The 533,050-nt window shown below is 43.2% G+C and overlaps 9 protein-coding genes, 5 long non-coding RNA genes and 1 other non-coding gene across 39 annotated transcripts; 8 read left to right on the top strand and 7 right to left on the bottom strand.

Moving 5' to 3' along the window:
• The first annotated feature begins 10,387 nt into the window (after positions 1-10,387).
• On the top strand, positions 10,388-17,897 carry ATP5PO (ATP synthase peripheral stalk subunit OSCP). Its single transcript, XM_043892831.1, has 7 exons — positions 10,388-10,501; positions 11,853-11,903; positions 12,765-12,875; positions 15,184-15,313; positions 15,995-16,107; positions 17,334-17,420; positions 17,718-17,897. The coding sequence occupies exons 1-7, from the start codon at positions 10,466-10,468 to the stop codon at positions 17,829-17,831; spliced, it is 642 nt and encodes a 213-aa protein (XP_043748766.1). The 5' UTR covers positions 10,388-10,465; the 3' UTR covers positions 17,832-17,897.
• A 3,190-nt stretch (positions 17,898-21,087) lies between these two features.
• ITSN1 (intersectin 1) lies at positions 21,088-272,219 on the bottom strand. Of its 9 annotated transcripts, none has more exons than XM_043892808.1 (39): positions 271,954-272,219; positions 196,598-196,657; positions 194,378-194,470; positions 193,156-193,219; positions 181,616-181,776; positions 170,884-171,063; positions 169,042-169,138; positions 165,605-165,705; positions 159,205-159,268; positions 156,374-156,511; positions 154,690-154,805; positions 150,427-150,689; positions 147,419-147,568; positions 147,193-147,333; positions 139,426-139,513; positions 139,161-139,300; positions 123,558-123,685; positions 119,662-119,891; positions 118,531-118,652; positions 108,053-108,300; positions 105,310-105,469; positions 101,481-101,686; positions 100,164-100,246; positions 95,836-96,002; positions 92,014-92,059; positions 89,521-89,642; positions 86,322-86,439; positions 84,246-84,437; positions 61,296-61,417; positions 59,423-59,529; positions 52,788-52,971; positions 50,732-50,830; positions 44,981-45,148; positions 40,687-40,899; positions 38,557-38,678; positions 37,474-37,556; positions 37,036-37,119; positions 35,190-35,363; positions 21,088-31,419 (listed from the first exon to the last, which is right to left on the bottom strand). In XM_043892808.1, exons 2-39 carry the CDS (start codon positions 196,623-196,625, stop codon positions 31,271-31,273), a joined length of 5,151 nt encoding a protein of 1,716 aa, XP_043748743.1. In that variant the 5' UTR covers positions 196,626-196,657; positions 271,954-272,219; the 3' UTR covers positions 21,088-31,270. The 9 variants fall into 9 exon arrangements, with proteins under 9 accessions (XP_043748743.1, XP_043748741.1, XP_043748742.1 ...); XM_043892806.1 differs by having other exon boundaries at positions 194,369-194,470; positions 271,954-272,212; XM_043892807.1 differs by lacking the exon at positions 271,954-272,219 and adding an exon at positions 200,475-200,497 and having other exon boundaries at positions 194,369-194,470.
• Positions 272,220-272,959: 740 nt separating this feature from the next.
• CRYZL1 (crystallin zeta like 1) lies at positions 272,960-306,718 on the top strand. 5 transcript variants are annotated; one of them, XM_043892828.1, is made up of 13 exons: positions 272,960-273,087; positions 282,841-282,912; positions 284,497-284,574; positions 285,111-285,183; positions 287,230-287,274; positions 289,204-289,272; positions 296,382-296,515; positions 297,623-297,734; positions 299,986-300,084; positions 302,187-302,308; positions 303,276-303,381; positions 305,576-305,621; positions 306,159-306,718. In XM_043892828.1, exons 2-13 carry the CDS (start codon positions 282,847-282,849, stop codon positions 306,256-306,258), a joined length of 1,050 nt encoding a protein of 349 aa, XP_043748763.1. In that variant the 5' UTR covers positions 272,960-273,087; positions 282,841-282,846; the 3' UTR covers positions 306,259-306,718. The 5 variants fall into 5 exon arrangements, with proteins under 5 accessions (XP_043748763.1, XP_043748765.1, XP_043748764.1 ...); XM_043892829.1 differs by lacking the exon at positions 272,960-273,087 and adding an exon at positions 273,375-273,395 and having other exon boundaries at positions 305,572-305,621; positions 306,159-306,243; XM_043892826.1 differs by lacking the exon at positions 272,960-273,087 and adding an exon at positions 273,376-273,395.
• On the bottom strand, positions 288,868-291,171 carry LOC122687367. Its single transcript, XR_006339129.1, has 3 exons — positions 290,685-291,171; positions 290,322-290,404; positions 288,868-288,969 (listed from the first exon to the last, which is right to left on the bottom strand). It is a non-coding gene; the product is annotated as an uncharacterized LOC122687367 (long non-coding RNA).
• On the bottom strand, positions 300,615-306,785 carry LOC122687366. Its single transcript, XR_006339128.1, has 3 exons — positions 306,655-306,785; positions 303,242-303,350; positions 300,615-302,302 (listed from the first exon to the last, which is right to left on the bottom strand). It is a non-coding gene; the product is annotated as an uncharacterized LOC122687366 (long non-coding RNA).
• A 124-nt stretch (positions 306,786-306,909) lies between these two features.
• Positions 306,910-317,575, top strand: DONSON (DNA replication fork stabilization factor DONSON). Its single transcript, XM_043892825.1, has 10 exons — positions 306,910-307,594; positions 308,337-308,417; positions 309,562-309,765; positions 310,696-310,874; positions 312,094-312,272; positions 312,927-313,008; positions 313,117-313,221; positions 314,049-314,247; positions 315,420-315,632; positions 316,558-317,575. Exons 1-10 carry the CDS (start codon positions 307,286-307,288, stop codon positions 316,693-316,695), a joined length of 1,689 nt encoding a protein of 562 aa, XP_043748760.1. The 5' UTR covers positions 306,910-307,285; the 3' UTR covers positions 316,696-317,575.
• SON (SON DNA and RNA binding protein) lies at positions 317,439-347,759 on the bottom strand. Of its 5 annotated transcripts, none has more exons than XM_043892800.1 (12): positions 347,602-347,759; positions 344,431-344,597; positions 336,996-342,878; positions 335,540-335,700; positions 333,458-333,604; positions 333,099-333,287; positions 325,889-325,999; positions 324,732-324,848; positions 320,482-320,629; positions 319,265-319,336; positions 319,047-319,162; positions 317,439-318,512 (listed from the first exon to the last, which is right to left on the bottom strand). In XM_043892800.1, exons 1-12 carry the CDS (start codon positions 347,676-347,678, stop codon positions 318,354-318,356), a joined length of 7,347 nt encoding a protein of 2,448 aa, XP_043748735.1. In that variant the 5' UTR covers positions 347,679-347,759; the 3' UTR covers positions 317,439-318,353. The 5 variants fall into 5 exon arrangements, with proteins under 5 accessions (XP_043748735.1, XP_043748736.1, XP_043748737.1 ...); XM_043892801.1 differs by having other exon boundaries at positions 317,439-318,565; XM_043892802.1 differs by lacking the exons at positions 317,439-318,512; positions 319,047-319,162; positions 319,265-319,336 and adding an exon at positions 321,258-321,337 and having other exon boundaries at positions 320,542-320,629.
• An 82-nt stretch (positions 347,760-347,841) lies between these two features.
• On the top strand, positions 347,842-376,344 carry GART (phosphoribosylglycinamide formyltransferase, phosphoribosylglycinamide synthetase, phosphoribosylaminoimidazole synthetase). 7 transcript variants are annotated; one of them, XM_043892822.1, is made up of 25 exons: positions 347,842-347,966; positions 348,261-348,358; positions 349,241-349,378; positions 349,499-349,575; positions 352,280-352,465; positions 354,510-354,605; positions 355,074-355,248; positions 358,196-358,307; positions 359,297-359,365; positions 359,870-359,995; positions 360,942-361,029; positions 361,230-361,315; positions 361,476-361,644; positions 364,356-364,587; positions 366,426-366,520; positions 366,815-366,924; positions 367,267-367,465; positions 368,501-368,752; positions 369,009-369,161; positions 370,773-370,979; positions 372,040-372,177; positions 373,164-373,294; positions 373,536-373,677; positions 374,335-374,450; positions 374,533-376,344. In XM_043892822.1, exons 5-25 carry the CDS (start codon positions 352,321-352,323, stop codon positions 374,722-374,724), a joined length of 3,033 nt encoding a protein of 1,010 aa, XP_043748757.1. In that variant the 5' UTR covers positions 347,842-347,966; positions 348,261-348,358; positions 349,241-349,378; positions 349,499-349,575; positions 352,280-352,320; the 3' UTR covers positions 374,725-376,344. The 7 variants fall into 7 exon arrangements, with proteins under 7 accessions (XP_043748757.1, XP_043748752.1, XP_043748756.1 ...); XM_043892823.1 differs by having other exon boundaries at positions 347,958-347,974; XM_043892817.1 differs by lacking the exon at positions 349,241-349,378.
• Positions 376,345-377,935: 1,591 nt separating this feature from the next.
• LOC122687504 lies at positions 377,936-387,047 on the bottom strand. Its single transcript, XR_006339160.1, has 3 exons — positions 386,807-387,047; positions 381,564-381,618; positions 377,936-378,423 (listed from the first exon to the last, which is right to left on the bottom strand). It is a non-coding gene; the product is annotated as an uncharacterized LOC122687504 (long non-coding RNA).
• LOC122687505 lies at positions 383,920-393,338 on the top strand. The gene is made up of 3 exons (XR_006339161.1): positions 383,920-383,931; positions 391,487-391,497; positions 393,218-393,338. It is a non-coding gene; the product is annotated as an uncharacterized LOC122687505 (long non-coding RNA).
• Positions 387,176-390,814, top strand: DNAJC28 (DnaJ heat shock protein family (Hsp40) member C28). Its single transcript, XM_043893036.1, has 2 exons — positions 387,176-387,481; positions 388,385-390,814. Exon 2 carries the CDS (start codon positions 388,435-388,437, stop codon positions 389,575-389,577), a length of 1,143 nt encoding a protein of 380 aa, XP_043748971.1. The 5' UTR covers positions 387,176-387,481; positions 388,385-388,434; the 3' UTR covers positions 389,578-390,814.
• An 8,463-nt stretch (positions 393,339-401,801) lies between the features above and the next one.
• Positions 401,802-441,215, top strand: TMEM50B (transmembrane protein 50B). Of its 2 annotated transcripts, XM_043892909.1 has the most exons (7): positions 401,802-401,957; positions 423,015-423,154; positions 425,151-425,263; positions 426,556-426,623; positions 433,452-433,544; positions 436,272-436,329; positions 439,753-441,215. In XM_043892909.1, exons 2-7 carry the CDS (start codon positions 423,056-423,058, stop codon positions 439,796-439,798), a joined length of 477 nt encoding a protein of 158 aa, XP_043748844.1. In that variant the 5' UTR covers positions 401,802-401,957; positions 423,015-423,055; the 3' UTR covers positions 439,799-441,215. The 2 variants fall into 2 exon arrangements, with proteins under 2 accessions (XP_043748844.1, XP_043748845.1); XM_043892910.1 differs by lacking the exon at positions 401,802-401,957 and having other exon boundaries at positions 423,024-423,154; positions 425,068-425,263.
• TRNAE-CUC lies at positions 413,409-413,482 on the bottom strand. The gene has a single exon. It is a non-coding gene; the product is annotated as a tRNA-Glu (tRNA).
• A 12,536-nt stretch (positions 441,216-453,751) lies between the features above and the next one.
• IFNGR2 (interferon gamma receptor 2) lies at positions 453,752-489,867 on the bottom strand. Of its 2 annotated transcripts, none has more exons than XM_043893211.1 (7): positions 489,403-489,867; positions 478,900-479,032; positions 469,012-469,220; positions 464,742-464,893; positions 460,296-460,455; positions 459,421-459,578; positions 453,752-454,747 (listed from the first exon to the last, which is right to left on the bottom strand). In XM_043893211.1, the coding sequence occupies exons 1-7, from the start codon at positions 489,479-489,481 to the stop codon at positions 454,580-454,582; spliced, it is 1,059 nt and encodes a 352-aa protein (XP_043749146.1). In that variant the 5' UTR covers positions 489,482-489,867; the 3' UTR covers positions 453,752-454,579. The 2 variants fall into 2 exon arrangements, with proteins under 2 accessions (XP_043749146.1, XP_043749145.1); XM_043893210.1 differs by having other exon boundaries at positions 464,748-464,893; positions 489,403-489,707.
• A 641-nt stretch (positions 489,868-490,508) lies between these two features.
• LOC122687610 lies at positions 490,509-495,464 on the top strand. Its single transcript, XR_006339186.1, has 3 exons — positions 490,509-490,723; positions 493,431-493,663; positions 495,405-495,464. It is a non-coding gene; the product is annotated as an uncharacterized LOC122687610 (long non-coding RNA).
• Positions 495,465-533,050: the final 37,586 nt, after the last annotated feature.

The following is a 533,050-nucleotide window of genomic DNA, read 5'->3' on the forward strand; positions in this document are numbered from 1 at the left end:
AGCTCAATAATTAATGTAAAATAAAATGTACATGAATATTCTAATTCACATCTTCAGTAGACATCTGTACTTTTCTAAATTCCACAACTGATTTCAATCAGCAGCCAGGACTGATGGCTACCGCCATGAAAGGCTATTTCTAGGATGTTCTGTCAGGAAACCTCTGGAGTTGAAACACAAATAAGGAAAATTTCCATGCCTCAAGAATGTCAGCAAACCTGGATTACAAGAACTCGTTAATTCCAGGAGGCATAGCTCTGTCACAGATCACAAGAAGAAAGAACCTTTGTCTTCTTGTCATCATCAAAAGTGGACCAGTTTGACCCAGTGCCACCAAGAGGGTATCAGATTTATTTCTGGTAAACAACCACTTTGAGAACTATACAGAGATGCTCTGCCAACTGGAATGATTTATTTTTATCATTTCTTTCCCTTTCGTTGCTTCAATTAGTTGCCAAGATATGATAGGAGGAGCTTACTGCCTAAGAGGCTCCTAAGAGGAGCTCAGATATAGAAGGGATTCCTACAGATGTAAAGATCTAAAGATTAAAGAAAGCCCAGAGTTTATAAAAATCATGTTGCAATTTAGTTAATTTGATTGTTAGCCCAATACCCATACCAATGTCTTCTCCAATATGTATAACAAAAGTGAAAGTGAAGTCGCTCAGTCGTGTCCAACTCTTTGCGACCCCATGGACTGTAGCCTACCAGGCTCCTCTGTCCATGAGATTTTTCCAGGCAAGAGTACTGGAGTGGGTTGCCATTTCCTTCTCCAGGGGATCTTCCTGACCCAGGGATCAAACCCCGGTCTCCCTCATTGCAGGCAGATAGATGCTTTGTCTTCTGAGCCACCAGGGAAGCCCCGTATAACAAAGGGAAGGTCATTTTTAAAAAGTTAAAACCTGGGAGTTCCTGGGTGGTCTAGTGGTTAGGATTCAGCGTTTTCATTGCTGTGGGCAGGGTTCAGTTCCTGGTTGGGAAACTGAGATCCAGCAAGCCGCACAACATGGCCAAAACTCTTTTTAGAAATAAAAACAAAAAGTGAAAAACTGATTCGAAGGGAACTGGCAAGCTCCTTGAAGGCAGAGTCTGTCTTGGTTGCTTCATTCCCTGCAGCATCTATTCATATCTTGATCTCTAATATGCGGCTAATGTCTGTTAAATGAGTTAATGCCCAAAAGAATGAATGAGGGAATGGTCTTCTTCAAGCCATACAATATAAATGATCAGAACTATTCAGTGTTCCCGAAGATTGGCCTTAATCTTCAAAGACCATCCAGCAATAACTCCCCCATGGCTGAAAACTCAAAAAATGCAGTGTTTTTATTTGCCTCACAATTCAAAGGACAGAATCAAAAACTCACACAAATATGTAACCAGTCTCCCCCCAGGAGGTACTGTCAATTGATATAATAATAATGCAAGATGCTGCAAATAAGAGTTTATTTTCAGCCTTATGAATTGCAATTCAGGGGGTTACCCCAGCAGCTTAGTAGGAAAGAATCTACCTGCCAATACAGGAGACATGGGTTCGATCCCTGGTCCAGGAAGATCCCACGTGCCTCAGAGCAACTAACCCCATGTACCATAACTGCTAGAGCCTGTGCTCTAGGGCCCGGGAGCCACAACTACTGAGCCCACGCGCTACAATCACTAAAGCCTGCTTGCCCTAGAACCTGTGTTGCCCAATGAGAGAAACCACTGCAATAAGAAGCCCGTGCACCTCAACTAGAGACTGGCCCCCACCCTCTGCAACAGAGACAGCCCATGCAGCAACAGGGAGGACCCAGGACAGCCAAAAACAAAGAAATAAATACTTTTCTTTAAAAAAAAATAGCTGCAATTCAGGAGTCATGGCTTCAGGTTACTAAGAAAGTGTTCTGGGGAACAGAAAAAACTTGCCTGGAGAGAATTATGATTGATTCTGATGCAAATCAGAAAACATCTGTCCTTAAGGAATCACAGTCTGTTTTACGGTAGGGGTCTGATAGGGCTCCCTTGGTGTCTCAGATGGTAAAGAATTGCCTGCGATGCAGGAGACCTGGGTTCAATCCCTGGGTGGGGAAGATCCCCTGGAGGAGGGCATGGAAACCCACTCTAGCTCTTACCTGGAGAATCCCCATGGGCAGAGGAGCCTGGCGGGCTACAGTCCACGGGGTCACAGAGAGTCGGACACGACTGAGCGACTATGCACAGGATAGGGGTCTGATAAGTTGACAGGCTGCCGTGAGCTTAGGGCAGATGTTCCTGATGACCTGCTTAAGACAAAGGTCAGATTCCATCCAGGATGAGACATCCATAGGTCACCCTCTGCGGTGGCCTCCCATTCCATTTCAAAGAGCTCTCTTAGCAATACCAACTCCATTTTGATCTTCCTTTCCCAGTACTCAATTAGCCAAATGAAAAGTCTCGGTATTCCTTATCACTTTCAGGGCACAAGGGCCATCTGCAAGGTCACACTAATTCATTTGCTACAGAGACAGTGGCAGGTGGGGAAAAAGCCTCCTTTATTCTCAAGTCACGTCATCCATGCCGTTCTCAGGCGCTCAGCTCCACAAGATTGCCTGCAACCACTGGGCTGACCACTGTTCTCCATCTTCCTTCACAAAAGTGCATCGCCCCAAACAGAGCTCCAGCCCGACTTACCAGGAACCTCAAGGCAAGCATTCCTCCCTGTGTGCTTCTTTATTAATAAAAACAACAGAGTGGTTGGTTTGCCACCAGGTCTCATCACCACTTTCTTGGGCGGTGCATCCCACTGTGGGATCCAGGATAATCCCACCTCTCTACTGGGCATCCTGAAATCTGACTACATCACACACTGACCCATGTTCTGGGAGGGCTTCTCCTCCTATCTGCATACATTTCATTCCCTGATTTTATTTTTCCTTTTACTATGTTTATTTTTCCTTTTATGATCACTGTGTTAATCGCCCAGTCATGTCTGACTCTGCGACCCCATGGACTGTAGCTCGCCAGGAACCTCTATCCGTGGAATTCTGTAGGCAAGAATATTGGAGTGGGTTGTCATTTCCTTCTCCAGGGGATCTTCCCGACCCAGGAATCGAACCTGGGTCTCCTGCATTGCAGGCAGATTCTTTACCATCTGAGCTACAAGTAATTGTGGGGAAAAAATATGTATATATATATATATTATATTACCATATAATTTCTTTCTCACACTGAACTCCTACAAAGCCTTCACTGTTCTCACATTTTTACTCATACCAAATATACATATTCCTTTTTTCTAAAAGGAAGCAGTGTTCAGTGCTTTCTTGTTTACCAGTGTATCCTGAGAGTTGACTGTTCTGAAACCACAAATCTGGCTTCTCTGTGACCTCCCAGATGAGGAGACAGGTTGAGACACACCAGCTGTGGCCCCTCCCTCTGCAGGCCAGCTCCTTTGAAAAGGGCCTGGTTTTGACAAGAACCACTTCCCAGCTTTCAGAAGCCATGATGAAGCTCTGCTCCACTCTTCTGGGCCACCATTCAAGAAGGAGATGAAAATAAGAGTTCAAATTCCATAATGAAGAATGACCCGGCTTGGGACTTCCTGGAGGTCCAGTGGTTGAGAATCTGCCTTCCAACGCAGGGGCCGCAGGTTCAATCCCTAGTCAGGGAACTAAGATTCCACATCCTTCGGGGACAACCAAGCCTGAATCCCACACTGGAGAAGCCACAGCGAAGACTCAGTACAGCCAGGAAACAAACAAACAAACAACAAAGAATGACTCGGGTGTGTGCTCCTCCTGCCTCTGTAGAAAGACTGTATTTATAGAAACGATCTTGAGAAAGAGGAACCGCTCAGTTCATGGCACACTGCCTGCACGCCAGCACTTGGTCAAACCCTCCCCAGGCATTCAGTGCCATGACCTGTATGGTTCCTGCCCCATTCTCCAGGTGAGGAAACTGAGGCGCAGAGCTGGTGAGTGGCAGGGCTGGGACGCCAGCCCCAGGCAGTGGGGCCGCAGAGCACGACACTACCATCGCAGCCCCAGCAGATAACGACCAAACCACGGAGACCCAGGGGACCCCCCCCACCCCGGGGACCCCCCCCACCCCACCCCCAGCCCCCATCCTCGCCCACCACCACCCTAGTCCCCAAAGCCCCCCGCAGGGTCCCCAAACAGAAGCAAGCAGAGAGCTGCAGATCGCTTCCTTACATCCGAAAGGCCCCCAAACATACATTGTTTACTGTGGCCACTGCTCTCCTCAATTTACAGGCGGCATTTTAATCTAATCAACAAACAGAAGAATGCTTTGCATTGATAATTTGCTCATTCGCTCATTCCTGCCGTCATTACCATCTCCCAGAACAGGGCACCCATTGAATGGTATAACCTGTCTCTGAACCGACCCAGATCCAGGAAGAAAAAGGGACTTTGATCAGAAAGACTTAGGTGGGACTGCCCTTGGTGGTCCCATGTTAGCACTCCACCCTTCCCAGCGCAGGGGAAATGAGTTTGAGCACTGGTCAGGGAACTAAGATCTCACATGCCACCCAGCACGGCCTAAAATACTAAATAAATAAATAATCTATTTATTTATTTAAAAAAAAAAGACAAAGATCCGCTCTAGCCCAGAGGTGAAGTTCTCCTGGATCTGTGGTGGCAAATGCCAAACCTGCCTGGGGAAGCATCGGGGCTGAGGAGGAACCAGGGCCAGCTGCAAAGAGCTTTGGGGGGTGGGGGTCCCTGGGGGATCCTGAGACTGGCTCCCGCCCCAGGTTCTGTGACAAGAACAAGAAACTGTACCTGTCTAAGCCCCGAAACACAAGGAGCCCAGATTAGAGCATTTCTCAGAAGTCAGTTCGTGAGTCAATCTCATAATACTCTGATTCGTGCTTGCTTGTGTGAGCAGTGACACGGAGGTTTGAATGGCGAAAGCTCTAGAAAGAAAGCAACGCCAAGGCCAGAGGCGGAATTGACAACATGAGGAGATGGCGCCTCCCAGTGTCAAGATGATGCCTCGGAAACCTAGATCAGGCCAAGCATCACCTGTGACCTTGAGCAAGAGTAGGCGATGCTTCAAGATAGATGCAACCAACCGGGGGGGCCGGAGAGGCCCAGGGGAAGATGCCTGTGGCCCGGGAGGGGGACCACTGCTCACAGTACCTGGTTCTCCCTCAGTCACCGTTCAGACCCCTGTTGTGTGCTGCAGACCCACCCAAAGCAACCTTCTCCAAAGACTCAAAAATACCACCAAGCCATATTTATGTTTGTTTGTTTTTATGGTTTTTGCCATACATCCACATGAGTCAGCCATGGGTGTGCATGTGTTCCCCATCCTGAGCCTCCCTCCCACCTCATTTCTTCTGCAGTAGATGCATCAGGTCCCTAGGATAAAAAGTTTAAAATCATATGGTCGCAGCACCTGGGGTCCCATTGTCCATTTTCTGCAACACTTTTTCTTGCCCAAAGCCAAGTCAGTTCTAGCCCAGGGGCCTCTGCGAATTGGCAGGACTCCTCTCAGACCCCCTTTAATGCCATAGACATGCGTAGAGAGCTGCCAGAGGCACGTTCCCATTCCCAAGGTTTAAGTGAAAAAACAAGCTACATATGGAGTTCTAAATTAGGGCTGCCAACCTGGGTCCCCAAGACAGCAAGTGGCTCTGGTCTGCTGTAAAGGATCCATGTACAGTTCTCAAAATAAACTCGGACGGGAAAAGAACTAAAAGAAAGAGAGAACTGATGCGAAGTTCAGTCCAAGATAAACATCTGAACAATGCAAACATTTCCTAGGTTCTTTCAGTGTAACAAAATGCATGGGGACAATCTTAACACACTTTGCTCTGAGATACCATCCTTAGATACATTGTGCAAAGCTGAAGAACATGTTCCCTGGGCTGGGGGAGTCTAGTTGAAGTTCACCTGGGGATGAAAACTTAGAAATCCTTTGGTCTAACTTTGAAGCCTGGTCCTTTGTGGAACTCATCAACTTGAATGTCACCCTACAGGTCAGAAGCTGAGCGTTGTCAGAAACTAGAGTAGATGGGTCTCTCCTTCATGGGGCAAATCGTTAAGGGATAGGATCGTGGCATTCCCCCCTCTTTTTTCATTCTGATTATGATAGCAACACATGTTCATTATAGAAAAAACAGAGAACGTAGTTTGGAATTTTTCCCTCGATGTCATTAAATATGTTTCTATGCCACTAAATACTTTTTGAAAATCTCATGGTAATGGCTGTACAAGTGTTCCATTTTAAAAACCATTCTCTTATGCTCAGACATTTGTTTCCAATTTTTTGTCATTTTAAACTGAGCGCAGTGAACGTGTTGCCCGTTAACCTTCATCCAGATTTCTGAGATTTAGAAGGTTCTTTCTTGGGTCAAGGGGGAAAAAAATCCCTTCATTTTTTTTACACATGTGCAATTGAGGGTCTCGTGACACCATGCTGCTGTCTTTCATGCCAGCATATGGTGCCTTCACAGAGAAAATAAAGTGGTCAGAAATATTTGTTTTGAATTGAAAGTCAGCATGAAACAAAAAAGCTGAGATTTGATGTCTGGGTTTCACTACCGCTAGAGCCCTGGACTGTGACCTTGGGCAAGTCCCTTTAACTCCATCAGCCTCAGTTGTTAAAATAATTATCTTAAATTTAAGTTTGTACAGGAGGAAAGCAGCCGAAAAGTAAAGTGCTAAGTTGTTTCCCTTCTTCTACAGGACAAAATTCTTTTCTTCTTTCAGATTCTCTCCTCTTGCCTAGAAGAAGGTCTGACAGTGCCACAGTTGGGAAATTGCTGTCAGGTGGTACCTGGTGGGGGCTTCCCAGGTGGTGCTAGTGGTAAGGAATCTGCCTGCCAATGCAGGAGATGTAAGAGAGTTTGATCTCTGGGTAGGGAAGATCCCATGGAGGAGGGCATGGCAACCCCCTCCAATATTCTTGCCTGGAGAATTCCATGGACAGAGGAGCCTGGTGGGCTACAGTCCATGGGGTCACTAAGCATCGGACACGACTGAAGTGATTTAGCAGGCATGGAATTTGCTTCTAGGCCCTGGGCTTTGCTGGGTTTTGCCTGCTGTGAGTATTCAGCAGATGCCAAGGAATCTAAGAGCAGCGTGGGGCAGTTTGACTGCAAAGGCATCAGGTTCAGAGTTCTTTCTATGTTTCTCCACTTGTCCACATCACCAAGATGGAAGCAGCAAACACTGGCATCAAAATCCCATGCTGAGACTGGGACTTCCCTGGTGGTCCAGTGGTTGGGACTCTGAGCCTCCAATGCTGGGGGCATGGGTTCGATCCCTGGTTGGGGAACTAAGATCCCACATGCTTCACGTGGCCAAAAAAAAAAAAAAAATTCTGATGCCGAGAAGTACATCCTGAGAGCCAGAGCTGCCATTTCCTAGACGAGCTGCCTAAACAGGATCCAGAAAATTTCAGCACATATAAAGTAGGGGAGGGGTACCAGACTCCCTTTATCTTAGAGTTATCCTGAATCTCAAAATAAAAATGAAACCATACACGTGCAGCCACTTGATAAACCCTTAAATTCAAACGACCACAAACTACTATTTTAGCAACATGCAAAGGGCTGAAGTGAGATGGGGATAAATGCAAAGGAGACAGAGGGAATCTCCCTGTTGCTATGCAACCTTATAGCTTACTTATAATTAATTACCAATGCCATAATTTAGAGTTTTCCAAATATAGTTAGCCCCAGAACTTTTGACTTGAAGTACATCTAGTAAGACCCACACATTAGAAAACATGGGCTTGGGGTTTGGTTCCAGGTCGAACATAAGACCTGCGAAGGCAAACACTTGGTCCTTCACCCTGCTGTTCCTCCAGGCATAGAAGAGCTGCCTGCACTTAATGTAGCTACTGTTGTTGAGTCTCTCAGTCATATCCGACTCTTTGTGACCGCATGGACTGTAGCCCAATGGGCTCCTCTGTCCATGGGATTCTTCAGCAAGAATACTGGAGTGTATTGCCATTTCCTTCTGCAGGGGATTTTCCTGACTTGGGAATCAAACTCATGTCTCCTGCATGGGCAGGCAGATTCTTTACCACTGAGTCATAGGTGCTCAATAAAACATTCTGCATAATGAATACACCTTCCCTTAGACTTATTTGAAAACAGCCTCCCAGAAGAATTCGCAGAGGGAAGTAAAACAAGGGTTTTTATGCACTGCTAGTGAAAGTGCATTGGAGGAGGAAATGGCAACCCACTCCAGTGTTCTTGCCTGGAGAATTCCAGGGACGGGCGAGCCTGGTGGGCTGCCATCTATGGGGTTGCACAGAGTCAGACACGACTGAAGTGACTTAGCAGCAGCAGTGAAAGTGTAAAGTGGTTAAAAGTTTTGGAAAAGAGCATGCCCTCATTCATCAAAGACTTTTTAAATTATTTACTTACTTACTTATTTGGATGCATCAGGTCTTAGTTGCAGCATGCAGGATCTTTGGCCTGGAGGACTAGTTGAGGCATCCAAAATCTTAGCTGCTGCACATGGGATCTAGTACCTTGATCAAATCCAGGACCTTTGCATCAAGAGTGCAGAGTCCTAGCCATTGGGCCACCAGGAAATTCCCTCATCAAAGACTTTTAAAGTGTTCATACCCTCTCACCAAGTTGTACCATCTCTGGAAATCTACTTGGAAGTTATCCTAAGTATGAAGAAAAAAAAAATTTTGTGTCTAAAGATGCTCAGGAGATGAAGTACTGTTTAAAAAGGGGGGAGAAAAGGCAACCATCTGAATTATGTTCAAAAGTTATTGAATGATTACATCACAGAATATCCACTTGATGGGTGACTCTGCACATTGAAATTATGTTTATGAAAATCTTATAACTAAGAAATACAATTATATCATGCTGGAAGCATGTATTTATGAATTATATATAATTTAGTACACTTTTTTCTTGTATTAAGGAAAAAGGCAAGATACTAAATTATACAGATTGTGAGTCTGTATATGCGATAAAAACAAAAGCAAAATAAAGAGCATTTTTGAGTGCTAGTCAGTCAGAAAATTGTTCTATATCTTGTTCATTTTTCCTAACAGCCTGTAAGATAGCTGTTATTGTAATACTCATAGATAACAACACTGAAACACAGAGAAATTATATAATTGGGCCAAGGTCAATGAAAGGACTGGGATTCAAGCCTGGGCAGTTCAGGCCACTCTCTGAAAAAATAATGGGAGACAACAAACTAAAATATTGACAATGGCTGCCCTCAGGTGGTCCAAAAGGGGGCAATTACATTCCTTCCACTTTTCTGCGTTTTAACAAGTTTTTCATAATGATGAGAAAACTGCACTCATCATTAAAATTAATGACTTTTAATGTAAATTAATGACTTAATAGTTATATAATATAATATATATATAATATATATTATGTTGTATATAATATATTTATAATAGATATATAATTATAATAATTATAATAGAACTGAGCAGAAAAACACCTTAATTGACCATAGGCCCCATTACTGCAACCCGGAAACTCCAATCATGCTCCGACTGCAAACTCTCCTCCTAACAGAAGAGAAAAATGATCAGTCCAAGTTTGATGCATGAAACAGGGCACTCAAAGCCAGTGCACTGGGACAATCCAGAGGGACGGGATGGGGAGGGAGGTGGTGGGGGGGCTCGGGATGGGGGACATACGTACACCCATGGCTGATTCATGTCAATGTAGGGCAAAACCACCACAGTATTGTAATTAGCCTTCAAATAAAATAAATTAATTAATTTTAAAAATAAATTTTAAAAATTAGTGTTCTTTTTATGGGGAAAATTGATTGAAAATAGGTTATTTTTATGAATGCAGAGAAACTAGCTAAAGCTAGTGTTGGGTTCTCAGTTTCAATGTCACACTTTACTCAAACACCAGTTCTATTTTTAGGTCTGCTTCTCAGCTAATTATTCTGCCCTACCCAGAAGGAAGTATTTAATCACCAGAACCTCACGCGTCCGCACAAACCAAGGGAGTCAATGCTGTACTCAGAAAAGATGGGGTGGACAGGGGATCGCGGTCTGCAGGAGCAGTCACGGTCCAAGTACTAGGCGTGTAGGGTCCGCCGCTGGAGCTGCAAAGCTGCATATACAGCATGTGCCCAAAGAGTGCAAGGACCTGCGCTTGATACACACTTTGGCGTGTTAGGAAGAAAGAATAAATATGCTAGTGATGAATGTGAAATAGAACAAATGCCACCCTACTTATCTAAATGGAAACTTAAAACTAGGTGCAATAACTCTATTCTACACTAAGGGCCACTAAGTAACTCAACAATCTAATTTCCAGGTGCTATCCGAGCCTTCTAGCCCCCACCCCCACCAGCTCTGAGGCCCACTCGCTTCTGAGGACTACAACTCCCAGCCTGAGGGAACCCGCGCGTGCGGCCTGACGACGTACGCCTACATTTCCCAGCAGGCCGAGCGGCTACGCTGACGCACGCCTGCGCTCTCGGTCTCTCTCGCCGACTTGGGTTTGACCTACAGCCGCCAGGAGAAGATGGCTGCGCCAGCAGTGTCCGGGCTGTCCCAGCAGGTGAGAGGACGGAGGTCCTGAAAGCCAGCGGGAAGAGCCCTCCTGGAGTGACCAGCACTGGACCCCCAAGTCCCACAGTTCCAGGCCACACCTGGGGAGCGTAGCGGCCGTTGAAGGTCGTGCGGCCGGGAGAGGGGGCGACGCGGGGCGGCCCTCTTTTCCCCCCATCCCCCTTTCCCCGGGATGCGCGCGGGACACAGTGGACGCTGGGCGCTCGTTTCTGACCTTGGCGTCCTCCGAGCCCAGCCCCCGGAAGCAGCTGGTTGAGAGACCCAGGAGAAGCGGGGGGGTCTATCTTTGCGTTGTGATTAAGCTACTACTAGTATTTCTGGGTCAAGTGTAATACTAAAGAATGTTTGCAAAACATGTTTCACATTTTTATTAAGAAAATGAGACTGGAAAGTTTAAATGACTCGTTTTTGACTGAGCAAGGGGTAGAACTGAGATTCGAACCCACAGAGTCACAGGAAAACTTGTGCTCTTTATGTTATACGACGCTTTGTATGTATCATAATACCTTGCAGCTTCCGTAAGTTTTCCGTAAGTGTTATATAAAGTCTTTTAATCCTCTCAGCCATATAGTGCACTCTGGAATTATTTGAAGGTGACCTATACCCTTGCGGGTACTTTTTAAACTCTGGATTCCAACCCTTGATAGACTAGACACCATTTCAACAATATCAAGGTTAGTATCTTGGTAGGCAAGATACTGGGGCCTGTTCTCACATAAGACTGCTGGGGTAGCCAGAGAATTCATCTTTATCTTCAGATAGCTTTTGGAATCTTAAGGTACCTCTCTCGCAGATAATGCCTGGAATCATCCCACTTATTGGAATCATGCTCCACGGTGGTAACATAAATGCTGAAAATGTTGTCAATTTTCTTTTTTTTAAGACTTGCTTCCTGAAACTTGGGCTTGCCCTGTTGCTCAGTGGTAAAGAACCCACCTGCCAATGCAGGAGACATGGGTTGCATCTCTGGGTGGGGAAGATCCCCTGGAAAAGGGAATGGCTACCAGTATTCTCGAAGGCAGGGGGGATATCCCAGGGACAGAGCAATCTAGTGGGCTACAGTCCCTGGGGTCGCAGAAGAGTCACACACAACTGAGCAACTAAACATTTTCTCAGATTTAGTGTTTCCTCTCCCATGCTCGTGTGCTCGCCTCATGGTGGGAAGGCAGTTTTCCCACGCAGCCTGGAATGACTCCAGTGGGGAAATTTACTCCTAGGTGATGAAGAGCAGCTCAGCCTCATATAATCTATGTGATGATATAAGGAAACATAAGAAGTGAATCATTTACTATTTTTTGCTATCAGTAATCTCATTCAGTCTTTCTCATTTTGTGTTAAAGGTGCGATGCTTCAGTACATCTGTGGTCAGGCCGTTTGCCAAGCTTGTGAGGGTAAGTCAGCTTATTTTTCTGTAATTGTAAAGCAAATAAATGTATGTGGTTTCAGACAACAATACACTTAGGCATGGATTTTGTACAGTTAACACTTAAATCTTTCTGCATTATTTGTGGTTCCCCAGATATGCTGGGGAGTTGGGGGGCTAGGGAACAGAATAGTGTTGAATGCCTGCCATGGAACAGACCCACGAAAAAGCCTTTAAGTTGGGAGAGTTTCTTAAAACACCGTAACAGTGATAGGCGGTAGCCGGTCTTCCCATTTTACAAAAGAGGAGGGCTTATTCAGCTTAAGTCTTTGAATTGGACAAAAACTAAATCTTGCTCATTAAAAACCTAAGCTTTTCCAGTACAATCACACAGTACCACTAAGCATATGTAGTCATACATTGACGATAATGTGGTTTAAAAGTATCTACTGTAAATTTGCAGTATTGCTATGAAATATATAAAATTATGCTTGTATATGTTTCATAAACATCTGTTTTTCTGGCTTTAACATATTCAAAACTGCCTTCCATCAGTGTTTAACACCTCCTAAACTTGGAACTAAGGAGTTACTGAATTCAAAGAAATCGTAAGTTTATCTCAAAGTTAGCACAGTTGAATTATCTGTAGAATGGAAAGGGACTTTAGACACCGTGTTTTCTAAGCCCCTCGTTTTAAGAAGAGGAATGGAAAGCTCATAGATGGAGTGACATGGCCAAGGAAACATCCCTTATTTGTTTGAGAATTGTCATTCAGGGTAGCATTTTATAATAATTTTAAAATTATAAATATTTCTGCTCTTGATACCATGATATTGTCTTAACTGATTTTCCTTTTCTCTTCCCCTACTCCACCATTTTTTTCTTAAAGCCACCTGTTCAGATATATGGCATCGAAGGTCGCTATGCCACAGCTCTTTATTCTGCTGCATCTAAACAGAATAAACTGGAGCAAGTAGAAAAGGAATTGTTGAGAGTAGGAGTAAGTAGCTTTCCTGTTCATTACTTGTTAAGTTCTCATTGTGTATTTTTTCCTTATATCTTTGACTGTGCATCCTTAATGAAGTATATCCTAAGAGAAAAAGAATTGCAAAAAAAGGAAAAGAAGAAAACATATTTCCTATAATCATGTTGATAGTGATAGTACTGGGTAAAATTGTTCTCAACCTATTTATAATAGGTACATGTAAGAATATTAATGTTAGGAACCAAGATTTGGGGCTCAAGAGAAGAAATAGAAAATCTAAATTTAAGAAACAGCTGCCATTTCAAGGGAGGGTTAAAAATTACCTTGAGAATTTATGCTTGTATTTCTCAGTATTTCCAAAATAGGCTTCAGGATATATTATGATCATGTTTTACTGGGAATTTATTTTCCCTTTGAAGTCTTCCTCAGTGTCAGTTGTTATTTTATTCCCAAGATGTGAGGGAAGGTGAGCAGAGCCCCCGGGATAGCACATTAGTGAAGGTCCCGGAGCTGCAGGACGATAGTGGAGAGTGACAAGGACGACCGGGAGACTGCAGGGGAAGTGGATTTTTTTTTTTCTATTTTTTTTTTCATTTATTTTTATTAGTTGGAGGCTAATTACTTTATAATATTGTAGTGGCTTTTGTCATACATTGACATGAATCAGCCATGGATTTATGATTTTTTTTTTTTTTTAAACATGAAAAGTACATGAACTGAATTAACAAGCCTGCAGTGTGGCATAAAGAGGAGAATCGCCACTGCAGTTTCCACGTGGTCTGTCGTTAACCAGTTGCTCCAGGTTTTGTTGCTTCCCCTTCTTCTTTTACTTTCTAGTCACCACGTCAAGTTTGTTTTTGTTTGTTTGTGCGTTTTTAATCTTAGAAGGAGGAAAACCTTCACAGACTAGCTGTATAGAACCATACTTAAGCGTTTTGTGGATTTTTTCATTTTGAGCTTTTGTGGGAGCTTTCATCCTAATGGACAATAACTCTAGCTCTGTATCCCCCTCTCTGTCCAGTTATCCAGTGTGCTTGATCTTCGTTGGTTGCATCAGCTGTTAGGATCCTCACAGACCCAGCAGCCTTACTGGGAGACACTTGTGGGCTGGTGTGGCTGGAGCCATCAGGGTCGCGCAGGCTTTGGGGGGCGATGGTTCCCGCCCTCTCCTGTTGCACACACCCGTCGTAAACCCATGTTCACAGGCGAGACAGTGCCTGGCCTGTGGGCCTTAGAATGGGGTTTAATTAAAACTGAAGTCTGTTATGCTGTGGAGACATACAAAGGAGGCAACCTTAAGACTCTTTACGAAACCGGCCGTTTTTCGGCACCAAGAGGAAAACGTGATGCTGCCGCAGTGTCGCTGACAGTCGTGGATGATGCAGTAGAAGCAGTTAGAGACGTGAAACCGGGGTAGCTCCAACTCCAGAATGCTTGTCGTTTGTATAAGCCAGCAGTTTGTATGGGAAAACCTTGGTTTTGGGGGGGTCACTCGAGTTGAAGTTTTAACACTAGACAGCAATGTAGGCACGTAGCTAGGATCAGAGGCAGAGATTGTCCAGGAGCCCAGGAGAGGGGTTGATGGAAAGGTTAGTGGAGGTGTGTGACCAAGAGATGCCCACATGGAAACCGCAGTTGGTTTGCTGGAGCTCTGGCCTGACGCTGAGGGGAACAGAGTGCTAGAAGCAGCCCATTGTCACCGACCTGACGTTTGTGATGTAGTGTGACGGAGACAGAGTTGTCTCTCTTGTGGTTGTAGAGACAGAGTCGTCTCTCTTGTGGTCGTGGCACTCTGATTTTTTTGGCCGTTTTCCTCCCAGGCCCAACTGCCCTTAGAAGCACCAGAGTTCCCACCCAGCACTGGGTTGGTTTTCCCGAGCTCTGAACGGCTGGATCAGCCTTAGAGGGAGGGGCCCCTCCGAGGGAACGGCTGAGACCCGCGCTCAGTGCATCTAGTTAGGTCTGCGTTGTGTGTGAGCATCACTGGCATCCTCTTAGCAGGGGAAAAACCAGAGTAATACCCATAGTAGATACATCACAATATGCCACAGATTGAGTCTCATGGCTGCTTAGTTTTTTAAAAATAATCTCTCCTGAAAAGCAAAAATAAACTTCATTAGAATGGTCTTAAATATTTTCACAAAACACTGTATCCTGTGTAAAATCATCTGTGTGTGGTGCATTCCTAAAGGCAAAAATTTATTTGACATAACATTTCTAATTTTATTCGTGAAATACATGATTCATCAGAAAGTGTGTGTACAGCAGCTGGGATCATTTATGTTCTAAAGAGTCTAAGAAATTATCTTTTTGGTCCTTTTAGCAAATTTTGAAGGAACCCAAAATGGCTGCTTCTCTTATGAATCCCTATATAAAGCGTTCTGTTAAAGTGAAAAGCCTAAATGACATGACGGCAAAAGAGAAGTTCTCTCCTCTCACGTCCAACCTGATCAGTAAGTATTAGCTCTTTTATTGAAGTCTCTGAAAATTCTGCTCTTGAAACTGTGATCCCTGGACCAGGAACACCAGGAACACCAGCCTTTGGCAGTGTAGAATCTCAGCCTTACCCCAACCTGCTAAATTAGAATCTGCATCTTCACTCATGCTTGCACATACAGTTTGAGGAGCACTGTCTGAAGGATATTAAGATTCAGGAATGTCTCAATGCATAGTTTCATCCCTTGGAGGAGGCCAGTGGGATTCCTACCAAGAAAGTGGTTTATAGCCAGTGGCTGTGTCTCTGTCCTTAAAGATATTTGCATGCTTTTGTACATTTGAATTGTTTTTCAAATCCCTTGATCACTCAGAATCCAAAGAAAATGTGTAGTGAATATAAGATAGTGTGTTAATTTGGGGATTTGTGGTGGCATAAACCTGAAAATCAGATTTCAAGCTGTGATAAAGAAATCTATTGCAGATTCGTTTAACACACACACCTTTAAAAATTTAAGTCCTTGTTGGTGCCGTCTTTTTTTAAAAAACTGAACATTCTTTTTAGATAACAGGTTGCAGCTTCTCCATCCACATTCTTAAGTGACATTGAATATAGTATTTTAAGGCCACATGAGTTTGCATTTGAGGTGAATATACTGCTTCATGAATATGATTTAAGTGAAAAATGTTCACTTTCCCAGATTTGCTTGCTGAAAATGGTCGTTTGAATAATACCCCTGCGGTAATTTCCGCATTTTCTACCATGATGAGTGTCCACCGTGGAGAAGTACCATGCACAGTTACCACTGCATCTGTAAGTAATGAGTTGTTGCCACTGCATTTGTCTTGACTTTCCATTTTGTAGAACAAAAAGAAAAAAGCTAAAATCAAGAAATCGGGGGGAGCCTGGCATGCTGCAGTCCATGGGGTCGCAAAGCGTCGGACACAGCTGAGCAACTGAACTGAACTGACTTGTCAGTTGGGAGGTCTCTTCATTTATACCAGCTTCTGTGAACATGGCACCCCACCCCAGTACTCTTGCCTGGAAAATCCCATGGACAGAGGAGCCTGGTAGGCTACAGTCCCTGGGGTCACGAAGAGTCGGACACAACTGAGCAAGTTCACTTCACTTCTGTGAATCTCTGCTTTGCAGGGCCCAGCAAATGTCTCCCTGGTGCTTCCCTCATCAGCGGTTGTTCGTAAAGACTGTAGGTTAGGTTAAAATGTGTCAGGAAGTACTGGTTTATAGTCCAGTACAGGTTTGAATTATTTTTTAAACATCATGCTAAGTAGTTTACTGAAATGTAATCTGTTAATCTTTTGTGGTGATGAAGCAGAGAGTATAAGGCGAATGGGCCCTATTGGTCTTATGGACTTGCTGAAGTAGAGTATAATAATAGTCACCATTTATTGAAACACAATATAATTATTTTACTTAATATCAAAGGTCTGCGTGAAGCAGAAGTGTGGTTACCCTCATTTTACTAATGAGGAAAGCGAAGCCCAGGGAAAGTAAGTTGCTTGCTGGAGGTCGCAGGAGGTGGAGCTGGAATTTGAACCACAGTCCTGTCTCCCAGTAGTCCATATTCCTTACGTGGCGCTACCTCCCTGGAGTTATTTTCATTGTTGTCCAATGTACAGTGGAATACATTTATTTCCATTGTATTCTGTTTGCACTGTAGTGCATTGTAGGAGAACAGTCTATGGGGCTTAGTTATCTACCGAGCATGGTTGAGCTACTTGGGGTATGCAGCAGCTGACCTTACCTAGATGAGTGTTTCTAGTGCTTAAGAGATTCTAACTCTCCAAAAGAGCATAACCGATGGTGCTCTTGTGAGGCAGGCCTTCGCAGGCCCTGCGACCAGCATTGATGGGTGACTCCTGGGGTGCGAGTCCAGAATGGGTCCCAGATAACTGAACACAGGAGTTCACACGGCCTGTCTCGGTGAAATGTTCCCGGAGGGAGATTTTTCTCTCCTCCTACTGTAGTAACTTTTGTTTTACTTTATCTGAATTTAAGGATGTTTTGTCCCTTTTTAGCCTTTAGATGAAGCCACTCTTACTGAATTGAAGACGGTCCTGAAGAGCTTCCTAAGTAAAGGCCAGGTTTTGAAATTGGAAGTTAAGGTAGGTTTTTAATTGTGTACAGTACATTTCCTCAAGTTGTTTGGCACTTAAAATGGCTATAGAAAGTGGAAAGTGAGATCTGATTATGTAAAACTTTGCCTATAGTAGAACCTTTTTGTTTATTTTCAACATAGATGATTACTGAGTCCATTCACAATTTGACTTCTTTTTCCAGATGTAATTATTACATGTTACAATTCCATAGCACATAGACTTTTCAGAGCACTTTTTTTTATCTTGCTTTTTCATTAATGAAATGTCAGTATTTTCACATTTCCAAGCTATTTTCTTTCCTAGATTGATCCGTCAATCATGGGTGGAATGATTGTCCGTATTGGAGAAAAATACGTTGATATGTCTGCAAAAACAAAGATTCAGAAGCTGAGCAGAGCAATGCGGGAGATTCTGTAAAAGTGTTGATTTTCTAAGTGAGAATTCTTAAACTTGGAGCAACAATAAAATGCTTCCTGAGCAGGATATACTATGTTTATTGTCTTTTAAAGTGGAAATACAGGGAGCCTTATTTTTTATATCTTTCTCTCAGGATCCCCTTAAAGGTTAAAATGCCCTCTGAAATGTAGTTTTTGTCGATTATTCTTAGAAATTGGAAGCTTATATATCCCTTAGGAAAAAATGGCCTTCATAGCAGGCACTGTTAAGTACTTCACATATCTTACCTCATTCCTTTGTCTCTTGAGTCCAGAGCCTGGGCAGGGGCTGAGCCTGCAGGTGAAGTTAAGGTCGTCATGTCTTGAGTTTTTCAGCTGTTGGCTTCATCTCGAGTCAGAGCTGGAAGTGGCCTCAGCCCACGCTGGTCACACGCCGGCCCCTGCTCTGCTGCTTCACGCTTCTCGCAGCCTCTGCAGCACGTGGGCCGACCCCCTCGGCCGTGCCCCCAAGGCCCTGTGTCAGCCACGTTCCCGGCTGTCTAGCGCCCTCCACACAGAGCCAGTTTGTGCTCACCCGAGTATTCTGACAGGTCCGTGTGTCCAGCCTGTGCATTCTGACTTGAGCCGAAAGTGAACCATCCTGCTCTCCACTTTCCGTGTAATTCTAAGTTTAGAGGTAGTGATATCTATAAAAGCTTCCAGAGAGATTCTGGCCAAAAACATCGCTCTTCTGGAATCAAGAGAATCTAATTAAAAGCAGTGACTGCTCTCACTGGGGCAGAGGTCCAGCGGCGGCAGGTCTCAGCTCGCCAGGCGCCACAGCCCCTGGAGGGTCCTCTGAACCAAGGCTGGCCGGGAAAGCCAGCTCAGGATAGAGGCAGGAGTTTTCCCCTCTTGGGAGCGCCAGTTCCGGTGGGAGGTACAGTCGTGGTTAGAACGCACTGTTCTTTGGTTGAGCTTCTGCCTGTTGGTGTGTGTGTCGCTCAGTCATGTCCGACTCTTTGTGACCCTGTGGACTGTAGTCCACCAGGCTCCTTTGTCCATGCAGTTCTCCAGGCAAGAATCCCAGAGTGGGTCGCCATTTCCTCCTCCAGGGGATCTTCCCCACCCAGGGATTGAACCCAGGTCTCCGGTGTTGCGGGCGGATTCTTGACCATCTGATTGGTTCTGCCCATTAAGGCCTTTCCAGCCAGGCTGGGGAGCCAAGCACAAAGCAACCTTCGTGCTTCTCTGAGAGTGAACAGTCACCCTGAAATCACCAGCAGACACTGAATCAAGAGAACCTGGTGCACACTCAGCCACTGCACGTCAGGTCATTAGGGCATCCTGACAACACTAGAAGGCTTGTGGCCACAATAACGTGTTTCTTCGCTTGGATAGTAACCCTCTCCCAGACTGAAAGTGACCTCGCCAGGAGTAGCAGGCACCCTACAGAACCATTCAGCAGGAGGTTCCATAAGGGGGTATGACACGCCACCCGCAGTGCGTCCCCGGACTAGACTGCTGCTCCCTGAAGCAGCAGGAGTGAGGGTTAAGGACGCGTCTTGGAGCCTTTGGGGGGTGCACATGCAGGCCTCTGCTGTTGGAACCCCTGAAGCCTCTGCTCTCGAGGGTCAGCTTCCACCCCCGTACATGGAAGAGGCTATAACGTCCACTTGCTGAGTAGCCGCTCCAAGAGTGAAGCGAGGTTATGACGAGCTCAGTACTGGGTGTCCCGGATGTGAAGATGTCAGTGAATGATGTTGGGTTACTGCTCTGACAGCTTCTTGACTTCTCTGGGCCATCTTACCCGGGGATTGACTGACTGGCTTCACACAGCACCTGACAGGAAGTGGGCACTTGACCAAGTCCATCTAGAATCCCATCTTCAAGGACCTGTTCAGAAATCCCGGTTTCTAATGGACCATTAGGGTGACTGACTCGATCAGTCCTCCAGGAAAAGCTCGCCAGTGAAATGCCCTTAATTTTGATCTAACACCCCCGAACTGAAGGCTGCTCTGCAGTTTCCAAGACTGCTTCATGTTATATCTTATTTAAGCTTCAGGTGGCTCAGACAGGAAAGAATCTGCCTGCAGATGAAAAGAGAGGAAAAGTGTCCCTTCCCAACTAGCCTCACAAGGACTGGGCTTGCAGTTTCCTTTCCCTCTCGCTAGATGTGGACACAGTGGAAAGTGAAGCTTTTACCTCTTTACTTCAAGGTAAAGTCAAATGATTTCAAGGCCCTGCCAGGCCAGACCTCGGACCTCTCGGCTGTTAACAAGAGGGAGAAGAAACCTCCCACTGACTCCACGGGAGGGTGGTCTCTAAAGGCTCAGCAGCTGCGCCTGTAACACAACCAGCACTCCTGGCTCCCCAAGACCATCTGCCTTCCTTCCGGCTTGCCTCCTGATGGGCGTCGCACACCGCATACCCGAGGCAAACCACCAGCTTTGAAGACGTAACAGCTGATGAAATATCTTTGCCGGTAATACTGCCCAATCCAGAATCCAACTCAACAACCTCCTTGTTGATTAAGCAGATAGAAATGGGGGAGGGAAGTAATGAAACGCTTCAAACACTGCCTTGTGTGGTCATCAGAGATGAACCCAGAGATCTGTGTACAGTGATAGTCTTCATGGCACTATTTTTTATCTAGATAAAAATTTTAAAGCAGCCTCAACACATAACCATTCAGGATTATTTTAAAAATCAGGGTAAACTGGAATATATTCAAGCAATGGGATACTATGCAGTTCTTAAAAATCAAGATGTTCAAAAACAGATAGATGACAGATAGGGCTGTATAGTGGAGAAGGAAATGGCAACCCACTCCATTCTTGCCTGGAGAATCCCATGGACAAAGGAGCCTGGCGAGCCACAGTCCATGGGGTCACAAAGAATTGGACATGACTTAGCGACTAAACAGCAAAACAGTCTGCTCAGAAAGGAAGTGGGGCAGAAAGAACCCAAAGCAATCCATTGTAACAAGGTTGGTTTTTCTTCTTTTATTCATGAACTATGTGAATTTAAACCATACAGGTCAAAATGACCAAAGAATTGTTTGGAAGAGATTGTTCTTTTTAGATTCCAGATACACAGAAATAGCCATCTGTATTGATGTTGCTACTGGTTTAAAGAAAACAAAACTCAGTTACCATAATCTTGATCAGTCAAATTTAACATTTCTTACATAATAAGGTGCCAAAGGAATGCTCAGAGAGCAAACCTAATCTCAGCTTCTTTTAAACAGAAAAGAAACCTAATGTCTTGGCCCTGCTTCATCAAACCTTAGACAAATACAGAATTCTACAATTTATAATAGTGTCTAGTAATTTTTGGAACTCCATTGACATTACACACCAAACAATATAGTCTCCCTTTGATGGGAGATTAAACAGTACCGTTATTTGGCAACAGAAGTATATTACAGTCAACAGGGTGTCCATTGGGGAGGCGGGGTGGCTTATCCCACCCCCCGGGCAGGGCTGTGAGGGAGGCGACATGCCCCCAGCACTGTGACCCATCTGCCGCTGGAAACACAAGGGACTCATGTCAGGACCGATACATTCTTTTCTAAATAGGTGAAGGCTAACTGGAATGGCTTGCAAGTGGTCACTGCTGAGCAGGACCCCACGTTCTCTGGCTTTTCTTGACCCCAGACTTTTTTGGAACAAGCAGGACCCAAGGGGTGGTTGACTGGCTGACTCATCTCCACTTACAGCCCTCTTGCTACACCAGTCACGAGGACTTGGTGCCAAGGAAGGAGGTCAGGACTTACTCTGGGTGGGTCGATGGGAGCTTATCCACTTCTGCTGGCTAGCTTTAGATGGCCTTCCCAGGCCACCTTGGACAAAGAGGTCCCTAAACAGCTCCATGTTTGGAAATGAAGTCACTCACATCCACCCACACAGTTCCTCAAGGTGATTTTCAGATCACTCCTATGAGAACAGCTTCCAGGAAGCTCCCAGAAATCACAGCTCCCTGCGCCCCCTGAACCCTGAATTCCAGGAGGTCACTTGAACGCCAGCATTTGCCAATTTCAGGTGTATCAAAAAAGGACTTGGACTGTTGGTTGACAGCATTGGGAAGCATACAGCTCATTGAAAGAAATGTTGAAAACCTAAGGCACACATTCCCCATATGTCCTTTCGAGCCAGGGCCCTCAACATCCCACACACAGCGCTCTGTATGCAACACCCGCGACTCACCGGGAACTTGGCCGTTTTCAGCGCTCCGTTGTTCCCAGCCTGATGAGGGAGGCTGACCTCACAGGATTGCCTCCTCCTGAAAGGACCTCTAAATGCACCTCTTGGGGGTTTGCATCTTGACTTTCATAGGATTCTGCATTGTATCCATCCCTAGGTGGCCTGTGGGGACATTTCCGGTGGCAAAGGATAAGAAGTCTGTGCCCGAGAAGCAGCCTGGACCTCTGACCCTTTTCTTGGACTGGGAAAAGAGGAAGGCCTCTTGCCTTGAGGTCTCCATCATGGACACGAGCAGCTAGAAGGCTGCTCTGTGCTGGCTGTCCTGTGTGCCGGGAACAGCTTAACCCAGAAAGCCCCAAACTTCATCCTTCATCCCACAGTGGAAAGCTACGGTGGGGACAGTGAGGATGCCTCCAGGAAAGTACAATGCAAACACCAAAGGGATGCATTGAATCTATTCAGAAAGAGAACTGCAAAGGGTGACCCGGAAGTCAGGACGTTCGGAACTTTCTAGAAGGACGGTTGGCTCCACCCAAGATTCCTGGCCCATCCTCTAGAACCCATGGAAGCTTCCAGAGCACATAACTCTGATCTGATGGGAACCAGACTCTCAAGCCCCCTATCCCTCCTGACAAAAGCACCTTCCCGAACATGTTACCTGTTTAATGAAACACAGGGGTCTCAACCAAGGTCATGGCTAGAGGACACTAATCATCTTATCATAACACCACCTGTTGCATTCAACTTCACATTTTCTATGCCCCTCCAAAATGACTTCTTTGAATTTCTAACATATGCAACTCAGGTTTTCTTTTTAATATATGAAATTTAGTTGGGTTGAACCCAAGTAATCTGATTAAGCACTCTCTACTCTTGGAATAGGTTTTTTTTACTTTTTTCTATAGTTTTATGCACTTAAATTAGATTCCTAAAATACTCTCATATACATACAGAAAAATAATCTCTCAATGACAAATCACATTTTACAATAACAAGTTAATTATTTATAACTACAGAATCTGCGTTAGTTTATGCAACACTTAACAGCATAACCTCTTACACACCATATGTACATTGAGTCATAGACATTCCCATAAACTTACAGCAGAGATTTCTGGACAAACCATTGAAAGAGCATAACTTTTTCACTTTATGTAGTGGAATTCTGCATTCTTCTTAGCTGGAAACTATATAAAATGCAGAAAACCAGGAGCTGAGGACTGCTTATCATACATAGGACATTCTGTTGCAGACTCTCATCTGTATACATGTATTTACACATATGCTGACCACCTATAGATGTGAAGGTATACGCTGATGTAGCTAAGGCAACAGGACATGAATTATGAAATCGCCAACTTCTCTATCTAGGTAGGACTATGAAAGAGTAGAAGAAAGGGCCCAAAGGGTACAGATCTCAGCCTGCTTGGGCTTCAGCAAAGAAGATCTGAAGTTGGTTTTACAGTTTAAAGACACTTGGGCTATTGGCAATGTACGTTTTAAATGCATGTGTTAAAATAAATATCATTACCAAAGATCTTGCTAGAATATCTACTGTCCAATAGTGAATATTTACCAGACATTTTAAGGATGTTGATTTGTAAAATGTACAACAAAACGTTCACTCGTGAAAACTAACACTGACACAATATTAATTAAACGCCTCTAGAAAACACTTTCTGAACTTTCAGTAGTCTGGACGATTGCAATACAAGTAGAAACAAAGCTAGAATTTGTTATTTCATTCAAAATGACACAATCAAACCCATGCAAGATGAATTTGATATCTCTATTCAACTTTCTGTCAGTATTTTTACTTAGCAAACTTTATAATCCCAGACAGAATCGGGAAACATAGACAGGATTATTGCTCTGTGTAGGTAGACGTGAAACTGATCTGCAAAGGTCAAGCAAAGGTTTTGGAGTGTCCTGCTGAGCGCTAGAAAGTGCTAGTGAAAGAAAGTAAGAACAAGCATACAGCCAGAGGGGAGACTCCCGTGTCAGCTGCCTCCCTGGGATGTGGTCTCCTGGAACCCGAGGCTACGCACACAGTGGGGTCTCTGCTCCCAACAGCCCACTCATAGGTGGGGTCCTATGGCAGACAGCCCAACTGGGAAGTCGCTGCATCTCAGAAGCAGGTGCCTCCAGACACCTGTGTACCAAGCGCCCAGCCTGGGCAGGCTTCACTCTCTCCAGGAAGAGGAGATGGAAGAACAGCGTCCAGCCCCGTGGAAGGGACACTGGGCACCACCCACCCCACCAGCTGCCTGCTTCTCGTTGCCATCACTCAGATGGTCACTTGGAAGGCAGAGGCCAGAGCAGCCTGTCTGACCCACCAGCAAAGAGGAGAAAAGCCCCCAGTGGACAACTAACAACTAAAAGGAAGGGTTTTATTTCCAATCAGTGGGTTAAATGGTAAAGACTTGGAGGCCTCTCGGCAGCCCTGGCCTGCCCTGGATTGGGAGCCCAGAGACCAGGTGCATCTGTCAACTTGGGGCTTGAGTCCTACAGCCTCTGACTGATCCAGATCATTTGTGCTTTTATAAGCAGATATTTTGAAAAGTGTTACCAGCCCAGTTCTCCACAACCTGCCAGGGAGACTTTGCAGAGTAAGAAGCAGAAGATGAAGCCCCACCTGCTTCAGAAACCAACTGAAAAGACAGTGTGACCAGGGCCGGCTTCATGGGCGTCTGATCTGTGCAGTCACAGGGCACCCTGTGCTCAGAAGGGCCCGCTCCTGGTTTCATTCTCTGCTGTCATCACCTTGAAATTCTTCACAATTCTGAACAAGGGGCCTCACCGTTTCATTCTGCACTCAGCCCACGAATTATGTAGCAGGTCCTGACCTTGACTGCAGGAAGAGTCAGACCCACCTGTTCACATATCCACTCGCTCCCCCTGGTGCACGCACAAGCACACACACAGACACACGCACATGCACGCGCGTGCGCGCGCACGCACACACACACACCATGCAATGATCTGCATTGCCCCCCTCAGCTCCTTGACATCTGAAATCCCAGACGTCATAGTCTCCACCTAGAAACTCTGTGATCCAGTCTAAGCAGAGGGAGCCTGACTTCTCCAACCCCTTGTTGGGCACAGGGTGCCTCCTCCCTGGGCCGGCCCAGCAGCAGGGGAAACACCTCCAACTTAACCCCTGAGGCCCCTGCAGGGCTGATCTCAAAGGGGCCTTCACCAAAGCAGATGCAGAAAAAGAAAGAAGGCTGAGGACCCCCTATGACCCCAGACACAGCAGCAGAGAAAGGCAAGGTGTCACCAGGTACCGCAGGAGTGTTGGATTCGAATCCCAGGCTCGCCGCTAAGTTCCCTCCCCCACCATCCTCCTCAGACCCAACAAGTTCCTTGATTTGCACAAGAGCAATGCCCCCGTAGCTGCAGTAGGTGGAGCCAGCGCCCTGAGAGCCGCCAGTGGGACCGGCTACTTTCTAACACGGGGGAGCGCGCCCCCTAGCGGTGACAGTGGGTGGAACGGCAGGGGCTGGCTCCTCAACCAGACGCAGCAAAGCCGCCATCCCCCTGCCTCTGGTTCCTGCATCACCCTCTCTGCCCCAGGCCCCCATTCTGTTTAGATTGAGAAACAGGAGGAAATCAGGGCTTTGAGTATGAGAGGGAAAATGCAAAGGAACATAGCTTTAGAAACAACTGCACAGGAATATTATTCTTTTTCAATGAAAAAAGTACAAAACCAGAGTTCCTAGAAGAAAAATATGCATTCTTTCCACTGCATAAAAAGAAACCCTGGTTACTGGGTAAGTTCTCAGTAAATATCAGAGAGAGAAGTGCTTGATTTTTTTCAAGGCTGACCACATACGCCCACTTATGAACAGGTTTATTTGGTGGGCTTTGAATCCTAAAATATTCACACATTTCTGATGATTTTAACAATATAGGCTGGTATAGAAAGTAGAACAAAATCCTTTTAAAAAATGACTCACAAAACACCCTGACATATACTAGGGGCAAGTTTACCTTGAAATCTGACAACCACACATAGTGTTGAAAAAAATTATTATGTGGGTGTTATCTGGTTCCCCGAGGCCAGATTAAAGAAGGTTCCTTTCAGTGAAGGAACTAATTGAAACTGCATGTCACTGAAATAATTTTTGGAGGTGGAGGTGAGTTTTTACAAGCACTGGGTGTTATTCAAATGACTTAAAATTAGATCTACAATGAGGCTGTGAAAGCCACAAAGGCAGACCCCCTCCTCACCACCTCCCAGCCCTTTGGATGGTGGTCATACCCAGGAAAGGGGACTCCCTGAATGAACAGTGTACTATTAACATTACTGACGGTGTTACCAAGAGGTCACAGCCCAGGGGTAAGACTTGCCAGCCGTTGGCATCTGGGTTTTAATACTCCTAAGATAGAGTGCTGTTAGAGGTTTTCTCTCTTTCTTGCAGAATGAATTTTCCAGGCTTATAAGGAATAGATTTTGGCTCCCAAAGGTAGCAGATTATGTACCTTAGTTGAGCCTGGAGACCTACAAAGCTATTCCTGGATCTGACACAAGGCAGGGTAAGGAAGTGAAAGTTCTAGAATGTTCCTCTCCTCTGGCTCAAAGAAATGGCTGCTTTCCAAGTGCAATAAACATCCCAACCATACTGACACAATACTAAGCGGCCCCAAAAAAACGTGGCTCCGGGCACTGCCAGCTGAGTCTTGGCAGCTGACCTGAGCCCTTCCCTGCAGCCAAGAGAAGCCCCTGGGTGCAAAAAGAGGACAGTTTTGGTTTAACCAAATGCTCTTTAGGGTGACTCAGACCACAGCATCTGAGGCCTCACCGTGTGTCCCATTCACCAACCATGCTTCTGCTGGTTGAGAGCTGAAGCCCTAACTAACCCTGAAGCCGACCAGGAACATCCAGGCTTCTCTGTTGTCTCTGCCTCACTTTCCCGTGCAGGGGGCTCTGAACTTGGAAAGCAAGTGCACCTGCAGTGGGCAGACCCCTCGCTAAGCTCACACTGACCTCAAGTCTGAAGTGACCCTGCCACCTCGAAAGCATGCAGGCATCCGTTTCTCCATGCTAGTGTTCACTGTAAACTCGTCTCCAGCCCCAAGAGAAGGGAAAATACAATGAATTGACACACAATGAAAATCTACTTGCTGTTCCCAATGGAAATTCTTCAAACTGTTACATGCGCAAAACAAACATTCTTTCTGTGAACCAAAAGAGCCCAACCAGTTAAGGAAAAAAACCATCTGGAGTAAAGAGAGTCTTTTTCTGCTCATCAAAGTACAGGCAGGCGGTGCTAGTGGTAAAGAATGTGCCTGCAATGCAGGAGACCCAGGTTCGATCCCTGGGTCGGGAAGATCCCCTGGAGAAGAATATGGCTACCCACTCCAGTATTCTTGCCTGGAAAATTCCATGGACAGAGGAGCCTGGTGGGCTACAGTCCGTGGGGTCACAAAGAGTCGGACACGACTGAGCAATTTCACTTTCAAAGTATTGGCAAAACTCTAAAATAGACTCCCAAGTCTCCTTCCAGATAAAACCAGAAACACTGCACTCACTCCCTTTGCTTCGTTCTCCAGCCCCACTGGATTCTGGAACGCCCCCGCTCTGCTGTGGTCAGTGGCTTTATGCTTGCACCAGTCTACTCCTGGAGAGACAGGATGATGCAAGTCGTAATTTACTCATTTTCAGGTGGATTTTTTTCCTGTTAAATTCAATAGTACTAACCAGCTGAAATGAGTTACTTTCCTAGACTTAAGTCATGCTTCAAGTCTTCCAAACGCAAAGAGCAGAAATAATTCCCCTTTTAATATGAACATTCCTTGGAAGCATAGCTCTCTCCTCTGCCATCAGACGTCAGGGACATGTAGGATGCCTGGCCCCAGTCTCTCAAGCACATCTGGAGACCCCAGCCTAGAAAGATGTCTGTGTGTGTGTGTGTGTGTGTGTGTGTGTGTGAGGCCAGCCCTGGATCTGAATAAACCACATCCTCAGGCTCTGGGGGGGTCACAGGTGCCCTGATTCCAGGAGACATGCCTCCCACCTGCCTGCCAGAAAGACCCTGCCCCAGAGGGACTGGGAGAGCTGGTTGACAAAGGAGGCCCAGCCCAAGGGCTCCTGTCCTTGGGGTATGGCTCCATGAGCAGTTCCCTTGCTGGGCTTAGACGAGGTCAGGGTGGCTCAGAGAAGGAGGAAACTCGGGATGTCTGGAGGGCTGGAGTCAATGCCAGAAGGCAGTGGCCAGGGGAAACCCTGTGTGTGGAAAGCAAAGAGCTAGGACACAGAAGGTTATTGGAAAGGGACATTTCATCTCTATGAAATACAGCCCCGGCCACCCAAAAAGGTAGACGCGAAGGACTAGTCTCAAAGAATTGGAGACCATGCATCATCCACGTTCCTGAGTGACAGCTGGATCTGACAGCCAACCTATCTCGTCTGTAAGGAGGATCAGTCACCTTACAAATCACCCTGGTGAGTACAGGGCACTCATCCAGAACCGCTGCCCTGGAGGAGCATCGCAAGGGTGCTCAGTTCAGTCACCTGGCAGAAAAGACTCACATATTGCTTCTTCACGTGACACTAATTCCAATAATGGGACTCTGCATGGGTGGGTGAGCTGGTGGACCAAAAAAGGTGACAAGACGTTTGTCACTGAGCACATCACATCCACCCTACATGAATGGTGATGCCCAACATTCACACGCAAGGAAAGCCAATGAAGAAAAGGGAGAAAGAAAGGGATTGCATTGGTGACCCAATACGACTCCGTACACACAGGTAACCCTTCTTTTTCTATCATAATCACGTGTCCTTCATAAAGACACTGAACAAACTGTATTGGGTATAACATAGGAAAGCATGACTGGTAGGTCTATTCATAGATATCATTTAAAACAGTTTCCTAACAGCATCAAAACATACATATGAACTTAAAGTATCCGAACCATGCTTGCTGCTGGAAAGTGGTAAACGAATGCATGCTTGAAGTTGAACTTGGTCTCTAAGGTCTTCAGCTGAGAGTTACTAACTAAAGGGAGATCTGCTTGTTTCAAAAAATACTTATGTCTGTTGTTCTTGATACAAAAGTCTACACTATCTTTAATAAATAAATAATAAAGTGTTTCTTAGAAGTATGAAATGTAAACTTTGTTGCCCTTTCCGAGACACACATTTTAAAAATTGCTTGAAGGATGACATGACATATTCAGTTCCTAGCAAAGTGGGTAGTTAACTATCTTTTTTTTCCCCCTCTTTTTTGGTCACACCACATGGTATGCAGGATCTTAGTTTCCCAACCCGGGCTGGAACCTGCAGCCCCAGCAGTGGAAGCACAGTCCTAACCACTGGAACCACCAGGAAAGTGCCAATGCTGTCTTTAGAACGCATTCTACAATCCTAATTAAATTCTAAGGACCTGCAATTGAGGAGAACACCGTCTCACCCAGGAAAGCTAGATTCCAGGACTGAGAGAACATGCAATGAACATTTCATGGTAAAACGACAAACTGGGATTATGGGAGCATTAACATGCAAACAAAATATGATCCATGCTTGTCATGAGCAAATCAAGTTCTTATCTAGTCAACCAGCCTATCTCCTGGCATTTAAGGAGAAAAACTCAAAGAACTCAAACTGGTATTACTCAGCCACAAAAAGGAACGGAACTGTGGCCGTTTGCAGAGATGTGAATGAACCCAGAGACTGTCAGATGGAGTGAAGTAAGTCAGAGAGAGAAAAACAGGTATCATATATTAGCATATATATGCGGCATCTAGAAAAGTGGTATTGATGATCTGATGTGATAAAGACACAGAGGACAGACGGGTGGGCACCCAGGGAGAGGGAGGCGGGGTGCGGGGGGACTGGGAGACTGGGATTGACATGTATACACCACCATGGATACATGGGTACCTAATGAGAACCTACTGTACACCACAAGGAACGCCATTCAGAGCTCCGCGGTGACCTACGTGGGAAGGAAATCCAGAGAAGAGGGGACGTGTGAATATGCACGGACGATTGACTTTGCTATACAGCAGAAACTGACACCGCAGTAAACCAACTATACTCCACTAACAGTTTAAAAAATAAAAAAGAACTCAAACCGAACTTGGCGCGTGGTCATATGTTCCTGATTCTGGCAACACGCCGTGTGTCCTTCCGTTACTGAGAGGTTGGCTGTGTACGGCGGGCTTTGGGAAGGAGTCTTGGGTCTGCTTCCCTGGAACCGAGGGGCTTGCCTGCTCCTAATGTCTCTCCCCCACCACAGTAATAGATTTCCTCCACGGATTGTCAGTTTTCCTTTGCACACCTTGGGGACACCTTTGGGAGGAATGTACCAAAGACACGTGCAGAACTTGCCCATGACAAGCAGGCAGGAAGAGGCTCAGAGCTGGTCACCAGCAACCACTCTTGTTCTGAAACACAGGACCTCCAAGCAGAAAGGGAATGTCCAGCAGGGCTGGAGATGGGGACCCAATAACATCATCAAGTAGCCTTTCAGGGAAGCTACAGTGACCTAGTCCTGCAGAGTATAACTGGGTAGACAACCTCCCTTAACCGTCTTCCAGGGGTGCCGGAAACCAGAATCATGCCACCTGATAGTAGCCAGTGATAGTTTTCATTGACAGCTACCAGTAAAAAGACCTGGAGGAGACTGGAAAAACCCTAACAACATGCCTGCTGGAATCTTCCATGGATTAGACCAGCATCTGATCTCCCACGGATTAGACCAGCATCTGATCGGAAGACCATCTCCCCAAGTGATCAGACCCAGGGCAGCATTTCCAATGAGGTCCCAGTGGGGAAATGAGATTCTGAAGCAATGACATGATCAGCGTGATCATTTCTAAACACACCAAGGACTAGGCATCCTGGAAGGCCTGCTTGGAGGCTGGTGGAGGAAAGAAACAGGAGGGTCCCGTGAGTTCTCCAAAAATATAGACGTTGCATTTATGAACCTATTTTACAGTAACCAGACTCAAGCCTCAGGCCCAGGGATGGGACGGACACCCCACCAAAGGTAGCTGGGGGGCGATGGGACTTCAAAGACCCTAGAAGCCACGATGAGCCCCGCAGTGAGGACAAAGGAAAACACAGTCCTGTTTCCTAACATGGGAAATGATTTAGGGGAAGGATTGTCAAGAAGCAGTCCCAGAAGCTTGGAGTGGCCTATCTTCTCTGCCCTGTTGCCCTGTGGCTGAACACCAAACGTTGGTCCTCGAAAAGCCATGCTGTTTCCAGGCAGGCAGCATCCGCTGCCTCGGGCTGAGCTCTGCCAAGCGTGCCCTGGCGGGCTCCCTATGGTTCATCAAACAACTGCAGGTCCAAGCGGACCACGATCTCTCCCGTGGGGACTTCGTGCAGCAGGAGACACTTCGTAACTGGACCCTTGGAGCCCTGGTCCTTCTTGATGTCGGCCACGCGGATCTCCGTCCGACCCAAAAAATCTGAAAGGACAGACACACAAACCCTCCTCAGAGAGGATTCCTTCTCGTCAGGGCAGGTACCTGGCATACTGGGCGTGTCCCAGCGAGGTGTTACCCTCTCTCTTCTTCAGAAGGGAGCTAGTTTCTTGGAATCCAGGGACTACAGTGACAGCATCATTTTCAAATGGAGTGAAAACAAAAAGGTACTGGGCTGGGGATGAAGAAGAGTCTAGAAGAAACTCAAAATACAGATTTTTCCCTTGTACCCAGGGGGCCCCTAAAGGGCCGGGAGCTTCCTGGGAGACAATGCAAAACTGGATATCATATCTGCTGCGCAATTTGCAATGTATGTGAAATTTAAAGAAATCTCCCAGAAGGAAGTCACCTGTTTCTTTTCGCTCTCTCTTCACTTATTTCTTTGGTGGGAAAAAAAAATTTCCCACAGCACAGGCACTGCAGACTCCCAGCCACGCTCCCAGGACAACCTCAATACCACCTTTTTATTTTGGCTACATCATGCAGCTTGTGGGATCTCTGTTCCCCGACCAGGGATCAAATCCACACCCCCTGCATTTGAAGCCCAGAGTCTTAACCACTGGACCTCCAGGGAAGTCCTTCAACACCACTTTTCATCAAATATTGAGTGTCAGGGACTTCCCGGGTGGCCCCGTGGTTAGGGTGCAGAGCTTCCACTGTAGAAGGAACAGGTTGATCTTTTGTCTGGGAACTAAGATCCTGCATGCTGCATGGCAGGGCCAAAAAAAATTATATATATATATATATATATATATATATATATATATATAGAGAGAGAGAGAGAGAGAGAGAGAGAGAGAGAGTGTGTCAGTAATAGACATGAGAATGTTTGAAATTTTTTAATGCTATTCATTAAAATGATGGTACCAAATGGGCTTCCAGACCATTAATTCCTTCCTTTTTTTCATTCAGCAATTCAGCAATTGGCAATATACTATGATCCAGCCACTCTTCTACAGGAAATAGCTTTTCTTCCAAGGTTTAAAACCTGGGAATTTTTTCTGGTGGACGATACCAAGTGCATGTTGCCCCTTGTGCATTTCAGGAATAATCTCTGAAATAAGAGCTACACTAGGATTTGCAACTGAATCTCTAGTGGCGCTGCCATTGTGCCATGATATTTCACTATTCAATTAAAAAATCCAACCTCAAGTCTTTATTTATCAGAATAAAAATGGCCAGTGAAGCACAGTGGTTCAGACTCCAGGCTTGAGTCACACTGTTCTCAGTCAGCTCAGTTCAGTTGCTCAGTCGTGTCCAACACTTTGCGACCCTGTAGACTGCAGCACACCAGGCCTCCCTGTCCATCACCAACTCCCAGAGTTTACCCAAACCCATGTCCATTGAGTCGGTGATGTCATCCAGCCATCTCATCCTCTGTCTTCCCCTTCTCCTCCTGCCTTCAATCTTTCCCAGCATCAGGGTTTTTTCCAAGGAGTCAGTTCTTCGCATCAGGTGGCCAAAGTATTGGAGATTCAACTTCAACATCAGTCCTTCCAATGAATATTCAGGACTGATTTCCTTTAGGATGGACTGTTTGGATCTCCTTGCAGTCCAAGGGACTATCAAGAGTCTTCTCCAACACCACAGTCCAAAAGCATCAATTCTTCGGCACACAGCATTCTTTATAGTCCCACTCTCTCATCCATACATGACTACTGGAAAAACCATAACTTTGACTACACAGATATTTGTGGGCAAAGTAATGTCTCTGCTTTTTAATATGCTATCTAGATTGGTCATAACTTTCCTTCCAAGGAGTAAGCGTCTTTTAATTTCATGGCTGCAATCACCATCTACAGTGATTTTGGAGCCCAAAAATAAAGTCTGTCACTGTTTCCATTGTTTCTCCATCTATTTGCCATGAAGTGATGGGACCAGATGCCATGATCTTAGTTTTCTGAATGTTGAGTTTTAAGGCAACTTTTCACTCTCCTCTTTCACTTTCTTTCTTTTTTTTTTTTTTTTCCTCTTTCACTTTCATCAAGAGGCTCTTTAGTTCTTCTTCGCTTTCTGCCCTAAGGGTCATGTCATCTGCATATCTGAGGTTATTGACATTTCTCCTGGTAATCTTGATTCCAGCTTGTGCTTCATCCAGCCCAGGGTTTCTCATGATGTACTCTGCATATAAGTTAAATAAGCAGGGTGACAATATACAGCCTTGACATACCCCTTTTCCTATTTGGAACCAGTCTGTTGTTCCATGTCCAGTTCTAACTGTTGCTTCCTGACTTGCATACAGATTTCTCAGGAGGCAGGTCAGGTGGTCTGGTATTCCCATCTCTTGAAGAATTTCCTACAGTTTGTTGTGATCGACACAGTCAAAGGCTTTGGCGTAGTCAATAAAGCAGAAATAGATGTTTTTCTGGAATTCTCTTGCTTTTTTGATGATTCAATGGATGTTGACAATTTGATCTCTGGTTCCTCTGCTTTTTCTAAATCCAGTTTGAACACCTGGAAGTTCATGGTTCATGTATGTTGAAGCCTGGCTTGGAGAATTTTGAGCATTACTTTGCTAGTGTGTGAGATGAGTGCAATTGTGCAGTAGTTTGAACATTCTTTGGCATTGCCTTTCTTTGGGATTGGAGTGAAAACTGACCTTTTCCAGTCCTGTGGCCATTGCTGAATTTTCCAAATTTGCTGGCATATTGAATGCAGCACTTTCACAGCATCATCTTTGAGGATTTGAAATAGCTCAACTGGAATTCCATCTCCTCCACTAGCTTTGTTCGTAGTGATGCTTCCTAAGGCCCACTTGACTTCACATTCCAGGATGTCTGGCTCTAGGTGAGTGATCACACCATTGTGGTTATCTGGGTCATGAAGATCTTTTTTGTATAGTTCATCTGTATATTCTTGCCACCTCTTCTTAATATCTTCTGCTTCTGTTAGGTCCATGCCATTTCTGTCCTTTATTGTGCCCATCTTTGTATGAAATCTTCCCTTGGTAGAGTGTTCTGGTCATGCTCTAACATTTAGCCAGCTATGTGACCATCTCTGGGCCATAATTAATAGTAGCTAACTCACAATGAAATAATTCATATGAAAGTACTATAAAAGACAAAAGCCACGTGGAGCAATTTAAGCCTTGCACAGATCATGTCTGCACCGGACCCTCACTCCTAGCCTTCAGTTATCCTCCTTTGAATATAATCAAGTTGAGGCCATAATCTTTAAATTTAAATTTTAAAAAATTCTCTTATTTTTATTGGATTGAGGAAGATAGAGACAAGTGTCTTGGAATCATTGGCCAGACCCATTTTTTTTCCAGCTTCAAGCAGAAACAGGAAGTTGATTGAAGGAATGATGTGCCCAACATAATTTCATCCCTTTGATTAAGCTCAAATGTCACCTGATGGTCATTGATTGATTCTGCCACATTGTTTGTGAACTAATACTCTTCTTGCTAAACTGGCTAGTTTTATCCATTTTCACCAAAGCTTTTAGCCAAGGACTAAAGAATTAGGCTGAGGCTTTGGGGGTACAGCCCTCTCTGCAGTTACCTGCTTTAAGGAAGCATGGGACATGATCTTTGTCCTAGGGAAGCTGGGCCACTCTAGATCAAGCACACTTTGTCCACCTCCTCTGAGATGCTCCGGCATCATTGAAGGCCTCTTCCCAGGGGACGCCAACCTCATCTCTCTGGCGGGAAGCCCAGGAAATTCTGCACACCAAGTTCCCAGGTAGAAAACGCCTATCCATGAAAGCCAAGGGGCAGGGAAAGGGGCAGGTGCCCAGGGCCGCTGTCTACTCACCATCTGGCGAGAACTGGTCCCTCTCAAACACGGTAATACACAGCACCTCCTGCTCCAGGTCTCTGATGAAGAACTGGCAGTTGGAGTTCCACTTGGGGTTCAGGGTGTCCTGGATGGTCTTGGTGATGTGGCACTGGGAGCCCATGGTCACCTCGCAGTACGGGTTACTCTTCCCTGGAGGGGACAGAGCCCGGCTCTTCTGGGCGTCTCTGGCAGGGTCACAGCCCCGAGGCACCTCTTCCCTCTACTCCCCTCATTCCGACCCCACTCCAATCCCATGCTTAACATGCAGCGTAAGATAGAGAATCCAGAGGAAAATGCACATAATCCAGCATCCTACTTAAACTATAATATTAACACTTAAATATTTATCACACTTTATCACGAGTGGGCTTCAAAATTAAATCTTCCCTGTCTCCTCACTTTAACTTCGATTGTGTCAAATCTGCAATCACCACTCAGTATCTACAGGGATTGGGTCCCCAACCCCACAGATACACAAATCCTCAGAGGCTCAAGTCCCTTACATAAAATGTTCTAGTATAGACCTGCCCATATCCTTCATCTACTTCAAGTCATCTCCAGGTTATATATAATCCCTAATACAATGTAGGGCTGTGCTAGGTCGCTCAGTCTTGCCCGACTCTGTGGACTGTAGCCCACCAGGTTCCTCGGTCCATGGGGTTCTCCAGGGGAGAATACTGGAGTGGACTGCCAGGCTTAATCTCCAGGGATCTTCCTGACCCAGGGAGTGAACCCATGACTCTTCTGTCTCCTGCATGGGCAGGCAGGTTCTTTACCACTAGCACCACTTGGGAAGCCCATGGACAGAGGAGCCTGGAGGGCCACAGTCCATGGGGTTGCAGAGAGCCGGACGTGGCTGAGCGACTGAGCACCCGATCACGCTCACAATGCTGCTGGCCTCTCCTGCGCGGCAGAGTGGATCAGTCATGTGCACACATTTATCCCCTCTGTGCATTTCCTTCCCGCTTAGCTTACCACAGAGCGTTCAGTCCACCTGGCTTTAAAATAAACTGGCCTATAATCCTAAATTTCCTTCCACACTGGGTTATTCCCATCCACCGTTTTGCCTTCCAGAGAGATCTGAGTGGCTGCCCTCTGACAACACATCAGCCCTCTATCTATAGATTTCACACCTGCAGATTCAGTATGTGAATAGTTGCTGGTGCAAGGCAAATTCAAGTTTTGCTGTTTTGAAATTTCAAAAATGTTTCTGACTATTTTCGTTCTGCAGGTGTGGAATCTACAGATACAGAGGGACTGAGAGTGTTGTGAAAAGGCAGCCACTCACATCTCTCTGGAAGGCAAAATGGTGGATGGGAATAACCAAGTCTGGAAGGAAATTTAGGATTAGGGGCCAATTTGTTTTAAAGCCAGGTGGACTCAACGCTCTGTAGTAACCTAAACGGGAAGGAAATCCAAAGAAGGGGGATAAATGGATTCACAGAACTGGCTCACTCTGCTACACAGGAGAAACGAACATAGTGGCATTGTAAAGCAATCATGTCACTCAGTCACGTCCGGCTCTTTACAACCCCATGGACTGCGGCCCTCCAGGCTCCTCTGTCCATGCGCTTCCCAGGCAAAAATACTGGGTTACCATTTCCTTCTCCAGGGGATCTTCCCAACCCAGAGATCGAGCCCGAATTCCTGTGTCTCCTGCATTAGCTGGTGGATTCTTTACCGCTGAGCCACCTGGGAAGCCCCTAAAGCAACTATCCTCCAGTAAAAATTAATTTTAGAAAATAAAGTAAAGCCAAGTGGAAGGGATGCAGAAAGGCTTCCACCACTCATACACGCTAGAGGGGGTTTCTAGGGCCCTTACCATGTGACCGACAAGGTTTCAGCTCAATGCCTTCAACCACGTTCACCATCAACCTTCCGATGCCTGTGGCTCTTTGGGAGCGGACTGTGATGGGAGGAAAAACAAAATGCTCCTGTTTAGTGTTCGCTGTATTTCCAGTTTGCCTACTGATTTATTTTATGCCCCTCTTCAAGAACAAGTCTCCCCTTCCTGGCTTAAAACTCTTGCTTCCTCCATCCTGGAACCCGCCCTCCACCCCTCACCCATACCTTGCCCCCCCTCTTCCATCTGCCTCCACCCTCAGGCTCCCCGCTACCCCCAGGTCCACCTTCCAGCTCTAAGGGTTCTGGGCCCAACCAGGTCCACCTTCCAGCTCTAAGGGTTCTGGGCCCAACCGGATGGCCCTCTGCCCGCCACCTCTGCGGATTCCCAGGGCCCCGCTGCCCAGCGATGCCTTACCCAGGTACGCCTTCTCCCGCTTCTTCTTCTCCGTCTCTATGTAGAGTTCAGAAGCTGCTTTGATCTTCTGCACCCAGGCAGTCCTTGGAAAAAAACAGACAGAATGCTGCCAGACAAAACTCAGGCATCAGGTCGGTACCAATTCAGTTTCCAGGACTCTGCTTTGTTCGTTTGATTTTTACAACAAAGGCTCAGCATAGAGAATCTGGTTTTACATCACATGGCCCTAAGGATGATTTCTACCATTCAAAACAAAGGCACGGGTGACGTTTTTATTGATTTGCTACAAACCTGGGTTTGTGTCCCCACGGAAGGAAATCTACAATGATAAACGTTGTTGCTGTATTGCTCACAGCAGCTCCTCTTCTTTCCTTACTGAGAAACATCACAAATTTGCCTAATCCAAGAAGGCTAGAAGGATCTCTCTCACTAAACCATCTAAAGAAAGAAATGATTTCCCAGATAAGCAGCCACTTTCTGTGAAGGAGCAAACACACTGGGAAAGAAAGCATCCTGGTGTGATTTTTTTCTTTTCCATTTCTCTGAGAACCATATGCATGATAACTTTAGCCAATTTCTTGCTTGGCACAAATGCTCTTGGAATGTTGTTGGTCTTGTGTCAAGTTCACCCTTCAGAAAAATAATCTGTTTCAATCGGTTCCAGAGCAGAGCCCTGATTAAGGCAGACATGCCCACAGCTTCTAGGATCCAGGATGTCTGTCCAAGGGAGCCAGACAACGAGGGGGTCAGGATTGGGAGGTCCTCTAACCCCTGAATAGTTTTCCTATTAGTTTCTGCCACCTGAGAAAATTTGGGAAACGGAAGAGCCTCCATTATCTCAAAAAATACTGAAAATTGCTATTCAAAAAATTCTCAAGCCAGATTCATTTCATTGTATTTCCTTTTGAAAAGTGAACTTTTGAAAGACGCTGGAAAAATGAACTAAGACCACTTCACCTGATGCCCCACCCCCACCTCCAGCCAGAGGGGATGTTGGCACCCACTGATTAATTAACTGTCCCACATCCGCCCTACACCTGGTGGAACCCGGGTGCCTAGGGCCAGGGAGGAGGCAGGTCTTACCTTTCGTTTATGCTCTCTGCTCGGAGCGTGTAGACTCGGTCGATATGGGAAATGTGGAAGATGGGTTCATCCCCAGAAGGGTCAGTGGGCAACTTCACTAGAACCTCATTTAGGAAAATAGGCTGAAAAATAATGCATGGGCATTACAAGACCAGACTGGGGGTCTGTGAGGACGTGTGTGTGCTGAGTTGCACATGATCCAGTAAACTAAACCAAAGGCAAGGGGTGTGTCTGTTTGTGTCTTGGGGGTGGCGGTGGTTTCAGTAAACCATACTGAAATAATGATGTTTGGAATGATAAGGGACTCATTGGAAAAGACCCTGATGCTGGGAAAGATCGAGGGCTGGAGGAGAAGAGGATGACAGAGGGTGAGATGTTGGATGGCATCACCGACTCAATGGACATGAGTTTGGGTGAACTCTGGGAGTTGGTGATGGACAGGGAGGCCTGGCGTGCTGCAGTCCATTGGGTCACAAAGAGTTGGACATGACTGAGTGACTGAACTGAACTGAATAAGTGTTAATATCAATTTTCAGATAAATGAAAATTGTAAATATGGATTCCCCCCACCTCCATTTTGCAGGTACTTTTTTCCCCTCATCATCTGGCTAAGGTATTATTTCCCAGGTTTCTACTTGTGAATTTTTATTTTTACTTCCCCACTTTTCATACTGAAGTCTTTAGAAGGAAGTCACTATGGGCAGCGGCCCACACTTAAGGAGTGCTCTGCTACAAACATCGGCATACAGGGTTTTCTGCAAAGATAAGTTTTCAAATGAGTTGGAGAAGTACTAGAGTGATCAGTAGACCGGATGGTATTGCAGGTATTTCTAAAGTCCTCCAGAATAAGAACTGATGTATTTGCTTTTTCCATAGTATATCCTAGTCAGCAAACAGTCTCCATCAACTCTAGATGTATTATGTATTTAGAAAGTGTTAGTCGTTCAGTCCTGTCTGACTCTTTACGACCCCATGGACTGCAACACGCCAGGCTTCCCTGTCCATCACCAACTCCCAGAGCTTACTCAAACTCATGTCCATTGAGTCAGTGATGCCATCCAACCATCTCATCCTCTGTCAGCCCCATAGCCTGCCAGGCTCCTCTGTCCATCGAATTCTCCAGGCAAGAATATGGGAGTGGGTAGCCATTCCCTTCTCCAGGGGATCTTCCTGAACTAGGAATCGAATCCAGGTCTCCTGCATTGCAGGCAGATTCTTTACCATCTGAGCCACCAGGGAAGTCCCATCAACTCTACCTCCAAGCAACTCCCTCCAAGTTGTTCACACAAAGCTGCTAGTGACAATCTACATAAGTACATTGTTCTTTTTCCCGAAAGAAGGCTAACTGCTGCTTCAGAGAAAATCCTTCTGTGAAAACACCCCCACAGAGATAAATTTAGAAAAACAATACCCTATGACGTGAAAAGACACAGACACGGCCGCACACACAGAAGCAGACCAGACGCGCAGCTCACGAGCACTGTCTACACACGGGCGATTTATATCGGCGTTTGTTGGAGAAGATGAGGGCACACATGTTCCAAGCCATCCTGAGAAGTTTGGAGGGGGATCTGGGAATGTTTGGGAAGTGGACGCTGAAGTTCTAGTCTAGAGCTTTCCCACGCCTGCCTCATCGGTACACTGGACTGTGAACCCCATCAAGACAGGACATGCCTTAGTCACGTCCAAGGGGACCCACAGCAACCACTTGGCAGCTAATAAACGTTTGTCAATTGAACTCAGTATTGTTCTTTTTCTGATGGGTTTCCATGGTGGCTCAGTGGTAAAGAATCCACCTGCCAAGCAGGAGACACAGGTTCCATCCCTGGGTCCGGAAGATCCCCTGGAGAAGGAAATGGCAACCCACTCCAGTATTCTTTTCTGGGAAATCCCATGGACAGAGAAGCCTGGCGGGCTACAGTTCATTAGATCTCAGAGTCAAATACAACTGACCAACTCATCACGCACGCCACTTTGCTGATACTGCTGGACCCATGCTTGTGGTCCCTGTAAATCCTGGCTCTCCTCTGCGCCACAGACCTCAAACCCTGCTCAAACGCTGACTCCCTTTAGACACGTTCTCCTACCCCCACCGTCAACCCTGATGTTGCAGTCTAGAGTCGGACTTACTGTTTTGTACATTTTATACTGCAGGTTTGATTTGGGGCTGAAGACTTTGTCGGTGCCAGAGGAGCCCAGGGGCTTGATGATTTGGGTCAGCAGCAGGAAGTCGTTGAAGAGGAAGCCATACAGCTCCTTATTGCTCTTGGCCTTGTAGAGCTTCCCGCTGTGCAGAAACTTGCGTGGCCCCAAGCAGTTGGTCACGGAATTGAACACAAGTTGCTGAGGAAGGAAAAAAACCAAAGAAGACACAATGGAGTGAGGTCGTGTTTTTGTTGCGGTTGTTTTTCTGTTCGTTTGTGTTTCCGCATCTGAAAGCTGTGGTCTCCATCAGAATCTGAGGCCTGTTTCTTAGGCTCAGATAGAGGACAGCTTTGAAGACTTCAAGCTTTGGGAGCTAAGAAGTTAAAGGTGTGGTTCGGGAGACTGCATGTGTCAGGATGAACCCTGGGTGTGATTCCTAATGCCCTTCCTTGAGGTCTAGTGTCTCAGGATGACATTTCTCCCTTTTATTTATTGGGGAAACAGGGCAGCAGGAAGAAAACCCTCCGTCCTTGATGAGTGCGTGCTGTGTGCAGGCTGGTCCGCCGGAGGCGGCACGAACCGGCCCCAACGACAGCGCCGCCCAGGCTGAAACGGCGGCGTGCCTGCTGCTGGGAACAGCGGCGCCTCTCTGCGGTTCCACAGGACAAATGCCGCTTTCCAGGGCACAGCGAGAGTCCCGGCCCCTACCTCATGGGGGCTGCCAAACCCGGTGGTGCTGACGGATGCCTCAGAGCCAAGCAGAACAGAAACTGTGCTGGTACACAGTAGATCTCGCCCAGATCACTGCTCCTGAAGACGCGAAGGGGCGGCTCTCTTCCTGCCACTTCCCAAACCTGAGATGCAGCTCTATTGTTCACCCCTGGGCTCTGTCATCTCATGCTCTGTCACACCCTGGGCGCTATCATCTTATGCTCTACCATCCCTCTGGGCTCTATCATCTCATCTTCTTTCACACACACATGCACACACACACACACACTGGTTCTACCATCTCATGCTCTGTCATCCCCCCTGGGCTTTTCATCTCATGCTCTATAATCCCTCTGGGTTCTATCATCTTGTTCTTTCACACACACACACACACACACACACACACACACACGGTTCTATCATCTCATGTTCTATCATCCCCCCAGGTTCTATCATCCCCCCAGGTTCTATCATCCCCCCAGGTTCTATCATCCCCCCAGGTTCTATCATCTCAAGCTCTATATCATCTCAAGCTCTATCATCCCTCCAGGTTCTATCATTTCCTGTGAGCAGGTTCTAAAGGGGCAGAGGGAGACTGTAGGAGATATGACCTCACTAAGGCCCCCCTTTTGGCTAGCAGAGGAGAGACTGAGGGAGGGGAAGGCCACAGCTGTGCCTCAGAAGCAGAATGGTCGAGGCAGGAGTCAGACCTTCAGGGCTTCCACCTGCTCACACCTGGGCCCCAAGGCTGAGGCTCTCCACAGTTATGATCCCTATACATTACACATCTCCTGAAGAGAGTATTAAGGAAGAGTTCACAACACACGTGCCCCAAGAGATGTTGCTGGCTACCTGTCTGCCTCTAGTGTGGAAGAAATAATCAACAGCGCCTCTATGACTAGAGACCTGTAGGCCTCAAAGGAGAGTGGCCATTCCAGTCCACTTCCAGGTACCAGGAGGGCTGAGTGCCAACAGCCTCCCGCCGAGGCTCTGAGGGAGCCTGAACAACTGAAGATGACACCACAGAGGGAGCCTTCCAAGGGCGTTCCTCTGAACAAGAGCCTGGAGGTCAATCTAGTCCTTTTTATTTGCCAAGAGGGAGTTCAAGCCACTTGGGGCAATGAACCCAATGAGTCACTTGGATGACAAAGAGGTGGTGTGGTTTATTATTACTCAAGGGTCACAGCCTCCAGTTATTCAGGCTGACACTGAACATATGTGAATTGGAAACCGTCTTTATAGTTCTTGATCTTAAGACAAGAAAGCCAAAGACAGCATTTATGTGAAACCTAATCACTGGTGTATGCTTAGATCTGGGCCAGGAAATGGAAGCCAATATGCCTCGTTCCCACAACCACGAACCCTGACCATACAGGCAAAACAGACCCTACAGAAAGCTGGTATGCAATAGTCAGGAAGGACTGGTCACTTAGGAAGGACAACAGTCTATTTCAAAGAGGGTATATACACCACAGAGAGCAAGTAACAAGAGTTTACTTTATTCTTAAGGTTTTGTGGGGGGCGTTGGCTGTGCCTCAAGGCATGTAAGAATGTTAGTCCCCTAAACCAGTGCCCCCTGCAGTGGAATTATGGAGTCCTAACCACTGGCCTTCCAGGGAAGCTCCTATTCTTAATGTTTTATGATGAAGACTCAGGCCTCACTGAGTCCTGTGACTGCAGCCATGAGACTCGGGGAAGGGCCCCTTTAAAAGTACACAGTGAGGGGAATTCCCTAGCAGTCCAGGGTTAGGACTTTGCACTTTCATTGCTGGGGCGGAGTTGGCTCCGTGGTTGGGGAACTAAGATCCTACATTCTGCATGGTGCAGCCAAAAAAAAAAAAAAAAACAGAGAGAAAGAAAAAGATAAGAGAACATTTTTTAAAAAAGAAAAAGTGCACAGTGGCCCTTCAGCTCAGAAGATCCAGGAGCAATTCGAGTCCACCATCTCCAGGATCAACTTAGTGCTCCTGGGGATGACACACAGTCCTTCCCTGACCTGCCTTCAACTTGCCTTAAAGCCTGTCACCTGTGCCCTTATATTCCTCAGCCACGCCCCGCTCAGGCTGAGGCCTCCACTGAAATGCCCTCCCCTGGATTCTTTCCTGGGGAGATATCTTCATCCTTGAACATGCAGCCAAGTGTCACCTTTTCCAACCTGTCCCTGAATCCTCCATGACTGTTCCTTCCTCCTCGTCGAGTGTCCAACAGCACGTGGCACCTGGATCTGGCTCATCACTTCTCACATAGCCTTGTAAATATTGGACCTCTAAGTAATCCAGGACTGTAGGCTTCTTGAGATGGGGTAGGTCACGTCTCACTGATTTTCATGTCCTCAGTGGTTAGGACTGAGCAAAGCACATGGGCCAGGCACTCAGTAAATGCTTATTGAATAAATGAGTGAGTAACTGAGCCAGCCAACCAGTGACTACCCCTGGACTGCATATCAACACAGTTCCAAAGTGGGAACCCACACCCATCACCTTGGTTTCCACATGGCTGCTTCCATAACTTTGCTTATCCCACACGTACGCTGAAGAGGGACAGGAGGCAGGGCGGGGAGGCAACAGTGGGGTAACCTCCTCAGGTCGGGAATGTCTCTGATGCTCGTAAGAAGAAAAGAGTCACAGGGAGTGTGGGTGAGGGAGACGGTCTGCTGGGCATTTTGGTAAATCCTAGTGAATTGTGTAAGTACATGAACTTGTGTGTGGGGGCGGGGTGTGTGGGTATACAGAGACAAAGAGAGAGAACAGCAGAGTGGGTGAGACTAAGGGAAAGATTAGAGTCAAGAAGAGAATCAAATACCATAAGAGAGTACTTCTGGCAGTATCGTGGACTAAAGACTGACTCAACCAACAAAAGATGTTAAAATGGAATAAAAAAATATAGAACTGTACTTTTTAAACACAAGCAAGCTGGTAAAAATAAAAATAAAACCAAAAACAATTTGCAGAAGCAGAAAATGGCATGGAAATGTGAACCCTGGAAGATAAACAAGCACCTGTAGCTTCGAGAGTCTTTCCTAAATCTGGTGACCCTGAGCTTCCATTTTAAAGGCTATTGAGGGGAGAAGGAGAAAGGAGATATATCTAGTGTCTGCATGAGGTGAAGGACATAACAGGAGATCCCAGAGAGCTGGATCACATAGGAAGAATGACAAGTAAGCTCAGTACAGATGGGAATAGCAAGAAAATTTGCTTGTTTTTGAACTTGGTGTAACAAACCAACCACAAGGTTGGTGGTGATTACTGAGAATTTGTAACCACAATGCAGCTCTCACACAAGTTAAAAAATGGCCATTTGTGAAAGGAACAAGACAAGAAAAACCAGTAGGTTAGAGAAATAACTAGAACTGCTGGAAAGGTAAACGAAAATAATTGAGAATAAAAAATAAAGAAAGTAATTGAAATTAAAAACTCGGTAGATGGTTTAAACAACAGATTAGATGCAGCTGGAGACAGATTAGCAAACTGGAGGTCGCAGAAGAGGACGACTCATGATTTCTCTTGTCCTCCTTCTGGCTGGCTGCTGAGACTCAGAGAGGCAGCCCAGGTCCCACCTAAGGCGTTACCTCCGACAGGCCTTCACACTGCACATGGGCCTGGATCCACTCCAGTCGGTCCGAGTTCTCCTTCTCCCGCACCCCTTCATTCACCTGGGAGCACAGCTCCTCTGCCTTCTCCAGGGCGTGCTTCAGGTGGCTGTGGTCCGGGTGGTTTTCTGGAGTGTTTTCCAGGATCTACATAGGAGAACAGAAGACAGTAGCCTTAGGCAATGAGTGGGCCCGGGGTTCACTGTTCTGGAAGACTTGCCCCAGCAGAGACAGGGTTCCGCACAGACCTTTCCTAGACAGTGCCCAGGTGTTTGCAGCTGTGGCTCTGAGCAGCCTCCTTGGCAACGACATGGAGAGAGACGGCCACTCTTTGTTGGCATAGGACAGCTATGAGGGCAGGGACTGCCAGATTCTCTATACTTGGGGTGTGAGGAGGGCAGCGGCTGCAGCAGGGGCAGCATCACACCCCATATGGACTCCTCCAGGGAGAGTGGTCCTTCCCTGAGTCCATGCACAGCTGCAGGCATCTATGTACCCATGGAACTTCATGCTAATGGGTGCATCAGAGCAAAGGTGCATTTTTCTGAATGAATCATTCCAGACCAGCAATTAAGAGTTCAGTTCTAGAGCAAGACCTTCTGGATTAAAATCCCTGCTCTACCACTGACCAGCCATGACATGGGTCAGTCACATAAATGTTCTGAGCCTCATTTTCTTCTTGTGAGAAATAGGGATACAAATAGCACCTGCTCTGGGCTTCCCTGAGGCTCAGCTGGTAAAGAATCTGCCTGCAATGCAGGAGACCCTGGTTCGATTCCTAAGTCAGGAAGATCCACTGGAGAAGGGATAATCTACCCACTCCAGTATTCTTGGGTTTCCCTGGTGGCTCAGATGGTCAAGAATCTGCCTACAATGTGGGAGACCTGGGTTCGATCCCTGGGTTGGGAAGATCCCCTCGAGGAGGACATGGCCACCCACTCCAGTATTCTTGTCTGGAGAATCCCATGGACAGAGGAGCCTGGCGGGCTGCAGTCCACAGGGTCCCAAAGAGTCAGACACAACTGAGTAACTAAGCACAGCACACAGAACCTCCTTTATAAGGTTGTTGGGAGGACTGCATGGCTGGATACAAGTAAAGCACTTTGCAGAGTACTGGCCCTTTGAGGATGCTCCTGACGGATCCTCAAAGGAATCTGAGGACACTGAAAACAGTCCTCATGGGGAAAGACACTAAGAGCGAAGACACATCCTAAGCCACTTTGCAATGTACTAGGAGTATGTTGAGCGTGCACTTGCTCATGCCTTACCCACATACGGGCTTCCCTGATAGTTCAGATGATAAAGAATCTGCCTGCAAGGCAGGAGACATAAGAGATGCAGGTCCGATCCCTGGGTTGGGAAGATCACCTGAGGAGGAAATGGCCAACCCACTCCAGTATTCTTGCCTGGAGAATCCCCATGGACAGAGGAGCCTGGCAGGCTACAGTCCATGGGGTCACAGAGTCGGACAAGACTGAGTGGTTAACACTGTCCACATATAAATAATTCAAGTGGGTTTTACCCTGAATAAAATCTCATCCCCACGGTATACCTTGGTTTAAGGTCCTAAGTAGGCACTCGATTTGGGGAAAATGCCCAATCTAAGTATTGTGAGTCCCCCAACTTCCCTTGTGGCTCAGCTGGTAAAAAAGAACCCACCTATAATGTGGGAGACTTGGGTTCCATCCCTGGGTTGGGAAGATCCCCCAGAGAAGGGAATGGCTACCAGCTCCAGTATTCTGGCCTAGAGAATTCCATGGACTGTATAGACCATGGGGTTGCAAAGAGTCAGACACGACTGAGTGACTTTCACAATCATTACCAAACCACAGCTCTAGCTCTGGGTGGATCCTGGCTGTACATTCAAATCCCTTTGAAAAGTCCTGACCTCAACTCTGACCATATCAGAATCCCCAGGGGTGGGACTCAGGCACTGGAATTTTCTAGAGTTTCCCAGGTAATTCTAAAGTGCAACCGAGTCTGAGGACCACTGCTCTAGACGGGAATCCCACATAGCAGATTGTGTGAATTTATTTTTTTTCAAAAATGAAAATAGATATATTGCTTTTTCTCATTGTAAAATTACTGTTGTATAATGTATGAAATTTAGAAAATTTAGGAAGTTATAAAGAACCTAAAAAACACCTTTAATTGTGCCATCGGATAATAATCTCTGTCTTTCCTATTCACTGACTTCCCAGGTGGCGCTAGTGGTGATGAATCCTCCTGCCAATGCAGGAGACACAAAAAACACGTTCAGTCCCAGAGTCGGGAAGATCTCCTGGAGAAGGGAATGGTAACCCACTCCAGTATTCTTGCCTGGAGAATCCCACGGACAGAGGAGCCTAGCAGGCTATAGTCCATGAGGACACAGAAATCTGGACGTGACTGAGTGGCTAAGCACACATACACATCCTGTTTGTTAATACATTCTGCCTAGATAAAAATATATATAATTTTTCAAGAACAAAAATTGGATCACACTGCCATACTACACTACCATTTTGTACTTGCTTTTTCCCCACTTCTTGGCAATTATAGCATGTTATTTAATATATATGAATTATAGATCATCATATGATGATCACTTCACATGACCAATACAATGTTGTAAAGTAAAATTTTTAAAAATTTTTTATTGAAGTATATTTATCATTTTTAAGGATTCTACAATATGTCATTGTAAGGATGAGCCACAATGCATAAAACTTCATATTTTTCAGTATTTCTCTGATTAATTCTTTAGAATAAATTCCTAGAGATGGAAATGCTGAGCCATAAAGAACATGGAGTTTGATGTCTACATCACCCTCTGAAGGCTGAACCAGTCTACCTTCCATGAGCAAACCTGCCAACACTGTGGACTCACAATCCTTTCAATAAATGCCTACCTGGCAAGCCAAAAGCAATGTATTTTCTTGTTTAGTTATGCATTTCTTTCATTATTAGAGAATTTGAATTTTGTGTACACTTAGTGCATAAGTACATTAAATGATAAAGCTAACATCTATGTATAGCTTAGTATGAGCCAGACAGACATATATTCATTCACTCACTTAACTTCTCAGAACACCATGCAGTAGGTATTATCAATGTCTCTATTTTACAGATAAAGGAACCAAGGACCAGAGAGGTAAACGAAGTTGCCCAAGGACACACAGCAGTGGTATGGGAGATTCAAACCCAAGCAGCCTGGTTCCTAACAACACATTCTTTACTACTATTCCACAGTCCTCTCAGAAACATCTAGTTAAAGATTTTACCTACTTTTCTTTTTTATCTTTTTTTTAAACCTATTTTTCTATTAGGGTATTTGTCTTTTTCTTTTTGAGTTGTAAGAGTGCTTTAGATACAAACATATATACACAATCTATATATATTTCAGTGTCTACTTGTATACAGTTAAAATGTTTATTCAGTTTATATCTGTCATTGGTCTTTTACTGTTCATTATATTTTGTTACACGGAATTTTTTAAGAAAAATGTTTATGCAAATAATAATGTTCTTGATATGCAAGATTCAAATAATACAGAATGTTGAGAACAACTGTGCTGTCTCCCTTTTGCTTTCCTGCCTCAGAGGTAAACATGTGCAGGGCAAAGGGCATCCCTTTAGATCCCTTTAGATGCTCCACCTACATTTAATACCCACCCAGAGTTAGTCCAAAACAGACCCTACTGTAGGATGGCTTGCGAGGGGTTTTGTCTGTTTGTTTGTTTTACTTAATAGCATTTTCTAGATATCATTCCAACTAATATATAAAAGTCTCTTTCATAGTACAGATTCGCCACTTTAACTTCTCTCCTTAATGAATATCTAGTTGTTCCCAGAAGAAAGTATTTTTTTTTTCAAGTTGGTGCAACTCTAAATCCTTTAAAGCTCTGTCTTTGGTGCCACGCTAAGAATTTCTCCATCTTAGTATTAATATAAAGAATATTTTGTCTTGGTGCTTTTACACCTTTCCATCTGTATCTTATAACTGCCACCTTTTAAAATTCTGTTCTTAGTTTTGCTAGTTTTCCATTCATTCTTTTGGGTTCTCAAGGGGGTAGAAATCATGTTTCTGCAAAGAATGATAATTTGTTTTTTCCTTTTTAATATGTATGATTCTCAGTTCTCCTCTTGTTTTTGTTTTTCTTCCCATTGACTAGATCTAGAATGCTTATTTTAAAAACTTGTTTCCAACATCAATTTGCAACTAAATATTGTGGGAAGTAAACAAAGTTTTGAGTTAGTTTAACAGTAACCGTATGTTGGAGAAAAGGAAACGGTAGATTGAAAGCGTCTTTCAAAACTAATTATTTAACTCAGCCAATTGACCACAGTGTATTCTGTGGGGTGGAACTGGGGTTGGACTGAGGAGATGCTTACATGAGACAGAAATTTGTGACATATAAGGGGATTCAGCAAGTAAGTAAATATACCGAGGATAATGAGAGCAGGGCTTCTCATGGAGAAGGGAGTTATATACACAGAAAGGGGGAAGGCGAGAATACATTCTGTGATATCAGACTAGAACAGGGACTATTGGTGTGAACTCATGGCTTCTAACATATACATATATGATCTTAAATATATGTTTGTACACTTATGTGTATGTAACTGTGTCTATGGATGTATACACGCATATATGTTTCCCAACTCTGCCACTGAGAGACTCCAGAGGCAACAACACCCCGGAAGCAGTGAGCACACCAGCGTACAGATGTGGGTGTCTAAACTCTCCACTGAAAGGACCAGATCTAAAAGCCATCCTCCCTGCACTTACAGAATCACAGGCTCAGAGGACAAGTAGGTCTGTTCTCTCACTTTAAGGGTGGGCACACTGAAGCCCCAATTTCTTCTTTTCATTTGGCATTGGCTTTCTTGAAAGGACAGGAGAACAACAGTCATCTAATATCAACACAGAGTATCTCACAATGGCTCTCTGAGGACAGGTGGTGGAAACTGTATTCCTTTCTCTCTTTCTGAGAGCGTTCCTGCTGGCTCAGATGGTAAAGCATTTGCCTGTTATGCGGGAGACCTGGGTTCGATACCCAGGTTGGGAAGATCCTCTGGAGAAGGAAATGGCAACCCACTCCAGTATTATCGCCTGGAAAAGTCCATGGATGGAGGAGCCGGATAGGCTACAGTCCATGGGGTCCCAAAGAGTAGGACACGACAGAGCGACTTTACTTTCTTTTCACTTTTCTCTCTTTCTTATTAGGAAAACCAAAGCATCAAGACTCTGCCTCCATTAGGAAAAGAACTGAGCTCTCACGTACTGACTTACAAGGGGGTGACGCCACATGTTTGCACAGCAGAGGTGTGTATTATTGGCTCTGTTCACAGTAAACCTTCCTGGGGCTTCCCTGCTGGCTCAGACTGTAAACACTCTGCCTGCAACGCAGGAGACCCAGCTTCAATCCCTGGGTTGGGAAGATCCCCTGGAGAAGGGACTGGCTACCCGCTCCAGTATTCTTGCCTGGAGAATCCCATGGACAGAGGAGCCCGCTGGGCCACAGTCCACAGGGGTCGCAAAGAGTCAGACACAACTGAGAAACTAACACTTTCACAGTAATTCAGCTTTTCTTTCGGAGTTACCATGCAGACACCTCCTACAGCCTGTTGGTGTAGTTTCTACACAACAGATACCAGGTGTGTTGGCTGAGGAACCTGCCCGTGACCCCAGATCCCAGACCTGCTGAGATAGCATTCCTCTGCTTGAAAAGGCAAGGCAGTTACTTACATTTTTAATGATCAGTGGGTATCTCGTTACTCGTTGCATGGGCTTCAGTATAAAACTAGACAGGGGCATTCCCTTACAGCGTGGGTCCATGGCCAGTCTCTGAAAAATAAGAGATTTTTTAATGTACTTTAAATATCTGCAAAATCTGGTTAGTGACCTCACATCGATGTTATTCACGACTCCCCACCCATCACATTGTCTCATTTATCTGGACAACAACTGGGGAGCCTGGAGCTGGAAGGACCAGGCTGGTTGCCCCGGGCCAGGGGGAGGCATGTTCCAGATGGAGTGGGAGCTGACAGCGGGTGTGACTCAGCGGCAGGGCTAACCCCTGCTCCCAGGTCCCACAGACCTTCCAGGGGATACTCAGCTCCTAACTTCCAGAGATGAGATTCTAGCTTTACAGAGAATATCCCCTCTGGATACCTGCCAAAACTCTACAGCATTCCTAGGAACAAGGAGAATCGCAAAACTCTAGGGTCAGAAAAATAATGCCTTTGATTGCCAGAATTACTGCAAGTCCCAAAGCTCACTGGGCTGGTGGGAGCCCCAGGCAGGGTGCGGATGGCGAAGCTGAGACGCAACGCTCAGGCCCTCAGGACTCCGGCTGTCTCCACTCTGGACTCCCTCGCCTCTTTCTTTCCACTTTTGCCAAATGGACTGGAGGACAAGCGTCCTTCCGCACCAAAAAGGTGATTCCTTGTTCTACAAGTCACAGGGGTTATATGGTGACAGCTCTCTGGTCAGGCTTAATGCCTTAGGGACGGGTTTAACGCCATGACCTGGGCCCCAAGCCCTAGGGCCTGTCAGCGCCTGGACCCGCTCCAGCCGTGAACACCCTTATTCCAGAACTCTTTGCAGCTGCCAAAGGCAGGACAAAGTCCTGCAGGGATGAGGCCGGGAGAGGTGATGAGGAGGGCACGAGTAAGGGAGGGGGAATAAGGCCCCTCCCTGGGCTGAGGTCAGCGCTTCCCTGAAGTTCAAGTGCGTGCAGTGATGGACTCATTCTGCCTGAACCCAGGGGAGACCCTTGGCCCTCGGGTGGACCCCCAGGTGGCCCGTGGTACCCACCAGTCCAGCACTACCTCCAGTCTCCAGCCCACCCTAGGCCTACTTCTTGGCCGTGTTTCTCCTTTAGAATGACTTCAGACGTTCCATTCATTGGATAGCAAATCCAAGCATTTAATGTCAGAAACAAGGGGAGAAAGAAAGAACGAGAACATGTGATGCTGTAGCCCAGAAGAGGCGGCACGTTCACCTATCAGTGATGATGCCACAAACACGGTTATGGGGAAGGTGGGAAAGCCCTGTCCCCCACCCCAAATCCAGGAGGCACAAAGATAAGCTTGTCATTAGTATGATGACTCTGCTGCCCACTCATCAAAATGTGCCCACTTAGCACAAGTCATTTTAGTCTCTCCTTTCCCCCTGGGAGAGGTGGGCGCTGATGGGGTGGGCTGGCCTGGCCAGCAGGGACCATCCCCTCCAAGGCCGGGTCCCAGGGCAGCAGGTCCAAAGCCCGAGGCCTCCAGCAGCCCGGGGCCCCTCCCCACAATGTCCCTTGGTGGTACACGACTCTCCAGACCCTGGTTATCCTACAAAGCAGAGCAGAGGTCCTGTCATCTCACACTCACCCCTGCTGACTTCCTAGGGCTTGAGCTCACCAAAAAGAACCAACTAAGGCAGAGAATTAAAGGGTCCGTTGGGATCCCCTTTGTCAGCAAAGGGCACAGAGCAGCAGGAAAATGAGGGCACTCAGACTAATCAGAATAGGAGACCTGAGACCTGCCAGTCCTCCTAGGCCTGAAAAGGAGACAAAGGATTTTAAACCGGTATTGCAGGAACACCACATGCACCTGGACTGCAGATTGGAGTTTCCAGCGCAGCGCTGGTCCCTCCCCGCCAAGCCCAGTCCCACGGCCCCAGTCACACCCGCCGGTGAGGGCCAGGCCCCCTCCTGTGCAGCTGAGACCCTCCATGCACGTGCAACTGCACACCAGCTGCCCGCAGATGGCCCCTTGGGGGGCAGGGACTCGGCTGAGCCGGGGCTCCTCACTTTGACAAACTCCTTGAAGTCCGGGGCCTCATCGGTCTTCTGCTGGATCAAGGCAGCCCCGTTGAGCTGGCAGCTGCAGAAGCGGATGTAGGGCTGCATGTGTGGCAGCTGGGCCGTCAGGATGTCCCCGATCATCTTCACGGGCATCTTCTCTCCAGACATCTTCTTGCGGACCCTCAGCGCTCTGCACGGAAACGCAGCAAGTGAGCACCCCACCTCCGCGCTCTCTGATGGGAGCACAGCACACTTCTAGGCACAGAAATGGGATGTGTGTGAGGGCACAAACCCAGGGCCACTAAGCATCTATGTGGGAGATAGGAACAGAAAAAGAAATGAGTCTGGTGCTACAGAGAGGTGTCCCTGGGGCATTTTTCTTTTGGCATGATGGTTATTGGCTGGCTCTTAGAAAGACTACAAAAAAAAAAAAAAAAAAAATTTTTTTTTTTTGCCAAACAAGCCAGTATAAAAGACAATATTTTCATGTGGAAATATATAGAATCCTTCTTTAAAAAAAAAATAATTCCGACATGATCCCTGGGTGGATGTCTCGCTTAATGCATGGTCCATCCAGGCTGGCCTGGCCTCAACCCTGAATCCATTTCCAGGACCAGTGCTGCCACCCAAGGGAAGCTGTTGTGGCCAAGGGCCACGGAGGCTCAATTTCAGATCAAATGAAACACAATGAAGATGGCAAATCAACTGCCACAGGAAAATAATCCCATTATGTTCAGGAAAGTGAAAGTGAAGTCGCTCAGTCCGACTCTTTGTGACCCCGTGGACTGTATGTAGCCCACCAGGCTCCTCCGTCCATGGGATTCTCCAGGCAAGAATACTGGAGTGGGCTGCCATTTCCTTCTCCAGGGATCTTCCCGACCCAGGGATCAAACCCAGGTCTCCCGCATTGCAGGCAGACGCTTTAGCCTCTGAGCCACCAGAGAGGCCTATGTCCAGGAAAGCCAGGTTTAAATGATGGTCTGATCTATCTGTGCTTCACTGCTTCACTCCTGTGGCTAACTTGAAGTTGATTGGATTAAGAGAGTTCTGAAGAGAGAAGGCTATTTATATGATAATGGGTCAATGGACCCAAACAACATATGTCCTGGAAGTCGAGAAGGGACCAGAGGAACTGCAAAGTGTTCGGGAGTTCACTGCGGTCTTAGTGCTCAGGGCCGTGGGAGCCGGGACTGTGCATCTCACCCTCCTAACTTCTATGGCAACTCCTAACCAACAACGATAAGAAGAAGGTCACAGTACTGAGCTTCTACACAACAAGGGCAGCAATATACCAGGAGGCGAGGCCACAACGTAGGAGGCCATGGGCGTGTTCTGCTTACCCTAGTGATTATGGATGATCAACGGATGGATGGATAGAACAGAATGGTGTAATACATGATTCCAACATAAGTGTAGGATGATGTTACTATGAATTCCTCTGGTTGCCTTCATGGTTGTGGGTAGGGCTATACGGTTCCCAAAAGGTGCTGCAGTCTAAGTATTAAAAACTTCAGATTATTTTCTTTCTCCCACATCTTTGGTTAAAGAAAAAAATTTTTAAATCTTTGGACTGGGCAAGCAAGCTAAGGAAAGAAACTTTAGGGACAGTGCCTTATATGGTCTAAACAGTGAGCGATTCCCCCCTTAAGCAGATGCCGTTGTAGGAAGAGGTGCTGGTCATTGCTGGTTGGCTGGGGCATGAGGAATGGCCGCTTGGTGCCCCCAGGATGGCCAGGTGGCGACTGCCCACTGCAGGGCTGGTGTGGAGTATCTCCCCACATGTAAAAATCTGCTCGAGGGTGAAATTGCCACCAATTCTGGGGGATGAGCGTGGTGAGTAACCAGGTTATTAATACAAACTTGGGAAGATGGAAACAGGAAGAAATTCCATCATTCCATGATTTTCCAATGAGGAGTAACACAGTCTTTCTGCAAGGGAATAAAAGTGTTTTTACCTGCCTCCCTCTTTTGTCTTTTTTTTTTTTTTTAAATGATGAGGAGACAAGGAAAAGGGAAAAGATGACAAGAGGAAGTTAAGCCGGGTCCCAGGTTCTGGAGGCCCACTCTTGTAGACTTGAGTTGATGTTGTGGAGGGGGGCAGACCTGGAATCAGGCCCCTGCAAAGGACCAGGCGCCTGTTAGGTTTAGCCGGGCCTCCTTCTAGGATGTTCTGCTGCACAGGACTGGGCTTGAGGGGCTGGAAACAGGGGCTGGCACCAGGCTGAGGGATCGCATGAGTGCTGCAGCCACAGTGCCGCCCCCTGGGGACTGATCTGTAATCTCACAGAAAGCTCTATACACGCAAGGTCTTGAACTGCGACAGAAATCAACTCAGTCAGTGAATGCATCGGAGTGCCCACTGTTTGCTGAGCGAATGAGTAACCCTCTGAAATTTGCGGATCAAGGGAACGGGCAAGAGAGTCGGCTTTCATGAATGTGTCCTAGGCATCAAACACTTCTTTTTTTTTTTTTTAAGCATATATGACTTATTGGGTTGGCCAAAAATTTCATTCAGGTTTCTCCATATGATGGTATGTAAAATCCATCATGAGTCTTTCAGCCAACCCAACAGTATCCCTCTTGACTGTTGGGGAAACTGAGGCATGTGGAAACCGAGTGACTTGACCAGAGTCACACAGCTCACGGGTGACAGGAAACCCTGGAACTCGGGGTAGGGGGCGGGATCTGACTGCAGAGCCCATAGAGTTTAAGCACCAAGAGCAGGCCCACCTCCACTCCAGCTGCCCTGGGCTCCCGGCCTCCTCGCTGCAGATGCAGCTCCTGCCATCCCTCCAAGTGGGCCTTCCCAGCCCCCTGCTCCACTCTCCCTCCCGGCCTTCCTCTCCCCTCTTCCAAGGCACTCCCACTTCCCCTATCACCCTGTCCACGCCCAGCCAAAGTCCTTCCTTCCTTCCTTCTCCCCATCCTGTCTTTACCCACCAAGGTATCTTTTTCTGGCATATACCTTGGAGTATAGTATACCTCGGGCTTCCCCGGGGGCTCAGATGGTAAAGCGTCTGCCTGCAATGCGGGAGACCTGGGTTCTATCCCTGGGTCGGGAAGATCCCCTGGAGAAGGAAATGGCAACCCACTCCAGGATTCTTGCCTGGAAAACCCCATGGACGGATGAGCCTGGTGGGCTACAGTCCACAGGGTCGCAAAGCGTCAAACACGACTGAGCGACTTCTCTCTCTTTGGAGTATGGTCGCTTTACAACGTCGTGTTAATTTCTGCTGTACAGAGATGTGAGTCAGCTATAAGTGTGCACACACTCCTTCCCTCCGGAGCCTCCCCACCACCACCACCATCCCACCTCTTAGGTCATCACAGGGCACAGAGCTGAACCCCCTGAGCTATATAGCGGGTTCCCACCAGCTGTCTATTCAAGGTACGTTTTCTACTTCTTATTCATTTTTCTTTGTTTTTCTGCCTTAAAGAAAATTGTGTCTTCTTCTTAAATTATTCTTGTTATCTTCTTCTTATCATACTTAAGTTGAAAGTTGAATACTTAATATTTAAGAAAACCTTTTTTTAGAGAAGCTCTTTCATTTATTTTATTTCTTCAAGCAAGGAAACAGGAAAAGATCTCGATAAAAACCGTTGCCAGCACTTGGTCCCACATGCCCTATCTCACTCCTGCATCCCTTCTCCTATCTTTTCTAATAGCCACTCCTAAAGGTCTGCATCTAGCTCTTAATTGTAAAATGTTCTAGATTCTTCTGTCCTACTCTGCTTTTGAAGGCAAATTTCTCAGCTCTCTGCTCACAGGTAAAAGAGCCCAGAAGCAGCATTAGTAAGAAGTCTGAGAGCCCCAGGTAGCTCCCTTTTATGTTCATTATGTTTGTTTCTTATTTATCTGTTTGATAAACCCTATGTCCCCCTTTAAGTACAAGTTGTCGCTGGCCCTTAGATCAGGAGTGGCACATAAGTGGCTGTCCACTGCAGCCCTCCCGGGAATGAATATCAAAGTGTTGGTCGCTCAGTTGTGCCCAACTCTTTTCGACCCCTTGGACTGCAGCCCACCAGGCTCCTCTGTCCATGGAATTCTCCAGGCAAGAATACTGGAGTCGGTATCCATTCCCTCCTGGTGACTCAGAGGGTGAACAGTCTAACTGCAATGCAGGAGACCCAGGTTCGATCCCTGGATCGGGAAGATCCCCTGGAGAAGGAAACAGCAACCCACTCCAGTATTCTTGCCTGGAGAATCCCCATGGACAGCAGAACCTGGCAGGCTACGGTCCACAGGGTCACAAAGAGTCAGGACATGACTGAGCAGCTTCACTTTCTCCAGGAGATCTTCCCAACCCAGGGACTGAAACTGGGTCTACCACATAGAAGGTAGATTCTTTACTATCTGAGCCACTGCCTTAAATTCTCTTCATCCTCAAATGCCTCCCTCTTCCATCGTGCCAGAAGCCCTAAATCTTCCCATTGCTGGGATTAGTCCTTTGCACAAAGACGTTAAGTCTATGCAGTGAAATTGTATAATCTACAATATGGGCGCTCACCATACAATTCTTTCCATTTTTCCTGGTATGTCTGAAAACTTTTCATAATAAGATGCTGCAAAGGGGAAAAAGAAGAGAAGAAAGAAAGAAGGAAATCAGGTCCCCAGAAAGCTCTTGCTAAATACAGGTATTAATATTTTATCTGGAAGATAAAAAGCTTAGCCAAACTAACCAATCAGGTCATCAGAGATGGTAGAAGGTGGTGCCCGGTGGGGCCATAATTGGCAGAGTGCCAATTGTACACCTAATCTACTTGCTCCCTGGAATAACCCTGCATGCTAGACCGGGCAGATGCTCTGACTGCAATCCTACAGCTTCTGAAACAAAGGGTTGGGGAGTTACCTGCCTGAGATAACTGCCCAGAATGAGCTAGAAGGTGCTGAAGCCCAGATGAAAAATTGAGATGCCTGCCTCCTGGTGTCACCTGCTTTCCATCGAGGGTAGAGCCGGGTGGAACCCCTAGTAGGCCCTGAGTGTCATCCACAGAGCAGCCCGGAGCCCTGATCACCTTCTGTGTGACCTTGGACAAGTCACTCAGCCTCTCTGAGCCTTGTTTCCACAGCAGCCAGAGTGCTCTAGATTCCTACCTCTGGGGCTGTGGAGCGCGTCGGTGCTAGGAGGAGGGGGCAAGCGGGCCTGGCCTTGAAGAGCTCAAGAAAGGGGCCCGTGGCTCCCTGTCAGGAGCAGGAGGGAGGGTTAAAGTGCGAAGACAACAGAAAAGCAAGGGGGACCCTGCGGACCCCACCTCACACACTCACCCAAGAAAGTGGTGTTACCATGTAGGTGTGTTTCCCATAGAAGGTCTGTGCGTGTGTTTCAAAACAACTCGTCTCCTGCCCTTTAGGTTTAGTACTTGTAGGTTCAGGGATTAATGAGCCCACCTGCCCCCAAGTGACAAGGCAGCCTCTCTCCAAAGGCAAGAGTGGGTGCTCAGCGCACCCAGGGCCCGAGCCCAGCACTTGTATGGACCAGGCACTTGGAGTCTAAATGCTCCTTAATGAGAACCCTGCGTGGTGGTTGCTACCTCACTTTACAGATGAGCACTCTGAGGCTCGGGGGCACAGGTGACGGCAAGGGTGTGAGCCCAAGAATCCGACCCAGATCTATGCTAGGAGACCCTGCAGCGTCTTTCTCAAGGGAGATGAATGGAACTACTCCTCTAAACCATCCTCATTCCATCATCTTTGATTACTTGTCTTCTGGAACGTACAGAGAGAGGATGTTATGCTTTGGCTTCATGTCCACCTCGCCACACCTCTCTTCCTTCATCCACCCCCAAACACACTCACAGTGGAGACCTGAAATCACTCTAGCAAATCCCAGGGGCCACATCCAGGAAAGAGCTGCTTCCCGTTTACACGAACCTAAAGATCAGGAGGAACCACCAGTTCCCAGGGCCTGGGTGCTGCCCCTGGGATCACAGGATCACTGTGGACCTAATCTGTGTTCTAGCAAGTGATGCTATACTGAGGGCCTGGTGGACAGAAATTGGAGGGTTTTTTTTTTTAGGGATTGGATGGTACAATCCAATACCTTCCTTTTACAGGTGGGGAAACTGAGGCAGGGCAGTGAGAAGGGCTCCAAGCCCAGGTCTCTAGACTCCTGGCCCAGTGTTTCTCCCTGGGCCCGCAGCTGCAACTGGGAACTGAAATATGAATAAAATAGCCACTGCTTCAGGACAGCATCTCAGAGGGACATCCTGAGAACCACTGTGGACCATGGCCATGGATGGTCCCACTGATTCCCGTCTTCAGGAGGCAAGAAAGTCCCAAGAGACCAACGTGCCCCCCTGTGGATCCTGGGTCTGAGGGAAGGCATGGGGGCTGCCCCCCACCCCGGGTGGGGCCGGTCAGGGATCAGGACCCAGGATCAGCCCTTCTCTGTTCACTCTAGAACCACGGTAAAAGCAGGAACTGGGAGACCCAGGCAATCCAACCTCCCCAGGGAGAACTGGGACTGTGATTCTAGAAGGCATCAAGGCGAGAAAGAGAGATGGAGCATGTGAGCGGAAATGAGGAAGAGGGGTAGGGAGACACGCAGCGGGCATGCACAGACAGGACACACGCATGAAGCCACGCAGGGGTGCTAGTGTGTGAGCGCGAAGCCAGGTGGGGTTAGAAAGGAGAGGCTTACTTCAGTAGTTTGATATTACACATAATCAGCTCCTTCCAGTTAACAAAAATCATAGCACCCTCTTTTTCTGTCAGCAGCTCAGACTCCATCAGGGGTTTCTGAAAGATCTACAGATGCAGAAAACGAAGCAGTTCAGAAAGCAAACAGTTAGCTTGAAATTCAAACACACGCAATGCACCGGTCTGTTCGGAGCAACGGGAAGGCCCGAGGTGTCTGCAGCCCTGCTCGGGGGCTCAGAAGCTGCCGAGTTTCTGAAGCAAGTGGTCCCCCTTCTGCTGCGGGGGGCATGGGGCCGGGGTTCCCCATCGGGTCCATGCACAGGTTTACAAGGAGGCCCACTAAACTCTGGAGGACGGGCCTGAACTTGGCAGGGAATCAGCTGGGGGCTCTGGACAAAGGCACTCATGCTCTCCCAGCTGGCCACGGGCCAGACGTGGGGGTTGAGAGATGCCCTGGGGTTGGTGGGGGGTGGCTCACACATTCCTGGCCCAGCATCTACGGCCCAGACAAGACTCTGGAGCTCCCAGGGAGCAGAGCCTCCACCCAGCAGCCTTGGGGACGGGATGGACCCCACGGCTCTGCCCACAGCTGAGGCTGGACCTCGGGCAGAGCCAGGGGGTACAGGCCTAGCCCCGAGGGGGCACAGCTCCTCTCCTGGGCTCCAGGCCTAGCCTCGAAGGGGTGGGCCACTCGCAGTGTATCACGGATCTCAGCTGAGCCCCCCCATGGCAAGCCCCCTGCCTAGAGAGAGGTGGTTGTTACCGCTGGAGGCAGGCCACTCACTGGAAGGTTCCTTAGGGACCTAGTTTTTTAGGGACCTTAGTTTACTTCAGCCTGTCTTTGAAATAAACTTGGCTGGACTGAGGCTGATCCCCGGGAGCCCCTACCCTTCATGGGTCCTCAAGCTGATGTTGAACCGGGCCTCCACCAGGCCACGCACAATATGCCACATTTAAGGGCGTGACACTCACACCCTCGGCACCCGAGACTCTTAGTGACGGTCCCGTGTCTTGAGAAAGCGGTGCTTTTCATCCCAGTGCTTCCTAAGCACTCATGATGGCCTTGGGGGCCATCAACCCACCCTGCGTCCAGGACCACTCCACACTGGGTCAGCGAGCCTTGTCTTCCCAGGTTAGTAAGGAGGAGATGATCAGGGCAGACGGTTTCATGACTGTTGGGGGTGGGGGTGTGGTTCCCACACTCTCACAGTACTTCGCAGACTATAGGGGCACCTGGACACCCAGTTCGGCAAGCCCCCGACCCCTAACATGCCAACGTCCCACATGTCTGGACCAAAAGCTTCCCGAAACGCAGGGGGTTCCCAACTCTGCATCTTCTCATCCGCCTGGACCAGGCAGCCTAGGCCTGTCAAGAGTTCCCTGGGAGGAAAGCTAAAATGAGGCATTGTCCCAGACGGGGTCAGGGGTGTGTGCAGGAGGCCCTGGGGAGGAAGCATCTTCATTCCCTTTCACAGACCCTTCTTGGGAGTGATGGGCGGCATGAGGAATAACTCAAGCTAGCAGCCCCCCGGCCGCCGCGTTGAAATGCCACTGCCAAGGGCTGGGAGGTGGCGCTCCGTGGCCTCAGGTAGTTGGTGGCAAGTTGTCTGAGTGGGGCCCCGACGCCCACCTCACCGCCCGCGTGTCCCGCCCCAGGCCTCCTCACGGGCTTGAGGGACCCCTGCCCCCTCTGTGGACAGAACTCCCAGTTGGCCATGGATGAGAAGGAACCCTCTTCTCTCGGGAAAGCATCTCCTACGTGACATCCTGTCCAGAGGTTCCCAGACACCTGAGAGCTTCTCAGCCTGGGAAGGAGGACTCCGCCTCCTTGACAGGGACCCCAGCCCCCCGCCCGCACCCCCAGCCGCCCTCACCTCTGTGACCAGCTGCAGGTCATTCACGTAGTTCTCCTCTGTGACAATGAGCTCGTGGATGTACCCCTGTCTCTTTCTCTCAGTTGGGGTCAGCATATCCAAGAGGTGTAAGTCTGAACACCCTGCAAAACACAACCATGGGAGCATTCAGTCCAGGCCTGGGGAGCTTCCCAGGGAAGGTTCCCCAGGGCCCTGCAGCCTCGGGCCGGGGGGACCGTCGTTGTCCCCTGAACAGATCGGTCCAAGTCCTACACCAGCACTTGTGAAGGTGAGCTAATTTGGAAACAGGGCCTCCAGATGCAATCAAATTAAGATGGAGTCACACTCAAGACTCCACAGGGCAGGCCAGTGGTTACGACTCTGTACTTCCATTGCAGGGGGCCTGGGTTCAGTCCCTGGCTGGGGAACTAAGATCAGTGCATGCCATGTGATGTGACCAAAAAATAATTAACATTAAAAAAAAAAAAGATGAAGTCATATTCAGTTGGGGCAGGACCTAAGTCAATATGGCTGTTGTTCTTGTGGACACAGAGACAGACAGGAACGCCACGTGACAACAGAGGCAGAGACTAGAGTGACGCGTCTACAAGCCAAGGAACGCAGGCATTGCTGGCAGCATCAGAAGCTCAGGGAAGGGCATGAAGCTCACTCCCCTCTGAAGCCTTCAGAGGAACGTGGCCCTGCCCACGCCTGCTGAGAACTAGGACAAAATGAACCTCTGTTGTTTTAAGCCCACCCAGTTTGTGGGCATCTCTTTTTGCCTTTTCATACTGTTCATGAAGTTGGAAAAGACCCTGATGCTGGGAAAGATTGAGGGCAGGAGGGGAAGGGGGCGACAGGATGAGATGGTTGGATGGCATCACCGACTCAATGGACATGAGTCTGAGCAGACTCTGGGAGACAGTGAAGAGCAGGGAGGCCTGGTGTGCTGCAGTCCATGGGGTCGTAAGGAGTCAGACACGACTGAGCGAGTGAACAGTAAGTTTGTGGTCATCTGTTACAGAGCCGCAGGAAGCTAACACAGACGGTGCACGCCTGCTTCAGCAGAACCGCTGAGTGTGCAGAGTGAGAAGCCGTAGTGACAGCTGGCTGACGCTTCCCGAGGGCTCCCTCCATGCCAGGTGCTGTCCCAGGAGCTGGATCCTGACAGCTGTGTTTAACGCTCACTTAGACCCTACAGTTATTTCCATTTTACAGATGGGGAAACTGAGGCTTCGAGAGGTTGCCTCACCCAAACTCTGTCAGCAGGGTGATGATGGTGAAGCCAAGCCAGGACCCTGACACTGTGATCAGCGCCTGGGCTCCTACCTCAGATCACTGCTGTTGGGTCCCAGCTACAGTGGGGCAGATGGTTATCTCAGGTCTGGTTTATGGAGGATGAGGTGGCTATGCCGAGGTTCCCAAGGGGCCTGGGGACAGGGCCAATGTGGGCACATCCAGACACCGCTGGGCAAACTCTCCTGGACCAGGCTGCAGCCCTGCACCCACGGGACTGGGGCGGCTAGCATGCAGACAGACTGGGAACCCCGCTGGGTGCAGCCGGGTGCAACTGTGGCCACGGTGCCCAGGGAGTGGGTTCTGTGGCCCTGCGGGGGGGTGGGGGTGGGGCGGGCAGGCACAACAGGTGATGCCTGCCTTGGTTTCTACTCACTTAGCTGGTTATTGGGGTTTGTCTGCTTTGAACGTTCTCAGGTTATAGTTAGAGGCTGCCCCCTGACTTGGGCACACTGGAATGTGGGGTGGGGAAGCTCGATTCTCTGGGGTACCCCCCATGCAGGTCTGGACCCACCTCTTCCAGGTCAGGATTCCCCCACCCTCCTTCTTTTTATCAAGGGTTTCTTTTTTCAATCACAGAAACCAGATTTGTAAAGAAGACTGGGAGGGGTCTTAGGTGTAGTTGGGGGTGAGGGCGTGGAGCCCCATTCACTCGCTGTTCTCATCCCTCCCTCTCCCACAAGGGGGCAGCGTGGAGCACAGCGTGAAACCCCGCCACTGGACACCAGTGGTTCTCAAAGTGGGGTCCCCAGGCCAGCAGTAGTACCTAAGAGCTTATGAGAAATGCAGATTCTCAGGCTTCTGCTGAATTGACTGTGGAATCAGGGCCCAGGAGTCTGATTTAACAAGTTCTCTGGGTGACTTTTTAGGGACACTAAAGTTTGAGAGGGCTTCCCTGGCAGCTCAGACTGTAAAGACTCTGCCTGCGATGTGGGAGACCCAGGTTTGAACCCCAGGTTGGGAAGATCCCCTGGAGAAGGTAATGGCAAGCCACGTCAGTATTCTTGCCAAGAGAATCCCATGGTCAGAGGAGCCTAGTGGGCTACAGTCCATGAGGTTGCAAAGAGTCAGACACGACTGAATAACACACACATGGTTTGAGAAGCCTGCTCTGAACTCTAGTTCCTCAGCTTCCATCTTCCCCTGAAGGAGTTTCTAGGTTCATGACTGATCTAGTCCAGATGCTGGAAGCTACTTCAAAAAGAATGATCTTTCTGGGGCGAATGACATCATAGACTTCTTGGTAAACGCTTCATTGTGCCTGAGATTGACTCTGAGTTCAGAGTCAATCTCGGGCAACTCCAGGTTTCAGTTTTGTCCCCTCCCCTGGCCAACTTCCCTTTCTAGAATCCTAGAGCATCTCTTCCTAGGATAGGACAATCCCAAGATGGGCAGATTGATGCTGGGAAAGCCTCAGGGATCAGCCATCATCATGTTAACACCTGCCACACCCTTCCATCCGAGACCTCATACAAAGCCACCACAGTGCAGCCAAACTACAGTTCCACAGGGCCACGGGCTGAGTATGAACCTTTGCTTAGGTCTGCAGATGCTTCTGGACCTTGAGCCCTCTGCTCAGCCACCAACTCAGCCCAGCTGTCCTTCCTGCCTCAGCACGTCATGTTTTATTTAAACAATTGCATCGACAGTGAATTCTCAGGAAGGAAGCGAATCATGATTGCTCCCTTGCTGGGCTCAGCTGCCCTCTGCCGAGCTGCTGCATGAGCCCCAGCTTACAGGAAGCTGAGTGATATCACCAGTTTCTTTGTCTTTCATTAAGAAAGCCACCCAAAAAACACTCCTGAGTTTGGGAGGAAAATATCTCCCTCCTGTCTTCTTCTCACCAAACTTTCCTGTCGGGGAGTCCAAGTGCCCAGCTTCAAGGTCATTTCTTGTTAAAGGATAGAATACCGACCTTGCACTACAGAGATGTATGAACTTAGGGGAGCAGTCTCCCCTGCAATTCTCAGGACATTTCTTTCAGCAAGGGTATCAGGATCATGGTATGGACCAGTAGCTCTAAAGCTCAGCTCACACCCACTGTGCAAGGCCATTTGTAGGGATTCAAACATGAGCCTGGTAGTGGACACTGGTTAGACCAGTCACCCCAACATCCGTGTAGATCACAATTTCCCTTGGAGAATCTGGTGAATGCTAGAATCCTTACCCCCAGGAAAACATATGGATACAATGCACACAATATACAGACCCATTCTGCACACTGTTTTACAGGATTCACAGATCTTCTTGAAGCTTGTTCATGGATTTCATTCTCATTCATTTGACAAATATTTACGATATCCTAACACAAGTCAATGGCACCCCACTCCAGTACTCTTGGCTGGAAAATCCCATGGACGGAGGAGCCTGGTAGGCTGCAGTCCATGGGGTCGCTAAGAGTGGGACACGACTGAGCGACTTCACTTTCATTTTTCACTTTCATGCATTGGAGAAGGAAATGGCAACCCACTCCAGTGTTCTTGCCTGGAGAATCCCAAGGACGGGGGAGCCTGGTGGGCTGCTGTCTATGGGGTCACACAGAGTCGGACACGACTGAAGTGACTCAGCAGCAACACAAGTCTGGCACTGACTGTGCCGGGTGCTGGGAATTCAAGATGCAAGAGGAGAAATGCCTAACCCTCAGAACATATAGCTATGAACTCAGGGTCTTCAGCTAGGGGTAGTGCCCTCCCCAGGCTGAAGAGGGTACTCTCTCCGACAGGCTGAAGATGGTACTGCCCCCGACAGGCTGAAACTGGTACTGCCTCCCACAGGCTGAAGGTGGTACTGCTCCACAGGCTGAAACTGGTACTGTCCCCGACAGGCTGAAGATGGTACTGCCCCCTAAAGATGGTACTGCCCCCCACAGGCTGAAGGTGGTACTGCCCCCCACTAGGCTGAAGGTGGTACTGCCCCCTAAAGATGGTACTGCCCCCCCAGGCTGAAGGTGGTACTGCCCCCCCAGGCTGAAACTGGTACTGCCCCCGACAGGCTGAAGGTGGTACTGCCCCCTAAAGCTGGTACTGCCCCCCCACAGGCTGAAGATGGTACTGCCCCCCACAGGCTGAAGATGGTACTGCCCCCCACAGGCTGAAACTGGTACTGTCCCCCACAGGCTGAAGATGGTACTGCCCCCTAAAGATGGTACTGCCCCCCACAGGCTGAAGGTGGTACTGCCCCCTAAAGCTGGTACTGACCCCCTACAGGCTGAAGATGGTACTGCCCCCCACAGGCTGAAGATGGTACTGCCCCCCACAGGCTGAAGGCAGTATTCCTCCCCACCAGGTTGAGGGTTGCACTGCACCCACCCTCAAACTCCAGGCTGGAATGAATTCTTGGTTGTCGTAATGACTGGACTGAACCAGGGCAGATGACTGGTAATATACGGGACAGAGAAGGGCTCACCTCAGACGTCTATAGCGCTCCACTGAGAAATGATGGCGTTCCTAGAAACTGACAACTCTGCAGCAAGAATGGGGCAAGCGACCCGAGACACACAGAATGACTGAGGAGCCAGACGTAAGAACCAGTGGGGAAGATGACAGGGACTGGCTTGCTTTGGATTTCAGCAATTCATTCTTCTGAATCTTCAAGTTTTACACAGTGTGGTTTGGAAGAAGCTCAGAGCCAGGAAACAGTAGGAAGTCCAGGGTGGATTTGGGCCATTGGTCTAAGAGTCCCAGCTGCCCGGGCCAATTCAGGGTGAACTGACCATCTCCTACTCATGGGGTCAGAGGGCATGAAAAGACTGTATGGCCTCCTACTCCAGGCAGCTCCAGCCTTCAGTCAACCCACCCAACAGGCCGAGAAGTTTGGGAGGTCAGTGCTGTGTGAGTCTGGTCTATTGGCCCCAACAAATCCCACCCTTCACTGCCCCCCACTACTAGCCTGCCTGGAGAGAGAGGGATGGTCCAGATGACCTCTCTAGGACCCAGAACACAATGAATAGTAAAGATCTGGGTGTGGGGTGGAGATTCATCTCAGCATTATGTGCCAACAATGCTGGCTTGGAACAGTCATTTCAGCTACTGAACCAACCTATAGGATACTGTTTTAAAAATTCTTTCTGGTGAATGCCAGGCCAAGAAAACCATTTAAGACTTGAAACAGGCGCTTTGAACTCAAAAATATCCTTCCTTTGAAATTTTAATATTTAGAAAAACAAGAGAGCTTAAAAAGCAAGCCATTATTCAGAGTAGGGTAAGTGGAAAGGACATTTCAAATGAGAGGGTTTTCTTTAGGGGTGGAGGGACATGGTCTTTCTCTCTTTTGGGAACCAGAATAAACATTCTGCGCTGACTTCCTTTCCCAGTGAAAAATGAGAGGGTAAAACACAGCAAATAAATTCCATGGACATCTCAGTGTGATGGAGGGACTCTTATAACTAACTAGAATCCACTCACAGCTGAAATAATATTGCAAATGACTTCAGGCAGTTAGAAATGATCCCCAATTACAACCCACATAAAATTCCTAATCTATGTGCTGTCCCTTATAGCTTCATGCAGTTACACACATTTGCAGAACAGAGAGAACCATAATGCCCCCCCGCCCCCCGCCTCCCAGAAAGGATTTAAGTCTGGAATACTAGAGAAAAGTATCTTACCCCCAAAGATCATCTTGTCCCTTCAATGGGACATTGTTCACAGGGACAACATAATCTAAATAAATTGCTTTATTACAAAAGTAATGCATGAACATATGCTTATTGTAAACAGTTCAAAAGACACAGAAGGGTAAAAAGCGAGAGTTGCTCTCTCCAGAACCCCAATTATTCGACTTCCTTTTCCAACAGGGACCAGAATTTTTAAAACCAAACCAGGCCCCACAGCAAGCTGGCCACAGAGCAAAACAAACAAACAGGCCTCATTCCTGTTATGAGCAGGCCAAAATATACTATGAGACGGTCAATAAATATGCATTAAATTCCCCTTGAAGTCCAAGAGACACAGAAATAAGCAAGGCAATGTCCTTGTCCTCAAGGAAACTCACAGTTCTGGGGGAAACTTGATGTGAAAATTAAATATAAAATAGCAAGCAATAAAGAATGGTCTGTAGGCTGTGCCGATGGTGGAGGCTGCAGGAACTCAGAAAAGTAGATGCTCTCTATCCTGTTAGAGGAAGGTTCTACGAGGACCTGACCATAACTACGCCAGGTTTCTATATAGCCGGGGAGGAGGGGGCCATTATGCTGGGACATGGGGCCGGAGTGCCAGGTAGATGTAGAGATGCTGCAGAAGATAAGCGGGGGGCGAGGGGAGGGTAGGAAGTAGATGAAGTGGGAAGTGGATTAAAGCGGTCGTAATGCCAGAGGGATCGAGAAAAGAACAATATGGAAGCTTGGGCCCTGGTTTTTCATCTTTAAGGGAAAGGATCTATCGATATATCTGAAGACCTTCAGCCCAAATCCTCTGGCTAAATGGCCCCAGGGAATTTCCCTGGTGGTCCAGTGGTTAAGACTTTGTGGTTCCAATGCAGGGTGTGTGGGTTTGATGCCTGGTCAGGGGACTGAGATCCCACATGCCACATGACAAAGCCAAAAAACTTTTAAAAATAATAATAATAATAATAATAATAAATAAACTGCTATTTGTGACCCCACGGACTATAGCCTGCCAGGCTCCTCTGTCCACAGAATTCTCCAGGCAAGAATGCTGGAGTGGGTAGCTCTTCCCTTCTCCAGGGCTCAAACCCAGGTCTCCCACATTGCAGGTGGATTCTTTACCGTCTGAACTACTAGGGAAGCCCACCCTCCCCACTTAAAAAAAATTAATTAAAAACATAAATAAATGGCCCCAGGGTCAGGGGGATCCATGCTAACCAGGTTCCCACAGACTGCTTCTCCAGGGTTGGCCTGAGTATAGGAAGTGGAAACTCTGTGGCCTGGGTATCTCCTGCCAGGTGTGAGCTTACTCTCCTCAAGGCTACCCTGGATCCTCCTGGGAAAATGAATCTAATCTAATGTCCTCCACCTCCAGGGCACAGTGGTATGTGTGAGGCAGCCTGTCATGTAGGAAAGGCAGATGAAGCCCACAATGGATGGGTCAAAAGGAAGACTCTGTGGTCAAAGCCTTTTTTCCTCGCCCTGCAGCTGATGTCTGAACCCCCTCCTGTCTAACCTGTCCTCTTATGTGTATGCGTTCAGTCACTAAGTCACGTTCAACAATTTGTGACCCCATGGACTACAGTACACCAGGCTTCCTTGTCTTTCACTATCTCTCAGGGTTTGCTCAAATTCATGTCCATTGAGTGAGTGATGCTATCCAACCATCTCATCCTCTGTCGTTCCCTTCTCCTTTTGCCTTCAATCTTTCCTAGCATGAAGGTCTTTCCCAATGAGTCAGCTCTTGGAATCAGGTAGCCAAAGTATTGGAACTTCAGCGTCAGTCCTCCCAATGAACATTCAGGACTGATTTCCTTTAGGATGGACTGGTTGGATCTCCTTGCAGTTCAAGGGACTCTCAAGAGTCTTCTCCAGCATCAATTCTTTGGCGATCAGCCTTATTTATGGTCCAACTCTCACATTTCCGTACATGACTACTGGAAAAACCATAGCTTTGACTGCATTTATGCATTCGTGCTATGACCGTAACTGTGCTTGATGCTGGGATTCAGTGATGAAGGAAGTAAGACAGGTATTCGTCCTGTGGGAGCCTTGGTCCACTAGTAGCTGATCCATCTCATCCACACTCTGATCTTTGTCGATGTGCAGTCATCTCGTCGAGGGCACCATGCACCTGTCACCACGCCTGAGACCTCAGAGATGCAAATCCCTAAGACTGGATTCTTATGGGGGGGTCTAGAGATGGCAGGTGGGCACGGAGGCCTGTAGTGAGAGTTGGGGAGAATTCCACTCACTGGCACCAAAGCCCCCTGGGATATGTCTAGCTGCAATCAGGCACCCCTCTCCAGCCAGTCCTGGGTATCCGGCCTTCGACTCAGCTGCATTCAGTCACAATCCAGAATCTTAAAAGTCCCACCGTGGTGTCCAGATAAGCTTAATTTTCTCCCAAGAAGGAGAATCCATCTCCGTGGGCTGCTAGGCAGTTTCATGACTGTTGAGAAGCAGTGAACATCAAATTACTCTCAGGGATAAGTCATCTCTTTATTTTGCATCAAGAAGAACTTTACATTTTTTTTTTAATCAAAGGCATATCAGTCATAACTTTATAACTAAAGCTGGAATTCCTGGCACAGTGTCAAGCGCCCCACGGTCTGCACTTGTTAGCTCATTCCTGGACCCTTTAATGTCACCATCCTTGTTTTTCTTTCTTTCTGAGTTCCTGCTTGCAATGTGCGCCATCATGCAGTATTTTAGGGGTCCTTGGTGTTGTCGTTGTTTAGTTGTTAAGTCGAGTCTTACCCTTTTGTGACCCCATGGATGACAGCCAGCCAGGCTCCCCTGTCCCTGGGATTTTCCAGGCAAGAATACTGGAGTAGGTTGCAATTTCCTCCTCCAGGCATCTTCCTGACCCTGGGGTCGAACCCACGTCTCCTGCCTCTCCTGCATTGCCAGGTGGATTCTTTACTGCTGAGCCACCTGGGAAGCCTTTAGGGGTCCTTCCTAGCCACCGTAAGTAAACCCTTTGGGTACACAAGGCAGATTAAGGTGCTGGACAGACAAACACACTTTTATTGCAGTATGATGGAGGAGGCTGTGGTTTTGCTTAGAGGGATCTAGGAATATTTTTCAGAGGAGGAGGAATTCAAGTTGGGCTTCACTGGGCAAAAACATGGGTGGGTAGGAGTGAGGGAATGCAGAGAGGGAGCTGTCAGAGAAAACAAGGGTAAGCGTGGTGTGGTGGGGCCAGGAGGCAGGTGAGGAAGAGGGAAGCAGAGGCTGGGATGCGAAGGGGGAAAAAAAGTTAGCAGGGAGGCTACTCTGAGCCACATGGTTCGAAGCACAGTTCACGGACTCATGGAATCCTCCCCAATAATCCCATGTGGTAGCTCCAGCTGGTATTCACCATTGAACAGGCAGGGAAACAGAGGCACAGAGACGTTAAGGAACTTGGCAGAGCCTCCGATAATAAAAGGCAGAGGGAATCCGCCCCCGTGTTCTCAGTCCTGATCACTCTGCCTCTTGCCTTGGTGGAAGGGTGATGCGTCAGTCAGCCGGACTACTGGAACAAAGATGTGGCGGCTTAGACAACAGACGTGTGTTGTCCCACAAGTCTGGAGGCTGGAAGTCCAAGATCAAGACGTGAGCAAGTCTTGGCCAGCCATCGTCTCCCTGCGTCCTCACGTGGACTTCCCTCTGTGTGCCCTCATCCCTGGCGACTCTGTGCCCCAAAGTCCTTTTCTTATTAAGGACAGCAGTCAGATTGTATGAGGGCCCATGCTGATGGCCACATCTTAATGACCCTTTAAAGGCCCCATCTCCAAATACAGTCATATTCTGAGGCATGAAGAATAAGGGTACGAGCTTCAACACGTGCATTTTGGAGACACATTTCAGCCCCTAATAAGCGGGGAGGTATGGTCCAGGGGCTTTGAATGACAGAGGGAGGCAGCTGCATTTTGTTGGGGGGGGCGGTTGCTCTGTGGGCTCTCTCCAGCTGCGGGGAGCCTTCTCCTCATTGTGAGGCACACGCCTCTCGCAGTGGTGGCTCCTCTTGTTGCCAAGCACGGGCCCCAGGGTGCGGAGACTCAGCAGTTGTGGCAGGGCTCAGTTTCTCCATAGGGTGTGGAATCATCCTGGATAACCAAACCCATGTCTCCTGCATGGCAGGTCGATTCTTAACCCCTGGACCACCAGGGAAGCCCAGTGGCTGCATTTTCGTCTTTGGTTAGGGAGCTCAGGAAGGTCTGGCTGTATTTTGGGAGGGTCACTGCAGCAGCTGCATGGAGGACGGAGATGGGTCGTGGCTCTTGAGTTTGGCTGCACATCAGAATCACTGAAGAAGTGAAACTGAAAGTCGCTCAGTCGTGTCTGACTCTTTTCGACCCCATGGACTGTAGCCCGCCAGGCTCCTCTGTCCATGGACTTCTCCAGGACAGAATACTGGAGTAGGTAACTGTTCCCTTCTCCAGGGGATCTTCCCAACCAGGGATCGAACCCAGGTCTCCTGCATTGCAGGTGGATTCTTTACCAGCTGAGCTACCAGGGAAGCTCAGAACCACCTAAGGAGACTTTTTTTTTCTTCTTTTTTTTTCTAAGGAGACTTTAAAAAGCCCAGTGTCCCTGCTGTACCCCAGATCCATCAAATCCTACTGGATGGGGTGCAACCGGGTGTCCATAACTTGAGAAGCTTTCAAGTGGTTCTGACGTGCAGCCAAGAGTGAGGACCACGCCACGAGAGGGAAGCTTGCCTGGAAGCAAGGTGCCTGGTGTGGAAAGGGAGCGAGATTCAGAAACCAGGTCTGTCCAGGCACATGCAGGATGAGGGTGGCCACAACCACTGGACCGAATGCAGCCCCAGGCAGGTCACTTGGGGCACTTGACCAAGGAGACGTGATGGCCGTGCCCACAGAATGCCATCCTCTGAGGTCATCCACACGCCAGAGCCCAGAGAACCTCTGATGCTTCGTGCCCGGAGACCACACTGCCACCACCTGACTCCAGCACCAGGGCTAGAGCTTGAAAGGTCACTCTGCTTGATGCCCTCATGTTATGGATGGGACAACGGAGTCCAGAGACAGATGAAGATCAGGAATAAAACTTCTGCCATCAGGAATAAAACTTTTTGCTCTTGCTGTCTTGGGAAATGCAGACTCACCAGGAAATTGTGAGCTTGTAAAAGAGCGGGTCTGAGGGTGGTCCATAACCCGTGGCTCTCCTAGTCCATTCCCAGATAGCCCAGTTGAGAGGAGACTCCTGTCCTTGGAGCTGGAGACTGCTGGGGGCCGGTGGCAACCAGGCTGGGTCAAGGCAGCTGGTCTCCTCTGCAAATGACCTTGGTTGACCAGTCCCAGGGAAACCCCAGTCCAGGGGCAGCTCTGGACACCAGACCAGATCAGGGTGGTCCATGGACAGGTGGGGGACTTCTCACCGCAATGGAACTTTCTTCACAAGGGTCTAAGAACAGCCTGGTCCCCTGCGGTCTCTCCTAACTTGGCCAACTGACCCCGCCAGAACACAAGAGACCACCTGAGCCCGTGACATCTCTTGCTCATTTGTCAGCAACGGCAGAGAGGCACCCAGGTCCCTGCTTTCATGGAGCTTCCATTCTAGTGGAGGGGAGACAGAAAACCAAACACAGAATCAATACATAGTATTCAGGTTGGTATAAGACTGATGAGTAATAAGTCTCACGATTAAGAAGCTCACTGCCTGGCCTAGGGTCTTCTCCTGTGGATTTATCCTTTCAACCTTGGTGCCTCCCCAGACACAGCTGGTGCCCCGTTCTAAGCCACATGTAGTGGGGAGGCTGGACACTGGGGCGGGGTGGGGGTTCCTCTCCCTGCAGCCCAGCTAGGGAGGAAGGAGTGAGCCTGCGGAACAGCAGGGTGGAAACAGGACTGTTCAGCCTGGACACTTCCCAAGCAAGGCACTCTTGGTGACACCCAGGTGGAGAGGCAGGTCCCACCCTCCAGTCTCTAAGCTGACAGGGAGGACTTGGTGTCACACAATACTAAATACAAAGGCAGCTACCACTGCTATTTATTCTTGTTTGTAGGTCGTCATGGGACAGGACCTGGCTCCTGAGAAGCTCAGTCTAAGGAGGGGGTGTCTGTCTGTGTGTCAGCCTCCATCCACTCAGTTTATGTACAACAAGTGACTAGGATTCAGCAAAGTGCTCAGACCTGGCGGGTGAGCGGCGCTGGCCAAAGCAGCAGAGAAAGAAGGCGTGGAGGCGGGCAAACAGCTGGGGAAGATGTGGTGAGGGCATTCAAGCCAAGGCCCACCAGTGGCTTCAGCTTCATGCAAGAATCTTGGAGAGCGTGGTGATAGAAGGTCTGGCTATGTGAGACTCAATAGGCAAAAGGAAGGGCCGGATGATGGGAATCCATCGACTGAAGCCTGAGCACCACCTCCCACTGGACGTGCAGGTACCCGGAGCCCTGGGAGGAAGAAGCAGCTCAGGGAGGCTGACTTGTGCCATCTCCAAGGCAGAGAAAGCCTCCGCACCCACGCGATCTCCCAGCCAGGGTGCCACAGTGGGGCCCGGTGATGAAAGCAGACCTCTCCATCACGTAGTTTAGAAGTCAGATGAGATGGTTTTCCAGAGAGCCAGCTGGAAATCCACTGGGGCATCAGAAGCCTGGACTTCTGTTTAGGGTTATCATGGTGATCCCAAAGGTGGCGGAAAGAGCTAGAAAGAACATTACACCGCGAGGCGGCAGGTCAGGCTGGGACTTCACCTTTTAAGCACCAGCGTCTCCTCCCCCAGAAGGCAGAGTGGCCAGAGCCCCTGCCCCTGAAGCCCGTTTCGATGTCAGAAACCTGGAAGGTTTTCAGGTTAACAGCAGCCACCTAATGACAGTCCGGTCAACAGATCAGAGAGGACGGCCCTGGTCGGGGAAGGCTGAGCACAAATGGGCAAATAGGTGGGACTAGGAGGTCCAACCAGTCCGTCCTAAAGGAGATCAGTCCTGAGTGTTCATTGGAAGGACTGATGTTGAAGCTGAAACACCAATACTTTGGCCACCTGATGCGAAGAGCTGATTCACTGGAAAAGACCCTGATGCTGGGAAAGATTGAAGGCCGGAGGAGAAGGGGATGACAGAGGATGAGATGGTTGGATGGCATCACTGACTCAATGGACATGAATTTGGGTGAACTCCGAGAGTTGGTGATGAACAGGGAGGCCTGGCATGCTGCGGTCCATGGGGTCACAAAGAGTCGGACTCGACTGATCGACTGAACTGAACTGAACTGAAATGAGGCGGGAGCTAGGCCAGGTGAGGGCTTCGCATGGGTGAGAGAAGGAAGCAGGATCAAGCAGGGCCTCACTGACCGAATGCAAGATTTAGGATGTCATCCCAGGAACACTGGGACACCCCTGGACGATTTTAAGCAAAAATAGTTGCATACGTGTGTGTGTGTTCTGACATTTATTTATTTATTTGGCTGCCTCTGGTGTTCGTTGCGTCATGCAGGAGTTTTCACCGCTGGGTCTGGACTCTCTAGTTGCAGTGCCTGGGCTCTGGAGTGCACTAGCTCAGTAATTGCAACACGTGGGCTTAGTTGTTCCAAAGCATCTGAGTTCTCAGTTCCCCAAGAAGGGATCGAACCCATATCCCCTACATTTTGAGGTGGATTCTTAACCACTGGACCATCGGGGCAGTCCCAAGTTGTTGGGTTCTCAAAATAACTCTCTGCCTCTGGTATACAGAAGAGGCTGGGAGATGGGAAGCGGGGAGTAGGTTCCGGGTGGAAGATGCGCGTGTCTTGATGGAAGGAGCAGGAGAGATCCGTCAGCACTCAGGGCCTTTGCACCTGCTGTTCCTGGGGCCTAGATTGCTCTCACCCTTGAGGCTTGCACACCGACCCTCCAGGCCCTCTGATCTTCAGCCGCCTGTTGGTTCTCCAGAGAGAAGCCACGTGCTCCAACCCTGGCCTTCCGGCATGCCCAGCCCATTTCAGCCATCACCGGCTGCAATGATTCTGAAATGAGCCTGCTCCTCCTCCTGCTCCTGCAAACTTCAGGAGTGCGGGCGCCTTGTCTGCTGGGGTTCTGCTGAGCCCAGTCTCGTCATCCGGATCTGTATTCCTCAGCCAAAATTCCCTAGGAAGGAGCAGCAGAAGAGGAGCTGTCTGCTAGAAATCGCAGGCAGGCTGGTCTCCTGGGTGGTGTCCTGAGCCTCTGATACCGCGGCCGGGAGGGGGATGGCAGAGAGAGGACAGACAGATATCCTTCTGCCCCTTGAGGATGGGGTGTGGGTGGGAAGAAGGTTCCTGCCAGAGATCACATCGGCGGAGGATTCGGACTGTGGGGTCCTTCCCACGGGGCCTCAGGACTCCAAGGTAACGCCCCAGAGAGGAGGCGGAGGGGGTCTTCTGGCTGTGCCTCTGCTGCTGGGACTGGAGGGTCAGTGAGCAGGGCAGAGGTTCCCAGGCCCAAAGATCCGGATCCTGAGAAGCACAGGGAGGCAGGAGGGAATTAACCTCCCGTCTTCAAGCGTGCTGGGGGCGGCTGCTCGGGAGACGGTACCGCAGGGAAGCACCCCCCAGGGACACACATTCCTTAGCCAAGCTGCATGGTTGCTTTAAAAAAAACATGGAGCTTCTGGCATGTTTGGGGGCTGAACGTTCCAGTCTCTGCTGGCAAGAGAACACAAGGCCGCAGAACGCAGGGATGAGGAATAAAGGACCCAGTGACTCAATGCCTGTGTGACAGGTTTATTGTGGTGCGCCGCCTGGGCCTGCCAACCAAGTCCACAGATGCGACATTTGAAAGCCGCACGCATTCCACTGGCTCTGCTGGCCTCCCCGCTGCCAACCAGCCGTGTGAAATCCGGGGCAGCTTCTCCCCCTCTGCTAGGAGGGCTGCTGAGGCTGGGGCCTGGGGCCCGGGTGTCCCTGCACGTTTAGACAGCACGGGAAGGTGTTGGGAAAAAAAAAAAAAGTTGCTGGTTTCAACATGGGTGGGCCTCCCGCTGACACAGAGGGGGCCCCCGCTCTACACACACGGGAATGAGGCAGTCTGACAGTTTTCGGGGAAGCTGTCCAAGCTCTTCTCTCTGAAACCCCCATTTGCAAAAGCATGTTTTCTGAAAAGTCTTAAAATGCATACAATCTATGGGCTGCCTGAGTTGAATGCAAGAAAACAGGAAGTCAGTTAAATGCATTCCATGATTCTCACCAACCAGGCACAAATGCCTCTTCTCCCAGCAACGGTAACAACGAGGCTAGTATCTACCGGGAGCTTAATATCTGCTAGATGCTATTGTGATCTTTCCATCTGGACATGAGGAAACTGAAGCCCAAAGAGGGTTAAGTAACCTGCCCGTGACCACACAACCTGTAAGAGGCAGAGCTGGGATTTGAATACTGGCTCTGACCTGCCATCTTGTACTGCTTCCTAGCCTCTAAAAGGGCCCAGGATACAGTTATGTGGCTTCCCCATGCTCCCCTCTGCTATCTCCCCAGAGGAAAATAAAACGTTCCAGGGAATTCCCTGATGGTGCAGTAGTTAGGGTGGCTCAGTGGTAAAGAACCCACCTGCCAATGCAGGAGATGCGTGTTCGATCCCTGGGTCAGGAAGATTCCCTGGAGAAGGAAATGGCAGCCCACGCCAGTCTTCTAGGCTGGGAAATCCCATGGACAGAGGAGCCTGGCGGGCTACAGTCCATGGGGTCACAAGAGTCAGACATGACTTAGAGACTAAACAATTACAACTGGTGGGACTCAGCGCTTTCATTGCCGTGGACAGTTTCAATCCCTGTTTGGGGAACTGAGATCCCCTAAGCCGCACAGCGCAGCCAAGAGAAAAGAAAAGGAAAGAGAAGCAAGTTTTCCAAAATTTTAAAAGAAATGGAGTCAAATATTACACTAATCTTGTAGATAAGTTGTGTTATTACATACGGCAGCCAAGGAATGAAAATTGAGAAACTAGGTTGGTACAGAGCAAGGAGGGCAAGGCTTTCTTTGGAAAATCCGCCTGCAGTTGGGGTGAGAAGGACTAAAGGTTGAGGAGGCCAGTGGCGTCTCGAGCCTGTGTTGAAGGGGTTTGAATCCCTCCCTCCCACAGAGCCCCAGCCGTGGGAGGACCACAGGAGGAAAGGGGAACTGGTTCTCGATCTTTCCACAGATGCAGCCCCTGATGATGAGAAGGCGGGCGGCTCTGAGGCCCTGGCAGAGATGGGGCTGCCCTTTCTCAAAAGCACCATGTGCGAGAGGAGCAGACGGCGAATCCGGGAGCTGCCTCTGAGGATGTCACTGCAGCTCCCGGACCCTCAGCGCCCTCAGCTACAAACTGCAGGCTGGATGCCCAGTTCAGATTCCAACTTCATCGACTAATCTACCTCCCACCACCCTGGCCGTTTCCTGTGAGGGGAAACTGGACTGCAAGAGTGGGCTGGTGTGCATGAACGCACATGGCAGGGGCCGAGGGGGAAAGGACAGCTTGGGCCTCGTAAGGGGAGTCACGTTTCGCGACACGGAGTGGCGTAGTGTCCTTGGCGAACAGTGGCAGCTCCTCCTCCTGGGTCTGTTAGGAGAAGCTACATCTAGAAGATGCTCTGTCTGATTTTTAAAAACACTGAGAGGGTAACAGGCAGGAAGGCCAGAGGTTCCCAAGTGGCAGGAGGTAATAAACTGCACGTGGCAGATGTTTTCTTTTTTTTCCTTCTCTACACAAGATGAAAAGAGGCTTCTTTTAACTCTGTGTTAAGGACACAGAATTGAGCCTTGAGCTAACCCATGTATTTTTCTTATGGATATGTTTTTCTTAAGCTATGTTACTGAAACTATGTATTTGCTTTGCAATTTGCCTTTCTTCAAAATGGTTCCACCTAAGACTAACTTTTTTTTCTTTTCTCAAACCTTGGGCTGATAAGGGCTCAACAAACCAGTATTCCTGTCAATTATTTTATGGCGGGGGGCGGGAGGTGGGATGACACACCTCATGCCATCCTATCTCAAAATTGCATATTGTGGACCAGAGGCCTGGTGAAACTCCCTCAGCCTTGAGGTGTCTCTCTTATCTGATTTCTAACAGACATAAAACACCTTGCTAAAAACGAGCAAGGGGGCACTCTTTCTGTCCCCTTCTGACGTCTGTGTCAGAACCTTTCCCTATCTCTATATTTTAACAAAACGTTGCTACACAAAAAGCCCCAAGTAGTCAAGCCTCGTCTCTGACCCCGGATCAAAATCCTGTCCCCCAGAGTCATGGGGGACATGCAGCATATGGCCCGCAGCAGCGACCTTTCAGCATGATGGCTGGGTCAGAAGGAAGGGGCGCCTCGTCTTCTGAGGCTCTGACACTACGTGCAAGCAGACATGGGGACAGCAGCCAGCAGCCTCTGCCAGCATCTCTGGCAAAGTTATACTTGTCTGCTTGCTGGTGGTACTGTGACCAAGCTACTGATGTGGGTGTTTAACTTATCTGTAAATCACGGTCCCTCTGTGTCTGTCTGTCACACACATAGACATACACAGGCACATCCAGTCCGTTGACAATACAAAATAACATTGCTGCTGCTGCTGCTAAGTCACTTCAGTCGTGTCTGACTCTGTGCAACCCCATAGATGGCAGCCCACCAGGCTCCCCTGTCCCTGGGATTCTCCAGGCAAGAACACTGGAGTGGGGTGCCATTGCCTTCTCCAGTGCATGAAAGTGAAAAGTGAAAGTGAAGCCTCTCAGTCGAGTTCGACTCGTAGCGACCCCATGGACCGCAGACTACCAGGCTCCTCCGTCCATGGGATTTGCCAGGCAAGAGTACTGGAGTGGGGTGCCATTGCCTTCTCCAAAATAACATTGTAGCATGCTCAACAGGAAGTTGTATTGACACAACAATTTTATGGCTGATTCTCATCTTCTATAAATAACACAAATTTTTGTGATTGAAGTTACATTTTAAAAAATGCCTGAGTTTTCAATTTAAAGAACAGAACCTTCCTAAGAGGCAATGGAAACTTCTGAAATGGAATTGCCACACACCAGGAAAACATTCTGGAAGTCTGCCTTTTATATGTGGCGTTTTCTTAAAGAAAGGCCCAACAGAGGCCTGGCTGCAATGAAATATTCACATGGAGCTATCGTGATCCTTGACCTTATTGTGTTTCTCTATTCTACCAGATCCAAAATATCAGACATTTCTAAGAAAAGGCTATTTTTCTGGACAGTTTTGGAACCACTGGCAATCCATGCAGTTTCCATAAAAAATTCTCTTGGGTATTTTGGGAACGAAAAAGAATGAATAGGATTAACTTATCACTTAGCTAGAAGGGAAAATGAATATTCACTTTCTCTCAGGAGTGATTTTCACTCCGCCAGGAAGCAGGACTGACTGCGTGTCAGGCCCGTTCCCCAGCTGAGACCGGGGCTGGCACAGAGACGGGGCAATGCCTCGGTATCCCAGGCCCTCAGCCTCCGGCACCGACCACTGATGGAACGGCTCCAGGAGCAGCTCCTGCCAAGAAGACCTGCTCTGGGGAAGCTCACGCCTAAAAGGAGGGAAGGCAGACACAGCATGGTCTCCTCTCCAGCGGGGATGGATTGTGTGAGGAGACCCTGAAGTCAGCGCTTTCCTGTTCCACTAATCCCCGGACCCACCCTTTCAACAGGCATTCTTGAGCACCTACCCTACAGAATGCCTGGTTGTATGAGTGTGTTAGGTTGAATCACATGCAATTGCTGATTTATAGGTGAGAAGAACACTGGCAAATGTTTCATATGGGTAAACCACTTCGAGGGGCTTCCTAGACTAGGGTTAGCAGGTTTTTCTTCTGGAGGCACCCGAGAAGGTGGGGGTGGTTGTTCAGTCATTAAGTTGTGTCTGACTCTGCGACCCCATGGACCAAAGCACGCCAGGCTTCCCTGTCCTTCACGGTCTCCCGGAGTTTGCTCAGACTCATGTCCATTGAGTCGATGAGGCTGTCTAACCATCTCATCCTCTCAACCAGAGAAGAACTCACCAAGCATTTGTCTGTTCACCCACTAACAGGGAACGTGAGCTGGGTCTAGACCGCTGTGAGACAGGTTAGTTTTACCCTACCGATGATGCGCTGTTGCCATAGTAATCCTGCTCAGTTTGAGAGGAACTGCAGAGGACCAGTTACCACTTGCTAGGGGATCTGGGCCTGCCCATTTTTCTCCCAGAACAGGGTGGACATGCAATGACATAATACTCTGCAACTTTACAAGGGAATGAATCCTTCCTTTAGACTGGCTTCTTTTGAGAGGAACTGCAGAGGACCAGTTACCACTTGCTAGGGGATCTGGGCCTGCCCATTTTTCTCCCAGAACAGGGTGGACATGCAATGACATAATACTCTGTAACTTTACAAGGGAATGAATCCTTCCTTTAGACTGGCTTCTCCCAGACATCGTTTTAAGCAGAGGCAGCCTGGAGGGTGGGCCACGTGGCTGCCTTCAGCTCTTTGTGGGTCCAGATCTGCCCAGCAGAGGCAGCCAGACACAGAAAAGCAAGTCAGAACTGCAAAATGAAGGCCCTCTCATGTGTCCATGTGCCTCTGGGGCAAAACTGTACCCAAAGTTCAGTTGTAAAAATATTCATCCAGAGCAACCAGGGGGATATTGCCCACAGCAGCCAGAGGGATGACAGAGATAGGCTTTCTCCACCCTGGTACTGGTGACATGGGGCCATGTTCACTGTGGGGGTCATCCTGTGCACTGAAGGATCTTCAGTAGCAACCCCAGCCTCTGCACACCAGAGGCTGTAATCTTCCTTCCCTCTGGTTGAGAAGCCCAGGTTTAGAAGGACACTATGATCAAATGCAAACTGCATGATCTGTGAGGGGGAAAGAGCAAGATTCCTGGGGACAAACCTGTGTCAACACAGCCTAACAGGGTTGATCTACAGACAGGGGGATGGAGAGAAAGAGTTGTGGAGAAGATTGTCGTGGATTACCCACCTTGACAACTGCATCTCTGCTAGCCAGAACTCAAAGCTGGAAACATGACTTATACGGGTGAAGGGGGCGGGGTGGGGGGATGGGAGGAGGTGGTCCTGGACAAGAGACAGGGCTTTGCTGACCAAGGGGGTGGGCTGGGGGACAGTGACGGGGATCTCTCCCTGCACCTTGGGGCCCCTGTGTGACATTCCTGCCTCAAACAGCCCCTTCTCTTCCGAGCTTCATCTGGCTCCTTCTCATCCTCAGGTCTCCCTTCTTTCTGGGAGCGTTCTCTGAGCTGTCCCTGCAGCTGCCCTTCCCACCCATTGGCTTTGGATGTCCTCTTCAGGGTCACCTGGCATCCTGGCACAGAATGCATCAGCTTCTCTCCCTCTCTCTCTCTCACACACCCCCTCATATATTTACGTACATACATGTATGCAGCAGTTTGCTTTTCTCCTTGCTCCTCCCGTTAGAAAGTGAACTCCATGAGGGCAGGGACCCAGTCTTCACTGAGGGAGCAGCACGCTCTGCCCCAGAACCCAGAGCAGCGTCCACACCCGGTGAGTCTCTCCCCACAACTACCTGCTGAGCTGATGAAGGAACTCGCTTTCCCACTGAATGGCAGGGGAGGGCCGATGAGCGAGGCTCGTCAACAGAATCACGCCCATGGTCTGCCACAGCCGACAGCTTCATCAGGGTGTACACTGGTCTGTTTCTGCAAATTCAACTGGAGTTTGCAAGGCAGATACAGATGGCAAACAATAGCATGGAAGATGTGAAAGTTTCAGTATTTACTTACATCTGTCTGCTCAACAGACCCTTTTGTGATACACCTTTCGGGCAAATGTGTGGGGCTCTGAGTCACATTGCTCACCTGTCAATGTACATGCTGAAAGCCCGATGAGAGAGTTAAGCACAAAGTTGAATTGCAGTCTTTTTTTTTTTCCCCTATTTTTGGTTACACAATACAGCATGCAGGATCTTAGTTCCTTGACCAGGGATCGAACCCCTGCCCCTTGCAGTGGCAGTGTGATGTCTTAGCCACTGGACCACCAGGAAAGTCCTGGGAGTTCTATTCTTCAAAAGTGGTATTAGGAGGGGTATCTGTCTGCATGTTGATCGGGGAGGGGGAGCAGGTAGCAGGGTAAGAGCGAGGGTCCCCATGGCATCTGTGTCATAAATGGACACGTGGGCAGCAGGCCACCTGCTCAGGTCTAGTCTGGCTGGTCCCCATCACCACTGCCACCTTCCGACATCAAGAACACAGAGACATTTCCGTCTAACTTTTATATGAAGAATTTAATTATCTATACACATAACTAATTCAAAAGGTTGTATTACAGTTGTTAAAGCCGCAGGTTTATATATTTATATATTTTACATTCATATCCATGACAATACTGACTCGCCAGCGAACGAGGCGGTGTCCTCGTTCTTGGCACTATGTGAGTGGAGAAGGACCTCTACACAATGGCCAGCACAGAGTCCCCAAGGGGACAGACGTAAAAACAGAAGATCGCTACTGTTAAAAAGTCATTAGTGGAACCGCTAGGTTGTGCTTGAGGCTCCCTGCCCCCCACTCTGTTTTCTGTGCTGTCAGCAATGGCGTTTTTATTGTGAGCTTCCAACTAGTGTTTAAAAGACACACATGGCTTCAGCTACAAACGTCCAACACATCAACGGACCATGAGCTCCATTTCATATTAACCTGTAGAAATGCCACAGTCTAGTCAAAAATGTAAACATTGGAAATTAATTGCAGGGAGACTCCTATACATTCTTTCTTGTCAAGAAAATTCCTTGTTTGAAATAGGTCATTCCATGAAGTCACTGGAATAAAACTTGGTGTAACAGAGACTAAGGCGAGATTGTAGATACTGTTGACAGTGACAACCTCAAAGGTATAGTCTACGGATTTATGGTATGAAAATATGCAAAATTAAAAACCCCAAACAGAAAACACCAACTCAACCAGATAAATCTGAGACTGAACAAAAACACACATGCTTTCTCATGGGGCTACAAGGTCACTGTGCAAAATAAAATTAATGCAATATGATCAGAGCGTCATACAAGGTTATAGCTTTTGCCATGGAAAGAACCAGTTTCGTACGTACAGGATGTATTGTTACATGCTCAGCAAGGTACATCTGATACACAGACAAGCACAAAACACCTTCTGTTTAATCGGCCTCATTCTACACGTCTTTAAAACAGATACACTGAACTCCTCTGTACTTCTACAGTAGGGGCAACAACCCAAACTACACAGTTTAGTTGCTAACACTGGACAAAATGAAAAACAAAAAATACATCAAGTCTCAGATTTATGGACATTTGGAACATTTTTTTTAATAGCACATGCAGCATTCCTTGATAGTGGGTCTTTTTGCAAAACCAAAATAGCAAAGAAGTCATTCTTTTTTTTTTATTATTAAAAGGCTAAAAGATTTATTGAAAAATAATTTGAAACTGTTGAAAGCACCTGTGCAAAGGTGGGGAGTCAATTTGAGTCACTGGGAAAAAAAAGCCACAAAAGGACCCACTACCCTGTGTGTTTTTGTAATTTTTTGCTTCTATCTCTGCAAGTAATAACTCAACATCGCCATCACATGCAACTAAGGCAAAATGAGGTAAACTGCTCTGCAGTGAGTTCTTCTGCTCAGAAGGCAGTAGGTGATCATGCTGGAAGTCACATGATCAAGGCTGCATCTCCCATCATCCCTCGGGGCAGTGATATGGGATAGTGGGTCTCTTTGAGGACTTTCAAGCCTGAGGGGGGGGTGGACAACATATGATTCCTAGAAAAAGGAGGAAAACAACACATAAGCAAAACAAAACAATGAGCAAAATTCAAGCTAGGAAAATGAGTCAGGCATGTAAAACAGCATGGTGCCAAAATGATTAAAAAGGAAAAAAACAGAAAAGAAAAAGGGGGGGAGGGGTGGGAGGGGACATGCTACAGAAGGAATGAATTTAAAAAACCAAAAACAAAAAACCAAAACCAGAACAAAAAAACCAACAAAACGAAAACCCCACGAGATAAAAGTCTTGCATTACGAGGAAGGTCTTCAAAGAGACTGTTGCGAATGCAGCAATGGTCTAGCTAAGTTCTGCAAATAAAGCTCGGCAGAATCAGAGCAATGCTGCATGTTTCACCGTGAGACGCCAGAGAGGAGAGGCAACCGGGCGGCCGGGGCACTTACATTGCTGGCTGGGGTCCATGTCCGTGGTCAGCTTCACGTAGTTGGACGGGAAGAGCCCCACCTGCCCGTGGACTTCGCCCTTCCACCAGTCGGGGTCCTCCTTGTTGAGGACGTTGATGACCTGGCCCTTGCTGAAGGCCAGCTCGTCGTCGTTCTGCGCAGTATAGTCGTACACCCCGATCACCTGGCACACTGCGGGAGACAGGCCCAGTGAGTGGTGGGGACGCGGGCTGCCTGGGGGTCTCCGCGCCTCCTGTGTCCCACCCTTTCCTTGCCCGAAGAGGGCAGAGCTACCTGGAGGGCTCTGGGGGGCTCTGTGTACGTGTGGGCAGTGGAGGAAGCCAGAGGACTGGAAACCAAGACAACAGCAAAAACGGCAGACCTCCCTTTAGTTTCCATCCCACCTTCCTCTTGTAGGTGTTTTGCTGTCCGCCGAAAACGGTGGGGATGAGGGAGAGCTACCAGGGAATCATCTCTGTCTGATGGCGGTGATGTTCCTTCAGGATGCTGACTCGAAACGTTAGCCCATCTGCACACCCAGCTTTTCTGATATTTTGTTGGATTGTTTTTTGTTGTCTGTTTGTTTTTTTAAGGTGGAAGCTGATTATCAGCTGACCTCCGAAAAGTTCAACTCTTGTGTCTGACTCTTTGTGACCCCGTGGGCTGTGGCCTGCCAGATTCCTCTGTCTATGGGATTTTACAGGCCAGAACACTGGATGGAGTGGGTTGCCATTTCCTTCTCCAGGGAATCTTCCCAACCCAGGGATCGAACCCGCGTCTCCCATCTCTTGTGTCTCCCGCATTGGCAGGCAGATTCTTTACCACCAACGCCACCTGGGAAGCTCTTAGTGAAAAGGAAAATCAGTGCCTTATTCTGCTGTACTTTTGTGTCTCAAAATCTTGTCTCCAAGAAGCAATTTCCACATTCAAGGACAATTTTCCTTTTCTCATTTTCCCTCAAACCTACAGGAGGTTACACTGTTTTTATTCCCGGGCATTTTTACACTTCAGAGAAGTCTGCCTAGTTAGGTGTTACCCTTGTTCATCTTTCCTGACCAACCTGTATACAAGCTCAGGCGTTAACGATGTTCCAGCTAATCTCATCCCCTCGGCAAACAATTTCTGTGGGTTTTAACCAACCTGATGAAGGGCACACCACTGGCTCTCCCCAAGGGAGAGAAGACACAGCGGGCACCACACCCCTCTGCCCACAGGAGGCCACGGCTCAAGCACAGGGGCCCAGCTGGGGTCAGGAATCAGTCACAAAGTTGGCCAATCCTTTCATTTCTTGCAAAGGCTGCCAAGTTTTGATCTGATTTCACTGGGGATGTACAGCACAGACATTTAGCCACAGGTTCTGGAAGGAAACACCTGTGTTTTCCACAAATACCACCCAAGATTCCATTAATGGCTTAAAGACCCAAAGCAGAAGTTGGCTTCCCTAACCTCACCCTCTCACATATTACCGAAGCATCTAATTTGGTCTCTTCAATCAGAAAATAGCCAACCATCTCAGCTGCAGGGCCCTCTGTTCCCTCTTGGTCCCCTTAGGAGAGCGTGTATAACATCCTGCCTATTAAGCGAAGCCCCTCGGTTCACAGGAAATGTCACAGGGGAGCTATTTCGGTCTTTTCTGAGCAGCACATGACAACCAGCAGACCCCCGTGGCCTCTCGGCTCAATCTCCTGACCTATTTAGACCCCGGCCATTTATTTTTAGGAGGCCCTTTTTGTCTCCCCCCACCCCCCAACCGCCACCCCAGCCCAAATCCCAATTTAAATAGTTGGAAGGAAATCAAGAGAAAAGTCTGGCTTCAATAGCACAGCATTCAGGGCCCCTTTAGGAAGCCAGTTCCAACAAGGACTCTGTTGTACCCAGCACAGCAAAGCCGCTTAGACATTTGGTCCTTTTGAAAAACATATTCCATATCACATTCGTGGGGTATCAGCCCCCACCCAAGTACAAGAGGCGCTTACAGCCAAAGTGAAGGACAACCTCCGCCCCTCCATGAGAGAATCGAGTGGTAGGCTACCAGGAAGCACAGACCACTTTCTGCGCAGAGTGCAAGCTGCTCACCTGCTGGGAATGCTGCTGGCTTCGGTGGGTCTGTTGGAGTAATCTTGCTCGTCCCAGGGCTTAAAAGTTTGACGTAATTAGCAGGGAACCAGCCTATCTGGCGCTTTTTCCCACGTGCCTAATAATTTAAAAAATTACATTAAAACGTTTCAAAGGTTCATCCTCTTTCATGGTATAGTTTGCTTCCAAACATGGTGCGCTTATGCCAAGCTTACGCATAACTGAAAAAGAAATAACATCAATAGTAGAATCTATGGATTACTACATTACTAAATGAAAATACCGTAGCTGAAATTCAAATTGTGGCAGCCACTGGTCAGCAAAGCCCAGATTGTTTTCACACGGGCTTGACTGCATGGATCACACTCAGAGGACAATGTAGTGCTTACAGGCTAGAAAGCCCTGCTCACTGAATAGCTCTCAGATGTCAATTTCAGGTTGGGTAGAGATTACGGTTTATGCCAACATTATATATGGATTTTAGGAATAATAATATAATAATGGCAGCAACATGTACTGGGAGCTTCTTATGAGCTAGGCCTGTGTTCAACATCTATTATGTGTACCTACACAACAATTCCAGAAGAACACTACTCCTACTATATCCATCGCCCACTTTCACTATTCCCAGTTCTCAGATAAAAAGAGTAACGCTCAGAAAAGTTAAGTGATAATCTCAGTGTTACAGGCTAGTTAATGGCAAGCCAAGATTCACACTCACATCTATGATCTTCTTATGGATATTAATTGTACACATAGGAGATGATAGACATGCAATATATGCAGGACACAAGGGGGCTAAGCGTGACCTTGCCTTCAAAAGCCATCAAGCCTGTGTGATAGATGAGTCATGCTTCCCACTGTCAGTCCCTTCTCCTTCACTTTAATCTAATTCAACACAAAATCCATTCACTGAGTGCTTACATGCTGAGAGTTGGTGGAAATGGATAGTATATGACTTGAAGGAACTTATAATAAAGTTGGTGAACCAAGACTTGTAATCCTGACATAATTCTGAGAGACAAAGACTCTAATTAGGGATGACAAGTGTCATAACTACCCTTCTGCACAGCACCAGGAGCAGAGAATTCAAAACAATCTACAGGGCACACACGCATGCCCACCCTCTAACCTATTCCCCAAATAAGAAAATAAAACTCAGAGAAAAGGAAGCTTTCCACACCTCACCCCTACCCTCTTATCTGACTCAATCTGTCATGAAGAATACTTCTGGGTTACTTTTAGAACGTAGATCAGATTTCACTTTCTTTGTGGTCTGATAAGATTTCATGCTCTTAGCTCAAGGACTAAAGCTTTTATCTTCACACTGAACCCACCCATGGTTGAAGCCACTTCTTTAAAAGTTCCCCCATGTTAATCTATCTGTTATACACTGCTGGGGCTCACAGCGATGCCACCATTTCCCGCATCTGTGCAGTTTCCCAGAACATAGAACTCACTGGCAACTTCCTTTTTTCTTTAAAAAATAATTTCTGTTATTTTTTGGCCGTGCCTCATAGCATGCAGGATCTTAATTCCCTGACCAGGAATTGAACCCGTGTCACCTACAGGGGAGGTGCGGAGTCTTAACCATGGACCACCAGTTGGGACCACATTCCCAACTTCTTTATCCGTGCAGTCGCAGTAGACGAAGTCTGGTGAGAGCACCAGAAGCCCTCCTAGACAGGTAACTGAGGGCTGCAGGAACCCACTAAAGACTCTTTCGTGTAAGGTACTAGGAGTGAGAGGATGAAAAGATACGGTTTCTGCCCTCAAAGAGTTGATAACCTACACGAAGAAGTAAGAAACATGCATGGGAAGCTAAGTAACAGTCTTGGCATCAACACCAAATGCCAAGAGAGGCTCAGACATTGGGCCACCATGGTTCATGGAAGATGTCGCCTCGGGTGGGACACTCATAGAAAGTTTCTGGAAGAAGTGGGATCTGACCCGCTCTTGAGGAGGGGGGCGGGGGGGAAGGAGGTGGGTAGGACCATGTGGGGAGATGCTATGGGCAAAGGCAGGAAGAAATCAGGGTCTGGGGGCTGCTGCTTGTTTTCAAGAGAGTAGATCACCGCCTGAGGCTGGAGCAGAGACGTCACTGTGAGTCAGACTGGCAAGACGCCTGGAAGGGCAACAGGGTGCACTTGTGAGCAGGCTGAGGAGGAGGGCCATGGGGACCCCTTAAGTCTTCAGAACAGGGGAGTCACCTATGGGCAGGAAGGCCACTAGGCGACAACTCTCTATAGGAAACAAGACCACAAGTCTGAGGAAGGCCTCCCCCACCCAACGAAGGAAGAGAAAAAGGAGCGGGAGGGAAGCCCTGGCAGTCCAGTGGTTAGGACCCAGTGCTTTCACGGCCACGGCCCTGGTTCAGTCTCTGGTTGGGGAACTCATATCCCACAAGTCCTGTGGCACAGCGAAAAACATCAGTCAATTAAAAAAAGTTTTTTTAAAGGATGAGGGGATTGGACTCCAGGACCCCAGTGGAATCCTGAACCAACAAACTGCGTCTTGTCCGCCCTGCTGGACACGGTTTTCAGTGGCTGCCCACCAGCGAGCTCCCAGGGCAAGTTCTGCCTTTGGCTGCTCCAGGCTGAGCCTTCTATTCCAGCCACGATGCCTTTCTTTCGTCCACAGCTCACTCTCCACTCTCTGGGGCTTCAGTTTCTAACTTTAATCTGGCCCACACGCACAGAAAGCGCTGTTATTTCTTTATTTCACCACAATGCAGATCTCTGCCTTCCTGGTCGAGGTTTACCTTGACGCACTGATGAACTGAGGACAGGTGGGCACACACAGGAACTAAAAGAGCCGAGCCACACAGATGCGGCTCTGGCTGCAAAGGCATCACACCCCACAGCACCGCGGGGGGGAGCTCCGCTCCTGTCCTGCTGTGACACCAAGAACGGAAGACTCCACCACGAGCGCTCTCCTTCCCACTACTCATGGCTCAACTCAAGAATCCAACAGAGACACATACGTCTTCAGAAGAATCCTCAGCTCTCACATTTCTGTTCCTGGCTGCCCAAGGCTTAGGAACAAACTGGGTTTAGATACTGTGGCATCTCTCGTTACACAAACGCAGGATTCAGACAGTGAGGGTGTGTCTGCACTCTGCCATGAAATGGCATCCCTTTGAAATCTTGTATACCGAAATCTGGGCGGGGGATTTTAAATAAATGGAAAAGACAATAACCTGTAGCTCTCCTTCCCACCATCCACCGGGATTCTTCTTCCGGATCAGGATCAGCTGGCCGGGGGCCAGGGTAAGCTGCTCAGGACCCGTAGCTGTGTAGGAGGCAATGACCTGCGCAATTTCTGGAAAACAAGACCAAGCATGGTATAGTGCACCATTAAGAGTTAGGAGGACAGCCGAGACACAGCCACCTCCCAGGGTCACAGGCAGACATCCTCAAAGCCAGTACACAGGGCCGGTTTTCTACTCCACGAAGGAGGCTCCGTGGGCCCCGTTCCCCGCAAGGCAAACGCAGTGCTCTGGGGCTGGACTCGCCTTCCGGTTCTGCCTGGTGTGCCCGAGGGTCCCCTCATCTCTTGGAACCCCCCAGCTTGCCCCCACAAACTCCCCACCCCCCAACCCCCCAGGATGCCAACAGTTGGGCCTCATTCATCCCCACCCGCCTTTGGCCCCCACACAGGGCTTGTTATCACATGGCCCACGGAAGGATGGTTCAGTGAATCAAAGAACTCAAGTGAAGCCATTCCACCTGCCAGGTACAGTAGAAAGACAAGTTCTGTGTTCTTGAGAAGCCGCCAGGAGCAGGCACTATACTATGACTTTCCTCGGCCTCTCTCTACCATCCACAAGACCATTTCCTCTGTGGCTGACATTCTAAGGGTGATCCCTGAATATCAGCTAGGGATCACGTCAATGGAAGTTTACTTCCTTTCACTGCAAGTTAAAGGAGGATCCTAGAGTCAAGAGGGGGATTTTAAGCAAAACAGCAGTTGAGCACAGAAAAAAAAAACAAAAACATAAACAGTTCTGTACTTTTCCTGACTGAACAGTCTCATGGGAAAAAGTCCAGCAGCACCACAGACCAGGCCCTGAAAAAGTACACTTCTCCTGGCACAGGCGGTCAACTACGAAAGGACAGAACCTTTCTCTGCCTGAATGCTGGCGCATCCGGAGCGACTGCCTTGTGAACTTCTAGAAGCAAGACGGAACACACTGTTCTATTCCTCTATACTCTCTCCCCGTTGTAACTGTTCTCGGAAGAAAGAGATGAAGACACAAGGAATGAAGTAAAGACAGAGAGAAGGAGAGAAGTAGAAGGCCCATCTCTGACAGCACTTCCTGCGTTAAGGAACATGCCCGGCCCCTCCGCCCCACCCCGACCCTGTCCTGAGATCAGCCGCCACCATGCTAGGAGCACTGGGACGTCCCAGTGCAGGCTGGCCCTGTCAGATGTGTCCCAGGGCTCAGGGAAGCCAGAGAGAGCCCGGCTCACACATGTCTGGGCTCCCCTGAGAGCCCAAGATGAGAAATCTGTGCTGGGGACGAGAACTCTCCCCCAGCACACCAAGGATTAGCTCTAGACTCCAAAGAGTTTTCAATTCGGAAAACATCCAAATTATTATCCTATTTGGCCCCGGTGTTCCCATTCCTCAAAGGACCTGGCCTGTGTAGCTGGTGACCTGTCTCAATACCCTTTTCCTTTTTTTTGAGCAGCTCGCTGGTTTCCGTGTGATGTTAAGCCCCTCTGGACTCTTTGGAGTGACCATTTAAAATGTATAGGGTTGGCCAAAAAGTTCATCCAGGTTAGCCTGTAAGATGTGGTGGAAAAACCCAAACAAACTTTTTGGCCAACCCCATAGCATACTCAGGGTTAAAACAGATTTGACTGGGGTGGTCTGATATCTTCCTACAACTACCAGAAAACCCACTTTTCCTTGTCAGGTGAGCCTGTCTGGAGGCTGAGCGCCAGGCACAGATACACAAGTCCCTCTCTCAGCTCTGTGGTGACTCTCAACCTGTAATTTCTTAAGGCTGTAATAGCAAAAGGGCTCAAATGGCCTAGATGAGGAAGACAGGCCATACCAACTGTATGATTTCCCAGCTGCTTCTTTCTTCTCTCGTTCATGTTTCTAGTAATAGAACATGTGATTTTTGTTTAAATAAATAAACTGAAACACTTTTGAGTTCAGGGGGATGACTATAATTTTGTGCCTTCACTATGTACCTGAGGAAAACTACTCAAAGGCTTCTAAATTCATCAGCCCCACTGTCTGATAATACGTGCAGCTCCTCTAATCTCCTCCACTATTTACATCCTGGGACTGAATGTGCTTTCAGGAAAGGAAAAAGTACTGAACCTAATGAGAGGAGGATTAAATAGCAGCTGACCCCAAATCCTACAGTTCCAAGCGTGACAACGTCCCACCATCTTGCCTGAATTATTTCTTCACATCCCAAGAGAACATTCTGTCTGGTAATGTCCCTAACACCCCATGTGTGAAGCAACAGCCATTATTTCATAACCATGGATACACACTATTAATGGAGTCCAAGGAAAGGATCTATTCCAACCACTCTTGGGACAGATTCTTTAGTCTTTACTTTTCTTTCTTTTTTTTTCCAAAAAGGTTTCTGGCCCTAATAAAAGATTGGGAGCAACTATCAATTACATTAAAAACATTGAAAAAATAATCATCAGGGTTTGTCACTTACCAGGTTTTTTTCCTAAACTCCCTGTTTTCCCAGCAGTTCCAGAGCCCTTGAAACAGAGCAGAAGGTCTCATTTGCATACTGAAGAGTTTTGGTCAAGCAACTTAAAAAACGATGAAGGATGTCACGAACCCGCTTGAGCCCCTAAATTCCTTTTTTTCATTCTGGAGAAACACAGCAGCATTTTATCTCCTGACATTACAATGTGTATCAAGGAAAACACGGGGCAAAATAAGGACTGTAAAGCACACAGCCTTTCCTCTCTTCTTGAGAGAGAGAAATACGCAGAGTAAGAGGCACTGTACGGATCCCCCAGGGCTCGGGCACTGACGTGTGTAACACCACCATGGTCTGTCCCCGGGTCAAACCAAACAGCGGCTGCCCCACCAGGAAGACTGGCGGTCTACATCCTAAACTCAAGCTCATGTGTGAGGTCCAAACGGTTAATCATTGAACATTTCACAGGCAAAAAAGTACAGAGGTTACAGTAGACATCCATGAGCTCAACACCCCGATTGAGTACGTGAATATATTAATATTTTAGTACATCTGCTTTAGGGCTTTCTTTTTTTTAAAAGAAGGAAAACAGGACGGTGGCGATTCAAACCCCCCTGCCCCCATTCTATTATCCAGAGAGGTGGCCACTCTCTCCTGTGAGTCCTTTCTACCCAAACTTTACACTCTTTAAACGCTAAAATTTTTCTTTTAATGCTGGACACACAGCGCATAGAAGCAGACCACTTTTTCCCCAACTACTAAGTGTTCCAAAAGTGCTCTAGGGTTGAATTCCTTCATGAATACTCATGGAATTTTAAACTAGCTGAGCAAGCCAAGCCGGCAGAGACTTGGCTGGGACAGGGGCCAGGCCGTAATCTGTCGTTACAAAGTGCTTTATTCCGAATTAATTTTCACTCGTGTGTCACTATCTTCCAGTAAATTAAGTATTCCAATTAAAATAGAACAAAACGAAAGGCTTAATTAACTAAATGAGAGTAACTGTAAAATAAAAATATGTAATTTATCTACCAGGAACACAACGTCTCATTGTCCCTTTATTTATACCGAAATTCAATAACCATCTAGCAGGGAAAGTTCGAATTAAAATGTTTACTCTGATTATGCTTTCTGTATTAACAAAGATATATGTATAATACCCATCTCCCTAGGAATTTTCATAGGCTACGTATCAACATGAAGGCATACTAACACTACAAAATTCCAAACGGCCAGTTAATTTCCCATTGCAGGCTTATAATATACTCTGTCTATTCCATAAAAAGAACAAAGTGATTGGCAACCCATTGATGGAGTTCCAGCCACATTAACGTGCTCCCTTTTAAACACCGCAGCCAGCACTTAAGCTGAGACAGATTCAGATGGCCACGTTTGGCTCTGGCACTTCTCAAGAATGCAGTAGAAAAGCTGATCCAGGTGACGTGCGCCAGCCCTGTTCATGCAGAGAAGGGAAGTAGGCTTAGGACAAACTCCTCTCTGCATCCACGGGTCAATTCTGGTATCTGAGGCTCGGTCTGGTTTTTAAGTTTGGCAGGATATTGACTTGTGCACTGAATTCTTTGTCCAAGTAGGATGAAAGATTTTTTTTTAATTTTTTCATTATTATGAGATAATGTAGCTCAATGTCTGCCCCAAAATTGTTAGCACTGCTAGTTCTTTCTTTGGTGGCTGATAATTTAAGACAGCAACTAAGAAAGCACTTTACAACTCAACTTACCTTTAGAAAATGTCACAGTGCATTTTTTCTAAACTTACTGACTTGGGATGGTTTGGGTAGAAAACTCAAGTTTATTAAAGGATAATACAAGTAATGGCTTTGGTGTTTAATTGAGCTCAAATGTAAAGCCACTTTAAGAGTTTCTGTGCATGGGAGCAGAAATTGAGTTTAGTTTGTAATGTTTTCCCTCTGCTCTCCTAAAATATCATCTCCACTGTTCTCACTGGATCTAACTAACTGGTGTGGAGAAGAGTTGAATTTTCCCTCTCCAGGTCTTCAGAGGACAATACAATGACTGTCTTACAGAAAAGAAGTATTTTCATTCCAGCTTCTGCCAAATTCTCCAAGGGGAAGCAGACTCATGCAAAGCCCTCCAGGGGAATTTCAGCAAGCTGCTCTCAAGACCAAAGCAAGGGAAAACAAAAAACTCCCCCAAACAACAATAATACTCCCTAAAAAAAAAAAAAAAAAAAAGCCAAAACAAAAACTAATAAAAATCTCAAGCAAATACAACTACTCCAGAGAATTGCAGGGAAGCAGAGAAGGCAGACTGAAGGTGGAATCACCACAGTTTATCACCAGGCCCAGCCTTGCTCCCCAAGTAGCTGTGGGTCTGTTAAATGACTACATTTATAACCTGAAATTCCCACCAACTTGAAATTGGCCACTTGGAGATGGGCTCCCATATGCCAGTAGGCCCATGTCACTATTTCATTAATTCTGTATCATCTCAGGACATTTTATGCAACTAAATTTTTAGGGCCCCATTAACAACAGTTGGGAGCCACTTCCAATTTGTAAGCATTGACAATAAACTGAGTCTCTGCTCAATCTCTGATCAGGAGATACTAAGGCCTGGCCAAAGGCCTTAGCGAAATCTTGTGTCTTGCTATTGTATATGTAAAAAAATAAGTTCTAGCAGTAAACATCATTTATATACAAATTGTAAATTTATCCAACTAACTTTTTGAAATAATTCCAAGGAACTGGAGCTGCTGGGAATAAGGATATCCAAAATTTAGTGCTGAGTACAACCTGTAATAGATTTCCCCCTACTACATAGACAGGTGGCTTCCCTGACAGCTCAGTTGGTAAAGAATCTGCCTGCAATGCAGAAGATCCCAGTTCTATTCCTGGAAGATCCCCTGGAGAATGGAAAGGCTACCCACTTCAGTATTCTGGCCTGGAGAATTCCATGGACTGTATAGTCCAGGAAGTCGCAAAGAGCTGGATACGACTGAGCAACTTTCACTTTTCATATAGATGGGACTTCATCAGTCTTGCATTTATGTGGCTCTATTTCCTAAAACTTTACAAATGCTATTAATATATTTTTAACCTTTGGTAATATGATATTACAAAGTAGTTGCTTTTCTTCTGGTACTGTTCAGCTCAGTCATCTTCACATATGCTCAATCCTCATAATCACTTGTGTTTTTTCATTTTCTTCTGTCCTCCCTTCCCCTGCACATATCAATGTGTTTGTTACAGATTTCTAAGAACTCATTTATCACTACGGATGTTAACCACCTGTTATGCAATGCAAATGAGATATCATATTTTATTGCTTTCAGTTCACTATGGTGTTTTATATTTTGGCTGTGTATTCAAGTATAATCATGTTGTGTTTCATGAAAGATAAACAAATTCTAAAAACTCTCTACTACCCAATATTCTGGGGCTAGTATCACCAAAACACATTTGTTTACATGGGGGAAATAATGCTGTGTATCTTTCTTGGGGTATCCCAGATCAGTGACCATGGAGACTTAATCAAGAACATTTACTCTAAATCCTAAGTCAGTTACATCCAGGAACATAGAGGAATCCTGAACATTATCCCAGCTGACACAGACCAGCCTCATTCAGGGCAGCCTCCACCGAGCCCCGGGGGGGTTCCTTTCCTTCTGGGAAGCCCAGGCTGACCCTGCAGCACCACTAGGCAAGCTGAAACAATGACACCTCACACTGTTTGCAGTCACGTTCCAGACCTCAGCAAAACCCAACAACGATGTTCCACCGGCAAACCTCATGACTCCCTGAAGAGAGAGTCAGTGCGCAGAAGGGGAGAGGGGAGAGTTAACGTGGTTTACCTCTGCATCTTTAAGCCTCACATAGTTAGAAGGGAAGACGCCGGACTTGTCGCCCACCGCTCCTGTCCACCAGTCACCATCTTTCTTGGTAACCAAAATCACATCCCCTTGCTGAAAGGTTAAATCGCCTTGCTCAGAACTCTCGTAAGTGTACATGGCAATAAATTCTGGTGGGGAGAAATATTGAGATACGAAGAGAGCTTGATTGTTTACAGAAATCCCAGACAACTTTGCAAAAGCAAGTTTATGAATAAGGACATTAGGATAAGGTCCAGTCAAGAAAAAGCCTAGTCATAGATAAAATACAGAGTTGCAGAACCCCCTGGGCTCCAAATTCACCAACTTGCACATAAAATTCAGTAATTGCAGCCAGGGAGACAATTCCTGTGAAGACCCAGCCCCAGAAACAACAACAACAACAAAAAACCCTGCATGTCCACCCAATAACAGTACAGAGAGTGATCTCCGACTTAATACTATGGTTTTTTTTTACGTGGCATTTTTATATTTACTTTTTTCTCCTTCAGGATTTAAAAAAAAATAAAGTGCAGTTGATTTACAATGTTGTTAACTCCTGCTATACAACAAAGTGATTTGGTTACACATACACACACCTGTTTTTAAATGTTTGCTCTGAATTAACATTTACTGAGTGCCTAGGTGTGATGAGCACAGTGTTAGAGGCACCGACATGCCGGCTCTCGGCAAGCTCATCAAAGATCTGTAATTCACTTTTTGTAATTCACTATTTTAAGCTCATCAAATATCTGTAATTCACCAAGTCACCATTTTAGAAAACTTTTAGATGTGGTATATCCTTTATATAAATTAAATAAGACATTTTTCAAAGTGCTTGGTGAAAACCTAAGTCCTTCTGTGCCATATTACACAGATGGCAGAAGCTGTTAGAACATACAATTTTAAATATATATTATTTAGCCAAAAATGGACATCTACTTGTCATAGGAACAAGTAGAATGGGCTGCTGATAAAAGTAGTATCTACCCAATCCCAGAAAATAATCACACCTTTCTGAACAAGATGAAAAGGCAAATCAACGTTTCTTACATGTTATTATTCATGTAATTTAGCCTTAAAGGACCAGAATTAAAGTTCTTTCCTGTCTTGAAGGTGAAGGCTGTGCATTCCAGAGGAAATTTTTCTTCTATAAACCCCTGATTTTACTAAGGCTTAGAAACCAAGTCATAATCTCAGAAAGATCACTTGACACAAAATTCTAGACACTATACTAGGTACAGAATAAAAGATTTCTAGAAAGATGAACATACATTTCCTGTTTCCACTTTTTCTCCATTTTATCCCAGGCTTTTGTATATTTTTTAAAAAGCAATTAAAAAACCAACAAAGTTTACCCAAAATGTTTGTTTTATGATAGATGGTGTGTTTCTAAATTTCTTGCGGAGCTTAATGTCAATTAATAGGCAGAGATTTAGTCTGGAGGACTCCACTGGCTAATTATAAGTACCTTTGCAGGAGGCACTAATGGAAACTAAAATAAACACTAGCAAACCAAACTATCCTGATGCTTATGGTAATGTGGGCAGCTCTCCAAGGGGCCATTTCAGCCTCAGCTGAGGCCAGCAGACCCCCGACATACAAGGTCATCCAAACGCGCTAGGGAGAACAGAAGCCTCTCTGTCTTTAGCCCTCCAGCACTGCTAACACACACCTCCACCATTAAAACTGGCAAAAGGATTTCCCGCACAAGGAAATCAAAGTTTGGCAGCTTGAATAAGGACACTGCTTTTTCATTAATATATTCCTTTCTCTGATTTCTCAGTATTTTGACCCTTCCCTTTTTATTTTGTTCTGTTACTTATTCCTTAACTCATGTTTGGCCATTTAAGTTTGGATCCTTGGCCATCAGTCCTTTTCCCAGTGATTCCTGCACTTTAAGGTCACTTTCTTAAAAACGGATCCAAATTTTGAAGTCGCTTTTGAAATGCTTAAGAAACATCAGAAGCATGAACTCTGGCTGAACTTCACACTGCAGTAGAAGATACCAAGGAGACTAGAAAGACTGTGGCTTTACAAGCCCTGCGTGTACACGGCATCTGTGAGGACCTTCAGGATTCAATGAAAATGGGGAGACGGGAGGACGGATGGGGGGCTCCTCACCACTCAGAGCCTCCTCATCAGACATGTAACACAGGGCACTGGCCATTCCCAAGCCCATATTTTACAAGCTACCCAAACTGACCATCTATTTAATTTGGTTTCTGGTGTCTCAGCTGGTAAAGAACCTGCCTGCAATGCGGGAGACCTCGGTTCAATCCCTGGGTTGGATCCCTGGGTTGGGAAGATGCTCTGGAGAAGGGAAAGGCTACCCACTCCAGTATGCTGGCCTGAAGAATTCCATGGACTATATAGTCCAAGGGGTTGCAAAGAGTCGGACACGACTAGTTGCCTGAATCACTGGTTACTTTCAATCTGATTACATTTAATACAGTATTTATAAACAGGTCCCTAATATATATAAGTGCCTTTTCCTAGAATATCAGATGCCACTGTCCTCCCACACCCTTCCAGAAAGCCAGCGATATTTCCTAATATTTCTAATACTGAAATCATTGTAAAATGGATGTAATAAACGAGATTAGACATATAACCCTCTGCTGTTGCCCAAGTTAAGGATGTGGGTGGTTCATCTGTGACCTACTTATTGAGGCCCAAGCGTGGAGGCCTCTACATGTTTCAAAACAAAGCGACATTCATCAACACTATTGTCAGATGAGAAAGCTCACTGCTCTAGTGGCTCCATCAATAATCTAGGAACTGAAGCAAAAAGGAAATACAAGTAGCAGACACTTACTGACCTTTATTCTAAAAGCTTACCCTCTTGTTTCATGATTCCCATAATAATTTGCTACCTCAAGTGGTGACTATTACGTTCCTTTTACAGATGACAGAGTTGAGGCATGACTAAAATCATTTGGTCACTAGGTGAGAGAGCCAGGATGCAAACTCTGGCACCCCAGTGAGACTCAGCGGGTGTGACCCGCTGGATCAGGCGGGGGGGGGGGAGGCACCATGATTTGCCTGACACAATGCTGATTACACGTGCTGTGTTTAAAAGAGCTTTGGCCTTATTCTCCTCACAGTGGCTATAAAAAGTCATTAGGATGACAAAAATGTATGAAGAGAACTATCCTAATGATTGTTTTGGTGGGCTTGGCAAAAACTGGATACAATTAAAAATAGCGGATTTATTTAGTGATGATGAAGTTTTTTATAGCTATACCTATAAACTAAAAAAAATTTTTACTTCTGAAATTCCTCTTGAAAAAGTAACTTTGTCACTATTTGAAACATCATTAAACTTTAGCCCTTGCTTTAATAATTCTATTTTTCATAAAGCAAAGTTTCTAAAGAATAGAAGTCTCATAATGGCAAACAAACTAAAGATTCTACAAGTATTCAAGGAAACAATGAAACACTGCTACAAAACAGGTTAGACATCTGTTCTTAACAAACACTGTTCCTACTTCCAACACGGAAAACCTGTCTGACTCGGGTCATGCTCACTCTTCAATTAGTACTCCGATAACGGCTAGACCAGATGTAGGAAAGACCTGAGATTTTCACCACTAGAGCCTGAATTACATAGGTTTTGTTCATTGTTAAACTTATGCCATATACTGGCATATATTGGGTGGGCCAAAAAGTTCATTCAGATTTTTCCATATGCTCTTATAAAAACCCAAACAAACTTTTTGGTCAACCCAATATAATCCAAAAGATGGTGTCATGCAGTAAAGATGGGGGAAACAAAGCAATTAATTACTTGTGTAAGAAATACTCAAAATAAAATTTTTAGTCCTAAATAATCTGTTGTGGCTATTTCCATGGAACACAGAAATGACGCTTCTGTTTCATTTGGGTACAAATGGCACTGATGCTACTGTGACGGCTTTACTGAATGGCCCAGTTATGTCCTTAAACCAAAATACTTATCTGTAAGTCAGAAAAATAGCAAGCATCACAAACAGGCTACAGAGATGCTCAGAGACCTTGATGCTTAGTGACTCTGATGGTCCTCTTTCAAGAATCAAAGGGCTTTTAATTGAACATCATCAGAAGATTCTGTTTTTATGAGCAATATATCTGATCGTATTTTGAAAAGTCCCCGTAAAGTACTGTGACTTTGTAAGGAGCTAAACCTCATTTTACCTCCAGGTTTAATATAATGAACATAAATTAAGGCAGACTCTTTAAACATGAAATCCAACCTCGTTTTCAATGTTCACTGTTTATATTACATAATCGCCTCCACCGTCTAAAGATCTTAATTTCACTCAGGTTCTCACCTTCTCCCGACACGGCTGGCTTGGCTGCTGGGGAAGCTACCCTCTTCAGACTTGCGGGACTTTCTGAGGAACCAGAATCCATGCTGGAAGAAGGGGGGAAGTATTTGAATTTTACTTTTCATCCTCAAAGAAAACAGTACAAATAACAATGATACTTTCTTTTTAAAACTGCTTAACATTTATAACTATTTTTTTTAAAAAGTATTTATTTTTCCAGGTCTTGGTTGTAGCATGTGGGATATAGTTCCCTGACTAGGGATCAAACCTGGGCCCCCTGCATCGGGAGTCTGGAGAATTGGCCAATGGACCATCAAGGAAGTCCCCATTTCACATTTAAAACACTGATAATCTACAGCTGAAATAGATGCACTTTGCTAAGTCAAAACACATCACAAAGGGCCATGGCGGCCTTACTCTAAGCTCACATCCTTGTCTGTCAGCACTTTGCTTTGCTAGATACACAGCCAAAGCACTGGTCTATTTCAAAGTATGACGGACATGCTCATTCAGTATTTTTGAAGAGCTTCTCTTCTTGAAGCTCTTAATTTATTTTGACCATCTGTTTGGTTAGAACAATGAAACAATAACCTTCAGAGTAAGGTTCCATACCATAAGGTTCTTAACAAAAAAGATAATTCACTCTCCTAATAATTTCCCCCAATTCTTTGGGCTTCTAAATATTTGTGGATGTCTGGCACAGTACTGAAAGTGAAGTGAAAGTGAAAATCGCTCAGTTGTGTCCGACTCTTTCTGACCCCATGGACTATGCAGTCCATGGAATTCTCTAGGCCAGAATACTGCAGTGGGTAGCCTTTCCCTTCTCCAAGGGATCTTCCCAACCCAGGGATCAAACCTAGGTCTCCTGCATTGCAGGGGGATTCTTTACCAGCTGAGCCACAGGGAAGCCCAAGAATACTGGAATGAGTAGCCTATCCCTTCTCCAGCGGATCTTCCTGACCCAGGAACTGAACCAGGGTCTCCTGCATTGCAGGCAGATTCTTTACCAACTGAGCTACAATAAGCATAAAGAGGAACAGAACTGCCAAGAAACCCACAAGACTGTCCCAGGTCTCAGGGTAGAATTCCCTCTTGCAAAAGTCAATGAAAAACAAGATACACAGGCTTCTGAGCGAGGAACAAATGACCATCATCTGCAAGAGGCTCTCTTCTATTGACACATACCCTAACTTCTGCAGTGAAAAGACGCAGAAGACGAAACGATACGGCAGCTCCTACCTATGAATCCTAACTAGCACAAACAAACAGTTTCGTGCTGAACACGGCATGCACCGTGGAAGCAGATGAGCACAGGCATACCTCGTCGATTTCCTGACGGGCCCTGAAATGAGCTTCACGTAGGACTTGGGGAACCAGCCCTTCTGGCCTTGCACTTCTCCAAACCACCACATGTCTTGCTGCTCCAGTACGGTGATGACATCATTTTTGTTAAAGTTTAAATGGTTGTCTTTCTTGGCTCTCCACGGATACAGGGCTTGCGCCTGTAGCCCCTCCACCTTTTCACCCTTGTGTGGAAGAACATAAAGGACCTCTCGTGACTTCGTGATCTGTTATCAGTTCAGCTGACGCGAACACCGTCACCTCCCCTCCGATGGGTACATGTGCAACCACAGAAGACACCCCCCCCCCCGCCTCCTTCCCCCACCTTCTCCCCCGCTACCCCCACACCCCGGCAGCGCAGCATGGCTGCCACATGCCCCCCGGTTCTCAATAGCTGTTTCCTTCCCAAAGTGGAGGTGAAAACCTGCCAGCCTGTTCACAAAGCCATGGCAGGCCCATCTAGAAGTCTCTATTTAAACCATCTAGGAGATCGTATTTATTCTGTTGCACCTGGCCGAATGCCTTTCTATTTTGGTTCTATTTTTAACTCTCAAGTTGCCCAGGGCAATCCCATTCCCGCCAGTTTCCAACTGGATTTGGATGTTTAGTGAAGGATTAATTCCGGAGCAGAAACCTTCTGAAAGCTCAAAAGGTAAGCACATCATATCTTAGTTTAGGTGGACACAGGGAAACAGGTCTTGGGCTGGGTTTGGTTTGTCCTAGTTCCTTTTTAGAGAAACAGGGCTTGGGCAAGCATAAACCCTCTGTAATCCCATGTACTATAGAGCTATATGCAAACTCTGTATGAAGATGAAGGCCATCTCTGCCTCCCAAAATAATCCAGGTTAAAATACTTTATTAAGCAGAAAGCACGATAAAAATGCCCAGCAGGACATGACCAAGGAACTCATAATTAATGCAGAAGAAAGAGACACAAACAACTATGTCTACCACTGGGCAGAAGGAAATATGCTAAAAAGAGGTTGCAACTATTCACGGTGGGAACAGAGAGAAAAGAGGAATGAAAGTTGCCTGCAGGCAACAGGGCGAGTTTCACACAGGTGGCAGTGTTTGAGCTGGGCCTTGAAGGACAAGAAGCATTTTGATAGCTAGGGCTTCGGGGGGAGAGAACTCCAGGTGGAGGGCACGACCGTGAGATGCTTTCCTGCCAAGGTTCGAGGAGGAGGAGCAGGATCCGGGGGTGCGTGTGGCCTAGTCTCATGGAGGGGTGCAATAGGAGATGAGGCTGGAAAAGGCAGGGGGAGGCATTTATTATCTCTTAAAAGACTATCACATAAAACTATCACAGTATCTTAAGACAATACTATTATAAAAAAAATACGTCAACTTTCAATTATGTATGTATTAATAAATGGACAAGAACAGGGATAAAGCCCAAGGACAGCTCATTCAGAACCCACCTGGACTTGCCTTCAGAAGATATTTATTTTCATAATGACATTTAACTATGATTATGCCTGATAAGCAGAGAATTTATGATACATCGAAGTTTCGGCTTTCATGCTGGCAACTTCCAAATCCTGGTCTCCGTGGGTTTTCGTCTTCTGAGACCCATGACATCCCCATTTCCTTCCATCTCAACTGTCCACTTGGTCCAGTCTTCAGAACAGAGGAGGGTTCTCTGGATTGCAAACACCCCGAGGACCACTGAGTCTCCACCTCCCATTTCTCCGGTTATGTTCACAGTGCACCTCCCACCTGAGCCGCGGAGCTCATCGCTTCTGTGTCCCCTAAATCCTCTCTGGCATTTCCATTTCATCTCTGCCATTTCACCTGGGCCCTCTCTGGTATCTAGTAACCTCTCACCCTGAGACATCTTGGCTGCACCTGCCCTGTCTCCATCTTCCCACACGGAGAGCCTGGGATCAGGGAGAACACAGACTCTGGGTTCAGAGCCCGAGTCTGTCACTCACTAACTGTGTGACCCAAAACAACTGTTCACTCTCTCAGTTCATGCCTCTCAACTGTTCACTCTCTCAGTTGAGGCCTCAGTTTCCACATCTCTAAAACACAGACACTTTCTTCAAGAAAATTTAAGAAGCTCTATCTGCAGAGTTGCTATGAGAGTAATCACTATAACAGGAGTAGCTTCTATTACTATCAGTCCTTCCAAACCATACAGTATTGCTGGAGAAAGCCAAGACAACTTGTGATGACAAGTCACAGACTCAGGTTAAATTCAGCCAAGTCACGCCTCATTCTTCTTTGCTCAATTCCTATTCTGCATGCCCCGCAGGCCCTGGGGGCCCCTCCCGAGAAAGCTGCCTGGAAACACGACCTCAACTTCTTTCCCTCTTTCTCCAACCTCTCTGCACCCTTTCTCTCCCAGGAAAAAAAAAGCAGCCTGTGTTTTCTCTGCTTTTAATGCTGTTTCCCCTTAGATGCTCAACTTCTCAGTCTCTTTCTCCACTGACCACACAGCTGCTTCTTGTCCTTCTATCCTTTCACCAGACCTTCCCATTTTCCCACCTATCCTTTTCTCTGTATCCCTCTGCAATCTGGAGCATCCTCCTCTTTCCCGGATCACAAATGCGCGCCGCCCGCCTCTTTGCCTGGACCACCGCCTTTCGTGACGTAAGAGCCACCGCGGCCCGCCGTTCTCCTGGCCCTGCGCTCCCCTCCTCCACCGGAGTCGCCACTCTGAGCGGGACGCGCGTGCTACCTGCTGAGCCGGACAGACGCAAAGGCAAAGAGCGCAGCTCCCGTGCAGAGCCGCCCTCCTGTCCAGGGCAGAGAAGACACACACTGCACGCAGCTTCCCTCCCCCCCCCGCGCCCTCGCTCCTCTGAAGCGCCCACTCCACTTCCTGAGATCTGATCTGTGTTCCCATTTCCCAAGACAGGAAGGCCTGACTGTCTCACTCTCACCTGGCAATCAACACTCGAAAACCCAGCTCCTTCCTCTCACTAAAAGCCAATTTCTCTTTCTGCCTGACTTGTTCCCCCTTAAGGTCAATTCTCTCCTCAACCTTTTCCCTTCCTACTCCCACAGGCATTGGGATTCCACCGCCTCTAACTGCTGTCACTTCCCCCCGTGTCCCCCGTCGAATCTTTCTGCACACCTCCACGTGAGTCTTCCCAGAGCCTGTGTTCAAGCTGCTTGTTCCCAGGGCAGAAACTGTCCTTGACCCCGAAATGCCTGCCAGATGGGCAATTTCCCTGTTTGATTACTTATAGAAATGTCATTTCTTTTATCACGTTAAGTAGAAATATTATCCTTTCAGCAATTACTTTCTTAATGAGGCATTTAAGAGCTTCCCATTTAATCTGCAGTCAGTCTATCTTCTCTGATAAATACTCAGTGGTCTAGCCACGTGGATGGACCCCATGTCTTTCCTGAATCACACTCTGGCCTCCGAACGAAAGCCTCTCTCCTCAGGGCAGTCTGCGTGCCAGCCCTCTCCACTTTCTAATCAGCTCTTACCCACTGTTTCAATGAAGCTTCCCTGAACAATCCAGGAAGGTGATCCAGTTTACTCTCCTCTGAATAGTCATGACTCCCTCCACTGGGAAAACTGAACTGGATCCTTGCCTGCCAGCCAACCCAGATGCATATAATGAGGGTTACATTTTTTTTTTTTTTGCCACTCTATGTGGCTTGCAGGATCTTTGTTCCCCGACTGGGCATTGAACGCAAGCCCTCTGCAGTGAAAGAGAAGAGTCCTAACCACTGGACTGCCGGGGAATTCCCAAGGCTTACTCCCAAATGACAATGACGACAAGCATTGGCTCAATCTTTCCATCTCATACAGCACGCAGGGGCCTCCCGCTCCCAGCGATGCTGTTACCTGGCCTAAAACAGGAGATGGAGATGAGCCTGTGGCCGTGGCTGGAGTGAAGGCCGATCTCTGCCTCAACTGCCCGGCGCTTGGCACGGTGAGGGAGGGCTGGGCTGCCCATGCGTCCCAGTTGTCTGTTTCTGGCTTCTCACTGGTGCTAGTGGGCCACCTGGAGGGGAAAGCGCAACGCCGTGAGCAGCAGGGACTTCCCAGCGTGTCAGTGCTTCTCCCACAGCAGACACACACCGGGACGTGCGTGGGGCTAGTTCAAGAGCAAGGAGGGGGAAGAGCACTGGACTTGGGTTTGGGTCAGAGCATCACATACTAGCAATGGGTCTCAGGCAAGTGACAGGAGTTTCTCTGAATCCTGATTTCCCTGTTGATCAAATGGGAACAGTACTGTGTCACTCTGGTTAGCTGTCAGGGTGACCTGAAATCCTACGCAGGGAAATACTCTGTAACCTGAGGCACCAGAGAAACACCCTCACGTGATCCTTATCTTCATTTGCAACAGCAATGCTAAATCAGCAAAGAAGCAGCTTTGCGTCACATAGGAAAACCTGCCAGGCTGGCAGCTGGTGCCTCGTAGTATCTTCTCTCTGTCCCAGCACCACACAGCAGGCACTGGGCCATGAGCCTGGACACCACGGTAACCCTACAGGTGGCATCCTTAGAGCAACCTGTTGGGCGCAGCTCGGGAACAGTTTTAATTTTGTGATTTTATAATTGTAAATAAACACATCTGTGCAAGTTGCCGATTGAAATGTAATGGACTTTCGAGAATCTTTATGAGAGATAAACAAATTTGCAAATCAAAATATTTCCTTTGATAGACGGCAGGCACATCCTGATTCCAGGTCTGGAAATAAGATGCCCAGGAAGATAGCCAGAGAGCTGCAGGCCACACATTTATTGAGCAAGAGAGTCATGTTGACTAGACCCACAGCAAAACGAAATCCTGAAGAGTTTTGTCTTCTATTTTAGTGTCAGCTTTAATTTAAAAAGTCAGAGTGTTTTAAGGGAATATAAACTACTGTACATAAAATAGATAAGCGATCTGATTTACTGTAGAGCACAGGGAACTATATTCAACATCTTGTAATAACATGTAACGGGAAAGAATCTGAAAATACACATATATACATATACGTGTATACACACACACACACATATACGTACACACACACACACGTATATATATATATACACACATATATACGCATATACACACACACATACGTATATACACACACACACACGTATATACACACACACACATATACGTATATATACACATACACACACGTATACACACACGTATATACACACACACGTATATACACACACACGTATATACACACACACGTATATATACACACACACACGTATATATATACACACACACACATATGTATATATACACACACACATATACGTATACACACACATATATGTATATATACAAACACACACATATATGTATATATACACACACATACGTATACACACACGTATACACACACATACGTATATATACACACACACATACGTATATATACACACACACATATACGTATATATACACACACATATACATATATACACACACACACAAATACGTCTATATACACACACATACATATACGTATATATACACACACACATATACGTATATACACACACACACACACACATATATATGTATATTTGAATCACTTTACTGTATACCTGAAACCAACATAACAATATAAATCAACTATATTTCAATTTTAAAAAAAGATCAGGAGAGGAGAACTTCAATGTGGTTTCAGGCACGCTAATGGGAACACTACTTTTTAGCAGAGATGAGACAGGGAGGACCTTCTTCAGCACTTTCAATCTTTTATGTGAAAATACAAGTATGAAAACTATGCTGTTCATTATATCCTTTCCTCTACTTTCCCCTGCCCTTGGTCATTACATGCCTCTCTTCGCTCTATTTGATCCACTTGATCTTTCTCCAGCATTATTCCTTGACTCCTTGCCTTCTATTTGTTTTTGCTGAAAGATGATTAGACTCTAAAACAAATTTAAAACATTTCTTACATCACTTCTACTTGAAGGGCAGTATAAAATATTTTTAGACCAATGGCACAGCTGGACCAATCCTATAAGTGGGAGCGTGGCAGCCCTCCATCTGTCCTTTCAAACCTCTGCTTACACACTGTTTTCAATGCCGTTTCCTGATGACCAAGGGCATGGCACCAGTAGCTGCCAAGTGCATACATCTCTTTGCCCCGCTGTCCACTTATCCGGGACTGATGAAAGAGGAAAGCCTCAGAGGAAACAGCCTTCTATTTTACTCAAAACCACATGATAAAATTCAATTTCTGTTTCTGTCCAGCAAAAAAAAAAACCAAAACAGTGCTATTTCCATGCAGGAAATGACTCTAAAAATTTGCTGACATAGGTATTGAGCAGATTATTAGGAAACTGTGTTTCTCCATTTCTTCCACAATAATGAAAGATACAGACAAATGAGTGAATGAAACAAGGGTAATAGGTTTTACTTTATCCTAGGGAAAAATCATTGTTGAGCCATGATATAATTAAATCCAGTTCAGAGAATATGATCCACAAATTGCCAAAAGACCAGTCAGAGAAAGAGGCCACGAACAGTGCTCAAGAGGTACAACCCAAGGACTGAAACAGCACTTAAAAGATCACTAATGTGGGACTTCAAAAATCGCCAGAAATGGCATCCAACACGTACGTGGAGCTGAAGTCGGCCCAGTTGTTGGGGGTCTCGGAGGGCTCTGCGGGGGCTGCAGCCAAAGGGGCGGGGGTCTCACGCACAGCCACTTTGGGTGTAGGGGTGGAGGCCACCTCAGTCACTGGTTTGACTGGGGCAGGAACCTCGTTTTCTGGGATTTTCTCTGCGTAGTTTGCAGGGAACCATCCCGTCTTTCCTTTTAATTCTCCTCCAAGCCATCCCGGTTCTCCAGTTTGGCTTTCGTCCACCTGCAGGAAAGTCATAAACTTTAATTTAAGTGGAACTAAATCAACCCCTACAGACACTGAACACTCTTAACAGAACAAAGCCCCCACTTCTGACCCAGTCAGACTAACACACAGCACAGACCTTTCTTCGCCTTATTCTTAGTCTGAGAGTCTGGAAAAATAGTCTCTAAACATTAACTCTAAAGAAACAGTTGGTGCTATAATTCATGTTCTTACTCTTTTGTGCCTGTTTATCTTTTTCTTTTTCTCCTAACAATAGCAGCTAGGATAAAGTACCTGGAGTCTTAAGAAGTCCCATAAACTTTTTGAGCTACTCTGAATTATAAAATGATGTGACAGACTTCATCACTCAGGAACTCAAGTAATTATTAAAAAATAATTTGACTTAGGTTTATTGTTTAAAATGGAAAGCAAAGGGTGCAATCAATATAAATGTAGCCCTCTAAAAGTCTCTGATAACTAAGCAGTCCTTATTCAGCACACGGACAAGAGAAACAGAAAACACAGTCTTAGATGTTTCTATAGGCAATAAAACTGGCTGCTGCATGTAGTCTTTTGAAAGCTCCACAGATATATGAAGAGAAAAGTAAAGAAATGATTATTTAGAGCAACGATTAATTTTATTAAAGTCCTATCACTTTCTTTTGCACAAATTGTACTGTAACATTCACAAATGTGCACAGGAGAATACAGGATTCTGCTGTTTAAAAATTTCAGAGGAGCTTTATTACAACTGGGCTTTTAATGTTTGCATTTTATCTTAATTCTGACTCAAAAGGATTAGTGAGAATCACCAGAATGACTCTAATACTTATCTTTCCAAGTTACCCTCACTATTTTTGAGCAACAGGAGATCAATTTGAAGATAATTACATTCCCTAGTAGAAAATTATTTTCATTACAGTAAGTCAAATAAAGTTCTGTCAGAGATCTTATTTTATCCTGTAAAACACTGCCTTGGGAGGTAATGCATTGAACACTTCATTGGACTTGAATATTGCTCTTTTGAAATCACAGAAATGGGTGCTAGGGTTTCAACAATGACTTTGGAAAAAAGTTGCAAAAAAATCCAGTTTTCTAACCCATTCAAATATTCAGCAAAACAAAACAGAGGGAAGGGACATTTGTATACCTACGGCTAATTCATGTTGATGTTTGGCAGAAACCAAAGTAATATTGTAAAGCAATTATCCTTCAATTAAAAACATAAATTAAAGAAACCAAAAACAAAAAAACACAAAATAAATAACTATGGAACCACATATTTATTTGTATTCTGTGTAGAATATGGTATGATGTTTATTAGCTTCTTTGAATTAAAAAAAAAAAACACCTTGGGATAGGCATGCAGAAAGTAGAATTCAAAGCTCACTGAATTATTTCTACATGTTGGTCATAAAATAACATGGAGGAGAGCTTCCTTGCTGCTCTACTTTAGGGAAGCCTTACTGGCATGGGGAAAAGCAACTTTTAAAGCTGAGAATTCTCCAAAAGGGAGTTACCCAGAGATAAAGCACAACACTGCTTCCAAAAGTTCTATTTTTGGCTTTAGAGTTCCGGTTGGAACACCCCCACATTGTCTTCTTCTTTCTTCCTCTTCTGGGCAGCCCCACATGTTTCATGAGATGAGGATTTAAGGTGACATTTTCCCCACTTGGATCTTATTTTCTGCTAGACTCAAATGGCTAGATGCCCTTCCTCACTGGTGACACTCTGACGCACTGTAACTTGCTAGCTGTTTTGTGCTGGAAACATAGCTGTTTGTAGGGCAGGCTCAGCCAGGGCCTCCCCAACTTCTCATCAGGTTCAACAGACAAGCTCCTAGCCTTTCTGTGTGTCCCAGGACCAAGGGGAGGACAGTCAGCAGTGAGTGAGGAGCTGGAGTCAGACACACAAGCACTTTGCCTCAAGACTGCAAGGTATCATGCTCAAGGGTAGGGCTCTGCAATCAGACTGTCTCAGTTTTAGTGCTGGCTGGGTCCTTGTTGCTGTGAGGGCTTTCTCAGGTTGCAGCCAGTGGAGGCTACTCTTTGTGGTGGTGAGCTCTTCATTGTGGCACACAGGCTTAGTTGCCCTGTGGAGTGTGGGATCCTCCTGGAACAGGGATCAAACGGGTGTCTCCTGCACTGGTGGGCAGACTTTTCTCCACGGAGCCACCAGAGAAGCCCCTTGTTCAGTTGCTCAGTCGTGTCTTGACTCTTTGCGACCCCACGGACTGCAGGCTTCTCTGTCCTTTACTATCTCCTGGAGTTTGCTCAGACTCATGTCCATCAAGTTGGTGATGCCATCCAACCAGCTCATCCTCTGCTGCCTCCTTCTCCTCCTGCAGCCCCTGCTTCAGTTTTAGTACCACTTCTACAATTATTAGCTGGCTGACTTTGGACAAGTTTAATCTCTTGGTGCCTCAGTCTCCTTATCTATAAAATGGAGGATAATAATAACAGTACCTGTTTTATAACAGTTGTGGTAAGAAGTATCCAGAATACTGCCTGGCATCTGAGATGTGCTTGATGACAGATTCTCTTCTTTTTTAAAGATTTTTCTTGACATAGACTATTTTTAAAGTCTTTATTGAACTTCTTACAATATTGCTTCTGTTTTATATTTTGTTTTTTTGGCCACGAGGAATGCGGGATCGTAGCTCCCTGAGACCCTGCACTCAGACCCACACCTCCTGCACTGGAAGGTGAAGCTGTAACCACTGGACCACCAGGGCAGTCCGACAGACTTTCTAAAGCCATCTCTCCTGTTGTCCAGATCTGACTCTTGTGCAGTTCTCTTTTGTCCTGTAAAAGCCTAGGCTCTGTCTGACCCTGGTCACTTTAGGTAACCAGAGATTTGGGTTCTCTGTGGGGAGGTGCCTGCTCTAGAAACCTGTCTGGTACCCCAGGCCCTCTGGGCTGGCCTTCCTGGCTTCCTGTAGGGGCTGAAGTGTGATCCCAGATCCCAGCCTATCTGAAACCCCTTACTGGTCTGTCCTAGTTAGGCCTCCTTGAGTACCAGCTGCTTTACTTAATGATGTCCTATGACCCGCTGTCATTCCCTTGAGATATGGGTCTTACTTGGTTAACCAGACTTTTGGTTGACACCTGGAATTGGATCTGAAGCCCTGAGGGAATGTTCCACCCCATGGGCAGGTTGAGCTCACATCCTAGTTAATTACACCCAGCCCTGCCCCAAAGATGACAGAAAACAAGCACCACCACTCAGGAAGAGGAGAGGGTGCCATGGCAGCCCCTTATCCTTGCAAACAAGAGCTTCTGCTACCTGTCAAGGCAATAATGAAACCAGCTTGTCACTTGTCACCAAGGAAATCCATCACTTTTAACCTAGGAAACTGTTTGCTAATTGAACAAACAATAGTCTCAATGAGTTTAATTTATTCTTATAGAAATCCATTAATTTGAATGACCAATTAAATTTTAAGGTTCAGAGGACAAAATAAAAACTCACATATAACATTAAATTAAATTAACCACTTAGAAAAAGTATAAAGGGTCTTGTACGAAAATGAGAAACATTTCCTCCTGGAGTTGAAAAGCTTTACTCAAAATGCCAACCAATTGTGAAAATGTTATATATAATTAGGATAGAAAAAGCACAGTCAAACACACAGACTTCTTTGTAAGCGTCTATGGCTGGCTATAACGTGAACTTATATGTACATGGGGTAGATTCATCTATCTGTGGCTTACGTTGATCACTCACAAGTGAGGGGATTTTTGTGCTAATGATATTGGTCTTAATACAGTTTTGCTTAGCCACCACATTGCAACACCTCAAAGCATCTGGGAGCCTTCTAGTGAAATGTCAAAGTGGGAAGCACAAACCCCAAATGTTGCTTAAAGGTCTGGGAATATGTTAGAGACCTAGTGTATGAACTGTTAATAATTAGGCACTGCACACTGGAGGGCACTGAGGCGACAGTCTAACGCAGGCAGCATTATCAGGTGCAACGACTGAACCCCAATACCCAATAATATCAGACCTCTTTTCTCAGTGTTTGTGGCTTCAACGCCGCCAACTCTGTTAGGTGACACTAAGGTTTCTAACGCCTCTGACCTTGTCACAGAGAAGGGTAACAGAGGTCCTCTCTCTCCTCACAAGCAGAACAGACTGTGGACAGTAAACATGTGTAAACTGTGTACTGGCTTAGACCTGCCGCTGCAGCTGCATGGGATATGCGGGGAGTGTGGAGACAGCACGTGCTTCATGCATTTGCCAGTTTGGAAATAAAAGGGTGCCCCCTGAACTCCCGGATGAGGAGATTAAAGCTGTTTTCTAGGGACGCAGCCCTAGAGAATGGACTTATGAACACAGTGGGGGAAGAAGAGGTGGACCGAATTGAGAGAGGAGCATGGAAACATATACATTATCTGATACGTAAATCAGCTAGCCAGTGAGAATTCACTGTATGACGCAGGGAGCCCAACCAGGTGCTCTGCGACAGCCCAGGGGGAGAGGAGGGCGGGAGGCGGAAGGGAGGTTTAAGAGGGAGAAGACGTGTGTATACCTGTGGCTGATTCATGTTGATGTATGGCAGGAACCAACATAGTATTGTAAACAATTATTCTCCACTAAAAAATAAATAAAATTTTAAAACATTAAAACAAAACCCCAAAAACACCTGTTTTCTAAAGTGCTAATCTAGAGGTCAGCCAAAATTTTTGTTTTAAATATTTATTTGACTGTGTCTGGTCTGAGTTGTGGCATGCACGATCTCCAGCTGAGGCACGTGAACTCTTAGCTGCAGCATGTGGAATCTAGTTAATGGAACCAGGGGTTGAACCCAGGACGCCTGCACCAAGAGCTTGGAGTCTTAGCCACTGGACCACCAGGGAAGTCCCCTTAGCTTTCACAAGGACTCAAACCTGCAATTGTAGCACAAAAGCAGCTGTAGGCAATATGGAAAGGAATGTGCCTGAATGTGTGCCAGTAAAACTTTATTACAAAACAGGCAAGGGCTGGATTAGGCTCACTCTGGGAATCAGTGTATGCTGAGCATAGGCTCAGATGTTAAGGTCACGGAAATCTAAGAAAGGCAGGAAAGAAACGGTATTGACTACATTAAAAAAAAAAATTCTCCATCAAAAGAAGAGAAAAAATGAGTTTAAATTGTTATAAGGGTAACCCTAAATTAAAGGATAAATAATTTTCTGAATGAATGGATTGGTTCATGGCTAAGAACTCCTAAAGAAGTCTCTCTCTTTTTTTCAGAATGACTTGCGATTAGTTCTGACAGAAAAAAGATTAGGCTGGATCAGTGGTACCCAAAACTCCCTGACAGAACCACCGGAGAAGATTTTGAATTCTTGTTGTTCAGTCGCTCAGTCGTGTCGGACTCTTTGCGACCCCATGGACTGCAGCACACCAGACTTCCCTTTCCATCACCAACTCCCAGAGCTTGCTCAAACTCATGTCCATTGAGTCAGTGATGCCATCCAACCTTCTCATCCTGTTGCCCTCTTCTCCTCCTGCCTTCAATCTTTCCCAGCATCAGGGTCTTTTCCAATGAGTTGGCTCTTCACATCAGGTGGCCAAAGTATTGGAGCTTCAGCTTCACCATCAGTCCTTCCAATGAGTATTCAGGTTTGATCTCCTTCCTGTTTAAGGGACTCTCAAGAGTCTTCTCCAGCACCACAATTTGAAAGCATCAATTCTTCAGTACTCAGCCTTCTTTTTGAATCCTAAATATGGATTAAAATTTCCCAGAGTCTCCAGGAGAGAGTTCTGGATTGGTTTGTGTGTGTGTGTGTGTGTGTGTGTGTGTGTGTGTGGCTCAGACAGTAAAGCAATGCAGGAGACCCGGGTTTGATCCCTGGGTTGGAAAGATCCCCTGGAGAAGGAAATGGCAGCCCACTCCAGTACCCTTGCCTGGAAAATCCCATGGAGCATGGAGCCTGGTAGGCTACCGTCCATGGGGTCGCAAAGAGTCGGACAAGACTGAGCGACTTCACTTTCACTCTAAGATCCCTGAGCAGGACTGATGTATTGAGCCTTGTGCCATTTAAAGCCAGCTGAGTTAGATGATCAGCCTGTGCTCTTAAGATAAACTTAAACAAAATGGCAGTGAGCAGAATTGTTCTAATTTCTCATGCTATTATTCCAATACATTGTGGATGTCAAATTGGGCTTTTTCACCCTCCAGGTTATGGGACCTCCAGATCAGAAGACAGGCCATAGGTTTACAAAGTATCTAAGCCTTAGCCGTCAAAGTCAACTCAACTAAGATGCCTCCATTCAGAAGTCTTCCCAGAGCACATCCGTTCACTCTGATTCCTTTTCTCTTTTACATTCCGAGCAGCAGTAGTGAACATTCATTGGGAACTTCATCATACACTGGCTTTTTCACGTGTTTCTCCCTATTTTTCTAAAAAGATTTTAAACATCTGAATGGTGGATGTTACCTTATATTTCTTTGTATTACCAACAACAGTTAGAAGAGGACTATATATGAAATACCACCTAATTTTTGTTAATCATGAAAAAATACTTTTGGAGAAAACTGAGCTGATAATCAAGATTTTTAAAAGTAAAATATTTTTTAAAGCCTCCTGCAAGACTGCCTGCATTAAAACAGGAAACAGGTTGCTAGACCTCTAAAATCTAACAGGTGTAGTTAGCTATTTTTCAAAGTCTGAGAAATATGAGAATCTGATAATGACTATGCCTGCAAAAATAAGTGAACTCCTGACTACTCAACCAAGAGAGATTGCTAAGGATGTTCTACTGTATATTTTCCATAACTGTGTTTCTTAACTACAAAATTCATGAAATAAAAAAACTGTTACTCTTACAAGTCAATTTCCACTTTGGGTGTCCAATTGTTAGCCTCACAAAGATAACACAGCTGATGCCACTTGGGGTGTCTTGTTGCATTCTGGGATATAAAATGAAGACACCACTCCAGTCCCATCAACAAGAGGACACAGGATGCCTTGTGGATGAAGGACAACAAAGTCCCTTCATCACATATTTGGGATGTCGGAGATAAAGTAAACAGTAAACTGGGCCTGGGTGGACACTCTCTGTTTTATTTGTCAAAGTCGGATTTATCTTTAGTGTTTTATTAAAAATTACAAATGTAGATACAGTTGTAAATATAAATATGGTGGTAGTGGTTTAGTTGCTAAGTTGTGTCCGACTCATTGCAACCCCATGGACAATAGCCCTCCAGGGATTCCAGTCTATGGGATTTCCCAGGCAAGAATACTGGAGTGGGTTGCCATTTTCTTCTCTAGGGGATCTTCCTGACCCAGGGATTGAACTGGGGTCTCTTGCATGCAGGTGGTATAGAAGTACATAAAATTAAAAACAACCACCCCCAACCACTGCCAAGTAGTAACCACTATTAACAGTTTGATGCCTACATTGCAAGGCTGTAAACTATATGCATATAAACATACACCTGCATAAAAAAACACACACCTGGTTTTTTATTTACCCAAATACAATTATACTCTACATATTGTTTCTGCTTTTTTTACTGGAGAGTTTATTCGTATCAGGTTGGCCAAATAGTACAGAAAAACCCAAATGAACTTCGGGACCAATCCAATATATGTAGATCTGTGTAATTTTCGAAAACATCTTTATTGTTTAGCTGTATCGTAATTTATTTAAATCATCTCCCTACTGAGAGATACAGGGCTGTTCCTTTTTTGAAACTTTTACCGGCAGTGCTGCAGTGAATATCCATGGACACATTTATTTATGCACTTGCCAAAAACAGCCTATAGAAGGAAGAATAACAGAGTTCCTGGGTCAAGGGAAATGAGGAATTTTAAGTCTGAATAAGCGTTGCCAAATTGCCTTTCAACTGCCTCAGCCAATTCATGTGACAATGCTCATGATGTGTGTTATACTCACTTTCCTACACTCTTGACAAAGCTGGATATTATCAAACTCATAAACTTGCTCAGCTGAGAGATGAAAAATGTTATCTCATCTTTAACATTTCCATTTTCCTGATCACCAAAGAAAGAAACATCTTTTTGTATATTTTAAAAATCATTTATTTTTCTTTGTCTGTGTATGTATTTCCTTAAAGCTGTAGGTTTTTTTCATATTAACTTTTCAGTCTTTATGTATCATATGGCAACCCTTTATCTCTCATATATTTTGCAATCTATAGGAGTTAATTTTGTAATACTGTCAAATCTTTCCATGTTGTTCATTGATGGCCTCCAGTTTTAACCCAGAAAGTTTTTTTTTTTTGTTAAATAACTTTTAAAAAAGAATTTTATCTTTTAAGTTTAATCTACTTAGAACTTATTTTTGCCCATGATCTGAGAGACTTGACCTGATAATTTGCCAATACAGAGCCTTCAAGTTAGTCTTTACATGGAAGCTAGCAAACAGAAACCTGGTTCGCAAACTTTTATTCCTTTCTTTTCTTCTTTTTCTATTTTAAGCACAGCCTACTACACAAACTCAAAACATCTTTTTACTGCCACGACAACACCCAAAGATATGTGTACTTACATAGAATTAAAGTGATTTAAAAGAACAAAACATTTAATAAGATACAGACTTCCTGACAGTGAGAAGGCACTCACCCATTCCCCTTTAACCTCCACCAGGAAAGCACAGGTTTGAAAGCAAGGCAAAACACATGTTTAATGAGATGTTTCATTCTTACGGTATATCTACACTTTATTCTTCCAGAGGGGCTGGGGCTTAACTAGTCAATTTAAGGAAAAAAGACTCAATATCACTGTAACAAGACGATGTTTCCCTCAAAAATAGCAATATTTACTCATTAAAATATAGAGCGTCTGTAACATTTCCTTATCATAACACTTGGTTAACACTTTCTTATCTCAAGAAGAGAATATTACTTTTTCTACACTTTGTGCTGCAACAAAATCCAGTTTCAAAAATGTTAGGCTTTTTTTTTTTTTTCTTTTGAAAGCAGTGTAAAAAAAAAAAAAATCAACCTTGTAATAAGGTCCTATCTGCTACAGCATTATACCTTCATACTGTTTAGAGTCCTGCTATTGACTGGTACTTAGATAAATTCATCTGCTTGAAAAGGCAGCCTGAGGCCATCAGGACAGAGAAGATGGGGAAGAAGCTGAGAAAACACTGCCTGCCTCGGGTCCCCATTCATGTGTAGGGTGTTCTGTGAAGAGTAAGTGAGGCTGGCGCCCGGGCATCCAAACCTCAGGTTTCATTACTGTGAAGGAAATGCTGATTTTGAAAGATTCGGGACCCTTAGATGTAACCTCCTTATTTCCAGCGCAAAAGAACTAGAGAAAAAGCTATCAGAAAATAAGGGGAAAGGAGATCAGCTTCTCTGAGAAACAAACACATCGTTCCTTCTAAATATTTTGACCTGTGAAACATCTCATACTCTAAATACAGATATGACGCATAAATGCAACATGTATGAGCAATTACTGTGGCTACACGACATCCTTTATACTTCAATGACACAGGGTCCCAATATGGGAAGTGTGTCTGTCTCAACTATTAATTTTCACAGTTCTTTGAAAATTCTGAACCATTTCCATCTTAAAAAAAAAAAAAAGCCAACAGTAATGCAAAGTTCGACCACTTCTAAGACATACATTAACTGGATTGAAGGACTACTGTTTTCTTTTAGGAAAGAATTTAGGTCAACCACATTCCTTCATTCTTTCTCAAACTGGTTACTATAGCTTTAGTTATAATAACAAGATTATATTTAATTATTGTATTTACAGAAACAAGCTATGACAAGCAAAATTCTAAACTCTTTCATCTGTTCATTTACAGAGTAGGAAAGCAGATTAACTGTATTTAGTTCATTACTCTTCACACAATTCAAAGTTTACATGAGTAAAGGGAAAAAAAGGTGCTTTGACCCAAAGATACAAAAGTTATTATTGGCAACTGTGACCAAATATTTTGCATTTAAAACTATTTCTGAAAGACTACTCACAGTATCTAAGTAGGAATCTAAACTCTGAAATTACCAGAGCTTTACAGATTTGAAAATACACAAGGCTATGTCAGGAACCCATTTTTCTTTAACAATTCTATTTTGAGGTGATGCAGGATACATTTTTAAATGCTGTCTCTCATTCAAATAGAAAAGGAAGAAGACTGAGTCAATACTTCAAAAACTCATGCTGGATTATTGGATTTCACACTCGCCCACAATTTTACAACTGTCAAATAAAGTACAAGAAGAGGACAGATGCTAACCATCAACACAAACCACACTTTCGCTGGAGCCTTTCTTACCATGACTATATCTCCCGGCTGGATCGTGATTTCATCGTGACTCCTGGACTCAAAGGGATAGAGTGCTCGGTAATACACCACTTTTACATTCTCCTGTGCAGAAATCGTAAGTGGGCCTTTTTCTGTTTATAAGGAAAGGAGGGGAAGGGGACAAAAATGAAATGCTATGTGGAACAGAAATGCATGACACATGCCAAATTACTGACATCTATCTCCCCTATTGTCTATCTTAACCTCTGAACCATTTCCATCTACTCAAGGAATTTCTGGAAGACATTCAGTGAGGATGTGTCTGGTTCTGAAACCAAAGCAGAGCCAAATCTGATGTCAACAGCTCCATCCCATCTGAGAGGTCATTAGTGGACGCGAAACAAAGGTCACTGCAGTGTTAACGCCCCCATTCTCTGCCTCCTGGCTTAGACGCCAGCAGCGCACATCTGTAAGGCATCAAGACCTCTCTCCCTCGATGCAGTGTGTCTAGCAGAATGCAGTAGATTGAATGCGACATAAATCTCAAATGAGTCAACTCATACGGGAGGGCCAAGAAGCACAACTTCACCTTCCCCTATTAAGCAACATGGAAATGTTGAGGCTGCAGGCCCCAGACGTGGTCATATGAAAGGTAAGTTAGGAGGCCACTTGTGTTCCAAGGGCAAAAAACCATTTCAAAAGGTAAGACCACAACTGGGTGCAGTGCAGACCAAGGACAGGGAAAGCCGCGTGAGTACAGGCCAGGAGAAGAAATGCCACTTCCTGCTGCTGAGACAGCTCTGAACTTCCCAGAGAAAATAACACTCTGGAGAAGCAGCAGGTTCCTCTTTGGCAGGAAGGGTTATGATGTCCATGTGGAATACAGCTGTATGAATGGCAATGAAACTTCACTCGGCACTGCTGTCTGCAAACGACTTCTGGATGCCAGCATAACAGGGCCAAGGGTTGCCATGGTGTGGAGAGAACTAAAGAGACCTCTAAAATGATGCTAGAGAATGAACATCTGCACCGTCCAAATAATGACTGGCCTTCTCATGGCTATGAACGTAGCCAAGATAGAGCCTAATCAGATATGGCTACTTCCCAGAAGGACCTGGGAGGAGAACACTTATTTGCTAGCCTAATTCTGGTCTCTCATACCTGCAGTGGACCAGGGAGCCTGGACAGCGGGCTTAGCTGGTTCTTGATGCTGGTGGAAAAGCCGACTCAGCTTGTCTTGCATTTCCGGTTTGCCCTTCTCCTCACTGTCCTTCCTTTTGACACTCTCTTCCCTTTTGAGCTTCTCCTCCTCGTGGGGTTTTCGTGGCCGCTGCTGCTCATCCTCCTGGTGCACGTGCTCCAACCACTGCTGGTCCCTTTCCTGAGCTCGTCTGTCAACAAAACGCCTGGTTACAGCACGGAAGCAACTCCACGTTAACACTGCCGTGTGGTCTCCTTTCACAAAGGACTCCGTCTAGTCAATGGGATGCTAAGCACCAAGGGATATGGTTTCTTCCTCAGGTGGAAGATCTGAATCAATGAAACAGGGGTTCTCAGGGCTCCCCTTCTGGGTAAGACGAGATCACATGATTTAGAAAGACACAGAAAGAAAATTCCTGATGTTGCTTATAAAGGAATTAGAGAAGTCAGGAAAATACTCCTCCATTTAAAAAGTGGTATATAACTGCAAAGAAAAATAAAAGACACACAGGAATATAACTTTCATGGACAGAAAGTACATCCAACACTGCAAGTGAAAGACTGCTTAGAGAAGCCCATGAACAATTAGATCATGGAGGGCACATGCCACGTTTACGTAGCACACGAGTAGCTCCCCAGAACTGAAACAGAAACCAAGAGGTTATTCTGAACACTGGAGGTAGCAACCATCCCTTACTAAGCAACAGTTTCTGTTTTACTGAATTTGACTACTTTGTTCTTCAAAGCAGCCAACACAAAGAGAGAAAGTGTAATTACATCTAGGCCTTGAAAAGTATGATGACCTCAGTATGAAATTGATAGGAAAAGACCAGGAATGATATGTATTTTCTTGACTAGGAATGATTTTTCTTGCATTCCACGTTTGACAAAATCAGAAAACTCCTTAAACGATTATAATTTATTTATTTTTATTTATTTATTTTCTGCACTGGGTGGCTTGTGGGATCTCGGTTCCCAAACCAGGGATTGAATGCAGGCCACTGCAGTAAAAGCACTGAATCCTAACCATTAGACCACCAGGGGACTCCCTAAATGATCACATTTTACACTTTTTTTGGCCACTCTGCATGCCATGTTGGATCTTAGTTTCCTGACCAGGCACTGAACTTGCAGCCCCTGCATTGCAAGTGTGGAATCTTAACCACAGGATCACCAGGGAAGTTCCAATGACCACACTTTGAATGAAAATAATGTGCAATAATAAATGATACTATGTTAATAATAGTCTTCCACATTTAAAAAAAATACTTATTTTTATTTATGTGGCTGTACTGGGTCTTCCCCGGTGGCTCAGATGGTTAAGAATACGCCTGCAATGATGCAGAAGACCTGGTTTCAATCCCCAGGTTGGAAAGATCCCCTGGAGAACGGAATGGCTACCCATTCCACTATTCCTGGGCTTTCCTGGTGGCTCAGAGGGCAAAGAATCTGCCTGTAATGCAGGACATCTGGGTTCAATCCCTGGGTCAGGAACATCCCCTGGAGAAGAGACTGGCTACCCACTCCAGTATTCTTGCCTGGAGAATTCCATGGACAGATGAGTTTGGGAGGCTCCAGTCCATGGGGTCGCAAACAGTCAGACACGACTGAGCGACTTACACTTTCACTTCACCGGGTCTAAATTTCAGGATGGGGGATCTGGTTCCCTGACTAGGTAACCTGGGCCCCCTGGATTGGGAGCATGGAGTCAGCCACTGGACCACCAGGGAAGTCTCCACATTTGTTAACTACTTTAAGTCTCCCACCAGCTGCCCAGTCACTCAGTCTGTCCAGCTCTTGGGGACTCTGTGGACTATGGCCTGTCAAGCTTCCCTGTCCGTGGGGTTTTTCAGGCAAGAATACTGGAGAGGGTGGCCATGTCCTCCTCCAGGAGATCTCTCTGACCCAGGGATTGAACCCGGGTCTCCTGCCTTGGAAGGTGGGTTCTTTACCACTGAGCCACCTGGGAAGCCGACCAGGTAGGCAGGCCCTAATCATCCACATTTTACAGAAGAGGAAAATGAGGCAGAAGGAGTGAAGGACTTGGCAAGGTCACACAGCCTTACAGGCCTCAGGATTGATCCAGGCCGCTCGGTTCTGAAGTTCACAACCTGAATCGCTAGCCTCTGACACAGCCAAGGCACAAAGGTCATTTTGTGGAATCAGGAAACAACCAAGGGAACATAGCATAAACAAAGAGAACTTTTATTCTCCATTTAAAAATATTATATTTATTTCTACTCGAATAATCATGAACATTCAGTGCAGTAGAATTCTTGTTAATTTAAATCTTAAGCATTTCACTTACAATTTTCAAAACATCTTTTAAGAAAGCATAAAAAACATTTTTCTGGAGGGGTAAGAATTGTTAATTGTTATTCATAACACAACAAAAAAAACACAATAAAATTTGCTTCACATATTTCACTAACAAAGGGAACCATGTGGACATAGTGAGGGAGGGAAAGGGTGGGAGGAATTGAGAGAGCATCACGGAAACATACATATTACCATATGTAAAACAGATATTACCACACGTAAAACAGGGGGATTTGCTGTGTGGCACAGGGAGATCAACCCAGTGCTCTGTGACAACTAGAGGGGTGGGGATGGGGGTGGGGGGGTTCAGGAGGGAGGGGACATGTGGATACCTGCGGCTGATTCATGCTGATGTATGACAGACACCAACACAATATTGTAAAGCAAATACCTTCCAATTAAAAATAAAATAAAGTATATAACCATGTAATTTCTGAAGTTAAATTCTGGGTATTATTTATCATTCAATTGTACACAGAAAATGTAAAGTTTCCATATGATGACACGGTATCTTTATTTCTACTCTGTAGGGATATAAAATTTTGGTGCAGTGTATTATAAATAATCAACTTTATAGATAAGAAAAGAATGGAGCTAATCAACACATCCAAGGGGATAGGTCTAGGGGCATAATCCTAGACCTAGCCCCAAGAAAACCATAAAATAGTCCTCTAAATTGTTTTGAGACCCTACCTACTTACCCACTGGCATGTAAAAACAAAACCAAAAACACCAGGTGCAAAATATTACTATTTTACTAGTAATTTACCAGATTACTAGTAATTTACCAGATGCAAAATATTACTAGCAGATAGAAACAAAAGACTACAGATACAAATATTCAAACGGAAACTAACAAAAATGTGTCTGGATTAGCAACAGCAAATTTTCTCCTTTTGACCTCAAGTTTCATTTGCTGTTGAAAAAAGGAAGATGGTGGTGTACACTATTCGCCCCACTGGAGAAACCCTGTGTGGCCAGTGAGCTCAGGGACTTGGATTTTAAACCCAAGACTCTGATGGCTACTGTTTTTAAAAGGCTGTGAACTGGAAACGTATCTTGGTCACTGTCATGCAAACAGGCATATCAATTGGCCCAAATCCTTGTGTAATTCCATTTATCTACATAATCATAGCTTTAGAGAGCCCTGGGCACCAGCCGAAAACTTCAGAGGTTACTTATACATGCAAAGATTTATATGTATATGTGCTTTTGCTTACTTTTGTGTTTAGTCGTTAAGTCGTGTCTGATGCTTTTGCAACCCCATGGACTATAGTCCACCAGGCTCCACTGTCCATGGGATTTCCCAGGCAAGAACACTGGAGTGGGTAGCCTCTTCCTTCTCCAGGGGATCTTCCTGACCCGGGGATCAAACCTGCGTTTCCTGCACTGGCAGGTGGATTCTTCACCACTGAGCCACACGCATCAAAAACTGAGGGCTCTTTCTGGTGCAGTAAGAACGTGGAGAAGCTCAGCAAAGAGTAATGAGTACCTACACTTCCTTCCAGATGGGTTCACAATCCACTGAAAAGACTCACCTTTGGGCTTCTTCTTTTTGTTTTTCTAATTCCAGGATCTTTCGTTCTTGTTCCTTCTGTTTCAGTCGTTCAGCCTCTATGGACTTCTGTTTCTGGAGTTGCTGCTTATTATGTATTTCTCTAAGTTCCTACAAATAATTAAGAAACAGTTCATGTAGCAACATGTGTTGAGAGACATTTCTACTGTTTATCAGCATGCAACATTTCATAATGGGGAAGCCTGAACACGTAGGAGATAATGTTTTAGGTTTGAAAGACATTAACCTGGAAAACTAAAGTCACTCTACACTGACACGACTGATCTCCAGAAGCTGTTCGAGGCCGTACTTTAGGGAGCCATAATACCTGCACCACGTCCATGAGGAGCTTCAGAAGGGGCTTACAAGGGATGAGCATCAGAGAAACTGTACTGCTCAAGACAGCAATAATAGACCACAACCAGCTTTAAGACATGGTGATGATTATGGATGGGACCTTAAGATTCTTTTGATAATACTCAACACAACCTTCATCGTCTTTGAAGATACACACATTTCTTCACACATTCCCTCCATCAAACCATGGCAACCTTGGCTCCTTCTAATGATACGCTGCTTTAAAACAAAGGTACCTCCCTCTCCCCTACAACCCTGAGTCTCCCCCCAGGGTCTATTTTGCTTCACATCAGACATCTTCCAGAGCATCTTTTCTTACTAAAACCATGTGTGAAGTTGTCAGCTGCCCCAAACTAAACCAGCCGTCAGATAGAAGCTTAAAACCTATAATCTGACCACTCCTTTGGATATGATTTCCTCATGTGACACTAACACAGGAATAATAGTAGTTTCCTCAGAGGCTAGTGAAAATAAAGTGTATGTTACAATGTTGAAAGCACTCAAGTCAGAAGCTGAAACACTCAAAAATACGAAGAACAAAGAAACGCCTGTTGGTGAGGGAAAATCCTCTGATTCTGTAGGAATCTAATGGTCACTAACATACTCGGTCACCAAATCTCTTCTTACTTGTGTCAGTAAAAAATCAGACATGCCCAAGTGTCCAGTAGAACCAAGAGTAAAGTTCCAGTTGACCTCCTGGTCTGCCAACGAGGGGAGTGGCCCCGGGCTCTATTTGGTGAGATTTAAGAACAAGGCCTGCACTGTCTTCTCTTGCTTTGCTCATAGGTAAGTCCATATGAGGAGGTTTCTTCCGGCCTTATTTCTACCTTTAGATTTCATTCACAGCTCAGGCATCAAAGGTAGAAAAACTCTCTGGAGAAGATCAGTGTTAAAATGCATTTACTCCTAGAGAAAAGCCCTAGAGTGAGGGTAACGTTTTCCCACTAGCTAAACTGTCCTTAAGATAAAGTTAAACTGTATGTACAAGCATTCAGTATACCATAAGTGACAATGAGAAGTCCTAAAAGGGATCCGTGGGATATGGAAAAAAAGATTAACTGGCGATCAGGAGGTTAGGGGGAGCACATACTGGGGGAGGAGGAAGGGATAGAGCGGACGAGGCTCTCCAGAGAAGGGGAAGGATGGAAAGAAGGGGCTTCAGTGGAGAACCCAGCGGATGAGTCAGGAAATAACTAGGCAGGATGAGCAGGAAGATGCAACTTTGTAAGGTCAATATTCCCCAGGGCAACAGCCATGGGCGTGTGCCTTTCAAATTATGACAGGCATCTGGGACAGGGGCTTCCCCAGTGGCTCGGTGGTGAAGAATCTGCCTGCCAACGTAGAAGACACAAGCTTGATCCCAAGGTCAGAAAGATCCCCTGGAGAAGGAAATGGCAGTCCACCCCAGTATTCTTGCCTGGGAAATCCCATGGACAGAGGAGCCTGGCAAGCTACAGCCCACGGGGTCGCAAAAGAGAGGCATGACTTAGTGACTGAGGAACAGCAGCAGCAACTTGGGTCAGGAGTTCAGCTATGGAGGGGTCATGGAAGGCCAAGAGTGGAGACTCGAAAGTGACGATGAAGTCTGGCTCTGTGTGCAATTCTGAGAGAAGAAAATCAGCACCAGGAAAAAAGAATTCCATTTTCCTCTTCTTTCTCATGGCCATACTATGGGATATAAAGCTGATCTTGAATCAAGCATAAATAGTAATCTCTAAAAATATGAATGAAAAATCTTGTTAATATTTGGGATTTGATATTTCAGAGACAAGTGGAAAACAAAGATCAATTCCTGTTAAGAGTTATTTGCACTCTTGGTTCAAGTTAATATCTGTACAAGAAAAGGAAAAACTGCAGTGGAGTGCTATTAATTGAAACTCTATATGTCCTAAGAGAGGAATCCAAAAGTCAGCACACAGAAGCAGAAGATATTAAGAAGACGTGGCATGAATACACAGAACTATGCAAAAATGGTCTTAATGACCCAGATAACCATGATGGTGTGTGATCACTCACCTAGAACCAGACATCCTAGAATGTGAAGTCAAGTGGGCCTTAGGAAGCATCACTATGAACAAAGCTAGTGGAGGTGATGGAATTCCAGGTGAGCTATTTAAAATCCTAAAAGATGATTCTGTGAAAGTGCTGCACTCGATATGCCAGCAAATTTGGAAAACTCAGCAATAGCCACAGGACTGGAAAAGGTCAGTTTTCATTCCAATCCCAAAGAAAGGCAATGCCAAAGAATGTTCAAACTACTGCACAATTGCGCTCATCTCACACGCTAGCAAAATAAAGCTGAAAATTCTCCAAGCCAGGCTTCAACTGTACGTGAAGGGAGAACTTCCAGATGTTCAGGCTGGAGTCAGAAAAGGCAGAGGAACCAGAGATCAAACTGTCAACAACTGCTGGATCACAGAAAACGCAAGAGACTTGCAGAAAAACACCTACTTCTGCTTTATTGACTATGCCAAAGCCTTTGTGTGGATCACAACAAACTGTGTACAATTCTTTGAGAGACAGGAATACCAGAGCACCTTACCTGCCTCCTGAGAAATCTGTATGCAGGTCAAGAAGCAACAGTTAGAACCAGACACGGAACTACGGACTGGTTCCAAATTGGGGAAGGAGTACAACGAAGCTGTCTATCGTCACCCTGCTTGTTTAACTTCCATGCAGAGCACATCACGCGAAATGCTGGGCTGGAGGAAGCACAGCTGGAATCAATTGCCAGGAGAAATATCAATAACCTCAGATATGCAGATGACACTACCCTTATGGCAGAAAGCAAAGAGGAACTAAAGAGCCTCTTAATGAAAGTGAAAGACGAGAGTGAAAAAGCTGGCTTAAAACTCAACATTTCAAGGACTAGGGATTTACCATAGGGCTTCCCTGGAGGGCGGCCAGCATCTGGAAAATTAAAGTCTGGAAAGATGGGTCCCCAAAGGCTCAACTCCAGCCCACATGGAAGGGCCCCTACCCTGTAATACTTTCTACCGCCACAGCGGTCAAGCTACCAGGACATGACGAGTCAAGCCATGGAAGAAAACAGAAGAGGACACTCAATACACCTGTGAGCCCCTGGGAGATCTCAGATAGCTATTCAGGACTACAGATGAGCGCCATTCTAATGAACACCCCCAAAAGTAAGTTTCTGGGGATAAGATTTCCCAGGGTAGCTCTAACGAGCCAACACAGCTTGGCAGGGGTTATATTCTGCATCAGACAGGAGACAGATCTCCTGAACCCTAAACAAGGAGGGACTTGAGCCATCTTGAATGAGAAATGTTGTTTCTGGGTAAATACCTCCAGCCAAGTTGAATAAAGTCTCACAGTCCTCAAGAAAAACATTCAGGTCCTACAGGATCTCAAAGAACAAGCTGGAGAGCTCCCGGGGTGGCTACAATCTCTCTTTGGGGGATCCTTCTCCTGGTGGGGGGATTTGGAGTTGGCTAATGCCCCTATTAGTCCCTGTTATCACCATATTGATGCTGCTTGTGACTGCTCCATGTATTATATCAATTGTCCCACCCGTTTGTCTCTGCCCATGTCAGCAAGCTACAACATGCAGTGCCAGTTCAACAAGGATATATAAAACTACACCCGACCACGGAAAATATCACTCACCCTTAGATGGACACCGCTATAGGACTCTGAGGCTTGAGACTAATAGGGGGAGGCCCAACGCCCCTCGCCGTCCCAGCTCAGCAGGAAGTAGCCAGAGAGACCTCGACGCCCCTAATGCCAAAGAACTGGGCCTCCCATCTCTTGACGGGGGAAGGTTAGGTAGTTAGAATAGGAAAAAGGAGTCCAAAATGGTGGTGGCTAAAAGACAAGGAAGGGAAAAGCCCACGGAAGTGGAACAAAAGAAGATCCACAGACCAGAGTGAGAACTTTAGGTGAAACAAACACGCCTCCTTCTTGGCCAGCCCAATTTGCATAGGACATACTCAAGGGGGTGGGGGGAGGAGACAAATGTATAAAAGGAGGAAGCCAAGAAGGACTGAGGCCTTTCCACACCTTGAGGGTATACTATCCTTTGTTTGCCGGATAAAACTCCGGGCTGTAACAGAGCTGCTAAAAAAAAATAACAACAACTCAACATTCAAAAAACAAAGATCATGGCATCTGGTCCCATCACTTCATGGCATCTGGTCCCATCACTTCATGGCATCTAGTCCCATCACTTCATGGCAAATAGACGGGGAAACAATGGAAACAGTGACAAATTTTATTTCCTTGGGTTCCAAAATGACTGCACATGGTGACTGCAGCCATGAAATTAAAAGACACTTGCTCCTTGGAAGAAAAGCTATGACCAACCCAGACAGCATATTAAAAAGCAGAGACATTACTTTGCTGACAAAGGTCCGTCTCTGCTCTGCTTTTTCCAGTAGTCACGTACGAATGTGGGAGTTGGACCATAAAGAAAGCTGAGTGCCGAAGAATTGATGCTTTTGAAGTGTGGTGTTGGAGAAGACTCTTGAGAGTCCCTTGGACTGCAAGGAGATACACCCAGTCAATCCTAAAGGAAATCAGTCCTGAATATTCATTGGAAGGACTGATGTTGAAGCTGAAGCTCCAATACTTTGGGCCACCTGATGTGAAGAACTGACTCATTGGAAAAGACCCTGATGCTGGGGAAAGATTGAAGGCGGGAAGTCCCCTTCTCGGGGACATCAGAGGATGACATGGTTGGATGGCATCACCAACTCAATGGACAAGAGTTTGAGCAAGATCCGAGGGTTGGTGATGGACAGGGAGGCCTGGTGTGCCACAGTCCATGGGTTCACAAAGAGTCCGAGACACAACTGAGCGACTGAACTGAACCGAACTGACCTGAACACAGACAGGGGTGGCCTGCCATCTCACTGGCCCAGTGGCTGAGACCCTTTAAAAGGAAAGGTAAAAGATGATGGAAAATAGAATTTTATCCTATTTTCAAAGTTCATTTTCAATTGCACAAAATTCTCGAAAAGGTTCAGAAAAAATAATTTATGGTGTGAATGCTCAGTCATTAAGTCATGTCCAATTCTTTGCAACCCCATGAACTGCAGTCTGCCAGGCTCCTTTGTCCATGGGCTTTTCCAGGCAAGAATACTGGAGTGGGTTGCCATTTACGTCTCCAGGGGATCAAACCTGTGTCTCCTGCATTGCCAGGCAGATTCTTGACCACTGAGCCACCAGGCAAGCCTGGGAACAAAGATACCAGGATTTTATTCTCAGGTCCCTGATGTGGGTCAGCAGCTGAAGCAGAGTTGATGATCTTTAGGGTTCTTTTTTGTTTGTTTTGTAGTTTTAAGATCTATTGAATTCTTAGATACTGTTCATCACCATAAAAATTTATTCTTAATTTATCTCAATGTCTCTTTTATTTATGATTTTATTTTTATGGCATAAGCTAAAAATGCATAACTAGTAAGCAAAATAATTCTGAGCTGAAATTAAACACAGAAGAGTAAGAAACGACAGAGGAGGGGTAACATTTTATTTTGATGTTTAGGAACCTGACTGCATATTAAACAGAAAAGCTCTTATTTCATTCAGGAAAAGTGTAGTTTAGGCATAGTGATATTCAGAACACTTAGTAACATGTAAACACCGCATAAGCAATAGCCAATTAGGATGGACTCCAGCCATGATGTACCAACAGACAGGGGAGACCATGGGCGCAAATGAAGATTTTTCATTTTACTAAAGAATTATACTGCTCATTTCTATACTGGGCTCTAGTAATAGGAGATCTATTAATTTATGGATCAACAATTACCAAATACAAAGTCAAGACAGATGGGAACAAAGCTAGGAACATATTATGAGGCACTATAAAATGAAAAGCAATAAGAAGTAAATTTAAAGAATCGATAGGAGAAAAATCACTCTAATGAGACAGTTTTAAAACAATTTTTAAATGTATCAAATACTCGAAGGAAGATATTTTTTAAAATTTTAAAGAACATTTATTTTTGAGTATAAGAGAATTAGAGGATAAGCTGAACCTATCTTTGGAGCTGTCTAAATAAGTTGCAACTTCAAGCACCTCCAAGGCAACGGAGCTTGCTGCTGCTGCTGCTAAGTCGCTTCAGTCGTGTCCAACTCTGTGAGGCCCCATAGACGGCAGCCCACCAGGCTCCGCCGTCCCTGGGATTCTCCAGGCAAGAACACTGGAGTGGGTTGCCATTTCCTTCTCCAATGCATAAAAGTGAAAGTGAAGTCGCTGAGTTGTGGCTGACTCTTCGCGACCCCATGGACTGCAGCCTACCAGGCTCCTCCGTCCATGGAATTTTCCAGGCAAGAGTACTGGAGTGGGTTGCCATTGCCTTCTCTGAATGGAGCTTGCAGGAGCCATAAAATAACAGATGTCAAATAAGGTAACAGAAGGCTCTGACATCTTATGATCCAGATTTGAAGACTGCAAAGTTTTTCTGTCATTTCCTTCACCCGAGTCAAATACTGCTGAGATACACAATCAAATGTAAGAAAATCAAGATACTATGAATAGGAAGCTGTTCTAGATCTTCCTCTTTTTCTTGGACTTGGGAGTTTAAAAAGGCATGAACCAAAATAAGCAGAAAATGTATGATTCCTAAGCTGATTACATTCTTAAACGTTGAACTTCTGAGAAGGCAACCTATAGAATGAAGAAATATGAACTAAAAACTAACAATGACTCGCCTTTCCAGGCATGACAAGGAGCACCAAAAAAGATCTTTGGACATCCTGTGGCAGACAGCCAAAGTATTTCAAAAGCAATATGCTTCACAAATTGAATACTCAAGAATATCCAACTTTTTGCCCAGAGAAATATGGCTCAATTTCAAGTTCACTAAAGACAGTTGTCCTATTGATATGCAAGTGGCACAGAATCACTGGATTAAAAAACTGTGACTGTTTCTCCTTCATTTAGTCTTAGAGACTCTCAAAAATAAATGTATTATGTGACCTGACTTGACATGACATGAAATATAGAGAAGTATCTACCTGTACAATATGAATGACATTTCTTTTCATAAACATGACTTTGCATAAAAGTTTGTGAATAAAGGGGGGAAAATGAAGTAGCAATAGGGAGCCTATGAAAGACTAGCTGTTTATGGAAATACACTGCTATTCGGTCATCTAACTCTTGAAGTATTAGCCTGCTTCTGGTTTTTGTTTTTTTTTCCTCAGACTCTCTCTTGGAACAGAAAGACAAAAGCAACTGATTAATTAGTAGAAATTCATGGGCTTCCCTGGTGGTTGAGATGGTAATCTGCCTGCACTGCAGAAGACCTGGGTTTGATCCCTGGGTTGGGAAGATCCCCTGGAGGAGAACATGGCAACTCACTCTAGCATTCTTGCCTGGAGAATTCCACGAACGGAGGAGCCTGGTGGGCTACTTACATGGAGTCTCGAAGAATGGGATACAATCGAGTGACTAACACTCTCACAGACTGAACATGACAAATCAACATAAATTGTGGAGGACACATTACCACAGATGTATTCATACATCTTTTGTTACCCGAACATTATTGACCACAAATGTTTCAAATATCCACTTATATAACACATCAGGCATTAGTCTCTGCAAAAATCACCCGATCGTTTATGTGTTAATATTAAATGGACCCATAGGAAACTGATCTAGGTACAAGCATCAGAAGTTGCAGGTGTTTGTTTTGCCTAGACCTAATACTTACAGAAAGCTAGAAGTGCTTTTTATTTTTTTCCCCACACTCCACCCTAGACACGCAGCCTGAGTCTTTCCTGGCTTCCACAGGAAGCTTCAGTGCATGCCAGAAATCTCAGAGCCTCCAGACCGGCCCTGTCCTTGGGGGTCAGCTTGACAAGGGAGAGCACAGCTGGTAGGCCCCCCTCTAGGCCTCGCCGACAGCAACGGGAAGGTGCCACAAAGAGCGGACAAATGAGTCCACACGGAAAGAAACACCTTGTAAACCGTCCCGTTTCTATGCAAATGTTGGGGGGTGATTCACAGAGTCCACAGCTAGGCGTGCTTTTGTATATATAAACACCACTATTATTTCTCACCCAAAAACACTGTGTAGCAGACGAAATCAGAATTTTTAAAAAGATTTTGGGTCTTAAAATATGGTAACTGATCCCAATTAAGTGGTTGTAAAACAAATGGAAAATCATTAAAGAAAGCCAACCAATAAACCTAATGAAGACTGAGGAACTTCTACCAGTGTGGAACAATCAGAATAATCACTATTTCAAAACAGAAGGTTTACTCAACAAGATAAACTGATATTCCATTTTCTGCAAAATTATCAAATGTATTCATTCTTGATGCATGAAAAGCAGGAGGAATATAAAAATATATATTGATTGGAAATATATATATAGAGACAAATAGATTGGTTATTTGAATTCTGAGAACATGCTTAAAGATTATTTCCAAGTCTGTGGTCAATATTCAACCAAATAGAAAGTTAACTCCCCATGGTGCAAGTTGGCAGTTAGTGTATCACAGTGCCATGGGAGAGTCAAAGAAGGATGTGTGTGTGTGTGTGCATGTGTGCACACGTGTGTGTGTTTGTAAAGGGGTGAGAGGACAGATGAACAAAAAAGGAGAGAAGGGCTATTAATAGAAAACCCTGTCTTTTCTGCAGTAGATATAGCTAACTAAGAATCTTCTCTCATGTCTCCTAAGAGTCCTTGCTAGGTATCCTTTTGCTCCCAGAAAGAGAAAACTGACTCTATTTTGTCCTGAAAATCTGAGTTTTCCCCAAATGTCTCAGCTTTATCTATAAAGCAATAACCCATTATTTTAAAATGCACTCTTAAGGATCAAATTGTCAAGGAGTTTGGCTAAAGAAGAGAATAAAAAAGCATTTTTTTTTCCAAGAGATGAGTTCTGTTTTTTTTCCCCCTCCCCCAAAAACCTTTTAAGTACTTTTTTTTAAATCCTCAAAAGCAAAACCCCCACTATTACTAAAAAACTCAACCAACCAAGCAACAAGCCTATTGGTATGGCACAGAATCTAACACACAATGCTTGTTAATTATTTCGAGTCTTGGGAGTGTTTAATTACTTTTCTTCATTGAAGGAATCTGTCTAAAGTTTCCATAATCACAAGTACATTGAATGAGAATTACAGTATTTTATTACTTCTGTGCAAAAACAGTTTCTTTCAAAAGGATCATAGAGGTAAACATAAAATTTAATCTTGAACAAGCCATGAAACAGCCAAACATTATTCTACTAATATGAGAAAACAACGTGGTTATTTGAATTCACACTGATTTCTCCTGCTGTCTGGATCTCCTCTTTCTGGATCTTTTCCTTTCCTTCCTTGTTTCCCTGCACATGCATTTTTCCCTGACATCTCATTCTGTTCTGCAATTCCTTCTCCAGCTCTTTTCTTTTCTTCCCTGGTTGCTAAACATTTTGCCTTTCACTACCTTCATAATGAATGAGCCTGCCATTGAAAGCAAGTGTCTGAAACCAAGAGCATAAAAGCCTCAGTAAGGCCAAAAACCTTATTTACTATAACTGGTATTCTTATTTCAACAACAATTCAGTTCCTAGGAGCAATTTTTAGAACAGGTAGCATTATAGGCAGAGTTTATATTTCTAATAGCATCTTGTGTCTCATTTACAAAGCCTGGATTTCCTAAGTATATTAAGGAACGTAATTCTTAACTCTGAATCAGTCCTAAATACTCACATTTTTCTGAGAAATAAGACTATCCACTTTTGGAATACTATACTCACTATACTATCTACTGATGAAAATATTCGTATTAACCCAAATAATGACCAAGTATGGTCTTTCAAATTTTTGCAGCCACATGGCAAATTCAATGATCTAAAATATGCTTGGTATAAAGACTACAGTATATAGTACCTTACCCATCTCGTAGTTCAGAGCTTCCATCACACACCCACACCAACACACACACAATTTGTCAAGAGGAAAGATTCACTCATACTCCATGATTTATAATAATTAATCATGATTAACTTTTACAAAGAAGGCTTATTAGCACTTCATGGTAAATGCTGTCTTAGACACTGAACACTCATCTGTATGAGGGAAACTGAAGCAGAGAGGTGGAGATGGTTCACCATTCTTAGTCTGAGAAAGATGAGCATTGCCTGAGCAGGGCAGGGAAACCTTTAGAAAGAAGTCTAAGTGGACGACGCAGCCCAGGAGAACTGCCAGGCACTGAAACACTGCCTCTTCCATTGCCAGTGACTGGAAGAAAGAAATGCTCTAATATAAACGCCATTCATGTTAGAACTCGACCAGCACACAGTGCCTACACGGGGACCAACAAGGACTCGACTTTTCAGGACAAAACACAACATCTAGACACTTTGTGTGGATTCTGTCTTGGCTTACAATAGAGTCCTGAAAACTATAAGCTGTACTTTATGTTGCTGTTCTGTATCATAGTGAGGATATTAAAATATGAAACATTAACCTATAAGGGCCAAAGAAAACTACTAACATCGCCAAAGGCAACGTGAGGTCAAGTGCTGCTGTCTGAAAAGTTCCTATTCATGATGGTGTTTGACACTTGCTAGAACCATAATTTTACACCTACAGCTAAGCACTGTAGGTAAGAAAAATAATGATCTGAATGATTCTATGTGCCCTTAAAGGCAAATAGATTCCCCCAAGAAACTGTTTTGACTTTCCTGCAGAACGAGATAAAAAGAGAAAAGTCAAAGATAATTGAATTTTAAATTGAGGTTTCTAGAACAAGAATATGAGATTATTGATTCCTAAGCATGATAAAACAGTTGCTGCATATAGAACACATTTTAAAAGCAGAAAATTTGATAGATAAATTTGGTCCACTGAAATTTACTGTTCACACAAAAGGTAGTAAAAATAAAAGGCTATCAATTGGGAACTCGAGCACAAAAGCTTTAATATCAGAGTGCTATCATTTCCTCCCTTTTTGATAGGTCTACCAAAGCCAAGTTTATTCATTCTTTTTCCTTTTTAAAGTAATTCTTGGTTTCGGGTGATAAATTGGAAAGACATTTCTGTCTTGGGATCATTTCTGGAAAACATAAAGATCATATCTATAAGGTAGCCGTCTACTACAAAAGGATGCAGAAATGTACGCTCTGTCACTCGGTCGTGCCTGACTTTGGGCCCCGTGGACCGCAGCCCCCCAGGCTCCTCTGTTCATCAGGTTCTCTGGGCAAGCACACTGGACTGGGTCTCCATTCCCTTCTCAGGGGATTCCTGACCCAGGCAGCCAACTCGGGTCTCCTGCACGGGCAGGCAGACTCTTTACCACTAGTGTCACCTGGGAATCCCGCATGGAAAAAAGGAAAAAAGTGAGTCCTCAATTTCCATTAGGTAAAACAGAAATGGAAAGGTCCAAGATTCTAGAGACCATATGACCCACAGCTCTGACCAGTTCTTGACCAGAATTGTAAGTATGGTTTATATTTTTAGTAGATTGCTACCAATCTGAAATATCTGTTAATCTAACTGTAAAAGTAATTGATTTCCTCTTTAATTAATTTATGACTTGAGTATTTCCATCATTGGTTATCAGAAACTGGATGAGGAGGCATAAATGTAATTCTTGTTTAACTGGAGAAAAAAAAGGGCAATTCTCAAAAGAATGAATCTGAACTAGATAGCTGGCAGACAGGACTAAACCAGATTGCATATTAAAAAGAAAGAAAGAAAGAAAGAAATGAAACAGCATACCAACCCTCTAAACCCTTTCTCATTCAAGAAACTAAATACAATCATACTTCCTGAACACAGTCTTAGGCTTGAGAATCTGAGCTAAAGCAGGGCACTGCTGTCCCCTCTGCTACGCGCTGTGCTCAGTAACTCTGAGACCCCACGGACTGCAGCCCACCAGGCTTCTCTGTCCGGGTTTTCCAGGCAAGAATACTGCAGTGGGTTGCCACTTTCTTCTCCAGGGGATTTCTTCCCGACCCAGCGATTGAAACTGCACTTTCTGCACTGGCAGGTAGATTCTTTACCTCTAAGCTATTGTTCGCTGCATGCCCTTATCGCTAAGGAACTGGACGTGACAGCGAGTGTGCGTCAAAAGAAGTGAGCGGCTTATTGCAAGTAGTTTGGTACCAAAGAAACTAGGAGAGTTGGATTTTGCTAAATGGAACCCTCATTTATGGGGCTAGAAACTGAATATAGGTTTTAACGTTCTGATCAACGACTTCTTTTTTTGGCCACGCCCCACACCTCGTGGCATCCTTGTTCCCGGACCATGGATCTAACCCAAGTCCCCTGCATTGGAAGCTCAGTCTTAACTACTGGATGACCAGGGAAGAAAGTCTACACTCTATAAGTATTTCTCCAGTGTCACCATACTAGTTGATAATGGGTGAACTGACCTTTCTTTCTCTAGATGAATAATTTATCGGAATATAAAACAAAACTAAGTCCTAATTTCTTTTCTATACTCTCCAGGCTGGTTTCCTCTGGGGAGAGGAAGGTTTAGGATAGAGCAAATTCACACCATCAAACCTGATGTGTGGAATTACTGGACAGTTGAAGTGTTTCGGCAAGGTAGAAGTAATTTTTGCCAACATTAGTGAGGATGCTGTGGAGGTACTGCTGTATCAAGGGACACACGGAAGAAATCCCAAAGGGTCAGAATGCTGGCTCGCCTAGTTCATCTCATCTTAGGAGAAATTATAACTGCTAGTGGTAACGAATTCGTCTGCCAATGCAAGAGACACAGATCCAATCCCTGAATCAAGAAACTGTATTATAGCCTAGGAAATCCCATGGACAAAGCAGCCTAGCGGACGACAGTGCATGGGGTTGCAAAACAGTCAGACACGACTTAGTGACTAAACACCAACAACAAAGCTCTAAAGTAATAAGAAAAAGGAAAAAGCTTCACATTCATGAATGTGATTATAACAAAGGAAACAGACAGGAGATACTCAAGAGGCTAAAATCTTAAATCTGCCTCTGGGCTGTCTCAAATTATACATCTTTTTTTTTTTTTTTTTTTTTTTTGCAGAAGAAGGAAAGAGTGGCTTTATTTCTTTGCCAGGCAAAGGGCTACAGCCTCAAGAACTGTTCCCCTCATATTATAAATCTTTTGATCTTCAGTGTATCTGTTTCTGTTTTGATCTCACCAGGTTGGAGAGAAATACTAGAAATAACAACTGTCAGAAACATAATATGGTCACTAAGTCCTCCAAACTTTTATTTGTTTTAAATAACAAACCAATGTAGCTACATACTGGCTTGTGATTTTTTTTTCACTCTCCACACTCCACACTGACTTAAAGTAATAATGGAAAACTAAAAGAAAAGTTACAACAGAAAGAAATATATAAAAACAAGTATATTCGAGTTTCCCTGGTGGCTCAAATGGTAAAGAATCTGCCTGCAGTGCAGGAGACCCAGGTTCGATCCCTGGGATGGAAAGATTCCTTGGAGAAGGAAATGGCAACTCACGGCAGCATTCTTGCCTGGAGAAGTCCATGGATAGAGGAGCCTGGTGGGCTACAGTCCATGGGGTCACAAAGAGTCAGTCATAACTGAGCGATAAACACACATATTTGGGAAATGGGCCAGGAGAATAAAGGTCTAAAAACTCTCTCAATACTGAAGTCAGCATTAGTCAACTAAACAGTGAGAGTGACTCACATCACATTTGCAGGGTGTGCTCTTTAGCAATGAAAACAGTACAACAGCAAAAATAATCTGTAAGTTATCCAGGCATTATCAAAAACCACTGACCAGAGCCCATCTTCTGAAATGTGAACCTTGCTTTGGGCCAAACTGTTAGAGAAAGGAAACTTAAGATTAAGGCATAAATCTGGAGTACCGCCTGGGTCAGAAAACATCTGAATAGTTAAGTTTATATTTCAAGAGACTATTAATAAGGATTACAAGGGTGCCATAGCACCATATTCTTTTTGCTTGAAATAGTGACAAGTAATAATGAGCGGTAATGTCAGTGTTTCTATTTATTCCGGAGAAGGAGAGCTGACAGCTGTAATTCCAGTATTTATGTAAGACACATAAGCATGTATGTACACATACAGAAAATATAGAGTGCATATACACACATAACAAACACATATTCAGTGTAAGCATGAAAGCAATATTTTAAAAAAACTCACAACAGTAAGTTGGCTCAAATAATATTTCCTCTAAGATCATCTTCCTGGAATTGTATAATTATGAAAACCTCATTACTTATTACTCTGAAAACACAGTGTAAATACCTCAAACTCAAATGTCTAGACAAGCTGGCCTAGAATCAAAATTCTAAAGTCAACTAAAAATCTCAAATATGCTTTCAAATTTGTTTTTGTATTTCTAATATTGAAGAACAGAATAATGAAGAAAATTATTTAAACTTTTTCTAAGTACCAGAAGCTAAACTGGCCAGAAGCAAGTATAAAGGATTTTAGTTGCAAACAGAAAATATTTGAGGAAAAAAAAAAAGTGTAAAGTCCAACTTCTTAAAAGAACATAATTGATTAAAAACTTCAATATCTACTTAAATCTAAAGTATGTGATTGCTGTTAACAGGAAATAAGCTGTTTGCATTTCAAGATATTCTATTACAGGATAATAATCATTCTTAAGATGATAAAGCTGTCACGTTAAACCAAAAGCACCAAATCAGAAAAAGGCTGTGATTTCACCACCTGTATATTCCCTGGGAGCTTTGGCATTCTCCTGAGTTACACTGTGAAAATATAACAAAACCATGCACCACTTCCACCACAGAGACAAAGGTAATTACTCCACTAACCATAATATTTTACAGTGTGAGGTCACAAAATAAAGATCTATCTATATTCAAGGACAATCCTGATGGTAAAAAGTGGCAAAAAAATTCTTAGGTTTCAAAGAGAAAATAGTTCCTTTTCAGTCTTCTTCAAACAACATAAGAAAGATGCAGCTTTTGGAGCCAAGCTTTTGGCAGTACAACTTGATGGAGTTCTCAATAGACACAAGGATGAAGATAAGCAAAAATGTATTCATGTAAAAGACAGACGTCAAGTCGGGGCCATTTACTCAGCCCTTTATTTAAAGAGGCCAAATTCATTTTTATTTTTTAATGGACAAAAATTCAACTTAGATTGTTTTATGTTCATCTATAAATGTGAGGGCTTTCTATGAAGGCTGACAAACCAGCAGAATAAGTTTTCCTGCCTGGAGGTCAAATATCAACTAACCATCTTGGCCACTTAGAAAAATTAACAACGTAAGACATAACATGTAGGCACACACAGAATAGGTACCTTCAGCTGATTGTTGAAAATATCTATCTCCTGTAATTTTGATCTAGTTTCTTTCTCCACTTCATCCAGCTGGTCTCGTAGCTGCTGCCGAGCCAGTTCTTTTGCTTCTAAGGCTCTTTTGAGTGTGAGAAGTGAATCCCCTGTTTTAGAAAAACATGGCGAGATAAGAAAAATAAACTGGCAGTGAGGAAAAACGGCTTTTCAGGTTCTCATTTCTTCTTGCCTGTGAGGAAGGAAAATTCAACTTTAAAAAGAAAACACCTACTGTGCAAACTGTTTTGCTGAACTTGTTTCAGTTGGTCATTGAGTATCTGTTTTTCTGGAATAAGTCTTCCAAGCATTTGCTGGGACTCCTAGAAGAGAAGGAGAACACAGCAATGAATGGTGGAGAAAACTGACATGTTTAGATCCAAAGTCCTGGCAGGAAGAGGTCAATTTTCTGCTCCCTCAAAGATTCTCCTAACCTCATCCCAAATCATCTACAGCAAAACTGCATTTAATCACTAGTCAGGGTTGTTGTTGTTGTTTTCTTGCCAAGAAATTAATTGTTTGCCAAATGCTTTTCACTGATATAAAGTTTAAACAAGACAGTTATAGCTCCCTTGATATTTCTTACATTTTTATTGACTCACTGCCTATTTATAAGCTTTTAAAAGTGAACCACAAGTACAACTCAGCAGAGAAAATGGAAAGGAATGATCTCTCAAATTGCACTAGGATGAAATACAAATGCAGTGACCCTGCTATTTGTAAACTGACTCAGTAGTTTAAACAGGAACTGTTCTGTCCTGAACTTTGATCCGTCGTAGGGCCAAACTGAGGGTGACCATACACCTGAAGTCGGAAACAGAATTCAAAACAGGACTTTAATAACGAGAATCTTAGGTGCCATATGTGGCTCCACCACTGAGGATAAAGCCACAGTTTTAAACAGCTGCACAGAAATCTTGAATCGACTATTTTTTAACTGACATAGATAAAGCTAAACCACAGTGTACAAGACTGTGAGGAGTTTTCACAGGTGACTTGAGAAGCAACTGTATTTGCCTAAGTTCAGCTTAAACTATTCAATGTAGCTTCTACATGTATCAGGAAAAAAGACAGCTTTTGTAGCCTTTATTAAGGAATATTTGACTTTTGGAGCTTCCCCAATGGCTCAGTGGTAAAGAATCCTCCTGCAATGCAAGCCCAGGTTTGATTCCTGGGCTGGGAAGATCCCCTGGAGGAGGGTATGGCAGCCACTCAAGTATTCTTGCCTGGAGAATCCCATGGACAGAGGAGTCTGCCAGCAACAGTTGTGAGGTTGCAAAGAGTCATATAGAAGTGACTTAGCATGCACGCACGCATGCATTTGACTTTCATTTTTACTCTGACTTAAGAAAAATAAATCTCTATGTATTAACTTTTCGTTTGAAAAAGTAAAAATGTCTTCATGAAAAATTTTCACCAGAGGTGAAAAACCAGTCCTTTCCGGAACAACCACTTTTAGATACCGACTGGCTTGTAAGAAATCTTTGTGTACTATACGTCCCAACTATAGGGCCATACAGCTCAGTGGAGAACAACTGGAAGCATCTTCTCACATGAATAATCCACACAAACGAAAGTACTTCCCCCAATCCTGCCAAATTTAGACAAAACAGAACACACAGATCAGACCATTTTCCCAAAAAAGCATAGCCAACTGGGCTCCTCCTCTTATTCACCTCACTAAACCAAGGCCACGTCTCTGACCCAATCCCAGATTTTCTTTCCTGAACCAGAGCAAACAAGGAAGTATCAAGAGGAGGCCTGGCTCAAAACCACTGAGACATGGAATCTTAACCAGTGGACCACCAGGGAAGTCCCAACATTACTTCTAAATGTACAAGCTAACTTTCTAAAATAGGTCAAATCTGTATGAAGGGCTACTTGACTCATTTGCATAGCAAGAATCTGCTAATACTTATAAAGAAAGAAAACTGAAATATCATTGCCTACTATGTACCTGACTTTCTTCAAACTATGCATTATTTTTAACTTCACTGCTTTTTCAGGAACCTTGATTTGTATTTTATTTTCAATAACTAAACACACTAAGCATCAATCGTAAACATATGTATGGGCACACAGCATTCAGTGAGATAATTAATAAAACTATGGTTTCCAGTCCTAAATTTTCTAAGGGCATATTTTATGAAACTTCTCATAAATAGTTAGTGAAAGACACAAAGAGTTAACAGAAAAGATTGTACTCGTGCATGCATTTTAAAATATTTTCAAATAATTTCTAGCTGTGAACTTTTGATACTATTTGCATTATATGTCATATCCTAATATTTCAAATCTCAAATTGATTAGGATTTCCGTGATAATCAGGAAGGACACTGAAGATATGAACAACACTAAGAACCAACTTGATCGACTTGCATTTGGGGGACACCCTACTCAGCTTCAACACATTCTTCACAAGTGACACGGAACCTTCACCAAAACAGATCACATGCTGAGCGATAACATAAGTCTCAATAAACTTAAAAGGATTAAAATCACACAGGCTGTGCTCACAGATCATACCATAAATAAACCAGAAATCAATCAGACAGCTCAAAAAAAAAAAAAGAAATCCAGGTATTTGGAAACTAAACTGCATAATTCTAAATAACCCTTCAAAGAAATGACAAAGGAAATAAAAAACAGGTTCTGAATGGGATGAATATAAAAATACAGCATATTAAAATGCTGTGTAATTAAAATCTGTGTAATATGGCTATGACAATGCTTGGAAGGAAATTCACAGCTTAACATGTTTACACATTATCAGAAATCAAGAAAGGTCCAAATTCAATAATCTAAGCTTCTTCTTAATAGGCTAGATAGAAGCAAATTAAACCCAAAATAAGTAAATGGAAGGAAATAATAAGGAGCCTAAGTAAATGAAATAGAAAACAGAGATACCATAGAGAAAAAATAAAATAAAACATTTATTTAAAAAAAAATCAATAAAGCCAATTAGTTCCTAGCTAGACTGATGGAGAAAAGAGGGAGGTGGAAGAGAAGGGAGAGAACAAAAAGAAGGAGGAGGAGAGGGGGAGCTGGAGTGGGAGGTAAAGGACACAAATTCCCAACGTCAGGACTCAACATTGCTACAGATGCTACAAACTTGCAAAGAGTAATAAGAGAACATTGTAAACAATTTTATACAAATAAATTTGTTAACTTAGATGAAACAGACACATTCACTGAAAGATACAAATTATCAAAAGAGAATACAGCACAAATAGAAAACTGGAATAGCCCTGTATCTACTAAACAAATTTTGCAATTGTAAGTCCTACCACAATTAAATGTCCAGGTCCATAAGGCTTCACTAGTAAAAGCCACCAAAACTTTAGGCCGGAAACAGTAATCCCTCGTATCCATGAAGTACTGGTTTCAGGATCTCCACAATAACAGAACTCAAGGACGTCCAAGTCCCTTACATAAAATAGCTGAGTATGATGGTACTCTGAATCCTAGGGCTGTTGAATCTGCACAGGCGGACCAACTGCACTGAGACTGCAGTCTGATAACTATGAAAGGCGGGCAGAGAAAGTCTTTTAGAAATATATAGGGTTTTAATCTTCCCTGGTGGGTCAGATGGTAAAGAATCCGCCTGTAATGCAGCAGACTTTGGGTCCAATCCCTGGGTCAGGAAGATCCTCTGGAGAAGGGAATGGCTACCCACGCCAGTATTCTTGCCCAGAAAATCCCATGGACAGAGAAGCATGGTGGGCTACAGTCCATGGGTTCGCAAAGAGGCGGATGCAACTGAGCAACTAACACTTTCATACTTTCATATAGGATTTTAAGAGAGAAGCTGAAAGGGTTGGCTAGGGAGGCAGGGTGGGGTCAACTTAAGAAGGAAAGTGTAGAAGTAACATAAACTGGGTTAAATTTGGATTCTTGTTGCCCAGCTAGAAACTGATTCCGAAACAGAATATTCCCTTCTAGAATCTTCACTTTCCCACTTATGAGAGTAATGATACCGCCCTTACTAGGGTATTGTGGAATTCTATTTAATATTCACATTAAGGTCTTCACATGCCATGCCTTCAATTCCACTTATGAGAGTAATGATACTGCCCTTACTAGGATAATATGGACATCTATTTAATATTCACATTAAGGTCTTCACATGCCAGGCCTTCAATAAACAGTAGCTACCACTACAGACAGTCTACCATCCAGTCCATCTGGATTCAGCAAGCTTAGGATCAAATTTCAATCCAAATATGCAGACACAAAAGGACTGTCATACTATCCATTTTACATAAAGAATTTGAACATCCATGGATTTTGGTATCCTCAAATGGAACCAGGGGGCTTGGAACCAGGGCCCCATGAATATCAAGGGAGGACTACCATTTCATATAATTCTTAGAAAATAAAAAGAATACACCTTATTTATGTACTTATTACCCTATGTAATCTACCTATGTACATCTACCCAAAGCTAGATGAAACTAATGTCCCCCATGAATTTAAATAAAAAGGGTCATAATAATAAGAAGTTGATCTAAACAATAATTTTTAAAACAATAATACACCATGACTAAGGGCAGTTTCAATGAGTTAGACAGGCTGTGGTCCATGTGATTAGATTGGTTTTCTGTGATTATGGTTTTCGGTCTCTCTGCCCTCTGATGGAGAAGGATAAGAGGTTTATGGAAGCTTTCTGATGGGAGAGACTGACTGAGGGGGAAACTATTTTTTGGGCTCCAAAATCACTGCGGATGGTGATTTCAGCCATGAATTTAAAAGACACTTACTCCTTGGAAGAAAAGTTGTGACCAACCTAAACAGCATATTGGAAAGCAGAGACATTACTTTGTCAACAAAGGTTCGTCTAGTCAAGGCTATGGTTTTTCCAGTAGTCATGTATGGATGTGAGAGTTGGACTATAAAGAAAGCTGACCACTGAAGAATGGATTCTTTTGAACTGTGGTGTTGGAGAAGACTTTTGAGAGTCCCATGCACTGCAAGGAGACACAACAAGTTAATCCTAAAGGAAATCAGCCCTGAATATTCATTGGAAAGACTGATGTTGAAGCTGAAGCTCCAATACTTTGGCCACCTGATGCGAAGAACTGACTCACTGGAAAAGACCCTGATGCTGAGAAAGATTGATGGCGGGCGGAGAAGGGGACAACAGAGGATGAGATGGTTGGATGGCATCACCAACTCAATGGACATGAATTTGAGTAAACTCTGGGAGCTGGTGATGGACAGGGAGACCTGGTGTGCTGTGGTCCATGGGGTCACAAAGAGTCGGACATGACTGAGCGACTGAACTGAACTGAACTGAAAGGCAGTTTACCCCAAGAATGGAAAGTTGGTTTAACATTCAAATTTAAATCAATGTAAAGCACCATATAAATAAAATAAAGGAGGAAAAAACACTTTAAAATCTCCATAGTTGCAGGTCAACAGAGGGAAATACTGGTAAAAGGATAGATGGAGATCAATGGAACAAAAGAGAGTCTAGAAGATTTTTACAAAGGGTGGTCAGCTGATTATCAACAAGCTACTTAGGTTTTTAATAAATATTGATAGAACAAACTGGGTGTCTGTATGGAAAAAAGTGACTCTCACTTCCTTACTTAATGTAAAAATCAATCAAAAATGGATCACAGAATTAAATATGTTAGATAAAAGTGTAAAACTTCTGGGAGAAAACATAAGGGAAAACATCTTCAACCTTGGGATAGTCAAAGCTTTCTTGGATAGAACATAAAAAACTGTAAAAGAAAAAATAAATTCAACTTTATCAAAATTTAAAACATCTGCCCCTTAAGAAACACCATTACAAAAATGAAAAGGCAAGCCAGAGACTAGGTGAAAATATTTGCAAAACACCTATCTGACAAAGGACTTCTTATAAGACTATATAAAGAACTCTGATAATAAGATAAGCAACCCAATAAAGGATGAGTTAAAGATTTGTTCACAAAACACATACAGAAGATGCATGCTAATACACATAAGAACCAACACCCAACAACATTTAGCCTTCATGGAAATGCAAATTAAAGTTACATGAGACATTGTTACCCACCCACCAGAGATGCTAAAAATAATGACAAAAGAAAGTGTTGGCAAGAGTAAGGAGCAACTGAAGGACTCAAACACTGCTGGTGAGAATGTAAAATGATACAACCACTTTAGAAACAGTTTGATAGACTCTGACATGGTTAAGCACATACTTATATGACAGTAATTCCCCTCCTAAAATTTAACCAAGAGAAATAAAATATATTTCCGCATAAAGAAATATAAGTAAATGCTCATTGCAGCTTTAGTCATAAAGTCCAAAACTGGAAAAAACCTACATGTCCCTCAGCAGATGATGGGATAAATAAGGAATTACTACTCAGTGATGAGAAGGAAGAAAAGCTATGACCAACCTAGACAGCATATTAAAAAGGAGAGACATTACTTTGCCAACGAAGTAATGCCAAATTTTCCATCTAGTCAAAGCTCTGCTTCTTCCAGTAGTCATGTATGGGAGAGATGGACTATAAAGAAAGCTGAACGCCAAAGAATTGATGTTTTTGAACTGTGGTGTTGGAGAAGACTCTTGACCCTTGGATTGCAAGGAGAGCAAACCAGTCAATCCTAAAGGAAATCAGTCCTGAATATTCATTGGAAGGACTGATGTTGAAGCTGAAGCTTCAATACTTTGGCCACCTGATGCGAAGAACTGAGTCACTGATAAAGGAGGAGAAGGGGACGCCAGAGCATGAGATGGTTGGATGGCGTCACCAACTTGATGGACATGAGTCTAAGCAAGATCTGGGAGCTGGTGATGGACAGGGAGACCTGGCGTGCCACAGTCCACGGGGTTGCAAAAAGAGTTGGACATGATTGAACTGACTGAACTGATGAAAAGGAACAAAGGACTGATTCAGTCAAAAATATGGAAAAATCTCAAAACCGTCAGGCTGAGAAAAAGAAGCTGAAATTAAAGTCACGGTGTCCAAATCTGATCACCTTTTAGGATGGTATGCAGAACAGTGCCTACATGAATTGGATAGCCCCTCTAGCTCAACACTTGAAACCAAACCAGATGAAATTTTAACAACTTGGTGGTGAAGGTTGAATAGGTAATAAAATGAAAGGAGAACAGCTTAGAGTATTCCATTGTGTCTCCAACTATTCTCTATACACGTGTCTCTGGAACTCCCCCTGATAAACTTAATTGCACTTCTTTATTGCAGTTATCGTGGTAAAGCTAAAGTCCCAGGAGTAGACTACAGGTCCTGCACGATCCAGCCCCCAGCTGCTCCAACCACAGCTGACTCCTTGCTGTAGCTGGCATCCCAGGGACCAGCTCACAGCCTCAGTTCTTCTGCACAACTGTTGCACTACCTAGAACTTTCTCTGCTAGATGTCCACCTGGCTCAGCCATTCACCTCTTTCAAGTCTTTGCCCCAGCATCAAACTCACAGAGATGCCTGACCTGACCACATTACTTAAAATCACAGGCCTCTCTGCTGGAGACTCTCTTCCCTACTTGCTCTCCAGAGCAACTTTCCCTCTTCTAATAGAGAACATGCTTTTCTTTATTTCCTGAGTCCTTGTCTACCCTGCAAACAGAAGGTAAGCTCCATGAGGGCAGGGTTTCTGTCTCTGCTATCCACTGTTGGATCCTTAGTGCTTACCGGCACTTGCACTGAGTTGGCATGCAGCAGGCCCAGCATGTGTGCTGAATTACCAGACAGCCTACTTTCAGAGGATGAGCTGATTGGATGGCATCTCCAACTCAATGGACGTGAGTCTTAGCAAATTCCGGGAGAGAGTGAGGAACAGCGAAGCCTAGTGTGCTGCAGTCCATGGGGTCACAGAATCGGACACGACTTAGCAACTGAGCAACAACTACTTTCAGGCAGGTACCCTGTCTGCTTCATCTTGGCCCGCTAGATGCTTGCTGCTTGCTGGGTGAATAAGTGAATGAAATGAGTCAAAGAAAGGCATGGAAGCCAAAAGGCTTTTAAGGGACACAGTTTCTCACCTGTAATTGTTGTTGTAGGTGGGTGATTTCTGCAATTCTCAACTCTCTAGATTTGTTTGTGCTCTCAATTTCTTGCCTTTGGGTTGTCAATCGACATCTGATATCCTGAAGTTTTCCTTCTAATTGATGTTTTTTATCATTCTTTAACAAGTGAAAAATAATAAGAATCATTAGCATTTAACAATTCAATGCAAGTGGGTTCCCAAAGCACAATCGAACTACTCACTAGAGCTTCTAATTCAAATTCCAAAGTCTTTTTCTTTGCTTTCAGCACAACTATGTCTTCTTGTTCTTTGTTTCTTTGATTTAATAGTTCTTGTCTTCGATTCCGTTCCCATTCAAGCTGTCTTTGCCTTTCAAGCTCCCGTTTTGCAGCCTGTGACATACACAAACAGATGATTTACTAACGGTTCAGTTCTTACACTCTTCAACGTCTCTTAATAAACGTTACATCCAGTAAGTCTTTTCTTTTAGGGATGAAATAGTATTAAACATGACAAGTGACTTTCATTATAAAACAGCACAAAATTTCATACAAATATGTTATTACTTCTATGGAAAAAAGAGAATATTCAGAAAAGCTATCATAGTCATGTGGGTTGAGAACAGAAAGGACTATAGGATCACTGACATTCAATTCCTTAGGCCTTTAAGGATGCTTGGTGTAGTAAGTAAACCTGCTCTTCCTTATTTACTGACTCATAAAAGAAAACAAGGAAAATTATGGGAGTTTCCTGGTAGCTAGGACTCCAAGATCCCAATGTAGGATGCCCGCGTTCGATCCCTGGTCAAGGAACTAGATACCACATGCTTCAGTTAAAGATCCCACATGCCGAAACTAAGACCTAGAGCAGCCAAATAAATACAACAAAATTATCTTTTCAAAAAAGGCAAATTAACCTAGGAAAAACCCCAGAAAAAAAAAAAACCCACAAAACAAACAAAAAAAACCTTTCTTCCATCAAACGAGTAATTATTATTTCTTCTGTCACAGGAGAAATTATTATTTATCTCAAGCTTTAAAAGTCCGTGACTCCCATGTCCCTAATCATTTGCTTCCTTGTTAGCACACAAGGTTCTGCAATTTCCCAGCCACGTGAGCTCTCTTCAACCCTGACTCTGACGCTGCTGGGCAGAGGATGTGTCAGGGCACCCGGCACTCTTCATTGTATCATAGTTGCTTCTTACCTATTTGTGCCCCAGCTACACTGTGAGGGCCGAGAGGACGGATGGGCACCTAGTCACCACAGCATCTCCAGGGACCTAATCAACGCCTGGCATACTGTAAACGCCAGTTACACAGTTCTGAACAAACACTCTGAAATGCTTTAAAAAAAAATTGAAGAAGGAAGGGTGGTCTATCTTTTGGTTGTCATTCTGGAAAGGAAAATCTTGTTATTACCTGTGTGTGCGTGCCTGAATGAAAAGGCAGCTTACAGCTAGAAGTTTTCCAAAGCAATCATCAGGAGATGAAACCAAAGTATTATTTTTTTATAAAGAAAAAGATCCCTCATCTTTAAAATACATTTCATCCACACAAGAGGATCACGGCATTGCTTCTGTCACAACACACTAAAACTGGAAAGACAGACAAGAGATTGTCTTGGCCCATATCCAGGTATGGCATCAAATTTAGGAAGCCTTCCATAAAATACAGTAAAGATTATTAGACTTGTTTTCTAAAGTGGAAAAAGAAAAAGATGCCAAACAATTTAATTATTTAGTGTGGTACCATTACAGTGGTTTAAAAAAAAAAAACAATTTCAGTAAACCTTCAGCCTCTCCACCATATGAACCTTTCTATTTCTATATGTGTATATGAATGCAGAAAAAAGGCTAAAAAATACTTAATTGATAAGACTAGGTTTGTCATAAGACTAGGTTATCAAAAACTTGTACATGAATGTTCACAGCAACGTTATTGAAAATACCCAAAAGGTAGAAAAAAACCCAAATGTCCATCAAGTTGATTGTTGAGTGGATAAATAAAATGTTGTCTATCCAGGTAATGGAATATTCCTCAGTTATAAAAAGGAACAGGTATTTATTCAATCTTCACACTGGATGAACCTTGAAAGCTATGCTACGTGAAAGCCACATATTCTATGATTCCATTTATCAAAAATGTCCAGAATAGGCAAAGGTATACAGACAGAAAGTAAATCTGTGGTTGTTAAGGGCAAGGTGGAATGGGAAAGGGGAGTAGTAACTCCTTAATGGTTAACGAATTTCTTTTCAGGGTGAGGAATCAGTGGTTATGGTCACACAACTTGGTGAATAACTAAAACTGCTGCTGCTGCTGCTGCTGCTAAGTCACTTCAGTCGTGTCCGACTCTGTGCGACCCCATAGACGGCAGCCCACCAGGCTCCCCCATCCCTGGGATTCTCCAGGCAAGAACATTGGAGTGGGTGGCCATTCCTTCTCCAATGCATGAAAAGAAAAGTGAAAGTGAAGTCGCTCAGTCACGTGGGACTCTTAGCGACCCTACGGACTGCAGCCCACCAGGCACCTCCATCCATGGGATTTTCCACACAATGGAGAGTACTGGAGTGGGTTGTAACTAAAACTACTGAACTGTAAAAAGAAAAAAACAAGACTGGGTTAACATATTATTGTTGTATTGTACTCAGTCACTCACTTGTCTCTGACTCTTTGTGACCCCAAGGACTGTAGCCTGCCAGGCTCCTCAGTCCATGGGATTTTCCAGACAAGAATACTGGAGTGGGTTGCCATTTCCTTCTTCAGGAGATTTTCCCATTCCAGGGATCAAACCCGCATCTCCTGCACTGGCAGGCAGATTCTTTACCACTGAGCCATCAGGGAAGGCCATATTTTTATACTTTCTTAAAATTTTGTTTCTTCAAACTTAGACGGTATAAAGAATCTGCCTGCAATGTGGGAGACCTAGGTTCGGATCTTTGGGTTGGGAAGATCCCCTGGAGGAGGGCACGGCAACCCGCTCCAGTATTCTCGCCTGGAGAATCCCCATGGAGCCTGGAGGGCTACAGCCCACGGGGTTACAGAGAGTCAGACACGACTGAGTTACTAAGCACATGGCATGTGGGAATCTCAGTTCCCCGGACCAGGGATCGGACCTGTGTCTCCTGCCATCTCCTGCACTGCAGGTAGATTCTTTAGCTGCCGAGCCATCAGGGAAGCCTCAGTATACTGCCGCCACTTAAGCAAGTCTGTAAGAGCGGCGTGTTAACGACGGGCTGTTTCCGGGGGCTCACCTCCCGCCTCTCGATGTCCTTCCGGCGCTCCTCCTCCCTCTGCCGCTCCAGCTCCCGCTGCTTCTCCAGCTGCTTTTCCAGCTCCAGTTGTCTTTTGCGCTCCTGCTCCTGGCGCTCCCGCTCCTTCCTCTCCTGCTCCGCCCGCTCCAGCTGGGCCAGGCGCTCCTGCTCTTTACGCTGCTGCTCCAAGAGCGCTTGTCTCCGCTTCTCCAGCTCCAGGTTGCCCCGTTCAAAGTTCTCCCGCTTCTTATCTTCAAAGGTTACTTTCAGACAAGAGACAGGACGATCATGAAAAGCCATATGATGTTCAACAGACATTTTCAAAGGAAAAACTCCACGGCACACCGGCAATGAGTAACGGACCTGCAGACACGAACTCCCTAAGCTTCCCGCCTGCCTCTGCCCTCACGGATAAGCACCAGGACAGGCCCTTTCACTCAGGGTCTCGTTCACATACCCTCCCCTGCAGATGAACCGCATCACAGCGTTCACAATGCCCAAAATGCGGTTTCTGGAATAATCATTCGACGGAACTTCTCCATCATCACTCATTCTCCATAGCTTCCCTCTTACTGTATCCTTTCCCATTTCTGTGACCTTGATTCAGCAACTGACCCACTCTCTCCTCTATGCCACAAACTTCTCCTTTTCCACCTCTTTTTCTTTGGCCACAAGGCGTGAGGTATCTTAGTTCCCCAACAGTGCGCAAACCCTAGCTCCCTGGTTGGGAGCCAGGGGTCTTAACCACTGGACCACCAGGTAAGCCCTGCCCTGTCCACCTCCTTGTCCTTCGCATGAAACTGTGCCACTCTGTTTTCAATTTTAACAAACAGAACGGTTGCTGAAAATAGAGGTAAGATGATGTGTCTCCTCCTGGGTTTCACACTGAAGAGCAGGTTGTGCCCTAATCACTTTGCAGAGGACACTCAGTAAACTAGTTTTTCCAACCTATTATTCAGTTTCCTTCTTTGAAGGGCACCAACGTAATGAATTTTAGTCTATCCTCAGGCCAACGATTTTTTTTTCTCTGATCCATGCTCACACTGTTTGCACCCATTTTATTTTACTTCAAAAAAAAAAAAAATTCCGTGCTCCATGTCCCTTCTGTGTTTTCAGCAGTGTCTACTCAGCTTTGTGTTTGCCGCACACGCTTCTGCTGGGAGCCAACCCCAGACACTGGAAGCTCTCACTGCCACCCTGTGCAGCACACCATTCCCATTGTTCCCAGTCTATTTCAAGAACTGTCACTTCACACTTTGTCTTGAGATATGTAGCTGTGAGCATCCTTTCTTGGCTTCTTCCCACATTACTGCCTGGCCTCCACTGAAGACAGACTTTCCTTATATACGGCAGTTAGATGAGAGATCAGAGATGGTAAGCAAGTTTTGTTTTCTTTGTTCTTTTTGCTCCTTTAGTGGTTTCAGAAGAGGCAATACCCATTTCACTCTCCCCACTTTAAAACTGCAAGTCCTCTCAGCCAGAGAAAGGAATGAAGTAGTGATACATGCAAACCTAGACAGCGTATTTTAATACGCTGAGACATATAATAAGCAGAGACATCACTTCACCAGTAAAGGTCTGTATAGTCTAAGCTATGTTTTTCCAGTAGTCATGTACAGATGTGAGAAAAGTGAATGTGGAAACCACTCAGTCATGTCCGGCTCTTTGCAACTCCTTGGACTCTACAGCCCATGGAATTCTGGAGGCCAGGATACTGGAGTGAGTAGGTGTTCCCTTCTCCAGGGGATCCTGGACCACAAAAAAGGCTGAACACTTAAGAACTGATGCTTTTGAACTGTGGTGTTGGAGAAGACTCTTGAGAGTCCCTTGGACTGCATGGAGATCAAACCAGTCAATCCTAAAGGAAATCAGTCCTGAATATTCAATGGAAGGACTGATGTTGAAGCTGAAGCTTGCTGAAGCTGAAGCTCCAATACTTTGGCTACCTGATGCAAAGAGCCAACTCATTGGAAAAGACCTTGATGCTGGGAAAGATTGAGGGCAGGAGGAGAAAGGGGTGACAGAGGATGAGATGGTTGGATGGCATCACTGACTCAATGGACATGAGTTTGAGCAAACTCTGGGAGACGGTGAAAGACAGGGAAGCCTGGCATGCTGCAGTCCATGGGGTCACAAAGAGTAGGACACAACATAGCAACTGAGCAACATTGTGGGTAAAATCTCAAAAATACTATGCTAAGTGAAAGAAGCCAGACATAAAAGAGCACCCAGTACATAATACTGTTTCTATGAAATATTCAGAGGGGGTAAATCCAAAGATACAGAAAGCAGATTGATGATTACTAGGGACTGGGGAAAAGGGAGAATGTTGAGTAACTAGCTATGGCCATTGTTTTGGACTGAGTGTTTTCCACCCTATCAATTCACATGTGGAAGTAGTAACCCCCAGTGGGATGGTATTTGGAGAGGAGACCTTTAAAATCGGGTTAAGATAAAGTCATGACTATAGGGCCTTCGTTATGAATTAGTGGCCTTATAAGAAAAGGGAGAGCCATCTCTCTCTTTTCATGTGCACACATCCAGAAAAGGCCAAGTGAGGATCTGGTGAGAGGGCAGCCATCTGCAAGTCAGGAAGAGCGCCCCCACCAGGAACAGAACTGGATGGCATCCTGATCGTGGACTTTTCTATCCTCCAGAACTGTGAGAAATAAATTTCTGCTGTTTAAGGCACCCAGGCTAGATGACTTAGAATGATCAATGTTATGTTAAGCAAATTTTACCTCAATTAAAAAAAAACAACAAAAACTGAAAGTCCCTATATACCTTTTTAATTCCAAAATCTGGCCCCATTTTTAATACACAGAGGCACATAATAAACAGCTGTTGAAAGAAAGAACGCATTAACCAAAACCTCTAATAATGTCACATCCTGTTCAAAACTTGAAACATCGGACTCCCCGGGTGGCAGAGTAGACAGGAATCCACCTGCCAATGCAGGGGACACGGGTCAATCCCTAGTCCAAGAAGCGTCCACACACCGAGGGACCTGAGAGCTTCAGTTACTGAAGCCAGCTCGTCCAGAGCCTTTGCTCAGCAAGAGAGAAGCCACTGCAATGAGAAGCCCGCACACCATAATTCAGAGCTGACCCAGCTCGCCTCAACTATAGAAAGCCCTTGCATGGCAATGAAGACTCAGTGAAGCCAAAAAAATAATTAAATGTCTTCCACCAACAGAAAAAGAAAATTCCAAATTCTAAAGATTCCTGTCCTTATTTGCTTGAAGACTTTATTCCCATGATTATTAACCTGAAATGTTCCTCCTTCCCACCCCTGTAATGACCCTATTAATCTTCAAATCTCAACTCCACTGTGACCTCTTCCATAGAGAGTTAACTGCCAGTGTATTTGCCAGTCTGTGCTAACCAACCACAAGTAAACTCTGCTGTGTATCTGTAATTCTGCCTTCAGGAATTTATCACAGTTATGCATTGCTTTGATGGTTTTTTATATGGATGTCTTAAATCCTCAGTTGTATCATAACCTTCTAGAGGGCATGGGCCATGTATTATTAACATTTAGATTCTTCACTCTACTCAACACACTTCCACAAAGAACATTTCCAGGAAGCAGTTTATCAGTGAACAAAAAGTAATTTAGTTGAAGAGGAGAGCGGCAGAGCTAGTAGTGTCCTGAGCAGGTCGATTATTCCCTGAGCACTTGAAATGCAGCAAAATGACACCGACAGAGTAGTTACCATGAAGAGACTCCATAATAAATTTCCTTAGGGCGTCTTAGTACCAATTATCATTTCATATTAATAATTCATAACCACCAGAGAATATTTTAATAGTATGATGAATTTCTCATTGTAAATGAGGGTAATTTAAATTAGGTTCCTATTAAATTTAAAATAGCTTCTTGCTATCAAGGAGCTTTCGATTCTATAACAACATGAGAAAACAACAGTAGGCAACTTTACATTCTATTTCTGTACTGGTGGTATTAAGCTATCACCTTAAAGGCTTATCAATTTTCAGTGCTTTGTAGATAACATTTATAAAATTTCTGATAAGTGTTAAATAGATTTCAATTTAAGGTGCATCAGCAGAGTACATAACCTTCTTCATTCTACACATATAGTAAAATCCAAAAAGCATATGCAAAGCAACTCCTTTCTGACTAAGGTCAGTTAAAGAAACACAGCAATAATGTCATTAGCTAAATATATTTTACCTCCAGCTTTGCCTTAGAGACAGAAAATCTCTAATAGGCTATAACATTCAAATATAAAGACTGTCTTACCAGGTAGTTTCTTTTCTAGTTGTTGCTGTTCATCTTCCAAAACTGGTTCCTCTGGTAACCTCTGATCCACCGAAGTTGAGCTTATGACAGATATACCACTACCAGATCGAACTCTTCTGCAATTGTGGAAAAAAGAAAATGGTTTCACATCTAGGTGCCAAGATAGAATTGAGCACACCATGAAAAACAACCTTTTAAAGAGTATGCCATAGAAAATGGAGCATATGTCATTTTTGGTGAGAAAAAGATAAAGATGCGCTCTTCTCCATTTATATATGAGTTTTTAAAAAGTGAATATCTGAATGTCATCAGACTCTGAGTGCCAAATTCATTAAAATATTTAGAACCATCACAAAATTAGGACAATTTCAAAGGATTAAATCAGTTAATAATCATCAAGTGCTTACAGCAGTGCCTGAGACACAGTTTCCTTCCTATGGAATATTAAATTCTTCCAAGGGAAGACTAGCAACTCCGCTGATTGTGAGCATCTCCTTTCCCTTTCCAGAATCTCTACATTTGCTCTTAATAAACACATGAAATGCCTACACTTAATAGTCCTTAAAACAAATCACTTAGTTTACTAGCTAGTTTCACTTTCCCCCATTATCTCACTCTTTTAAACCAGTCTACCTATCTTCTTTCTATGCTTTTTCATGTCAGCTTCCACCTTGCACCTCAGATGGTAAAGAGTCTGCCTGCGATGCAGGAGACCCGGGTTTGATCCCTGGGATGGGAAGATCCCCTGGAGGAGGGCATGGCAATCCACTTCAGTCTTCTTGCCTGGAGAATCCCCATGGACAGAGAAGCCTGGAGATGGACACAACTGAGCAACTAACACACACACATACACATACAAACATACCCACCAGTGTTAAGTGTCTCTTGTGATTCTTGCAGCTGTGAGATTTTATGAACAAGCTGTCCAGCTACTGGTTTCTTCCTGCACAGTGTTCTCAGCTTCCCCATACTTCATATGTGCTGACAGCAGTGATTCCATGTCTCATACTTTTATGGAGACTTTGCCCCTAATCTTTCCCGACATTGGAGGAATCGGGACAGAAATTCTTATCTGGGTTTCTTTTGTTCTTCTGCGCACTTGTAAAAGCTCAAATTTGTCTTCTGAGTTAAAGCTTTGAGAGGCAGTTGTCTGAGAGGGCTATGCATACATTGCTGTGTGTGGGTGGGGGATACCAGTCATCCCAAATGGACTCTGAACTACCCTCTCAACCTCTCCACTGAGATTGTATTTCAGACCAGGATAATTTCTTTTCATTATTTTGCTGATTATAATTTCTACATTGCCAGCATTTCGTCACCTCTGGAATGTGTAGAATTCATAGGCAGGTTCTCCATGATTTATTGTCTCTGTGCAGACTGATGTTTCACTTTAACTGCTAAAGTTATTTGGTGAGTGTTGATTACATGACATGGATTGTCTCAAAAGCACCAATTTTGTGATGTTATGCTTGATTGTTTTACTAACAGTCTATTTAAGTACTTTAAAGAACAGAAGAGGCAAAGATTAACACAAAAGCTGCCTAAGAAGATTCAGTTCAATATGTGGAGATTTCATTCACTTGCCAAGAAGAAAAAAAGACTATAAGATATACAGCCAACAAAGCCAAGTTTGAAATTAACAGACTCAACACACAATTTCTTATTAGAACCAAATACTGCTTACCTAAAGGAAGGTGGGATGTATTCTGGGGGCAGGACCGGTGGCAGTGGCTGGCCAGACATAGCTACATCAATGAGGTGCATAGCCAGGATAAACTCTTCCGCTGTGAGCTTTCCGTCTTGATCAATGTCAGAAAGATTCCTATTCAACAGAAAGTTCACTGTAATCTAGTTTCATGAAAATGCATGCTCGTTACTATTCACGAGTGATTTCAATGATCTGTTTTCTCATTCTGACTCTGTACCAGTTGAGTCCCTCTGTACCTCCGTTTATAAAAATCGTACCGACTTCATACCACTGTTACAAAGACAAAATGAGACAACCCATCTAGCTGGGATGGTGTTCGGCATTCAACAGAGGCTAACTGTGATTATAATTACATGCTTCTCAGTCCTTGCACCCATTTAAAATATGTCATACTCACATTCCATGTGTGTTTAAACACCACACTCCACAGACTATCAGGTCAGATACTAAATATTTAAGTTTTGCAGACCACACAGCTGCTATCACACTGAATTCTGCTGCTCCAGCAGGAAACTGGCCACAGACAGTATACGAAGAAATGAATGGGCACAGATGTCTTTACAACAAAGCTTCACCTACAAAATCAGCTGCAGACCAGATTTAGCTCACTGGACCAACCCCTGATCTAGGACTCCAAGGGTGGATCTTCACGGCCTCCAACCAGAGGCAAGGTGTTTTCTGTTCCTTAACTTCACGATTTAACCACCACTGTTCTTTATAATCCTAATTAATTTAGGATTAGCTAATTAAACAGACCTTCCCCAGCAAGTCTAAGAATGTGACTTTTGAAAAAAAACAACTGGACACCAAAAAGAGAATGCAAGACAACAAAGCAGCTGACTGAAATGTCGGCAGGTAAGACGCTACCCTGGGCAACTAACTGGGCTTTGCTGATGCCATAAATCAAGAAACCCCTCCAAGGTCTGAAATTTCCTCAGGTGGCATAAGCTCTTTTTTTTTTTTTTAAGGTACAATTTCTGTAATGTCCACTCCTTTTGTACAGTACGGTTCTGTGAGTTTTGACAAACACAATCAGTTGTATGGCTACTACAATATACAGAACAGTTTCATCACTGCCCAAATTCCCCTGTCTCTCTACAGTCACTCCTTCCTTGCCTCCAGACGCCAGTTAACACATTTCACTGTATGCTAGTGTCATGAAAACAACCAGCCTCCATAACTGTGAGGTCTTCAGCTTTTATTCCAGAGGGTCCTAGGATACCGGTACACATCCAGACTTCAAGAGGTCTTGATGTGTCACAGAGATAAGGTGTTTGCTAACTGGTCTATTATTACTCTCATGCAAAAGGTAGGCTCTTTAATACAAAATAGAAAGGGACAGGCTGGGCTTGACCTAGAGCTTGACCACTTATGAAACAACCAAATCAACATGCCTGCAGCAAAATCAGGAACCTAGCAGGTAAGCAGTGCAGACCAGGTTTATCTTCCCAGAAGAATCAATGAATAATGCATAACTGAGAGAGAAACACTCCTGAAGAAACCATTCTAGGTAATATTTAAGTGTAAAGAATCCTACAGGATTTAGGCAATGCTCATCAATAGCTGCTAAAAATCATTACAGAGAACCCCCTGGTGGTTCAGTGGATAGGACTCTGCTTTTCCATTGCAGGGGGTACAAGTTTGATCCCTGGTTGGAGAACCAAGCTCTTGTAAGCCATGAGGTGCAGCTGAAAAAAAAAAATTAATTACAAAATAGACAGAGAGACATTTGTGTACCTCCTGATAAAAGTACTTAGTATCATCTCTGATGCACTTTGCAAAAAAAACCACAAAAATCAAATTTTAATCTGACAAGTGGTTCTCCTCAGATCCGAATCAGTGGTTCTCAAACACTGATTGATTTGGTACTGCAAAGAACATCTGTCAGTGTCTGGAGACACTTCTGATTGTCACATGTGGGGGGTGGGGAATCGTACTACTGGAGTTGGCAGAGGTCAGAGACACTACTTAACCAGCAAAGAGTTATCATGCCAAAACTGTCACCAGCACTGAGGTGGAAAAACTCTACCTTAGATCTAATTCCCAATCTACAGGAAATATAAGAATGAATTAGCACCACAAGGGTGCAATCAGCTAAAGGTGGGCTGCAAGAAAGCATAGGACAAATGATCTGGGTGTTTTTTGGTGAGGGTGGGTAAGGGAAAGGGGAGAATAAGACCAGGGGAAATTTATAGGTTAAAGGAGACTTAAAAGGTGTATCAACCATCTGTTACAAAATATAGATTTATTTTAGTCCTGATTTGAACAAATCAGCTATAAAAAATTATGAGACAATCTAAGGAATTTAAACACCATCTGATTAACTTAATGATAAGAATTCCTATTAACAGTTTTAAGTGGACTTTTAGTATTATGGTCATGTAGAAAAAAATTCCTATGTCTTTTGAAGATACAGGCTGAAATATTTGCAGATGGAAATGACATAATGACTGAGATTTGACTTAAAATAATTGAAAGGAGGAGGGGAGAAGCAGGACTAGCCACGAGGGGACATTTATTTAGGCTGTGGTATGAGTTCTTGAGAATTCATTATATTAATCTCTCTGCTTCTGTATTTTTAAAACTCAAAAGGGGGAAAGTAAAAGGGACAACTTTAAATCATTTTAACTACTGAATCACTGTGAGTTAAAACTCACTGAAAAATTAAGCATACTCCCCCTTATAAAAAAATTAAGCATATATCCCCCTTATAAATAACGGTGTCAATCTAAAGACTCATGAGGCCCTATCTATTTAAGAAATAAAATTTCCACTTTATATAAACCAAGGAACTTTTCATTTCTTACCATATTGAAGCCAGCTGAGCCTGTGGTAAACTTGATTGCATAAGAATAGTTCTTGCTTGGGGACCTAAATGAAAGCCAGGGAAAAAAAATAAAGATGAATCAGCAAATCTTCACTGTCTAGGAAGATCAGTGTTCTGCACACAGGTACTATGCAATCTCATGCAATCACAGTGCTTTAAACAATATTTGCTATTACCCAATGGGCTTTTCAATAAGGAAATTAAGTCCCAGTGAAAAAGGGAAAAAACACAGAGCACAGCACCTGGCACACAGCCAATAAATTTTTGTTAAATAGATGTTTAATGAGGGATGAGTATGTAAAAAATTAGAGTTTCAATATTTAACCTGCCCTTTGGTCCAGGTGATCATCTCTATTTGTATCAGGTTTTTATTCACAAAGCTGAAATGTGTCCTCTCTAAATGCAATATCATCTGCCACCCCCTGCCACCTCCATCATGATGACTATCAAATTTAGACAAGATTCAGAGAATCTCAGAAGAGGAAGGGACCTTGGAGAAAACTCTTCTACCCATTTCATTATACAGACTTAAAAAAAAAATTGCTCATGGTTGCATAAATGGCCAATATCACAGCCATTTCCTAGGTTTGTGATAAAGAAGAATTTCTGGAATTTCAACTTTCCTCTCAAAATTAGCTCTCATTTCTTAAAATACTTGTATATATATCTTCATTTCTGGCATGAAACTAGCTTTAGATACCAGGAAGGCTACAACAGAAGATTTTGAATGTTTAAATAAACTAGTGTTAAGAAGAGAGAGACAAATGTCTCATGTCCTTCACTGATGTCCAAGGGGTGGGCCAAGGATGACAGGTAATAGATCAAGGAATGCAAAGTGGTAGCAATTATGCTGGGAAGATTACCATGTATAATATTTTGCTTGGTCTTTGGTATACTGGAATGAGGAAAGTTCACCGACCATTTTATTTAGTCTATAACACCGTATTTAGAGGGCTCCCCTGGTGGCTGAAACGGTACTGGCAATGCAGGAGACTGGGTTCGATTCCTGAGTCAGGAAGATCCCCTAGAGAAGGGAATGGCTGCCCACTCCAGTATTCTTGCTTGCAGAATTCCATGGACAGAGGAGCCTGGCAGGCTACAGTCCATGGGGTTGCAAAGAGTCAGACATGACTAAGCAACTAACTCTTTCTTTCACTGCATTTAGAATACTGGCAATATTAAAGTATAATCAGTAAAAGTTTAGTGAAAGGTTTCATTTATACTTGTAACAACATTGTGCCCACTACAGAACTATATAAAAGAAAGTTCATATTTCATTTACTTTATAAAAAATGCAACAATAAATTTAAAAAACTAGCCCTGGACCTGGATATCAGGAGATATGGATTCTACTCTTGACTCTTCCACTCTCTAATGACATGTGACATTAACAAAATCACTTTCCCTCTCTAAAAGGAAGTTCTTTCGTCTCTGAAATGAGGGAAATGATCTAGAACAGGGATTGGCAAACCACAGTCCATAAGCATTCTCCAGTCCTCCAGCTGTTTTTGTAAATAAAGTTTCACTGAAACATAGCCATGCCCATTCATTTAAACATATTATGGCTGCTTTCATACTGCGATGTCAAAGCTGAATAGTTACAACAGTGTATAACTGCAAGCCTAAAATATTTAGTATTTTGCTTTTTACAGAAAAAGTCTGTGGATCCCTATTTTCTTTTGCAATTCTAATATGGGACTCTGTTAAGTCTTAAGGACAGGTTAAGAAACATTAAACTAGATCAGCAACAGTGAAGACAGTATCTTAGCATAACAGAGCAACCTCTTGTGGAAGCTTATATTCATGAAAAGAGTACTGGCTTATAAGAAAATATTAAGGATATAAACAAAATCTCAAGTTCATAAAGCCTACAGTGGGTATCCATGATTGGGCAGGGAAGCAGGAATGTAAAGGACAAGATGAATGAATGAAGTCAAAGGTTTAGTTCAAATGATGACTAAGACTTTTTAGCTTCTGAGATTAGCATATGAATAACCAAATAACACAGTCACTGTTTCAGAACGCAATGAGATAATAAAATACCTCTTTGAGAAAAGGACTAGCAAGAATAGCAGTTCCAGAATTCTGTGTGTGTGTTAGTCACTCAGTCGTGTCCAACTCTATGCAAACCCATGGACTGTAGCCCACCAGGCTTCTCTGTTCATGGGACTCTCCAGGCAAGAAAACTGGAGTGGATTGCCATGCCCTCCTCCAGGGGATCTTCCCAACCCAGGGATCAAACTCAGGTCTCCTGCATTGCAGGCAGACTCTTTAACATCTGAACCACAAGGGAAGCCTAGAATTCTAGAGCTACTTATATCACTTTGATTAAAGAACTCTTTGTTTTTTATAGGAGTGTCTCTTCTAAGAACATGCAATAGTATATACATCAAGTTGGGAAGGAACAGGGGGATACCCACCTAAGGAGGTATATCAGGTAAATCAACTCAGGGAATCATCACTGACTCAATGGACATGAGTTTGAGTAAGCTCCAGGAGTTGGTGATGGACAGGGAAGCCTGGCGTGCCGTAGTCCATGGGGTCACAAAGAGCTGGACACGACTGAGCGACTGAACTGAACTGAATCAGTGGGGTGAACTGTGCTACTGCTAAATATTTCTCTTGTGCCTCTTTCCATTCTGAGAACTCTTTGCAACTTCCTTGATGTTCTTCTTACTCTTACTCAGTTCTTAAGCTGAACTGAGTAACTGCTTTGGGGGGGTGATGTTATCATGACAATAATCCTTGTACGTCATCCATCTCAACAAACCTGCTCTGCTTCCATGCACAGTCTTATTTGGCTTAAAACACACTCTACATTTGACTCCTCACAAAGGGAAAACAAACTACATTTCTTTGATTATTGCTATTTAAAATTTTACTGTAACAAGTTATTTTTCATGACTATACAAAGATCTGGTTTGAAAATGAAATTCCCTTATGGCTGATTCATATCAATGTATGACAAAACCCACTGAAATGTTGTGAAGTAATTAGCCTCCAACTAATAAAAAAAAAATAAATAAATAAATAAATAAAAGAAAATGAAATTCCCACCTCAAATGCTTTCCAGGACAAAATAAGAATAGGTAGTCCCTGGGGTTATAAAGAGCTGAGCACAACTGAGCAATTAACGCTTTTGGTTTTTCACTTTCACACGGATAAACAGGAGCAAAAATCTGCTCACCCAGTATATTTCAATTGTACTTTCTGTCTCAGATATTAAAAATTCTAAATACTGAAGTGCCTCTGTCATACACCTTTTACCTGATACGATACTTCCATCACAAAATACACATCCTACCAAGCAGAGAGAATCTGGGCGTCAATGTTGCATCTGAATACTATTTTAACTAACTCCCAGGAAACACCAACAATGCTGTGAAGAAATGTTTTCAGATTCACAGACTACGCAGGTCTGGGTCTGTATGACACACTGTGGTAAAATCTGGTTAAACAGTACCTAAAATGATACCACTGAATATTGGGCGCTGAAGAAATATGAAAATCCATACCATGAGAGCTGCTCTTGTAGCAGAGTGAGCGAGGCAGACAGAGACTTTGTGTGTATTTATAATTCGCTGTTTCAGGTACAAATATACGCTTATTTGAAATGACCACTGAGATTTTTTCACTGGGACAGGGTTCATGATTAGACCAGAATTCTTCAAGGACTCACCCAATCCTGACATTTTTTAAACAAGAATGAATTCTTCTTTTGGAAGTAAAAATTGAATTTTAAGTAATAGCAAAAAAAAAGTTAAAATAAGAAACTTAAAATGTCTTGATTGTAAATACGAGTGTTTCTCCACCCCAGAAAAATGAACCCATATTCCCCTTCTTTCATATTTGTTAAAGAGCAGTTACATTTTTCCCCCTTTTATATTTAATGTTTGTATTGGAGGTCTCTATTTTCCTTTATTAAAATTATGCATTTCTTTATAACTCTCTAATCAGCTTTATGTGTTTAACCCCTTATTATTGTCACCCTGCTTATCTAACTTATATGCAGAGTACATCATGCAAAATGCTAGGATAGATGAAGCACAAGCTGGAATTAAGATTGTGGGGAGAACTATCAATAACCTCAGATATGCAGATGACTGTTCATGGGGTTCTCAAGGCAAGAATACATTATGAGAAACGCTGGGCTGGAGGAAGCACAAGCTGAAATCAAGATTGCCAGGAGAAATATTAATAACCTCAGATATGCAGATGACACCACCATTATGGCAGAAAGCGAAGAGGAACTAAAGAGCCTCTTGATGAAAGTGAAAGAGGAGAGTAAAAAAGTTGGCTTAAGGTTCAACATTCAGAAAACTAAGATCATGGCATCTGGTCCCATCACTTCATGGCAAATAGAAGGGGAAACAGTGGAAATAGTGGCAGACTTTATTTTTTGAGGCTCCAAAATCACTACAGGTAGTGACTGCAGCCATGAAATTAAAAGACACTCCTTGGAAGGAAAGTTATGACCAACCTAGACAGCATATTAAAAAGCAGAGACATTACTTTGTCAATAAAGGTCCAGCTAGTCAAGGTTATGGTTTTTCCAATTGTCATGTACGGATGTGAGAGTTGGACTATAGAGAAAGCTGAGTACCAAAGAATTGATGCTTTTAAACTGTGGTGTTGGAGAAGACTCCTGAGAGTTCCTTGGACTGCAAGGAGATCCAACCAGTCCATCCTAAAGGAAATCAGTCCTGGGTGTTCACTGGAAAGACTGATGCTGAAGCTGAAACTGCAATACTTTGGCCACCTGATGTGAAGAGCTGACTCATTGGAAAAGACCCTGATGCTGGGAAAGATGAAGGCAGGAGGAGAAGGGGACGACAGAGGATGAGACGGTTGGATGGCATCACCGACTCCATGGACATGAGTTTGGATAAACTCTGGGAGTTGGTGATGGACAGGGAGGCCTGGCATGCTGCACTCCATGGGGTCACAAAGAGTCAGACACGACTGAGCGACTGAACTAACTGACTGATGCAGACGACACCACCCTTAGGACAGAAAGTGAAGAGGAACTAAAGAGTCTCTTGATGAAGGTCAAAGAGGAGAGTGAAAAAGCTGGCTTAAAACTCAACACTGAAAAAACTAAGATCATAGCATCTGGTCCCATCACTTCAAGGCAAATAGGTGAGGAAACAATGGCTACAGTGACAGATTTTATTTTCTTGGGTTCCAAAATCACTGTGGACAGTAACTGCAGTCATGAAATCAAAAGACACTTGCACCTTGGAAGAAAAACTATGACAAACTTAGACTGTGTATTAAAAAGCAAAGACATCACTTTGTCGACAAAGGTCCATATAGTCCAAGCTGTGGTTTCTCTAGTACTCATGTGTAGATGTGAGAGTTGGATCATGAAGAAGGCTGAGTGCCGAAGAATTGATGCTTTCAAATTGTGGTGCTGGAGAAGACTCTTGAGAGTCCACTGGACAGAAAGGAGATAAAACCAGACAATTCTACAAGAAACCAACTCTGAATATTCACTGGAAGGAGTGATGCTGAAGCTGAAGCTCCAATACTTTGGCCACCTGATGCAAAGAGCCGACTCACTGGAAAAGACCCTGATGCTGGGAAAGATTGTGGGCAGAAGAAGGGGACGACAGAGGATGAGATGGTTGGATGGCATCACCGACTCATGAAGATTAGTCTGAGCAGACTCCATGAGATAGTAAAGGACAGGGAAGCCTGGAGTGCTGCAGTCCATGGGGTCACAAAGAGCTGGACATGACTGAGTGACTAAACAACAACAACCACCCCTTATTAGAAAAATTTCTGGATAACATCATAAAATCCTTTGAGTCTTTCTGATGTAGACAACAGAATCTTTTTTTAAATTCACAGAGACCATGTAACTTAACTCTTACCTTTTATACATGAAGAAATAAGATCCAAGTAGGTAAATTGACCTCCAGCTGGTAAGTGGCAAGGCCAGGTTCTAAACTCCCCAGTCATTCCCCTTTCACCCTGCCCCTGCAGTCATTGCTGATTCTTTGAGCAGACAGTTTCAAGTTGACCTACGAAGCTGGACTTCAGAAGGTGAGCCAGGTTTTGTTTATAGCAGTGTTCCTTCACTACTGCTTTGATTTGCACACTAGTGGCATTTGGGGTGCTGGGGGATCCTTGGTCTAGGTTCTGTTTACCAAGAAGCAAAAGCCTGAGGCAGTGGAGAATGAAGTAATTATGGACTTATCAGTTGATGAGAACTTATCAATCAGTCGATGAGATAAAAGGAACAATGAAAACACTGTTTAGAAAGAAATACAGGTAAATAAAGCAAAGTCTGGAAAATCTTTGGCCCAATATCTAGAAACAATTTACATTTAGAACGGAGACCATATTTCACTAAATTAATTCTTATGTGTAAATACCTGTCAGGTGTCCACTCATGGTTTTGTCGTGACTATTGAAGAGCTGTCTATATTTCAGCCTGGATGACTGAGGAACAGCCCACTCAGCTGCAGGAGGGACGCTGTGGGAGGAAAGACAGGAAAAAAGGGTGAACAGCAAGGACTGCACAGTCCAGTTCTTTAAAAACTAAGAACTTTCTACAAAACTAGCTTTAACATTTTATTCCCTTTCTAATCACTATTTCAAAATTTTCCATCATGACTTTTTCATTTCTTAAGGTTACAACCCTTTCTCTGTATACAGATAAGCTCATTATTTTGAGCTTCCCATTATTTTGAGTAAACAGGACAGACCAAGTGGCTGGTTCAAGTTATACACACAATCAAACTAATTTAAAGGTTCTAGGAAAGGATGGAAAATCTCCTCGGAACTGAGGTGATCATAGTAATATCCAGTCTTCTTTTGGTTTAAAAAGCCATGTGGACAGCAAACAAAGGCAACTGCCTTTAAAGATATTCATTTTTTAAAAATGTTTAACAATCTTACACCAAAATACAAGATGGATTTCTTAATGAAAGGAAGTTATTTCCTTCTGAGAATTTACATGCCCACATGTGGAGTTTCTGAGAGAGAAAAGAACACTTCTCGGCAGTGCAGAAAGGAAGGGAAGGAGTTCTGCTTCTGACTGCGACCCAGGGCTGGTCTTTCTTGCCAATGTGTAGCGCCCCTGACCTCAGGAAACCCCTTACCAGCAGCCAGCTCGGGTGTAGATCTCCCTGGTGATCAGTTCCTTAGATCAGTTCCCACACAGTATCACACTGGTTGTACCCACCGTTTGTTAAGAGCTCGCTGTTTATATCAGGCAATTTAAACACGATGATTGAGCTGACAGTAAAAAAAAAAATGGCATTCCACTTCCAGGACAGATTACAACTAATACCCCATGTGCAATGTTCTTTCATTAAAAAAAAATATCTATTTCTTACATATTAAAGTGAACTTTTAATCCTCATTTATGTCCTTTATCTGTGTCCTTATTCTTACTATGCACACTGCTTAAAGCACAGAAGCTGCTCCCAAACACTTGAAAAGTACTTATAAAAATTTACCGTTTCAAGTTTTATGTATTTCTCAGTAAAATCATTTACCAAGGTCTATTCTGCTATGCCTATTTCTGCAACAAACCTCTCATTTTAAACTAATATTTTGCAGATTCCAACTCTTCCCAATTTGTCAAGAAGCCAATATCTCTCCCCTCCACCCCAGGAATGTAGGATATAAAACACAAAGTGCCCAAGACAACACTTATCAAATCATAGTTTTCTGCCTAATTCCTGAGAATGTAAACAGGCCTAAAATGGCATTATCCAAAAAGTTAGATGCCATATCACACAAACTTTCTAGAAACTTAAGATACTGAAGGGCAACTATTAAAAAAATAAAAAACAGAAAAACCCAAAACAGTGTTTTCATAACCAAGCAGGACGCTGTAGAGTCTTCCTCGGACAGACCTCGCCCCTCATGTCCTCTGCCTCGCTCTCTCTTTTTCCCCCTGCCTGTCTCTTGTTGGTAGGAAAGCTGTGGTCTCCCAGGCCTCACCTGAGTCACAAAGTCTGGCTCAAGAATTAATGATTGAAAGGATGTGAACATGTAGTGGCAAAAGTCGCGGTTGGGCCAGAACTGCTAACAATTTAAACAGCAAATGTGCCATATGGCAGTCATAGAATCCTTAGTTGCTCCCTGAAGTACCTAGATAACAGGGTCTGAGGCATATTCCTGACTTGTTTTACAGATGCTAGAACTCCACCAAAGGGAAGCTGGAAGCTCAGGATTAGTAACATCAACCCCTGTTGCTGTTGTTGCTATTCAGTCGCTAAGTGGTGCCTGACTCTTTGTGACCCCATGGACTGCAGGCACGTCATTCCCCTGTCCTTCACTAGCTCCCCAAGTTTGCTCAGATTCATGTCTGTTGAGTCAGTGATGCTATCCAACAACCTCATCCTCTGCCACTCCTGTCTCCTTTTGCCCTCAACCTTTCCCAGCATCAGGGTCTTTTCCAATGTGTGGCTCTTCACATCATGTGGCCAAAATATCTGAGCTTCAGCTTCGGCATCAACCCCTGTGGTATTGCCCTGGTACCTCCCCATCAATTAGAGAGGTGTGCAGAAGCTGATCAAACACTCTGTGACTCCCTTCCTTCACCTGGCCTTTAAAAATGCTCCCTTGTTGGGAGTTTGGGGTTTCTGAGCGTTAGCTTCCCCATACTCCTTATCTGACGCCTTACAACCTGTATTCGACAGTTAACCCACATTACTAGAGCAAATTTTAAGAACATTTGCCGTAAAATCAGAAAGACCTCCGTTCAGCTCTTGGCCCTATCACTTATGAGTTACCTTGAGCAAGTCACTTACTCTCTGAGCCTCCTCATCTGTAACACAGAGACAATCACAGTCATCTTCTGGAGGAGATGGTGAGCATTAAAAGGGTTACTGTGCATAAAGCATTTGACACAGTGCTTTGCAGCTTATGGATTTTCTTTTTATTAATTTTTAAAAGTTAATGAATTTTTGAGTTATATTCAACATGCTCTTCTCTTTAAAGAGGAAACATGACTTGATTCACTTAGGAAAGATTCGTAAAGAGGACTGAAACAAGAAAAGATAAAATCATGTTCATCTACATCTTCTCATTTGAAAAGTTTTGAGACAGCTTATCAAGAGACTTAATTTTTCCCTTTAGTGCAGCATTATGCAAGGGGAAAATATGGGTAAAATAAAAATCTAAAAGATAATGGGAACCAAGACTGGCCAGAATACAAGGCAGCAGGTCAAGTAAGCTTTACTAAAATCGAGTCACAAATCCCATCAATAAGAGCTCTTCACTAACCTGAATAACTCACTTCATAAAAACTGATCTGAAGTTTTACTAACAATCCACACAGGCTTCATAAGATTATCTGAAATAAACTTAGAGCCAGTTTTGACTCTAAGTGTCATATAAAGTATTTTATTCATAAACTTTTTTATTTTACAGCCTGGTACTTCAGTAACTGTGTCACACAGGCTTAGCTGACCCCAGGCCTTGTGGGATTGAACTGCTGTCCCTTTCGCTGGCAGGGGATTCTTAACCACTGGACACCAAGGGAGCCCCAGTATAGAAACTTCCAAATGACTGACACAAAATAGCTAACCATGGACTACTACATATTATCATCCTCTTGAAAAAAGAAAAAAAAAAAAGCTAAATTTTTTAAGGAAAAGTGGTGTTTCTGATTCTGTCATTACTACAACAAACAAATAATAAAATCTAGAACATTATCCAGAATTAAGACAAATATTAGCATGCTACAAAATAAAAGAAGATAAGTAAAGAACACATAGCTAATTCATTTTCAAATTTATGAGTCAATCAGACAACAGCTGCAACCAAACCGCCGTCTGAACACAAGCAGGCTCACCTGGCCACGTCGAACGACTGTGCCTTCTGCAGCTTCGTGTTCAGCTGCGAGCCTGGGCCAGATCTGCTGAAGGAAGAACTCTTTGGCAATGTGGCAGCTGTAAAAACAAATAAATGTGTAAAAACAAATAAATAAATAAATGTTGAATAATTTTAATTCTACAAAAATAAGTTTCTCTTTTACAAAAATTAAAATACATAGCCATCAAAATTTTTTGAGTCATCAAATAATTTCTAAGGCAGAAATTATTCCTCCCTTCTGACCATTCTAGACTTAAAAACAGTCATTCCCTCCTTGCTTCCTGCCCTCTAGCCAAAAATGCTTCACTTGTTCCTTCATAAAACCACCTTACTAGGTAGTAGTGTTTATGTCCACAAGTTGGGCTCTTCATTTAACATTTAGTATCACATTTTACAGTATCTGTTCCTACAGTTGAAGAAGCAATAGCTTAAATAGATAGCTGGCATATTCTTAACTGCACTGAAGCAGCTGAAGTATCAGTTCCAGGTGTCAGAGCCGAGAAGTCACAGACCTGTCTCGGCCAGATGACACGTGATGCCAAGGAGGGCCAGCTTTTGAGTCTGAGTCTCATTCAGGCTACGTGTCAGGAGAAAAACTCTGAACCTTAACCAACATTTCCCCCAACCTTGCCCAGAGTCTTGCAACAATCGCCATTTGACACAAAAGAAAACAAGACACAAGGCAGGGATTCACTGCTACCACTGGAAAAATAATCGCAAGCACTTTTTTAATTGCCATCTCACCTACAGTCATGGTCACTTAAGAAAGACAAGCTACCTGAACAAGAACACCTTAAAAGGTCCATTTAGATTCTATGACTATAACATAGAGACACATCTTGACAGATGTAGTAAATCTAGGAGCGTAGGTAGATTCACATATTAGGCTCAAACCCACACTGTCAATCATGACTGAATGTACTCAGACTTATCTAAGTACTTAAAAGAAAAAACAAGAAAAAAATTTACATATTGATATGAACCCACTCAGATTTGTTAGACTAAGGCTATCTACATCTACACTGTATGCTTTTCTCTGTTGTCACTGTTTAGTTGCTAAGTCATGTCCAACTCTTTTGCGAGTCCATGACCTGTAGACCACCAGGTTCCTCTGTCTGTGGGATTTTCCAGGCAAGAACACTGCAGTGGGTTGCCATTTCCTCCTAAAGGGGATTTTCCCGACCCAGGGGTCAAACTTGAGTCTCCTATAGGCAGGTGGACTCTTTACCACTAAGCCACCTTTTCTTTAAAGGGAAGAAAGACTTTGAATAAAGTCTCAAAATGAAATTAGCTAAGTCAGACACTTTGTAATCCTTTGTTCAAGTAAGCAAGCATGGAACACTATAACCTTAATATAGTCATTCATTAGGTTTCCTTCTCCCTCTATGCCTGATTCACTACACCTCTTCAAAAAAAAAAAAAAAAGCCAATGTTCTTTTTTATCTCCCACATAATTCTACTCCTAAGGGATTGGCTTGTTTATTAGCAGTTCATGGCAGCTGAAGAAAAGCAGTAAGTGATACATGGAACTAAAAAGTGCTCAAAGGCTGTTCAAACTTGAGCTGCTCTCATCAAGCCCCTGAAAGGAAATCACACTGTTGGTGTCGGCTGCTGAGTTCACCTTTGTGCACAGCGGCAGCCAAGGGTGTGTAATTTCACGCCCTCTCTCTAGACTGGCTCTTCCCCAACATGAGACAATAAATGAAAAAAAAAAAAAGATGATTTCTTATGGAATAAAATACTATGTAAATATAATCTGAGTGTGAAAACAGAAGACTTATACATATAGAACTTCAGCCTGTGGCTTTAGCAGGTCACGTACCAGGATGAGCAAACGCAGGCAGAGGCTGTATGACCGGGGGCGCCCCGTTAGCCAGGGGGGGCACCCCTGCTGCAGGGACAGATGATACTAGGGGGGGAGACATCCCGACAACGGGAATGGAACCCATTGGCACAGGAGCAACGGCGGTCAGCGGCGGCATGCTGGCGATACCTCCCATACCTATGAAGGGAAAATCCCAACAAAATTCACATGGAACCACATTTCAGCATTCCACAATAATTAATCCAGGAATGCATGGAGAGGAAACCCTTTTCTGGTTGTAATATACTCCCATTTAAAATTTGAATTCAGATTAATCCTTTTGAAAAGTATTAAACATTGTCAATGATCAGATGGAAAGGGCTCAAGACCCTGGCTTAAAGAGAGATCTACTGGCCAGTGTTCACCAAAAAGAATAATAACCACAGTGGACTGAAAGCCACCAAAGAGAAATCAATTCATAAATTCACAATGAAGTGCTTTTTGTAAAAAATCCTAACTGGTCACCACAGGAAATCAATTTATTTTGAAATCTAGTAAATAAAGGCAGAAAATAAACAATTAACCCACCTTCCCTTTACATATTGAACCTCTGAGGAATCAAACATTTGATGAGATTGTTTCTGTTTATAAAAGTATTCTAACAACAACAAAAAAAAACAAATGATAGAACTAAACTAAATGTCTCTATTCTTTTTCTTTTTTCTATCCTAACTTGTGATACTATGACATTATAAGAAATATAGATCTGACCTTTGCCCCGGGTCCTTATTCTTGACAGAGCTCTGACGTGCATGTGAAGTTACTCAGTCATGTCCAACTCTTTGCGACCACGGACTGTAACCCACCAGGCTCCTCTGTCCAGGGATTCTCCAGGAAAGAATACTAGAGTGGGTTGCCACGTCCTTCTCCAGGGGATCTTCCCGACCCAGGAGTCGAACTGGCATCTCCTACATTGCAGGCGAATTCTTTACCACTGAGCCATTGGGAAAGCCAGAAGAACTCCTAAAATCCTTTTAATTTCCTGACTGATAGGAACATCTTCTGCCAAAATATTTGGTTTTAGTCCCTGGCTCATGACACAAGAGCTTTGAAGATCCTTGGAATCTCTGGAGTGGGAAGACTGTCATCTTGTTTGATGAGACATCAGGGGAGAATAGACGGGGGAAAGTAAGCTAATCAAAGGCTGATGATTTCATCAATGAAGCCTCTGTTATGAAACTCCTGTAACAACTCCTACATGATGGACCTCATTTCTGTACTGTAGTGGTTATCACATTCGCCTCACAACTCCTACACAACAAGGTCTGGAAAACTTCCAGGCTGGTGGACACTTCCAGGTCCTAGATAACAGAATCAGGACCCTTTGGGACCTGGCCCTACATACCTCTCCATCTTCCTGTTCATCTGTACCCTTTATAATATCCTTTATAGAAAACCAGCAAAATTAAATACAAGTTTCCCCAAGTTTTGCAAGCTATTCTAGCAAGTTAAAAAAGCAGGAGAAGAGTTTGCAGGAGCCTCTGACTTGAGTCAATCTTAGAGGATATCAACCCTGAATACTCATTGGAAGGACTGATGCTGAAGCTGAAGCTCCAACACTTTGGCCACATGATGCAAAGAACTGACTCATTGGAAAAGACCCTGATGCTGGGAAAGATTGAAGGCAGGAGAAGGGGGTAACAGAGGATGAGATGGTTGGATGGCATCATCGACTCAACGGACATGAGTTTGAGCAAACTCCAGGAGATAGTGAAGGACAGGGAAGCCTGGCGTGCTGCTGTCCAATGGGTTGCAGAGTAGGACATGACTGAGCAACTGAACAACAACAGACTCTGTAGTCAAGTCAGACAGTACTAGGGCCCAGTACCTGTGACTCAAGTCTAAAGTGAGGGCAGTCTTGTGGGACTGAGCCCTTAAGTCTGTGGAATCTGATGCTAAGGACCAGAGTGAGCATTAGAATTGAATTTAATTATAAGATATAAAGTCAGTGTCCGCAGAGTTAGGAAGTTGGTTGGTGTGGTTTTTCTGGATACAAAATTCTTGGCTGATTCCTTCCTTGAGAATCTTAAATATGTCACTGCATTTCCTTCTGGCAGGATGAAAAGTCAGAAGATGCTCTAATTTTCTTTCTTGTTAGCCATGGCTTTCTTTTTGCTTGTGCCCAAGTGACTTTTTGTTTTACTAGAATGGATCTTAGTCTTGATCTGTCTAGGTCAGTATTCTTAGGCACATGCTATATTTGTTCAAATTTAGTTTCAAACCTGGCGTGTCAAGAAAGCTGTCTTGAACTAGCTTTTCTCATTTCCCTTCGCTTGCTCTGGTTTTCTTCTTCAGAGGCCCTAACTAACGAGTTAGTCAATTCTCTTCACCTGCATCATTTGGCACTCGTTCTCAAACTCTTTCTGTCTCTTTTGTCATTTCCTTTTAATGCTCGAAACTATCCTCTTTTTTTTTTTTTTTGCTTTCTGTTTCTCTTTAGTCCCTCCTGTGCTGCCTCTGGTTCACTCTTCATTTCTGAAACAACTTTTTCTTTTATGTCTTATTCTTTCCTGAGCAGTCACCTGATTTCTGGAGTTTTAAAAAATTCTGATCTATGCCAGTCGTTCATGACTTGCATCATTTTCTTAAGTGCCTCTCGGCTTGTTTTGAAATAGTAGGTCACTGGTGTGCGGTCACTGTCCATGTGGGTGTTGCTCGTCCCTTCGTCCTCTTTTTCTAATAATAACTGTGTGTGGGATTTGACCCTGCCTGATACCGCCTGTTGCTCCTTTTGATGCATGAGCCTGGCTTCCTGGGTGGGTTTGATCTCCTCCCCCACTGAGGTCTGGACCTTCTCATCCTCCTGTCTCTGTGTCCCTGCCCTGTTTAATCTTTATTCCGCTCCCAGTCATTCCTCCTTGGTGTGGGATCCAGTCATCAAAGGCAGCCTTGTCGGTCAGTGTGAAGAGTCCCTAGGGACCAGGTCCTGCAAGTCTTCCAATCCAGGAACAACCCTCATCATTATTCTCTTAACACCATGATTTGTCCATTTCAGTTACCTACTCAGCTTTTAAATTGTCCCTGCAACGATTTTTACCAAGTGACCGCCTCTTCTGAATGAATTGCATTTTCTGGATCAGTTCAGTTCAGTTCAGTCGCTCAGTCGTGTCCAACTCTCTGTGACCCCATGAATCGCAGCATGCCAGGCCTCCCCGTTCATCACCAACTCCCGGAGTCTACCCAAACCCGTGCCCATTGAGTCGGTGATACCGTCCAACCATCTCATCCTGTGTCATCCCCTTCTCCTCCTGCCCCCAATCCCTCCCAGCATCAGGGTCTTTTCCAATGAGTCAACTCTTTGCATAAGGTGGCCAAAGTACTGGAGTTTCAGCTTCAGCCTTAGTCCTTCCAATGAACACCCAGGACTGATCTCCTTTAGGATGGACTGGCTGGATCTCCTTGCAGCCCAAGGGACTCTCAAGAGTCTTCTGCAACACCACAGTTCAAAAGCATCAATTTTTCGGTGCTCAGCTTTCTTCACAGTCCAACTCTCACATTCATACATAACCACTGGAAAAACCACAGCCTTGACCAGACGGACCTTTGTTGGCAAAGTAATGTCTCTGCTTTTTAATATACCTCTAAACAAACACATCCCCCAGAAGCTAGGTTTTAGATGCCATCTCTCTTGATGGTGCTAAGTCTCATTTCATGAAATTTTCCACTCTCTCCTCAACCACTGAGATTTCCCCTCGACTCTAAAAACACGGGAGCCTTTCAAACCAACAACACACTATCCTTTAGCTGACACGCTCCCCCTCACGGTTAAACTCTCTGCCCTCCCAGGCCTCCAGGAGGCTTCTGTCTCTACCACTCCAAAGAAACTGCTCATCAAAGTGAAAGTGTAAGTCACTCAGTAGTGCCTGATTCTTCGCAACCCCAGGGACTGTAGCCAGTCAGGCTCCTCTGTCCATGGGATTTCCCAGGCAAGAATACTGAAGTGGGTTGCCATTCCTTTCTACAGGGCATCTTCCCCACCCAGGGATTGAACCCAGGTCTCCCGCATTGCAGGCAGATTCTTTACTGTCTGAGTCACTAGGGATGCCCAAGATCGGGCCCAAACCCATCTTATCAAATATCAAATCCAATCACTCTCATGTCCTACTCTTACTCAGTCCCTCAGAAGCAACTCTTCCCTGGTAGCTCAGCTAGTAAAGGATCCGCCTGCAGTACAGGGGACCCTGGTTAGATTACTGGGTAGGAAGACCCCCTGGAGAAGGGATAGGCTACCCACTCCAGTATTCTTGGGTTTCCTTGGTGGTTCATATGGTAAGGAATCTGCCTGCAATGCGAGAGACTTGGGTTCGATTCCTGGGTTGGGAAGATCCCCTGGATGAGGGCATGGCAACCCACTCCAGTATTCTTGCCTGGAGAATTGCCATGGACAGAGGAGCCTGGTGGGCTACAGTCCCTGGGGTCCCAAAGAGTCGGACACAACTGAGTGACTAAGCACAGCACAGAAGCAACTCAAACATGGAGCCCCTCCCCTTGAAACAAGGTGTGATCTTAGGTGTTCTGCCTACTCTAGCTACACTCTGCCAACCTAAACAAAGAGGGACACTGAATCACCAGAAGTTGAGCTTATGCAGAAACAGCAGAAGAATTGCAATTCTAATGTCTTTTCTTCCCCCTCTCTTCTCTCTTGGTTGGGAGGCATGTGGGATCTTAGTTCCCCAACCAGGGATCGAACCTGTGCTCCCTGAATTGGAAGTGCTGAGTCTTAACCACTGGACCACGAGGGAAGTCCCAAGAATTGCAGTTCTAGACATACCAACTGTAGTAAGCTATAAGTGAGTCCTTGGAGGGTTTGGGGTGAGCTGGATTTATGGGTAAGGATCAGAAAGGCGAGAGAACTCAATCAGAATCCAAGCAGCAAGTGCACTGGCTTGAGGAAGGGGAGAGACTCTTGGTGGAGGTTCATCAGTCAACAGATCAGTTTCAGGTTTCTGTAAATGCCTGATCAGTAGGACCTCTGTCCTTAAGTTTCATTTTCCTGAGGATTCATGCATGAGTTTCTCCACTGCATATCCTCTCACAACTTTCTAAGATCCTGTATCCAGTCCCAGGGCTTTCAATGCCACCTGTACTCAAACTTACCAGCGCAGAGAATCCCTCCTGCGTTGCAGACATACAGATTTATCTGCCTCCCTAACATCTGGACTTGGAAATCAGCAAGATTCTTCAAACCTAATATGGTCAAAATCTGATTTACTTTTCCTCCACAATATGGGATATGATGAAACTAATGCTAAGCTATTTTCCACATTGATTATCACTGGCCAGATCTAAATTACCATTAATCTCTTGCCTATGGAAAAAGTCTCCTTACTGATGTCCTTGATTTTACACTTGTCCCCTGTAATCCAGTCTTCAGATAACACAAATGACAAAACAACAACAACAACAAAAAAAAAAACCCCACACAAAAAACCCAAAACCGGTCTTCAGATAACATAGATTATATTTTTGTAAATGTCTATCAACCATTCACACCCTGTTCAAAAGGTTTCAACTGAACTTACTTGGGAAAAAATGCTAGCTCTTTAGTGGTTTCAGAGGTAAAGAATCCGCCTGCAATGCGGGAGCCCTGGGTTTGATCCCTGTGTCAGGCAGATCCCCTGGAGGAGGAAATGGCAACCAACTCCGGTATTCTTGCCTGGAGAACCCCACGGACAGAGGAGCCTGGCGGGCTGCAGTCCATGGGGCCGCAAAGAACTGAATGTGACTAAGCGACTTTTAGTTCGCTTAGTGGTTATTAGGTCCCAAACCACCTGGCTCCTACTTTACCTCCCCGACCTGAAGCCCTAAGGACATCAGGTGCAAGTGTCTCATTACTTTTCCTCTGACACACCAGGCTTTGCCTTAGGACCTGTTGTTTCTGCCGGGAGGGTTCTCTTCCCCCATACCTAAGCCAGCTCAAAAGTTATCGCCTGGGTAAATTCTCCCTAACCACCTGGTCTCGGGGGAAATAACAATAACCTCAGATACGCAGGTGCAGATCTGTCATAGGCACCCTTATGGCAGAAAGAGAAGAGGAATTAAAGAGCCTTTTGATGAAGGTAAAAGAGGAGACAGAAAGAGCAGCTTTAAAACTCAACATTCAGAAAACTAAGATCATGGCATCTGGTCCCATCACTTCATGGCAAATAGATGGGGAAACAGTGGAAACAGTGGCAGACTTTATATTCTTGGACTCCAAAATCACTGTAGATTGCAGCCATGAAATTAAAAGACACTTGTTCCTTGGAAGTAAAGCTATGACAAACCTAGACAACATATTAAAAACCAGAGACATTACTATGCCTACAAAGGTCCATCCAGTCAAAGCTATGGTTTTTCCATCAGTCATGTATGGATGTCAGAGTTGGATCATAAAGAAGGCTGAGTGCTGAAGAATTGATGCCTTCAAACTGTGGTGCTGGAGAAGACCCTTGAGAGTCCCTTGGACTGCAAAGAGATCAAACCAGTCGATCGTAAAGGAAATCAAACCTGAGTATTCATTGGAAGGACTGATGCTGAAGCTGAAGCTCTAATACTTTGGCCAACTGATGCAAAAAGCCAACTCACTGGAAAAGACTCTGATGTTAGGAAAGATTGAAGGCAGGAGGAGAAAGAGATGACAGAGGATGAGATGGTTGGAGGGCATCACTGACTCACTGGACATGAGTTTGCGCAGACTCTGGGAGATGCTGCAGTCCATGGAGTCGCAAACAGATACAGCTGAGCAACTGAATAACCACCACCTGGTCCTCTCTGGGTCTCTCATGAGCACGTGTGTGCTAAGTTGCTCTAGCTGTCTCTGACTCTTTGCAACCCTATGGACTGTAACCTGCCAGGCTCCCTTGTTCATGGGATGCCCCAGGCAAGAATACTGAAATGGGTTGCCATGCCCTCCTCCAAGGGATCCTGACCCAGGGATGGGATGCAGGTGAGTTCTTTACCACTCCCGCCCCTGGGAAGCCCTGGGCCTCTGTCGTATCACCCTGTTTCACAGGACTGTTTGTCTATTTGTTTCTCCCCCTAGCTTGTGAACAAGTTCCATAGCAACTGGAGTCATGATGTCTTACTCACCACCCCCTTCCCAGCAACCAGGACACACAGTCGGGGCTTAAAGATATTGATTGGTTTGACCCAGTAAAACTGTGGACTCTGGCAAAAAAACAGAAACAATCACAACAACCTCTCCCTGAAACAGCTGAGTCCAGAGTCAAAGAAGAATGATGGCGTGTGCAAACACACTGAAGGGAGAAGGTACGAGGCATACTCATCGCAGAACGTCCTGGAATACGGCCGGGCACCCTTAAGCAAATCACAGTATCACTGCACCCCATTTTCCTCTTCTTAACAAAATGACTATTCAACCTCTACAGCCAGCCTAAATTCCATGGTGCATTAACATTTGCATTAACCTTGGGAGAGTGATATAGCCCCATGTCACTCTGATGATCTGGTGATAATGAAGGTGGGAAGAGAGAAGGAAAAGATGAAACCAAAGGTCTTGAGGACAACTGAGTTTAAAGAGCCTCTGCCTCCCTTTCAGAAACATGAAAGAAAGTGTTACTCGTGAGTCGTGTGTGACTCTGCAATTCCATGGGCTATAACCCTCCAGGCTCCATGGGATTCTCCAAGCAAGAATACTGGATTGGGTAGCCATTCCCTTCTCCAGAGAATCTTCCCAACCCAGGGACTGGACCTGGGTCTCCCACACTGCAGGCAGACGCTTTATCCTCTCAGTCACCAGGGCAGCCCCTTGGAACATGCTTAGGTGTTCAACTCTTTTTTTTTTTTTTTTAAGGTGTTCAACTTCTTGGCATCTCAGTTCTCTCCTTCGTGTGAGAGGATCAACAATCCGCTGCACACTTTCAGGGTTACTGTTGTGACCAAAGAACACGCTACATGTGAAGACAGACCACAGGGCTAGAAAACCCATGGTCAGACAAAGCCTCATACTAATTAGAAAATGCCGATAATAGTAATAAGTTATGTTTTCAAGTAGCCAGAAGAATCATAAGAAAAAAATTACTTTCGCAAAGGCCAGATTTTTTAGTAAACTTGTGCAAAAGTGGGGATTGGAAGGAACCATGTACTTTTAACTTCTCTTTATAGTCTGTTATTCCCTCATGATTAATCCTCTAGAAAAAAGTTTACTGAGAAGGTCGGTGTGACAAGAACAATGGGAGGAAAGGCCGTGGAGAAGCCAAGGAGAAGAGCTAAGGTTTGAGTGGCAGGAGGGCAGCTAAGAAATCCCAGCTTCCCAGGGACCTCCTTTAGGGTTCAGTGGTTAAGATTCCAACACTTCCACTGCAAGGGGCATGGGTTCGATCCCTGGTCAGGGAACTAAGATTCTATATACTGCAAGGCATGGCCAAAAACATTTTAAAAATATTTTTAAGTTAAAAAAAAAATCCTGCATATGTATACATGTAGCTGATTCATGTTGATGTTCGGCAGAAACCAACAATATTCTGTAAAGCAATTATCCTTCAATTAAAAAAAAAAAATCCTGGCTTCCTTTAGAGGCTGGGCAGGTTATTTAACTGACTGTAAAACCCTCTGTACAATGATGGCACTGCTCCTGAAAATAAATCAGCAATATCCCTAGAGCTGAAATTCCTACAGCAGAATGGAATAAGAGAAGACATATCACATGTCAGAGGAAGAATTACCGACACCTGGGTTTGAGGGAAAAAGGGGAAATGGGATGCCTGTGGTTGTCTGACCCTTTCTCCACGCCAAGGTTTCTTCTTGCAGCCTCGGAATGGAGGCCAAAGGCAAACCAAACACCCTTTAGTTGTTTTAGCTACAAGCACCGTCAGGGATTCGGAGTGACCACCCCTTTGAAATAAGCTGGTTAACAGAGGGCTCAGAACTGGGAATACATGGTGGAAGATGGCCAGGGAGGGCGCTGGTCCCTTGGAGCAGCCCATGGCCACTGCTCACCTCTGCCCTTCCACCCCAGCTCTCATGTGACTTTGAGTTTTTCCTCCTTTCCTTGGGTCACTATCCTATTGCCTAACCCAAAACATGGACCTTTCTCCTTATCATACCCAGACGTGTGGCACAAACTCACCAAAAGAAAGGCAATGCATAATGAACCTTTAATAGTGAATCTCTTAAGTACACCATTTATTTATCTCAGCTTATCATTCATTGTGGGCTTCCCAGGTGGCTCAGTGGTGAAGAACCCGCCTGCAGATACAGGAGACGCAGGAGATGCGGGTTTGATCCCTGGGTTGGGAAGATCCCTTGGAAGAGGAAATGGCAAACCACTCCAGTATTCTTGCCTGAAAAATCCCAAGGACAGAGGAGCCTGGCAGATTACAGTCCATGGGGTTTCAAAGAGTCAGACACGACTGAGTGACTGAACATGCACACATCATTAACTGTATCAGAGACAACCTGAATTACTATGATTGCCCCCTCCCAAACCTCCTTCACTTTATCACCTGTCATCAGATATATTAGGATGGAGAGAGAGAGGGAAACTCTATCCACCATTTTTCTGTTTTGTTTAAACTGTCTAAGAACTTTCCCAAGAATCACATGTTGGATCTTATTACTGTAATCTTTAAACCAAGCTAAATAATTAAAGCCTAGGGTGAGAACAAAGAAATCAGAACTGTTGGGGACTTCCCTCATGATCTAGCAGTTAAGACTCTGCTAGCTTCCACTTCCCTGGTGGCTCAATTGGTAAGACCTGGGTTCGATCCCTTGGTTGGAAAGATTCCCTGGAGCAGGGCATAGCAACCCACTCCAGAATTCTTGCTTAGAGAATCCCCATGGACAGCGGAGTTTGGCAGGCTGCAGTCCATGGGGTCGCAAAGAGCTGGACACGACTGAGCGACTAAGCTTAGCACAGCACAGCTTCCGCTTCAGGGGGGCACAGGTTCGATCCCTGGTCAGGGAACTCAGATCCGACAAGCCACACAGTAAGGCTCACAAAAGCAAATCAGGAAAAGAAAAAGAAAGCAGAACTGACTGTGATCCTAGTCAACTAATTATCATTTAATCGTCTTTTTTTCTTTTTTGGCCATATCATAGGGCATGTGGTATCTAGTTCTCTGACCAAGAATCAAACCCATGCTTTCTGCATTGGAAGCTCGAAGTCTTAACCACTGGACCGCCAGGAACATGCCTACCAATTAATTTTTAAGAAGAACATCTGACTAAAAGATGGCATTTTATGGAATTATTTTTTAAATTGGGACAATAACTTTTTTTCCCCCTGTGGCATTTTGTTCTAAGAAGTAACATAACGTAGCCAAGTGCCTCAACTATTATTTAAAAAAAAAAAATACATTTCTCTTGATACTATAAACAAAAGGAGCACAAGGAAACAAAATAATGCTCTAGGAAACAAAAAATCAAAGGGAAGTATGTGAAGATGTGAAGAAGGGTCAAGAATCCAATAGGAGCAGGAAAGAGACAGAAGATGCAACAGACACTGCAAGTTTATTCCTTTTCCCCTGACAATCTGCACTGTTGCTTTCATTTCTTTCTTTCTTCTTCTTTTTTTTTTTTTTTTTTTTCTTTCTCCCCTTCCAGGATTATCTTTGTGCACAGGGCTATCATTTTTCAGACTGAATGTCTCCTAGAATTTCAGTGCTACAAACTGAGATGGCGGGGAGAGGGAAATATTTATTTTAAAAACATACAATGAAATATAGGAACCAATTCCTTTTAGACTCACCAAACGCTGGTGCACTAGAAATAGCAACTGGTTGCTGTTTCATGACAGGGGGAAGCGCAGACGGGAGCTGATACCCTTGGAGCTTCAGCTTGATGAGTTTCATAGCAATGGAAAACTCCACTTGATCCATCCTGCCATCATTATTCATATCAGCGAGCGCCCTGCAGAACAACAGCATGGGCTCAGAATGACTGTGACCTTAAAAGAACCTTTCCCAAACCACCAGCCCCACCCACACGAAAACTAAAGCGTCAGCTCCCTTGGTCCCAGAGAAAACAAAACAAAACTTGTTTACCAAGCTGTAGGGAAAAAACTGAATAGGTTTTACATAACTATGAATTGTTTTACTGTGTTAGTCTTTACTTATATGCATGCATCATTTATATGATACACAAGGTAATTTTCAGTTCGAATGTCAGGACATATAAAATGTTCTCAATTGGATAGTGGTAATGGTTACACAACTCTGAATAGACTAAAAAACCACTGAACTGTACATTTTAAAACTGTGAATTTTGTTATATAAATTATGTGACAATAAAGCTGTTACAGGGGAAACAAAGGTATTTGGAAACAAGAGTTTATTTCTAGATTCTTGATTAGATTGCATCAACTCCTCTGTGGGGTTCTGCAGATCTCACCACGGGCATGTGACATGCTATGCTCTACTAAAATGTAATACTGGCATACTTTTAAAGCTGTGAAAATTAATTAAATGAGCTTACAAACACAGTATCTGAAAGCAGTATCCAAACATAAATGGTCAAGTGCAACTTTCAATAAGCTGTTATATAAAGTATTTTTCTCAATGAAGAGTAACCAAATGGAAGAACAGAGTTTGGACTTGCAACCAGAAACTACATTTTGGCAAACTGAAACTGCATGTGACTTAATCTCTTCTGCACAAAACACAGTCCTTCGGACTTCATTTGTTGAAGTCTAGATACCAAAGGCCTAAAGATTCATTTTTTCAAACTTGTCTTAACAAAATTCTTATTTGAAACTTCAAATGTTAAGACCAGGTACTCCAATTAAAATGCTTAATCCTTAGCCGTCTTTTAAATGAGCCACATACAGATTGTGTCCACAAAAGAAAATCACGTTATGTAGAAAATAACCCTACATGGCTGGAGTTGATGCAAAGTAGTAAAACATGAGGCACAGAGAAAAGTGTCATAAAAAGATTACAAAACTTTAAAAATGTTAAAAATTCTAAAAGTCAACACTATCTCTCGGGAAAATTTGTAAAGCTCATAAAATCATAAAGGAAACACTATGGCCACAGGAACCATTCTTCTGCCTCAGATAGGAGCTCCCCTGCCAGCAATGAGCCCTCCAGCAAACCGCACCATGGAACCTGAATTTCTCTCACTGCTAACGGGCTTCAGCATCGCTTGCCATGTTTCTTGAGCATTTGGACTCATGCTTCTATGAATTGCTCGTTCACATCCTTTGCCAAGCTTTCTGATGGATTGCACGTCTTTTCCTTGTCAGTTTAAAAGAGCTCATTGTACATTACATATCAACTGTTTATCTGTCAGTTTCTGAAAGAATTTTTTAACTTTGTCCATTTTGTGTAATTCTTCAGCATACAGGAATTCTACATCTTTATACATGTAAAATACTTCTTTGATCACATAGCTTTCTTTTCTAAGACTGTATTACTTTATTACATTTGAACCTTTAAACCGACTGTAACTGAACTGAACTGCACTGCATATATGTGTGGTGTGTTACCCCAGGGTTCAATCAGATTTCCATCAGATAGATGGGTACTTAACTTTCCCAGCAATATTTAGGAACCAGTCCATTCTTTTCTCGCTGAGGCAGAAAAAAATTTTTGTGGTTTATTGAATGTTTACATGAAATGAGATCTATTTCTGGATTATCTACTCTGAATAATTTCCAGGTCAATGTGACAATAATCTGATTGCACTGACTCCGGTATCTGGCAAGGCTTATTTTAAAAAAAACTTGTGTTGATGTTTGGAAGAAACCAACACAAACCTTTCAATTAAAAACATAAATAAATTAAAAAAAAAAAAAAGAAACTTGTTGGATGAACCTAGAGATTGTCATACTGCGTGAAGTAAGTCAGAGAAAGACTAATATCACATGACATTGTTTATATGTGGAATCTTTAAAAAAAAAAAAAAACTAACTAGAACAAGAGTAAAATGAACTCATCTACAAAACAGAAATAGAGTTACAGTTGTGGAAAACAAACGTATGGTTACCAGGGGGTAAGGCAGGGATATATAAATTGGAAGACGGGTCGACATATACACACCACTGTAGATAAAACAGATAACTAACAAGGACCGACAGTATAGCACAGGGAACTCTACACAACACCCTGAAATGCCTACGTGGGAAAAGAACCTAAGGCAGAGTAGACACATGTGTACGTGTAACTGATTCACTTCACTATCCAGCAGAAGCTAACACAACAGTGTAAATCCCAATAAAAAAGTTTTTAAAAACTTGCTTGGCTATTCAGACATTTCTTTTTCCCTATGAACTTTAAGATAATTTATATATTCTACAAACAACTCTCTTGAAATCCAAGATGAAACTGCATTAGATATATTAATTTTTATAGAATTGACATATTTATGATAGTTTGTCCAAAGAAAACAGTACATTCAGTTCTCTTAATGTTTTCTTTAAAAAGATTACATCACCTTCTCCATATAAGTAATTACTATTCTCGTCAAATGGGGTCTTGAATTTTATCATTTCTGTCACTCAAACAGAACATGTTCCTCATTTCCATATTTAGATGCTTATTTCAAGCACAGAGACTAATTTTGCTTTTAATAATCATTTCTGCTGGCTGATCAATCTTACCAAACTTCTGTGAAACTTACACAAGCACCTAACCAGCAAAAGAGTTAGCTTTCATTTCCTATAATTATACCATTCCTCTCTTTCACTGTTCTTAATATCTCCGCCAGATTACTAAGTGAGCATTCCAGCTTAGTTCTGAGTTTAAGTTAGATGGCTGCAGTGTTTCACTGTTTAGTGTAATATTTGGTACTGATTTTTAGAAAGTAATCTGACATATTTAAGTGGTTCCCTTTTCTACTTATTAGAAATGCTTGCCATACATTTTATCAAATGTCTAATCAGCATCTGATGACCTGATCACACACATCTTCTTTTTCCTTTTATCTGTTGATACAATATGGGCCCCCCTGGTGGCTCAGATGATAAAGAATCAGCCTGCAATTCAGGAGACCTGGGTTCACTCCTTAGGTCGGGAAGATCTCCTGGAGAAGGGAATGGCTACCCATTTCAGTATTCTTGCCTGGAGAATTCCATGGACAGAGGAGCCTGGGAGGGCACAGTCCATGGGATCGAAAAGAGTTGGACACTACTGAGCGAAATAATGTTAAGGGAATTCCTTGACCTTGAACTAATCTTGTACTCCTGGCATAAATTCAAGTTGGTCATAGTTTTTGTACATTGTAGAATTCCATTTGCTAAGACTTTGTTTTCATTTTTCTGTGTCTATGATTATAATTGAGATTGGTCTCTGGTTGCTTTATTTTTAGTCTGTTTTTCAGGTTTCATAAAGTAAGTTGAATCAATAAAATGAAATGGTGAGCTTTCTTTTACCAATTTTTCTTTTTTTGGTGACACTGTGCAGCATGTGGGATCACAGTTCCCTGACCAGGGATCGAACCCGTTGCTCTGCCCCACAGTACAAGCATGGAGTCTTAACCCCTAGAAGGCCACAGAAGCCACTCAAATATTTTTAAAAAGACATTCAGGTATTTCAAATGGTTTTCACGGATATAATAAAGGTTCCCAACAATCAATACTGACATGCATGCTTTACAAAAAAACAAACAGGCAGATAGATTCCCACTTTCTATTCCCCACACTACTGCTCCCAAAACACATTTTCTAGAGAGAAACAAAAATATCTAGTGTGGGATAATGAGTGGGTTAGGGGAAAAAGACTTTCTAGTAATGACATAATTAGTAGAAGCCTCAATGGAAGAGGAGAGGAAACATGTAATGCTCAGATTCTAAACATCCACTAAAATCCCAAAACATTTGTAACAATTTTGTGTGATCTTTTTTAAAAACTTCTGCTCAACTAACATAACATAGCTGTTGGGATTCCTCGGTAGTAAAAATTCAAAGGTCTTTTTAGAATTATAGCAGTTACTCCTACAAAGCTCGACTCTCTCCAATCCCTCCTAAGACACTAGAAACGAGTTGGAATTCTATTTCTCAAATTTTCTCTGCAAAAAATGATTTCAGCTATGCTATACACTTCATCTCCTGTGTGTGTGTGCATGCTCAATCACTTAGTCTGACTCTTTGCGACCCCATGGACTGTAGCCTGCCAGACTCCTCTGTCCATGGAATTCTCCAGGCAAGAATGCTGGAGTGGGTTGTCATCCCCTCCTCCAGGGGACCTTCCTGTATCAGGGATCGAATCCATGTCTCCTGCATTGGCAGGTGTATTCTTTACCACTGAGCCACCTGGGAAGCCCACTCAGTTCTAATAATGACCCCAGAAGACTAACTAAAAGTCTGAGAATCCTGAAACTAAATTCACACAACTTCCAAAGTTTAAAAAAAAGTATGATAAAAAATATTTTTAATAAAAAGTAAGTGAAACAATATTTATGACTCTTGAATACAAACTGATCTTAAACACGATGTTTAGTCTGATATTAAAATCTATATATAACAACAGGCATGGTGGAGAGGAGAAAAGGTCCACAAGTATACTGAATACTAAGGGTAAGCTTTTTGTTCAATTTGTACAAATAAACCGCACATTGCTCTTATGTCCTACGGGAAACAGTGTTTCAACTTCAAGCACAGGAAAATCTGGCAACACCTGCAGAACTACGTATGGATTTACTCTTTGATGCAGCAATTCAATCCTATGAAGTTACCCTGAAGGTACACCTCCAACAATACAAAAACACATGCTTTAGCTCATTCTTCGCTGCATTATTTGTAACTGTAAAATATTAGAAATAACCCAAATGCAGAAAACATAGGAGATTGGTTGAATAAACCATGGTATACCATTCACAATAAGTATTACATAACTGTAAAAAGAAAACAAAGATCTCTATGCAATGATATGAGTGATTTCTAGGATATGCTGTTAAGTGAGAAAAGGAAAGAACAAAAGAACATTTATAAGAGGTTACTTTCAAAGTAGAAGGAAGAGGAAATAATTTAAATTCACATACATATTAGGGACACGTTTTTTTCCCACAGAAATAAACAACGAAAGGATAATAAGCTTTTGGAAACTTGTTAATGTGTTACATATTCAAAAAATAAAATTAAGTCCACAAAGATGAGAGCAGATCCCTGAACTGAATAAAAACTAAACCAAATAAACCTGGGGTTGGCGGGGGGTGGATAAACAGGGAGATTGGGACTGACATACATCTACTACCATATATAAAACAGATAACTAATCAGGGCCTGCCGAATAGCACAGAGAACTCTACTCCATACTCTGTAATGACCTTTATGGGAACAGAATCTTAAAAAGAGTGGATGTATGTTTATATATTAGCTGATTCACTTTGCTGTATAGCAGAACTAACACAACACTGCAAATCAACCATATTTCAACAAAAGTTAATTAAAAACAAAACAACAACAACAAAGAAAAACACAAATAAACCGAGTAGCATTTTGAATGAGTACGTGTCCACATAGAAGGAAAAAAACTTATTCAAGTAACTTCTAAACACAGCACTTCACACATCCTCAGTCTGTAAACAAAAGAACTATGAGGTAACCTTGAATGCCATTGAATAGGTCTGGGGTTTGCGGTGGACAGGCGTGTAGCCCTTCTGAAACTTAACCTTGTCTGTATCACAGGATTCAGGGGAAAGAAGAGCCTGTCTTTGCTCCATCTCATTCACTGCATCAGACAGTTCCTTTAGGAGGCCACCTCACCCACAAAGGCTCATCGCAGGCTGCTCAACTCCCCCCTCCAGATTAATCTGGTCCAGTCATTCACCATCTCTTTGTTTATTCACCCAACAACAAAAAATTTTTTGGCTTTGCAGCACAGCTTGTGGGATCTTAGTTCCCCAACTAGGGATTGAACTCAGGTCACCTCAGTGAAAGTGCAGAGTCCTAACCACTAGACCGCCAGGGAATTTCCCAACAAATATTTTTTGAAAAGATCACTTAGTAAGGTCTCCATTCAGGAACTGGGCTTACAACTAAGGTAAAGACAGGCAAAGTTCCTGCCCTTGTTTCAGTGCAAGCAGACACTCCACAAGAAAACCAGTCAGATTATTCAACATATTGATAAGTGCTATTAAGAAATAAAGCAAGGGGACTTCCCTGGTGGTCCAGCAGTTAGGACCTTGCCTTTCAAGATAGTGGGTGTGGGTGCGATACCTGGTTGGGGACCTAAGATTCCCCATACCTCGTGGCCAAAAAAAATCACCAAAACATAAAACTGAGGCAATATTGTAACAAATTCAATGAAGACTGGTTCACATAAAAAAATCTTATTAAAAAAAAAAAAAGAAAGAAAGCAAAGCAATGGAAAAGAGAAGATGTGGCAGGAGCAGGTGGGGAGAGGGAAATATTTTATTTTTTGCCTTTTTAAACTTTTTATTTTGTATCGGAGTATAGCTGATTAAGAAACAATGCTGTGATAGTTTCAGGTGACCAGCCAAGGAACTCAGCCATGCATATACATGTGTCCATTCTTCCCCAAACTCTCCTCCCATCCAGGCTGATATATAACACTGAGCAGAATTCTCTGTGCTATTCAGTAGGTCCTTGCTGGTTATCCATTTTAAATGTAGCCCTGTGTACATGTCCATCCAAAACTGAGAGGGAAGTACTTTAGACAAGTGCTCAGGAAGCCCTTCTCAGGGAAACGGACCCATTAATCGAAACCTGATGGGTAATGAGGCAGATACGTAAGGATCTAGAAGAGCTGCATGACAGGGAGAGGAAATGCCAAGTGCAATGACCCTGAGGCATTTAAAGAATAGAAAGAAGGTCAGTGAAACCAGAGTGCAAAAAATTAAGAAAGAAATAGTAGAAAATAGAAGAGGGAAACAGCCAAGAGCCCAGATCACATGGGCCTATGGCCTTGGTAACGACTTTGGGTTTTGTCAATGAAGAATTTTAAATGGATTTACCTTGTGGGGGGCGGGGGGGGGGGTTACTTTTTTGAAAGATTGTTGGGTTGCTGCTTGGAGAATGGGATCTAAAGGGACAAGTGTGGAAGACAGTCTCCAGTCAGGACTCTCAGATCGTGGGCACAGTTATTCGGCCCACTGTGACAGATTAGGATGGAAGCAAAGGAGACAGAAAGTCAGGGGCCAGATTGGGGATACAGTCTGTAATGGAGTCAAAAGTATACGCTGATAGACTGGTTGTGGAGGGTGACAAAAGGAGAGCAATCAGGACTGGCTCCCACCAGCTGGAGAGATGCTCACGGCCATGAACTGAGACGGTGATAACTCAGGAATGTTCTGGATGACTTTTGGGGGGCCAGGGACTTTAGCAAACTGATCTTGCTGGGGGCTGAAGGCCCTCCTGACATATGCGCAGAGGATCCTAAGACGGTATCCTAAGGGGTGTTTGCCCTGCTCGCTGCCCCTGATTTCTGCCTCTGGCTTCCTCCTCCTCTCGCAGGGCCTGTTTCCAAGCAGTGCCCCCTCTCTTCCCCTCACCTCTCTCCTTAACAGCTTCCATACCCCCTTCCATGGCCCCTACCGCCTCTGACTCCAAAGCCCCCATTCCACCCCTTTGCCTTCCCTCTACCTTCCTTCTACTCAAGGCTCTTGTCCCATGGCCCTCTGCCCTGTTCTTTCCCGTCTCCGCACCAGCCTAGGCTGGAACCATGTTAAGCGTTTAAGTTGCCAAAAATAAGAGGATATTGGTGGCTTTCCTTTCAGCTCCTTAGCAGTAAGACAATTTCTAGGGAGATGAATCATCTTTGGTTACTGTTATAATTTGGCTTTAAACACACTGACTTGACTCCATCCTCTGAGGGAGATTTCAGGATTTCCTGTATTCTTAATTAGAAACTAGACTGGACAGACACGTATCTCCAAGGTATTAGTAGGTTACAGTTTCAAAGCTCATAAATAAATTAACTGGAGTATAGTTTCTACATGAATTCTAAGATATTCCCCAGCAGTCCCCATCACCTCTACATTTCAACTGTAGACTAGAGCAAAGAAAGAAAGGCGCAAAGAGAAAGAGAAACTAGGAAAAGTTCCTCATTCTCAATACAAAAATTTTCCTCTTCTCCAGAGGAGTGGCACAGGGACTGCCTAAAATCTAGACTCAAGCCCTCTCCTCTACCAAAAGGGGCAGGGGGCCTTCCCTTTGACCCCATCAGAAAAACCAAGTGAGAACACAAGACTAGTATCAAAGATAGGGAGGAAAACCTACTTCCTCAGGTCAGCTGTTATTTATAAACTTAAAAACCGAAATATGAAGAGATGAAGTGCTGCTCAGGCTTACAAAGGGAATAAGCAACTTTACTGTGTGTGCTCAGTTGCGAAGTCGTGTCTGACTCTGTGCGACCCCGTGGACTGCAGCCCGCCAGGTTCCTCTGTCCATGGGATTCTCCAGGCAAGAATGCTGGAGTGGGTTGCCATTTCCTCCTCCAGGGGATCTTCACCACCCAGGGATCAAACCTGCATCTCCCGAGTCTCCTGAATTGGCAGGTGGATTCTTTACCCACTGAGGCACCTGGGAAGCCTGAAGAAGCTGGTGCTAAAAGACAGATCTTCCTCATACTCTGCATCACACCATTCCAGCATCTTAGCAGGACATCTGTGCCTCATAAAATTTACAATGACCTTTCAAAGCTATTTCTTTTGGGAAAAGATACTTAGAGGTGTGTTTTTTTGATTGCTGGGTTTTTGTTTGGCTACAGTATGTGGGCTCCAGTTGCCCAACCAGGGATCAAACCCCAGCCCCCTGCATTGACAATGTGGAATCTTAGCCACTGGACCACCATGGAAGTCCCAAGAGGTGTGTAAGTGTGTTTTGTTTTGTTTCTTCCCCCTAGTAGTAATTCTTGATGAAACTAAAATATGCCATCACAAATTTAACAAAATGTCAGAAAAGAAATTAAAGATAAAATCATTTTGGATTTAACCTAAGTCTGCCAACTCATTATCTTCACTGTTAATATAATTTTTCACGATGAAAAGAAAAAGTTGGCAAAAATTACTTTAGTGCACTCTGGTAAACAAAACAGAAACAAAAAGAAAACCAGTTTTGTTTTGTTATTTTTTTATTTTTGGCTTGTGGCATCTTAGTTCCCTGACCAGGAATCAAACCCAGGTCCCCAGCAGTGGAAGTGCAGAGTTGTAAGCTCTGGACTGCCAGGGAACTCCCCCATGCCCCACCCCAATCCCTCCACCAAAAAAAAAGTTTGGAAAATTAACTGTCTTAATTGAAAGAAGTGAAATTTATTAAACAATGCTTTGTTTTTCTCCATTACACTTATTAACATGTGACACTTTTTATGCTGTTATTGACCATCTCCTTCCACTGGATTACAATCTCTATGAAAGCACAAATTGTGTCAGTTTTGTTCACAGCTATGTTCCCAGCACCTACAACAGTCATTGGTCCATAGCAGACATCTGACAGATATTTTTCCACTGCTGAGTGAACAAATGTTAAGTGAGATCTCCTTGCAGTAATTCATCACAAGACTGCTTCTTGAATGAACCTTCACAGACTGTAAATACAGTACAGGAGCAGAATTCAGTGAAAGAAATTAAATTTGTTTGCAAAAAGAAGAGTCTAGTGAGGGACCTTGGCTGATGGTGTGAAACACAATCACCAGGACACAAAGCAGAAGTTTAATGCAGACGTCACAAGTCTTTCGCATTCAGTCTCTGCCTGCCAGTGCAGGAGATTTAAGAGAGGCGGGTTCGATACCTGGGATGGGAAGCTCCCCTGGAGGAGGGCATGACAATCCACTCCAGTATTCTTGCCTGGAGCATCCCATGGACAGAGGAGCCTGGCGGGCTACAGTTCATGGGGTCGCAAAAAGTTGGACACTTTGCGCACAGAGTCACTAAGTGACTGAGCACGCTTAAGCAACATGTCAGCGACCCTGTGCTCATAGATACATGAGTGTCCTCTCCGTCTGGCTACCTCTCTTTGTGTGTTTTTCTCTCTACTTGTTGCTTTACTTAATTTCAAAAACCTTGTTTGATTTTTCTGCTTCAAATAGACCAGAACTTAGTACAAGAAGGGTATAATCATTAAAAGGGACAGTCTGGGCAGCCAATATGCTGACAATCAGGAAAAATAAAACAAAGCAGACACCAAAACAAGTGCAGGAATCTGGGTATCATTTAATTTCAACTCAAATATACCCACTCACAAATAATACATCAATTTCCATGTAAGGTTTGTTATGTCAGAGCACAGTAAATCGTTTTCATACTGATGACACTTATAATCAGGCTTATGTACTGTAGACTCCACTTAAAGGCAATAAGGAACTACGTCAACTTTATTAATTTCCATAAAATTAAAAATATTTTAAAGATAATGAACTAAGGGGACAAGCAATTAGTTGGATAATTCAGTCAACGTGGAACACCCAATCCCTGATGATGACAGCAGACACCTTCCTGAAGTTTTGTTTTGAGGACCTGTAATGTGCCAGGGCCCACACTAAGGTCTTTGTATACAGTTTCTCTGCTAAACCACTCAATACTCCTATAAATAAATATGCATCTTCCCATTTTCTGGATTTGAAAACTGAAGCTGACAGGGAGAGAATAAATACATGTTCCAAACCATAAAGATAGACAGTTGTACAGATGACACGAATTACACGTGTTCTTTTCACTATAGCAAGCTGTCTCCAACACTAAGAAATGCAGGGAAATGAAGAGTCAACTATAAGAACCATCCATTGCAGGAAAGCATGGCCTCTGGGCCAAAGAATTCACCATAGCTTTCCAAAGTCATAGACCTAGTACCCAAAACTATATTGGCCACTCTTTTTCATTCACTCTCTCTCCAATGGTTTCCAAAGACTGAGCACTTATTTGTGCCAGTTAATCAAGGGATTCACCAATATTTATTATGTGCTCACCTTGTACAACACTGTAATAAATGCTGGTTTTTTCACTCTTTCATTGGTTATTTCCCTATTCAGCCTCAAATATTTTCTTTGCATTTTATTCAATGAAAGATACAATACCATCACATTATAAACCAAGAAATGTGGGACACTCAGTTGAGTATGGATGATGAGAATGAAGCCAAAACAATTGGTGAGAAAATATCAAAACACAGATTTCTCAACTGGAAGCCAAATTTACAAGCAGTGTTATCTTGCAAATGTCACCACTTTTTTAAGTTCCATATCAGAAAGATAATTTTCAGAAGTATTTCTCTGGAAAGGTGGAAGCATATTTCAGACTAGAGATACACATCTTCCTTCTATAATTTACGAAATTAAGATTAGATATTACTGAACTATTTTTTTTATAACCTTCTGTATATATGAAGCTCCAACTTACCATATCTGTGCTAAAACAGGCTGAGGTAACCCAGATTGAAAAAAAAAGTTTCTAGCTTGATCACCTGTAAATTAAATGGATAAAAGTTTTAGAAGAAAATAGTGGATGACAGAAAACTCCGATGTCAAAATTACAAAAATGAAAGAGGCTAATAATCTAGTAAATACGAAACTTAATACATTTTAAAAGCCAAATGATAAGTTTATAAGTAACAATAAAATGAATACATCAGTATTGACTTTATTTTTTTTTCTATTTTCTCCCTGCAGCATTTTATTTATTTATTTATTTTTAACAGTTCAATGCTTTTATTTATTTTTTTTCTTTTTTCATTTATTTTTATTAGTTGGAGGCTAATTACCTTACAACATTGTAGTGGTTTTTGTCATACATTGACTTTAGAACGTAACACTTAAAAAAGAAAATGTCTACCATTATGTAAGGGTAAGACTTACATAATGTAAGACTGTCTATGTTAATAAATCTACTAGCAATTAAAATGGTAACAGCTACATATTACGACAAAGTGTACCTACAGGAATCCCCAAGAAACTGATGACCCATACTTCTACTTTACAAAAGAGTTCTTTGTTATTCCCATATACCTACAGTTCAAATTTTTGGTACTGCTAACATATTTACGGAGAATGAGTAACAATGATCAAAAGAATCACATCAACGACTAAGAATTAATAAGTTAAAGAGAACTGAGACAAACATACACAAAAACAAGTCTCCAGGAAATCTAGATTCCATTTTTTCTAAATCTAATTCCTGAAAAGTAATCAAACAGGAAAGAAACTAGAAAAGGCAAAGTACAAAAGAATCTTTAAGGACACAGAAATAAACAAAATGTTTTTAAATGTTCATATCTCTTAATTTACTAAAGTTTCTCAAGCCAAGTTCACGGTCAGAATTAAGGAAGTGTTTTTACTCAAGGACCACAGTCCAATGATACAATCACTTCAAGAATGTGATCAATTAACTTAACCAATTCCCACCAGTGATATGCCTAAAACAGTGACTTGGCCTCCATTAAAAATTGCAGAAAGGCTTGAGTGCATCGGAGGAAAAGTAACTGTGAAAATACAGAATCCAGGCTAAGTCAAAATAAGTAAGGTACACCCTTGGTCATAGGTGCCCACCTTCACTCTGCATAATAGATTTTCCACAGATATACGCACTATGGTAAGTAAAGATGTAAAGTACTGACGCCAGTTACCAGTAATAAATCCAGACGCCGGCTTTAAGCTGTGGAACTGCTGGTCATGTTTTACTCTTTCCTCTACAGTTATGGCCCAAATATCCAGGCTGCCTACAAGCCAAAGAAAAGACAGAGGAGTTATTCAACGAGAAAAGAAAAGCAACGTGCTCACACAGTTTCCACAGTGCTTATATGGTCAGTACATTATAAACCATTTGATAACTTACCATCTGTTTGTCCTTGGAAGTTGTGAATACAAAGTTAGAAAACTAAGAGTAGACACATACGCAGTACTATGTATATAATAGACAATAATAAGAGCTATACGGCACTGGAAACTCTCCTCAATACTCCGTAACCTCCTATACGGGAAAAGAATCTAAAGAAGAGTGGATGTAAGTCTATGTGTGACTGATTCACTTTGCTGTACTGCAGCAAGTAACACAACACTGTAAACCAACTCTATTGCAATAAGATAACTTTTTAAAGGAAAACAAAGAGAGAAAAGTAAGAGTAAAGCAAGGAAAAAAAAAGACATTAACACACATTCTTTGTGAAGGTTATGGAAAATTGAGCTTCACTAAATTACTCTTCTACTTGATTCCATGAAAATCTTTTTGGAGTGATAAAAATACTCAAATGGTAGACTGCAGTAACTTTTATAGAATGTAGATTATAACTCACTGAAACTGATTTTAAAAATGTGAATAAGTATCCTGGGGAAAAAAAAACAATGACAAACCAGAGAAAACAGGGTTAAGTTCTTCAGTTTCAACTCATGGACTGACCAGGTGCCCCCTCATTTCTGAGACTGTCTTCACTTTAGGGCTCCTCCAGGCTCCTCTGTCCATGGGATTCTCCAGGCAACAATGCTGGAGTGCGTAGCCATTCCCTTCTCCTGGGGATCTGCCCGACGGAGGGATCAAACCCATGTCTCTCCTGCATTGGAGGCAGATTCTTTACCATCTGAGCTACCAGGGGAGCCCACTTTAGTACAAGGTCTCCTCACATGAATTCACCACAGTAACTCTTGATTAGACATAGGAAAAAGGCTTTCAGAAGTTCAGACGTTTTCCCAAATGGTGGGAACAGACAATATGTGAAGGGGCAGGTCTGATATGACAGTGATAGTCAGAGCAGCCATTCATTCCGTCTCTGGAAATGTACTTGCTGAATGCCTTGTATGTGCCAGGCACTGCGACAGACATCAGGGAAAAGAGGGCGACCCAGGCAGACCCAGACCCTCACAGGTCCTACAGTCCTCAGCGTCTGCGGCCCTGTCAAAATTCGTCAAGTAAAAGCAAACCCCAACAAACAAGCAAAACAAAAACGTGCTCAGTGATTAGGAAGGGGGACAAAGACAAAACACAAAATAAAATAGAACATGAATGGTTTTGAAAAGATTCTGCACTAAGAATCCCACAGAGACTTTTCCTGATGTGATCACAGCAATGAGGCTTTGGGACGCCTTACTCTCTTCATGGTGAGCAGGTGCGACAGTTGCCAAGAGATACTTTGGCAACTGTAGCTCTTTAAAACACAGAACATGGCCAGTAAGCAAAACCAACATTTAACACTTTCCTAATAATCTTAGGGAAGATTACCTGAAAAACAATTTTGTGTAGATTGGTATTTCAAATAGATAAACTAAAGTAAAACAAAAATTCCATGCTTCAAATCCAGTCGTCCAAACAAAGTACAGAATATAAATGACCCAGTCACCTAAACAAATAAATTGCAGAAAACAGCAAAACAAAACAGAGATGGGGGGAGGGGGGTGGTTCACTAACAAAGCAACTAAAGAGACGCATGAACTAATTTCACTGTGTCTTGTTCAGACACTGAGTTGAACCAACCAACTGTAACAAAAAAATAACACCTAAAGAATAGTAGGGAAATTTTTAACAGTGACTCCATAGCTGAGGACATTAAGGAATTACTATAAATTTCACAGGAGTGGTAACAGTATTGTAGTTATATCTTTAAAAGTGTTACCTTTTAGAAATGTCCACTGAAATAGTTGTGGATGAAATGATCTGATATATATGCGAGGTGCTCAGAAGAATCCAGGTGAACCAATACTGGCCATGAGTTGATTGATAATCACTGAAACTATGTGATAGTTGAGTATACTATTCCCTCTACTTATGTGAATATTTGAAATCTGCCATAATACTAAGCTTTTAAAAAAACAGTTCCAAAGTACATTAAAAAAAGGAAAAATCTTTGAAAACTTACCACCAAAAGGTGTGGGAAACTGAGCCATGGTTCTGTTACTTTCACCTTGCTAATCGACGCCTGTAATTGAAATGCAACATTTAAGTTTATGACAACTTCACTTCTAGGTACTTATAAACACACTAACAGGTTGTCTTTAATGACCTGAAGACTAACACTAGAGCTAGGGGATAACATTGCAAATGAAGGTTACCACTAAGGGTTCACTCATTCATTCCTTCTCTGTACAGTTTCTTAGTCCCGGGTGCAGTGATGGGCACTAAGGAATGTGGATGAAAGCCTCTAGGGCAACAAGAAACTCTCAGTCTGGTGAGTGATCCTATACTATTATCCCACTCATTGCATTGTTCTATTTGTTATTTTTTAAATCTATCTTTTTCCTAACCTTCACATATACTAGTTGATGGTTACAACAACTGCTCTTTTTCATTAACACTAGTACATGCAGTGCACTGTCTTACCTTCTTCTTTTTTTTTTTTTTTTGGTGACTCTTTGTGACCCCATGAAGTGTTTTCATCAGCAACAAACACTGGAAGTCATTTTTCCTGAAGCAGCATGCCCACTTCATTTTTGAGAACACACACACACACAGGATGTTCTCAGTCCTGTCTGACTCTTTGCGACCTCATGGACTTTAGCCCACCAGGCTCCTCAATGGAATATTCCAGTCAAGAATACTGGAGTGGGTTGCCATTTCCTCCTCCAGGGGATATTCCCAGCCCAGGGATCAAACCCACCATCTCCTCTGTCTCCTACATTGGCAGGCAGATTCTTTATCACGGAGTTACCTGGGAAACCCAAGTACATGCTGTGAGGCATGGGGGAAAAAAACTAAAATTAAAAAATCTCAACATAAACTATTAAAGAATTTCCATTTTTAGGACCTCCCTGATGGTACAGTGGATAGGAATCCGCCTGCCAATGCAGGGGACACGGGTTAGGTCTTGGTCTGGGAAGATTCCACATGCCTGGGAGCAAATCAGCCTGGGCGCCACAACTCCTGAGCCCTGGTGCCCAGAGCCTGCGCTCTGAACCAAGAGCAGCCATCGCAATGAGAGGCCTGAGGACCACAGTGAACAGCAGGTCCGCTCACCTCAATGGGAAGGCAGCCCCGCTCATTACAACTAGAGGAAAGGCTGCGCAGAAATGAAGACCCAGCACAGTCATAAGTAAGTAAATAAAGAGAACTTAATGGAACATTTGTGAAGTAGTTAGCCTGGAAAACTAACCAGAGTGAAGCTGGGGGGTGGGGTGTACTGTCCCAAACAACAAAAGCACTGGTAGACAGAAAAGACCACAGAAGGGAAACCAGTGGATTCGTTGTTTCAAAGTGTCAAAGCAGACCACAAGGAAACTGAATGTGGGAAATAAGCTTAATAGAATTTTGCCAGATAAGTCCAAAAAGCTTTTATTTTTGTACAAAAAAGCAAAGTGTAAGCATTTATCAAAAGGAAGTTGAAAGTCTTATATTAAAAAAAAAATCTAACTGTGGTTTAAAAACACAAAAAAGGAGTGAGTGAAGGCAGAAGTTCAACCCATACAATGCGATTTCAGCAGCTAAGGTGAGCTATCTATGACAGGGGTTATAGAGCTATCTATAATCCCCCAGCCCAAGACTGGTACTGTGAGCGGTGGACAAGCAAGCAAAGCCTCATCTGTATCTACAGCCACTCCCCAGCACTCACATTACCGCTTGAGATCGCAAATGACCGTGGCCTTAGAGGTATGTTTGAGACAACCTGAACTCTCCATGTGTTCCGGATTGAAGTCAAGACGGGGTATCCTGAGACTGCCATAAAAGACTGCTTGCATTCCCACACCCTGTCTTTGGGAAGCACGAGATTAGGAGTGAACTGGACATAGCAAGGACACTTGGATGTCTCTGTCTCCCAGCATCCCCAGATGGGACCACCTAGTTGCAGGAGAACAAGCTCAGGGCTCCCACTGAGTCCGCATTATGGTGAGCGGGATAATTATTTCATTATATATCACAATGTAATAATAAAAGAAGTAAGAATTATTCTGAAACTATATTTCCCTCTGTGGAAAAACTGTCTTCCATGAAACTGGTCCCTGGTGCCAAAAAGGTTGGGGACTGCTGATCTACAATGAAAATACACAGGAACGGAGCTTCTACATAAAGGAAGCTAGAGATGGGTGATCTTCTCCCTGAGGAATCAGAGATGCAGGGCCATGGCCTCAGAGCAAGTGCAGAAAGCTCACCAGCTGATGCAATACTTCTGGGGAAGATCTGTTCTTCATCAGAGAAGGCAGCCCCACGCACACAAGTCTGTCCGCCCAACTTTATTGACACTCAGCATTTCTATTTCCTGTAGCCTTTTCTCTATAAATATACAATTGTTTCCTTCTTTTGCACATTTTACATTATAATACATACTTTCCCCAAGTTGGGCTTTCCGGGTAGCTCAGCTGGTAAAGAATCCTCTCCAATGCAGGAGACCCCAGTTCGATTCCTGGGTTGGGAAGTCCCACTAGAGAAGGGACAGGCTACCCACTCCAGTATTCTCGGGAGTCCCTGGTGGTTCAGCTGGTAAAGAATCCCCCTGCAATCAGGAGACCCGGCTTCAATCCCTGGGTTGGGAAGATCCCTGGAGAGGGGAATGGCTACCCACTCCAGTATTCTGGCCTGGAGAATTCCATTGCAAAGGGTCGGACATGACTGAGCAACTTTCACTTCCCCAAGTTATTAAAAACCTTTCATAAACACATTGCTGGTTACTTTTATCTTTTTAGAGTGAAGCAAACATTCGTATATTTACATATAAAAAACAGAAAAACACTCAGACTAAATATTGAGCAATCAAGAAATAGTAAATAGTAGTTTGAAAAGTTTGACTAAATGTTAGGATTTTTAAGCCAGAAGCTAAAACATGTTCGAGAAAAGTCTTCAACCTTTCTTCATTTCAGCTTGAGAAAGGGGAGCTAATCACAGAAAGTTACAAAATAAATATGATTCTGAATGTCAATATTTACATTAAAATTCAAATTTTAATGTATTTAAAGTAGAAGACACCTCTGTAAATTTTTATTTATAAAAGTGTTAGGTGATCCTTAAAACAGTATTTATTAAAATGTCATTCTGCACAAAAACTGTGTTAAAATACATTTGTTATTTGATTCAGTGTTTTGCTATCATAAAGGGAGATTACTCAGAAAATATTAAATGATTTCAAAAAACAAAATATGTATAATTGGTCCCTAGCACACTAAAATATTTTTTAAAAAACGGCAAAAATTAATCATGAGGAATAAAATTTCTAAATTCAATTACTGGCATAATTTAAAACTTTTAACTTTACATTAAATAAACTTTGTAAAACGTCTTTAAAAATAGGTATGTCATATAATTCTTCCTAACCCTGGACATTGGAAAATTTTCTAACACATTATAAAATTAAAGGGGGGAACAGGTAAATATAAAAACGAGTAATGAGATGAATTAATTCAAACATACACTCATTCACAGAAAAAGAAATCCTCACAATTACACAATTCCAGTAATTAGCAGAATTCTAACAACCAAAACAGGACTTAGTTAAGGATTAGTGATCGAAAGGCCAAAATGAGATTATGAACATACAGTATCTGTTTTTATACTTAATTAACACCCATACTCTCACGAAATCTTGGAATCATCTTGTATAAAGAAGCAACATGGGTGAGAGGACGTGGGAGCCTGGGGCAGTACTGAGCTATGCACAGAATAGATAAGATGAGAATATGCTGTTCAGCATGGGGAACTCTACCTAATGCACCGTGTGAACCCAACGGGGATGAAGTCCACAGGGAGGTGTGTGTGTGTGTGTGAGGCTGGTTCGTTTTGCTGGGCAGTAGCTCAACTAGTAAAGAACCTACCTGCAGTGCAGGAGACCTGGTTCTATTCCTGGGCTGGGAAGATCCCCTGGAGAAGGGACAGGCTACCCACTGCAGTATTCTTGGGCTTGCCTGGTGGCTCAGACGATAAAGAATCTGCCCACATGCAGGAGACCTAGGTTCAATCCCTGGGTTGGGAAGATCCACTGGAGGAGGAAGTGGCGACCCACTCCACTGTTCTTGCCTGGAGAATCCCATGGACAGAGGAGCCTGGTGGGTGGGGTTGCAAAGAAGAGCCTGGTCCATGGGGTCGCAAAGAGTCAGACATGAAGAAGCATAGCACACCAAAGAAACTAACAGAACATTGTAAATCAACTATACTCCAATAAAAATTATTCTTTTTTTAAAGCAAGAAGGAAAAGTCCCAACAACTAGACAAGCAAAGCCTACAGAAGAGGTAGAGACTTGAACTATGCTGTCAACACACCACTGACCTATGTTGGTTGCCAGATTCCTAACCAGAGAATACTTGGTCTCAATATTTAAAGACATCATCTTAGTAGAGAAGGTATTTTATGTACAATGGAACATTTATAAGCAAATTATGCTTATATTCTCCCCACTATTCTTCTTTTTGTTGTTTAGCCACTAAGTCCAGTCCAAATTCTTTGAGACCCCATGGACTGTACCCCACCAGGCTCCTCTGTCCATGGAATTCCCAGGAGAGAACACTGGAGTGGGTTGTCACTCCCTCTCCCAGGGGCCTTCCCGAGTCAGGGGTCACACTCTCATCTCCTGTATTGGCAGGTGGATTCCTTACCAAACAGAGTCTTACCAGATCACTGAGCCAAAGAGTGATTCTTTACCAAACCAGAGGGGCCTTAAATTTACAGTGTTCCAACAGTTCTAGATTGCAGGCAACTACTTATGCTGCCAGAGAAAGGCAAGCTGGCTAGAAGGAATCAGATGCCAGAGAAGTAAGAAAACAAGAGACCTATTCTTCCTCATATTTAAAATAACTTTATCGCTGGCCTGCATTTTCACAGGTCTATTGTCTACATGCAGTTCACAGTGTCCTTTTCCAATATTCAGGCTAATTTATTTGAAATAGATTTTCATGGTACTAAGGCAATAAACTTTAAATTCATTTCTTATAAAAATTTATTTTTAAAATTTTGTTGTAAAGTTGCTCAAAAGGTTTAGTTTTATGTTAAAGGACCCACAGGCTAGCAAGGTACAGAAGAGAAATTTTAAATTTCTGGAAATATGGCATCAATGAAACATTGAGAAAGAAAGGAAAAGAAAACTGTCAAAATGTGAGACAAAATGAAAGCATAAGCAACAATAAAATACCTTGTGAAGTACAAAAATATTTTCAGGAATACACAAAAGTACGTAACATATCACGATATTGTCTGGTATTTGAGAGTTGTGATGGTCTGGTTTCAGGCACTCATACTCAACCACTACCACCACCACCACTATCCCACCCCATTCCAGTCCACCATTCTAGAATAAAAATGGAAAGGGATCACAATTAAAATTAAAACAGAAACTACTCCCCCCCCGTATCTCTTACTTTTGGAGGCCATTACATCTCTAAGAACTCAAAATTAGAAAACCTTAAAAAAAAATGAAACCTCTATTATTAAAAAAAATAAAATAAAAGTCTGCAATGAACGGAAAACAACTAGAAGAGTCTACACCCCTGCATTTTAAGCAAGTCTTACACCAAATTCCACTCCTGTGAAAAACAAGCAGGAGATGAACAAAAGGCAGAAAGTTGCCCTGTAAGATTACACATAAAGGCAGGACGTACACAAAGGTCTTTTGAAATACAGAGAAAAGGTACCGAAAGCCACACAGTACATGGACAAAGGAACTGACAAATCCCAAACATACAGCCAACCTGATCAATGCCGAATTGTCATGTCTGAAGTCATGGGCCTCAAATGCAGCTTCTAAATGTGCCACTGTTTGAAGTTGAACAAGATGGCCTGTAAGGGATGTGCAGCTTGCTCACGAGTAAGATTTTAAAACTGCATGAAGGGTGAAGAACCCAATAAAAGAGAGAACTGAGTTCAAAGAGACAATGTCAATGTTCTGTCTGAAAAGCTGGAGTGAATATTCAAGCTGTCCTCTCAAAAGAGAACAGGCATGCCTCCCAGATTCCCGTTGCTGGGGAAGGGGTGGCGGCAGGGGACCGAGGTGAGGAGGGGACGGGTCAGGAGCAACCCGTGGCTAGCAAGCACCATCAGGCCCAGTTGTCAGCACACCTCTGGGCAACAAACACTGGCATTTCAGACGACACGTCCACTCACCCCGCTTATGTTCCACAAAGAGAAATGCCCAAGGAAGCTTGCCTATGGAGCTCATGGAGCAGGTTTTAACCTTACTTCTCCTAAATCACCCTTATTTTAATATTTGCAATAGGAGAGAATTCAGCAGGGAGCAATCAAAAGCATAGCTACAAAGTTGAAAAATGAGGGACAGAAAACAAAAAGACAGAATAAAGGCATTCTTGTTTTAAGACAGAAATGGAAATTAACCAGCCCCTCTTTGAAGCCTATTGGCACCTCCAGACCACCAACCAGCTGCCAAGTCACATCTGAGAAGTAAGTCATTAACTTACAGCTTGTCTAATGTTTCTAAGAAATCAGATTCTAGAACACTAAGCTGCAGACAGGATAATCATTCAGAAAGCTTCAATAAGTGAGGGACTTTATTTCTTCCAGAATGTCCCATTTTCAAGAGGGTTATTAAGAATAAAACTGTTATCACTGAAAAAATATATATATATAGTATCACTGAAAGGCACTAAAAGCTGAAAAATTCCTGGAAGAAAGCAGATTACCCCAAATCAAACATCAATAATCTCAAGAATTAATGAGTGGATATGTATATATATAGCTGATTCACACTATTGTACAGCAGATACTAACAAAACACTGCTATATATGCCAACTAAAAAAATAATTTAAAACAACATAAAATTAAAATCTATACTAAGATACCATCAAAAAAAAAATCAATGAGTGGGAGAGGGGCATTTCAGACTAAATTTTATTTTAAATATAAATCTTTTGAAATTTCAAGGTTATCACTCAAATAATGAGATTATATAAATTTAACCTATTATCAACTCACTTTCCAGTTTCTTCCCAAATAAAAATAAGTGACAAAAAAATTGAAAATTTCACAGGTAATTGTAAACACTTATCACTTGGGGGAAAAAAAAAATAATGACCTTGGTAACGGGAGAGCAAAATGCTGTCCTCTGTGTCATGTGGATAAATCCAGTCACTAAAAAGAGACGAGCTAAAGCTCTTTTTCCAAATAAAAACTGAATTCTCAACACACTGCAAAGCACAAGCACATTTAAAAGAAAATATTAATAAACCTTCCATATTAAAATAACCTTCCATATTAAAAAAACCTTCCATATTAAAATAACCTTCCATATTGTATCACCAGAAATGACATCACCCTATCTTAAATCAACACACTGTACCGGTTGGCTACTCTCACATTTATCATTAAGGTCATTAATCTATAAACCTCTAAATACAAGCAGCAACCAAGAAGGGTCTTATCAGTTCTGCTTCGGGAACAGTGATCAAAGCTAGGCAGAGAAAAGTCTTAGAGGAAGTCTCAGTTTTGGAAAAGAAGTCAAGAAACTACCCAGAAAGCACCAACTGCGCAAAACAGTGCTGTAACAGTGAAAAGAGCAAGAAAGCAGAAAGGCCTCCTGCCAGATTTTTAAGCCTCATTCCACAAAAATAGTGCAACAGCTGCAATCGGATAAATTAAATATGAGTTTATAGAGCACAGTAAAAGAAGAAATGAAACATACGCATGCTGTACAAAAAACAACCATGTGCTAGTATTGATAAACTGCTCTACATCTGAATATACTCATCAAAATGAAATCTGCCTACATGGAAGCCTTGAGAGGGCTTTCTTGGTGGCTCAGTGGTAAAGAACCTTCCTGTCAATGCAGCAGACCCAGGTTCAATCCCTGGGTCGAGAAGATCCCCTGGAGAAGGAAATGGCAACCCACTCCAGTGTTCTTGCCTGGGAAACCCCATGGACAGAGGAGCCTGGCGGGCTGCAGTCCCTGGGGTCGCTGAGTCGGACATGACTTAGCCACTGAGCACAAGCACAAACCTTTAATACTGAGTACACAATGAGAAGCCAGTGAGCATTCCACACCTTTGACATCATCACAGACAAGTGCGCGACAATTAGACCAACTAACTGTCCTGATGCCAGCAAGTGGAAACCTCAAGGGAGATTTGTGTCAATCCCATATTAGAGTCTGTGCCAAGGACTGCTAAGTGTTTACCCAATCAGGAAATAAAGGAAATCTATAGGGCTACCTGTTAATAATCTCATCCATGCCTAGACGCTGGTTGGCTCCTGCTACAGCTGAACATTAATTTACCAACAGGTAAAGAACAGCCATGAAATTAAAAGATGCTTGCTCCTTGAAAGAAAAGCTATGACCAACCTAGACAGCATATTAAAAAGCAGAGACATTACTTTGCTGACGAAGGTCCATCTAGTCAAAGCTATGGTTTTGTATGAATGTCCGTCTAGTCAAAGCTAGTCATGTATGGATGTGAGAGTTGGACCATAAAGAAAGCTGAGCACTGAAGAATTGATGCTTTTGAACTGTGATGTTGGAAAAGACTCTTGAGAGTCCCTTGGACCGCAAGATCAAACCAGTCAATCCTAAAGGAAATCAGTCCTGAATATTCGTTGGAAGGAGTGATGCTAAAGCTGAAGCTCCAATACTTTGGCCACCTGATGGGAAGAACTGACTCCTTGGAAAAGACCCTGATGCTGGGAAAGACTGAAGGCAGGAGGAGAAGGGGACGACAGAGGATGAGATGGTTGGATGGCATCACTGACTTGATGGACATGAGTTTGAGCAAGTTCCAGGAATTGGTGATGGACAGGGAAGCCTGACATGCTGCAGTCCATGGGGTCACAAAGAGTCAGAAACAACTTAGTGACCGAACTGAACTGAACTGAAAGAATGAGCGATGTCCAAAGGAAAAGCCTTACTGCAACATCAATGAAAAGTGACTGAGTGTCATGAATGAAAGTAAAGGACAATACAGTCATTAACAAAAGCCAACTGTGCCCTGGTAGGTGACCTAAAGGACGTCTATGCAGGACAAGATTTATGACACAAGGAACTTTTAGGGCTAAAAAACTATTCAGTGACATTAGCATCACTAAACACTCAGCAGACTGCAGCCAGCAGAAAACCAGAGTGTTTCAGGAGACAACAGATACATGATTCAAATCTTTAATTTCACTTCACTTGACTGAATTACACTGAAATATATTTATTTAAGCCTGAGAAAAAAAGACAAAAGCTAAAAAGAATCTTGGTCATCATTTACTAAGGATTTCACTCAATTTAAATGGAGGTGGCTAGCTGAACCATTAAAGTACAGAAAAGAAACTTGGAAGTTTCTATTAAAAATCACAAATACACTGTGCTCTGGAATAAAACTGAAAAAGAAGAAAACTCCAAGTTTTCTCAATTTCATACTTTCTTTAAAAAGGTTCAACTTCTCATAATATGAAAAACCTTAGAGAAGTCACTTTTATTCTGAAAATGCAAATTCCAGAATTACAATTTAAGTTTATCCAGAATTACAGTTTAAGCATGTTTCCACATGTAAAGTTGACTGCATTTGATTTAAATGTTGTGGAATCCAGTAGAGCTATTTATAATTCCAAATAACATTCAAAAGATTTTGAAAAGATAAGCGTTTTTTACTGAAGGGAAGAAAAGTTAATTTATTCAATATGCAGTTTACTGATTAACATTCATCTGTGTGGACATTATTAAACTAACCCTTTTATTTCCTCTCTGACAAAGCTTTTCTTAACTTCCTTTACACCCCAACCTTTAAAATGGACCTTACAAAGTTTCTGTCAAATGGAAATTTTACTTGAGAATTTGAGTCAAATTAATTAAGGTCAATCCAGCGTGGAAAGTTCACCACAAAAGAATGAGGTAAAACCTCAAAGTAAGTAAGTTTATTATTGTAGATTTCCAATATTAATAACTGTGACAACTAGAGCCCCCTCTCCCACTGCTGGTGGGAGGACGAACTGTTATATCTCCTTTGGAAAGCAATGTGGCAATAATGTTCCAAGTGTGAAAAAATGTTCTTTACCCGTGTGACCAATAATTCAAATCCTGGGAATGTGCCCTAAGAAAATAATTAAAATGCAAAGATATACGTCCAAAGCTGTTTACTGTAACCACTTGTGGTCCAGTGGTTAAAAATCTGCCTGCCAGTGCAGGGGACATGGGTTTAATCCCTGGTCTGGGAAGATCCCTCACTCCATGGAGCAGCTAAGCCCAAGTGCCACAGCTACTGGGCCCGAGCTCTGCAACAAGAGAAGCCACCACAAGAAGAAGAGAGTATCCCGGCTTGCCACAACTAGAGAAAGCCTGCATCAGCAACGAACAGCTAGGGCAGCCAGAAACAGGGAAATAAAATTTTCGATAAACTGAAAAATTATCTTTTATGTTCAGAACATCTGAACATTAATATTTCCTCCCTTCTGTGGTTATATTTCAAGAGGTGAGATCCAGGAATTTGACTGAAAAATGTTATTCTGCTGAGTATAGAAAAATAGAGTTGCATATAGATAGATAAATGGTCACACCATCTATCTGGAATTCTAATAAAGCTGCTAACATTTAAATCTCCCTCCTTCTTGCCACCTGAGTATGTTGCTGCAGTGGGATTCATGGCCCTTACAAGAGCACTGGCAGCAGCAAGGCCAGGAGTGATTCTCAAAGAGAGGCAGACTTTACTGACTGTCAGCGTAGGTCAGCAAGAGTTAACCGAGCCATCACAGGCACAGTCCAGTTCAGAAAAGGATCACCAGCTTCAGGTCTTCAAATGGAAAGCATCCAGCTCTGGTACATACTGGCTGTGGACCTTGTGGAAGTTATTTAGACTATTTCTAAGCTTTAGAGTCTTTATCTATAAAATAAAGATAATAACAGTACCTAGTTTATTGATTAAAAAAAAAAAACTCATCATGACAAAGACTCTCTCCCTGTTCAAACTTTAATCAGGCTCCTCTGAGGCCCCCTCTGAGCCCCCTTCTGGATGAGGGCTCAGCCTTGGCCCTGTCCTGTCCTCCCTCCCTAGCCCAGTTTTAACAAGAATCCTCTAGTCAGTTTAACAGGGCATCCCTACCCCTGATAGCTGATTACACCTGATAACTGATCAAGTCCCTCAACTCCAACTTTTGATGTACCAGTCCTGGGCTTGCCTTTTGCAACATTCCCCTTAGGTCAATACAGCAAGAATCCCCGCTACCCATGAATGTCTTCTTTTAATATATTTCCATCCACTGACCCCCCCTTCATCCTGCCCCTTAGCTACAGATCCCCACTCATCTTTGTTGTACTCAGAATTGAGTTGCAGCTCTCTCCTCTGTTGCAATAGTCTTCAATAAAGTCTTCCTTACAATTTTAACAAGTGTCAGAATAAGCTTTTGTTCAACAAGGGGAAATCAGTGTGAATGTAAATAAAATGCTTGGAACGTTAACTTACACACTTTTGTTCAGTCATGATTATCACCCAGTAAATATAAAAGACTAACTTAATGTTTAAATGCTAAACTGTTCAGCTTAAATCAAGTAATGGCTACTTATTACACAATGGTTTTTACTTTTTTTGGCTGTGCTGTGTGGCATAAGGGATCTTAGTTCTCCAACCAGGGATCGAACCTGTGCCCCCTGCAATGGAAGTGCAGAGTCTTAACCTCCAGACCTCCAGAGAAGTCCCACAAAACTGTTATTGTGATGAACATAAAGATCCACAGACAGCAACATCTAGGTGCTGCCTCAGAGAGCTCAAATTTAGAACAGGAACAGAGAATCTCTCTGAGCGTGCTTCATACAACAGTGGACGGCAGGTCAGGGTACAAACTCAACAGAGAAGAGAAACTGATGACCTGAGTGTAGTGAAAGTTGCAGAGTCACTAGCAAGGTGGAAGAGGAGCACTCAGGAGGAAGGAAGCCACCCCAAAGGCAAAGGTGTGAAGGTGGAGCTGAGACTATAGACTATGCCCCACTGGCAACACCTGGGCAAGGGAGCTCATGAAAGATCTAGCAGGAGCGGGCCAGGATCAGACTCACCTTTTCCAATGTACTTTTTCTGGTTTGTACCCCTCTGGCAACTAAGAAGTGGGATTGGGAAAATGGCAGTTAGAATCCAAATAAATGCATACTATGGAGTTGGCAAGAAAATGTAGACACTGTCCATTAACAAGAACAAAACTGACAAGGAAAAAAAACTGGGCACAGACACAGTTTGTAGAAATACATCAAGGGAAAAAAGATCCAAAATTAATATGTCAACATTAGGCAACCTTAAGGATTTTATTTATGGCACAGCTATTACAGACTGGTAACTATTACCTACTGAACTATTCTTACAAAAGCACTGAATTTATTCCCTGCAGAACTCTATGCACACTCCCTCTGTCTTCCCCTCTTGACCTGGCTAATTCTTCTTGCTATTCTAAACTCAGACCACACGTCCTGTTTGAAAGTTAGAATGGTTTAAGTGGACCTCCTCTATTGTTCTTCTTGCATGCTCTAAGCTTAGGACTAAATCCACTGTAAACTGTCTGTTTAGTGTGTGTTCCTCAGACAAGGCTTTGGTCCCTTGAAAACAAGAGCCCGTTTCTGCATTTCTAGCCCTGTTACATGGTTCTAGCCATGTAATGACATGAATGACACACAATGGATACTGAATGAATGGGTCTTAGAACAAATGAATGAAGGCTGAGAGCTCCATGGGGTCACTCTTCCACCTTCAGCGGTCACCTGCATAAATTGAGAACTAAGCAAGGAGTCTTCTTGCAGTCAGATTCCAGATACACTGTATAATCCTGCAACTCTTAGGAATCAAACTAATTGCAACTCTCCGAAGTGCAAAAAGAAGGCTGAGTGCTGAAGAATTGATGCTTTTTAACTGTGGTGTTGGAGAAGACTCTTGAGAGTCCCTTGGACTGCAAAGAGATCTAACCAGTCCATCCTAAAGGAAATCAGTCCTGAATATTCAGTGGAAGGACTGATGCTGAAGCCGAAGCTCCAATACTTTGGCCACCTGATGGGAAGAACTGACTCCTTGGAAAAGACCCTGATACTAGGAAAGATTGAGGGCAACAGAAGGGGGTAGCACAGGATGAGATGGTTGGATGGCATCATCAGCTTAATGGACATGAGTTTGGGCAAACTCCAGGAGAAAGCGGAGGACAAGCAAAGTCCGGTGTGCTGCAGTCCACAGGGTCCCCAAGAGGCAGACACGACAGTGACTGAACAAGAACAATAAAGCAAAAACCAAATATTGATTTCAAAAGTTCCAAGGAATACAAAATATTCCAAGAAAGACCACAGAAATGAACTTGCTCCCTAAATTTCACAGTACTACATTAGTCACTCTAATTTTCAAATCAACTATCTGAAGTTAAAACAGAATTACATAAAACATATTCCAACTAATGACACTGACGCTTAAACATATGCCTTTTCAAGAAAAAAATAATGCTATGAATGAAAACACTGTTGATTTCTTACTTTTTTTTAACTTAATATTTTAACAGAGGTGAAGCAGCTGCTTCTTATTTACTAAAAAAAACAGACAACCATGCTCTAGAAACTTGCTGTTTTGGAAGCAACCATGAAAAATGCTCCTGAGGTTTCTCTTTATCTGCTCAGAGCACAAGTTTCTCTTAGAAAGTCTTCATTGATTCGGCCTCAAAATCAAATAAATTCAGCTTAACATCAGAGGCTTCCTCTGCTTATTTTATTTACTCAGTACCAAAGTACACTGTCACTGCTTTTTAAGGACCTTTTCAAAGCTAGGCGGTTGTCACAGGATACAGACAATTCAAGTTGTAGGATACAATGAGGGTCACTGACAACCGCCCTGTCTGTACACTTATGCCTCGTGAGCAACTCCTCTTACTTGTTCTCAAAAGTTAATTCATTTCCAAATGAAATTAAAAGGCGCTTGCTCCTTGGAAGAAAAGTTATGACCAACCTAGCATATTAAAAATCAGAGACATTACTTTGCCAACAAAGGTCTGTCTAGTCAAAGCTATGATTTTTCCAGGAGTCATGTATGGATGTGAGAGTTGGACTATAAAGAAAGCTGAGCACCAAAGAATTGATGCTTTTGAACTGTGGTGTTGGAGAAGACTCCTGAGAGTCCCTTGGACTGCAAGGAGATCCAACCAGTCCATCCTAAAGGAGATCAGTCCTGGGTGTTCATTGGAAGGACTGATGCTGAAGCTAAAACTCCACTACTCTGGCCACCTGATGTGAAGAACTGACTCATTGGAAAAGACCCTGATGCTGGGAAAGATTGAAGGCGGGAGAAGGGGACGACAGAGGATGAGATGGTTGGATGGCATCACTGACTCAATGGACATGAGTTTGAGTAAACTCTGGGAGTGGGTGATGGACAGGGAGGCCTGGTGTGCTGCAGTCCATGGGGTTGCTAAGAGTCAGACAGGACTGAGGGACTGAACTAAACTGAAAGGTAACAGAAACTAACCCTTTGAGTAGGTCAACATAATAATGTAACAAAGGGGACCACCCTGTGGGAAAGAGAAACCTCCGGGTTCCCTGAAGAACCACTACCTCAAATCCTCAGACCCTCAAGTTTTGTAAACTAGAAACATCAAAACCTAAACATACCACGGCTCATCTCCTAAAAGTTCATCTTCTAAAAGCTCACATCTACAGAAGCACTGAGGTGAGGCTGAGGAATCCTTTAAGCAGTACCAAAATTTGAATTCTTCAACCTAAACTATGTACAAGGTTGGACAACCATTGTTGGGACTCAAAGCAAATGAATCTTCTGTGAAATGCACATGAAAGTGAAAACTGAAAGTCCCCTATCAGGGAAGCACATGAAGTGGGTCCAAACTTTTCTCAAGAATACAATCCAAACCAGAGAAGAAAACGATTTCATCCGTAAGCACACAGTAAGTCCAGAAAAACAGAGGAGTCTAGTGACATGGCCCTTGTCACAGGTCTGCTCTGTTAATGCTTGCCACCTAATGCAAAGGACTCATTCTGACTTTCTGAGACAGCACTAAGCTTCCCTGAAGTGGTTAGCCCAGTAGATCACCCACTCTGAAGTGCAAGACATAAAATATAAAGTGGGGGGAGGGGAGAAGACGAACATCGCACTCCAGACAGCCAGGCAGGCACGCTGATTGAGGCTCCCCAGCCCCTGACAGTGAGACTGGCGTGGCAAACAGTAACTCTGCCCTGGAAGGGGCGAGGCCAGAGGACAGGAGGCGAGCACCTAGTGCAGCTCAACTGCCTGGCCATTAACCCAGCCAGCTCTCCACACTCATCACTGTGCACTAAAGACAGGACACAAGATGGCTTTTATAGCATCCCCAGCTGCTAAGAATGTTAAGAAAATCAGTTTCAAAACACGCAGCAGAACCTGTATACCGGGAAAAGAGAAAAAGCAATATGTGCATCCAGTGTCAAAAACACAAATCAAGAAAAATGAGATGTTCATAATAACACCTCACTTTTATATACCTCCAATCTGTGAAGCAACTCAAATATTTTTGCAAATTAAAGAAAAAAATCTAATTATAGGACTTCTAACAACATCCCTGTGAAACAGGTGAAATGCAAATATAATTACTTCTGTTTAGCTTCTGAAGACAAGTAGACACATATTTAATCACACGCAAGTCAAACTCCTGATCGACTCAGTCCAGGAATTTCAGCATCCCATACAGCCAACTTACCAGTAACTCGAGGGATCTTAATAAAGTAAAATATAAAAGTGAACCCCATGGTTTTCTATGCTTAAGAACTAAACTCTAAGAATTAACAATTAAGTCAAAATTGGTTTTAGTTTTAGAAGGAAAACAGTTCAAGAATTCTATTTAATCTGTTGAATCTACTTTTTAAAACTGTCTTTGAATCTACTTTCTTAGGAGTCAAGAAACCATTACGATAATGATTATTACGGCCGTTTAAATTCAGAAATCATAAAGTGAGAACTCGGTTTCTCACACTCACCACTATAAACCTAACAGTTTTATGCCTCCTTAAAAGGACAAAAGGCATTCAGTTTAAAGTGCAAGGTCAAAGTATACAAAAAGACACGCTGGCCTGGGAAACCAATAGGTTTAACAACAAAAGATGAGTCAACCAATACTTGCAGATCTCAGGGTACTTGAAAGAATATTTTATTTTGACCCAGGAAAGGAATTAAATTATCCCACTGATGGCTAGGAAAAGAGATCACCTTTAAGTGTTTCATTTGCGCTTTTGAAAAAGCTATTATTATGAGGTGCTTTTAAAACCTAGTATATTATTACAGTATTAAGGGGCACTTCCTAAATATATCCAATATAGCTAACTCCTCTCCAAGCCAACTCCTGGTGAAATAATTCTTTCTTCCCTTCAATACTGTTTAGATAAGGCACAGACAAGGCAGTACAGGATAACTAAACCTGAACTTGCTACAGGAATTTCCAAACAGATAAGAATTTAAGAACTTTGTAAGCACCTACCTATTTGAAAGACAAGAGAAACTTTAAGCAAGTATCCAGTGAAAATGTGAGCTCCTTTCTCACAAGGTAAGTTCTTCAATGCAGAGTCTGTCTCCTTATAAATTCTATTCAGCCCTGAGACACGATGCCAGTGCCAAGAAGGAAAATGGCTTCCACTGTTACTATCAAAAGCAATTCACTTAAATGAAATGATATGATGTCTAGAATCTGTTTCAAAATAATCTAGAGTTGGGCTGGCGGGAAAGATGAAACAACATGGACCAAGAATTAACACTTACTGAGCCTGATAATGGGGGTTTACCACTACCCCCACTTCTTTAGTGGCTGGAATTTTTCACAATAAAAGGTCCAACAAAGAAACACAAGAATGCGAGCTTTAGAAAGCAAATGCCTCTCAGCTAGCCTACCTGTGTAAGACCAGCTTATAGAGATGCATAACTGAGAACTGAAAAGGAATATATTATGTCAACAACTATTTAAATTATTTGTAGTTATAAAACAATTAGGATGACCTATGGTTTTTCTGTTACTCACACAGGTGTGAAAGGATGAATTAAGAAATTAGCTGTTTCTATATTGCTATGTTTTCTCCTTTATGTCACTGCAGTTAAGCCTGATTAAAAAGAATGACTGATCTTTTTTTTCTTCATTCTGACAAAAGATATTCTAAAATGAAGGAAATTGAGATACCCTGGGGAAACTGTTTCTACCCCCAATCTAGACTTTTAATAAAGCTTAGCAAATTTTAAACTATCCTTTACATCAGTTTCTAAGAGTTAAGCTTCAACTAAATTAAGCTGATTTTTAATATATTACTTTAATCTTAATAAATATTCTCATAAATCTTGTTAGCACATATTTGGAAGTTTTCATTCTTTTAAATTCTGCTCAAAATTGCAACACAAAAGAGACCAAAGGCCTGATGTCTTTTATTCAACAGAATCAGTACTCTAGGATGAGTGCCATCAATTCCACTTTCGCCTCCAGAGTTGATTTCAGACACTTGACAACCAAGATTAATGTCTGACCTGTGAGCTGACCTTAATAATGGACACTTTTTATTTTTTTTAAGGAGATAAATGTTAGATAAGTAATCACATGGAAACTCAAAGTTATCACGGAATCCCCTTTCTTTAAGAAGCTAACAGCACTCTTTTCATACCGAATTTGCCAGGATACCTTAATAGAACTGGGAAAATTAAACTCTAGGATGAGTAACCCAAGAATCACTTGCAGGGCCCACATTCCTCTCCAGCAGGTGTCACATGGAGCTTCACTCTCCTGCTCTTCCCTCTTTGCTCCTCTGGATCTGGAAGCCTGACTTGGAGGCATCTGCTTCAACAGCAAACATTCAGATTATTCAAACTTCCCCTCTCCACACATTCCTAACTCATCTGGTGGAGCAGGCATTTCAAAACTAAGCAGCTGTGAAAATTAAAACGAAAACTTCACCAAAATTAAAAAACTGGTCACTGACCTCCCTGAGGCTATTTCAAAATACTTGCAAATTACATCAAGCACAGGAAGTTTGGAATCATGTCATCTATATGGTAACTTTAACAGCCCTGATCAGATCCCTTTGTAAAATGGACACAAACAGTATCTTTTAGTTAACATATATGGAATTCGGTCCACACATTTCAACAGACAAACCCGTCCTCAGATCTATACTGAGACAGCAAATATTTCATGCATGTACCTCAGCAGGGTGGACCACCAGCACTGTGAAGGGCCGGATGACTCAGGACTCAGCCATGTTTCCAAAGCTTAGACTGAAGATGATTAATGATACTGAAGAACAAGGCATGGTGAACTTTTACAACGGGTTGCTTACAAAAGCTCAGCTGCTAACTAAGTGCTTTGACCTTAGATAAAGAGGGTACTCAACACAGAGGTTCAATCAGGGGCTACATTCTGGAATGACTCACATTAAACTTATCCAGTACATTACAAAAAGATAACAGGACTAAAGTCAACTTATTAGCAAGTTTTGACTTTTCAAAAGATTGTGAAAACTCCAAGCTATGAAAAAGTGATTTCATAGTAAATGAAGAAAAAGAAAAGATTAAAAAAGAAAATAAGTCTGATGCTCCAGGAACTGATAATCTGATCTTTGAACCACCTCCCCACCAAATTTTTCAGGGCTTTGGTCTACTTTTCACCATTCTGCTCATTTCCATGCTTGCCTCATGTGAGTGAGAAAAGGAACATAGATGTAACTTTATCGTGTGAATAGTTCATATGGAGGAGAGCACAACAGGGAAAGCTAAAATTAATTTTATAAGACTCCTTTATTAAAAAAAAAAAGTCTCCTTTATTTCGTCTATGACCCTTCCAATTGTTAATTCATGACACTATGCGTTAAACAAGCGATACTGCAAAAACTAGAATAAGCAATCACAATATGACTATAAATATGGACAATGTTCAAACACCACATGGAGAAACAAAGGAGGAAAAGGAAACACAGTGCAATATACAATAAACATTATCGGTCCTGGTCCTGAGCTGCCAGATAGAAGACAGTCCTTTCCTCAGTTGTATTTAATGTAAATTTTGTATAATGGACATGTAGGTGATTAAAAAGCAACTTCTTTTATGGTAAAAATGACCCCTGAAGAATCATTTTTCATATAATAAATAACAAGCATAGTTTATGGGAGCTTCTCTCTATAAAACTGTTTCAAGCAGCTGCAAAGGGCACTAAAGATAATGAAAAGTATAGCTTTCCTATTATTGTTAGAAGTCATTGTCCACTAATCCAACAAATGTTTATTGAGCACTTATCATGTATTAATTCCAGGGTCTGCTGAGATCCCAAAAATGGTAATTAAGATGGTCAATTCACACTATCAAGGTACTTGAAAATACAGGTTCCAAACCTTCCTGCCCCACCTCCAAATAAATACCCTTCCAAAAAAAAAAAAAACCCTAGGAGACTTCCTTGTAAGGTCACTACATCCAAAAATACAGTGCAACAGATACGGTGATGATAAAAATATTTGCTGTCCTTCCCTGGCCAAATCCTTCCCTACCTGCTCATCCCTGGAGGGCATTACACTTCTTGGACCCTGAGGCCATGTTTGACCACATGACTTGCATTGGCCAACTAATTATGAGTTCCGTTCAATTCACTTCAGTGGCTCAGTCTTGTCCAGCTCTGTGCAACACCCTGCACTGCAGCAAGCCGAGGGCATTAATATGAGAAATAAACTTTTTTGTTGTTGGAAACTCTGGGGACTGTTATGACAACATAATTTAGCCAAAGTTGACTAATTCATACACTCCTGACTAAACTCTGATACATTAAAGACAGACATACCAATGGGCAGGAGGAAGAAATAAGTAACTTATAGTTTCCAACTTAATCTTGCAAAAAGTATATAAAATTTGGCCTCCAACCAGGTAATCACCACTGTACAGCTTGTTTTGTTTTGATTTGTTTTCTTCCAAAAGCCTGGAAAGGCCAAGCTGTTGTACTTCAAGCACTAGCAGGGACTTGCCTGGTGGTCTAGTGGTTAAGAGGTCATACTTCCAGTGCAGGTGGCAAGGGTTCGATCCCTGGTAATGAAAGTAAGATCCCAAATGCCACATGATGTGGTCAAGAAAAAAAAAAGCATTTGCAGTTGTCCTCTCATTCAACACTTTAGAGATGTATGAAATTCCCTTCCTTGAAGAAAACCCTCCAAATATGATACAATGAAAATATTCCACAGGACACAGAGAACAAGAAATGTCCAGAAGAATGAAATTACCACTTTTCTTTGAAACAAATTAAATGTAAGAATCATTGTTGTACACCTGGAACTGACATAATCTTATACATATTAGGTCAGTTACATCTTGATTTAAGGAAACGTAACTCAAAGCATGGTCCACTGGAGAAGGCAATGGCAAACCACCTCAGCATTCTTTGAGAACCCCGTGAACAGTATGGAAAGGCAAAAAGATCGGACACCAAAAGATGAACTCCCCAGGTTGGCAGATGCCCAAAATGCTACTGGAGAAGAGTACAGAAATAACTCCAGAAAGAATGAAGAGATGGAACCAAAGCAAACAAAACACCCAGTTGTGGATGTGACTGGTGAGGGAAGTAAAGTCCGATGCTGTAAAGAACAATACTGCATAGGAACCTGGAATGGTAAGTCCATGAATGAAGGTAAATTGGATGTGGTCAAACAGGAGATGGCAAGAGTGAACATCGACATTTTAGGAATCAGTGAACTAAAATGGACTGGAATAGGCAAATTTAATTCAGATGACCATTACATCTACTACTGTGGGCAAGAATCCGTTAGAAGAAATGGTGTAGCCCTTATGGTCAACAAAAAAGTCAGAAATGCAGTACTTGGGTGCAATCTCAAAAACAACAGAATGATCTCCGTTTGTTTCCAAGGCAAACCATTCACTATCACAGTAACCCAAGTCTAAGCCCCGACCAGTAAATGCTGAAAAAGCTGAAGTTGAACAGTTCTATGAAGACTTACAAGACCTTCTAGAACTAATACCCAAAAAATATGTCCTTTTCATTATAGGGGACTGGAATGCAAAAGTAGGAAGTCAAGAGATACCTGGAGTAACAAGCAAATTGGGCCTTGGAGTACAGAATGAAGCGCAGGGTGAAGGCTAACAGAGTTTTGCCAAGAGAACGCACTGGTCATAGCAAACACCCTCTTCCAACAACACAAGAGAAAACTCTACACATGGCCATCATCAGACAGTCAATACCGAAATCAGACTGATTATATTTTTTGCAATGAAAGATGGAGAAGCTCTATACAGTCAGCAAAACAAAACTGGGAGCTGACTGTGGCTCAGATCATGAACTCCTTATTGCCCAATTCAGACTTAAGTTGAAGAAAGTAGGGAAACGCACTAGACCATTCAGGTAGGACCTAAATCAAGTCCTTTACGATTATACAGTGGAAGTGACAAATAGATTCAAGGGATTAGATCTGACAGACAGAGTGCCTGAAGAACTATGGATGAAGGTTTGTGACATTGTACAGGAGGCAGTGATTAAGACCATCCCCAAGAAAAAGAAATGCAAAAAGGCAAAATGGTCGTCTGAGGAGGCCTTACAAATAGCTGTGGAAAAAGAGACGCAAAAGGTAAAGGAGCTAAGGAGACATAACCATTTGAATGCAGACTTCCAAAGAAGAGCAAGGAGAGATAAGAAAGCCTTCCTCAGTGATCAGTGCAAAGAAATAGAGGTAAACAATAGGATGGCAAAGACTAGAGATCTTTTCAAGAAAATCAGAGATACCAAGGGAACATTCCATGCAAAGGTGGGCACAATAAGGCACAGAAATGGTATGGACCTAACAAAAGCAGAAGACATTAAGAAGAGGTGGCAAGAACACACAGAAGAACTCTACAAAAAAGATCTTCATGACCCAGATAACCACAATGGTGTGATCACTCACCCAGAGCCAGACATCCTGGAATGTGAAGTCAAAGGTGTCTTAGGAAGCATTCTGCCATTAGGGTGTTGTCATCTGCATATCTGAGGTTGATATTTCTCCCAGCAATCTTGATTCCAGTGTGTGCTTGATCCAGTCTAGCATTTCTCTTGATGTACTCTGCATATAAGTTAAATAAGCAGGGTGACAAAATACAGCCTTGATGTACTCCTTTCCTGATTTGGAACCAGTCTACTGTTCCATGTCCAGTTCTAACTGTTGCTTCTTTACATATATATATATTATATATATATATATATATATATATATATATATATATATAGGTTGTGCCAAGTCTTAGTTGTGGCATGCAAACTCTTACTTGCAGCATGTGAGATCTAGTTCACTGACCAGCAATCAAACCCATGCCCCCCTGCATTTGGAGCATGGAGTCTTAGCCACTGGACCACCAGGGAAGTCCCATAACTGTTGCTTCTTGACTTGCATACAAATTTCTCAGGAGGCAGGTCAGGTGGTCTGGTATTCCCATCTCTTAAAAAGAATTTTCACAGTTTGCTTTGATCCACACAGTCAAAGGCTTTGGCATAGTCTGTAAAACAGAAGAAGATGTTTTTCTGGAGCTCTCTTGATTTTTCAATGATCCAACAGATGTTGGCAATTTGATCTCTGTTTCCTCTGCCTTTTCTAAATCCAGCTTGAACACCTGGAAGTTCATGGTTCACGTACTGCTGAAGCCTCGCATGGATAATTTTGAGCATAACTTTGCTAGCGTGTGAGATGAGTGCAATCATGTGGTAGGCTGAGCATTCTTTGGCATTGTCTTTCTTTGGGACTGGAATGAAAACTGATCTTTTCCCATTCTGTGGCCACTCCTGAGTTTTCCAAATTCGTTGGCATATTGAGTACAGAACTTTCACAGCATCATCTTTGAGGATTTGAAATAGCTCAACTGGAATTCCATCACCTCCACTAGCTTTGTTCGTAGTGATGCTTCCTAAGGCCCATTTGACTTCGCATTCCAGGAGGTCTGGCTCTAGGTGAGTGGTCACACCATTGTGATTATCTGGGTCTTGAACATCTTTTTTGTACAGTTCTTCTGTGTATTCTTGCCACCTTGTCTTAATATCTTCTGCTTCTGTTAGGTCCACAACGTTTCTGTCCTTTGTTGTGCCTGTCTTTGCATGAAATGTTCCCCTGGTATCTCTTATTTTCTTGAAGATATCTGTAGTTTTTTCCATTCTATTGTTTTCCTCTATTTCTTCCCACTCATCACTAAGGAAGTCCTTCTTATCTCTCCTTGCTATTCTTTGGAACTCTGCATTCAGATGGGTATATCTCCTTCGCTCCTCTGCCCTTTGCTTTTCTTCTTTTCTCAGCTATTTGTAAGGCCTCCTCAGACAACCATTTTGCCTTTTGGCATTTCTTTTTCTTGGGGATGGTCTTGATCCCTGTCTCCTGTACAATGTCACAAATCTCCGTCCATAGTTCTTCAGACACTCTATCAGATCTAATCCCTTGAATCTATTTGTCACTTCAACTGTAAAATCATAAAGGGTTTGATTTAGGTCATACCCAAAGAGTCTAGTGGTTTTCCTACTGTCTTCAATTTAAGTCTGAATTTGGCAATAAGGAGTTCATGATCTAAGCCACAGACAGCTCCCGGTCCTGTGTTTGCTGACTGTATAGAACTTCTCCATTCTTCACGAGAACCTACGGGAAAGGAGCAGTGACTGGTCCAGACCTACCTGCTAGCAGGTCTCCTACAGAGGCATATTTTGGCAGCGGCTGGCCGCAGGACAGGGGCCCTGGCAGTAGCAGTGCTGGGACAAGACCCTTGTTGTGAGCCCTCTTGGAGGTCACCGTCAGCCCTGCCACAGAGCCAGTAGATTCCACAGCTGACAACTAACAGGGAGGGAGCCACAGCCAATCAGCAGACAACTGGATTAAAGTTTTACTGAGCCCCTCCCAGCAGCACAATGCCCAGTTTTTCCTAGTGAGCCCATCCCATCAGGAAACTTGGACAAGCTCCTAGCTTCATCCACCAGAGGACAGACAGAAGAAGCAAGAAGAACTACAACCTTGTAGTCTCCAGAACGAAAACCACAATCACAGAAAGTTAATGAAAAGGCAGAGGATTATGTCTCAGATGAAGGAGCAAGATTGTTCTTTAATCCTTCAGTTGTGTCCAACTCTTTGTGACCCCATGGACTGTAGCCCACCAGGCTCCTCTATCCATGGGATTGTCTGGGCAAGAATACTAGAGTGGGTTGTCATTTCCTCCTCCAGGGGATCTTCCCGACTCAGGGATCAAACCCATGTCTTTTATGTCTCCTGCATTGGCAGGCAGGTTCTTTACCACTTGTGCTATCTGGAAAGCCCAAGGAACAAGATAAAAGCCCAGAAAAACAACTAAATGAAGTGGTGATACACAACCTTCCAAAAAAAGAAATAAGAATAATGAGGATGAGGATGATTCAGGTTCTCTGAAAAAGAATGGAAAAGGTGCAAGAAATGTTTAACAAAGACATGGAATAACTAAACAACAACAACACAAAAAACAAAACCAGCCAGAGGTGAACAATAGACTAGACGGAATCAACAGCAGAATAACAGAAGCAGAAGAATAGAAGAGTGACCTGAAGAACATAATGGTGGAAATAACTGCTACAAAACAGAATATAGAAAAAAAGAATGAAAAGAAATGAAGACAGCCTAAGAGATCTCTGGGACAACATTAAAAACACCAACATCCACATTATAGGTGTTCCAGAAGGAGAAGAGATAGAGAAAGAACCTGAGAAAATGTTTGAAGAGATGATAGCTGAAAACTTCCCAAACATGGGAAAGGAAATAGCCAATCAAGTCCAGGAAGGGCAGAGAGTCCAGGCAGGATAAATCCAAGGAGGAACACATCAAGACATATAGACAAAAATCAAACTGACAAAAATTAAAGATAAGGATAAAACATTTAAAGTAACCAGGGGAAAACCACAAATAACACAAGGGAACTTCCATAAGTTTATCAACTGACTTCTCAACAGAAACTCTACAAGCCAGAAGGGAATGGCACAATATATTTAAAGTGGTGAAAAAGAAGAACTCACAACCAGGAATACTCTATCCAGCAAGACTCTTAACCAGATTTGAAGGAGAAATCAAAGCTTTACAGACAATCAAAAGTTATAAACCCACAACAATTAAGAAAATGGTAATAGGATCATACATATCAGTAATTACCTTTAAATGTAAATGGTTTAAGTGAACCAACCAAAAGACTTAGTCTGGCTGGGTGGATACAAAAACAAAACCTGTATATATGCCATCTATAAGTGACCCACTTCAGACCTAGGGACACTTACAGACTGAAAGTGAGGGGATGGGAGAAGATACTCCATACAAATGGAAATTAAAAGGAAACTGGAATAGCAATACACATACCAGACAAAATTTAAAAAGAGACAAAGAAGGACACTACATAATGATCAAGGATTCAATCCAAGAAGACATAACAATTATATATGCATTCAACATAGCACTTCAATATGTAAGGCAAATACTAACATAACATAAAGGAAGAAATTGATAATAACACAATAATAGTGGGGGACTTTAACACTCCATTTCCACCAATGGACAGCTCATCAGACAGAAAATTAATAAAGAAACATTGTTTCTTTGTCACTAAACCCAGCTAAATGACACTTTAGACCAGTTGGACTTAATTGATATATAGAGAGCATTCCATCCAACAGCAGCAGACTACACATTCTTCTCAAGTGCACACAGAACATTCTTCAGCACTGACCAAATACTGGACCACAGGCAAACCTTGGTGGATTTAAGAAAGTTGATTTCATATCAAGCATCTTTTCTGATCACAACGCTAAGAGATTACAGGTAAATAAAAAAAGCTATAAAAACCAAAAACATGTGGTGGCTAAACAACATGCTACTAAACAACCAATGGATCACTGCAGAAATAAAACAATACCTACAGACAAATAAAAATGAAAGCACAATGGTCCAAAACCTATGGGAAGGAGCAAGAACAGTTCTAAGAGGGAGGTTTATAGCAACACAAGAACATTATGGCGGTTCCTTAAAAGCCTAAAACTAGAGCTACCATGTGAACCCTGCTATCCCACTCTTGGGCATACATCCAGAGGAAAACATGATCCAAAATAATACATGTAGCGCAATATTCATTGCAGCATAGTGTATAGTAGCCACAATATGGAATGTTGCCCATTGACAGAGGAATGTATAAAGCAGATATGGTACATATATATATACAATGGAATGAGCTTCTCTGTGGCTCAGACGGTAAAGAATCCATCTGCCAATGCAATAGACTTAAGGGACACAGGTTCAATCCCTGGGTTGGGAAGATCCCCTGGAGAAGGGAATGGCAACCCACTCCAGTATTCCTGATTAGAGAATTCCAGGGACAGAGGAGCCTGGTGGGCTACAGTCTGTGGAGTCATAAAGAGTTGGACACAACTGAGCAAATAACACACACACACACACACTGATGAAGTATTACTCAGCCATTAAAAAGGATGAAATAATGCCCTTTGCAGCAACATGGATAAACTCAGAGACTGTCACTGAGTGAAATAAGTCAGACGGAGAAAGAGAAATATTGTATGACATCTCTTATAAGCGAAAGTGTTAATCACTCAGTCATGTTTGACTCTTTGCAACCCCATGGACTGTAGTCCACTGTAGCCCACGAGGCTCCTCTGTCCATGAGATTTCCCAGGCAAGAATACTGGAGCGTGTTGCCATTCTCTTCTTCATGGGATCTTCCCGACCTATGGGTTGAACCTAGGTCTCCTGCACTGGAGGCAGATTCTTTACCACCTGAGCCACCAGGGAAGCCCCCTTATATTACATGTGGAATCTAAAATGAAATGATACAGATGAACTTACACAACAGAAGGAGACTCACAGACATAGAGAACAAATTTATGGTTGCTCAGGGGAAGGGAGCTTGGGACGGACATGTACACACTGCTATATTTAAAATGAATGACAAACAATGACCTACTATATACAGCACATGGGACTCTGCCGGGTGCTATGTGGCATCCTGGATGGTATGGGGGAGATTGGGGAAAATGGATACATTTGTATATGGCTGAGTTCCTTCACTGTTTACCTGAAACATCACAGCATTGTTAATGTGCTATACTCTGATACAAAATAAAAAAAATTCTTAATGGAAAGCAAGAGTTACTGAATTTAATATAGTATCATTTCAAGAAAAAAGCTGCATGTGATAAAAAAATAATTTTTTATTTTCATAAAATGTATAATCAACAATGAAAACAACAGTAACAAAACTTTATACTCCCAATGCTGCAACAAGAAAACATATAAGGCAAAAACAAAAGGCAGTCTTTGAAATTACTGGTTAAAATGTGGCAAGCAGTAACATAAAACACAATTGATATGAGTTTGTAATTAACAAGAGTAGACAGAAACTAAAATACTGAAATTGTCACAGGACAACTGTTACAAAAGTCAACTAATATTTAGGGAGTAGCCACCTGGTAGAAGGCAATGGCACCCCACTCCAGTACTCTTGCCTGGAAAATCCCATGGACGGAGGAGCCTGGTAGGCTGCAGTCCATGGGGTCGCTAAGAGTAAGACACGACTGAGTGACTTCACTTTCACTTCTCACTTTCATGCATTGGAGAAGGAAATGGAAACCCACTACAGTGTTCTTGCCTGGAGAATCCCAGGAACGGCGGAGCCTGGTGGGCTGCGGTCTATGGGGTCGCAGAGTCAGACACGACTGAAGCGACTTAGCAGCAGCAGCAGCAGACAGTATATAGTGAGTAGTTAAACAGGAAGTCTAAAAGTCATAAACCTTACAACCATATAGATATAGATCAAGGAGAAGATATGTTTATATGTATGAATAACACACCTAGAACATAAATATTTACACAGTAAAGCTGTACAAATGCTTTGGCTTGAGATTCAGGAAGCACTCTTTTAAAAGGGTAAATATAAGATTATACAATCTCATAATCATCCTAATTATAGGATTAAAAACAATCTATGCTAAGTAAATTTTTTTTAATCTATGGCATGCAATTCAGTATGTAAAGAAAAAGTACCTTCAAGCAGGAAATGTTTTAAATCAAGCTGTACTCATACCTGGCCTTCAGCCCAAAATGTCAGGAACCTTATCACAAATATACTTAGGAAGTGAATGCAACACTGACAGAAATGTCAAACTAAAATCTCTTCTTTCTATACGTCTTCAGAGTGAAGTCCAATCTTCTAAGGAAGTTATCTTCAAACTTTAGTTAACCAAGAAAACTTTCTGTAAATGAAGCCTCATACTAGCTCGAGACTGAAAAGCTGGGCTGCTCTGGTTCAAGTGTGAGTGAGGAAAGGCCATGAGACTGTTCAGGGATGACCTAAATCAAACCCTTATGATCACACAGTGGAGTGAGAGATAGATTCAAGTCATTAGATCTGACAGACAGAGTGCCTGAAGAACTATGGATTCTTCAGGAGGCAGTGATCAAGACCATCCCCAACTGGGCTTCCCTTGTGGGTCAGCTGGTGAACACCATCCCCAAGAAAAAGAAACACACAAAAATAAAATGGCTGTCTGAGGAGGCCTTACAAATAGTTGAGAAAAAAAGAGAAGTTAAAGGCAAAGGAGAAAAGGAAAGCTTTACCCATTTGAATGCAGAGTTCCAAAGAAGAGCAAGGAGAGATAAGAAAGCCTCCCTCAGTGATCAGTGCAAAGAAACAGAGGAAAACAATAGAATGGGAAAGACTAGCGATCTCTTCAGGAAAATTAGAGATATCAAAGGAACATTTCATGCAAAGATGGGCATAATAAAGGACAGAAACAGAATGAACCTAACAGAAGCAGAAGATATTAAGAAGAGGTGGCAAGAATACACAGAAGAACTGTACAAAAAAGATCTTCATGACACAGATAACCACAATGATGTGATCACTCACCCAGAGCCAGACATCCTGGAATGTGAAGTCAAGTGGCCCTTAGGAAGCATCACTATGAACAAAGCTAGTGTAAGTGATGAACTGCAGTTCAGCTATTTCAAATCCTCAAAGATGATGCTGTGAAAGTGCCGCACTCAATATACCAGCAAATTTGGAAAACTCAGCAGTGGTCACAGGATGGGAAAAGATCAGTTTTCATTCCAATTCCAAAGAAGGGCAATGCCAAAGAACGCTCAAACTACCGCACAATTGCACACATCTCATACGCTAGCAAAATAAAGCTCAAAATTCTCCATGCCAGGCTTCAAGAGTATGTGAACCATGAATTTCCAGATGTTCAAGCTAGATTTAGAAAAGGCAGAGGAACCAGAAATCAAATTGCTAACATCCATGGGATCAGCAAAAAATCAAGAGAGCTCCAGAAAAACATCTACTTCTGCTTTACTGACTACGCCAAAGCCTTTGACTGTGTGGATCACAACAAACTATGGAAAATTCTGAAAGAGATGGGAATACCAGACCACCTTACCTGCCTCCTGATAAATCTGTATGCAGGTCAAGAAGCAACAGTTAGAACTGGACATGGAAAAACAGACTGGTTCCAAATCAGGAAAGGAGTATGTCAAGGCTGTATATTGTCACCCTGCTTATTTAACCTATATTCAGAGTACATCACATGAAATGCCAGACTGAATGAAGCACAAGCTGGAATCAAGATTGCCAGGAGAAATATCAATAAACTCACATATGCAGATGACACCACCCTTATGGCAGAAAGCGAAGAAGAACTAAAGAGCCTCTTGATGAAAGTGAAAGAGGAGAGGGAAAAAGCTGACTTAAAACTCAACATTCAGAAAACAAAGATCACGGCATCCGGTCCCATCACTTCATGGCAAATAGATGGGGAAACAATGGAAACAGTGAGAGACTTTATTTGGGGGGGGCGGGGGCGGGGAGGCGCTCCAAAATCACTGCAGATGGTCACCATGCAGCCATGAAATTAAAAGATGTTTGTCCTTGGAAGTAAAGTTATGACCAACCTAGACAGCACATTAAAAAGCAGAGATGTTACTTTGCCAACAAAGGTCCAACTAGTCAAAACTATGGTTTTTCCAGGAGTCATATATGGATGTGAGAGTTGGACTGTAAAGAAAGCTGAGTGCCAAAGAACTGATGCTTTTAAACTGTGATGTTAAAGAAGATTCTTCAGAGTCCCTTGGATTGCAAGGAGGTCCAACCAGTCTGTCCTAACGGAAATGAGGTCTGAATATTCATTGGAAAGACTGATGCTGAAGCTGAAATTCCAATATTTGACTACCTGATGCAAAGAACTGACTCACTGGAAAAGACCCTGACGCTAGGAAAGACTGAAGACAGGAGGAGAAGGGGACGACAGAGGATGAGATGGTTGGATGGCATCATTAACTTAATGGACATGAGTTTGAGCAAGCTCCAGGAGTTGGTGATGGACAGGGAAGCCTGGTGTGCTGCAGTCCATGGGGTCGCAAACAGTCAGAGCCAACTGAGCGACTAAACTGACTGACTGAAGGAAAGGCCACGGGCTGAGAGCAGATTCACAAATGTCCCACCAGGAAGGAGCACCATGAGTCAGGCCCTGGGCCAAGCACAGGGAATCGGAAAGAAAACAGAGTCTCTGACCCCACAGAGCTTACACTCGAGAATGGGGAGTAAGCTAACAAGGAAAATAAAAAATATGACCATTTCACACATAGAGAACCACTCCAAAGAAAATGAGGTAGGGGAACAAGGCAGATGATGCCTGGAGGAGATATGTGGGATTTCTTTGTGTGCTTGGGTAGTCAGGGGGAACCTCTCTTAAAAGAACTGGGATCGTTTCTGAAAAGGTTCAGTCAGTGCAAAGATCTGTGGAAGGAAAAGAACCTATCCAAGGAAGAGAAAGAGGCCAGTCCAGCTGGAGCAAAGGGAACCAAAGGGGCGAGAGAGGAAACTGCAAAGGCAGCGGAGGCCAGAATACAAGCGTCTCCTAAAGAGAGGCTTGGACTTAAGTGTAACAGCAAGGCTTTGAAAGGCTCTGAGCAAGGGAACAACTTGACCTGATTTACAGTGCAGAAGCTGCTGTGTGGAACAGATTCCACGCAGGCAGAATGGAGTCAAGAAAACCAGCGAGAAGACAACGCAGGTATTCACCTGAGAGGCAGCAGTGGCCAGGAGTAACATTTTAACAGTGGAAACAAGAGGATTCAGGATACATTTTAAACAGAGAGCCCACAGAAATTAACAATCGAATAGATACATAGAGTACACAGAAGGCAGGGCAATCAAGGAGAGCTGTGATGTTTCCGGGTGTTTAACAGGGTGGGTGAGGGCACCGTTTACAGGGCAGAAAGGTCTGGAGTGTACAGATTAGACTGGGGACAGCATCAAGAATTCTGTTTTTACAGAGAGTCAGCAGGCACATGAAAGATGCTCAACATTTCTATCTATTAAAGAAATGCAAATCAAACCACAATAAGGTGCCACCTCACACCAATCGGAATGGCCATCATTTAAAAGCCTACAAATGACAAAAATGGAGAGAATGTGGAGAAAAGGGAACCCTCCTACACTGTTGGTAAGAATGTAACTTGGTACAGCTACTACGCAAAACAGTATGGAGGCTCCTTAAAAACTAAAAATAGAGCTACCATATATCCAGTAATCCCACTCCTAGGCATTTATCTAGACGAAAAGATATTTGTACCCCAGTGCTCACAGCAACACTATTTACAATAGCCGAGACATGGAGACAACTTAAATATCCATCAGCAGAAGAATGAAAATGTGGTATCTTTATGCAAAGGACCATCACTCAGCCATAAGAAAGAATGAAATGCCAATTTGCAACAACATGGGTGCAACTAGAGATTATCGTACCAGTGAAGCCAGGAAGACAAATACCATATGATATCATTTATGCATAGAATTTAAAACATGACACAAGAACTTATCTACAAAACAGAAACAGACTCACAGACATACAGTACAGACTTGCGGTTGCCAGGGGATGGGGGAGGGAAGGGTAGATCGGGAGTTTGGGATTAGCAGACGCAAACGACCATGTATATGTAGAGCTGAATCAATGTGCTGCAAACCAGAAATTAACACAACACTGTAAACCAGCTATATCTCAATAAAATGAACTAAAAAAAAAGAATTCTGCTCCGACCACGTTAATTTTAAAGAGTCTGTAATTGGGTGCCCAAGATGATTTGCCTCTCTGGCCACTGAAGACTATATGTTCTTGGGAGAAGTTGGAGCTGGAAATATCCACATAACTCTCATATCTCTATTTCCATGGCAAACCCTTCAAATCGTCTCAGATATCCCAGTGCTCCACAGAGCAGTGTGAAAACTCAATGCTTACCTCCAACTTGCTAAACTAAATTTGCCTACTTTTGCATAGTGTGGCTGAAAAATTAAATGAGGAAAACATAAAATGCATTTACCCACACTAGAATTTGTTGACAACAAAACAAATTACAGATAGGTTAAAGATTTTAGTGGGGAAAAAAAAAGAAACCATGAAAGTATGTAAGAAGAAAATAGAGGTTAATATTTATAAAATCTAAGTGAGAGAGGGCTTCCTTATTTGACCAAGGGCAGAAATTCTTTAAAAAGGAAAATAATGGCAGATTGAGGGGAGGGAGGTTTAAATACTTCTAGAAAAGAAAATATCACAAATCTTAAAAGCAAATGAAAAATTGGGAATAAGGAAATATCCTTACCTATTTATATAAGGAGCGCACACAAATTAAGAAAAAAAGAGTAACTCCAAAAAGAAAACATGACAAGAAAAAGAGAAAATTCAAAAGAGAAGAAATATAACTGAACAATTAACACATGGAAAAAAGTGCTAAACTTCTTATCAGTAGAAGGAATTAAAACAAGGAAACAGTATTTTTCACCTGTCAAGCTCATAAATATTAAAATGGCAATGAATGTAGACTTAAGAGTCTGGACAGTAATTACTAAACTCTTTGTGAAGACAATTTGGTAATGTATCAAGTGAAATGAAGTGAAGTCGCTCAATTGCGTCCGACTCTTTGCGACCCCATGGACTGTAGCCTACCAGGCTCCTCTGTTCATGGAATTTTCCAGGCAAGGATACTGGAGTGGGTTGCCATTTCCTTCTCCAGGCGATCTTCCCAACCCAGGGATCGAACCTGGGTTTCCTGCATTGCAAGCAGATGCTTTACCATCTGAGTCACCAGGGAAGCCTTAGATTTTACATGCTCTTTGACCTTCCAATTCTACTTCAGGGAATTCATCCAAAGGCAGGGGTATCGGAGGGTTGATGGGAAAGATTTAGGCATACATTATATTTATAAGATGCTTCAGAATCACATCTAATGACATGAAAAGATACTGCACCTTAAAATAAGTGTTTTAAAATCATATGGTCAGAATAATACATAGCAATAAGAATATTCATATAAAGAGATCACTAATGATAAATTATAGGAAATTAACACTGTGTCTAGAAAAAATATGTGCTCTTTACAATCTTTCTTTCATTACAATGAGCATACAGCATTTAAAAATAAAAACTTTGGGGGGAAAACAAACCTAAAAATCCTTTGCATAAAAGATAAATTGAATAAAAATTAGCAAAAAATTAATAGGAGATAATTTCAAGTGTTAGAATATAATTTGGGGAAATTTTTCATCCCTTCTAGAATAGAAAATTCTCTGTATTTATATATGTTCCATTATGAACATGCACTATTCTTATTTTTTTTTAAAGATAAAAGAAACTTAAAGATAATTTTCCAGTCTTTTGTTATCTGAAGTTGAATGATCATGACAATGATCACACCATATTTTAAAGGGTTTATGTGCTTTTCTTCATGGACCAAACCCAGGTTTTCTTTATAATTCCAACTAGCTTAGAGGGCACAAAGGGATTCTCCCGAAATATGAAATACACTGCATCTCATACCTCCTTCCCAGTTACTACCTTTAGTGGACTTCAACGCTTCAGGTCCATGGCTCTCAAAGTCTGGTCCTAGACCTGCAGCCCCAGCATAAAGAGGGAGCTGGTAAATGCAGATTCTTAGGCCCCACATCAGACCTAGAGAATACGAAAGAGGGCAGGGGGCTTCCCTGGTGGCTCAGCGGTAACGAATCTGCCTGCCAATGCAGGAGGCATGGATCCGATCCCTGGTCCGGGAAGATCCCACATACCACGGAGCAACAGATGCCGTGTGCCGCAACTACTGAGCCTGCGCTCGAGAGCCCACGCACCACAAGTGCTGAAGCCCACACTCTAGAGCCCTTGAGCCACAACCAGAGAAGCACCACAGGGAGAAGCCCGTGCTCTGCAATGAAGACACAGCACAGCCGAAAATAAATAAATTAAATTTTAAAAAGAAAAAGAAAGAGGCTAGGACTCAACAGTGTGCTTTATCAGGCTCCTCCAGCTGACTCTGCTGTGTGCTTGAACTGGAGAATCACTGTTTCAGCGCTTACAGCCTTGGGCCCTCAGCATGCAGAAACTCTTCTGTGTGTGTTGCTTGCTCAGTGGCTCAGTCGTCTCTGACTCTTTGACCTCACAGACAGTAGCCCACCAGGCTCCTCTATCCACGGAAGTGTCTATGTAAGAGTACTGGAGTGGGTTGCCATTTCCTCCTCCCGGAGATCTTCCCAACCCAGGGATCAAACCTGTGTCTCCTGCATGGGCAGGCTGATTCTTTACCACCTGGGAAGCCCTCCAGAAACTCTCCCAAACACAGTCAAATCACTTTTCAAATTTACATCTTTCGGAATCCTAATGGTAACATATTAAATCATTCAAGAGGACTGAGCTGCTAGATCTCAAATCTTAACAGCTGGAAACAACATTTAAGAAAAATAAAAAGATAACAAGGAAAGAAAACCATACCTGTAGAGATGCCTTAAAGGGAGCAGTGAGTCCTAGAGACATCCCTTCATGGCTTGACAGCCTTTGAGGTAAACACACTAGGCCTCCTCAAGGAACACACTAAATTCAAACTCAGTTAATTACACGTGTCAGTCAGGGCCTCACAATCAAACAATCAACCAGACTCCTGCGTAATAACAACACTGAAGCCATACCTAGACATAAATACAACAATCAGGTGTGCCGAAAATATGCAAAACATTGTTACTTGAATTGACTGATGATCCCACCTGGGGCAAGATCTATTGGCATTTGAAATGAACAACTATTAGAATAGTTGCTTATCTGTGATAGAGGTATAACCATGATTGAAATGAGACAAAGTCTAGAAATGAGACACAGCCCAAGGAAGTACCAAATTTTCTGCCACATTCATCAGTTCAAAGAATCAGGTACTGAGCCAGTGCCAGAGACAAAAATCGGGTCTAAAATACCCCTCTCCTGCCCTCCAGAGGCCTGTGGTCCACTTGGAGATTGGTAAGGACCAGACCTGCGACCTCCACTGACCATGAGACAGAAACGTCACATACCTTCTCTCTAATACTTGCAGTTAAGTCACTTGGTCAAGGCCACCCAACTCCCTACAAGTCCATGCTCTGCTCTCGCCTCTCCATCCACGTATAAGGTCAGTGCCAAACAGATGCGAGTATGCACTATCGCATATTGCATGAGATTGTGCTAAAAACAGACCTTTCCAGTGGCGTTAGTGGTAAAGAACCCACCTGCCAATGCAGGAGATGCAAGAGACAGGAGCCGTAAGAGACAGGAGACGTGGGTTCGATCCCTGAGTCGGGAAGATCCCCTGGAGGAGGGCATGGCAACTCACTCCAGTATTCTTGTCTGGAGAAACCCCTGGATAGAGGAGCCTGAAGGCTACGGTCCGTGGGGTCACAAAGAGTCGGACATGTCTGAAGTGACTTAGCATGCACATGCTAAGAATAAAGTCAAGAATAAAAACGATTTTGATGCTACTAAAAAAGAGACATACAAGTTCAGTAAAATCAAGTACTGTCAAGCCAAGTAAAACAGTTTATAAATGATACTGTTTTTGAATGGGAAAAATTACCCATACAAAACAACCTAGGGCAAGGCCAATATGGAACAAAATATCAACACTAATTATATTGAATCCAGAGATTATAGGCAATTATTGCCTCAATTTGAAATTCTTTTATAACGCAAATTGTTTTTAAAAAATGATCATCCAACATTAAAATAAAATGCTTTGGTTTTTTTCTAACCCAGCCAAGATTCCATTAATCAGCAGTTCTCAGTAAGTATGCTCCGCTCCTTGGGAGACGTTCAGAAATATGTGGGGGTATTTCTGGTTGTCCCATTCACTAGGAGACACCACTGGCATTTCACAGGCTACTCAGAACAGTCTCATGCAAGGAACCATCCCAGTGACTCGAACGTCTGTCTAGACATTCCTGTAGGGGGGAAAATCCATTTACAACTATCTGGGCCTAGAACCAAACTCCATTTTACATATTAACACAAAAGACATTTTGCAAGTTTTTACTATACCCCTAACCTTAGTAGGGTACTAGTAGCATAAAATACTTTGATTTCTTCTTTAGAAAAAGTTGGGCAATACACTGAGAGATTTGAAATTATGTACATGTTATTGATGAATTTAACTTGATGAAAAGAAACTTGTTGTTGTTTAGGCACTAAGTCAAGTCCGACTCTGTGACCCCATGGACTATAGCCTTCCAGGCTCCCCTGTCCATGGGATTGCCCAGGCAAGAATACTGGAATGAGTTGCCATTCCCCTCTCCAGGGGATCTTCCTGACCCAGGGATTGAACTCCTGTCTCCTGCTTTGCAGGCAGATTCTTTAGCACTGAGTCACTTGGGGAGAATAAAGGAAGCATTACAAAAAGGGAATGCTGGGTCTGAAAAGGTTGAGAGCTTGCTGTGATGACCCAGGGAATATGTACGCAGTGAGGAGAATCCAGCTGACTTCTGCTATTAAGCCAGACATAGAAGAGATCTGCAAAAATGCAGAACAAGCCCATCCTCCTCACTACAATTCTTTGTTGTGAAAAACAGGATTATTCTCATTAAAGAGCTAACTTGGAACGATTTGAGTCTTAAATGAATAAAATGAAAGTGTTAAAAATAGGTAAATTTTCAGTTTCAATCTTAACATGGGAACATCAATAAACAGAACAACCATAAGCAAAAGCTCTTTGATAGCCTTCAGTACATTTTATGTGCATGCAGGGATTTAAGATGAAAATGTTTGAAAACTGTTGCGCTTACAGAAAAAGATAAGGAAGAAGGGCTTAGCTGACTGGAGACAGACCAGGTCACAGACCAGAGCAGTGGCTGGGTAGAGTGGGGAAACTTGGAGAACCAAACCAGATCAATAGGGCTGGATTACAAGCGCTGAAAGGAGAGGGAGGGATTCTGGATGAGGCAGAAGCCTGCTTCAGGCAGCTGAGTATACACCGCCCAGGGAGATTTTAACATCATAAACATTTTGTGTGTCATAAAAACAATTTTTCAGTAGAAAGTAAACCCAAAAACATAAAAGTTTAAATCAAACAAACAAACAGTCCTTTTCCATGCATAGGCAATAACAGTCAAAAATACCTTCTGTCTCTCCCTGCTTCTGATACGTGTAAACAAACCAGAACGTTTGGACTCTAGTCATGAATCTGACTGAGCCCACTCCTGGGTATCAAGGGTGGAACTGGGCAGTATCCGCCCCCCTCCCTCCCCTGGCCAGCATCTCCCCACACCTCCACGCCCGCCAGACCTCCTTCAGCCAGCATCTTCAAGGAGTCCACCCACTATTTCTTTAAGGATTCAGCTTCAAAAGCCTTTTAAAGCAGACATGCTCAAAGAAGCAGGAAGGAGGGACCACCTGCGGCCCCGTGGCAGGTTTCTGCAGGAGCTCCTGGGCAGGCTGAGCCGCTCATGGCCCCCCAAGGACTGTGCTGTCCCTCTCAGGACTGAGGAACGGATATGGCCACGCAGCAAAGAAAGTCCCTTAAGGAAATGTCCAATCACGCCCAATTTCTAACACTCATGGAAGCCTTCCCGTCACATGAACTGCCTGGAATATCCTCGGGCCCCACCCTACTTCCCACATCACCCCGGGATGGATGTTGGGCCTAGAAAGGGATCCCAGGGACTGAGAGAAGGGAACAGAAAATGGAAGGAGGTGGAAGGACACACCCTTGAGTCCCTGAGGAAATCTCTTGGTGACACTCCTCTCCTAGCCCGGGGCAGACGCCTGGGTTATTCTGCCTCTCCCAGCCTACAACAAGCCTGGAGCCTGGAGGAGCCCCAGCAAGGTAGGTGACATTCTCAGAGGCTAAAGGCTTTTATTTTATTTGAATCCCAAGGACCCCTACCACCACTCATAGCTATACTGCCTATTTCCAAGTTTCTTTTTGAAAGGTTTTCCTAGGGATTCCCTGGTGGCTCAGACGGTAAAGCGTCTACCTGCAATTTAGGAGACCCAGGAGACCCAGGCTCAATCCCTGGGCTGGGAAGACCCCCTGGAGAAGGAAATGGCAACCCACTCCAGTACTCTTGCCTGGAAAATCCCATGGACGGGGGAGCCTGGTGGGCTACAGTCCATGGGGTGACAAGAGTCAGACACGACTGAGCGACCTCACTTTCACCAAGGACCCCTACCACCACTAACAGCTATACCACCTATTTCCAAGTTTCTTTTTCAAAGGTTATTTTTAACACCCTCCCCCACCACAATCCTTTCTCTCATTTCTAGCTGGTAGTAAAAAGCCTCAGAATAATTCAAATGGAGTAAATGCAGGACTCCATGACAGAGATTAGGAGAAAACTATGAAAAATCTAACTTATTCCAAAGAACTGCAGAAAAGGGGAGAGACGCCCCTATAAGCCATAAGCTGATGCAATCCCTAGGAAGGAAACATCCAGCTAGAAAACTGGACCAGCGGCGTTTAGGGGAGAAAGGATACATGCATATATATGGTTGGGTCCCTTTGCTGTTCATCTGAAACTATCAAAACACTGTCAGCCAGTTATACCCCAATATAAAATAAAAAGTTAAAAAAAAAAAAAAAAACTGGACCAGAGGCATCCTGGGGCAAGGAGTCTGGCCCCCTACAGCTCCCCATCCTCCTATTCTTGCTCCCCACATCTCAGCAAACCACATCTTTGCTGGAGCCTCTGCCCGAGGCACAAGACTCAGGCTTTCCCCCCAACCCTACTACCGCCCTCACACAGTACTACAATAAAGGGGAAGTGTGGGCAGGCCTTCCAAGTGGGAACAGTCTGTGTATACTCCCAGAGAGCTATTATTATACAGTATGCACACACAGACGTAGTACACAGGGCTGACAGTGCAGATTTCGGAGTCAGACTGTGTAGGTCTTAACACAAGATGAGCCGCTTACCAGCTGTGGGATCATAGGTAAGTTACTTCACCATTACAACAGTACTTTCTCTGCAGAAAGTGGGGAGGATGAGATGAGTTATCACATGGGGAAACACCTAAAACACTGCCAACACATAGCAGGCACTCAGTAAACATCAGCTGTGATGATGCTTCAGATACTTTACGTGTTCTAGAAGTCTGGGGGAACTGATTATGGTAATGTTAACTAACATATCTAGTATCATTCCTATTGCAAAACACGTTCAAATTTAAAAACCATAGACTTAACCAATAATCGAGAAGCTTTTCCTAAACTGGAGACTTACAGTGTCCTGAAAAGAAAACCCTAGTTCCAAATCTAAGAACCTCCAAGCAATAAAGATGTAAAACCACCACCACCAAAAAAAAGAATCATGTGGTTTACAACTATTTTCCCTCTATTTTCAAAAATGTATAACGCAGGCAATTCATACAATTTTTTTTTATTCTAAGTATGTAACATTTTTGCTAAGATACTGATTCACTCATGTTCTGGCCACAGGACTCTTTTTACTTTTCTTATTTTTTTTTTAGATTTTTTTTGTTCACTCCACACAACATGTGGGATCTTAGTGCCTGACCAGGGATCAAACCTATGTCCCTGCATTGGAAAGGCAGAGTATTAACCACTGGGTCACCACTCAAAAAACTGAGGAAACAACGAGCTTACCTTAGAAAATATAAGGAACAGACATATATAAGCATATAAACCATTAGCCATTAAAGGAACGATGTCATCAAGTGCATATAGCTACTAGAAAACTACACTGAACACACGAAGAATGAGAGTAAAAAAGGGAAATCAAACCTTAACTATCATTACAAAAATAATCTGAACTTGCAGATCCTCTGCAAGGGTCTCCAGGATCCCCAGGGCATCCAGAGTCCACTTTGAGAAGCCCTACACTAAGGAAAGAACAAGTATTAAAATTCTCTTTGTTTTCATTTTCTACCTTTTCTAGCTCTACAAGAGAATAATTATGGTACATTTCACTGAATTATATATAAAATGAAAATGACCAAATCCTAAAATCACCTTTTCATACTGTTCATGGGGTTCAGCTTAGTCCTTGGAAGGAAAGTTATGACCAACCTAGACAGCATATTAAAAAGCAGACATTACTTTGTCATCAAAGGTCCATTCAGTTAAGGCTATGGTTTATCCAGTGGTCATGTATGGATGCGAGAGTTGGACTATAAAGAAAGCTGAGCACCAAAGAATTGATGCTTTTGAACTGTGGTGCTGGAGAAGACTCTTAAGAGTCCCTTGGACTGCAAGGAGATCCAACCATTCCATCATAAAGGAGATCAGTCCTGGGTGTTCACTGGAAGGACTGATGCTGAAGCTGAAACTCCACTACTCTGGCCACCTGATGCGAAGAACTGACTCATTTGAAAAGACCCTGATGCTGGGAAAGATTGAGGGCAGGAGAAGGGGATGACAGAGGATGAGATGGTTGGATGGCATCACGAACTCGACGGACATGGGTTTGGGTGGACTCTGAGAGTTGGTGATGGACAGGGAGGTCTGGAGTGCTGTGGTTCATGGGGTCGCAAAGAGTCGGACACAACTGAGCAACTGAATTGAACTAAAATCACCAAAAAATCATTCAATATGCTGACAAAATTGCCACCAGGTAAATTAGAATGCTACTCTTTTTTCCCCTTTTTAAAAGCAGAAAACTCACCATTTAAACCATCTTGAAACGGACAATTCACCACGTAACGCATTCACAGTGTTGCGCACCAACACTTGGTTCTAGAATATTCTGTCACCTCCAAAAGGAACCCCATATCCAGCCCCTAGCAACAATCAACACTAACCTGCTTTCAGTAGATTTGCTGAGTCTGAGAATTTCATACAAATGGATCTTATGGTACATGCATGGCCTTTTCTGTCCGGTTTCTTTCACTTGGCATGTTTTCAAGGTTCCTCCACTTGTGGCAGGCACCATTCACTCCACTTTATAGCTGAATAATATTCCATTATAAGAACATACCACATTTTGTTTGTCTACTGACAGACAAAACTTGATGGGCTGGGGAGGGAGGTGAGGGGGGGATCGGGATGGGGAACACATGTAAATCCATGGCTGATTCATGTCAATGTATGACAAAAATCACTACAATATTGAAAAGTAATTAGCCTCCAACTAATAAAAATAAATGGAAAAAAAAAAAGTTGATGGGCGTGAGTATTTCCACCTTTGGCTGCTGTGAATAGTGCTGCTATAAAAATTTTAGGTACATTTTTGTGTAAAAACCTGTTTTCAATTCTTTGGGGTCTCTTCATACCTAGGAATGGAATTGCTAGGCCATGTGACTGTGTATTTAGCTTACTGAGGAAGAGCGGTAGCACAATTTTACATGCCTACTAGCAATTCCAATTTTTCCACATCCTTGACAAAGCTCTATTTTCTGTTACTGTTGTTTTTTAACAGCCATTCTAATGAGAGTGAAGTGGCATCTCATGCTTTAGATTTCCATGTCCTCTAAAAACACTGAACATTTCCTCATGTGCTTGTTGGGCATCTTCTTTGCAGAAATGCCTAGGCACATCTCTTGCCCATTTTTTAAATCGGGTTATTTCTTTTTCTTCTAGGGTTTTAAGAGTTCTTTTTTTTTTTTTTGTCAGTAGATGAAAGCACTTTAAACCTACCAGGCTTAAGAGGTCCTTTCCTCTCTACCAGGCTTAAGACAAATGCCAACCTTCCAGATGATGGAAAGAGCAACTGAGAAGTTACAAGAGGTCAGAGAATCAGTTGTCGATAATATTGTATAATGCCTTCATTGACAACTTAAAATGTGAGTCCAGGATTGAATCACAGATGATGACAAAATAGTCATTTCTCAAAAAGTGCTTACTATTTAGTGAGACACCATCCCAAGTGCTTTAACACCCTCACAGCAACCCCACAAGGTAAGAACTGTGACCTGCCTCGTTTTATAAAGGAGGAAACAAGTACAGAAATGTTAAACAGGTGGATTATGGTCATACAATCAGTAGTTGGGGCAGGCTGCCTTCAGAATTTGTGCTCTTAATCCCTTTGCTATACTGCCTCTCAACCATGAAATAACACGCCTTGCCTGAATGCCTAACTGAAGACTTCTTTAGAAGCTGCTAATAGCTATATTTTTGATCTGTCACTTTCAAGTTCTAACCTCCACTGCCTGCACAAATCTTGGCTCCAGAATTCTTTAATTGGGTTTAGGGAATGTCACAAAGAAGGAAGCCGAAAGCCAGAGGGGTGAATGTCATTTTATCATTCCAATTTAGATCTTTTCTAAGATTTTTGAATCCTACAGAGCCTATTCATAGGATAAATGTGCCAACAGACTATTTCCAAGAGCATCTGGCCAGCATCTTGACTGTGATTATCAGAGGTTTCAGTTACTACAAAGCCAGGGCTGAAAGGTCCATCTAACTCAAACCCCTCCCTAATTTGCAGTATAATTATATAGCAGTAAATGGGTTTGTAAACTGAACCTCTAACTTGAGAAGAAATCTAAAAGGTAATATGTTTCATAATAAAATCAATATGAACACAATGCCAGAGTTAACAGATTTCATTTTTTTAGCAACAATTATAGACATCACTGTCTGATAACTTTCAGCATTGCTGCAACTGCCTGGAGTTATGGGATCTCAGAATTTGAAGGAACTTTATGGCATATCTAAAATAATCCATCACGAACAATTTCTGTTTCCTCTAGAATTAAAATCTGGACTAAAGCCCTGAAGTGTACCTATCTGATAAATGGTCATGTCATAATGTTACTCTCCTATTTACGTCTGTGGTAACTCAAGAATTTTTTAAGTTCAGCTACCCAATATGCCATTTGTAAACAGTTTCATGACTACAAAGGGTAGTAAATGTGAGGTTCTGTTCTCTCATCTGCAACATACGTATTTACCATCTATTTACCACTCATCTCACTGAAGGGCTTCTCCTGTGGCTCAGCTGGTAAAGAATCCATCTGCAATGCAGGAGACCTGGGTTTGATCCCTGGGTTGGGAAGATCCCCCGCAGAAGGGAAAGGCTACCCACTCCAGTATTCTGGCCTGGAGAGTTCCATGAGCTGTATAGTCCATGGGGTCGCAAAGAGTAGGACACTACCGAGCAACTTCCACTTCACTTCACTTTTTCACAGTATGATGGGAAACAGATTTTAGATGGGATATGTAAAAGTGCCTAGCAAAATCCCAGAGCAAGAACAGGTGCTCAGCAAACATTCCTCTGTGTGTGTGTGTGTGTGTGTGTGTGTGTGTGTGTGTGTGTGTGTGTGCATCTGTATGTGCGCACGTGGGTGGGGTTGGGGTGATAGGTGTGTGTATCAGGGGTGGGGCGGGGATGGGTGTGGGTCAGATCACCAGAAGTCTTCCAAAGCATACTAGCATACTTTACATAAGCTAAGCACAACTCAGATAACTTATCTAAAGATCATTTATCTGATGAACTTAGCTCTGGTTCAGTTAGTTCAGTTCAGATGCTAAGTTGTGTCCTCAAGGACTGCAGCACGCCAGGCTTCCCTGTCCTTCACCATCTCCCTGAGCTTGCTCAAATTCACATCAGCTGAGTTGGTGATGCCATCCAACCATCTCGTCCTCTGTCATCCCCTTCTCTTCCTGAACTTAGCTGTATATAACCCCAAATCTAGATGATGCCAAAAGACCTTACCATTTAATAATGAGGAAAATGGTGATCATTTCTGTAGTTATTAAAGGAAATCAGATTATTCCTTGGGCAGGCCAGTCTATGATACTATTTCTGATAGAGCAGAAGGCGCTAAACAAGTATCTTACCACCTGGTTACTCAGATGACCCTCTGAATTAGGGCTAAGAAGGTTCAACATGCAAAACAGTAGGCATAAACAAAGCTTAAGTCACAAGAGGGATGTTTTCTTATTATGACGGCCCTGTGAAGAACTGTAAACCCGAGGCGTCCCTGGTGGCTCAGTGGTAAAGAATCTGCCTGCCAGTGTAGGGCACACAGGTCGATTTCTGATCCAGGAGGATCCCACACGCTGCTGGCAGCCCCGGGGCCACAACTACTGAGCTTGTGCTCCACAGCGAGAGAAGTTACCGCAAAGAGAAGCCGGCGCACCGCAACCAGACAGCAACCCCCGACCGCTGCAACCAGGGAAAGCTGACACGCAGCAACTCAGCACAGCCCCAAGTAAATTTAAAAAACAGCCTACACCAAAAAAAAAGTATTAAAAAAATTGTAAATTGAGGGATCTAGAAAATAGATGGAAAGAGACAGTCAAAAGCTGGGAAGTGGGGTGGGAATCGGAAGATGACTAATAGCTGGGGTAGGACCAGATCCTTCAGGGAGACCCAGCAGGCCCAGAAGGAGGGGGGCAGAGGGCAGAGGAACACTCTGGGTTGGGGAAATGGAATGTCAAGGCAAGTGCCTGTGACAAAAGGACCGCTTTGTGAGATGCAGCTGGCCGGAGTCAGGAAGGTGAGGTATAGCTGGAGAAAAGGGAAAATCAGAAAAATCAGAAGGGACAGAGCGCTCTTTAGACCGTGCATAAAGGTTTGCACTTCATCCTGTGAGGTAGCAATCCGTGCGGTCTGGGGAATCCCTGGAGTTCCCAAACCCCTTTGAGGGATTCAGGTCAAGATCATCACAGCACTCAGACATCACTTTCCCTTTTCACCACATTTATGTCTGCACTGGTACAAAAACAAGGGGGAGAGAGGACCTTAGCCACCTCAACAGAGGCCCCGAACTGAACGAGCGGTCACTGTATTCTTTACTCCCACACACTCACATTTAAATAAATTAATTTTCAAAAAAATTTAAAGACAATTTCACGTCAGAATATCCCTGATGAGTTATTAAAAACATTACTATATTAAATCTTGGTCCTTGAGTATGTGTGTTTAATACCAGTGCAAATAAAGGGCAGGCATCATGAAGCATTTCTTTTATTTCTGTAACTTGTGGAATGTTAAGCTTCCCAACCAAGGACTGAACCACTGCCCTTGGCAGTGAAAGCAGAGTCCGAATCCTCGGATCGCCAGGGAATTCCCACGAAGCGCTTCTATGGCACACCAAGAAACACACTTATGCAAATGAGTTACAAGCTGAACTAGCCACTGCTTTTCAGGGAACACAATGTTTATTTGGCAGAATGACAACAGAGTAACTACGGTTATTCACACTTGAGTACTTGGCAGATAGTTTCTCAAAAATGAGAGCTTCGCAGGTGACTCAGTGGTAAAGAATCCTCCGGCCAGTGCAGGAGATGCAGGCTTGGGAAGATCACCTGGAGAAGGAAACGGCAACCCACCAGTATTCTTGCCTGGAAAATTCTACGGACAGAGGAGCCTGAGCGCTCAATCCACAGGGCCGCAGAGTCAGACACGACTGAGCATGCCCTGTGCGTGTGTTCTCAAAAAGAAGTGGGCCTGCTGCTTCAGGAAAAACGCCCGGCAGTATCTGATGCTGATGATAAAAGTTAAGCTTTGCGTAAATATTTAAAACTTGGAAAGCCAGTTTCTGCCATTGTTGAGTTAGACTGCTTTCCCCAAATTTAGAGAATTTTCTAATAAGATGGGCAATAAAGTTAACAAATGGGTTTTCGTGATACTGCTTAAAGAAACATATACACATTTGGAAGATCCATATTACTCAGTGAAGCAATATTTTCCAAATGATCAACACATGATGGTACAAAATCACAGAGGAGTAAAATATCCATTCATATTGCAAGATAGAGCAACAGATTTTATTGAATCTATTAAATCATTGAATCATATTAAATATGAAGAGTTTACTAACATAACTTCAGATTCCACACAACCACTAACCCTTAAAAAACCACCACTGCTAAAAATTTGGTATAGTATCAAAGAATGACCAGTTTTTTGGAAGTGACATTAAAAGACTCCTGCTTTCTCCAACTGCGTATCTATGTTAAGACCAGACTTTCCTCAACTACTTCAACCAAAACAACATTTTGCAACATTCCTCTATGGAGCAGATATGAGAGGCCAACTGTCTTCTACTAAGTGAAACATTAAAGAGATTTACAAAAACGTAAGACGGTGTCACTCTTCTCACTAAATTGTTGTTTAAACTGCTTTTGTAAAACAGTTTTCATAAAAATCTGTTTTTTATGTTAAGTGTGTAATGGATTTATGACAGATATTTTCATTAAGTAAATTAGTATTTTTAACATTCTCAGTTTTAATCACTAACCTGACAAAGAGGGATAAAACTCATGTAAAGAAAAGCTCCTTGGGGTCTTCAGTAACTTTTTAAGAGTATACAAGAGTATTTGTTGTTCAGTTGCGAAGTCATGTCCGACTCTCTGTGACCCCATGGACTGAAACACACCAGGCTTCTCTGTCCTCCACCATCTCCTGGAGCTTGCTCAAACTCGTCCATTCAGTCAGTGATGCTATCCAACCATCTCATCCTCTGTTGCCCCTTTCTCCTGCCCTCAATCTTTCCCAGCATCAGAGTATATAAAAGTGTACATCCCACTATACTACAGCACAAGTTTGAAACCCATCCCCGCAAGAGATGAAACCCCAGGGGAAGATGTCATCATGAAGCAGCATGTGTACCAATACCTTCTCTGGCAGCCTCATACAGCTGAGGCCCAGTGGCTAGGGAAGCCAGGCCAGTCAGGAGGCGGAGGCAGCAAAAGCAAAGCAGGTCAGTGAAGAATGCTAACTGCCGGGACTAAGACAACAGCAGAAGTACGAGAGAAGAGGGTGAATCCAAAAGATACTGTGAAGGCAGAATCAACAAAATCTAGCAACTTCAGAAGCAGAAAGAGACTTGGCTGCCACTTGCACGGCTGGATTGTAACCGACTATCCACCTGTCTGGCTTAGGGATAGGTACTAAGTCTATGCCAAATACAGTCAACCCTCTGCATCCATGGGACCCTCAGCTATGGATTCAACCACCCTTAGATGGAAAATTTCCAGAGAATTCCAAAAAGCAAAATTCAAATTTGCTGAGCACTAACAACTATTTGTGTAGAAATTATACTGTATTGTATTTATATTGTATTTATACTGTATACAGTATTCAGTCCACGGGGTCGCTAAGAGTCAGACATGACTGAGCAACTTCACTTTCACTTATCACTTTCATGCATTGAAGAAGGAAATGGCAACACACTCCAGTGTTCTTGCCTGGAGAATCCCAGGGACGGGGGAGCCTGGTAGGCTGCCGTCTATGGGGTCACACAGAGTCAGACACGACTGAAGTGACTCAGCAGCAGCAGTAGCAGTATACTGTATTACATGCGTGTATGCCTACTCGCTAAGTCATGTCCAACTCTTTTGCAATCCCATGGACTATAGCTCACCAGGCTCCCCTGTCCATGGGATTCTCCAGGCAAGAATTCTGGAGTGGGTTGCCATGCCCTCCTCCAGAGGATCTTCCCAACTCAGGGATCAAACCTGTTTCTTTTATATCTCCTGCATTGGCAGGCAAATTCTTTACCACTGCATCATCTGGGAAGCCCATGTATTAGGTAATATAAGTAAACTGGAGATGATCTGAAGTATACAGGAGGTTGTGCATAGGTTATATGCAAACACTATGCCATTTTATATGAAAGACTTGACTATCGATGAATTCTGGTATCTGTGCAGGGTCCTGAAACCAATTCCACCACCCTGCAGATACTGAAAGACAACTGTATAGATATCTACAGACACTACAGTCCAGATATGTGTTCTAATGACACATCTCTAACACCAAATGGGTTTCATACAATTCAATTTAGGCAGACCCCATAGATTCCCTGGAGGCTCAGATGGTAAAGAATCTGCCTGCAATATGGGAGACCCAGGTTCAATCCCTGGGTTGTGACGATGCCCTGGAGAAGGGAATGACAACCCACTCCAGTATTCTTGCTTGGAGAATCCCATGGACAAAACACACCCAGCCCTGTTTCCCCAGGTTCAGTAATTCACAACACACGACTGAGGAAATCGCTATACTGGTGATTACAGTTTTATTATAAAGGAACTCAGGAACAACCACTTGGGCTAAGAGGGCAGCGTGTGGGGGAAGGGATGTGCAGAGACTCCACTCTCTCCTCTTCCATAGTTCCCAGTTCAGTGTTCTCCAAACCAGAAGCTCCCTGAACCTTATCATTCTAAGGTCTTGGATGGGATTCCATCACACAGGCACCACCGACTGAACACCTGGCCATGAGACGGAACTCAGTCTCCAGTTTGCTCCTTCCTCTTCCTCGGAGGTGGTGGTGGTAGTGGTGAGCTGAAAGGCACTTCATTAACACAAATTCAGGTTAAGGTCCAAAAAGTTTCTTTTTAAGATTTTTTTTCTCACATGGGCCATTTTTTTTAAAGTCTTCATTGAATTTGTTACACTGTAGCTTCTGTTTTATGCTTTGGTTTTTTGGTAGCCAGGCATGTGGGATCTGGATCGAACCTGCACCCTCCTCCAATGCACTGGGTCAGGTCTTAACCACTGGACCTCCAAGGAAGGTGTTTACTTTGAATAACAAAAGGCATTCCTATCAACTCAGGGAAGTCCAAAGGTTTTAGGAGCTCTGGAACCAGGAACAAAGACTTTTTCTTTTTGTTTATTATACCAGAGCATGGTTGCTGATACACAGCAGGTACTCAATAAACAACTGCTAAAGAATGAACAATAGGGCAGACAACAGCATCGTTCACCAGAATGGGAAATACAGGCAGAGAAAAAGGTTGTCAGAAGAAAGGCGGTGGTGAGTTCTGAGTTTGACCCACTGCATTGGAAGCGCCCAAACATCACAGGCAGAACTCAGATAAAGGGTTAGACCTTAGAAGAAAGGTCAGAGTTCCAGGTATGAACATGCAGAGATAATGGGTCTTAATCCTGGCAGCCAGACCCACGACAGTGGCAATATGACCATCCTAGAGACAGTTAAGCTTAGTTCGGTCGCTCAGTCCTGTCCAACTCTTTGTGACCCCATGGACTGCAGCATGCCAGGCTTCCCTGTCCATCACCAACTCTCAGAACTTGCTCAAACTCATGTCCATCGAATCGGTGATGCCATCCAACCATCTCATCCTCTGTCGTCCCCTTCTCCTCCCACCTTCAATCCTTCCCAGCATCAGGGTCTTTTCCAATGAGTCAGTTCTTTCAATCAGGTAGCCAAAGTATTGGAGTTTCAGCTTCAGCATCAGTCCCTCCAATGAATATTCAGGACTGATTTCCTTTAGGAGGGACTGGTTGGACCTCCTTGCAATCCAAGGGACTCTTAAGAGTCTTCTTCAACACCACAGTTCAAAAGCATCAATTCCTTAGCAGTCAGCTTTCTTTATGGTGCAACTCTCACATCCATACATGACTCCTGGAAAAACCATAACGTTGACTAGGTGGACCTTTGTTGGCAAAGTAATGTCACTGCTTTTTAATGTGCTGTCTAGGTTGGTCATAGCTTTTCTTCCAAGGAGCCAGCGTCTTTTAATTTCATGGCTGCAGTCACCATCTGCAGTGATTTTGGAACCCAAGAAAATAAAATCTGTCACTGTTTCCATTGTTTCCCCATCTATTTCCCATGAAGTGATTGATGGGACTGGTTGCCATGATCTTAGTTTTCTGAATGTTGAGTTTTAAGCCAAATTTTTCACTCTCTTCTTTCACTTTCATCAAGAGGTTCTTCAGTTCTTCTTCACTTAGAGGACAGGGCAGGACCAAAAAGGGTAGAGAAAACAGCCTTGGGGACAATAACATTAAGGATAAGGAGCCCTCAGAGGAGACTAGGAAATCCTAGATGTAAGAGAAGAGAACACACAGAGCAGAAGATAGAGAAAGGCAAGGCAGGAAAGTGTTCCTACAGAACATGTTGAATGTCATGGAAAGATCGAGAAATAAACTGACAGACGATGGTGCACGGAAACAAGATACAGGAGGCAGAGGCAGAACCAGACTGCAAGACTGCAACATGCAAACAGGAACAAGGCAGACACCCAGCACAGAGCTGAGCTGTGACAGAAGACGGAGAAGAGAGATGCCAACAAGGCAGCATTGAGAGGCCAAAGCTCAGCGGGCGTGGCGTGCAGGAGGGGGCACAGGACCCAGAGGCAGAGGACAAGGTGATTCAGACTGGGGCTCTCAGATGACCCTTCTGCACATGCCTGCAAGGCCCTGCGTGGCCTGACCTCAACTCCCTCTCCAGTCTTCCCCACTGCAACCACCGTGGCCTTCTACTCAAACATGCTGTGCCCCTTTATGCCACAGGCCCTGTCACGCACTGATCCCTCAGCCCAACAACTTCTTTCCTTCCCTGATGACCTCCTAGACATCCTTCAGATGCCAAGCAAATGTCACATCTTCCCTAGACTGTAGGACTACTTTAGGTCCTCTTGGACACTTCCGTCACAGCATTTCAAACGGTGAGGAATCATTTCTCTCTGTGACTGTTGGGGTCGGGGGTATGTATCTCTGTCCTAATTAAAGACTGAGGACAGCAACCTGTCGCTGCTGTCCCCCTAGCTCCTACCACAGCATCTGCACACAGTGGTCATGCACGATGGGGTTGTGGCACGAATGAAGGGACTTCCGAGCGCAAGCGTGAGATAGAGTCTCCAAGGAAACCGAGGAGGACAGCATCTGAACACGGGGAAGGGAAGGCGACAGCTGCCTCTTCCTTCACTCTCTTATCTCAAGAGGCAAAGTGTGGATCAGATAGATTTACGAGATCTGCCTAGGAAGTGGGCACCTGGACCACACAGGAGGAAGAGCTGCTCCTGAGAGCGAAGGTTCTGAGGCATCTGGGGAGGGGTAGGGAGGCCTGAGGAAAGAAGGGGCGGGTCTGGAACAACGTCTATGCAGAAAGGAAAGAGAGGTGAGGAAGAAACCTATTTGCAGGGAAGGAACAAAGACGCAGATGTGGGGAACGGACTTGTGAACATGGGGCGGGAAGGGGAGGGTAGGACAAACTAGGAGACTGGTACTGGTGAATATACTCTACGGGGGGTGGGGGCACGGGGCTTCCCCGGTGACTCAGAGGGAAAAGAAGCTGCCTGCAATACAGAAGACCTGGGTTCAATCCCTGGGTCGGGAAGATCCCCTGGAGAAGGGAATGGCAATGGCCTCCAGGATTCTTGCCTGGAGAATTCCATGGACAGAGGAGCCTGGCAAAGGGTCAGATATCACTGAGTGACGAACACAGATGTGGGTAAAACAGATAGCTAGTGGGAAGCTGCCATGTAACGTACAGAGCTCAGCTCGGTACGGGTGCATGTGTACATACAGCTGATTCACATTGTTATACGGCAACAGTGTGAAACGAACACAACACTGCAAAGCAACTCTACTCCAATAAAAGACAGTGAAACATAATTTAAATATATATATATTATATTGAGAGTGAAGAGGGAAAAAGAATTCTTAGCAGAATACAAGCTGAGGAAGAATACAGCTAAATGGGTAAAGACAAAGTCTGCAAGTTTGTATGGTCTTCTTTGGCTGATTTTCTTTTTTTTAATTTTTTCAATTAATTTATTTTTTATTGAACGATAATTGCTTTACATGGCTGATTTTTAATATCACGAATACAGGAAACAGAACCCAGAGAGTTGAGCTGGTTGGGCAAAGGAGGTTGGCGGGTTAGAAGGGACAGAAGGACAACGGGGCAGGAACTACCTGGGGTGACTCACTCTGAGGTCCCAGCTGCAGGTGGTAGGAAATGAGACGAGGAGGAAACTGACAATCTGAGATTAAAGGAAGAAGGTCCAGGAACCAGTTTTTGAGTGGGATTGTTGTAATCAGAATGTGGGAAGTAAATTACACTGCAGATATATAATTTAAAAAACAAGTGCAACTTTTCTCAAGATACCATAAGCTCTTACTACCTACTGTTACCAGTCTCATAGGACAAAACAATTCTCAAAAAATAGGCCTGTGCCCTTCTGAAAAAAGTCAAGTTGCTATCTTCCTTGCAGTCTAATCTAAAAAAGCAGACACCTTAAGAAATAATACCCCTTTCCAGCTCCAGCTTTTTCCCAGTATACACATTTCCCTGGCAGTTCCAGACAAATCATAAGTTAGAAAGCCTCCAGATATGGGCCAAGAGAATGCTAACCTGCCTTCAGGCACGGGAAAAAAAATCTGTCATTATAGTAGTGGTCAAACTGATAAAATAATACCCACAGTTCTAAACCAAAAGTGATCTAGCTATATTATAGATAAGCCACCCAAACGTCATTCTATCTAGAGCAATCACAAGACAATAAAATATATTTCATTTTAAAATGAATGAACAACACAAATTCTTGGGCAGCACAGTGAGCATTTAAAAAGTAAACTTTATTGAGAAGAAAGTCCATGCATACATTGGGTTGCTTTGATGTCTTTGTGTTATAGTTTTACTAAAGACTATCATTCAAAGCCTTCGACTGTGTGGATCACAATCAACTGCGGAAAATTCTGAAAGAGATGGGAATACCAGACCACCTGACCTGCCTCTTGAGAAACCTGTATGCAGGTCAGGAAGCAACAGTTAGAACTGGACATGGAAGAACAGACTGGTTCCAAATAGGAAAAGGAGTACGTCAAGGCTGTATATTGTCACCCTGCTTATTTAACTTATATGCAGAGTACATCATGAGAAACGCTGGGCTGGAAGAAGCACAAGCTGGAATCAAGGTTGCCGGGAGAAATATCAATAACCTCAGATATGCAGATGACACCACCCTTATGGCAGAGAGTGAAGAGGAACTAAAAAGCCTCTTGATGAAAGTGAAAGAGGAGAGTGAAAAAGTTGGCTTAAAGCTTATCATTCAGAAAACTAAGATCATGGCATCTGGTCTCATCACCTCATGGGAAATAGATGGGGAGACAGTGGAAACAGTAGCTGACTTTATTTTTTTGGGCTCCAAAATCACTGCAGATGGTGATTGCAGCCATGAAATTAAAAGACGCTTACTCCTTGGGAGGAAAGTTATGACCAACCTAGACAGCATATTAAAAAGCAGAGACATTACTTTGCCAACAAAGATCTGTCTAGTCAAAGCTATGTTTTTTCCAGTATTCATGTATGGATGTGAGAGTTGGACTGTGAAGAAAGCTGAGTGCCGAAAAATTGATGCTTTCGAACTGTGGTGTTGGAGAAGACTCTTGAGATGCAAGGAGATCCAACCAGTCCATCCTAAAGGAGATCAGTCCTGGGTGTTCATTGGAAGGACTGATGCTGAAGCTGAAACTCCAGTACTTTGGCCACCTCATGCGAAGAGCTGACTCACTGGAAAAGACCGTGATGCTGGGAGGGATTGGGGGCAGGAGGAGGAGGGGACGACAGAGGATGAGATGGCTGGATGGCATCACCAACTCGATGGGTGTGAGTTTGAGTAAGCTCCGGGAGTTGGTGATGGACAGGGAGGCCTGGCGTGCTGCGGTTCATGGGGTCGCAAAGAGTTGGACACGACTGAGCGACTAAACTGAACTGAACTGAACTGATCATTCAAGGGGGAAGTTCCCCTGGAGGAGAGCCTGGCAACCCACTCCGGTATTCTTGCATAGAGAATTCCGTAAACAGAGGAGCCTGGTGGGCTACAGTCTATAGTGTCACAAAGAGTCTGACGTGACTGCAGCAACTTAGCTCACCATTCAAAAGGGGAAAAAAGAGAAGGTCACCATCAGCCCCTTTCTGTCCTATCGCTGTATATGATGAGTGTGTTGGGTATGCATTTAGCCTGCCCAGCATTCTTTCTTCCTGTAATTGATCCACTTTCCCTCCTGCTAATTCCAGGAGTCTAGCTACTGACTTTACTAGGGAAATAGCAACCCACTCCAGTACCCTTGCCTGGAAAATCCCATGGACAGAGAAGCCTGGTAGGCTACAGTCCATGGGGTCGCAAAGAGTCAAACACGACTGAGCGACTTCACTTACCTTTTACTTTACAACTGGTAAAAAGGTGGGCCCAAAAGCCCAGGACAGCCAATGAGAGTCTTGCATTCCCTTGGCCATGGTGACTGGTCTAGGCATGGGATCAAGCCAGGACAATCAGAATCCTTGGACCTAACAGACAGATAGGTAACTCAGTAGTTGCTCAGTCGCTAAGTTGTGTCCAATTCTCTGCAATCCCATGGACTGCAGCACGACAGGCTTCTCTGTCCTTCACTATCTCCTGGAGTTTGCTGAGATTCATGTTCATTGAGTTGATGAGGCCATCTAATCATCTCATCCCCTGTCGTCCCCTTCTCCTCCTGCCCTCCATCGGTCCCAGCATCAGGGGGTCAATACATTTCCCTTTTTTACTTAAGACAGTTTGGGCTTCTTCCACTTGTAAATGAAAAAATTCAGACAAATACAATTATGAATAAGGAGAATTACAGCACTGAGTTTTCTTTCTTCTACTAGAATTCTTTCTTACTCTTCCTAGCATTCTTTTTTATACATATTTTACTTATTTATTTGGCTGCACTGGGTCTCAGTTGTGGCATGTGGGATCTAGTTCCCTGAAAAGGGATCAAACCCGGGACCCCTGCATTGGGAACATGGAGTCCTAGGCCACGGGACCACCAGGGAAGTCTCTATCATTCCTTTTTATTCTCCCTCCCCATCCAACTTCTTCATTATAGCAGACTACTTAAGTTTAGTACTGAGTACTTATGACATGGCTGAAACAAAAAGCTAATTTAAGAATAAGCCTAGTCCCAGGTAAATTCTTTACCATCTGAGCCACCAGGGAAGTGGTAGCTCAGACACTAAGAATCCGCCTGCAATGCAGGAGACCTGGGTCAGAAAGATCCCCTGGAGAAGGGAATGGCTACCCACTCCAGTATTGTTGCCTGGAGAATGCCATGGACAAAGGAGCCTGGCAGGCTACAGTCCATGGGGTCACAAAGAATCAGACACAACTGAGGGACTAACACTACCACCCACCAGGTAAATTACACTGTGATTCAATTTCTTGATATTTAGATAGTAAAGTTAAGAGTCTTCTTTCAGTTTCTGGAAGTGTACATGCTTAAACAGATGCAGTATCATTTCTTTCATGAGGTCAAAATGTTACACACATATGAAGGGAAATTACTCCACTGAAATTCTAGGACATTTGGAAACAAATTCAAAATCTCTTCCTTTTTGGTTTTTCTTCACAAGAGATCTGAACTGACTTAAGAAAGGTCACCAACCACATGTGCAAAATGGACTTTCTAATAAAATTGTAATTGTGTGAATTAGCTTAAATTTGTGCACTTCTGCTTCTCTTGCTACCCTTAATTTTTTAATTTAATTTTTATGTTATATTGAAATATAGCTGATTTACAATACTGTTAGTTTCAGGTGTACAGTTAAGCGATTCAGTTATACATGTACATACACTCAATCTTCTTCAGATTATTTTCCCATACAGCTTATGACAGAATACTGAGTAGAGTTCCCTGTGCTATACAGCAGGTCCTTGTTGATTATCTATTTTATCTATACTAGTATATCCTTAATTTTTGATGTTACTGTTACTTGAAGAAAATAATAATAAATTCACAACTTCCTCAGATGATAGTCAAGAAATACAAGAGATAAGGTAGGATTAAAGAATATAGGGCTGAAAATGAAGAGAAGGCTGAGATTAAACAACCCAACCTCAGCTGGCTTCAGCTAAAAGGTGTATGGTGAGGTGAGGCGGGGCGGGGCACAGGCGGCGCTGTTAGTCTGAAGAATACAGGAGGATTTCACAGAACAGGAAGACACCCAGCCCCAGAAAGGTCTGGAGGAGCAAGTTTACAGTTATCTCAGGTAGTATTCTCTTCCTGCTTCTCTATACTTACTTTAATCTCTCCATCCATAAATCACCTTTCTCTGTCCCCAGACACAAGAGCAGAACACAGTGGCCTAGAACTCCCAAGTTTTTACGTTAGGCCCTGTGAATGCAGAGAGGTCGAACCCTCTCTTGCACCCAATGTCAAATTTCCAAGAAAGGGACACTGATTGGACTAGCTTGCGTCAGGACTGAACTAAAACTGATTCAATCCTCTGTGTACTCTGTGGGGAGGAAGAAGTATTCCGGGGAATGGATGTCTAGGTTTGAGCACAGTTAAGGGATCTGTGTTGAGTTAGACAAACACTCCAGAAGTCCCCATTACACAGTCCCAGCACCGTACCCTGGTTTTCTCATCATCACAGGAAAGGAACTGCTCACCAAAGTCCACTTGCAACTTTTTGTAGCAGAGTTTAACAGAACTCAAGAGAATTAATGGAATTTAAGAAATTAGAGACTGACTAGCATCCACCACTGGTTTTTTTTGTTGGGGGGGATGGTTCATGTCAACAAGAAATAAAAGCCAAAAAATTATAAATTCTGGAAATAAAAATTATCTTTTATAAATATGATGGTCAATATGATAAACGCAAGAGAAATAAAAAAGATCATGAGATCTTGGAGAGTTGAGACCGCTATCATGGTTCAAGGCTGGACAGTTAGAGCAATGCCAGGCACAGAGCACATGCTCCAACATTCCCACTGACCAAACTCAGAACTTCTCAACCACAGCTCGTTAACATGGGTTACAGGTGTGCTCCAAGTACCAATGCCCTCAGGTTTGGGGGATGACACCTGCCATGAGTACTATTTGCTAGGACTCTTGGGATGCAAATACTATATAATATTACAAAAGCTGAGATGCACTGAATAAATGACCAAAATACTACTGGAACTCAGAGTTCTAGCAAGGTGGCGAGTTACCAAGTAAATCCAAGTAAGGTCAATAAACGTTTAATCAATGTTCAACTCATTTTTGCTGTGCAGTCACTAAGTTATGTCCGACTCTGCGACCCCATGGACTGTAGCCCACCAGGGTTCCTCTGTCCATAGGATTTTCCAGGCAAGAATACTGAAGTGTGTGGCCATTTCCTCCTGCAGAGGAGCTTCCTGACCCAGGGATTGAACCTGAGTCTCCTGCATTGCAGGCAGATTCTTTACCACTGAACCACTGGAAGCCACCAGGAAGCCTAGCAACTCAGTAATTATACCAAAAAAATGCAAGTTAAAACAAACAAAACTGGCTAGGATTTTTTTTTTTGAGAAGGCTTTACCCAATGCTAGTAAGGAAACAGGAGATTGGTACACACTGCTGAGGCAGCATACCCTGAAGGCTTGGGAGTATACTCCAATATACTGAGAGAGCTGGAATAGATTGCTGGGAGAGATATCAATAACCTCAGATATGCAGATGACACCCTTATGGCAGAAACTGAAGAGTAACTAAAGAGTCTCTTGATAAAAGTGAAAGAAGAGAGTGAAAAAGTTGGCTTAAAACTTAACATTCAGGAAAAGGAAGATGGCGGAAGAATAGGACGGGGAGACCACTTTCTCTCCTACAAATTCATCGAAAGAATAATTGAACGCAGAGCACACTTCACAAAACAACTTCTGATCGCTAGCTGAGGTCATCAGGCGCCCAGAAAAGCAGCCCATTGTCTTCGAAAGGAGGTAGGACAAAATATAAAAGATAAAAAGAGAGACAAAAGAGCTAAGGACGGAGATCCGTCCCGGGAAGGGAGTCTTAATAGAGGAAGTTTCCAAACACCAGGAAACCCTCGCACTGGCGGGTCTGGGGGAAGTTTTTGAATCTGGGAGGGCAACCTGACTGGGAGGGGAAGAATAAATAAAACCCACAGATTACGTGCCTAAAAGCAACTCCCAGCAGAAAAGTACCCCAGACGCCCGCATCGCCAACAGCAAGTGGGGGCGGAACGGAGAGGAGCAGGCGGCATTTCTTAGGGTAAGGACCGGGCCTGAGTGCCCTGAGGACAATCGGAGGGAGCTTTTGTGAGTTACCAACTTAAACTGTGGGATAGCAAGAGAGAGAGGGAGAGAATTAACCGGCCCGAACACACTGCCTGCCGTTCGCAGAACAAAGGGTCTGAGCAAGTCTAGAGAAGAGCTCGCAGGCTGCGGACTGACCCAGCCCCGCCGGAGGCAGGAGGCAGGCAGGAGGGGAAAGGGGCAAACTCGGCCCCAAGGACCGCATCCCCTACCGCACTGCAAACAGGCCTCCAGTTTCTAACCAAAGACTTCCTGAGATTCTGGATGGTCGACATCCGCCGGGAGGGTCGCAGCTAGAGACAGGGCACACGCACCCAACCGGCGCGGGTGGGGACTGAGGCTGGGGACGTGGAGGGGAGAAGGCGCACGCACCCGACTGGCGCCGGCAGAAACTGAGACTGGGACCTCGGAGGGGAGAAGGCGCACCACACCTGGGGAGAGTGCGCCCGTCAAGCTCCTGGCTGCCTGAGCCGCTCGAACAGGGAGGGCACAAAATGCAGGCGCAGCCGAGTCGGCGCTTTTGTGGAACACCCAAGGGCTGGAACCGCGGGCAGCGCAGGGCACGCTCCATATAGAGCAGCCGGGAGCCTGAGCAGCGTAGTCGGGGAAAGCAGCACCAGTCCCTCGCCGAAGCGCAACAGAACTAGCAACCTGAATAAGAGTCCACCTCTGCCCGTCTGTGTCAGGGCGGAAATTAGGCACTGAAGAGACCGGCAAACAGAAGCCAAATAAACAAAGGGAACCGCTTCAGAAGGGACCGGTGCAACAGATTAAAATCCCTATAGATAACACCGACTACACCTGAAGGGGCCTGTAGATATCGAGAAGTGTAAGCTTGAACGAGGAGCTATCTGAAACTGAACCAAACCCACACTGACCACAACAGCTCTAGAGAAATTCCTAGATATATTTTTACTTTTTTTTTTCCTCTTTTATTTTCTTTTAAAATTCCCTATTACTCCCCCATTACTCCTTAACTTTCATTTTCATAGATTTTCACGATTTTTTTAATTAGGAAAAAATTTTTTTCTTGTTTTTTTTTCCTTTTTCTCTTTTTTTTTTCTATTTTTCTTTTTCTCTTATTTCCTTTTAAAGTCCTCTATTACTCCTCTACTACTCCTTAATTTTCATTTTCATTACACTATAACCTTGCAAAAAAAAAAAAAAGAGAAGCCCTATTTTTAAACCGAACTTCATATATATTTCTAAAATTTTTTTGTGTGTTTTGGTTTTTGTTTTTAACATTGTATTTTTAAGAGTCTAACCTCTACTCTAGATTTTTAATCTTTGTTTTTCAGTATATGATATAAATTGTGGACATTTAAGAATCCAATATTCAGTTCCCATTTTTATTCACGAGTGTGTTGTTTACTCTCTCCCAATCTTGACTCTCCTTTTTCTACCTCAGAACACCTCTATTTCCTCCTTTCCCCTTCTCTTCCCAATCCAATTCTGTGAATCTTTGTGGGTGTCTGGGCTACGGAGAACACTCTGGGAACAGACAACTGTGTAGATCTGTCTCTCTCCTCTTGAGTCCCCCTTTTTCTCCTCCTGCTCATCTCTATCTCCCTCCTCCCTCTCCTCTTCTTCATGTAACTCTGTGAACCTCTCTGGGTGTCCCTCATGGGGGAGAATCTTTTCACCATTAACCTAGAAGTTTTATTATCAGTGCTGTATAGTTAGAGAAGTCTTGAGACTACTGGAAAAATAAAACTGAAATCCAGAGGCAGGAGACAAGCCCAAAACCTGAGAACACCATAAAACTCCTGACTACATGGAACGTTAAGTAATAAGAGACCGTCCAAAAGCTTCTATACCTACACTGAAACCAACCACCACCCAAGAGCCAATAAGTTTTAGAGCAAGACATACCATGTAAATTCTCCAGCAACGCAAGAACATAGCCCTGAACGTCAACATACAGGCTGCCCAAGGTCACACCTAACACATAGACCCATCTCAAAACTCATTACTGGGCACTCCATTGCTCTCCAAAGAGAGGAAATCAAGTTCCACACACCAGAACACTGACGCAAGCTTCCCTAACCAGGAAACCTTGACAAGCCAATCGTCCAACCCAACCCACTGGGTAAAACCTCCACAATAAAAAGGAACCACAGACCTCCAGAACACAGAAAGCCCACTCCAGACACAACAATCTAAACAAGATGAAAAGGCAAAGAAATACCCAACAGGTAAAGGAACATGAAAAATGCCCACCAAGTCAAACAAAAGAGGAGGAGATAGGGAATCTACCTGAAAAAGAATTTAGAATAATGATAATAAAAATGATCCAAAATCTTGAAAACAAAATGGAGTTACAGATAAATAGCCTGGAGACAAAAATTGAGAAGATGCAAGAAATGTTTAATAAAGACCTAGAAGAAATAAAAAAGAGTCAATTAAAAATGAATAATGCAATAAATGAGATAAAAAACACTCTGGAGGGAACCAAGAGTAGAATAACGGAGACAGAAGATAGGATAAGTGAGGTAGAAGATAAAATGGTGGAAATAAATGAAGCAGAGAGGAAAAAAGAAAAAAGAATCAAAAGAAATGAGGACAACCTCAGGGACCTCTGGGATAATGTGAAACGCCCCAACATTCGAATCATAGGAGTCCCAGAAGAAGAAGACAAAAAGAAAGGCCATGAGAAAATACTCGAGGAGATAATAGCTGAAAACTTCCCTAAAATCGGGAAGGAAATAGCCACCCAAGTCCAAGAAACCCAGAGAGTCCCAAACAGGATAAACCCAAGGCAAAACACCCCAAGACACATATTAATCAAATTAAAAAAGATCAAACACAAAGAACAAATATTAAAAGCAGCAAGGGAGAAACAACAAATAACACACAAAGGGATTCCCATAAGGATAACAGCTGATCTAGCAATAGAAACCCTCCAGGCCAGAAGGGAATGGCAGGACATACTTAAAGTAATGAAAGAGAATAATCTACAATCTAGATTACTGTACCCAGCAAGGATCTCATTCAGATATGAAGGAGAATTCAAAAGCTTTACAGACAAGCAAAAGCTGAGAGAATTCAGCATCACCAAACGAGCTCTTCAACAAATGCTAAAGGATCTTCTCTAGACAGGAAATACAGAAAGGTTGTATAAACGTGAACCCAAACAACAAAGTAACTGGCAACGGGACCACACCTATCAATAATTACCTTAAATGTAAATGGGTTGAATGCCCCAACCAAAAGACAAAGATTGGCTGAATGGATACAAAAACAAGACCCCTATATATGCTGTCTACAAGAGACCCACCTCAAAACAAGAGACACATACAGACTAAAAGTGAAGGGCTGGAAAAAAATATTTCACGCAAACAGAGAACAAAAGAAAGCAGGAGTCGCAATACTCATATCAGGTAAAATAGACTTTCAAATAAAGGATATGAAAAGAGACAAAGAAGGACACTACATAATGATCAAAGGATCAATCCAAGAAGAAGATATAACAATTATAAATATATATGCACCCAACATAGGAGCACTGCAATATGTACGGCAAACGCTAACAAGTATGAAAGAGGAAACTAATAGTAACACAATAATAGTGGGAGACTTTAATACCCCACTCACATCTATGGATAGATCAACTAAACAGAAAATTAACAAGGAAACACAAACCTTAAATGACACAATGGACCAGCTAGACCTAATTGATATCTATAGGACATTTCACCCCAAAACAATCAACTTTACCTTTTTCTCAAGTGCACACAGAACCTCCAGAATAGATCACATCCTGGGCCATAAATCTGGTCTTGGAAAATTGAAAAAAATTGAAATCATTCCAGTCATCTTTTCTGACCACAGTGCAGTAAGATTAGATCTCAATTACAGGAAAAAAATTGTTGAAAATTCAAACATATGGAGGCTAAATAACACGCTTCTGAATAACCAACAAATCATAGAAGAAATCAAAAAAGAAATCAAAATATGCATAGAAATGAATGAAAATGAAAACACAACAACCCAAAACCTATGGGACACTGTAAAAGCAGTGCTAAGGGGAAGGTTCATAGCATTACAGGCTTACCTCAAGAAACAAGAAAAAAGTCAAATAAATAACCTAACTCTACACCTAAAGCAATTAGAGAAGGAAGAAATGAAGAACCCCAGGGTTAGTAGAAGGAAAGAAATATTAAAAATTAGGGCAGAAATAAATGCAAAAGAAACTAAAGAGACCATAGCAAAAAATCAACAAAGCTAAAAGCTGTTTTGAAAAAATAAACAAAATTGACAAACCATTAGCAAGACTCATTAAGAAACAAAGAGAGAAGAACCAAATTAACAAAATTAGAAATGAAAATGGAGAGATCACAACAGACAACTCTGAAATACAAAGGATCATAAGAGACTACTACCAGCAGCTCTATGCCAATAAAATGGACAACTTGGAAGAAATGGACAAATTCTTAGAAAAGTGTAACTTTCCAAAACTGAACTAGGAAGAAATAGAAGATCTTAACAGACCCATCACAAGCAAGGAAATTGAAACTGTAATCAGAAATCTTCCAGCAAACAAAAGCCCAGGACCAGATGGCTTCACAGCTAAATTTTACCAAAAATTTAGAGAAGAGCTAACATCTATCTTACTCAAACTCTTCCAGAAAATTGCAGAAGAAGGTAAACTTCCAAACTCATTCTATGAGGCCACCATCACCCTAATTCCAAAACCAGACAAAGATGCCACAAAAAAAGAAAACTACAGGCCAATATCACTGATGAACATAGATGCAAAAATCCTTAACAAAATTCTAGCAAACAGAATCCAAAAACATATTAAAAAAATCATACACCATGACCAAGTGGGCTTTATCACAAGAATGCAAGAATTCTTTAATATCCGCAAATCAATCAATGTAATATAACATTAACAAATTGAAAGATAAAAACCATATGATTATCTCAATAGATGCAGAGAAAGCCTTTGACAAAATTCAATACTCATTTATGATTAAAACTCTCCAGAAAGCAGGAATAGAAGGAACATACCTCAACATAATAAAAGCTATATACGACAAACCCACAGCAAGCATTACCCTCAATGGTGGGTGAAAAATTGAAAGCATTTCCCCTTGAAATCAGGAACAAGACAAGGGTGCCCACTCTCACCACTACTATTCAACATAGTTTTGGAAGTTTTGGCCACAGCAATCAGAGCAGAAAAATAGGTAAAAGGAATCTAGATAGGAAAAGAAGAAGTGAAACTCTCACTGTTTGCAGATGACATGATCCTCTACATAGAAAACCCTAAAGACTCTACCAGAAAATTACTAGAGCTAATCAACGAATATAGCAAAGTTGCAGGACATAAAATTAACACACAGAAATCCCTTGCATTCCTATACACTAACAATGAGAAAACAGAAAGAGAAATTAAGGAAACAATACCATTCACCATTTCAACAAAAAGAATAAAATATTTAGGAGTATATCTACCTAAAGAAACAAAAGACCTATACATAGAAAACTATAAAACACTGATGAAAGAAATCAAAGAGGACACAAACAGATGGAGAAACATACCATGTTCATGGATTGGAAGAATCAATATTGTCAAAATGGCTATACTACCCAAAGCAATCTATAGATTCAATGCAATCCCTATCAAGCTACCAACGATATTTTTCACAGAACTAGAACAAATAATTTCACAATTTGTATGGAAATACAAAAAACCTCGAATAGCCAAAGCAATCTTGAGAAGAAGAATGGAACTGGAAGACTCAACCTGCCTGACTTCAGACTCTACTACAAAGCCACAGTCACCAAGACAGTATGGTACTGGCACAAAGACAGAAATATAGATCAAGGGAACAGAACAGAAAGCCCAGAGATAAATCCACGCACCTATGGACACCTTATCTTCGACAAAGGAGGCAAGGATATACCATGGAAAAAAGACAACCTCTTTAACAAGTGGTGCTGGGAAAACTGGTTAACCACTTGTAAAAGAATGAAACTAGAACACTTTCTAACACCATACACAAAAATAAACTCAAAACGGATTAAAGATCTAAATGTAAGACCAGAAACTATAAAACTCCTAGAGGAGAACATAAGCAAAACACTCTCCGACATAAACCACAACAAGATCCTCTATGACCCACCTCCCAGAATATTGGAAACAAAAGCAAAACTAAACAAATGGGACCTAATGAAACTTAAAAGCTTTTGCACAACAAAGGAAACTATAAGTAAGGTGAAAAGACAGCCCTCAGATTGGGAGAAAATAATAGCAAATGAAGAAACAGACAAAGGATTAATCTCAAAAATATACAAGCAACTCCTGAAGCTCAATTCCAGAAAAATAAATGACCCAATCAAAAAATGGGCCAAAGAACTAAACAGACATTTCTCCAAAGAAAACACACAGATGGCTAACAAACACATGAAAAGATGCTCAACATCACTCATTATCAGAGAAATGCAAATCAAAACCACAATGAGGTACCATTACACGCCAGTCAGGATGGCTGCTATCCAAAAGTCTACAAGCAATAAATGCTGGAGAGGGTGTGGAGAAAAGGGAACCCTCTTACACTGTTGCTGGGAATGCAAACTAGTACAGCCACTATGGAGAACAGTGTGGAGACTTCTCAAAAAACTGGAAATAGAACTGCCATATGACCCAGCAATCCCACTTCTGGGCATACACCCTGAGGAAACCAGATCTGAAAGAGACACGTGCACCCCAATGTTCATCGCAGCACTGTTTATAATAGCCAGGACATGGAAGCAACCTAGATGCCCATCAGCAGACGAATGGATAAGGAAGCTGTGGTACATATACACCATGGAATATTACTCAGCCATTAAAAAGAATTCATTTGAATCAGTTCTAATGAGATGGATGAAACTGGAGCCCATTATACAGTGAAGTAAGCCAGAAAGATAAAGAACATTACAGCATACTAACACATATATATGGAATTTAGAAAGATGGTAATGATAACCCTATATGCAAAACAGAAAAAGAGACACAGATGTACAGAACAGACTTTTGGACTCTGTGGGAGAAGGCGAGGGTGGGATGTTTCGAGAGAACAGCATGAACATTATCTATAGTGAAACAGATCACCAGCCCAGGTAGGATGCATGAGACAAGTGCCCGGGCCTGGTGCACTGGGAAGACCCAGAGGAATCGGGTGGAGAGGGAGGTGGGGGGGGGATCGGGATGGGGAATACATGTAACTCCATGGCTGATTCATGTCAATGTATGACAAAACCCACTGCAATGTTGTGAAATGGTTGGCCTCCAACTAATAAAAATAAATGAAAAAAATAAATAAATAAAACTGGAAAAGAATACTGAAAGCATTAAAAAAAAAAACCTTAACATTCAAAAAACAAAGATCATGGCATCCAGTCCCATCACTTCATGGCAAATAGACGGGAAACAGTGACAGACTATTTTCTTGGTCTCCAAAATCACTACAGATGGTGACTTCAGCCATGAAATTAAAAGACACTTACTCTTTGGAAGAAAAGCTATGACCAACCTAGACAGCATGTTAAAAAGCAGAGACATTACTTTGCCAACAAAGGTTTGTCTAGTCAAAGCTATTATTTTTCCAGGAGTCACATATGGATGTAAGAGTTGAACCATAAAGAAGGCTGAGTGCCGAAGAACTGATGCTTTTGAACTGTGGTGTTGGAGAAGATTCATGAGAGTCCCTTGGACTGCAAGGAGATCCAACTGGTCCATCCTAAAGGAAATCAGTCCTGAATATTCATTGGAAGGACTGATGTTGAAGCTGAAACTCCAACACTTTGGCCACCTGATGCAAAGAACTGACTCATTTGAAAAGACCCTGATGCTGGGAAAGATTGAAGGCGGGAGGAGAAGGGGACGACAGAGGATGAGATGGTTGGATGGCATCAGTGACTGAATGGACATGAGTTTGAGCAAGCTCTGGGAGTTGGTGATGGACAGGGAGGCCTAGCCTGCTGCAGTCCATGGGGTCGCAAAGAGTCGGACATGACTGAGCGACTGAACTGAACTGAACTGAGAGAGAAACACAGGCTACACAACTATACGTGGTTGAGGTTATAAGCTGGCAAGGCAACAAAGACTGAATGCAGCCCTCAGGTCTGCTCTGCTTGAATCCCAGTGTGTTATTAGTAGTTGTGGCTCACATAAAAATTTGAGATTTCACATTAAATCCATATTTCTAAATTTTCAACTTCTCTTAAAGACCTAGAAGGTGTAGAAGCACCAAGACACATGTTCCCAGGGCCACGAATGTGTAGGCTGCCTGACCCTGCGCTGTCCCATCTCCAGGTCCCAGAGTCCCAAACAGGCCTGCGAGTCTCCCAGGCAATCTGAGCAAAGCTGACCCTTCCCAGCATATGGACAGGCATCATTTCTGGTCAGGGAGATTTGGAGTATGCTTTTTTACTTCATTACCTGTATTTTCCAAAGCTGTCTTCAATAAACATATATCGTTTTGGTAATAAGAAAAAACATGTTATTTTTTTAATCTCCCAAATCACAACTACAATATCACTTCATCTAATGAGATCACAACAACTAAAGATAACAGATAATGACTATGGTTTAAAACTAATTGAACTAAGGGAGTAACGTAAGGTTACAATTACGGCAGTATTTCCCTTCCTTTGATACTAATTAAAACACCAGATTGGACAGACAATATTAGCACTTTACAAACTGGATCTTCCTCCAAGTGCATAGCTTCTATAGACATTCAATTCATAAAACCCTATTCTAAGGATTCGTTTCCGTATATTAAGTTTTTTTCACCAAAAAATGCAAACAGAAAAATCTCTGCTACCAGAAATCTATAGCCATAACCTCAGTTAAGTTAATGGCTAAGAAGTTAAATGATTCCCGATCTTTATTTTACATGGTGTTGTTTTCCTTGATCCATAAGAATAATGATTTTAAGGGGTTCTCTTCCTCAGAGAACTTTGAAAAGTCACCCCATCAAAGAGTAAATCATACTACCCTCACGGTAAAGAAAGAGTACAAGGACAGGTAGAAATGTCAACTTTCAGGTAACCGACAGCGGGGGGATGGGGGGAGGGGGCGCCTGTTAATTCAACATTTCCCTCTCACTGCCCTCCAAGTCACTCCCACATAACATCCAGAGGGATCTAGTCAAACAAAAGGGTCTCACCTGCTTAAAACTGACATCAGCATCTACCTCCTCTGACTCCGAGTAAAATCCAAGCCGGCACCTGTCTGCTCTATACCTCACCTGTCTCTCCAGTGCTCACCTCCCCCCGGGTGACTTAGGTCTCCAGGTAAACAGAGCCTCAAACACTAACCTATTCAGTACGCCAGCATGACTGCTGAGTGGCCACCATGCACTGGACCCTGTTCCAGGTCGTGAGGACAACCCTTCCTCTCTCGTGGAACCCACCCCCTATTCAACCCCTCTACCAAGTTCTCCTCCTCCTCAGTTTCTTTGATCATCTTTTTTTTCATTTCTTTTTTGTTTTGTTTTGAGAGCGCTTACATTTGTTTATAATTTGATTTATGTATCTATTTTCAGCCATGCTTGGTCTTCGTGGCTGAGAGGGCCTTTCTCTAGTTGCAAAGAGCAGGGGCTACTCTCCTGTTGCGGAGCACAGGCTCTAGGGCGTGGAGGCTTCAGTAGCTGGCACGTGGGCTCAGTAGCTGCGGCACACAGGCTTAGTTGCTCCATGGCGTGTGGGTCTTCCCAGATCAGGGATCAAACACATGTATCTTGCACTGACGGGAGGATTCTTCAAAATACTAAAACAGCAATTTTATTAACTATATCTCAAGGTATCTGAAAATATAAGCAGTACTACCTATAACAGACATTATCACTGACTGACTTTGTTTAACAATACTTTTTTGTAAGGGAAGAAGAGAGGAGGAGGGAATTTTCATCACTGAAGCCTGGTATACATACCAGGAATATACCACTAAATTGTTTGGTCAACTTTTCAAGGTTTCTCTAATTACTAGCTGTACAGTTTTTATATGTCAGTGATCAAAATGGGATATTCCAATTCTGTAAGAATGGAGCAGTTGACTTCCAAATGAGTCCAGAAACTGAAAGGCTACTTGCTTCTAAAATCTATTATCTTTAAGATTACAGGAGAAATGAATTGATTTTTATAAAACAGTGGATGCACAACAAATACTCTTGTTATAGATAGTGCACAGGAATGAGTACATGTGTGTGTTTATTCAATGGCTTATAAAACAACACACTACCCTTGACATAGGGTTTCCCTGGTGGCTCAGTGGTAAAGAATCTGCCTGCAATGCGGGAGATGTGGGTTCAACCCCTGGGTCAGCAAGATCCCCTGGAGAGGGAATGGCAACCTACTCCAATATTCTTGCCTGGAGAATTCCATGGACAGAGGAGCCTGGCAGGCTGCAGTCCATGGGATCGCAAAAAGTCAGACACAACTGAGCAATTAATGCTTTACTTTCACCCTTGTTAGAATAAAGCTGGTCAGAAAATTTGCCTCAGAGAGAGGTGAGTAGGCCTCTACACAAACACAACAAATGGCTCCAATGGCATCTTGTCCCCCAGCTTTTATCACAAGAATCAGTGTTCTCCTTAACCAGGCTGGTGAAAACATGGCAGAAAAGCCAGTTGGCTTTGCCCATTTCCTGCAGCTGTATCACCTCACTGGTCACCAGAGGGACTTGCAAGGATGAATAGAACCATCCCTGAAAAAGAAGCCAGTCAAAATGCTCCCCAAGGCACAGAGGATCCAAAGCTGGTCCTCCTGCATGAAGGAGAGGCTGTTTAATTTTAACCAAGAATAAAACAAAAATTCTGACCAACTGCTGTGACCTTGTAATTTTCACATTCAAATTCAGGTGAGTCTGAAACTATCACATCCCTCAGTTCAGCTCCTGGCTCCACCACTGGATGAGGAATGAAGGGGTCTCAGGACCACTCCCACCCGGCTGGGTGGAGCCCTGGCCCACACAATGCTGAGAAGGGTTTTGGTGACCAGCCCAACAGTGAGCCTGCCTCGCTCAGCAGCACAAACTCAGGCCAGAGAGCTGAAGCCAAAACGATTTCACCAACCCTCTCTCTGGGAGACAAGCTGGCAAGGTAAGCTGCCAATCATTAATCCTACCAGAAAAAGAGAGCGATGGCGAATTCAAACAGATTCAGTTCAGTTCAGTCACTCAGTTGTGTCTGACTCTTTGCGACCCCACGGACTACAGCACGCCAGGCCTCCCTGTCCATCACCCACTCCCAGAGTTTACTCAAACTCATGTCCATTCAGTCAGTGATACCATCCAACCATCTCATCCTCTGTCGTCTCCTTCTCCTCCTGCCTTCAATCTTTCCCAGCATCAGGGTCTTTCCCAAGGAGTGAGTTCTTCGCATCAGGTGGCCAAAGTATCAAACAGATTAGCTTACTGGAAATTCACCTTGTTAGCAAGCTAGTCATTAGCAAGGAAACATCAATGATCTTCTACCATCACACTTTAGAAGGGTTTTTTAAAAAAAAAAAAAACAATCTCCCAGTGGATGGGTGACATCTCTACAGTAAGGCCTTTGTATTCCTGAACTTCCACTAGACACTTCAATTCTCCAACCAGGCTGAGGTGGAAATGTTTGTACAGGTTCCCAGCTGCCTCCCTAAGCTGACTTCTGTCCCTAAGCCCACTTGTCTTGCATTTCCAAGGCAAGTCCACACCAAGTAAACTGCCTTTTCCAACTGTGCTCTGTGACTCTGATCCTGTTTTTCATATGGGGGTGTTTTAGGAAAACTACTACAGAGTAAAGGGTAGCATAGTGCTTTCAGAGGTGAATGCTAGACAGGACAGGAGGCTTATTTGTGAGCTAAGTTGAGACTAACTCCTCACTGAGAGGGCTTTGAATCTGTGTGCCACCTACTTTATAAATGAATACATGCCAGGAAACTGCTAGGTTAGTCTCAAACAGAAATCAGGAATGCAAAAAGTACCCCAATACCCGTACAACATTTGCAGGCAAGAGGCAGTCCAGCACTGTGGAGTTTGGGCTCTAGAGTGACCATTCTGCAGAGTCACTTGCTGGCTCCTGTGATTTAACAGAGGGTATTTTGGTTCTCAAGTCACATTCATCTAAAAAACCGAGAATTTGTAAAATTTAAGCAAGTTTATGCTTATAAAATGCTATAAACGGACTTGATAAGTTTTAGCTATTATTCTTCCAGGTGTATGAATTTCCAGCTTCCAGATCACATCATCAACATGTTCACAATAACAACCCACTCTTCTTCCTAAAGATAAAACAATTCCCTAGGTTGGTCACTTAATAAGTCATTCCTCAAAAAAAGGAAGGGGGAGGGAAACGGAACTCTTATACAACATGCTGAGTGTAAATTGCTACAGCCTTTCTAAATGACTAACTGAAAGGATGTATCAAAAACCCTTAAACCATAATATGTACTTTGATCTTACAATCACACCTCTAGAAATTTATCCTAAAGGGAAAAAAAAATTCTCAAAGGTATATATAGAGATGCATGGAGGACAGTTATTGCAGAGATGATGATAATAGCAGTGGGAGAAAAATAATGTTTAATAAAAACAAATTGGTTGGGGACTTTCCCTGGTGGTCCAGAGGTAAAAAATCCACCTTCCAATTCAGAGGATGCGGGTTCAATCCCTAGTCAGGGAACCAAGATCCCACATGCCTTGGGCAACGGAGGCTGTATTCCACAACAAAGACCCGATGCAGCCAAATAAATAAATAAATAAATCATAGATTCACAAAATGGAATATTATTCAGTCAACATTACAACTGACTACATAGAGAAGAAATGATTCATAATGAGATGTTAAGAAGCACAGGTTAGGAAACAACCATATGTATACCAGGATCCCATATTTGCTAACCAAAATTTCATATACTGACAAATAGCACAGAGAAAAAACTGTTTGGAGAAATGTATTCAGGTAGTGGACCTCTAAGTATTTTATGGTTTTCTACTCTTTACTTTCCTATATTTCAATTGTTCTACCACAAACATGTAATTCTTTAAAATACAAGGGATCATCTAAACTGATTAACAGATTCTTTCTGAAATAGTACAATTAAGCTGAGAGGCATGACAGGCTTATTTTTACTTAGAAAAAAATCTGCCTAGAACCTGATGTTTTATTAGTTACTTTAATGTTTAATTATTACTGTAATTTTAAAATTATACATATTCAGTGCCAGGAAATTAGCAAGAGACTTCTTTTTAAGCAAAGGATTTCTACTTACTACCATAAAGTACATTAGTACAAAAACTGAACAGACTAGCTAGAGTTTCATACATTTTTATATATCTCAATATTTTATCATCATAACTAACATATATTAAATAATGCGTCTCAAGAACTTAAGTGAGAATTTAGAAGTATTAAATTTTTAAAATAATTTCCTTTTTTGAATTTGATTTTTAAAATTTTGGCCGAGCTGGGTCTTCTGTGCTGCTCTCTTTAGTTGCGTCAGTGGGCGCAACCAGGGCGGCCCTGGTGGCTCCAGAGGTGAAGGGTGAGGGTGAGGGCTAAAACACAGCGCAGCCCAGCACTGCACAACTATAGTTGTGGTGCGCGGGCTTCTCTCTGCGAGGCTTCTCTTCCTGCGGAGCACAGGCTCCAGGACATGTGGGCTCAGCCGCTGCGTCACACTGGGCTTAGCTGTGCCGTGCGTGGCATGTGGAATCTTCCCGGACCAGGGATTGAACCCACCACGTCCACTGCATTGACAGGTGGATTCTTAACCACTGGACCACCACAGAAGTCCTAGAAGTATTACATTTTACTACAACAATTCCCATTTTCAGCTGAGAAAACTGAGGCACTGAGAGGTTAGGTGACCAGATCAAAGTCACAGACCATGCTGTGTGGTGCCTAGTTGCTCCGTCCTGTCTGACTCTTCACGACCCCATGGACTGTCGCCCTCCAGGCTCCTCTGTTCATGGGGATTTTCCAGGCAAGAATACTGGAGTGGGTTGCCATGCCCTCCTCCAGAGGATCTTCCTGACCCAGGGATCAAACCCAGATCTCCCACATTGCAGGCAGATTCTTTACCATCTGAGCCACAAGGGAAGCCCAAGAACATTGGAGTGGGTAGCCGATCCCTTTTCCAGAGGATCTTCCCCACCCAGGAACCCAACTGGGGTCTCCTGCATTGCAGGCAGATTGTTTACCAGCTGAGCTACTAGGGAAGCCCCAAGTCACAGACTATGTATGGTCAAACCCAATATTCTCTAGAGGTTGCACTCTTAACTATCCATACCCTCAACTACACAGCAGAAGCTGTTATTTATGGGGCCTATGCTGGGCTCTAACAGAAAGGAGTGAAGATCATATATTAGGAGTATGAACAATAAAATTGGAAAATTACCAATTTTCTTTCTTTTGGGAAAATCCAATTTTTATTACATTATATTGGTCTTATCATAGGTTATAAAATGGCATTCTGATGTACTGATAGCAAATAATTTACCATTATGCTGTGACTTAAATTTACATTTTGAGTCTAAGCAAACATTTTGCTAGGAGCCTTCTTTTCAGCTTATCCTCTTGAGTTATGCTTGGGAAAGGTTCTCTCCTTTCAGAGACAACCAAACTTACAGAAATGACTGGGGTGTGGTACTTATGGCTCCCAGTTTATATAAAGTGACTATGAAATGATAAGATTAACTTTACAAGTAAAAGTTTAAAGGTGTGGGCTCACTGTGATGTAATTCACTCAAATATTTCATAGAGTTCCTCCAGGCACTACTCTAGGAGGTACAGTGATCTCTGCCCTTCTGAGATATATTATTACAGGTGCCTTACATATCTGAAGGTCATGGTTTTTTACTAGACGTCCAAGGTATGAAAGTTACTCTGTCATTTGAAAAACATGCCATCCTCTTCAGGACACGGTCTGGGGACACACAGTGATAAGGAACCACAATGCCAGTGGTTCTCCAATGCTACTGTGTAAGAAAACTTCCTGGAGAAGTTGGAAATCAGATCCCAGGAGTCTGTATTTTTACCAAGAACTTCACGTTATGTTGATGTAAGTGATCTGAGGTCTAGACATTGAGAAACCTGCCAGTAAGTGGAACCATTCAGAAGAGAAAGATCACTCACAAGAGAAGAGCCCTATGGCAGTGGGATGTGAACTGAGGAATATAAACCCGACTGACCTGTAATTAATTACCTGTAATTCACAAGCCCACATTAAAAAGCTGAGTAAGAGTAGATGAATTTAACGGCACCTCCTCCTTAACCCCCTTTATGGAGATTTGAGTTTGCCTCAATCTAGTTATTTTGAGAAAACATGAACTTAAGCAGAGCTTTATTTCCGATAAGAGGGATAAGCATTAAGACAAAGGAAACTGCTAGTCAATTGCAAAAAAAAAAAAAAGCTAAGAGAGACAAACATTTCACGGAACTAACTTGCTACCACTCATTTTATGCCCTATTTCACAATGCTTAGTATCTGAACAATCCACAGGGTTCCAAAGTACATCAAAAATGTGTTCATTTCCTCTCTTACTCAGGCAGAATAATAATAGACTTTTGTGAAGGTACCATGTGCCTCAGAAATTTCAATAGATACATTCTTAAATAAAGAAAATAGCCTTCAAAAACAATTCTATCAGAAATTCACCCTACTGGAGCTACTTATAGAAGTCTTAAATAGCTTTTGGACCATCACTAAATTAGTGTCCTTCATTTCTGAATTTGGATTACCTAAAGTTTTTGGCTTCTTTACAACTGTCCTACAGAAAGGACTCAATATTGAAAAATGTTTTTCTTCTTTTGTTATAAGCAAACAATCATAAAAATAACATAAATGTTTCAGGTGAACTATTAAAAATTTAAAAACAAAACACAGCATTTTGTTCTCCATGATAAGTAGAAATCATAACTTTGGATGGGTACTAAGCTTCTGCACCTTAAGTCATATAAAAATAAAGGTATCCCAACAAATATACTCCTATTTCAGACGGTAAGTGTAGCACTACATAAACCAGCCGGCCTGCTGGCTCCATGTCCCAATTCCTACCCTCAGATCCTGTCCACTACATAAACACTGAGCCTGGTCTTCATCCATTCAAAGGGATTAGTAAAAACTGCCTCTCCGATGACAGAATTGAGATTTTCCAGATGTATTTTTGGCACGGTACTTGTTTTTTATTATCTACACTTTTTATTGCACTTGCTTTTATTATTTGGACGTCCCGACCACGTAAACATTAAGAGCAGGATGCCAGCAGATAAAGCACAAAGAAACCTATTAGGAGTCGCATCTATTTAAATTTTCTGGCTGGTGCTGCCTCCAGAATAGCACTGAGGATGGCAAAGTTCTAAAGGAAACTTTCATATTAAGAGGCTGGCAAAAAAATCTCCAGAGCCTCTAACTCAACGCAGAAGCCCCTAACTGTTTTCTTCAAAAGCAAAACCTTTAGTATGCATCACAACAAAAGATGCCCACAGGAAATGTAATCTACGAAGGTGCTTCCTAATCCAAAAGGCAAACAAGAAGTAAGAGGGAAAGGCGCAACCCCATTCCTCGTCGGTTTCCTCTTCCTGGGGATTCTGACTGCATTTTCCTCGGTCAAGCCAGACAGAGCCTGGCAACTGTGCCTCCGGTCCACACCGTAAAACCGTGTCAGTGCGTAAAGAAGGGGAAAGGGAAGCGGCCGATGCCGGGGACGCGCTCCCCCCTTGAAAGGAAGAGCCGCTTTCTGTGAAATACCACCGGAGTCAAGTCAGTCCCAGCAGGAGGACGCGGGGCCAAAACGGCATTGACTGCCCTTCACTGACAGGGTTGGTTTTTTTTTTTTTTTTTTCCTTGCGGGCGGAGGAGAGAAAAGAAGGGATGAGCCGGGGAGGAGAGGCCGGGCATTCCGGATCCCCGGCAGGCTGGCGGAGGAGGCGAGGCTCGGCCCGCCCGCCCCACTCGGGCGACCGCGGGCAGCGAGGTCAGCCCTGCAAGGGACCCCACCGCCCGCGTGCCCCTAGAGAAAGGACGGGACCTCCCCCACGCTCGGCCGGCCACGGCGACCAATGCCCATTCAACCCCCCGAAGCCCGTCCCGCGGCCGCCGCCCACCCCCCAGCCTCGGTCCGCCGCGGAGCCCCGGCCTCCCGGCGCGTGCCAGCCGGCCGCCACCACCCACCACCCACCCAGCCACCCCCGGCGGCCCGGGAGGATGGGAAGGACGAGACACACGGGCGTCTCCAGGGCGCGCGGCTCAGGGTGAAGGGCGCTGGGAGGGACGCGCACACTGGCCCCGGGGTCGGAAGGGGATGGACGGGCGTCCCGGGCGGCCATCGCGCCCACCCTCGCCCCCGCCGCCTGCCCGGTGCAAGGCAAGCCGACGCGGTCCAGCTCTCTCCTCACCTCATCTCCAGGCGGGTCCACGCTGCCGCCTCAGGGGGACAAAAAAAATCAGTGCAGCTCAGTCGCCGCGGGAAGGGGACGCAGGAGCCGCAGCCCCGCACACCATCCCCGCCCGCCTCTCGGGGCGTCCCGGAGTCCGCCCGGGATTCTCCCTCGCGAGCCGCCGTACTACCGAGCAACCAAGCTGCGCGCCCTCCCGTCTCCACCTCAGCTCTTTGCCTCCCTTCGCTCCCCTCCCTCTGTCCCTCGCTCCCGCCTATCTCCTCATCTCCCCGGGGACCTGCCTCCCCCGCGCCCTCTCCGCCCCTTCGTCTCCGCCCACGGGGGGTGGGTGGGGACAATGAAAAAACAACCAATCGAAAGAAAGGGTTCACACCTCCTCCCGCCCCCCTCCTTCTAGCCCCGCCCACCGCGGGGGAAACGCAACTGAAAAAAAAAAATCTGGAGGAGGACGGAATGACAGCCGGATCGACAAATCAGCAAGCTCAGAGGGGGCGGGGCCTGGCCGCCCTAACCCCCCTCCCCCGCCGTCCCGCCCCCTTTCCCGAAGCAGGCCTCTGGCGTAGGGTTTCCCGACGGGCATAGAAGCGTCTGTGTCGGGCTTCAGAACGTTTTGTTCCACGGTCTCGGTGCCATTTGGCCGTTGCTGTGCGAGGCGAGGTACAAGTTAGGCGTCTTCAACTAACTAACGGCAGGTGTCACAGGAGAGAACAATGTAGAGGCACAAGGAGGGCGGGGCACAGTCCCAGGAAGGTGATGGGGATACGGTTGGAATGAGGAAGGGTGTGGTCTTGAACAAATTTACATAAAGCTGAACCCGTCGGCCTCTAGGACTTCGCGCATTGATTGGTAGCCACAGGCGCGTCGCCGTGGAGCATGCCGGGAGATGTAGTTCCGCGTTCGGTTGCTATGGCCGTCTCCGCGCATTGATTGGAAGCCCCAGGCGCGTCGCCTTGGAGCATGCCGGGAGATGTAGTTCCGCGTTCGGTTGCTGTGGCGGTCTCTAGAGTGCGAGACTGACGAGCGACCTGACCAATGGGAACAGGCCCTGGCGCTTAGGGGGCGGGTCCTCTACTGAGGGGCTCGAAGGTGGCGGAGGTGAAACTGCAGGCCGTTGGAGCCGCTCCGAGGCAGGTGAGCGCAAAGAGACGCGCTACGAGTCTTGGGAAACCGGGCTTTGGGCGGAAGCTCGGGAGACGCCCAGAGGGACCGTCCAGCCCTGGGGCGCAGGGTGGTTCCCGTAGTACCCCAACCTTATTAACACTTCTCGGGCTCAGGCCTAGCTGGCTTAGCTGAGGCCGCTGAGGGGCGGGAGATACTTGATTTGCCTGACGATTTCCTGGTCTTTACTGGTTTTGATGGTGGATGTTATTTCAGCTTGCATCTTCCTCCACTTTCATGGAAGCAAAAGTCTGGAAGTTTCCTTCCACCGAGACTCCCAGGTTGGATTTTACCCACTCCCGCGTCTTTTTGTTTCTATACATGAGTTTCTTTTTCTTTCTGCCTTACTGCTTCTATACGACTGCTTTCTCCTCCGTCACTCCCACCCCCGCCCCCTCGCCGGGGACAATTACCTAAAGCAGGGGCATTCGGGTTTGTGTAACTCTAGGGCCAGATTTGCCCTCCAGATTAAGCTAAAGGGAGGAATACTCTGGAGCAACGCGTGAGAACCACCTAGAACCGTTTTGAAGTGCAGACGGTGATGCTGAGGGTGTGGGCGGGTCCTGAGAATCTCCGTTTCTGACAAGCCCTCAGGTGCTGCCAGTCCAGGTTACAGGCACCAAGGTTTTGCATATTTAATGGAAGCCACTTAAAAAAAAAAAAATGAAGAGAAATATGTGAAATTAATGCTAGAGTTTTATTTAAAGTATATCTAAAATATCATATCAGAATGTAATCAAATGTTTAAAAATCGAGATTTTGTACATTCATTTTCTTCACATTTAAGAAACCTGATGGACATCTTATGCTAACAGTACATCTCAGTTCTGACTAGGCACAGTTCACGGGCTTCAGGATGATACAACCCACTGCAGAAATTAAAAGGTATTAAATCTTGGGTTGCCTCTGACAAAACCCCTTACTGCTCTGTGAGATGGATTTTGGAAGTACTTTACCAGATCCCCACTCAATTTACAGAAATAATAGTGCAAACAGCCAGCATTTATTCAACACTTCCTTTGTGCCAGGTATTGTACTTGAGTGCTTTACATGTATTATTTAAGCCTTACTGTTACTCTCCTGTTTTACAGGTGTGGAATTTAAGGCCCAGATGGTTAAAATTACCTAGTATATGTAGGTCATACTCTGAATAAGTGGAAAAGCCAGGATTCAGAGTAGGGTCACTTAGGACTTCTAAATCCATCAATCACCGTAGTGTATAATTATTACATTTTTTCACTAATTTCAATTCATTGATGCCTCTGCTCTAGTTTACAGCTAATCCTGAGACATTCAGATGTCAAACAGAGGGTTCACCATAGAAGGCACAGTTCCCTCAGTTGTAGTGAAATATTTGGATAGTCTTACAACTCTCTGTGGTGTCCATTCAATATCAAAGTTCTAAATTGAAGAAGAGTGTTCCAAACCTCAAGGAGATATATAGGCTTTACCCTGTACTATACTGTACTGTACTGTACCCAGGACTATACCCTGGACAGTGTGTCTTGGTTCATCTGTGTACCACCTTGAAGGAGGAAAGTGGGAAGGCTTGGGAATTCTTAAAACGTTTCACCTTGCAATCACAATGTTTTGGGGTTTGTTTTTGGTGAAATCTTTTATTCATTGATAAAAGTGAATCTTTTCTTGCTCATGCAAACTTCGCATAGAATAGTTCAAATACAACTTTAGTATTTTTGCAAAATAATTCTTTTTATCAGTTCAGTTCAATCGCTCAGTCATGTCTGACTCTTTGCGACCCCATGAATCGCAGCACACCAGGCCTCCCTGTCCATCACCAACTCCCAGAGCTTACTCAAACCCATGTCCATCAAGTTGGTGATGCCATCCAACTATCTTATGCTCTGTCGTCCCCTTCTCCTCCTGCCCCCAATCCCTCCCAGCATCAGGGCTTTTTCCAATGAGTCAACTCTTCACATGAGGTGGCCAAAGTACTAAAGCTTCAGCATCAGCCCTTCCAGTGAACACCCAGGACTGATCTCCTTTAGGGTCGACTGGTTGGATCTCCTTGCAGTCCAAGACTCTCAAGAGTCTTCTCCAACACCATAGTTCGAAAGCATCAATTTTTCGGCACTCAGCTTTCTTCACAGTCCAACTCTCACATCCATACATGACTACTGGAAAAACCATAGCTTTGACTAGACAGACCTTTGTTGGCAAAGTAATGTCTCTGCTTTTTAATATGCTGTCTAGGTTGGTCATAACTTTCCTCCCAAGGAGTAAGCGTCTTTTAATTTCATGGCTGCAATCATCATCTGCAGTGATTTTGGAGCCCAAAAAAATAAAGTCAGCCACTGTTTCCACTGTCTCCCCATCTATTTCCCATGAGGTGATGAGACCAGATGCCATGATCTTAGTTTTCTGAATGTTAAGCTTTAAGCCAACTTTTTCACTCTGCTCTTTCACTTTCATCAAGAGGCTTTTTAGTTCCTCTTCACTCTCTGCCATAAGGGTGGTGTCATCTGCATATCTGAGGTTATTGATATTTCTCCCGGCAACCTTGATTCCAGCTTGTGCTTCTTCCAGCCCAGCGTTTCTCATGATGTACTCTGCATATAAGTTAAATAAGCAGGGTGACAATATACAGCCTTGACGTACTCCTTTTCCTATTTGGAACCAGTCTGCTGTTCCATGTCCAGTTCTAAGTGTTGCTTCCTGACCTGCATTCAGGTTTCTCAAGAGGCAGGTCAGGTGGTCTGGTATTCCCATCTCTTTCAGAATTTTCCGCAGTTGATTGTGATCCACACAGTCGAAGGCTTTGGCGTAGTCAATAAAGCAGAAATAGATGTTTTTCTGGAATTCTCTTGCTTTTTCAGTGATCCAGCGGATGTTGGCAATTTGATCTCTGGTTCCTCTGTCTTTTCTAAAACCAGCTTGAACATCTGGAAGTTCTCGGTTCACGTATTGCTGAAGCCTGGCTTGAAGAATTTTGAGCATTTCTTTACTAGCGTGTGAGATGAGTGCAGTTGTGCGGTAGTTTGAGCATTCTTTGGGATTGCCTTTCTTTGGGATTGGAATGAAAACTGACCTTTTCCAGTCCTGTGGCCACTGCTGAGTTTTCCAAATTTGCTGGCATATTGAGTGCAGCACTTTTACAGCATCATCTTTCAGGATTTGAAATAGCTCAATTGAAATTCCATCACCTCCACTAGCTTTGTTCATAGTGATGCCTTCTAAGGCCCACTTGACTTCACATTCCAGGATGTCTGGCTCTAGGGGAGTGATCACACCATTGTGATTATCTGGATTGTGAAGATCTTTTTTGTACAGTTTTTTCTGTGTATTCTTGCCATTTCTTCTTGATATCTTCTGCTTCTGTTAGGTCTTTTTATACATTGTAGTAAAGATGACATCTTGTGAAATTATTTTCCCTTGATGGTGAATTTATTAGTAAATATTTAATCAAAAGTACAGTTCCTACTTTGCATCTGAAGTAAGTAATGATTAAAGACCCTATAGTGATTTAGAGAATTAAGTGTTGACAGACTGCAATTATATTGGTGTATGGAGAAGATGATCCCTTAAGTCAGTTGGAAAGGAGGGAGAATGTAGTAAAAATGTAGGGAGGATCCCTCAGTTTATCTTCCTCATCCCTTGCCTTGTCCCAGTATCACATGATCAAGCCAGCAGGAAGGGAAGACTGCCATTCATGACACCATTGGCTGCACTGTTCCCCAGTAGTACAACATGGGAAAATAGGACGCTAACTCAGAAATATAAATGAAGGTTAAGTTTCTGTTGTTCTGAATCTTACTGTATCAAATGGCCCTACAGCAAATAGAAACTGGAGCAATGACTTCTAATCTGTGATTAATGACCATCCCACTTCCCCAAACCACCCACTACCCACCCTCCAGCAGTACTGGCAAGGGGGTCCACTAATAAGAATTCTTAAGTGAAAAAAAAAAAAAGAATTCTTAAGTGAAAAGGTATTTTGTAAATCAACAAATAACAAAAGTTAAGCTCTCTTGGAGGGAGGAGAATTAATCAAAAATTCTTTTGATATTCAGAAGAGGTCGTTGTTGGAAGCCACTTGTTGCATGGATAGGCAACAGTTTGACATAGCTAATTAAATGTCTCTTGTCTTGCTTCCACATAAAGCCTTTACCAAAAAATTATTTTCCTTTCCTAATTCTTCACCTAGCTTTAGATCTCAACTTATGTGAGATGTAAAGAGGACGCCCCACTTGTATAAAAATTCAATCAAGTATGTCTTGATAATGTCCATATAAATCTAGACTCTCATAATCAGAAGAGACTTTGATATGGTAATCTCATTCCCATCCCCCTCAACTGATGCTTGAATCTCCCTTATGATGCTGCTGTAAATGTGTATCCAGCCTCTGATTTAAATCCATCTACTAATAGGGACCATGTCACTTCATGCATTTTCCTAAGTCATAGCTCAGTTGGTAAAGAATCTGGCTGCAATTCAGGAGACCCGGGTTCGATTCCTGGATTGGGAAGATCGCCTGAAGAAGGAAATGACAACCCACTCCAGTATTCTTGCCTGGAGAATCCCATGGACAGAGAAGCCTGGCAGGCTATAGTCCATGGGGTCACAATGAGTCAGACACGACTTAGCGACTAAACCACCACCACCAAAATGTGAAAGTAAAAAGTTCTTAGGATATGTGCTACTAGCTAGAAATGCTTTGCAGAGTTTAGCTAGGTGTAAGCCACTGTCACAGTGTTTCCCATGCCCATCTTGTAACAGGCACAGGAGAGAAGTACAGTGTATAACGCCAGTGTACTCCTTGTTTATGTCAAGTGTCCTTAGAATTTATAGATTTCTGGAGACTATCTCCAGCACAATGTAGAGACGTCCCTCCCTCTTTAAGAAGCAGAGCTGGCCTGTCCAGTTAGGACTACCAGTCTCCTCTGCAGCCTGCAAAGTATATGGTATTTGAACCAGACCTCCAGCTAGTTACTTTGATTATACTGACCATAATAGGTTTTATGGGTACATGGTTTAACATTCTTCTTTATCTGATATGTGGATATGTATGAAAAGTCTCACAGGTGGGTAAGAACATGGTTAAAACTTAAGCACCTCTTCAATATAACTGAAGATTTACCCCTAGTAATCCGCTAGCTTTGTAATACTATCCACTCAGCCGAGCAAGATGATGAGCCTCATTTCAGAGCTGACTTCATCTGTTTTTTTTTTTTTTTTTCAGTAGCCCAGCTGCTTGACAGTTTGTCTGCTTTCTTTAAAACAAAAATGAGGGTGGGTGAAGCATAATACTTCACCATATTATGAAGTTTGTGTTGGGAATAATGAAAATTTGAGCGCATAAGAAGAGTCTGGACTTTGAAGTTGTCCGCAGGGAGAGAAGGAAGCTGTTGCCCAGGCCTCAGGCTTCACAGTTTGGGCCTGTAATTGTGCTTACATCCAAGAGAAGCACTTAAGCCAGGAGATTGTAAAGGAGAAGGAAGCCTAGAGGAGGGAATTATGAGAGATTCTGAGATATCCTCGAGGGCTGAAGTTGGCACAACAGAACCTTGTTTGCGGGCAGGAAAAGTGAGTCTAGTTTTATGACTGTTGAATTTGAGGTTGAGCTGATACTCAGAACACTTTTGGTTTGAACGTATAGAGAAGGATTGATCTGTAGAGGTTTTACTTACAATTATTAATAGATGAGCTCCTTGGGGGAGTAAGTATAGCAGGGGAAGAGCAAGTGAGGTTCATGTTGTTATAACTAAGAGGAAACCATTTGAAATGTCTTCCCATTGATTTTTTTTTAGAAATCCTTTAAGAGATTAGTACTTTCATTAAGAGATTAATCTTTAAGAGATTAATACTTTCTTGGTATTATTTATGGTAAGTGTTTAATTTATGCAAAGTCCTTATTCTGCTTTCATACCAAAAATTATTTAAAACAGGTGTCTTAATTTTTGTTTCTCCAGATTTATAATAGATTTAATATGTTGATATTATAAAAACTTAAAGTATTATGAACATAATCTTCAATTTGAGGCCTTATGTTAAATATATTTAAAGTTGGATGTACCTGAAGAATTTAAAACTTTATGCTTTTTACAGGGCTTTTTAGGGCTCTTTACATCAACCTATATTTTTTAAACAGGTTTATTTTCAATTAAAAGTTTTATGTAGCACTTTTCTGATAAAGGCAAGGTTATAGTAGAATATATAATTTTGAGGTTAATGACATTCATTTTTGGAAATAGCATGATAAATAGTATATATTTCATTTATATTTTTATTTTATGAAGTGTTCAGTTATTTTATTTCCTGTGTGCAAATATCTTTATGTTCAATAAAAATTTTATTAAATAATGGATTAAGTGTTCCATTTAATCTGGACCACTGCCTAAGAAATTAAGTGGGTTTTGAATACCATTCATTGTACCATTTTCTCTGTGTTAAGAACTCAGTATTCCTTTTTGGGCTTGCAAAACAAATAATATTTCCTCAATTTTCTTCTGGTCACTTTTATAAAAATACTTCTTTTTCTTCACCTTGTAACTTTGAGGAGTGGTTTTTGTTCCCACATGGTTCCTTATTAAACCAACAACTAAACATTACTTTTTTCTACCAGCCAGGCTGATTGTAACCTAATTTGGAGGAACTATTTAGATGATCTGACCAAAACTATGGGCATTACTATGTATATAATAGTCATCTTAAGGGACACTACGGTACATACAAACAGCTTCCAGGATCTTTGAAATTGGGGTGCATACAGTATGAGATTCATGTGACTACTGATCTGAGAGACATGCTATATGTTTTCAGACGCCGTGGACAGCGAAGATGGTTGGCTTCCAGAGTTACAAAGGGAGATGTTTTGAAATCAAGGTGTTGATGTGTAATGATTTCATTCCTCAAAAAGGCAATTCTAGTAGCTCCAGATTGAGTAGAAGCAGAGTTTTATTTATTCAATAATAATGGATATTGATTCTTCGAAGCTGGGAAAACCCACTAGTTGAGTGAATAAAGCAAGGTTTTGTCAGTATGTAATGAAATCTAGAAGCATGGAACAGATGGAGTAGATTGCGTGTCACTGGGAGGTGATTTCAGAGAGGGAGTATAACTTGAGCTTTGTTTACTTTGCAGAATCTGTAGAGTAAGTACAGCACAGTCTCAGAGAGCAAGCAGGGCCTGGAGCCTGGAGACAGCAGTGGCCATATGGTATGAAGTCACACTGGGCTTCCCAGGTGGCACAGCGGTAAAGAATCTGCCTGCCAATGCAGGAGACACAGACCCTGGGTCAGGAAGATCCCCTTGAGAATGAAGTGGCAACCCACTCCCGTATTCTTGCCTAGAGAATCCCGTGGACAGAGGAGCCTGGCAGACTACAGTCATGGGGTCACAAAGAGTCAGATACGACTGAGCATACACGCACACATACTGCCTAGAGCAGACAGGGGATGTGTTTGAAGAATGAAGAAGTAAGGTAAACTAGGGACAGTGGGTATGCATTTTAGATGGCCTGACAGCTGAGAAGGAGAAGTTAGATTTCTGTCAAAGGTTAGGTTCTTCCCCTCACCCCTACCACCCTGACAAACTTATTGATGTGTACACACACACACACACACACACCTTCCTTAGGTTCTTCCCCTCTCCCCTACCACCCTGACAAACTTATTGATGTGTACACACACACACACACACACACACACACACCCACCTACCTTCCTTAGGTTCTTCTTAGGTTCTTCCCCTCTCCCCTACCACCCTGACAAACTTATTGATGTGTACACGCACACACACACACACACACACACACACACACACACACACACACACACACACACACACACACCTTCCTTAGGTTCTTCCCCTCTCCCCTACCACCCTGACAAACTTATTGATGTGTACACACACACACACACCTTCCTTAGGTTCTTCTTAGGTTCTTCCCCTCTCCCCTACCACCCTGACAAACTTATTGATGTGTACACACACACACACACACCTTCCTTAACCAGAAGGCTAGAGACACATAAATTCTCTGTGTCTGGAATGTGTACTCATTTCTGTTAGTTCCAGCATTTGATTACCACCTTCTGGAAAGTAGCAACCATTACTGAACTACTCAGTAAAAACCCTCTATAAAGATTCTTTAGATCCATTAAGATCAGCTTGCAGGGCCAGCTTCATAAGAACAAGACCTCTGCAGTCACACTGGACCTCACAGTCAGACGGCACACATGCTTGGTTTGATGCTTGGCTGTTACCGTCTTGAAATTTTAGTTTCTGAACAAGGTTCCCCACATTTTCATTTTGCAGTGAACCCTGCAAGTTATGTAGCTAGTTCTGTCAACAAGCACTTACTGATTATCAGTCCTGAACTAAAGGAGATAGGGTTCTAGTTTTACATCTAATGTTAGTAGTTCAGTAAAAACCATTAAGTATAATGGTAAAGGTAAATGACTTTGGAGTTGGTAGCATCTGATTTGTCTCAGCTCTGGCCCAGCTGGAGCTATTAGACCCTAGGAATGTACCTCTGTAAGTCTCAGTTTCCTCATTCATAAAATAAATTCAATAATAATGTAGTACTTTCATAAAAAAATATGTATAAGAATGTTCTTAGGATAATTTGTAAATGTGTTAAACTGGAAACCATCAGATGTCTATCTTCAGTGCAATGGACATTTAGTAATTCATACAGTGGAATACTATGTAACTGAATGAAATAGATACAACTGCAGGCAACAGCATGAGTGAAACTTATAATACTGAGAGAAGGAGCATAATTCATTTATATAAAGTCAAAAACAGACAAAGCTTAACTCTGCTTGAATATCAGGATATTGATATTGATATCCTTAAAAGGGGGACAGTGACTAGAAGGGGAACCAGGGAGCTTCTGGAGTTCTAGTGACATGTTTCCTGCTATGACATGGCCATGTTCACTTTGTAAAGTTCACCAAGCTATATACTTCAGATCTGTGAACTTTTCTCTGATTTTATATGGTACCTCTATGAAATTTACATTAAAAAATAGTCTTGTCATACAATTACTATGGAAATTAAAGAAACAACTGTGGAATCCTTAGAGATGCTTCAAGATGTCCACAGAATACAGGTTTAATTGAAGGCAGGAGGAGAAGGGGATGACAGAGGACGAGATGGTTGGATGGTATCACTGACTCAATGGGCATGAGTTTGAGCAAACTCTGGGAGATGGTGAAAGACAGGGAAGCCTGGCGTGCTGCAGTCCATGGGGTCACAAAGAGTTAGACACGACTGAGCGACTGAAAACAACAAATGTCTTACAAATGGATACAGAGGAATTAGGGACACAATTTCAACGACTGTCTTGATTGTCCACTTTTTGCTTTCCAATGGACTTTTTTAAGACTTTGAAAGCCCTTTATTTATTTTTTTTTTGAAAGCCCTTTAAATGACACTTTTGGTTATTAAAATTGAGCCCTCTGGCCTGCACGGTTTTTTTTTCAGGTACATCTCATAATTTTTGTTGAATAGTGAGATGAAGTTAAGCACAGTCTCACCTTGGTGTGAAGGCTGAACTATAAGCCTTCAAATACGTACCTGAGGTTATTGCATCTTCTCTTGTTTGGTTGCTTTCAAGAACTATTACCTAAATTCATTTGAAGACTACACTTAAATTGTCATTTTATCCTTTAGAACTATTTTTCAATTTATGCTTTCAGTTGATCTGGCATGTTTTGTTGGTTAGTATATTTCATGTATATTTTTTCTTTTATTGTTTTCAGGTGACTATGAAAGGCTTATATTTTCAACAGAGTTCTACAAGTGAAGAAGTAACATTTGTGTTCCGAGAAAGGGTAAGAAAAATGGTTTAATCTTTAGATGGAACAAGACAGTGTATTTTACAAATGTCACAGACCTAATTTTAAATACCCTGTTACAAATTATTTTTGAGTGGCACCCTATAAATTACTTTAATCTTATATGAAAACAGTGGTTGATATTATGGTATATTTTTAAAAGAGTTGCTGCAAAAGAGTTTTTAGTTCCTCAGTGTGGTAGTAGAAAAGATATAAGAAACTGAACAACTTGAGTAGTTTTATGTGTTGCAAAATTTATTTATTCTGAATACCACAATAAAATGATTTTTTAGATTGTAGCCATATTTCAGAAATACTTTCATATTGTGAACTGAAAGAGGTGGAAAAGCATTGTTTTTCACACTAACTTCTGAGCATTGCAAAGTTACTTCATGCACTAAGCTTTAAAGGTTTCCAGTTTTGTTTTGTTTTTTTACTACTTGAAGGGTAGAGAGTAGAATTTTTATCTATTAGTGATTGTTTGAAAGGTTTGTGTCAGGCCAAAGCCATTCCACTGTTAGTTTAGAGACAAAAACTAAGTGCGGTATGTATTTCATATTGTTTGTATATTTCAGAGTAGTAATAAGAACCTCTGGATTGTGAACACAATTCAGTTTTTCTGTTTCATCTTTCAACAACTACAAAATCATTTAGATTAGGAATCTAATCAGACAGTTTGGTTTCTACCATTGAGTCCAAGAGGTTTGACTGGCTCCCAGAAATAATTATCACCAGGTTCACACAAATCATGAGTATACAGTTATCGATATTGCTGAATATCTTCATAAAATCACCAAACAGTATCAAATCTGAGTTTTAAAAAGGGATATCCCAGAAGACTGTGTTCATGTCAACTATAGGGAGTGGTCACTCAGAGAACACAGGGGGCACCGTGCAGGTAGCTGTTCCAGCATCTAGCCAACACTTGATCTAATTTGGGGCATATCAAGGACTGAAGAAAGCACTTTAATTACTGGTGTCATTGGTGGACAGCACTACGTACCTCAGTTTGAAATATCTTTGCCTTTGAAGTTATATCTAGCTGTGGAATATGAGGGGTAAATTAAGTTCCATTAAGTTTGTATTTCGACCCCAGAGTCCCATGGGGCATGCTAAAATGTCCAAGACAGATGTTAAATAAGGTAGAGATCAACAAATGACACTAAAGAACTTTCTATATAGCATTAAGAAAATTCCATAATCAGTACAGTGTATCTATTATGTATATATGTGTTTAAGGACATCCCCACATGAAGGTTTGATGCTTTGAGATTATTTAAATTGAACTGAAGCACACTATTTATTGCTCTACTTTGTTATCCTGTGTTCATTGCCTACACATAGATTCTTGTCCATAGCTTGGAAGTACATTTTCAGATTAGTACCTTAAGACTTTTGAAATTTTTTACCCCCAAATTCCCTACATTCTTTTATATTATATATTACAAAGTAATTGTTTGTAGCTTTTTCAGTTAACTTAGATGTAAGATTTCAATTTTGTTCAGTTATATATGAAAATTTTTGCAACATGAAGGCAGTATTCTCAAAGGAATATGTAATTATTTTATCATTTGACTCTAGGAAAATCTTCCTGTTACAGAAGATAACTATGTGAAACTTCAAGTTAAAGCTTGTGCTCTGAGCCAGATAAATACAAAGGTATGAACACTAAGATATTGGTGCTTTGATTTGGCCAAAAGTCAAATATATATCGTATACAAAAATTTTAATAATAATAACTGATTTCTGAATACCAAGAAGTTATTCTTAGAAGAACAGAACAGCTAGGGAAAAAAATTATTGTGTATTTCTATATTAATGTAAATTGTCAGTCTAATTGAATTCATGTATCTTATAATATTATATGAAAATATTTTATATGGAATTGTGTTAGATGGTTAGTTTACAGATAGAAATATCTGTGTGAATTTTCTAAGATAATGGAAATTAAATGGTAGCTAACTGGTTTGCTGACACATTAAAATTATACATATCAACTAATCCCTTAGCAAACCTGGTTTCCTACTCCACAGAGGAACCTATTTTGTGAAGATACTTGCTTTTTATCTTGATGGCCAAAAATGGAGTCACATTTGCTTTTTCTGTGGTTTGATTTTTGCTCCTTCTTTTCTCATGTATGAATAGAGGTTAGAATTTATTCTTGACAATAAATTCAAGACTTTGTCATTATTTAGCTTCTGGCAGAAATGAAGATGGAGAAGGAATTCTTTCCTGTTGGGAGAGAAGTTGCTGGAATTGTGTTAGATGGTAAGTTTACAGATAGAAGTATCTGTATTTATTTTCTAAAATAATGGAAATTAAATGGTAGCTAATTGTTTTACTGACACATTAAAATTATACACACTTCTTCAATACAAAGAAACCATACAGAAGTGTTTTTCCTTTTTTAATTAAAAAGAAAAATAGAACTTAATGGTATTTTATCATTGAAGAGCTTATAACAGTTTAGTAAATAAATATTTAGAGATTATGTATTTAAATCCATGAGTAATCATTTTATATAGTATAACCAGTATTGTCCTTTTTTTTTTTCCCCAGTATTGTCCTTTTTATGATGTTTACAAACCAGCATAAATTATTTGTGTAACTTGGCTTTGGGTCAAAATTTACATAATGGTCAATAACTGCACTCACATTAAATTTTTAAAGTGTGCCTAAAATTGAGTATTTAAAAGGTAAATAGGGACTACTTCCCTGCCAATCTAAGTGGTTAAGACTCCAAGCTTCCACTGCCAGGGGCACAGGTTTGATCCCTGATGGGGAGACTGAGACTCTGCCTGAAGTTCTGGGCAAGAGTCATAGGCAGGATACTTGACAGAAGAAAAAAAAGTTTGTCAAGAAAATTCCCCTTCAAAAATTGCAGAATAAAAGATAACTAACAAAATCTTTTAATGATGATATGAACACTGATTCCTTCATCTGCCCCCCAAAAATGAGGCAGGAGGCAAGGGCCAGATCACGTTGAATCTCATCTCAGGTTGGGCTATAGAGAACGTATTAGGGTGGCCATATGAAGAGTGGATTTGAGGCAGCTCAGGCTGTAGGCAAGAGCACTGTTTGAGCCATAGACCCAACAAGCAAGAAATGACAAAGTCCATAATGTAGACGGAGGTGGTAAAGGTACATTCAAGAAATACTGGGAAAGTCAAGTCAGCAGAACTTAATAATTGACTGGAACAGGAGAATTCAAAACACGTAAAGGCAGAAAATGATTTATAAGATTCTGGTTATATTTGAAAGTTGTCAGCTGATCGGTTGTGTTTGAAGTCATAGAATGCTGATGAGCTCATGCAGGGAGAGAGGGGAAATGAAGGAGACACACAGATTGCATGGACCCCTTGGCAGTGCCGCTGTGTGAAGGACAATCCTTAATAAGAGGAGTATGCAGGATGCCATGAAAAAAGGATCAGGGTGATTTCAGGAAGACAAGAATGTGCAGCAGGAGGGAAAGAGAAAGCACAGAAAGCAAGAATATTGGGGGATGGAGGCACAGGCAGGATCCAGAGACGCAGCAGATTGGGACCCTTCTGCAGACAGAGCCAGCCAGAGGCGCCACTCCCAGATGGCAGACTTCTGCCTTACTTCTCTGCTGCACCTCAGTTCCCTCATCTGTTAAACAGGTCTAATAATACCTACTTAATGGGTGTGCCGTAAAGATTAAATGTGAAAACTCACTAAAATGCTGGGCACAAGTAGACATTCAGTGAGGTTTGGGTTTTTTCCTCCTGTTTGCTCTTGTAACTATTGGAAGAAAAATATTCTACAGAATTGACTGATGGTAGAGGCCTTTTCTCTACACACACAGGGGAAGTGTAACATCACTTCTGTATAGTCCTCAAATTTCTTGGCCCCATTCTGAATTTATTTCCATAATCTCAAATCAAAGTAATTGCATATGTAACTCTAACCAGAATTCCCATTGCATGTCTGCAGTTCTGCAGCTAAAATCATGACACGCTGGACTAGCTACATGAGGAGGGGAGCCCAGTGTAGCCAGTGTAGTCAGCGTAAGAGCTGTGAAGTGGATTGTTTTTCTTTATGCCTTCATCCTTAGCTAAACAGAGAGACATCCTGCTCCATGGTGTCAACAACCGCACAGCCCAGATTTTGTGGAGAGTCCACATTTGAAGTGTTACGTCCTACGGTCCCTTGCAGCCTGTCAAAATGTCCTAAAAGTTCTTGACCTTTTTTCTGAGTCAGTGACTTTTATCAATCTATGGCTTTTGAATTTTAATTATTAGGTTATCTTTAATAACCTCGTAATAATGATTATTAATTTTCTCCACATTTTAGTTGGAAGCAAGGTATCATTCTTTCAACCAGATGATGAAGTAGTGGGTAAGTTATAGGTCATAGTCTTATTTCAAGTCGTCTGTCTTCCTGTTGTCTCTTTTTTCTGTACAATTGCTAATGTGACCTTGCTTCATATACAAGTACTTACCTAAGTTTTGGAATTTACTCTCAAGTATCCATTGATGAAGAGAATTGGGAGTTTGATCTCAATAGCAGAACATTTAAAACTTTTCAGTATTTGGCTGTAGATAGGATAGAAAGAGACTTCCCTGGTGGCTCAGACGGTAAAGAATTCGCCTGCAGTGCAGGAGACCTGGATTTGATCCCTAGGTTGGGCGATCCCCTGGAGGAGGGCATGAAAACCCACTCCAGTATTCTTGCCTGGAGAATCCCATGGACAGAGGAGCCTGGCGGGCTACAGTCTATGGGGTTGCAAAGAACTGGATACACCTGAGCAACTAAGCTCACACAGGATAGAAAGATGGCCACAGTTGCTGTCCCTGGTGCAGCCCTTCCCGGGTAGGAACTCGGTCTATAATTAGACTGACGACTCCAGAGAAAGGAAAAGTCACAATCCATCTACATGAAGACTACTGACTGATTTGGCTATGCACATGCTCTTCTGTCCACATCCGAATAAACTGTACGCAGCTGCTCCCTTACTGCCCTCGTAAAACCAAAACTTTGCTGAAGACATTTATTCTTTTTTTTTTTTAGTGTATGGTTAATACCATTTTGCAAATATATTTCTTTATACTGTGTCCTAGATATTCATACAAACAACTATAAAGTAGTTAAGAAGTCGTTTTTGAAGTTGCCATTTCTCTGTAGAAAGTATTCATAGGAGACAGTCACATAAACTAAGAAAATATACGGCTTTACAGCATGCTTGAAGCTGTTAAGAATAAATGTGTAGGAAAGTTGTCATCAGCTTTTAACAGAATTGCCTTTGATTGGGGGTATTTTCTTTGAGAATTTGTTATTTCTGTCTTTATTACCTGCCCAGGAAGTCAGGTAAGGGACTTCCCTGGTGGTCCCGTGGATAGGAGTGCACCTTGCAGTGCAGGGGACAGCAGTCTGACCCCTGGTCTGGGAAGATCCCACACGCCGAGGGGCAGCGGGGCCCAACTGCCACGACTGCTGGTCTGGGAAGATCCCACACGCCGAGGGGCAGCGGGGCCCAACTGCCACGACTGCTGGTCTGGGAAGATCCCACACGCCGAGGGGCAGCAGTTCTGGGAAGATCCCACACGCCGAGGGGCAGCTGGGCCCGACCGCCATGACTGCGGGTCTGGGAAGATCCCACACGCCGAGGGGCAGCTGGGCCCGACCGCCACGACTACTGACCCCTCATTCTAGAGCCCCCAAGCCGCAGCTCCAAAGGCCATGCACCGCAACTGAAGAGTAGCCCCTACTCACTGCAGCTAGAGAAGCCCGCGCATAGCAGTGAAGAACAGTGCATAGCAATGAAGACCAGTGCAGCCATAGACAAATAAAATTTTAAAAAGAAAAAAGAAGTCAGATGACATTGTATTATTCAAGATTCTGTTTGTAAGAGACCAAAAATAAAATCCAACTGACTCAGGAGAAAATGGGATTTTATTGGAAGCATACTGAGGACTCTTATAGAACCAAACTCTGGGAAGGTTAGCCGTATGTCAGGGGCCAGTTTAATGAGGAGCTCAGATGCCCCCCAGTCTCTGACTTGGCTCTGTATGTCAGCCGTCATCTCTGTCATCACTCAGGTGAAAGAGGAAGAAGAAAAAGAAAGAGGTAGTATAGGTATTACAGTGCTCCTATCAGAAAATAAACTACCCACTCTGCTTCCTTATTTCTGAAATCTCTCCTTACTAGTACTGGAACCCTCCTCAAAATTCCACTGAGGAAAATTTAGACTAATGCTTACTGGCCTCTCATTAGGAGTGAGTTCACTTTTAGATAGTTGCCCTTAACGTTTCTCGTTTTAATTTTCAGGAATTCTGCCCCTGGATTCTGAAGACCCTGGACTTTGTGAAGCTGTTCGAGTCCATGAGCATTACTTGGGTATGTGGTTGTGCAGTGTTTTGGAGCTCATAAGTCTTACCTCCCAAGTGTGTGTGGTTTTTAACAACATGATTGCTTTGCATCTGCCGTGAGTGTACCTAGGAAATAACTATTGGGTGGTCATCATTTGACTACTTCTAGCTTAAATTTTTTATCTATAAACTTTATTTTGAAACTGAACAGTGTTCCTACCTCTACATTTCCCTTACACTGTTCATGGTAAGAGGTTTGAAAAGCAGTTTCTCCCTTGGCTCTGAAATTATATCACTAATCAGAATTTTTTACTTCTTTTTCTTGGTTATTAAAATTTTCAAATGTATAAAATCTAGACAATACCTGTAGAGTCTGAGTCAGGAAAGACTCAAAACACTTATTCTTGGTTTCTGTTGCTAATATCCTTTGGCCAATACTCAATTTAACTCATGTGCTAATTTTAAAATTTTCTTTTCAGGTGGCCAAAGTATTGGAGTTTCAGCTTCAGCATCAGTCCTCATTGGAAGGAGGAGTCCTCACTGGAAGGACTGATGCTGAAGCTGAAACTCCAATACTTTGGCCACCTGATGCAAAGAAATGACTCATTGGAAAAGACCCTGATGCTGGGAAAGATTGAAAGTGGGAGGAGAAGGGGATGACAGAGGATGAGATGGTTGGATGGCATCACCAACTCGATGGACATGAGTTTGAGCAAGCATAGGGAGTTGGTGAAGGACAGGGAGGCCTGGCATGCTGCAGTCCATGGGGTCGAAAAGAGTCGGACACAACTGAGCGACTGAACTGAACTAAATTTACTTCTTAAATATTTAAAGTGAATAAAGTATGTAGACATACAAAACATGCTGCATCTCCTTAAGAATCGGGGGAAGCACTTTAAAACCATGGTTATGCATCCTTGAGCCTGACAAAGTCATCAAGTTTGACCATCCCAAGTGCTGGCAAGGATGAGGAGCCGCCGAATCTTTTGAGCACTGGGAGTATAAATTACTAGAAATGCTTTAGAAAAATAACTTGACCTGATCTAATAAAGGTGATGATGTATTAACAGCTCAAACCTCGTAACTCTTCTGGTACTTTCGTTCCCCAGAGAGGCCTGATGTGCACCAGCAGACATGCACAAGACCCACATGGTTTGTCACTGTGGGATAAAGAGAAACAGTGTAAATGTTCACACCAGGAAAATGGATAACCAAAGATATTTCTCACTAACTCATCAGTAAAAGTGTATAAATAACAGTCAAATATATCAAGATGGGTGAACCTCACAAACCGTGCTAAGTGAGAAAAGCAAGTTGCAGAAGTATACGACAGTGTGATACCATTTTATTTCTATAAAGTTCAAAACTACAAAATTGAATGAGGCATATATCATTTAAGGATATAAGGAACATGTAGGGGAAAAGTCATGTGGAAGTTACCTTTGTGGGTGAGGAAAGAGGACATGAACACAGCAGAGCCACGGGCCTCCAATGGTGTTGCCAGTCTTGTTTCTATGCTAGGAGGATTCATGGTTTCTTCGTAACTTACCTATAAGTCATCATACATTCTTTCGTATTCTTGAACTATTTCATTAAATTTTTTCCTAAGTTCTTTCTTGAATAATATAACTGGTAATCAGACTATGTGGGGCCAATTTTGGACTCTTAAATTTGGATTTTGGACTATTAAAAATAGTAAATTTATATACCTCCTAGCAAGTCTGTTCTTCCACCAAACCAAAAAACTAGGTTCCAAACAACTCCCTGAAGATGTCTTACTAATCTTGTTGCAGAATATTGAGGATAGAGGTAAAAAGTTGAATAAATTCTTCCATCTCTTTTGTGCTTTCAATTCTCAAGCCATTCTGTCAAACATAAAAATTTTACTTTTTATGCAAACATTTCATGCAGCTCAATATAACCAAAACAAAGCCCAATCAAAAGATGGGCAGAAGATCTAAATATACCTTTCTCCAGTGAAGACATACAGATAGCAAAAAGCACATGAAAAGATGCTCAACATTGCTAATTGTTAGAGAAATGCAGATCAAAACTACAGTGAGGTATCACCTCACACCAGTTCGCATGGCCATCATTAAAAAGTCTACAAACAATAAATGCTGGTAACAGTGTAGAGAAAAGGGAACCCTCCTACATTGTTGGTGGGAATATAAGTTAGTAAAACCACTATGGAGAACAATATGGGGGCTCCCTGAAAAACTAAAAATAGAACTACTCTATGATCCAGCAATCCCACTCCTGGGCATATATCCAGTGAAAACCATAATTCAAAAAGATGCATGCACCCAATGTACTTTGCAGCACTATTTACAATAGCCAGGACATGGAAGTAACCTACATGTCCATCAACAGAGTAATGGATAAAGAAGGTATGGTACATATATATGATGGAATATTACCCAGCCATAAAAAAAGCATGAAATAATGCCATTTGTAGCTACATAGACAGACCTAAAGATTATCATACTAAGTGAAGTAAGTCACACAAAGGAAGACAAATATTATATCACCTATATGTGGAATCTGGAAAAACAGACTCACAGACTTAGAAAAAAACTTATGGTTACCAAATGGGAAAGAAAGGTAGGGGGGTGAAATACATTAGGAGTATGCACACTGGTGGTGGTGGTTTAGTCGCTACGTCATGTCTGACTCTTGTGACCCCACAGACTAGCCCGCCAGGCTCCTCTGTCCATGGGATTCTCCAGGCAAGAATACTGGAGTGGGTTGCCATTTCCTTCTCCAGGGGATCTTCCTGACCCAGGAATCAAACCTGGGTCTCCTGCATTGCAGGCCAATTCTTTTACCAACTGAGCTATGAGGGAAGTCCATCACATATGCACACTACTACATATAAAATAGATGATCAAGAGAGACCTACTGTATAGTAAAGGGAACTTTATTCAGTATTCTCTGGTGACTTACCTGGGAGAAGAATCTGAACAAGAATGGGTATGTGTATATTTATAGTTGAATTCTTTACTGCACACCTGAAACTAGCACAATGTTTGAGTCAAATATACTCCAATATAAAATAAAAATTAAATTTAAAAAAATGGCACACATTTTCAGCATTATTCCCTTGGACTTGCGGTAGAAAGAATTGAAATGATAATTACAAAGAATTGTAATACTGTTATTATTGATCCATATATGGCTCTCTTTTATTAATTATCTTAGTTTTTATAACATGATAAGTACTTGTGGACCACCTAACACAAAAGCAAGGATCTCAACATTAAACCACGTCTAACCATGTAATTTTAAAGCCTCTGCAATTTTAAATAGTTTTATTAGTTAGCATTATTTTTATGTGATAAAACTTTTTAAATTTATTTTTAGTTGGAGGATAATCGCTTCCCAGTGTTGTGTTGGTCTCTGTACACCTGAGACCCAGCCAGAGGAGTACGTACGTCCCGTCCCTCTGAGCCCCCCAGCCCTCCCGTCCAGGCTGTCCCAGAGCGCTGGGCCGAGCCCCCTGTGTTACACAGCACCCTCCCTTCGGTTATCTGTTTTACATACAGGACAGTGTGTTTCAGTGCTGCTCTGTAAATCTGTCCCACCCTTTCCTTCCCCCTCTGTGTCCACAAGTCTATTCTCTATGTCTGCATCTGTATCCTTGCCCTGACATTTTCTCAGCACTGAATTTTTTATTTCTTCATGAACGTCTGCTGCTGCTGCTGCCAAGTTGCTCAGTCGTGTCCTACTCTGTGCAGCCCCGTGGACTGCAGCCGACCAGGCTCCCCCGTCCATGGGATTCTCCAGGCAAAAGTACCAGAGTGGGGTGCCACTGCCTTCTCCTGATGAAAGTATAAGTAGTACCAATTCTTATGATGGAAGATAATCTCAAAAATATAAGTAAGTTGTGCATAGACTGAACACGCACTGTTAGAGTAGATGGGCTTTAGAGTCAGACTTTCAAACTCGGACTTCCCTGGTGGCTCAGACGGTAAAGCGTCTGCCTGCAATGCGGGAGACCCAGGTTCGATCCCTGGGTCAGGAAGATCTCCTGGAGAAGGCAGTGGCAACCCACTCCAGTATTCTTGCCTGGAAAATCCCATGGATGGAGGAGTCTGGTAGGCTGTAGTCCATGGGGTTGCAAAGAGTCGGACATGACTGAGCGACTTCCCTTTCTTTCTTTCTTCCTTTCTTTCTTTCAAGCTTGTGGCATCAGACAAATTATTACCTTGAACGCCATTTTATAATCAGGAAAACTGGGAAAATTGCTGTCTCAAATTTGTAAGGACTAAAGTACTGTCTGAGATATCCCCTGGTGCTTGGTATGTTTTACTGTTTTAATGCCTTGCTTGTCTGGACTTTTTCATCGTGTGCTTGGATGCTTTACGTCCCCACTAGATGGCACTGGTTAGCCAATTTAATTCTCACTGTCCAACCCATCTGACTCTTGCCTTAAGAGGAAAAATACTTACGGTAAAGACTATTGAAAGTGTTATACACTTGATTTCAGGTAAAATTAGAAAGGATTACCTATACTGTGAAAAAATCACATTCAGTATACACATTCATAGAAACAAAATATTAAATAATTAAACATATTAAGGAACAGCTTAGTGGTCAGAAAATATAGAGCTAATATAACTTAAACTATATTAGCAGTGTACGTTTTGTTTCAAGTGCAGTAGAAAACCATTGATGAATTTTAAGCAAAGAAGTGTGAGGATGTTATTTACGTTTTTAAAAGATCATTCTGACACTGCTGCATTTCAAAGACACCACTAAAGAGATTGAGAAGAGATGCCATAAAATTGAAAATAATATTTATAACACATGAGCAAGCAAATGACTTATCTAAAATATACTATGAATTCCTGCAAATAAATAAGGAAAAAGACAACAACAGTAGAAAAACTGGTAAAACACCTGAACAGTCACTTCACAAAAGGAGTTCTAGGGCTTCCTCGGTGGCTCAGTGGTAAAGAACTCACTGCCAGTTCCGGGGACGCAGGTTCGATCCTTGGTCCAAGAAGATCTCACATGCCAAGGAGCAGCTAAGCCCAGGAGCAAAACTGTTGAGCTTGTGTTCTCGGGCCCAGGAACCAACTATTGAGCCCATGTGCTGCAACTACTGAAGCCCAAGTGCCCTAGAGCTCAGCCACAGGAGAGGCCACCGCAGTGAGGAGCCCACTGGCCACAACTGGAGAAAAGCCTGTGCAGCACCAAAGACCCAGCACAACCAAGGATAAATAATAAAGAAATAAATATTTTTTTAAAAAGGAATTCTGTATGGCCCACAAACATGGAAAGGTGCTCAACTTCATTAGTAGGTGGGGGAAAGCAAATTAAAATCACAGTAAGAAACCATGACACACCCGTACAATGGGCAAAAATGTGTAATACCAGGGTTGACAAGGATGTTCAAAGCAGCAGCTTTGTGAGAGTCAATTCATAAGCTACTGTGGAAGTGTTCAGTGACGTCGAAGGCAGAATTCCATTCCTCAGTAAATACCCCATAGAACACCTGTGTACCAGCACAAGCGTACTTTTATACATGAGCATTCTTAGTTAAGAATGCTTAACTCAGAATAGCATTGAAACAAGTATACTATCAAGGGTGAAACAGATCACCAGCCCAGGTTGGATGCATGAGACTAGTGCTCAGGGCTGGTGCACTAGGAAGACCCAGAGGGATGGGATGAAGAGGGAGGCGGGAGGGGGGATCGGGATGGGGAACACATGTAAATCCATGGCTGATTCATGTCAATGTATGGCAAAAACCACTACAATATTGTAAAGTAATTAATTAGCCTCCAACTAATAAAAATAAATGGAAAAAAAAAAAGAATGCTTAACTCCTGAAAAGTTAAGAATACCTAACTACCAAAAAATGGGGGAAAATAGAAATGTTCCTTGACTCGAGTGGATAACCCATCCATTCTATTAAATTAGATGTTGCCATAAGACATCAAAAATGAAAAGCACTATAGCCTAGTGAGGCTTCCCCAGCTCAGTGGTACAGAATTTGCCTGCAGTGCAGGAAACACAGCTTCTATCCCTGGGTCAGGAAGATCCCCTGAAGAAAGAAATGGCAACCCACTCCAGTATTCTTGCCTGGAAAATGCTGTGAACAGAGGCGCCTGGCTGGCTACAGTCCATAGGGTCCCAAAGAGTTGGACACAACTGAAGCAACTTAGCATGCAGAGCCACAGTACCAAAAAAGGATGTGTCTTAAAAAATGATAAGCAAAAAAAGAAGACAGAAAAAAATGTGTATAGTACAGTTCCATTTAGATAAAGTTCAGAAACAGGCAAAACAAAATTATGTTGTTTAGGAATGTATATGCCAAATTGATGCTTTTGATCAATTGATCAATAAAGAATTAATGCTTTTGAACTGTGGTGTTGGACTACAAGGAGATCGAACCAGCCAATCCTAAAGGAAATAACCCTGAATATGCATTGGAAGGACTGATGCTGAAGCTGAAGCTCCTATACTTGGACCACTTGAAGCAAAGAGCCAATTCATTGGAAAAGACCCTGTCTGATGCTGGAAAGGATTGAGGGCAGGAGGAGAAGGGGGCAACAGAGGATGAGATGGTTGTATGGCATCACTGACTCGAAAGACATGAGTCTGCGTAAGCTCTGGGAGTTGGTGACAGACAGGGAAGCCTGGCATGCTACAGTCCATGGGGTTGCAAAGAGGCAGACACAACTTGGCAATTGAACAACAACTTTATCATTAAACTAGTATGGTTGTGACCTCTGATGTCAATTATATCTCAGTTTTTTAAAAATGCCTTTGGTGGGAGAGGTGAGGCTGTCAACATGAGGGCTTGTTTTCTTTTTCAACCTGGATGGTAGTTACTCGTGTACTTGCTTTATATTTATTCATCCAGCTATACTTTGTTTCATGTTGTGTTCTGCATGTTTTACTTCAACCATAAAACATTTTAAAAACTGCACACACTGACTCCTGCATTCACAGTGGAGTGTGCGTGGGCACAAATGGCAGGAGGTAAAGCGTGGTGGAGGTGAAAGATACTGGGAGCAGAGGCCTGGACCAGGGCTGTGGTGGCAGCAGAGATAGAAGCAAAGAGATCCAGGCGGCAGGTCTAATGGGCCTTGCTAACAGATTGTTTCCTCTTGTTCTTTGTGATAGTTCACAAACCAGAAAAAGTCACGTGGACAGAAGCTGCTGGAACCATCCGGGATGGATTAAGAGCCTATACAGCCCTGCATTATCTTTCTTATCTCTCGCCTGGAAAATCCGTGCTGATAATGGACGGAGCAAGTGTAGGTGCTAGTTTTGTTAAACAAACCATCATGTCAATGTATGGCAAAACCCACTACAATACTGTAAAGAAATTAGCCTCCAATTAAAATAAATAAATGTTTTTTTAAACAGACCAAAGTAGGATAAACTTAGGAAATTGAGAAATGGGCCATCCACTTACTAATACAATGTATTGCCAGTTAACTTATTCACTGATTTCCTATACCAAACTCCCATTTTCTAAAATAAGCAGCTTTTATCAACAGACGATAAGTGTTATAGTTTCTTACTGCTTTGAATCTGCTAGTACTTTAAAAAAGCAGACAAGCCATTTTTATTCATGCCTGTTACACAAAACTTGAAATAGCTCCTAATCTTTGAAGCTAGACCCCAGGTCTCCCTGCCTATTTTGTATCATATCCCTCATACTTACACTTATGTGATTAAGGTGTCTCATTTATAGATATATCACACAAGATCAAAACTGTACTAATTTAAACATGTTACATATATGTAGTGATGTTTATACATGATAAACATCAAAATATAAAGACACTAATAATAGATTACATAAAAATCTAAAAATGCTACAGATTTTATATCTGACTGTTGATGAAAATGATTTTTCTTTGAAAAAGAAGGCAGTCTTCATTGGCTTCAGGCCTGTGTCCAACATCAAGATAGTAGTTATTTTCCTGAACTTACCCACAGGTCAGCAAATGGATGGAACTTTTGAAGTGCTTTGATTTTTGAAGAGAGGTTGCTGGACTGGTATATGTACCATATAATTAGCTTAGTATATTATGCTGACAAGGCCCTTAATGGCCCATTTTTCTCTTTCCAAGGCCGTGTTCTGAATTCAGCCTGCCTCTGTCCTTGAGGTTATGTGCTACAGTCAGACTGGCTGGGAGCCTATAGCGCACACAGCTTTTCCTTGAGGCAGAGTCTATCAAATGTTTCCCTTTCTAATAAGCTTGTCCATATTTTTTTCTTTGTATCAGACAAGATTTTAAAATATACTGAAGTAGCACTAAACTGTTACTCTTTATTAAAAACAACCTAGAAGATGAATTAGACACAGCCTCTGCCCTCTATCTGTAACCCCATTGTGTATTTCTCCCACACAGGCACTTGGTACAATAGCTATTCAGTTAGCACACCATAGAGGAGCCAAAGTGATTTCAACAGCATGCAGCCTTGAAGACAAGCAGATTCTTGAAAGATTTAGGCCTCCTATAGGTGAGTAATAGTACTCAACACAGACTTTAATACATAAAATTTTGAAGAGATATCATATCACCTTGAAAACTCCACTTGTAAAACAAACTGCAAAATGCCAAATACATGTCATTTTTTAAAATGGACTTAGTTCCTGTGCTAAGTCCAAGGTTACTTAAGTTTACATTGTAATTATTTGGGCTTTTCTGTTGTTGTTTTCTTTTGGCCAGACAGTGTGGCATGTGGGATCTTAGTTCCCCAACCAGGGAGAAGACCCATGCCCCTCTGCTGTGTGAGCACTAGACCCCTAGGGAAGTCCCAATTATTTTTCAGAGTTTTTTCTTCTTTGCCCCATTGTTATCAACTTAGTCAAGTTTGAATTAGGTGAACTTTGACACAGTTCAGAAACACCTGATACCTCTTTGGTTTTTTTAGTCAATAAGTCATTATATTTTTCTATCACTTTTTGTTTCTCAAACTCTTTTACCCAGTGACATGTACCTAAAGGGGTCCACAGAGAATGAGATGGTTGGATGGCATCACCAACTCAATGGACATAGCTTGAGGAAACTCTGGGAGATGGTAAAGGACAGGGAAGCCTGGCATGTTGCAGTTCCTGGGGTTGCAAAGAGTTGGATACAATTTAGCAACTGAACAACAAATGTCCCTAAAGTTGCCTGATTCCTGTGATGCGCTGGGATGGGAGATGAGCCAGTTCAACAGAAACCCAGGTCACATATAGTTTAGGATAAACAGGATATGGCGTCAGCTGGGGAGCTCTTGAAAGGACTGAACCTATCCCAAAAGCAGTGAACATGGGAAAGAGAAAGTAGAAATTGACAAAATAAAATGGAGAGATGGGAATGGAATTTAGTAGACTGGAGTTAACAGAATTAACGTTGGAGATTAACAGATAAAGAGCAGTGTGTAAGTGAAGGGCCCGCAGGAAGGAAAGTAAGATTCACTGAGTGTTAATATAAATGATAGTTCCTTAAATCCTCAACAACCCTGTGTCAAGTAGCCGGGAAACAGCATCTCAGAATTTAGCTTGTCCAAGGATGTGCCAGGGTGTGTACCACTAGACCTGAAATGGAATTTGAACCCAGGCCTGTCTAACAGTAAAGCCTGGGTTATTTCCATGGTTATGTTATGCTTTTGGCAGATAACCAAGAAATGGAAAGAAGGTTGAAACAGGGATTAAGAAAGGAGGGAGATAAGAAAAAAAGAGATTGAAAATGGAGGGGAGGAGCATATATAGTACTGTGGGCATGGAGCAGTTTCCTCTTGGTTAACCCTGCCCTTCCCTCCTGTCTCCCCACCCCACCCTCAAGACTTCAGTCAGTACTAGACTACACCTCGAATCTGAGCAGCTCTGAACAGAATTCTCTGTAATGAGAAGGTATTCAAAAATGAAACAGAGAGAGGTGTCTTCATTTTCCAATTCAAATTCTGAGATTTTTTTTAAAAAATATTTATTATATTTGGTTGCATCAGCTCTTAGTTGTAGCATGTGGGATCTAAGTAGATCCCTGACCAGGGATTGAACCTGGTCTCCCTGCTTCGGGAGCAATAGTCTAGTCACTGGACTATCAGGGAAGTCCCCAAATTCTGAGATCTTTCATTTCTCATTGGCTTGTTCTCTTAATATAGTACTTTAAAACAACCAGTTAAAGTTAGTTTTATTTTCACTAACTCTGCTTAGAATAATCCTGTTTTGTTTTGTTTTTTTCACCCTCAGAATTCTTTGTTTTTGTTTTGGAGGGCAAGTCAGGGAATGCTGGTACGGGTTGGGATTTCTGTGACTGAGAAAAGATAAAACTGCCTCTAATAGACAAGTACCAAATCCAGAATAGATCTTTGTACTTTTGAGCTCTGACCTCTATTAAATCTGAACATAATTAAGAAATTGTTTAATCTTTCAGTTCACATCTGAATACATAGGTACATTTGCAGTTTAGAGAGTCTCAGTTCTGGCAAAACACCCTTTAGCTTTATAAAGAACAGTCCTCTGTGTCAACAGATCAACCTTGGAATATGTTATCTATAGAATGCTCATATTTTAATTTATTGACTGTACCAGTTTCTTCATTTAAATTGATTCTTACCAACACTGGGTTAGATGAAAAACAGGATAACTCAAATTTAATAACTGCTTCAACCATTTAATTCATTTCAGAGACGAGAAATTGAGTTGCTTTTCCTTCTCTCCTTCTGGGAGCTGTGCTGATCACATAGAGAACAGCACAGTCGCCTGACTTTCTGTCCTTCGCAGCTCGAGTGATCGATGTGTCTAACGGGAAAGCCCATGTGACTGACAGCTGTTTAGAAGAAACGGGTGGCCTCGGAGTGGACATTGTCCTAGATGCTGGAGGTGGGTATTCACTAAATCAGTGATCTCTGTCATTTTTTTATTGTGATAGGTAAATTTCTGGGAAAAAATATAACCAGGAAGTAATTTCTTATATATTTATTAGGTTGAGGTTGAGAGTTTTTTTTTTTCCTGGGAGATCTAGTTTTCGGATCAGGGATTGAACCAGGGCCTCCTTCTTTGGGAGTGTCCAGTCTTAGCCACTGGACCACCAGGAAGCCCCTGTTTTGTTTTTAGATGAAGATGGCTATCTAAGGTGATATCTTGGGCCATTTCAGTCACTGACTCCGTTTCCTGAGTTTCTCCAAAGCATACACACTGCTACTGCTAAGTCACTTCAGTCGTGTCCAATTCTGTGCGACCCCATCCCTGGGGTTCTCCAGGCAAGAACACTGGAGTGGGTTGCCATTTCCTTCTCCAATGAATGCAGAAAAGTGAAAAGTGAAAGTGAAGTCACTCAGTCATGTCCAACTCTTTGCGACCCCATGGACTGCAGCCTACCAGGCTCCTCCGTCCATGGGATTTTCCAGGGAAGAGTACTGGAGTGGGGTGCCATTGCCTTCTCTGGAGAGTTTTTTTTTTTTTTAACTTAATGTTTTGAATTGGAGCTTCATTTTATTCCCATTTTAAGCACTGCCGGAAGAGAGAACATGCTTACCTTTTAAAAAGGTATGCATGCTTGCTTAGTGGCTTCAGTTATGTCCGACTCTGCAACCCTATGGGCTATGGCCCACCAACCTCCTCTGTCCAGGCAGGAATACTGGAGTGATTTCCTATGCCCTCCTCCAGGGGATCTTCCCAACTCGGGGACTGAACCCTTGTCTCACGTCTCCTGCATTAGCAGGCCAGTTCTTTACCCCTGGGGGCTTCCCTGGTGGTTCAGTCGGTGAAGAATCCACCTGCAATGCGGGAGATTTGGGTTCAGTCCCTGGGTTGGGAAGATCCTCTGGAGAGGGGAACGGTTACCCACTCCAGCATGCTGGCCTGGAGAATTCCATGGGGCCTCAGAGAGACTGCGCGATGTTCACTTTCACTTCTCTACCGATGGTGCCGCCTGGGACGCCCTGTGAGGCCCAGGCACGGGGGTTTAAGGATCTACAAGAGGTCCGGGGCCTCCCTGGTTGTACTTGTGCTGGCTGTGCTCACTCACTCAGTCACGTCCAACTCCTGGTGAGCAGCAGCCCGCCACGCTCCTCTGTCCATGGTATCTTCCAGGCAAAAATACTGGAGTGCACTGCTATCTCCCAGAGGGCTCTTCCTGACCCAGGGATTGAACCTGCGTCTCCTGCATTGGCAGGTGAATTCTTCACGGGTTCAGAGGTTCTTGGATTCGTTCAGGTCTCAGCCAGTCACTTGTTTCTGCTATGTATGGCTGCCCTCTGAGGGATGGTGAGCTTCTGCAGTCCCTTTTTGGAAAATGCACAGATTTTTTTTGCATTTTACCTTCCTTGAACTTTTGTAGCTTAACCAATAGCTATTTAACACCTAATCTCTACACACTTAGGTAGTGCCACTGCACTTTAAGAATAGGATTCACAAGCCTGCCAAGGGATTCTATTCATGTTTTGTTAGAATTTATCTTCTAAGATCATAACAAATGGTGCTATGGCCATAGCTGTTTCTTTTAGCCAGTATTTTCAAGATTTGAAATTAACTCAGAAAAATCTTTCAGTGGAAGTGAATGTATAGTTCATTAACTTTTCAAATGGACATTTCAATAATTATGTCAAAGCAGGACATTCTTGAATCTATGAATTCCTTACTCAGAAGTCAACTTTTCCCGAAGTATTAAGCTATCAATGGTATGATTAAAACAGTCAGACTTAGCTGTGTGTGTTGTTATCTTGTCTGATTTCCAAATTAAAAGGGTCATTTTATCTTTAGTTATCTCATTTATAATTAAATCTAAAGTAAATTTTATGAACAGTTTTAATGCAAAAGTGTATTTTAAGGTGTCTGAATACATATGTTACCTTGTTCTAAGAAAAATGCTTCCTTGTTACATTAAAAGTAAAGAGAACTAGTTTGAAGAATAAATTTTTATCAGATTACTATAAAATATATGTTCTCTCCCTCTCTTTCTTTTTAAACAATTCCTCTGTAAGTGAGGTTATATAGTAAAGATGACGAACCAGCTGAAAAATTACAACTACTACCACATAAACATGATATCATCACCCTTCTTGGTGTTGGAGGCCATTGGGTAACAACAGAAGAAAACCTGCAGGTATTAACAGAAACAATAAAGTATTACTATTCCACCAATAGGATATAATTAACAAAGACTAATGCCTAAGTCTTTTAGCATGGTATGGCTAAATTTGTATAAATTTTTAATTATTTCCTATTTTTAAAGAAATATAGCTTTTATTTATTTTTTTTAACTTTAGCTGTTGGCCAAGATGTTGAAATATAGTTGAAATATAGCAGAGGAGTTCATTTAACTTTTATTTAGTGGTTTGGAAATAATGACTTCTAAATTTTTTAATAGTATTTCAAATAAGATTTTTTTTCCTTAGTAACAAACATTCATGTTGACATATACTTAGCAAAATATTTCTATATAAAATGACAATTTCTTAATTATTCAAATTAGAATTTACTCTGTGTGTGTGTGTGTGTGTGTGTGTAGTCTTCCAAAGTTATATTTCTCAGCAAAATTCAAGGATTTTTATTATGGTGATATTCACATACCAGAATTCTCATGTTCCAGTCTTCGATGATTTTCTAACTTCCTCATGAAAACGACTGGTGAGTAGCAGCTAGAAATCTCACACACACACACAAACACACACACACATTGGTGAGTAGCAGCTAGAAATCACACACACACACACACACACACTGGGGAGTAGCAGCTAGAAAACACACACACACAGAGACACACACAGACACACACACACTGGGGAGTAGCAGCTAGAAATCACACACACACACCCCCCCCATACCACTATATCACCTCTGGATTGGCCTTGCATTTTGACCTTGCTGTTTCATAATTTTGGACAGTGAATTAGAAAAGAAAACATAGAAAAGAAAACATTACAGTGTACATACTGTTACTAAAGTCTGTGTGCTGATTACTTGCGATTTGGGTATTACTTTGTGTAAAAATTTTTCTGACCTAAGATACCAATCATTCTCCTGCTATGAAACTCACAGTAACTGAGCATTCTTTGTGCATTTTATCCAAGCTGGATCCTCCAGATAGTCATTGCCTTTTCCTCAAGGGAGCAGCAGTGGCTTTCCTTAATGATGAAGTTTGGAATCTGTCAAATGTACAACAGGGAAAGTATCTTTATATCCTTTTTTTCTACTGATTTGAATTTCTGGCTTGAAATGTACCTTGTATTCTCATCATTAAATTCTTTAATAATGGTAATAGTTAATAATAATAGCAGCTAACTTTCATTGAACATGCCAAAGTTCTAAGTGTGTTATAGGTACTTAATTAAATATGAAAACAACCCTGTGAAATTTAAGTACTATTATTATCCCTCTGTCACAAGAAACAGAAGGATAGAAAGGTTAATACACGCCCAGGGATGCAGCTGGCAAGTGCCAGGACAGGAATCACACCCAAGCTGTCTCATTCATTTCTGAATAAGAAATCAAACTATAGGAGACATGGAAAAATTTACTTCATTTTAATCTGGCCTCAAGAAAATCAGAGATCACCTTAAAAGACTACATCTGTACTCCTGTGGCGGCACCACTGTGCAAAACATTTCAGAATATTCATCTAAATTAAAGAGTTGAGGGGGGGCTGTTTTTAAGAATATCAGTGCTAGGAAATCTTTATCAAAGAAAGATGGATTATTTTTAATGGAAGTGATTCAGTAACAAATCGAGTGTAAAATCGAATCATTCCATTTTAGTAAAAGTAATCAGGTTTTCTTGAGATTCTGAAAGCAGTTCTGAAAGAAAGGTCCAAACCTATTTAGAGCAGGGTCAATTTAAGAATAAACATTTTGTTTCTGAGATGCCTGTCTTAAAGGCAGCTGTACTTGGTAAAATTTTTAATATTAATATATTGGATAAATATTAATATGTTCTCATTACTGAATAGAGTATAATTATGCATGAAGAGACTTGCATGTCTCACTGAATATCATTATTTTTATCAAATGCACGTTGTTGGAGACGTGGTTGGGGGCGGGGGTGGGCGAAAAAAAAAAAAAAACAAATGCACGTTGTTATACATGCGTGCTATATACAAGGCCAGCCTCCTCTAAAATCTATGGCAAGCTTATTTCAGAGCCTTCATATAGTAGTATTTAATCAGTATATTGCATATTTTGAGTTTTAAAGAGTTCATTTCAAAACCAGAACAACCCTTTAATGTAGTGAATGTGTGTTTTTGATTAAATATTTTCCTATTAAATTTGGAAAATACACTTAATTTTTAACTCTCTAAAAAGAATTATTTAAATTTCAGCTTTAAATAATGAAATGTCCAATAACACTGCAATTCTCAAGAATACCATGGGATGTTAATTATAGACACACTGTATTAAAAAGTAACACAAGTTAGCATGTTTTGAATCTTACATGTCAGAAGGCAGGCTGGCTACTCTGCCTGCATTACTTAATTCTCTCAACTGCTCTCCTTTCCCCCACACCATAAGATTTTAACCTATCTGACAAACTCATGGACCAAGTTGAAATATGACATGTTTATAAGAAATGTTAAATTTTCAAAAATCAGAAATACATATTTATACACACACACACACACACACACACCATTGTCAATTTCATTAACAGAAGAAAGCGAATTTGCAGTAACAAAGAGTGAATCAGTATTCTTTAGGTCCTTTAAAAAATATCTTTAAAGTAGCTTATGTTTGTATTTTCTCTTACATTTCCTAAAGTCCTGAATCAAACTTTAGTCCTTACTTGTGCAGACCCCCCTCAACTGCATCACACATGAGCCAGCTGATGCTTATGATTTATATAGCCTTCCAATTGTGTGATTATACACCATAAATAATTCCCCTGTACTAGCAGTTATATACTCTCAGCTCTAATATTTCAATTAAATGACTAGAGTTTTAAATTTTATACTGTTTCTTATTTGCACATACTAGACACAGAGATTATTAACTTTCTTGCATACATATATCAGCTAGCTTAATAAATGTGCTCCTAAAGTAAGAAATGTCAGTGCTAAAGTTTTTAATTAAAAATACCATATGTAGCGCTAAGATGAAACCCTGACCCATTCTGTTAATAATACTGTCCACTTGGGATAACACTAGTCGTTACTTAAGGAGAAACAGGCTTCTTGCATCACTTGTCCTTTGAAGTTTTATGCTCTGTTATGTCAGTATCTCTCTCAAATCACTTCCCCCATTTTCCTGGTTTAGAGGTAGACTTGGATAGCTTACAGAATTTCTGTTACAAAAATAGGTGACCTGCCTAGCATCCTCTACTTATCAGATAGTTTTATTTACTTCTTCACATTGTCACCTTAACAGTCTTTTCCAGCTACGTATTTTAAAAGACGTGATGGAGAAGTTATCAACTGGTGTTTTTAGGTATGCTGAACGACCAAATCATTGTTTTTGTTTATTTTTCTATTCTCCAAGAGATAAAATGGGCATTCCCATTTTTGTTTCAGTTTTCTCAGTACACTTGTTGCCACCATGTTACATTTTGTTTAGATAAACAGCTGCCATTTAATATTTCTAAAGTGTATCCTGTGATACACCAGTATTCCCTAAGATGGAAGTGGTTCATGAGTTTTCTTTACTCCATTCCATACTGTATCAGCCCCTTCGCTTATCCACATCACCCCTCCCAAAGCAATTTGAAATAACCCACAGGTAGACAGGAGAGAAAAGTACAATTTTTTTTCAGCTGAATCTGTTTTATCAAAAAAGAGGAATTTAAAAAGGGAATGGAGAGAATGGGTATTTTCCCCTTTCAAAATCTAACCACTTTTAATAGTGAAAATATTAATGGACAAATTTTATTTAAAGTAACAGAGTTGAACTACAGCAATTGTCAACTACCCTGCTGTGTACTCTCCTCATCCTTAACTAGACATTTCTAATAATTTCATTCTTTCTCAGACCTCAGTTGGATGAACCCATTCCACTATACGAGGCAAAAGTCACCATGGAAGTTGTTCAGAAAAATCAAGGAAGAAAGAAGCAAGTTGTTCAGTTTTAACGTTCTCTCTCAGACCTCAGGTGGATGAACCAGTTCCAGTATTTGAAGCCAGAGCTTCCTTGGAAATTGTTCATAAAAGTCAAGGAACCTGAAAGCAAGTTTTGTGTTTTTAAGCATATTTTCCTGCTGAAACAAGATGCTCATTTATTTGAAGTATTTGAAAAGCATCTGAAAAAAATTATCGTACAGGTCGAGACAGTTGTAAAATTTAACATCTAAGGGGAATATTCTGAAAGCCTTTTAAATTATTGTCCCTATATATTTGCCTCTTATAAATTCTCTACATAAAGAAAAACTGTCATCGGAATCCACACTATGTCGACAAGGCTGTTGGGAGTCTTGCTTTGTCAAAATACCATTATTACTTTTCTAATCATCTCCTTTCTCAATACTTACCTTCTTTAAACATCCTTTGCTGTCGTAATTTAATACTTAGAATATATGTCCAAGTATGAAAGGATCTAGTCAAGAGAAAGCTAAATTTTTTTTTTCTTCAAATATTCATTCACTCCAGGGTTTCCTCAGGATGGAACCAGAGCATCACGGTAACGCGCCCGTGACCGCTGCAGTGTTTGCGTGGAAGGCTGCAGCGGCGATGCCGGCTGGGGCCGCGGGCGGGAGGCGGCGTGCCGTTTTGGGGGGGTCGGGAGGAGAGGCCCAGGCCCCTCTCCGCAGCCCTGGACGTCGCCGCTGAGCTCCGGAAGCTTACCGAAGCGGCAGCTCAAGTGTGACGCTTCTTTTCTTCCTGGCGCCTCGCTGAGGATTTAAATAGCACTCGGCTCTCCCGGCGTGCTTCCCAGCCACCTAGCCCCGGGAGCTCAGGCTGGCGCGCCCGGGGAACGTCCTGGGACACACACGACAGGAGCGTGTTTCCCGCCGCGGGAGGAACATGGCAGGGGCGGGCCCGCGCGAGCGCCTCGTCGCGCACGCGCCGTGAGCGGCTCGGGGGCGGGGTCACGGCGGAGGCGGAGCCCGGGCGCGCGGGAAGCGCCTGCCGGGTCAGCCCCCTCAGACTCCGCCGTGCGTCATGGCTCTGTCGGTGCCCGGCTACTCGCCCAGTTTCAAAAGGCCGCCCGAGACACTGCGGCTCCGACGGAAAAGGGGTCGGAGCCTCGGCACCGCCTCGGCGCCCGCGGAGCGACCCGAGCCGGCGACCCGCCGTGCCGCCCGCGCGGCCGGGCTGCCCCTCCGCCCGTTCCCGGCGGCGGGCAGAGGCGGCGGCGGCGGCCCGGCCGGGGCCCGAAGGAACCCCTTCGCCCGCCTGGACAACCGGCCGCGGGCCGCCGCTGAACCTCTCGAGGGCCCGCCCCGCGGCCAGCAGGAGGCGCCGGGCCCGGTGAGTGTCCTCGCGCCTGGGAGCCGAGGCGGGGGGGCTCGTAACAGTCCGGGGGTCGATTCGGCCGTGAAGTGGGACTGGCGGGCTCTCGCGTCGCGGGAGGGAAATGGGCGCGGAGTTGAAGTCGCCCGCGGCCTCGGGGTGCCCGGGGGTGGGGGGGCGGCGTGAAGTGCGCTCCGCGAGCGGCCGTGGGGCATGCGGGACCAGTCGGTCCCGAGGAGCGGACCCTGCATCTCCCGCGCTCCCGTCCGGTGCCCGGCCTGCGGAGCCTGGGCGGTCGCCGTGGAGAAGGATGAGAGGTCAGTGGGCACGTGGCTCCGAGTCGTCCTGGAGCCACCAGGGAAGGCCCCCGTTTGGGGAAGAATACAGGACCCTCTTCCCTGCGGCATTCAGTGCCTCCCTTCTCCAGTCCTCCACATTATTCTGGGTTTGGAGGATTGGTAAGGATTCATCAGGGGGTCAGAATTTACCCCATAAATGATTTGTCTTACTCCAAAACCTTTTGGATCTTTTGAGTGGAGATTATTGATTATTGAGTTACCAGTTGTGCAGACCACCTGCCTTCTTCCCCGTGGGTTGTGAGGGTTAAAGTTCAGACACAAAGCTGAAGTGACACGCTCTGTCACACTCATTTGGGCTCCTGGGCTGATTGAGAAACTTGTATGCCAGGTGAAGCTCTGCAGGTTTAAAGCGAACTCTAGCACCATTTAGAATTTAAAAGGACCATTTTTTTTCACCTTAGTTTTTAGATTCTAATCAAGAAAATGATTTGCTCTGGGAAGAGAAGGTTCCTGAAAGAACACCCATTACAGAATTACACCAGGTAATGCTTAGAATGTATGTTTTTATAAATTCAGACTGCCGAGAAGCGTTTTACTTGAGAAATCGTTTACCAGAGAGCCTTGTGTGATCATTTCTACTAGACTTGAAAGGACATCTGGCATCAGCCTTGGTAAAGGATGTAGTATGTAGTAGTAACAGTTTATCATGGTACCAGTGCTAAAGCAGATGTAGAGGTGAGGTTTCTTTTTCATTCTTTCATAGGTAGTGACAAGTCCAACGCATCACTCAGAACTAGTGCCTCCAGTCTTATCCTACCCTGAATCTTCAAACCAAATCCCCAGATTAGTCCCACAGGTGGTGGCATATCACTGAACCTCTGTCCTACCCCCTCAACACCACAGGCTCCTCTTGACCCCATTCCTCAGCTACTTCCTTGGTGATGTTTGTCCAGAGGGAAGCAGGCTAGAAGAGTTCCCCCAAGACCCAGTCTTCCTTCCTTGCAAGTAAATTGCCTTCAGATCCCTTGGAAATAGTTCCCCCGTTCCTATTATTTTTTAATAACATCACTTAAAAAAATCATTGTAATATAGAGAATAGTGACTTGACAGCAGACAGTTTGGGAGGAATTTTTGAGGTCAGCAAATGCTTCTTAAATCAGCCTTAACCCACTGAAAAAATAAATTAATTAATTAATTAATTTTAAAAAAAAAATCAGCCTTAGAGGCTGATTTAGAGGCCAGGTTACCTGCAAAGGAGCAGCTTAGCCCTGCTTCCAGAGTTTTGGAAGCTAAAAAGTGCTTTTGAAAAAATGCTTGGAAGATTTATGCTTTGACAGCAGTATCAATAGCAGATTTTTTAAAATTATGATCATGAAAATAGTGTTTCTCTTGTGACTAAACTATGTAGAACTATAATAAAAGTGAACACTGCCTTTCCAACACTACCACCACCCCCAACAACAACAAATTCCCACTTCCCAGAGATAACATCACTGTTAATGGTTTAGTGTAGCTCTTTCTGGACATTTTCACAGTGTGTAATTAATTTTCAGTGTTATCTATTGTACAGTTCATAACATTTTGAGATTTCAGTAATCATAAGCATGTTTAGTGGATGACTCTTGTAGATTGAAGGGTTCTTTCCTTGGTACTCTACTAATTTTTGTGTTCTTTGTTTTCTAAAAGACTCCTCATGTATCATTCTCCGAATCTGATATTCCACCCTCAGAAAGTACTGAGTTACCTGTGGACTGGAGCATTAAAACACGACTCCTTTTCACCTCTTCTCAACCCTTTACCTGGGCAGATCATCTGAAAGCCCAGGAAGAGGCTCAAGGTATCATCCAGCATTGCAGGGCAACAGAAGTTACTTTGCCTCAAAGTATACAGGTAATCCTGTGAGAAAATAGCTATGCTTTAAAGTAACAAATGAAGTCTAAAAAGTAGTTCTCTGCAAACTGTCAGGGATATTTCCTTCCATTAAGTTTTTCTTTGGACATTTAAAGACACAGAGACATGGGGAATTTTTTTATTTTCCAAATGCCACGTTCATAAACTTCTTAAAATCATACTGAGTAACTGTTAAATTTATAGACCTGTCCTGAGACTTACTCATTGTTGCAGGCAAGAATTGTTTGAACTAAACTATTCTTTATAAGGCCTTTTGCGAAAAAAAAAAAAAAAAAAAATAGAACAAAATGAAAAGCAATTGAGGAGTAGGATTGCAAAGAGATTTTACTGGTTTCCTCATATACTGTATACTGCGTTTTTTAAATGCGCTAACTCTTACCCGCTTGGGCGACAGTGTGTTGTAAATTTAGTAGAGTTAATGAGTTCTAGAAAGGTTTTTACAAATGTAATTACCATTACTTTCAAGCAGCTCAACTCAAACTAGGTTAAAAGAGATTACCTTGGTTACCTCTTTTTTAATCAATAGATCCTGGTGATTTGTGATTGGGACTATCGGTTTTTACTGGCTACTTTTGAAAGAGTTTTGAGGCAAAGGAGTTGAATACAGTGTTACCTGCACACAGGCACCGCTGCCCTAGTGGTAAAAAATGATCATCATTGTTCTCAAGGATGGTAGAGACAGGCAAATGTTTCTATGTCCAGGTGTCCTTTCTGATTTGTGGGTTAACAGACTGTAATTGCTGGCAAGGAAGGTTTTCCCAAACAATAATAAACTACACTTTAGCCTCTGTAACTGTTATTAACACATTCTTACAGAAGAATAAATGTTTGGTATATTCAGTGTCCTTTTAATTAAATTCTGTGTTTCTAATGGGGCAAAAACTGTCCGATATCATCTTTGGATTTTAGGATCCCAAACTCTCCGCTGAGCTCCGCTGTGCTTTCCAGCAGAGCCTCATCTACTGGCTCCACCCTGCCTTGTCTTGGCTGCCATTGTTCCCTCGAATCGGAGCTGACAGAAAAATGGCTGGAAAGACAGCTCCATGGTTAAACGATGAAACCCTGCAACACGTGTTAATGAGTGACTGGTAAGATGAATAAAAATTTGTGAACCCCATAGTGAATTTTCATTTTAGCAGTATTCCTTCCTTATTTATGATGTGTGATTGGGCATTAGTAGATGGATTTCTCTGTCCTTCTGAATTATTTTATTAAAATGTTAATGATTAACTGCTGGAGAAGACTCTTGAGAGTCCATTGAACATTACGGAGATCAAACCAGTCAATCCTAAAGGAAATAAACCCTGAATATTCATGGGAAAGACTGATGCTGAAGCTCCAATACTTGGGCCACCTGATGCTAAGAGCCGGCTCATTGGCAAAGACCCTGATGCTGGGAAAGGTTGAAGGCATAAGAAGGGAGCAGCAGAGGATGAATTGGTTAGATAGCATCACTGACTCTATGGATGTGAATTTGAGTAAACTCCTAAAGATAGTGAAGGACAGGGCAACCTGGCATGCATAGTCCATGGGGTCACAAAGAGTCGGATGTGACTTAGTGACTGAAAAACAACAGCCATGACTACCAATTTAAACTGATTTAAATTGTTTACCTTTGGGGAATTCCTTGGCAGTCCACTGGTTAGGGCTCGTAGCCTGAGTTTAGTCCTGGTCAGGGAACTGAGATCCTGCATTTTGCGTAGTGCAGGTCACTCCCCACCAAGAGTTTTTTTTCTCAAATTGTTTACTTCTTTAGCTCTTATTCACTCCTTTTTTCCCCCCTTCTGGCTGCATTGCAAAGCTTGTAGGATCTTAGTTCCCCAACCAGGGTTAGAATGCATGCACCCTGCAGTGGAAGCCAGGAGTACTAACCACTAGGCTGACGGGATTCCCAGCTTATTCTCTTTATGTAGTTATGGAATGTATATAAGTGTTTGATGACTATATAGAGACATAATTCTTTAATATTACTTATTGTTAATGGCTGTCTCCCTTCTCATCAGTAGAAGCTGCTTATTAAAAGTCATCAACTTGATATCAATAACCTGATATCAACTGCTTTGTCTATAAAGAAAAAATGGCAAGCATTTAAATGTTAAACGCTATTTGTTAAAGTATTTAAAATTCATCAGTGAGTCCCGTGACCAATTTCAGTCCTTTAAAAAGCCAAGTTCTGTCATGAGAAAAATTCAGACCATTACCTGTAATAATTGTGTTTAAAATCAGGTAAGGATCAAGTGATGTAAAAATTTTCAACAGTGAGTTGACATTTTAATAATGCCTAAAGAAAAATATTTTTTTTCATAGGTCTGTGAGCTTTACTTCTCTATATAACCTGCTGAAGACAAAACTTTGCCCCTATTTCTACGTTTGTACCTATCAATTTACTATCCTGTTCCGTGCAGCAGGATTAGCAGGAGATGATGTAATCACGGCTCTCATATCTCCTACAACTAGAGGTATAAGAGAAGCTATGAAAAACGAAGGTAAAACTATACCTTTAAAGTGAGAATACCAAACTGTATAGTAGACACCTTAAAAGTTAAAATTTGAACTGTCTTCTAACAGTTGAATTATCTTTTACCACTTTTATCTTGTTACTTTAAGAATTACTTCATTTCTTCACTTTTTAAATTTTTTTTCTTAGCATTTAATTAAGTTATCCAATGTACATAGCTTTAAGTTACAGTCCCTTCTCTAGTCTCTAAACATATGTCAAGCTGGAAAGTCCCAATCTTAATATACTCCTGTAGAATTTCTTTTATAGTACAAATTATCTACATTCTTCTAATAACTTGATTTTTTTTTTAATAACTTGATTTTTAAACTTTGTCAACACATTAGTAGATCGTGAAGTCTGTTTAGTGGGCTTATTCAGCACTTTTTAAAAAAAATGAAATAGAGTAATATATACTCAATGAAAGATGACCAAGTGTAGTGAGAATACGTATTGTCCTGAACCATTTGTTTCAGGAGATATGTAGGTATTGTGAGCTGCTGTCAAGAAAGCATGGAAAACACTGCTTTAATGATCAAGTGTAGAAACTCATTTTCAAATACTCTCTACAAGTCAACAAGACTGTTAATTCTTTCAGAGTATATTAAATAAAACACAGTTACATTTTTCTTTTCTCACGTAGGTATTGAGTTTTCTCTGCCTTTAATAAAAGAAAATGGCCATGAGAAGAGGAAAGTGTCTGGAACAGGCTTGCGACACGGGGAGTATGTGATTAAGATAACCTTTTACATCATCCGTGTGACTTAAGGATTCAATGTAGAGGAAACAGCTTTATGAAATGTGAACCCTAACTAACCGTAGCAATGTCCTAGGGAGCAAGCCGTCAGTGATGAGGATGAAGAAGAAAGTTTTTCCTGGCTGGAAGAGATGGGTGTGCAAGATAAAATTAAAAAACCAGACGTACTTTCTATCAAGCTATATCCTTTCAGTTACTGTTAACTCAAAATGATTTTCACTGAATTCAGTTAGTGAGCAATGTAATTGTTTTTTGGGTTTTTTTTTATGAGGATGTAGGATCTTAGTTCCCTGACTAGGGATCGAACCTATGGCCCCTTCAAGGGAAGGTCAGAGTCCTAACCACTGGACCACTAGAGAATTCTCTTGAGCAATGTAATATTGACTGGAAGTTTCCTTTTACTATTATCTGAAAGTATCCTTAAGATCATACTCAAACTTACTTCCCACATGACATTAAAAAGCAAACCCCTAAGAACAGTAAAACAAGAAAAAGTTTTTTAATTAAAAATTCCCTTTTGGTTAAATTTGGGGAGGGGAATGGAGTGGATTTTTGACTAGAGAAGAAATTCATTTTTCTCAGGAATCAATTTCTAGCAAATTCAGATGGTCATAAAGAAATGATTTTATTAGGATGCCTTAAAATTGCAAGGGCTTCCCTGGCTGCTCAGTTGGTAAAGATTCTGCCTGCAGTCAGGAGACTTGGGTGCAATCCCTGGGTCGAGAAGATTCCCCTAGAGAAGGAAATGACAACCCACTTCAATACTCACGCCTGATGAATCCTATGAACAGCGTAGCTGGCAGGCTACAGTCCTTGGGGTCGCAAAGAGTTGGACCTGACTGAGCGACTAACACTGTCACTTCACTTTCATGATTGCAGTGAAGAGAATTAGCAAGAGCATTTCATTTGGAGTAGGGAAAAGGGTTACTGGTGAGTCAAGATTAAGATAACTGCTGTTACTGTTGGTATGGGATTTGCATTTGTAATTTCCTTGATTGTCATGTTCAGGCGTAAAGAGATACATGAAGTACAAATGGATCACAGACCAGAGTCTGTTGTGTTTGTGAAGGGAATGAATACCTTTACACTGCTAAATTTTTTGATCAACTGCAAGAGTTTAATTGCTACCTCAGGTCCACAGGCAGGACTTCCACCAACCCTCTTATCCCCAGTAGCCTTCCGAGGTGCCACAATGCAAATGCTTAAGGTAATAAAGAAATTCTGTACTAATTGTCATCACCTAACTTCTAAAGATGTATTTCCCCCTTTTTTGATAGGATAAATTCTTGGTTTTTTTTTAATATTTTTTTTAATAGCTCAACTTCTTTACAGGGGCTTTCCTGGTAGCTCAGTGGTAACGAATCTGCCTGCAATGCAGGAGACACGGGTTTCAATCCCGGGGTCAGGAGGAGGAAATGGCAGCCCACTCCAGTATTCTTGCCTGAAGAATCCCATGGACAGAGGAGCCTGGAGGGCTACAGTCCATGGGGTCGTAGTCAGACACAACTGAGTGACTAAATCACAACTTTTTTACATGGTGCACATTTTGTTTCCTGCGAGTAAAAAAATTCCTTGATATAAAGTTGTCTCAAAGGAATTATATGAACTATATATTAATTATTTGAAATGTATTTGAATTATTGCCATAGGAAAAGTTGCTTAATTTCATTTCATCTTTCTGAAGCACTGAAAGAACAGCACCAACCAAGAGTGCTCCGTTAAATCATTGTTGTTTAGTCACTGAGTGTGCCCAGCGCTCTGACCCCATGGACCACAGCCTCACCAGGCTCCTCTGTCCAGGGGTTTTCCAGGCAAGTATACTGTGAGTTGGTTGCCATTTCCTTCTCCACAGGATCTTCCGACCTAGGGATCAAACCCACATCTCCTGCCTTGGCAGGTGGCTTCTTTATCACTGAGCCACAGGGGGAGCCCCATGTTCTAATTATAGGAGGTCTCAAAAACTGGATCACGGTTATAAGTGAAAAGAAACTCTTTCCATATTGTTGAAGAAATACACATGCAGTTTTGATGTGAATTACATGGTGAACAACAGCAACAGAATCTTAATTTTTATTTTCCTAATATTATGCATTGACTGTGTGTTAATAAATCACAAAGGATACCATTACTAGAAGTTATTTTCCCTAGAACTAGTACTTCCATTGACAGTCTCATAATTTGGAGGAAAGGATGCTGGAAGCTGAGAATTTCTGAACAGGTTTACTCACGAAACTTTCTTGTGGTGGACCTTATAAACTACTTTTGTCCCCTAACTGTTAAAGACAGGGATGCCCAAATGAGAAGTTATTGATCACATTTTTAACTGGGGACAAAAGCTTGAGAGATGGTACCATAACTTTCTTTAAAATTTTCTTGAAGGCTCGAAGTGTCAATGTGAAGACACAAGCTCTTTCTGGATACAGAGATCAGTTTAGCTTGGAGATTACAGGCCCCATTATGCCTCATTCTCTACACTATGTGATGATGCTACTCCAGTCTTCACAGAATGGGTCATTTTCTGCAGGACTGTACACACACGAGCCAACTGCTGTATTTAACATCTGCCCACCAAAGGATGAAGTACTAGATAAGGTAAGTAGACAGCTGGTAAAGAAATTTAGTTGTAGTCCTCTCAAACTACATAAAAGTGAAAGGTGCTCAGTTGTGTCTGACTCTTTGCGATCCCAGGGACTACACAGTCCATGGAATTCTCCAGGCCGGAATACTGGAGTGGGTAGCCTTTGCCTTCTCCAGGGGATCTTCCCAACCCAGGGATTGAACCCAGGTCTCCTGCATTGTAGGCAGATTCTTTACCAACTGAGCTATCAGAGAAGCCCTCAAACTTGAGGGCTACATGGATGGAGGAAATCAGTCATTTGTGATGAGCCAAACTGGTGTTCTAAGTTATTAAACTGTACTAAGTATTAATTAGCAAGAGGAAGGGAAAAATGACTTAGTTTTTTTGAGGAGATAAATTCTATGAATTCACGCTGTAGTGGGAAACATTTACTAAAGAACTTCCCTAACAAAAGGCACGTTATTTTCATTGTCCTTTCGGATGCAGAACTTAACAGTACCTGATTCCTTTTATAAATTATTATTGGAAGATTAATAATTATGGGTGTTACTTAACCCCCATGCCTTTTTTCCATGTTTTAAGTTTTTCTTAGATGCAGGGGGGAAGAGCTACTTGGTAAGTTTCAGGAGATACAGAAGTTTCTAGATATGTATCCCACACATTTTAAAAACTGAAGTATATTTGCCTTTAATTTTGAACATGTTTTTATTTATAAGACATTTTAAATTTCTTATCAGTTTGCCACTTATAAAAATAACCAAAACTAGTATTTTGGGATGCTGTCATTATGTAGAAATTCTCAGGGTTAGCTTCTATTGATCATGATAAATTGGCCTTTATAATCATGAATGAGGCATCTGTCAGAGATCCCATGGTAATTTTTAAAACTCATCTGTTCATACTCATGCTTTTTACTGAGTTCCTTACAAATTTTCACAGGAGGCTGTTCACGAGGAGCTTGCCAACTGTGGATTGCACCCTAAAACTCTGGACCACCTTTGTCAAACACCGATACTGGGGAAATTGTCCTTACGGCATGTGGAAATGAGTGACTACATTTATAATTGGAGATCCTGAACACCAAAGTAAGCCTAAAAGGAATCTGTGAGGAAAAAAAGCCTTCTAGCAAGGAAATTCAAGATTCTTATACCTTTGGCTTTAAAGTTCACTTTGGAAGTTATCCAAATGTTTACAAATGTTTACCTTTCACAGTAACTTTTTATTACATGCACTAAGCATAAAAATAGGATGAAGGTTTTAAAATCATTTTGTTTTTACTCTTTTGATTCACTATTCAGATATGAAGATAAAACTTATTTAAAACTTGAATGAAAATTCTAGATCCATTAACCTAATTATAACCTGGGTAGAAAAATGAGTGTTTCATTGCAAATGGAAATTGAGGCTTAGTATCAATTATCTTGAGACATTGTAACAGCATCGGGGCAAAACTAACACTTGACTTACGAGACAGTCAGCTTATCTGAGCTGACTGATGGTGCTTCCACCTTAGTTGTTTTCCTGCCTGTTTATGATTCCTCTGTTCTCAAATACTTGTTTTAATGCATGTTCATTCCGATTAAGGTATTTTGTATTCGTATAGAATAGGGTCAAGGGTTGTAAAGTTTGCTCAGCTGTCATGACAAAGCAGTATTTAATATGTTCTTGTAGGTTATTTGTGTGTCTGCGTGTATATATATACATATATAATTCAAATTTTCTTAAATAAAAGTGCTTAGAAATCAAAAGCATTGGGTAAAGAAGTAACATTAGAGAAGAATTATGTGTTCACTTTGTAATCCAGAAAATAAAACACCACATTTATTCCAGAGAAGTTTATATTTGGGCCTTAAGCTTTTGAAAATAAAGTTTAGAGACATAGCATATGAATACCACTGTAATACACATGAAATATTCTATCAGACCCTAAAAATTAACATAAACTTAAACTTTCTCATAGTCAACAAAATAGTGGCTGGGTGCCGATTTTATTAGATAAGTTGGTTACAGCATTTTAATTATCATTTTACGTCTATCTAGGTGTAGCTGAAATTCAAAATGCACATCAAAGTAAAACTATATCACAACTCAATGCCATACTAAATGTACTTGGCCTCTGCGGTAAAATTCTAGTCAGACTTCATTTTTACTCCCTTCTCATCACGGCCCAAGTGGCTCTGACAGAAACGCAGGACTCAGTGCTCATCGTCACACAACAACCACTGTCTTTTTCATAACCTCTACAAAATTTGAAAGGGGAGGTGGTGGCATTAGCCCTGCGGAACAGATCTTGCTTGATTAACGCAATAACACTGGCCCAGTATCTGTCCAGCAGAACCCATTGTGAACTAGTACAAGGTGCACAGCCCTTCACTGATTACAGGCAAGTGTTACAGCAGCCTAGCCATAAGGAAGGGGAGTTACATCATAGTACAAAATACAGTATAAAAGCGTTATTTTTAACATTCCACACTGAAGATTACGGATGCCTTCAAACAGTCGTTTGGATGTTAGCCACTTAAACAAATACATCACTAAGGTAAACAATATAAACATACCAAAACCCTGTATGGTTAAATACAATTTCCATGGTACAAAAATCAAAGCCTGGAGATGTTTGTACAGATTGCTTTTTTACACAATGTCTTAAATTGCCAAATATTTACAACATTAAAGAGGAAATACATTTTGATGCAGAGTAAAATTATCTGAAATGATTAATATAAAACCTCAATCTATCTACGTGAGGCACTCCTGAAGCAAGTGGCATTAGCCATGAGGTCCTTTGGTACAAGGCCCATTGCTTGAAGAACCACAGTAGCTGCTGTGGCTTTAGCATGCTTCTTATTAGGGCTGGCAAAGCTGGGCTGGTAAGCGCTTCCATTTATCAATACCTATTCAAGAAAAACATACAATTGGGCTGGTAAGGGCTTCCATTTCTCAATACCTATTCAAGAAAAACATACAATAAGAACAGCATCAAACTTTATTATCTATTAGCTTTGTATTTTTTTCACTAAATGCTAGAAAAATAACTTACAAAGATACAAAACCCATACTATGTGAGTCTAATTAATCTCAACCCAAAAGAAGCAAATCATTTGGGAAAAGGGACTGCAAATTTAAAAGCAGGTCTCCACATTGAAGGGAAAGAAAAAACCTGATTAAAAACCACTTAATTCCCCATGTTCCACTAGAAAAGGTCAACAAATTGTTAACCAGATTGTGCCCACATCTTTCCCTCCAATATTGAAAAACTAGGGAAGCATACTTAAATGTTTAAAACTTCTACCACTCTACCCACACATATTCACACTCCCAGCCCACAAACATTAACCCTGTGATCACAGAATGCTGATCCCTCACCCTCTAACATTAAGCTATCAAATTAACCAATGTATACAATTAATGCAAAAATTCATATTTACCCTAAAGAGAAAATGTTTGCGATGATCAGGGCCACTATCATGGACCAAGAGAAATTCAGGTGGTTGCCACCTTCTCTTATTACAGATTTCCATCAAGGCAGACACAGGATGTTTGCCTGCAGAGAAAAAAAATAAACAATTATCTTACATCTGTGGCAACAAATTATGAATTCAAGGGGGAGGGTGGGACAAGAGGAAATTCAAAATCATACTCTCACCTGATAGATCTTTCATTGCAGCAGAGAAATTTCCGGACCTCTTTTGTGCTCTTTCCCCTACTGCAACAAGACCTTAAAAAAAAGATCAACAATCAATGAATAAATTTCAAAACATTTAAAATTATAATATGGCAAAACAACTACTCCCTCTGTAGGAACCTTAACCTCAATCCATGCCCTCAAACAGAATATTCAACCAGACACTCACTACTCTTCATTTCTATACAAATCTGTTTTGACATTTCTATACATATATCCAAACTTCATTTATCTTATTGGAAACTGTATAAAATGTTCAGAAAAACAATATGTGAATACATATATAAATTGCCATAATTAACTGCTCTAGATCTGTTTAAAAACTAGTGGCAAAAAAAAATAGTGGCTATTTGCAAGTGATTTCTAAAGGTTTCTCATCCCTTAAAAAATGATGCTCAGTTTAAGTATGCTCCCCCAAATTCAAGGACTTTAGGCCAAAACAAAGTGGGAAAAGTTGAAAAGGCTCTCTCCATTTCTTTTTCCAGCAAACAAGTCCTTTCTGACTTCAAATGTGAGATGTACTGAAGAGACGCCAGCCTCGGCCTCCCTTTCCAAAAGCTATATTACTATCTAAAATCTATGCTTTCCATTTAGCCTAGGGAGAATTCTTCACAAATTCTGCCACTATGCTTTCCCAAAACTAGGCCATGCCGCACAATTCCAAAGGACTATTCCCTAGAATTATGCAGTGTACCCACAGATGCTTTCTACCAATAAACTACCCTCCGTTAACAAAGAATCTATTCAGCCTGTATAAAAGCAGTACAATGTCAGTGACATTCAATTTCTCTTTCTAAATTAATGTTTGTACTAGTACTATATTATAGGATTGTATTATTTCTAGTCTATTTTTGAGTAACAATATTATAATAAATTCACTCCAATATAGAACAAAATGACAACATACTTTCTAAATATGAAATCTAATTAAAAGCCTATCATGTATTACACATTAACAAAGGCTGCCTTTTACCCTCAAATTAGTGTCTCCACCTACTATGTGTACAAAGCTTTCAAAATGGGTTAAATATTTTTTTCCTAACTGTATATGTACTGTAAGAAGTGCCCCCAGTTCCAGATCCCTGACATCAGAAGAACTTATGAATTTATAATAGTAATGAAACCCTAAATGTTAAAGGAGGTATAATAAACATTCTACAAAAAATAAAAAATCTTACCTTTTCGATCTGTCTTAAAATCAACTAGGATAGGTTCCTTATTTCCTTCTTTGTTTTTTCCTAATCCTTCTCCTTCTTTCCAGCCCATTTTTCTCATCAAAACGGCTCCCATCCCTCCAGTTACTGGGGCTGCTCTTAAGAACTGATCCTATCCAAAGAAAGAAAGGTAAAATATCCCCATTTTATAGTTAGAATTTGACTACAAACTCAGTGTAACTTTTTAAAGAAAGAAAGCTTACTTTACTTCTAGATCTGTTATAGCAATTAAATGCTTCTATACTTATATACATACTGTAGTGTGCATGTTCTAATTATTTTCATATAAACATAACAGTATTTTAAAAGTCAAATAAGTCAAATGGCAGTTTTAAAACAGTGGCCCTTGTGCCCCCCTCCAAAAAAAAAAAAAAAAAAATAGAACACTCCTGTTTTCGTCCACTATTTAGGTTCACTGGTATCTCTTCTTAGCTTGCAAAATAAAAAGAAGGCAATGTTAAAACAGTCAATAATATTAATTGTCCCAGGTGTACCTAGTTAATGAATAAAGCCCAGCAATCATTTAGAAATAGTTTGAACACTGAAGCAGCATACTGTTATCATCCAAAGCTTTTCCCCCCAATCTACCATAAGTATAAATATTTTACTTAGAAAATCCCTATGAAGCAAAAAGATAACACATACAATACCCTGTAATTAAACCAAACTGAATTTGAATTCTTTTAAAACCTAGCTTGATGTTAAAAGACTTTTAAAAAACTCCTTAAATGTTTACATACCTAGGCCTCGGTAGCAGCAGTGTTGTGAATAGTAGGGCTGGCACTGACCGGGGCAAGAAGACAGCTACAAGGATTTGGCCCTGAAACAAGTTTCCATACAGAGGGGTGAAAGTTCACAGGTTATTCTGTGAACAATCATCTCTCTTGTATCCAACCCACTGAACCATAATTTCCATCAAAGCAGCAAACCACTTAATGTCATAGGATGCACAAGACTATATAATTAGCATGGTCAACAGTCAATTGTTTTCACACCATTAAGAAGTAAGTGATGCCTCTTTTTAAAGGGCATCCATGTATATGTAATAAACGACTGAATTCTACTGTTGATCTTTATGGTCATTTTCTAAACATTTAAAATATAATCTCCAAATCATGTCTTGTTTCCCCTTGTTATTAAGTATTTTACATTTACATTCTCTAGCAAATGTAAGCAAAAGTCATTTAACTTATCAACAGAGGGAGTCAAATATTTTGGAAGCTCTGGACACAGTATAATCACTTCCTCTACTGATAAGTTACTACTAAATTTTTAATTTTGGTTTTACACAGTAGTAAAACTGTGTACTTCCCCCCCCTCCCCAGCTATTTAATTATAAGCTGGAGAGGAAACGTGCCAATGGTATGACATGCCAACGGTACGTGACCAGACATTAAGCTCAACACGGTGCTCTGATGGAAGGAGGCAGCTGTGGAGGTACAAACATAGCCCTGGTTCAGTTCCTGACGTGGTGCAGGCCATGCAGTGTTGATGTATAGAGAGAAAAGTTAGCTGATGCTTGGGGACCAACTGCCTTGTTTCTACACACCTACAATGACTTTTACTTACTTTCAGGTTCATCCGCCCCTCTTTTCCAGGAAACACTCCTAAAAAAAAGGGCAACTGTGCAGAGTATAACACAAATCCCCAAATAACGCAGGTTTCCGATTTTGTTTCCATTCGCTATTATCTTCAAATGTTTCTTTACACCAGGGTGTATATACAGTTCAACAAAAAGCTAATTAATCTAGTAAGACTACAATAGTAAACAATATTCATCAGGTCATGCCCAAATCATTTCAGAAAATAAAGGTTCTTTCAAATCAATAACCATTGGAATTTTTTCTTACTACTAATAAAACTCATTCCTTTTCATCTAAGAGTATACTGCAGCAAACTAAAAGAATATGGAGAATGCCGACATTCCCTGTAGTCCTCAACATTAAGAGGGTGTTGCCCTACAGCAAGGCAAGGAACACCGTATGAATGAATGTTTGAAAAAGTTTTCTAAATGAAACAAGCAGTTTGTGATATTTGACCACAAAAATGAATATTATAGTTGCCTAATGACTTTGTCCATGTGTTTGCTCATTTTTCTGAGTAAAATATTCCTGCCTTAATTGATATTAGCAGCATGTATTTTTCAGCAACACACAAACAGAAGTTTCCTGAAATCACTTTATGTAATTATTCAAAAATTTGGTGTGATGAATGAACACATCTTTATTTTGTGGTAACTTATCAAATATGATTTACAGCTACATTTTAAATGATGTAAATCATTTAAAATCTGCCAACTGTCTGTCTACAAGGACTAGCAATCAAAAAGAAAAAGGAAAGTTTATGACAAAGCCAATTTAATCATTTTAAAAAGTTATGTGATGTTTAGAAGTCTTCAGCAATATATATCTATGAGAACTTCAATGTACAAATGAAGACCAGCACTTTGCAATGGAATCACATTCTTAAGTTTCTACCTAGTAGTGTACATGACTATTTAATTATTATGTGCCTAAACACCCATAAAAGCTTCAAGTGTAACTTTCTGAAATATGGAGTATTCAGCTTCACCATTAGATAGTATTAAATTAAAATTGTTAGACATTTATGTACATTTATAATTATTCCCAAAGAGATGAAAGCCATTTTTCAAGCACTACATCGATCACTTTCATATTTTAAATACTGTAATTAGTCCAAAATTAATTTTGCTAATTTTCATCTTTTTTTTTCCAACACCAACCCTAGTAAGCTACTATCATTTTTTAACCAATCTGACTATGTACCCACAGTGTATCATACATATCAGTGAAACTATTCTGCCGCTCCAAAAAGGGGGGGGCAGGCAAAGTAAGGGTATGCTTTATATTAATTTGTTAATAAGATCACCAGAGATAATGCTATCAAAATTGAAAAAAGAAATGTTATGAGATTAAAAGGTCCAAAGCAACCAAAAATCTGATTTTTCAGACAAATCAGCTCATTCACTGGCACTCAGCAGTTTTCTAATACCCATGACATGACATCGATCAGCACCCCGCGAGGCAGTTAAGAAGGCACTTGGAAACTGAAATTCCAAGTCATTACTTGCCACGATCACAACAGGAGTCGGAGTACAGCGCGACTAAGAAACCTTCCCAATCCGTTAGACCAGGCAGCCTCCCTGTTTCAGCACTGCTATGCTGCCAATACTCCTGAAACAAAGTTTCCCATCACCCATCCAACCAAGCCACATCCCTTCGCCAGAACCCGTTTCTTCAGAAAGCCCTTGGTAACCACCTAAGACTCCCCCAACAATGAGGCAGCCGTAGGTGGAGTTCACTCGTCTCACTGCAGGAATCTGAAACCAGGAGCACCTACATCTTCACAGCACGAGGCGTCCGTCCTCTCCCTTGCATTTACGTCTTACATATCCTGTTTTTTCACGGAATCAGTAGTTCTCAAACTGAACCTGTGGATCACCAGAGGCCACCAGGGCCTAAATGGTGGTCCACAGATAAGTCATCTCCACCCACATCCCAGCCAATTTCGCCACCCTTCAGCACCGCCCACCCCACACTTCAGCCATCCCCCCTCCATCCTTCTAGTCCCCTGGCAAGACCACCACATGCAGCACTGACGGGGGCTCCCAACCACTTGCTGTAACCGAGAGCGGATAACCACATGGACCTGGGGCTGGAGGTTGCAATAGGAGTGAGGACTAGGGGCCAAGGGCGCTTACAGGAGGGACGGGCACTAAGCAAAGGGGAAAGAAGGGCAAAGGAATAAAGGAATGGAAAACCAAGTGGCAGAAGGTTCTTGGGGGCAGTGATTCACCAAAAATGAACCTGTAATAAAGTATCCCATGATGAGAAAAAATCTGAGAACCACTGCTTTGAAATCGTAAGATCAGTTGTCCAACAGGAACTGTAGAATATTCTGAACAGCCGCTGAGATACACTGTTAGCATTCAAAACACAGTTTAAAAACCACCCCCACAAAACCCAGGAGCAGCAGGATATAAACTGAGTGGCTCTTAAGCCGTATTTATACATTAGCCATTGTCTCAGGGATCGATCCATCTTCAGTGTCCATCCTGGAGTATATACGCATAGCAAATTTACTCATGAACTTTAGTTAAATTCACTTGCTTCTTTGTGCATTTTTAATAAAACATTTTCTTAAAAATTTTAACTTTGTACACGGACACTTTTGTATGTGCATATGTTGTGTACCTTTTTAATCCAGGCTTGGGCACCAGTATTGGCCAACTGTTCTTGTGTCAAAACCTGCACTCCTGTACTTCCTGTGAACTGGCCGGGAATAGAGTTCAGCTGAGCCCAGGCATCAATCTGAAGAAAAAATGGTCAATTAAGTAAAATTACCTTTCTAGTTAATGCCACTGGTATTAATTCTCTAAATGAAATGGTTTATTTGGTTCCCACAAAGACTAAATATCAGACTTAAATATTTAACTTTAAAAAATACATATACTGAATTCACATACATCTTTTAAAAACTGTTTTCTTAAACATTCCAAAGCAGTTCAGTAACAGTTCAGTGGATCCCATTAATAACAACAAAATTTAAAATATATATCTAACAACTGAAAAGCATGGCTGTGATACTTATTCTTCAAAATATCACAGAGATGCATGAAAACATACAGAAACTGTTCACATGGTAATAGATCCTTACCCTCCTTACGTGTCTCATAAACGCAGGATAATACACGTTGATAGCCTCAGTTTTTAATTACTTTCTCTGAGGTGTTATAAATCAAAAATGAATTCAAGATACATGCTTAAAACATAATATAGGAGACTGGTCACTCAAACACTGTGATGGTTAAAGAATTAGTTGTCGTTCATTCAAAGTATATTTACTGAACATTTGGAACCAACTGTCAGGCGGTATTTTCCACTTGTCTGAACATGTACTTACTGTCCCCATATATTTACCATAGAAAGAGAATGTATGGAGCAGCTGTCCACTGTTAAAAACACAGACTGGATTCAGACTGTCTAGGTTCAGATCCCAGTTCCCCTACTAATTTTGTGACCTTGAGCCTCACTAAAGTCACTCTTTCTAAATGCAAACTCAAATGTCTCAAAAGGCTATTACGGGCACTTAGCTATTATTTTTATATATTTGATTACAAACTCTATGAGGGCAGGTAATTTTTTCTATTTTTATTCTCTCAAATAGTTCCTGCCCCATAGTACACAACATTTACTAATAATCAAGCCCCAAATCACTTTCATGTAAAGAAAGCTTGCTAGATAAATGATTTTTCAAAGACCTACATGTCACCAGCATGCCACAGAGTTTACTTATGTCACAACCCTCTAGTTAGTGAAATTATCATTTAGATACTAAAACCACTACATACCCGTTCCTGAGCACGATTTAACATGCTCATAGCTTCAAGGTCAAATGCATTCTCGCTGAGTCTTTTCTGAGCAAGTGCCCGTTCACTCATTGCTGTAGAGATGTCCACAGGCTAAGAAAGAAAACATAGATAATTATCTCAAATAACCAAAGACTCCCTAAATTATGAAAAATGCTCACGTCTTTAGTTGCTTCATGTCAAAAACCAGTTGTATATAAAATTCTGTATATACAAATATATAAAAATGTGTATATATATAATTTTGTAAAGCAGGGAGAAGACTCTAAAAGGTAAAATAACCTTGGAAAATAGATATGGATTGTTTAAGGTAAGTTACAAAGTATCAGGCAGCAGATGAACTCAATCCAAAAGCCAACTGCTTTCTTATTTTCTACTACATCAAACTACAATCAGAGAAAGTTTCATGAAGAACTTAAAAATCTCTCGCCTTCACTAACGAAATAATTATTGGAGTTTTCATTTCATCCTGCTTCTCAGCACAGCCCTCAGAGGCAATAAGCAAGGCTCTTAAATAAGCGAGCAGAAAGCCACTGCCATGTCAAACACCGCTCCTTTACTGATGTCTGCATGTTTTCACCTACTTGTGGTTGTTCATTAAGTCTGATACAAGGAACTCAGCTTCTTCAAAGAATATATTCATTATACATGGTTTTTAACTCATTAATATGTACACTGATGATTGAAGTTAGAATATTTCTGTGGGGGTACACAATTATTAAATTGGAAAACTTAAGGTATGTTTGAAATGCCTTAGGTCCTCTTTTTCAGTGCTCATGTTCTACCTGTAAAAAGCTTATGCTAAGCAGATGCGACTTAACTTTTTAAGAAGTTTCAGAACATCCAGGAAAACTTCAAGGATTATCTTTAGACCAAATATCCTATTTACCAGATTTGTGGAAGGCTCAACCATAGAAGGAAAAAAAATCAAGTATTTGATGCTTTTCAGTTCTAATATTAAGAGCTCAGGATGATTTGTGTCAACTCACCAAGTCTTAATACTTGTTTTTCTTCTAACACTATTAAACCAGTTAATATTTTCTAATATCTCATCCAAGAAAATTCATTTTTGGAAAATAGTTATCTGACATGTGAGGATTTTCCTAAATTCATATAAAAATAACTAGTAGCAACTGCATGGGTGTAACAAATATAAGGAAGTCAGTTAAAATAAGTTAACAGATTTTTAAAAAAGCCAAACTAAGGCAATCTGTAATTTGACTGTATAGTTGAATATGAAATACTTCTTTTTAAAAATAAGACCTATATAATTAAGAGTAAATGACTATTAGAGAATAATTCTATCTCACGCATAAGGATTACTAATCTTCCTTTTTCCTACCTTCACTATTCATATCTTGCTGAATCACCTAGCATCATTCCTTTAGCAAAATTAAAATTTTCTTCCACAAGGTACCAAAAAGTACAGGTTTCTATATATCTGTCATCTTAAAATGAAAGCAGAATTAAACTGAATTCATTCTGTAATCAGACTGCTCACAGATCTCACTAATAAAAGATCCTAATTTCTTAGTTAACTTAGTAAATTATCCACACTAACTGGAATATTTCTGGGGATATACAGGTAAAGGCAGACTGAAACACTAAAAAACACAGTAAGCTCACTTTTCACTTCTATTACAACTGTGATCACCTGCTGTGACTTTTTAAGTGGGAATCCAGAGATTTTAGATCAGAATCACATTCTTTTTTGGCCTTAGATATTTCATAAACCTGTCAGGTAAGATGTAGATATTTCATAAACCTGTCAGGCAAGATGATGAAGTAATTTTTGGAGGCCCATAAAATATGTGTGAAATACTGTTCTTTAACTTTGCCAGAATTACTGTGGGTTTCATACTCGTCTACAAATCTAAGCATGGGTATTCAGGTATAAATAATAGGTTTTAATTCTAAAAAGTTGAAATTCAGAGGAGAAACTAGGGAAAATGTACCTACCCACCACCAAGCCAAGCTCTGATCCCTCATTTTCTAACTGTAAATTAGCCATAAAAATGTAGTTCAGATGGCTCTGAAAATTCCAACTTTTCTAAAATAAAATCACTTCTTCCCAAATGGAAAGCAAATTAACATACCTATCTGTGACTTCATCCTTCTGAAGACACTTTGTATCTTCATACTTTTTTTACTCTTTTAACCTTTATTAAGCAAGCAGGTAACCTAAATACCTTATCATTTATCCTCAGGATGAAACTTCATTCAAATCTCAGTATTTTATGTTAAATTCACATCTCACTCTGAAAGGAACTTTTATTTATTTAAATAGTATTTATTTAATATAGCAACATTGAGATTTAATATAAATTTAGATAAAATTACAACTAGTTTTTTTCCTAATACAACTTCATTTATTCTTCAACAGGCTTACCAAGTGAGCTGTAAGTTCATGTCAAAACTTTATTAACAAATAGTAATTTGACTATTAATTTCATATTCATATTTTTTAATGTGAGGAAACATACCCAAAATAGGATCAATCAGGATTATCTTAATCTCTTATGAATCCTCAAGAGTTTATATCAAAAAGCATACATCCAAGTTGCCAGGGTAGCTCAGGATATGCAGTAAAAAACCAACTATAATTCTCAAAACATTAATATTCAAAGATTAGACCAAAGTTCTGAATCAGTATTAAAAGACTCATAAAACATCACAGCTACCCTTTAGAACAGCACTGTCCTAGAGAACTTTTACAGTGAAAGCTAATGAGCACTTGAAATGAGCCTAGTGCAATTAAAGAACTGATTTCTCAGTGGCTCAATGACTATTGTATTGGACTGCATAGGATCTGTATGTGTATATATAAAGCATATAACAACTACTGGAGAAGGAAAATGCCAACCCACTGCTGTCTTCTTGCCTAGGAAGTTCCATGGACAGAGGAGCCTGGCAATGTGTAGTCCATGGAGTCGTTAAGAGTCATACACAACTATACCACCACTACCAGGCTATAATACATAGCAGAGTTTGAGCCTTAACTTAATGTTGCTCAAAAACAGTCAAGTGTGAAAGGAACCAAATTGATGCTAAAAGTTTTAGAATGCTAAAAAGTCGGGGGGTGGGGGGAGGGGGGGATTATCTTAAACCCTGCAGAACACTATTATCAAGCTATCAGCAAAGCAAATTTATTTCCACTAATACACAATAGACCTTCTATGTAATGTGTAGTAATATTCTAGGCGTCATGATGGGGGGAAATGCTTTATTTCCTTCTCCCTAGGGCTTGTTATAAAAGGTGAAATCCACATAAAAAGAGTATCCTGAATTATTATTCCAGTTCACACATCAATAAAAACCTGTCCAAGTTATTTCACCCCTCCACTTCAGCAACAGAGCAGATTACTATTTCTGTAACCTAAAATGTTCTCAGGACTAATAAAACACAAATGTAACTGACACTGTAATAGGCATTTCACAACCTAAGTTATTAACTGTGCATCTTCATCTTCCTTATTTTAAAAATCCTAAGTCAATTTACCTTCCCCCTGTGTTAACCCAACTATTTACGTAAATAGAACAATTGTCTTAAATAATTCCTAAAAAGTCAATGAAAGGCTATAAAAGAACTAATGAGAATTATTAAAAGGTGGTCATTCAGGTAAGGAAAAAATAGTACCTGTAAAAAGCAAATTACTTTCTACACAAGAAATTGCAGGTATCTCCAATTAAAAGATGATATAAAAGGAAATTTTTAAGTAAAGAGAGTTAAAGAAAGAGCACCTAGCCTGCATACAAAACATGATTTAAAATATTTAGCAAAAGTTAATAAAATACAAAGTAAATGACAACTATATATACAAAGCCACACTAAATACAGAATGCTTCAGGAGTTAAGTGGCTTGGTTTTAAAAACTGATTTATGAGTCTTTTATTATTTCACATAAAATTCTCTAGTGCAATTTTTAGTTTATTACATGTAAATGAATTACAGTAACTGGAGGATTAGATAAAACATTAAATCGTAAAAAAATTCCATTTTAATAACCTGGGAGAATCTAGAGAAGAATGAATAAAAAAGCTGTACATAACACATTCTAGCACTGCCAAAACCTGTGTGTTTCATTTTCAATTAAAATTTTCATTTTACCACAAGAACTCAGTTTTCTTAAACCTCAAAAATACAGAGTTCCTAACCATAAGGGAATTTTAGCTCCACTGGGACATGAAGTAAGGAAATTTTATGCCAGAGACTACACTTATATCCTCTACCCCGTAAGGCTTTGCTATCTTTATTACCAAGAATTAATGCCCCCAAAGGACAAGTTTTAAACTGTTTTCCAACACTTTTGGTTTCATTGTTTATAAATCAAAATTCACACAGATATGATCAAGGTTCTGCAGTCACTCTTTACTGAGGACGACGCTGGTTGGCTTCTGGGTAGGAAGACGATGCTATGGCAGCAGAGCCCACAGTGTGATGAGTTGGTATTTCCATAAGATACGGATTTATGTTGATCCATCCACGTCTATTCACTCTTACTTATGTCAAAGAGCACTCATGTGCACAATTGGTGGGATTAAGGATCATATAGCAAAGCTGAGATCAAATCTGTGATCTTTGCCTGAATGTTTTATGCTCAAAACTAAAGAACCACAAATTCCAATTATATTTATTAAAATGAAAAAAATAACAGAAAAATTCAAAGCACTATTCAATTAAAATATTGACCATTTAAAAAGAACTTTCCTTTTCTACATAAAATCTTTATTTCAACCCCAACAGGGAATCAAGACTCAATGCTCCCATAAATGTCACCAATAGTATTCTACAAACATTAGAATATAGAACATTAATCTTACTAATATATTTGTAAGATACAGCTAAATAACTAGAACTAAACATTTCATACAGTGAACACCCTTTAGATGTTATTTCTAAAGGTAATATTACTTCTAGGTGAAAGTACACAGACCTGAAAACAAAAGCAAATTTCTGTCCCTTCCTAAAATTTTGGGACTGTTTTACTTGAAATTAAAGTTAACACATATTTTTTAGTCTAATTGTCTAAGAAACTAGCTTAATACCAATAGTATATAATCTCCCCCACAGGAGAAATCTGCTTCATGAATAGAACTTTTTTTGTCTCCTGCTTTAGTAAAAGGCTCCTTTATTATAAAATCTTAATACCCACCTACTACCCCCTCCCAGATGTCTTTGGAGGAATTCCCCCAACTTTTCATTCAAATTTGACAACCACTATTGATGACAGACAACGTCCACCAGTTTCAGTGTTAAGACTGAAAACGGCTAAATACTGTAATATATATATAATACACACACACGTTTATATATAAACTCTTAATCAACAAGAACCATAATCACCAGGATTCACTAAGCATCCTTCCCATGTTCCACTCAAGTTAAATAGTTATAGTCACTTATTTTCCCAGGAAAATCTTTTGGAATTATGCAATATTTATAGGGCTTCACCACGTTGGAAAATTTTTTTCACATAAATGTCTCCTTATGTTTTTTCCTAACTCTGTTAAATGCTTAATGTTTAAGAAATTACTAAAAGCATGTGTATTAGAATTTCTCAGTCAGTTCAGCCCTCTTACTTTATGCTCAGCTATTACTAGATTCAAGTCAGTTATCAATGTCAGTTAACCTTTCCCTCTTGAGATGTGCAGTAGCCTGATTTGGAAATCAGCAACTGAACTACTCAACTGGCTTCACTAAAAATTGTCCAAATAAGTTATCTGTCTCTCCTTCACTGGTGATGGTGTACCTTGCTTCAGTTGTTGAATCTCATGTAAATATCACCAGTGACTGTAAGTTGCACTGGCTAGTTATGTCCAATGTGTACAGAACGTGCTCTCTTTTCCAAATGCCACAGGTCAAAAACAAACAAACAAAAAAAAACAATGTCTCCTGTGAATAGCTCAGGGGAAAAAACACTACCAAAGTTTCTGATTTGGGTTCTGTTCACTTTTAACTTTATAAACAGAATTTGTTTATTTGTATTATCAGAGGTGTTTACTGGATGATGATGATATGGCCAATAAGGGGAACCTGTAGGTGAAGAGTACAGGTCTCTCTGGATCCACATATCCCAGAATGGCAAGGATAAGAACTGGAGAAGAATCCCTACACTGTACGGGCATCAGATATCTAGTCCAGTCCTTGGACGAATGTCTGGGTTTTGGAAACCAAGGGCAAGAGGTGATGACTAGTCTACTGTATCATTTAAAACTCCCACCCCCCTAGTAAGTCTCCACCCTCCCAGATCCCCCAAGCGTGATTTTGCACAACAAGTTAAATAAAAGTAAACTGTTTATTAAAAGATACAGCAAAGGTACAGATACAGAGATACATACAAAGATACAGATATATATATATATTTACATATATATACAGTCTCGCTGTTTTCATGTGCACTATATTTAGCAGCACATTATTTAATCAGGCGGCATTTTAATGGGGCTGTTTTGACACTTAGCATTATTACTGCGTCATTTTGACAAGATACAACTATAGCCTCCTGGAAATTTCAAGGTGTGAATTCCACTTCTCCAACTTTTAATAGTAGCAAAAAGGGGAAGGAGAAGGGAAATGGAATACCAAGGCTGAGCGTTAGGTTAAACACAAGAATTCAAAAGGGCCAAGGTAGCACACAAAAGGGGAAAATTATTAAAATTAAAGGCTATCTGACAAACAACCCAGAAAAATATAGTAAGAAAGCATTATTTAAAGGGCAACAGGCTATGTATCCGAGATGCTCACATCAGCCTACAGGGACCTTTTCCAATCCAGTTCTTGTGTTGAACCTGAGGATCTGCCTCTCTCTACTCAAATCCCTCCACCCAATAAATTTGCTACCACCAAAATCTAGAGCTATAGAGCCTTGAAGCAAAACGGGAAGCTAAATAGTTGTACCTTGGGCTACCTTCCCACAAGTGCAAGGAGGGCCCAATGTTGGGTAGGGATGTGATAACACTGTTCTCTGCAATTCGATGCTTTTCACTTTGTGGCTTGGTTCCACAAAGTGAATTGCATCGAGTTACTGTCAAATGAGAAGCTGCGGGTTGTTTCATCTGTCGTCTAACCCGGCCCTGCCGTTTAACCCGGCCCTAAGAAGAGTGAAACAGAATCCAAATCAGATATAAAATAACAATAAAATGCAGATTCAGGTATATAAAAGGAAAAATACATAATAGTCCTCTTACTTACCTCAGAGGGCAAATTGCTGCTGAAAACATTATCATCATCTTTGTTTTCTTCACCGTTTTTCTCTACAGGGACCCACTCTCCATAAACACTATCTGCTTCTTTTTTCCGATGTTGAGATCCAGATGATACAGGGAATTCTTTTGTTAATGTTACCTGGCTTTTTGGTGGAGTTGGCTTTGCTGCAGCAATCTAAAAACATAATGTTTTTCTTAATTAAAACTCAACAGATTTTCAACATAATCTGAACATGACTCTCCCACAGTATTTAACCTAAATTAAAAACTAAATATTATTTCAGTTTTCCTTAAATAGTTCTATAAGCTGTGCTGTTTCATCAGTTCAAAAACATTAATACTCACATTCAGATTGAAAAAAATGGGTTTGGGTTCACTGAGTTTAAAGGGATGATGATAAAAAGGAGGTTCTTCTTCCTCTTCATCCGAAACATGCGGTTTATTCACTATTACATCATCATCTTCTTTACTCTGTGCAATCTGTTTGCATTTCTTAAAAAGTAAAAACAAACAGAAGATAAATCTTACACTTTATGTAGAATAACACGTAATTTCTTAAATTCAAAACCACATAAAACCAACTTTCAAAAGTAAAACAAGGTTAATGATAGATTATAGCTGGGTAACTTAGCTCACTACTTATTTAAACACACTCTAGCTGGTCAGTCAGTTAACAACATTTATTGAGCACCTACTATGTGCAGAGCACTGTACTGGGCACTGTCCAGGGAATACAAAAAAATAAAGTAAAAGACATGGTCCCTGCTCTCAAGGAGCTTACAATCTAGTTCAAAAGACGGAATACATACACATGAGATAATTGAGGAACGCTTTTACAGAGCAACACAGTTAACAAGTGCAAACTGATATAATACAAACTGAGTACATAAGTGCTCAAAGAACAAAAGCTTAAGAGAGAACAGAATCAGGCAGAATCTGATAATCAAGGAATATTCCTTGAAAGTTCTAAGCCAGATTTTCATAGTTAAGAAAAAGGATTAGGAGAAAAGGAAAAGAAAGTCACTCTATAGTCAGGTAGTGGTAAAGAGGTGAGAGAAAACTTATTAAAAGGGATAAGAGGGCTGAAGATGAGGCTAAAATATATAGGGAATCACTAAGTGTTCATAAGGTTTTGGATAAGGAGCTTGGATTTGATAAGCAAGCAATAGAAGCCTTCACTAGGTCCTTAAACATTAAAAAAAAAAGTTATAATTCATATTGTAGTAAATCTAAGTAAGGAAAGATATTAAGAAACTATGCAATCCCCAAATGTATGGCTAAATAAAATTTGAAACACTTGCAACTGGGCTAGATAATAGCATGTCTTTCCATAAATGTTTTATAGGTTGAGTCTCTAAAGGAACAGAACTCAAGGATGGAATATAAGGCATGATGGAGAGGGTGCAATGATGAGGTCTGACACATAAAGCAAAGTCAATTCCTCCTTGAGAAGCAAAGGAACAGACTCCCATTATCTGGCTTTATAAAAAGGTCAGAGTAAATTTGGGTGGACTTGTCTCTATACAAGCAGTAGAATTTATCATATCCCTTATCAATTGAAAATATTTTAATAGGATAAAAAGCTCATTTAGCCAAAAACACAGAGTATATCAAGCTTGTAACCAAGGGGAACAGAATATATTGACAGTGGCAGGCTGGCATAAGGCTAGCCAATAACAAGTTTCAATATCTGAAACAGTGTGGTATTTCTGGATCCTAGCAGCAATATTTCAGCGTCCTCAAAAAAAAAAAAAAACAAACACAAATTTTAATAAAACAAAGCCAAAGGACAAAAAAAAAAAAAAAGCCTCAATTGAAAAGATCAAATTCTTAAAAACAAAAATTGTGTTTAAAATATATATGTTACTGCCAAAACCCGAACCGCAGGAAGAACTGATAATGGCCGGCCATTATCACCAATGGCTGGTACCAAACAGCCAAAACCCGAAATGTTGATGCGAAAGAAGTTCCTTTCAGGCAATGGCCAGCTATTCTCATTAATTTCCAAGCTCCGGTGGCAAAAGATCATTTCTGAAGATTGTCTGTGTCTTTGCGTATATGCAGTACACTCGTGGCGATCAGTGAACAGCGTCGTGAATGGAAACGAAACTGTAGGCGAGCTTCTGCGTGTTGCTCACTCAACACCTCCTCCATTCAAACGAACCGTCCCACTCCTCAGTCAGTTTGGCTTCTAAAACTGGAAAGCAAAAGTAATGGGAAGTAACTTTTAGCTAGCGGAGCTTAGCCATCCCGGATAATGGCCTGCTAAACAGAGCTTCTGCCGCTGCCACGTCTGTATTTCGGGTTTTGGCCACTCGGTGCCAGCCATTATCAGTTCAGCCCACAATTCAGGTTTTTGGCACGCTCCAGAGTCAACATCACTGGAGTAATCCATTTAAGAATGAAAACAAATTCTGTCTAGCTTACCTCAGTTAGTTCTTCTATAGTAGCTCCTCCTGACTTTTTAGCAACTTTCTCTTCTATTGTAGGTGGAGGTGCAGGCTTTAGGTTTGGTGGTAAAGGAACACCAGCCTTAGCACACATGGCAGCTGCATTAGCTTTGGCTATTTCAAGTAACTGAGCCTTATCTGCAAGAGGAAAAATACAAAAAGCAGTTTTCCTGAAAGGCTATACATTTTATATTATCTAATGTTTTACATGCTAAAAAAATTAAAGACATCAATTTTCTGCCCAAACTTACAGCTGTGATGAAATCACTTTGGCTCAAAGACTTAAAGAAATAAAGAAAATGCCCCATATTTAAAAAGGAATTAAGTCCGTATTCAGCTTCCCACTCAAACACTATACAAAACAACCAAACTACACAACTAGAATAATCACCCTGCTACACACGCTAAGTCACACACCTGCCAAAGCCTACTTTATTTTCCAAAACGATGGTGCCCCTTAAATTACTCTCCTTCTAAATCTCTTAATAACATTTTAAATCACTCTTTGGGCCCAATTTCAAAACAGCCACAGTTTCAAATAACAAGTCTTAAGTCAGAATTTAACATTCCTCTCCACCATGCTCCCAAAGTACCTCATCTGTAGCAGTAATTACAGCAATCATCACATTCTGCTCTTAGGCAGTTTCACTACTTGGTAAAAGAGACATACATGCATTTTATCTGTGTCTCTTGTACTAGATCGTAATCTTTATGTTTTTTTTAATAAAAAAGAACTCAAAAACCATCTGTTGAACTGAATCATTCTCCCTTAGGGTTGTCAAGGGCTTTTTCTTTAGACTACTCTGACCTGGAAATGTCCAATCTACTGGGACAATGACAAATTATCCATTATTATTAACAGTAGTCATACAGTATCCATCAAGTTTTAGCCACCTCTGCACATTTAAAAAACCAGGAGATATTAGAACACTTCATTTTGTAAAAGTAAGGCAGACTGAAATCACTAACTCCCCACTGCAAATTTCCCTACTCACTTACATTACCCATTATACCAATCAAATATTTTCACAAACATTTAACAGTTCTGTTAAATTTTAAGCCATTTTAAGACATGTAACTATTTAAAAAAGAAATGTTTGACTTTAGGCTTATTTGCAAGATCCTATGTTGGAATAATTACAGTAACAACACTTAACTTCTACTTGCCATTTTTAGTTATGGTATATGGTTCAAGCAGAAAGAAAACATTAAAGTATGGAAATATTTTGGTTCTAATGGACTCCAAAGCAAGTCTTCTAAAGCTAATTATAAATGTACTTATTCCCACATTTTCTAAACAGAAGCTAATTACAAAAACTTAAAGATAGAAATATTTATCCTAAACCAATAACCCCTGATATTTCATTAAACTCACAGAAAAAAATTCAGATTTAAATCATTCTTTAATACCATTAAACTTTTAAATGACTCACTCAAATCTGTGAGACGTTTAGGTGATCTGCCTCTTTCTGAAGACCTGGATCGTTTGCGACGGATTGGAGACCTGCTAAACCTTCTTCTCAAGGGTGTTCGTGATCGCCGTAATCTGACTGGTGATATACTGAAGCTTCGTCTTCTTACCACAGATCTTGATCTTCTCCGACGGCTCGGGGTACGGCTCCGTCGGCTCGGGGTACGGCTCCGCCGGCTCGGGGTACGGCTCCGTCGACTCGGGGTCCGACTCCGTCTGCTAGGGGTGCGGCTCCGTCGACTTGGGGTCCGACTCCGTCGGCTCGGGGAAATGCTAAAGCTCCTTCTCCCCCCGGATCTGGATCTTCTCCTACGACTTGGAGTGTGACTCCGGCTCCGACGACTTGGGGTGCGACTTCGAGCTCTACCTGTTTTCCGGTTATCCCTGGAGCTTGATCTTTTTCTTTTTCTTTCCCTGGACTTGGATCTGTGCTTTGGAGATCTTTTGCGCTTCTCTTTTGATACAGATCGCCTTCCTCTAGACTTTGATCTTGACCTGCTGCTCCTCCTCCTGCGTCTTGATCGTGACCGTGAACGTGTTTGAGACCGATGAGACTTGGACTTAGATGACCTCTTCCTTGCCCTAGAACGAGATTCACTGGTGCGCTTTCGCGATTTGTGTTCAGAAGACTTGGAACGTTTACTTCTCGATCTTAATGAAGAGTCTCTTTTCTTCTCTTTCTCGCCTTTGTCACGGTTCTTATTTTTCTTGCTTTTTTCATGTGTGTCCTTAACTTTTACAAAAATTTCATAATCATCTTTTTCCTCTGAAGACGACTCTGAAGCTCTTTCTGGTATACTAATTACAACTGGACTGGCAGCAGATTTATCCCGTTCCACCTCACTCGAAAGTAAAGGTCCTTCAATACCAGCCCTAAGGCTTGTAAGACGTTCCATGTCCTTAGGAAGTAATGGTCTCACTAAATCAGCTTCATTAATATCATCAATGCTGGCAGGAAATCCTGAATCAGACACTATCTCTTTAGTAGAGAGAGATACTTCTTTATCTTCTCCACTACTTTCTTTAGGACTGACAGCAGCTGCTAACATCTGATCACTCTCCTGTACAGGTAATGATCCTTCTGCATCCTTATTGATAAAATTATTAGGTAAATCAGGATGAATGTCTTTAGCAGGCAAAGGTCCCTCTATGTCAGCTTCACTACCACCACTGGGGCTGGTGGAAATTACCATGTCATGTTCAGTATCTTGAGTAGTTAAAGATACTTCAACATCATATTTACTAACTAAACTGAGAGCAGATGCTGTGCCAAATTCAAGATCCTTACCAGTTCCCACTGCTTCAGGTTCAAGGACAAGGGGACCAATAGAAGACAGAGTTCCTCCTAGCTCAGTTTCACCCACACTAGGACAGGTATCCAATACTGTGCATTGTTTAGTCTCACTAGTAGGCAAAATTGTCTCTTCACCAATTTCACCAACAGCGCCAGTGCTGGCAGCAGACACTGTGCTACGTTCCATCTCTTGAGCAATTAAGTGATTATTTATATTAAGGTCTGTATTTATACAATTTCCAGTTTCGTTAGAGCCACTCTTCAGGAGTCCTTCAGCATGTGGCTCTTCATCTGAATGCATGGCTATCTCCTGCATGCCAATCTCTGAAGCAACATTTTGATCACCAGATAGTAAATTCATTCCTTTTATAACACTAGACTCTAATATTACTGGTGTAGACTCTACAACTGTCTCAGTTGGTATTACTTGAGTCTGCTCTGAGACAGTGACAGGAGGCTCTGAAATTGTCACAGTGGACTCTGGGACACAACTAGATGGTTCTGAAACAATCATATTAGGTTGAAGGATGGACACCACTGGTTCCAGGATAGGCACAGTAGGCTCCAGGGCAGAAACAACTGGCAAAGGAATGGTAACATGCTCTGGCTCAGACAAGGCCAGGGACTCTGGGACAGCCTCAGCTGGTGGGTCCAGGACAGCCACAGCTGGAGGGTCCTGGACAGCCGCAGCTGGAGGGTCTAGGACAGCCTCAGCCTGTGGCTCTGGGACAGCCATGGTTGATGTCTCTGAAACAGTCCCAGCTGGATGCTCTGAAACAGCCACAGATGGCGGCTCTAAGACAGCCATGGTTGGCAGATCTCCAGTATTCTGTGATGGTTCTGCAATAGGTACTGCTGGCTCCAGCAGGGACATAGATACCTCTGAGGCAGTCTGTCCTGAAGCCCTCATGGAATCGTAAGTTTCTGCTGTCTCTGACATAACAGAAGGCTCTGATGTTAACACAGTTGGTTCAGCTGCTGTTGTGGGAGTTTCAGACACCATGTAAGTCACTGGTCTCTCTGCAACAATTTCATGCTCTTCTGCTACAGCAGCAGACTCTACAGGTGTTGACATAACTGAAGACTCTGGCTCTAGCGGTGGTTCTGGAACAGTCACGGCAGCCTCTGATGCTGACACTGAATAATTAGCAGTCACTGCCAAAGGCTCCGCAATCTCACTTTGACTCACAGGAGGTTCAGGCAGCGATACAGACTCTTCAGGAGGTAATGCTGACACTTCAGCAGACCATGTATTTTCAGCTGTTAATGCTGACTGCTCAGTGGCTAACGCTGGACCTTCTGGTGGCTCCTCAGGAGGCAATGGTGGTGTCATTGGTGGCTCTTCAGGTGGCAATGGTGGCATTGTTGGAGGCTCTTCAGGAGGCAAAGGTGGCACCATATATGCCTCCGTGTATGTATCAGTATAAGAATCGGTGTAAGAATCAGCTGCCATAGACATCATTGAACGATCAGCAGTATAAGATGACATCATAGATCGGTCAGCTGCAGAGTACGATGACATCATAGACCGGTCAGCAGCAGAGTATGACGACATCATAGACCGGTCAGCACCCATGGACATCATAGATCGGTCAGCCATTGGGGACATCATGGAGCGCTCGTAGGCTGACATCATAGAGCGTTCATAAGCTGACATCATAGAGCGCTCAGCCATAGGGGACATCATAGAGCGCTCATAGGCTGACATCATAGAGCGCTCGTAGGCTGACATCATAGAGCGCTCAGCCATAGGGGACATCATAGACCGCTCATAAGACATCATAGAGCGTTCATAAGATGACATCATGGAACGTTCTGCAGCATAGGACATCATCATAGAACGTCTAGATGCTAACATCAGGGGTCTAGGTGCTAACCTATATGGCCTGGGAGCTATTCTATAGGACCTGGGTGCTATCCTATAGGGTCTAGGTGACATCCTATAGGGATCAGGAGTTAGTCTGTAGGGATCATGGCCTAATCTATAGGGGTCCTGCCCTAACCTGTAGGCATCATGACCTAGCCTGTAAGGGTCATGACCTAACCTATACGGATCCTGAGCTAATCTGTAAGGATCCTGAGCTAACCTGTAGGGATCAGGAGATTTTGAACCCAACATAGCAGAATCTTGGGTACTAGATGCTAACATCTGGGCATCCATGGTACCAGACGCTAACATCTGAGCATCCATGGAGCCAGAAGCTAACATCTGAGAGTCCATAGTGCCAGATGCTAACATCTGGGAGTCCATAGAGCTAGTGGCTAACATCTGGGAGTCCATGGTGCTGGTTGCTAACATCTGAGAGTCCATGGAGCTGGTTGCTAACATCTGGGAGTCCATGGAGCTGGTTGCTAACATCTGGGAGTCCATGGAGCTGGTTGCTAACATCTGGGAGTCCATGGAGCTGGTTGCTAACATCTGGGAGTCCATGGAGCTGGTTGCTAACATCTGAGAGTCCATGGAGCTGGTTGCTAACATCTGGGAGTCCATGGAGCTGGTTGCTAACATCTGGGAGTCCATGGAGCTGGTTGCTAACATCTGGGAGTCCATGGTGCTAGAGGCTAACATCTGGGAGTCCATGGTGTTGGATGCTAGCATTTGAGAGTCCATGGTGTTGGACGCTAGCATTTGGGAGTCCATGGTGTTGGATGCTAACATATGGGTCTCCATGGTGTTAGAAGCTAACATATGGGATTCTTGGGCCATCAAGGGATCCACTCCTACTGTTACAGAAGTCTCCCCCACTAATGTAGTAGGCAGCTCCTGTGCTACCGTATTATAGGACTCCAGCGCTGTCGTCGAGGGCACCTCCAGGGACTGCGACACGGTCATCGTTGACAGCTCCGTTGTCACCACAGACTGAACAGAGATCTCCAGCGCCACAGTTGCCACAGGCTGCCCAGGCAACTCTGGCGCCCCAGGTTGCCCTGGCAACTCCAGCACCCCTGTTGCCAAAGGCTGCCCCAGAAGCTCCAGGGCTCCAGCTGCCCCAGACTGCCCCGAGAACTCCAGTGCCCCAGCTGCCATGAGCTGCCCAGGCAACTCCAGTGCCCCAGCTGCCACAGGCTGCCCCGACAACTCCAGCGCCCTAGTTGCCGAAGGCAGCCCTGGCAACTCTGGCACCCCAGTCACCGAAGGCTGCCCTGACAACTCCAGCGCTGTCGTTGCCACCGGCTGTCCTGGCAACTCCAGCACCATTGCTGCCTCAGGCTGCCCCAGCAACCCTGTTGCCGTTGTCACCTCAGGCTGCCCAGGATGTTCCACCGCTGTCATCCCCACAGGCTGCTCCAACTCTGTCGTCGTCACAGGTTGTTCGGTCAACTCCATTGCTACTGTTACCACAGGCTGCCCTGGCAACTCTACTGCTGTTGTCACCACAGGCAGCCCTGGTAACTCCTGTGCCATCACAGGTGGCTCTGGTACCTCCTGTGGTGGCTCCAACCCCATGGATGGTGCTGGAAGCCCTGACAATTCCTGTGACAACTGTGGCACTGATGTCACAGAGGGCCCCGCCAACTCAGGCACTGCTGTTGCAGGGGGCCCTAGCAACTCAGGCACTGGGGTAGAAAGGGGCCCTGGCAACTCTGGTGCCGGGGTAGCAGAGGGCCCAGGTAACTCCAGCACTGGAGTCACAGGGGGCCCCTGCAACTCCGGCATGGAGGTCGCAGGTGGCCCCGGCAACTCCATCACTGAGGCCACCGACGACTCCTGCAGCTCCAACGCTGTGGTCTTGGGCAGCTCCAGCATCTCCTGCGGTCGTGTCATGGATGAATCTGCAATCTCTGATGGTCCTTCTACAGGCTGCTCTGGCAATCTTAGCACTTCAGTTGCTGACGACTCTGGAAAATCCATTGTTGTTGACGTGCTTGGCTCAGGGTGCACCTCAGTAGGTGTCTCTGATGACACAAGAGTTTCTGATAGCTCTAGCAACATGATCTTTGATGGCTCTGGAGGTGTGCTCTCCAAAGATTTCTGCACAGATTTCATCTGACACTCCATTGACATTGTTACCACTGGCTCAGATGACTTTAGCACTACTGTTGTAGTAGGCACTGGTGCTGTTGCAAAGGAATCCAGAATCTTTGTTGTGGATGGTTCCAGCATTACTGCCACAGACTGCTCTGACTGCACTAAGACTACTGATGCAGATGCAACTGACAGTTCTGTATGTTTTGCAGCTGGCTTCAGAGTTTCTAAGGTGTGTGGCTCTGAGACCTCCATCGAAACCACAGGATGTTCAAGCCCAACTGCGGGACACTCACTGGTGTCAGACAGGCCAAACGCTCTCACAGGATGCTCCAGTGCCAGCTCTGAAGGTTCAGAATCAAACTTCAAAAAGGAATCCGATTCTATGTTCCCATCGTGATGTGATTTCGGCTTTGACTCCGATTCTTCTGACTGTCTTTTATACTTTTTCTCCTTTTCTTTCTTCTTTTTCTTCTTTTTATTTTTGTGCTTTTTATGCTTCTTCGACTTTTTGGTAGGAATCTCATCAGTAGGATCTGTTTGGACAGACACACATCTACTTTTTCTGGATGCCTCCTTCAAGTCTGAAATTAAAGAAAATTAATTATGTCAAATATTCCCCAAGACAGATTTTGATCAATCAAATAAACAATACCTTATATTCCATGTTAAGATACCATAAAACATCTCCTGTTAAATAATTTTCCATAAACCAGCTATCTGAAGACTGGCACCTTTGCAATACTACTTCTACAACTAAAGCCAGGGTTAAAAATAAGTTCTTTATTACAGAAGTTTTTAGAATTACATTAAAATGTATTATTTCTGAGTTCATTAAAAACAATTATTTTCTCCATTTCTCAAAATACAAGTTATTTTTAAACTACACTTACAGATGAACATCTTTCATGTTATGAACTATTAGAATTCCTAAAAATACATATACTGAATAATTTTTGTGACTATTTCATAACCCCTATTTATACAGGAAACAATGTGGCACCGACTTTAGAACAGACTGTCTGCTTTTGCATACTGAATCAATGCACCACTCAATTGCTGACACTGTCTTTCACAGGCAGAGGACAAACTGAGTTAAAACATGCAAAGTACATTGAATAACACCTGGCATCAAGTAAACCCTCAGCAAATGCTAGGGAATGCTTTTATAAAGAATGCAAAGAAAAAAAAAAAAGAATGCAAAGGTCTGAGCAACAAACGCAAAACATAGAACCCAAATTTTCACTCATGCTGCATTCTAATAAAAGTAACACCTCTTCCTTTCATTACTCATCTAAACCAAAAAATGGCTTCTACTTTATTACTAGATGAGATTTACTCTAATGCCAGTATCAAATCTGATAAACCTTAGTGATCTCAGAAAAAGATCATCAGAAATCCAGGTCATCAAGATTATGGGAAAAGTGAATCAACACATGACAAGACCTGTTTCAAAGCAAAACTAATCATTTTCTACTTATCATTTATCTTATGTACCAAATCTACATTATACTTCAACAAAAGTTGCTGAAGTCATGAATCTAAACAGTCTATACTATTTTTTAAGCCACACTCTAGTCTAAAAAAAAAAAAAATCCATAAAATGTCTCCATTTCCAAAAATAAAAGATGCTTGATCATAACTCATTTCTAAGCACCAACTATTTAATCAATTCCCCAAATGCTCAATATGCAGCAATGCTTCCTCCCCATTTATTACACCTTTAAAAGTAGATGCAAAAACAAGGTAATCTCTAAGCTTGAGCTTTAAAATAAAATTTCCCAGGGTTTTAAAATCATTACAATTTGGTCCAGACTCCTGTACCTTCCAAAACTTGACATTTACACAATTTTTCAATGAAAATCCATATTCAAAATCCTGGCACTAAGGCACTACAAGACTGAGCTAAATACAGTTATGTTCCACCAGTAAAGGAAACAAGTCCAACTGTATTTTCAAAAAATGGACATAAGCAAAAACAGTCTTCAGTAAATCAGTTATATTAAAAATTCAACTTACTGATGTTTTAGATCTAATGAACATCTTAAATACCCTGCAATCAAGAAATACTATTATTTAACTATTAACTATTTTTAAAAATTTAGCTTTCAAGATAGGTAATTATCTCCAACTTACCTGGCTTATATCGTAATTCTGTATCTAAGACCCCAGAAAGTACTTCCTCTATCTTCTGAACTATGTCTTCATTTGGTAGGCTCCTGGCAGAGGCAGCGGCATCACCTGCCTGGTTTCCTTCAATAGGTGTGTTTGTTTCACCATTGAGCTGTCCTTCACTCCTTCCACTTGAGAAGAAAAGTTATCAAGGTTCGTTAATAATTCTATCATGACATATAAATACTTGTAACTCAACTTATTAAAAAAAAAACTTCATATTATTCGTACATTTCACCATTTTGTATTTAATTCTGGATGATATTCCCCATTTTCCCATCAACGGTGCTTCCTTAACTACTTACAGTTGGCACATTTTTATTTTCAAACAATTTCTTAAATTAACTCAGAAGTGTTAAAAGTTAAGAAAATCTTTAAAACAGGTTTCCAAACTCTTTTTAAAACAAAAAAAAATACTCCCCAGCCAGCATATTTCTTTCAGGGGAAAAAAATTACTAAGATCACCACAAAACCAAAGAAAAACACATTACCTAACATGGTAAATGCTATAGTGACAATAAAGCTACACCTCTGGATGGATCACAATCACCATCAACAATATGAAGGAACACAAATTTAGCCACATTTAGTCAAAAGTATAACTGGTAGCTTCAGATCAGGTTGAGACTGTTCAGTTACTGAAATGCCACAATGTTGAAAAGAAAAAATACACTTATATTTCACCCAGTTACCAAAATCATGTAAACCAAATTCATTTCTAGTAAAAGCAAATGAATGAATCACTTATCGTATTTTCAATTCACAGGGACAGAAAAATCTTGACAGATGATACATTTTTATGTATCATCTTTGTCACTTGCATTATTTTTTACAAATTTACAGAACTGTTTCAAAAAATACTTTAAAAGCACCTGTGACTTAATGTAACTTAAGTCTTAACTAACAAAAAAATTTAATAGCTTTCCATGTTACTAAAGATTATTTGGTTTTCAAATACAATGAATCATACAATAAATATTATTTAACATTTATTAACTATTAACTAGGGTCACATGGATCTACATTTCTGAACTCATTTATCCCCACAAACTCTGAAATCAGCACTATTGTTCTGATTTTTCAAAGAGGAAAATGAGGCCCAGAGAAGACAAAAAAAAAAAAAAAAAACCTAGTTAAAGGTTACACATCTATTAAGCGGTAAAGCTGGCATTCAAAACCAGAGCTCTTCCTCCTCACCATCTATATATAAAAACTTAAAACTATTTAAGTATCCGTCTCCTCACTCAAACCAATATACATAAAAAAATAAGAAGAAAAAAAAAAACTACGGCTCACTAAAATAGCAAATAATTTTGACACTGATAATGCATAAATTACCTGAAAAGAAGCTGAATATTCCTCTAGTAATACACTGCTTTATCTAATTTTCTTTTTAGACTTTCTTCCTGGACTTTCTTTACATTTTTCCTAACCACTTACACTGTGCTTACCTTAGTAAAAAATCCACGGATTTAAAAACCAGAGAAGTAGGGATTAAAAAAAACAAAACCAGGCAGTCTATAAGAAAATAATCATCTTAAAGTTATCGGGATGTTCATTCAACTACTGAAAAAGGGTGGAAATTTCAAGGCACCTAAAATATCAACACAATTCTACAATAAACAGAATTCTATGGAGCCCGGAAAAATATTCCAAAGCCTACTGAAACCATGATAAAAGTTCACAATATACAGGTGAAAAAAACCAACCAACACAAAACAAGATGATCACATTTCACAAAACACGTGCATCTGTATGCACAAGGAAAAAAAACGAAAGAACATAAAGATCAATAACTACGTGTTTTAAAATTCGTTTCTCTATTTTTTCTAAACCTTCTATAACAATAAAACTTCTAATACAAAACCTAATTTTTAAAAGGTACAGAAACAAGACATTACAACTAGAAAACACAACTACTTATTGCATGCAACTATTAAAAAGTTTCCAGGAAAATTCTATCCCCTTAGCTCAGGTCGTTTCTCACCATCCTAAAAATAACTAGCATATGACAAAATTTCAAAAAGCAACTAAATCAATGAATAGATATATTTCCCACTTTAAAAAAATGTATCACGCAAAGAATTCCAGCAAATCTCTATCATTGCCCCATAACCTTATGTTAATTGAAGCGTTCAGTTTACAACTGCCTTTCCGGCTAATTTTCAAATTCACCTCACGTCTGATTCTAGCTCTCAACTTTTAAAACACAACTAACAATGCATTTGAACTCGGAACAAATGTTTACGTTATACAAAGTAAAAATACAAAAAGACAACCACTAAACAACATGACCCACGCGATTTTCCTTTCTGAGTAAGCAACTATTTCTTTGAAAGTCTCTTCCCAATCAAATTGTGTGGAACCAAGGGTAAACTAGTAGCGATGACAAAAATAGCGTGTTGGTCAAATATGTCAATTGGGGCAGAGAGAGCAAGAATATTTAGACCAACACACGAACCCCACTTTCCACTTGCTAAATTGAGTAATTACTAGTAATTCAAAGTTTCCTTCCATCCTCGCCTCGAATATTCTGTCACAATAGCTAACGTTAACTTGAACTGTTTTAATTTAAATTTCTAATCTACCAGACTATTTAGAATGCTACCTGGTGGAAGCCACAGGACATTAGAACCCAAATAATCTTATCAAAAGATCCCGACCCCCAAGGAGTCCGAAGCTTGCAATAATAAAGCGTATTTAAGATTACTCAAGAAACGGCCGTTGGACCCCTTTCCGGTCAAAGACACCGGCCGGCGAAATCCGCGGAGGCGGAGAGGGGGGGAGGGGAAGCGCGGCGGCAGAGCTGAGGAAGGAACTAGGCCCATCCCTGGTGGACAAGCAGGCCTACAGTAGCTAGACGGTAGAGGATGCCCAAACAGGAGAGAAGGCTGAGCATCTTAAATCGGTTCTAGAAGAGAGCCCCTGGGATTACCTCGGAAAGGGCGAAGTTCCTCGCCGGGAAGGGAGGGAGCGGATGGGGGTGGGGGGGCCGGAAAATGGATCCCAGGCCCAGGCGGGGCTGTAGCCGGGCCTGAGACGAGCAACGACAGCGTCTCTGAAGAAAGGTTCCATGGAGGGCCCCGTGGGGTCCCAGGGGTCCTTTGGGAGCAGAAGAGTCTGAGGAGCGCTTACCTTGAAAGCTCCTGTTGAATTTCCCGGAATTTACTGACCACGAAAGACCTAAAAATCTGCTCGATGTTGGTCGCCATGGCGTCCGCTCCGTTCTCTCAACTCCTCCTCACTAGTCCTCCAGGCTCCCAGCATGCCTCGGGAGGAGGCGCAGCGGCCAATTCCGTCTCTCGCCGTCCTGATTGGCTCCTGTGGGAGAGCCCAGACCGGCACGCTCCGCCTCCGAACCTATCAGCGAGCACGGCCCCGCTCTCCTCCTCTGTTTCTGAGCGTCTAGGGTAGAGCTGCTGACGTTTGCGCCGCGCACGACTGTGTCCGCCATGTTAGTGACTGACGCAGGCGCCATTACAGGAGAAGTCTCTCTCGAGGTGGCTGTGTCAGTTTCAGTTGTCAGTCTTCAACAGAGTTCGGCGGCGGGGGGGGGGCGGTTTAAGAGCCTTATTTAGTCACTAACTACCCGAGATTAAATTCCGAGAGGAAAGGGAGCGGGGAGGGCAACAGGGTGTTCCAACATTCCTGGATGTCTCCGCGTTTCGGCAGGGGAGATCCATCCGGGAAAGCACATTATCAGCGCCTGCCCACCGTACGAAGAATAACGTTTTCATCCCCCCATTTCTCTCCCACGGCATCCTATAATCAATTTTTTTTTTTTTCCATTTTAGCATTGGGCCAGAGGTCACGAGCCAGCTGAGCTCAAACCCTGGTGCATTCTAATCTCGTCAGGAGCCAGGCGCGTCACAAGACTTTTGCACAGTAGCCGGTCAGTTCTGATTCATAAGCAACACACAAGTAGCTGAACATGGGTTTAGCATTTTGGCGCTCCCCACCCTCCTCAGAGTGCAGGAGGTTCTGGGGGGGAAGAATAGGGATTTTACGTGGCACCTGGTACCACAGAATTAAACACTCTGAACGAGTAGGGCTTAAGAGATTTGCTCCGGAGGGGAGGTTCAGGCCGCGCCCGAGAGCGGGAGGGAATCACTCCTGATTACCTCCGGGTGGGGACCACGGGCCGCGCCAGCCAATGGGGAGGCGAAGCCAGTCGAGGGCGGGGGGGAGGGGCGTGCGCACCGGATTCCGCGCGCCCAACTTCCGGCGCGCGTGGCGGGCGTTCACATCCAGAGGGCTCTACGAGGGTCTACGCGCGGGCCCCGAAGTCCCACTGTGTCGCCGGGTGAGTTTCCTCCGCCTCTCTCAATAAAGTTGCTTTACGGTTTGGTTTGGCGGATTTACTCTCAGGCATGAGATGAAACTGTCTGAACCGGTTTGGCTGTAGGAATTTTCATCTTATTTCCACATGCCATGGGTGAAGGTTGGCCATGTGCTTTTTCACTTTAACTGAGGTGTACAACGGGTCTGTCATTTTCTCTGCTCTAGGTGTCAGGGTCCTTTTTGTACCTTTATGCTTTTTTTTTTTATGTCATGCACCAGAATTGCATATTTTCTTGTTAATTCCGTCCTTTGTCTCTAGCAGGTTACTTAATCCCATTTTGTAGTTGGTTTCTATTATGTGTTATTACCAAGTCTTTTGAAATGGCTTTTCTCGGCTCTCTAGTTCTCTTATGTTATTCACTTAGATGACTGAGGTCCAAGAAGGTTAAGTTCCTCCAGGTTTCCCAGCTAGTAAGTCTTAACCCAATCCCAGGTCCTCTGACTGAAGGGCTCCTAGCCACTCCTGAATGTACATCCCTCAGTCTGAGTACTGAAGCTATTTCGGAGATCTACTGCGATAATCCTGTCAGTGCCCCTGTAATTCACACTAATGTCTTCTCTAGATTTAAAGGTATATTTATTTTAAATATTTGAATACACATGGCAAGTCTGTGTTTTCCATTAACCATTTTCCTTTCTGAGATAACATAGTAACTTTTTTTCTTCTTCATATTTTCAATTGTATCTGAAGCAAAATTGCTTCTGTTGGAATCTCACCCTCTGATCTGTGTGACCTGCAGCAAATTACTCAACCTAACTGAACCTCAGGTATGTTTATCAGCTAAGTGGGCACAGTAATCCTATCTACCTTATAGAATTTTAAAATTCAAAGCATTTAGAGTAGCATCTGGCAAGAAGTGCTCAAGAAGTGTTTTTATATTATCAACTTAGATTTTTCTTTAAATATGTAGTCCTAGTATTTCATAAGTAACTGATTTCACTTTTTCCTGTTATCAGTTTGCATTCTACGTAATTAGATGTCTTCTGAAAACTAGTAAATGAATATGACAAATATGACAGGTTATTCATTCTTTTGGCTTTCTAGAATTTCTATCCCTGAAGCATCAGTTTAGACAAAAGTAATCAAATGTAGCATGTTAGCATTCTTTTACTACTGAGTGTATGCAGTTGTACTAATTACTTATAAATAAATGACATTTCAATTCTTACTATACCTCATAAGGCACATTCTTAATTCCATCTTGTAAGATGCATAGAAATTGAATTGCAGACAGTAAGAGCTTAACCAAGGTCACATGCTAACTTGAGGGAGAGATAGTTGCCCATCCTGCTCAGGATCAGATGCCAGAACTAAATGAGATGTGTTTAAATTTGATTTCTGCCTTCTCCACCAATTTCCTTTGGGAGGAGGGGGCTGCTGCATCCCCTGGGCTTAGCTGCCCTTTGGCACGTGGGATCTTCATTCCCCAACCAGGAATGAAATGCGCATCCCCTGCATTGGAAGCCAGATTCTTAACCACTGGACCACCAGGGAAGTCCCTTTGCCAGTTTTCTAGCATATTGCACTTAAAAAAAAAAAAAGATTTATTTACTTATTTGTATTTTTGCCTGCACTGGATCTTTTTTGTTTTGCTTTTGCTTTCTCTAGTTGCAAAGAGCAGGGTCTACTCTTTGTTATAGTGTATGGGCCTTTCATCGTGGTTGCTTCTCTTGTTTTGGAGCAGGGCCTCTAGGGTGAAGGGGCCCAGAAGGGCTCCCAGGCTCTAGAATACTACCTCAGCGTCACGCACACGCTTAGTTGATCCAAGGCATGTGGGATCTTCCCATACCAGGGATCAAACCTGTTTCTCCTGCATTGGCAGGTAGATTCTTAACCACTACACCACCAGGGAAGCCCTACACCAACTTCTTAAATGGGGATCAGCAGATTATAGCTCTTCGTGCCAGTCCTTCCTACTGCGTGTGTGTGTGTGTGTGTGTGTGTGTGTGTGTGTGTGTGTGTGTGTGTGTGTGTGTGTGTGTGTGTGTGTGTGTGTGCGTGTGTGTGTGTGCAGGTAGATTCTTAACCACTACACCACCAGGGAAGCCCTACACCAACTTCTTAAATGGGGATCAGCAGATTATAGCTCTTCGTGCCAGTCCTTCCTACTGTGTGTGTGTGTGTGTGTGTGTGTGTGTGTGTGTGTGTGTGTGTGTGTGTGTGTGTGTGTGTGTGTGTGTGTGTGTGTGTGTGTGTGCAGGTAGATTCTTAACCACTACACCACCAGGGAAGCCCTACACCAACTTCTTAAATGGGGATCAGCAGATTATAGCTCTTCGTGCCAGTCCTTCCTACTGTGTGTGTGTGTGTGTGTGTGTGTGTGTGTGTGTGTGTGTGTGTGTGTGTGTGTGTGTGTGTGTGTGTGTGTGTGTGTGTGTGTGTGCAGGTAGATTCTTAACCACTACACCACCAGGGAAGCCCTACACCAACTTCTTAAATGGGGATCAGCAGATTATAGCTCTTCGTGCCAGTCCTTCCTACTGCGTGTGTGTGTGTGTGTGTGTATGTGTCTCACTCAGTCATGTCCTACTCTCTGCAACCCCATATAGCTCTTCGTGCCAGTCCTTCCTACTGCGCGTGTGTGTGTGTGTGTGTGTGTGTCTCACTCAGTCATGTCCTACTCTCTGCGACCCCATGGACGGCAGCCTGTCAAGCTCCTCTGCCCATGGAATTCTCCAGACAAGAATACTGGAGTGGGTTGCCATTTACCTGTTTTTGTACAGTTCACTAAATAAGAATAATTTTTATGTTGTTAAATGGTTAGGGGGAAAAAAGAAAAAGTGATGTTTCTGTGACAGTTATGCAAAATTCAAATTGCTTATTTCCATAAATAAAGTTTTATTGAAACATAGCCACACTTAATTCTTCATAAACCTCTTACAGCTTCTTGTTGCTTAGAGCAGAAATAGGCAAACTATGACCTACAGCCCATGCCTGTTTTATGTAAGTTTTTGCTGAGCATAGCTAGGCCACATTTGTCTCTTGTCCAAGGCTGCTGTTTGTGCTACGATGGCAGAGTTCAGTAATTGCAACAGAGACTGTATGGCCCTCAGAATTTATTTATTTATTTGGCTGCATCGGGTCTTCTTTGTGGCGCATAGGCTTCTCTCTAGCTGTGGCGCTCGAGCTGCTGCACAGTAGTATATTGTGCACGCAAGCTACCCGGCATGTGGTGTCTTAGTTCCCTGGCCAGGGATCAAACCCATGTCCCCCACGTTGGAAGATGGATTCTTAACCACTGGAACAACATTAAGACTCATTTTTAACTGAGGTTTGATGATTATTAAATCTTCTAAAAGTGAAGCCCTAAAAAGGGTGATTGTTTGTAGTTGTGTTTTTTTTTTTAAATCAAGCTCTTTAGGCCAGTCTGCCTTATTTCTAAAGTACCATGCTAATCCTTAAGAGTACAGTCATATTTCTTAAATTATGAATCCCAGTTTCAAACGGTCAACTGTGGTTTTCTTTCTGCAGCTTTCATCTTCCTGCTGAATTCCTGCTTTGCAGATAGTGCAATGGCAGCCCGAGTACTTGTCATTGGCAGTGGAGGACGGGAACACACGCTGGCCTGGAAACTTGCACAGTCTACTCATGTCAAACAAGTGTTGGTTACCCCAGGAAATGCAGGCACTGCCTGCTCTGAGAAGATTTCAAATACTGGTAATCACTTTTTTTAAGTAAAAGTGAACAATTGTAAATGATAAACTGTCAACCACATCTCTTCTTTGTAAGAGTCAATCGCTGTTCAGATTTGAATGCTTTGCTTAACTCAAAAATGTATATGGTTATTTGAATAGTTGCCATGTGTTATAAATTTAAGGTATCCTGTTGTTCAGTATAGCACTTCCTTACCTTAAATTAGTTTAAACCTTTAAACATGTCTAATAAGAAAGTCACAAAGCAGTACCTAATACAGATTCAGGGTGTTTGAGTATATGTTTTGGGGAATGAAAAATTGAGCAGTGCTATTAAATGTAAGTTCTGCTAATTTTTATTTCATAATAGATCTCAGCCTTTATCTCTTCCACTGGTGAATATAAGACGGTGATCAATTCTTATGCTGCATTAAACTTTCCAGTAAATTGTCATAGTAGTTAGCATAAAACTCAAACTCCTTACTGTTGCTTACAAAACCTGTTCTGATCTGGCCTCTCTGCCTTTCCAGCCTGATCTTTTGTATTCTTTGTTTTCTTTTCTCGGTGCTCTATCCATGTAGTCGTGGCAGTTTCCCAAACAGAGCTGCCTTGCACTTTGTTCTCAAACCCAGCACGACTGGCTCCTCATCATTCAGGTCTCAACTTAACGTTACCTCCTCAAAGAGGACTTTCCTAAAGTGAACTGCTACCTGTGTCTTCTTTTACTTTTCTCTTATCTGTCTCTTATCTTCACTTCCCTCCTGGAACAGAAGCTCTAAAATGTAAACTTCATGAGAACAAGGAACTCGCCTGTCTGATTTTGCACTGTGTGCACTGTACCTAGTACTCTGCATGGCATATAGTATTTACAGGGAGAACATAGATCCAGTGAGCCACAAACTGGGAGATGATTGTGTACATGGGACCACAGATAAGAGATAAATAAGGAAATATCTGCTTCCCTGGGATATCAGCTCTGTGAGTGAGGTTTTTTTGTTTTGTTTTTGAGTATTGGCACATTTTATCTAGCTGCAATTGCTGTTACATGGACCAGCCCATGAAAATCTCCCAAGACTGTCATGAAACTTCCATCACTTGTATTCACAGGTTAGGTGTGTCATCTTCCTTTGTTGTGCTGAGGTAGTTGGCTCTGCTCGGCCCAGTTGTGTTTGCACCTACTAACCCAGAGTTCATGGTATCCATCCTTATCCCACTCAGGCAGTTTCTGTACACTGAGAACTTTACTTTCCTGCACTTACTCCTTGCACATCACAAACACCACATATGTGCAGAGTAATTCGAGACTTCAGCCAGATTAGGAATGGTGGCCCAGATACAGTGAAGTGGAAGAGTGCCTATAAAACCAACTCATGCTCAGTATATGGTTGAACCCACTACTACTTAGAATTCCATTGAGAAAGAAGATTAACCTCGTTGGTAGGTTGGCAAAGTGAGGAAGGTCATAAAATCATCATTCTATTCTTAGCTTAAAACATCTTTGCACAAAGAGCCCCTGCTTGGCTTAGTCAGAAATAGCCTCCCAATTGACTTCACATCAGATTTGCCTAACTTTATTAGTTTGCTTGGATAGTCATAACCCAGCATTCCCATAGTGAAATATAAGCATCCTAAGTTTAGGGACCCTGTTTGTGTATATGTCTTAACTCAGTGACTAGGACAGTTATCTAGCACATAGTAATTTTTAGTAAATCTTGAATGAAAGACATTTAAAAGGCCAGTTTCTGAGTATATTCTCTGATACACTGTTTTGTTTATAATCAGCACTAGTGACGTGAACACTACAATCAAGAGAGTACAGCTCTTGGGAAACTTACTCAATTCTCTGTCAGTGTAGTGATAAAAGAGAACTCAACTTTGTTGGTTAGCCTAATGTACTCTGCTCTGAATTTTTCATGGTGAAACTCTCCTGCACCAGTAAAAGAAAATCAACAATTGATAGGCATACAAGAGTATAGTACTTAGACTTCAGCAAGACACTTACTTACTATACCTTAAACAAAGTATGTTTATATAAACAAGATGGGTTTGTTTCTTTGCTGTTTTCACAGACATCTCAATCAGTGATCACACTGCCCTTGCACAGTTCTGCAAAGATGAGAAAATTGAATTTGTAGTTGTTGGACCAGAGGCACCTCTAGCTGCTGGTAAAGTTCATTTCTATTTGTTGTTATGATTTATACTGTGCCAACAGGAGCTTACAGATCATCTAATCTAATACATTTTACAGATGAGGTTTCCTAATATAGTATTACCTTGGAAAAAGTTTTTACCCTCTTGAAATTTATGGAGTCTAGGATTTTTTTTCTCCCAAGCATTACTATTGTGGATGATATAAATAATAATATGAGTAAATTTGAACGAGAGATCAAATTTGCAGCCATGAGAAATACTTTTATTCTGCTCTATTCATATATTTGAATATAACATAAATTTTTGTTGTACTTGAATCACGTGCAAGTAGCATTTTGTTATATCCTGTAGAAAACATGAAAAATGTTCATGTTTGCTACTACCATCTGACTTACCTCAGTGTAGCTTTAGTCTAATCCTAATTCTTCAGAATGAAAAGGCCCTGCAGAGACCTGACTAAGGCTGCTTATTTCCATCATTAGGAATTGTTGGGAACCTGAACTCTGTGGGAGTTCGGTGCTTTGGCCCCACAGCAGAAGCAGCTCAGTTAGAGTCCAGCAAGAGATTTGCCAAAGAGTTTATGGACCGACACGGAATCCCAACTGCAAGATGGAGAGCTTTCATTAAACCTGAAGAAGCCTGTGACTTCATTATGAGGTAGATAGAAGACAGCCTGTGAAAGGCGGTTGTCTTGTTATCTTGGTATCATATTGGAATGTAAGAGTCACTGTTACAAGTTTATAGTAAGGTAATTCTAGGGGAAAACTCATAGAATATAGATTGCCTTTTTCCAACATCAAAATAAAATGAGATTCACTCTTGTGGCCTTGCAGAAGGATAAGCTTTTAAACAATTCTGCTGAATAGTTTATAGGGGGAAAGGATACATTTGGTTCTGTAGTCATCACTGTTAGCCAAATTGACACAGTGGCATCTTACAGCATAAAGGGTATGGATTTTTTTTTTTTTTTCATAAATAACTAGAGAGAAGAATCATCACTTGGCCTCCTGCCACCACTGTTCAATCCTAAATCTTGAAATTAAACATCCTGTTCTTTATTCTAGGGAAAACATTGAGCAATAAATGAATGTTGGAAGATACATGCTTTTGCCTTTTTTGTGTTGATACATCTAGCTACATTGTATGTTTTCATGTTCAGTTGCTCAGTTATGTCCAACTCTTTGCCACCCGTGAACTGCAGTACACCAGGCCTCCCTGTCCATCACCAACTCCCAGAGTTTACTCAAACTTAAATGTTCGTTGAGTCGGTGATGCCATCCAACCATCTCATCCTCTGTCGACCCCTTCTCCCGCCTTCATTGTCCCAGCATCAGGGTCTTTTCAAATGAGTCAATTCTTTGCATCAGGTGGCCAAAGTATTGGAGTTTCAGCTTCAACATCAGTTCTTCCAATGAATATTCAGTACTGATTTCCTTTAGGATGGACTGGTTGGATCTCCTTGCAGTCCAAGGGACTCTCAAGAGTCTTCTCCAACACCACAGTTCAAAAGCATCAATTCTTTAGCGCTCAGCTTTCTTTGTAGTCCAGCTCTCACATCCATACACTGCAAAAACCATAGCTTTGATTAGATGGACCTTTGTGGGCAAAGTGATGTCTCTGCTTTTTAATATGCTGTCTTGATTGGCCATAACTTTTCTTCCAAGGAGCCAATGTCTTTTAATTTCATGGCTGCAGTCACCATCTGCAGTGATTTTGGAGCCCAAGAAAATAAAGTCTGTCACTGTTTCCAGTGTTTCCCATCTATTTGCCATGAAGTGATGGGATTGGATGCCATGATCTTAGTTTTCTGAATGCTGAGTTTTAAGCCAACTTTTTCACTCTTCTCTTTCAGTTTCATCAAGAGGCTCTTTAGTTCTTCTTCGCTTTCTGCCATAAGGGTGGTATCATCTCCTTGTCTGAGGTTATTGATATTTCTTCCGGCAATCTTGATTCCAGCTTGTGCTTCATCCAGCCCAGAGTTTCTCATGATTTACTCTGCATATAAGTTAAATAAGCAGGGTGACAATATACAGCCTTGACGTACTCCTTTCTCAATTTGGAACCAGTCTGTTGTTCTGTGTCCAGTTCTAACTGTTGCTTCCTGACCTGCATACATATTTCTCAAGAGGCAGGTCAGGTGGTCTGGTATTCCCATCTCTTTCAGAATTTTCCACAGTTTGTTGTGATCCATACAGTCAAAGGCTTTGGCATAGTCGATAAAACAGAAGTAGATGTTTCTGAAACTCTCTTTTTCGATGATCCAGCAAATGTTGGCAATTTGATCTTTGGTTCCTCTGCCTTTTCTAAATCCAGCTTGAACATCTAGAAGTTCACAGTTCACGTACTGTTGAAGCCTGGCTTGGAGAATTTTGAGCATTACTTTGCTAGTGTGTGAGATGAATGCAATTGTGTGGTAGTTTGAGCATTCTTTGGCATTGCCTTTCTTTGGGATTTGGATGGAAACTGACCTTTTCCAGTCCTGTGGCCACTGCTGAGTTTTCCAAATTTGCTGGCATATTGAGTGCAGCACTTTCACAGCATCATCTTTTAAGATTTGGAATAGCTCAACTGGAATCCCATCACCTCTACTAGTTTTGTTCGTAATGATGCTTCCTAAGATAAGACCCACTTGACTTTGCATTCCAGGATGTCTGGCTCTAGGTTAGTGATCACACCATTGTGATTATCTGGGTCGTGAAGATCTTTTTCATATAGTTCTTTTGTGTATTCTTGTCACCTCTTCTTAATATCTTCTGCTTCTGTTAGGTCCATACCATTTCTGTCCTTTATTGTGCCCATCTTTACATGAAATGTTTCCTAATTTTCTTGAAGAGATCTCTAGTCTTTCCCATTCTATTGTTTTCCTCTATTTCTTTGCATTGATCACTGAGGAAGGCTTATCTCTCCTTGATATTCTTTGGAACTCTGCATTCAAATGGGTATATCTTTCGTTTTCTCCTTTGCCTTTCGCTTCTCCTCTTTTCAGGCCTCCTCAGACAACCATTTTGCCTTTTTGCATTTCTTTTTCTTGGAAATGGTCTTGATCCCTGCCTCCTGTACAATGTCACGAACCTCCGATCCATAGTTTTCGTTTTAGTTATTTATTCTTTATTCTACATTGAAATTTATTGTTTTCTAGTAGCCAGATTCCTTGGACATAACAATTTAGTTAGTTACTTTGGGTAAGTCTCCTGGATCTCCAGGTCTACTCAATAGAAAAAACTACCAACAACAGTTTCTTATGTGTACTTGGAGAAGTTATGTATCCGTGCTTATATTGGTCTATGGTTCACTACTTTGTATCTTAAAGATCATTCCTTATGCATGCTATACTGCTGCTATTTTTTCCACCAAAGATTTGTTGATAAGCTCTCAGGGTAGGTGAGAAAAGGAAAATCGTATGTACCATATGATCACAGGTAGCTACAGAGGAATACAGAAGAAAAGAATTCCTGACATGAAGTACATCAAAATGGTGTTGGCTGTTTTTTTTCTTTCTGCTTTTTAGTTGTTGCTGTAGCATATCATCACAAAATCTGAAAGTGTTTTAAACTTTTGAATCATAAGGATTTACTGAATATTGAAACTTCCTCTGTCTTCACAGTGCAGACTTCCCCGCTTTGGTTGTGAAGGCCAGTGGTCTTGCAGCTGGGAAAGGGGTAATTGTTGCCAAGAACAAAGAGGAGGCCTGTGAAGCTGTCAGGGAGATTATGCAGGTAAGTTGATCCTTCTGAAAAACGTTCATAATTTTCTAGTCACACTGGATAACTACTCCCAATTTTGCAAATACTTACAAATTCTTATCCTCAAGATGAGGAAAATGCATAGTAGTTACTGTTCATAATACTATGTATTATAATCCATCTCTGTAAAGACAAGTATCTGTTCTTGGTGTCTCAAGTCTAAGAAAAGTGAAACAATGATAATATATATTTCTTTTTATTTTAATATATTTCGCTTTTTTTTTTTTTTTTTAAACGAAATAAAAGTAGTATATTTGGCTGCGCTGGGTCTTCACTGCCACACACAGGCTTTGACGGCTGGCGGGTGGCCACTCCTCACTGTGGGGCCCGGGCCTCTTGCTCCGGAGCACAGACTCCAGGCACATGGGCTTCCGCAGTTGCAGCACACAGGCTCAGTAGTTATGGCACGGGGGCTTAGCTACTCTGCAGCATGCAGGACTCTCCGAGACCAGGGATTGAACCTGGGACCCCCACACTGGCAAGCGGATTCCCAATCACTGGACCACCAGGGAAGCCCCTAATGTTTTGCTTTTATGATCCATCTTGGTTGTTTTGGGTTTCTCCATCTTTTGGAAATCTGCTTTCACAGACGCCACGGTATAATTACTATAACCAAACATAATTGTAATCGGAAATAAGAGTTAAGAAGTGATGATGGAAAAAAAAAAAAAAGAAGTGACGATGAAAACATCTGTTTTTCTGTTGCCTTATTGAACCTGGAAAGGTGGCTACCCAGGAGGATTCTAATGATGTATTCATTTCTTCTGTACCAGTGCTAACTCTACATCGTTGCCACTTTACAAGTAGGAGACATTGATATGTTCCTGTGCAGCTTTCAGAAAGGGAAAGAGAAATTATAAACTAGTGCATTGGTCCATTATACAAATGGTGCAAAATGACAGCAGCCGATTAAATAAGGAATGAAAGCTTATGATTTCTCTTTGTTTTTTATCTCCAATAAGGGTAAAGCTTTTGGAGAAGCAGGAGAAACAGTTGTCATTGAAGAACTTCTTGAAGGAGAAGAGGTGTCTGTACGTATATCCATCTTTTGAACTGACATAGAGTATGCGCTGTGTTATCTGATGTATGATCCCCAAAAAAGGCTTGATTTGTTCTGGTTGCTTCAACCAAGAGCATAAAGGGAGCAATACAAAGGAATTTGTATGTGTTTAGTATTTTGGATACAAATGAAAAAGTAATTTATCTTCTTTTAATCACCCCTAGTGTATCAGTAGGGGAACTGGACTTATATCTATCACACATTATTTAAAGAGGGAGAAGGTTGAACTATTTTATTTTTGGGAGTAGCTTGACCTGCCCCTTGACCAGCCTAGCCCAAAAATTACAGATCCTTCAGAATTGAATATACAAAATCTTTTGATACTTGATCTAGGAAAGTTATTTATGTTTTAAATCACTTTACTTAAAAACTCTCTAACTGGAGTTAAGGTATGTATAGTTCTCCTTATTAAATTTTTTTTTTTTTTTACCTCTTTGGCATTGAAGGTTAAGTGGACTGTTTGTTTTTTCCGCAGTGTCTGTGCTTCACTGATGGACGGACTGTGGCCCCCATGCCACCAGCACAGGACCATAAGCGACTGCTGGAGGGCGATCAGGGCCCCAACACTGGGGGAATGGGCGCCTACTGTCCAGCCCCTCAGGTAGTCATCATTTAGTCTTTGCAAAGAACTCTTTTCCTTTTTCTGGTTTGTTTTTGTTTTTTTTTTCCCTGTAAATGACATCATGAAGTGAAGTGAAATCGCTCAGTCGTGTCCAACTCTTTGTGACCTTATGGGCTGTAGCCTACCAGGCTTCCCCGTCTATGGGATTTTCCAGGCAAGAGTACTGGAATGGGTTGCCATTTCCTTCTCCAGTAAATGACATTACTAATCAGCAAATTGGTTTTCCTGATAAGTGAAAAATATCTTTTATGGTCTCACTCTAAAACTAACCTTTTCTAAAAGCCTTTGTGGAACTAACTTAAGTTGGGATTAAACAGATCCTTACAGCCCCTCCTTTCTTTTCTACACCCTGTTTTTACCCCTTGAGCCAATTATAATCTGAAATTAATTATGCACCTTTGGATATCCAGGGCCCAACAATAAGTGCTCAGTAAGAGTGGGTGTGGTTCATCAAGAAGCAAGTCAGGAAAAAAAAAAAAAGCAAGTCAGACTATCATTTGTTCTTCTCTTTCTATTATAATGGATAAAGTATGTTTCCACACAATTCCTGGACAGTTTTATGAAAAATCTGCATTGAGTACATTATAAATAGCACTTAGAAACTCAAATTTCATTTCACTGATAGTTATAATTGTTTGTGTGAATAACATGGTGCCTTTTTTATATTTTTCTTAACTAAAAGATTAAGAAACAAACATAGTTTCCTTTAGACTTTATGTATTAAAACTACCATTTGGTGAAAATGATTTTAATATAAGAACTCTAGCTCTGATTTCTATGAATAATTTTATAAACTCTAGATTTTCAACTTACAGGCTTACAAGGTATGCAGACTATATTGAAGTATACAAAGGAGGCTTAATGTGGGTGAGGACTTTTTTAGTTTAATACCAATTACATTTAAATACCTCTCTGTATTCCCCAGGTTTCTAAGGATTTGTTGCTAAAAATTAAAAATACCATTCTTCAGAGGACAGTGGATGGCATGCAGAAGGAGGGTATGCCGTACACAGGTAAGCACATGGATGTCATTGTGGACATGATTCATGGAGGAAGTTTACAGAATTTTCCCTTTGTTTTAAACCACCTTTTTATTGACCACTGTTGTAACATTGGTTATGGTCATTCTGAAACCTTGAGTCTATATTCTAAATTGCATAGTCATAATACAGTGTCTGCATTAAAGATTTTTTTTTTTTCTTTTTTAATGAAGGTGTCCTCTATGCTGGTATAATGTTGACCAAGAACGGCCCCAAAGTTCTGGAGTTTAATTGCCGTTTCGGTGATCCAGAGTGCCAAGTGAGTAAAAAAGATGTGTGGTATTTTACTCTTAGGATTTTTCAGCCTTAAAATAATTACCTTTGATAACTATAATGCAAATTCTGGTATTTCAGTGAATAAAATGTCCCAGGAGAATTGAAATTTCTCTCAGTTGTCATATTGATTGTGTTTTTTCCAGGTGATCCTCCCACTTCTTAAAAGTGATCTTTATGAAGTGATCCAGTCTACCTTAGATGGCCTGCTCTGCACATCTCTGCCTGTTTGGCTGGACAACTGTGCTGCCGTAACTGTGGTCATGGCAAGTAAAGGTTATCCAGGAGACTACAGCAAGGGTGTAGAGATAACAGGTGAACATCAGAGAATGCAAGGTTGGAGAACAATGTGAACAGTACCGCAGTAGGCCTTTGTCCCATGCAAAGCTCCCTCTAAGGGTATGAGGCCATCAGTAACTATTCAGGGATTCTTCACATAACTCTGTTGCTTGTTGCTTGGATATGAGTATCCAGAATCTAAAATTGCTGTATTTAGGAACTGCTATCCATTTCCCTTTCTGCGCAATGAAGACTTATGTGGGCCTAGCCCAGTTTCTCGAGAATCACCCAGTCCTGCCTTTCTCGTCCATCCTCCGAGAGCCAGTAAGTTAATAAGAATATATGACAGTCAGAGGAACATTAGTATAAACTACATCAGTTCAGTCGCATCCGACTCTTTGCGACCCCATGCACCGCAGCACGCCAGGCCTCCCTGTCCATCACCAACTCCCAGAGTTTACCCAAACTCATGTCCATTGAGTCAGTGATGCCACCCAACCATCTCATCCTCTGTCATCCCCTTCTCCTGCCTTCAGTCTTTCCCAGCATCAGGGTCTTTTCAGATGAGTCAGCTCTTCGCGTCAGGTGGCCAAAGTATTGGAGTTTCAGCTTCAACATCAGTCCTTCCAGTGAACACCCAGGACTGATTTCTTTTAGGATAGACGGGTTGGATCTCCTTGCAGTCCAAGGGACTCTCAAGAGTCTTCTCCAACACCACAGTGACTACTGGAAAAACATACATACATGTTTTTGGAAACATGACTACTGGAAAAACCATAGCCTTGACTAGACAGACCTTTGTTGACAAAGTAATATCTCTGCTTTTTAATATGCTTTGATAAAGCATATTAAATTTGTAATGTAAATTTGAATTGTAAATTTCAGATTTCAGGGTGTGATCTCTGATCAGAGATTAACCCCTCCCCCAGTTTGCAGTATACCCCATAGTCATTTTGATGGCAGAATTAAAGCAGTTTCAGAACTATAGCCTTCTCTTCTGTTTCTCTTTATAGGAGGTGAGGCATCTATCAATAGTTAAATGATTGTAACCAATTTATATATAAGTCAGTGTTTTAAAATGGTAAATAAGTTCCAGACACCCTATTTACTGTCTTACCCAGACAGGAAGTCCTTTGCCCTGTAAATACCACACATGGTAACTGGGCAGTTAAGAACTGATTGCCTTTTAAAACAAAGAAAGGGAAGGGATAGAAACAAGGTCTTTGTATTGGTGAAATTTCCCTAAGGTTTTAGTGACAAGTGTAATAGTTTCTGATGCTCCAATATTGGATGTTACTGACACCACCAGATATTTGGGTATCTATGACTAAATGCCCCTATCTTTTTTTTTTTTTTCATTTATTTTTATTAGTTGGAGGCTAATTACTTTACAATATTGAAGTAGGTTTTGTCATACATTGACATGAATCAGCCATGGAGTTACATGTATTCCCCATCCCGATCCCCCCTCCCACCTCCCTCTCCACCCGATTCCTCTGGGTCTTCCTAGTGCACCAGGCCCAGGCACTTATCTCATGCATCCAGCCTGGGCTGGTGATCTGTTTCACCATAGATAATATACATGTTTCGATGCTGTTCTTTCGAAACATCCCACCCTCGCCTTCTCCCACACAGTCCAAAAGTCTGTTCTGTACATCTGTGTCTCTTTTTCTGTTTTGCATATAGGGTTATCATTACCATCTTTCTAAATTCCATATATATGTGTTAGTATGCTGTAATGTTCTTTATCTTTCTGGCTTACTTCACTCTGTATAATGGGCTCCAGTTTCATCCATCTCATTAGAACTGATTCAAATGAATTCTTTTTAACGGCTGAGTAATATTCCATGGTGTATATGTACCACAGCTTCCTTATCTATTCGTTTGCTGATGGGCATCTAGGTTGCTTCCATGTCCTGGCTATTATAAACAGTGCTGCGATGAACATTGGGGTGCACGTGTCTCTTTCAGATCTGGTTTCCTCGGTGTGTATGCCCAGAAGTGGTATTGCTGGGTCATATGTAAATGCCCCTATCTTATACAAACACCAAGAGAAGACACAATATTATAAACCACTGTACTTCAATTAAAAAACTTTTTTTTTTAACTGATACAGAAAAAATTTAATACATTACCAAATACGGTGCTAAAAGAGAAAAGGAAAAAGACAAACCGAGGATATAAAAATTTTTTTTAATTAAGAGGTTATCTTTGTATGAATTGTCCATTGCATAATTTAGAAAATATAGTTTAATAATGTTTAAAAAGGAAAAGCAAAAAAAAAAAAAAAAAGCAAAAAAAAAAAAAAAAAAGGAAAAGCAACCTTATCTAGTTGGCTGTGGTAAAGCAAAAAAGTTCTTTTACTCTTCAGTAAAAAGTGATCAGGATTTATTCATTGATGTTTAAGTTTTTTACTTTTCAGGAGAATATAATTGCATTTCTAGTACCGAACTTTTCAGAGCTTGCCTTTTTTTTTTTCCCTTCATTGAAATAATCATTCTTACATGAGATCTATGATAACCCAAAGCTTTAGTGTAATACAGTTATCACCCTAGAGCAGAACAGGCTGTTCATATGAGGAAGGGTCAATTTACTGTTACATCACATAATTCCTTTCTGTTAGGATTCTTGTGAAAATTCACTTAAGTGAAATAAAGATTTTATTTTTAAAAAACCCTCTCGAATTAAATAAGCCAGAGTGTATAATATTATTGTAATTGATGTATCAAATATGCTCTCTCTTACAGGGTTTCCTGAGGCTCAGGCTTTAGGACTGGAGGTGTTCCAAGCAGGCACTGCCCTAAAAGATGGCAAGGTGGTGACGAATGGGGGTAGGGTCCTTACTGTCACGGCCATCAGGGGAAATCTCACCTCAGCCCTTGAAGAAGCCAGGAAAGGACTTGCCGCTATAAAGTTTGAGGGAGCTGTTTATAGGAAAGACATCGGCTTTCGAGCCATAGCTTTCCTCCAACAACCCAGGTAAACTTGTGACCCAGGTGATCACAGCACAGCTTTAGAACTGGCAGAGATGGTGATGTAGAAAACTCCACTGAACCTGAACTAAGGCATTCTGTATTTTGAACTCTGAAACTGATCCAATTTTGATTTGCATTTAGTTTGACTCAAAAGTATTAGTTATATTCAAATGAAATGGAAAAAACTTCATGGTAGCTCATATTTGAAATGTGCTATTAAAAGGTTTTTTTCACATACATTTTAGATGTATGCAATCAGCTGTCAGTTATTCATCAAGAAAAATATGGGAAGGGATTTTTATTCCTTGAGTTATCATATTTACGTATTACTGTTATATATATCTTAGTCATCCTGATTTTGTCAAAACAATTTGAGATGAAAATATTGGTTATCTTTACAGCTTTGATTATACTATAACTTTTACCATTTCATTTGGTCACTGCATTTATATTACTGAAGTATATTTCATAACTTCACTTACTGTCATATACAGCTATTCCAATAGGCAGATAACTTTATATAATTGAATTGTTTTAATTGAACATAAAAATAACATGCTAAAATTTGATTTTTTTAACTTTTAAAATGACTAGATTCTGGGCCTTCCCTGGTGGTCCAGTGGTTGAGACTTCACCTTCCAGTGCAGGAGGGTACACAGGGTTGATCCCTGATCAGGAAGCTAAGATCCCACATGCCTTGTGACCAAAAAACAAAAACATAAAACTGAAGCAGTATTGTAACAAATTCAATAATGACTTTAAAAATGGTCCACATTTTAAAAAAAGAAATTAGATCCTATTGAAATGACCTGTTTCTAATCAGTAGAACTTCATTTCCTATCCTTCTGTGACCCTGAACTGCCAACTTTTTTGTAGTTAGCTGCCAGAAGTCTCAAATCTGTTTGTTCCCTGGCATCTTGTTTCTAATAAAACTGGAGGTATTTCTTCCTATATCCCTGAATCCCACTAGGCCAGAGTTGTTTTCGTAAGGCTAGACTACCAAAGTCACAGTGCCATTTAACATGACTGGGCTTCCCCGATGGCTCAGTGGGTAAAGAATATGCCTACTATGCAGGAGACATAGAAGACACTTTCAATCCCTGGGTCGGGAAGATCCTCTGGAGAAGGAAATGGCTACCCACTCTACTGTTTTTGCCTGGAGAATTCCATGGACAGAGAAGCCTGGTGGGCTACAGTCCATGGGGTCACAAAGAGTCAGACAGGACTGAGCAAATGAGCACTAAATGGAATGCTCCAGCTTGTTGGCAGTATTATAAAGATGGAAATAATGCATTGAATATCATTACCTAGTTTCGGTGGGGTTTTGGTGTAGGGGTGTGTTGTGTTTTTTGGGGTTTTTTTTTCTTTTTTGAGTTTAAATTATTTCTTATAGTCTTTATAAGAAAACTGATACAATTCTCTGTTATTGCAGTAAGAGCTCAGTTTCATTATTAAGGGATTTCTTTCTAGAGTTTTTATCCTCCTAATTTTCACTTTTTCGACTCAGTTTTGGTATCTTTCCCTTCCCATACCAAAATTGAATAGAGAAGGGTTGTGGCCAAATGTTGATATATTTACCTGCCTCTGACAGGTACTTCTGGAAGAAATAGTTAAATTAGAGAAGTAGTTCCAAATAGTGATTACCAACTGGGGAGGTTGTTTAAACACATTTCAATTCCTAGGACCTGCCCTAGACCAGCCAAATCAAAATCTGTGGATGGGGCCAAGCATATTAGGGGAATCTGAAAAGTGCCTAGTGAATATCTTCTGCTTTAAATAATATTTTTAAGTTAAAATAATTTTTCCCTGGTGATGTCTTAGTTTATTTTTTGAACTTTTTAGGGGCCTGACTTACAAGGAATCTGGGGTAGACATTGCAGCTGGTAATATGCTGGTCCAGAAAATTAAACCTTTAGCAAAGGCCACCTCTAGACCAGGTAAGTCAGATCCTGTCCTTGCCTAGTTCACCAACCATGACAAACATTGTGTATTGATTGGGGCTTTGTAATTAACTGAAGAAAATGTCCCAGACTAATGCCAAGTTGCTCTAAGTCTTGTCCTCTTTAAGCCAAATTCATAAGTCTTCTGCTTTCTTGTCTCTAATAGTAGGGAAAGCATTTCTTATCCATGATCTTAAACTCAAAAGGATGTGTCTGCCCCTTCAATATCTGCTTTCTTGATCAATCCTTTGCTGTTGAAATGCAGCAAGAAATAAATTTTCTCTCCAACAGGCTGTGATGTTGATCTTGGAGGTTTTGCTGGTCTTTTTGATTTGAAAGCAGCTGGTTTCACTGATCCTCTTCTGGCCTGTGGAACAGATGGCGTTGGGACGAAACTGAAGGTAATCAGACACTTATGTGAATAAAGGCCTTTTGTGAAAGATACAAATGTACTATGTATCAAACATCTTTCTCCTCTTGACATATATGCACTAAGGAGAACCATACCAAATATTGTGTTGCTACAATGGCTACAGGTTTCTAATAATGCAGTGTCTTTGAGAGTATATATGGGACAAAAGAGAGTAATTTTGGACCAAGTAGCTTATCAAAATTTAGTGTTCTTTTGTCTTTAGGTGTTCATAGCACTAGCCAAAAGTCATTATTTGTTAGCCTTCTCTGATAATTGACAAGATACAGTTTGGCATTTACTCTCTAATGTGTATGTTTATACCCTTTGCTAGATTGCCCAGCAGTGCAATAAACATGACACCATTGGTCAGGATTTGGTTGCAATGTGTGTAAATGACATTCTTGCACAAGGAGCAGAGCCCCTCTTTTTCCTTGATTACTTTTCCTGTGGAAAACTTGACCTCCGTATGACTGAAGCTGTTATCGCTGGGATCGCCCAAGCTTGTAGAAAGGCTGGATGTGCTCTCCTCGGTATGTGCTTCCATTTTAATCACTCACCCTTACTGCGTTTCAGCCCTGCGTATAAAAGCCTGATTGGTGACCAGTATAGCTAGCAAGACAAACTGTGTGCCACATGATGAGGCAAACAAAATAATAGACAGTACCAGCTAAGGAAAACTTAGACCTTGGTGCCCCCAAACCCTCCCCTCGAGGGTCAGACTCACACTCGACACCATCAGCCGGGGCTTGTCTTCCCCCTGATCCGTGGCCCCTGTTTGACTCCCGTGTCTCTTAGTGGCCTCCCGGACACACAGGGTAGGGGCTTGTTTCCTCCTGACAGCCCTGCAGCAGAGGCAGGTCAGTTCCTGGCGTTCTGACTCTTTAACTTAAGCCTTAATTTCCCACAGAAATGACACTGAGGATAAAATGTACCCACGGTTTATAGAACTATTGCTGGAGTACATATGTGAGGGTTTTAACAAGATAAATTTGTAGGTTGACCAGCGAACAAAACTACCTTTTTACATCCCCATTTCTGTGGACAGGCCTATCCCAAAAGCCAAAATTGCCTTTCAACCATCTTTTAGAACCGTTCCTGATTTAAATCTGCCTGCCTAGACCCTGTCTTTATATAACGGTGGTAATGTGAACTTGATGTGTTTATTAGGCCAGGGCATTTAGAGTTAGACAGGCCTGATTAAATCACTCTTCTAAGCCTGTACCATTATTAGAACATGGAGTGATTGTAAAGATCAAATGTAGGTGAAAGCATTTCTGAAACTAAACTGCTAGAGAAATGGCGTTACATCCAACTGAGCATTCATTCTATAAAAATACCAATGTTTGGAGGCTATATTCACCCTTTGCAGAAATTAGTGCCGTTTCCCCTGAAATCATGCTTGGTTGAGAGTTCTGTTAGATGGCCCTTAGAGAACATTTTCTGAATGTTTGCAGAATACAGCTTCTGTTTAATTGTCCATATGAAGAGTAGCTGGTGTCACTACTTCCTAGACAGGTGTATAAACATTCAGTGATTCCTTTGTTCTTGTTTTCTCTTTCTGCCAGGAGGTGAAACGGCAGAGATGCCTGACATGTATGCTCCTGGAGAGTATGATCTAGCTGGTTTTGCCATTGGTGCCATGGAGCGGGATCAAAAACTTCCTCACCTGGAAAGAATCACGGAAGGGGATGTTGTTATTGGAATTGCTTCATCTGGTCTTCACAGCAATGGATTCAGCCTCGTGAGGAAAATTGTAGCAAAATCTTCCCTCCAGTACTCTTCTCCAGCACCTGATGGCTGTGGTAACCAGACCTTAGGTACACATACTCACATTTAAACTCTCCTACTTGGAAATGTCTGAGCAACCAGTCACTAGGGTTAGGCCGCTTTCATTACTTAAAGTTAGAATGGAACAAATTATTAATACTTACCCTGTGGTTTGGCTGCTTAGACATTGTTATAGAACAGGTGTATCTGGCAGGGTCACAGTCCTTTGTTTCAGAATTATTTTTTATGTATGCTTTGGTTTCATTTCATAGACTTAAGTTTTTATCTTATCTTCCCAATATACAGGTGACTTACTTCTAACCCCAACCAGAATCTACAGCCACTCACTGTTACCTGTCCTGCGTTCAGGACGTGTTAAGGCTGTTGCGCATATTACTGGTGGAGGATTACTGGAAAACATCCCCAGAGTCCTCCCTCAGAAATTGGGGGTGAATTTAGGTAAGATCACTAAAAAGAAATTTTGCTCAGAAAACTATTAGGAGAAAAAATACATTATGGAAGGAAACTCTTTGGGTAGTTTAAATACACATAGGATTATACCCAGAAATTATTCATTATTGGGACTTCTTGTGGAAAAAATAGGACTGACCCTTTACCACATCTTTTCACTTTATTGGCCATGTTTATAAGGCATACAGCCCTGTAATTGACTTATATCAGATGAAGTTTTCTAAGCACATTCTTCAGGGGGTTGGTAAGCTTAAGCTCTGTCAAGATGGAATCAGGAACTTGCTGGGAGGGAAAGGGAAGTGGTAGTTATTAAATAGTCCATGTGCGGGATAAAGAGGACCCAAACCAAGGCATCGGGAAGAGAGACAGAAGAATCATTGTGTGCTTAGCATGAAAAAAGAAGTCCCAGGTTTCTTAGTGGGTGCATAGGTGGGAACGTGCATAGCACAGGAGAAGAATAGATTTGAATAGGGAATGAGAATACAGTGTTTTAAGTCTTTGACATGTTCATTGCAATATTTCTGTGGGAAGTTAAAATTGGTGCTCATATGCACTATATGATAGTAACAGTTACAGCCACAAGAGTGTTCTATCTGTCTTAAAGTTTGGCAGAGGTAGAATTTCTGTTAAAAAAAAAAAAAAAAAACAGTCTGAATCAGGGAGTAAACCATGTGAAAGTATCAACTCCAGAGTTTTCAACATGACACTGGTTAGTAATGTCAAAAAGCAACTTGAGAGGGTAGATTCCACCCCCCAGATTATTGGCACAAGGGCTGATAGCAGAGATACAGAGACAATAAGTGAAGATTGCTATTTCAAGAAACTTATTGGTTGGGAATTCCCTGGTGATCCAGTGGTTATGAGTCAGCACTTCACTGTGGTGGCTTCGTTTCAGTCCCTGGTCCAGGAACTAAGATCCTGCAAGCCATGCAGTGGGGCAAAAAAAAAAAGGTTTTTTAAACAGACCTAAGTCTAGTTTGTTTGTTGTTTTTGTTTTATTTTTTGGCTCCACTGCGCAGTTTGCATGATCTTAGTTCCTTAACAGGAATTGAACCTGGCACGTCCTAACCGCTGGACTGACAGGGGGTTCCCTAAATTTTAAAATAAATGCAGAGGGGCAGAGTATTGCTCTTAAACTTTCTATATAGCATAAGTTTTATACAGTAGTATCTGTATTTCCTCTAGTCTGTGTATAAGCCACTAGTTTTGCATCAAACTTAGGGTGTGTTTTGGTCATCACTAAGACCCAACCAGACATTCTCAGAAGGGTAGTATGCCAGCCTTTACTGGAATTCAGCCCCATTAGAGCATCTGTTTCATCAGGGGATTTCTGAGGATCTATTTAGTTAATGCAGCACAAAACTAATTGAGCAAAAAATTGCTCAAAAAATTTGCTCAATTACTGGCCAAATGTGACACAAAAGTATTCTTAATGCCTTAGTACAGATGGATCCCCAGAAAGCTTCTGAAAGGCCAGTTAGTAGTTTCACCTTATATAAAATAGCCATTCTGGTTTTAATTTCCACAGCTTTTTAAATGTGCGTGCTTTTATACTTTGGGTCAACAGTAGGTTAAGGAACAACTCTTGCGTGTTTTCAGATGCCCAGACCTGGAGGGTCCCCAGGATCTTCTCATGGTTACAGCAGGAAGGCCACCTCTCTGAAGAGGAGATGGCCAAAACATTTAACTGTGGGATTGGGGCTGCCCTCGTGGTATCGGAGGACCTGGTGAAGCAGACTCTGCAGGATATTGAGCAGCACCAGGAAGAAGCCTGGGTGATCGGCAGAGTGGTTGCGTGTCCTGAAGGTAACCTGTTCCTGACTCAGTGGCTCTTAGATCTGCAACCTTCAATATATCTGTGCCCTGCCTTAGGAGCTCTGCCCGGCTTTTATTCCAAGCCATTACTATGGCAACTATCTTTACACAGCTGTCACATGGAAACATACCAGCCAGTAGTGCCACGCGTCTCTTCATTTCTGCCTCAGGGTCTGACCCCTGTGTGTAGCAGTCAACACGCATAACCACACCCTGCAGGAAGCAACCCTTGATCAGTGGGGTGAGAGAGAATGAGTCAGCACCCACTTGAGAAACAGAAGGAGGGAGCGGTTCTACGCACAGTCTGTCTACATGGCTCCTTTGAGGGTCCCAGTGGGATCAAGCCCAAGTTGCCCACAGCGGTGACCAGCTGAATAACACACTCTTATAGTATAAGAGTCTTCCCCATCATCATTCCCTGGGATCGCTTCCCAAAGTAATCTCTCACTCGAGGCCTTGGTTTAGGCTCTGCTTTGTGGCACAACTCAAGAAGTACTAGAAATTGGCAGAATGGCAGAAAACCCACTCAGATTCTCTAACAGAGATGTCAAGATGTTAATTTTGCCTTTCATTCCTTTATTGTGTAGGTTTCATTTTCAGGCAGGCTCTCCAAATAGCCGTAAGATGTCTTGAGCCCACATCCTTCAACTCACATTGCACTAAGAGAGGCCCTCTCTTTCTCAACATCCTTTATCAAACCTTTGAATGGTCTTGCTTGGTCACATGCCTACCCTTGAAGCTGAGAGGTCATAGCACTAGTGTGGATGGAAGATTTACAGGAAAAGGGAGAGAACACTGGCAGGCACTAATATATCCACTTTAGATACAGTGCTGTAGCTTTTAGTTGAAGTGGGCAGTGTCCGCCTTCAGGAAGTTTCTGTGAGTGAGTAATGATAAGTAAAACAAACTTACTGTTTGTTTTAATCCTGCGTATCTTATTTTCAGAATAAAATAACAGTGTTCTAAAGTGTTTTTAAAACACTTCTCTTTCCATATTACTGTTAATTCACAGTTGTTCTTGATTTACTTATTGGGTATGTGTGCACCAAAGGTTCTCCTCGTGTGAAAGTCGAGCATCTGATTGAAACCATGCAAATAAATGGATCAGTATTGGAGAATGGAACCCTGAAAAATCATTTCTCTGTTCAACCAAAAAAGGCAAGAGTAGCTGTCTTAATTTCTGGGACAGGTGAGACGTGGCTCCCTCTTTACTACAGAGCTGTAGAAATGCTCTTCCTTTTCTCCCATTCTTCCCCCTAAAAAAACCTCCAACTGTGAGAACACTGTTAGTAGAGTGGGGCTGGATATTTTTAAGGAGTGTTAGCTTTTCTGCATCCTCAGTCCTTCCACTTTTCTCAGGCATTTTAGACACCTTCTAAAGAAAATTAGAGGGTGTTGGCAAGATGGTTGAAGAGAGAGAAGCTCTTCTAGAGAGAATGCAAATTGCAACTTTTCGATTATAGCTCTATAGTTGAAGCTGGTTGAGGCTTTTTTTAATTGTCAACAGTAATTTAGTACAAAATTTTCATTTGCCTCTTGTGGGCAGAGGAGTAAAGTAATAAGAGCATTGTTTTCTCTCATATGGATGGATACAGCATGATTTTTTGGCTTGTGGGGTTGAACCCAGGCATTTGGCAGTAAGTGGACAGAGTCCTGACCGCTGGACCACCCATCAGTTCCCACCACTGTTTTAAGTGACTTTGCTATGAACATTCTTGTAAATATACAATAGGTTCATAAGTACGTATCGGATTCTTTCTTTAAATTACTTGCTCAGAAATATAAATGCTTTACAAGTCCATTTTAAGGTTTCAGTATACTTTAGACCCAAGTTGATGGTAAAGCAAAGAAATGATTGTAAGGGGTCAGTCATAGTGGTTTATTCTTCATGAAAGTGTTCGGGTTTTTTTCTTGTTTGGTTAAGCACCTTGTTCCTCATCCTTCAGTTCTAACGTGTTAAACTGTTTCTACTGCTATGCTAAATTATATTTTGTGCTTATGTCTTCATGAGATACTAATCCATTATTCCAAGAGGAAGGAAATGTAAAAGCCTCACATATTTTGCCAGTCTTTTCCAAGACATTTTTATTAAAAAATCTTGACCATTCTCTATTTGAAGTATATAAACCTTTTAAAGAAACATGCCTTCACCTGTGTTTTTCTGCCTTTTTTCAGGATCAAACCTCCAAGCTCTCATAGACAGCACTAGGGAACCAAGTAGCTTGGCACACATTGTTGTTGTGATCTCCAACAAAGCTGCAGTGGCTGGCTTAGATAAAGCAGAAAAAGCCGGAATTCCCACCAGAGTAAGTTACTTTGAAAAGTATCTTTATAGATTATTCAAGCTCATAATCTGCCCCTAAGTGTTCTTATGACATCTGGATTTGGGGTGGCTTCTAGGCTTGCTTTTCCATTCCGGTTCATTCCTTCATTCTTGACATCACATGTGTCTTCAGATGGTCAATGTGGCCTATTTATAGGTTGGATTTTAAATTATTTTTGGTTAATTTGTTGGAGATAGATGGTACTTACCTGTTTCTCATCTAGGTAATTAATCATAAATTATATAAAAATCGTGAAGCATTTGACACTGCAGTTGACGAAGTCCTTGAAGAGTTCTCCACAGACATAGTCTGTCTTGCAGGATTCATGAGAATTTTGTCTGGCTCCTTCGTCAGAAAATGGAATGGTAAGCAAAAAACTGTTTGATACCACATTGAGAAATCAACTGAAAATGACTCTAGGGTGGTTAACTTACCAAACCATCCCAGTCATGAGAGATCTACTATGACATTTTATTTTGACATACATAATAATTGAATTTCCTTTGCCTTTAGCCCAGAGAATGACCCAGTGATAGACTTATTATCCTTCATCAGTTTTCTTTGGTGTGCTATAATTATGTTTTCTAAGATAGCTTAGGTTGCTTTCACATTAATACAAATGTAATATTTCATCTTCTGGATAAATACTGGGAGGAGACTTTTTTCCTTGTTTAGAAGTGTGAACCATTGCCAGAAAATGGCAAAGAAGGCACTATGTCAGATTACACAGGATCTGCTGTTAATGTCAAGAGCCCTATGAGCCAGAGTAGACCCCTTCCCATCCAGCTTTGAGTCACTGCCGGCACCTGTTCAGAGTCCATCTTTGTGTCTTCATCTGTGCAAGGCAGAAACCTGCTGCTCCCAGGGCCTCCTTGGATGAGAACGTGTATTTCACTTTTCCTCATTTCTCTCCTTGACAATGAAAACACCCAACCTAAAGAAAGCTTGCTCCTGTGTGACTCCTGATTCTAGACAGGAAAGTATACATTCCAGATTCTGACCACATTTTAATTAATTTCCAGGGAAAATGCTCAATATCCACCCATCCTTGCTCCCTTCATTTAAGGGTTCAAATGCCCATGAACAAGTTCTGGACGCTGGGGTCACAATCACTGGGTGCACTGTGCACTTTGTAGCTGTGAGTATGGCTCATGATTAGTATTTAAATGTCAGTTGCAATTGCCAGAGGTAACGTTCAAAACTTCTGCTTTCTTTTCCAGGAAGATGTAGATGCTGGTCAAATTATCTTACAGGAAGCCGTTCCAGTGAAGAGGGGTGACACTGTTGAAAGTCTATCTGAGAGAGTAAAATTAGCGGAACATAAAATATTTCCCTCGGCCCTCCAGCTGGTGGCTAGTGGAGCTGTACGGCTTGGAGAAAATGGCAAAATCTGTTGGGTCAAAGAGGAATGAAGCATCATCACCCAGAAATGGAGACAGCTTTGAGAGCATTGGAGGTGTTGCAGGGTGACTTTCTATCATGGACTCAGCCTAAAAGATGTGTGAGACATCTATGTATTGCCTCCAGTGGTCTTTTAGGTTTTACCTGTTTGGGGCCTTCTTGTTCATAATCAAACTAGGCCTTCAGAATTCCTTTTACTCTCAGCCAAGTATGATACCAAAACTTAGTCTTTTCTTTTTCAAAGAGCTAACAACTCTAATAAGTTAGTATGTCGTCCCCATATTGTATATCTGTACTAATTTGAATTGAGACTTCTCGAATTATTCTGATCATAAGTTGGTATCATAAAATTTCTGGGTAGTTCCCATTGAGGGATAGTGTTCTCTGTGCTTTGAAGTATCATTACTCATTCCTCTAATAATTGACAGTTTCTATAATACCCAGATTTCAGCTTCACAGTTTGGCAGGATGGAAGGCAATCTACTCAGACTAGTAAAGCGTTTAAAGGAACCACATGTTTTCCCTCCCTGGCCAGTCATTTCCAGTCTGGATATGCAGTTCTGGAACTGGGAGGTCTAGGTTCACATACTGGGCATATGCACATGACCCTACAAACAGGAGCACATTTCTGGCACAGCTGAGCAAACAGGGAATGGCCACCAGGCCCACAGGCAGCTAGCCAGTCAGCCTTAAATTTGAGTCACTTTCAGAGGGGCTTAAAAGTTCTGCCTGCCCAGCAATGGGCACCTTACGAAAGTACCTGGAAGCCCTGTACAAGTCCTCCCTTGGAGTTTAAACCCAAAACCTCAGCAGTACACGACCCTTAGAGTAGTTACATGGAGAAGATAGTAAACTCTGGCCTCAGGATGGGAAAGAGTAGAGGGTGAGGAGAAACAGTGTCAGATGGAAAGGCAGAGGCGCTGGTACCTGCAGGGTCCCCAGGCCGCTGGCCAGCACTGCCCCCCCTCTCCTTGACTGGAGGCAGCAGCTGCCGTCACGCTGTTCCAGGTACATCAGTTCACACAGGTACCTTTGCTGCACAAACAGTCGATTCATTTTTTCTAGGGAGATCACTCAACATAATTAAGTGCCTATTATGTACATGCCAAACACTGTCCTATGAAGTTTTTAGAAAGTTGGAAGATACAAAGCAAAATGTTATTAGTTGATAAAATCACATCCTATAACAAAAATAGAAGCTGGTACCAAGATGTAAATTAGAAAAATCAATCCGTTTGTGACTTAAGAAATATAATTTTCCAACCCTTATTTAGACACTAATCCCCACAAAAAGGAACCTAGACTCCATGGAAGGCAGCTGATCCAATATCTTCAGATAGGAAGAATCAAAATGTGTCAGAAATACCTGGTTGACAGAACCAAAAAAAAAAAAAGTAGCAGGGATGATACTGAAAGGACAAAGGAGTCACTTAGGGTGTGCTGCTGTCTAGTTTGTGATAAATAGTATTTGGACATGTTGAGTGTATGCACAGCCATTGGTTTAAAATGATACTCGAGAAAAGGTCATTTAACTTATGAAAGAGGCAATGCATAGAGGCAGCACATGGAAGGGTGAAAACAAGATGTTAAATTCTTTTGTTAATGAAATAAATACAGATGTTTGTCCTTAATGTCTCTGTTTCTATTTGTGTAAGCAGGATTAAAACAAATGAGCCCCTACATTGTGTTCAGGTATAAAGATATGAGATAATCAGTTTTATCAGTTGTTTTATCAGTTTTATCAGCTGATAAAACAGTTTTAACTTTTATCAGTTTATCAGCACGACTTTAATCAGTTGTGCTGGTTACACACAACAGTCAAAGCATTCAAGTATCAAAGTTTCAAAGTGATGGGTAAGCCAGATACTCTAAAGAGGAATGTTACAATAATTTTTAAGAGATTTAAGAGGGTACATTTAGAGGCTAAAATGTTTTACCATTAACTACTATACAAACTTTTAAAAATAACTCAAGTACAAGGAATCCCCTGGCAGTCCAGTGGTTAGGACTCATCACTTTTCACTGCCAAGGTCCTAGGTTCAGTCTCGGTTGGGGAACTGAGATCGCCAGAGTTATGCTAAGTAAAGTAATGTGCCAAGTTGAGTTAAGTAACTCCAGTACAATATGCCATTTAGTAACTGGTGTAGCTAGTCCCTCATTACTTTTTTTCACCAGTTTTCTTGGCTACTCGCTCCCGTGCTGAGCATTCAGAACCATAGCCAAAGTCTTGCCCAGGGGAAGACCTGCAAGGACGTGGGTGCCATGGCCAAGTCAGGTTCCCTCGGCCTCGCTTCAGTGAGCATTCAGTCTGCCACCGTTTCCACGACTGAAGTGCACCCTGACTTCCTCAGTCTCTGGGTCACTTGCCCAGGCAGGATCATCTGACTGGTCCAGTCTAGATCACACCCTGCTCTAACGGCCTGGGGTAAAGAGACTAGGACACAGCTTTGTGTTGCCTCATATGATGGTGGATGCCCCACATGACAAGGATTCCCATGCTCAGAGGCCCTGATTTGACAAAGGCCCAGCTCCAAAGGTCAGGTGACTGATGCAGCTGCAAGAGGTTTGGGAAGACTAATAACATTCCAGTTGTTTCTTGAAGTTCACATTATGCTGACAGTTCCTCTTACCTTTTTTATCTGCCTAAACTGCTTTTTACCAATTATCTAATACACAATTTTTTCCTCCTCCATCCCTACACTGTTAGTCTTCTAGTCATTCTTTCTCAAGCCATGTATATTAACCACAAGGCTGTAACCAAAAATAATCTAAATGTCCATTAGATAACGAATCAAGTAAATGTAGACTATCCCTGCAATGAAATATTACTCTGCCATAAAAAGGAAATTCAAGTACTGGTTGCAACATGGATCAAACTTGAAACATTATACTAAGTGAAAGAAGCCAGTCACATGACTGCACATTTAAGATTCCATTTATGTGCAATGTCTGGAACAAGCAAATCCTTAGAGGAGATTAATAGTCTCCCAGGGCTATGGGAATAGAAGTCTTTGGAGATGATGACCTGCGCAGGGTCTCGGGGTAACAAGAACATAGTAAAATCGATTGTGAACATGGTTGCACCACCCATGAACACACCGAAACCACTGGACTGTACTCAAAAATGGTGAATTGTGTGCCATATGAATTACAGTCGATAAAACTATTCCCCCGAAAGATACAACTCCTGTTACCATAAAAAGATGAATTTGTGTAATTTTTTAAATAGATCAGGATTACTTTTAATCTTATAAAATGCATCAAACTTACATACAAAACACTTTCACATAGAGCAAGAAGTCACAATACAGAATTTCCCACACTTTGTGTCAGAAAGCATGCCACCTGCTTTATAATGCCAAAAATTCTGCCTCTTTGCACCTGTGCCAAATCAAATCTCAAGAGAGTTTGGGTGAACTAGAAAAGGAGAGTCTTACTGCTCTGCCAGGTAAAGGTGGGCACAGAAGGCCCTGGCTTGAAAAACTATGTGTCATAACCCGGAAGGATTTGTTGAGTTTTATAAAAACACTTCGGGGGGGGGGGGGGGGGTATGTGCAGGGTCACAGGTAGTGGGTCTCCTGACCTTGATGAGTTCTCTGGTCCCTTTAATCTTGCCTCAGCTGGCTTCTTGGCTGCTCCTCACTTTGATTAGCAACTGTTCAAATCCACTGTTTGGAACTCAGGGAAGGTCATGGAGGCTGGAGTCTTGCCTACAAGAAATGAGAGACAGAAGTCTCCATGCCCAGGAGCCCACAGGATGCCCCTGGTTTCAAAACTGTACCAATCCACCTGAATAGCAATCCTAATCCTAAAATTGTCTGTTAACCTGGTAGGTCCCTGGCTAAGCTTCTTAAAAGTGCTAACTCCTGAGCCCCACCTGCATCCTTTAATGTTTTAGTGGTTATTTGTATGTCTTCTTTGGTGAAATGGGCTTCCATGGTGGCTCAGATGGTAAAGAATCTGCCTGCAACACAGGAGACTTGGGTTCAAGCCCTGGATAGGGAAATCCCCTGGAGAAGGGAATGGCTACCCTCTCCAGTATTCTTGCCTGGAGAATTCCACAGACAGGAGCCTGGAGGGCTACAGTCCATGCGGTCACAAAGAGAGTTGGACATGACTGAGTGACTAACACTTTCACTTGGTTGAAATGTGGTATTCAAATCTTTGCTCATTTTAAAATTGAGTTAAATTTCTTTTTGTGTGTGTGTTAAATTTCTTTTTATTAATGAATGGATCGGCTCTTCACATCAGGTGGCCAAAGGATTGGAACTTTGGTTTCAGCATCAGTCCTTCCTATGAATGTTCAAGGACTGATTTCCTTTAGGACTGTCTGGTTTGATCTTCTTGCAGACCCAGGGACTCTCAAGAGTCTTCACTAGCACCACAGTTCAAAAGCATTAGTTCTTCAGTGCTCTGCCTTCTTTGCGGTCCTACTCTCACATCCGTACATGGCAACTGCAAAAACTAGTAGCTTTTACTCTCACATGCTGCTGCTGCTGCTAAGTGGCTTCAGTCATGTCCGACTCTGTGAGATCCCATAGACGGCAGCCCACCAGGCTCCCCTGTCCCTGGGATTCTCCAGGCAAGAACACTGGAGTGGGTTGCCATTTCCTTCTCCAATGCATGAAAGTGAAAAGTGAAAGTGAAGTTGCCCAGTCATGTCTGACTCTCAGCGACCCCATGGGCTGCAGCCTACCAGGCTCCTCCGTCCATGGGATTTTCCAGGCAAGAGTACCGGAGTGGGGTGCCATTGCCTTCTCCAGAGTTCATTTTTTAATATAATGTGAAGCAAGGGTTCAACTTCATTCATTTGCAAGTGGATATACAGTTGTCCCAGCACCACATACTAAAAAGCCCATTTTTTCCCATTTGTCTTCGCACCCTTGTCAAAAATCAACTGACCAAAAATGCATGAGTTCATTTCTCAACTTTCAATTACATTTCATTGATATTCTACATTCATTGTCTATCCTATGCCAGTACCACAAAGCCTTGATTACAGTAGCTTTGTAGTGACTTTTGAAATAAGGAAGTGTGACTCTTCACTTTTGTTCTTCTTTTTCAAGACTGTTTTTTATATTCTGTGTTCCATTTAACATACATATGTATGGCTGCATCAGGTCTTGGTTGTGGCACATGCAATCCCTGAGCAGGGATCAAACCCAGGTCTCCCGCACTGGGAGCTGGGAGTGTGGGGTCTAAACTACCAGACCACCTGGGAAGTCCCTACTCTGTGTACTTTGACTTGCCATGTAAATTCAGGATCAGCTCGTCAACTTTTTTCAAAAAGGCTGACTGAGATTTTGAAAGGAATTTAACTTGTAGATTAATTTGGAGAGTATTGCCATCTGAGTAATATTGTCTGCCAATCAATGAATACAGGATGTCTTTCCTTTGACTTGGGTCTTCTTTCATTTCTTCCAGCAATATTTTATAATTTTTAGTGTCTCTACCTCCTTGGTAACATGTATTCTTAATTGGGTTTTTTATTTTAATGCTATTCTACTTAATTTTTTAAAAGCTGATTGATTGCTTTTTTGTCACCCTGCTAACTATATGCAGAGTACATCATGTGAAAGGCCAGGCTAGATGAAGCACAAGCTGGAATCAAGATTGCCAGGAGAATTTTCAGTAACCTCAGATACACAGATGATACCATCCTTATGGCAGAAAGTGAAGAAGAACTAAAGAGCCTCTTGATAAAAGTGAAAGAGAAGGACGAAAAAGCTGGCCTAAAACTCAACATTCAAAAAACTAAGACGATGGCATCCAGTCCTATCACTTCATGGCAAATAGATGGGAAAACAATGGAAGCAGTGACAGACTTTATTTTCTTGCGCTCCAAAATCACTACAGATAGTGACTGCAGCCATGAAATTAAGACACCTGCTCCTTGGAAAGAAAGTTATGACCAACCTAGACAGCACATTAAAAAGCAGAGACATTACTTTGCCAACAAAGGTCCGTCTAGTCAAGGCTATGGTTTTTCCAGTAGTCATTATGGATGTGAGAGTTGGACTATAAAGAAAGCTGAGCACCTAAGAATTGATGCTTTTGAACTATAGTGTTGGAGAAGACTCTTGAGAGTCCCCTGGACCCCAAGGAGATCCAACCAGTCCATCCTAAAGGAAATCAGTCCTGAATATTCATTGGAAGGACTGATGCTGAAGCTGAAACTCCAATTCTTTGTGAAGAACTGACTGAATGGAAAAGACCCTGATGCTGGGAGAGACTGAGGGCAGGAGGAGAAGGGGATGACAGAGGATGAGATAGCTGGATGGCATCACCGACTCCATGGACATGAGGTCTGAACAAGCTCCAGGAGTTGGTGATGGACAGGAAAGCCTAGGATGCTGCAGTCCATGGGGTCGCAAAGAGTCAGACACGACTGAGCGACTGGGCTGAACTGAACTGACTGCCCTGGGTCTTTGTTGCTATGAGCAGACTTTCTCTTCTGGTGGTGATTGAGGGCTCCCCTCTTGCTTCTCTTTGCTGTGGCTTCTCTTGTTGCAGAGTATGGATTCTAGACATGGGCTTGAGCAGTTTCGGAGCATGGGCTCAGTAACTGTAGCACACAGACTCAACTGCTGCACAGCATGTGGGATTTTCCTGGACCAGGGATCGAACCTGTGTCTCCTGCATGGGCTGGCAGATTCTTTACCACTGACCTACCAGGGAAGCCCCACACAGGACTTTAACTGCTGCTGAACAAACTCAATGCATAGGAGAAAAATAAGATAATGGATCTTAACTCCAGATAAAAAGTCTTTTTTTTCTGGCCCCCCTGCAGTGGAAGTGCAGATTCCTAACCACTGAATAACCAGGGAATTCCCTTATTAAAATTCTTTACCCATAAATGAAGTCCTAAGTTTCCCAAGGATTGCTGAAGGCTCTCCATCCTGCAGCTGGAATCAAAAAAAGAAAAGATAACAGTAACTATGTGAGGTGATGATATGTTAATTTGTTAATCAGTGTGATTGTGATGATTATTTCATACTTGTACATATACCAAATTACCAAGTTACACACTGTAAAGTTATACAATTTTTGTCAATTACAGCTCAATAAAACCAGAAACAAATTTTGAAGGGTGATTGTAAAGGTATACAATTTTTGTCAATTACAGCTCCATAAAACTGGAAACAAATTTTGAAGGGTAAGAAAAAACAAGAATGGGGACTTCCACGGTGGTCCAGGGGCTAAGACTGTGTTCTCAGTGCAGGGGTCCCAGGTTTGATACTCAGTCAGGGAACCAGATCCCACATGCTGTAACTAAAAGATCCCTCATGCAGCAACTAAGACCCAGCGCAGCCAAAGACAGAGATAATTTAAAAAAAAAAAAAAAAACAAAAGCAAACATAGAGTAGTTGGGCTATGAGGCAGTGATTTTGATAAACATGTTGGGTAAATGTTATATGGGCTGAAAACAATTCAAATCTTGATTCCCAGGCTACTGATGTGCAGCTGTTTTCCCCACTATCAGCCTGCATTTGGAGATATATACATTATTCATTGTTTCAAGGAACAGAAAGCATTCAGTTCAGCTCAGTCACTCAGTCGTGTCCGACTCTTTGTGACCTCATGGACTGCAGCATGCCAGGCTTCCCTGTCCATCACCAACTCCCAGAGCTTGCTCAAACTCATGTCCATCAAGTCAGTGATGCTATCCAACCATCTCATCCTCTGTTGTCCCTTTTTCCTCCTACCTTCAGTCATTCCCAGCATCAGGGTCTTTTCAAATGAGTCAGTTCTTCACATCAGGTGGCCAAAGTACTGGAGTTTCAGCTTCAGCATCAGTCCTTCCAATGAGCATTCAGGACTGATTTCCTTTAGGATGGACTGGTTGGATCTCCTTGCAGTCCAACGGATTCTCAAGAGTCTTCTCCAATACCACAGTTCAAAAGAATCAATTCTTCAGCGCTCAGCTTTCTTTATAGTCCAACTCTCACATCCATAATGACTACTGGAAAAACCATAGCCTTGACTAGATGGACCTTTGTGGACAAAGTAACGTCTCTGCTTTTTAATATGCTGTCTAGGTTGGTCATAACTTTGCTTCCAAGGAGCAAGCGTCTTCAAATGCAGGCTCAAGTGACAATAAATCCTTATGTTGATTCAAGGCCAAAAATGAAAACTGGCATCCTAGGTTGGGGAGGGTAGTTTTTCATTAGCAAACTTCCACAAATCCTGTGTGTGGCCCTTACTGACCACCTTAGGATGTTAGATAACTGGTTAACCCACTAGGGAAGATGAAGAATGGAAAAATATTCAAATGAGTGTGAATCTCCTCTTTTCCAGGTTACCTTTTCCCAACCCTTCTAGATTTTCAGTCTTATTATGCTAATTAATTAAGTTCATTTACCTCTTCCTTTCTTTTAAAACTGACACTGTCTACAATAAACACTTCCTTGATCAGAGTAAAAAAAGGAACTGATATAACCAAACTAACAATAGTGTTCCTCAATTCTATTTGAATAAAATAAACCAAAAACAATGAATTGAGATGGCACCCAGAGGAAAGCAGATTCATGGTGTTTCTGGAAATTGTAGTTTCAGAAGATACAATTTGCAAACATCATTGAACAAAATGTGACTTTAGAATTCAGAGGGAACCATCCATCAATCTGCAGGGCGGTGTGATTTTGGTTACTATAGTACCACAACTTACTGGAAATAAATCAACTTATTTGCAGTTACCACAGAACCAGCAAATGAAACGAAGGAAGGAAGAAAAGAGGGGCTTCTCTGGTGGTCTAGTGGTTAAGAACCTACGTGCCAATGCAAGGAACGCAGGTTCGATCCCTGGTCCAGGAAGATCCCCATGCCAAGGGGCAACTAAGCCACTGCACCACAACTACTGCGCTCACAAGCCCAAACTACTGAAGCTTGAGTGCTCTGACTCGGCTCTGAAATGCAGTGGACTGCACAGATGAGAGCCTATGTTACCATAACGGTAAGTGGCCCCTGCTCCCCTGCAACTAGAGAACTAAATAAATCCCATGCATAGCAACAAAAACCCAGCATGGCCCAAAATAAACAAATGAATCTTTTTTTAAAAAAGAAGAAACAGATGGAATTAAAACACAGCCCTCACATGCTTCAGTCAAAGTCTGAAACTATATCCAAGAACAAAAAAAAAAAAAAGTTACTTTTGCAGTGCCAAGCTTCTTGCAGTAGCTCATTAAGTATTTAATGTAACTATAAAGTAACAAAAAAATGTTAATAACTTTTTTAAAGTATCACATCTATGTTCCACCCACTCAGAAACACAGCTACTGACTAAGTTTAAAGCTAATGGAATTTGTGCCAACTCTCTACCCTCCCTGGTTTAAGGGGAAATTTGTTTCAAAATGCTCAACTCTATTGTAAGAGTACAGAACTACAAAAAAGATGTTTCAAACTAGGACATGTTACACACATGAAAGCCAATAGACTTTAATTTAAAACCAGCCCTTTTATACAAGATTATACTGCATTCCAGCTGACAAGCTTGAAGTGATTAATTAAGACTTTGTGGAAAAGAACAGACTGAGGTTCAAGCATGTTGATTTGAATTATAACATAACCTTAAAGTGGTTAACAATTTAAACTGAAAATGAACAGGTTTAAAAGTCTATGGAGTTTAAATAAGCAAGGTAGCAGATCACATAAAAATTTCGAGTTAACCAGGTGTCCGTGGTGGCCCAGTGGTTAGGATTTAGTGCTTTCACCGCTATGGGCCAGGATCAGTCCCTGGTCTCGAGAACTGCCCACAAGCGGCATGATCAAAATTAAAAAAAAAAAAGCTAGTCAACCTATGTTTGGTTCTGACTTTAAATTTTACCCTCTGACCACATTTTATAATCACTAGGACTGTTGACTGCAGAGTATGCAGCCACCTTTTAAAAGGAAAAGAACAAAAAAAAAAAAAGAACAAAAAAAAAACCAAAAAAACAAAAAAATAAAAAAATAAAAAATAAAAGGAAAAGAACTACAATTTTCTTTTCTAATATTTATTTGGCTGCACTGGGTCTTACTTGAGGCATGTAAGCCCTTGGTTGCAGCATGTGAGGTCTAGCTCCCTGATTATGGATCAAACCCAGGCTCTCTGCATTGGGAGTGTGGAGTTTTAGCCACTGGACTACCAGTGATGTCCCTGTATTTTTCTCTTAAATGGGAACTATATTTTCGATGGTGAACTCTTTCTGCCCGTAACTAAACTGAGCAATAATGCTTTGGTTTATCACTCATTTGACCTGCTAATTTAAAAGTCTATGGGTTGCCCTCACAGACATCATCAGGACAACTGTTGAAACTGGAATACAAAATTGTACATTCAATAATATTTTGTCTATGTTAAATCTGTTGAATTTGTTAACAAAGCTATGATAATGTAAGAGAATGCCATTGCTTTGATGAAGCAAATACTGAAGTGCTTTGGAGTAAAGGAACATAATACATGCAATTACTTTTAAATGATTCAGAATACACACACACACACACACCTACACATAGAGAGAGAGGATGGTAGAGCACCTCTTGGTAGCTGAACCAATGCCAGAAACTGCCTACCTCCAGGTTTCATATACATAAGGAAAATAATCCCCTAGGTCAGTTAGGTAATTTATACTTTGCAGTTCAAAGTGTGCTTTACTGATTACTCGGCTGACTTCAATTCACTTTCTATATGTAAAGGATCATACCACAAAACTGACATTCTGAAAAGAGCAATGGACTTAAGAGTCCCAGTAACTTACAAAGTCTAGTCACTTAATCAAATCACTTAACTACTTGGACTAAGATATAGTTACTTATAAGATGCAAACATGAAAATGACATTGTGACTAGTGCATTGTATTGAATAAAATACAAAGTGCTACATAAGTATGGGTAGTTTCTAAAACTGTGTGCTTCCCCCACTTTCATAGCTGTGTTTAAAATACTGGCTAGAATTCAAACTTGTAGAAACATTTTCTTTCACACTGGAGTTCTTTTATGTTCATTGTTTGCTTATAAGGAAATCCTGAATCAGAATGTAAACCATTTTCTGCATTCCTAGTAGAAGGTAGCAAATTATAGTCAAAGCTATGGTTTTTCCAGTAGCCACGTACCAACGTGAGAGTTGGACCATCAAGAAGTCTGAACACCGAAGAACTGATGCTTTATCAGTGCTTTCAAACTGTGGTGCCAGAGATGACTCTTGAGAGTCCCTTGGACTGCAAGGAGATCAAACCAGTCAATCCTAAAGGAAATCAACCTTCATCACAAGGACTGATGCTGAAGCTGAAGCTCTGACACTTTGGCCACCAGACACAAAGAGCCAACTCACAGGAAAAGACCCTAACCCTGGGAGAGACTGAAGGCAGGAGAAGGGGGCGGCAGAGGATGAGATGGTTGGATGGCTCACAAACTCAATGGACCTAAGTTTGAGCAAACTCCGGGAGATGGTGAAGGACGGGGAAGCCTGGCCTACTGCAGTCCATAGCGTCACAAAAAGTTGGACACGACTGAGCAACGACTGAACAACAATTACTCAGAAGCCTTTCTAGGTTAGTACCTATTTCTGGCTTGTTTCAGGAGACATCGTCATAACAACAAAAAAACTTAACGTGCCAGGCAGACACAATGCAAAGAGGTTCACATACATTGTGTAATTTTCACAAAATGGCACTACGTTTGATGCAATTACTATTTCATCATAAGTAAAATGGGGAAAACAACAGCGCTTACCTCAGAGGGCTGTTATAAGGATTTTAAGACTGTACATAGCGCATTTAGTACAGTGCCTGGCAAAAGGAAGGGCTAAATACATATTTACCATGTGCTGGTACAATCATTTGCCAGATAAAAACAGAAACCCAAGTGTAAGCAAAAAGGATTTTCAACTCAGGTCTGACTCCCCAAGGTTATGCCTCTTCCTTTTTAAAAAAAAAAAAAAATTATCTCCCTGTACAGGAGAGAGAAATAGTAAATCCCCACGACAGTAGCTGAACTTAAAGCCAGGAAACAACACCCAATTTAATTTTGTCCTCGACTGTTCTCACCCACTACCGACACCTGGCTAAATGAGCTGCTCGCTAGGTTCTTGAACTAATAAAAGACCAGCTTTCTAACCTGCGTTAACTAGATCTTTCTAAGGTAGAATTTCCTGAGAAATTTCGGAGAGGGTATCTCTGGCTGCAGACCCGAAGAGGCTGTCCAGGTCCTGTTCGGGGAAACAGACTCGTCTCCCCCTTCTCAAAACAATATTCCGAGGGGCGTCGCCCTCCAAACCACTCGGACGTCACAGGTCCCCACCTACACCGGCCACAGGCCATGAGAAGCCCCACACATCTACGAAGCCGCCACAGCGTCCTTTTCGCCGCCTCACCTCTTCCCACCCACCCTTCTCCCGGAAGCAGTCCTGCGCGCGCCGCACTTCCGGAAGAACTACATCTCCCACAATCCCGCTCGATCTATCCATCTTCCGCTCCAGTTAGGGGCGGAGGCGGAGCTGGTGCCCGGGACGGGGCGGGGCCTCCCGAAAGCTCCTACTCCTGTCCTCTAGAGAAGACTAGGGCTTAAAGGACATTCTGAGGTTCCCTGGTAAGGTAGGACGTCTGTCCTTATTAGGTATAATACTGCCCGCCACACCCCGAGGGTTCCCTCTGTGTAAGACGCAGATGATCTAGCCCAGCGGCGGCGCTTGCCGCGGGCCTCCCGCCGAGACGCCTGTGAAGCGAAGGGCAGATGGCGCACGCATGCGCCAAGGCGCAGCTTGGACGCGGGAGCCGCTGAGCCGCTTCTGAGGTGAGTAGGGGGCGGGGCGGGGCGTGTCCAGCGTCGGGACTGACCCCTCCCTCGCGACGGCCACCGTGGGCACCATCACCGAAGTCCCAGTTAAACCTGAAAGTCCTCGATCCCAACTGTCCAGAAATTGGAGTCCCCGGGAACTCAGTTTTAGCATGTATACATCAAAGTCCTATTTTCAATGAAACCACTTCCAGCATTTCATTGCCATTACCCTCGTATAAGACTACATTCCTCTTCTGTACCGTGCGTTTTAAAAATAATAGTTAACGTCTTGAGAGGGCTCACCCTTTCATCTTGGTTTTTCGACTTGCAGCGGAATAGCTCCTTCCTAACAGGCTGCAGAGCTTAAAATCTTTTTTGGACATTTGATTCTATTCAGTTTAGTGTCAGACTAGGTACATACTTTGGCGTGTGCCCTGATTATTTCACATGTCTCCTCGTGAGAAGACTCCTTGGGACGGTAAAGACTGATACATTCGCTAACTAAAGAAGTAATGGTGCCGATGAAGTTCATGATCTGCTGGGGATACAGACAGTTAAACAAGAGGCTTATTGTGCCCTTCCACCTTGTTATTGGATTTGGTTATGTTGCTTAACCTTCTGGGTCTACATTTTCTCATAAAACGAGAAGATTGGATTAGATGATCTCTGCGAACTTGCCAGCTCTAACATTCCGGGGTTAGTTAGTAGTAGAATCTAGATCATATTGCAATATGTTAATGTAAGACATCATCAACTTCCATTTCTCTGCTAACATGAATGAATCGTAGCTCTGAGAATTTTAGCAGCAGCATTTAGAAAGAACTGCCCTTATTGTATGCGTAATTTCATTCATATTGCTGAAAATATGAATTTAGCTGATAATACAACTTTCTTCACTCTATATTTGTTGTTTTATAGATCATTGATAGGGAAGAACTCTGGGTACCATAAGGAACACAACGTATGTGATGATGGCTCAGATCTTAAGATCTCATCTGAGAAGTGCTTCAGTGATTCCTAATCGAATGAAAATGGGTCCATATCTTGGTGTCATAAGAACTAGAATGATGTCAACCCATAAATCCAAAAGGAATATGAGAGAATATTATGGGCTGCTGAACCTGGATGAAGGCTGTTCTGCAGATGATGTCAGGGAATCTTTTCGTAAGCTTGCCAAGCAATACCATCCAGATGGTGGCTCTAGTACTGCTGATTCTGCAACGTTTATAAGGATTGAAGAAGCTTACAGGAAGGTACTTTCCCACGTGATAGAACAGACAAATGCTAGACAGAGTAAAGTTGAAGACACAGAAGAAGAAGAAGAAAAATTCAAATATAAAACACCCCAACACCGGCATTACTTAAGTTTTGAGGGTATTGGTTTTGGGACTCCGAGTCAACGAGAGAAGCAGTACAGGCAGTTTAGAGCAGACCGTGCAACTGAACAAGTGATGGAATACCAAAAGCAGAAACTGCAAAGCCAGTATTTCACTGATAGTGTCACTGTTAAAGATGTAAGACACAGTAAGGAACGAAAGATAACTCAGGCAATAGAGCGTTTGGTGGAAGATCTCATTCAGGAATCAATGGCAAAAGGAGACTTTGACAATCTCAGCGGGAAAGGAAAACCTCTGAAAAAATTTTCTGGCTGTTCATATATTGATCCTATGACTCACAACCTGAACAGAATATTGATAGATAATGGATACCAACCAGAATGGATCCTAATGCAAAAGGAAATAAAGGATACCATTGATCAACTCAGGGAGGCAATTTTAGTGTCGAGGAAAAAACTTGGGACTCCAATGACATCAGCTGAACAGAAACAGTGGAACCAAGTTTGTGAGCAGTTTCAAGAAAACATCAAAAAGCTAAATAAGCGAATTAATGATTTTAATTTAATTGTTCCCCTTCTGACTAGGCAGAAGGTCCATTTTGATGCACAGAAAGAAATTGCCAGAACCCAGGAAATATACATGACCCTTATAAAAACAAAAGAAGTCACGGATAAAAACCCATATAACATTGATCCGGGAGAAGGAGAGAAAACACCTGGAGTTAAGACCAGTTTCTTTAACTGGATGAATGTGTGGAAATTTATTAAAATATGACCATCTCAATGTTCACAGTACTGCCCCAAATAATTTTCAGTAGTATTAACACCACACATAGAGGCTGTGGTTTCTTTCTATCACAGAAGAGTCTGAGAACTGTGCATCTCTGTACTTTTCACAAAACAACCCACATCTACAGTGATGTGTAATTGAGTGAGAGAACTGTTAGAAACTAAGTCAGAGAAATATTCAACCAGCTTTGTTCTGAGGACATAGCAAGACAAGAGGAAACAATTTAATATTGACACAAGTTTATTAAAGCACAAAACTAACCTAAGACCTTTGGGACATTATATGGTTGGAAACATTAAGATAGGAAATTAGTGTAATGGAGTTCCAGCACTCTTCTTTTCTTTTTTTTTTTTTTAATAAAGTCCTTCTCTGTGGGTACTGAATAAAGAAACCACCAAACATCTAGGTTGTACTTTGTCCTGTCTAACTTCATGAGCCATTGGCAGCAAAGATCCATCAGCCAAGCTAACTGATTTAGCTCTTCTAGAAATAGACTCCAATGTCCACTTTAAAGAGTTAATTTTCTGACCTCTCAGAGGTGGGTTCAATGGAAACAAAGTTTCACTTATGGCTTCATCTCTAATCAGAGTCAAAATGTTGGTTTTACATAAACCTACCTGAAGCCTCTCTTATGTATCACACTTCTCAGAGGCTTTTACAATGAGAGGAATATATCAGTTTACAGTCTTAGGGATCCAATTTCCTGTCTTAGGAACCCTTTAATAAGCAAGTACAAGATGTCAGAATTTTGTGCTCACTTGCACCTTTGGCAAATGAGAAGAGATTGACATCCATGAGAATGTGTCCCATCCACTCTCAGAATGATCTGACTTTTTAAGGTCTGTGTAATTAGAATCGGGCAACTAGAAGGATATGGAGACTTGTCAAAAGGAGCTGTCTGTTTCCTTATTTAATTCAGAGTGCTGTACAATGGACGTGTCTCAGAAGCTTGTCACTTGCCCCTCTGATTTTGGAAGAACAAGTTATTTTGTAAAGTGTGTGATAGATAAGTAAAGCTACATCTTCAGAAGGAAATTTCAGACCTTTCTGCTTAGATGATGGGGCATTAATGGGTATAATATGTGATTATTATTATTATTTTTTAATATGTGATTATTTTGTTGAATGAGTTATCACTAGCTTCTGCAATGATCTGTTACTCTATATTCAATTGTGACCAGTGTGAAATAAGAACTTTATAATAAAAGCTATTGTTCCAAAACATCTTAGAAGTTGATGATGCATCTGTGAATCTTGTTAAATATTAGATGCATGACACCTAATTATGGTACATGAAACCTAATTATGGGGCTTCCCTGATAGCTCAGTTGGTAAAGAATCCACCTGCAATGCAGGAGATCCTGGTTTGATTCCTGGGTTGGGAAGATCCCCTGGAGAAGGGACAGGCTACCCACTCTGGTATTATGGCCTGTTGAATTCTATGGACTGTATAAACCATGGGGTCACCAAGAATTGGACACGAGTGAGTGACTTTCACTTACCTAATCGCATTACAACAACATATATAAAGGAAACCATTTTTATTTTTGGTTGTGCTGGGTCCTCATTGCTGCTCATAGGCTTTCTCTACTTGCGGTGAGCAAGGGCTTTTCTTAATTGTGGGGCTCAGGCTTCTCGTTGTGGTGACTTCTCTTGTTGCAGAGCACAGGCTCTAGGATGTGTGGACTTTAGTAGTTCTGGTGTGTGGGTTCCGTAGTTGCAGGTCATGGACTCTAGAGCGTATGCTCAGTAGTTGCGGTGCACGGGCTTTGTTGCTCCATGGCATGTGGAATCTTCCTGGACCAGGAATCGAACCTGTGTCCCCTGCACTGGCAGGTAGATTCTTACCCACTGAACCACCAGGGAAATCCAAGGAAATCATTTTTCATATTAGCTAATGAGAAGGTAAGGTTATCAGAAAACTCTAGTAATTCCTGATTTCAGTACAGCACTTTATGTTTGTAAATGTCTATATTAATAAATTTAATCAATAAACTTTATGATTATTCAATGGTCCACTGGTTCTCTAAACAACAAACAGTAATAATAAACATGTTTTGTCTGACCATCTAAATGTTTTTTTATCTTCTCGCTTGATGTCAAAACTGACAGACACGGACTCTTCTTGCTAAAAAAGCAAGTTCACTATGTACAAACAGGGTCACTTACTGAAGTAACTTCCAGGCCAGAAAAAAAAAAATTTGGCCAGTTCATTGGCATTTGTGGAATCAGAATCTGACACTTAGGCTCTGTTTTGATGCAGCATTGACCTTTTTCTGTTGGTTTCTCATCATGTAACTGTCAGCTTTTCAGATGTAGTAATAATTTACTGAGATCTCTAAACCCCTTAATAGGCACATATCAGACTCTTGTCTGATTCCCAGCCTTTTCATGGCTCCTTTCTCCAAACTGTAGAATGAAGACCCTGGCCCAGCACCACGAGGATAGAACCTCTGGATCACAAGTGACTTTTGTCTTTGTGTCCTTGTTCTGTGTGCCCGAGGTTTGGCCTCAGTCAGTAGTCTGGTCCCTCAGGACTGTAGTTTTAAGTTCCTTGACAGAATGATTGCATTATTATTTTTTTTTTAACTTTGAGTAACTCTGGCCCTTTCATTTGTTAACCTAGTGATAGGCCAGTTACAGTTGGTTCTTTGAAGAAGTGAGGTTATTCAAGTTCCTCAGTGTCATGTAAACTGAGCAACAAATGCACAAAATCTAACACTCCCATGTAGGGTAGTAAAGTCTTTGTTGGGTTTGTTTGTTTATTTGATTGAAGTATAGTTGATTTACAGGTTGTGTTAATTTCTGCTGCACAGCAAAGTGATTCAGGTATACACATATACACATGCTTTTTAATACGCTTTTCCATTGTGATTTCTCCCAGGATATTGTATGTAGTTCTCTGTGCTATATAGTAGGACCTTGTTGTCCATACAACTTCACTGTCATTTTCTCCACTGTGCTCCCAGGCTGTAGCCCTACTCTTGAGGGTACCCCTCCCAGAGATGGGAGTCCCCTGTAGCCTTGTCTGTATGAGTGGGGCCATACTTCCCTGTTATATTAATGCCTGGATACCCATCCCTGGGCCTCAGCCACCTTCCGGGACATTTTCAATACCTCTCAGGCACAACTCCTGCTTATTTGTCTGTTCCCAGAAGTACTGCCTTTCCTATTTTCAACAAAGTTCTACTCATTCAACATACAGTTACTGAAGTCATAGAAGGCAATCCACCATCCCACCATCTGGATTCTCAGATATCAGTGACTGGGGTGAGGTGCTGCAAAAGGACCCCTCACCCCCAAAAGTGGATCCCACTGGGCTAGCATCAAAGTGCAAGCAGGGCTTCATTCCTCCTGCAGTTCTAGGGAAGAATCCAACTCCTTGCCTTTTCCAGCTTCTAGAGGCTGCCTGGCTTATAGCCCTCTCTTCTTCCTCAAAGCCGGCAACAGCAGGGGATCCTTCTCATGTCTCATCATGCTGACTCTTCCTCTTCTGCTTTTCGGGACCTTTGTGGTGACCCTGGGCTTCCTAGGTGGCGCCAGCGGTAAAGAACCTGCCTGCCAATACAGGAGGATGTAAGAGACACAGGTTCAATCCCTGGGTGGGGAAGATCCCCTGGAGGAGGGCATGGCAACCCCCTCCAGTACTGTTGCCTGTAGAATCCCATGGACAGAGGAGCCTGGCGGGCTACAGTCCATGGGGTCACACCAAGTCGGACACTACTAAAGGGACTTGGCACGCACACACGTGGCGACCCTGGGTCCATCCAGTTCACTCAGCATAATCTCCCCCATTTTAAAGTCAGGTTAATATATACACACTAGTGAAAGTGAAAGTGTCAGTCACTCAGCCGTGTCCAACTCTTTGAAATCCCATGGATGGTCATCTACCAGTCTTCTCTGTCCATGGAATTCTCCAGGCAAGAATACTGGAGTGGGTAGCCATTCCCTTCTCCAGGGGATCTTCCCAACCTAGGTATCGAACCAAGGCCTCCCGCATAGCAGGCAGATTCTTTCCTGTCTGAGCCACCAGGGAAACCCATCCACACTACTACATATACAATAATCAACAAGGCCCTTCTGTATAGCACAGGAAATTCTACTCAATGTTAGGTAATAACCTATACGGGAAAAGAATCTGAAAATAATGGATATTCGTATATACATAACTGAATCATGTTGTTATACACCTGAAAGTAACAGCATTGTGAAACAACTATACTCCTATAAAAATTAAAATTAAGAAGAAAAAAAGTCAGTCAGTAGCAACCTTAATTCCACTTGCAAATTTAGTTTTCCTTTGCTGTGTAACATGACGTATTCAGAGATTCTGGGGATTAGGGCATATTTGGTGGGGGGCGGTTGTTATCCTGCCACCATTGTTCAGTCGCTAAGTTGTGTCTGACTCTTTGTGGCACCATGGACTGCAGCACACCAGGCTTCCCTGTCCTTCACTATCTCCCAGAGTTTGCTCAAACTCATGTCTATTGAGTCACTGATGCTATCTAACCACAATATCCTTTCAAAAATTTATTTTTAAATTTTTGTCTGTGCTGGGTCTTTGTTGTGCTGTGCGGGCCTTGTTGCCACATGGCATGTGACACCTTAGTTCCCCAACCTGTGTCCTCTGCATTGGAAGGCAAATTCTTAACCACTGGCCCAGCAGGGAAGTTCACTTTGGAAAAAAACTCTGTGCATAGTTGACCCTTAAATGACACAGGTTTGAACTGTGCAGGTTCATGTATTTTTTCTAAATTTTGTTTATTTATCTACTTTGGTTGTGCTGGGTCTTTGTTGCTGTGTGTGGACTTTGTCTAGCTGTGACCAGGCAGGGGCTATTCTCTGATTGCAGTATGAGGGCTTCTCACTGCAGTGGCTTCTCTCATGGAGCGCAGGCTTGGGTTTCACGGGCTTCAGTAGCTGCAGCACCAAGGCTCAGTAGTTGTGGCTCATGGGCTTAGTTGCCCTGTGGCATGTGGGACCTTCCTGGATCAGGGTTTGAAACCCTGTCTCTTGCATTGGCAGGTGGATTCTTTACCCCTGAGCCACCAGGAAGCCCTGTGTAAGTTCACTTCTATCTGTTTTGTTTTGTTTTTTTCCAATAAATGTGTACTACAGTACTGCACTAGCCAAGTTGGTTGAGACTGGGATGTGGAACCAGGATATGGAGGGCCAACTATAAAGGTATGCTTGGATTTTTTACTGCACAATGGGTCAGCACCCCAACCCCTGAGTGGTTGAAGGGTCAACTGTATATGATTTATAGACACACACTGTCCCTCCATTGCTTTCTCAAAAATACACGGATGTGAGCACATTATACACGTTCTTATCTTTGTCTTCACCTGCCTTTTAATGTATCTTCAATATATTTCCAAATCAACACATATAGCTCTATCTCATCTGTTAAACCATCATGAGATTGCTGCATGCGCTCATGGAAAGTAGAACTAATCAATACTGAGCAAAGGAAGTACATAGCAGTGCAAGGTGACACAGAGGCGGACCACACGGCATCGAGAGGGCGAACACAAGCTGAGGTTATCATAGAGCAGGCGCGAGATAGGGTGTAACAACGAGTCATAAGCTATGAGCGACAGCGAAGGCGACAGAAGCTCACACTTGGTGAACACCTCCTTGCGTTAACTCACTTAATCTTCACAACAGTCCTATGACATAGGTACTATTATTAACTTTTTTGAGAGATGGAGAAACTAAGGCACAGATTAGATAACCTGGCACACAGCCGGAAAGTGGCGGAGCTGGGGATTTGAATCCAGACTGACTAGAGTTGGTCTGATTCCAAACCCCTGTTCTTACCCACACACCGAGCTCTGGGGTTGGCAGGGAGGAGACGGACCAGATCACATTACTGAGTGAAGATTCTAACATTTAGTTATTTAGGTTATACCGGGTCTTAGTGGCAACATGTGGGAAGCTAGTTCACTGACCAGGGATTGAACTCAGGCCCTCTGCATTGGGAGCATGGAGTCTTAGCCACTGGACCACCAGGTAAGTCCCTGAGAGAAGATTCTAGAACTCCATACACTGAGGTTCCCAGGAGCTACCTTGGGTTCAGTGGGGTTTTTGTTTGTTTTTTAAACTTTTTGTTGGAGTGTAGTTGACTTACAATGTGTTAGTTTCTGCTGTACAGCAAAGTGAATCAGCCATACATGAACATAAATCAACTCTTTTATGTTTTATCTAGCCAAATATATAAGTATTTGACTGCACTGGGTGTTCTTGCAGCATGCGTGATCTTTAATTGCAGCATGTGGGATCTAGTTCCCTGACCAGGGATGGAACCCAGACCCCCTGCATTGGGAGCTCAGAGTCTTAGCCATTGGACCACCAGAGAAGTCCCATATATCAACTCTTTTTTTAGCTTCTTTCTTCATGTGTGTGTGTGTGTGTGTGTGTGTGTGTGTGTGTGTTAGTCGCTCAGTCGTGTCTGACTCTTTGCGACCCCATGGACTGTAGCCCACTAGGCTCCTCTGTCCATGGGATTCTCCAGGCAAGGGTACTGGGGTGGGTTGCCATTTCTTTCTCCATATAGGTCAATACTATATGTATTGCGTAGAGTTCCCTGTGCTATACAGTAGGTAGGATTCAGTATGCTTTATAGCTGGATTATTATTCTTGTCATTTATTTCTCTTGAGGTCCCTGCTTCCCTGACTGCCTATAATACCAGTGAGCAAGAGGAAGTGTGCTGTAGGGAGAGGAAATGAATGAGCTTCAGAGTTCGAGACTTGAATTCAGATCCAGGATTTTCCACTTGCTAGCTATGAGACCTTCCTAGGCATCTGTCTTCTCTTATCTAATGAATATCATTAGACTCAACTTGCAGGATAGTTGTAAACCTTTGAGATGATGAACATGAAACACTGGATGTTGGAGGGGGACAGGCGTGTGAGGGTGCGTATGTGCTCAGTTGTGTCTGACTCTTTGAGGTCCCATGGACTGTAGCCCACCAGGCTCCTTTGTCCATGGGGTTTCCCAGGCAAGAATACTGGAGTGGGTTGCCATTTCCTTTGCCAGGGAATCTTCTCCACAGGTATTTGACCCTGTTTCTTGCAGGTAGAGTGTGGTCCTCAGCTGTAAATCAGTGGTTCTGGGCAGAGGCATTACTGCCCCCCCCCCCCCCACAGGACATTTTGGAAAGTTGAGGGAGAATCTTCAGTGGACAAGATGCAAGGCACTACTTGGACAGCAAGGAGATCCAACCAGTCCATCCCAGAGGAAATCAGTCCTATATATTCATTGGAAGGACTGATGCTGAAGCTGAAGCTCCAATACTTTGTCCACCTGATTTGAAGAACTGACTCATTTGAAAAGACCCTGATGCTGGGAAAGATTGACGGCAGGAGAAGGGGATGACAGAGGATGAGATGGTTGGATAGCATCACTGACTCAATGGGCATGAGTTTGGGTAATCTCCGGGAGTTGGTGATGGACAGGGAGGCCTGGTGTGCTGCAGTCCATGGGGTCGCAAAGAGTCGGACACGACTGAATGACTGAACTGAACTGTACTGAACAGGCAGCCCATTTGGACCAGTATGTCACGCTATGTGTATTTATGTGTGTGTGTGCTCAGTTGCTAAGTCATGTCCAACTCTGCGATGCCATGCACTGTGGCCTGCCAGGCTCCTGTGTCCATGGGATTTTTCAGGCAAGAATACTGGAATGGGTTGCCATTTTCTTCTCCAGGGGATCTTCCTCACTCAGGGATCAAACCTGAATCTCCTGCATTGGCAGGTGGATTCTTTACGTGACTCAGCTGGTAAAGAATCCACGTGCAATGCGGGAGACCTGGGTTTGATCCCTGGGTTGGGAAGATCCCCTGGAGAAGGTAATGGCTACCCATTCCAGTATTCTGGTCTGGAGAATTCCATGGAGTATGCAGGACATGACTGAGCGACTTTCACTTTCACCTAGGAAGCCCAGTTTGTCATGCTGGCTGTCATCTTTTGGCTGGTTGGTAAGTCCATGCAACCCTAGTTGGTAAGTATTTTAAACATCATCCCTGACCACAGGCACTTAAGAGATGGGGCCAGGGACACTGGGTGTTTCACAGTGTACAGCGTACTTGACCAAAATGAGGAATTGTTCCTTGTCCTGCTCAGCATTCAAACATCCCACCAGACATTCATGTGGGTGAATACTCTGGTTATAGTCATCGAAGCCTAAAATGGGATTATATTTTACATATAAATATGCCAGTTTTGCATGGTTTTAAATACACTATTTTTTACCTCCATAAAAGCAACTACTGTGAAAATTGTACTTCATTTTCTTGGGAACTTACCAAGAATTGTACCTCATTTTAGAAAAATGTTACCGATGGCACCATGGCCTGTGACATTTGACTTGCCAATACTATGTGTCTATTGGAGTGTGCATTTGTAGTGCTCAAGACAAATGTGTACCAGAGGAGATCAGACCCCTCCCTGTTTTTTGGTTAAAAAAAATTTTTTTTATCATTTATTTTTTGATATCCCTTTTAACTTAGAAGTAAATGTTATTTTAGTAATAATTAATCCAAAATTAAATTAATGGAGATCACAGCCAGCATCCAAGACGACCCCTAAAGATCCCCACTTTCTTATATTCACATTTTTTTGTGTGCGTAGCATTCTCCCACAATCGGCTTCCCAAGTGGTGTTAGTGGTAAAGAACCTGCCTGCCATCACAGGAAATGTAAGAGATGCGGGTTCCTCCCCTGAGTTGGGAAGATCAACTGGAGGAAGGCATGGCAATGCACTCCAGTATTCTTGTCTAGAGAATTCCGTGGATAGAGGAGCCTGGCGGGCTACAGTCCATGGGATCTCAAAGAGTCAGACACAACTGAAGCAACTTAGCCCACACACACTCCCACGACAGAGCAGGTATCACGGTGTACTCTGCAGGACCAACAGAATAGAGCGGACTGCGGTACCTCTCTTCTGAGGCCGGAGGCTTCCTGCGGCTTCTCTCAGATCAGTCACTCTGCGTGAAGCCAGTTGCCATGTCTTGAGGCTGCCTTTTGGAGAGGGCGCCCGTATCCAGGAATCAAGGCCACCAGCCACCAGCCACATGAGTGAACTTTATGGGAAGCAGAGCCTTAGGTGGGTGTTCAGTATTTGCAGACCCAGCTGACAGTTTGATTATAATCTCATGAGGAATCCTGAGCCAGAAACAAGTCAGCTAAGCTGGTCTTAGATTTCTGAGTCTTAAAATTGTACAAGATAATAAATAAATAAATGTTTTAAGTTGTTAAGTTTTAAGATAATCTGCTATATAGCAGTAGATAACTAATAGAGAAGACATACATGAAACTCAGTAATCTGATTCATTTCATCAATAAGCATTGTTTTAAAAGCATTTCGTATGTGCTATCCTTCCAGTATAATTAAAGTCAATCTATGTTATAAAAATTGGAGAAGGAAATGGCAACCCACTCCTGTATTCTTGCCTGGAGAATCCCATAGACAGAGGAGCCTGGTGGGCTACATATAGTCTATGGGGTCACAAAGAGTCGGACACGACTGAATGACTAAACAAATATTATAAAAATTACATGTTGAAGTGATTTATTCATTTTGATGTCACTCTTGTATTGTTTTATACTTTCCCCAGAGGCTTTCTTTTTTTTTTTTTAAATATTTATTTATTTGGCTGCACTGGGTCTTAGTTGAGGCCTGCTAAATCTAGTTCCCTGACCAGGGATTGAACTCTGGGCTCCCTGCATTGGGAGCATGGAGTCCTAGACACTGGACCACATATGAAGTCCCCACCTAACTTCTTTATGGCTTCTTATACTTTTATACTACTGTACGTTTTTCTGACTCATTCTTTGTTCCCTGTTACACATTGAAGAATTTGTCTCCATATCAGTATTTTAAACACTGGTGTCTGAATATACCCCTGACATAGCATACTTGTACTATTTCATCACCACCTTTTGCTGTATAGGTGATTATTTTAACATGGCACGTAAAAAAGCATGACTCATTTGTGAGAGTATCAGACTTCTCATTATCTCTATTTTTTAAAAATCAGAGTATAATTGTTTTATAATGTTCTGTTAGTTTCTGCTGCACAACATGAATCAGCTGTATGTGTACGTATATCCCTTCCCTTATGAGCCTCCTTCCCATCTCCCTGCCAAATCTCTATTTAAACTGAGATCATATCCTCTTTTTTCTGTTCTAAAACTAGTTTTTTTTCTTTATACTATTCTAAACAGCCAATTTGAGATTGTTTTTTCTGTTATTTGTAACTGAAAGAAAACCAGCTGATAAATGTATCCAGTGTCATCAGAGTCTAGACTTTAGAAAGAAATGTTTCCTCTTCTGCCTGAATCAAATGATTGCCAAGTTTTGCTGTCCTGTTTCCACTCTAAAAGACCATCTTTTCACCTGCAACAAAAACACCGGTTACCATCATGCTTCATGTTGGTGCTGATCCTCTAATTGTTGTAGGCAGTAAATGTTTCAGTTTTGTAGAAAACAAACAAAAACCAAAAAGGCTGTCTTTTACTCAGATGACTGACACTGCATATCCATCCTTTCAAAAGGTCCATAGGAATTTGATCCGAATTCTAAGTCCAAATACAACTGTTCTAACGGACTTACTAACAGAATGAAGTCTTTCTGTTTCACAACCCAATAAGCTTACGGTGAAAGACTATATATATATATGGAGTTCTTGTTGTTGAGTTGCTCAGTCATGTCTGACTGTGTGAGCCTATGGGCTGTAACCTGCCAGGCTCCTCTGTCCATGGGGATTGCCAGGCAAGAATACTGGAGTGGGTTGCCATTTCCTTCTCCGGGGGATCTTCCTAACCCAGGGATCGAACCCATGTCTCCTGTAAGTCTCTTGCATTGCAACTGGATTCTTTACCTCTAAGCCACTGGGTAAGCCCCAATGTGTGTGTGTGTGTGTGTGTGTGTGTGTGTGTGTGTGTAAAATATTTACTGATTTGCCTGCGTCAAGTCTTAGTTACGGCACGTGGGATGTTCTGTTATGGCACACAGACTCTAATTGCAGCATGCAGGCTTAGTTGCTCTGAGGCATATGAGAGCCTAGTTCCCCAACCAGGGATCAAACCTGGGCCCCCTGCATTGGGAGCTTGGAGTCTTAGACATGGGACCACCAGGGAAGTCCCAGAAAGACAATAGTTTTAGAAGTCCACTGTGTTTTACACAACCTAGCTCCTGCAGTACTCTTTGGTGTATACTCCTTAAAGGAGACAGTAGGAAGAGACCTGATTTTAAGAAAAAGAAAAATCTGGATGGCTGGTTAAAACATCAGGATAGAATCAGAAGACTAGTCAGTTGTTTTGGTAACCATGGGTAACCATTTGGTAACCATGGTACTAGTTGGTAGCTTGGTAGCCTCGGACAAATAATTTCATCTTTCTAGGCTTCAATTTCTGAGTGGTTGTTGTTGTTCAGTGGCTAGGTATGTCCTACTCTTTGCGACCCCATGGACTGCAGCACATGTCCCCTGTCCTTCACTATCTCCCAGAGTTTGCTCAAACTCATATCCATTGAGTTGGTGATGCCATCCAACCTTCTCATCCTCTGTTGTCCCCTTCTCCTCTTGCCTTCATTCTTTCCCAGCATCAGGGTCTTTTCCAATGAGTCGGCTCTTCGCGTCAGGCGGCCAAAGTATTGGAGCTTCAGCTTCAGCATCAATCCTTCCAAAGAAAATTCAGGGTTGATTTCCTTTAGGATGGACTGGTTGGATCTCCTTGCAGTCCAAGGGACTCTCAAGAGTCTTCTCCAACACCACGGTTCAAAAGCATCATTTCTGAGTGATGGGGATTAGAAGAGGACATCTCTACAGGCCCTCAGTTTCCAGAGAATCCTTCGGGACCACGTGCCCTACACTGGACACCTGTGGCCAACGGCGAAGGGCCTATAGGCAAAGAGAGCCCCTGCCCCCGGGTCCCGGGATCCCCTCTGCACGCGATCTCACGGATGCTACACTTTGAAGTTCCTGATCAGAGACGCAGCGGGGCTGCCACCCAGAAGCAGACCGCAGGACGGGCCAGGTCTACGCATCCGCGAATCAGAGGACGCGGAGCCCGGCGGGCGGCGCCCTAACCCCGCCCCTTGGCGTTCGGACCGGCCCCAGAGCCCCGCCCCCGAGCCCCGCCCCGCCCCGGCCGGCCACTTGCTGCGCGTGGATTGGCTGTCGCGGTGCGCACGGCGCCACGCCCCGCCCCGCCGGCGCCCTCAGCCTAGCGCCGGTCGCCCGCTCCCGAGCGCTCCCCTCCCGGGGCTGAAGTGGCGCGGAGGACGCCGGCTCGGCCGCGGCGTGGCCGCCTCCGCCTCTGCGTGTGCACCCGAGAGGTCAGCGTGGGCGTCGGGGAAGCCGGGTGAGTGCGGGCGGCCGGTTTCGGTGCGTGCGAGGGGACCAGCGCCCGCCGCCGAAGCGAAGGGAGGCACCCTCGGCCCGCCCGGGGCCTCCCTGGTGCGCGGCGCCGCCGCCGGGCGAAGCGGGGTCCACGGGGCGTCAGGGCGGCGCCGCCCTCCTTCCTCAACAGCCCGCTCCGGCGACCGGGGCCGGCGCTCGGGGGTCGGGGTCGGGGAGCGCCGCGGGCTCTCGCCGTCGGGGTGCTTCCTCTGAAAGGTTTCCATCTCGGAGCCGTAGGCTTCCCGGCGCTGCGGGCGGGGAAGGGAAGGGAGAGGTGCGCCGGCGCGGGGCCCCGGGGCCCTCAGGGGCTTCGTCGTCCCACTTCGCATTGCCTCTGAACCATTCCTTGCTGGGAGTGTGGTCCGTGTTGGGTGGACTTTTCCGGCTCTCTGTACAGAGGTGTGGCGTGGAGATGGAGGAGAATGGACATTCTTTGGAGGATTGATCGTACAGGGTGGGTGTCCTTTGAGATACAGAGCAGCCCGTGTCGCAACCCGTGTAGTTGCACTGGGGACGGCTGTTCTCGTTTTTAAGCAATAAATTGACTCTCGAGTTAATCATGGGAAGGTGCTTAACTTGTAAAGGTAAGTACGTGACCTTCTAAAGCCAAAGCGGTGATGATGAGAGCCGCTGTGCTCGCTCCCCCCCCGCTGCTGACGCTGTGTGTGTGTGTGTTGGGGAAGGATTCGAGCCTCGTGTGTGTGTGTGTGTGTGTGTGTTGGGCAAGGATGCAAGCCTCCGATTGGCGTGAACGTGTCGTCAGCCTTGTGCCTCTCAAAGACCTTGGTTTCTCTTCGCCGTGTGCCACCTCTTCTCTCAAACTCCTCACCCACCCGCACCCTAACACCCCTTAGCTTCACAGTTCCCAAGCCTCTGACTCTCAGGCTTGTCACACTTCTTTGCCATCATCTTCAGACACTTGTCTTCTCTTTTTGCAAACAGTTTTCAGACGTAGAACAAACAGTAGACTTTTTTTTTTTTTTTTTTAGTTTTAGGCCGATAATACTGTTGCAAGCCTCTTTGTCCTTAAGAAGAAAACCCGAAGTTATCTTGAGAATCGATGCGGCAGGAAAGGCTGGTTTAATGAGAGCAGAGGAGGGCGCAGTGTTCCTCTTCCGGAGACACGCCTTCCCCACCTCCATCCTCCTCCGCCCACTAGGATTAGGGCAGCCTTAACTGTCTGGTCATTTCTGAATTCACTTCTGAACTCCAGGGTAAAGAATTTATCTTATTTTATCCTTATCGACTCCTTTAAATGATTACCGTAAGGCATTCTGGTTGTGAATATATATTTTTTTTAATTGTTACAGAGGAATATCAATTGAAAAATTGAAACCAGGGAATTCCCTGTCCGTCCAGGGTTAGAGCTGTGCACTTCTCTTGCAGGAAGAAGGGGTTCTCTTCCTGGTCTAAGAGCTAAGATCCCAAGTGCCAAAAAAAAAAAAAGAAAGAAAGAAAGAAACAGCACAGAAGTGTATCAAGTAAAAGGTTAGAATAAGTTAGAACTCCTTGTTTCTTTACTTTGCACCCTCAATTCCAGTCCCTAGGAGGGGATCATGAGAAACGCTGGGTTGGAAGAAGCACAAGCTGGAATCAAGATTGCTGGGAGAAATATAGATAACCTCAGATATGCAGATGACACTATCTTTATTGCAGAAAGTGAAGAGGAACTAAAGGGCCTCTTGATGAAAGTGAAAGAGGAGAGTGAAAAAGTTGGCTTAAAGCTCAACATTCAGAAAACTAAGATCATAGCATCTGGTCACATCACTTCATGGGAAATAGATGGGGAAACAGTGGCAACAATGGCTAACTTTATTTTTTTGGGCTCCAAAATCACTGCAGATGGTGATTGCAGCCATGAAATTAAAAGACACTTACTCCTTGGAAGGAAAGTTATGACCAACCTAGATAGCATATTAAAAAGCAGAGACATTATTACTTTGCCAACAAAGGTCCATCTAGTCAAGGCTATGGTTTTTCCAGTATTCATGTATGGATGTGAGAGTTGGACTGTGAAGAAAGCTGAGTGCTGAAGAATTGATGCTTTTGAACTGTGGTGTTGGAGAAGACTCTTGAGAGTCCCTTGGACTACAAGGAGATCCAACCAGTCCATCCTAAAGGAGATCAGTCCTGGGTGTTCATTGGAAGGACTGATGTTGAAACTGAAACTCCAGTACTTTGGCCACCTCATGTGAAGAGTTGACTCATTGGAAAAGACCCTGATGCTGGAAGGGATTGGGGGCAGGAGGAGAAGGGGACAACAGAGGATGAGATGGCTGGATGGCATCACTGACTCGATGGGCATGAGTTTGAGTAAACTCCTGGAGTTGGTGATGGACAGGGAGGCCTGGCGTGCTGCAATTCATGGGGTCGCAAAGAGTCGGACACAACTGAGCAAAAAACTGAGCTGAACTGAGGAGGGGATGTGCTGTGTTAAATCACCTCCGTCTTGTCCAACTCTTTGTGAGCCAAAGGACCATAGCCCACCAGGCTCCTCTGTCCGTGGGATTCTCCAGGCAAGAATACTGTAGTGGGTTGCTGTGCCCTCCTCCAGGGGATCTTCCCAACCCAGGGATCAAACCTGCAACTCTTACATCTCGTGCATTGGCAGACAAGTTCTATAACAGTGGTGCCACCTGGGAAACCCCTGGAGGGGGATAGTACCATGATACTGTTGGGCAACCTACTTAATATAAGGACAGAATCATATCAGTGTGGACCTACCTCATTTTTAAAATGCTGTCAAGCATGCCACTGTTTAGAAGTACTTTAATATATTTTATTGGACCCTCATTGGTGGATGTTTTGGTTGTTTCTGAGTTTTAGCCATTAAAAGATTTACTATGTGAATATCTTTGGAAATTATAGGATAAGTCTCAGGTAGATAGTTTAAACAGATTATTGTATTTTAGAGTATAATTTTCCTGCTCTTTTCACGTGGAATCTTTCTGTAACTTGAAGGACTTTACAATTTAAAGACAATAGCTAATTTGTTTGATTTAAATGCATTTCTTAGTATCTATGTGTCTTTTAATATTTAGAGGCTGGATCAAAAACATTTTTGAGTACCAGGTTAAATTATGGTGAAATTTTTAACCTTGTTGCCACTTAGTGGTGTTGACTTTAAGGTTATATTGACTCACTTGATTGGCTTAGCAGGAATGAATAGAGGGCCCTCAGGAAGAGAAAATGTGAACAGGCGTGTTGTGTAACACCCTCCTGTGGTAATCCCCCCGGAATATACAACAGTAACTGGAATTCTTGTTCTCTTTTGAAATAACTTCCTTTTGTTGTGGAAGGTGTCTCAGGTATGGAGAAGGCTGTGGGGAATAAATACTGTTGCAGTGATCAGCACTGTATCTACAACCACATTAAGAAAGGAAACATTTACATCTTTCTTCCAGAGAGAGCCTCTATCCTGATAGAAGTTAATCTTTCTCTTACTTTATCAAATAAGCGTTACACATGAATGCATAAATATACACATATACATATATGTACACACATGTAAATATTTACACGTCTTAAACAGTATATTTAGTTTTGAGTGAATAGTGTTAAAAACATATTACATACAAACAGCATGTTTCAAAGTTTTATTTTACTGTTACTGTGAAAGTGCTGCCAAGAACAGGTTTATTTAAGAGCACTTAAGAAACAGATATGTATGCAGTCCCTAGAGAAAGGACTGTCTCAATAAAAGTGCTGAGTTAGATATAATTGGTTAATGTTCCAGAGGGCAACAGAATTATAATACCTTTGTGATGAATCATTTCTACAAGGCTATAATGATCACACCTTATTAATTTCTGCAGTTAAGCACAAACCTTATAGGACGATAAACTGTGTCTTTATTAACAGTGGATTGTTCATTAAGTAAACTGAGATAAGGAAATTATTTCCCCCAGAGCACAGATGAGGTCCAAACAGGCTTATTAAAAAAAATGCTAGTGCTTTCTGCCTTTGAGACTAAAATTTTGTTTCATAATTGCGAGCACAATCCTGATGTGAGGCAAGGACAGTTTTTATTGTCACTTCAAGATGAAAGCTTCCAGGAAAGAGGAGGGAGACAGAATGGCTTCTTTGACTTTTCCTGACAGGGGCCCTTTCTGAAGAGGTCAGTGGGCAGTGCTCTGGGTGAGTCTTGGGAGACGTTTACTACTGTCTCAGGGGATCTGGGAGGCTCTAGTGTGAAGCAAACACTGGAAGGACGGCAGAAATACGGTCAGAGGGAGTGGCCTGCTCGCCGTGGCCTCCCTGCAGTACCAGGGTAGGTCAGAGCAGAACCTTCTGTAAGAGAAGCGAGTGTCCTTTGCTGATGTTGGCTGCAGGAATCAGTATATGATCAGGATCCAGCCGGGGCCCAGCTGAGGATGGATTAGTGGGAGTCTGGGCCAGCTTCATGGGGCATTCAGTCCTCACGTGAAAAAGCTGGCGGAGCAGTGGGACCCTGCTTCATTCCGGCCGGTTTTCCCTGTCTGGGCCCAGCGGGGCTCCCGTTAGCTCTCCTGTGTGGGGATCTTTTGTTGCTTTTTGCTCGCTCTGACGGCACTCAGACACCAGTAGTTTCCTGACAAGGGGAGTTTTGATTATGATTCTTGATCCTTTGTATGTAAACCATTTGTTTGTTTGTTTTTTAATTTCTGCAGACTGTTTTCTGCTTTGACTTCAGTGATTTGGGGGCTTTCCCAATGGCTCAATGGGTAAAAAATCTGCCTGCAATGCAGGAAATGCAGGTTCGATCCCTGTGTCAGGAAGAACCCCTAGAGAAGGAAGTGGCAACCCCCTCTGGTGTTCTTGCTTGGAAAATTCCATGGACAGAGGAGCTTGGTGGGCTACAGTCCATGAAGTTGCAAAAAATCGAAAACAACTGAGCATGCATGCACACATACACACACACATATTTTCTGCTTTGACTTCAGTGATTTGAAATTTAAAATGGTGTGTCTTAGTGTGGGTCTATTTTCATCCATTATTTTGAGTATTTGATGAGCCCTTTAAATCTGAAAATACAGTTCTTCCTATTCTGGAAAAATTTTCCTGAATATTTTGTTATTTTTCTCCCTCATATTTTCTCTGTAGTTCCTCCTGAAACACCTGTTACTTGGATGTGAGCCTTGTAAAGGTCTTCTCATTTTCTTACCTGTTTTCTTCTGTTTTCCATCTACTTACTGCTAGATTTTCTTAACTTTTACTTCCCAAACTTTATATTTGGATTTAAGAAAACCCCACGGTTATACTTTCAATATTCAAAGGCTGTTTTTTAGTCTCTGAATGTTTCTTATGATAACATGCTGTTCTTGCTTTAAGATGCAATATGTTCTCTTGTTTCTGAGATTGTAATGATTTTAAGTTTCCCTTCTCTGCGTAGCTTTCCAGACTCCTGTCTGGAAGGGATCTGGCTTCAGTCTCCTGCACCAGAACAGTGGAATGGCAGTTGCTTCTGTCCAGTTTTCAGTCTGATGCCTGAGTCTGCCATTGTACCTGGTATCCCTCAGTCCAGAAGGCCAGACATAGGGGAAAACTTCAGACTTCTGTCTGGATATGGATGAGGCATGGAGGGCCTGGCAACCCACTCCAACATTCTTGCCTGGAGAATCCCCACGGACGGAGGAGCCTGGTGGGCTATAGTCCATGGGATCGCAAGGAGACGGACATGACTGAAAGACTGAGCGGAGAGAAAGGGGACAGGTTCTGGTCCGTAACTTGTTTTCCTGCCTCCCTCAAGCCTTTACTGTGCTGGTTTTCAGCTTTCCCTGCTGCTGGCTTGGATGTCCAGCTTTCTTGGGCATGCTCAGTCAGTGACCATGGTCTATCTGCTTTGCAACTTTCAAAATTTTACTGCTCTTGTCTCCTCTTCTGTTCTCGTCATTGTATTCATGACTCCTTTTACTGATTGCAGTTTTTAGTGACGTTTCAGGAGGGAGCAAAATGAGATGCTTAGACACATCTTCACCCAAAGATAGTAATAGTTGTTTTTGACTAAGTGATAGCTGAAACTCCAATACTTTGGCCACCTGATGCGAAGAGCTGACTCATTGGAAAAGACCCTGATGCTGGGAAAGATTGAAGGCGGGAGGAGAAGGGGACGACAGAGGGTGAGATGGTTGGATGGCATCACCAACTCGATGGACGTGCGTTTGGATAGGCTCCGGGAGTTGGTGATGGACAGGGAGGCCTGGCGTGCTGCAGTCCATGGGGTTACAAAGAGTCGGACACAGCTGAGCAACTGAACTGATGGCAATACTGCCATAAACAGAAGGCTAACTTCAAAGCAGTCCTATGTTTGTGATGTTTGCGAACCCTCTTCTTGGTGGGTCGTGGTTGACAGCATCAGGTGAGCCCATGTGCTGAACAGTGCCTGTCTTCTTAATTCTCACTTATCGAAGGATGTGCTGTCAAATAGCCCCAGTTTACACATCAGAAGACCACAGCCTAGGGATATTTAAAGCTTGAACAGTTGTGGACTCTGCAGGGGAAGGAGAGGGTGAGACAAATGGAGAGGAGCATTGACATATATACAGCACCATGTTTAAAATAGACAGCTAGCAGGAATCCGCTGTATAGCGCAGGGAGCTCAGCTTGGTGCTCTGTGATGACCTAGAGGGTGGGCTGGGGAGGGGGAGGTTCCAGAGGGAGGGGTGTATGTATGCTTATAGCTGATTGCCATTGCCGTACAACAGAAATCAGCACAGCATTGTAAAACGGTTATCCTCCAATTAAAAAAAAAAAAAGCCTGAACAGTGCCAGTCACATAGCAACTATTCCATTAAAAATGGAATTAAATGAGCCTCGCCAGGAAGGCACAGCTGGGAAGAGGCTGATGTAGGCGAGGGCCCAGGCCGGTGCTAACTCCACAGACTGTACTTTAAGCTGCCTGGGTGGTGGCTGACGCTGAAGGAGGGTAATTGGCATCTAGGCGTCTACTTCCTTTGTGCCCTTTGGAAACGTTCTTACTCAGGTCTTTACCTGCCCATTACTGTTTGGCAGGTGGTGGGTTCCCTTTCACCTACTTGGCTTCAGAGCTGTGACCCAGGGCGAGTTTCCCTGAGCAATCTGAGCGTTTTCTGAGCAATCCCAGAGGATGCAAAGATTCCCAGGCAGGGCTCCTGTGGGCAAACCTGGGTAAAGGTGGCCTCCAAGAGTGAGTGATGTTTTCCTGTGGCTAGATCAGCTCTGGGGTGTGTAGCAGTCATCTTATTTAGGTGGCAACTCATGATAGTCTGCCGCTCTATTTTTTTCCAGCTTTTTATTATAAAAAATGTTTAAACATACAGAAAATTGAACAGTAGATTTAACATTTTGCCAAATTTGCCTTATTTTTTTCTTTTTCTTTGCTGAACCATTTGCTCATATGTTGCTGACACTGACACCTCACCCCCAAATAGTAAGCAAGCATCTCCTAACAAGGTCATTCTCTTTACATAACCATAATTCTGTAATGTTCTCTGACCTGTATTCTGATTTCCCCAGTTGGCCCAGACTGCCTTAAGAGTTTTTTTTTTTTTTTTTTTAATGAGGACCAGTAATGGCTTACACATTTCACTTGGTTGGTTAATTGTATTTTTTGTCAGAGATAAGTTTAATGGTGAAATCTTTTGAACCTTCTACCTCATATTGCTTTTGGAGACTACTTCATGACTGGAAAGATGATGGTTCTCAGAATCTTCCCAATGGAAGGGACCCTTGATGTCATCTGATTCAGTTATTTCCAAACTTGGCTGATGTGTGTCCTGAAGGTTGAATTGGGAGTTTGTCTGTAGACAAAGAAATGAAGAGCCATTCTGAGGACATAGATATATAGGAATAGATACAGAAATATATAAGTGAATATATTGAAATTATATAACAGTTTGCCTAACAGTAGGTGTTTGGTAAGTATTGGCTGTCTTCTCCCTTTTATTTCTTTGTGACTGGAGTGAGGAGTACCTCAGGATAGTAGGAGATAAGGAAGCTATATTAGGGGGAGACTGTAAGTATCCTGTGTCATTTGACTTTTATCTCGGGCCATTGAAAGTTTTAGAATAAAAGGCATGATCCCACCTGAGTTTGTTTTTAAACTACTCTTTTTTTTCTTGACTGTGCTAATTGGATCTTAATTCCCCAGCAAGGGAGCAAACCCATGCCCAAGTGGAAGCAGGGAGTCTTAACCACTAGGCCTCCAGGGGAAGTCCCCCAATCTGAGTTTTAGAAAGTTCTGGCAAAATATGGACTTGAGAAAGCACGGAGGATGGTTTTAAGAATAATATGCTTAAATATATTGTCATGGCAAGATTTTATTTCCTTCACTGAAATAACGCTTTTTATTACCAGTGTTTACAAAGTATCAATTTAAATAAACCTAGGTATAAAGTAGACTGGAGAAGGCAATGGCAACTCACTCCGGTACTCTTGCCTGGAAAATCCCATGGATGGAGGAGCCTGGTGGGCTGCGGTCTATGGAGATGCAAAGAGTCAGACACAACTGAGTGACTTCACTTTCACTTTTCACTTTCATGCATTGGAGAAGGAAATGGCAACCCACCCCAGTGTTCTTGCCTGGAGAATCCCAGGGACGGGGGGAGCCTGGTGGGCTGTGGTCTATGGGATCTCACAGAGTCGGACATGACTGAAGCGACTTAGCAGCAGCAGCATAAAGTAGACTCTTCTTTTTTTGGTGACAGGATAATGAGACACATATTGCATTTCCAAGTTTGAAAGACAGAATAGTTAAATTCGGTCATTTAGCAAGTATTGGAGTGCCTTCTTTATGCCATGTACTGTGCTAAGCTCTGGGAGAACCACAGTGAGCAAAAGCGGACGTGGGTGTCCTCTGTGGAGCTTACTTTCTTCAGAGGGAGGTAGGTATTGATCACATAGAAGATTAATACTGAAATACTAGGGGAATTAGATCTCGCCATGGAGTCAGGAGATCATGGAATCCGTTACCATCGTCCACTTGGTTTATTTCAACAAACTTTTAACTGGTTTCGCTCCTTCCACTCTTCCCCTGGCAGTCTGTTCTCCCCACAGCAGCCTAAGGGATCCTTTTAAATGTAAGTCAGACTTCTCAGACTCCCTTAGGCCTCCCAGTTTTGGTCAGTAAAGACTAAAGTTCTCACAGTAGCCTCTGAGGCTACCCTGTTAGGTCTCTGGTCTACTTTCCCAGCTCACTCCACCGCAGCTTGAATAACCAGTCCTGCCCTGGGGCCTCTGCCTCTCTGTTCTCCCTGTCCGGTTGACTCGTGCCCTCAGGTGTCATCTTCTCTATGGGGCCTGCCTTGACCCCAGTTTGACCTTTCCGCTGGCCCCACCTCATCCATACTCCCAGTGCCCCAGTCTGCTTTGTTGTCTCCCTCCTGGCACTTACCGTTTTCTAACATGGTCTGTAATTTACTATTTAAATTACGTTTGTTGTGTCGCTCCCATCTCCCTTCTTTCCCACTGCCAAAGCTCCACACGGCCAGTGCTTTTTATCTGCTCGTTGTTGTATCTTAAGTGTCCACAGCAGGGCCTGGCATGTAGCCGGCACTCTGTAAAAGCTTGAATGAATGAAAGGAAGGCTGATGTTTGAGTGAAGAAGTCACAACTAAGGGGACATCTGGCATTGTGAGTAGGAGTTTAACCAGGTGAGTTGGGGATGGAAAGGTAGGCATCACGCGGAGGGGGTGTGGTTTGTATGGGGTGATTCAGCAAGCATAAGGCACTAAAAGAGGATCACTGGACGAGAGAGGAGAAAGTATTTCAAGAGCAGCTTGAGGAAAATAAGTGCTGGGCCATTCTGTAGGTCTCTGTCTTTAGAAATGGAAAGACGGTGAAAGGTTTTAAGCAGGAAGGAGATGCCAGCTTTGTGCCTTTTAAAAACAGCGTTGTAGCTGTGGTTTGGGGAACAGACTGATGAGGGCAGGAGTGGATGAGGCTGGATCAGTTGGGAACCTGTTGTCGTGGGACAGGTGACAGGGACGGTGACGGTGCTGGAAGGGAGAGGTGGAGGTTAGGCTTGAGAGAGTTAAGTGACAGTTGCTCAGTCATGTCCAACACGTTGCGACGCCATGGACTGTACAGTTTATGGGATTCTCCAGGCCGGAATACTGGAGTGGGTAGCCTTCCCCTTCTCCAGGGGATCTTTCCAACCCAGGGATCGAACCCAGGTCTTCCGCATTGCAGGTGGATTCTTTACCAGCTGAGACACCAGGGAAGCCCTGAGAGAGTTAAAGGAGGCACAGTCAGGTGAGGGATGTGACAGGTAAGAAAGAAGTAACGAGGAAGACACCTGCATTTCTGGCTTATGTAATCGAATGACTGGTGATTCATTAGTTGTAGAGAATCCTGGAATAGGATCAGATTTGGAGGAGGGGACCGTGCATTTGAATTTGTGTTTGGGCATGCTGATTTTGAAGTGACTTTGAGACAGCCAGAGGGTGTCAGGCAAGTAGTTGAATGTATGGAAACTTAAATCTGTGAATCAACTGCATAGGGAAGCAGTATAGAGAAGGGTTCACCATTTTGAATAAATCATGTTTTGAATAATTAAAAGTTGTTAAGGATATTACTGGGGCAAATTGTATAGCTACAGGATTAGAGTCTCCTTAAAAACCTAAGCTCCCTGTCCTTTACTTTGGCTTTTAGTTTTAAATCTTTTAACAAAATTGGTTCTACTTCCTAAATTTTATTCTTGTTAATAGATGATTTATAGGTGAGAAGGCAAAGACGCATCCTGAGATTAAGTATGTAAAATGTCTTTTCCAAAAGTGCTTTAGCTCTCTGAATAATTCATACTGTTGGATCTTAAGGCCTATAAAATATTCACACTGTGAATGCCCAGAAACCAGGTTTATAGCAACCCAAGAAGAGAACTTGTATTCTCCAGACTTGCTTGGCAAGATTTGCATCAACAGTAATCACCACTGTCATTGTGGATCTCATCAGACGACTTTCTTCTATTTCTGGGTGGTCACAGGGTTCCTGTAAATTGGGGCCCTTTCTCTTCCATCTTGTTTTTCTTGCTCTCTTCACCACAAGCAGTAGGATAGTAACTTTCTCCCCAAGAAACCAGAAATGAGAGAAATGCTGTGAATCTCTCTGGGATAGGTACAGTGTAATGGTCACGAAACAGGTTTTGGAATCAGATGTGAGCTTCAGCAGCATCCTGACTTTCCTTCTTGCTAGCTGTGTGACTTTGGGCCAGTTCTTCTCTAGATCTTTTTTTCAGTAATACCAGAGAATCTTAGTAATTGCCTTAGAGTATTTGTGAGGAGTCAGTGGAATAGTCTGTGCAGAGTTGCTCTGAGGATGGAGTGGAGTTGTCTGTAACCTGTAAGCACCTTGTAACTATAGCCAGCAGTAGTAGTAGAGGTAGAGAAGATGTATATTTTATTTTATATGAGTCTTATATGTTTATTTTGACTGCCTCATGAAGCTTGTGGGACTTTAGTTCCCCAACCAGGGGTTGAACCTGGGCCCTTGGCATTTGAGAGCACAAAGTCCTAACCACTGGACCACCAGGGAATTCCCATAGATTTTATTTTTGTTTCATTTGAGTCAGCTGTCTGATTATGTAGACCTACTATCTTGAACAATATTTAAGTAAAGGAAAAAAAAAACTAAAAATAAATAAATAAAAATGTAAAAATCTAAAAAAAAATAAATAAAGCAACAAAGCCACAAAAAATAAATAAATAAATTGTGTTAATTTCCTGATTTGGGGGGCGGGTACAGTTTTTTGTTTTTTTTTTTTTTTGTGCAAATTGTAGCTTGATTTAAAAAACATCTCAATTGATTTCTCTGCCAGTTTGTACATCTCCTGATGATGGGTACCAAGCTTTATTCATCTTTATTTTTCCCACAGTACTTTGCTTGTAGGACATGTTCTGTAAGTGTTCCATACATGTTCTAGAGGAGTTTTGTGCTGGTTAAGTTCCACTGTGTGTGTGAGTCAGCTGTAAAGCCTGGCACACAGTAATGCAAGGAAGAAAGGAAGTGAGTTGGAGATGAGCACTGAGTCAGTCCTCAGCCTTCTTCCATATTTTCTCTTTGAGATACCCTAGCTGCGCCCATTACTTTAGCTACCACTTAGTCACTATGAACCTCCAACCTCTTTTTCTGTCATAAACCACTGTTTCATCTGTGTATCTGTCTTTGGTACCTCTCCACCTGAATGTCCTTCAACATTTCAAGCCCATTATGCTCAAACTCCCCCATTCTCCCTTCCCTGTTTTGGTTAGTGGTGTCTTACCAGGCATTGGGCACCCAAACGTAGACATTCTTAGCTCTTCCTTGCTTGTGGATAATACCATGCTAATATTTCTCAAACAAAACCCTTTTCTTTAGCCTGTACCAGTCTGGCCTCAGCTCACATCCTTATCCTCTCTCTGTCTGGGTGTCTTTAACATTTTCCTTCAGTCCCTTCTCCATACTGCTGCCCCCAGAATTATCTTTCTAAATCACAGCACTGATCTTGTCACTTCCCTGCTTACAAGCCTCTGGCAGTTGCCTAGTTCTCAAAGCAGGGGCCCGCAGACTCTGAGCTGTGGGCCGAGCCTGGTCTGCTGCCTGCTTTGTAAATTAAGTATTATTGGAATACAGGCACGCTCTTTTGTCCACATAGTGTCTGTGCTGGTAAAACGGCAGAGATGAGTAGTCCTGACGGAGACCGTTTGGTCTGCAAAGCTAAAAATGTACACTGTCTGGTTCTTTACAGAAGTTGGCTAATCCGTGGCTTAGAGGATAGCGGTCAGATTTGCATAGTCCGAAAAATTCTTCATGATCTTGTTCCAAACAGGTTAATCACCACCACTCTTTGAAATACCATAAACTCTACCCTGTTTTCTTGTGTGCCTACATGATTTCACATCTTTTATTCCTTCTTTTTCATCTATCATACTCCTATTGTTGCTTCAAAACTCAGCCAAGTTTATTTTTCCTTTATCAGACTTCCCTCAACTCTTCTTGGCAACTCTTCTGTAACACTCTTTTTATGTTTCTCTTGTACCGCTTTTATGTTTTAGCCCATAGTTTATGTATATTATAGCACATATATTCTTCTGACAGTGTCCCCTAACTAGACTATTCTTTACGTTGATTGTGGTAATCGTTTTTGTTTACACAGCACCTAACATCAACAGCATTTGGCAACTAGTGAAAAGATGGATGAACAAACAGATGGTAGTATGAAAGTTTGGTCAAAGGAAAGAATTTTGAATTTTGGGACTTGGGTGTATATGGAAATTGCTCAGACCATGTTTATATATTATTAAGTTGTGTGTTGTTTTCACCTCTTGCTTTTTACAGCTGTCCTTTGGTTTCCTAAACTAACTATTTGCAAATGAAATTTTCACAATAGAATCATTTAAAATGCCCTCTAAAAAGGGTTCATTTCTGGGAATTCCCTGGTGGTCCAGTGGTTAGTATTCTGAGCTTCCACTTAAAGGGGCATGAGTTTGATCCCTGGTCAGAGAACTAAGATCCAGTATGCTACAAGGCACAGGCAAAAAAAACAAAGAAGACTCATTTCCTTTTGTAAAGAATTATCTCTTTTAGGAGTGGGAATAATGACTGTCTAGTGTATTAGAAAACTTACATTAGTTCAGTTTAATAATCTTATTTTTAAAAAATTGCTACCAGGGTCAGTTTTATGGGAGAACATACCAGTAATTTCCTTGACCTCAAAAAAGTTTGTTTATTAAACATAGTTGTAGATATAAGAGTTTTCTCAACAGGCAAGAAGAAACAACAATTCATAGTTTAAATTACAGTAATGTTAAAAATCATTTTGCAAAATCCATGCCTGATTCATGTCAATGTATGGCAAAAACCACTACAGTATTGTAAAATAATTAGCCTCCAACTAATAAAAATAAGTGGAAAAAAAGGATAAATTAAAATAATAATAATAATAAATTATTCTATTGAAAAAAAATCACTTTGCATTAAGAAAATGTAATTCATGCTCAGTGCAGCAAACTTTGAAAATAGACTAAAAAACACACAGCATCTTATCATCCGTATGTATAATGATATTATGGAAGTACTGGTGTTTGTCTTTCTAGCATTTTTATCCTTGTATGTGTTTATATATACTGTTGATTCTTTTTTCTAAAAAGGAAATAATGCAATAGATAGTTTTAATAACCTGCTTTTTTCACTTAGTATTAGTCATTACCATTTACTCATGCAATTAAATGTTTTTAGAAATAAATATAAAAAAACCTTTTTACCCCATGGCTTGTGGGATATTAGTTCCCCAAATAGAGATTAAACCTGCACCCCCTGCATTGGAAGCATGGAGTCTTAACCACTGGACCACCAGGGAAGTCCTTCAAAAATAGGTTTTTAAATGTCTGCCTTAACGACAAAGCCTTTGACTGTGTGGACCACAACAAACTGGAAAATTCTTAAAGAGATGGGAATACCAGACCACCTGACCTGCCTCCCGAGAAATATGTATGCAGGTCAGGAAGCAACAGGTTAGAACTGGACATGGAACAACAGACTGGTTCCAAATTGGGAAAGGAGTACATCAGGGCTGTATATTGTCACCTTGCTTATTTAACTTATATTCAGAGTACATCATGCAAAATGCCAGGCTGGATGAAGCAGAAGCTGGAATCAAGATTGCCAAGAAAAATATCAATAACCTCAGATATGCAGATGATACCTCTGTTAGGGCAGAAACCTAAGAAGAACTACAGAGCCACTTGATGAAAGTGAAAGAGGAGAGTGAAAAAGTTGGCTTAAAGCTCAACAACCAGAAAACTAAGGTCATGGCATCCGGTCCCATCACTTCATGGCGAATAGATGGGGAAACAGTGGAAACAGTGACAGACTTTATTTTTTTGGGCTCCAAAATCGCTGCAGATGGTGACTGCAGCCATGAAATTAAAAGACGCTGGCTCCTTGGAAGGAAAGCCGTGACCACCCTGGTTCAGTTCAGTTTAGTCGCTCAGTTGTGTCCGACTCTTTGCAACCCCGTGAATCGCAGCAGGCCAGGCCTCCCTGTCCATCACCAACTCTCAGAGTTTACCCAAACTCATGTCTATTGAGTTGGTGATGTTCACTGAGTCAGTGATGCCATCCAACCATCTCATCCTCTGTCATCCCCTTCACCTCCTGCCCTCAATCTTTCCCAGCATCAGGGTCTTTTCCAATGAGTCAGTTCTTTGCATCAGGTGGCCAAAGTATTGGAGTTTCAGCTTCAGCATCAGTCCTTCCAATGAGCATTCAGGACTGATTTCCTTTAGGATGTACTGGTTGGATCTCCTTGCAGTCCAAGGGACTCTCAAGAGTCTTCTCCAACACCACAGCTCAAAAGCATCAATTTTTGGTGCTTAGCTTCCAACTCTCACATCATACATGACTACTGGAAAAACCATAGCCTTGACTAGACTGACCTTTGTTGGCAAAGTAATGTCTCTGCTTTTTAATATGCTATCTAGGTTGGTCATAACTTTCCTTCCAAGGAGTAAGCATCTTTTAATTTCATGGCTACAGCCACCATCTGCAGTGATTTTGGAGCCCAGAAAATAAAAGTCAGCCACTGTTTCCACTATTTCCCCATCTATTTGCCATGAAGTGATGGGACCAGATGCCATGATCTTAGTTTTCTGAATGTTGAGCTTTAAGCCAACTTTTCCACTCTCCTCTTTCACTTTCATCAAGAGGCTCTTTAGTTCTTCACTTTCTGCCATAAGGGTGGTGTCATCTGCATATCTGAGGTTATTGATATTTCTCCCAGCAATTTTGATTCCAGCTTGTGCTTCTTCCAGCCCAGCGTTTCTCATGATGCACTCTGCATATAAGTTAAATAAGCAGGGTGACAATATACAGCCTTGACGTACTCCTTTTCCTATTGGGAACCATTCTGTTGTACCATGTCCAGTTCTAACTGTTACTTCCTGACGTGCATACAGATTTCTCAAGAAGCAGGTCAGGTGGTCTGATATTCCCATCTCTTGAAATTTTCCACAGTTTATTGTGATCCACACAGTCAAAGGCTTTGGCATAGTCAATAAAGCAGAAATAAATGTTTTTCTGGAACTCTCTTGCTTTTTCGATGATCCAACGGATGTTGGCAATTTTATCTCTGGTTCCTCTGCCTTGGCCAACCTAGACAGCATATTAAAAAGCAGAGACATTACTTTGCCAACAAACGTCCATCTAGTCAAGGCTATGATTTTTCTAGTTGTCATGTATGGATGTGAGAGTTGGACTATAAAGAAAGCTGAGCACAGAAGAATTGATGCTTTTGAACTGTGGTGTTAGAGAAGACTCTCGAGAGTCCCTTGGATTGCAAGGAGATCCAACCAGTCCATCCTAAAGGAATTCAGTCCTGAATATTCATTGGAAGGACTGATGCTGAAGCTGAAACTCCAGTACTTTGGCCACCTGATGGGAATAACTGACTCATTGGAAAAGACCCTGATGCTGGGAAAGATTGAGGGCAGGAGGTAAAGGGGACAACAGAAGGTGAGGTGGTTGGATGGCCTCCCCGATGCAATGGACGTGAGTTTTTGTAAACTCTAGGAGCTGGTGATGGACAGGGAAGCCTGGCATGCTGTGGTCCATGGGGTTGCAAAGAGTCGGGCTCGACTGAGCGACTGAACTGAATTAAGTAAGCTATTTTGGTTAAACATTTACTCTGTTATTGAACATTTAAATTTTTTCTGATTAGTCTTTGCCTTCATTAAGTCTCCAAAAGCCTGTTATTTTATATTAAATATTATGTCTTTTGTTAAGTATTATATACTTATCTCCACTCTAAGCCAGAGGATCTGTGTTAGTGTTGTCAATTTCCACTAAATCAAGACAGTCATGATAAAATATGCTTATTTTTTTTGGTAAACATTAGTGATAATAATGCCCATATGAAAGTCGGTCTTCTCAGTTTAGAGTGTTAGCTCTTTTTTATTTTGCGACTGTGCTGGTCTTTGTCACTGTGCTGACTTTCCTCCAGTATCAGCATGTAGGGTCACTCTCTCGTTGCGGTGCTCGGGCTTCTTATTGCAGTGGCTTCTCTTCTTGCTTAGCTTGAACTTCAAGGTGTGAGGGCTTCAGTAGTTGCAGTTCCCAAGCTCTAGAGCACAGGCTCAGTAATTGTGGCATACGGGATTAGTTGCTCTGCAGCAAGTGGGATCTTCCCAGACCAGGGTTCAAGCCCATGTCTCCTGCATTGGCATGCAGATTCTTTACCACTGAGTCACCAGGAAAGCCCCAGAATGTTAACTCTTGATGTACCAGCCCTCACTTTTCCTCTCCTAAATGTTTACCATGAAAGCGAAGTCGCTCAGTCGTGTCCGACTCTTTGCGACCCCATGGATTGTATCCCACGGAATTTTCCAGGCAAGACTACTGGAATGGGTTGCCATGTCCTTCTCCAGGGGATCTTCCTGACTCAGGGATCAAACCTGGGTCTCCTGCATTGCAGACAGAGGCTTTACCTCTGAGCCATCAGGGAAGCCCTAAATGTTTACCATAGTGACTGTTTATTTTTGGTATCTTTGCTCCTTTTATCCTCACGTTTTTCACGTGGTTTCCTGTTGCACTCGCTAAAATCCCAAACCCATCATTAAGTCCACATTAATATGCAAGGTGATCTGGTACCTACCTGTCTCCCTCTATATTTCTTCCAAGCCACTTTCTCCCCTAACTTACTATATCCTGATTCTCTTTGGTACCAGCTAATTCTTTGCTAGTTTCAAAGAGACTCAGTGACTTTTGTATATAATTTCCCCTCTCTTTTCTACCTCTTTTGCATCCCCTTAATCTAAGTAACTTTACTCAGTTTTAAAATTTTAGTGTGTTTTATGTGCACCCCAATGTTCATCGCAGCACTGTTTATAATAACCAGGACATGGAAGCAACCTAGATGCCCATCAGCAGATGAATGGATAAGGAAGCTGTGGTACATATACACCATGGAATATTACTCAGCCATTAAAAAGAATTCATTTGAATAAGTTCTAATGAGATGGATGAAACTGGAGCCCATTATACAGAGTGAAGTAAGCCAGAAAGATAAAGACCAATACAGTATACTAACGCATATATATGGAATTTAGAAAGATGGTAACGATAACCCTATATGCAAAACAGAAAAAGAGACACAGATGTACAGAACAGACTTTTGGACTGTGTGGGAGAAGGCGAGGGTGAGATGTTTAGAGAGAACAGCATCAAAACATGTATATTATCTAGGGTGAAACAGATCACCAGCCCAGGCTGGATGCATGAGACAAGTGCTCAGGCCTGGTGCACTGGGAAGACCCAGAGGAATCGGGTGGAGAGGGAGGTGGGAGTGGGGATCGGGATGGGGAATACATGTAAGTCTACGGCTGGTTCATGTCGTATGACAAAAGCCACTACAATATTGTAAAGTAATTAGCCTCCAACTAATAAAAATAAATGGAAAAAAAATAAAATTTTAGTGTATTTTAAAATTGTAGCAAACCTTAGCTCTTTAGAGGCCTTCTCTGACACTTCCGAAATAGGTCTCCCCTTTATTTTGAATTGGGCTCCTGTGCATTTTCTTCATAGTAACTGTTTCTATTACTTTGATGTTTCTCTGCCTTACACTATCCCCTGACCCTCCAGTTTAAGCCCCAGGAGGGAGAAGACTATGACATTTCAGAAATCAGTGTATGGAAATAACCCTCTGTATCCTTGGGTTCCACATCTGTGGATTCAGTCAACTTCGGATCAAAAATACTCAGTAAAAAAAAGTTTCAGAATGTTCCAAAAAAGCAAAACTTGAATTTACTGAGGGCTGGCAACTACTTACATGGCATTTACATTGTATTTACAACCATTTACCTTGTATTTACATTGTATTAGGTATTTTAAGTAATCTAGAGATGATGTTCCAGTATAGAACGAGGTTATATGCAAATGGTATGCCATTTTATATAAGGGACTTCAGTGTCCACAGATTTTAGTATCTGAGGGGAGTCCTGGAACCAAACCCCCTGTATATACTGAGGGATGACTGTATGTTTTCTGAATGAATTTTTTAAAAAACTATTTAAATTTGGCTGTGTCGGATCTTAGTTGTGGGACCTTTCAGGATCTTGCGCTGTGGTGTGCTCCTTCGCTAGCTGTGGTCCCACAGGCTCTGGGGCGAATCAGTAGTTGTAACATGCAGGCTTAGTTGCCCTGAGGCATGTGGGATCTTAGTTCCCGGACCAGGGATCAGACCCACATCTTCTGCATTGAAAGGTGAATTCTTAACCCCTGGACCACCGGGTAAGTCCTGGGAAATGAATTTTACAATAGGAAGTATGACTTTTGTTTTAACCTTCAGACATTGTCTTAAATCATGGTGACCTTCCCCTAAACTTGCTTTTTAACTAGGTAATATTTAATCTTTGATAACAGTTCATCTCCATGTTTGCAGACTATCTTGATAAAACATACCCATAATGCATACAGAGTAAGTCTTTAGTGCAGCTAAAGCATATCTAAATGATAAAAAAAAAAAAACCTTTTGTGGGTAAAATTTACATACTGTGAAATACACAGATCTTAAGTGTACACTTCAGTAACTTTTGATAAATACATGTACCTGAATAATCAGTATCTCAACCAAAATATAGACCATTTCTATCACCCACACCCCCAAACAAAAGTTCCCTTGTAGTCAGTTCTCAGTCCCTATAGGCAATCACTGTTTTGATTTCTGGGAACATTGGTTAGTTTCGCTTCTTAAGCTTCATTTAAATAGCATCATACAGTATATACTCATTTATGTCTGCCTTTTTTCACATAAATCAGGTTTCTGAGTTTTTTTTCTGTGTGGTTATATGTATTATTCATCCTTTTTTGTCACTGAATAATATTCTGTTCTGTGGATTGATCATAATTTGTGTATCCATTTGTTCTTCTGTTAAGCATTTAGGTTGTTTCAGTTTGGAACTAATATGAATAAACTTGCTCTAAACTTCCTTGTAAAAGTCTTTTTGTGTATGTGGACATATGTTTTTACTTCCCTTGGTAAATATTTAGAAATGGAATTGCTAGGTTATAGGAATGTTTATTTTTAACTTTGTAAGAAATTGCAATCAGAAATGTGTAAGATTTCCAGTTGTTCTACCGCCAACAGTCAATCTTTTTAAAAAAAGCTTAGCTTTTCTAGTGGATGTGATATTTCTTTAATTTGCATTTCTCTGATGACTAATGATATTGAATGCTTTTTAAGATTCTTTTGTTCATTGTCTAATTTAATTAATTTATTTTTGGCTGCAGTGGGTCATTGTTGCTGCGTGAGGACTTTCTCTAATTGCAGTGAGGGTTTAGTCAGGTATTTAAGAGTGTTTATATTGCAGTGTTTGGGGCTAGCTGTTGGCTGGGCCGCCACCTGGAAATGTGGGCCAGAACACCTATATGTGGTCTCCTCACAGTACCGTGGCCTTGGATTTTTCAGGAAGGAACCAGGCCTCTGGTCTTAGTGGTCCTTACGTTGTATGATCTCGTCTGAGAAGTTACATGGCATCACTTTCTCCACCTTTGCTGTGCTGTGCTTAGCCGCTCAGTCGTGTCTGACTCTTTGTGACCCCCTGGACTATAGCCCGCCAGGCTTCTCTGTCATGGGATTCTCCAGGGAAGAACAATGGAGTGGGTTGCCAGCCCTCCTCCAGGGGATCTTCCCGACCCAGGGATTGAACCCAGGTCTCCCGCATTGTAGGTGGATTCTTTACCAGTTGAGCTACCAGGAAAGCCCTCAACCCACCTTTATTGTTGGCCTCAATTCAAAGGAAGGTACATAGATCCACCTTTCGATGGGAGAAGTGTCAGAGACTGCAGATTTGTTTTAAAAACACCCTGCTCATTTAACAGATACTGTTAGTAAGTGCCCTCTTGTGTCCTAGCAGTCTTAGGTACATCTCAATAGATACTCATTGTAGTACTGAATTTTTCTTCTTACCTATAGGAGATAAAGACCCGAAGTAAGTTGGTGTTTAAAGCTTGAAGTAAAAAGGAGTAAAATATTTCAGTTCTTAAAAATATTTCCTTACATGGATTTTTTTTGTCTTTTTTTTTTTTTTTGTAGAATATAATATTTAATGAAAAATCCATGCTTAAGTGGTGAAAATGGCGGGCTTCCTAGATAATTTCCGTTGGCCGGAATGTGAATGCATTGACTGGAGTGAGAGAAGAAACGCAGTGGCTTCTGTGGTTGCAGGCATATTGGTAAGTGGAGAGGCGTGGTTGGCGACATTTGTGCCTCACCTTTCCCCCTGAAAACTGATCTCGATTCCTTTGCACTGTGAATAACCAAGATAATACAATTTTTGTAGGCAGTCGTTTTTTGGTTTTTGTTTTAAATATTTATTTATTTATTTTTTGGCCATGTTGGGTTTTCGTTGCTGCATGCAAGCCTTCTCTGGTTGCAGCGCCCAAGCTTCTCATTGCAGTGACGTCCCTCCCTGAGAAGCACAGACTCTGGGGCACATGGGCTTCTTAGCTGCTGCTCGAGGGTTCCAGTGCTCGGGTCAGCAGTTGTGGTGCATGGGCTTAGTTGTTCCTCTGCATGCGGGATCCTCATGGACCAGGGATTGAACCTGCGATCCTTGCATCGTCAGGCAGATTCCTAACTGCTAGATCACCAGGGAAGTCCTTTTATTTAAAAAAAAAATGCAAAAAAAATGCTTTTTACTAAAAATATCAAACATACAGACAAAAATAGAATGGTATAGAGAGTCCCTTCTCACCCCTGGTACTTAATCTTTGAGCTTCAGAAAAAATTAAATCATGGACTTCTCTGATGGGCCAGACTCCACGATTCCACTGCAGGAGGCATGAGCTTGATCCCTCATCAGGGAACTAAGATCCCACGTGCCACAATGAAAGTGAAAGTGAAGTCGCTCAGTCGTGTACGACTCTTTGCGAACCCATGGACTGTAGCCCGCCAGGCTCCCCTGTCCGTGGGAGTCTCCAGGCAAGAATACTGGAGTGGGTTGCCATTTCCTTCTCCAGGGGATCTTCCTGACCCAGGGATCGAACCCAGGTCTCCTGCATTGCTGGCAGACGCTTTACCCTCTGAGTCACAAGGGGAGCCCCAGGGCACAGCCCCCCCCCCCCAAAAAAATCAGATTATGGCCAATCTTGTGAAGGAAATCAAGCATCCCCTGCCCCCACCGAATAAGATACTTGCTGTATTTTACACGTCATTCAAGAGCTTCTTTACGATACTGGCATACTCCATCATGAAGTTTTGCATTCCTTTCTTTGTCTGAACACTCTTGTTATAAAACTTGTCATTTTGAAGCTAAATGTATTCTGGTGCCTCCAAGGCCTGGAACGAGTTAAGTTCCCTTTCCGGGAGCTGATCATTGAAACCACAACCACCTTGAGCTGGGACCAGAAAGATCCTGTTACACTTAATGTAAATTTCTCTTTTTCAGTGTATAGTTCTACACCTGAAGTCCAATAGAAAAAAAAATAAGTAGAACAAGAACTAAAGATAACTGTGAAGCAGTATACATGCAGAAGTCTTTTAGGTGTTTCTAAGTTTTTCTTGTTCTCTATGGTCATCTCTCCTGCACTTAATTTGCCTATGAAATTCCTTAGTAACTTTTCTACTTTGTCTATTCAGCCTAGTTTACATAGAAACTTTACATTTTGCAAACTCATATTTAATCAGTTTTACAGTATTTAATCAAATTGCCTATTAATTAAAATCATAGCAAGTTTAGATGTTTTCTTGGAGACATGGCGACTCATTTGTGGAAGCAAAAGTACTTGATCACACTAAAAGGGAATGTCCGAGTGCTTTTTAATATGAACAAGGGAATGAAACCAGGTAATCAGTGAACTGGTTAGTTAAGAGAGCTTTGGTTGTATATAATTTTATGGTGCATTTATGGTGTATTTTATGGTTGTATATAAATTTATGGTGAAAGAAGCAGATAATTCATTCCTAGATAATAAATTTTTCATCTTGCTCTGAGAGCAGAACTTCAGAATCTTATACCAATTTGATTAGTTGGATTTACCTCATATACTATAAAGAAGTAAACAAGGGATTCTTATTTTTTATATTTCAGCATCTAAAACTCAAAGTAGACATATTTCATTGTATGTTTCAATTATATTGTCCGTAGAAAACATGAGATGTGAAGGAACAGGTAAGCCACAGTGTTGGTGTGAGTGCTGTTTTAACGACGTGGGCTTTCTCCTTCTCAAGTTTTTTACTGGTTGGTGGATAATGATCGATGCAGCTGTGGTGTATCCGAAGCCAGAACAGCTGAACCATGCCTTTCACACATGTGGAGTGTTTTCCACATTGGCTTTCTTCATGTAAGTATGAGGTAACTCTCAATTCAAGATTATTTTTCTAAAAACTTTTTTTTTCTCAAAAGTTTAATGCTATCTGGAATAATTTCAATTGATTCTTTAACATGATATATATATATGTGTGTGTATATCTATATTCCCATTTTATTAAAATTTTTTTTAAATCAAGAATAACTATTGAATTTAGTCAGATAATCTTTTTATTCTCTATAATGATTCAGCATGTGATTTTCGAGATCTTATATTTGTATAACTGACAAATTACTAGTTTTATAGATCTTAAGACAATTTTTTGTATTTTAACACCTCTGAATATCAGCATGCTTCTCATAGTCATTGGTATCTTATAATTCATAATTTTTTCCCTTGGTAGCATAAAAATAATGGTGCATCTTAAAAATCATTGGCATTTTAGATTTAATCAAGTTTGTACATATGTAGATTTTTTAGAACGGGAGTAATCCTTGAATATTCTCATATATTCATCTTTTACCATGGAGTATTATTTAAATGTATTACTTGACTGTATTTGCCAGTATTTGGGGGAGGACAAAATTAACCTAAAATTAAAAGATTGATCTATGGCTTTTCTTTTTTATTAAATCATTTTCAGGTTTAGCCATTCTGTCACTTCTAAGAGTTTAGAAGTTTTTCATGGATGTCTTTTAATAATTTAAAAAATAGGTTGAACATTAAAATTATATAATTTTATTGTAGTCAGGAGCTTTAAAAATGTTTAAATTTGTAGAAGATGGATCTACTTATATTCATTCAGGATGCTAAGTAAAGACAATTCCTACTACAAATGAAACTGCTCTGACAAAAGTGGAAAGAGAAGCTGAATAAAGTGAGCCTACTTATTATACATAAACCACATGTTCTCTGAATTTGAGAAATGAATGAGAGAAAGTCACTTGACTTTTAACACAAAGAGAAACTTTTGAGCTCTTATTTATAGTGAGAGCCTTAAAATGGGATAACACACAGTGGGTCACTCATGTAAAATAGGCAAGGAAATCAGAGAACGGGAGTCTCTTTCAAAATCTCTGGAGACAAGTGATAGTAATCCCTGAAAATTAAATCTTTTCTGGGTGTATTTTAGTAAAGTAAGACTACTGTAATATTTCTATCCATTAGGACATTTAAGTTAAAAGATACATTCGGGTTATTCAGATGTTGACTTTAGTTAGAAAATGTTTCTCTTCTAAATGACTTGTGAAGAAGATATTCTCTTCTAAATATCTGTGACTGTTTTAGCAGCCTGAGAGCTTATTGGATGATTTGCATTGCTCTAGGATAAATGCTGTGTCCAACGCTCAGGTGAGAGGTGACAGTTACGAGAGCGGCTGTTTAGGAAGGACAGGTAAGGCCCTTTCGAGCGGTCACTGTGCTGGTGAAGGAGGGATTCATCAGTAGGAAAAACAAAGCCTCTTGTGAGTCTTCATCTAGGGATGGTAATGATTATGTAGGATTTTTGCAGTTTTGCTTTTAAAAAAAGTTGCTGTTATTTAAAACTTTAAGAAAGTTGAAGTTACTGGTTTTTGTCATGTTATATTGCCCATAGTATATAGATAAAATATACTATTCGGAATCAGTGGATCTTGACTCCAGGTTATTCTTCCTATACTAATGATAGATTTATTCTTATCCCAAATGTTGACTAATAGTCTTACTTACAATATGGCTGATTGTGATTATTTAACAGCAAAGTACAGACACATTAAGAGATCAAACCTAGGGCTACAGTGTTTTTCACATTTAGTTCTGATCACCTGAATAACCAACCCATAGACTACAACGAAAGTATGTAGAAGAATCATGCTGTATACATACACATTTTTTTGTTTGAAATCTTTTGATTTGTCATCCAATAGTATTTTTCTTTTTTTCAGACTATAACACATTCTGTTAGAATCCAGGTGTTTGTTTCCAGTGGAATTTTCTTGCTGTATATGAAAAGTACAGGACTAGACATCCTGTTTCCAGCCTTTAAGGATGAGGGAGGGTAACTTGTAATTATAGTCAGAAATTGGGAGCATGTGGGAAAGGAATTTTGAAGGATGATTAGGAATAATACTTGTAGAATTCAGTTCAGTTCAGTTGCTCAGTCATGTCCGTCTCTTTTGCGACCCCATGGGCTGCAGCACACCAGGCTGCTGCCCATCACCAACTCCAGGAGCTTGCTCAAACTCATGTCCATCCAGTCGGTGATGCCATCCAACCACCTCATCCTCATCCTCCTGCCTTTAATCTTTCTTAGCATCAGGATCTTTTCCAAGGAGTCAGTTCTTTGCATCAGGTGGCAAACTATTGAAGTTTCAACTTCAGCGTCAGTCCTTCCAGTAAACATTCAGGACCCATTTCCTTTAGGATAGACAGGTTGGATCTCCTTGCAGTCCAAGGGACTTTTGAATCTTCTCCAACACCACGTTCAAAAGCATCAAATCTTCGGCGCTCAGCTTTCTTTATAGTCCCAACTCTCACATCCATACATGACTACTGGAAAAACGATAGCTTTGACTAGACAGACTTTTGTTGGCAAAGTAATGCCTCTGCTTTTTAATATGCTGTCTAGGTTTGTCATAGCTTTTCTTCCAAGGGGCAAGTGTTTTTAATTTCGTGACTGCAGTCACCATCTGCAGCGATTTTGCAGCCCAGGAAAATAAAGTCTGTCACTGTTTCCATTGTTTCCCCATCTATTTGCCATGAAGTGATGGGACCAGATGCCATGACCTTTGTTTTCTGAATGTTGAGTTTTAAGCCAACTTTTTCACTCTCCTCTTTTACTTTCATCAAGAGGCTCTTTAGTTCTTCTTCGCTTTCTGCCATAAGGGTGTTGTCATACACGTATCTGAGGTTATTGATATTTTTCCTGGTAGTCTTGATTCCAGCTTTTGCTTCATCCAGCTGGTATTTCACATGATGTACTCTGAATATGAGTTAAACAAGCAGGGTGACAGTATACAGCCTTGACATACTCCTTTCTCGATTTGGAACCAGTCTGTTTTTCTATGTCCAGTTCTAACTGTTGCTTCCTGACCTGCATACAGATTTCTCAGGAGGCAGGTCAGGTGGTCTGGTATTCCCATTTCTTGAAGAATTTACCAGTTTGTTGTGATCCACACAGTCAAAGGCTTTGGTGCAGTCAGTAAAGCAGAAGTAGATGTTTTTCTGGAACTCTTGCTTTCTCGATGATCCAATGTATGTTGGCAATTTGATCTCTGGTTCCTCTGCCTTTTCTAAAACCAGCTTGACATCTGGAAGTTCATGGTTCACGTACTGTTGAAGCCTGGCTTGGAGAATTTTGAGTATTAGTTTGCTAGCGTGTGAGATGAGTACAATTGTGTGGTAGTTTGAACATTCTTTGGCATTGCCTTTCTTTGGGATTGGAATGAAAACTGACCTTTTCCAGTCCTATGGCCACTGCAGAGTTTTCCAAATTTGCTGGCATATTGAGTGCAGCACTTTGGCAGCATCATCTTTTAGGATTTGAAATAGCTCAACTGGAATTCCATCACCTCCACTAGCTTTGTTCATAGTGATATTTCCTAAGGCCCACTTGACTTCACGTTCTAGGATGTCTGGCTCTGGGTGAGTAATCACACCATCATGGGTATCTAGGTCATGAGGTCATGAAGATGTTTTTTTGTATAATTCTTCCATGTATTCTTGCCTCCTCTTCTTAATATCTTCTGCTTCTATTAGGTCTGTACCATTTCTGTCCTTTATTGTGCCCATCTTGCATGAAATGTTCCCTTGGTATATAATTTTCTTGAAGAGATCTCTAGTCTTTTCCATTCTGTTGTTTTCTTCGATTTCTTTGCATTGATCACTGAGGAAGGCTTTCTTCTCTCTCCTTGCTGTTATTTGAAACTCTGCATTCAAATGGGTATATATTTCCTTTTCTCCTTTGCCTTTAGTTTCTCTTCTTTTCTCAGCTATTTGTAAGGCCTCCTCAGACAACCTTTTTGCTTTTTTGCATTTCTTTTTCTTGGGGATGGTCTTGATCACTGCCTCCTGTACAATGTCATGAACCTCCATCCATAGTTCTTCAGGCACTCTGTCTATCAAATCTAATCCCTTGAATCGATTTCTCACTTCCACTGTGTAATCATAAGGGATTTGATTTAGGTCATACCTGAATGGTCTAGTGGTTTTCCCTACTTTCTTCAGTTTCAGTCTGAATTTGGCAATAAGGAGTTCATGATCTGAGCCACAGTCAGCTTCTGGTCTTGTTTCTGCTGACTGTATAGAGCTACTCCATCTTCGGTTGAAAAGAATATAGTCAGTCAGATTTCTGTATTGACCATCTGGTAATGTCCATCTGTAGAGTCTTCTCTTGTGTTGTTGGAAGAGGGTGTTTGCTATGACCAGTGCGTTCTCTTGGCAAAACTCTGTTAGCCTTTGCCCTGCTTCGTTTTGTAATCCAAGGCCAAATTTGCTTGTTACTCCAGGTATCTCTTGACTTCCTACTTTTGCATTCCAGTCCCCTATAATGAAAAGGATATCTTTTTTGGGTGTTAGTTCTAGAAGGTCTTATAGGTCTTCATAGAACCATTCAACTTCAGCTTCTTCAGCAGTACTGGTCAGGGCATAGACTTGGATTACCGTGATAGTGAATGGTTTGCCTTGGAAATGAACAGAGATCATTCTGTCATTTTTGAGATTGTACCCAAGTACTGCATTTTGGACTCTTTTGTTGACTATGAGGGCTACTCCATTTATTCTAAATGATTCTTGCCCACAGTAGTAGATATAAATTCGCCCATTTGTCCATTTTAGCTCACTGATTCCTAAAATGTCAATGTTCGCTCTTGCCATCTCCTGTTTGGCCACTTGCAATATACCTTGATTCATGGACCTAACATTCCATGTTCCTATGCAATATTGTTCTTTTTTTTTTGCAATATTGTTCTTTGTTCCATTGTTATAGCAATGGACTTTACTTCCATTGCCAGTCACATCTACAACTGGGTGTTGTTTTTGCTTTGGCTCCATCTCTTCATTTTTTCTGGAGTTATTTCTCCACTGATCTCCAGTAGCATTTTGGGTACCTACCGACCTAGGGAGTTCATCTTTCAGGGTCATATCTTTCTGCCTTTTCAAACTGTTCATGGCGTTCTCAAGGCAAGAATGCTGAAGTGGTTTGCCATTCCCTTCTTGTAGAATACTTAGTGTGTACCAAAGACTACCCTGAATTTTCTACACATATTAACTCAGCCAGTTTTGCAATAGTCCTTGGAGATAAGTGATCTTGTCCTCAATTTTAGATGAAGGAACTAGGGCACAGAGAGCTCAAGTAACTTGTCCAAGTCAGAAAGCAAGTAAGTGGTGGGGCCAGGATTTGCACTCCGACAGGCTGATTTCAGAGCCTTTGCTTTTAGCCACTGTGTCATGCTTGTATCCAGTTGAGAACCGTTTAGTGTCCTTGTCTGTTACCATTTACTCAGTGTAATTGAGGATAATTTTATATGAAATATATTGTTCAGTTTAAGGTGTACAATTTGAATTTTGACAAATGTACACAGTGTGTAGCTACACCTACAGTCGTAGTATAGAATATTTCCGTTACTCCAGAAAGTTTAATCCCCTTTCCCCTACCTGGCCACCGCTAATCTGCCTCCTGTCACTGTAGTTTTGCCCTTTCTAGAATCTCATGTACCCACTGAATGACTCCCAGTTTCCCCCTTCAGTCCCTGGCAACTGCTATTGTACTCGCTGTTTCTGTGAGCTTGACTGTCTTAGATACCTCACATAAAGGGCATGGGCCTGGAAGAAGGAAATCCTGCTGTATGTGATAACAGGGATGAACTTGGAGGACATGATGCTAAGTGAACTAAGCCAGTTACAGGGGGACAAGTAAGCTTTCTTTTGCACCTGATGCTTTAAGCGCTGATGCAGATTTTATGATTTCACTTCCATTGTGATCCTTGAAGAATTGGAGAGGCTGGGGATAGTGACAAATGACAGACAAACCTAAGTTAAAAGTGCGTTGTGGGGCTTCCCTGGTGGCTCCGTGGTAAAGAATCCACTGCCAGTGCAGGGTACGCAGGTTCGATCCCTGACCCGGGAACATCCCACATGCCATGGAGCAACTAAGCCCGTGAGCTGCAGCTATTGAGCTGGTGCTCTGGAACCTGGGAGCCGCAACTACTGAAGCCTGTGCACCCTAGAGCCCATGCTTTGCAATAAGACAAACCACCACAATGAGAAGCCCCCACCCCCCAACTGGAGAGTAACCCTCTCTCGCTGCGACTAGGAAAAAGCCCACAGAGCAACAAAGACCCAGCACAACCAAAAATAAAAGTAAATAAAAATTATTTTAAGAAGTGTATTGTGTGTGTATGCTCACTTGCATGTCTTGTGCCCCAGCTTTGGCAGGTAATGTCAGGAATGAGTGAGAATGAAGAATAAAAGAGCATGTATTAGCAAGTGAAAATGTTGTGCATAGAGCACACATTTATTTATTTGATCATTAAAAATATATTCCACAGACATTGCTGTGGATTACGTTACTATTATCTGTTTTGTATAGAAAATTGTGCTGTAACTTACCCAAAGCTTTTTAGCTTAAGGGTAGAACTTGCATTTGTCTTGGGTCTGTGTGGTTCCAAAGCCTGTACTTTTTACTCTTAGTGACTATTACATTTTATTCCATGATTATTCTCTACTAAGTTCAAGTTCATAGTACAGTTTATACATGGTGCCTTTAGTGCAACTTCTGTCTAGTACTTCAGAAAATAAGGGCAAACTGTCTTATAGGCATGCTCAGTTATTGCCACACTTTCATACTACTTTAACAGTTTATTTGTAATTTATTCCTATTTAATTCCCAGAGTAATTTGCAGGAGAGTGTTATCAAAGTAATGAATATACAACAAATGGGAATGTTAAATAAAAAGGAACAGGAACCAGGTAGAAAGGAGATATTGTACTTAGAATGTAGGACAAGATGGATACTCTTATTAATTGTTTATTAACCTGACTCTGAGCTTCCTTGTAGTCAAAGCAAAAAAGGGAAAATATTAGTTTTTTATTTTTTGTTAAACAAAAGCGTACTCATTTTTTAAGGGAAGTTTTTTTTTCTTGTTCTATCAGAAGAGTTTTGTGTGGTCACATATAAAGGACATGAAGGAAAATAATTACAAGGAGTTTTGGTAGTTCCTTTTCATTTATTTTTTAAAAAGGCTGCAATTGAATTTGGAAGATGTCTTTCTCCAAGGAGCTAAACATTTCTGTATGCTTCTGGAGATCTGCTTAGTATTATAATAAAATTGAGATAATCTAGAGACCTGTTTTTTTCAAACATCAGCTGTTCCAGCCATGCTGAGCTTTGAGCTTCCTGCTTATCTGGTGTCCAAAATATATGAATTTCTGTTCACTTAGTAACAGAATATCTGCAATGAAAGCAAGTTTAGCTATTATGGAAATCGGCTTGGGTTTTATTTTCATTCCAGTGGAGCTTCATTCCCCTTCCACAGGGTGGCAGACTGTCAGTATACCTGTGATCAGGGTCTGGCACAGATGATAACTTGCATTCCTAAAAGTGTGTTGAATCTACTCACGTGATCACTGTATTGAGATTCTGTGTTGTATAAATTCAAAAATTCTACATAGTGAGGGGTTGAAGAGATGCTGTTGTCCTTGAACTTTTCAAGGATACGTGGCACAAGTTGCTGCCTCAGCCGTAAGACAGACTGATATATGGCTGCTGTTAGTATCATATTGAGTAGTAACATGATATTAATACTGATGAAGAGGGGACATATGGTCCTTGTTCATTTGCAATCTCTCATTCCTGTATGGTAATGGCTGTCTGAAATAAATGTTACTTCTAATAGAACAATTACTTTGATAATATATAACAGGATAACTTTTCAGTTAGGGTTCAATTAATCAGTTTAGTCAAGTAATGACTTATGAAGCCTGCCTACTTTAATTTACTCAGCTGTTAGTTTTTTTAGCCAGTAGAATGACAGCTTACCCTTTTTCTCTTTACAAGTATTGCTTTACCTGTTTTAGTTTATTTTTTAAAATCTTCATTCAGTTAATTGTTAAAGCAGGTGTATATAAATATGTGACTGTCTTTGATAGGCATAGTGTATATTAAGTTACGTGTTCTAGTATTGTATATTCCTGAGACATAGAGCTGCAGAAATGAGCAAAATCATAAAGCCGGTTTTTCACACAGGTGCTCGAGTTTGGCTCTTCATTGGTTTCATGTTGATGTTTGGGTCACTGATTGCTTCTATGTGGATTCTCTTTGGTGCCTATGTTACCCAGAGTAAGTATTTATTTTTCTTTTCTTTCATAGGAGACATTCAGATATGTCTTTTCTATGTGGCTTAGTCTTTTATGTCCCCATGGAGTAAAATTTAGTCTAATTACTCAGCTTCAAGCTAAGACTCCGTGTAAAGATATAAATTGTTTAATATAGCTTCCCTTTGGGGTCATTGAGTGCAGTAGGGTAGGCCCGCTGGGAAATCCAAGCCACTGACAAGACCAGGTAACTCTCAGCCATCTCTCGAGGTTCTCATTCCTTTCTTTCCCCAGGCAGCCAGGCTCTACACTAGAGGCCTTTTACTGAGGATTGTGGTCTTAAAAGCTGCACAGGGCTACAGCCCCTTATACACAACTCGAAAACCCACGAAGTGCTGAAGGTCAAGAATTTCATAAGCAGCTTGGCAGCAAAACCTGACCTAAACTGACCTGGGGCTCATTATTATCTTTATTTGCTTTAATAAGCATTCAAATGTTTTATTATGGGAATATGGTTGCATTTGGTTGTGGGATACTGGTCCAAACCCAGTTGTGGGTGCTATGCCATATTATGCCCTGTGTTATCATCCTTAAATCTGAAAAATTCTCAATTCTAAAACATGTCTGGCCCCAAGGATTTCAAGATAAGGTGTTATGGACACTGTATCTTTCTGTCCACTGATACATCTCCTCTCCAACTCCAGTCTCTAATTTTTCATTCATAGGTACAAGGGGAGTCTTTTAAGTGCAAGATTGAAGATGTGTATAGCCTTCATGTAGAAACGGTTGATGCCGTGGAGTGAGCTCTTAGTACATCATTCTGAGTCTTGGGACTGTTTCAGTCCCCACAGCTTTTCATCAGGGAGGTGGTGAGAGGTTTTGAAAAGCGGGACGCAGTTGTACCCTGTACTCCAGGAAGCATCAGAAGAACCTTTCACTGGCTCTCTCCCTTCACTCCAAAGACAGCATCAGTTTCAGATAACACTTTACTCATCTTCTGTTGCCTCTGTCTTTGGAATCTCTTTGTCACTCTGCTTAACTGTCACATCTCCTTGTCCTGACCCCCAGCTGACCTTTTAATATCATGATAGGATCCCTTAAGTATCATAGGTTGATCAGTGTTAGATTTTGGAATACCTTCATCTTTCATTTTGTGCAAAATAAATAGGTATAAGAGGTGAGTGGTTGACTAATGTTTAAATAATACCACTCACCACATATATCTAAAATGTGTTATTTTAGTTTATTAAAAATACTATGAAAAACAAATAAATAAATAAAAATACCATGGAGCTTGCAGTTGTTGGGCTGTACCGTGTAGCATGTGCGATCTTCGTTCCCCCACCAGTCACAGTGCAGAATCCTAACCACTGGACCACCAGGGAATCCCCTTTAGTGGTTGTATCTTAATCTTTAAAGATCCAGTACATATTGAGAAGTTTATTGATTATGGATCTCATTTCCATATTCCTACAGTACTGCTCATTACATATACTTAGAGTGTTTTGGCCAAACCACACAGCCTGTAGGATCTTGGTTCCCTGACCAGGGATTGAACCTGCACTCGCTGCAGTGGAAGCTCGGAGTCAACCCCCAGACCACCAAGGAATTCCCTATGTCTACATCTTAGTTTGCAAACTGAACATGCATTTACTTCAGAGAGCCTTTCTAACACGTATTTCAAGTCTTTTACTGAACAGGTTTTCTGGACCTGTTAATAACAGTAGCAGCTAACAGTTACACAGTACTTCAAGAGTGAGTACTGTCACGAGTGCTGTGTATAGTCTACACCTCTCACGCTCTGGGGTAGGTGTCGTTACAATGCCCATTTTACGATGAGGAAAGTAAGGGATGATGGGTGAAATAATTTACCCATGATCATACATTTAGTCAGTGGTAGAGTTGGGATTCAGATCCAGGGGTACGGCTCAAACTTGGAGCTTTTAACCATGTAGCTATATTGTTTGCTGTGATTTCAAAGGCTACAAGTTGAATATTTCTTCATCCTACCTAGTATTTTTAATCAGCATTGATCGTTTTATAAAAGTTAAATATCCACAAAAATTTGAATCATTTCCAATGTTTTCTTTTTCCTTCTTAGAAAGATAGTGACTCTTTTCTCCAGGAGAATATGATGAATTATAATGATTCTTTTTGCATGTGTCAGATTTATGAAATAAAACTCCTAAATTCATGAAGGAAAATAAGCTGAACATCTGTTCAGCTGTTAGATCATCAGAAATGTAATTTGCATCTTTCTAACATTGCATATTTCTAAAGTTGTGTATTTCTATCATTGTACTTCTAACATTGTGCATTTCTGACGTGTATTTATTGGCCATGGGAAGTGACGGATGAGCTGCTGCTTCTCAGCAGTTCAGATGTAGCTGAAACCATAGCAAATACTTAAGACAAAAAGAAAATCTAGTAAGTTCTTTGTCTTTTATCCAGAATGAAAGTAACCCTTTGTTTTGAGAGAATAAGGTGGGCACTTTCTTACCTCAGTTTCGCTGTAGATTTCGTTTTCTTTTTTGGCTATACCGTGTGGCTTGTGGGGTCTTAGTTCCGTGAATTGACTGAACCCTGAGATTGAGCCCTGAGAGCAGAAATACAGAGGGGCTTCCCGCATTGTGGATTTCTTAGAGTTAATGGGTAATAGTAGTATTTTATAATATGCAGAGCATTATAAACGTCACAAATACTTTGTTGCTGACCTTTGCCTTTTGTGATCTGTTTTACTTTGTATGTGCAGATACTGATGTTTATCCAGGACTAGCTGTGTTTTTTCAAAATGCACTTATATTTTTTAGGTAAGTTGCCTAATTTTTAAACTACAGGTGTATACCATTTACAGAAACATTATCTTTATTATAAGAGCAGCATATGCAATGAAACATGTATAAATCTACAATATATAAAACTTATTTTAAAAAGTAAAAGTTCTACTATTGCATAAAAGCATACATAAACCACTTAATTAGGGGCCCTGCTGTATGCCAAGACTTAAGCTAGATGCTTTATGGATGTTAACTTTTTAAATTCCTGTGTAATTGTCTTAAGTATGTAAACCAGATGGTGTTCCTATTTTATCAATGAGAAAATAAGACTCAGAGGCTTACTTAAGTTCACTTAATAAGCAAATGCAGAACAGGGATTTGGACCCACCAGACTGCTGTTTCCATAGGCTGTGTTTTGTTGAGAAGCCTTCATGTACCTTCAGTAAAAAGAAAAAATTAGAATTAATACATAATATGCATGTCATATACAAAACCTGATTAGGGAATTAAATTTTTTAATTAAGTTTTAAAAGATAACTTTAAATAAAATAATAAATGATCAGAAATGTTTTTTAGGGGTAATCTTCTGTAAAGCTTCTAAAATGAAGCCTGTATCCTTTGCTTTTTGAGATGAAATGTCTTTTAATGTAAAGATAGGTAGGTACTTTAGGCATCATTTATAAAATTACAGCCCTTACCCTACACCTCACTCACAGAAGCATTAAGATCTAAGCCTCGGAGAAGTGTGTTTTTGTCACTGGTTTTAAGGAGTTGGATTATGGAGGGCTATGGTGTCGTTTTCTTCATATTTCTTCTGTTTGGGGTTCACTGAGTTTCTTGGATCTGTGGATATGTTACAGTTTTCACCATACTTGGAATCTTTTCAGACATTATTTCCTCAAATACTTTTTCTATCCACCCCGCCCTCCTGGTTCCAGCCACACACGTACTAGGCTGCTCGATGTCATCCCACAGCTCACTGGCGCTTAGTTCTTTGCGTGTTTTTTTCCTACCTCTCCAGCGCTGCTCTTCTGCCCACCAAGTCTTCTCCTTTCTTGTTTCTCTCTGTGTTTCATTTAGGTTCGTTTCCATTGTCACATCTTTAAATTCACTGATGTCTGCTTCTGTCACGTCTAATCTGCTGTTACTCCCATCCAGTGTGGTTCTCATCTCAGACATTGTATTTTTCATCTCTGTTAACTTGATTTGGGCTTTTTTCCCCCACCATTTCCGTGTCTCTCCCTAACATGCTTATGCTCTTCCTGTCTTCCTGAACACATGAAGTATGTTTATAGCTCTTCCAGTGTCCTTGTCTAATTGTGTCAGTTCTCAGTTGTTTCTACTGATTGCTTCCATTTCCTTTTTTCATTCTGAGTCTCTTCCTCTATTTGCTCTTTGCTGGCAGCTGACTGGGGGCTGGACTGTTGGGTGTTCCCTTAAATGTTTTTGAGCTTTGTTCTGAATGCAGCTCAGTCATTTGCAAACGTGTTGATCCTTTGGATCTTACTTGCAAGCTTTGTTAGGCAGGCCCAGAGCAGCTTTAGTCTGGGATTAATAGGTCCCCCTTGCTAAGGCAGAGAGCACTTCAGAGTGTTCTTCCGGATGCCGCGTGTGTTCTGAGGCCCTCCGGGAGCTCTGGGAGTGGTCCTTTCCAGTGTCTCCTTCGCTTTTCTCTGGTGGGTTCTGCCCGCCCGTCTGCTGTCAGTACTCAGCACCCATGTCAGTACCCATGTCAGTACCCATGTCAGTGCCCATGGGCCCCACCCTCCAGCCGTCTGTCCTCCACCTTGCAGTCTGGCTGCTTGTCCTCCCCGAGCACGTGACACTGTTTCCTCACCTCCAGAGACCCCTGTGCCTGGATTCCTTCTTATTGCACTGCAGCTGGGGCACTCTTGGTTTTGAAAGATGTGTGACCATTTCTGCGTCTTATGATTGTATTTCTCGGCACATGACTCACAGCCTTCTGGGAATACATTGAATTTGCACAAAGACATGTTAGGCACTGTTTCGAGATCAAATTTAAATTCAGATTCAGCCCTTTGCAGGGGCAGGTGAGCCTGTACAAATGACAGTTGGATGAGCAGAAACCTTATGTGTGTAAAGGCCTGTGATCACGTGCAGTGGCTGCTGCATCAACTGTGTGCTCCGCCCCGATGCAGGCAAGTTACCCAGCCAGCCGTGCTTCCCGTGTGCCGGGCTGCTTCTGAGTGTGGAGGGCAGCTCCCCCTCCTCGGTTTGCGTGCCCAGCAGTCTGCCATGCCCTGGCCACTCACTGTTGATGTTTCTTAAGTTTCTTTTCTAGGCTTCTTCTCGACTTGTTCTTTCTCTCGATGAGATCCTTTTTGCTGGGGACTTCAGTTAGTACCTGAACTCAGAGAGCCACAGATGTCTATCTCTGTGTCTAAACCACGTATTGGATTCTTACTTATCCCCTCCTGAGTGGCTGACATTTGAAATCTAACACAGCCAGTGTACCCACAGCTCAAACTCCTGGTCCCAGAGTGTCCCATCTTTCTGCCCCTTCCTTCTTCCCCTCATACCTTGCTGAGATAATGTCTTTCTTCCTCCCCTCCCTCCTCCCTCCCCTCCCTTTCCCCTCCCTCCTCCCTCCCCTGGGTCTTCATGCTGCGGGCAGGTTTTCTCTAGTTGTTGGGAGTGGGGGCTGCTCTTGATGGTGGTGTGTGGGCCTCTCACTGCGGTGGCCCCTTCTGTGACAGAGCATGCGCTCTGGGTGCATGGGCTCCGTGGTTGCGGAGCACAAGCTTAGATGCCCCGTGGTATGGGCGATCTCCCTGAACTGGGGATCGAACCCGTGCTGCTGCATTGGTAGGTGGACTCTTAACCACTGGACCACCAGGGAAGTCCCACACTCCCTTTCTTTTAGAATTTCAGTTCAGTCATCACTTCCTTAGGAAAACCTTGTCCTCCAACTAGGTCCGAGCCTTGTATTTCTCTCTCTGGATACCGTGTGAGTCACTGAGTTGGGATTTGGTTTTCTCCTGATGAGCACATCTGTCTAGTCTTGGCTCACAGTCACATTCCCACTGCTCAGCCAGGTGCCGCGTGCCCAGCCAATACTCTGTACAGTAACTTTCTGTAAATGAATGAAAAATTGCATGATGGTCTGTTTTAGGATGCTTCAGTTTTTGTAGTTCAGATATTGTAGAACCCTAGAGTGTGAGTGACCTTATTGCTAGCCACGATGAGAAATGTGGTCTTTCCTTACCAGTGTCCTATCCTGTAACTTCAGGCTTTAAGAACATATTAAACTCAGCCATCAGGTCCATAGACTGCTTTATAAAACAAGCAAATTCAGACCAACAGCACCACAGTCTTAAATTTTAGAAACTGATAGGAAGGATCAGTGAGGTATCCATCAAAGCATATTTAGAAAATGAATTCTCTATTGTGTTTCTATGTGGTTTTACCTCACGATTTATTTTAATATCTTTCCAGCACTCTGATCTACAAATTTGGAAGAACTGAAGAGCTGTGGACCTGAGAGCACTTCTCAAATCACGTTTCCCTTTTGTTTTATTCTATCTGTAGATGAGTTTGTATCTCAGTATAATTTACACATTGCCAAATGGAATCGATTGTACGTTAAATGTTTTGTCTCTTTCCACTTTTATGCCCTGAGTTTTTAAATAGTTTTATGGAATTTCTGTCCTTTTTTTTCCCATTGAATTAGATTGTTAATATGTACATAGTATAAGACTATATAGATGAGATGGGGAGTGTCAGTCTTTTTATTCTTGAGGACTTAAAGCTTAATCTGTTTCCTGAGCCAGGGTTGTATCATCATGGTCATTGTAGCGTTAACTACTTTGCCTGATTTTCAAAGATGTGCAAAAAATACAGCTCCACATATCTGAAAGAAGCACTGAGCCATTAAAAGGGGTATTTTAGCAAGTTGTAATTTATTTTGGCTTAAATGAATTTTTTTTAAAGGAAAAATGTTTGTTCTTATGTATAAAAGAAGTGGACTTTTATATGAAGATTTTTAAAAATGCCCGAAGGACTAGTTTGAAAATCTCTTCTAAAAAACAATTCCTCTAATAAGACTTTATTTGAGAAAGGGTAATACATGATCACATAAGCTCAGTTTTACATGGCTGATGTAAAAAGACTGTTAGGCAGCTCAGCAACATGCTTCTTAACAAAAGCAGCTTAAATGGTTGTCTTTTGACAGCCTACTATTATCTGATATTACAAAATTCTATATCAAGCAAGTTTGAAGACAACTGCAGTTTAAAAGCATGAACCATATAGCAAAAAGTGGAATAATTAGATTCAGGATAAAAGCACTTCTTCCTAAAGGGGATCATTATGACCTAGTGAAAAATTAGGCATTTCATCCACTCAATGACTTGACTACAAGTCTGTCTTTTGCTCTAGCTTTCAGAGCTTTAGGTGAACTCTTCCTGCAAAATACATCTTTAACCTGAAAGTTCTTACTCCAGTCAAAAGCTGGAGTATTTGCACTGTATTTGCACTGTGTGTATTCCCCTGAGAGATTTCAAAGGGAGAGCTGGGTCTTTATTTCTACTTTGGCTTTCCTTTGTTTTTTTGTTGCACTTTTTTTCAACAGGTTTTTTTTTGTTGTTGCACTTTTTTCCTCCAGAGGGACTTTTCTAGAGCCTTTTGTTGTAAGACAGAATAATATTAGTGATATTATATGCAGCTTCTAACACAAGCCGTGTTTTGCTTAACGTGTCTCTCCTCTCTGAGGTTTTACCGTGCACAGAGTATGAAGCAGTTGTGGAATGCTGTGCCTCTGTCTAGATATCATCTTGTTTAATCACTTTCTCTTTGTTGTTTTTTCCTTCAAAAATACCGTCTTGCTTCCAATAAATTGTAAGACTAATTACATGGTTCCACTCCCTTGTAACTTGTTACAATAAATATTACTTCTCACACATTGTAATATTGTTAAATCTGTTGGAGAAAACAAACTCTAAAATTTGGTTTGCTGTTCAGTTTTCAGTCATTTCCAGTGGACCTGGTCAAAGAAGTGGTTTCCCTTTATAAAATATATATATATATATATTTTTTTTTTCTCCCTGTTGGGTGCAGGGGACACAACTGCTCAGCTTGTGAGATTCTAGTTCCCTGACCAGGGCTGAAACCTGGGTCCTCGGCAGTGAAAGTGGGGAGTCCCAACCACTGGACCGGCAGTGAATTCCCAGGAGAAATATATTCTACTCAGATTTGTGAAATGCTAGTGTGAAGGCTACTGAAGGGAAGGCTGACTGAAATAGTGGCTGCTTTTTCCATTTTTCACTCTGTCATGAATTTGTTTTTTAATTGGGAGCAAATCACTTGATTTCCCTGTTTGTTTCCTCATTAAAAAAAAAAAGATAATGTTGGTATCCACTCCTGTCAGACACCGTGAGTCAGAATAGAGTCCTTTGTAAACCTGTAAAGGTACATGTGTTTCCCCTAAAATCTCCCTGTTAACACAGGTTCAGTGGCTATCGAATCCAAGTGTCTTTTGGTGCTTTTTGCGAGACCAACATTACCAGAGCATTATACTTTATTAATTACAGTTTCTGAGTCCTCGCTGTATACTTGTGTTTTTGCTGTAGATGCTGCGTCTTTCTGTTATATAAAATTTTGACGTGTATCAATGTAACGAGGTAGCGGAGGTTGCAGACTGGAAGATCAGTGCCATATAGCATTTGCTGCTTGTGCAAGAAACCCCGGGGTGTTTGACGTGTGTGTTAGTCACTCAGTCGTGTCTGACTCTTTGCGACCCTATGGGCTATAGCCCGCCAGACTTCTCTATCTATAGGGTTCTCCAGGCAAGCGTACTGGAGTGGGTTGCCATTCCCTTATCCAGAGGATCTTCCTGACCCAGGGATCGAACCTTGATCTCCTGCATTGCAGGCAGATTCTTTACCGTTTGAGCTACAGAGAAGTCCTTTTTTTTTTAGTGTTTGACATAGATGCACTGAACTTAGGTTCGCTGCAGTTTTCCATGGGAGGGTTTTCAAACATAATGTTAACTCTGACCCCCCCTTTTTTTTCCTATTGCTCCACTTTTTTTTAAGCAGTTCTATTGCTCTGTTTTATATTTAATTGGCTCATATCAAACATCAAATCCCTGCCAACCTTATAGACTTATCCCATTTTTTTTTTCTGTACTCTATCACCACACACTCATTCTGTTTAAAGTTTATAAAAACTAAAAACGAGGGGCTCCTTTTAGGCAGTTTCATCTCAAATAACACCCTGATAAATCCTGAGGGAGAAACATCTGATGCTAATTTTATCCCTCTCTAACAGTCACGTTTGGTTTTAACAGCCTGTGCGCATATTTCAGAGCACTCTCTTCACTGTATCATCTATTCAGACTGGGAGGATTGAAGTAGAGATTATTGTTTTAGTCCCTTTGTTGATTGCTTTTCTTATTTCTTTGAAAACAAAGGAGCAGCCTAACATGATGGATAAGTTGAGTGCTTTTCTGAAAAATGACTGAGGAAAATCAGAACGTGCTCATTTAATCCCAGAACAGTTCTGTTTTAAGGAAACTGTGACGCCTTCTTTGTTTTCACAGTCCACCCCCATTTTCATGAAAATAGTCCTTATTATAGTGCATTTCATTTGAAATGAACTGTATATCCATCCTGGTTCTTTCATACCTAAAGACAGTGAACTCTTCTATTCCCCCCCTGCCCTCAATTTCATTTGGACCAAACCCAAAATATTTCTCCACCTCTTCTTTTCCCTTCCGCCATGCTTTAAGCTTTCAAGCTTTCCAAATCCAGTCAGTTCTCTTGCTTTAAAATTACTTTCATCCGTGCTGGGTCTTGGCTGCCGTGTGGGCTTTTTCTGGTTGCAGCGAGCGAGGGCTCCTCTCTGGGTGCAGTGCGTGGGCTTCTCATTGCAGAGCAGGGGCTCTAGGCGTGTGGACTCAGGGGTTGTGGCTCCCAGGCTCTAGAGCACAGGCTCGTAGTTGTGGCTCTGGAGCTTTGTTGCTCTGCGGCAGGTGGGATCTTCCCCGATCAGGGATCAAACCCGTGTCTCCTGCATTGGCAGGCAGATTCTTTACCACTGAGCCACCAGGGAAGCCCCAGTCAGTTCTCATTATTTGCTATAGGCAGAATCTGTAAAGCCTCCCCAAGACCAAATTAGTGAATTCTGAATCTTTGCTCCTGATGGAAATGCTGGGTTAGGTGAGCTTTCGACCACAACATTTTCCTCAGCCGTCAATACATAACCTTGCTTCATGTGTGTTTATACTCAAAAACACCTTAATTACATTAAACTAGTTGATTCACAGCCTTGAGCTCAAAGCAACACTATGCCTTATGCCTGAAGGAAGCTTCTAACTCATGCATTTTTTCCTGCCAGCATGTGTGGAGAACCTTCTATGTCCTGTGTGTGGTCTCGTTTCATCCTCACAATTAGAGATAGGAACTTTTATTTGAGAGGTGAAGGGACTTGCCCACGGATCAGAGTCATGCTCAGGCACTTTGTTCCTGAGTGCGAAGTCCTGCTCGCCTCAGCCAGCATTTCTGAACTGCCCTAGAACCTTGGTATTTCTTTAGGAAAAAATGTACACTGGTCAAAGAAGCTTGGAAGACATTTGGTTGAACTAGGTTAAAAATTTTTTTTCTGTAAAGTTTTTTTCTTAGAGCTTTTTATAAAATGTGTCCTGTATTTTTTAGGAAGGAACTATCAATTCTATGGACTGCCGTGGTGACTTAGTGGTAAAGAATCTGCCTGCCAATGCAGGAGACTCAGATTTCGATCCCTAGATCGGGAAGATCCCCTGGAGAAGCAAATAGCAACCCACTCCATATTCTTCTGTCCCATAGACAGAGTAGCCTGGCAGGCCTCAATTTCAGTTCAGTTGCTCAGTCGTGTCCGACTCTTTGTGACCCCGTGGACTGCAGCATGCCAGGCCTCCCTGTCCATCACCAACTCCTGGAATTTACTCAAACTCATGTCCGTTGAGTCAGTGATGCCATTCAACCATCTCATCCTCTGTCGTCCCCTTCTCCTCCCGCCTTCAATCTTGCCCAGCATCAGGGTCTTTTCAAATGAGTCAGTTCTTCCCATCAAGTGGCCAGAGTATTGGAGTTTCAGCTTCAGCATCAGCATTGGTCTGTGGGGTCCCAAAGAGGTGGAACGACTGAGTGACTGAGTACGCACTTCCCCGGAAGCATATTGGACACCTTCCGACCCGAGGAGCGGCTCATCGTCCAGTGTCATATCTTTTTGCCTTTTCACACTGTCCCTGGGGTTCTCTGGATAAGAATACTGGGGTGGTTTGCCAGTCCATCCTCCAGTGGACCATGTTTTGTCATTACTCTCCACTGTGACCCACCTGTCTTTTTTTTTTTTAATGTTTATTAACACCAAAAACATTTTGCATTGGGGTATAGCCAGTTAACAGTGTTGTTATAGTTCCAGGTGAACAGTGAAGGGACTCCTCCGTACATACACATGTATTCCATGTCTTGGGTGGCCCTGCATGGTGTGGCTCTTAACTTCACTGAGTTACGCAAGCCGCTTCGCCACAAGGCTGCGATCGATGGAAGGGGTTTAGAGTGTTTTACTTTTCCCTAATTCTGCCACTGCCACTTATTAGCTGTGTGAACGCCACGCTGTTTGTCTTTCTCTAGGTTTGAGAATGCCTCGTGGTGCCTGGAAACAGTAAATGATCAGTAACGCTGGGTCCTTCTTTCCCTGGGGGCTTTGCCTGAGGCGTTTTCCCTTTGTCGTTGGATGGCTTTTTAGCCTTTGGTCACAAGGTGGCGTGCCGTCTTAAGACAGCAAACGAGGCACGGATGTGAAGAACAGACTGTTGGACCCTGTGGGAGAGGCGAGGGTGGGGTGATCTGGGAGAATGGCGTTGAATGTATATTACCAGATGTGAAACAGATCGCCAGTCCAGGTTCGATGCATGAGACAGGGTGCTCAGGGCTGCTGCACTGGGATGACCCTGAGGGATGGGATGGGAGGGAGGTGGGAGGGGGGTTCAGGATGGGGGACACATGTACCCCCATGGCTGATTCATGTCAATGTATGGCAAAACCACTACAATATTGTAAAGTAATTAGCCTTCAATTAAAATAAATTAAAAAAAATTTTAAAGATGCATAATTTAAAGTAAAAAAAAAAAAGAATCTGGAGGCGGTGTTTGTTTTTTTGAGCCTGCCAGTGGTTTTTTTTTTTCTTTCTTTCTTTCGTAGCAGATTTAACACAGGTTAAGTCATTTTGTGTAGGGTTTTCGATTATAGTATATGCCTCTTCAATTCTTACATATACATTTTTTTTTTTCTTGGCTGCACTGGGTCTTGGTTGCTCCCTGCAGAGAGCAGGAGCTACTGTCTGATTGCGGTGAATGGGGTTTTTATTGTGGCTTTGCTGGTTGATGAGCACAGGCTGTAGGGCACGAGGCCTTCAGGGGTTCCTGCATGTGGTTCAGTAGCTGCAGTTCCTGGGCTCTGGAGTGTGGGCTCAGTAGCTGGTTGCCCCATGGCATGTGGGCTCCCTGGTCCAGGGATCGAAGCTGTGTCTCCTGCGTTGCAAGGCAGATTCTTAACCACTGTCCCACCGTGGAAGCCCCCTCTTCAATTGTTTAAGCTGCAGAAATAGGATATTTTAAATTTCTACAAGTAAGAGTAGCAAGGCAAGCCTTCTGGAACCCTGTGGATTATTGCCAGTGCAGAGATCAGCAAATCTTTGACATGGGAACACCTTGTCCACGTGACAAAGTGGGATTCAGTATGAGGCAAAGTATATTTATTTCCTGTTATGAAAGTTAGGAGTGTAGAGATTGACTGACTTATTTTGAAATAGCTTCAGATTTACAGGAAAGTTATAAAAATAACTCAGAGAATTCTAGCTTCCCCAGATGGTAACATTTTACCACAACTGCTTTAGTCTATATTTTTTTCTGAGACATTTGACAGTATGCTGCAGACAAGATTCCTCTTTACTCCTGAATACTTCTGTGTATTTCTGCAAATCAAAACTGTTCTACAATACCAAAATCAGGAAGTTAATGTTGATATAGCACTAAGCACTTCATTTGAATTTTGTCAAGTGCCCCACTAGTATGCTTTATAGTAAAGAAAAAGAAGGTTTTTTTCCTGTTCCAGAATCCAGTCTGTGATCGCACATTGCATTTAGTTGTTCGTGGCCCTTTAGTGGCTCTTTTAAAAAAAATACTTCTATTTATTTATTTATTTTTGGCTCTACTAGGTCTTTGTTGCTGTGAGGGTTTTCTGTAGTTGTGGAGAGCAGGGGCTACTCTGTAGTTGCGGTGCACCGGCTTCTCATTTTGGTGGTGTCTCGTTGTGGAACACAGGCTCTAGAACACCGGCTCAGTAGCTGTGGCACTTGGGCTTAGTTGTCCCACGGTATGTAGGACTTTCCCAGCTCAGGGATCGAATCTGTGTCTGCTGCACATGCAGGTGGACTCGTCACCATGAGCCCCCCGGGAAGCCCCCTCTTGCTGTGCTTAATCGCTCAGTCATGTCCGACTCTTTGCGACCCCATGGACTGGGGTCCCCATGGCAACCCCATAGCCCGCCAGGCTCCTCTGTCCATGGGGATTCTCCAGGCAAGAATGCTGGAGTGGGTTGCCATGCCCTCCTCCAGGGGATCTTCCCAACCCAGGGGTTGAACCCAGATCTCCAGCATTGCAGGCGGATTCTTTACCATCTGAGCCACCAGGGAAGCAGTCTAATTCATGTTCATTATAAATTATTAATTCACACCACTAATTAAAGTGCAATATAGTTACATTAATTGATTATATTAATTTCACTAGTTAATATCTTTTGCAAGTGATTATGTTTTATTTTTATTTTTTTTAACACCAAAAACATTTTGTACTGGGGTGTAGCTGATTGACAGTGTTGTGAACAGTGAAGGGACTCTGCCATACATATGCATGCATCCATTCTCCCCCAAACCACCCTCCCATCCAGGCTGGCACATAAGATTGAGCAGAGTTCCATAATGGGTCCTTGTTGGTTGTCCATTTTAAATATAGCAGTGTGTACATAGCCTTCCCAAAGTCCTTAACTATCCCTTATCCCCCCGGTAACCTTGAGTTCGTTTTCTGTGAGTCTCTTTCTGTTTCTTAAGTAAGTTCATTTGTATCATTTCTTTTTAGATTCAACATATAAAGGATGTCATATTACATTTCTCTCTCCCTGTCTGACTTAACTTCACTCAATATGAGACTCTCTAGATAATCCAAGTTGCTGCAGATAGCCTTATTTCATTCTTTTTAGCAGCTGAGTAATATTCCATTGGGCAAGAATCCCTCAGAAGAAATGAAGTAGCCATCATAGTCAACAAAAGAGTCCGAAATGCAGTACTTGGATGCCATCTCAAAATCAACTTAATGATCTCTGTTCGCTTCCAAGGCAAACCATTCAATATCACAGTAATCCAAATCTATGCCCCAACCAGTAAAGCTGAAGAGGCTGAAATCAAATGGTTCTATGAAGACGTACAAGACCTTTTAGAACTAACACCCAAAAAAGATGTCCTTTAAATCATAGGGGACTGGAATGCAAAAGTAGGAAGTCAAGAGTTACCTGGAGTAACAAGCAAATTTGGCCTTGGAGTACGAAACGAAGCAGGGCAAAGGCTAACAGTTTTGCCAAGAGAACATACTGGTCATAGCAAACGCCCTCTTCCAACAACACAAGAGAAGACTCTACACGTGGACATCACCAGATGGTCAATACCAAAATCAGATTGACCATATTCTTTGCAACCAAAGATGGGGCAGCTCTATACAGTCAGCAAAAACAAGACTGGGAGCTGACTCAGATCATGAACTCCTTATTGCCAAATTCAGACTTAAATTGAAGAAAGTAGGGAAAACCACTAGACCATTCAGGTATGACCTAAATCAAATCCCTTATGATTATACAGTGGAAGTGACAAATAGATTCAAGGGATTAGATCTGATAGAGTGCCTGAAGAACTATGGGTGGAGGTTCATAACACTGTATAGCCATGGCTGATTCATGTCAATGTATGGCAAAAACCACTACAATATTGTAATTAGCCTCCAACTAATAAAAATAAATGAAAAAAAACCACAAAATTTTGGTTATATTTCCACCAAAACAGAAAAAAAAATTTAAAAATAAAAGCAAAACAAAACACTGTATAGGAGGCAGTGATCAAAATCATACCCAAGAAAAAGAAATGCCAAAAGACAAAATGGTTGTCTGAAGAGGCCTTAAAAATAGCTGAGAAGAGAAGTGAAAGGCAAAGGAGAAAAGGAAAGATACACCCATAGGAATGCAGAGTTCCAGAGAATAGCAAGGAGACATAAGAAAGTCTTCTTAAGTGAACAATGCAAAGAAATAGAGGAAAACAATAGAATGGGAAAGACGGAGATCTCTTCAAGAAAATTAGAGATACCAGGGGAACATTTCGTGCAAAGATGGGCACAATAAAGGACAGAAATGGTATGGGCCTAACAGAGGCACAAGATATTAAGAAGAAGTGGCAAGAATACACAGAAGAACTATACAAAAAGGGTCTTAATGATGGTGTGGTCATTCACATAGAGCCAGACATCCTGGAATGTGAAGTCAAATGAGCCTTTGGAAGCATCACTACAAAGTTAGTGGAGGTGATGAAATTCCAGTTGAGCTGTGTCAAATCCTAAAGGATGATGCTGTGAAAGTGCTGCACTCAATATGCCAGCAAATTTGGAAAACTCCACAGTGGCCACAGGACTGGAAAAGGTCAGTTTTCATTCCAATCCCAAAGAAAGGCAATGCCAAAAAATATTCAAACTACTGCACAATTGCACTCATCTCACATGCTAACAAACTAATGCTCAACATTCTCCAAGCCAGGCTTCAACAGTACATGAATCGTGAACTTCCAGATGTTCGAACTGGCTTTAGAAAAGGCAGAGGAACCAGAGATAAAATTGTCAATATCTGCTGGATCATCAAAAGAGTGAGAGTTCCAGAAAAACATCTATTTCTGCTTTATTGACTACACCAAAAGTCTTTGACTGTGTGGATCACAACAAACTGTGGAAAATTCTTCAAGAGATGGGAATACCAGACCACCTGACCTGCCTCCTGAGAAACCTATCTGCAGGCCAGGAAGCAACAGTTAGAGCTGGGCGTGGAACAACAGACTGGCTCCAAATCGAGAAAGGGGTGTGTCAAAGCTTCATGCTGTCCAACTGCTTGTTTAACTCGTGTGCAGGGACATCATGCAGAATGCCAGCTGGAGGAAGCACACACTGGGGCAAGGCTGCCAAGAAAAATATCAAGATGTACAGGTGACACCATCCTTATGGCAGAAGGTGAAGAACTAAAGAGCCTCTTGATGAAAGAGGAGGGTGAAAAAGTTGGCTTAAAATTCAGCATTCAGAAAACTAAGATCATGGCATCCAGTCCCATCACTTCATGGCAAATAGATGAGGAAACAATGGGAACAGTGAGATACTGTATTTGGGGGGGCTCCAAAATTACTGCAGATGGTGACTGCAGGCATGAAATTAAAAGACACTGGCTCCTTGGAAGAAAAGTTATGACCAACCTAGACTGCATATTCAAAAGCAGAGACTACTTTACCAACAAAGGTCCGTCTAGTCAAAGCTATGGTTTTTCCAATAGTCGTGTATGGATGTGAGAGTTGGACTATAAAGAAAGCTGAGCACCAAAGAATTGATGCTTTTGAACTGTGGTGTTGGAGAAGACTCTTGAGGGTCCCTTGGATGGCAAGGAGATCCAACCAGTCAATCCTAAAGGAAATCAGTCCTGAATATTCATTGGAAGGACTGATGCTGAAGCTGAAACTCCAATACTTTGGCCCCCTGTTGCGAAGAACTGACTCATTGGAGAAGACCGTGATGCTGGGCAAGATTGAAGGCAGGAGGTGAAGGGGACGACAGAGGGTGAGATGGTTGGGTGGCATCACCAACTCAATGGACATAAGTTTGAGTAAACTGGACAGGGAGGCCTGGTGTGTTACAGTCCATGGGGTTGCAAAGAGTTGGATACTACTTAGCAACTGAACTGAACTGAATATTCCACTATATATATATACCACATCTTCTTTATCCATTCCTGTGTCAGTGGACATTTAGGTTTCAACTAGATAGATCTTTGTAAAGAAACCCTGGGGGTCTACCTCACCCTCCTTTTTTTTAATAAATAAATGGGGGAGGGGGCCTGGAGCAGCCCCTCCTGCCTGTACTCTGTTCTTTTAGGTGGCATCCTTCTCAGTCTCCCTAGAGCGCCCGTGAACAGCACCGACCAGCTCCCTCCACCAGTCGGGCGCTGCCCCAGGTACCCTCTCGGACCCGCGGGTCTGCGCCCTCCTGACGCAGCTGGCCTTCCTCAGTCACCAGTAGCTGGAAGCAAGGAGGACAAGGCGACTTCCACCGTGTTCCCATCAGAGGGCCCGTGAGCACACCAAGGAGCCAGAAGCCTGACTGCTCCATGGGAAGATGCCTGCGTGGATTCACACTGTCACCGAACAGTAGGGATGGTTTAGGAGGTTCTTGCCTAATACACAGGCTTTCTGGCATAAAGCACCTTTATTCTGGAGAGCCCTGGAGCCCCTTAGGGATACACAGTTGTTTTCCGGTAGCTGAAAGCAGTGTAACTTAGTGGCTATGCAGACTTTTAAACACCCTGTGAACTGAGATAAATGATGATGAATGAAATAGAAGTCAACAAAGGCAGACGCCCCGAGCACAGGCTAGGACCCGAGCTGTTGTCCACACTGGCAGTTTCTGAGTGAGAGGGCAGCTGTGGTTTCTGCAGTGAGTGAGCGAACATCAATGGGTGACCTACGGATGTGGACAGTCTCCCTTCTCTGCACGTCCCTCACCCCCACGTCCCACCTGGGGTTCTCCCCTCTGTGCCCTCATGCCCATCAGCTCCTCATCCTGCTGGCCTTAGTACCCCCCAGAGCAAGAGGGGCTGCTTCCTCTCCCATGGCCCCAAGGTGTACCCCCACCCCCATCCCCCAACCCCCCAAACCCCCTGACATCCTCCTACCCGCCCCACCGCGCCCCCCGCCCCCACCGTCTGCAATCTGCATGCTGAGCACTGCGGGACCCCCAGGGGGCGCTATTCACAATGAAGGCCCAGAACATCCTATGTTGACTTAAAACTCCTGGCACAAAACAGTCTTGAAGGACCGGGTCTTTATGTAATGCACGTAGCAGTCATGTGTGAGCTCGTAGTGGCCTTCATCCAACTCGCCTGTTATCTCTGGGCGACCTAGCATTGATCTAGGGCCTATGTTTCTCCACTGATCTTCCTACGCCTAAATGACCTCCAGCCTTTCCTAGTACATATTCCATAATGTACTTTATAGAATACATGCAAGCATCAAGTACCCCTCCTCCCGTGTAATATATGACCCTTGAATTAAACAGTCTCAGCATCAAATGGGGTGGGGTCTTGTAGGGACCTTCTGTAACTGTATAAATCTAAATAATGGGAGTAAGTCTCTTTTCTCCTCTACAACATAACACTTCATGTACAGATCAGAGGTCATCAGACTTTCTGTAAGGGTTCAGGTAGCGAATATTTTGGCTTTGCAGGCAAACAAGCTCTTGCAACGATTCAGTTCCGCCCTGCAGCACAAAAGCAGCCACAGGCTACACATAAATTGAATAAGTGTCACCGGGTCTCAATGAAAGTTCCCTGGTGGCTCAGCTGGTAAAGGATCTGCCTGCAGTGCGGGAGACCTGGGTTCACTCCCTGGGTTGGGAAGATCCCCTGGAGAAGAGAAAGGCTACCCACTCCAGTATTCTGGCCTGGAGAATTCCACGGACTGTATAGTCCACGGGGTCGCAAAGAGTTGGACACGACTGAGTGACTTGCACTTTCACTTTCACTATGGACGTGCGTGCATGCGTGCTCAGTTGCTCAGCTGTGTCTGACCCTTTGTGACCCCATGGACTATAGTCCATCAGGCTCCTGGGTCCATGGGATTCTCCAGGTAAGAATACTGGAGTGGGTTGCCATGCCCTCCTCCAGGGGATCTTCCTGACCCAGGAATCGAACCCCAGGTCTCCTGCACTGCAGGCAGATACTTTACTGTCTGAGCTGCCGGGGAAGGAGTGTCTTAAATAACTTCTGTCCTCTCCTTCTGTATAACAGGCCAGCCCCATGTTTACTAAGGAAGGATGGGGAGGCCCCGAGAGGCCTTCGGTGAAGCCAGTTGGGTGTCAGCATAGCCCCTTCCCTACGCGAGCCTGGCCCCCGATTGGCACCTAGTCAGAGCGCTGGCCCTGCGCTTGAACTCTGAGTCTGTCACTCGCTGAAGCTGGGCCTGAACCCCACCCAGTCTGCCCCAGGACATTGGACTGTCTCCGCCCTGAACCCATTGCAGCCTCATCAGAATCTAGTCCCCATGACCAGCCTGCCTGCCCCTGACTAGCTGACACCTCATTTTGTAGAGGGTGGCACAGAAGAGCTGATTCCCAACAGTGTATCTGCCCCCTTCCTGCTGGACTGACTTTTAGCCGGTTTTCTTCCTGCTGTACACATGTTCTCCCTACCGCAACCAGCTGCATCTTAAGGCCCAGCAGAGGAAGCGCTCATATCCTCAATTTCCTAAATGGTTTGAGGGCGGTCTTTACAATTGCCCTCTACTAACTCCGGTAGTTGGTGATGGACAGGGAAGCCTGGCGTGCTGCAGTCCATGGGGTCGCAGAGTCGGACATGACTGAACAGTTGAATGACAGCTCTCTCTCCAACCCTGTCTCAACTCAAGGTGAAGCTGATTTATAAAGTAGACATCTCATAAGGGGGACTCTCCTGGGGTGGGTGGGGGGCAGCTGTGGGTGGGTGTCCTTGCCCCTCGTCACCCTGGATGGCAGGGGTCACAATGGTTGGTTAGAAAGTCAGCCCAAGGGCCAGTACCTCACCAGAGGTACAGGGCCCACCTGAGACAGCAGGCGGTTCCATCAACCAGTCCTAGGTACTTCAAGGACCTGCCATCAGCATCCCTACTTCCCATTGTCAAGATTAGGCTACCCATGGGGGCTTCTTTGTGAAGCAGAGCTTACGGCAACATGTCACTTTCTATGTGTGTTGGAGGGGAGGCGTGAAGTGACGCATCCGTTTCCTAAACCTCAGGAATCAGATAAGTGGATTTTTAGCCCACCAATACTTGCCCCATGAGAAGGCCAGCAGCCCAGTGGATACACTGTTGGCCACGAGCTTGCTCCCTTGACACGCCTTGCTCAGTGCAACACATCACGCTATGAATGCAGTGCTGATGCAGCTTCTGCAAAACCCCCTTCCTAACTTTTCAAGCGATCCAGTGATACAAGTCAGAAGTTCTTGCTGCGTGGCCTCTGGCTGAGTCTGCTGGGCATTACCTAAGAAAACAAAGTTTTAGATAGCATCATAGCAAAAAGCTGAAACCCTGCAGAAAAGAGGCTAAAATAAAGAAGGTGGAGAGGAAAACCTTCACAGACTTTCAAATGTCTATTTATTTACAGTTTTTGGCCACACTGTTCGGGGATCTTAGTTCCCCGACCAGCGGTCAAACCCACCATTTCCAGCACCAGAAGTACGGAGTCTTAACCACTGGATCACCAGGCATGTCCCTATACAGGCTTATAAAAATTAATGAAACAGTCTTTTATTTCTAGTTTGGAAAAAAAGAAGTCCCTTAAATTACTAGAAAAGTATTTACAGGATTAATTACATTTTAAGCAGGGAGACTGGGTGTCAAGGGCCACTCAGTGTCCCTTGTTGGGAGAGGGTGGGACAGGTTCCGTGACCTGCCCAAAGGGCCCCAAGTCCTTGCCAGAACCAAGGAGAGGACCCCGTCTCCTGACCACCCAGCCCAGGAAACAATGTCTGAAATATCACAGGGGTGTCACAGCCTGTTTGCTAATAATTACATGCCTTTTTAGTGTTTAAGCAAAATCTTTTTTTTTTTTTTTTTGGTATGCAGAATCAGTCTAGAAACTTGCAGGATTTAAACCTTGTGGCTCAGTTCGTAAAGAATCTGCGGGCAATGCGGGAGACCCTGGTTTGATCCCTGGGTTGGGAAGATCCCCTGGAGAAGGGAAAGGCTACCTACTCCAGTATTCTGGCCTTGAGAACTCCATGCACTGTATAGTCCATGGGTCACCAAGAGTTGGACATGACTGAATGACTTTCACTAGTTTAAAAAAATAAGTTTGTCTCTCCCACAACTGACTTCTTCCCAGGCACCCCCGGGTCTTTTTGTGACGGGACTAAGGAGCAAGGGGCTCCACCCCGTCCTGCAGGCACGTTGCAGCTTCCTTGGCTCAGGGAACTCCTTCCGTGGGCTGGTGGCTCGGATCAGCGCTTTGGGGACTCCCTTCTTGTTCATTCTCTGGAAACGTCACGATGGACACGGAGTCCCAGGCGTCATCCTTTGGCGAGCTGTCCTTGTCCAGGGCGTCTAAGATGGGCTGATCCGGATCCTTTAAATACTTGAAAAATTGAAAACCATAACCATAATTAGTCTGTAAGTTCCAGATACCAGACCTTTTGACTTTAGTTTGAGTTGGCACAATCCTATTTCATTTCAGTGTAACTTCCACTTCTGTCTATCAATGAAACAGCTTCAAAAACCTGAAAACCCCTCCATGCCCCTCATCTCAATAGCTTTCACACCAATCCAAGGGCCAACCAAGGGGATACTCTGAAGGTGTGTAAGTTGTGTAACTCGGGAAATGAAGGTCTGATTTGCTGCACTGGATGAGGGCTTGTGGGTTATTCACCTGGAATGTCTCTGGAATTCTACCTTTTCAGGGAAGGAGGAAATGAAGCCTCCTGGTCACCTGCAAGGTGAGGGTGAAGAGGGAAAGTTCACGGGCATTTTTTTTCTCAGCTACCCCACCCACTAGGTGTCTCTGCTTTGTATAACACACACGTGCTTTATACAACACACACGTGCTTTATGTAACACACACGCTTTATATAAAACACTCATGCTTTATATAACACACAGTGCTTTATATAACACACACATGCTTTATGTAACACACAGCTTTATATAACACATGCGCGCTTTATATAACACACACGTGCTTTATGTAACACACACGTGCTTTATGTAACACACACGCTTTATATAACACATGCGCGCTTTATATAACACACACGTGCTTTATATAACACACAACGCTTGGTATAACACACGTGCTTTATATAACACACACGTGGTTTATATAACACATATGCTTTATAACACCCATGCTTTATATAACACACAACGCTTGGTATAACACACACATGCTTTATATAACACACACGTGGTTTATATAACACATATGCTTTATAACACATGCTTTATATAACACAACGCTTGGTATAACACACACGTGCTTTATATAACACACACGTGGTTTATATAACACATATGATTTATAACACGCATGCTTTATATAACACACGCTTGGTATAACACACACGTGCTTTAACACACAAATGTGCTTTATATAGCACACAACACTTGGTATAACACACGTGCTTTGTATAACACACATGTGGTTTATATAACACATGCTTTATAACACACAACGCTTGGTATAACACACATGCTTTATATAACATACAAGTGGTTTATATAACACACATGCTTTATATAACACACAACGCTTGGTATAACACACGTGCTCTATATAACACACACATGGTTTATATAACACAGACATGTGTGCGGAGGACCTGCAGTGTGCAGCTATGGGCGAATGAGCAAGTGCAGGTGCGAACAGCTGACCCACACCCTCAGCATGCTGTGTCTCTCCTGCCTCCTCTCTCTCCTCTTCGGGCTTAGACATAATCACCAAATTACCAAGGGCTCCCCAGGCGGCTCGCGGTAAAGAGTCCGCCTGCCAAAGCAGGAGACGCAGGTTCCATCCCTGGGTCAGGAAGATCCCCTGCAGGAGGGCATGGCATCCCACTGCAGTACCCTTGCCTGGGAAATCCCCCGGGGACTTCCTGCCGGGCTACAGTCCAGGGGGGTCGCAGGGAAGTCGGACACGACTGAGCGACCGAACAGCCACCACCACAACCAAGTGACCAAGAAGCCCCTGCATGGCTCCCGGAGGCGCTGAAAGATCCTGCACTGCAGCAGCTCAGAGCTGGCTGCTGACAAGAGCAACAGCAACGTGCCATATGCACTTGCGAAACCTCAAAAATACAAGCGAAACATGAGTCATTTTTCTCATGTAACTTCAGTGACCTTTGATATAGACTTTTCACACTTTCCCAGGAAAGCAAATCAAAAGACTCTGTATTTTAGGTTCAAGCCCCAAAGAAACAAGTAGCAGTAAATTCACTGGGGCCCTGCTGCTAGTTCTACTGAGAGACAGAGTTGGTTTTTTTTTTTTTTTTGGGGGGGGGGGTTGTTTCTTAGTTTTTTTGGCTTCATCACATGGCATGGAGGATCTTAGTTCCCTGATCAGGCACTGAACCTGTGCTCTCTGCAGTGGAAGCGCAGAGTCTTAACCACTGGACTGCCAGGGAAGTCCCAAGATGGAGATTATTAAAGCAAGTAAAACTCCGAGCTGACAGCTATTCTATTTTGACAGTATTAACCAGGAAAATTGGTTGTTTTGTTGCCATTACTGCAGTTTTGTGGTAAGAACACCTAACTTGAGTTCTACTATCTTAACACATTTTGAAGTGCACGTGCATGCTTGGTCACTCAGTCATGTCCGACACTTTGCAACCCCACGGGCTGTGGCCCGCCGCGCTCCTCTGTCCATGCGGTTTCCCAGGCAAGAGTACTGGAGTGGGCTGCCATTCCCTTCTCCAGGGGATCTTCCCAACCCAGGGACTGAACCCGAGTCTCCTGTGCTTCCAGCACTGGTAGGTGGAATCGTTACCACCGAACCACCTGGGAAGCCCCTTTAATGGCACAACACAGCACTAATTATAGCACAATCTGGCACAGCAGAAACCAGAACTTATTCATCTTGCATAACTGAAACTTCCTACCATTTGAAAGCAACGCCCTGCCCCACCTCCCCTCGCCCCTGGTAACCACTGTTACTCTCTGCTTCTATGAGTTTGACTATTATTCTACTTAGAGTCTTCATAGAAGCAGAATCCTACAGCATCTGTATGCAGGTCCCAGTAGGGAGTTCAACATGTATTTCTCCTGATGTCTGTGTCCTTTAAACAGCTCATGACATATGAAGGGAAACAAGTGACTACAGCTATTTCTAGACTTTGTCTTTAAGACGAGATATAACAACATGAGACTCTGTTTTTAGTACTTTTATCCTGATTTTACTGAAGAATGATAAACCTCCAGAGGCAAACAGTTTTAAGTATTCTTCTATCAGCTAGCTTCTGATCCCAAGAATGTCCCAATGGCTCTGTCCTCAAGAGGACCTGGCTGCCTCACTGAGCCTGGGGTGGGATCAGGGTGGGGGGTTGTTGGGCAGGAAAACAAGAGATTCTGTAAGACCCACTGAACTATAAAGAAGGCTGAGCACCAAAGAATTGATGCTTTCAAACTGGAGTGCTGGATATAACTTTTGAGAATCCCTTGGACAGCAAGGAGATCAAACCAGTCAATCCTAAAGTTGAAAGGACTGGTGCTGAAGTTGAAGCTCCAATACTTTGACCACCTGATGCAAAGAGTCGACTTGTTGGAAAAGACCCTGATGCTTGGAAAGACTGAGGGTAAGAGGATAAGCTGGTTGGATGGCATCACTGACTCAATGGACATGAGTTTGAGCAAACTCCGGGAGACAGTGAAGGACAGGGAAGCCTGGTATGCTGTGGTTCATGGGCCTGCAAAGGGCTGGACGTGACTTAGCAACTGAATAACAAGGTCCCCCCATTCTACTTTTCTTTCTTAAATTCTTTAAAGTAACATGGCTCGTGCACTAGGCATGCAAGGCTTTGAGCTCACGGCTCTGGGTGTGTTTACTCTAGAATCCTCCTGTGTGCATACTGTCTGACCCAAAGCTCATGCTCTTGACTAGAGTCTCCACTGGTCCGTGACCTCTAGCCAGGCTCCCTGGGGCAGTATCCAAAAACCTGGGATTGATGTGTTGTCTCCAGTGGGACCTACCAAGGCTGATCTCCTGGCGGGGCCAGACTAGGCCATCTTTTTGCCAACCTTGTGCCATTAAAAAAAAATTTAATTCTGGAAAAGTGCATATAACATAGGGGCTTTCCTGGTGGCTCAGTGTAAAGACTCCACCTGCCAGTGCAGGAGACCTGGGTTCGATCCCTGGGTGGGGAAGATCCCCTGGAGGAGGGCATGGAACCCACTCCAGTATTCTTGCCTGGAGAATCCCATGGAAAGAGGAGTCTGGCGGGCTACAGCCCGTGGGCTCGCAGAGTCGGACACGACCGAGCAACTAAGCAACAACAACAAACACATAACATAAAATTTACCGTCTTGACCCTTTATAAGCATGCAGTTCAGTAGTGTGAAGTGTATTCACATTGTTGGGCAACCATCACCACCATCTGTCTCTAGAACTTTTTTCATTTTTTTTCACAGTAAAACTGAAACTGTCCCCGTTAAACATGAAGTCCCCATTTCCTCCCTCCCTCCCCCCAGACCCAGGCAACCTCTATTCTACATTCTGGTTCTGTGAACGGGAGTACTCTTAAGTGCTCAAATACGTGCAATCGAGTAGTATTTGTCATTTTGTAAGTAGTTTATTTCCCTGATCGTAATGTTCTCAAGGTTCATCCCTATCGTAGCATGTCTCAGAATTCCCTTCTTTTTTTAAGGCTGAGTAACATTCCATTCATATGTATATACCACATCTTTTTTTTTTTCGGGGCGGGGGAGGTTGGGTGAACCATGAGGCTTGCAGGAATCTTAGTTCCCTGACCAGGGATTGAACCCCAGGGTCATGGCAGTGAAAGTGCCAAATCCCAACCACTGGACCACCAGGGAATTCCCACCACATTTTATTTATCCATTCATCTGTCAGTGGACATTAGGGGAGTTTCTACCTTTTGGCTATGGTGAATAATGCTGCTATGAAGATGAGTGTACAAATAACCAAGTACCACTTTTAACTCCGATCTCTGCGTCTGTGGCTTTGTCCACTGTCCTACTCTTAGGTGTTACTGGGGGCAAGAAAGACTGACAAGTCACCCCTGTGGATGTGTACACACATACCTCTTCTATCTGTGATGGAATGCTTGGCGGAGAGTGAAACCAGTGTTTAACCAGGCCTCTGTATTTCAGAACCAGGAAGAGACAGGACCCTACCACCACCAACAGCACCAAAAAGGTTGTCGCGGCGGCCAGGATGTCTTGTTGAAGCTTGACAGAGGCTAAAGAGACAACAGAAAAATGAACAAGATGACTCACACATGTTATAAACATCAGGTAATTTCTCATCCACCACTGCATAAATACAGTTGATGTCCTAGGAAAATGAATGGATACTGCCTCTCTTCCACCCAACCCTGTATGCTTTATTGAACTCTTGAGAGTCCCTTGGACTGCAAGGAGATCAAACCAGTCCATCCTAAAGGAAATTAACCCTGAATATTCATTGGAAGGACTGATGCTGAGGCTGAAGCTCCAATATTTTGGCCACCTGATGTGAAGAGCCGACTCACTAGAAAAGACCCTGATTCTGGGAAAGTTTGAGGGCAGGAGAAGGGGGCGATAGAGGATAAGATGGTTGGAAGGCATCACTGACTCAACAGACATGAGTTTGAGCAGACTCCAGGAGACAGTGAAGGACAGGGAAGCCTGGCACACTGCGGTCTCTGGGGTCACAAAGAGTCGGACACGACTAAGCAACTGAACAACAGCGACAACAAAGGCAATCCTAAAACAAAGCAGGCATTACCCATCTGGCAGTTCTTGTTCCGGAGATTCCATCACTGCCTCGTTATATCTACTGTGGACTGCTGTCTTAGCCCGTCCTCTCTGGGTCTCCCTACACTCACCACCCTTCCCCAGATAAGCAATTCCTGATTGCACTATTTTAGGAGTGTTCTGTTCCCAGCTCAGAAAGCACTTAAAAAAGCGTACGTTACCATCTGCTGCTGTTTCAGAGCAAGATATGTTGCTTAAATGTCCAGGTCGAGAGACGTTTTCTTTGGTCAAACACAGTTCTGCCTTGACTTGAAAACAGTATACTGTTAAGGGTTTTAAATCATTCAGTGTGATGAAGTTGCTCCTGAAACAGCGTGGCACCTGCGTAAAAAGCATCACCAACCACACATGAAAATTACCCACACGGGTGTGATCAAGCCCCTTCCATCTTCTCCAGTTTCCTCAAATTCATACTAAACACAGTAACCAAACAATAAGGCAATTCTGCTTTTAAAGAGACAGAATACCAATTTTATACATATAATGCTTACAGCCGACAAATTTCACATGTGAAAACTGGGGAGCAGTGTTGAGAAACATGCTGATGGCATTAGAGCTGTGTTTCTGGCTGTGAGATCTGAAGCCTCACTGCAGCAACGGAGGGTCCAGAGCTGCTGCTGCTGCTGCTAAGTCGCTTCAGTCGTGTCCGACTCTGTGAGACCCCATAGACGGCAGCCCACCAGGCTCCCCCGTCCCTGGGATTCTCCAGGCAAGAACCCTGGAGTGGGTTGCCATTTCCTTCTCCAATGCATGGAAGTGAAAAGTGAAAGTGAAGTCGCTCAGTCGTGTCTGACTCTTCGCGACCCCATGGACTGCAGCCTACCAGGCTCCTCCATCCATGGGATTTTCCAGGCAAGAGTGCTGGAGTGGGGTGCCATTGCCTTCTCCGGGGTCCAGAGCTGGAATTTAGCAAATCCCAGTTTCCAGGACGAAATTTTATCCTTTGAAATGAGCATTGTATATTTCGTGGTTAGTCTCGTCTACAGCTTCAAGTCAGTCAGTGAACAAAGGGGAAAAGGGCATTCTGGGAAATAATGTTCCTTGGGTTCCAAATCTGCTTCGTTGTGCTGATTCCCTTTATAGTTTTGGTGAACATGGTCCTAGAGGTTTATGTCATCAGGGAAGAGCTGGGTCCCAAATTCTTAGAGGATCTTGTCCCCTCTCTCCCTCCCCGCCATTACCTCCCTCCAGTTTGTCACCTCCACATGTTTGGTCAATGGTCCCTCTCTCATTCCGGACAAACTGTCACTGTTCTACAGGGAAATGAGAAAAAGATACCACACACTATGGCAATATCAGATTTCTCCTAAAGGACTGCTTTCCTGTTGGGAGATACAGTAGAAAACACTAGGGCTTCCCTGGTGGTGCTAGTGGTAAGGAACCCGCCTGCCAATGCAGGAGACACAGGAGACGCAGGTTTGATCCCTGGGTAGGGAAGATCCCCTAGAGGAGGAAATGGCAACCCACCCTGGTATTCTTGCCTGGGAAATCCCATGGACAGAGGAGCCTGCCAGGCTACAGTCCATGGGGTCACACAGAGTCGGACACGACTGAGCACAAACGCAGAATACACTACAACCATTTGAAATGGTGGCATGTAACACATGCTTCAGAATGCGGAGATAAAGTGGCTTATTATGTATGTTGACTGAAAAAAAGGTGGATCATTCAACAGTTTATAGGACATGATCTTATTTTTAAAAATATAAATGACCGTACTATATTTGAACAGTAGGATTACAGAGGATTCAAAACTTTTTCCCCTCCTGTTTAACGATGATGACTGCCAGGGCAGAGAAGAAACAACTTTTACTCATGACGCCTCCTAAAGCAAATTCAGAGAATTCCGTGGTAGCCCAGTGGTTTAGGACTCGGTGCTTTCACAGTCATGGCCTGGGTTCAATTCATGGTCGAGGAGCTAAGTTCCTGCAAGCTGTGTGGCACAGCCAGAAGTATTTTTAAAATAAAAAATAATTTTTTTAAAAAAGGTAATTTTAAGGACAATATGCCTTTCTTAAAAAAAAAATTATCTATTTATCTGGCTGTGTTGGGTCTTAGCTGCAGCACATGGGATCTTAGTTCCCTGACCTGGGATGGAGCCCAGGTTCCTTGCCTTGGAAGGCAGATTCTTAAGTTAGTTGCCTGACCTGGGATGGAGCCCAGGCTCCTTGCCTTGGAAGGCAGATTCTTAAGCACTGGACTGCCAAGGGAGTCCCAACACTATTCTTTTCTGAGTTTATTTCAGCAGCCAATTGACTTTTCCAGAAGAATCACAAACTACAGAGAAGAGCTACTGTTTAGGCCTGAGACTGCTGTCCTTAGAAAGGCCATGTTTGCAAGGCTGACCCAAGGCTGGCATCTGGGAACTCGGCTTTGGGGAGCATCCCACCGATCCCTAATGATAAGGCTGTTTTAATGTATAAATGATGCTTCTGATGCTGAACACCTGCTCTCCTTCTGGGAGTCAGGAGCTCTGGTGTCTGGTGGGTCGAGGGTGCCTGTGTGACCAGCCCCCAGGACGAGCCCTGGGCACTGCGCCTCTCAGGAGCTTCTCCAGGAGATGTGATTTCACATACTTGGTCACGCATGTTGTCGGGGGAATTGAGTGGAGCCTGTGTGACGAGGGGAAGACTCCCGGAAGTTTCTGCCTGGACTCTCTCAGACTCTGCCCCCTGTGACTCTTCCCTTTGCTGACTCTGTTCTGCGTCTTTTCTCTGTAATAAGTCACAGCCTTAAGTACAACTGGACGCTGAGTCCCCGAGGATCCTTGGAGCAAATCTAGGGGTTGGACTTGGGGACCACTGACACACGGACTCACAGCTGGTATAGAGACCGTACCAGTGGCTTTCAAAGTCACTTTAGCCGAAGACTCTCTTGCTCACGGAAGTCCAAAGCATAGATGCTCTGGTTGGAAGGGGAATCCCTCCTGGATTCTTCCAGGCCTCCTCTGTTCTATTTGACCAGACCTTTGAACTCAGATTTTGGGAAATGATTATTTCTTTCTTCCCTATTTGCTGAGAGTCTGCCCTTCAGTGAGTTTTGCCTTCCTCGGTGTTTTTACACTCACCATAAAGAAACAGGGGCTTCCCTGGTGGTTCAGCTGGTAAGGAATCTGCCTGCAATGCAAGAGACCTGGGTTCAACCCCTGGGTTGGGAAGATCCCCTGGAGAAGGGAAAGGCTACCCATTCCAGGATCCTGGTCTGGAGAATTCCATGGACTGTATGGCCCATGGGGTCACAAAGAGTCGGACGTGACTGAGTGACTTTCACTTTCACAAGAAAACAGAGCGAGTGCAAACATCAGCGGCGGGGAGAGAAACAGCAGAGCGGGCATGGGCCCGGGGCCGGGCGCCGCCGCTCACCCTGGGCAGTGCTCACGCTCGCTTTCCCGCTTGTGAGACTGGTGGGTGGAAAGGCGAAACGAAATGACGCATCCAAAGTGCCCGGCCTGGGGCCAGACACGAAGAAAGCTCCAGATAAACATACAGTTCTTAAAGTTCTTATAAAAATTAGAGTAATGTTGAACTTAGGAAATCAGGAAGTTCACATACATAGTGAAACATCATTAAATGTAGCTTGAAGGGACTTCCCTGGCAGTCTAGTGGTTATGACTCTGGGCTTCCACGGCAGGGGGCACAGGTTCGATCCTGGCTGGGAAACTAAACCCCACCCTCACCCCTCCTCTTGTCACACAGCGTGGCCAAAAAATAGGGGGAAATGTAGCTTGGATGATCAGACACTGGAGATGACTAAAGGCTATCAGTTTTTTCTTGTGCTACACTCAGGGCTGACCAGGCCCCTTTGCTCTGACCCCTCCTTTCTCAACCTTACCCTGCCCGAGCCCCTCACATGGCCCCATTTCTTTTTTTATTTAAATTATTTAATTTAGTTTTATTTTGGCTGTGCTGGGTCTTTGCTGTGGCACACGGGCTAGGTTGCCACACGGCATGTGGGAATCTTAGCTCCCTGACCAGGGATTGACCCCGTGTCCCCTGCATTGGAAGGTGGATTCATAACCACTGGACCACCAGGGGAGTCCCAGGCCCGCATTTCTGATGGATCCGGGCATCTGCAGTTCCCCAACGTGCCCAGCCTTCTCCAACCTACTGGCCCTTTCCTTGGAACACGCCCTCTTCTCGCCTTCACTGAGACTTCTCACCTATTCGCATCACCTTCTTTGAAAACCATTCAGCTCAGAGATGTCACATAGCTTAACCTTGCAGACTGAGGAAGTAAAAATTCCTTGCTGTAGAAATAGGCCCACGGGACCTCCCCAAACGCTGGAGTGTGGCAAAGACTCCCTGGGCAGCGGCTGAATCCAGACCCAGACCGCGGGGACTGTGTGATACGAGGCAGAGAGGGCCCTGCAGATGGGTCTTGGCCTCTAAGGGCGCACTGGGATACCCTGGTGTCCTTGGCCATTTTATTTTCCTTTTGGCTGAGCAGAGCAACTGTGGGATCTTAGTTCCTCGACCATGGGTTGAACGCACCAACTGCAATGGGAGCTCAGAGTCTCAAGCACTGGACTGCCAGGGAAATCCCCTCCTTGGCCTTTCGTTTGCTACTCAGAAATTCCAAAGAAAAGAACATCAAAAACAAGAACATACTCTTGCCTGTTTGCCTCCTGCCTTCTCCCAGTAGTAGACATGATACACAAAAAAGGCCTCGGAGGCAGGGACATCGAAGGGAGCAGAAAGCCTGATGATAAGGGAACCTTCTTCTGGGGTCACCCGGATGTTTTCTGGAGGCCCGATGGTAGCTGAAATAGAATTACAAACGAGATCCATCAATCTATGTAGGTACACGTGTGTACAGATACGTGTATATACATACTGTGCAGTGCCGAGCTGCTTCAGCCATGTCCGACTCTTTGCGACCCCATGGACTGCAGGACTGTAGCCCACCAGGCTCCCTGGTCCATGGGATTCTCCAGGCAAGACTACTGCAGTGGGTTGCTATTTCCTCCTCCAGGGGATCTTCCCAACCAGGGAATGAACCTGTGTCTCTTGCGTCTCCTGCATCAGCAGGTGGATTCTTTACCAGAGGTCTTTCTGCCATATGCTATGCTAATAACGTGTTTTATATGCCAGTTTTATCAGGTTTCCAGAGAGCTGGAAAGTTAACCAAAGGTCAAATTTTCATGAAGAGAGGGAAAATATTTTGTTAGCTCTTATCTTCTATATATCTTTTCTTTTTGTTACATATTTTCTATATAAATAAAACTGGTGTTTATAAACTTTAAATACATTTCTCTTTTAGCTTTTTCCAACAGGACACTTAAACATAGTAACTGAGAAAAACTGCTATCATAAGGCTTTCCTAGTGACTCAGGGGTAAAGAGCCTGCCTGCAATGCAGGAGGCTTGCAGGAGATGTGGGTTCAATCCGTGCGGTCAGGAAGATCCCCTGGAGAAGGAAGTGGCAACCCACTCCAGCCTGGAAAAACCCACAGACAGAGGAGCCTGGCAGGCTACCGTTCAGGGGATTGAGGACTCAGTGAGTAAACAATAGCAACACTGTCATAAATCTATTTGTTAAGACTTTCCATGTACTGGAATACACATCACCGGAGAGCCAAGTACTGTGATTCTGGTACACTAGAGAAGAAAGACTATAGCATTTATTAAGCAAGCATCTAAACTGTATAATTAACCAGAGGAATTCAGATCAAAGAACAGGTCATGTGCTCAGGTTCTTAGGGGCCTGTTTCTGTATGTTTGACACACGCACGCAGATGATCATATCACCTGTTCACTGGGGGGGGGGCTGGCCTTCTCTCTCGCTTCCACGCCCCACCGGGCTCTCCCGGGTTGGGGAGGGTTAGGCATGCAGTCTGGCCACCTTTCTCTCCAGGTAAAAGTGACTGGTCCCCGCAGGGCCTGCGCTCCTGCCCTCTCTCCGCCTTTGTTCTGGTGGAGGAAGTAAGTCCAGACAGGTACACTGTTGGGTGGGGCCGGTCTCAGGCCCCAGCGTTCTTAGCAGACTGGCCAGGAGGAACAGAAAATGCTCTCATCACACCTGCTCACGGACGCTGGCACGCACATCTTCAAGCTGCCCTTTAGACAGCGAAGTCGCCAGAGCACCGGTCAGCCTGTCTGTGTGCAGGGCCAGGCCCCCCCTTGATGAGCATTTTCTGTGACTCACCCAAGGGAGTGGGTGTGCGTGCCCGGATGACTACATCCCTTCACAACTGAAAGGTCAGCACCCAGGAATCTGATACCAACGTGATGAGTCTGTCTCTCCAGGGCAGACAGTCTGCCTCCTCTCCGGGCTCAGAAGCACCTGATAGATCTGTGCGGTCACTACCGACAGCGGCCTCCACAGCCTGAGCGATCGCTCTAAAGCTGGCAACACGAATTTTACATGTGTGTCCACACGGATCTGCATGTAACAACCGTGGAAGGCCATCCCCATTTTTTAGAGGGGGCAACTGAAGCCCAGAGGGATACCACTTGCCTAGAGTTAACAGCCAGTTAGGGGGCAGCGTTGACGTTTGAACCCAGGATTACGTGATGCTAAAGCCTGCCCCCTTCAGCCAGCGTCCCAACTCCTCTCCCCTTGAGCCTTCAGAAAAGCATCGTCTCGCTGTTTACCCATCATGACTCGACCACAAGTGCCAAAAGCAGCAATGGGCTCTGCCAACACGACTGGCTCAAAGTGACACTCTGCCAGTAACGTAACCAATGACAGAGCCACCCGACTCCAGCCGGGAAGACAAAGAGCAGCAGCTGGCTGGCAGGGGACTGTGACATCACGACAGGTCCTGCTTCTGTCGCCACCATCACTGTGTTCCCTACCAATCCCACTGAGGTGAGGCTTCACAGCTCAGAGGTCTGGCGGTGCTCCATCCAAGCACAAAGGACTGGTCCACAGCAGATGGCCAGCTGGCAGGGACCACACTGCCTTCTCGTCCCATCCTCAAACCGCTAGCAAAAACCACTGATTTTTTTTTTTCCCTTAGCTTCTTATTACAGGAAATTTCAAACACACAGCAAGTAGAGAAGACTGGAGCCAAAGGTCACGTACTCGTCACCCAAGTTTACATCAACTGTTGAGGCCCGGCCAGTTTTGTTTCTCCTTCACCTTGTGAGGACCACCTTGACCCTCCCACTCTCCGGATGGTTTGGAACAAATCTCAGACATTACATCTATGCATCTATAAGGTATGTATCTTGAAAAGACCAGACCCTTCCCTTGAAAAAAATAAACAAAACACCATTATAACACCTACAGTATGTGAACAATTGCTTAGTAAGTCATCAAATATCTAGACAGTGATCATATTTCCTCAACTGTCTTATACTTCTGTTGAGCTTGAGTAAAGATCCCAAGGAGTTCAATACTTTGCGTCTATGTAGACACAGGAGAATCATAGCTGACCATGTAAAAAATGAATCACTAAACCTGATGCTCTTGGAAAAGACCCCGATGCTGGAAAGATTGAGGGCAGCAGGAGAAGGGGACAACAGAGGATGAGGTGGTTGGACGGCATCATGGACTCAATAGAGATGAGTTTGAGCAAGCTCCAGGAGATGGTGAAGGACAGGGAAGCCTGGTGGGTTGTGGCTTATGGGGTTGCAGAGAGTCGGACACGACTTAGTGACTGAACAACAACAAAAGGAACAAATCTATGAACTAGTGTTTGATGGCTCTGATGCCCCCTTCCAATATCCGGGAGCACTGTTCATTCAATCATTCCACGGATATTTTCTGCTATGCCACAGGTACCAGTCAACGCTGAACTAAGATCTTTCCTGAGCAGAGAAGAAGCTGTGCCAGGGGACGGTGACCAGTGAAGCCAATATACTATTAATAGTATCCCACTCAGCAGAGAGGTTGGCCAAGTTTCTCAGTCAAGCGCCAGGGCGAATTTAGGCTCTGACAGGTCAGACAGCCCCCAGCGAAACTGCTCAGCTGGCCTGTTGCAGCATGGAAGCAGCAATAGGCAATACATGAATAGATGGGGAAACTGTTCCGATAAAAGTTTTAAAATTGGCGAATAGTTGGCTTACAATACTGTGTTAGATCCAACTCTGTATGACCCTATGGACCGCAGTCCGCCAGGCTCCTCTGTCCATGGGATTCTCCAAGTGAGAATACTGGAGTGGGTTTCCATGCCCTCCTCCAGGGGATCTTCCCAACTCACGGATCGAACCTGTGTCTCTTACATCTCCTGCAGTATCAGGTGGGTTCTTTACCACTAGCACCACCTGGGAAGCCCGTATATATATTCTTTTTCAGATTCTTTTCCATTATAGGTTATTTTAAGTCCCCTGTGCTACAGAGCAGGTCCTTGCTGTTTATCTATTTTATACATAGTAGTATGTATCTGTTAATCCCACAATCCTAATTTATCTCTCCCCCTTTTCTACTTTGGTAATCTTAAATTTGTTTTCGATGTCTGTGGATCTGTTTCTGTTTTATAAGTAGGTTCATTTGCATTATAGATTTAAATTCCCCATGTAAGTAATATCATATAATATCTATCTTTTGCTGTCTGGCTTACTTCATTTAGTATGATAATCTCTAGGTCTACCCACATTGCTGCAAATGGCATTATTCCAATCTTTTTTATGGCTGAGTAATATTCAATTATGTATGCATATACACATACACCACAGTTCTGATAAAACTTTATTTACAAAAACAGGTCGATGGCCGGATTTGACCTGCAGGCTGTGGTTTGGCGACTCCCTAGTGTAGCAAATCACCCTCCCCAAGCCCCAGCCTCTGTGGACAGTACTCTGGTTTGACCATCACACCCATCTGGGTGCTGGTTATTTAGGCTGAGAGGCAGGACTTAGGGGTATGGAGTCAGTACCACTTAGCAAAGAGCAAAGTGCAAACGTTAAAGGAATTTGTACCCAAGTCCCCTTACCATTCCGATAGTGTTCAAACCAAGGTGCTGTTGCCCAGGCAGAAACAAGGCCCCCCAGCTTAGCTCGAACACGTAAAGAGATGTTGAAACGCCATGGGAATCCCTCCGAGAGGCTGTTTGCGGTGAAGTCACACTCTGTCCTGGTGAGGTTTGTACAATCCACCTTGCTATCTTCTTTGTTGACGTCATACCAGTTACTACTGGTGCTGCTGCAAATGGAAAAAAGGATTTCACTTAGTAGAAATCTCTCTTTGATCACATATCACAGTACCCCCAGGGTTGAGTTTTTAAAACGATTTTTTCATTGAGATATTCCTCACATACCACACACTACACTCACTTAAGGGGACAGTTCAATGGTTTTCCGTATACACGCAGGGTGGTGCAACCCTCACCACACCCATTTTAGAATATTTTCATCATCCCCTAAACAACCCCATGCTTAGAGCATCACTCTCGATTTCCCCCAACCCCTAAGCCCCAGGCTACCACCAATCTATTTCCTATCTCTAAGGATTTGCCCGTTCTGGACATTTCATAGAAATGGGATCACAAACTATATGGTCTTTTGTGATTAGTGCCTTTCGCTTAGCCTGTTTTACTTAGTATGTTTTCATGTGTGATACCTGTTAGAGCATGTATCAGTACTTCATCCCCTCTTACGGCCAAATTAACGTCGCACTGTGTGCACATTCCACTTAGTTTATCCGTTCATGTGCTGACGGACATGTGAGCTGTCTTTTGGCTATTTGTCTTTTGGCTTGTTCACTTTTTGGCTACTGTGAATAATGCTAAGAATATTCACGTATAGATTTCTGTGTGAAATTATGTTTCCAGTTCTCTGGGGTGTAAACCCAGAAACACGGTTACTCTCTTTTTAACTGCTTTGCAAAGCAGCTCCATCATCTCATGTTCCCGGCCACAGTGTGTGAGGGTTCCAATTTCTCCATATCCTCACCAAGGCTTGTTATTATGACTTTTTTATTGAAGCCACTCAAGTGTCTGTATTTTCTCTGGTGACTAATGATGTTGGGTATCTCTTCATGTACTTACTGGCTATTTGCATATCTGCTGGAAAACTGTCTACTCAAATCTTGTGTCTCTACTTTAATTTGGTTATTTGCCTTTTGATTACTGAGTTGTAAGAGTTTTTTTAATAGGATATATTCTGGATACAAGTCCCTTATTAGGTAAATGGTTTGCAAATATTTTCTCCCATTTCGTTCCACAACCAATATTAATGCTTCAAACTCAGCCTCTGCAGCCTGTGTCTTAGGAATGGTACTGTGTTCACGCAGTCACACCCCAGCTTCCCGCTGGTGTAGAGCTTTGTTTTCATCCCGTAGCTGCCCGTTTAAAAAGAGTCATGGACTTCCCTGGTGGTACAGTGGATAGGAATCTGCCTGCCAATGCAGGGGACAAGGGTTCGATCCCTGGTCTGGGGAGATTCTGCGTGCTGCAGAGCAACTAAGCCTGTGTGTGCCATAGGCTACTGAGCTCTGGAGCCCGCTAGCCTCAACTACAGAGCCCACGTGCTGCGACTACTGAAGTCTGCAAGCCTACAGCCCGTGGTCTTCGACAAGATAAGCGAGCACAATGAGAAGCCCATGCGATGCAACGAGGAGCAGCCCGCCAATTGCTGCAGCTGGAGAAAGCCTGCACAACAGCGAAGACCCAGTACAACCAGAGAGGAATAAACAAGGAAGCCTCGCTGCCTGTGAGGCCATGCGTGCTTGTAAGTGAGAATGCACCCCCTGAATTCCGATGCCACGTGTCCACACGGGGTTCTGGTAACAATCCCCGACCCTGAGCTCTGTCCTCGGGTGACAGACTTGAGAAAGGCAGAGAGGGGACTCCAGAAGCCTCAGTGGGGGCAGCAGGCAATGTCCCCCCGAGACACAGGTTCTGCCCTGGACAGCAACTCTGGCCTGGAAAGCAGGGCCGGGGAGACAGAAGAGGTGAGGCTGGGGTCACAGCCCTGGGTCTCCCCACCACGTGGGCTTCTAAGGGTCTCTCTGACCCAGTCTGGAGACTCAGCTCCTGCTGAAGTGGCAGGTAACCTGATGAAAGCGATATCAATACGTGTGCCCAAGGCTTCCATGGAAGACGCCCACCAGGCTCACACACCACCATACCCTGGAGTCCTGGGACCTAACTGGGAAGGGGATCACAAACCACAGCACCCCCTCTCAGACTGGGGGATGTGCTACAGAAGCGGGTGAGTGGTTTTTTTTTAAAGTTACACAGATACCTGAAGGTACTCTCACCTTCTCCCTGCCAATTCCAGTTGTTGAACTAGGGCAAAAGGTCCCCTCTGGGATTAGCCAGGGAACTGACCTACCATGTTCCACCTCTTCCCCTCTCCTCCAAACTTGTCCCTTTTGGATTTATCCTAGGGATGCGAGGATTTTTTCCAATATCCGCAAATTAATCAGTGTGATATGCCACATCAACAAACTGAAGAAGACCAGAACAACAGGCTTATTAGAGGGATGAACTAAGGTATCTACCAGGATTATTTTTGTAATCTGCTCCGTTAATAAACAATTGAAACAAAATGAAAAAAAAAAACAACAACAACAACAAACTGAGGAACAAAAACCATACCATCATCTCAATAGATGCAGAAAAAGCTTTTGACAAAACTTAACACCCATTTATGATAAAAAAAAACTCTCCAGAAAGTGGGCATAGAGGGAACATATGGCAACACAATAAAGGCCATTTATGACAAACCTACAGCTAACATCACATTCAGTGGTGAAAAGCTGAAAGCATTTCCTCTAAGATCAGGGGCAAGACAAGGATGTCCACTCTCGCCACTTTTTAAACACAGTTGTGGAAGTCCTAGCTACAGCAATCAGAGAAGAAAAAGAAATAAAAGGAATCCAAATTGGAAAAGAGGTTAAACTGTCACTGTTTGCAGATGACATGATATCACACACAGAAAATCCTAAAAATGCTACCAGAAAACTATTAGAGCTCATCAATGAACTTGGTAAAGTTGCAGATTACAAAATTAATGCAAAGAAATCTGTTGCATTTCTGTATATTCAGAACTACTTTTTAAAAGCGTTTCTTAAGAAGGGGGTTTAAAACAGCACCAACTATCCAAATTTAAATGACAGCTGACACTGTTTGGCTCCCCATCTATTTCCAAAGGGTAAAAATAAATTGCTGTGGGCCCCACAAATTATCCATATTAAATGGATAATGCAATGAACACAGCCTCATGGCATGACACCACCCAGGCCTGGAGCCCCAGTCTCTTGCCCAAGCCTATGACGAATCAGCCAGTCTGAGCATTACCCAGCAAGCGGTCCTGGCTCCTGGCAATGTGTTCATATGGACAGCCTCTGTCCCCGAATTTGTCTAATTTTGAAAGCAACGTCAATCATGAGGGGGAGCACAACCTCGTGATTAAACACATGAAGTCTAGAGCCAGATTACCCAGGTTCAAACCCAGTTACTTCACTTCTCTGTTCCTCAGTCTCCTTATCTATAAGATGGGGATGCGCTATAGCATCTGATTCTTAGGGTTGTCTTGAAGGTTGATCTGGTGGACAAGAGGAAAATGCCTGGACCAGGGCCTGGGGTTTCTACTCAGTTCAGTTCAGTTGCTCAGTCGTGTCTGACTCTTTGCAACCCCATGGACTGCAGCACACCAGGCTTCCCTGTCCATCAGCAACTCCTGGAGCTTACTCAAACTCATGTCCATTGAGTCGGTGATGCCATCCAACCATCTCATCCTCTGTCGTCCCCTTCTCCTCCTGCCTTCAGTCTTTCCCAGCATCAGGGTCTTTTCAAATGAAAAGGTAGGGGTACCTACTAAGCACCATCTAAAAATATTTATTAAACACCTGAGCAACCAATGATTTCCCTGCTCACCTTCTGTTACATCATATCCAGAAATGATTAAGTAAGTCTGTCCCCTGTGAACCCAGCAACTCCTCTTCCAGAAAGGGATGAAAACAATCATCGATGATTTCAGTTTGAGGACATTACTTTTAATGGTCACAAACTGTCAACTACACCACTCATGAGTGGGGAGAAGTTAAAAAATCATGAGTGATACATCATATAACAAAACAGAATAAAAATGTTCACACTGAAATAACTGTATGAAAAAAATGTTCACAAGCTTAACTGCATTAAGTTAAAAGGGGGAAAAAAAACAAGGAAGCAGGACCCAGACGCGTGACTCCAGTCTTGTTTCAGTCTCACGCAGATTGCTGGCATATTTGCAAACAAGTCCATGTATTTAGAAAAAATGTCTAGAGAGAAATACACTAAAATGAGAATAGTGATTTGTCTTGGCCCCCAGGTTGCTTTAATTTTGTACTTTTTACTTTTCTGGGTTTTCCAGATGTTCTATAAAGAAGGTGCTTTGCTATTAAAATTAGGAAAAAGGGAGTTAAGAAAAAAAGGGTTGGGAAGACTGGGGTGGGCAGGCCCTGGCATGGCCAAGAGGCCAGGTGGGGTGTGACCTAGAAAGGGCCCGGCTCTCTGCCTGCCTCTGTTTTTAAGAAAAAAGAGAAATTCAGTTCTGTTTTTTTTAAGTGAAATCTCCAAATCTGTAAATGTTAACACTAATTAGGGAAAAAAAAAAAAAACCACAACAATAAAACAACAAAAAACCATTGTGGCCCAAACACAGACTCTAGGCCAGAGGATCTGCCACCTTGGATTTAAACTTAAAATTTTCCCACAATGTGTTCTATGTAATTTTGGCTTTGCTGGCATGACTGTCAAAAAACAGAGGCATGTTCATTTAAAGTTATAGCAATGTTTCCTGGAGAGAAACAGAATGAAAAGTTTAAAGTTCCATGAGCCTCAGAATTAAATTACTTCCTGTAACTAAAAGGTCCTAATCATGTGAAAGTATCTAAAAACAGACCAGCAAAAAAAAAAAAAATCAAAGGCCCTCTTCCACAACCAAGTCTGTAATTTGAAAAGAAAACAAGAAAATTAGCCTCTGTTTGAGTTTTCATGACCCCTCAGCTTTTCCCAACAGGGATGATGTGTGCGTGTGTGCGCATGCTAAGTAGCTCAGTCATGTCTGACTCTTTGTGACCCCATGGACTGCACCCCACCAGGCTCCTCTGTCCATGGGATTCTCCAGAAAAGAATACTGGAGTGGGTTACCATTTCCTCCTCTAGGGGATCTTCCTGACACAGGGATCAAAGCCAAATCTCTTATGTTTCCTGCATTGGCTGGCCGGTTCTTTACCACTGGAGCCCTGAAGAGGGACATTCACATTCAACTCTGTTTCCTGCCGGGAGCCGTAGTGCGAGATCCCACCCTTGACGAGGTCACGAGGAGAAGACCTGATACGCAAGGCCGTTCAGGACACAAGGGACCCTCCAGGTTGGCCCCGGGCTCTACCCCACCCTGTATCCTCCCCCCTTTCCTGCTGTTGTTCTTGTTTGCCCTGCTGCAGATTCTTCTGTTGCCTGCCGAGAGCTCCCCTGCTCCTCTTTCACTGATTAAAGACCAACTTAAAACCCTAATTAATAAATCTCCTGGACGCTGGTACCCTATGAAGGGGCCAGGGATGAAGGAAATGCTTCAATTCAAACCCTTTTGCTGGCATTCTGGCTTGTTTGACAAATACGTGCTCCCATTGCAAAAAAATGCTCATGATTGTTCTAAACATCCTAAGCACAGTACGCTAACAAAAGAAACTATTAAGCATAGGTCCCTCTGCGGGGTGAGAAAGGCTCCACAAATAAAATAGCCACAAATGTGCCTAATAGAAAATACTTTAGATAGAGATTAGCTGGTGACTTCTTGCAGGTAATTAACTTTTAGACTAAGAGCCTGTTTTGTGTCATATCTGCTGTTTTTGCAATCCTTTGCATTTCTGTTCTGTAAAAATGTAATCCTATCTAGTTCCCATGGAGATGACACCTAATAGAAAGAAAATAGATTAACCACAAAAAAGACAGGGTCGGCTACTGAACTTGCTTAAAGTTGCACCAGGTGCAAGCCATAAATTGTCAACAGGCCTGATAGCCAAAAGACATTATACACAGACATTAACCATAAAAAAGGCCCTCATAGGCACAGAGCCCTTCGGGGGGGGGCGGGGTGAGAAAGCCCTATTAGAGAACACAAAAAATATTGTTTTAAAAGTGGTTATTGGATCAACGTTTGATTGCTGTTAATGTGCTGAGGTTGTGCAGTGGAAACTATTGTTAATAGAGTTAAATGTCAGGGAACGTTTGACGGGAGGATTCCTACATGCTGTCTCTCATGAGTCCTTTGTCCCTCTTCAAGCGGAACAGCACGCTGCTCCCAGGGACTGAGGTCATTGTGTGAGGCAGGCTTGGGTCTCCTTTAGTAAACATTCCTTTAGGACAAAACTGCTTAGTCTTGTTCCCCTTTCTTGAGATATGGATTGTGTCCTGACCTTGTGACTAACATTACCCCTTGTTCCCTTGGTAACGGTTGCTGCACGTTTGGTTTTCTGATCTCTATCATTCCCGAAAGAAGTTTCTTGTACCACAGCCTATATATACTCATAGAAGAATCATTAAAGCACCTTTGCTCCATCAGAGCTTAGGTCCCCAGGTCTTTTTTTCTCTCTCTCTCTCTCTTTCTCTCTTTTACTTTCTTATCGTCGACTCCGTACCACAAGGTTCTGGTCCATTAAAGGACCCCAACAGTTAAAGATTTAGAAAAATAAGAGTTTAGCCCTAGTGTAAAAACTATAAGATAATTGTTAATTTTAACCAGGAGTACTAAACAGGGGCTGCCTCACCAGAGCCGCAGAGTCTTTGTGTGTTAAACTTTTTAGATAAATTTAGCTGAGAATTTCTGCAAAAAGACTGACTTTTATGTTAACAGGATTGTATTTCTACTATGTTACAACCTGCTGTATCATGAGACTGCCACTTTTCTGTTTTCTGCTAAGCTCAAGGCCAGAAGATAATGTACAAAAAATCTAAGGGAAAAGACTCTAATAAACAAAAAACATACAGAGCACACCTGGTTTCGTGAAGGACAAGCTGATATAATGTTAAACTAAGTCTGTGTGCTTATCTGCCCCTTAGAAATGTACCAACTTAGGGTATAAAGGCTATGGTGAAAAATAAAACACTGCCAGACTCTGCTGCACATCCCGGTCTGGTCTCTCTCCCTCTCTCGCCGACGCCGTTCATCCTGAGGGTTCCTCTGGATCCTGCTGGGGCTGGACCCCGGCAGTTTCCTTTACCAAAACCAACCTCTAACCTGAAAAAATATCTTACAGAACACTTTCCCAATAGAAAACAGAGTGGAACAGGTTAGTCTGTGATGTGAGACTGTCAAAGGCTTTAACAAATCCTTCTAGTGTCTAGAGGCACTCTGTCAACTCATAAATGTACTTCCTCAATCAAGGCTAATGAACACTAGTCAGTAAATCAGTTGGGACTTCCTCTCACTGAAGTCTTCGGGCCGCGCTGTAGGAGACTGTTTACTGAAGGTTGAGCAGGGCCAGCTTTAGGCATGTGACCTGTGCAGAGGCAGGAAGCTGTACTCCTAAGAGGGCTCCTGACTTGAAGCTCTGTGGCTGCCATCCTGAATTCCCCAAAGTTTTTGAACCAGGAGCCCCATGTTTTCATTTGGTACTGGGCACAAAATGATGTAGCTGGTCCTCATGGACGGGTCTGTTTATCACAGATGATCATGTTTGAAAGGAGAAGGCAATGGCACCCCACTCCAGTACTCTTGCCTGGAAAATCCCATGGACGTAGGAGCCTGGTAGGCTGCAGTCCATGGGGTCGCTAAGAGTCGGACACTACTGAGCGACTTCACTTTCTCTTTTCACTTTCATGCATTGGAGAAGGAAATGGCAACCCACTCCAGTGTTCTTGCCTGGAGAATCCCAGGGATGGGGGAGCCTGGTGGGCTGCCGTCTATGGGGTTGCACAGAGTCGGACATGACTGAAGTGACTTAGCAGCAGCAGCAGCATGTTTGAGATTTACAATCTCTTAAGAAGTAGATACGGATTTCTCTGGTGGTTCAGTGGTTGAGACTTTGCCTTCCAATGCAGGGGAGGTTGGTTCAATCCCCAGTCTGCGAGCTAAGATCACCAATGCCTTGAGCCCAAAAAACCAAAATGTAAAACAGAAGCAATATTACAACAAATTTAGTAAAGATTTTAGAATACTAAAACCACCTTAAAAATCTCTCTTAAAAAAAAATAGAAATATAGAAGTAGATAAATGCAATCCAGAGATAGGCCTCAAATCTCAGTTCAGAATTCATTTTTATAATGTGCTCAGTCATGTCCGAACCTTTGTGGTCCCATGGACAGTAGCCTGCCAGGCTCCTCTGGCCATGGAATTTTCCAGCAAGAATACTGGAGCTAGGTGCCATTTTCTACTCCAGGGATCTTCTCAACCCAGGGTATCTTGCCTCCCCTGTTCTGGTAGGCAGATTGTTTACCACTAGTGACACCTGGGAAGGCCATCATTTTTTTAAGCAAATACTGTTACACTGAACAGTTAAAGATGAAAAAGAAGTCATCTGGAAACCTCCTCCTCTAACAAGTTAACCACTTGTAATTTTTCCACATTCCCTACCTGTTCTGACCATAGATTCATTCCAAATTGGATACAGTTGCACCAGCTGTCATATGATACATAATTACCCTTTTCAGTGGTCACCTAAGGGATCATTCACAAGTTAACTTGACACAGTTTGCCAACTTCTAGCCAATGGACATGAATAGACACTTCAATGTACATCTTTATGAATATGTTTTGTTTGGTTTCTTTTTTCTGATATAGGAGGTGGTATTGTCTGCCTAGGATAAAAAAGTAGTATGGACATTCCCACGATTCTAAATGAAGAGTAGAATTGACTTTTCAAGAGGGCTGTGTTCATAACTGAGTCTGACTCAGCATGTGTCCACCAGCCACATTCTCACCAGCACTAGGCATTCCCTCTCTTAAAACTGTTATTTATTTAGTAATCTAAAAATGACTTAGCCAACAATTTGTTTGTTTGTTTTGACTGCACCTCAGGGCATGTGGATCTCGGTTCCCTGACCAGGGATCAAATCTCTGCCCCAAATATTAGAAGCATGGAGTCCTAAACACTTGACCACAAAGGGAGTCTCACAATAATTTTAACTTGGTCTTCACTTAATGCATCTACCAAGGTAAACAAGGACTTGGATTTTGCCTTTCTCCTTCCTCTGTGGGTCTATACGTAAATCAAGTGATAGCCCACTGTAGGAAGGCTTGAACAAGAGGTGAGAGACAGAATGAGGGGCCAGAATAAAATGCAAAATGGAACACCAGCTTAGAAACTGGGAATTAATTGTTCATTAAATGAATAGCTTTCTTATTAGGCCAAATTTGGCCCAGAACACTAAATAAACCAGATTTTGAAGCCTGAAGACGATGAAGACCAAAAGATGCCTCTGGCCCTTTCCAGACAGGAAGCCCTTTCCAGACTGGAGGCCCTTTCATACAATCTCCACCTTAAACTGATGAATCAACTTCCACACAACTAAGCTGCCCTGCGGTTAGACAGCTGAGCTCCGAGGGTCAATGTCCTTTCAGCCTGTGGATGAGCAGAGGGGTTGGAGGGGAAGTTGTGAAATCTCCATCCTTGGAGATTTGAGAAGTACAAGAGAGGGACTTCCCTGGTGATCCAGTGGTTAAGATTCTGGGCTTCCAATGCAGAGGGTGTGGGTTTGATCCCTGGGCAGGGAACTAAGATCTCACATGCTGCACAGGGTGCGGCCAAAAAATAAAAAGTCCAAGAGGACTACCTGCTTCTGATGACTTTGCTTACAGTCCTGCCAAGGAGCAAGAACAGGCAGCTGGCCTCGGGTTCCGTAACAACCCCGCTCCCAGCTCCCAGGAAGAAGGCCAACGGAAACATCGCTTACTATTTATACTGCACCTGGTAGACCACGGGCCTCGGGTCGCCGTCCAGGTACACCGGCTCCCAGCTCAGCGCCTGCTGGGCGTTGTACAGGTGAACCTTCAGGTTTCGAGGAGCAGGCAGCGGGGCCAGGGAGTCTTGAAAGGGACCGAGAGTAAGAGAAGGGGGAGACGAGGGAGAGACAGGGAGGGTCAAGGGGAGAAAAGTCGATTACAAAAATATGTCATTCATATGGCTGGGGTCTTGATATTACCCATTCTCCCCGCATGTCCCCTACGCCTTTAGCCTTTGACTAAAGACAGCCCTTCACCCCAGAAATGGCACATGGGGGTTCCCTTTGCTCTCTTCCCTGGAGATTGCATGAAGGGTTCCCTCAACTCTCTCATCTTGGTTTAACTATTTGTTAATCCCATAATTGATGCTTTTGAACTGTGGTGTTAAAGAAGACTCTTGAGGGTCCCTTGGGCTGCAAGGAGATCCAACCAGTCAATCCTAAAGGAAATCACCTCTGAATATTCATTGGAAGGACTGATGCTGAAGCTGAAGAGCCAATACTTTGGCCACCTGATGCAAAGAGGCGACTCATTGGAAAAGACCATGATGCTGGGAAAGACCGAAGGCAGGAGGAAAAGGGGACGACAGAGGATGAGATGGTTGGATGGCATCACTGACCTGATGGACATGAGTTTGAGCAAACTCTGGGGGACAGTAAAGGACAGGCAAGTCTGGCATGCTGCAGTCCATGGGGTCGCAGAGAGTCGGACACGGCTGAGCGACTGAACAACAAAAGACGGCACAGTTGGCACAGTCTGTGGGAAAAAGGGGCTTGGGGCTGCCTCTCCACCTGCAGGTTCCAGGTCCATATGAGCAGGTCCTGGGTGAGGCTGAACGAGAACGCCTGTCTATCTTTAGTAGTAGTGTTAGTCGCTCAGTTGTGTCCAACTCTTCGTGACCCCGGGGACTGTAGCCCTCCAGGCTCCTCCATCCATGGGATTCTCCAGGCAGGAATACTGGAGTGGGTTGCCATGCCCTTCTCCAGAGGATCTTTCCAACCCAAGGATTGAACCCGGGTCTCCAGCACTGCAAGCAGATTCTTTACCATCTGAGCTACAGGGAAGTAGAGGCTGGTATGGTCCCGCAGGAGAGCTGGTAGGTGGCAGGGGGAGAGGAAGGAGAAAGGCTTCCCTGACCGGGAATTGAACCCAGTCACAGCGGTGAGACTACCTGTAGTAAGTGGGGGTGACATAAGAGCTTGGACCTCAGTTTCTTCTTCAGGAATAGGGAATAAACCATAGTACACTGGAGAAGGTTCTGGGGAAGATTAACTTGATGGCTACTGGACAAGCATGAGACCCTGACTTTGATATAAGGAATATTTGGGAAACCTCCACAAATGTGTACACACACACACACATCCCAAACCAGGTGTGCAAATCCCAAAGACACCTGAGAGGGTGAGGACTTGTTTTCTGGGCTTCATGTGTTTCTCAAAGACTCCCCCAATGTCATAACCACTGAGGCTAAAATACAGGTTCCCATACTCCACCCCAGACCAGGGACTGCATTTTCAACAAGCTTCCCAGCTAATTCGGAAGCACGTTGCGATGTTTGAGAACCACAAATGACAGAAGAACACATTCTGCAGGGAACCACTGCCAATAGTAGAGTCCCCCCTCCTTGGGATGACCTGTGATTTACAGGACGAGCCTAGATGCCACCAACGAAGACTTTTCTCTCGTGAGGAAACACGGTGATGATGACTTTCTCTGAGACTAAAGGACTGAGAAACACCCAGAGCCGGAAAGTCTGAAAAACAGGCTGTTCCAGAGTTCCAAGCAGGAAATCCAAACCACTCATGTTGGGTAAATGCATCCAGTCTTAAAGAAGGATGCCCAGAGCAGCAGAAAGCCTGGCCTGCCATACTTCTGCAGAAAGAAGTTGTGGCCTGGAGTCTGTGACCACTTATTCACTCACAGAATGCCCATCACTTTCACAGCTAAGCCTGGGGCTGACCTTCCTCCCAGATCTTAATTCAACCAGCTACCTTGACACTCCAGCCAACTCATGCCAGGCCTGATGGAAGCCGGCCCAAAGGCACAGCGTGGCGGGAGGCTGCTCTTCTAGACTGGCCCACCTGCTCACCAGGGCTGCTATGGACCAGTGGATCCCAAAGTGAGCTCAGGAAATGAAGTCCTGCTTCCAGGAGGCGCTGTGCAGGGTCTCAGCGGGTGAGGGCTTGGTTAGGGCTGGGCACCCATCAAAGCATCTCAGAGACCTTCTCTCCTGTCTATGTTGAAGTGAAGTGAAAGTTTCTCAGTCATGTCTGACTCCTTGTGACCCAACGGACTATCCAGTCCATGGAATTCTCTAGGCCAGAATCCTGGAGTAGTTAGCCTTTCCCTTCTCCAGGGGATCTTCCCAACCCAGGGATTGAACCCAGGTCTCCCACACTGCAGGAGGATTCTTTACCAGCTGAGCCACAAGGGAAGCCCAAGAATACTGGAGTGGGTAGCCTATCCCTTCTCCAGGGGATCTTCCCGACCCAGGAATCAAACCGGGGTCTCCTGCATTGCAGGCAGATTCTTTACCAGCTGAGCTACCAGGAAAGCCCCCCCATTGCCCTGTCTATGTCAGTTTCCTACTGATGCTGAAATAAATGACCACAAACATAGTGCCTTACATTTTATCTGTTTATCTATTAATTTACTTTCGGCTGTGCTGGGTCTTTCCTGCTCTGCACGGGCTTTTCTCAAGTTGTGGCAAGAGGGGGCTACTCTCCAGCTGTGGTGCACGGGCTTCTCGCTGTGGTGTCTTCTTTGGTCGCAGGGCACAGGCTCTAGGGTGCCAGGGCTCAGTAGCTGCAGCGTGTGGGTTAGGTGCTCCACGGCACGTGGGACCTTCCTAGAGCAGGGACTGAACCCATGTCCCCTGCATAGGCAGGCAGAATCTCAACCATAGGACCAGCAGGGAAGGCCAATGTAGTGTCTTAACCCGGATTTATGCTCTTAACTGTTCCTACAGGTCAGACAACAGGTCTCACGGGCTAAGGTCAAGGTGTCGGCAGGCTACCTTCCTTCTGGAAGCCAGGGGAGAAACGGTTCCTGCCTTTTTCCTGGCTGAGAAGCTGCTCACATTCTTTGGCTCCTGGCCTCTTGCTCCAGCAATCCTGGGCTGAGCCTATCTTGTGCTGCCATCTCTTTGGTTCTGACTTCCTCTTCCAGCTTCCAAGGATCCCTGTTCTTGCACTGGGCCCACTGAGCCCAATAATACAGGAAAATCTCCCCAGCTCAGGACCCCTCATTTAATCACGTCCGCCAATTCCCTTTTGCCACATAAGGCAACATGGTCACAGGCTCAGGAGGTCAGGCTCTGGATCTCTTTAGGGACCATTCTGCCTGCCTCCCCCTCCCTGGGGAGGAGTCAGGAGGAGTCCCCTCTCTCTCCATCCCCCTCCCCGCCCCCACCTAGACAGTCAACTAAGAAGGGAAGCACCAGGGACCACCGATGTCTTCCAGCCCACCCGGCAGGCAGGCCCGGCAGGCAGACCGGAAGACAGCCTTCTCAGTAACCGTCGGGAGTCTCCATCAGAGCCTTCCGCTTTCTGCACCTTTCATTTCATGGAGGTGTGGCCAGGGGGCCTGCAGGCTGGCTCTCATATTTGAGTTTGTTGGCATCCCCTGTTTCACCGCATTCAGAGAAGAAACTGACTCTCGGGGCTGTGGGTTTCCCGGTGAAGAACCGAGGCTGCCCACTCACTCACACCAGCGGCCTCAACCGCGCCCCGCGCGCATCCTCTCGGGAGGGAGGCCCGTTCCTGCCTGGCCCCTCCTCGCTCCAGGGGAGCGCCGGGGGTGGGGCCGGGGGTGGGGGGCTCGCACCGCCCTTCTCTGGAGCCTTCTTTCTCCCGGTGCCACGCTTCTCCCCCACTCCCTGCAGTGCTCTGCGCAAGTGCCACCCTATCCAGGCACTTTCCTGCCTCCCGATCCCCCCTTCCCTTTTCCCCTGGGTTTCCCACCACCTGGGTCCTGTGTTTACACCGTGCAGGGGGCGGGGTGCGGCGCGGGTGAGGAGGACCAGAACTTGACTGCCTGGGTTCAAAGCCCCGTGCTCTTTGCAGGACCTTAGGGTGCGGAACCTCCTGCTCTTGGCAGAACCTTGTTTCACCTCTCTGTGCCTCGGTCGTCTCATCTGAGAAAGGGCAATGATCACCGTGCAGACTTCAAAGGGTTCTTAGGAGGAGCGAGCGGGTTAATTTCATGTGAGCTACGGAGACCCGCAGGAGCACCACGTGACCGGTTCCTCTTCCTCAGACGCTAGAGCGGGAGCTCCAGGGAGACTTGGGGGCTGTCCCATCCCCCAGGGCTGGAGGAGCAGGCTCGGGCCTGGGGAACTCCGGGGCTGCAGGCCAGTAACCTGCTGTCTGTCCTTCAGGGATTAAGCGGCCACTTCTGCATTTGTCCAGGAGAAACCCAGGCTAAGCTCAAGCTCTTTCTTGCTTTATGTGTAAGTCCTGCCTTTTCTCTGGTCTCGAAGAGGCTGGGGCAGGGAGTGGGTCCAATCTGCTTGCTGTTGTTCGCTTACTAAGTATCTGACTTTTTGTGACCCCATTGACTGTAGCCCGTCAGGCTCCTCTGTCCTCCACTATCTCCTGGACTTTGCTCAAACCGTGTCCATTGAGTTGGTGATGCCATCCAACCATCTCATCCTCTGTCGCCCCCTTCTCCTCCTGCCCTCAATCCTTCCCAGCGTCAGCGTCTTTTCTAATGAGTTGGTTCTTCGCACCAGGTGGCCAAAGTATTGGGGCTTCAGCTTCAGCATCAGTCCTTCCAATGAATAATCAGGGTTGATTTCCTTAAGGATTGAATAACTCTGGACTTATCTGGATGGCTCTAAAGGGTCCATATATTTAGGGCCATATCACCTGCAGTCAATGGTGTTAACAAAGGATTTGTGGGAAGAGAAGAGAATTTCTGGACAAAAGGCTTTAGTTGGAATCCTGATCCTGCCACCAAGAGCCATGGAATCCTGCCACCAAGAGCCATGCCACAGCATCCTACCACAACACACCTGAGCCTCAGTTTCCACATGAAAAATGAAATGATACCATCTCTCCTAGAGATGGAGTGAGGGGCAAATATAGGACCACAAATGAAAGGCAAACCAGACACCAAACCATACACTGCTGCCTAAATGTGATTTTTAAGATATGCCTGGTGGCTCAGACAGTAAAGAATCTGCCTGCAATGTGGGAGACCCGGGTTCCATCCCTGGGTCGGGAAGATCCACTGGAGAAGGAACTGGCAACCCACTCCAGTATTCTTGCCTGGAAAATCCCATGGATGGAGGAGCCTGGCAGGCTACAGTCCTTGGGGTTGCAAAGAATCAGACAAGACTGAGTGACTAACACACATCTTCACCATAAGCTTTACCACAAGCATTTTCACTGCAAACATTTTCACTGAATAACTAATCAGCCATAAGGCAATTTAGCTTATGTAAGTTGTAAAAGTAAATTTGACAAATCTTACTTTGATAAAAGTAAATTTTATCTAAAATAATGAAAAATAAAAGAGAGATATAACATTGGACATAACGAAACATGAAAAATAAACAAAATTTAAAAGACTATTGCAAAATGAAAAATATTTGAATACATTTAAAATGTATGTAGACTAATAGCAATACTGTGCAAACAACTGATTTTATTTTGTGGGCTTTAAGAAGTACTAGTCTTCAAAGTCTTTTGTTTATCATATTATATATACATATATAAATTTATTTTTGCTTATTGATTTGTCTCATGGTTTTTCTTTTTCACTGACATTTCTTCTTTTATTAAGCAAGGTGTCAGCTTCTAAACACTAGGACACATATTTGTAACTGAGCTTTGGACTGTGTGTCCTGGCATACTGTCACATGTCTGTTGATAAATATTTAGCTCTATGGGAAGCATTGGTTCAACTCTGCACCTTTAATTAGGGCCATTAGCCTCTTTCTCTTCCAGGGCAGTGTGTTTCATAAGACACCCACGTCATCATCATCTGTCAGCTTGATAAAGCCATCAGCAACTTCACTAACGAAGATACACTTTCACATTTCAACCACTTGAAACCAAACCGTCAAACCAAGCTGTCAGCCAGTTATTTTATCTATTACGGCAAAACTGCCTGATGGCCAATTAGTCATGCAGCGAAAACGTCTGAGGTTGAAAATGCTTGCGGCAAAAGTATCTCACGCAAAGATGCCAGGCACAAATAAGTTTGTGTCATATTAAGGCCCCAAGTTGGTGGTCATTTGTTACATCAACAACAGGAAACTAACACAGTCCAGGGAGGGGGACACCAGGCTTTAGTGGCACCCCAGCTTTTACAAGATAAAGCTCACAGTCCTAAGGAGGGTGTACACAGCCCCACTCTGCCTCCTCCTCCACGGTCTTTGGGGCACTGGTTCACTAGCTGTTAATGATAAGAAGAGAGGACCTGGGGAGATTCCAACTGTGTCTTCCGGACAATTACTGTACAATCATACCTCCTCTTCCACCTTCCTGCCCCAGCTGGCTACCTCCGATCCACCCTGGATCCAGGTGTTTGAGATTTTATACATTTTTAAGAATAGGCTCTCCTGAGTCTTAATAGCATAGTTTGCTTAACACATATCACACACAGATAATAAAGTACTACTAATATCAGAATTAATCATTTAATCTTGACAATCAAAGACCGCTTCCCTCCTGAAACCCCCTCCCCTAGAAGGGTGACTGACTTGTGTTGTTGTATGGCAGAAGCCAACATAACATTGTGAAGCAATTCCCTTCCAATAAAAACATGCAAAACAAAAAAAAGACCCTTCCAGATCCTTCCATGGATGGGTCATCATGATGAACATCAGTGATCCCATCTCCAATTAGTACCTTGCAGGTGAGGAGAAGTAAAAAACAAAACCAAAAAACTCCCTGAATTCTCACCCATAACCTGGAAGTTGGTCTTGTCTGTAAATACTGGATATCAGCTTATCTACCTAGACCATTTGTCTCTTCCTAAAAAGAATGGTTTTGTTTCCTAGGGAGCAAAATGGGACTATTATTTACTTCAAAAGAATGGCTGAGAAAATGTATAGGAAACACTTAACAGCTTGTTTGAGTTAAAAGAGCAGCCCAATAAATGGTGGCCACTATGCTCATTTATAGAGTTTGCCCCCAAACATTTCTGTTACGTATTACTTTCCATTGTTGAGGTTATGGACAAACAGGAGTTATTTAATATACATTAATTTGCAATGGTTTTTTTTCTGTGGTTGGGGATTTACTGTCTTTCTCAGTGGTCTCTAAGTTCTGAGAAGCTTTGGATGTTCAAGTCAGCAAGTCATGGTAAGAGAATTTTGTGGCCTAAGTACATTCAGATCCACTAGAAAATAAGCAGCAACTAGAACAATTACAAACAGAAGCCTTCATTCTTCAACACTTGGGTAATTAAATTGTTAAAGAGTGTGTTGACTTACTGTACTTTAAATGCTATCTAAAGCAAATTACTATCTAAAGTAAATGACCGTTTACTACAAATTGGGTCAGGTCTGACATTTTGCATATGTCATCCTTATAACAACTCTTACTGTTGTTGTTCAATGGCTAAGTTGTGTCTGATTCTTTGTGAACCCATGGACTGCAGCATGCCAGGCTTCCCTGTCCGTGGAATTCTCCAGACAAGAATATGCTAGTGGGTAGTTAGTCTCTTCTCCAGAGGATCTTCCCGACCCAGGAGATCAAACCCAGTCTCCCACACTGCAGGCAGATTCTTTACAGTCTGAGCACCAGGGAGCCCATAACAGCTCTAAGGGGTAGATAGTGCAAGTTTCCTTTAAAAATTTTTCTTTCCAATACTTGTATTTTTCTCTCCTCTGACAATAAATGCGATTACATGCCTACTGAAGGACACAGGATTAAGTTATGGAAAGGTCTGGAAGTTTTTCTGCTTAACTATCTTTTTACTGTATAATCACTGTTAATATTTTCACTTTGTGTTTGGGCTAACAAAGAGTTCCTCTTAAAAATATCCCAGTTAGTTTTTAACTGTTTATTATGCAAAATTTCAAATAGTCACAAAAAACAGATTAGTATAGCATGGTGGTGCTTTGCAAAAAGATGAAGGACTAGCTTATTTCCAGTGCATCACACAGACTCAAACTTTCGCAGAATACAGTAAAAGATAATCACTAGCAAGATGGACCTGGGACTTCCCTGGTGGTCCAGTGGCTAAGACTCTGGGCTCCCAGTGCAGGGGACCTGGGTTTAACCCCTGGTCAAAGAACTGGATCTCACATGTTGCAGTTAAGAGTGTACATGCTGCAACTAAGATCCAGTGCAGCCAAATAAATAAATATTAAAAAGAAAGAAAGATGGACCTGTCTGTGGGTGTTGTGGCAATATTAAATTACAAACTTTCTAAATACTTCTATCAACCTCTGGACCACAGCAGACAAATCACAAACAATTCAGACTAGTCAGAAGCAGCACAGTATAGAGGTCCACCTTGGGCAATTCCCAACGCCCGAACCTCATCCGAGGGCTCCCCTGGGCTTGCCCTTTGCCTTCTCATCTGAGAGTGAAGAAGCTGCCTGCGGTCCAGAAGCCATGAGACCTGGGCTCAGTCCCTGGGTCGGGAAGATCCTCTGGAGGAGAGAATGGCTACCCACTCCAGTGTTCTTGCCTGGAGGGTTCCATGGACAGAGGAGCCTGGCCAGCTACAGTCCATGGGGTCACAAAGGGTCAGACACGACTGAGTGACTAAGCACAAATTTCATTTGAAGGAAGCCTAGGGAAGGAGCAAATGTAGGTTGTTCAAGACTCGAAGCTTAAGGAGCAGAGTAAAGATACAAACCCATCTGTTCAGCTCCCAGGAGGAAAGAGCCATTTAACTAGGAGCACACAAGGGGATGACAGAGGATGAGACGGTTGGATGGCATCACCGACTCAATGGACATGAGTCTGAGTAAACTCTGGGAGTTGGTGATGGACAGGGAGGCCTGGCATGCTGCAGTCCATGGGGTTGCAGAGTCGGACACGACTGAGGGACTGCACTGAACTGATCACACTCTTAGTGCTTCCACAGTGACTTAGCAGTAAAGAATCTGCCTGCAATGCAGGAGACACTACAGTCCAAAGGGTTGAAAAGAGTCGGACATCAGGGAGCACGCGAGTACACACACACACACACACACACACACACACTCTCTCTCTCTCTCTCTGTCTGTCTCGCACAAACACACACACTCACACATACTCTTCCTTATGCAACGCTTCCCTTATCCAGGATCTGTGGAGTTTAAGGGCGTTGCAATGGATGCTGATAAAAAGAAACAAAATCAAACAACACCTTGACAATCAAAGCTGGAGAAACCTTCTAAATTCTTGAGACTTTTAAAGTGTTACCCAAACTATGATATTAGTCACTCCATGGGAAAGAAGCCAGCAAATCACAAACTCATAGACCTGCACACAGAGAATGTCCTCACACAACCACCTCTGTCGTTTCTCTCTGTCTCTCTCTCCATCTCTGTCTCTCTGTCTCTCTGTCTCTGTCTCTCTGCCTCTGTCTCTCTCTCTGTCTCTCTCTCTGTCTCTCTCTCTTGGTAGTTTGTCCCTGGCTCATGGGTATGGTCACTTAGCGTCAGAGGTAAGCAGGAGGCTGAGCTTAGGTAAGGGGCTGTCCAGATGGGAACCGAGCTAGATCCCCAGCTGATCCCCTGCCCACCGCAAGGCAACATTTCTGGGTTCTGCGCCGCCGCCCCACTCCCCCCCACCTCCGCCTGCCAGTCCATCCGATCCCGGGGGAATGACCACCTGGACTTCACACCCGCTAATCAGATGCATCCGGCCCCAGTTAAGACTGAGGTACAGTCACCATCCCCAGGACAGAGATCCCTGCCGGTGGCCGGCCTTCCTGGCACGAAGCTGCGAGGAAAGCAGGCCCGGGACCTGGTTCTGGCTGTGGCCCCCCCAGGGAGGACAGGCCAGGCAGCGCTACATTCAGGCGGTCGGGAAAAGGAATCTGTGGCCGGCGGAAGCGGCCTCTTCTCGAGCCCAGAATCCGGTTTTTCCTCTGCTCATTTGGAGACATTCGGAGTCAAGTCGCGCTAGCTTTGGGGCCGGCGGCGCGCGGATGGGAGGGAAGCAGCTACAGAGTGTCCAGACTCGTGCAGGGCAGCGCGGCCCGGGCCCCGCGGGTCCTCCCGCCGCTCCAGCTCGCCGCCCGAGACTGCCTGGAATTCCCTCCCGCGACCATCCTACACCCGCTTCGCGCTCCCACGCCCCGAGGGCTCCCCGCGGAGCCCACCCGATCACTGATCCTGCCTCCCCGCGGACCACACCCGATCGGGACACCCCTGTTTACCGACCCCCCCCCCCAATCAATCGGGATTCCCGTGGGTTCCCAGCTACTGCGGGCTCCCCGCGGACTCCCACCCGCGAGACGCCGCCTCCGGCCGGCCTCGGGGGCTCTCCGACCCCGCTTACCTGCGGGGGGCGCCGCGGCGCCGAAGCCGCTGAGAAGCACGAGCAGCGGCGGCAGCAGTGTCGGCGGCGGCCGCCGCATGGCCCAGAGCTCCCAGCGCCGCAGGCTCCGCGGCGCTGGGGGCGCAGCCCGGCCCCGGCGCGGGGTCGCCGAGCCGCTCACGTCGCCGCCTTGGCGGCCATGGCGACCGCAGGGCACGCGCGGGGCCCGCCTCTTCCCGAGCGGCGCGGGCGGCGGCGGCGGCAGAGCGTCCCGGGGCGGAGGAGCGCCCCGCGCGGCCGCCGCGCCCGGGCCCGGCCCCTCCCGGCGCGCGCCCCGCCCCTGCACCCCGCCCGCCGCCGGGACTTTCCTGGCGCCCCCTACCCGCGCCGGCGCTCTCGGGAACCGCGGCCCCGGGGGTCTCCCGGCTCCCGGCGGCCAGAGCGCCCCGCGCGGATCCGCGCGAGCCGGGGTCTCCCCGAGGGGCCGGCGTCACCCAGCGAGCGCAGAGCCGGCCGGCCCCGACCTTAGCTCAGAGGAGCCGGGGGGAGAAGGAACCCCGCCAGCCGCCGCTTTCTGGGCTGGGGCCGGGGGGGCTGCGACTTGCGATCCTTCGGGAAAGACCTCTGGGCACCCAGAGCCCCGGGTGGGCCTCGCGCGGAGCCTTCGACCCTCACTCCACCCCCATCTTCGTCCACTGCTTCCCGATTTCCTGGGATTGCACAATTCCAGCGTTCCTCCTTTAAGCTGAAGCTTTTGCTTGCTTATCAGACTTTTGAGTACACATTTAGCTTTTAACCCTTTTTTGACAGTAGAGTCTAAGGGTGTAGGGTTTGGAAAGAGCCTTGGAAAGAGGGATTGAAGGAGAGGAGCTTTGGGGGACCTGGGCGCCCGGCAAGGCCGAGGCGGAGGGACACGCCCCATATTTCATAATGGTCTGTGGCTTTGGCCCGGGGGCAGGCCGTGAAGAAGTCTATGAGGAAGTGACCACCGGAGCTGGGAGTGCGGGGGTGTGAGTCTGAGTTGGCTCTTATCCGTTGGATGCCAGCAAGGATTTGAGTCCATTCTGTGCTCTCAAGATGAGCCATAAACCAAGTTCAGCAGGCAAGGAAGGAGGCATAAAGGGGGAGGCTGGGGTCGGGGGCGGATGGGGGCGGGCGGGACCAAGGAAAGGGATCACGAGTCCCCTCGGATCGTGCTGGACATCCTGCTGGGTGGCTTGGCAGCGCACTGTTCGGTAACGTCAAGCTTTGCTTTTGGACGCAAAACGGAGAACTCTTGAAATTGGCCACTCTTGTAAACTGAGGTGCTGAGACATCCAGCAGTGTTTGAATGATGCTTAAAGTGAGTTTTTTCCAGACAAAGGCATGGTTTAAATGTTAAGTGAAAACAGCAGAATCCTTGCAAAAATGACGCGTTGAGAATCACTGGGGGAAATAATATGCCAAAACACTGGCGTGAAATAGGGTGTGGGATTATGGAATGATAACAGGGTTTCTTTACTTTCTTCTTTTTTTTTTAGGCTTTTTTCTTTTTCCCCTAACGAACATATTTTTCTTTTATAATCAGGAAAGAAAAATCAAGTTACAGAAAAGGACACATGTGTTTGTGTCTTAGCCCAGGCCGGGAGGCGGGTGGTCTTCCTTGATTTGGAATGCCCAGGGGCAGCAATAATGAAGCCTGTGATCTTGGAGGGTTCGTGGAAACCCCCTGACAATCTCCTTCCAGAGCTTTTCTCTGCTAAAATGTAGAGGGTTTATGTTTTCCTTACAGTTCCTGGCAAAGTACTAAAAGGATCCCTACCCAGTTTGCTGCTTGGGTGGACATTCTGCATGACTCCCCAGATATCCCCAAAGCAAGTAACTGCCTCCCCCCCCCCTTCAAGGCAGCTCACCAAAGATAGTTTCTCTCAGTGGTTGGCATTTCTGTTTCCTCTTTCTCCTGGCTGAGAGACTGCCAAGTCTTAGAGAGAGGACTGGGATTTCCACAGAATCCTCAATCTGAAGAGAACAGGAAGCCAGTCTCACTGGAATTGGCTGTGAAGGACGTCCAGCAACCACTGCCCGTTGGTTCCCTCTCCGCCCGGCCAGAGCATGATGTCAGAGCTGGGTTTATGGCATGTAACCTTCGTAAGTGGGTGCCCCTCGGGCTCCCCTTTGGAGGCAGGTTTTCTGAGAAACCACTGAAAGCAGACACCTCAGAGGCCCTCCTTTCCACAACCTCATCCATGGCTGTGGAAGGGGCTCCCCGCATTCAGTCATATGCTTTTGTGAAATCTGCCAAGTAAGAGCTTTTAACCACAGTTGTTCAGACATCTGTCTCTTTCCTGTCAACTTCTCCTTTAACACACTTCTAGGCCATGCAGGATGGTGTTGGGGTGCCTGTGGTGTTTTCCAGAACTGTCTTGACATGATACATCAATAGCAGGTTGCGAAGTTAAAAGACACTTTTCTAAATTGCCAATAGGAAGAAACATTTTGATTAAATCATTCTAGAGGAAAAGACTGAATTCACATTTTGTTCTTTCTATAGAGCGTATTTTATGTATTTATTTTTAAATATTATTATTAGTTTTTTGGCTGTGCTGCATGTCTCCTTGCGGGACCTTGGTTCCCTGACCAGGGATTGAACCCTTGCCCCCCGCAATGGAGCCCTAACCACTGCACTGCCAGAAAATTCCCTAGAGCATATTTGAAAGGGTTGTTGGGGGTAGAGGCCACGATTACACAGTCAAATGTGTAGATAAAAGACTATTTTGGGGCCATGCCATGGGAAATGCAGGATCTTAGTCCTCCCACCAGGTATCAAACCTGTGTGCCCTGCAGTGGAAGCACAGTCTTAATCACTGAACTGCCAGGGAAGTCCAAAAGAGCGTTAAAGGGGTATGTCAGGCAGTTAACTAACACAGATATTTTATTTTCCTGAATTTTTGCAACGTTAGCGGTATTCAGCAGCTTCAAAAATGTGTAACTTGTGATTTATTTTCTAATTCTAAGTGAATACTTTTGTACCTGATTTTATAGTCTTAGTTGTGTATTCTTTACCGGTATTATATGAACAAACAAATTTCAGCCTTACAAAACCTGAATTGCCTCATTCCTTTCTGTTAATTTTCCGCCTTCTGACCTGCTGATCTTCCTGAAATGTCTTCCTTATTTGAATAATCTAGAGGTGCTGCCCTCCCCGCCCTCAGGAGGGTGGGAGAGGGGTGACGAAAGAAGCCCACGGTTGCTGATGGCTTGGTTGCTTCTGTGTGTGTTGTACCAATTCGGGCTGTCATGACTGCTGCGTCACAGATGAGGACACCGAGGAGAATTAAGTAACTTGCCTTGAGCTGAATGGCGTCTTAAGGCGTCTTAAGGCTTCCCAGGTGGCGCTAGTGGTAAAGAACCCGCCTACCAATGCAGGAGACGTAAGAGACGCAGGTTCGATCCCTGGGTCAGGAAGATCCCCTGGAGGAGGGCATGGCAACCCAGTCCAGTATTCTTGCCTGGAGAATCCCATGGACAGAGCAGCCTGGAGGGCTGCACCCCATAGGGTCACAAGGAGTCGGACACGACTGAGCACACATTATCATGGCATCCTGTACCAAAGCCACTACCGTAGAGCCACAAGCAGCACCATCTCTGGAAAGGACCCAGCCCCTCTGTAACTGCTCCCAAAAGCCCCCCAGCAGGCGTCCTGACCCCATATTAGGCAAAAATACCCGCGGTAGTGCTCGTTGTAGGCACCCTAACCAGCCTTCCACCAGGAATTTTCTTTGTCTTGAGGCTATAAGAATTGGCAGCTAACCCAGGAAATGCGTTGACTCTCCTTGGTCTATTAGGAGGTCGCCCCACTGTGCTCAAAGTGCCCTTATCGTCTCTGCTCTTTGTTCTTAATACACTCATTCCCCCCTGAAATGCTGTGTGTCTGGAAATTCCTTTTCAACCACCGTCCGACTGCCATGACAGTCCACTGAGCTAAGCCATAACTGCTTTTCCTCGAATTCCCTTCTTGCATGGTTCTGAATTAGCATGGATCAGCGGATTTTTTTTTTTTTTTTAAACAGGATTTAGAAGGTAGAATGCGGCTGTTCTCCTCTCAGGAGACGGGCAGGATGAGAGGGATTGCTGCTGCTCACAGCATTGTGGTTATCTACTGGCGTCCTGTAGAACAGGGATGCAGCCAGTCTTGACATTTCCTCCAGCACCTGCTGCTACGGCTTCCCTGGCTTCCCTGTCTCCTGGGCCAGGTGCCCGTTTAGCTCCCCGACAAAGGCACCCTGCTGGCGACTTGGAGATGGTGAGAAACTGATGGTGGTTTCAGCATGTCCTTGTACACCCCTCCTTTCGTCCACCTTCTCTTCCCGCTCTTGCCCAGGCTGCAGGACCAGACACAGGAAAAAAAAAAAAGTCTTACACAGATTATGTAGCCAACTTCCCTGATTTATTTATTTTTAAAACAGTTCTTTCTTTATTTGGCTGTGCCAGGTCTTAGTTACGGCACGTGGGATCTTTGATCTTTGTTGTGGGCTTCCCTGGTGGCTCAGTGGGTGAAGAACCCACCTGCAATGAGGGAGACTTGGGTTCAATCCCTGGGTTGGGGACGATCCCCGGGAGAAGGGCATGGCAACCCACTCCAGTGTTCTTGCCTGGAGAATCCCCATGGAAAGAGGAGCCTGGTGGGCTACAGTTCATGGGATCGCAAAGAGCTGGACATGACTGAGCAACCAAGCACAGCACAGTGGCAGGAGGGATCTTTAGTTGCAGCAGGAGAACTCTCTAATTGTGGCATGTGGGATTTAGTTCCCTGACCTGGGATCAAACCCAGGCCCCATGCATTGGGATGTAAGCTCTTAGCTACTGGACCACTGCCGGGCCAGCCGGAAGATTTCAGCGAGCAACACGACGCGTTCCTTTAGGCTAAGAAATAAAGACACAGAACAGATGGGGTCGAGAAGTTCGCTGCAGTCAGCGATGATTCTTTATTTCTCAGGGTTACATTTATACTAAACCAAGAAGAGAATCTTCAGAAGAGAAAATATTTAAAATATTTTTCCATATACATCACTTTGAGATAACAATCACCAGAACTCTCTGATAACGTCAAGGGGTAAGAAAGGCATCCCGTTTATCCGTTTATCTTAAGGGTGGTCGTGAAAGGCTATCCATCTGCATCATGTGTGCATTCAAGGCTTGCTAATGTTCTGTTAAGATTTAACTTGGATAATAAATTCCAGAGAGGGGTGGCGAGACAGAGAGCTATGTCTGCGAACAGACCCTTGAGGATCAAGGCAGCTCCCAGAGCCAGCCTTTTGGTTCAGGCCGCTCCCCGCAGACCGCCAGGGAAATCCCTCCCATGATTTCTTAAGGTCAAGCCCCTATTTCTCTCTCTCTCTCTCTCTCTCTCTCTCACACACACACACACACACATTGTAGGGTGATTCTGTTTCTCTGATAAAAATCTAACTGATCATATTCCCAAATTACACAGCACCTAGGGGTGCACTCCTAGAGAGTCCTGTCTAGCGCTGGAGCCCTTTGCATCTCAAGCCAAACTTGTCATCCTGCCTTTCCAATTCCCCCAATCAGACCTGGCTCTGCCCACCCCCATCATACTTTCTGAGGCTCTCCACAAGATACTGCTTTTCTCTCTTTGAGACTTTAAGGATGTTTAAAAGTGAAGTATATGCTCGATTTGCAATGTTGTGCTAATTGCAGATATAGAGCAAAGTGATTCAAATACACATATATGTTCTTTTTTTCCATTCTTTCCCATTTTACCTTATTGCAAGATACTGAATGTTGTTCCCTGTGCTGTGCAGCAGATCCTTTTTTTGGGCCATCTTCTATGTGGCATGTGGGATCTTAGTTCCCAGACCAGGGATCAAACCCATGTCGCCTGCCTTAGGAGCTCAGAGTCTTAACCACTGGACAACCAGGGAAGTCCCAGTAAATCCTTCTTGCTTATCTGTTTTCTATATGGTAGTGTGTATCTGTGAATCCCATACTCCTAATTTATCCTTCCTCCACCATCCATCCAGCATCCACCAAAGAATTGATGCTTTTGAACTGTGGTGTTGGAGAAGACACTTGAGAGTCCCTTGGACAGCAAGAAGATCAAACCAGTCAATCCTAAAAGAAATCAGTATATTCATTGGAAGGACTGATATTGAAGCTAAAGCTCCAATACTTTGGCACCTGATGCGAAGAGCCAACTCATTGGAAAAGACGCTGATGCTGGGAAAGATTGAGGGCAGAAGGAGAAGGGGGAGACAGAGGATGAGATGGTTGGATGGCATCACCGACTCAATGGGCATGAGTTTGAGCAAACTCTGGGAGATGGTGAAGGACTGGGAAGCCTGGTGTGCTGCAGTCCATGGGGTCGCAAAGAGTTGGACACGACTGAGCTACTGAGCACCACCACCATCCGTGAGTCTTTGAAGATAAACTTCTTGAAAGCCGCGTGTGTGCTGCTGTTCTTCCCACGCTGTCTGCCCCACCTGCGCACCCCTCTTATTTCCTTCATTTCTCCCTGCCTCCTCCCTCCCCAAACCCACAGTCTGAGTTCTAAACCTCCATTTCTTGTCTGAGCTTCCACTTCCTGAGGACTTTGTCGCTGTCCCAGTTTAGCATCTTCTACTGCTCCACAGCATCTCATGTCACTGTTGATCTCTGCTGAGACGGCACCTTCAGAGTGTGGGTAGGTGCTGGCCCCTGTCAGTCAAACAGAGCAGCAAGAGCTCTGAACTCCAAGTAGGCCCTACCATTGCTTGACGGGGTGTCCTCTGGGCCAAGAAATTCCAGCAGTAAGATCAGGGGGACCCGTACAGAAGTAAAAGCATATACTCACGTGAGTCTCTAGTGCCCCAGTCCTGTGTCCTCAAGGAGTCCAAGCTCGCTCTGCTCGCCCCAGGATAGACCAGTGTATCTCAGAGACGAGGTGTTGAGGTAGGGAAGAGACTTTAATCGGAGAGCCAGCAGCCTGAGAAGATGGCAGGCTAATGCCTCAAAATAACCATCTTATTGGGGTCTGGAGGCCAGGTTCTTTTATAGATCAGAGATGAGGGGGCGGTGAGGAAGCAAAGTAAAAAGGCCATGAATCTAACAAACATCTAGAATGGAAGCCTCAGGGCAGGGGGTGTGTTAATTTCTTCCTTCCTGCCATCTGCAGGTGGACAGGGTTCTGAGCAGAAGCACCTTACTTTAACAGTCAGGCAGAGGGGCAGGACTCTTTGAGGCAAACCGTTCTGTTTGAATGTGGTAACCGAAGCAATGAAAGGCGGGTCAAAGAAGCAGTCCTCCTACGGAGTCAGAATTGGCCTCCCTGCAACACTCACTGTGTCCATCAGGGCCACAGTGCCTTCCTTTCCATTCCCTGTGAAGAGGGAATTCACAGGGCCTGGACTCCATCTGAGGCCTGTCCATGCTGATCGTGCTCGGCCACCTCTCCAGTGGACTCTGAACTCTCTGCTTAGTGCCTGTGGGAACGACAATGGAAGGATAAGACCCCCTCTGGACAGGGGAACCTTGAAGATTGTATTCAGGTTACTCATCACCTAAGAGAAAACAGATACTAATCACCCCTGCCTCCGGACAGTATCTATCAGAATGTAAGCACAGGCTTATCGGTTATTAACTGGTTGGAATGTAACCAAGGGCTTATTGATTATTCACTGTTTGAACACATAACATGTGAATGATGGGGTTATTGTGATTGTGTTTACCCTTCCTTTGTAAGCCTCAAGGGATTTGGGGTGGTGGGTTTGGACACGTACACATGGGGTATAAAAAATTTTCACAAATGTTGGTCGGGGCCCTTGGCTAAGAGGAGACTCTGCCTTGGGCTCACCGGTGTAATAAACTGCAATCCAATATCTGCATTGTCCTTCTGAATAAGTTTGTTTCCCGGAAAGCGTGGCTATAACACCTGCAAGTGTTGCCTTTCTGCTTCCCCGGTGGGGTCCCTGCAAAAACTCCATCCGAGAAAGTCAGACTGTGTTCTCCTCTCTTCCTTCCCTTGCCAGAGTAACTCTTTTAAAACGTGACACTCTGCATTCCCCTCCTCCGTGAAACAGGAAATGAATGATACTCGAAAATTTGGCAAGGAGAAGACAGAGAGTGCAGAGAGAAGAAAATGTGCAGGTCCTCTGAACCCCTATAAAAGGAGAAGTTACGCCTACATATTATGTAAATAGCAAAGCTTTAATATTCCTGCCCCTGGCGAGTCCCCTGGGAAAGCCCAGGAAAGGGGCCCAGGCCGTCTGGAAGCTGCCTGTGGGAACTGGGAGGGGCTGGCAGGAGATGTCTCCACCAGTTTTCTGGGCCTGGTTTGTGTAACTAATTCAGAGAAATTCAGATGACTCTGTATTTTCTGGGAAGGTTCAGATCATATCATTATCCCTCCATGTGTAAACTTGGCCTCTGGGTCCTGCAGACTTCCAGGAAGAACCTGGTAGGTAGGTTGGACAGGAATAAGAGTGGCTCATTGCTCATTAAGAGGCGGGCCCAGAGGAGGCAGTGGCTGCTGAGAATCAGCTCAGTGCAGCTGGGCGGTGTCCCCAGAGCTTCTGATGAGCCATCACTGACACTGTTAGCAAAGCGGGAGTCAGGCCCACACCCTCCAAAGGGACCCTGCTCTGGGATCTGTCCACCTCATCGCGAGCCTTGGAGGTCAGGGCAGTGACTGATCTGCTCAGCACTGTTGTGCATGTTGCTTTTAATATTTATTTCTTGACTTTTGGCTGCACTGGGTCTTTATTGCTACACTCACACTTTCTCTAGTTGCAGTGCGTGTAAGTGCAGTGAAGTGAAAGTTGCTCAGTTGTATCTGACTCTTTGCAACCCCATGGACATAGTCCATGGAATTCTCCAGGCCAGAATACTGGAGTGGGGAGCCATTCACTTCTCCAGGGGAATCTTCCCAACCCAGGGATCAAACCCAGGTCTCCCGCATTGCGGGCAGATTCTTTACCAGCTGAGCCACAAGGGAAGCCCAAGAATACTGGAGTGGGTAGCCTATCCCTTCTCCAGCGGATTTTCCTGACCCAGGAATTGAACCAGGGTCTCCTGAGTTGCAGGTGGGTTCTTTACCGACTAAGCTACGTGGACTCTGGAGCAAGGCCTGAGTGTGGGTTCAGTAGCTGTGGTGCACAGATTTAGTTGCCCTGAGGTATGTGAGATCCTTCCAGACCGGGGATCAAACCCATGTCTTCTGCATTAGCAGGCAGATTTTTAACCACTGGACCACCAGGGAAGTCCCCACTCAGCACCTTTGAACACCCTTAGGATATCTGGGAAGTTCTCAGGTTATCAATCCTGCCCCTTCTAGAAAACTCCAGTTCCCAGCCCCCATCACTGTCCTGTTATTTAGTCTGAGCCAAGTCTCCTTCTCTGAGCTGAAAAATCTTGAAAAATTTTACATCTAAGAACCACTAGGAGTTCCCCCTCAGATCTCAGTTTTTCACTAATTTCTCATGAGGGATTCACTTCGTTATACAGCAGAAAGTAATGCAACATTGTAAAGCAACTATACCTTAATTAAAAAAAAGAAAAAAAACAATGGGTGGGGGGTGATGGAAATCACTTGAAGATGTTAAAAAATAAAATACTCATGAGGGAAATCAGCCCCATATAATCAAAAGAATTTTATGTTATGTATCATAAAAGTTAACACATATTATCCCACCTAGCCGGCCTGTAACTGAGTCACCAAAATATTTTGTTCTTTACTTGATTCTTAATTCTTTTACAGATCATTATTTCACTCTTATAAATGCTTATTGTCCTTGTAATAAATCTTTTGGGGAAAAAAGACTGAAAAAAAAAAAAAAGGGAAAGAAGTCTTTAAAAACAAACTGCTAAAAGGATTCCCTAGCCTAAATTCTAATAATCACAGCCTCCTTAAAATTGCTTGCCAAAGGCAAATACAGATTTTGAAAGACTTCCACAAATAATGAAAGGCTTTAGTCATCCAAATGAGTAAGCAATTTATTTCAACTGATTTTTATAAACTAGTGAGTTTTCCATCCTACCTGATTTATGACTAAAGCTTTAAAATGAAAACTAAGGAGAAAAAAAGCACATATTATTCTAATTCTCTTTCTCTGCAAACATTTATATGAATATCCTTTCAGATATATTCTTTACCTTGTTCACTGGTTCCTTTTGTTTTAAAACATATATTTGAATTTTTTTCAGACATGTAGTCTGATTACTGTTACTCTTTGTGTTTGGAAAATGTATACTGGAACTACTGAAATTAAAAGATGCTCGCTCCTTGGAAGGGAAGCTAGACAGTGTATTAAAACGCAAAAACATCACTTTGCCAACAAAGGTCCATATAGTCAAAGCTATGGTTTTTCCAGTAGTTGTGTATGGATGAGGACTGGACCATAAAGAAGGCTGAGCACCAAAGAATAGATGCTTTCAAACTGTGGTGCTGGAGAAGACTCTTGAGATTCCCTTGGACAGCAAGGAGATCAAAACAATCAATCCTAAAGGAAATCAACCCTGAATATTCATCGGAAGGACTGAAGCTCCAGTACTTTGGCCACCTGATGCAAAGAACTGACTCATTGGAAAAGACCCTGATGCTGGGAAAGACTGAAGGCAGGAGGAGAAGGGAGAGGCAGAGGATGAGATGGTTAGATAGCATCAGTGACTTCCTGCATATGAGTTTGAGCAAACTCCGGGAGATAGTGAAGGACAGGGGAGCCTGGCATGCTTCAGTCTATGGGGTTGAAAAGACTTAGCGACTGAACATTGAACTTAGCCACTCCCAGGACTTATCAACTAAACAACAAAAATACTGGAACCTCTTGTCAGATGTATACTGTTTGTCTGGGAGAAACAAAGACCTTTCTTCTCTTTGTGTCTGTTTTTGGAGAGTTGTTATGGACTGAAGGTGTCCTTTCCAAGTTCATACGTAAAAACCCCAACCCTCCATCCCCTCCACCCAACCCACCCCAGGGCAGAATTTGGAAAGTAATTAGGGTTAGGTGAGGCCACGAGGATGGGGGACACCCAAGGTGAGATTAGTGACTTTTCTGTAAGTCAGTGTTAACCTAAATAAACCTATCAGGCATTAATCAAGCAAAAAAATGTTTATTTGGGATCAAAGACTTGCAATTCAGAGCACACAGATTCCAGTAGCATTTTTAAACAGTGTCCCACTAGAGACTAAAAGTCAGGGGCTTTTAAAGGCAAAGGAAGAAGTTTGCATCACAAAGAATTTTAATTAGAGTTGGAAGCAGAAGCTAGTCTTGGCTAAACAACTTTGAGTGCCAAGGCTCTCACTCAAGGGAGTAAGGGTTCCTTCCTGTGACAAGTCGCAGGTGTTCTTGCAGAGTCCCTGCAATATTTATGGTTTCCCAGTTCAAAAGTTCATGATTCCACCTGGTGCAGACGAGTGTAAAGGTCAATCTCTTTAATGGCCTCCTAGTTTCCTTAAAAAAAAAAAAAACCTCTTGACATAACTTCATTTTATTTCACATTTCATACCAGGAAGAGAGCTCTAAGCAGAACCTGACCATGCTGATACCCTGGTCACGGATTTCCAGCCCCACAGCTGGGACAATTTCAGTTGTTTAAACCACCTGTTGCTGTTCAGTTGCCAAGTCACACCCCACTCACTCACACCCCATGCACTGCAGCACGCCAGGCTCCCCTGTCCTTCACTACCTCCTGGAGTTTGCTCAAACTCGTGCCCTTTGAGTCGGTGATGCCACCCAACCATCTCATCCTCTGTTTCCCCCTTCTCCTGCCCTCAATCATTCCCAGCATTGGGTTTTTTCCCCCAGTGAGTCACCCCTCTCATCAGGTGGCCAAAGTATTGGAGCTTCAGCGTTAGTCCTTCCAATGAATATTCAAGATTGATTTCCTTTAGGAACCACCTAGTCTTATGGTGTTTTGTTATGGTGGCCTGGGCTAAGACAAAGGGTCTTTTAAAAAAATTGTTTTTGATGTGAACCATTTTTAAAGTCTTCACTGAGTTTGTTACAACATTGCTTCTTGTTTTAAATGTTTTTGTTTTTTGGCCACAAAGCACAGTGGCCCCTGACCAGGGGGAGAACCCATAATCCCTGCAATGGAAGGCAAAGGCTTAACCACTGAACCACCAGGGAAGTCCCAAGAAAAGGGTCCTGATCTCCGGCTGTGACAAAGTGTGTAGAAGAGCTCATAAAACAGGTGTCAGGAACTGAAGTGAGTAAGTCACCTGGCTTCTGTTCAGTGGATACCCCTCTCACTTTACAGAGATCATTTAGGGAACAGCAATAGTCAACATTTCCAGAAGTCAGTGCTTGGGCTGTCAGGATATAATCTCCTCTCAAGAACTAAGTCCCAGGTAATGCAGTTCCTGTTCTACAAGTCACTCAGAAGTTGCCAGTCAGCGTTTCTGGGTCAGAACCGTATTGCCCCATGGAGGAAATACAATTCCAGCCACAAGTAAACAAACCTGATGTTTTAACCCATCTGGGAAGCCTTCCTGGGAGCAAATGAATGATTCCCCTGGGGCTTTGTGAACTGGTGAGTCCATTCTAGGGGCTTTCATTCCTTCTGTTGACAGTGCCCAGTGATGTATGGACCCAGGCTGGGACCTCTGAGCTCTCAGATGGTTGACCCAAGAGCCCCTCCTCTCCATGTGGAGTCCTGCCTGGGATCCCCTCTTCTTGGGAGATGCATGACTTTCCTATTGATGCTGTAAGAAAATTTCCCAAACTTAGTGGCTTAATGGACATGAAATCGAGCAAATTTCAAAAGATCGTGAAGGACAGAGAAGCCTGGCATGCTGCAGTCCACGGGGTCACAAACGGACACAACTTAGCAACTGAACAACAACAACAGAGGCTGGAAGTCCACAAGAGGTTAACAGGGCTGCCTTCCTTCTGGAGATTCTAGGGGAAATCAGTTTCCTTGCCTTATCCCACTTCTAGAGGCTGCCTGCATTCCTTGGCTTGTAGCCTCTTCCTCTGTCTTTAAAGCCAGAATTGTAGTGTCTTCAACTCTCTCCAGTCTCTGGTGCTGGAGCTGAAGCTCCAATACTTTGACCACCTGATATGAAGAGCTGGCTCATTGGAAAAGACCCTGTCGCTGGGAAAGACTGAAGGCAGGAGAAGAAGGGGGTGACAGAGGATGAGAGGGTTGGATGGCATCATGGACTCAAGGGACACGAGTTTGAGCAAGCTCCGGGAGCTGGTGAAGGACAGGGAAGCCTGCTGTGCTGCAGTTCATGGGGTCGCAGAGTCAGACACAACTGACAACAACAACAATACTATCATAAATCTATTTGTTAAGGCTTTTCATATATTAGGATATGCATTCAACATAATAGTCAAATTTTGTATATGTTGCAAAATGATCTCTACAGTAAGTCTATTTAATATCCATCACCACACAGTTATAGAATTTCTTTCTTGTGATGAGAAATTTTAAGATCTACTCTCTTAGCAACTTTTCAGCATGTAATACCATATTATTTATTAACTATAGCTACCTGTATGTTATGTCCTGAAGACTTAATTGTTTTAAAACTGGATGTTTGCACCTTCTGATTGCCCTCACAAGTTTCACCCCCACCCCCTGCCTCTGAAAACCACCAATCTGTTCTCTGTACTTATGGGTTTAGTTTTTTCTTTCTTCTTCTTCTTCTTTTTTTTTTTTTTAAGATTCTATATATAATTGAGATCATATGGTGTTTGTCTTTCTATGTTTGACTTATTTCACTTGACATGGTACCTTCAAGGCCCATCCAGGTTGTCACACATGGCAGGATCTCCTTTTTTTTTTTTTACAGCTGAATAATATTCCATTGGATGTGAGAGCTGAACTGTGAAGAAAGCTGAGTGCTGAAGAATTGATGCTTTTTAACTGTGGTGTTGGAAAAGACTCTTGAGTCCCTTGGACTGCAAGGAGATCCAACCAGTCCATCCTGAAGGAGATCAGTCTTGGGTGTTCATTGGAAGGACTGATACTGAAGTTGAAACTCCAGTACTTTGGCCACCTCATGCGAAGAGCTGACTCATTGGAAAAGACCCTGATGCTGGGAGGGATTAGGGGCAGGAGGAGAAGGGGATGACAGAGGATGAGATGGCTGGATGGCATCACCGACTCAATGGACATGGGTTTGGGTGAACTCTGGGAGTTGGTGATGGACAGGGAGGCCTGGCATGCTGCAGTTCATGGGGTTGCAAAGTGTCGGACACGACTGAGCGACTGAACTAAACTGAACCCAATGTTAGGATCCTTATAAGGAATGGGGTGAGGCAGGAGTGTCAAAAAAGGAGATGTGTTCATTGATGGATGCATGAATAAAGAAAATGTGGTATACATGCAACGGAATATTCAGTTCAGTTCAGTCGCTCAGTCATGTCCGACACTTTGCGACCCCATGAACTGCAGCATGCCAGGCCTCCCTGTCCATCACCAACTCCCAGAGTTCACCCAAACCCATGTCCATTGAGTCAGTGATGCCATCCAACCATCTCATCCTCTTTTGTCCCCTTCTCCTCCCACCTTCAATCTTTCCCAGCATCAGGGTCTTTCCCAATGAGTCAGTTCTTCGCATCAGGTGGCCAAAGTATTGGAGTTTCAGCTTCAACTTCAGTCCTTCCAATGAACACCCAGGACTGATCTCCTTTAGGATGGACTGGTTGGATCTCCTTGCAGTCTAAGGGACTCTCAAGAGTCTTCTCCAACACCACAGTTCAAAAGCATCAATTATTTGGTGCTCAGCTTTCTTTATAGTCCAACTCTCACATCCATACATAACTACTGGAAAAACCATGGCTTTGACTGGATGGACCTTTGTTGGCAAAGTAATATCTCTGCTTTTTAATATGCTGTCTAGGTTGGTCAAAACTTTTCTTCCAAGGAGCAAGCGTCTTTAAATTTCAAGGCTGCAATCACCATTTGCAGTGATTTTGGAGTCACTGTTTCCCCATCCATTTGCCATGAAGTGATGGGACCAGATGCCATGATCTTAGTTTTCTGAATATTGAGCCTTAAGCCAACATTTTCACTCTTCTCTTTCACTTTCATCTAGAGGCTCTTGAGATCTTCTTCACTTTCTACCATAAGTGTGGTGTCATCTGCATATCTGAGGTTATTGATATTTCTCCCAACAATCTTGATTCCAGCTGTGCTTCATCCAGTCCAGTGTTTCTCATGATGTACTCTGCATACATTGGGTATCCATACATAATTGAGGAAATCTCCCCATCTCAAGATCCTTAACCTAATCACACCTGAAAAGTCCACTTTTCCAAGTAAGGTAACATACACATAGGTTGTGGGCATTAGGATGTGGGCAAATTTGGGGACCATTATACACCCCACCACAGGGGCTGCACAGAAAGACACCAGACAGGTTGGCAGACGCTCTCAGCATCTCTGGTCTCTTGCACCAATTCGGTCTTGCATGGCACCCGAAACCCAGGACACTCACACCTCTAAAGTCTGGCATCCCCAGGGAGCCAGCATACCAGCACCCCCTTCTCTCAAAATCTGAAGGCTGCAACCCTTGCAGGGCTGTTCCTCCTAGAGCTGGCATTCATCCTTTTCTTGTTAAACCCAGTGCACCATTAGCTTGGTGGGTGTAAAAGCCTACATTAAAAAAAAGAGGCAATAGAAGAATTAATCTCGTTTTCTGGAGCTTGGCAACCCCCTCCAGTATTCTTGCCTGGGAAATCCCACAGAGGAGGCTGGCAGGCTACAGTCCATAGGGTTGCAAATTCGGACGTGACTTAACTAAACAACAACTGGAGCTTGGGGCAGGACAGGTGAGGGTGGAGAGGGTCTGTGGCACTTCCTAGTAACGTGTATACACTCATCTGCAAACAAGACTCTGACTTTCTGATCGCAGAAGAGCACTCGTTGAGCCAAGACAAGGGCAGTGCTGGCCAGTCATTCAGTCTGTTGGCAGGGAAGAGAAAGGCTTATTGGGAACAGCAGGCTTCTTCATTTAATTCCTCCCTCACCGCCAACAATTCTTTCTGGGTACACATTCCTCTTGAAAGGGCTTGTGCCAGAGTTGAGACTTACTTCCAGGAAAAGCTGGGGTTTGATGTAATAATGCCAGTCACCCGGATCAGTACCCTGGCTTAGCTTCGGCAGGAACTATTAAACATCAGCTGATTTCTTGGACTTAATAGGAAAAAAATGCCACACCTCATTCTCTAGAATGTTAAGGCACCTAGAGTAATAAATACACTCTATCACAATTTATAACAAATGCATACATTTTTAAAAATGACATGCAGTTGACTTACGATACTGTGTTATTTTCAGGTATACAGCAAAGCATTTGGTTATACGGCTATATTTTTATCTATATACATATTTTTTCAATTCTTTTCCATTACAGTTTATTACAAGATATTGAATATAGCTCCCTGTGCCATACAGTTAAGTCCTTTTTTATTTTATTATTTTAAAAAATATTTATTTATTTATTTGGCTGCTGCTAAGTCGCTTCAGTTGTGTCCGACTCTGTGCGACCCCATAGACGGCAGCCCACCAGGCTCCGCCGTCCCTGGGATTCTCCAGGCAAGAACACTGGAGTGGGTTGCCATTTCCTTCTCCAATGCATGAAAGTGAAAAGTGAAAGTGAAGTCGCTCAGTTGTGTCCGACTCTTCACGACCCCGTGGATTGCAACCTCCCAGTCTCCTCCATCCATGGGATTTTCCAGGCAAGAGCACTGGAGTGGGGTGCCATTGCCTTCTCCAATGCATGAAAGTGAGAAGTGAAAGTGAAGTCGCTCAGCCATGTCTGACTCTTCACGACCCCATGGACGGCAGCCCACCAGGCTCCTCCGTCCATGGGATTTTCCAGGCAAGAGTACTGGAGTGGGGCGCCATTGCCTTCTCCAGCAGCTCTTAATTGCTGCATCCTGGATCTTTAGCTAAGGCATATGGGATCTAGTTCCCTGACCAGGGATCGAACCCCAGCCCCCCTGCATTGGGAGCTTGGGGTTTTAGCCACTGGAACACCAAGAAAGTCTCTAACTGTTTTATATGTGGTAGTGTGCATCCGTTACTCCCATTCTCCCAATGTGTCCTTCCCCCGTATGATGTATCTTTAACGTAAACATTTGGAAATCAAAAAGAGTACATGGTACAAAATATTAGGTTAAGAAATTACATGTTGATGTTGTTGAGTCACTAAGTTGTGTCCAACTCTTGCAGTCCCCTTGATTATAGTCTGCTAGGCTCCTCTGTCCACGGAGTTCTCCAGGCAAGAATGCTGGAGTGGGTTGCCATTTCCTTCTCCAGGGGCTCTTTCCTACCAAGGGATTGAACTTGCATCTCCTACACATTTACTAAAATCAACTTCCTTGCAACTAACATAAAAACCAGGTTGCTTAATGTCCAAAGATGCAATACTATCTGAGCAAAGAGAAATCCAATTGGATTTCTGCTCCAGACAAGGGCAACTTTGGCATTTGTTGGGCCCTTAGTACTTCCCCATTGGCCCAGTGGTAAAGAATCAGCGTGCAATGCAGGATACTCAGGAGAGGTGGGTTGGATCCCTGGGTGGGGAAGAGCCCCTGGAGAAGGAAATGGCAACCCACTCCAGTATTCTTGCCTGTCAAATCCCACGGACAGAGGAGCCTGGCAGGCTACATTCCATGGCGTTGCGAAAGAGTTGGATGTGACTGAGCACGCATGCAGCACACATGAGGGGCCCTTAGTTTAGCTAACTGACTCTAGAATTTTAATTTATTCAGAATTTTTAAATTTAACAAATACACACAAGCTCTTATCACTGTTTTTCCCTTTTATAATAATATTTAATCACTCTTATGAATCTATAAAACATTGAAAAATAATAAAGAGGAAAAATTCCCCCGTAGTCTTACAACCCAGAAATAACCACATTTTACATCCTGAAATGTCTAAATTCTTGAGCACCATTAAAAAGCAAGGAGGCAACATTATTTCACCATTTTTGAGGAGACTGGAGAAACCACATCAGGATGGAATAGAAAGGAATCTTTTGCTTCTCACATGCTTGTTTTTCATGACTGCGCAAAAATCAGGCTGCTTATGGTTTTAGGGGATTATACAGATAGTTCTGACTCTGCAAAGTCCCACCCGTGTCTTGAGCCATGTGAACCACGTCTCCTGTATTGGCAGGTGGATTCACTGAGCTGCCAGGGAAGCCCTTCAAGGTACCGTTCACTCTTCAGCAACCTTCGGACTTAAGCCTTTGGTTGGCTGACTCCTTTCGGGCATGACCATGCAAAGTCACGGGCATTTGTGCCGCAAGCCAAGACCTGGGGGTTAGCCTACAGTTCATGGTGTTACATGCCTGTGAACTTCCCTTCTGTGGTGGACTCAAACTATTTTCATCGTTTTCATCTTTTCTTAAAGAATTTTTACTGGAGTATAGTTGGTTTACAATGTTGTGTTAGTTTCCACTGTATAGCAAAGTGAATCAGTTACATAGACACTTAAACCCACATTTTTAAGGATGCTCTTCACAGACAGGCCATTGCAGAGTACTGAGGAGAGTTCCCTGTGCCACAGAGTAGGTTCTCATCAGTTATCTGTTTTATATCTAGTGGAGTGTCAGTCCCAATCTCCCAGGTTATCCCTCCCCTGCCCCCTCTCCCTCTTGGTAACTGTAAGATTGCTTTCTACATCTGTGACTCTATTTCTGCTTTGTAAGTTCATTTGTCCCATTTCTTTAGAGTCCACATATAAGCGATATCGTAAAAAAAGAAAGATTGTCATCATGAGATTTCCTTTCCTTTTCCCCTTGAAATCTCAAACACCATACTTAGGTGATCTACATAGAAAACAAATCAGAACAAAACAAGCATAAACTCACTTCGGTACATTTGTTAGTGATGGCAAGACCTGAAAGGGTCCAGGAGGTGATGCGCAGAAAGCAGAAGGTTTTCAATCCTGTGTCTTTCCCCCTCCTTCCCACGCTCCTTCCTTCCTCATGCCATTCCTTCCTTTTTTCCTTCCTTCTCGCATTCATTTAACAAACATTTATTAAGCACCTGCTCCATGCCAGACCCTGTTCTGAACACAACAAAGACTCCGAGTTGGTGGTTTACGTTTCAGTGGAGGTGACAGAGGGCACCCGGGTGAACCCCCAAATGCAGCGCCTAGTGTCTCGGACGACGGTGGACCTGGGATCCAGAGGATGGTGGGTCCGACTGGACTCCATCCCAGGTGACCTCAGGGTCTGCAGAGCGGACGCTGCAGGAATCCCTTCTCTCTCTCTGTTCCAGCATTGGCAGCCGGTCCCCAGTTGTCTGGACCCTCCGTGTGTGTGGGGGTGGGGTGGGGAACCCCAGGTAGGAACTGAGGGACCCCTTAAGCTGTGCCAGAGAGGTACAGCTTTTCATAGTCACCTACTGTAGCTTGGAGGGCTTCCCCAGTGGCTCAGTGGTATAGCATCCACCTGCCAGTGCAGGAGACGCAGGTTCGATCCCTGGGTTGGGAGGATCCCCTGGAGAAGGACATGGCAACCCACTCCAGTATTCTTGCCTGGAGAATTGCATGGATGGAGGAGTCTGGTGGGCTACAGTCCGTGGGCTTGCGAAAGAACTGGACAAGAGCGAGTGACCAAACAACAACCGTAGCTTGCAGGAAATACTAACTCAGGCGCCTGGGAGGTGTTCCCCAAAGGTCAGTTCAAAGGGTCTCACCATGAGCTCACATTCCCACCACCTTCCCTGACTTGGGGGAAGACCCCTTGCCTGACAGCCTTGGCTTTTCCAGTGTAAGTGGCGGGGACGGGGGGCACCCTTCTCTGCTGTCATTGTCCCAGCCTAATACCCAGGGACCCGGGTACAGCCGTAAACTCCTCCGTACTGCCCCCCGCACCCCCAGATGGCACGGGGCACCTGTGCAGAGGAAGCCTCAGAACCGTCCTGGTCAACGTCACTCAAGACCAAGGGAAGCTCTTGTTTTTTTCAGGTGGACATCATACTGCTCCAGGAAGCAAACAGTCCTAAAGAATTTGGATTCTGACGAAGCCAACTAACCCTGAAGTGTTGACTTACTCAAGTTTCCACAGAGAGGAATCTATTTACCTGTTAACTCCTCAGCAAATATTTATCAGCACTCCCTCTGTGACGGGCATCATTCCAGAGACTTGAGACCAGGCACTGTAGCTAAATGGAAACATCAGCATAGCCTCCAACCTGCATAATTTAATAACTGTCTGCAAGAAAATGTGTCATTTAAACAGGAAGAAGGCCAGTGGGCAAAACAAATTACTGAAAATATCTGCACTTCCTGACCTAGATAAATCTCTCCACCAGCAGAAAGAATGCACCTGTTAGAAAAGTGGGCACTGCTATCTGCTGGTTCCGTGACACCCGGAAACAGAAGCATCGCATCACTTTTGCTATGTCAGTCCAATCCAGTCCATGTCCAACTTTCCAGGGCTCTAGTGTTGGGCAAGAAGGCAAAAGGAGAAGTGGGCAGCAGAAGATGAGATGGTTAGATCGAACCACTGACTCGATGGACACGAATCTGAGCAAACTCCAGGGAACAGTGAAGGACAGGAGGGCCTGGCAGGCTACAGTCCACAGGGTCACAAAGAGTCGGACACGACTTGGAGCCTGAACAACAGAAGAGTTGGACAAAGCCCAGGAAACGTGACGAGAGCGCGCTGGCATTCAACCTGCTGGGTACACAGCTAAGATGCTCACCGATCCGTTCAAAGTGGGTGAATCCTCATCCATTGTGCGGCCCCCCCCGAACATCCCTAGCAAACCCGGGTGTCCACATCCGGGTCCTGCCTCCTCCGGCCATCCAAGGACCTGCCCCCAGCCCCACATGCTCTTCCCCGCGGGAAGGGAGGGGCCCTTGGGTTCCCTCCAGACGGTCCTTTCGCAGACATTTCCCACGCCCGTCTTCCACCCCAAACTGCAGCAGTGTCAACATCAGGGCAAACGCAAAGCAGAAGAGACCGTTTCTAGTCCATGAATTAAATTCCTCTTTAGTGCCCTCGCTGTAAAACAGTTTAGTCTTATTTCCGAGAATTAAAATACCAGCCTTCGGCTCAACCTTGCCTTTAGAACCCGCCGTGGTGGAAAAGGAAAGGACCCCACAGGCGACAATGGAAAGACTGAGGAGAGATGATAAAAACTATGACGGGGAAGGCAGCGCTAGGACGTGACATGTGTTTGTTGTTACTCTTAAAAAAACAGCATAGATGTAGTTGCTTGTGCCGGGGTTCAGCCTCCACAGGATCCAGGGGATACCCTCAGGATGAACAGCGTCGGCAAGAGAGAGAGAGAGAGAGAGAGAGAGAGAGAGAGAGAGAAAGAGAATGACCAGACGGGGGTGTTTGCAGGGTCTGGCAGAGTCTGGCTATGCTTTATTTTTTACCGTGGCTTTTATACCCTAAATTAGTACATTTCTAAGGGGAAGATAGTTTAACATTACATCAGCTTGTTCTTCACGAAACCAGGGTGTTTTCTGCATACTTCTTTGTTTATGAGGGTCTTGTACATTATCTTCTGGCCTTGGGGCCTATTGACATTTTATGACCTAGGTGAATGCACAGCTGTTTTCCGTAATCTATTCTTTAATGAACACAAAGGTCAGTCCTTTTGCAGAAGTTATCAGTTAAATTTATCTAAAAGGTTTACCACACAAAGACTCTGCAGCTCCAGTGAGGCAGCCCCTGTTTAGCATTCCTGGTTAAAATTAACAATTTTAAGTTCTTATTTTTCTAAATCTTTAACTACAACCACTTTTAGAATAATATTTTTATGTTCTCTAATAGGGCTTCCTCACCCCCAAAGGGCTCTGTGCCTATTAGGGCCTTTATGCGATCAGGTTCTTTATGCTGTTTTATGATTAGGGTATTATGAGCAATCATGCATATTAGTACCAAGGGCATAAACGCATTTGCCAAACAAACTAAAATACCAGCAAAGGAGTTTGAATTAAAACACTCCTTTCACCCTGGATAATCTCATAAAATACCACCACCCGGGAAACTTATTGATTAAAGTTCTAAGTTGATTCTTATTTGGAAAGAGATCGGGGAAGGCCTTCTGCCTGTGTCACAGAAATTAGGGAGTAGTCTACTGAAGCAAGCATCAGAAAGACAGATGTCATCTTGTCATCTTTAAGGTGAGCACCGGGGGCAGCTTTTCGGAATCCCTGAAAACCTGATCCGCCTTGCCTGTCAGGTTTTCTCCTCATGACCTTGTCATGGGTGGGATCTCAGGTGCCGGCTCCCGGCATGCTTGCCCATTATTTAGAGGGATAATTTTTTTTTGTACTTAAAACACAGCACTTATCATAAAATGTGGTTTTCCTTGAGTAACTGTCATTGGGTCCTTTTTTTTTCATGTAAAGTGTATATTTCGGATAATTTTAGGTTTACAGAAAAGGAGCACAAGACAGTACAGGGCTTTGTATGCCCCTCATCCAGTTTTCAGCTTCTCTTCAAGTTAACATCTTAGGTTTGTCAAAACCAGGAAACCAAACTGACACCTCATTATCAACTGAACTCTACACTTTAGTCGGATTTCATCAGTGTCCACATTACTGTCCTTTTTCTGTTCCAGGAATCAGTTCAGGGTACCATATTATATTACACTAGATTCTTTTTCAAGTGGCAGATATAGAATTACTAAAAGGGTAAAATTAATTATACGTTTTCCTGTTGGTGTTGAAATTTGGACATATTTCTTTTTGAGTATGGTTTGCTTTTTGAAAATAAACCAGATAAAAAAGACAAACACCTGAATTTGTCCCTTACAAGCAAGCTATTTCAAAGAGGGGAAACTTGATTTTTATTTTTAAATATTTAGTGGCTTTCCTGGGGGCTCAGATGGTAAAGAATCTGCCTGCAATTTGGGATACCTGGGTTCAATCCCTGGGTTGGGATGATCCCCTGGAGAAGGAAATGGCAACCCACTCCAGTATCTTACCTGGACAATCCCCATGGAAGGAGGAGCCTGGCTGGCTTCAGTCCATGGAGTGGCAAAGAGGGGGACATGACTGAGTGCCTGAGCACACAGCATGGTTTTATTTTTTAATACTTAGTTTTATTTATTTATTTGGCTGTGCCAGGTCTTAGTTGGGCTGTTCAAACTCTTAGTTGTGGCGCGTGGGATCTAGTTTGCTCACCAGGGATCAAACCTGGGCCCTCTGCATTGGGAGCATGGAGTCTTAGCCGCTGGACCACCAGGGGAGAAACTAAACTTCCTTATAATCTCAACAGGCTTTACTTTCCAGTTGTGCGCAGTGAAGAAACTTTGGGGGTGATGGGCACTCATTCTTTTGATTGTGGGAATGGTTTCACATGCGTAAAAATGCATCCAGGGGCTTGCCTGGTGGTTCAGTGATAAAGAACCCTCCTGCCAATGCGGGATACACGAGTTCGATCCCTGGTCCGAGAAGATCCCTCATGCCGTGGAGCGACTAAGCCAATGTGCCATGTGACTGAGCCTGTGCTCCCAAGTCCAGGAGCCGCAACCACGGAGCCTGTGTGCTGTAACCGCTGCATCCCGAGCAGCCTAGGATCCACGCTCCACTGGAGAGTAGCCCCCGGTTGCGGCACCAAGAGAAAAAGCCCTCACAGCAATGAAGACCCAACACAGCCAAAAATAAATACATTTTAAAACTTAAAAACAAAACTCATTCGAAGGTACATTTCAAATGTGCACAGCTTCATGTATACCAGTTACACTGCAATCAAGCTGCAAATAAAGAAACAAAAACATTGCGTGTCATGTTTAAGACCTTAAGATAGGGTTGCAAAATGCTTTGTCAATGATTACCAAGGCATCAGATCAATCTACATGTTCCAGGAGTCAAATTCTACCTTTTGTAAAACCTCAGTGAGAGGACACTTTAACTCTAAAGATGTTCCATCCTTAACGTGAATTAGGAGTTCCTCCCTTGGAAATCAGACCTGGATCCATATGAAAAATAATCCCAGTTTAACTCTAGTGGCTCTGATCCCTTAAGGTGTTTCCAAGAACTGGGGAAACTCCAGCATCTCTTTGGGTTTGGCAATACCGACAACCCAGTGATGTCATATGCAAACTGGGGTTCACCCTACCTGCCTGGCCAAAGGTCACCGGGGCTGATAAGAAGTGGCAATGTGGAAAAAAAAAAAAGTGGCAATGTGCCAAGAAGCCAAAGCCGTCTCCACTGAGAACTGGATATGTCACATTTCAGGCTCGTGTTGAAGGATTTTAAAAAACCGAATAGATAGAATAAAATAATTAGGTCCTGGGAAAATACAGTAGATATAACGTGTGTGTGTGTAGTCACTCAGTCATGTCCAACTCTGTGTGACCCCATGGAGTGTAGTCCACCAGACTCCTCTGACCATGGGATTCTCCAGGCAAGAATGTTGGAGTGGGTTGCTATGTCCTTCTCCAGGGCCTCTTCCTGACCCAGGCAGGGATCAAATCTGTGTCTTTTATGTCTCCTGCATTGGCAAGTGGGTTCTTTACTGTCTGAGCCAACAGGGAAGCCTCGAAACACAGGTGCACAATTCTAATCCACAAATCCAAAATCCAAAGATCACAGACTTTCATAACTCACTGTCTGAGTTAACACAAGGCTATATAGGTTTTAATTATGCCAAGCAGTGTGAAAGGCATGCGTTTGCCTTGAGAATGATAAATGGTATGACTATCATTGATGTAGGCATGTGTACCCTACACTGTTGTGGGTACTAAATGGTATCACCCGCAGCAGGTCACTTTTTTTTTTTTCCTTAATTAGGTTTTTAAAAAAGCTTTTTATTTTTATATTGGACTATAACCAATTAACAAGGTTGTGATAGTTTCAGGTGAACATCCAGGGAACTCAGACATACGGAAACATGTGTCCATTCTCGGCCAAACTCCCTTCCCATCCAGGCTGCCACATATCATTGAGCAGAGTGCTATATGTATAAAGGTCAGGCCGCATCTCTAAAACCCCAAATTGCAAAACATGACTGGCCTGAGGTTTCCAGGTAAAAGGCTGTGCGTCTGTGCTGGTAACCACTCCCATTGATTACACCTCTGTACATGATACATCTTGGGGAATCTGCTTAGTCACCTTGTAAAGACTCACTTGGCTTCCCCGTCTTACTTCAGGCTCTCCATCAGAAGTCAGGGTCTAAATTGGAAATAACATAACCCATCCTAGCTAGAGCAGATGGAAAACAAGTGTCTGAAAGGGTGTTAGGAAGCAGAATCCTTGAGGGGGCAGAAACCAGATCTGGGGTACTTCATGGTCAATGGTCTTCATATCACTCTGGACATTCTACTGGACACATTCTTTTCCTACAGCCTCTCGAACACCGAGGTGATGAACTGGGTGATTTTTGCTCTTGTGGTAGGAAAAAAAAAACTTGTCAAATTTGTATCTTTTAACCATGAATGAGGTTCACTATCTTTTGTTTAGGAACATTTGCATTTCCTTTTCTATGAACTCTCTGATCACATCTTTAACCATTTTTTGGAAAACTCCAAAATGTTCTTAACAAAATGTAGTCAATCTCATACATAGTCAAAAGATACAAATCTGACGAGTTTTTTGATATGTATTAGTGATGTTAGCCCCTTCAGTCATATGTGTTGCAAATACGTCCCCCAGATCATATTTTGTCTTTTGAATTGGTTTGTGACAAGTTTTCCCATATAGAAATGAGTAATTTTTAAAATTAATAATTTTAGAACAATAAAATACTATATAACTGGAAATGAATGAGTCAGAGCCAAGTTGGCAGATAGAGACTGAAGCCTTTGTTGGAGCAAGTGAAAAATCTTAGGGGCAGGAGGGTGTGCATAGCACCCTCCCATTCATAGATAAAAGAATATGGTTGTGCATGTACTGGATATCCTGTAAAGATAATGCTGATACTAATAATACAAGGAAATACTAATGCTGGTTCAGGGCATTGTCTCTGTGTGCTCATAGACCTTTAGACAAATATTTTTTGAATTTCATGATCTGTGGATATGTTACCTTCTAAAAAAAGATCTATCAATTATTTAATGCAATTAAGTTAAAGTGATAACTCTTCCCTTTCTGCTTCTGAATTTTTTGTTTCCTTAGAAAGAAATGGATTCTGTAGTTTAACGTTGTTAGCAGATCCATTCATGTTTCCTTCTAAGACTTTCACTGTTTTGTGTTTATTTAATTGTAATTCATAGTTATGTAAAGAATAAAGTTAGGATGCCAGTCCTGTTTTTCCTTTTGGCATTTTAATTGAGCTACTCCTGCATATAGAAAATCATTTGGTGAGAATGTATGTATATTAGAAGAACCAAGGGGATCTTTCTATTTACTCAAGTCTTCTTTTGTTTTCCTCAAAATAATCCCTTATAGTTCTTGCTAAATTTATGCCTCAGCATTTCATCTTTTGATGTGCTGTTATGACTCTAGAAGAGATCTTTTCTTCCATCATGTTTATTTGTTTTTCTAATTGGGAGTGCTTTTTAATGTTTTTGTCCTTCTGAAAGAAGGTGTAGGTATTGGAAGTAATACATGTACAGCTTTTTAAAAACCGAGAGGTAATTGACATATAACATGGTGTTAGTTTTAGGTGTGTAACACAATGATTTGATATATGTATATATTATAAAATGATTACCACAACAGGTTTAGTTAGCACTCATCACTACAACTTCTTGTTTGTGTGTGTGATGAAAAATTTTAAGAGCAGCTGTCTTAGTACTTTTCAAATGTACAATGTTGCTAACTCCTAGTCTCCGAGCTGTACATTATGTCCCCAGGACTTATTCATCTCATTATGGAAATGTGGCCCTTTGGACTGCCTTTCACCCATTTTGCTCCCAACCTTATCATCTGTCTCTGGCAACCACCAGTGTCTTTTCAGTATCTAGGAGGTGGTTCTTTTGTTTTGTTTTAGATTCCATGGTGAGTGAGATCATACAGTATTTGTCTTTCTCTGTCTGACTTATCTCATGGTGCATCTGACTTAGCATGATGCCCTCAACGTTCATCGATGTTGTTGTAAGTGGCAGGCTTGCCTTTTTTTTATGGATGAACAATATTCTATTGCAGCCATGGTATCAGTTTGAACTGGTTTTGTTTCTCTGCCGGAAATTTGCTTGTTACAGATCACGTTTGCAATGCGTTCCACGACTGAATGTCCTGACTGCTTCTAATTCTTTTCTCATTTGATTGTCTTCAGTTCCTGCCCTTCACTCTCACATTGTCTTCAGCGGGAGTGACTTGGCCTCCTCTTTCACCTGCCATCACGTAACATTCGGTTCATCCGAATAAGCCCATGTTCTTGTGTGATGTTTCCACGGACGGACCCAGATGACACTTTGGTGTTTCCAAACAGCGGCACAGCCTCAGCTGGCGGGGGATTCAGGCACGAGGCTTCGGATGGTTGGCATTTGTGATTTTGCCTTTTTGCCCAGTCTGCTCATGAACAAATAGATGGCTGCTCCTCTGTCTCCAAGCTCTGGACAGGACTTAGACTGGATGGCAAGGTGGCCAGTTTACAGCACTGGTTACTTAATGCATCTCCCCTTAGCGTGCTGGGAGGGCCACCCCAAAGGAAAGTGGTATGTGAGCGGTAGGATTCTTTTTTTTTTTTTTAAATATTTATTTATTTATTTGGCTGTGCCGAGTCTTAGTTGTGGCACTTGGAATCTTCGATCTTTGTTGTGGCCCGGGAGATTGCAACATGTGGGCTGTAGCTCCCTGACCAGGGATTGAACCCTGGCCTGCCTGCATTGGGAGTGCAAAGTCTTAGCTCCTGTACCACTGGGGAAGTCTGGAGCAGTAGGATTCTGAAGAGTCTTACTCTTTCCTGGAAGGAGGTGGGCCCTAAAAATGTGCTCGGGGCTAGAGGATGGGGGACCCCTAGGACAGATTTCACTGTTTAACTCTGGAGTCAGTTTCACCATCCAAAATGGCAGAGCAAGGACTGGAAATTCTTGAGGATTTCAGCGACTCCATAGGAGTCAAAGGGGAGAGATGACTCATTAAGGAGGGACTTGGGTTTCTCAGCTGGTGGTTCCCTCAGGGGCGTCCCCCCCCTCCATCTTTGGGGCCAGAGAAATAGGAGAGCAAGTTTCCCAGAGGGAACACTGTGGGACAGTGAAGGGGCGTGAACTGCTGGGTCCCTCGGGGAAGGTAGACTCTCAGGACAGGGAGGCTCTGGGCTCCTCCTTGGGGAGGAGAGGGAGGAACCGTGGCCAGGAGGTGAGCCCAGACCCTTGGTCCTGGTCTCTGCCCCACACACCCACTGGGCAGGACCTGCCCTCCTGGGAGCACTTTCCACTAAAGCTGGAGAAAGGTCAGATGGCAAAGGAAGGAGGTGTGATGGCAGCCAAAAGGCCCTGAACACGCTCAGCAAACGAAGCTTGGATTCTCCTGACGGCAGCGTCAGACAGACCTTGGAGCGCGTCACCAGTCAGCCCCAGAGCTGGTGAAGCGCCAGCGGGAAAGAGAACATCAAGATTTGTCTCTTTCAAGGCATGCATCTTGTAGAGCCCACACTGCGCGGAGCCCAGGCAGTTATGCAATTGCCTTGTCATTTGTGCTCAACCTGCTTCATGAAAATAGCCACCTGGCTCACATCACACCATGAGCTGCTATGTGGTTGACGTGAGAAGACACTTTTACCAGTGGTTACAGCCCTTCGGATTTTTCACCGTTGAAGACAAAGCAACATGTGGTTATTATGTTATAACCACACAGTATCAAAGGTTGCTTAGCTAAGTGTGAAAGTCATTGTAAGCACTGCAAACATCAAGAAACTCAGGAAACTATTCCTCGAAGCTGTCTGAATACATCCAGTACTGGGTAAAAATCAAATAGGTTCTTCTCAGGTTAAGATCAGGTGTTAAAGCCCCCTTCACTGGTGCTGAGAAATCAGACCTTGGTGAAACAGTCTCCTTTGTACATTTTTTTAAAATACATTTTTTAGTTGAAGTTGTAGTTGATTTATAATGTGTTGATTTCTGCTATACAGCCAAGTGACTCAGTTATACACATATGTACGTTCTTTTTTAGATTCTTTTCCATTATGGTTTATCTCAGGAGACTGGCTGTAGTTCCCCATGCTCTTCAGTAGGACCTTGTTGTTTATCCCAAACCCCCAGCTCCCCAGCTCCACCTTGGCAGCCATCAGGCTGTGCGTCTGTGTCTGTTTTCTAGACTGGTTCATTTCTGCAATATCTTAGATTCCACATATAAGTGCTATCACATGGTATTTCTCTTTCTCTTTCTGCTTACTTCACTCAGTCTGATAATCTCTAGGTCCATCCATCGTGCTGCAAAAGGCAATATTTCTTTCTGTTTTATGGCTGAGTAGTATTCCATTGTATACGTGTATGCTGTACTTTCTAAGGTCCCAGAGAAAAGCAATTGAGAGGTTCTTGATCGTTTTGTTGAGACACAGGGGAGTTTAGAGTGGGAGAGGTGGACCTGGTTTCCTTCCAGAAGTAAATGTAAATAAAGAACTCAAGTGATATCAAGTCAACCAGTATGGAAGAACTGATTAGGCACGTGATATCCCAAAGGGTGTAAAATGATAATGTAGACTGTGCCTCCAGGATCTTGCAATCACATAGGAGAATCAGATGGGAACACAAAGAAGGCAGAGGAGGAAGAAGGCAAAGGGAGTTCTTAGAACGAGGGGGCTGGTCACTGCTGAAGAGCGAAAAGATGGGAGAGGTTGGACCAAAGCGTGGGGTGTGGCTGCCGGGGAGAGCAGTGGCTTTCAGAGAGCCGCAGGCAAAGAAACCAAATTGAGAGGGACTCATCAGTGAGTGGGTGTGAGGATGCTGAGAAAAGTGTGGTAATGGGGCACGGTGGTGAAGCCAGGAAGTGGTAAGGCCCAAGGAAATTTGTGTCTTTTTTTTTTCTTTTAAGCATAGGGAGACCTGGGGATGTTTACAGATGGGGAGGGGGCACTGGTGGAGGAGGGACTAAAGGCACAGACACGTGACGATGATCGCCACGCCCTCCCCAGGCCCCGGCACAGACTGCTGGAACACATTCAGAGCACCAGTGTCCCGCCATTTGATGAGCTCTGTTTTCAGTTTTGTTTGTCCTACAGTGGGAACATGTGAATATTTGTGAGGTTAGAAACAACAGCTAGAAGAGGTGTTTGCTGAGGTCTACCTTGTTTCATAGGTCAGCAAATTTGGAGAACTCAGCAGTGGCCACAGCACTGAAAAAGGTCAGTTTTCATTCCAATCCCAAAGAAAGGTAATGCCAAAGAATGCTCAAACTACCACACAATTGCACTCATCTCACACACTAGCAAAGTAATGCTCAAAATTCTCCAAGCCAGGCTTCAACAGTACATAAACCGTGAACTTCCAGATCTTCCAGCTGGTTTTAGAAAAGGCAGAGGAACCAGAGATCAAATTGCCAACATCCGCTGGATCATCAAAAAAGCAAGAGAGTTCTAGAAAAACATCTATTTCTGCTTTATCGACTATGCCAAAGTCTTTGACTGTGTGGATGACCACAAACTGTGGAAAATTTTTAAGGAGATGGGAATACAAGACCACCTGACCTCTTGAGAAATCTGCATGCAAGTCAAGAAGCAACAGTTAGAACTGGGCATGGAACAACAGACTGGTCCCAATAGGAAAAGGAGTACGTCAAGGCTGTATATTGTCACCTTGCTTATTTAACTTATATGCAGAATACATCATGAGAAACACTGGGCTGGATGAAGCACAAGCTGGAATCAAGATTGCCAGAAGAAATATCAATAACCTCAGATATGCAGATGACACCACACTTTTGGCAGAAAGCAGAGAGGAACTAAAGGGCCTCTTGATGAAAAGAGGAGAGTGAAAATGTTGGTCTAAAGCTCAACATTCAGAAAACTAAGATCATGGCATCCGGTCCCATTGCTTCATGGCAAATGGATGGGGAAACAGTGGAAACAGTGACAGACTTTATTTTGGGGGGCTCAAAATCACTGTAGATGGTAACTTCAGCCATGAAATTAAAAGACACTTACTCCTTGGAAGAAAAGTTATGACCAACCTAGACTGCATATTAAAAAGCAGAGACATTACTTTGCCAATTAAAGTCTGTCTAGTCAAGGCTATGGTTTTTCCAGTAGTCATGTATGGATGTGAGAACTGGACTATAAAGAAAGCTGAGTGCCAAAGAGTTGATGCTTTTGAACTGTGGTGTTGGAGAAGACTCTTGAGAGTCCCTTGGACTAAAGGAGATCCAACCAGTCCATCTTAAAGGAGATCAGTCCTGAATATTCATTGGAAGGACTGATGTTGAAGCTGAAACTCCAATACTTTGGCCACCTGATGCAAAGAACTGACTCATTTGAAAAGACCGTGATGCTGGGAAAGATTGAAGGTGGGAGGAGAAGGGGATACAGAGGATGAGATGGTTGGATGGTATCACTGACTCAATGGACATGAGTTTGAGCAAGCTCTGGGAGTTGGTGATGGACAGGGAGGCCTGGCATGCTGCAGTCCATGGGGTTGCAGAGTCAGCCATGATTTAGCGATTAAACAATAGCGTTGCTATGTGAACAAGTCACCCCAGCCCACTGTTTGCTGATCCTCACAGGCTGGTTAACCACCTGGCCCCCTCACGACCCCAGCTGACTTCCCGATGTCCTCCCCTCAGGGTGGATGGGTGCATCTTCCTAGAGCTTAACTGCACCTCAGTCTTTAGCTGATGTTGTGACTGAAATGTACCAGGCTCTGCAGGGTGACTCACGGTCCCAGCTAAGCTGGGATGGAGCGTTTCCTTCGATGAGGGACTTTCAGCCCTGAAACTGGGGTGAGGAGGTTTGCCCTGTCTCATGCTCTGCTCCAGTGTTTTGCAGAAGTCTGCTTCAATTTGGGGGGACAGTCCCAACTTCTCTCACCCTGAAATGGCCTTCCCCCAAGTCATGATGGTTACGTTACAGAGACATATTACAGGGCTCCCATGGGCCAGGGCAGGATTTTTTTTTTTTGGCTATGTGGCTGGTGGGCCTTAGTTCCCTGACCAGGGACTGAACCTGGGCCTTTGGCAGTGAGAGCACGGAGTCCTCACCACTGAACCACTGGGGAATTCCCAGATGTCTGCATCTCAAGATTAGTGGAGCTGGGCCAGCACTAGATTATGGGCTGGAGTAACTTCTCCTTTCATAATGGAAACTGGAATTTTTTCTGAGGTCTGCTTTGCAGCCAGGATGCTAGCGGGGGACAGAGATGCAAGGCGACCTCCCATGGATTATGCTGATGGTAGTGGGGGGGTGGTGGTGGGGAGCTTGGCAGGACTCTTCAGGCTGGACAAGCACCTGGGACTTAGATGCAGTCAGTGGGGGAAATTCGGAGGTGCCTCAACCTGGGAGAGGCAAATTTATAAGTGATGCCGAAGAGACTCTGAGATAAAGTGACTGGGACTCTCTACTGTTTTGCTTTGAAGTCCAGTGTTATTGGAGCCTGTCTGCTGCATGGAGGCTGGACTAAGGCTGATGGAAGAAAGAACACTGGGGGCCCTGGTTCACCATAAGGGCCATGAGTCTGAAGAGGTTAGGACTCAGGGGATGTGAATGGTGGTTCCAGGGCCTAAGGCATTTGGGAGGAGCATTTGTCTGGGTCAGCCTGTGAGGGACACGGCCGCTGGTGCGTTGTACATTCTGGGAAGTGGATGCGTGTGAATCAAAAGTGGGCACTAGGGGTAATCTTTTGCCCCCTTCTGATGCCTATGTCAGAAGCTTTCTCTATCTCCTTTATACTTTCATAAAACTTTATTACACAAAACTCTGAGCGATCCAGCCTTGTCTCTGGCCCCGGATTGAATTCGTCTCCTCCGGAGGCCAAGAATCCCGCGTCTTATCGTTCAGCAACAACCTTTCAGGTTCATTCCTGACAGAACTCAACACGTGTTTTTAATAAAAACATCCAACAAACTAGTAATAGCAGGAAACTATCTAAACATAATAAATGTCATATGACAGCTAACATCACATTCTGTGATGAAAAAACAAAAAATCTTTCTCTAAAAAAAAAAAAAAAGAAAGAAAGTGGGCACTAACACACTCTTTGTCACAGCCCCAAAGTGGGAACAGTTCAAATATCCATCAGCTTATGAGCAGATAAACCAACTCTGGTTCATCCATGTACAGAAAACTTTTCAGCAATTAAAAAAAAAAAAAAAGACTTTTCTACTGGTCCAGTGGTTAAAACTTCACACCTCCAGTTCAGGGGACACACGTTTGATCCGTAGTCAGGGGAGATCCCAAGGGCTCATGTATTACAGCATGTATGGGCCTTGACAACCTTGAGTTAAATGAAAGAGACTAATCACAGGTCACACGTATGGGTCTCTTCATATGAAATGTACAAGCTAGGGAAATCCATGGACAGAGCAGAGAGGCCAGGGGATGGGAGGAAAGGGGATGGGAAGGGACATCGGGGGGGTTCAGAAGATCAACTTGGGGTTCACACATCCCCCTAGTGTGCCCTCTGGGGCCATGCTGTTTACCCGCTGTGGCACCATCATCTCTGAGCTCTGTTTAGGCTTCAAGACCAGCTCTTAGTTACTGTTGTTTCTTTATAGATTGGTGTCTTTGTTTTTGTTTTTTGTCTGTGCTGGGTCTTCGCGGCTGCATGCGGACTCTTTGCAGCTGCACCGAGCAGGGGCTACTCTTCATGGCTTCTCACGGCTGCAGATCTCACTTGGAAGACCGCAGGCTCCAGGCTTCCGTAAGCGCAGCGTGCGGATTCCATGGCCGTGGCTCGTGGGCTCTAGAGCCCACGTCCCTTGCACGGCCAGGCAGCGTCTTCGTCACTGGGCCACCAGGAAAGCCAGGACCAGCACATCGTGAGGGAGTCTCTGAGGCCTGGGAACGGTGAGGAGGGTGAGCTCAGGAGGCCCAGCCAGAGTGAGGACAACAGGGCCCACGTCCTCTCAGCACCCTTAGTCTCTTTTGCTCAAATGTGGGTTTTCTGGGGCACAGAGCTGCTGGTGGCCCTGAGGTTTCAGTTTCCTGTCTCTTGCCAAGCTTCTGTTTGCCATCCTGTTGTGTGAGTCAGAGCGAGTCAGCCCTGGGGGCGTGGGAGGCTTAGATTCTCAGTTCTGCCCTCACCTTAGAGGTCTCTGGGTTGGCATCAACACTGGCCACACCCAGGCTTGTCCCCCAAGTCCGAGTCAATTGAGGTGGGTGGTGGGGACCCACACCTTTGACTCTTCAGCCAGGAAAAGAACCCTTTTTCTCCAGAAAATATTACACAATAGATCAAAGTGCATGCAGGCAAAAACAGAGGGGGAAAAGTAAATATTATAGAGAATTCTCCGGCCGTTGATTAATACAAATTTGGTGTTATTTTCCGGGGTTTTGTGATATCCATGATAACTGATTCCTTTTTGAGATTTGTAACTTGTGATTTTATTTTCTCATTGTACACAAACATTCACTTTTTCATCTAATTTTGTTTTCTTTTTCTTAAAAACAGACTCCCAGGATTCTATGAGCTTTACGTCCCCAAACATTTGGGATCTGCCTCTTGTCTAAGGGCTTCCCTGGTGGCTCAGCTGGTAAAAAATCTGCCAGTAATGCAGGAGACCTGGATTTGATCCCTGGGTTGGGAAGATCCCCTGGAGAAGGAAAGGGCTACCCACTCAGTATTCTGGCCTGGAGAATTCCATGAACTGTATAGTCCATGGGGTTGCAAAGAGTCTTTAACTTTTGCTAACTTTCTTGTCTAAAGGTGGTGTTGGTGGTAAAGAATCTGCCTGCCAGTGCAGGAGAGGCAAGACATGCGGGTTCAGCCTCTGAGTCCGCAAGATTCCCTGAAGAAGGAAGTGGCAACCCGCTCCAATATTCTTGCCTGGAGAATCCCATGGACGGAGATCCATAGGGTTGCAAAGAGCCAGGCACAACTGAAGTGACTTAGCATGTATCTTGTCTAAAGGTTCACGTAGGTTCAAGTTTAACATTTGGGAAAGAATGTTTCATACTTATAGTGAAAGTTAAAGTTGCTCAGGTGTGACCAACTCTTTGCAACCCCTGGACTATACAGTCCATGGAATTCACCAGGGCAGAATACTGGACTGGGTAGCCCTTTCCGTCTCCAGGGGGTCTTCCCAACCCAGGGATCGAACCCAGGTCTCCTGCATTATGGGCAGATTCTTTACCAGCTGAGCCACCGGGGAAGCCCAGGAATCCTGGTGTGGGCAGCCTATACCTTCCTCAGTGGATCTTCCTGACCCAGGAATCGAACCCAGGTCTCCTGCATTGCAGGCGGATTCTTTACCAGCGGAGCTACCAGGGAAGCCCTCATACTTACACATCACATCAGTTCTCCCAGGATGTCTGTGTATCTCAATTCGAGTGACCACTCAGTTCAGGCAGTGACTTGACAGCTAGATCTGTCCACTGTGAAGGTCCATTTGCCCCACTGAAGTCACTATGCAGTCAGTGGGGTGGTATGTTGTCACTGTGCAAATACTGCACTCCGTGACTTATCACTGAATGGTTTTAACAAACATTGATGAGCCTTTCCTGAATCAGTCATATCACTGGGAGTTGCAATAATGCTAATTGTCTGATTCCTTCACTCATTCTGGTTTTGTTGGCTGGAATTCTTTTATGAAGAAAGCTTTCCTTCATTGATTTCACAGATAATTTTAATGTCAACCAACTATGACTTGGAAGCACCGGTACAATCTATTCATTTATAGATGAGAAAAACCGAGGTTCATGGAGGTATAAAGATTTGCTGAAAATGACACAAGAACTAGCAATCAAAGGCTGTTTTTTTTTTTTTTTTTATACCAAAAGAAAAATCTTTCCCTTGAAAAAATTTCGAAACATCACAGTAGTGCATCCCAAGCTGTTGTTCTTTTAGAACTCCTGTCAACATTTCCCAGAACAGGGCCTGGCTTGCAAAATACAACCAGGTTTTCAGAAATGTAAGAAGGCTTTTTGTTTCATCCAGGAATGAGACTGGCTCCCCACTCTCTCATGGCCACTGCCCCAGTGTGTCTACGTGCTTGCTAACTCGCTTCAGTCCTGTCCAACTGTTTGTGACCCTATGGATTGCAGCCTGCCAGGCTCTTCTGTCCATGGGGATTCTCCAGGCAAGAATGCTGGAGTGGGTTGCCATGCCCTCCTCCAGGGGATCTTCCTGACCCAGGGATCTAACCTTCCTCTCTTATGTCTCCTGCATTGACAGGCGGGGTTTTTGTTTTTGTTTTTTTACCACTAGCGCCACCTGGGAAGCCTCGTCATGCTCTGGAGCTTCTGGCTAACAATGACAAAAACTAAAAAAGAAGTATAATTGCTAGAAATAAGAATACAAAATCACCATTATTTGCGTACAGTATAATACCTTTTCTAGAATGTGATGGTTATTTATTATATTAGAAATTAAGACTGGGAAAAAGAACTTCAAAATATTTACTTATCGGGACTTCCGGGCGGTCCAGCAGTTAAGAATCTGCCTGCCAACGCGGGGGACACGGGTTCAATCTCTGGTCCGGGAAGGTCCCACCTGAGGCAGAGCAACTAAGCCTATGAGTTGCAGCTACTGAAGCCCCTGGGCCTAGAGCCTGTGCTTCTCAACAGCAGAAGCCACCGCAATGAGAAGTCTACACACCGCAAGGAAGAGCAGCGCCTGCTCACCGCAACTAGAGGAAAAGCCGCACTCAGCAACAAGGGCCCAGTGCAGCCAAAAATAAATAAAAAATGAAAATTACTTATCAATTCATCGGAAGTAGGAAAAAACCAGCTACATGTGAACGCAACAAATTCTTATGAAAAATTATTATATTTTCTTAAACAAAAAGCAGTTGGTAAGAACTGTGCTGCTCTTTTGTAGCTTCACAGATCTCTCTAACTTCGGGACAGCAGCTGCTCTGGGACAGTAGCTGGGTCCTCGTGGCAGCGCTGCACACAGCAGGCGGGCTGTCACAAGCGACGCAGTCGGTGGGAAATCCCACTTCACACTCGTGAGAGAATGAAAGTGAAAGATGCAAATAACCTCTTGGTTATTATTTTGAAAATAGCTTTTTAAAAAAATTAATTAATTTATTTTAATTGGAGGCTAATTACAGTATTGTGGTTTTTCCATACATTGACATGAATCAGCCACAGTGTACATGTGTTCCCATCCTGAACCTCCCTCCCACCTCCCTCCCACCCCATCTCTCAGGGTCCTCCCGGTGCCCCAGCCCTGAGCACCCTGTTGCATGCATTGAACCTGGACTGGTGATCTATTTCATATATGCTAATATACATGTTTCAATGCCATTCTTTCAAATCATCCCACCCTCGCCTTCTCTATTTTGAAAATAGTTTTGACTTTGCCTGCCTCCTGAAAGGGTTTCTGGGGCTATGCTTTGAGAGCCACTGTTCTGGAACACTCAGGAGACTCAGCTCAAAGTTTTACTAGCATCTATTAGCTTGTCAAAGTGACTGGATAAATGATAAATGTTTGTTTGTTTGTTCAGTCGCCAAGTCGTGTCCAACTCTTCGCAACCCCATGGACTGCTGCATTCCAGGCTTCCCTGTCCCTCTCCTGAGTTCACGTCCATTGACTCAGTGATAATGATAAATATATGAAGACAAGTTACTTCCCCATTTACCAGCATCTCTAGAATGTCCCAGGCTCCACACTGTGTGTGTGTGTTTGTGTCCACTGTATCACCTTTATAGAAAATCTGGACTCTCAACAATCCATGGCTCATGCTGCTGGGAGTGGAGGCTTTTCAGAGGTTCCTTTTTCCTAGTCTTTCCCTCTAGAGCTCTCAGATGGGATTAAAGGGGCAGAGAGGATGGTCCCCTGCCGTTTCCAGGGGACCCATGACTTCTTGTGGTTAAATCTAAAAGATGATTATTAGTCTTTTTATCCTAAAGCAGTGGACGTTTTCAGGGTCATTCAAATTTATAACAAAAGAAACTTCTTTCCTTTGTAAACAGAAAAAAAGCTTTTTAAAATTATTATTTTCTGGGCCTGTCAGAATTTTGTTCATGGTGCTAATTTCCAAGTATCCCCAAGACTTTATCTTAATTATGTTCAAATACTGCAGAGTCTAGTTTTGTCTCAGCCCTGGAATTCTGTTGTTCAATGTTTTTCATAAACAGAAACACCTTTACATGACTAACAGTTCATTTATTATTCATTATTACTTTGAGCTGTAAATTACATACCATAAAACATTTATTACACTTCAACAGTTCTTCAGAATTTTATAGAGTTGGGTAACCACTATCACAGTCCAAAATATTTGCTCATTTTGTTTGACTCTTTAAAATATCTTAAGTACAGTTAGCATTAGAGAAAATATAGATGTCTACTTTAAAAAACCCTGAAATTTTAAAGTAGTGTTTTATCCGTCAGTGACTCTGTCTTAAACTAAGCCAACTGAACTCACTTTAATGTCAGTCAACTATTAAATAATTTATTAAGGACTTCCTTGGTGGTCCAGTGGTTAAGAATCCACTTGCCAATGCAGGGGACACAGGTTTGATCCCTGGACTGGGAAGATTCCACATACCGCAGGGCAACTAAGAGAGAAAGTTACATGCCACAATAAGAGAATCCACCGCTTTGAGAAGCCCACGTGCCACGACTAGAGAGAAGCCAATGAGAGAAAGCCCGCATGCAGTAATGAAGACGCACCGCAGCCAAAAATAAATCTGAAAAAATTTATCAAGCATCGCATCGTTACTGAAAGTTATGTGTGTGGTGGGTCTGGCTGCTCACGGCTCAAAAGCCCATAAAGAGGCCAGATTGGTTGAAAGGAAGGTTTGCTGAGCCAGCAATGGTGAGGGGGGAATGTCTGTCCAAAGGCCCACTCCCTGCTCCTGACAAGCAGAGCTCTTATAGATGGGCGGCGAGGGGGGTGGGCTCCATGCAGAAGCAGCACAGTCGTCTCTAGCAGCCATCTTCAGTTTGGTCAGCAGCAGCATCTTGGTTGTTTCAGGTACAGATAATCTTCAGTTCCAGGGTGCACTTGTTCCCGTTTCTTTGTGGCCAGTTCTCAGAATTGCGGCAGCTCGTGTCCTGGGCACCGTCTGGTTGTCATGTAGTTAGCTTCTCCACCTGGTGTTTTAGTGTCTGTAAGACAGCTCCCAGGATGTGGCTCAGGGTATTATCTACAGCCCTTGAGAAGGAACTAAAGGTCCTTGAGTATGCTTAATGACTATATTATTATTGTTTAGTCGCCTTTGACTGTTTTTCTTTGATTCTGCAGTTCTCATTTCTCTGACTAAACGCACTCGTTGACCAAAGTTTTCCACAGACGGGCAGGCGGCGGACACGGTGGTGGTGAGGGGGAGGGCACGGACTATAATGTCTTCTGCTCTGTTCCAGCTTAATGGTTCATTTTCTGTGTCAACCTGGCTTGGCTGTGGCGCCCAGATATTTGGTCACTGTTCTAGATGTTTCTGTGAAAGTATTTTTTAGATGTGTCCCAGTCTTTCTTTTCTCATGAAGACAGTAGTTGTATGAGATTAGGGCCTACCCTAATGACTTTATTTTGCCTCAATTACCTCTTCAAAGACTGTCTCCAAAGACAGTCATTCTGAGCTAATGGGTGTTAACCACTTCAACGTTGAAATTTACAGGGGATGAGGAGAAACACAGTTAAGCCCATGGAAAGCTAGTCTACTTGACTAACTTCTTTTAAACTTTTAAAAATTATTTTTCCTCTTGAGACATTCCATTGAAAATAAGAATTTCAAAGTCAGTTTGGGTTGATGTAACACAACACCACAGACTGGTGGCTTATAGACAGAAATTTATTTCTTACGGTTTTGGAGGCTGGATGTCTGAGATCAGGGTGTAGGCAGGGTTGATTTTTGGTGGAAGCCCTCTTCTGGGTTGCAGATTGGTGACTTCCTCTTTTGTCCTCACTCTGATGAGAGCAAAGAGGGGAAGCGAGTTCTCTGATGACCGTTATAGGGGCACCGATCCCACTCGTGAGAGCTCCACCCTTGAGACCATATCTAATCCTAATCACCACCTCCTAATAGCACTGTGGCGGGTAGGGTTTCAACAGATGAGCTTTCAGGACATAAACACTCCGGTCCATAATACCCAATTTCAATTTTCAATCCTCTGAGCTCATTGTGCGTTTAACCTAACATTCTTGTCAAAGCGATGGCATCTGGGGAATGGCAGCAGCCATGGCGGCTTGTGTTTGCTCATGTTTTCAAAGGTGTAGAGTGAATTGAAATCTATAAAGAAGGTTGAGCTCCTCCACCTGATTTCCCCGCCTACAAGTCACTTCAGGTTAAGTCAATGAATAGGGCTTAACAGTTTCAGTTTTTCTTAACACTTAGTAATTTAGTGAGTAAATCATTTGTCTGTTCATTCATCATTCAACTGTATGTTATTCTTGTGTAGATGTGCCAGGGACTCTCTAATCTCTTTTGCAGTGATCAAGATTAAAAGAAAAAGAAAAGCACTGAAGTTCTCCCCAACTAGAACTTACATTCTAGTGGGAGAGACAGAAAATATTCAAGAGATAAAGATGATTTTTTTTTCCCTAAAGGGAGAAAATAAGTCAGGGAAGGGGATTAGGAAATATGTAGTATGCATGTGTGTGTGCAGGGTCGGGGGGGGTGCAATTTAAGGAGAAGGAGCAGAACAGGCTGCCCTGAAAAAATTACACTGAAGTCAAAACTTGAAAGGAACACATGAGTCATGGGGCTAAGCATGACAGAAGAGCAGAACTAGGGAGAGCAGTTGGCAAGTGCAAAGGCCCGGAGGCCGGGGCGGGCCTGCTTTGCCTGAGGAGCAGCAGGAGGCTGACTGGCTGGAGCGAGGGTCAAGGGGAGGTGACGTCAGAGTGCTGATGAAGTGCCCTGGAGATTTTACCGTAAGAAGGAAGCCACGGGAGGGTGTGGGGTCACTGAGCATCATGATTGGCTTACAATGCTGAATAGTTACCTAATATGATGGAAGAGGGGAAAGCGCTGAGGAGGAAGATCAGCCAGGAAGCAGTGCAATCACTTTCCAGGAGATGATGGTGGCTTAGACAAGGTGGTAGTCGTGGAGTGGGTGAAAGTAGTCAGATTTGACATGTTTTAGTGGAATCTGACAACAGGTAGAATGTAACCCAGGAGTCAAGAGCAGCACAAATTCTTTGGCCTCATAAAATGGGAGAAGGGAGTTGCTATTTACTGTGATGGGGAAGCCTGAGGGGGCGGGAAGGTTGATCTGGTTTCAAGTCAGCATCAGCATCTCTTATTTCATAACAGGCGACTTTTGAAAAAAAGGTACTGTATCTGAGGCACACAATTCTAAAATCTTCTAAGAACCATACACGCATCACTGCTTAGCTCAGTAACTGCTTATCTCAGGAACTGCTTATCTTAGCTCATCCATGTGACATAGAGCGCCTTGCCAAATTTTGGTTCATTACTGTATGATGTATTTTGTTATGCCTGTGCTGTAATTAATGGTCACTCATGCTTAGCAAGCACTTCTTGGGCTTCAAGGCAGAGGTTTACCCAAGCTTATCTAGTCGGTTGGTGGCAGAGCTGGGACCAGTTTGCTGGAGCTTGAAGCTCCTGCCCCTCTGACACACAGATTGGTGCCTAATTGCAAAACTGAACGTTGTGCCCCCTCAGAGAGAAGGGCTCGATAATATTCCGAATTATCCATCCTCATGTTTGAGAACAGTGAATTTAGTAAGCTATTTGTTCTTGCAGCAGTCAAGTTTTTGCTTAAGTCCCACCCTTGAAAAAAATGAGCTTCCCTGTTTTAGAGGAAGTGTAACTAGATAACTGCAAGCTTAGTCAAGGGGAAATTTTTGAAATAAAAGACAGTATACATTTGAGGAAGTGGGTTAACATGCCAACAAGAGGTCAAGAGGCCTGGTCAAGAGGCCAACAAAGAATCAGAGAAATCCACACTTCTCTATGATAATTGTCGAAGACTGAAGAGACAACGCAAAAGCAGTAAACATCCTGAATTTGTAAGCAGTCTGCGCTGACGATCCTTGAACATGGTAATGAAGAGACCAGCAAGGTGTGGGGCGTAATACAGGACACAATCAAGGTTTATACAGTGAATGAATGCTCTCAGCCTTCTGCTGCTGCTTCTTTTTTTTTTCCAACTTCCTTTCCCTGAAATGACAGACAGCAACGGAACTAGGAAGACCCAGGCTTCAGTTGACTTATTTACTCTTGATGATTATCATCGTCAAATGTGAACTACAGGAAGCAGATACCAAGTGCGGAAGAAAGATTTTGGGTACAACCTCAGTATAGTTTCTGAGGAAAACACATATGCAAGACAAATGTTTCATTTTGCCAAATCTTTTCTAAAAAAAAAAATAATCTACACGCATCTATTATTTTCCTTATGGTTATGATTTTAATAAAATCAGATGAACACTTCTCACTCTGGATAAATATGTATTCAAATCCTGTAAGTCAGTGGTCATTTAAGATGAATTCTCCCAGTTCCTAGGGCTGCAGGTTTGTTAACCACACCATGTAGGCACAGTGGGGTGCTCTGCTCAACACACCATAAGGCAGAAAAATCAGAGTGTTGGCTGGACTGAATGCTTGTCAGGAGGCTCTGGGGAAAAAGCCCTCCTTGAAAGTTGTTCTTGTTGGCTGAATTCCATCCCTCCATCTATAGGACTGAGGACTTGCCCCTTATTTCCAAGCTGAATGTCAGCCAGTGGCTACAGGCCATCTGAATTCCCAGCCATGGGGCTCCCACCCTTTAGCAGCAGTGTGTCAAAGAGTGCTTCAGATTTCTGACTTCCTCTTCTGTGATGAACCAGAGAAAACGCTCAGCTTTTAAAGGGCTCTTCAGTCGCCACAGGGAGGCCTGGCGTGCTACGATTCATGGGGTCACAAAGAGTCGGACACGACCGAGCTGAAGAAGGAATTCACAGGGCCTGGACTCCATCTCAGGCCTGTCCATGGCTGACCACACTCGGCCACCTCTTCAGTGGACTCTGAACTCTGTGTTCAGTGTCTATGGGAATGACAACAGAAGGATAAGACCCCCTCTGGACAGGGGAACCTTGAAGATCATACCCAGGTTACTCATCGCCTAAGAGAAAACAGACACTAATCACCCCTGCCTCTGGACAGGTTATAAATTTTTTCTGTGTCTGTCGGAATGTAACCACAGGCTTATCGATTATTAACTGGTTGGAATGTAACCTCGGGCTTATTGATTATTAACTGTTTGGACACATAACACATGAATGATGGGGTTATTGTGATTGTATTTACCCTTCCTTTGTTTATGTAAATCTCAAGGAATTTGGGGTGGTGGGTTCAGACACATACACATGGGGTATAAAAGATTTCACAAATGCTGATCGGGGTCCCTGGCTAAGAGAAGACTCTGCCTTGGGCCCACCAGTGTAATAAACTGCACTCCACTCTCTGCATTGTCTTTCTGAGTGAGTTTGTTTCCCGGAATGCACGCCTATAACAGAACGACTGAACTGAACTGAAGTCTCGCCCATCAGGATAATCTCCCTCTCCCAAAGTCAGCTGTGTTCTATACTCTAACTTCTTAATCATGAGTGTAAAACCCATTATATTCACAGCCTTGGGGATCATGCAGGATGTTTATATCAGGTGTGGGGATCTTGGGTATCCTCTTTGAATTCCACCACCACACCCAGCTTCAAGGACTCAAGGTCAAAGTCCTTTCCTCTTGTAGAATCAGCTCCCTGAGGTGAAGGTTGGCTTGTTGTTGTTCAGTTGATCAGTTGTGTCCGATTCTTTGTGACCCCATGGACTTCA

Source organism: Cervus elaphus, chromosome 31, assembly GCF_910594005.1.
Source record: "Cervus elaphus chromosome 31, mCerEla1.1, whole genome shotgun sequence".
NCBI lineage: Eukaryota > Metazoa > Chordata > Mammalia > Artiodactyla > Cervidae > Cervus > Cervus elaphus.

Bases quoted from the DNA above. Each gene is read 5' to 3' on its own strand.
- ITSN1 (XM_043892806.1), bottom strand. From the start codon at position 196,625: ATGGCTCAGTTTCCCACACCTTTTGGTG. The intron at 105,470-108,052 runs GTACGTGTTGGA...TTTCCCCTCCAG, and splicing joins TGGGCCGACTTCAGCTCCAC to GTGGCCCACTAGCACCAGTG. The intron at 59,530-61,295 runs GTGAGGGCGGCT...CTGCATCTGTAG, and splicing joins ACCTGCAGCTGGTCACAGAG to ATCTTTCAGAAACCCCTGAT.
- TMEM50B (XM_043892909.1), top strand. From the start codon at position 423,056: ATGGCGGGCTTCCTAGATAATTTCCGTTGGCCGGAATGTGAATGCATT. The intron at 426,624-433,451 runs GTAAGGCCCTTT...TTTTTCACACAG, and splicing joins CGGCTGTTTAGGAAGGACAG to GTGCTCGAGTTTGGCTCTTC. The intron at 433,545-436,271 runs GTAAGTATTTAT...TTGTATGTGCAG, and splicing joins TGGTGCCTATGTTACCCAGA to ATACTGATGTTTATCCAGGA.
- SON (XM_043892800.1), bottom strand. From the start codon at position 347,678: ATGGCGACCAACATCGAGCAGATTTTTAGGTCTTTCGTGGTCAGTAAA. The intron at 335,701-336,995 runs GTGAGTCATTTA...TTCCTCTTGCAG, and splicing joins TAAACGTCTCACAGATTTGA to ATAAGGCTCAGTTACTTGAA. The intron at 324,849-325,888 runs GTATGTAGTGGT...TTTTTTCTTCAG, and splicing joins TAAATCGTGCTCAGGAACGG to ATTGATGCCTGGGCTCAGCT.
- ATP5PO (XM_043892831.1), top strand. From the start codon at position 10,466: ATGGCTGCGCCAGCAGTGTCCGGGCTGTCCCAGCAG. The intron at 16,108-17,333 runs GTAAGTAATGAG...GTCCCTTTTTAG, and splicing joins GCACAGTTACCACTGCATCT to CCTTTAGATGAAGCCACTCT. The intron at 17,421-17,717 runs GTAGGTTTTTAA...TTTCTTTCCTAG, and splicing joins TTTTGAAATTGGAAGTTAAG to ATTGATCCGTCAATCATGGG.
- GART (XM_043892822.1), top strand. From the start codon at position 352,321: ATGGCAGCCCGAGTACTTGTCATTGGCAGTGGAGGACGGGAACACACG. The intron at 361,645-364,355 runs GTGAACATCAGA...TCTCTCTTACAG, and splicing joins CAAGGGTGTAGAGATAACAG to GGTTTCCTGAGGCTCAGGCT. The intron at 370,980-372,039 runs GTAACCTGTTCC...TGTGCACCAAAG, and splicing joins AGTGGTTGCGTGTCCTGAAG to GTTCTCCTCGTGTGAAAGTC.
- IFNGR2 (XM_043893211.1), bottom strand. From the start codon at position 489,481: ATGCGGCGGCCGCCGCCGACACTGCTGCCGCCGCTGCTCGTGCTTCTC. The intron at 479,033-489,402 runs GTAAGCGGGGTC...GTCCCTTTCAAG, and splicing joins CGCCGCGGCGCCCCCCGCAG to ACTCCCTGGCCCCGCTGCCT. The intron at 454,748-459,420 runs GTATGTGTGTAC...CAATTTTTCAAG, and splicing joins TTCCATCACAGATAGAAGAG to TATTTAAAGGATCCGGATCA.
- DONSON (XM_043892825.1), top strand. From the start codon at position 307,286: ATGGCTCTGTCGGTGCCCGGCTACTCGCCCAGTTTCAAAAGGCCGCCC. The intron at 310,875-312,093 runs GTAAGATGAATA...TTTTTTTCATAG, and splicing joins CACGTGTTAATGAGTGACTG to GTCTGTGAGCTTTACTTCTC. The intron at 315,633-316,557 runs GTAAGTAGACAG...AAATTTTCACAG, and splicing joins AGGATGAAGTACTAGATAAG to GAGGCTGTTCACGAGGAGCT.
- CRYZL1 (XM_043892828.1), top strand. From the start codon at position 282,847: ATGAAAGGCTTATATTTTCAACAGAGTTCTACAAGTGAAGAAGTAACA. The intron at 287,275-289,203 runs GTAAGTTATAGG...TTTAATTTTCAG, and splicing joins ACCAGATGATGAAGTAGTGG to GAATTCTGCCCCTGGATTCT. The intron at 300,085-302,186 runs GTGGGTATTCAC...TTCCTCTGTAAG, and splicing joins CATTGTCCTAGATGCTGGAG to TGAGGTTATATAGTAAAGAT.
- DNAJC28 (XM_043893036.1), top strand. From the start codon at position 388,435: ATGATGGCTCAGATCTTAAGATCTCATCTGAGAAGTGCTTCAGTGATT.